Source organism: Melanotaenia boesemani, chromosome 5 (genome assembly GCF_017639745.1).
Source record: "Melanotaenia boesemani isolate fMelBoe1 chromosome 5, fMelBoe1.pri, whole genome shotgun sequence".
Taxonomy (NCBI): Eukaryota; Metazoa; Chordata; class Actinopteri; order Atheriniformes; family Melanotaeniidae; genus Melanotaenia; species Melanotaenia boesemani.
In genome coordinates this window covers 38,222,975-38,712,163 of record NC_055686.1, presented here as the reverse complement: position 1 = coordinate 38,712,163, position 489,189 = coordinate 38,222,975, and the positions used below count along the sequence as shown (strand labels likewise).

Here is a 489,189-nt window from a genome sequence, read left to right as displayed (position 1 = left end):
TGGATTCATTCCTATCTACCTGAACACATTGGCAGTGCCTCATCCTGTGATTGATAGCTGCTGATAAGACTCCAATTTCAGCCAAGAGCCCGTTGCCAGGGGCTGCAAGGAGGGATGGGGTTGGCGCACTGCATCCACACATGCAGTTGCCATGGAAATGGGGAGTTCAGGCTTTTCGCCTGCAGATGGCAACACTGCACTGAGTCAAAATGGAGCCCTGAGCCAGAGCTTGGGATTGAATTCACGGTTTGCACTTGATCCTTGTGGGTTCACCTCCATCTCCTCTGAGTGCTGCAGGTGCCTCTGATTACATGCAAGTCAGGTAGAGATTCCCTGTGGCTGCCATCCATCTACAGTCACCGTGCTGCTGCACATCAATTCTGAATATTCATTTTTTACATTCTCTGTTGTAAAGCTGCTTTTCTTTGTTTCATCTCATGAGACCTGAAATGAAAATAAATCAATAACAAAGAGGTTGCATTTGATGATAGAATGTCTTAATTAATCTTTCTTTCTAATGATAAACAGCGGTTGTCGTCCAGTGTTGCCGTGTTTTGACATGTGAAACAGCTGAACTCTGTTTGGTGCTCTGTGCAGATAACCTCTTCCATCTATGGTTGCATTTTTTATTTCCTTTTTTCTGCAGAGTTGTCAGCAAACATATCAGGTCTGCCAGGAGAAACAAACCGTATCAGCACAGCCTGCCTGACGGCGGCTTGTAAATGGATTTGTGCACATCCTCCAAATGCTGATAAATTCCTCTGTTTCACATTAGCCTGCTCCTGATATTTCAGTGGATAAGCCATCGACATCTTGGATAGTCTCCCCCCTTTTCCTGCTGGGAATGACAGAGGGAGGTCAGGGGAGGTTGAAACCAATCAGTGATGATTCCCAGGAATTCACTTGGTGGTGCTGCTGCTGGCAGTAGTTGGTGGCATTTCTCACCAGGCTGGGAAATACTGTAAACTGCAGCTGCTTCTCTGAAACCCAAACTGACAAGAAAGTGTCTGGCACCCTAGAAAATCCCCCACGGTTAACCTGGCTCTTTGTCTTTTAAAGTATGCTGCCTGGGACTCTCATAACCTGATACACAGGTCACGTGCAGTCATCTTTAACAGACAGACTGAAGTTATTGAATTAAGAGATGCTGTTTGCATGACAGCAGTTGTAGTGAGCTGCTCGTGCTGGCTGGGAAACAGCATTCTGGCATCCTAAGGACTGCAATGAGTGAAATGCAGTTAAATGCTGCCAGATATTCGATTTATTCAGCTGCTTAGATCCTGTGTGAGACCCGCTGGGCCGCACGCTGTTTTTTTCAGCACACCGTGTTCCACAGTCTGGAGTCAAACAAGGACACGGCGGGCTGTGGAGGAATTATTTAATAAATTTGGATCAATGTGGCGCGAGACAGACTTTTTCTAAAGAGCAAACACCGAGCTTAGGGTCGTTTAATTTGATCTCTGCCGGAAAAATCATTATGAAGTGAAAACAATTTAAAGTTTGATTAGTTTACGTCATAAATTCCGCTACAGTTCAAAGGCTTCACTCGCGTCTTACCTGAAACAGACCAGTGAGGCGTTCAGAACAATCGGATATTTAGCTATTTCATCATTGAACCCACAGACAGGACGTATGGGAGTCACAAAAACACTTGAGCTTCCTTATTTTCTATTATTTTCTTATTTTCTTCATGATTCTCCATCCCTGCAGCAGGAAGATGTTTAGAACATTTTTAAATTTACAATTTCTGCTTTGATGCTGAATAATGAAAATCCATAACTTTGTAACATTGCATGATAATCCAAAACTAAATATTCCTGCTATTAAATCAAAGTAGGAAGCAAATTATTCCCTTAAAACCAGGGACCCCCGACTCTGGTCCTCACGGGCTACCATTCTGCAGGTTTTAGATCTTTCCCTACTACAACACACCTGGTTAAAATTAAATGGTTCTCCAAAAACTTGTTGTCAACCAGCACCAGCCTGTTCATGGGCCATTGATTTGAATCAGGTGAATATTCAATATTCAAAACCTTATCACAACATTTTAAAAACACTTGTAAAAGGCTTGTATTGAAATGTTTAGTAGCCTAAGAAACATTTAAGTGTACTATTTTGTTATGTGGAACAGAAGTAAAAGTTGGATAAAAAAAAGACAAAAAGTACATGCAGCTAAGCTTCTGTGTTTAAATTTGCTTTAGGATGCACCAAAATACATATTGTGCTTGTTTTGCATGTATTATTAACTGTTAACTTTAATTGTATTTATTTATTTTATGATTATTGTGTCTCACATTGGTTGTTTTGTGTTTCACTTTGTAATTTATGTCTGACTTTAGTCATGCTTTCATGCTTTTACGCTGATGTTTGGTTGAATTTGTTGCCCTATTTTGAGAAATTTGTGCATGTTTTGGCTTTTTTTTCACTTTTATGGTCTCATTGCGATCATTCCTAGTCCCTGTGTTGTGACACTGCTCTTGAAATTGGTTATGTCTCACATATTGTGTTTCAAATTGGGATTTTTAGAACTCTTCGTAATAATTTTGTGTCCAATTTGGCAATTTATAAGTGAACTGTATTAAATTAAACTGTCAAGCTGATTTTTGTTGATTTGCCTTTATTTAACTATTTTCAGCTTTTTTAATGAAAATTTCTTCCATTTAGGGCTCTTACTATGTAAATTTATTAATTTTGCAAGCAATTTTGTTTATCCGTGTCTAAGTATTGCACCTTTTTTAATTGTTCTTTTTTGGATTTTTTTCCTGATAAATTAGGTTATTATGGACATAATTTTAAAAATAAACTTGGGGAAAATATGTTGAATGTTGAACTGGTGAACATGAACATGAAAGAACATTTATGTAGAGTTTTAAATTCCGAGCTCACGAAGCAGTTTTGAACGCAGCACAGTTGTGAGATCAGCTGATTTTTACGCTGCCATTTTGTCCGGCAGAGCAGCAACCAGTCAGTCAGTCCATAAAGGGAAACCACTGGCGCGACTTCACAGACGGTGACATCGGACGGGACTTTTGGGGGAAAACGAGCCGGTAATGTGGTGGGGGCAGCCGGAGGACAGCACTAACTGAGCCTGAGGACCATACGGGGAAAAGAGCAAGCTAAGGGAGCTGTCTTTTTTCCTTTTTAACTTACCGGGTCCGCCGGCTCGGCTCGCACTCTGGCTGGCAGACTCGTTAGCTAACACCGCTAGCTCCTCGGCTAACCCCAGTTCACTCGTCGCATCATTTCTTACCGCGAGAAACTGAACCTTTCGCGGCTGTCAGTGAAACTGTATCCTCGGACAAACTTCAAGCAATGTGCCGTTCAGTTGTGAGTGACTTTTCACCACCAACCGGGGCTTCAACACACACTTTTCTGCGCGAGCAGTGATAGCTTAAACAACCCAAGCTAACAAGTTGACGTGGAGGAAGAACTCAAGTTTTTTTCCGTTGGATTCTTCTGTTTGCTGTCGGTGTTACTTCAAGTTTTGATTTCAAAAGGATTACTCATTTTTCCAAACCGGAGGCGGACTTGTATTCTTCAAATAGATAATTTTGGTAACAAACCAGCCCGTTAGCTATGTTAATTTCTGGCCAGAAAGTCATTTTAAGTGTGTGTAAATCTCACAGTGGGACTCTTTCCTGGTTCGAGTACTGCAACGGAAACATTAGCTAACACAGACTAGCTTAGATTAGTGTCGTCGTGGTTCGTTTACTCGAAAGTTAGATGGAATAGACTGCTACCAAACAATTTAACAGCAAAGAAAGGGTGCAACTCGGCTAAAGACTGCTAAAAAGCAGCGTATTTGGTCCAGACACAGATCTAACGTTACTGCAGACTTGCACAGGTTTTCTACGCACCTGGACTAGAACTTGGGTGGGTGTGTGAACCAAACCCCTTTTTTCAAACCTCTGCTTGACAAGTGAGGCCTCGGTGAGTTGTTTCCCACGGGAGTTTAAACCGGACCGGATCGTTTTCGTGTTGATTTTGGTTGAGTTTGAAAGAGAAGAGATGTCGGGCCAGTCCATCACGGATCGGATCGCAGCCGCGCAGCACAGCATGACGGGCTCAGCCATCAACAAGGCTGTGTGCAAAGCTACCACACACGAAGTCAGCGGACCGAAGAAGAAACACCTTGACTGTGAGTATGTCCTGCTCCGTGTGTGTGTGTGTGTGTGTGTGTGTGTAGTGGGGCTTCAGATGCAGACACCTCCACCCTGTGCTGTGATGCTGGAGTTAGTCAAAATCAATATAATTGTTAAAAATAGAATAAATCTGCGTGGCACGCAGCTAAGATGAAATAATTCAATCTGCTTCCAGCATCATCTTTTCATCTGAGATGGTTTCACGTCTTCATAACATCCAGGTTCTAAATTCAGCTGGATGGATTTACACACGTTTCCTTTAAATGGTTTTTATTGCTGGTTTATCATTGAAATGATGATGAATAACATTCAACGCTCTTTTCCAGCAAAGTGACATACTAACCAGTTACTGTCCAGCCTAGTTAATTTATTTACATCGTCCAACCAACACATTTAGTTTTTCTGTCTACAAAATGAATTCAGTTAAATGTCCCTCCTCATCCAGCTGCAGCTGGCATGCTTCCTCAGATGATGCTGCATCATAAGAAAATGTTCATGGGACGTCATTTGTCACAATGATGGAGATCATGGACGTGAGTGTGCCTTAAATTTTGACAGTAGCTCTGAGGGTTGACGTTAGTAAACCGTTAAACTAAGACACAAATAAAACACATCTATGCCTTTTGTGTTAGAAGTCAGTGAATTTATTTTGCTTTTGTCTTTGATTCTCCTCATGCTTTAGGGCTGCATTCACTTATAGTAGGTTACACTCATTCAATTATTTCTACTGGTCTTAAGTGTTTCTTAAGACCAAAAATGGCATCTTTAAATTTCTTGTTTTGTCAAACTTTAAAAAACATTTGGTACATTTGTGATACAGGAATCCAGAAAATATCCTAAACTTAAAATTTTCCCTGTTTTTCCCCAAATACATTTTCATATTCACCTGATTAATGAGAATAGTTGGCAATAATTGATTTGATTATTTCTGATACCAGCACTGAAATTCAAGCTGTAGAAGGGAATGGTGTGAAAACACAAGTATGATATTTAAGCAAAACTATGGAAATCGTCTGGTGTGGATCCCTTCTGGTGCAGACTTGAAGGCGAGTCGGAGAAAGTGACAGAAGCAGCAGAAAGGCTGTGTTTCATCAGACCGCCGGTCCAGGAAGGCACAGTGTGCTTACCGTGTTTCCACAGAAAGACAAATACACTGAGATATTTACTCTTCAGTCCCACACTTATTGTTAGAAAAACCATGTGGCAGCTCTGGTGGCCAAACCTCCAACAAAACACTTTCAGTTTTGTCAGCTGAACAGTGTTTTTTTCCCTCTTGTAAGTCGACTCCTGATCTTCATGTTCCGTCCTACTTTGGTAGTGAAGTAGATTATGTCCCACCTAAAGCAAAGGCCATTCAAATTAAACGTGGAGGCACATTAAAGGTGGCATTGATGTGAATGGGCAACCAGGAAAGGCTGAATAACTGAATCACACGAGGTGAGCGTGTGTGCTGGAGCTGAGCTTGTGTTAGACCTCAGTGGGACTAAATGTGCTGAAATTCTCTTTTCTGGGAAGTGCCTTTGTCGGCACGGGCTCCAACGTTTGATCGATGCTTTGGCTCGGCTGCCTCGCATCCGTCAACGCCTCCTCACTCACAAGACTCAGCTGCTGACGTTTCAACAAAAAGTCAGGCATTGTCTGCGCTCCTTTGTGAACCTGACCAGACCTGAACAGCCAATCCACCATGTCGAGCTTAATCATTGCAGGTTATTGATTTCTTTGTGAGAGCAACAGCCTCGGTGCTGTAGGGAGGGAACGTCGGTGAAGGTCTGTTTGCCGTGTCATGACTTGCAGCGTATTCTAGGGAAGAGTGGCCAGCAGACGGACATGAGGGCAGGTCGTGGGTTTGTTCATTATCCAGTCAGGCATGTTGTCAATTAATGAGTGGGTTTGTTGGGGAGGGGGGCCGGCAGGCAGCCTGTTAGGTTACTACTCATACTGGGGCTGTGTAATGATCTCACCACAGCTCTGAGCTGCATTGGAAATCAGGGCAAATTTATCCAGTGATTTTAGTTGAGTGTGGCTGAAAATGCAATGTATTGTACTTTGTTGGTGAGATAAACCCCCCGACTAATGTCTGTGTTGGACTGTGGTGGTAAAGCTCTCCTTACCGTTTAAATAGAACCATTTTAAACCATAAAATAAAAGACTTTAGAGCATGTGAAAGGGAGATTTATTTGTTAATTTGGCAAGAAAAAAAATCTTGTGATTCCAGCATAAAAAATGACAAGAAGTAACCAAGAAATCCCATTTCACCTAAACGCCATCCGCCTCTGTAAACAGTAATACTACGTGTTAACCCCGGCTTTCTCTCAGAGAAAACAGCACCGCAGGACCTCTGGCTGGACTTGAGAAGCTTTTTGTAAACTACATTATAAAAATAAAAAAGAGTAGAGATTTTAGAAACCAGTAAAAAATATCTAGCTAGCTTTGACTTCCTTTAGCAGAATAACTACTGCCTGAAACTGTAAAAATAAATAAGTCTGAAGTTAAATATGGTTTTTTCTACAGGCCAGAACACACTGATGACAAAAAAGGCCTCAGCCTTAATAGATCATGTTTGAACAGTGAAACTAGCTGGGGGGTGTTTGCGATGTTAGCTTTTAGCATCCGTACGATGTGACGTGAAGTGATCGCTGCTTAATTTGTCACGTTGAAATTCCCACTGGGGCAGATGAGGTAAATGACAAGAGGCTCCGGGGCGGACACCTTTGCGTCAGACCCTGAAGTCCTGATTGATTAGGTGAAAGGGATCCCTGATGTGGTATATCCAGGGCCCAATAAGTAGAATCACCAACCCCATGTCAGATATCAGGGCTTGATGATCTTTCCACACATGCACGTTGTCATCTCCTCCACACAAAACAAACAAAATAAGTAAACATTGCGGCAACTGCTGGACATTTCGTGTGTCAGTATCTCGGTGATACAAATGAGTGGTTTTTGCCCTACAGGCGGACCACTGACCGACGGTGGCTCCTGAGAAGTCGTACTTAATTGGAATAGATGAAGCGAAGGCAAGAAGGGAATCTGGATTCAGTGTTTCGGATGTTACTGATGCTGCTAATCAGATTGCGTGGAAAAGTTAAATAGTATTTTTCTGAACATTGAAGTCCTGGTTGCTGGATTGGTGCCATATCCAGAAGCGGTGTGCTAAAAGCTTAACTGCAGCCTCTCCGCTGCATCCAGGCACGTCTGAATGGAGGCGCTGCAGGAAGCCGGCTTCAGCAGGTGTGAAGAGGGTCTATGAACAAAAGGATGGAGTTGGCAGCTCAGCCGGTCGCTGTGTTTAGGCATCTATCAGCTGTCAGAGAGAAACACAAGAACCAGACGTTCACCCCGAACGCTTGTTAAGTCTTGTTTTTCCTTCAGAATCTTCTTATTTATTTATTGACAAGTCTGAGCCCCTCACCTTTTGGTCACACATGTAAACACATTTTCTCTGGTTCTTCTCCTGGCAGATTTACCAAAGCAGCTGTGGCTGTCTGACAGCAAGCTGTGAATGATCTCAGCGACATATTCTAGGCGTAATAACTGAATAACCCTGGCAGCAGTGTGCCTGGTCGGGGGCGGGGGGTTGACACGTTTGCTGCTGCAGCCGCGACCTTCACGCACCGCTGGCAAGCATAAGTGCCGTTTTAAAGCCATTTAGTGTCATGAGTGGGACTGCCCACCCCAATTAACCCCAGCATGCCAGTCATGCTGCAAAAATGCCAAATCCTTCCCATCAGGCTCGAAACGATCTCCTGTTTATAGAGATCACTGTCATGAAATCAATGGGGTAGAGTCTAAAACTGTTGAAGAAAATCTGCCTGCTTTGCACACCTGCTCCATGTTTGGCCGTCGCCAAGGTGACAGATATTGAGTGTTAAATCCAACCTAAGTGAATGCAACAGCAAACATCCACACACACTTTGGAGGACACTTTTATTTCTTCTTCTTATTATTCTGTCGTTCTTCGAGTGTTGGAGTGAAGTTGTGCCGTTCAACCTCAAGTCCAGCTTCCCTTTCACCAGCATACCGTTGTCATGGCAGCAACTGGCTTGTGTTGAATGGACTTGCAGTGTGAGTAGTTGGACGGCAAAATTCACCACTGTTTCAGTGAAGGTTCTATTTTTACAACTTTATTTATTCAGTTGAGTAATCAAGAAGGTGTTTGAGTAACGGTTCTTTAGATCCAAGCTTGGTAGTGCTTCCTAGCAGTTCAGGTTAATAAAAAATGTAATCATGGGAGCTAAATGTCTCCTGGAGGAGTTACGCTGGATGCCTAGAGGATTGTTCCTCTAGCGCTTGACCTCTGAGAACAATTCACACCGTGACTTCAGAAGAGAGACACTTGATAGTCCTGTGACAGTGACTGGAGGTGTATAAATGGAGGTTTGAATGAACTTATAAGTGGCTGGTAAGTGTTGCCTGCTTGATCCAGGTCTCAGTTGATGGACTGAGCCCCTCTGAACCACCGGTTTACTTTGTCCCTTATTGTCATCGAACAACAAGAAGAGGAGGGAAGATGAGAGATGAAGGGACCTCAGTCAAGATTCGTCATTTTTAAACAGGTTAAAAATATGGTATACACAAATCTGAGTAGAGAAATGCATCCAGGTCAGTAATTCAGCACGTTCTATACAATTATTTACTGTATGATTCATTTACTCTTGGTCCCCTTTTCCTGCCTCCATCTTATTCCCTTCTTCATCAGTGACCGTTTTGGTCAAACTAAAGCTAATCAGCAGGGCAGATGTCATGACTGTAGGTTTTCTTGGTAGGATTGTCAGAGGAATAATCACTTTACAGTTAAAGTTCAGCTTTAAGTTCACAACCCTTTAAATGTGTAAAATTCCATAAACACTCCTTTATAATTTTTTTTCTTGTAGCATTTTTGATGCAAACATAACGAATAAAATACAGAAACCGATAAGTCTCTTTCCAATAAAATCACAAATAAATGCTACAAAATGCTCCAAATGAGATGTATGTCTCTGTAAAAGGACCCTACCTGGATGAGAGGGTTTTTTTCTGTAAACTACATGACAAAAAAATGTTTGGACATTTTCTTTTGAACCCAAGTAGAGAATTTAGAAAGACAGGAAAACATCTAGTTAGCTTTCGACTTACACCCACCAGTTAACCCAATAACTGCTGTTTGAGGTTTACCAGTACTGTAACAGTGAAACTAAAGACCATGTTTCTGAAACCCAGTTTCTTCTACAGGCCATTACACGCTGACAACAACAAGGCATCAGCCCCACGCTGACTCAGCCGTTTCTGAACAATTAAACTGTCCATCAGAAAAGGCTGACACTTGTGGTTTTTCAGATCTCATGTGACATCCAGTGAATGCTGCTCAACTCGTTGCGTTGCACTGTAGGCAAACCAAGCAGTCATTTGCTGTTTCACAATGATGTACATAACACTTAATGTCAGTGTTGTAAGGACGTTAACGTCACGTAGCCCTGTTGCTGAGCGTTTACCTTTACCCTGCGCATATACAGCTGGTGGTTATCCTGCAGGCGGTGAAAGATATTTTATGTATTTCCTCCTTGGCATAAAATCCATGATTGATTGTGAAATCAAAAATAATGCCACCCCCAGCACAGATAACAGGACAGCTTTGCTTGGAAGCTGGTGCTGGTATCTTCATTATTGGTACCAGAAATGTTCTGGTTTCATCTGCAGCTGGTTTGTCATCGGTCTTTAGGGACTGTGTGGAAGCTCAGTAATATTGATTTCAGAGGGGATGCCATTAGATCTCAGCCAATAGATGACCTGTATTTTTTGCCTCAGGGTTTCAGGTGCTCTCTGCTTCTCCTGCTATGGATTACATTTTCTCACTGCAGCAGCAGTAGCTAAGCGTATGGTCACAAAGTGCCACATCATTTTCACCAGCTGGCCGAGCTGCTGACCCACATGTCCTTTGACACCATGTTGTGTCGGGCCATATTTAGCCAAACCTTAAAAGTAGGTTACACTTGCATGACAAATTGATGCGATGCTGGAGGACCTCCCCACATCAACACTAGCTCTGTCTGGGCTACAGTGTCAGTGGGCTTTCTCCGGCTTTTTTAGTTCTCAGGTTTATGTGGTTTCTGTATCAGCCTGCAGCGAGTTGATGCCCTCTTACACTTTCTAGCTCTATTTCTGCCAAAGCTCACGGGTCACCATGACATTTATTCTTAAAGCATGTTGTGCACATATGTGGTTGTTTGTACTCTACTGTTGGTACTAACAATCGTACTTCATAAGTTGAGCAGGAATAGTCTGTGATCATTTGAATCTGAGAATCAGTTAAAGCTAACTGGACACTATGGTGCTCTACTATAGAGGTAATACTGGTAGTTCTGGGTTTGTGACAGTCCCAGTTTAGCATTTGCTGTAGTCTACTTCCTTAGAAACTCAACCACAAGTTGTTGTGATAGACTTGTACAACTGTGATTGGCTCATTTAACATGCGGTGTTGACATGGTGTGGTGCACTGACGTATTTTGGGAAACATTAGGTTTTCTGTACAGGGCCTGAAATTCATTTTTCCAACTGGGGGGAATCCCCCCTCCTACATGCTTCATATAGGGGGGAATTATACATTTTATATTACCACTGAGCCTGAACTACGGGTCTTGCGGTGTCCTACCTTTAACCTCAGATTAATATGCAGTTTGTCATCTTTCTCCTTTCTTAGTCGTCTTGTCTCATTTCCATGCTCCTAACCTGCTGACTCTTTCGGTGTGATAAGTCATTTCCCTTCATGCTCTACTGTATCCTGTGTCTCCTCTACTTCATCTCTTTCCAGTAAAGCAAACTGGTCTTGGGGAGGATCTGAAGCGAGCATCAGACTGGTGAGGTTTGTGTTATTCAGTGAATTTCTGGATTGTTTTAACCCTCCTTTGTGCTTAATCCATGTTTTTAGGAGTTCCTTAACAGTTTTCGTAAATTGTCTTCGTATGTTAACCAGTTACTTACGCTGGATTCGTTCATCATTAAGGGCTACAAAGGACTCAGCACAGCTTTGTCAGCATCTTACACAAGTGTTGGTGCATTTCTGGCAGAGCTTTTTCATTCATGTAGAAACCTTAGCTTGGTGTTTCTAGAAGGACAACTTTCATGAAATTAACCAAATGAGAAACATTTGTTTTAGCCAATTCATTTAGTAGTGAAACTGTTTGGTGACATCATTAGAAGGGAAAAAAAGTCTTGGCCACACATTTTTAAATTGTGTGCACGATTACTAATGCATCAACAACCCAGTAAGCTCAGGTACTACTCTATAATTACTCTCAACATTAAAATACAACCAAATTAAATGATAATTGCACATAAATGTGTGCTTAACTAAAATGTGGCCACAAGTTAATGATCTCTTCCACACATTAATAATGCGTGACCACAGGACTCGGTAGTTTTGTGCCATAAAGCTGTAAAGTTTTAAGAAACCTGTTCATTTCCTCTTCATACTGCAAGTGTGCCTCTTCACAGCTGGTGTGTCAGAAACGGCTTAACACCGTACAATAAATTGTGTGGTTCATGTCACCACCGCTATATTCAAGCCACGGATAAACTGAGCCAGTTAGCCTGAAACGTTAGCCTGAGTTGAACCGTCACCACGACAGGACACCAGCATCTTTTCCTCTGATGTCATTCCCATTTCAACCGGCCGTCTGTGAATGGATCGCCTTACCGGGTAGAAATCTACCGACAACGTTTGGTTTACCAGCGGGAGCGACGCTGTGATAGCAAAGGGAGCTCAGAGCTTGGAAGAGAGCACTAGATCTGTAGTGGAAGTCCTCTTCTTTCTTTTGTTTTATGGCTCCGATGCAAACGTTCGCTGCACATTATTATCACACTGCTGTAATCTTATGAAGGAATTTCCAGCAGTTAGTTTTGTGGGAATTGATTATATTCACGATTCCTGCAATCCCACTGTGAAATCCAGGCCCTGCTGTACCTGTTGCAATACTGTTGAGTTTCCTGGAGTCTATCCCAGCTGAAGAGGTGGGGTCTACTCTGTACGAGCCACCAGTCCATCACTGGGGTCACGCACATAGGTAGCCCTTTCAAACTGGCTGGGCACTGGTGTTTCTTCGTGAACTGTAACGTCATCAGTGGGCAAAGGTTTACCTGGTCGTCACACTGTTAATAAGAAAAAAAAAAGCGGAAAGCTAGCGCAGTTTGCTCAGCTAACTCGTTATCGATGTTCACGTGAATTATGTGTTTCAGGAAAGTCCTTCGCTCTCTCCAGTAACCTTAGCTGTGTTCCCAGTCCAGGTTACTGGAGGGGAAGAAACTGCTGGTTTGACATGTCAGAATAGCATAACATAGCTATGTATGCTGTTTTAATTGATAAGCTACAATGATATTTCATATTTTATTTGGCAATAGTTATTTCTTTTACTTCAGAAAGTGTTACATGTCCACTTTTCCAGCAGATAAACGGTGAGATGACTACAGACCAGAGTTAAAAATGAAGTTCAGATAGATTAACTAAGGTCTATTAAACACTGGAAACATTCAGAATAAAACCTGAATGTCACTAAATTATGGTACCTAGCAGTCGATTTGAAATTTTGGTAGGCAGGTGATTTATTTAAACTCGCACTGACATCCCATCATCTTATGACATTCTATTTACTTCCACCAAGTAAAGTCCTCCCACTTTGGTTCTGTTTAAAGTACAGTAACTGCTGGCCTGTTCACCAGAAAACACCAAGGTTTTGAGACTCCAGAACTTAACCAGAGCCAGAACCAGAACAATGTCTGTTTGAAAATGGAAATAGTGCCAGCCAGCCAGCCATGCTTGCTCCTAGAGCCAGTGAGGATCCCAAATAAAGCCTAAAATAAATTTCTTTGAATCTGCAGCTGAACTGGAGCATCTAAGCACACTGAAGATCCACACTGATGATCCTTTTTATTTAGACCTTTTTGGATTAGAAGCTACGCTTTGCACGGATGATTGTTGTAATGTTTTATTATTGGTCACAATAATCTCTTCTTGCCCACCCTCTGTCGTTCATGGGCAATATCCCTTCTTGGTCCAGTCTGGAACAAATTTTCCCAGCTGTGAAGCTGTTCTAGTTGCTGGTGTGGAAAGAGGAGAGAAAAAATTAGAGCTCATGCATCGGCTCTGAACCAGTCCTGGAAATACCTTGGTCCAAAAGTGGTAAAACAAAATGTGCCAACATTAACTCGCTAGGCTACCCAGCTTTCATTTTTCAGATCACTAGATTCTGCTTTCTTATGCTCCTGCACAAATGTTGAATGTTGTTACAGGACAGATGCGTCCTATTAAATGTTGTTGGTAGCCAGTGCTTTGCAATATTGTTGAAAAAAGAAGGAAATGGAAGAAAGTCCAGACTGGTGCATGCTGACGTTGAAAAAGACAGCACATCTGGCCTTAGGTTTTGAGACAGGATCCACAAATATGTCCAAAATGGTTTTTATACGGTTTTTGAAAAGTGGTAACATATGTACATAAGCTAGAGTATCATTACAGTTCAGTTTTTCTCCTATAAAACCGAGGAGAACTCAGATTACAGTATTGAATCTTTTCCCATAGTGTGTCCTTCTGTCACTCCCATTTCGTCTATTCTTTACTCGTCTGCTTTCTCATTACACAGTGTACACACAAGGGCTGACTTGTTGCCATCCAGAGTGCCAGTGTAGACTGTTTCCAGTGAACTGAAGGAGTTCGGGGACATGTAAGGAAACCAAACCGGCAGCTCATTTCCTGCCAGTTTGTTTTGCTTTGATTCCAGCCCTGATAGAGGTGTAGCTGCTTAGCAACACAGCGGAGACGCCTGTGTCTTAAGTAATTGTAGGTGAGTCTAATGCTATCTAAACAGAGCGGGAAAGCCCCTCCCTGACTGCAGTGCAGAGATAGGCCTAGTTTGGACTATGAGGCAGGAAAAAGGCTTACTGCTGACTGCTGTCTGGATACGTCTGTTTCAAGACGAGCCCAAGGGAGTACACGTGATGTGAAGTGTTAAGTGTGTGAGACTGTGGGTTTGAGTGTTGGAAGAGGGGTGAAATTGGTGTCTGTGTGTGTCCCAGGGGGGTGCTTCAGTCTCTTAGTGTTTATTGATTAGTTGCAAAGGCGCTACATAGTCAGGGAACATGTAATTATACCCATAGCACGCTCAAGGAGTGAGCAAATATCACCGCAAAGTTCACGTTCGGTGAGAGATTGCATGATCAGCTGTGCTATGAAACCGAGAATCAGGATTAGCACCACTTAGGATTCAAGTTAAAAATAAAGTTGAAGCTGAAAAAAGGTGAATGTATGCTTTTACAGACTACAGAGGTCCATATAGAGGGTACCTGAGTTATAAATGCTACTTAAGAAGTCAGCATTGAGGAGCAAATGGCTAGTTAACATCCTAAGTTTAATTTAGTGCAGTCATTTCAAAGTGCAGCAGCAGTGTGGTTTCATTAAAGCTGCAGTGATCAATACTTAAAGTATAAATGGATCAAATCACCTATAATGTGATATAACAAAGCTCTGTTCTTTTCCATTTCTTTAAATGAGGTTTTTCATTTTAGTATATACCGCTGTTACAGGGAAAAAGTGATCTTTTTGACCCTGCTCGACTTCACTAGGCCCACTTTAAGTAGCAAAGACCTAAACATTTTTAAATATGCAGCTATCAGTGTGTTATTTGTATCATGTGTTAATAAATGTTATATTCTGAGCTCTTGCTGATGGTCCATAAATTAGCACAGCTTTAAATTAAACAGAAGCAGCCAAATTGGGGGATAGATTATATATTGGGTTCAGTTTCTGCTTTAGGAAATTAGAATTAATTGAAATAAAGGCGATTAATGGCTGGTTGGTCATTTAATCAAAAAAATCTCTGTAAAAATCTATAGTGTAAAATACTTTTTATGGTCTAAATCAGCATTAATGCAAGAATTAAGCACATGGATTTCTCCCTCTGAAGAGTCTTTAAGAGAAACCTTGGCCACGCAAATCCAATGTACTCCACTATACATAGACAACCGAATACAAATGAGGTAATGATAGTACACGGTTTGAAATAGGCTTTGTCTGTGTATGTGTGTGTGTTTGGGAACATTCAGTGCTTCTGTTCCCGTCTTGTTCTAATGTCTGGTTATTTTTAGCCGTGCCCGCTCAGGAGCCTTTGGCTGGGTTCAACTGCTTATTTTTCTACCCGTTTCTATTCTACCTCTGTGCATGTGCAGCTGCCTGCCGTTCTCTCTGCTGGTGTCACTCCGAGTTCTGACAGAGACGGCTTTATATTCACCCAAGAAGTTCAAGCTGAGACACACACACACACACACACACACACACACACACACACATGAAGAGACATCAGGCCCGTTCAGCTGGCGTGATGTCCTGAATCTCCCTCTGAAAACAGCCTGGTTGGAGGAAAGAAAGCTGGAGTTTGTGGCTGTCTGTCACTGTCGCTACAGTACAAAAGAGAGGAGACGTTTTTTTATGAGACCTCAAGGGGAGAATTAACGCAGCTGAGTAATTATATGAAGAGACCTGTTCCTATCCTTTCAATGTGCATTACTAGTCTCCAGTCTTCCATCACTACTCCTTATCTTAGCACCTTGCTGCTTCTGTCACTCTGACATGTTCACGCTCACATATGCTTCTCTCAGTCCACAAGTAGAGAATGGAGTTTTAGAAATACATGTGTTTCAAGGCATATGGTGACATGAAAACTGATGTGTCGTACATGGGCAGCGTGGCTCAGTGGGTAGAGTGGTCGTCTTGTAGCCTGAGGATTGCCGGTTCGATCCTCCGCCTGTCAAGCTCATGTCGAGGTGTCCCTGAGCAAGAAAACAAACAACAAACTGCTCCTGATGGTTCGTGGTTAGCGCCTTGCATGGCAGCTTCCGCCATCAGTGTGTGAGTGTGTGTGTGGTGTAGAGCTTTGGGTATCATTCCAGGTACAGTAAAGCACTTTATAAATACATACCATTTACAACATGCATATTTATGAAGAGCCTCATTCCTGTGTACAAAGTTTCTTGATTCATTCACAAGGCCAAGTCATGTCAAGACATTTTAAAAAGAAAGTAAGCAAGTTCATTACAGCTTTACTTACAGTCCAGTTCAACACAATTTATTGCAATCATTCTATTGTCATTTAAAGGCAAAATAAGTGGCACTGACACCTAGTGTTTCAAATCAGAACTGCAGTCGAAAGAGAGAAACATGGACAGCGTTCTTCCTCCCCTCAGAGAGTTTCTGTAGGTTGGTGGTTTGTGAGCGGACGGTTCTTTTATACGGTCTAAGAAGGACGGAGAACATAGCGCCAGCAAACATCATGATGAGGAGCGAAGATGATTCACACACACAGTAAGTTGCTGTACTTTGCAATGCTAGCGCTAATTTCACGCGCTAATTTACGTTAGCATGAAATAGTGTAAACAAAAGCTACATTAATCAACAAATGTTTTCCATCAGTCTCACTTAATAAATGAATTTGATAGTAATTTCATAAGTTTATAAGGACAAACACAGTTTTCGCTCGGTCCAAACATCATTACATGTGTTGTTGTAAACTAACAGGCCTCCAGTTTACTTCACTAATACGTCCATACAGTCACACACATCCATTTAATGAGCGCAGAGAAATAAATTAGACTAAAATCTTTGTAAATCAAGACAAACTTTTCGGTTAATTTAAGCAAAATTCCGGTGTTTACCTGTCGGGGAGAAACTTTGCAGCTCAGACTTCTCCACCTTTCAAAAGATTCTCCAATATTGATCCTCGTTTTATTCCGTTTTTGGTGGTTTGCTTTTTTAGCAGGATGCCGAGGCTTTTTAAGTTTTTCTGAAACTATTTCTGGTCGCTTCTTTTACCAGCTTCCGTACCTGCAGGCTGCTGCTCTTTAACCAACATAAAATACTAAACGCTGCCTTGTTGTTTGGCAACCGTGGGGAGTCGCATATGATTGGTTAAGGAACCAGGAAGTAGGAAAGAACAACACGGTGCACCCAAGTTATTCCGGCACGGAACTTTTATTTTGAAGGAGAAAACTTGACAAAGACATTGTTGATGTAGGAGACAGATTGTTTATGGGGAAGCTTTCTTTTATCACTCGCAGCAAATATTTTAAGGAAAAAATCCTAATTATTCAGCCTTTAATCCAATTCAGTGTAACTGTATTGATATTTCAAAGAAAAAATGTACTTAGCTAAGAGGAGAAAAAAAAAGCTTGGGGAGGTAAAAATGAAATGCAGTCTTGAGCTTGCACATGGCCTCACAATGCATATTTATAAAACCAGCATTTTCATATGTAATTACTATAACATGAAACTCTGACACACTTGGTGAAGGCAGTTGGTTTCAATGCGTGAACTAGCTTATACGACTGTCTTTAAACAACCTTTGCTGCTTCTTTTAATTTACACGCTGCAGAAATTAGTTTGGGGTTTCTCATTGAATTTATTCTTTGTGTTTATTATCCTCATAAATGAAACCTGAATAGAAGCTCCCGTTCACCGCTGCTGTCTGTCAGTAACGGTATTATTCTCTGACACCATTTAAGATGAGTAGAGATCAATGGTTGTTTAGTCTGCTGTGTGATTGGCCACATTGTCAGTAAAGTGAGCAATCACACAAAGAATTGAATGCGACAGTCTCTGATGCTGTTGGAGAGGCTTTGTTTCCCCCGTCTGCACTGCACTTGATTTTCATTGTGAACCAACTCTTTAGTGTTTACAAAAAGTACATAAAAAGCTCAGTATTACTATAAAACTAGATTTATCAAGGATTACATTTCTACCACAGTTCTTTATACCTCTCCTGTTTTAAGAAGGGAGGAGGGAGTGGGGCTTGTTCAGGGAATCCTCTTTGAGCTAAACCAGCACTTCACCAATACGACAGCGTAGGGAGAGAAAGAGATTACCAGTGTGTCACACAAGGTTCTGATATTGGGGAGTGTTAATCTTTACCAGACTGGGGCCTCACCCCTCAGGGTGCTGCATGTCCGGCTTTTTATCTGTCTGATGCTGGCTGGCGTGCACATCAGTACCTGTGCAGATTTTGAATGAAGGTCAGTGAAGTCTGAGGCAGTGCTCATGTTCAGGTAGCCACATTATTAAACCGTGATGATCTCCATTCCTCTATGGATTGACCAGAACTGCAGGACGGCTTGTACTTATTGGTGCTGTGCTTCGACTAGATCACTAGCATTCAGGGTTTCCTGTGGTGAAGTATGCCGTCCCTGGAAGTAGCCTTTAGCAAAGCACTGAAAGCAAAGCAGAAAGGACATAACGAGGGAGCTGTTCATTCTTAAAGAGCCAAAACACAAATTTCCCCATCCACAGGAAATGACTAAACTATTAAAGTTCAAGATGACATCACATGAAGGTGTTCATTAGCTGTTTTTGATGTTTGAAGGGTCTCTTTTTTTATTTAGGAAGCACAAGCTTTCTTCTTTTTAACCTTTTTAAATATTAATGAATTTCTGAAAAAGAAGATGGCTTACAGTGATTGCCAGATTTTATGAGGCTTGCGTCAAACAGCAGAGGTTTTAGAACATTTTTAAGAGGAACTTGGATCTTAATGGGTTAAATGTTTAAAATTTTCTCTGTGGATTTGTCCAGATTCCCTACATCGCTGTCTTTCAGGAATTCCAGCTATGTGAACCTGACCTTCCGTCTGGGGTCTGAGGGGACCGAACTGTAGAAGGATTAAACAGGGGCAAGAATGAAAACCGGAGCACCGACGTCCCTTTGTGTCTTTGTAAAGTTTTAAAAATGTCAAAAAAGGACTGAAGAGCTGGTGAAGCTCTGTTACTAAACCCTGATCCACCTCACATTCTGCACCAGGACAGGCCTTGATGAATTATCCAGATCTCACTTCAGGCTGTTGGTGTTTATACAGAGGATGAAATTCAGCTCAGTGATGGGAACGTATTTGGGTCAGAATAATTTCAAGGATGTTTTCCATATTCTGATTTGTGAATTTATTTATTAATGCTAAAACTATTGGGGCGTGTTTGAAATGAAAATTTTCTGTTTCAGTTAGTGTTAAATGCATCCTTTTGATAAAGAAGTAAAGCCTTGTTACTGACCACTGACTGTCTAGCTCAACGAGGGTTGCATCTGAAACAATAATAATAATAATAGTCACACATGACATAACTATAGAACCATGAATCAATGCACAGCTACTCGTGAGGAATTAATAACACAAAATGCACTCACATGCGGGTGCTGATCCTCAAAAGAACATTGAAATTATAAAGGAAAGGAAGGACACTGAGCAAGCGCTCTGCCTGAAATGTGAGTGATCAGAATGCGGTCCTTTTACGTTGCCCAAGGAATTAATATTATATAATCTCACATTTCCACATTAACAGAATCTGCAATTTTCTGCCAGCATTCCTTCCTGGTTGTTGCTGCTGCAACAGTGTTGTTTCTGGCCTGGACAATGTTTGAATTCCTCATATTTTTGAAGTCTGCTCCTTCTCAGTAAAGTAGGCTGCTCTGCAGGGTTTTGCCGTGTTTGCGATTGGTCGGATGTTAGATACACCATCCCTTTATTGTGAGTGTGCATTGATCAAGATGGGAAAACCCTGGTTCATTTACTCAGTTGGTAGCCAGTTGTTGAGATTCTTTTACCTTTTTTGGCACCTTTGTTGCCTTAAAGGTTGGCAGCTGATCCTGTGTGACAGAGGCGAATTAAATAAAGGAGAGGGAGAGAAGAAACAGGCTGAAGGTGCTAATCAAGAGAGCAAAAAGTCAGACACAAGCACATTCGTTGTGAACTTTGTCATACGTTGTTTCCAAATATCCGGATTTCTTAGCAGCAGGTAGATATGGCAGGACGTAAAGGTGGATGTAGAGATAGAAAGTAGCCAGCTGGGCCAGATGTGATCTTCTTCCTCCTCTTCATCTTACCACCTGCTTTTTCTGTCAAGCTAACAAACTGGCAGCCCCTCAAGTTCAGAGTTCTGGATTCATACTGCCAATGTTTCCTCAGAAAAACACAAAGTATTGATGCATTTCTCAGTTTCTACAGTAAGAACACACTTCTTTGTCAGATCCCAAACCTAGCTCCTGCAGCTCCCACACTGGTCCTTTGGTACCAGCAAGTCTCCGCTTGGTTGTGCTTCAACCAAAGAGGTCAGCAGTCAACAAGTAACAATGGCTCTCAGATCAGAGCGGAACAGAGAAGGTCACTGTTGAGAATGAAATCATTTACAGAGCAGTCGCTCCTCACACGTTTGTATGCGAGTGATTATTTAGGCTGGAAGAAGAACAAAAAAAGAGGGACTCACACAGACGCCTCACATGCATTAAATAAACAACCTGCCTGTTTGGGTCCAGGTTGCAGGGCTTTCGGGTTTTGCTATTTTTTTTTTTTTTTTAACCTGTCTTGTCCAGCATCGTTGCAAACAGAATGATTGTCTGGCTGCTGTCTGGTGCTGGGCAATTTTACTCTATCAAGCAGGGATTTATACTACATGTATAAAGTCCCTCTTGATGACATGAAAAACTTTATTAAATCAGACTCTTAATGCTGGACTCGACCGGAGGGGACAGAGAGAGAGAGAGATAGAAAAGAAAGTAGAGAGAAGAGGGAGGGGAGAGAGAGGGACAGAAAGGGTGTGGGGAGTGCGGGTGGGGACTTAAAACATTATACAGAAAACCATGTAATCCATACTACTTGCAACATATATAGCTAAGATCATCCTGGCCAGTAGGTCATTACACAACTAGTTGATAATAGTAACAATAATAATAATCACAATAATAGTAATAATAATAATAGTAGTAGTAATAATAATAAGAGTAGGAGTAATAATAATAATAATAAGAACAGAAATAATAAAAAAAAAGAAAAAAAATATGATAATAGATATAAGTGAAACTGCTGTATTCAAGAACACGCGCAGAGAAACCTGTGTGGATATGCTGGAGAACTCGGCCACACGGCGCACGCAAAGACTGTGTGGAGACGTTCAGGAAGGAGTGACCATGCAGAGTGATCATGCAGATGCCACCTCACTTGAACAGAGGCCAGAGTCAGGCCAGCGGTCCCGAGACCCAGGCCACCAGCCCCCCCCGTAGGCTACAGATCCCGACCGGTCCACAGAGACGACCACTCGCCCGCCCAGGAAGGCAGCAGCAGGAGACCCCAGCAGGAGCCGCCCCGCGGACACAGGGCACCGGCCCCGGCAGGCCGAGGCCAGCAGTCCCCGACCCCCCCGGGCACCGGCCGCCCGGGACAGACAGGGCAGAGGGCCCAGGCCCAGGAGCGCAGGGACACCCCCCACCCCCACAGGCCAAGGGCCAGCACGCCACCCGGGGGGACCCGGCCCGCCCAGACGGCCACCGCCAGAGGCCAGCCCCACACCCCAGCGCCCAGCCGCACACCCCGAGAACCAGTCCTGCCCCCCCCCAGACCAACACACACAAACACACACACTCTCCTTCCACTCCTCCATTCATCCTCCCACACATACACCATCCAACCCTCACATACTCTGTTCTCCCACACACACACACCATCCTTCCACCATCCATCCTTCCACACACACACCATCCTTCCACCATCCATCCTCCCACACACTCACCATCCTTCCACCATACACTCTCCCACACCTACCCCATCCTCCCACACACACATCATCCCTCCACCACTCATCCTCCCACACATACACCATCCTCCACCTTCACACCTCCCACACACACACACACACACACACCATCCTTCCACTACCCATCCTCCCACACATACATCATTCTCCTACACATACACCGTCCTCCCTCTCCTACACCAAACATCCACCTTCACGTACCCCATCCTCCCACACACACACACACACCACCCCTCCATCACCCACTCTCCCAAACATACACCACTCCCCCAAACACACACCATCCTCCCTCCCATACACCATCCATCCTCCTGCACACACACCATTCTTCCACCATCCATCCTCCCACACACTCCCCATCCCTGCACCATACATTCTCCCACACATACCCCATCCTCCCCCACATACATCATCCCTCCACCATTCATCCTCCCACACCCACACCACCCCCCCTCCCACACACCACACATCCACCTCCACACACCCCACCCTCCCACACACAAACACCATCCCCCCACCACCATCCTCCCGCCACCCCACGCCGCGGGGGGACAGCCCCAGCCAGGAGGCGAGGAGACATGAACCAGGCCCCCACCCCCCCCACCCCGCCCCAGTCCCCCACCCCCCACCCCCAAAACAGCACCTTCCCCCCAGGGCCAGCAGCCAAACCCCCCGGGGCAGCCCGCCCACGCCCCGGGCCAACGCGACAGGCCACCCGGCCCGCCCCGCCCCCGGGCCATCCATGGAGACAGGGGCGCTTGAAGACCCCATCCCCCCTCCCTCCCCCACTAGTGAGGGAATATATTATGTGCTGTTTGCAATTAAAAAAAGAGGGTTAAAATTGGGGGGCAGTAACTGCATTGAGGAGGGGGTGGGGCCACCTGAGCAGTCCCACCCACCTGACCTTGCATGTTCCACCCCCCAAAACGTGTTTGTATGTTGCAAATGTTATTTGTGCTCAGTGACTAAGTGGAATTAAAAGCTGGGAGGCATGCTGCCGCTCGGCGAAGCAACGGGGCCACTATGATGACCCCCCTGCCCCGCCCAGCGCAACAAGCACACCCCCCACGGCCCTACCTGTGTATGTAGTGAAGAGTGGGGAGGGGAGGGGTCAGGAGATGTAGGTCCAGAGGGGGGTAAGCCTCCCCCCTGGAAGACGACCCGCCAGTGGCTTAGGGCGCCCCCGTCCCCCGCCGGCCCCGAAGGGCGTCACAGGCCCAGAGCAGGCACCCCAACCCAGGCACGCCACGAACCCCCCCAGGGGCCAGCCCCCAGCCCAAGGGGCCACTTTCCTCTTTCTGAGTGGGAGGGGGGCGAGGCGAAGGAAGGGAACCCCAGGCCCCCGCCCCCAACACCCAGCCAGGGCGCCCCCCAGAGGACATGTCCTAACCCCCTGCAAACGCACACACACTCTCACACACCTCTATACACCAACACCTCAATACGTGCACATACCTCCACACACACACGTCACGCACATACCTATAAACACACACACCGGTGCCCACATACACACACACTCTCATACCCCTCCATACACATACACCACTACACACACACTCACATACATACCTGCATATACACACAAGCACCTCCATACATACTCACGCCTCCACCCACTCCTTCACTCCTCCACACACACCTCGACCTCCACGTGCACACACTCATATATACATACCTTCACACACACCTACATCCCACATAGACCTCCACACACACACACGCACACACCCAGACCTTCATACACACCCACACACACATACAGCACACACGTCCCTCTACACCCACCCACACACCAGCATACCCACAGACACACACACACACACACACCCACACACAAACACACCCCCACCCAGGTTCCGGGGCTGCGACCAAGCACCAGGGCACGGACCAACCCCCGGCACGGCACATCAGGATGGGCCCAGCCCCCCCCAGCAGCGGCAGACCCCCCACCCCCAGGAGAGGGGGGAGACCCGACGCCCCAGAGCCCGGGGCCCCCACCCGGCCCACCCCGGGCCCGACCGGCCACCCGGCCAGGGGCCGACGGACACCGACCCAGGCACCCCGGCAGCCACCCCCCACCGCCACGAGGCAGCCCCACCCCGGGGCCCACCCAATGCCGCCCGCCCAGACCGGAACCCCCAGCCGACCCAGCAGCGGAGCAGCCTAGATCCCCACCCAGGAGACAACCGGAGACCTGAAGCCACCAGGGACCCCCCACCCACATCCGCCCCCATCCCAGCGAAGCCGCAATCCTCCACCTACATTAAGTGATGTAGCCAGTCACAGGGGACCAGAGGGAATGAAAGTCATCTGACTGGTTCCTGGAGGAGACAGACATTGTCTCAATGCTGATGTGATCTAACAGGAGATTTCTAAACTGCTGGATAGACAAATTATTCTTATCTTTCCAGTTCACAAGAATAGTTTTCTTTGCGATGCATAAGACTGCGAGGACCAAGTTTATGGAGTGTATTCCTATGTTAGTGTCACCCAGGTCGCCCAGTAGGCAAAGTGTGGGGTTTGTAGGAAACCTAGTTTTAAACCATTTTGAGAGATCTTCACACACCTTAATCCAGAACCTTTGGACAGGTGTGCAGGACCACAGCGCATGGATGTAGCTATCAGAGGTGTTCTCAGAGCAGTGTGGGCAGATATCTGATGGTGAAAGGCCCATCCTGAACATCCTGTGTCCTGTATAATGAGTTCTATGGAGAATTTTGAATTGTATTAGTTGTATATTTGAATTCTGAGTCATTTTAAACGTGTTTAAACATATTTGTGACCATCTTTTCTGATCAAAGTTATTAGATAAATCATCTTCCCATTTTGAAGTTGGGAGAGATATCCTGTCTTCTAGCTTTGCAAGTAATCTATATATTTTTGATAATAATTTTGGAGTATTATGATTCAGGAATTCTGCTATTCTGATAGGAAGCTGCAAGTCTAACTGTACAGGGGTATACTTCTTACATATAATTGATTTTAGTTGGTGGTACTCTAAGAATTTATTGCTGTTGATTCCATACTGTGAGACAATTGTGTTGAAAGATACAAAGTTTCCATTTTCTATTATCTGTCCTAACTGTTGTATTCCTTTAGTCTTCCATTGAGTGAAGTTTATCATCTTTTTGTTCTGCAGGATGTCAGGGTTGTTCCAGATGGGTGTAAGTCTACATGGAAAGAGGGAAGATCTGGTTATCTTACAGAATTCCCACCAAGCCATTAAGGAAAAACGGATGTTAAGGCTTTTAAAGCACTTATATGGTTTAATGGTTGAGCTGATGAACGGCAGGTCAGAGATGACTAAGTCCTCACACAAAGCCTGCTCCACATCTAGCCACGGCTCATCCAGATAACTGGGTTTGAGCCACTTGGAGATGTACTGCAGCCTGTTAGCTATAAAGTAGTTATTAAAGTTTGGTAGGTCCAGTCCTCCTCTATCTTTAGTCTGCTGTAAGGTTTTAAGACTGATACGTGACGGCTTGTTTTTCCAAAGAAACTTGGATATGAAAGAGTCCAGAGATTTAAACCAACTGGTGGAGGGTTTAGTGGGTATCATTGAAAATAAATAATTAACTTTAGGTAGAATCATCATCTTAATGGTGGCAACTCTCCCCATTAGTGAGATGGGTAAGCGCCTCCACCGTAAGAGATCATCTTCTATTGTTTTTAGTAGCTGAACATAGTTTAATTTTGTTAAATCTGATAATCTGGGGGAAATATTTATACCTAAATATCTAATGTTTCCTGTCTGTATTTTGATATTAGGGATGTTTTGTAGGTCACAGTTGATGGACATGGCTGTAGTCTTAGACCAGTTAATAGAATAATCAGATATTGATGAGAACTTATTAATAACTGTGATTGTCTCAGAGAGTGATGTTTGTGAGTTCTGAAGGAAGAGTAATACATCATCTGCATAAAGACTTATTTTATGTTCTATATTTTTGCCCTGGATTCCTTTAATTTCTGTATTTTGTCTAATAGCAGCTGCTAACGGCTCTATGAAAATGGCAAAAAGTGAGGGGGAGAGTGGACAGCCCTGTCTGGTGCCTCTCTGTAAGCGGAAGCTTGGAGAAGTTTGATCGTTGGTTTTCACACATGCATTTGGGTTATTATATAATATTTTAATCCACTCTATGAAAGAAGGTCCAAACCCAAATTTGTCTAGTGTTGCAAATAGAAACTTCCAGTTTACCCTGTCGAAGGCTTTTTCTGCATCTAGAGAAATGATTGTGGATTCTAGATTATGTAAAGTAGAGTAATCAATGAGGTTAATTAGTCTACGTGTGTTAGTAGATGAATGTCGACCTTTTATAAAACCTGTCTGGTCCGGATGTATTATAAGAGGGGTTATTTTTTCTATCCTTCTGGCAAGAGCTTTACTAATTATTTTCAGGTCTACATTTATTAAAGATATGGGACGGTAACTGGATGGAAGTGTGGGGTCTTTGCCTGGTTTTAGCAATAGTGTTATATTAGCTAAGTTCATATTTTGCGGTATTTTTTGTTTTTCCTGTATTTCTAACAACATATTATAAAATGTAGGAGCTAGCGTTGTCCAGAATTCCTTGTAAAATTCTGCTGAGTAACCATCTGGACCCGGGGCTTTATTGTTGGGCATATGTTGGAGAGCTTCGTGGAGTTCATCTACAGTAATAGGTGCATCTAAATTTATTTTATTTTCATTTTTTAGTTTTGGTAGATTAATGTTGTTTAAAAATTGTTCAATATGTTCATCTGTTGGATTAATCTGTGATTCATATAATGTTTTATAGAAGCTTCTAAACGTGTCATTTATCTTGTCTGGGTCATGGCTGATGTTTCCGTCTTGATCTTTAACAGAGGAGATTGTTGTTTTCTCCTTGTTTGTTTTTAGTTGATTTGCTAAAAACTTTCCAGATTTGTTACTATGTTCAAAGTTCTCCAAGTGAAGTCTTTGCACTAAAAACTGTGTTTTTTTTATCTATAATTTCTTTAAGCTGCAATTTAGTTTTCCTTATATTATTCATTGTGTGCTCTTCGGGGGAAATGCGGTAAGCCTCCTCCAATGATTTAATCCTGAGTTCTAATTCTAAAACTCTTGCTGTTTCCTTCTTCTTCTTATGTGAGGAGAAGGAAATTATTTTCCCTCGCATTACTGCTTTTCCTGCTTCCCAAAGGAGACACGCTGAAGTTTCAGGCATGTCATTTTTTTCTATATAAATTGACCATTCTTTTTTAAAATAATCAATAAACTCAGGATCTTTCAATAAAGAGGTGTTAAATCTCCAGCTTTTACCAATCGGTTTATTATTTTTGTTTCTCAGAGTGAATGAAACTGGTGCGTGATCGCTAACGCTGATTGGATGTATCTGAGTCTCTGAAATGTCGCCCATTAGTGAGTTACTATTTAATATATAATCTATTCTAGAGAAGGAGTGGTGAACTGAAGAGAAGAAGGTGTATTCTCTTAGTTTAGGATGGTGAGAGCGCCAAGCATCGCAAAGACCAAAATCCTTCATGTACTGTTTGATAGTTTCTGACGACTGCCAGACTCGATGACTGCCTGATGTGCTGCAGCGATCTTGTTCAGTCAAGACTACATTAAAATCACCAGCTAGCACTATTCTGTTATCTGAATAATTCTGGAGTGTAGCAAACAGGGAGTGGAAAAAGGAGGGATCATCTGCATTGGGGCCGTACACATTGGTAATACATAATTTGATATTACAAATAGATAATAAAGTTATCAGAAATCTGCCTTCCGGATCCACTACTGTGCTATCTATGTCAAAATTTAGTCTCTTATTAATAAGAGTAGCTACTCCTCTCTGCCTAGAATTATAACAGGCTGAGTAAACATGAGGAAACTGAGCTGTTTGAAGAAGATCTATGGTTGAGTTTGTTAAATGAGTCTCTTGTAGTAAGACAATGTCAGCCTGCAGCTCCTGTAATTTATTAAAGATCTTCAACCTCTTCTCCCTGGAACCGGCTCCATGTACATTCCAACAGACGATTTTTAACATGGTTATTGTGAACGGTTTAATGCTTCATGCGTGTTACTGACGCGTGTGTCTTTGTGCGCCCCTCTTGCGTGTTCGCGCGTGTTTGCATGCAGCCTGATTGCGCGCGTTTGTCCGTATGTTAAATGTCCGTATATGTACCTTAATGCGTGTTCTCTCATACATAAAACGCGAGTGTTTATATTTATCATGTATGGTGCGGCTGTGCGTCCTGACGGTTTTTGACCGGCCGCGTGCGCTGCTGATATTACGAGCTGGATTACAATTAACAGTGAAAGCGTGAAAGATAGTGAAAAGTGAGAAAAGTATTTGTGTGAAATATAAAAACAAAACAGAAAAAAATACATCGATCTAGATGTAGAGGCTGTGGTGAGACGAGCAGTGTGTTCTACTGTCAGTGATCTATAATGGCGAGTTAAGAGTGATCATTTGGAGAGATTGACATACAGCACCTGGGATCAGAAGAGCCACGGAGTGACGTCCGGGTCGCGGTACAGTTGTCCATTAATAAACAGTTTATCCACCGCGATGACAGCGCGAGCGCCATTAGCCATAGATTTCCTTCTGATGGGAAACAGGACTCTCCGTCGGTCCAGAATCTCTCTCGGATATTGGTCGTTTACTCCGAAGTTGGTCCCCTTCAGTTCCCGGCCCTGGTTCTTCACCTGCTCCTTCTGTTTGAAGCTGACGAACTTCGCTACGATGGGTCTTGGTCTGCTGGACCCGGGTTTCCTCCCGCCGAGCCGATGGACTCTGTGAAAGGAGATGTTTTTCACCGTTTCCTCCGGGAGCTTCAGGTGGGTTTTGATGAAGTTTTTCACCGTGGTCTCGGGGTCCTCCTCCGTCTGCTCTGGAATCCCTGCAAATACCAGGTTCTCTCTCATGCTCCGCGCCTGCAGATCGATCACCGTTTCCTTGATCTTCTTATTTTCATCTGAGAGACGGGTCAAGCCCTCGGTGAGGGATTTTACCGTCTCTCTGAGACCGGCATTTTCTGCAGCCAGACTTTCCACCTGCTTCTGGCTGAATTCTAATGATTCACGTAGCGCCTGGAACTCTTTGTGGAGAATTTCTACCAGACTCAAACGCGCATCAAAACTACTGAGTTTCTTATCTATGGAGATCAGAACATCTGTTGAGTCGTTCCCCGGTGGTGAAATAGCTCCAGGTGAATCCTCATTTCGCTGTCTCTTGGATTTAGATGAGGTGGAGGGGGTGGAGGTGTTGTTTGGTTTCCCCATGACGATTCTGTCGTAACAACGATCTATAAAATCTGTCAGGCTGGCCAAATCCTCCCCGCTGTGCTCCAGAGTGTACCTTTTAAAGACACTATAGTCCTACTTTAAAGAATATTTTGATTAAGTTGGCACAAAATACAATCGATTGAAAGTATAAATGTTTGGGCGCCTAGTTTGAATCTGCCGTCTCCCCCGGAACTACGTCACCTACAGCATTAGCGTCACTTACCTGCCACCAGCGCTCACTTACCTGCCCGACAAGACAAGCTTGTTGCAGAGCCTGTCGGGTTATGCTAAACATCCCAGATGGCCTTGTGTTGGGTATGGAAGCTTGCGGTCTCTGAACATGAGGTTCAGCATAAAGGTTTCTTTCAAGCACAAATTCTTTAAAACTTTGAAGAATCTACTCTATTATGAGATTACTTAGAATCCTTTGCTTGGACTGTCCTCATCGTTTGGGGTATGGTGAATGTGCAAACGAACTGATTCGGATCAAAGAAGCGGACTCGATCCGCCTACAAATGTGAATCTCGGTTCATTTTCAAGTGGACCAAATACTGGAAGAAGACAACAAGCCAAAGTGCATTCAGTGCACAACATTGTGTAGACACAACCAAAGCATATGCACATGTGGGTGAGTGTTGGACATGGACAAACTCTGTAAAAGTTCTGATAGAAATATGGTCACACAAAAACCGCTAGGATCTGATCTGATCAGCATATCCTGCATCATCAGAAGAAAACGAGTTTTCTTCTTTCTTGGGTGTCTTGTCTGCTCCTTATACTTTATGTAGCGCCGCCTCTGGCAGGGAGTTAAATACGTAGTTTAAAAGGTCTGATTTGTCTGAGTGGTGCAGTGTGAATGCAGACTTGGTCCGGAAGAATGCTGCACCCCCCAGACTGAATAGAGTCCCCAGTCATTCAGAGTCTAGCGAGCTATCCTGGTGTGGATGCACCTTAAGTGTCTGGCAAGGTAGTTGTGCACAGACAGACATCCTCAAACCAGCGATATTAAGCAGAGTGGGACAAAACTGCACATCATCCTGTAAGAGACTAATGGCATAAAGAAAATGATTACTTCGTTATTGCTGCTAGAAGTGGTTTTACAAGCTGATTCCAGAAGTTTGTCACTCAAACGTCTGAGTGAAAACATGGGACCGCATTCTTTCTTTTAAACTTATCCTCAGATTAAAACTTGGAAAAAGGGGGTACTTACATTTCTGCATGAATGTTTATGTAATTCCAATGGGCACATGTATTAAATCAAAACTGTAGGTGAATGTACGAAAGTCTAAATGTACGTTAATGTAATGGAGTCCAGACACAAAAGTCATGAAGCCTAAATAAATAATATTCCTCAACCCTTATGCCCGTCTGGGAAACTTGTATAGTTGTGAGGTGCATTCATTGAGATAATTTTGGCAGATTGTTCCCTTGCTATAAAATTTGGAATGGATGTGTTTTTCAATAAATTTTGGAATTCTTGAGTTTTATCCATATCCACTGTATTTTGACTGTGAACTGTTTTTTTTGGGGGGGCTGTTAACTACAAGATTTGTGCCATAGACAGAATGGTGTTTAATTTTTTACCCCATGCTTTAAATCAAAGTTAAAAAATGTGCCTGTAATTTCCAATTTCTCTGCAGGAACTGAAGTTTTGTAAGAATAAAATCAAATCACAAAGTTGCTCCATTTTAGCCCCTCCCACTGACGTCCGTGCTGATCTTTAGCAATGAATCGACTTCATTGTATAATTAATGGCTGCAAAAGATTTAAAATATGTATTTTTTCTAGCTGAATTGTTTTGACGTGTCTTTAGAAAGGACCTCTTTTAGTCAGAGTGGTTGCAGTAAGTGTGCAACCAGACACTGAAATCTCCTTCTGAAAGTCTTGTAAACTAATAGAAAAACTATTTTTTATTCCCTGGCCATGGCGGGTTGAAATCAGTATTTTCATCATGTTTTGAAGGTAAGACATCAAAAGTTATGTTTTCCATTAAAGTCTAGTTGAATTATCTATTTCATCTGGTTTCCAGCAACAACCTCATAATAGCCTCATAATATACACTAGAATACACACAATACACACTTCTCAGAGCCCTATGAAAGGAAAGTTCTGCTCGGCCCCCGTTAACGTCTGCGAGGGCAGAATGACGTCACTTTGTTCTGGTGACCTCGAGAGCAGAGCGCTGAGAGAGCTGTTAGTCGGTCAGACTAATGGTGGAGCTGAAGTTGAGAACGTGAGGATTTCTTTCTGTCTTTCGTGGTCAGAGTTCCTGTTTGTGGCGTACCAGAGCAAAGGGGTTGTGCTGTAGACCACGTACAGACTGCAGAGATGAGTGAAAGGGGACTAGTGTGTGGATTCTTACAAATTGTCCAGATAAAGAGACACTCATGTTTCTCAGCTCTTCTACTCATGATCACTCGTCTCATTCCCATGTGCTCCCCCCCAGTTTATCCCCATCTTCCATCTCTGTGTGCCACAATTGTCCCAGTAGCCTTGAGTCGTCTTTCTCCCCCAGGTCTGGAAACAGTGGCATCTAATGCTTTCCACTCTGCCTGATTAAGTCGGCACATGTACCCTCCTTCTATTATCACTGGCACACATGTGAGCGTCCCCACAGACCTAATCAGTTCTTCTCTCACCACTCCAGACCTGATGAAAAAACATGAGGCATGATTAAAAAAATAAAGCGAGATGGGCAGATAGGAGACAAACAGGAAAAGGCAGAAATAAATGGAAAGATAGTGGAGGAAAAGAAAGCAAGTAATTCATTAACAAACCCACGAGTTGTGCTGTTCCAGCTCAAGGCCATTGATTGTTTCTGGTCATAATGATTCAGGAAGGTTTGCAAAAAGGAAAGGTGATGTCAAAAGCCAGCGCACGGCAGCTGATGCATTCACGTTGCTGGGACATTTGAAACCCAAATAGACTCCGTTAGCCACTAAACGCTCCAGTTGGCTGTCATTCACACCTCTAAATGCCGCTAAATGGATGGCTCGTGCTGTACTTCACCTTTGTATTACATCACTTTGCTCCCATTTGTATTGACTAAAAAGCCAACCCCCTGTTGTGTGTGTGTTTTAAGTGTGTGTGGATGAATGATTTCAAACAATGCAGGGCTGGAAATCTGCTGCGTTTTGCTGCTGTGTGTGTGGGTGAGTGCTTGTAGAAGATGATATATCGAGCGAGTGAAGTAAAGGACGACAGCGCACGCTTCAGAATAAGAGTGCACACCTGCACGTGCTCAGTTATACAGGCCAACACTTGATCATGAAGATGAAATCTTCTGTCGGGAGTCTCCCTGCCTCAGTCCTCCAGTAGTCTATTGAGAGGCGGTTTCCGTAGTTACCAGGTGCGAGAGCCGGCAGCTCATAATGTCCTGTGGTGATGAACAAAGGATGGGGAAAGAGGGGGTGGATAAGAAGGAACAGGAATATAAGGGATGGAGGAGACCAGAGAAATGAAACCACCGAAAAAGAAAACCCCTGATATTTGATGTGAATGATCAATTTAGCCGTCTGTATTGATGTTTGTGCTCGAGAGGCTCCCCGTGTTAGTTCCATGTGGTGAGAGGAGACACTGAATCTTTATAATAAGCTAGAGGACCCGAACACACGATGGTTCAAATCGATCTCCATTAAAGTGGAGAGCAGTGAAGAGCAGCCAAGCTGTTAGTCTCTGCTCACATAGTATCGGGCACCTTTGAGATAAAGTGAAAATTGAAGAGATTTTTATGCATTAGATGCACATTGATGCACTATAAGCTATCCTTTTATTTCTGTGTGCAAAAAAAGACATTTTTTTTCTTCTCTAAAATGGAAACTTAGCTAATTGTGAGCCTGTTTAGGTGTCCTGAGCAAGTAGATGGGGACATGGCAGTGTTCTTCACTTCCAGCTATCAGGTCGTTGTACAATATGTACATAAAGTCACCACTTTATCAGTTAACCAGATCTGTAGGTACAACGTAGTATCGTCCAAAACTAAAGCTCCACCATTTATACATTTTACATTCATTCATTCTCTGAACCGCTTAGTCTTAGATTTTATGGGTGGAAACACTTTTGATTTGACTCTTAAAATGTTGTCCTACTTTTTATCTGACTTCCCCAAATATTTGAAGTTCACTCTGATCACAAGGATTTAAGATTTTTTCTCTTTTAAACCACATTTCTTCTTTGAAGTTGACTGATGGTCACATGTTGAACAGCTCTTAACCCAACTCAAGTCATTTCAGCCATTCCCTTTTTTATTACACACACACACACACACACACACACACACACACACACACACACAAAAAAAAAAAAAAACGACAGGATATGTCTGCAACATGCTTTTTAAGAAAAGGGAAGCTGCTTTACTGCATCTGAGGTTAAATAAGTTTTAGTTCCAGTTCAAACGTATTAATCACATCGGTACTTTTTAAAGGAGCCTCTCACGTGTCAGCTTAGGTAAATCCAGGTGTTTAATGTTTTTAAAGGCCAGACAGGCGATGTTTTATAAGAGGGGTCAGAACAATTCATATAATTTTTTCTGCTTCCCGTTTCCTGGCTTCACATAGTAAAATGTCATTGTGTACACTTGTAGGTGTGAAGCGAGGGTTCCTGATTAGAAAGTAGTGCCAGGCTTTCCATGTGTTAAACTCTGAATGTCAGCGAAACTTGCAGTGTTTACTGTTACAGCGCATGCTGTGTAAGACTTGTTTACTTGTCAGTACCGCGACATAATATCACCATACTGAGTTCCTGTTTCTGGTGTCTGTATGTTTTTCTCCACACACTCTGAATGAAGGACACCTGAGCTTCTCAGGAGAAGAAAGAGAAGGTTAGGAGAAGGTTAGGACAAAGCCCTGCAGCTGACATGAGCCCTGTCTTCTTTATTCAGCTAAAAATTGCAGGCTGTTTGTCTGTGCTGTCTACATTATTAAAGATGTACATACATACATCTTCGTGTATTCAGGTGTGAAAATGAATTTGCTCTTGTTCTCAGGGTCGTTTCTTTGTGTTCCCTGGTGTGTGACGCTCTGTTGTCTTTCTGTGTTGTCTAGATCTGATCCACTGCACCAATGAGATGAACGTGAACATTCCCCAGCTGGCAGACACGCTGTTTGAGCGTACAACCAACTCCAGCTGGGTGGTGGTCTTCAAAGCCCTTATTACCACCCACCACCTCATGATGTACGGCAACGAGGTAGGAGGCGTGTGCACACACACATGCACCAACAAAAAACCTGCCACTAGGCAATCAATGCAGGATCCATCAATAAGTGATCTTATTACTTATCCCTGTCTGGCACACATGCACATAAATACAAATACACACGTTTGAATATTTTATTCATGCCTACATACCCATGATGATCAACAGTGAGAGTGTGATTGATGCTTACGAGATGCAAACAGCATGCAAACTACTGAGGATGTATATGTGTTGGACACAAGGCCTGGATGATTGAAATAGCTGTGGAGTGCAGAGAAATTAATTGGCTCAGTGTGAGCTGGAGGCAAGATGGCAGACAAAGATGGAAGCAAATGAATAATCAAATAAATTAGCTGAACGAAAACAGGCTTGCAAGCTGAAAGAATTACAATCTCTTTGTGGATTCGCAGACATTCAAAGACGATCTGACATGAAAACTCAAGTTCATCTTCTGGAGGACATTATTACAAGTTCAGATCAAGACCCGCGTCAGCACATCGGTTCACTTTATAAGCAAGAAGCTCAACTTCTGAAAGGCGACCAGAGATTTGTAGTTTAAATCTCTTAGATTTATTAACCACTAAGCAGACAAGCAGTGTGCTTTGTTCTTCTAATAAACCCTCCTGCTTTGCGTTTATATTGATCCTTTAGTTTGCAGACTGTTAATAATTCATCGCTCATTCCTCTTAAAACATAACTGATTTAACACAATGCATTTTACATGAACGTGTACTTTGATATTCAGATGGCTCCAACTCTTTGGTGCTTGCTGTATTGTTGTAGCAGATAGTGCATATGTGATGAAAACAGCGGCTCAAGCTCAGTGCAGTACGGTGCTGATTTCTGAATTATTTCCAGACTAAAGCTGTGATTACTATTAAAACATTTCTATGATTTTTAACAAGAAACTTTCTTGCGTTTTTAGGGCAACCTCTTAATTCCTGTCCCCCCCCTCAAAGGTTTAGCACTGTGGCTACATGAAGCCACCGCTAGCAGCCAGTTAGCGTAACGTATACTTACAGATGTTAAGGTACTGGTTAGGTCATCATTTCTTTCTTTTTCCCTAAAGCTAAATTGGCTTCATTGGCAGATTTTTTATGTCTGTTGGGAAAACCTCATTTTTTTTTGTGTCCCTAAAAGGGTAAGCTATCAAGTTGTTGGTTTTGACAGGTATGGATCATACAGATAGTTTTGTCTGTGTAGATATATAGATGTCTAATGGTGGCTGAGTTCTCACCTGCTCTACCAAAACCATTTCCTCCTTTACACTAAATTTTTACTTAGGGGGACTATCCACATGTAGCAAAGATGCTACATAAATAAACTGGTTTATAGAAGCCGTCACATTTTTGCTATTTACAGTTTCTGTGGAAAGGTGTGTGTGGTGATTTGTTTTTTAAAATGTGTAAAGAAATAAGAAAATGCTTTAAAAAAGTGGAAAATAAAAATAAAGATGGGCATGGAAACACTTTATCCTGCATCTTCCCAGATGTTCAGAGATGAAAGTGATTCCTGAAGAAGCGTAGTGTGACATTCACCACAGCTCTCATTGTTGTTTCCAGTTAGTGCAGCTGCTACTTCAGCTAAAATACAAGCACAACCAGCATGACCTAAACCACCACTCTGCACACACCACACTGCCTTTTCCTTTGCTTGACACCTGCTGCATGTTTAGGCGAATATCCTGTAAGAAGGATTTCATATCTCCCAAACTGAACCAATGCTTTAGGTAAGAAGTACAAGTTTTAAAGAAGGGGAGTGAAAGCTCACTTTTTGGGGGGAAACAAGGAGCTTTAGTCAATCAAGGTAGCTTCTAATTATACAATTGAGGCTACCAGAGGCGGTGAGGATGTATGCTAAAAAAATGTGTTTCCATTTCAGTTTTTTGCAAAATAAAATCTATTTCTAAAATTTCAACAAGGTACATTTGCAGGTGTTCTTGTCCCCTTTCAGGATGAAGGAGATTTCTAATTCCTTGTAGCTCTTTGCTATCAAGGATGGCGGTTATATTTTTCTCTTTAATATTTGTAAAAAGATTTCCGTCTCCTCTTCCGTGCATACATGCTGGGCCATCTTTACTTTACATGAACTGGTCAGGTGACTCTACATCACTTCCAGTGACGTGTGAATGCAACAGAAGTGTTTCCAGTACACTTTGCTGTACACTTCTATATCCTCACGTCTGAAAAAGCCACCTCATGAGAGTGTAAGAGCTTTTCAAAAATGTTTGAGAGGTTTTTTGTAATGTAGGTGTTTCTTATTGAAATATTTAGGTTTTGTGCGATGCTAGAGGTAATGGAAACACAGCCACTAAGTTGTATTATCATTTTAGGCTGCCAGCAGCTACTGGTTGGTGCTCAAATGGAGGCTTTGCTTTCTCAGCTGTCAGAGCTCAGTGCTATGAGTGTTAGCAGAGCTCATCTAAAAAGCTTAATGTATCAGTGCCGTTTTGCCTTCAGTCTACTGTTTAACTATAAAATATAATGGTATGTGTCCTTTGTTTTTCCCCAAACTGCCTTGTTGAGTGAGATATGCCTGTGTGATAAACAGCGGATGTTATTCAGTGCAGCTTGGGCTGTAAAAAACAAAGCTACCAACATTTCTCTTTCCTCTAATTAAAGGGCACTAATTGTGATCTAAGAATAGAAGGGTAACTTTGCTCAGGAACAGATGAAATGTACTATAAACATTGCATACTTGTACATCACAGAGTTAACCCACCAGTTTTTACACAAACACACACACTGACACACCTCCCTGTAGCGCATTCCTTTTAATTTCCGTTATTTTGGGGAAGCATAGCTTCCCTGTTTATCCAGTTTCGACATTACGTAACTCTTCCGTTTGGTTCTGCATTGTTTAATGCGTTAACATAAATTTCCTCTGAAAAGAGGAAGAGTCGGGTGTGAGATCACTCTGATCGTCGGTCACACAAAAGAAGCCTCTAAACCCACGGATAACAACATGAGTTGTTTTTCTCAGCGCGGTGGATCAGTCAGTCTGTTAGGTTGGTGTTATACATGCACTTGAGACGATGTGGCTCTTTATGGTAAAACCCTTCCTATGCAGCTAACAGGGACTTAATCAGGTGACTCAATCCTTGAAAAGTTGCACAATCTGTGGAATTTTCTTCAGTGTTTGATGAATCGAGTCACGTTAAGTAGGTCACTGCAGAGCAGCGGGAGGTAGCTAAGGTGTTAACTGTGGGCTGATTTATCAGTTGTTTCAGCAGATTGCACCTTTTTTGATGCTGATGTCTCAACTAGAGCGGCATCACAATGATTCCACTGCAAGTTCTTTGCATGGCTTTAGTATTGGACAACAGGTGTGCTGTTAAAGCTGATCATTACTGAATATTTTAATCAGCTGAAGCTGTGAGCAGAAAATGTACATAGTGTAATTTTATAATCGGCCACGCAAAGCATTGATAATACAAATACAGTGGATATTTAAAATGCAATTTCTTATGCCAGCATGCTGCTGCTTGCTGCTAATTAAATGTAGAAACAAAGAGTGCAGTTAATTGAAAATCTCATAACACCAGCACACAAACAGTGGCTCATGGTTGTAGCATCTCAGTTTCAGCCCCAGAGAGTGATGATGCAGGCCATAGTAGAACGGCAGCATGTACTCATGCACATGCATTTATCAGGCCTGTCAGGACAGCGATGCCGACCAAGGCTCAGGGGGCCAGGTGTCCATGCTCCCTCGCGGCCGTCCCATCCATTACAGCCAGAGCTGAGAGGAATCTGGCTGTAAAGTTCAGGGATTATAACTGAATTTATTTAGTCGCTAACAAACTTCTGCTCCCTCTTCAGCCCAGTAGTTCACAGTAATAACAGATTAGCTGCTGGTTTGCCTCAAACTAACTTCAATACGAGAAAAGGAGACGAACACCAACGAAGAAGACGACAGCCAATGTGTGTGTGAGCGGGAACGAACAACCACTGTGATTGGCTAATGTGTGGAAAGAGGCGGGTCTTTGGGGGAATTTATTATTCCTCAGTGTTGCCAGCGTAGCAACTTTGTGGTTGTATTTAGCGAGTTTTCAGACCCTCTATTGAGTTTTTCTGGTGTTATTGGAGACTTTTGGAGACGGAGGTGAATGAAGGGAGTTTATCTTCCCAACGAGGAGCGGTGCTGGTCAGACCCTCTCATACGAGGCTTGGTCTTCTCGCAGCAGCAGCTGCTGCATTCAGACGACGTTCACCTCTGTTTCATGACCAGGCTGGAAATGAAACGTAGAAGCTGCTGCTGGAGGATCCTGCTGGTTTACCGTCACAGTAACATCTGTTAATGAAGAGTGTGGAGGAAATATTTAAACAGTTAAAAAAAAAAAACTCCTAATTAAAAAACAAAAGACACTTAAAAAACTGAACTAAAAATAAAGAAAATATTGACAATTATCTATTTATTGCTGTTCTAAACATTTTTAGGTTGTCTTTTTTTTTTTAAATCAATTTTTGCCTTCCCCACTACATCCCTCTTTACGGCAGCGTCCATTACAACTATATGTACCAGGCTGATTATGCTAATTAGCGACTTCTAGCTACTTCTAAGACAGCCAATAGCTGCTGTTCTTACTGAGGAGTGGGAACAGCGGCTGGAGGACCATCAGTCCCTGAAGCTGTTTATTACCAGGAACTACATGGACCAGTCGTACCAGGTCCTGTGGGGGATGACGGGGACAAAGATGCCGTTCTGCTTCAACGACGAAGTGAATCAAATCTGATTTGATTTGGCGAGTTCTGTGGCTACTTGTTTTGTAGTGGTGCGGCCAGTAAGATGTTTGTTTTTTTTCTTATATCAACTGCTGCACAAAAAATGTGAGAGGTAAACGTAGTAATTTCTGAATTTATTGTTAAATATTTATCACTAATACAGTGAAAATGAGAGGAAATGTGAATGTTTGCTATGCAAGGCGATTTCAGTGTGCACCCCTAAATTTTCTGCTTGCACTCCTAAAAATTTAACTCAGGAACTGCTGTCCTCATAAAAAAAGTTAGAATTGGGGTCAATAGACTTTGTTTCCCTTCAGATAAACATGCTGAATGGTGTCTGCTTGGCTTGCACATCAAAGATGGACTTGAGAAAGATGGATCTCATGAATGCGTGAAGATCTTATAGATGGAGGGAAATCTGCATCCACATCACTGACACTGACTGAGCTGCAGTGACTGATGCATAAGACTTGATTCAAAGCAGTTTTTGCTAAAGGAAAAAAACTATTATGGCTTTAAAATGGCTGAAATTTCTACCTTTTCCCCCTCATTCAATAAATGACATGTTAATACACAAATTTGACCCTGCCCATATCTCTGCCCATCAGCAGATAACGTCTCCTGTTCAGTCTTTCAGTCTGTTCGGTAAATATGACCTCACCTTTCTGAGACTCTAGGTGGTGCTCTGCAGATTCAAAGCGGAAATCCAAAGCCAAGCATTAATAGTGCAAAAGGAACATCTGACAGAGATGTGAACAAGTTCAGAAATCTTACGTTTAGCTTAAAAGCTACAGCTGATCCACTTATCACAGTTTGGTCGGTGCTAAGTTACGATATGTCGTTTGTGAACGTGGTGGCTCTAAGAGCCGATTCTCTGTAGTGTAGTTGGATCTTCTTATTAATCTTCTAAATGACTGTAGAAGATGAATAAGAAGATCCAACTCCGGCCAGGGAGAGGGGAATCTTCAGAAAGGGTGGGACTTTCTTTGATAGACCAATCACAGGCGAGGACAGACTAGGATCCTACCTCTAAAGCCTTGTTTCCACTGACCGGTGCGGCTCAGGTTGGGATGGTTAGGGTGCGGATATGGTTTGTAAACTGTAATCTTGTTGCGTTTCCACAGCCAACCTTAACCTTACCTGAGAGCATCAATTGGACAACGATAGGTGTCTCAGCTATGTAACAGCATGATGCCATCACAACACCACACCTTCCTCAAAGTATAACCAAAACACGACTCAGAAACAAAGGAGGACAAAGGCGGCCATCCACCAGTTTTTCTTTCTTCTTAGAGGTGCTTTGTAACGCCATTTTAAACAGAGATTTAATCAATAAAAATGAAAATCTGTTGCTCTAAACAAGGAGCTATTTCTGCTTTTGGGTCAATTGGATTGGTACCCCAACGGAAGGGTCCCGCCAAAGCAAAAAAACGTGTTCCGACCCGCCCCAGTTGGTGGAAACGGGGCTCATGTGTTAGAATGAGAGGGCCGGACCCTCGGAAGGGGAAACGTAGTGGTCCAGGCCACGTACATAGTGACAGAAACGGGGAGCTGGATTCAAATACAAGTGCTTCTTTATTTGGTTTCTTTTAGTCTTGTGTTCAGTTGTTCATTTAAAGGTTTCATTAAAATGTGAAATAGTGACTTTTTTATGAAAAGAGTTCATAAAATAAGGCTTTTATGAAAACATGAATTGAAAATGGAACATCTGTAATGGATAAACTAGACTAAAATAAAAGCTGATTGATACTAAATGAAGAGTCATTTAGAAGTGGAACGAGTCGGATCTCTGGAAAAACGAGCTGGACTTCACATCAATGCTCAGTGTAAATGTGCAGGGACATCGGATCGTATTTAAATTCAGTCATTGGTCGGCAAAATCTAGCTCATATTGTGGTGCTCGTATAAAATATATTCACCACCCAGCTCTCAAAACAAATGTGGGAAATTACCATTCAGAGCAAATAGCAGGTGAATTAAGTTTTAATATCTCTCCTATTCCTCAGCTGCCATATTCATTAAAAGGTTTGGGATCGTGATCAGGGTAAAAGTGCGTCTTCAGAGCTTGTGTGCAGCAGGTATTGATGCTTCTTTAGCTCTTCACATCCAGTTTTTTCTCTCTACAAAGAGCCAAGCTTGGCTGACTCCCTAATGACACTGGATCTTGTGAAGAAATCTGTCTGTCTGTCTGTGTCTGTCTGTCTCTGTTTGTGTCTGTCTGTCTCTGTCTCTCTGTCTCTGTTTGTGTCTGTCTGTCTCTGTTTGTGTCTGTCTGTCTCTGTCTGTCTCTGTTTGTGTCTGTCTGTCTCTGTCTCTCTGTCTCTGTTTGTGTCTGTCTGTCTCTGTTTGTGTCTGTCTGTCTCTGTTTGTGTCTGTCTCTGTCTGTCTCTGTTTGTGTCTGTCTCTGTCTGTCTCTGTTTGTGTCTGTCTGTCTCTGTCTCTCTGTCTCTGTTTGTGTCTGTCTGTCTCTGTCTGTCTCTGTTTGTGTCTGTCTGTCTCTGTTTGTGTCTGTCTGTCTCTGTCTGTCTCTGTTTGTGTCTGTCTGTCTCTGTCTGTCTCTGTTTGTGTCTGTCTGTCTCTGTGTCTGTCTCTGTCTGTCTCTATTTGTGTCTGTCTGTCTGTTTGTGTCTGTCTGTCTCTGTCTGTCTGTATGTCTGTCTCTGTTTGTGTCTGTCTGTCTCTGTCTGTCTCTGTTTGTCTCTGTCTCTGTTTGTGTCTGTCTGTCTCTGTCTCTGTTTGTGTCTGTCTCTGTCTGTCTCTATTTGTGTCTGTCTGTCTGTCTGTTTGTGTCTGTCTGTCTCTGTCTGTCTCTGTTTGTCTGTCTGTCTCTGTCTGTCTCTGTTTGTGTCTGTCTGTCTCTGTCTGTCTGTTTGTGTCTGTCTGTCTCTGTCTGTCTCTGTTTGTGTCTGTCTGTCTCTGTCTGTCTCTGTTTGTGTCTGTCTGTCTCTGTCTGTCTCTGTTTGTGTCTGTCTGTCTCTGTCTGTCTCTGTTTGTGTCTGTCTGTCTCTGTCTGTGTCTGTCTGTCTGTCACCACGATTTCACTTTGGTGCTGCTACAAAACCTCTTTGATACTGAATCTTAAGGAAATACAACTGCAGGATTTTAAAATGATTTTTCTATAATTAATGATGTTCTTCTGGGAGTTTGTGGCAGATGTATTAGTTGGAACTTTCCAGATTAGCAAATACATAATATTTTAATTTGCCACTAACTACAGAGGGAGGGAAGTGATGAGTGCCTTGACCTGGCGCCCTGTCTGGCCATTGTGTCTGTTATCGTCTGGCGGCATATGCCTCTCTTTCCTCATCTTTTTTTATTATAGGCCAGTATGTACCAAAAGCATTTCAGCAGGAAACCCCAAACAATGGCTGAGAGGGCCATTTTCCAGCCGCTGTGCTCCTCTCCCTCCCCTCTGGAGAGGCTGCCGGGTCTCTCCTTTGAGACCATGTGGTGCTTTGAACACTCGACACCTGAACAAGCCCATAAAGAGATGGAAAGGAAGCAAGGACATGTAGAGGAGGGATGTCTGGAACGTCCCATTCTTAATCCATGGGGTTTAATATGTAGTTGGCCTTCTCTTTGCAGCTATAACAGCGCTGACTCTTCTGGGAAGGCTTTCCACAAGGTTTAGGAGTGCGTTAATGGGAATTGTGGTTTTTACCATTCTTCCAGAAGTGCATTTGTGCTGCTTGAGAAGGCTAGCTGTTCTCAGTCCAAGGCTGAAATTTTACTTGCTTTTATTTATGCATGTGTGTGGTCATTATGGCTGCCTCTTGTATTTAGTTTGTTTTAAAGCATTGTTCATTGTGAGTAGCCACGAGGGGCAATGTCAGAACAGATAGATCAAGAGCAATAAAAGGTTCAAGACCAGGCACGCTTGTGCATGCTTGTTTAAGGACCTTGTATACTATCCACAATACCTCCTCTTGTTATTTTTCTACTGCAGTCTCAAAATTACCCAAATACCAGCTGCTATTTTGGCCATGTTTATTGGTACAAATTCAGTTTGAGTTCTCTTACATGCCCCCTAGTAAAAATCCTCCGGTAACAAGCGTAGTACGTAAACAAGTATATAAACATTCATTTTCTGACCCGCTTAGTCCATCAAGGGTCGCGGTTTAGTTGGAGCCTATCCCAGCGTTAACATGTGAGAGGCAGGTACACCTGGACAGGTCACCAGTGCGTCGCAACATGCAAACTCCACACAGAAAGGCCACCGCCCTAAAGGTTCGAACCTCCCCCCAGCCAAGATTCGAACTGGCGACCTTCTTGCTGTGAAGCTGCGGTGCTAACCACCACACCACCGTGCAGTATATAAACAATTATGCTCAAAATGGAGCCAGAGGAATGGGATCATGGCTGAAGTTGTTTAAAGGCTAAAAGCACTATAAATGTGTTTTAAGCTAATTTGATGGAAAATCCACTGGAGTGAAAGTTCAACATCGAGTGCAGTTCTGTATGAAGTCACTGAATCTCAGCTAAGTAAACTCATAAACTTATAAACAAGAAGATTGCTTGTGATTTAACTTCTTAAAGGCCTTATTTGAAAACACAGGGTGATGTTATGCAACCTTTAATTAACCCGTTGAACCCTGTGCCTGTTTGTAAGCATCCACATGAAAACTGCACACCCATAATCTCGGCAATCACAAGGTCTATATGAGTACTTTAAGTTGTGGTAAAGGGGGATTTAAGCTGTGCAAATATCAACATATGTTACTGGTAAATATGAAGATGGCAGAAATAAAACAAGGATTTACTAAAGAAAAAGTAAAAAATCTTTAGGATGAATGAGGTTTTAGTGCAGACAGTTCAGGCGAAGGCTCCAAAAGGGGCCTTCTGGCTTCTGGTATCAGCTCTCGGCCCCCCGCTGCAGGGGGGCTCAGGCTGTGTGACAAGTACTATCATCTTTGTTTACTATCAAGCCTCTGCTTTAAACCGGGATTGTGTTAACAGCTGAGATCAGTTATGAAAAATAATATTTTAGGCCATTCTTAGCAGGGAAAACTTGTTTTTTTTTTTTTTCTTTTTTTTCAAGCTTAGATATTTTCCAAGAGAAACTTCCTGTTTATTCCCCCCTCCCACCCCTGAGTTGTGTGTGTTTCCTCAGTGTACTGTGACTTCGAGGAATGTCACAGCCTAACGTCTTCCAGACCACAAGGTACGGAGTAACACATGTCTGCCAATCCCCTTTTTTTGGGAGGGGTGTTTTCAAGGACATGCTGAAAATACTTCCCACCATCCTTTCTTCTTCTGGACAGGGTGGTTGTAAGTGTCAGCAAAGAAATTACATAGTGATTGATTACACCTCAGTGCACAAGGATTCAGAATGGAAAGCTACGATTTGTGTGCATCACGACCTGGATGGAGTGTTGCGAAGGAGAGATCGTCGCAGAGGGGGGGAAGGACTTGAGACTGGGACGGTCTGGTGAGGGCGGCGGTGAAAGTGCTGATGGCAGCAGGGCACCCCGCTGTCTTCGATGTTTTGTGTGCGAGTAAGGGGAGGAAGAGAGACAGCAGCAAGATGTCTGTTTCACACAGTGGCCACGCACCAACCCACCTCACCAACACCCCCGCTGTCCCAGATAGGGACCGGCCCATTTGTGTCTGACGTCACAAAAGCCCTCTCATCTCCACGCTCCCCTCTGCACCTCTTGGAAAGCAAGATGGACGCAGAGATTAAAGCGAGGGTAGGGCACGTTAGCCGCTACGAACAGCAAGAGGAAGCAGAAAGGGGAAAAAAGAGCTTTGAGAAACTGCTGGTTGAATTGCTGTCGGAAAGCTGCTGGACTGGGAGGATGTTGTATGCGTGGTCACCATGACTCAGAACAGGAGATGCCACACCTGCGCTACATATCAGCCACTGGCATGTGGACGTAAATGATTATTATCAAGGCTGAGGGTGCAGTGTGTGTGTGTGTGTGTGTATACCATAAGAAATTCACACAGACTTATCAGCTGAACATCCTATTTAACAAGCAAAACTCCAGTGTGACCCCGTCTGAGCTGACACCACACGCTTCCTTCTGCTCCCTCAGGCAAATAAACAAGGTTTTCCAACTCCAGTAAATTGGCTGCATCTGTGTGATCAATAATCAATAGATGAGTGTAGTGTGTGTGTGTTTTTTTTTTTTTTCTTGTGTGTGGTCATCCCACTGGGCTCAGCAGGCTCGGCCATCCAGAAATGTGCCGGATACAGCAGCAAACCTAACAGAGGTTGTTCAGCCTGGAGCCTCTGCAACTATTTTCCTTTGATTTATTTCATCTTGCATTCAGCACCATTTCAGCTTATTGATTTGGAGCATCTGATATAATACCAATCTAATTTTGATTTTTAAACTAATCTCAACTGGGATCGTCCAGTCACACCCTGGTAACGGTAGCCAAACACTGCAGGTGCTGTCATTGGAAGTTTTGGTTATGCTACAGAGGTGTGTATGAACAAAGGTGCTCAGCTTTCATAGTTTGAATGATGATGAGGAATGGATGAAAAAGGCATCTCTTTCTAACAGTGGCTCTGACTGCCGTGGTGAAGCTCCATCATTTTACATTTACAGCTTTTAAAGTTTTCCTGCAGTGTGAAGCTTATTTTTTGAAGGTAAATTGAAACACTGTCTGTATATATGAAGCAGAAGTCAGCACTCATTTGTTTCTATAATGTCTGAAAACGGGAATGACAATGTGTTGATTGTATACTCATCAGCCACTTTATTAGATACACATGTTCAATTATTTAATGCAAACAGCTAATCCACCAATCACATGGCAGCAACTCGGAGCATTTAGACACGGTCAAGTAAACTCTAAAGCTCAAACTAAACAAGAGGAAGGGGATTTAGAGGCTTTGAATGTGGCGTGGTTGTTGGTGTGATTATTTCAGAAACTGCTGACCTGCTGGAATTTTCACACGTATGATGGATTTATAGAATGGTCTTAAAAAGAGAAAATATCCAGTGAGCAGCTGCTGTCTGGACCAAAATGCCTTGATAATGTGAGAGGAGAATGGACGGACTGGTGGGAGATGATAGAAAGGCAAAAGTAACTGAAATAAGCACTGGTTCCAACCAAGGTCTGCAGGACAGCATCTCTGAACACAACACGTCCAACCGTGAAGCAGACGGGCTGCAGCAGCAGAAGTCCACACCAGGCGCCTCCTGCCAGCGAAGAACAGGAAACTGAGGCTACAATTATTCTAGTTTGGCTGAATTTTCATCTTCTAAAATCAAGCTTTGTCAAGCTTTGCCTGGTCTGCTTTTCAGTTTCAGCTGCACCATTCAGATAAGGTCAGAATTTGGTGGAAACGACATGAAAGCCTGGATTTGTCATGAATCCATCAGCTGTTCAGGCTGCTGGTAGTGTTATGGCATCAGGGACATTTTCTTGGCACACTTTAGGCCCCTTGGTACCACACCGCAGCCTACCTAAGTATTGTTGCTGCCCATGTCCATCCCGTTATGACACAGTGTACATCCAGCAGAAGAATGCATGAAGCTCTAAAAATCAAAATAGCTGACAAACTGTGTGATGCTGTCATGTCAATATGGAGCAAAACCTCTGAGGAAGGTTTCCACCACCTGGTTGAATCTGTGACACCAAACCTTACAAAGGCTCTGAAGACCAAAGTGGGTCCGAGTCGGTCCCCAAGTTGGAGCGCATAAAGTGACCAGGGAGTGTAGTTGCTCGTGAAATTACCGCAGAACAGCAAATGTTTCCAGTCTCTCTAAATAGTACCTCTTTACCAAAGTTTATTTTTTTTCATTATCTCGTTTTTTCAACGTTTTCTAATTGCTGAACTATTTTTCCTGAAGCTCCTGCCTGAGATACATTACTCCCTCTGCTAGTCTGTCCTCAAGTGCCAGCTTTAATTAGCAGAACTGTAATTAGCTCTGTTGGTGCCACCGCTGTGTAATTGCACTTAAAGTATTGAAATAAACAAATAAATAAATATTTGATCTCTGGTTAATTTTGATATGGTTATGGAAAAGCAGTAAGAATAAAGTCCCCTCTTTAGTCCCTTTTTGTGAGAACAAAACTGATTGTTCCCTTACTTTGTTGTAGATCGGTTTAAATGTTACAAAAGACCTTCATCAGATCTGTTTTGTGATCTGTGATTCATCAGGTCACACTCACCTGATAGTGATCGGTGATGTTCATTGATAAACATTTGGTTTAGTTCACTCAAACGTTAAACGTGCTTCATTATTTATTTCAGTTTGACATTTAAGTCATTGCCAAAAGAGACTAAATGGTCATCAAACACTTATGTTCATTCATCCAGAAGATGCCATGGATTTCTTTATTTACTACAATGCCCATAAGTCTCATCTGCTGCAATTTTACTTGAAAATATTCTTTGAAACTGAAGAGTAGAGCCGAGGGCTCCTTCGGGGAGGATGGGGGCGCTGTGCCTTGGACCCGACCAGGATGCGTGTGTGCGGCCTGGGGCTCTCTGGTCCCCTGGTGTGGTGGCGTGGGCGTCCGGGGCGCTCGTGCGCTGGGCTCTTGGTGGGGCCGGGCCTTTGCCCCTCTTCCCTCGGGTGGTCTTGGGGGGGGCGGGGGCGCCTACATCGGCCAGCTGGGGAGTTGGCTGCCTGGGACGGGGATCTCTCTCCCAGTTGTGCCCCTCCTCGGGCCCGGCTGGGACGGGGATCTCTCTCCCAGTTGTGCCCCTCCCCGAGCCCCTCTCCTCCCCTGCCACCCCACATCACACACACTACACATAGGGCACTGTGGGGCGGGTGGAGGCGGTGGGTTTGGCTGGGGGGTCCCCATTGCGGGATCCCCCGGTGGACCCCTGTGACTGCCCGCCCCACAAGATTTAATCACAACCTAGACATGAATGGGTAAGGGTTGGGGTAAAGAGGGTTTTTTTTTTTTTTTTTTTTTTTGGGGGGGGGGGGGACCTGCGGACCTGTTCTTGTCCCTGGAGTGCCTAGCCTTGGTGTTGGGTTGGCGTGGCCCACGATGGTTTTGCCTGGGGCGGTCGGGCTCCGTCGGGTTCCTGGGTGGGGCTTTGCTGGGGGGAAAGGGTGGCCCTTGGGCCTGTGGGGCCCCTGGGCTGCCCGGTGCCCCTGCCCCGTCGCGCCGGGGGTTCCGGTCTGGGGACCCCTCTGCTCTGGTCCGGGTGGGCCGCTGCTCTGTGTGCTTTGGCTGTCCTGGGCTTGGTACTCTGTGGATCTGCTTGGCCTTTGGGGCCTCGGGCTCCCCCCGTCCCCCGCTGATGCTTCGGGGTGCGGCGCGATCGCGGCCCCCTTGCGGGTACACATTTCCTCCCTGTTGCATGGCCACACATGCATATTAACACGTGCATGCTCACAAACGTGCTCGTCTCTCCATCCGCTTCTCACTAGATGTAGCTGATGTTTGTGTGTTGGTACGTTTATCTGCAGGTACGTTTGATGACTATTGTAATTTTTTATATCATCATCATTCTATCTTTCTTTCGGTATCATGTAGTACTGTGGTAGTTTATGTTGTTTTTTTTTTTTTGTGACATGTTCTGGGCAGCATAGACAACTGTTATTTCCACATTTTAATCCTGCCCTTTTCTCTCCCTTTTTTTTCTCTCTCTCTTTCTTCCTCTATCTCCCTGTCAGGTTCGGCACTGACATATAAGACTAAAGAAAATAAGATTACAATAAAAATAATAAAAATAACAAGGGCAGCCATGTATATAACATGTCTCCCTTGGTAGAGCAAATCTGTCAAGCAAAATATGGCACACAGACCACCGTTCTGTATGTTAGGATGCTGGACAGGACAGGGTTTAAAAAAAAAAAAAAAAAAAAAAAAGAAACTGAAGAGTAAAGCCAGAAAATTGAAGTGTAGTCATGATAAAAATGCTGTTTTAATGTGAGAATTACATAATGTTTGGCTTCAGCAGTATGCACACAACTGACTTGATTCCACTTTTACTGACGCACTCTTAAAGAAATCCACATTTTCTAACACAGGTGCTCTCACCTTAACGCTCTGTACTGTTTCATGCCAGTATGAGCTTTAGAGAAGCTCCCACTTCCGGTCATGTGACCTTATCTGGGCAAAAATCAACTTTCACTTGTTTGATGCTGGAAGCAGAGTGGTTTCCACTCTTATCTGGGATAAAACGCTACTTTAAGGACTTCCAGGCAGACCAAATACAAGTAAATATATATAACTGCAGGTAGAAACTGATAAAAGACGTTTGTGTGAGCGTCACGGTTTCATATGATGACTCATGTTGCTTGGCTGCATCATTGACCTCACAGACACACTCATCCACCAGCAAGACACAACTGCTCCCTAGAGAGCAGGAGCACACACACACTATTAGCCTCGTCACCTTGTGGGCTCAGATCTCTCTCTCACACACGCACACACACACACACACACACACATAAAGGTTTGGCTGCAGACAGTGTTTACTCCCATGTTTAAAAGTAGACGTACATAATTAATCCCATCGTCCTCAGCACTTATCCAACACGTCTTTGCGTCGGGTTCTTTCACACTTTGATTGGATTGTGAGGCTGAACGGTTGATTGTGTAACGGGAGGAGAAATACGAAGGAGGGAGAATCTCGGGAAGGATTTAGATGAGTTGAAAGGCAGTTTACGCATGCATATGTATCTGCATCTATCTGCATGTCTGTGTCCTTGTGAGCGAGGAAAGTTGTGGGTGTCTCTGTGTTCCTCTGCTTGCATAAGAGCTGCTTTCATTCAGAGCAGCCTCATCACGACTTCTTGTGTGAGTCACCGCCTTTCATAGGATCTCTGCTGCAGTCACTTCTGACCAATTAGCACATGTGATTGTTTTGACAGTGAAAGTACAACACGGAGGCCAAAAATAATCCTCCTGTGGACTCCCTGACCCCAGTTTAGAGATATGTAGCCTTACATGACCCATCTTTATTCTCTCTAAACAGGTTCTACAATAGCTAGTCTATAATGGATTTTAAACCAGGTTATTTTGAGCCCTCACAGGACCCAGAGTCCGTCCTTACGGCTGTAGTATTCTTAAACAAGTTTGTGAATCTCAAATAACTAATGAGTTTTGTGCTCATGCTGTGAATGCTGAGAGAAAATTTCACTAGGATCAGTAATTCCTTGGCTGATATTTGCTCATTGAGTCTGAACACCCTGGCAGGTCTGAAAAGGGCTGAGCAGAAGCAGTTTGAACCTTTCAGAGATCATGTGATGTGACGCCAGCCATGTTCATGTTTACCATGTAGGCTGGTAGGGGCATCTACATGGAGTAGAAACAGATTATAGACTTCAGCATTGATATTTCCTTTTCCGTTAGGGGGGAAATAAAACGTTAAGACGCTGGAAGGAGCTGGGGAACCTGACAAATGTTAGAAATTTGTGAGTATCTCACAGAAGTGAGTGCACCCATCGCATTTTTGAAAATATTTATTATATCTTTTCATGAGACAACAATATCGAAATGAAACTCTGACATACAGGACACCAAACTACAAAATCTAAACTTTGATATTCTGAATGTCAAACTTTATTGAACTTTTTATCGACCACTTTTTTTTAATCTATCGCACCACATGTCTATCGATATTATCGAAATATCGTCCAGCCCTACTCTCAATGACACCGGTAGACTTAAACATCTGTGGCTTCACAACCTAACATAGCTCTTCTGGATGAAAGCAAAACTTTTATAAAAAACTAAACCCAAACTGACACGACTCAACCTATGCTGTAAACTCTTGTAGTGATACTTGAGAATTGGCTTAATACCTAATAAGTGGTTTCCAGAATCTGTCCATTCTCTGAGTGAGCTTAATTTTTAGCGTTGTGTGGTTTCATTAGACACTCGTAGTTCAGAGTGAAAAGACAACGAAGCTAACAGCTATCCTTTTAAAGGCTAATTCACAGTTTGTTGTTAGAGCAGCCTGCTGAGGTTTTGCCTTGGCTCTTCTCTACTTAACCTGGATGCAGTGGTGTTTGGTTACTATGGAAACCACCAACTTGTGCAGTTACAGAGGGTAGAGCGAGGGATGATGGGTCAAAGCTGGCTGCTGGTAGGTTTGTAGAGGCAGGGGGTAGCCCAGATCTTAATTCATCAATTGTGGATGAGGTTGTTCCCCAATATGCGAACATGAATTATTTTACAAGCCTTACCTGCTTCTCTTCTCCCCCCCACCCCCCGAGTGTCTTCAACTAGTTTTTTTCCTCCAGGATTTCTTTCCTCTCTATTCTCGGCCCTTTTCTTAAAATATGATTCTTTTCACAAATGTGTTGTCGTCGTCTTTGGTGAATAATCTGGGGCTCAGTGGGAATCCTGAGTCTCTCTCTGCGTCTTATAGATTTTCTCCTTTTTAACTACATCCATGTGTTTTGTGTGGGTTCTTCTGCCTCCGTCTTCTGTGTGTTACTGAGGGAGAAAAGCTTGTTAGATGGAGTTTTGATGAGCAAGAAAACCGTCTGCACACAAGAGGCAGAAAACAGGAGCTTGTGAAGTTTGAGCCTCTGTTTTCCTTCATCTGAGACTGTGACCATCCTCACTAAGCTCTTCTGTCTTAAGTCAGATTCAATTTCGATGCTTTCAAGAACTCATTATGCAAACATACAAGACTCGTAATATTCAAAGTACATTAGAAGGTGTGTACTGACTCAGATTCAGCTTTAAGGATGAATCTATTTGTCAAGTTCAAGAAAACAACAATTTGACCGGCACTTAGCAGGAGGAGCAAGCACACGATGATGTAAATGTCTTCATGTTCTGTTTAGAGTCGTGATTTGAAGTGATGAAAAAAGAACCTTAACGTCACCATGGCAACATGCTTTCCAAGCATGCAGGATTTTAACAGGTGTGACGTTCGCCCTGTTGGCCATCACCTGTTAACCGTTTGAACATCCAAACATTTGCTCATTACATCAAACAGAAATCTGATTTCCACCAGATCAGACATTTAATGGTAAAAGAAATAGATGCCTACATATTGATCAGTTGATTGCCAGTCTCATAAGGGAACGCAGACGTCTTACACTAGAAGATGAAGATAGTCTGTCTCTGGCAGCCAGTAAACCGTTACTGAGACATCACAGTGCTTGAATTTCAGCTCATCAGAGGCGTGCCGCAGGGAAAAATGTGAAAGCCCCACGTTTTAGTTCCTGCTTGTCGCGGAGCCGTGCTGCAGTATAGATGAAGGAAAACATTCACGTGTAGACTCATTTGCAGGCTTATTAGCGCCCACATTAGCAGCTAATGCTAAGACGGCAGACGCCATGTTTGACAAAGACAAAAAAATATAACTGTTTTGTCGCGTTTTAATAAATAAGCACGTCACATTGAGTGAGTCATATTTATGCACCAACTCTGAAGCTTTTCCATATGGGGGTGCTTTTCTGTCTTTAATCAAGAGCGTAATTGTTTGCTTTGAGAGCAAAATTTCTGGTTTTCATGCTCAAATATCATCTTGCTCTCTCTCAAAACTCTGCTTCCTGCTTTCAAATTTATTGTTCTTCCTTTCAAAACTCTGGCTCAGACTTGGTCTCTTTCCCTCTTCCCTTGGTCTCTGCTCTCAAAACTTCTGCTCTTGGATATTTTTTCCTCTCATGGGTTGCTGAAAGAGTTGTCCTCCTTCTAGAAACTCCTTCTAGAAACACCAAGCTAAGGTTTCTACATGAATGAAAAAGCTCTGCCAGAATTGCCCCAACACTTGTGTAAGATGCTAACAAAGCTGTGCTGAGTCCTTTGTAGCCCTTAATGATGAACGAATCCAGCGTAAGTAACTGGTTAACATACAAAGATGATTTAACAAAACTGTTAAGGAACTCCTAAAAACATGGAAGAGATGAAGTAGAGGAGACACAGCATGAAGGCAAACGACTTATCACACCGAAAGTCAACAAGTTACAGCAATGAAGATTAAGTTTTTAGAAAGACCGATGTGTGAGCAGCCTTGTTGTTGTTCGGCAGCCATCTTAATTTTTACCTTCATTTCCGTCCTTCGGACTACAGTTCTTATTAATTGTAATCCATGTTAGTTACTTCTATATGTGGGTTTTAGTCAGTTTTAGTTGACAAAAACTCTCATTTTAGTCAGAAAAATAAAATTTTACTCTTTTAACACAAGAACGAACAAGATGGTCATTTTGACCATTTTCAAGCTGGCATAAGGAGGTCTCGAGAACTTAATGAAGTGGGCAAGCTGAACACGTGCTGCAGCAGGAGCTTCTAAATAGTTGTTTTAGCCTCGTAGTAAATGCCGTAGATTATCATGACTGTAAATATGAAATAATAGAGCCTAACTTTTGCCGTATTGTGCAGGTGTTCTCCATCACTGTAGGCTCATCCACCCCTTTTTTAAACAATACTCAGGCTGCACAAATTGAAGTTTAGATTTCGTTTCAATGGCAAACAGGTGTTGCTTCATACGTAGTTTTGTAAAACATTTATTATTAATATAATTTTAGCTGTAGGGGCTGCAGTGCTTCATTGTTGCTGGTGGCCGCATGTCGTACTGTCTCACTCCACAACGCGCTCTGCTTTTCCTTCTGGTGGATTTTATTAAACAAGACTAGTTCAGTATCAATCATTTGGTTGTTTCCAACCACCAAGCCCCTTTGTTGATGCTGCCGCCACGGTCCATTAATAAATTAATAAACTCGGCTGCATGTGTGTGACTAGTGACTGCAGGTGTGTGTGCCTGGTGGTGGGTGTGATGGGATGCAGCAGCAGTACTGATACCTTCTAGCATCACAAAAGACAGAAATGTCATCTAACATCTAACATTTTCATCCAGTCTCAACGAAAACTCAGCGTCTCGTCGTGTAAGCTTTATTTGTATATTAGAAGAAGTTTGATTCTTTTTTATCTAATTCGCTTCATATTTTTTTAAATGTTAATTAAAAACTGCGTTAAAAATCTCATTTTGAGCAATATCCCATCAACACAAATGTTTCTGTACCACCGGTGCCAATATTTCTGTGTTTTTTACCGAGGCCCTTTCATGAAGATGTCAAGCTATAAAAACCAAAGCAAGCAAACCTTTTCATCAGTTCATCCTTTTGCTGAACCCCTCAACTTCAGCCTCGGCTGCACTGTTATGCTAATGTTTACTGTGTGTGTGTGTGTAACACTGGGTTTCTGTGTGCATGTGAAGGCGGAGAGATTTGTGCACATGCACAGAAAAAAAGAGTCGAGACCAAAACTGCATTCTTTCTGCCTTTTTAAACAGTCCCAGAGGTCTTGGAACTGGCGGTGCAGCTCAATCCAACGCACATGCCCGCAAGCATATTTGTGCTCTCTGTTCGCGCACACACACACACACTCACACAGATTCCATCCAGTAAAGCCTGGTTCGCTGCCATACTGGGAATTGGCAAACTCAGATCATTTTAAGTCTGTTGGACAGAGACGGCCTTAAGGTTAAGATGGTTTTTTGAAGGCCGAGTTCCCAGAACTGTGGATAAAAAGCCAAGACGCCGCGCTGCTGCCTGTTAGCCGGCGATCGTAAGGAAGATGGAGAAGCAGACATGTTCTCTAGAGAGAAACTGCAAGTTCACGTCTGCTCCTTGGAGACTCTGTTTTAGTTAACTCTCAAATCTTTTTAGTCCAAAGTTCAAAATGGGTCTGTGGCTTTGCTACTGGTTTGACTCAAAAATAACATTCGAGTTGCTGCAGTTGGACTGCCGTGTGCAATGTTAAATATTTACTGAGAACACAATGGAAACAGACATATATTTATAGAAAAAATACAGCAAAGAGACCAAAAACTGTGGAAAATCTGGAGAAGTGGACTTGAGACTTTCAGATTTAAATGAGCCTTCTCACTTCTTAATCTTATTCAGGAACAATGAGTGTAATTTACTACACGGAACGGGTGTAAGATAATAGAAGAAGCCACAGTTTAGATGGTACAGCAAATAAACATGAAGTCTTTAGTGACGATGGAAGGAAAGCTGCTTTATGAGTTAACTCACATCTTGGTAGACGACATCGTTCTGGAGACGTGACCAACATGTGTGAACACAGTTTATATAAGGATGACGAAGTCAGTCTGATTAAACATTTCTTCTTCGCAGTCTGAGCTCAAGGTTGAGTGTGTGGCACCTGTATAGCTGTGCTTTCTAAGTGCACAAGGTCTTTGAAGTCCCTTTAATATTGTGTTCTGTTTTGCTGCACATGGCTTGACAATACCATGGTAGTCTTTTTAAACTCCAGTATGCAGTTAATGATCAATTCTGAAGTCAATGTGCAGCCTCCTTTCCTCCCCACAGAGCTGTTTTTATCTTGGAAATCCACATCAACAACCAGATTCTCCACCTGCAGGCATACGATTCAGAGCTTGGAAAGTGAATGAATAAAGTTCTCCTCCTCTTTGACATCTGAAAGTTAAGTTCTCTCAAACAAGTGACTGAAACTCCCAAATAAGCAGAAGGAAAAGAAGCAGCAAAAGGTGGTTGTTGTGCCGGCTGACAAAGCAGAGAGAGTAGGTGCAGGAAGGTGGTGCTGGGGAAAAAAGCAGGCATCCTGAGTAAACCTTCCCTGGAAAATTGGGAAGTAAAAGGCCTCCAACACCTGCTCTGAGACATCAAATCTGTGTAAACGAACATGAGGCTAAGCAGGGTAAGGATGGAGGGGTCAGGCGAGTGCTACGGTACACAGCAGTGGAAAACTTGTTCAAATATAATCAACAACATGACATGATTTGTTACTCTCTGGACAAGATTTGATCTCATTCATGTTTTCAACAGACTTATTACATAATGTCTTCTCCTATAATTATACTGCTGATCTCCATCTTTCTGAAGGTTAGTTCATTATTTTCTCAGTTTCGCCTTTCCAAGCCCTCAAAGGTATTTTAACAAACTGACCAAAAAAAAATAAAAATGGGGAAACAATAAATGGTTAAACATGGACTCTGCAAGATGGATGATGTAAGCAGTTGAGGCCACACCATGTACAGCGGTAGGGGATGTACACACAGTTAAATTATCCCCCGCAGTGCTGTCGTAGAGCAGGAACTAAAGCTCTGAGGTTGCCGTTCTGCAGGACCTGTAACCTCTGCATGAAGGACACAAACGTCTCATTTGTCAGCAGTAAGCAGGAGTTTCTACAGATCAGTTCCATGTAAATCAAAAACCAGAATTTTTCCAGGTTTTCTTCCTCAGGAGCAAAAGTTAAGCCCAACATTACGAAGCCTAATCCAACCTCTCTAATTTTAAGGACTTTCTCTTTGAACAAAGGACTTTTTTTGTAGTTAAACTGAGAATAAAAGATTATAAACTAAATGAAGATATGCGTGATATGCCATGCTTAAAAATGTGTGTACTTTTTGTTTCTAATCAGTAGCAAAGCATCTTGCATTCTTCTTATATTGCATGTGTTTACTGATATCTTTAAGAAACTCCTCTTCTGACATGTTATCTAGGTCACTGAGGTTGTTAGGCTTTGATACCATCACCCTTTAAGGGTTGTTGCATAATTCCTGGGTCCATGTGTGCAAGCTAATTGGGACTGCACACATACATTTTACATCAGCTGTACAGAAGCTTCCCATATATGGGCATGAGATCCATCTAAAGTAAATTGTAGGGGTGTGAATAACAGCAGTTCCTTTACAAAGTCTTTCCTCACCATGCTGGTTTTTCTTCTTCTCATCTTTTTTTGTGTGTTCTGGTTTTAACCTAAGTGCATACATAGTTAGAAGGCTCAGCCCAAATGGAGGTGGGACTCATCACTTATTTCCAGTTTGCACTCTAAAAGGGCCACTCGAACACTTCCAGTGCAGCTAAAGCCAAGTTGCCACCAAATCCATCCCCATAGACTGGACACTGACCAAAGAAGACTCACTTCTCCAAGACTAGCACACAGATCCTTTCCTAGTTTTCTAAAAGCTCACGTGGACAAAGCGAAGCCTCGTAGCGGCCAGTTATGCACTCGTTGGATTCCAGCGTAAAACACCAGACGCTCTGCAGAAAAACCTGATCCTTGGCAGCATTAAACTGTCCAACTTGACAATATTCTTAAACAAGCTTGTTTTGGGGAGCTCTGAAAGTCTCCACGTTAAGACCAGAAGGATGGCTACATGCTAACAGGTTGTTAGCCATTAAAACAACTAAACACTGTAATGGGAAATAAATGTGAACGAAGTGTTTTTTTCTTTTCTTATTTTTTTTTTTTTTTTTTTTTTGCTGAAATTGAAAAAATGTTCATGAGCTGTATCAACGAGTGCAAATATCTTAATAAGTCAGACTTGATTCTACAAGCATCGTCCGAGATATTTGTGAAAATGGCTTAAGAGAGAAGCCGCCGAGCCCTACGGAGCCATGGTGTTGGGTTGCTGGTTGGTCTGCCCTCTGCTTTCGCTCGGATTCATACGGCTCAGTGTTCTTGAAGTGGTTGCCATGAGATTTTGTGCAGACTCTGTTCCCCCGAAGAGGGACCCTAAACACTTTTGTGATCCCCTGATGTTTCATCTTGTACCACCAAGTTGAGAGAAGTTTTCTATCACTTGTCAACTGATTGTATTCAGAGGACAAATCTTTGAAACTTTGGTGTTTATCATGTCAAAGTTTCAGCTTGTTGTGGGTTTAATGACGAATGCCTTGAAATCAATCAGCATGTGCTGGTAACTAACAAAGTGTAAACACTGTCAACATGTTGAATGTCCTGCCACTGATACTTTGAAGACGATGTTGTGCTGATATTGACATCCAGCACAGACCTGCTGCTGCTTTGGTTTGGCTGCAGACGCGTTCCGTTATCTTTGTTTTCATCAGCTTTTTGCTTCACACCTGAACATGGCCCATTAACACTGATAACTTTTCAGTACTCAGCTCTTTTTTTCTCCTGTCATCTTGGATGCATACCAGCTGCCCAAAACAATTCAAAGACACAAATAAAAGTTAATTTTCTGATAATTCAAGGTCCACTGTCTTCTGTGGACATCTCGTGGTACAAACTAAACACTGCAGTCAGCTTGCTGCTTCATACGTTTAGCACATTGATGGATATAACTGAAAATCTGTGATAATATTTTCTTTCTGATGCAACAACAAAACAATTCAAATGTTCATATTCATGACATTTCACCTCCAGCAACAAACACAGATGAATACAGTTCTGATTTTTAGGCTTTTTGGCATTTGTCAACATCTGTTTAATTTAAATGAAGAAAGCTTGGACCTGCGTTTATTTATTTTCCTTCTTTCTTTCTTATCTCAGCGTTTCATCCAGTACCTGGCCTCCAGAAATACTCTGTTCAACCTAAACAACTTCTTGGATAAGGGAGCCCTGCAAGGTAAAACACCCATAAACGAAGACCTGTGAGGAAGTCCACATCATAACTTCACAAAGAATCACAACTAACAAAGAACATCAGGGCTTTAAACTATTTAAAGTATTTAAAAATCTCAATCTGGAGTAAAACTTTGAGAGATCAGTTTTAGGGACCTCATCTAACACAGCCAGTACATTTTTCCTCCTGAATGTCTCCTGTCTTCCACTCATCCAGGTTACGACATGTCAACCTTCATCAGGCGATACAGTCGCTACCTGAATGAAAAGGCCATGTCCTATAGACTGGTGGCTGTGGATTTCACCAAGATGAAGAGGGGGTAGGGCTGATCACACACACGAAATGTCAGCTGCTCTCATATTTCACACTCATGGTGTAACAAGCCAGAAGATGTGGTCCATCTTTTGGATCTGAACTCTTAGTGCAGCTCCCCTGTAGGCAGGTTAATACAACCTGGCAGGAATGCTTCTTAAATTAAAAAAAAAGTTTTAAAAGACTTTTGGACTACTTTGTCATGTTTTGCATCTCTTCAGTCTTTTTGTTTCATTTGCATGAAAATACGCCTTTAAAAGGCTTTTTTTTTCCTGCCTAATTGCTTGTGTGTATTCCTCCTTGTCAGTATTGACGGTGTGATGCGCACGATGAACACAGAAAAGCTGATCAAGACTCTGCCCATCATCCAGAACCAGTTGGACGCTCTGCTGGATTTCCAGGTATGAAGAGTCTTTGTGTTTTTACGTGTGTCTTGCCAGCGATGTGGATGACTCGCTTTCCAATCAAAATGTAAATTGAAAGAAAACGTTTGCCAAGTTTGGGACCTCTAATTAATGGAGTATAGGAAGCATATCACAGACTAGGACTGGGTGGGGATCTGAGGAAAATGGTTGGTGCATTGTGGTTTGTGACAGCAAGCTTTAAAGAATGGAAAAAGAATGGTGATGAAGGTCAGATGAAGGAGTAGCTGGTTACTTCATGCCAGTTGACATGGATCACATTATCGAGAAGAAATTTAGAAGTTTCTTTGTAAAAAGAGGTTTGAAAAGATATGATGAAGACATCATCTCACCTTTCTCCTCTCTGCAGGCCAACCCTAACGAGCTGACCAATGGCGTGATCAACTCGGCCTTCATGCTCCTCTTTAAAGACTCCATCAGGCTCTTTGCTGCTTACAATGAAGGAGTCATCAACCTGTTGGGTAGGACACTTTCAGACATGCTTTCCATGGAACATAATGTGTTGTCAAAAAACTTTCAGCCTGTCTCCATGAGATGTCTCCATCTCAACATGCAACTAGATCTCAGCCAATTACAGTTTCCACTAGCCAAATTATAGCCAGATTATAACTGTGCAACTGAATTCTCGTTCGTTTGATCGATCGATCGACTTTTGGGATTTAGCTCCCCCTGACGCTTGTGTTGTGTGTTGGGCTACGTTACGCTATTGTTGGACCTGACCGGGACAAACAAAGGAAGAACACGCTGACAAAGATACAACCAAAAGAAAGATGTAAAACATCTTACAGCTTCTGTAAGAAAACAAAGCAGACAATCATGAGGAGCACCAATGAGAAAACAAGAGAAATACACAAATTTATCACTGCATTTAAATCATATATCTTTGATATTTTCTTCATGAAATGCTAAATAATGTTCCCTGTGCTCTTTTCCACAAGGAGCAAAGTAAATTTTGCTTTTAACTAATTTGAAATGATCTACTGGAAACTTAAGCTGAGTCGATATTTTTACATCATGAGTTAAATGTGAATATTTGATCAGAAGTCAAAGATGTATCCAAGTAAAAAATAATACAGATGGATGTCTTCAGGCTGTCCAAGTAAGCTTGGGCAGTTTCATGGTCTTCAGTCTCCACCACACAAAACGTTACATGCATGTACGAACTCCAGCCCTGTTTCATGCATGACAGCATGCCGAATGTTGAGACTAAAGAATATACATATTTTTCTATCAAAACTTAATAGAAATTAAAGAGAGAGCACCAAAGGTAACCAGAACAGCACAATCTGTACAGAGAGCACAGGTTGGACTTGTTGGATTATTTTCCAAACCACTGGTTTTGACAGTTCAGACATTTTTAGTCATATGTGATCTTCCATCACCTGCTAATTTCACTTTCTAGCAAAACAAGAGAAAGAGAAACTGCTAGAGCTTGTCTTCCTCTTACTGTGTGAATAAGACAACAGAGAAGCTGGAGTCGTTATTCTGCAGCAGCTCTTTTACTGTCTGCTCTCGTCTGAAAGCTGTCATGTGAACAAAGAGCTGACTGGTGCAAACCAAAAAGACAATAAAAGCCAAAACAACTGCAGCTACTCTCATCACACGGCCGTCCTGTAAGCAGAGTTTAAATATCTCCACTCTGACCAGTTTCCAAGAATATTCGTTTGTTAGGAGGCAGAAACTGTGTTTGCAAGTGGTTGATAGCAAACAAAGAGAAAAGCCGGTTTGTGCTCACAGGGCCTAAAAATGATGTTTATTCATGTAAATGTTTAAACAGTTCAGGGGTTTCATCATCTCCGGTTCATAATCTGGAGAAATCTCTGTAAGCCGACACAAAAGGCAACAATGAGAACAAGCTGCAGCACCGCATTACAAACAGACTAAAATCCTGTCCACTCATGTAAATCTTCATATGTGGAAGATGTGTAACAGCAGCGCTCACACAGCCGGCCTGCCACACCGACACAGTAGGTCCTGACAAGCTGTCATGTTGCTGCCAAACGCTTCGGTCTCCACCTGATCATTTTCTGATGGCTCCTGCCTCCTTCCTCGCTTCTGTTCTTCCCTCATTTAACACTTCCTTTCTGCCCTTTTCCTTTTAAACCTTTGTTTGCCTCTAATGTGTGTTTTTAATGTCTCCACAGAGAAATACTTTGACATGAAGAAAAATCAGTGTAAAGATGCTCTCGACATCTACAAGAAATTTCTTTACAGGATGACGAAGCTGTCGGAGTTCCTCAAAGTGGCGGAGGTACATTTACATGTACACACACACAGATATGTGCAAACAGTCATTTAACAAGTGCATTTTTCACACTTAAGATGCTCACTCAGCTACGTTCAATCCAGCAAACCTGACCTTCCTCTTACTGCCCCACATCTGCTTACACACACACACACACATATATATGTATGTATATATATATATATATATATATATATATATATATATATATATATATATATATATATATGTGTATATATATATATATATATATATATATATATATGTATATATATAAAATTTGTAGGCCCAAAGTAGCCCTAAGATGGAGGATGTGGTCATGTGCTCCGTCAGCCCCCGCTCCCTCTGCTCCCTCGCTCTCCCTCTTCCCCCCTGACAAAGATGGATACTCGTGGCTCTCCGCCGCCCAGCGCTCACAGATCATCCCTCTGTCTCTCTTCTCTCCTGTGCCCAATTCTTTCCCTCCCACCATTTTTTTCCTCTTTCAGACTTGAAATGGTGAAAATAAGCTGCTGTAATTTCAGCAGAGGGAAACACTCCAGGGGCTTCACATCCTCTGTAATGTAGACAGAAGGATGTGTTCCCATTCAGATCTCTGTATTTCTATAATTATGTTTTAAAGAGCTCCCTGGACAGTTTGAGGTTAAATGTAGAGTTTGTATTTAAAGGAAAGAAAAGATGTAGTCAGTGAACAAATAAGTTTCTACTTTTAGTTTCTTTGTCTTAATTGTATAAAAAAATAAAAGTAAAGCCCAACTCCTGTTTTCTAAAAATCCTTTCCCCTTTAACCCCATACAAATTCCAAAAACCACCCTGTAAACTACTCAAACCACATTTTCAAACAGAGAAATAATTTGCGTGTTATGTAAAATAAGACATGTTTCTTATTACATTTTTGAATTGTCTTGTCCTGTGGCTCAAATGATGTTTTAGCCTTTTAAATGTTTGACATCTGTTCTTTCGACAGGATGCTAAAACATGTAACTCCCACTGATGGTACTTCAAAAAGTTAAATTTAGCACCTACAGTACTTTTAGTATAGATTTGTTTGATTAGACTGGTATGTTATTGTGACCTTAACACATGATGTAAAAATAACCTGAGTACAATGCAGACAGATTCCTGTCCACACCCGCTTCACAGTCCAGAAGACGACTGATGCAAACCGATTTGTTCCAGTTGTTCTAAACAGAACATCTGGTTTTACGTTCAAGGTTTTACCAGAATGAGGAAAATGTCTTGTAATTCATAGGTGTTAAAATGAAGCAAATGCAACCTAATATTAACAACACATCACATTATACAGTTTAAATGTTTAACAAAAACTAAGAAGAAATTCAGAAGAACTTTCTGCAAAAACTCTCACAGCTTCTGTTAAATTGCTGCCTGGTGCTGCTGATTAAATACACTTGATTAACTTGTCATCAGTGAGTGTGAAGGCCTCCGTAAAAGCAGAAGGTTAGGCAGTTCACTACTTTTTTTAAGGCTTGTGTTGACACAATGCCAAGAAGGAAACGTACGTCAGGCCACTTGTGGACAATATGGGACTCCATCATGCTTCACTGAGAGATTCAAGGGAGTTATCCTCCTTCCCAGGAATGAAGTTCAACAGAGTTTTACCCCAAGGACAAACAGTCCAACATTCAGCTCACAGAAAACCCAAACGCTGCTTCTCAGACTCTACAGGCCTTATTTACATGGTACAGTTAGAAAGACTGAGTATGCTTTGCTTTGAATTGTTGCTTCCTCTCGCTTAGAAAACCATGACAGCACAACTAAGGATTGCAGAAATATATCTGAACAAAACATCTAAAACAGCCATCTTTAGACAGATGAGACCAAGCGGAGCTCTTCTGGTGGTGGTGGAGGAGTGATGGACACTTTGCAGGCCCTGCATGGACCATGAACTCCTCTACATAGCAAAGTATTGCAGTCGTATGTAACACCGTCATGTGTGTTAGCTAAAACAATGATCCCAAACACAGCGACAAATCATTGGTTTCTGATAGAAAGCGTTCCAAAGGATAACACGCTAAAGTAGGAAACTTGTTTCCATCATGGTCCTTGGTGTAAAAACAACAGAATGGCTGAAAATGAAAAGAAGCTAGGTGTGTCAGTGACCCAGTGAAATCAACACTGATGTGACTTCCTTCAGAAAGCTGCTCATACGTGAGTGTTTGCAAACATCAATGAAGCGACGCAGCAGTGTAAAGAGCTGGCCAGAACCCTCACGTCCACATTTCACACTGATTGTCAGCCGGAAAACGACTACTTCTGGTTATTCCTGCTAAATGTGCAGAGTCGTGGGGATGTTCAGCGTATACTGATCACAACCAAGTTTTATCCTCAATCCAGTTCAGAGTCACGGTATTGTTACTAAGAATGTGTCACTGTTCAGTTTCAAGTTTCCTTCTTTACTTTCAAAGAATACTCGATAGGACGTCATAACCAAAAAAATGAAATGAAGTTGAAGTAAAATAAACAGCAGCTTGGACTCTTTAAACACTTTTATTTCTGCTGTAATAATCCAGCAGTAAAAGTTTGAGGTGATTTCTAACGAACGGTCTGAAATGATGTTTAATCTGTGTGTCCTGAGATGTGTCAGATGTTATCCGTCTTCGTTGTAAGTCTCATGGAGTTGATTTTAGAGTAGAGGACGTGGTGTTATCCCACCATCATTCATGGCTGCGCTCCCTCATTGGTCCGACATGTTTACCACTGCCGCCATCTTTCACTGTGGACATCGGTTGGTTCATCGGCCAACTCCCGTCCAAAACGTTTGCTTGTTTATTTCTGTTGTCGTTTATGTTGACCCTGTCACTGCATGAAGTAATGATTCCCGTTTGTTTTTCATTTTTTCTTCTCCATTTTATCCCACCTACCTCTTCCCTTTGTTTTGAAATTTTTTATTTATTTTTTGACGACAGCAAGTTGGAATAGATCAGGGTGACATCCCAGATCTCTCACAGGTCAGTGTACATCTCACCTTCCACCTCTCTGACTCTAGCTTTTTTCTTGTTGTCTATCGTTTCCTCTTCCTGTTTTCAGACATCTTTCTCTTCTAGTTCATGTGGTATCACCCGTCCATCCAGCAGCTCACACCTTATTTACCTCATGTGTATGCCTGTGTTCCTGCTAACTCTCCTGTTCACCCTCCACCAGCCACTTTTTAAGTTATTTAACCATCTCGTCCAGTCTGATATCACTGTTTGAAATCCAGTCCCAGTACCCTGGCTTTTCCTCCCTCTTAAATGCTCTTAGAAATGTAGGTGTGTGAAGTCAGACTACTGAACACACCTGATACAGTTTTAATCATTATTTGTGTTAAAACCCTGAGAGAAGGCAAACAGAAGCTCAGACCTTGAATTTACAAAAACAAGGATAACTGCAACAAAGAGCTTAAAACCAGGATGGCGTTGCTTTAGGAGGATGTGGTTTCTGTGTTTAAACATCAAGCTGATAATTGCCTTTTTGTCTAATTGTCAAGCTGTTCACAGGATTTGCTTGAAGGATAAATTTTCATGGGTGGACCTCAGAGACTTTGTAGATTTTCTAGGTTAGGTCATGAGGAAAAGAAGAAAAATCTTCATATAAAATGCAGCTTAATGTTGATCTTCTGTTTGTTTTTGTTTTTTTATTATTTTTACTTTGAATAATAAACTTGTTAAAATGGAAGTCACGTTTCCCCGTTTTCGGCGTTTCTCTGATTAATGGTGCGTTCCTGTTGTGTTCCTGAGCGCCCGAGAGTCGGTGGTATTACGAGGCGATTGGCGTTCCCGTTGTACCGCCTCAGGAAAAATGGGTGCTTCCAAAATATCCACGTGGAGAGCATCTACAGTTGCATCATATAAAACTAGAAAATGACAAACCAATAGTATAAATGTGCAACCACGAAATCACCAGCCAACTGGTGCTAAAGAACTCCACCGTATAAACTTAATTATCTGTAACAACTCAGTGCTGTTTACATGTGAAACACACAAACCACGACAGAAAGAAATTTGATAAAAACAAGAATGGACTTGAGGCTAAACTAGCTTCGAAGGCTTCAACTTTCAGTCAGGTTTATCTTGGCTGTCATTGGTTGTATGAGCACATATCGATGATCTCCAAAGGATTTCTACACACACTCGTCACATAGCACCTTCTTAAGGCCAGAATTTTTACTTATCCAGGCTTTGTGTAGGAAAAACATTCAGCTTTGTTTTGCTGTTTGACTACCACAACAGCCCATTATGGAAAGATTAGAGGCATCACATGTAAAAATAGACATGCTAGCATGTTAACATGAAATGAAAAATACTTTAATAATCCCAAAGGGAAATAGCAATTTTTCAAATCCAAACTGCTTTCAAGAACAAGTAAACTGAGTCCCAGCAGTGTTTTAGACTTTGTTTAAACCTGTGTTTTGGTATTTTATATAATCAAAATATCAGAGGTGGAACAAATTACAACCAACTAAATGAGCACGTCAAAAAGGTCAAGAAGCTTTGGACTGTCATTCGCCCTGAGTGTTACACACTGAGCTGCAGCAGTGCTAGGTCTATCGGCCCAGCACACCGTGATATAGTTATATTTCATGACTTATACAAGTTTAATGTCGCTCCTCTGCAGGGTGTCTGCTTGCTTCAGGCACCAAAACCAACCAAGATTCACATAACAGTGGAATGAGCTGGTAGACACACTGAAATAATCTGCAGTTAAAGAAGGAAAAGGGGAAATGTTTACTGGCTGATTGACAGTGTAAGCTCAACAACTTTGGTACTTTTTGTGTCCCAAGAATACAACCCTTCCCCCTAACACACTCTTTAGGATTCAAAAGCCTCAGCAGAACCAAACTTTGGCCATTCATTACTAAAAACCATTAAGATGTAAATGTGGGAAGTTTACAGCATGGACTGTACGAGTGTTAAACTCATGGGCTGTAGTAGTTACAGGCTTTTCTTTCCCCCTCTGTCACAGAGAACAAAAGGATCATACATTGTAGGTGGTGGGTTGCACACTGTACAGCTTAACCCCTCTGACCCGCTTAAAGGAAAATTCAAGCATTTTTCTTTGGTTCGCTTTTTTCCCAACTTGTTTAATGGGGACAAAAATCTGTGGAACTTGTTTGCGGTTGAGCAAGAATACATTAAATTATGAAATTAAAAAATTTTCTGTCTTTTTCGGCCACGTTTGGATTAATTTTCTGTGTGTGTGCGAAGCGTTGAGTCAGTTTCATCGATGTAGAAGTGTCAGGTCTCCGTAGGTTCGTCTGTCCTGGAAGTTGTGTTTTGTACACAGTGTTTATCAAAACCACAAATTCACTAGTTATAACTCCACAGCCGGGTTTTTTTTAATTTCCAAACTTGGAACCAGAAGGTTTTCACCTTTTTTTGCAGTGTAAGCTTTTGTCTGAATGGGAACCAGGACAGGCGACACCAGCAGGTTCCTCCATCATCCTGCCTCCGCCTGCTTTCAGGATTATTAGTTTTTGTCTTTGCATCTTTTATTATAGACTTAGAGATGGAAACCAAACTGTCAAAACAACCAATTCTAACGATTCTTGTCCCTATAAAAACCCAAAAAGATAAAAAAAAGACTTGATTCAACAACAGCGGGATTTTCCTTTAAGTCTGTGCATGAGTTATTCTCATACGTGTAAATGTGTTTCAAACATGCACACAGACACCTCGAGCTGTCTCGGGCATGCTCCTCCCTTTCTTTTCTTTTCTACTTCCTTGCGTTGAGTGACCTGATAGGGACTCGGTACATTTCATGCGTGCTAACCTCAGGTGGCTTGCTTGTAGCTGTAAAACACACACAGCAACCACGCACACGCTGCTCTGGCACAACAAGCACAAGGCCATGGAAGCTCATGAAGGAACCGAGGCTTCCCTCCCTCCACCCACCCCACCACCTCAGTCTGCATGAAAGAGCATCCACATAGAAGTTGGAGTCGCTCCTTCTCCTTAGTCGTTCTTTATTTCATGTTTGTCATGCAGGACGTGGTTGCTGCCGCATTCATAGCAGCGGTACTTTTATAGTCAGCGACCTGGATATTACTGTGTAACTGCAGTCATCAATAGAGACATGAAAGAGGATTCTCTTTTAAACTTCTTTGCTCTTTTCTTTTATTGTGTTTTTCAGAGCTTGAGCGATCACTAATAAGTGTCTGAAGTCAGTAAAGAGACAGTTCATAGATGCCTGCTGGCTGCAGCGATGCATATAGAGCTAATATTGACTGGGCATCCACAAGACCGTATTTTACCTTTTTAAACCCGCTGACAGTTAAAGATGTGCTCCTTTTCTTCTGCAAATCACTGTTTCTTTTAACACCCTGGCAACAGTTTGGCGAGCGCGTACCATCGTGGAGCATGTCTGCAGCCCTGCCGACAGCACAGTCTGCATTCTTGTGGATGGAGAGTCAGACATGACGTTGTCATATTTTCGCAGTGGAATAATTTCCCCCTTCTCTCTGAGAGCTGAGCTGTCCCCACACCCCCCTTATTTTTGTTTCAAAAAATCCTGTGTGTTCATTTCTAGATGTGCCTTAGAGATGTGCACTGAATAATGCAGCTGTATGGCTCTTTTTCATTTTCCCCTCTGTGGTCTTTGGAGTATTAATGAGGCGCCTAACAAGCAGTGAAGTTGTTGTATTTTTCAGCACGAACAACTGGAACTCAGCTTAGATTTTGGAGCTGAACTGTGTTATCTGTAGCAGCTTAGCAACAATCCCTTCATGACATCTCACGGAGTTGCACTCCAGAACAGTTGTGCATAAATTTTGTGCATCTGTTGATTGTTAAAAACCAAAGGTTTTTCCTTTTTTTTCCCCCCCAGCAAGTATAAGTATAAAATCAGTCCCAAGGTGCAACATTTATATCAGGTTTTTAGTGAAACTACAGCAGAGACATGCTAACAAGTCAAAGTCCATCCAGGCGCTCTTCTTAAAAGCAAGACAGGACACAGAGCGATGGGGTGTAGAAGTAGTCTACCATAAATGGTCTCCCGTAGGTATCCTTGCCTTCTGCTCATGTGAAGTCAAGAAAAGAAGGTGCAATTTCTCCTTTTGCTCCCAACCTTTTTCCTCACTCTTTGTTTTCTAACCTCTTCCTTTGTTCTCGTTCCCCTTTGAGTCTCCTGCTAACAATGTGAGTGTTTGCTGCATGTTGCCATGGCTATTCTTGGAGCCTGATGCACTCTGTTACCTTCCTGTGAGACCCACTAACTCTGGGTGCTGTGTTTGTGTGCGTATAACTCTGTGTAGGCAGGTTTTTGCATAAGAGAGAAACCAAAAAAAGAAAGTTGAGCAGATTGAATGTCTCTTTTCTCCTGTTGCTCACTGTCATTCCTCTCTCAGGCCCCCAGCAGCCTCCTGGAGGCTTTGGAGCAGCACTTGGCCTCTCTGGAGGGCAAGAAGACAAAGGAGCTGAATGCAGACACCAGGTAGGTATTTAACTTTCTTTCCGGTTGCATCAGGTTTGAATCTGAAAAGTACAGAACTTTAAAACTCACCAAGGTTTAATAGTAAATATCACAGCTCTACTCTAACCTGTGCTGCAGAGCATCCACCTTGTCGAGCGCTGTCTCTTCTCTCTCCACCACCGGCATGTCCTTCAGCCGCATGGATGAGAAGGAGAAGCAGCAGGCCTTAGAGGAGGAACAGGCCACACTGCAGGCTCTGAAGGTAACACATTTTCATCCTTTTTAAACCAAATTAGCTCTGGCTGAGGTGGTTATACCTCGTCCAGAACAGCAGGCTAGCAAGTTACTGCTGTGTCTGTTTCTAAGTGACTCTTCAAATGGAAGCACTTCACCAGGGTTTTAAGCTGCTGTTTGAAGCACAGAAAGACTCAGACAGTCATTTGCTGTTTAGTTTGTCCTGTCAAGTTTCACGGAACCTGGAAGCTGAGCATCCAGAGGAAATCCAGGAAGCCTGAAGTGTCCAGAACTTTCTGCTGTGTGGAAATTGTTCACTAGAATTACCAAACACCTGTCAGCTGCCTTAAAGCTGAGGCTTTTCCAGGCCTCCCAGAGCATCAGATCGTCCACAACAGTCAGCTCGCATATGTAAACACTTGGGGAAGAAGAGGTGGAATTTACATGGCAAAGGCTGGAAACAACATTTTTCTTGGAGATTAAGACGTGGAAGTATATTAATGCACAAGCAGACATTAAATCAGTAAGAAAAGCAAGAGCAAACATTGTAAAACTCCACTCTGCTGGCTGACAGCTCTCTTTGCTAGTCTTTTGCTGAGAGGTGACTTTTTACTTACAGAATAGCAGCTTTAACTGGGCCCAGAGAGGTGTCAAATTTTGGGTTTCCCAAAATGTTAGGACTTTTAAAATGTTTTCATGTAGCAGCAAAAGTACAAAGACTATTTTTCATCAATTCTTCTGTGAGTAAATGTTAACTAACCTAGTAAATCAGCACATAGGCAGGTATGAATGGGAAGCTCAAATTTAATATTGCCTGCTAATCATTTTATGTTTCATGTCATTTTAGTTCATATTTATGTTTTTTTTCCTGAAGACATTTGGATCTTGGTACATAGTTGCCATCAAACTCCATTAAAAAGATAAAATTACACAGTGAGTTTCTAACGTAGGATGGATGAGAACAGGCTTCATTAGATATTGAATGTGAAAGTGTTGATTGCACCTGTAACCTGGATGCACAGGTTAGACTTCAGGAATTCAATAATCATGGGTTTTACTGCAGTCATTTCCCACTAAAAGAAAACTGAGACACTGGGCTCTAAATTTGCTCCGCTTTGTTCTATAAATCAGACGGTCCATGGTAGGCGCCCGCTGGTAGGCGCCCGCTGGTAGGCTGTCCAGCAACTTTGTGGTTTGAGATCTGAACTCCAGTTGAGGACAAAGGCCAACGGCCTCGGTGGCGAGCCAAGCAATAGAAAAGTCAAGTGTAAAATGTGTTGACATTTCTGTGTGCGGCCCTGGGGGCCCTTGCCTTACAGCAAACTGTAATTGAGAAAGAGCAGTGAAGCTCCAACGCAGACACACAGCAGCTCAGTGTGTGTTTTGCATGCTGCCAGAGCAGATGCAGCATGTGTCCCGCAGCGTTGCCAGCATCTTTGCGAGCTGTGTGTGTACACAAAGTGTGTGCGATTATACGCGCGATGTGTTGCCAGAGTGTTTGTGTGAGCGTTTGATTGGATTTTAGTGCACTGTTTACTCTGTGCCCTTGGTTGCTCTGCTTCTGCCAAGGTCCACTGATTACCTTTTGGGTTTAGTTAGAAAAGAGAGGCCTGATAAAGTGAGAGCGAGAACATAACAGAGTGAGATAGAGCTGGAGGTTAGCAGGGGTCGTCCAGATACTCCAGTCCAGCTGTCTGCGCTCTCTGGTGTCCATATGGACCCGACACACACATACAGAAACACTTCCACACTCAGCTACTGTCCAGCTGGGGCCTTCACCCAAACAATAACAGCAGTTCCCATTTGTTCCTTGCTACGCCGTCAGAATAGAAATGAGGAGGAGTCGGCCGGCCAAGGCAGGTACAGCAGGAGATTCTGTTTATTAGTCCGTTAAAGGTGGAGGAGGTTGTTGAAACGTTTCCTAACTTTAAAGTTTGTGCTGAATTAAAACCTCTGGCTGGCCATGTGTAAATAAAAGCCGCCTTTCCGTCCGTCTGTGGCCTTCCATGTCTGCTACGCTGCTGTACTTTAAATGGCTTCGCTTGTCTTCAACACGTACATGCTGTAAGACATGAGCATGTACTTTCCTTTTCCTTTAAGAAAACAATAATGAAAACACACAGAAGTGTCTCCCCCGGGCTTCTTCCACATAAGATACAAGCGTTTAATCCCTGCGGAGACATTCGGCCATTGCTGCGGCAAATAGGATCTAAGGGGAAATGTAGGCAGATGGTGGATGTGTGTGAAATATGAAAGAAAGCTTTGTGCTTAGCAGAGGTTGCAGCAATGCTAGCAGGTTCAGATAAGAGAAATGAGCCTTCTTTGCCATTTAGATGTCCCTGCTGTTATCAGTCTGCAAAGAGGGGATTCAGGATGTAGTCAAGCTCTGGTCTTTTTACTGGGTTTGTAAAAGTCAGTGGCTTTCTTATCTGAGAGCAGTCTGAGGTCTGAAAATGTTGTCTTGCAAACATCAGCAGAGTTACACTAAAAGAAGTTTGCTGTTTTAGTCACATGAGGCTTCATATCCATTTAGTTTATCACCTTGAATCAGCAAAACAAACAAAAACAAATATTAAAACCTACGGCTGTTTTGTCTTTGGCTGGATTTCAGGTTGTCGCAGCAGCTGGACTTTGCTGATGTTGGTGTATATGCCACCAGAAAGAACTACAGCCTGCATGTCAGCAGCACCTGGGGCTCTGCTGGACAGGGTCAAATACTGGATGAGGGCTGGGAATTTAAATGATGAAGCACTGACAAATATTCCAATTAGTTTTAACATACTTTGTGCTGCTTGTGTGTCATTACGCTTTTGTGTCTGCTTAACTTCACACCACTAAGCACCGAATCTGAGCTCTAAACTGATTGGAAATTTTGCTAGAAGCAAGTCTGCATCTAAAGCCAAAAATAAAGTGAATGTCACCAAAAGGCAGCGTGCAGCTTTCTCCTGTGTCTATTTCTGTGATGAGATTCCTGACTATAATCTCTACACATGACCTGCAAGGACTCAGATTAGGACATTTATTTGTCTTCGTGCTCAGTTTAAGTTGTGTCAGATTCAAGGACTGTCTTTGAGCCAAGAGTCCTCACTCTGTTTCTGTGTGTTTTCCAGGACCAGCGCCTGAAGGAGATCAGCCTGCAGACTCCACCCTCTGCCTCCCCCAGCAGCCAGTCGATAGGCAGTGCCAACAACAACCACATCACACAAACCCCCGAGTTGTTCAGCTCCACGCTGACCGCCCACAGGTGCACACACACACACACACACACACACCCCATCAAATATCTGTCTGCTCATACACTCCTATATCTATCATGTTAGAAATGATACCTGGCTCACCAAGTGAGGCAAATGCAATGATCTTCAAGTTTTATAAGCCAATATTTTATTCGTGATAAAGCGTATCAGATGTTTTACTGTTTAATGAAACTCCTCTTTAATTTTATGGAAGAAACTTGTATGAAAAAGGTTGGGCCCAGGACAACCAAAGAATGGAAAAGTAAGTGTGAATAAAGTAAAACAGCTGGAGGACCATGTTAAAAGTATTTAGGGTAATTGTCAACACATCAGGAAACTGATTTGGGAGCAAGGAGAGCACTTTGGAGAGGTAGAGTCTCTTAGAAATAGCCAGATAGGTAAGCAAAAAAATAAAAGGTTTACAAAATAAGGAGAGATTTAAAAAAATGTCTTCCAGTTTAGAATTGTGAAGACAATAAAGTGCATAATAATCATCCAGAGAGTCTAGAGATGTCTATATTTCAGTATTGGATGTTGGGATCTTTGGGCCCTCAGGCCTCAGATAGACGTGGTTCTGTCATGGAAATCATGCTCATTTCATCCATGGATGCTGCTGTATTTAACATGATCCAGAAATGTCATCATCTGGTCCAAAGCCCATTAAAAATGAGAGTGTATGAGCAGCGTGTATGAACAGTTGGTGCTCATGAAGCGGCTAGCTTGTAGAACAGGAAGCGCTACCAGTGCTGAAACGTCTTTGCCTCCATCATGTAGTTCTTCAGGGAAGGCCTTGCATGTTTCAGCATGTCCAGACTTTTCACAAGCTGAAACCATTTAAGACATCATGGAAAAGAAAATACAACAAAGAACTGGTCCTGAGGTCAGCTAGAACCCTGTTTCAGACAAGAATATGACAATATTCCTCTCTGAGGTTACAGGCAGTTGTTTAAAAAAGGATGCTACACAACAGTAACCACGATCCTGTCCTGAGCTTTTTTTATACGCCGCCATCAAATTCAAGATGAGTTCATCTTTTGCATTAAATAGTAAAATGTCTCACTTCCAGTATTTGATATGTTTACTATGTTCTGTGGCCAGTAATTAGCATATTTATGAGATTTGCAAATCATTTCTGTTTGTTTTACTTGCATTTCTTGGGGCTTTTTTCAACCCATTTTGTGTTAGCATGACTTCTCAGACATGAAATAAAGAACGGAAACAGATAAACTGACCCTTTGAGAAGCTTCGGAGTCAGAAAGCCAGCAGATGAGCAGCTCCAGCGTCTTTCTTCCAGCAGTTTAATCCATGTTGTTTTAGGGAAAAGTCCATCAAGAATCTGCTTTTCTTTTTTTCTCCATCGCCTCGGTCTGTCCAGGTCTGACCTCGCGTGTGACCTCGCGTGTGACCTCGCGTGTGACCTCGCGTGTGACACGGCTCTAGTAGTTTTTATCCACACTAACAGCAGTACGGTGCGAAACTTTGTGGCGTTTTGCTGCCTGTTTGAAAACCGTAGCTTCTCATGTGTCTTCGGCTGAAAGTCTAAATCGTCGTGTGAATATTTTTGATAAAACTGTCGCAGTCAGGTGTGTCATGAGATGATTTCACTGTAAAAATCCGTTGGTTCCAGAGCCGAGCGGTTTTCTGTAGGTGGTTATGACTCCAGCTTCTCCGTCATGCTGAAGAATGTTTTTGACTCTCTGATTGTGCTGCGATGGACAAGAAACTAAATGTCTGAAACGCCTGAAACTTTGACAAAACTGTTTAAATGTGAGTTTTAAATCAGGTTTTAAAGGTTTAAAAGCAAACGAGGATAAAAACTTCATCACAGAGCTGAAAACAGGTGTTTCTGCAGCTGCATGTGACGGCTCAGCATTCCTGTTACTGCCATTAGGAAAAAGATATCCAAAGATACACACAAACATCTGAGAAAGAAGAAGTTTAAAAAAGAGGGATGAAAAAAAGACAAATAAGTATAAATCTGCTCATCAACATGCCTTTTCCTTTGGCTCTTGGATTTTCTTTTAGTTATTTACACTTTTAAAGTTTATGCACAAAGATTCAGGATAGTTTACGTCAGAAGACCGTGGCATCATCTCATACCTCCACATTTAATCGTTGTTTCACCCTCAGATCATTATACTGGCTGTAATGTTTACTTTTTGTAGGTTTTTAGCTGAGCCCTTTTATATCTCCCACAGAGACACAGCCTACAGCATTAACCCCCCAGTCGAGAAGAAATTCACCACCTTTTTTTCCCTCCAGACATAAATGTGCTCACTGACAAAAACGGAAAGGCCGTGTTTAGTTCATTTGCAAACAGCTGACACTGAATTTTAAGTGAGGAAAGACGTCCTCTAACTCTTCTTTACTCAACATTTTTGTGCAGATGTATTTGCAGTGACTCCAGAGTCTTAATAGAGACTTAAGGTCTTTTGTTGTCAAAAATGGGCTTTGATTTGCTTCTTGCAAACCCACGAGCAGTTCTCACCACTTTGTTGGACTTCCAGACCTCAGCTTGGCCTCCCGCACTCCTGCCAACAGCCACGTCTTCAGTGCATTAACCAGATGAGGAGGCACCTCATGAAACCCGTTTGAGCGCTAGTTTGTCACCTAGACAAGGCAGTGGCTGCTGATTGTTGGGAGTCTGGAGTGATTATTACACAGGCTTCTGAACGTCAGGTATCCTGGTAGAATGACTTTCTGACTCTGGCTGTAACCTTGTCAAAGCGGGACTGTTTGTTTCTGGTAATCGGAGCAGGATTTGCTCTCCGTATGCACACAGTGTAACGGGCTGTGAATTTACTGCTGCAACTGTTTTATTGCTCAGTGGAAGTTTTTACAGCCCTTCAGAGAAAGATGGGATTAATCTTTATCTGGGACAAATGAACATTTTTATTGGAGCTATTTATACTCAATAGATTAAATATTAATGTTCAGTCTCCATCTGTCTTTCAATTTCTCCCCTAACTCACTGTTTTCCTGAACCACTGCTCTCATCCTCCTCTCATATTTCTGATCCCTTCTTCCCCCGTCTTTTCCTCCTCAGTATGCCCAATCTGAACAGTGACCTGTTTGATCTTCAGCCGGCCTTCGTCCCCGCTGTGCAGAGCACTCCCGTGTCCACCAACAGTGCCTGGGGAGGTGAGTTCCCTACTCCTTTAAGTTTACTCATTTATCAGATGTAAGCAATTTAATTTATTGCTGAAATATTCCCCTTAGCTAGTGCTTCATCTTTCTGCCCATCCATTCAACCATTCACCCTCCATCAGTCCCACCTTTTCCTTCAGAAACTGTTGTGGTCCAAGTCAGTGTCTGTTATCGAGACAAATCTGAGTAGAGTTAGTTTTCTTTTTAAGTCTTGAAACTGTTGGTTCTCGCATCGAGCAACTCACTAAACCTACCAGAGGAAACATCCTCAGCCTGGGAACGGTGGCTTCGGATGAAACGCCGGGCGCCAGCCTCCGCTCGCCCTGCATGTTTCTGAAAAAAGAGGGGTGACATTTCGGCTCGCTATCAGCAGCCTCATATCAAAGTGCGGCACAAAGATGCATCTGGAAGCTCCAGCAGCGTGAAGTATTAAAGTCTTTATGTCACAGGATTATGCCGAAGCCATTTAACCAAAAGATTTTCTTAGCATACTGTGGGTGTTATTATCGGTGACTCTGATTTGGGAGCTGAGATTAGAACCTCCTGTTCCTTTTTTAAAATACTGCACAAAGGACATTTGCTTCAGACGTGGAGTAAAAAGAGCAAAACAGAGATCAAGTTTTCAGCACAGGCGTCCAGTAAAGATGTATGTTGTCGCTTTAATCCTCTGCTGCACACATTATGATGCAAGGTAAAAAAACAGTGTTTTTATGTCCTGAATTAGACTAAATAAACGTAATCTAAAGGGTTTTTGTAGGCTTTTGGGGTTCATTGCCTGCAGGCAACATTGTACCATGATGGCGCACAAGTGAAGATTTGGTCAACATTTATATTTTAAGTGTAAAAGTAACTCTTCAAATAGGGTTTAATGTCGGAGTTTTGGACCAACGGGCCATTAAAATGAACCTCTGTTAGTCACACTTTACACAAAGTAAATTAAAATAAAGATCACAACCTTTAATAAACAAGGAACATCTTTGCTTTATTTGAATGTTTCCTGCCTTTAGTGACGTGTTGTCATCATCTGTGATGTTGAAGCATCATGAAGCAGTTTTTTATTCCCTCTTCTTCTTTCTGTTAACAGAGGAAAATTCAAACAGTAAATAAAGGCCTGCAGACCGTAGTATTAGCCTGAACCTGACGTTACATCTTTTACAGACCGAAAACAAAAACATTGTTATTGGTTCGCTGTCTTCCCTCCTGCATCTTGTAAATATGCTAGGCCAGAAATTGGCATGTTGCTTGAGGGCAGCACATGGAAATTCGGGATTGTGCTCATCTACTTTCTGAAGGGGGGGTACGGCAAATGAAGCAGATAGTAGCCATTAACTCAACTTGTAAGATGGAGTGTGTTAATTAAAGCATGTTTTTCATGCTGTCAGTCCTAGAATATATTTGGAAATAGTGTTTTCTCTTTCCCGAGAGTTAGACCTCATGTCTGTTTACAGTGGTGTTTCTATGGTGTACAAATGGCCCCTCCCTGGTGCTTCAAACAGCGACTAAGACAAAAATCAAAAGGTGCATCAGTGGATTTCCTCGTGAGCAGGCTTATCCCTCCTCTGAAAGCCCGACGTTCCCGTCAGCCTCCACAGAATCCCAAGTTACTAAGCAACAACAATGGAATAACGCTGAGGATTGTCGTGTCCATGTTCCTAATCTAATGGGATTAGTTTGGCGAGGGGGGCGGTGGTGGAGTTGTTACCAGAATAAAATTAGTCTCTGTGAATCCACAGCAATGTCCTTTGTGAGAGTATGTCACATTAAGCTGCTCCGGCTGCTATCTGATGCAGCTTAAAGAGCTGAAACACGGCCTTAATCAGTCATATTTAACTGCATTCCTCAGGACTGGAGAGCCAGCCGCTGCAGCAGACCACCCCAGCCATGACTGTAGATTTCGATGCTGTGTTTGGGAATAAGGCCACACCCAGTAACAACGGCCCACAACCTCCAGCTGGTAAAGCCCTCTCTGTCTGACTGTCCAGACAGACCCCAACTAAAGAAACAAAAGCAAACAAAACCAAAACAATGTGTAACCTTTTGGCTTTGCTGGCAGCGTGAGTGTAGCATTGAACTAACCCTCTGATGAGCTTCAGCAGCCTGTGGTCGATCTCGCCACTAACTCTGTCACGTTGCTTGTTGTTTGCATTCTTATGGCAGCAAGCCTGATTCTGCTGCAGACACTCCAAGGACCTCAACCTCAGCTGATCTTTCTAAAGTCCCTGAAAACTCGCGTTCAACGCGCTTGTATCCAAAACATTAAACATTTAGACTTCATGGTGAACAGAAATTTGTGACTTCACGCATCGATAAAACCAAGATGTTTGAGGACAAGCGTTTTCAGGGCCTTTAAAATTTGAATCAGGCATTTTCCTGGAACCAAAAACTGAATTAATCCAAGCCTGTTTTTCCTTGGTGCCTTTTCTTCCTCTTCACCATTCAAATAGAAGACCATTTATCTGTTATTTTTTTAATGTGGACACGGTATTTTACCCGTGTAACGCTTGTGTAATGATTGAAAAGGGAAGGGGTGCTTGGCACATGAGTATCTTGAGTGGAGCTGGCGTATTACTACCTCAGCCTGTCTTGTTGTGGTAACAGCTTCAGACCGATGCTTCTTAAGTAATGCAGGTCTGACACTTTGGCTCCGAGCTCTTTTATTAGCTTACTTTCCTTTAACCTCTCAGCATCTGTCTCAGCAACTCTCAAGGTTTTCACTATCCAAGATGCTCTCGTAGAGCTTGGTGTTTTAAGGCTCTGCTCCAAAGAAGCCACGACAGATTAGAGCTGCTTCCTGCAGAGGTCGTTTAAAAACGGTCTTTCATGAGGGAAGAGAAGAGCTCAGAAAGCTGAATTTATTTTAGATAAGGGAAGAAACTGCATCATCTTTAGCTGAAGGTTTTTTGTTGTGCAGGTGAGGACAGATTTGAATAGGCTGCCATGTGGAAAGTGGGTTTTCTTTGTTAAAGTTCAGGAAGCAATCAGAAAAACAGGCACATCTTCATTTACTAATGCCGGTTCTGACCAGCAGTTGGCAGGTAAATTAGTTGCTTCATGTTCGAGCTCACCTTGATCCTCTTGTGATCTTGGAAAAAAACAAAGTCCATTATGTTGTGATAACCGGTTACAGCAGGTGGGTGTGTGGAGAAAAGGCCAAATAAAGTTATAGAAAGAAAAATTCGGAGATGATGAACTAATAATGACACTAAAAATAAGTGCAGGATTGACTGTTTTCAGCTTCTGTGCTTCAGTGTCATTTTATTTCCTCCTAACGGTACGTTGTTGCTTGTAGTATTTACAGTAACAATATTATTGAGATGCTGATGAACCAAACTGTTTCTACTGCTATCTAATCACTCTGCTAAAATAACTTTTAGAATCTCCTAGAATTAGACATTTACATCTACTTGCCGTTTGTCCACATTCATGGCAGTAGCCATGTTTGTCACCATTTTTACTACGGTGTCTCTGATGGGACAAACTACTCCATAAGAGCCGTCTGAGCTGTAAATCTGTGGTACTGGCTTTGTGTGATAGATGCTAGAACACCGTTTAGGAGAAGTAACACCTTTAAAAGGACCATAGAAGAAGACATCACAACAGTGCTTGGCATTTCCAGATGTTCCCCTCCGTAGTATTAAATCATCTTACACACTGTAACGTTAAGAAATTTAGCTAGATTATCTTCGTTTTCCTCCTTTTGTTTAACAATTGACTAAAACTTAAAATATAATGTTAAGGAACTTTCAAAATTGTAAAACAACCAACTTGTTTCAGTTATACTTTTATTTTTATTGTTGGTGTTCAAATCACAGTATTTTGTATGTAAATATATGCTGTTTTGTTTTATGCCTCAGTCTCTGTTCTTTAAAACTGGTATTTTGTGAGGCCTCTACTTCTAAACAACAATAATCAAGTGAGTCCTCACTTCCCTTTTGTTTTTAGCCGTGTAGCCTTTACACCGCGAAGACAGCATCTATCAGCACAGCTGGACATGCACCAGGTTGGCTGCACGTACAAAACCGTTCACACTTGTGTGGTGACTTTATCAAAGACTTTCCGCCACGCTCGTGACTGGAGGTTCAGCTCTGGTGTGATAAAGTCTTTGAGAGTAAATTTCTCTGGCAGTCTCAGAGGCCTGAACTGCTGATTTCTGGCTCGCGCTCGTCTTATATAACCCTGTCAGTGTCTTTGGCTCGGCTCAGATTGAGCAGTCTGGTTCTGGCTTTGGGAAGACCAGCTTCTTTCTATAAATAGAGCTTCTGTTCAAGCTGCCATTACAACCACAGATACACCATCTGGGTAACTGGCAGCATCTCATACACCCCCTGTGTCATTGTTTCTGCTTCCCTTTGTGTTTTCTGTGGATTTCTCTGCATCTGCATGAGTCTGTACGTTTGTCGGGGTTCAGATTGGCTTGTGTGTTCGTTTTCATCCCATCTGCCTGCTTCTGCTCTTCTTTGTTTTGTTGTTGTTCACGCCATTCCCACCTTCCTCCTCCTCTCCCTCCCTCTCTTCATTTCATCTCCGTCGTCGCCTCATCGTCTCCTCCTCACACTTCACAAGGCGAGAATCACCCAGGCAACTCCTTTCCATCTGCTCTCCTCCTCTCTCACATTCACACTTTTAGGCCCCTTTGTTCCCGCTCCCTCCAAAACCTCTTTTATTTTATTTTTTTTCATCTATCAAATTTATTTTGAGAAATTGGATCCTGAACTTCTGATTTGCTGCATCTTTTATCTTTCTTTTCTTCCCTTTTCTTGGTTTCTTTAAAGGAGGTTTAATTTTACTGAGCAGATTTCACTCGTCTAAAAAGACTTTCCTTCTCTTATTCGTATGTATTTTGTATTTGTTTAGTTTTCTACTGGAACGTGACCCTTTTAACGTGAAGCTTCAGCCAATAAGGAGTTTTTCAACAGTTGAATCATTTTGTGTAAATTAATGTTGAGTCATACAGAAATCTGGAGGGAGTTTCATCACATTTACACAACTGTGAAAACAGATTAAATGCATATTGTGTTTTTATTAGTAGCGCCATGATAAATGTATTTATTGCCCATTATGCGTAAAAGAGAGCTGATCAGGGTCATTTTCTGTCGTCATGCTGAGAACAGTTTGGTTTGGACGTAACACACGCGTTGGATTATTTTGGTTTTTACTCCTCCACAGCGTAGGATGGTGAAGTAATGGATGTTTTCTCACAGCAGACGTTTCTGCTTGTCCCAGCATGAGAAGCTCAGGTGTAACGAATGGCATTACCTTCCTACTGCTGCGCCGCTAAACCTTGACAATAAAGCAACAGCAGAGCCGTCCTCCAGCTGTTCTGTAGCCATCATCGAGAGCTTTACTTCAGAAACCTCACAATGTTTTATTTTCAGAGTTTCAGACGTGACTGGAGAAGTTATGATGAGAATCCTCGGCTGATGTTTCCGGCCTGAAGTCTGAAATCTGTATAAAATGGATTCGGTTTATTCGTTACCTCAGGCGTCCCGCTGCAACACTGCAGGACAGTGGTCCTCCAGGGCCGGAGTTCACGGCCCTGCTTCGCCGGGTCTGCCTTTAATTTCGTCCTCATACGTCGTATTTTCCGCTTCATCCTGAGTAGCTCTTGTAGCTTGATTTGTTTCTCCATCCAGTCAGCGTTGCTGCATCTGACTGAATCAGAGCCGAGAGTTTGTCTCCATAAACGTCAGAGCTCGTCCAGCTGTTTGTGAAGGAATTCCTCTTTTCATGTTAGACTTTGTGTTTTTTATTCTGCCTGTCTGAAAGTTCCTGCTATCTTTAATTAATGCCTAAACACATTAAATGATCCTCTATGAGGCAGCGTTTGAGGTAATCTATAGATTTACCTGCAAAATCCTACAGGTGAAAAGTCGGCTTATTAAAGAGCAAAAACACTTTAATTCATGAAATTTGAATGTTCACTCAAATTAATGCTTTAAATCTACATTTTAAGCCCATCTCTGCTGTATAAGTGTAAGTTTAACATTTTATAAATGTCTACAATAAAGATCTACAGTAATTTACCTGAAACTGACTTTACTGGACGATGCAACACCAGTCTGTCCTCGTGGTGTTCTCCTGTACTTGCAGCTCACACATGGTTCTTAAAATGATTCAGCAGCGGAGCTTCGGTTGAATTAATCGATGCGGCTGATAAAATCCCGTCCTGGGAGCAGTCATCGCCAGCCGTGAGAAAGGGAAAGTGGCAGTCAGGGTGGAGCGCTGGGATGTCGATGATTAAGTTGGAGAGAGATTTTTACAGTGAAATGAGAAGCAGAGCCTCCGTCAGCATTTCAACCCTTCAGTGTTTCCATGATTCCTCGGTACCAGCTCTCCTCGGTTAAGCTCGTATGATATATCGTAATAAAACCGGCCGCCTCTGTACGGTGAAGCCACGTTCAGATAGTCCAACCTTATTACATTCCTCTTCACATCTGTTAGTGAAAAGTGTTTCGTAGTTGAACTCTTGACAAGGATTTACTTTGTGTTTGATCTTAAACTATTTTGACTGTTAAAGCTGTTGCTGAAGCACCTAAGCTAACACTGATATCATTATCCTTCACCACCTGCAGCAGCCCGACTCCTCCATCCTCCTTCTCTCGCCGCCCTGCCGTGTGTGTGATCTGCTGAAAGGCTTTTTTTGGCTCAGTTTAATTCAAAGCTTTACTGACACGGTGGTTTAAGGAACAACAAAAGATAAAAACATTTATCGTGACCACAAAGAGAGAAATTAGAGTGGAGAATTAAAAAGATAGTCAGCAAACTGGATTTCCTAATGCTCTTTTGCCTCCTTCCTCTCCTTGTTTCCCGTCTCCTTTTTCTCTCATCTGCTAAGCTAGCAGGAAAAGTGTTTTCTGAATCTCTTGTGTCAGCACCACTGTCAGACGTGCACACTGCTTCCTAACTAAATATTATTCCTCCTCTTTTTTTGCCTCGGTATTGTGAAGACACATCGTACATTTACAGCAGCAGTTTTATTTCTTCCCCTGCTTTGTTCACATCTCCAGGAATTGTTTCTGAAACCCTGAACATGGGCTGAATTTCCACTCATGCATAAAATTATAATGAAACATAAACAGCTTGCTGTGAAGCTTTCATTTTCTCCTCAAGTCCCCTTCATTCGCTCGCCTTTTTCTCCTGTTTTGTCTACAGTGCACACACACACACACACACACACACACACCTCCAGCTCTCTACCAGCTGAGTAGTAACAACCCATCAGGTGAAGGAGTGCTGACATGGGGAGCTGTTACACACACATGCACACCAACACAGGAAATTACTCGTCATTTGCACCTAAAGGCCACAAGCAACACTTTTCACACACTCACATGCTCTAAACTAATCAGTGTGGAGTCAGAGTGCAACATGACGACCAAGAAGAGAGAAATCAATCATCTAGTGAAGCGCTGCAGGCTCCTGAGTCAGGGATTATAATGCTGCTGCAATCTGCATTAAAAGGAGTGTCTGTAGGTAAAGGCTAAAACGGGTCAGGATGAATTTTATTTTCCGAAAGTCAGGCAGTCGGGTTGAGTTCTCATTAAGGACGAATGTTTTATTTAAAAAGTCTGAGTGTGAGTCGACGTGTGAAAAGTTTGGGAAAAGTAGCTTTAACTTAAATCCCTATTAAGTCTTTCCCCTGATTCAAAGCCAAAATTTATATTAATATTAAAACTCTCTGTCGTTGTGGAAATGTTCACCAGAGAGTCGTACCAGCCGCAGGTATCTGGGATGTCACCGCGTCTGCTCCAGACTGCTGTGCATGCTGCTGCTGATCTGAGGCCTCCCACTGGATGTTAGTCATGCACGTCAGCTGGAACGGGGCTGGCACCAGCAGACGTAACACTGCTCGCTTTTGTAGATTAGATTTAAAAAAGAAACGATGGGGAGAATCTTTGTTTCCTGCTTACAGCTCTGCAGTTATTTTTGTGTCTCCTTATGGGATCAAACAGAAGAAGTTTGCAATGATGGATTTGATTTGAGAGCAAAACTAGAGACGCTGCAAGAATAGAAAATGGAATTAGTCCACACGTGAATCTTAAAACCTTATGTGCGTGGTACCTTTTTTTGTTTTGGCCTGATTAAGAGCAAGTGCACGTGTGCCACTTTGTGTTACTAAGGTTGCATATTAACTTCAGCATCTTCTTCGTGGACTGTTAACAGTTCCTGCCGGTCTTTCTGATTCTAGATCAACCAGTGGAGACATATTTGTGTCCTTCGTAGGTCCTGCTCTCAAGATCTGCAGCCACTCTAAAACGTTAAAAAAATGTCATGATTTCAGCATTTTAGGTCTTCAGATAATATTATGGGGTTATTTTGTGCATCTTTAATCAAGTTTTTCTTCATTTATTTATTAGAAATGAACATTTTCCATGTTTGCTCTTGCTTTTCTGATTTCATCAGCTTTTGCATCTGTAAACCTTCCTCTTGTTCATTTCTCTACAAAAAGTCAGTTCCAGCCTCTTCCGTCTAAAATGTGCTGCTTTTTCTGGGCTTGTTTATGTATTTAAGTTGATTCTCCCGCAGGTTTCGATGCTCTGGGAGACCTGTTAAAGCCCACAGTTCCCACACACACCGCACCACCGCCTCCTCCTCCTCAAGTGGCCATCCATCCTGCAGGAAAGCTGCTAGCCAGCGACCTCGACTCCTCTCTGGCCAACCTCGTGGGCAGTGAGTGTTGCCTACCAGTGAACGTGTTATCAGAAAGCAGTGGTAGTATATGCAGCAGAACGGTTATATACCTGCATATCCAAAGCCAAAGGACCTGCATGGATTTCTTTTGTAATCAGAAAACACGAGGATGTTCACGGTTATTTCAAGATGCAACACTAAAGACTATTTTCTTTAGCTATTATGGCTAATTTGCTTTCTCTTGGTAGTATTACCCCTTTTTCCTACTTTTCCTACCTTTTTTCAGCTTTGTTTTAATCTGGACTCATTAGCTTACAGTTTTACACCCTTCATGAGACGTTTAAACATCTAAATATTACAAAGTAGGAAAGAGGGAAAAAGGAAATGTATTTATCGTTTGGCTCGTTTTTGACTGCAATCACTCAGTTTTCTGTCTTCTCCTCCATTAGATCTGCAGTTTGGTGGAAGCTCAGCCAAAAAGTAAGTTTCTTGATGCACTGAGAAGCTTTTACGTTGTTTTTGGGGTCTGGGCTGCAGAGTGTCTGTAAACATAAACAGGGTTTCCGTGCAGATTTGACCAGTGTGGGAAAAAAACAGCATACTTACTGTGTTTATGAGTGTGGATTAGTATGTTAGGAAGGTTTATAAAAGGTTAGAATCAGCTTTTCGGGAGGGCTTGTCACATATATGATCTGATCATTTGATTTAAATGCCAGTTTAAAATCTTAAATTTAGGTTTTCCTTATGGTTGTCATGATTTACAAGATTACACATGTTAAGTCAGCTGAGGCCCGTTTATCTGAGGATCGGCCGTTCAGTCCACAACCTGGAAACACTGAGCCGTGAGCAGATTGTACTGAACCAACATTCACTCACAAGTTATTCCAGTGATTAAATGCTGAAGCATACCCAGTTTCTGCCTCTAAATGAGACTGTAGTTTTATTTAAATCAACATTGTTTTAAAATGTGTTTGTAATCCACCGTATTTTTGCTCTCAGTGGCTATAAGGCCGCGTCACGTTAGCTTCACTTCTCAGGACGGGTGGATTGTTTCAGGGTGGACATGCTGTGGGAGAGGGTTGGTCAGAGGGAGCTCAAGGCTCAACAGATGCCAGGAAAACTCAAATATAGGTGTTCTTGTTATAACTTATTCTTGTTTTTTTTCGGGGTTTTTTTTTATTGAAAACAGGGAAAATATTTATCTGTTTCTTTTGGTTTACTTACACTTTGGGCGGTTTGTGCTTATTTCAAACTGGAAATAGAAATGAAAGAAATACGTTGTACTCTTCTTTTCTCGTGGTTTTGTATGATGTACTGACATCAAACTGAACAGATTTAAACACATGAAATTAAAATAGCTACTTCGATCTTGTCGTGTTTTTGATTCCTATACAGGCCGGACATGCAGTGGAGCCAGCCTGGAGAGAAGAAGCTGACCGGTGGCCAAAACTGGCAAAATAGACCATGTCCACCACACAGTGGAGCCAGCACCCATGGCCCCCACAGCCCATGCATGTACCACATGTGGTAAGCACACCTGAACACGCTGTAGACACACAGATACACACACATGCATGCAGAAGTATCAGTCAAGGTGTCTGCAAGTCCTGAAATTCAGCAGCAGCCATTTTCTCACCGTTTGATTCAAACTGGGCCGCTCACCTCTGGTCATAAACCACTTCGTGGAGTTCCCGTTCTGGCTGCAGGCGGGGTTGAACTCTCAATAACGTCCACACAGTTCAGGTCAGATTCTCACACCGACCGAACCGTCACAGATCATCACCGATGATGAAGGACGCCGGCAGCTACATCCCAAACGGAAGTATTCATAGAGCCCACAGCTGCTTCCGCCTTCCCCAGGACGAAAGCTAAGGGCTTGCTGTTTTGGTTCAGAGGAGTTGGTGCAGTTCGAGCTGCAAAATGTCCACCTGCAAGAGGTCAGAGGTCAGCAGGCCTTCCAGGCAGTGGAGCGATTCACAGCTTCTTCTGTTTTCAAGAAGCAGTCAAAGTTGTCTAGTTTTGCTTTTTGTTTTTTATTTTATTTATTGGTATGTTTTTAAAGTAGCTGCTATACTGTTTTTTGTTTATCTTTTAGTCACCTTGGCATTATTCAGTTTCCTTCTCTGGAAAAAGAATGAGAAGAATTAGCTAGGCCTGTCGCGATAAGCAATAAGTCAATTAATTGAACGATAAGAAAATAAGAGCACGATAAGTTTGCCGGCCGCGATAATTTTTATTAGTCCCCCCTTTACCATAGACTGTGTATGACAATAGGTTTCACTATGGAGTATTTCGACTCAACGCTCTGGTTTCTTGCGGAGTGATCTCTCTGGTGTCACACTTGACTGCAGCATGTTGCAGCACGAGCCGGTAAGCCGCATTTGTTTTGCAGGGCTGCCAACACGCAATGGCCGTGAGACTTGCGTATTTAAGTGGCTTCTCACGCTCTTGCGCTAAACCTCCGATTCTCATGCTGAAATATGTAAATAAGTCGAATGGAGAAATAATAGATGCAAGCACCTCCTCTTTTATCATTTCGCTGCTCCCCACATGTAAGCAGAACACACACATTCTAGCTTACGACGTCAGTACAAAGCCCCCACTTCCTGGTCTACCGTAATAACCCCTGTAATCCGCAGGCACATTACGCAAATAGAGTCAGCCTATATACTAGCGTATTTGACAAAATACACATTAAGAGCAATGCCGGCTAATCGAGAGGTTTGGGAGGATTCCCAGTGGGCCGCATTACTTTTGGGCCGGCGTCCCGGCGTATGTGAAAAGGCGCTTTTATTTATTTAGTTTATTGATCTTTGAAAATGGGTACTTGCATTATTATGGCATATGTCATTATATTAGTTGAGAATGGTCTCAAAATGACACATTAGCGCTTTGCGCAATATTATCGTTTATCCCGATAATTTCTGAGAAAATTTATCGTACAGCTAAATTTGTTATCGTGACAGGCCTAGAATTAGCTTCTCTGTTTACTGTGAGTCAGAGAAGCCACGCTAAGAAAATCACATGTAGATGCTTCAAGCGCTGGAAGACCGTTTGTTTTCACTGGTCACGATTTAGCCATTTTACACATCTCCCACCATCATCCCACCCCCAAGATGAATAAATGAAAACCAGAAAGTCTGAGTGGTCCTTATAGGTGCTGAACAATATTAGATATAATCACCTGCTTTAAACAAAATAATAAAGCGTCTTTTATTAGTTTCGATAACGTTGGAAAGTGTGTTTTAGTCTAAACTTTAATGTTCAGTAAGGATTTTTGTTGCTGGATGTGTTCAGTGGCATCTGCTTCCCTTGAATCACTGTTAGCGTGTTAACCTCGGTCGAGTTTGCTGCCATTGACTCAGACGTAGGAACACCGGGAATATTCTGTCGTCTCAAGAGGTTCTTAGAAAACCAAGAACATGCATCTGAACCTTATTGTGCAGCAATTCTTCATTTACTTTGGGTAACTTTTTAAATATTTTTTCCTGAAAATATGGACATAACTTAAGGGGTTAACATCCTGTTTCATAATGTTTAAGACCCAAATGATTCGTTGCTGATGTCAGGTTGAAGAAAGTGTTTAAAACAATCAAATCATTAAGTTTCTCTACGTCCTGAAAAAAGTCTCTCAGGTTATTTAAGACTCTTGGAGGTTTTTTCTGCAGTAAAGTAAGAATAACATTTCCCATTAGAGGAGTTCAGTATCTTTATAATGTCTGTTTTGCTTTCCTAACAGGAAGTAGCTGATAGGATTAAAACTGCTGCTGCTTTCTGGTAAAAAACGTCTCCTCCGCTCATGTCTGCTTATATGAACACAGGGACTGGAAACAGTCAACAAAAGTCCACCTTCCAGCGTCACGTTCACACATTCACAGTTTGTATTACACTTTCCATAGTCGCCCTAAACAAAGTGGGAAGCAGTGGTTTAGCTGTTTTATGTGGGTTATGGGATGTTTTCTGGGCTTGCAGCCAGGCCGGTCGTCCCTGGAGACGTGAGAAACGGCGAGGCTGCTTCTGTCCAAAGGTAACACAAACCTGCTGCTGGACGTGAGAGAGGAGGAAATCTTTTCCTTTTGTAGCCGCCTTCAGAGGAAGAATATTTAATATTTAGTTTGGACTTCCTTTAAACCGGCTGAGAACACGTCTGATGGGAACTTGCAGACACTTTGATAAAACGAGACGACATGAGACACTGATGAAAGCACTGAGCGGCTTCCTGTCTCTGCATGCTGGTGTTGTTGTTTTGTTCTTAATGGATGAAGCTGCTGCTGTTTGTGGGCATGTTGGCTTGTTATAGTGTGTGTTGGTGTGTGTTGGTGTGTGTGCACCCTGATCCAGAGAACTCCCGATTGTTTCCTGATCTCTGCATTTTCTGGCTGACGAAGACGAAACTGTCACTAACCCTCCACTTCCTCTTCTTCTCTGGTTCTCTCCTCCTGTTGATCCTCCCCTTCTTTCCTCCCTCCCTCGCTGTCCTCCTCCCCCCGCTGCCATCCCCCTCATCCCTCCTTCCTCCCGTTATGCACCGTCATCTGCCCGTCTTCCTTCCCCTCCTCGCTCCTGCTCTCTCTGGTTCATCTGCTCGTCCTGTTGTTGCCACGCTGCCTCCGACATGTGCACGTCGGCATCGTGACCCCTCGTTCTTTGTTTCCTTTGCTTTTGCTGCTCTTCTAACCTCCTTTTTACTTTTCTGTTTGTTTCTCTGCTCTTTACGCCGTCTGACTTTTCCTCACCGCTCACTCTTTCATTTCTCTTCTGCTTCTCTCATCCTTTTTTCCATAAATGCTCTCCATCTATTACCTTGTCTTTGCCTCTCTTCATCACACCTGTTTGTTTTCCTTTCACCACCTTTTTCTTCGGACTTTTGCCTCCACTCTCTGCCTTGTCTTCTCCTCCTCTCTGTCTCTTTGTCCTCTTGTCTCTTTTTCCTGTTGCGTCCTGATGCAGAATGGAATGTTCTATACTAGTTATGTAAGTACTTATCTCTGTTTAGTAAAGACAAGTCTTAACGAGCTGCTCAGAAATGTCTGCTCTGGGCTCCCTGCTCTGCTTATCCTCCATCTTTTCCTCTGTCACTTCCTCCTCTTTTTAGGGCTCCCAGGGGACACTTGTTGAAAAAGATCCCGACTCTGTGGTGTTTGTTTTTTTGCTCAATAACGTCCTCATGGCTTGTTGTGTAAGCAGCGTGACACCTGGAGGTTCAAGTGATGCTTCCTCATCACCTTTTATCTCTATGCGATTGTCTATTTTTGGAACAAAGATGGTGAAGCAATGCTTCACACAAGAATCCAAGACTTGTTTCACTTAACTGCCACAGAGCATCTCTGTGATTACAATCCTCTTTAAAAACAATCCCCACTGTTGCCCCTCATTACAAGTGTCACATTATTAGAGAAGAAGAAGTTTTTCTGTCTCATTAAAAACAGGCTCGTTCTGAAAGAAGTTCTATTTTCTTCATTATTTCAGCTTTAACTTTCTGATGCCTGTAGAGATTAATCATCAAAATTATAAATGTGTTCCCTCTGAAAACAAACCAGTTACAAGCTAACACACCCCTACAGCTCCAAGCTTCAGCACCCACACGAGCAAAGAACAAATTTACCAGGATTTAGCATGTTGGACTTTGGTTAATCGCCGGTCACTTTATTAGGAACCGGTACCATAGGTTAAATGGTTTATATCAAATATCTAATCAGCCAATCAAATCGCAGCAACTCAATATACTTAGTCATGTAGACATGGTCAAGACAACTTGCTGAAAAGATCCAGTGAGCAGCAGTTGTCTGGACCAAAATGCCTTGTTGAGGTCAGAGGAGACTCAAAGTAGAAGACCACTTCTGTGGGCTGAAAACAGGAAACTGATGCTGTAGCTCACACACACAAAACTGGACAATAGAAGGTGGAAAAACGTTTCCTGGCTTGAGTCTCCATTCCAGCTGCAACATTCAGATGCTGGGGTCAGAATTCGGTGTAAACATGAAGGCATGCATCCATCCTACCTTGTATCAACTGTTCAGGGTGGTAGTGTAGGCCTACTGGCTGAGCCTGGTTTAACCAGCACAGCCTACCTGAGTATTGTTGCTGACCATGTCCATCCCTTTATGACCACAGTGGAGCATCTTCTGATGCTACTTCCAGCAGGATAATGCACCATGTCACAAAGCTCAGATCATCTCCACCTGCTTTCCTAGAACATGACGATGAGTTTCACTGGACTCCAACGGCCTCCACAGCCACCAGATCTCAGTCCAGTAGAGCAGCTTTGGGATGTGGTGGAACGGGAGATTCTCATCATGGATGCAGCCGACAAAACCTGCAGCAAACTGTGTGATGCTGTCATGTTAATATGGAGAAAACCTCTGAGGAAGGTTTCCACCACCTGGTTGAATCTATGACACCAAGAATTAAGACAGTTCTGAAGAAAAAGAAGTCCAACTCAAGATTATCAAGGCTAGTAAGTGTGAATCTTATAAAACAGAAAATATAATCTCCATAAGTTATAACATCTCAAGTCACAGGAACCAGTGAAAGTCCTAATTAAGCAGATAGAGACCTGAACGGAGTTCAGAAGACATCACAGGTAGCAGAGCAGCTGAAAAGTTGGCCGTCATGCAGCTTGGAGGAGGACTGCAAACTCCCACATCAGAGACTCCTCGCCCAGGATCCAAGCTTGTAAAAGTCCTCTGCTGCATTTCTGGCTGGCATATTGCATATCAAGCCAGGAAAAACATTCACTTATTTAAACCCCACTTATCCTTTCAGAAGCATTTAAGGGGAGAAGTCTTACTTTACAGAGACTAAAAATAATGGGAGGTAATGGCAAAGGGAGCTACAGAAGGTTCTTGAAACTAAAACTAAGAAAAGAAGATAAATAATTAAAGACAAAACAAGGAGATGAATGTGAGACAACACATGAGAGGTTGAGCATACGAAGACGGACGGAAACAAAGAAATGTGCAGCATGATGTATCTGAGGCAGACAGCATGAGAAGACAGATGGACACAAAGACTGGAAACAAAGCCCACCGAAGCGTGAAAGGTGTCCCACCTTCTCAGGTTTTCTGTCATGTTAAAAAAGCTAAAAACTAAATACATGAGAAGCTGACTGTTATTTAGCTGAAGACAGACGCAGCAATAAACACAAATGGTTTGTAAACGAATTGATGCTTAAGGTGAAGGCGGCAGAAAAGTCGCTTCAGTCCATAAGCAGAGTTTCAGATTCTAAAATCACTGGTGTGTTACAGGGAGGGCAGCGAAGGCCTCTGACTAATTCAAGTGTTTCAGCTGAACTGGGCTTTTTTTTCTGTCCGAGAGGGTTTGATCAATGTTTATGAGCAACAACTTGCTTTCCAGATACCGATCAGTCATGTTCACATCCTTCTGAGATCTGTGTACAATGCCTCTTAACTTGGTCGGAATCCAATATTTCAGATTTTAGAGCATAAAAAATTGTTTGTCTCCTTTTAAAACCCGTTTGAAGCTGAGATGTTTGAGTATTTTTTAAAAGCTTTGGCTCTGTCCTCGACAAAGTCTCACACTGAAGCACACAAACCCATCAGATGAGCTGATAAATTAGGCTGGAAAGTTATATCTTAGAATAAAGAGATCCCATCAAAGCGAAGCCTGCAGTGCTCGTTTTATCAGGGTTATGCAAGTATAAAAGGGAGAAAATGAGCCATTTGAAAAGCTGTCGTCAGAGTGAGTTTAATTTTAGCTCCAGTGTGTTCAGGAGGTTTTTCAAGTCCTCCACATTTTATTGTTCCAGACTCCTCTTAACGGTAAATTCAATTTATGTATTTTTTCCCTCCTCATAAGTTTCCATACAGTTCCCCACCAGTCTCGCTCAATCTGTCCGAGATGAGTCTGGAAATGAAGATGTTCCTTCAAAGCACTTCGACATCCTGACCAGCTGGAGTCGGTCTCATGAATTTATGGGTCACAATGAATCGGACGGGGCGGGTGTTACACCGGAGTAATCACTGCGAACCCAGAGTTCCTTTATGAAGACTGGTAAATCTTTACTATAGAGCCACAGAGTTAAAACAGCTCTATGACCATGAGAGGTAACATCCTCTGATCTGATTAACCAAATATTTTCAACCCGACCTGACCTGCTGCCCAGGTTGGGAAAGGCAGCGTCATCCTGTGGGGGATCATTCAGGAACGAGGAAAGGAAATAAACTCTGTTTCTCTTGGGATCTCAGATCAAGGCTGGCATTTCACTGTAAAGCAGGGATCTCAAACTGTTTTTAGATGTTTCCCTGCTCCATCACACCTGATTCAAATGAAGTTAATCTTCCCAACAGCTTGTTGAGTCAGGTGTGTCACAGCAGAAGTGGACATCTCTACAGCAGGAATGTCCTCCACAATGACGCCCTGCTCGTCGTCTTTCAGAACAATAAAAGGATGACTTGATCTGTTTGGAGGGAATAAGCCTCCATCTGCCGTGCTGTCCCACCTCACACAGAACTAAGTCAAACACATGGAAGGGTGTAACTGTGTTTTCCTCTGTGTGGAAGTTGTGCTGATCTGCAGTTATGGTCCAGACTAATCTTTTATTGAGGGATCCCTTACAATTAATTAATCGTCGCATTTAACGCTGTGATTAACTGTAGACTTCAGTAATGTGACGTCCCTGGTTCAGTATGCCACACTCATACATCTATCTGAGAACTAAAAATGCTAATCACTACTCAACCGCCTCTGAATTTGCTATCCCAGTAAGATTAAAATCCCCAGCCTGAGTGATGCTGGTTCCAGTTCCAGTAACAACTGAGCACCAGTCGTGCAGATCTGGTCCCCTCAGATCAAACTCAGGGCCCGGGCTTGGGTCGGTCCCAGGGAGAAAATGACTTCATTCCTTTCTCAGTGGTACTCTTATGGCTTTTAGCGTCCAGTAAAAGCTACTAGATGAGTTATCAAGAATGATTTTTCTTGTTTCTCTGCAACACTAAAGCAACCATTGAAGACAAAGGGACTTTACCCAAGTTACAAGGGAATTATTTTAAGTAGATTCTCCAAACACGTTTTTGCTTCATCTTTAAGGTGCATTATGTGTAAGCTGATGAAAAAACAGAAATTAAATCAATTCTAAGATTTTAAATTGGTCTTAAAAAATAGCAAAAGGCCTTTAAAAACCTTGTAGGGCCGTTTTTGGAAGAACCACACAGTAAAATCACACACTGTGGATGTCGAGAAGCAAACTACCAGTTACCTGTGAAATGTTTACAGTAGCTATGAGGCAAAAGCAGAAATAGTTTCCGTAGATCAGCCAGTGTTTAAATGAAAGTCTTTGGCTTAAAGTTTCAATGCATAAACAGCAATTAAAGGATAATACTTGTTTTATTTTTACACATAAAAGCTTAAATCCACAATCACATTGCTGTAATTAAAGCAATTCATCCATTTCTGTCAAAGCAGCTAATTAAGCTTTTAATGGTAATATTGCTGTTTTTATTCTGTTTTTTTTGTTCTAAATCCAGCTGAGCTGTTCCACTGTGGTAGAAACAAAACAGTTTTATCACAGAAGGGTGAACGAAGCTCTCAAGCCGTGTTAAAATGCCACAGTCGTCTCGTTTACGGTGCCTGGATGAGGTCTGTGAAGGCAGCAGTGTGTTTCTGCACGTTTTTAAAGGGTTTTTTGAAAACGTGATTTCCAGGGGGCCAGCATGCAGCGGATCAGTCGCATCCTCCAGCTGCAGCATTGTAGTCAGTGGGGTAAGGAGGGTTTTCCCAAACCTCCCTGAGAATTCCCCAAACTTAGAGGGAAGCTGTCAGTCCCTGCCTTTGCTACGCGTTCTCTTTCCCTCTACAAATGAAAAACAACCACAGCTGATATGTGTGTGAGTTTGTCCACCGTTGTGTACGAGGTACGCTGCCCTTCATGTACCGTCTCTTCTTGTACAGTGAATTTCCTCCAGGACAAACGCCGATACTGTACAACAGACCTTCGCTACCATCAGTGACCAATTTGTTGAGCAGAAAATGGAGGCTTAGATGCAGAAGTGCGTTGGTCACAAGCGATTGCTGCAAATTGCCCGTCAAGTTGAATTTGAGGCCCATTCAGGTGTAGTGGATTTGATTTGCAAAGCACTGGAATCAAACACTGTCCATTGTGCCTTTTCAAGTGCTGGTAATGATTTCTCACAGCAGGAACACACTAAGTACCTTTACTACATGCTGTGCTCTGAGATACTTCAATGTGCCGGCTTTACTAATTGTCTTTTGCTGCTCTCTCAGAGATTTCTGTATAAATTCTAAAAGCATTTCATGTAGTTTGAAAAGGTTTGGAAAGAAAGAAAGGGTTGTAAATAGTTTTGAGTCTGGAGTGATTTCTGTGCTGAGGTCCTCTGCTTTTCTTTCAGCCTCCAGCTCCAATGGCTTTTCCTTTGACCACACCACAAGTGCCTGTGTACGGAATGGTATGTACATAAAGCCAAAACCAGTACTTCTACACATACTGCTTTCTTTTACCTCTGCCCCACACCCTGTTACCTCCTGTCTGGCTTCATATCCCTGTTTGGCTTCTGGCTTTTTTTGGGTCTCTGGGTTTGTTCATGATTAAAATTTTATTTTCTTCAGGTCCCTCCCCAGATGGGTCAGATGGGTGGAGTACCTGTGATGGCTCCACAGCCAGTGATGTACAACCAGCCTGTTCTCAGACCCACTAACCCCTTCGCACCCATGTCAGGAGCCCAGGTACGTTTACTGATCCTGCTCTGTCACCATGCATGTGGTTTTCCACAGAGAAAATGATGCACACCCTTATTAAATCTGAAATTTTAAGTTAGTGTTTGAGTAGTGCAGTTACAGCCGTGTTAAAATGTGAAGGATTTATTGGAGCGCCGTGCAGCTCTTTCACATCAGATTATACTAAACTGAAACAAGGACTTCAGTATTGTATGCAGACAGAGACGGAGACAACAAAAGCCTGGAAAAGTAAATGGAACCATTTACTGACAACTAATCAGGTTACCTGGCAACAGGTCAGCAACATCACTGGGTATAAAGAGCATTTCAGAGAGGCAGAGTCTCTCAGATGGAACGATGGACAAAACTGCGTCAAAAAATTGTGAAACAATTTCAGAAAAATGTTCCCCATCGTAAAATTGTGAAGATGTTGAAGATCCATCCATCTACAGTGTATAATGAAAGATTCAGAGAATCATGGGGAGTCTCTGTGTGCCAGGGACAAAGCTGAGGCTCAAAACTGGATGCTCATGATCTCGGGGCCCTCAGGCAACACTGCACTAAAACCAGGCATGATTCTCTCGATGGAAACCACTGCATGGACTCAGGAAGACTTCCAGAAACCGCTGTCTGTGGACACAGTTCACCCTGAAATCCACAGATGCAGGTTAAAGCTCCATCATGCAGAGAAGGACCCAGGTGTAAAGACAATCCAGAAACACCGCCGTCTTCTCTGGACCAAAGCTCATTTAAAATGATTTGAGACAAAGTGGAAACCCATTCTGTGGTCACATGGAGCAAATGTGAAATTCTTTTTGGGAACCGTGGACGGCGTGTCCTGCAGACTAAAGGAGAGAGGCAGCATCCAGCTAGTTATCAGTGGACATTAGCCCCGATGGCGTGGGCAGCTTCCACATCTGTGAAGCTCCGTCGATGCTGAACCACATCCTGCATCCATCACAGCAGCATGGCTTCACAGGAGAAGAGTCCGGCTGCTGAACTGGCCTGCCTGCAGTCCAGACCTTTCACCAGTAGAAAAGATGAACATTATTCTCCTAGAACTCCAGCAGCTTCTCACTCCCAGATGTTTACAGCTGTTAAAACAAAGAGGTGATGCTGCACATCCAACTTTTTACAGGTCTGTTGCTACCATCAGATTCAAAATGAGCCAATATTTTCTCCGACCTGGTGAAATGTTCACGTTCTGTTAGAAATGAAACATGAGATTGGTAAATCACTGCACTTTGCACAGCGTCCCGACTTTAAAGGAAGTGGGATTCAGGTTAGAAGCTCAGTCTGGTTTACGTCTCATTTGATGAGGAATGTTCATTTTCCTGATTATCTCTTAGAAACGTCAGGGCTGGATAAATGCAGTAATTAAATGATTGTATGCATTGTTGGCTGTTGATGCATCAGTTCAAATGTTTGAAGCCAGAGGAGGTTAAAGGATTCAGTACTTTGAACGTAAAAAATGTTAACAAAAAAAAGCTTTTTTGTGTGTTTCTCATCCTGTTAATCGCCTCACACACACTTTTTATTCCGCCTCCGGTGCTTCCTGCTCATCATCATGTCAGGTTTCCACTGAACAAATGATTCTCCTCATCTTTTTAATCTTTCTGTTCAGATGCAATTCATGTAACCCCGTCGGAGGAGAAGCAGAGTGCCAAAAGCAACGAGCAGCAGAAACGAGGACGATCAGATGGACGGAGGATCGATTTCAGTGAAGCCACTCGAGAGACGACAAGAAAACTGATTGACTCCAAAACTGAGGAAAGAAGAAGAGAACGCGGGATGAAGTAAAGGAGGAACGAGGGGAGATCCTGTCTGATCATTGTCCGAAACAACTCCTTGTGTGTGTGTGTGTGTAGCTTCTTTCTGTTTATTGTCTAATTTGTGGTTTAAATCATAGGGACGGAGTTTGTTTTATGAGAGGGAATAAGGACAAGAGGGCAAGTCGGAGGAAACCCTGGTTTTCAGTCAGGCTGCAGAGTCTCTGCTGCAATATGAGCTTTATTTCATACTGGTGCTATTTGTCCTCTTTGGGTTGCTGTCTGCCTGCACCAGCAACTTGGAGCACTTAAAAAGAGGACGAGGGTGTGTGTGTGTGTGTGTGCGTGCGTGTGCAGCAGTTGTTTCAGACAATACCTTCACGGCCAGCCTCCTCTTCATCCCCCACCTCCGTCAGCTGTTTGTATTCACGTTTTGCGAGAGATTCAGAGGCTCATTTTCTCCACTGTTACCTGCAGTTTTCCACTCTGTTGGATAACTTTGTACTTTTCAGTCTGTTTTCTTGGCCCAGCCTTTCCTGAACGTTGCCGGGGCTTCTGCAGCCTTCTGAAGCGTCTGTCAGTGGTAGTCGAGCATTTTGTCGTCATGAGTTTGAAGCTAAAGTCTTTCTGCTCGTACTGCGTTCCCTTTCAGATACACATCAGGAGACCAGGATTAGTGAAGGCAGCAGATGAGTGTAGACGAGACGAGACCTGTCTGAGGACTCGGTCACAGCAGGGAAAAATAATCTGATTGGCTGTGAAGTATTTGGTTCTTATGTTGTGAACAGCTGTAGCTTGTGAGCTAACAGCCAACATGCTGCCTGATCAGCAACATGCTAATAGTCACAGTGACAACTATTTCCATTCCCCGGGACAGATTCAGCCCCTTTACTTTCTATTTTCTCCTCTTCTGGGTTCTTTCTTCTGGCACTTTTTTTTGTTGGAAATGTACAGCATTTTAGTTCTATAAATGGTGATTTACCCATTAAGACTGGATGCAACAGTGTGTACGTGTCTTTAAGACGGGATGCTGCGCTTGCACGCTTCTCCCTTCAGAGCCGGAGAGACGGGATCGTTGTCTGGAAAGGAAAACGCTTCAGTGCCCTCATTCACAGGCTAATCATGAATAAAGTTTCATCAGTCAAACTTTTCTACATATTTGATGACCTCATGTTGTATCCTGGATGAAGTGGAGACGCTAGTGTTGCACCCAGTCTTAACGGACACACACACGTGCTGCATCCTGCGCTTGGATGTCTGTTAGCAGTTCATTAGCTTGGTTGCTAACTTGACAGAATGTTGATGCACTTCACTGAAAAGCTGTTTTGTCTGCAGACATTCCCCCGTTTGTTCAGCAGATTCTGCTCCATCTGAGGAAATCAAATAAAGATAAATGATGCAACACGGCTAATAAGCTTTCTATATTTGGATTCTGTGCATCACCCCTCCCAAACGTTGGTGCTGTTATAACAGCAGCTCCTGGTAAACACATGTATTAACCATTTCATTTGCCTTGAAACTGTTATTTGATTTGGTGAGAATTTGACATTTTAAATGTTGTGACGAGGCCTTAAACTAGGCTTTCTAGCTGTGGAAATGAAAGAAACATATATTTTTGTCTTGCTAAGAGTGTGTTTATTAGAATTATTAATCCTTTTTCTTTGCCTGGTAGCAACATTAGCAGCTGTTTTTCTAGTCTTCATCAACTCTACCTGATTGAGACTAAAGTGTTTTTTCCACATCCACATTGTTCCAGTGATGGAGGACAAGCAGCACTGAGCGAGTTTAATGTTACTGAGAGGAGCTGATTCACTTTAAATTGCACTGAATCGCTCTGAATGACTCTGAACTCTGACTCCAGCATAAGTTGGGGTTTATTTGTACTCGCGGCTCAAGCCAGACCATCCGTCCCACGTTGTACATAACGCGCTCTCTGGTGCGCCTACATTTTTTCCATTGAGGGCTATTTCTGAGGGTCAGATTTGACATGAAAATGTCTTTGATTTGTTTTTCTAAAAAAAAACAAAAAAAAAGAAAAGAAAAAAAAATATTGTTGCAAACATGCACATGCAAAAAACGTTGCACTGAACTATTCTGCAGGCGTAGATGTCGCCCGACCCGATGGGGCGGAAAGTTCGGCTTTTCAGGACTGTCCCATCCGACTGATCCACTAGCGAGTTACTGGAAGTTGTTTCCTGCCACTCTGACGCTGAGCTTTTGCCTAATGCCGTCCCCCGGTCCAGCCATCTCCTCCCACCCGTCGGTGATGATCCAGCATGGATCCTATCGTCCACTCTGCTGTGAAGTCTCTAGAAGTTCGCTTCAGTCTCTGGTCTTATTGTCCTGTTTTAAAACTCGCTCTGCCCTGCTTTCTCACTACTTACTGTGTAGATGTATATATCAAGTTTAAAAATCGATATAAATACAAGTTTCTGTCTAGATTGTTCCACCTGTCGCTGTCGGTAGATTCCGCTCTTAAAGCGTCTTGATAGTCGTGTGTTAGCTTAGCCTCTCCTCGTATGAGGAAGACCCTTCGCAGTAGTAGAACTCCATCAGTGTCGCCGTCCTTTAGCTGTAGATAAAACCTTCTGAGAGGCTCTGTAGGGTTCTCTCAGGCTCTGAGCAAGCGCTTTCCTCTCGCCGTAAATGTTGCTCCGGTGTCGGTTAATCAGGTTGTCCTTGAAGTTTTTTTTTACCCAGTCCTGACAGCATCCATCTATCCACCTACTTCTGCCTCGTTACGTCAGCAGCCTGCAAACTGTCTGACTGGACCTCACCAGCAAGGCACATGTAGATGTATCAATGTTTTCTGATGAATTAGGGGGGAAATAATGTCAGAGTGCTAAGCTTTAGCATCAGTGCTAGTGTGTTAGTCCATGTCAGTGTAACCATAAAAAGTCCCACCTTAAAAGCTTGATTCTGCTCCTTTTTTCAGTTTAGGATGAAGCTGATGATGAAGAAATCTCCTGTTTTTATCTTCTTGTTGAGGTTGAATCACATTCACAGTTTTGCCTTATTGACTCTTTAAGGATTCAATTATCTACCTTTTTTGGATTAATTATAAAACTAAATTCAGCTTTTAATCCGATAAATAACCTCATGAAATTTAACTTGATGATTTCCACTAAAATAAAATCGTCCTATATTAAAAGTTCTGACATTAAATTAGGAAAATGTTAAATTTGATCCAACCATCTTTAAAAAAAGAAGCTTGTGACTGGTGAATAATCCATCGTGGCGCTAGCATTTAGGATTTCTCTTTCATTTGGACTCATCATACAACAGGAGGAAAAACAAACTGGATTTGAAGTGGGAATTCCCAGATTAGAAGATTCCCGCAGCAGCCGGAGAATTTGACGGGATTGTAGGGGATGAATCCTGACTGCTGAAGTTTAGTTGACTTCCCCACCCTGATGCATTATCAGGCTTCTGTGTACAGGAAAAAGATGTCACCAGTAACCAGCGGTAACACACACACACACACCTCAACGCCTCAAACTCCCCCTGAAGGCTTTAACTAAAGTGTCCTCTCGGCTAGCGCTAGCGGTTGCTAAACGTTTGACGTGGCCGTGGCGTGAGAAGCCTGTTTGTGTCCAGTCAGACAACAGAAACCTGATTTTGTGTTTTTTGATCCTCGCTCCCCTTTTTCATGTTCCCTTCATCCCCAAATTAGGAGCTGCTCTGTCTTCAAAAACCTCCTCCTCTCCAGGGCACTTCTGAGCCCTGACTTGGACACTCATGAAACCATTTTCTTAATGGCTGCTTCCGCCTCGGCTCCAGATGAGATCTAATCAAGGTTCTCCTCTTTCTTGAGAGGACAGCTGTCTTTCTGTCTCTAATCTTGTTGTAAATTAGCACTTGAGCCTCATTGTGGCTCTGATCCTGAATCAGGTCATCACCACCCTGGGTCTTAAATCCCTTCGGGTCTGGTGCAGATTCCTGATGTTTGTAAAAAGCAGAGTGGCTCGTTGAGGTGTGATGAGCTGCAGATGCAGTCGTTCTCTTTTCTTTCCGGCTACAGTGACGTGTTTTTGTTGAGTGTGAAGCTCTTTGTAAAACTTTCTTTTCTCTGCATGAAGTCCAGCTCTGAGGGTTTCTTCGTCTCCGGGTCTCAAAGGGAGCTGTGGAGGAAAAGACTGCTGCAAAAGCTTTTCTGGCTCGTGTCCTCGCCTCCTAAACATTGATGTAATTGCTGCTTATTAAAGCTTTATCACGACTAAGCGTTTGTGTTTTTCAGGGAGAGGTTTGGCTGAGTAATCTCCACCTCCGTCCCTCAAGCTCAGACACTGTTTCCAGCATCCACCTGGGATCAGTCACGTTCGTTTCTCTGGACTCCTAAAGCTGCTACCGCCTCTCTGCATCGTTGTAGCATGAGTCTGGAGGAGGTGGGAAAGATAAACCTTGATGTCACGTTTAAATGTCTGTTTTCTGATCATGTCAGAGCAGATTTCTCTGCGGAGTCGTGTCTGTCTGTCCGCGGAGGGTCAGCGAATGCATGGTGGTTTAGTTCAAAAAGCATGAAATGAGTGTGATGCTGGTGTCTCGGTCCGTCTGGGTGCTGCAGCTTCATCTCCCGTTTGGGGTGAAACTGACGGAAAGCGTTTGTGTTGCCGATAAATGAGCCACTGCAGCACTAAAAAGGAAAGCACCAAACCCTTTTTTGTTTTTCTCTTCCCAAAGATTTCGTACCTGCAGCGATGTAGTTAGGAGGTTCGCTCGGCGTCCTGCAGCCGCGCGTCTCGGTCAAAACCCACAATCTGATCTACAAAGAGGTTGTGGTAAATTTTCTTGTTTAGTCAGTGAGTTGGTTGAATCTTGTGCACGTTTTACAGTTTTTTTTTCTACATCGGTGTATTTTGGTAAGAACCCTCGGATTGCTGCCTCACTCTTCTGTATATAAAGAAATACACAACAAAGCTTAAAGACATACCTGTATAATCTGCAACATTATTTTCATTCATTTTTTCTGATTTTGGAAGATATTAGCATCATTACAGCCGTATATGGGGTATGATTTACTAGCCATGGGGGCGGGCTACAGACAGATGCTGCTGTGGACCTCGCCGTACATCAGGATCAGCCGTGAATTCTCAGTGATGCCAAACGCGTTTAGAGCAGCGAACACCTGTTAATCTGTCTCCTCCCCCATCTCTTTGTACATGTTTCTATTTATTTAAAGCAGAAATATATGGATTGTATCAAGCATGGAAAGGCAAAAACAAATGTTCGTTGACAAAGATTACAGCCCATTATTTGGCAGCAGTATATTTGTTTATTCCAGGGATTTGTTTTCACTTTTTCTTTTTTTGGAAAGAAATAAAAAGTCATTTTCATTCCTAAGCTTTTGTGTGATTTTTGAGTTTTCTTTGATTTAACTATGTGAAGAAACAAGAATGCATCATCTTAATTCAGCCTTTTTTTTATCTTTGATGAAAACTGACAGATGAAGACCTAAAAACACCCTTCAGACAGTTTTTTACAAGCTTTTTCAGAAAATATGGGCCACTTTGTAAAAGAAAAGCAAGATCCAAACAATTGCTTCTTGTAGAAATTAGATTTACTCACATCTTCATGAAAATGAACAAAATGTTTTGTGAGATGCTTCAGTCAGGTGTTACACCTGTAGAATAGTGATCCCCTCAGTCTGCAAGGTCCTCCAAAACATGACATAAAAAATTCTCATAGATGGACTAATAATTATCTAGTTTTCTCTAGAACTGCTGATGAGAACTTTCCATTAATAGCGAAGCCCAAAGCAGCATCTAAGAATTAAGTCTTTCTCTTACATGCTACCTGATTTGAAGTTGGGCTGGAAATTTCTGAGCTAGATCAGGTTTCAGAGAATCTTGGAACTTTGAAACTGTTGTAAAACTGCCATGTTTCTGTGTTTTTCTTTTAAGGTTACTTCTGTTTATGTGACGTTGGTCACGTCACACAGAAGGGGCCCGGGCACCGTCATAAGAACAGTAAAAAAATCTGAACCAGGGGCGCTGCCAGAGATTTTGGGGCCCATGAAAAGAAACTGAAGTGGGCCCCCTCTCTGAAAATTTTGATACTGTAATACATAAATTAGCAATTTTAAGTATATTTTGACCATCATACCTATATTTGTTAAAAAAGGAACAACATAACCGTGAGGCTACTTGGTAGGAGAAGCACTAAAAATACAATGAAGTTTATTTAGATTTATTTATTTGCTGCAAGACGGATACTTAATATTTAAAAACCCATCTCTCTTTTTTTTTAAATACTTAAACAATTATCTCAAGATCAATTACTTAAAATAGAAAACTTAAATGCAAAACCTCTTCCATGAAAATGAAATGCATTTATAATCTGTGGAGAAATCAAATCTCAGCTAAGACATCAAAAACAAAATGGCCGCTTGTTTTTTATGGTTTATTGTATTATGAGTGTTATCATTGAACACTATCACTGAACAAGAGGCAACAAATAAATGAATAAAATCAGAAGTAAATGATAAAATAACTTTGGTAGGCTCAGAAACAGAAACTAGGACTTCACATGGTTTGTTTTTAATATGAACTGTCAGTCATGGGCCCCTAGAATCCTTCTCCTTTACCCCCACTTTTCGGCGCCCCAACCCGGACCATACTACGAAGGCACAAAATAAAAAGTATGCAGGGGTTTAAACAGTCCATTTTATAATAAACTGTCTTCCTACAAGCCAAATCATTGAAACAACAGAACTGTAAGGAAAAACCAATTAATCTTCGATCCAGTCCTCCATCCGGAGGTGCCCTGGGTGGGAAAGAAAAAAAGCTCCACCCGACTCAGGGAAGGGTGGCCATCGGCCTCGACTGGTTGGGGTGAAGAGGACAGGAACGAGAGGCCAACGGGCACTACAACTTTGAAATACAAGTGAACATTGATGCCAACACTGTCATTAGTTTATAGATGGAAAATGAAGAGCCGAGAGCTGGAAAGGGAAGAAATGCTCAGAGCATCATGGAGCGTCCCTCAGCTTAACTAAGGGGGGCTAGACCACCTACCTATAAGGTCACAAACGAAGGCTTTTTGTTGTCTGCTTACTGAACCCAAACTGGGAACTGGTTCCATAAGAGGGGCGAGATAGTCGTACCAAAACCAGGAAATTAAAATTCTCAGAACTGAAGTTAGATTTTGATCAATTCCTGCATTTGTGCACAAGGAAACACACGGAGTCTGTACATTTTTATTTGTGTGATTTCTAGTTTTCAGGCAAACACTGAGTTACACCATTCCAAGTAAAGCACCCCAACAATAATCTGCGTGGCTCAGTGGGTAGAGTGGTCGTCTTGTAGCCTGAGGGTTGCTGGTTCGATCCTCGGCCTGTTGAGCTCATGCTGAGGTGTCCCTGAGCAAGACACCGAATCCCAAACTGCTCCTGATGGGTCGTGATTGAGCGCCTTGCATGGCAGCTTCCGCCATCAGTGTGTGAATGTGTGTGTGATGTAAAGCGCATCATTCCAGGTACAGAAAAGCTCTATATAAATACACACCATTTACCAGGTCGGATCCTTTTTAAACACAATCATTTTACAGTTATTGGCCCATAAAATACAGTTAAACAGCACGAGCTGCATTACTTTTTACTGACCAAGTCAAATAACAACTTAAAACTCCCCATATGCAAATCTGAAATCCACCTTAGAAGAGTTAAGTAGATCTGAAACTGTGGGAAACATCTAAATGCAACACCTCCCATGTCTACGTACTGTCTTTGTTTTTGTGTACATTGTGTATATAATCTGCTGTTGTTGACAGATAGATCAGACTTTCTCTGTTTTCCATCAACACTCCCACACTGAGGATTAAAATCCAGCTTCCATCTGCTGCTGAACTCTGAATCACGCACCTGCTGGTGTTCATTTGTTCCTCCACTGACATCAAGGCTTCTTCTCAGCACAGAGGTGATGAATTTGGCTGCATTTCAGGGATTTTATGACAAAATGGTCTTCAGGAAGAAGTAAATCATTCAAAGTGTCCTGTGCCTGACAATCAGCACCGTTCTTACCTGAGAGGAGAATATATCATCTTACCCTCAGTGGCTAGCAGTTTGTCTCAACCTGAAATATAATAATATAATTAGGTAGAAAACTGCAAAAGGTCAGCATATTTTTATATATATATATATATATATATATATATATATATATATATATATATATACATATATATATATATATGTATATATAAAATGTATATGGGCGCAACAATGCAACTGTGCCCCCTCCCAAGGATCAGAAGCAGACAAAGAGGGGTCCAGGCAACCAGCAGCCACAGAGCCGAGGTAGTCTACCCAAGCATGACTCGAGTGTAGGACCCAGAACTCTTTGAGCCCCATAACTACCCAGACCCCCAACAGAGATCCCATCCCAACAGCTGAAAGTGCCAGCCCACCCTGGACAGTCATTCACAGAGAGCCAGCACCAACCCCAGCAACCATTGGTTGCCAGGGCCGTTAAATCCATCATTGTCTACCTCTGATATTACTGCAGCTGCTATAGATATTTCTTCCTCATGAAGAAAGGCTGCAGGCCCAGGATGGGTGACTGACTTGAAAAAGAGTCAATGCAATCCTTTGGTTTCCTTAGCTAGGCAGTTCTTTTTATGAAGTGGCTTTTATGAACTCATCTGTTGTAAACTGGACTAACGTGGATCGTGTAAATGAATTGTTTAAATTGGTAGGAATTAGACAGCGTCTGTAAAAGTGCCTTAAAAAGACTTTGTTGTGATTCAATGCTGTAACAAAGTTTATTTGAATTTAACTGAATTTAACCAGGCTGATTCTGGCTTTATCTGCAAGGGCCAGCGCTGCAGAGAACGTTGATGTTTTTAAAAAGAGGCTTAAAGCTTTTAACTAAATTTTATTTGATCTTAATTTATTTCACTTCACGTTATTTTATTTTTATTCAACTGTACAACTTCTTATTTATTTATTCATTTACTTAGTTATTCATTCATTCTTAGCTGTTTTTATTGTTTCTTAAGACTGTTTAATTGTAACTCCAGTGTTTTCCTCGTGGGGACCCTCCACGCCGGGGTTTTGCCTGCTCGGTCTGGGGGTTGCTGTCGTGGTGATTGCACCTGTCGGGGTGGCCGGGGCCCGGCACTGCAGCCTTTTGGCTGTGGTGTGGGCCCTGGTCTGTCCGGATGGGGGTGGTTGCTGCTGTTGGACATGGGTGGACTGGCCCCTGGTGTGTGTTTCCTCACAGCAGCATCAAGCTGGATGTTTATCACTTTTAGTATTTTTAATAACATTCAGTTTGACACAGAAGCTCTGTTGTAGACGATGAAAATCAGACAAATGCTGCTTGTTTTGGAAGCACTTTGGGATATAAACATTTTTTCATTGTTTTAGACTTTTTTACAGCACAGCAAAGGTATTAAAATGTCTCTGAGCATCTTTGGGAGGTGAAACAACAAACGCTGTTTCCTCCTGGGAAAAGCGACCCTGATGTTGCCAGGCGGCTGCAGATCCAGCAGCGGAAAGTGACAGAAATCCAGAAGGTCTCTGCCTTGTGGTGGCGGCGTCACAGCACGCCTGTCTGTGACAGCCGATGCTCACCAGGAGGAATGTCGACCCCCACCTTCAGATAAGTTTTGACAGCTGTAATTGAGAGAGAGGGAGGAGGTGGGGGTGAGCTCCTATTTTTATCATACATCCAACCAGGCCTGAGGCAGACAGAGAGAAACCCCTCTCCTCTCTCCAGAAACAGATCACTCCTTCTGGATCTCTCCTTTCTGCCTCCAGAGAAACTTCTGGAGGTCTGACGGTGAGGTTAAGACCAGGAGACGCGACCAGTTTGGAGGAAGACATCTGAACAGGAGCAGATCTACAGACTGCAGAGGGAGGACGGAAGAAACCAGGAACACTATCAGGCCGTCATGGCTCTACTGTGTTACAACAAAGGCTGCGGAGAGAAGTTTGACCCCGACAAGAACAAAGACGGCAAGATCCTACCACCTGTTTCTATTCTTTTCCTTTAACATTCCCCTCCAGACAGTTTGAAGCCATTTGTTAGTTTTATTTCTGTTCACTGGATTAAAGCCTCAGCCTAAAACGAGCAGCCCTAACTGCTTTAAATCTCTTTTTTAACTAGAATTTATTTATCTCTTTTAAAATGACAGCAATCATTATTGACGTGTTGTTTTAACTTTCTATTTAAATGTTTCTAAAGCTTTGAAGCCGCCCACTTTCATTTTGAAGTAGGCACTTGTGACCACGTTTGTGGCGCGTGCTCTGCCTTGAAGTGCAAATCAAATGTAAATTGTGGGTCTAAAATATGCAAATTCATTGTAAACAGATAGAAATATGTATAGTGCAAGTTATAAGAGATGAACTGGAGAACTTTTTGTCATCGGGGACGAGATTTCTGGTGCTAGTTCCATGTTATTATACATGTAAGTGTGTCTCCGTGTGAGAGGGAGTTGCAGCGTTACCAGCCACGTTTTTCTGGAAGGACGACAGCTCCCCTCCAGGAAACGACCCCCATATATGGGACATACACCACCTCCAAAGTGCAATGACGGTGTGAACAGCTGCTGACTGTGTGTGTGTCTATATGTAGACTCACTTTCTTTTTTATCCTGGCAGATTCCTGCCTCTTCCACCCAGGGGTTCCCATCTTCCATGATGCCCTGAAGGTAAGCCGGTCATTCTGTGAAAATTTCATTAGTGTCTCATCTGGAACATGACACTTAATATTTATGTGTGTGTTTGTTTTCAGGGCTGGTCCTGCTGTAGAAAAAGAACAACAGACTTCTCTGAGTTTCTCTCCATCAAGGTAACAGCTCCGGGTCAAACACTGCAGAGTTTGGAGTGTGAGGAGGCAGAGACGAGCTTCCGTAATAAATCAGTGGGAGTGGAAATGACGGGAAAATATGCAGCTCCTTTGATTAAACTTTAATCAAGTGGAAGGAGAAACCAGTAGCATCACATACACTCTTAGCTGCTGCTTTAAGATACCCATATTTAATCTTACATTAATACATACGCATCAAGTATGGCTGTAGATTAGATCTTTGACTCCTTGAGACACAAAAGCTCTAAATTATCATGTGAGAGTCTAATAAGCAACATCTGTGTGAGCTAGCCGAAACATTCATCACTATCAAAACGATCAGTTCAGCAGCCGTTTCAAACAAAAATGAAAGTTTCTTTAATATACTGAATGAATTAATAATTGAATAAGATCATTTCCTCAACGACCCATTTAATTTTTCTAGAAACCAGAATTGTGCATCATATGAACGTTGCTAAGCCAGAACAGGCCCACGGTTCTGCCTCGTGTGACACATCATGACCATCTGAGAGAAACATAAAGATTATTTAAATGCTGTATACACCAAAGCTTGTTTTTCCTAAGTGAATTTGGTGTATGAAAAACACCAGTGACAGGACTTTTCACAAGAACAGCAGTTTTAGCTAGACTGGACTGGACTGGGTTTGACTGGGCTGGACTGGTCTGGACTGGGCTGGACTGGACTGGACTAGGCTGGACTGGACTGGACTGGACTGGACTGGGCTGGACTGGACTGGGCTGGACTGGACTGGACTGGACTGGACTGGACTTGGCTGGACTGGACTGGGCTGGATTAGGCTGGACTGGACTGGGCTGGGCTGGACTGGACTGGACTGGACTGGACTGGACTGGACTGGACTGGGCTGGGCTGGACTGGACTGGGCTGGACTGGACTGGACTGGATTGGGCTGGACTGGACTGGACTAACCTGGACTGGGCTGGGCTGGGCTGGACTGGGCTGGGCTGGACTGGACTGGGCTGGACTGGGCTGGACTGGGCTGGACTGGGCTGGGCTGGGCTGGACTGGGCTGGACTGGACTGGGCTGGGCTGGCCTGGGCTGGACTGGACTGGACTGGGCTGGACTGGACTGGGCTGGACTGGGCTGGACTGGACTGGACTGGGCTGGACTAGGCTGGACTGGACTGGACTGGGCTGGGCTGGACTGGACTGGGCTGGACTGGGCTGGGCTGGGCTGGGCTGGGCTGGACTGGGCTGGACTGGACTGGACTGGGCTGGACTGGACTGGGCTGGGCTGGCCTGGGCTGGACTGGACTGGGCTGGACTGGGCTGGACTGGACTGGGCTGGACTAGGCTGGACTGGACTGGACTGGGCTGGGCTGGACTGGACTGGACTGGGCTGGGCTGGGCTGGGCTGGATTGGACTGGGCTGGGCTGGACTGGATTGGACTGGACTGGGCTGGGCTGGACTGGGCTGGACTGGACTGGACTGGACTGGGCTGGGCTGGACTGGATTGGACTGGGCTGGGCTGGGCTGGCCTGGGCTGGACTGGACTGGACTGGACTGGGCTGGACTGGACTGGACTGGGCTGGACTAGGCTGGACTGGACTGGGCTGGGCTGGGCTGGACTGGGCTGGACTGGACTGGACTGGGCTGGGCTGGACTGGACTGGGCTGGGCTGGACTGGACTGGACTGGGCTGGGCTGGGCTGGATTGGACTGGGCTGGACTAGCCTGGACTGGACTGGACTGGACTGGACTGGACTGGACTGGGCTGGGCTGGACTGGACTGGGTTGGGCTGGGCTGGGCAGGGCTGGATTGGACTGGGCTGGGCTGGGCTGGACTGGATTGGACTGGACTGGGCTGGGCTGGGCTGGACTGGGCTGGACTGGACTGGACTGGACTGGGCTGGGCTGGACTGGATTGGACTGGGCTGGGCTGGGCTGGCCTGGGCTGGACTGGACTGGACTGGACTGGGCTGGACTGGACTGGGCTGGACTGGGCTGGACTGGACTGGACTGGGCTGGACTAGGCTGGACTGGACTGGGCTGGGCTGGGCTGGACTGGGCTGGACTGGACTGGACTGGGCTGGGCTGGGCTGGACTGGACTGGGCTGGGCTGGACTGGACTGGGCTGGGCTGGACTGGATTGGGCTGGGCTGGGCTGGGCTGGGCTGGACTGGACTGGGCTGGGCTGGGCTGGGCTGGACTGGACTGGACTGTGGTTCAGTAAATGGGGGTTAATTAATTGCCTCCACTTCAATAGAAACAGCAGGTTCGGGCTTCCTTTGATGGACTTATTACATCACCACAACTCAAACAATGGAGAAACAATTTAGCTAACGGCTAACTGTTAGCTAACGGCTAACTGTGGAATGCTAGCATGACCCTATGGCTGGATGAAACGTCAAAAAGCATAAGCAGAGCTTTACGGCTATGTACAGTTCATACGCCTGTGTGCTTTATTAGTTTATCATTCTTTCTTTTCTTTCTTTTTTAAACAGCTTGGGTGCAAGCTAATCTTTTGTAGCATCTTGTTACTTAGCATGCTCATAGTGCCGAGGCTACTCGAGTACAGATTAAAGAATTCATGCTCAGTAACGCTTGGTGTGTTGGTCAGACCTTGAACATTTTAATTTAGTTTAGCACTATTTCTGCTATTGGGAAGGGGGGTGAGATGTGTTTTGTTTTTTCTACATATAGAAAAGAAACACACACTCATTTACTAACACACACACTTATACAGTTTCTGTGTTGTCCTTCAGATTTAATCACCAACAACCACAGTTGTATATTCGTTGTATTTTTCAGTTTGTCTTGCTGTAGGTGCTCCAGATGATTGTTTGCTTTGTTTTATGACCGAATCTGTAAGATGTGGTTCTGTTAAGTTTCTGCATGTGCAGCAGCTGGTTGTCTGGTTTTTCTGTTTTGGTTGCTGTTGCTGTTCTTTATCTTTTGTGTCCATTTTTGTCTTCTGTTCAGTCTCCTCCTACTTTTGTTCTCCCTGTCAGGTGCAGCATTCATTTCTAACTCAGCAATAACCAAATAAAAAGAATCAAGAACAATGATTAAGCATCAAGGGGAGCTTAATTTCCAAATATAACTTGCACAAAACAGCAGCCCGACCTTTTTTCTGCTTGCTATGAAGCTGGACAGGACAAGGTAAAACATAATTAATAATTTAGCACTCTTTCAGTTCAAGGTATAAAGATAACTGATGCAAATGTAAACCAATTACACCAAATATAATTTGTCTGAAACTCTTCAATGGCCCAGTTTCACCATTTTGCTACAGATCCTACCCAGCAAAGTGTGTAATACTCAAGAATACCAACAGGTGTAAAACCCACCTGTTGAGTACTCTGCTCAGATCGAGCAGCAATAAAAGTCTGTCCAGCTTACAACAGCAGCACAACAGAACATTAATCTGAACCATAAGACTTTATCCTGAATGCCTGGATGCTGATAGAGCCAGCAGACAACAACAAGATGAGGATGCAGATATTACAGAGTTTTTCTACCCAATTTAAACACAACTTGGCTTTAGATTTACAAACTTACGGTGTGGTTGAGAGACTTCTTCGTTAACATAATACTGTACCGTTTTAGAGCTGCGGCAAAAGAAAAATGAAAGTTTTTCACCCACAAATGTGGGTATACACAAGACTTGTTGCTGAAAACACAGCAGCTTAAAAACAGTTTAAAAATTGTGTTTTTCATCTTCAGCCCCAAAGAGACCTCGTCTTTACTCTTTGAATTTAACACTAAAAAAATACAAGAAGAGGCCTGAATTATTGTTTTACTGTACGGAACCGAAAAGGTTGGATTCTGCAGAATTTATTACATCTTTAAAAATTGTGCAGGAAATATTTTCTCATTTAAAACATAGTTAATATTTGAGCAGGCTTGATTCCCCTCCTCTGCACATGTGAGATCAAGAATCACATCCTAATCTAATGTGATCTGTGATGGTTGGAATGCAGGGCTGCACCCGCGGGCGCCACAGCAATGTGAAGCCCCAGGAGCCTCTGAGGCCAGAGGTGTCGTCAGATAAGGCTGACATCAAACTCACCAACGACCAAGAGATCATCTACCAGGGCCCTAAGTCTGCTGAGAAGCTGCAGAAAGAGAGACCAAGGTATGTTGGTGTGTGTTTGTGTGCAAGTCACAGTTAGCCTTCATTTATATGAGGAAGCTTCATCGTCTAATGTCCGTGGAATAAGTGGAATTTGTCAGTTTGGATATACATTCTTGTTAGTCTGCTGCGTGCAGCCGCTGCTGTGTAGCATTCATTCAGAGAGGTCAGGGTGAGGTTGGCTGCAGCATCGCTGGGATGAATAATGCAGTGAATAACAGCTGCAGGCCGGTACGATGCCTCTCTGTATGATCTGAGCTTTTGTTTTACCCGTTGTGTGTTAACAAAGATGCACGTTTGTGTGTGCACACAGTTCAGATGAGCCCATGACAAAGCTTCCCCACAAAGTGTCCGCTTCGCTGGCTCAGGTGCTGGAAAAACTGGACATCAGCAAGAGAGCTGAGAACGAGAAGAAAGGTCAGTGCTCAGGGTGTTGTTTTTAAACCCGTTCCTGAACACATCTCTGGTGCTTTCACAGCCAAAAAGACTGAATCATCAAATATCTTTCCTCAAAAGATGTGAGGAAGTCTTGTGCAATAGGATTCCTCTTCCTAGCACTTCTGCATGCAGGTCAGAACAACTTGTGCTGCAATTAATCAGAAAAAAATCAGCTTTGTCCTTTACATTAATGTCCAAATTTTCTTTTTTTGGACAAAACTGAGCCAAAAACGTGCTCTTTCCGTCCACGGGGTCAAGCCATCTTAGTGTCTGATCAAAAACCACAGCACTTCGGCCTAAAGAGACCTCAGTCTGAACAGTCATGTGGCATTTCATCCAACTTTTACGTAGTTGAAATTAAACGGACGTCATAATTCTGCACCAGAGGAGGCAGGAAGCATCACAGCATGACATCATGTCTCGTCCATGTATGCAGGTTACTTCAGGGACGTAGAATGTTCATCCTGGAATCTGATGGCAGTCACATCTAAGTTATTAACATATGACATATAATATCAACAACCATGTAAAACATGGGATATCAGATAAAAGTAAAATAAGTACATTAATGCTCCACTACTGAACCTTGCCAGATTTTCCTGCTTTGGTGCCGCGTAGTGACGGCTAGTGCATCATCCGTCTTCTGTCCTGTCTCTTCTCTGAGCTGTCTTCAGCCAGTAAAAGTCAGTCTGATCTTGACTCTTGTCTCATCTCTTGTTCTGTCCCTGTCTCTCTCTCTTTCTTTCCCTCTTTTCCTTCGATGATGTTCTCGAGTTTCTTTGCTGAACCGGTCATGGCGCAGGTTCACACCGACCAGTGTGTTGATATCCAGTTGCTATGCGGTAAAGCGATGCTTTGGGACGGGGGGAAAAGTACAGTTTCTCAGCCTTGGGAAGCTGCAGAAACATACACATTGATGTGTGTGCCATCCAACAGTCAGAAGCACAGAGTTTTCAGCCTGGAAAGTTAAGTAACGTTACTTTAAGACTACAGTGTGACCGTAGCCCGAGGCCAAGAATATCCTTGTGTTTGCATAGGCAACCAGCTCCATCACGAGCATGATTATTCACATACCTGCTTGTCTTCTAAACTTGTTACCCACGGATTTGTAAACAAAGCAATAAACATGGCAACAACAGATCTGGTCAAACTGGTCCCTACACTGGAACCCTGCTGGTTATTCATGTACTGAAGCTTGAGGCTTGGATGTGATTTAAAGATGCTTCAAACACACAAAGCAGCCTTGATAAACACTCATACATGTAATAAAAAGCAAGTATGTTTTCTGCCCTAGTCTGGTCAAATCTGGGTTCGATTATCCCTCTGATATGATGCTAAACTCTTTTTTTTCCTTTAGTTAAATCTGTGAAACCTTTATTCTGTTTGTGATATGCAAAAAGTCCAAATGTGACCAGTCTGAATTTTTTATTTAACTGGACCAGTTCCACAGCCGCTGCAGTAATCTGCAAATAGCAAATAAAATAATATATATTTTTATGCATCATTTTATACATTAAGGACAATGGTCTTGCTGCAAAAAATGTGCATTTTAAATAAACTAATAGAAACATCTCTTCAGGGATCATTGCCGCTCTGTAAAAGTTTTCTAAAAGCACGGCCTTCATATTAATAGATTCTGAGCAATCACAGAAAACTTTTCAGGTTCACTTAAAAATGAAAAAATGACCTGATGAAGGTCCTGCAGTCCCCGTTCACCACTTTACATAATCATCTGTGTTACGTTTTGTATGGGTTTGTGCTTGTTTGTGCACATGGATTCAGGCGAAAGATGTCTGTTTATATAAGTTTGATGCATAATTCAACAGTTTTTTCCTTCTAGTTCGGTTCAGTCCTACAATAAAGCCTTTAATCCATCTTATTATTCCAGTTGGAATTAATTATTCCAACTGGAATAATATGGCCCAGTTTGCAGGTGTCCTTAACTGACTGAACACAGCCAATATGTGTGAATGTAAAAGCTCTGACTCTGGTAAGACTGGAAAGCTGCTAATCTGGACTCTTGTCACATGATTTTAACAGAAAAAACTTCATGTGTGTTCAAACCCAACTTGATGATTTGAGTGTTTGAGCAGCGAAAAAAAGCCTCATCCTCCTTTTTCTTCTGTATTTTTATAGAAAGTCAGGTTGTCATACATGGAACTCGCTGCAAAAACGCTGGTTGCAAAACAGTAAGTGTTTCTTCATCATGAATTTGGGTGTGTGTGAGTGTGTGTGTGAGTATTTAAGTAACACTTGTGCCGAGTCGCCTGTCTGACATCAGCAAAAACCAACAAATTCATCATCTGCACCAGTGGCTGCACACGTGTGTGTTGCTATCTTTGTGAGGACACTAAGAAAATGCAGAGATTAATTTTACATCAAAAACAGAAAAATTATGTCCTTTGACTTTATTCTTGTCAAATATCACTTGCCTATCATTTCTGTTTTTTTTTTTATTATTATTTTTAATTTTTTTTCCTTGTTTTAACGAGATGCAGGAATTTGCTGCTTCTTCACTGCAATCTAGACTAAAATCTTCTGGGAAATGTTGGGTTCGATCATTTATCAAATTATGTGCTAGCCTGACAGCTGGGCTCACCATAAGAGATATTATTAAGTAAATTTCACCAAGTGCACAATTTTATATCTGCACATATGAATCCAACGGGACATCATTCCTTTAGTTCAACCATCAAATAGCTGCTTTAAACAGTCAGACCTGAACAGGCACAGCAGCGTGTGTGTACAGACACACACACACGCTGCTGTGCTTCACAGTAAAACCTCAGCTTTTGTAAAGTTTAATAAGAGCGCCATCTGGTGGACAAACTAAGCAACAACACGTAGCTCTTATAAGCCACAGTTCAGTCTTTGTTCTGCTACTCGACACCGGTTCAGGGAAAACGTGTGATTAACACATGGTTGAGGAGTTTAAATAGTCTTACTTTGAACTTATTATAATATTTTTTTACATGAAACTTTGAACAATGCTATTTATGCCATTTTCCTTTTTAGTAGATACTTATACAACCTTCTACAGAAGGGAGTCCAAACTAAAAGTTAATCTTTATCAAACCCATTAACTGTTTTGGATGCCATGAATCAGTTATTTAAATAAACTGAGTAAAGCTTTTTTTTTTTTTTTAATTTGCTGGACTGACCACCAGCAGAAAACAGCTGGTCCCAAAGCTAGAGACTGCAGGATGGGCTAACCAAAGACTTTGCTGAAGCAAGAACAGGTTCTCAAAGACACCAACTTAAAATCAAGACGCACAGCCTGATTCAGATTAATTGGATCTCTTCAACAGCCTGTTAATGATCCATTAATTTGGGTCATAAATTAATGAGTTATAATTTGATTCAGGTGTGGTGAAGCAGGAAAACATCTAAAACCAGCAGGGCGGCGACCTTTGAGGTCCAGAATTTGCCATCTGTGCTCTAACTGGTGACCTTGTCATGTGACCTGGGACAGTCTTTACTGATCAGATTATCTTTGCACTGTAATCTTTAGCATCCTGCTTCTCTGTGTGTTTAGGTCTACCAAGGCCCAGAGACCGACAAGGAGGTCTGCACCCACCACCCAGGAGCACCCGTCTTCCATGAGGGGTAAGAGGACGTCTTAGCCCTGCAAGTTCCCTCTTGTTTACCCAAAATACAACACAATTACAGCTATTATCGTTATATCCACGACTCTGGCTTCAGACAGTCATTAAAAAAGTTCTACAAATGAAAAATGTAAACAAAACAAAAGTAGAGGCCATTCAAGCAAAGTAGGGAATGTATTATAGCCAAAGTATGAAAGACAAAGATCAGACGGGTTATAAAAGAAGAGTAATTAAAACAAATCTACAGTGTTAGAGAGAGACTTCAGAAGTAAGTGAAAGTGCAAGTAACGTAACACAACTGCCTCCGAGCAAACGTCTCTTTATTTCCACTATCAGGACCTGAAAGAGCAGCAGATGATCAGTATCAGGTTGTTGATTTCCACCCTCTGGATTACATGGCTGTTACCAGCTCTGATCCTCTCTTTGTCTAGATATAAATACTGGAGCTGCTGCTGCATAAAGACAACAGACTTCAATGCTTTCCTGGACCAGAAGGGCTGCACCACAGGGAAACACCGCTGGGTGCCAAAGCAGGTACATGCCCCACCTGAACAAGGCACTCCATCAGTAAATGTTTGGAGACTTCATTAAAAGTTTGCTAAGAAAATTAACACTTTTTACTTCATTTAAAAAAGGGGGGATCTAAGCAAACATGCTTTAGTGTGTTTCCTTGTGACTGTTTACAGGACAAGAAGAAGGTGGCGTGTCGACATGACTGGCACCAAACTGGAAATAATATTGTTGTAACGATTTACGCCAAGAATTCAAACCCTGAATTTTGCAGCATACAGGCCAACCGGACAGTGGTGAGTGATGGGACACCAAGCAAATACTAAATACTGCTGCCAGATAGCTTCTAGAAATAGTTTTAATCGAATAGTTAATGGCTTTATTTTTGGTTAGCTTTTTTTTGTTACAGTCATCGAAATGGTTTGTTGGCAGCAAGTTCTTAAAAGATGGTCACTAATTAAAAACCTACAGGCTACACAAAATTACTCTGAATTTCAGCTAAAAATTTAACTTGAAGCCTTGATTAATGATGTTAGCTTTAGGAAGCTAAAGCTAGTTAAAAGTTAGCAAAAAGTGAAGAGAGACTAAATATGTAGAACCTTCAGATAAAAAGCAAACAAACAAAACAACATACAAGCCTTAAAGCACAGTTACTAATTAAAACTGATGTAATTGTGACATTTAATAAAATTCTTTGTGAAATTGAGCTAAAATTCGAACTTTAGGTTGCGAATAATAAACTTAACTTCAGGAAGCTAAAGTTAGCTTTAAAAATTATAGCAATGTTATTCAGAAAAAGAAGAGTACAAACCATGAAAGAAATGGGTAGTTTAAGTTAATCAAACCTCCTTTTAGTTCCAGTTTACAGTAAAACACAGAGAATTACTTTTCACACAATGCTAAATGATCGCATCACAAACAGAAGCTGTGTATAAGTTAGCTTCATCAATCATTATGCTACCAGGTGTGTTAGCATTTTATTAAGATAAAATAAAAATATTTTATAATGAATATTTTCAGATGACATTATTTTTTAAATGATGTATCATAGAGTTGGATGGACGAAAAAGAGATTAGTTAATCAATTTAACTGGAGAATGAAAAAATATGCTGGCACCATTGCTGATACTGTATGTAGTTGGTTGGTTGGTTTTCATTTATATTTCAAGTAACTTTATTAAGGAGCTTCTAATCAAGAGAGACTTTTTATCGTTCATCATTTGTCTTTTGTCTTTCTCCTCTGTAGCTTTCATGCCAAATACAGTTTGAGAATGATAAGATTTTTAAGCGTGACTTCCACCTCTGGGGGGTGAGTATTATCTCGTATGTTCGTATACAATATTACTGTCCATTTACATTTAGGTTCATTTAAAAGTTGGGTTTCAAGTCTTTAATGTTCTACATAGCATGTTTTAAAAACCTGAAAAGCATCTTCTCTAGCTGTACTTACTAGATATAAGACAACACACACACCCAACAAAGTAGGAGTGTTAATGATTGTTAACTAAGCAAGTCAACACAGATGTGATCTCTTTTTCATCCCTCCAACTCTTTGACAATTTTTGCCATCAGGTGGTCGACGTCAAGCAGAGCTCGGTCCACATGATCCCTTCCAAAGTGGAGGTCACCCTCCGCAAAGCTGACATGGTAGCCTGGGGCAAACTGGAGGACCCAAACTACAAACCTGAGCCAGCGCCTGCAGAGGAAACCATCAATGAAATCACAGAGTCGGACAATCCCGACTGGGACATCGACGACGATGACATCAGTGACTCGGATGAGGAGTGGGCCTACGGCACGCCAGAGAATAGAAAGAAAGGAGATGAGGGCAAAAAGGAGCAGAATAAGGATGAAGACGTGCCAAATTTAAAGAGGAAGGAGGTGGAGGAGGAGATGAAGAGGGCAATGGAGGAGAAGAAGAGGGCAGAGGAGGAGAGGAAAAAGCTGGAAGAGCAAAGGAGGCAAGAAGAAGAAGAAGGATATGAAGACATGCCAGATCTGGAGGATCATGATGCTAATTTGGAGTGACTTGCTTTAGCAAAACAGACCAAAAGAATGAAATAAAACTGAATTTAGAAGCAAAGAAATTTAATAGCTAAAAATCCTTTTTTTTTTTTTTAAGCAAAAGATCCAAATGAAAGTTTGATTCTCTTGAAGTTGTAAACACGTTTGTGAGGAATGTGGGAGCTGGACACGGCTGAATTTATATTTTATTCTTAAACATAAACAGAAGAAATAAACTTTTCTCTATTTGTTTCTACGACTACTTTTCTCTCTGTGTGTACAGTTTATAATTTCATTTAAAGCTGAAAAGAGCATAAAAATAGCTTAATGTGTGATGTGAAACCTTGTTCCCACCTCCAGCAGCTTAAAAACAAAATGATTAAAGCTTCATTTAAAGTTTAATGACTCATCAGAGGATTCTCTGCTACTACAGACTGCAGCTGCAAACCGTTGAACAGTTATTATAGATTATAGATCATCACTCATGCTTACAGTTTGTGTCCACACATTGTTTTCATCATTATAAAACCATTGTGCATTTTTGAGCACAGCCTACACTGTACTACTCACGTTACCACAGCTTTACTACAGCTTTACTACAGCTTTACTACAGCCTAAGAAAGACTGACAAGAACACACAATGTGTAGGGTGATGAGAGAAAAGCCCATCACGCTCCATAACAGAGGAGCAGCTGAAACCTGCGTCCGAAGTCGGGATTTCACCTGAAAGAGCTCATTAGCCTCTTTTAGTAAATTCCCACTCCAGTAGTCATTAAAGGTAAAGTGTGTAAGAACTACTGACATCTAGTGGTAAAAATGGGATAAAAATGACTTTAAATGGCAAGCACAGTTGTAGAATGGACGTTTACGTCAGTGTCCCTCCAGTGCAGCGTTGATCACTACGGGTCACAACTGTGGTCAAAATACTTTAAAGTTGTGTACATGTGCTGTTTTCTTCTATACGCCGTTTGAGGTTTTACTCATCCTAAACGGTGCCTGTCAGTCAAAGCTGCAGTTTGAAAGCTCACGTCACACACAGCTGTTCAGAAACGGTGATAAAAATGTGGTAGAAATATGTGTACCGCAGATATAAATGGCTCATTCTGAGAGAATAAAAACAAGAATTATTTAAATGTAGTTATTAGATACCAATAAAAACCTGTTTTTAGAGATATATTAAAATGTTCTTTCATTGACCTTTTATTTCATTACACTGCACCTTTAAGTAAAAAAAAAGTCTAATTTGCTCTGCAGGGTTGTTTCCATGAAGTAAAAAAATGATCATAAAATAAAATTAAAATACTGTACTAGCAGTATTTTTATGTTTATCTGCATACAGACCATACAGAATACAGACTCTACAAAAAAGTTTGAAATGTTAATTTGGTAATGTTTTTCCCCCTTTAATAATCGGTTGGAAAGCTTGAACGGTCGCCTTTACAATGCAATAGAAAGACTGTGCTTTTGTGGAATGAAAATACAGCTAAACATGGAAGTGTCCCTTAAAAAATCCTTGCAGTCAGGCTGTAGACTATTTAGTTTAGCAACCCAAACATGTGCAAACCCGCTGCAACATTCACCTGTTGGTATGACTGGCATCTAATCGGTTGCTCTGATTTATAAATATTTGGTTTTCTTTTCTTGTGCTGGAAAAAAGTTGGTGAGAAAAATGGCAAAACTGACCTGGCAAAGATGAAAATGACACGACTTACCAGCTGTTTCTGGTCTCAGAAGGAAAAGAAACTTCACTGAAGTGTTCCCAGACACAACTGATCTCAGGTTTCCCCAGAAATGAAATTCTTGTGGGTGTCCATCACAGATGTTTCCTCCTTGAGGTTTGTGTGCAGCTACTTTTTCTACTGATTTCCAACCACTGGCATCCAACAACAAACTCCAGACATCACCATGACTCGTTTATTCATCTGGAACCAGTCAATGGAAACATGTACACTTTCATTTTTAGCTGCTTTGTCAAAAGATTGCTTCAGACTTACAATGCAAATAATGAAAACCCGACTAAATTCAGGTGAGTTTTACAGTTCAGCTTAACTCTTGAGAAAATGAATGAATCCACCTTTCAGCTCTGGCATCCAGGTTTGTGATGAGGACAGTTAGCTAGTTGCTAGTAGCTTAGCGCTCCAGGGCTGGGGGGTGGGGTCGCTCTTGTTTAGGTTAATACTTCTCAATCCCAGCATGCCATTTTTAAAAGAATGCTGAGCAGGAAACAGATGAAAAGCCGATGAGGTTGATCTTATTCTCAGTTCATATAATGTGTATTACTTAGATAGGCTGTGAACAATAATTTCTACTCAGGATAACAAAAAACAGGCCAGTTGGACAACTGATGACGTGATAACTGTTTGTGTGTGTGAGAACTTCACTTCCTGTGCTATAAATGAAGAGAGGGAAGACTCATGGAGAGGAATGAAAGTTCCCAAGACAATGCACAGTGTGCTTGTTTGAAGGGCATTAAATCCCACCTAATAATAACACAGCTTAATTTTTCTTTTTTTCCTGGGAGCTCACAATTAGCCAGATGCTAACCTCCTCTAGTGTTGCCATGTTTATCATCTTGTTTACTCCCTACAAATGTGGGAACTCCATCTCTTCTGGAAACAAGCAAATGTGTGAACAGTTACCAGTGGAAGAGCTAGACTTGTACGCGCTGGGTGGCCGGAGGGTGGGCAAGACTTTATCAGGAGGGGCCTAAAAGGAAATAATTATGTTCCTTTTTCTGACACACACTTTAAAATACACTGCTCTGACAACTGTGGTCACATTAGAGAGACGTGAGAAACAAAACATCTTTTGCATTTATAATCTATAATTCCTCACCAAGAGGAAATAGTTGCATTAAGTTAAAAAAGAAAGACGCACTGAAAGGTGAACTGGTTGCTTTAGGTGCAGAACGTGGAGCTTGATGTGGTAATAGTTCTGGTTTACTGTCTGGTGGTGGTGGACTAGATTATTTTAAAATCAACTTGCAGCCTTGCTAGCCTCCTGTTTGAACTAAACAGATCATGTAGCTCTAGCTTAGCGCAACGTAACTTGGATATTGAGATACTCTGAGCATCTTTATGGTTTATTTTCCACACCGCTCAACGTGAAGGCATCGGGCTAATAGTAGCTCGACAAAAATCTCTTCTAGGAACCTTAAGCCAAATGTCAGTATTTTTAAAGGATGACTGACGATGAAATAACTATTTATTTATTGTTTTTTTTTTTTACCTCAAACTAGTGTCAGTAACTAGTATTAGAGATCTATGTGCCAGTTCCACCCTGGCCACCCCTGTCGCCACCCCTGTCAGTTACATTCAGAACGGAGCCAGTTGAATACACAAATACGAGGTAAAAAACAAACAAACAAAAAACAAGATCTGAGGTGTAGTCTCAAAATGGCATACCTACATTAATGTTTAGCTTAGTCACAATCTGTCCTAAGTCTGGGAACAGAAATATTTGAAGCACACCAACACCTTTACTACTCTGTAAGAGAAAACTGAGATTTAAAAAACTGAAAGCAGCAAGAGCAGCACACAAATATCAACTTGTGACATAAATGAACACAAACTTCACACACTTCGATAATTCATTTAATCTCCAGAGGGTCGCACTGACTTTGTCTTGTTACACACTGCACATTATAACACAATAAAACATCTCGCAATGTACAAGGTCGTGCAACATCTAGTCTGGCTTCCAGCGTCACGTGCACAGTCTCAATGGCTGCTCTGATTAGGAGGAGCACTCACAAATGTTGTCTATTGAATACTGTTGCACAAACATGGTGGAGGGTAGTCTGTGGTTTCCTTTTTAGTTCTTCTGCTGTAAGTTTTCTTCTCAGCTCCAGGTATGTCCTTGGAAGAGTTTCTGTCCCAATTTTTTTTCTTTTTGCAAGCTGAAGGAAAAAAAAGCACGAAATATAGCAAAAGGAGGGCTAAAAGATAAAAACAGGCAACTCTTATCCCAAACTGGCTTTCAAATATTTTTCATTGCCCAACATCTCTGTGGTCGTTATCAATAAGACATATCATACTTCAATCAATAGCAATACATTAAATTCTCTAAAATATTGGCTTAACACAAGATAAACATCTGTTTTGTGTAAACAATGTATTAGCAAATATAAATAACAATAAAGAATTGCAATATGTTGGCTTATAGTTCAAATCATATTTAAATGACTTACATTTTCAATATCGACTGATTCAAGGACTTTTTCATAACATTGCTGCAACAGTGAAATGAACATCATCATTAATTACGAGGACTTAAGCTACTGTGGATGTAATTTAAAAACCACCAATGTAATAAACATTTGTTTTTACAGTTTATATATGTATATATATATATATATATATGTATATATATATATATATATTTATCATTGTTTTTAAGATTGGTTAGATATATTACATTATACCAACACATTTGTCTGTATACATCTGTCATAAATAAAATATATTTGTAATCAAACGAATTTAAAAAAATGCACTCAAATCTTAACACATACACACACGCAAATATCTCTTTTCCTTCCATTAAGTTTGCTTCTTAAAGTGCAAGGCAAGATATAGTAAACTTTGAAATGTATGACAAACAACAACTTTCGCATCTGAAGCATAAAAGCTTGCACACTCACACAACTCTTAAGTCTCAAACCCAAAGAACAGACTTAACACCACTAAAGCCTCAAAGGTGTAGCTGGCACACTATGGACACAGTAGCACAATCCTACCACAGCTAAATATCTACAGCGCCTCACAGTAACTACATCCTATCCAGGGTTAGTTCAGTAAATGTGAAAACTTCCCTTGACATAAACGGGAAGAAGCACAGACACTATGCTAAGTTTACAGTTTTGTTCATGGAAGCAATATTCAGGCTAAAGCAAGAAATAAATTTTAATTAAATTAGTCCATCCTGGGCAAACAACTGTGAATGCTAATTCTTTTTACCGCTTTTATTCTTTTTAAAATGTCACAAATCAGCAGGAGCTGGTCATAAAAAATAGTTTAATATGTAATAAAGATAGTCATGTAGCTACTTAGCTAACCACGTAGAAAATTATCTAGACGTTATGAAATTAAACATGTAGCTACTTAGCTAACCACGTAGAAAATTATCTAGACGTTATGAAATTAAACATGTAGCTACTTAGCTAACCACGTAGTAAATTATCTAGACGTTATGAAATTAAACATGTAGCTACTTAGCTAACCACGTAGTAAATTATCTAGACGTTATGAAATTAAACATGTAGCTACTTAGCTAACCACGTAGTAAATTATCTAGACGTTATGAAATTAAACATGTAGCTAACTAGCTAACTTACTTATTTTAAGCCACGGTTTATCTTTGATCTTTCATATTCTTCTGTGACAATTTCTACATACAGGTTCAATAAATGTATGTTATGACAAAGCGCAAGCAAAACAAAGGGCTTCCTGGTGGGGTACAGATTGGTTTTGCGAATTTTCCAACTCTGTCAACAAGAACTCTCCTAGTTGGGATATAACGTCATTCCCAGTTCCGAGCTCCGACTCAAATCGAACGCACCGTAATTAGCTATGTAGCTGCTTAGCCAAACACATAGCTAACTCTAACTAAACATGTAGGTAATTAACTTAAGATGTTTCAGCTAAAAATTTTGGGTAAAAATTTTAGCGGTTCAGTCAGAATGGAGTTAGCTTTGTCGTGAGTTAGCACAGCTGGTGAAAAAATATAAAGAACAATATGTTTCTTATTATTTATGACATGTTAATATTTAACTTAATCAACACCTTTTGTCCAAAGAAAATCTTTCCAGCTTCTAAAAGTTTTTCTACAATGACTGTAGCATCTCTGTCCAGTGAAGGAGCACTTTTTAATACAAAAAAACAAACAAAGAAAAAATAAACCAATTGATAAACTTAATGAAAGAAATGCATTTTGGCATCGATGTAAGACATATTTTGCTGAAAAAGAAGGTATTACGGCTTTAGTTTTATTTATTTATATTTTTATTTATAATTTGCATGTCTATCTACATGCTTTCTATCTGAGCTGAATGATGATGATGATAGAAATATTCTTTTATTAAGTTTAAATAAGTGAAGTATTTCCTGAAGAAAAAAAAAAAACAACAAAAAAACCCCCCAAAAAACCGAAACAAAACAAAAAACAAAAACAAAAAAAAAATGTGGGTATAATTCTCCTGAATATTATTTAATCCCTATATTTCCAAACTACAGATATGCTTTGGTCCATCTTTGTTCAAAAGCGTTCAGATACTGAACGATGGTTGTGGATTGTAATTTAATGCACTTTTAAAGTTTTTAATTAAAAAGAAAAGAAGGAATAAAGAAAAGATTTTTGGCTTAAGTATTTTGTTGAGTGTAAGCAACAAAATCACAATTAATAAATGCTGATGGTTGGTACAAACAAGCTGAAATTCACTACTTTGAGGCAATTTCCACTGTGAGGCAAAAAGAAGGCTAAGTTTTCATGCAAGAACACACAAAACAGCATCACTGGCTTTTATATGCACGGCCACTCAAGGAGTTTATGAAAGGAGGAAGCAGCAAGACCAGAACGACTTCACAGATAACGACAGGGAAAATAAAATTTACTAATATATATATATATATATATATATATATATATATATATATATATATATATAGATATATATATATATATATATATAGATATATATATATGTACACACTTTTGTAATAATAGCTTTTAACCAGAAACAAGGCAAAAACAAATCACTGATTTCTTATATTAAAGATACAATCATGTAGGTATATCAAAGTAAGCGTAATAAACTGAGAGGCTGTAATGTTTTCTTAATGTGTCCTTGTTGCTTCCTCCGTCTGTAAACACCAAAAACTGCCAAAAACTATCAGAGTTGAGTCATTTCATCTGATACTGCTCCTCAAAATGGTTGTGAAAAATAAAGTGCACAGCGGGTAGAGGTTGCTTTTTTTCTTTTCCTACATAAATCCCATTTTAGAGCTGGGTAATGTACTTCTAAATCCCGCCGGCGGATCATTTCACAAGGCTGAATTCAAGATGAAATGACTCATGTTAAAGGTCATTATTTCTGCAACACGGCTGCATAGACTCGAACCACACAAGTCACATAACAGCCTATTAAGAACCACTTTAGAACCACAATAATAGAACCTTTGTGAAATCATAATGAATATTATCATTATTCACAGGTAATACAAGCACACACAAGTACATTCCTCAGTATATTTTTTGCGACATTTAAAATATTCTCCAGTTCAGTAGATGATAACGCTGAGACGTCTCAGTTTGTTCATTTTGTTGATTTGTTGCCAGTGGAGTTTTCATGGCAGTAGCAACACAAAATAAATATGCAGTCTAAAGGCTATTCAGAAGTTAAAGCAACAAAAACATTAAAATAAGAAAATAAAAAAAAAAATCAAAGACTGTAAAACATATAATAATATGTGTGAAATAGGATGGTTGCACACAGCATGCAAGGAGAGCACCACATAAACACATTTCCTTGTCATGCTGTTGTTCCACACCTTCATGTTTGCCTGTTTGATTTCCGGCTGGCTGCACTCAAAACCAAAAGCACAACGGCAGTGGTGAACAAATGCAGCACAAAGCTGGTTCTCTTCTGAAAAAATTCAATAAAACCAGAAAAAATAAGAAATCCTCCTGCTTGTCAGCAAAGAAGGGCTGATGAAATTTAACAGAGGAAAAAAAGTTTCACTTCGCTTTTTAACGCCTCTGTAAAACCACAGCACCGTGGTTAGAGGGGAAGAAAATGGGAGGGAGGTGCCCCCCAGCTCTGGTTGTCAGGATAATAAAAAAAAAGCACATCACGCAGGACTTCAGTTGACTGAGGAGTCTGCCTCAGCAGCCCCACCTTTGATATCCCAGGTTCCTGCAGGAGAAAAATAAAAATAAATGACAAATATGCTACTTTTTCCTGACGTTTTGCTGTGACTTGTTTCAGGCTCCTAAGGAGGAGGGTTGGAAATGTAAAATTATAAAAACCAATAATCAAAAAAAAGAAAATTCCTCTTGGATTTTTTTAAACTGTGGAGGGCTTTGTCTTATCAATGTTATTCTTCTCTTACAGTGTACATAACAACTGTGCACATGGCCAGAATGCAAATTAGCCTCATTTAGCATAATTTAGCAACCTTTAGTGACTTTTAGGACAGCCACAACCAATTTTCCATACCAAGGATCTGGCAACAATGGAATTTTGTTCCATGTATATAGTACATAAACTGAAAGAAGCTTGTCACTAGTTAGTTGGAATTCAGAGGACAGAACTAAACCAGTTCCTGATGACTGGAGAGGTGTTGAAGGGCCCTTATGTGCCAGAACTTTAGAAATGTACTTTGGCCTTAAACCATTTAGGCTTTATACACCAAGAACAAATAATAAAAAAAAACCATCAGCAAGATGAAGGAATTAATATAACAGCTAAAAGAGATACAAAAAACAGTCATTTTAGGAGAACATCACTTTTTGGACAACGACTTTTCAAAGATCCTTGGTTCTTCTCAAACTAATAACTAACTCAGTGGTTCCCCAGGTTTTTGGTAGCGCCTAATCATAGAGTAAACACTGTCACTAGTAACCAGTGACTTAAGCCTCGTTTCCACCAATGCTTACCAATGGGGCCATTTTAAATGGAGATTAAATAAAAAATAAATAAAATAAAAATATGCTGTTCTAAAGAAGGAGCCATTCATGCTTTGTTTTCATGCCAGGTCACATGGGAAGTGGCTTTTTTTCCAACCAATCAGTGGATTACAGTGTGTCAAGCTCCACCAGATTTGGTTGGATACTACTATTTTTAAGACTCTTACAATCTTGTCAGTCAGCGTGGCCTACAAATAGCAGAAGTCTTATCTACAGTTACTCAGGAGCTAAAGCTAACTAGCAGCAAGATGCCTCCCTTCTCTATAGATGACTATCACAAATTTCTACAGAGGATCAGCATGCTGCAAACAAAGATTCAACAGCTCGAGGTGAATGTGGAAGTGAATGGATTGCATCAACTTTGCCTTTAATAAAAAACAGCAGACAAGATCTTGCTAACACAGAGCTAATTAGCTCTGGACTTCACCTCCCAGATGAAGGAGCTGGGGTCTCATTTATAACCGTTGCGTACGCACAAAATGGGGCCTGAAACTGGCGTACGCCTCTTTTCACGCAAAGGTTGTGATTTATAAAAAACAAACTTGACGTGAAAATGTGCGGTCTTTCACGGCAGCTCTGACCCATGCGTACGCTGGTTTTGGAGGCTGGGGGAATTGGCGACACAGATGGAGAGGTGGGGAATTAACAACACACTGCATCCAGAGTCCTCTTGTGGCAGCGTGGGGTCCTGTCACCATGTCTCCAATTAATTTTGCGCTCTGGCTGTATGACCGCAGATGTGATTTCGGCTCACTGGTCAGCGTGCATGACTTCAACCCGGCAAGAGTTCATAACCCGTCTCCGCTGTCTATGCGTCCTGCTACACTCTTCCACATCTAATTTCCCTAAATATCAAATATTAATAGATAGAGAATAGATATACTTTAAAGTATGAGAAGGATTCATAACAGCAGTGTTATATGCTGCACAGGTGAGCTATAACCACACAGCCTAAGGACCTTCCAAATAAATAGAAAGCTAAGAAAAATAAATCTCCTATCAACATATAATCAATTTGCCCACCAACGCATTCTCCTCCCCAGTGATCACCAAGGCTCTGTCCCGCTCACAGAGTTAACTGAGGTAACTATGTGTTGCCACTCACGACACTTACTCTTATTTGTCACGCCACTACTGTGGCTACCAAACAAAATAATTTTTCGACTCTCCACCTCACTCACTAATGCATCGATTTCTGCCTCTGTGAAGTTGCGTTTTTTGGTTCGCTTCCCTGCGGTTGCCGTTGTTCATGGATCACAACATGGATCAGCTGGCTCATTTTAATACACGCTGAGGTACTTTGCATTGACCATTTATGGTGGAAAGTGGGTGTGTAGTGGGCGGAACATGAGCCAAATTCACCTGCGCAAACTTCAAGGACGAGTGTGATTTATAAAGGGGAAATTGCTTGCACCTGTGCGTACGCACGGTTTTATAATTCAGAATATTTTATGGCGTACGCCAACTTCCGGTTTTGGGCGTAAGTACACTTTTAGTAAGAATCCTACGCACAGTTTTATAAATGAGACCCCTGGTCTTTATTGCGACCAAACTAACCCCATGCCCCAATATGTTTTGGTCCCTTTGGGCTGACTCAGCATATAACAGAGCCCACACACATTAAAGGACACACTCTGGACTTAGTGATTTCTAAGGGTTTGGACGTTTCCAAGGTTACTGTGTGTGGTGTGGGCCTGTCTGATCATTACTGTGTTTTCTTTGAGTGTACAGTTCCTGTTCACACAAATGTCTCAATGGAGGTGACAAAACGATGTATAACTGAAAACACAAGTAGATGTTTAACCAGATCTTCTCTTTAACACCTGCCCTGTCAGGGGGTTCAGCCAATGAACTTGTTGCTAGTTTTAATGCTAAAATGTTAAGTATTATGGATGCTATTGCTCCTATTAAGGTGAAGGTTGTTATTATTAGCAAAAACTATCATAATGCTCGGGTCTTATTCCCTATTGTTGGCAGGATAACAAACCCTCCTGTGTCAGTGGCATCTGAACTTCGTTCCACCAAGGCCTGCAATGAGTTTGCCAAATTTTTCACGGAAAAAATTCAAAATATCAGACAAGTAGTTGGTTTATCAACAGCAGGTTCAACAGACAGTGTCCATGAAAACCAGTTTAAGCATCATGACACAGTTTAATCCCATTAACAGCAAAGATCTGGGCGACATCTTACGTCAGCTGAACTTCTCCTCTTGCTGTTTGGACAGAGTCTCAAAGACTCTGGAGTCAGATCTGTTACAGATTGTGATCTTTAATTTCGGGCGTCTTCCCAGAACTTCTAAAAACAGCTGTAATCAAACCTCTACTAAAAAGAGACAATCTAGATAAGACACAAATGAGCAACTACAGGCCGATCTCAAATCTTCCTTTTCTAAGTAAAATAATCGAAAAAGCTGTTTTTCATCAACTAAATGACTTTTTAACACAAAACAACTGCTACGATGTCATCCAGTCAGGTTTTAGACAGCACCACAGCACTGAGATGCTCTGACCAAAGTCATTAATGACGTATGTTTGAATACAGAAGATGGAAAAATGTCAGTCTTAGTCTTACTGGACCTCAGTGCTGCATTTGATAAAGTCGGCCACAATATATTACTCATGACTGGAGAACTAGGTGGGCCTCTCTGGTCCTGCACTGGTTTATATCTTATTTAGAGAATAGAAAGTACTTTAAATCAATAGGTAATTTTACATCTGAGCAGACAAGAATTACATGTGGAGTTCCCCAAGGTTCCATCCTGGAGCCTCTTCTGTTTAACATCTACATGCTCCCACTGGCACAGGTTATAAAGAAAAACAAAATTAGTTACCATAGCTACGCAGATGACACACAGGTTTATATTACAATGTCACCAGGAGATCGAGGCCCTGTACAGGCTCTTGGTAAATGCATTGAAGAGATTAATGACTGGATGTGTCTGAACTTTCTTCAGTTAAACAAAAACTAAACTGAGTTGATGGTTTTTGGAGCCAAAGAGAAACAAATAAAGGTCACCACAGAGCTTCTGTATATACATCTAAAAACCACCAACCAGACCAGAAATCACTGCAATATAAAAACACATTAAGGCAACCACAAAGTCAGCCTACTATCACCTTAAGAACATGTCAAGGGTAAAAGATGTGATGTCTCAGCAGGACCTGGAAAAACTAGTCCATGCGTTCATCTTTAGTCGGCTTGATTATTGTTAACAGTGTTTTTACAGGTTCTACCTAAAACATCAGTCAGACACCTGCAGCTGATCCAGAACTCTGCTGCTCGAGTCCTCACTAAGACTAAGAGAGTGGACCACATCAGTCCAGCTCTGAGGTCTTTACACTGGCTGCCTGTTCGTCAGAGGATAGATTTTAAAGTTCTGCTGCTGGTCTAGAAAGCTCTGAATGGTTTAGGACCAACATACATCAGAGCCCTTTTGACCCAGTATGAACCTACCAGAACCCTCAGGTCATCTGGATCCAGGTTCTTATCAGTTCCAGAGTCAGAACCAGACATGGAGTTTTTGTTGCCTAAATTGAGAATCTTAACATGGAGGAAAACTGTATGCAGTCTGGTCCACAACGTGTGATATCAGTTCAGTCTAAACAGAACTCTCTCTTTCCAACCAAAGGAACCTCATGTAGCATGCATGCGTCTTGAAGCTCTAAATCTGGACTGTTGTAGCTCAGTTCTGCACAATCATCCCTAAACATTCATTCTCCCACTGAAAGATGTTGAGCATCATGTTGTGTGTCTACGGATTTGAATTAAGCTGTAATGTGATACTTTACCTGAGAGAGAACTATTGGACTTCTGCTTGTGGAGCTTCTCTTTCTCCTTCTTTGCCTTGGGTATGATCTTCAGCTTCATACTGCTGGTGCTCTTACTACTGCTCCTCACAGAGTCCTGAAACACACACACGGGAGGAACATTTCGATATAATGACACTGGTTGTCAGATGGTACTGCTGTTGGTGAGGACTACGCAGTAGAAGTGACTCGGCTGGTTGTTAGGTTGTGATAAAACAACACAGCTTCCTCCCCACCTCCTCTGAGCACTGCATGTGTGGACAGATCCAGTGGATGTCGTCCAGCTTGTGGAGCTCAGCGCTGAGGCTGTTCAGAGTTGAGCGAAGCTCCTCTTCCTCTGGAGACTCCGACTGTGCAGAAAGACATGTCGATGCTTATGTGTGAGGTACAATGTTTTGCAAATTCTGCCCATCTGTAAATCTGCTTAAGACCTTCGTCTGTTTGTGATGATAAACATAAACAGGTGTGAATATTGAAATATGTCACTTTCTTTCCAAGGAAAAGTAATTTGCATATTTTATTCGTTTAGGCCATTTCCTGCACTGAAAGTTTCACCTTAGCTTAAATTAATTCCATCTCTGCCATAAGAAGAATTAAAACCAGAACTTGTTTATTTCTGTAGCATTTGTTGTTTGGGGAATCATAGGGTTAAATCAGCCAAGAGAATCAATTCTAGAGAGGCATGTAACTACTTCACACCTGTTGTCATTGTATGCTGAGCAGTCCCCTTGTTTTTTATCTTCTACACAAAGGACTATTGTTCCATAACGTACGTTTCCATACAGCGTAAATGAAGCTGTAGAGAACAAAAACTGAACAACGACAATATAACAGAGGCTAAAACATATGAATATAAGTGGCTTTGGGCGTACCAGCAGTTTTCCATCCAGCAGCATCCTGGTCTCAGCCTGCAGGACTTTACTACTGTTGACGATTTCCACTGCTGTGCTGCGACTCAGACACTAAACACACACAAATCAAATCATCTTACTTTATGTTCTCTAATGAAAGTGTTTTGTTATTGTAACTAGAAGATGTAAATTTTACTATTATTAATCAGAACTGAAACTTTTTAGGATTATGAATCCTTGATGCAACATCATGGATTTCAGGTTAACGGGACGAATCAGATTCGAGCATATTGCTGAAAATCTGCATGCTTTGGTTCCATTTCATCAGTCAAACTGGCCATCTGTCTGTCCATCTGGTTGTCCTCCTCGCCTCAGTGTCTTACCTCGGGGTTGGACAATTTGGCCTCCGTGAGCACCAGGGCCGTGGCGTTGACAGCGTGAGCCAACTCCTGCTCCACCAGCTTGTGGGTCTTGGCTGCCTCGCGGATTCTGGGGAGAAAATCGAGGAGCTGTAATTTAGGATTTCACCAAGCTGCTCAGGCACAATTTTAGTGACGATTTCAGCCTGTTGATGTGGATAAAAATGTCAGTCCTTCCATCATTCAAAGGTTCACTTCAAAGGTTTATGTTCTTCTAAATGAGGTTTATCTGTCAGCAAACATCTCTAACAGAATAAGCTTACGTTTACTGATGCATTTTTTTTGTTTTCTTTACAAATTAAAAGAAATAAAACAGCTTATTGGTGTAATGTAGAAAAACTTTATTAAGCTCCATAATTGCAGTGGGATGATCAAATCCCAAAATGTTGAGCAGAATTGACCTTTTATGGTTTCTGCTCCCAAGCAACATGAAAGATGAGCCGTGAGGTTTGGAGGATGTTTGTTTTCACTATTTGTAGAAGAGAAATCAACTTTAATGGCACCATGAAGTGTAGAAATACATTATGTTTTAAAAACTCATCCAGAACTAAAAAAAATCTGACTTTGTTATGAAAGATTTATTTATTTTTGTTACCAGTTTAAAATTGATTGTATGATTAATTTTCCAGTTCGCTTTGTAATTATTACTCAGCAATTAATTACTTTCTTCCTCCAGGTCCTCACTTGTCTCATATTTTCTATTTTGATGTCTAGAAAGAGTGAAACATTTACTGCTAATTTCTTTCCCCATTTATATTTGAGTGGTTTCTGTTATTTAACACATGGTGCTTCCGGGTGGTGGGAAAGGATTAAAAAAGGGAACACTGGGAAGCTGCTGAAATCCATGTATGTCTGCCAAAAACAGAAGTCATAACAGACCGAATTTTTGATTAACAAATGTGCTCAAAGATCTCCAATTTGTCAGTTGTGTGAGAGAAAAAAAACAGTTTAAAAGCAAAGTTCAACAAGGAAATATTGAACAGTTGCATAGGGCAGGAAATCATTAAACCATTCAAGCAGTGTGAAGGAATCTGCAGGCCTACGCTGGACACCCATGACCTGTGAGAACCGTCATTCATCAGTGACTGTGGGAAGGAACTAAATTATCGAGTTATATTCACAGATGCCACTAAAATCTTTGTTAATCTTGTCCAGGAGAGTCATAGACTTTTCTGGGCTCAGAGCCATCTGGGATGGACATTCCCAGAGTGGGAATGTGTCAGATGTGTTGAGGAAAAAGAAGCATTTTGTGACAGGTCACTCCTTGAATTCATGTGTGTTAAAGTCTTTTATTAGTTGGACACAGACGACCTTTCAACTGTCTCCCACTTTATTTTGCTTCTGGTACCTCTCTTGGTACAGATGAATCAGTTATCGACAGCAAGTCCAGGTCAAAACTGTCCTTAACATCATTCTCTATTATCAATAAAGTTCCCTTTCTCACAAACTCATATCAGTACATGTACATCTATCTAGTAGATCTAGTCTGGGCTTCCCTGCTTACGTAGCTGCCCCTGCATAAGTGGCAAGAAAATAGATGGAATTTATATTAAAAAAACAGTTATACACATATATACACACAAACATCTATAACACACAGTGAAGAAAGGAAAACTTAATAATACAATACATGATATATTAATCAAATTAAATAAACAAAAACAAACAAAAAAGGTTAGTCTAGATCTTAGAAGCAAATGTAAAGTCTGACATACTTGTTGATGAGTGTGTCAGCCACGATTCCCAGCTGCTGAACCTGAGCACACTCCTCCTCCGTCAGGTACTCCATGGACTGCTGGGAGTTCAGGCGGGGCCTGGCAGCACGGTAGCTGTCAATCTTCCTTTTATCCTCCCACGACTTCAGCGTGCTCTCAAATGCCTAGTTGCAAAAAAACAGAGAAAATTCTGGTATTCTGTTTTGTTTTTACACACCAGATTATTCAAAATATAGCTTCTCGTACTTTCCAGAAATAAAGTGAAAACTCAAGTAGCAAAAGTATAACTCTGTTTAACTTTTATTCAGTCCACTTCTGAATCTGAAACTCAGGCATCCAGCAGGGATGTTCAGCTCAGACACAAGTGTCACACATTTAAGAGGATAAAACCAGTCAGTTAACGGTCTTCACTCTCCGAGGCTCAAGGAGGGAAACCATGGAAACAAACCGGCCAAATGTGCTTGGCTGAGAGCTCTCAGAGGTTTGAGCAGCATAAAGAGAGAGGACAAACACAGAGGGCATAGATTTGTTTCAAGAAGTCCCGAAATAGAAAGAGTCAACAATGTGAGCAGGGAGCTGGAGACGAGGAGCTGAGTGGATTTTCAGCTGCAACATTTATGAAAGGAGGGAAGTTTCATTCTCCAGCTGACGCGGGCCCAAGCCCTGCCCAGCACATGCTGTACGATCTGAAGCTTCCCAGAGTTACACCGTTCATCGCCTGTATCTGTGACGGAGCTTACCCTGTCCCTGGTGAGCATTTGAGCTCGGTTCTTGTGGACGATCTTGACGATGCCTGGAGGCTGGATCCATGCCTCTCCATCCACCTGCACAGGAACACCCTCCTCCCCCAGGATGGTGATCTTCACCTGGCGGCACTGAGATTATGAGCAGGAAACACTGTCAGATGGCAGTTTCTATCGTCTTCTTTTTGTTTAAACAAGGTCTATTTACATCCTTATTCATAATAAAATATAAGCACATTTATGAAAGTTTACATGCACACAGGTATAAAAAATGAGATTTATATATGTACATAAATCCACACGTATAGTCCCATCTGCTCGCCTACCAGACCTTTCAGACATGTTCATATTGTGTCTTTATGGTCTTTATATCCAGTCTCTCCATGTATTTAAAAAATCATGAGGCATTGAATTTCAGTGCGGAACCTTTAATTTGAGACGTTACATAATTTCTGTAATCCTTTGTGAATGTGTGGGGGTGAGGAGACTTTTCATTGAACAGTGGAAGCCTCCTGGCTAACAAGATACAGAAAGCTGACGTTACATTTATGATTATTCAGTAGCTTCCCCAAATAAGGCAGTGAGGGGGCAACAGATCTACAGGTTCCTTTAGTATTAAAATGAAATAAGAAAAAATTAGCGCAGCTTTGAGCAGGACCAAAGCATAAGAACGGTAGAAGGGGCCTGCTAACATTCATCACAAGCTTGTCTTTGCTGTGTATGTACATGTAAATCTTCAACCCATTTTTCCTGAGCAGTGCAGCGTAAGGAGATTATACACCTTGCAAATAAGCTGCGTAACATCTTCATCCACTTTGAAAATGGAAGAGAGAAAAGAGAGTAAGGATGGGAATCAGCCAAAGTGTAGTAAGTGTAGGTTATCAAACAGTGAGTTCCTCCATGCAGACGCTCCTTTTTATTTTCTCTTTGAGTAGCTCTTTACTCTGCCGCTGCTCATTGAGCAACTCCTGTGATCTTGTTAAATGTGCGACGTTATAAAAGACATAAAAGACAGCAGGTGGCAGAGGTGTCGACTGATCAGCTGCAGTGGGAAGTTTGTTGTTTAAAGATCTGCTGCTGAGTTTTATTATTTTTTAACTGTGTGGTGCAACTGTAGAGTTAAGGTCCTTTATATTCCTATAAAACAGCATCCGTCAAAGGAAAGTGGAAAGTTTTTCTATTCGTTAATGTTGCTTAACCTGATAAGTGCTTTTAGCAATCTCAAACAGACCTTTTAGCTATTTATGACTCCTTTATTAAGAAAACTCCCCTCCTACTGATATTTTATCAGAAAAAAGCCAAACAAATACTTCTTTTCTAGCAAGGAATTCCTTTTTCCAGGAAAAAAATGACTGATGGAGAAACTTATTATGGACAGTATATTACCAGTTTTTTAATTTTAATTAATTTTTATGGTTAAAATGTTCACAATGTTGACTGTCAAAAATTTAGAAAAATGGCAAACTGTGAAAGGCAGTTCAGCCACAAACCTATTTAGTTTTACAGAGACAGAGCAACGTTAGCATGTCAAGTACGCTAGCTGTAGCACAACACAGCAGCAGCAGAGCTAGCTTACACATTACAAAGATCCCTCTGAAAGAATGAAGTGGTAGAATGGCTTATTATCAGGAGAGCGCTGGATCCCACCCTTGTGTACATGAAGTTTAAAAAAAAAGATAATAAAATAAACACTAGATCTGGGGTCACTTTGGATACGTTCACACTGCAGGTCTTAATGCTCAAATTTAATGTTTTTTTTTTATTCGATTTTTTTTAGTTTACGGAAGTAAGGATGCAGAGCTGCCAACTTTCCAATAATCCTTGGAGTGAGATTTAGGGCGGCGTGGCTCAGCAAGGTAGAGCAGTCGTCTTGTACCAGTTCGATCCTCGGCCAAGTTGAGTTCATATCGAGGTGTCCTTGGGCAAGATACCGAACCCCTAACTGCTCCTGATGGGTCGTGGTTGAGCGCCTTGCATGGCAGCTTCTGCTATCAATGTGTGAATGTGTGTGAGAATGGGTGAATGTGTGTATGATGCAAAGCGCTTTGGGTATCATTCCAGGTACAGTAAAGCGCTATATAAATACGGACCATTTACCATTTGTGCAGGTTTAATCATAAAATCTAGCACCCAGGAGGAACAAAATGTAAAAAAAGGTTTACTAGGTCTTCAAAGTGTCAACAGAACTTGAAAATAAAACAGGAACCAACTCAACTACACAAAGGAAGGGACACTGAGACACAGGGAGCACAATAATAATCATTTCTCTAGGTCTGCGTGCCTTGTCAAACTGGCTTTTGGCCTTTTTTGAGGCCTTTATTAACAGATGATCGAGGTGGTGAGACAGTATGAAAACGATTACAGCACGTGGAAAGTGATGGACCTGCTGCTGGGTCTGAGACTGAGGACCACGTGGTTCATGATGTTAATCTTTGCCAACATTGACGTTACCACGTTAAAGTGTAGCTTTAAGGTTCAGTATATATGATTGTTATGCAATAAGCCATTTAATAGGATACACCAACAAACAAATGTTTTGTATTGTAGCTCTTGTAGCTCTTGTCTTACTTTTAGAGGGGTGATAGGACCTCTAAGAACATCCATCATTATTATAATGTAAAATTCAGTCTGTCTGCACCTTAATTCAGGCAAACTGACTTTTATAATCATAATTAAGACATTTTAAAATGGAACACAAAATATTTTTTCAATCCAGAATCTTCAAGGGCCCCCACCCTGCTGTGGGCCCTGGGTAAATGGTGTAGTTTACCCCCCCAGTCCAACGCCACAGCATTTAGGGACAACACTGATTAATTACGATCAGAAATTCATCAAAGCTGTTACCGCTAATCATTGGACACCGAGGCTCATTTGACACACAGTTCAGCTTTGTGTTGATATTTTATCCATTTCCCAGTCAGACAGTTCCCAGTAAGATTGGTCCCAGTAAGACAGTTCCCAGTAAGGCAGTTCCCAGTCAGGCAGTTCCCAGTAAGACAGTTCCAAGTCAGACGGTTCCCAGTCAGACAGTTCCCAGTCAGACAGTTCCCAGTAAGATTGGTCCCAGTAAGACAGTTCCCAGTCAGGCAGTTCCCAGTCAGACAGTTCCCAGTCAGACAGTTCCCAGTCAGACAGTTCCCAGTAAGATTGGTCCCAGTCAGAGAGTTCCCAGTCAGACAGTTCCCAGTCAGACAGTTCCCAGTCAGACAGTTCCCAGTAAGATTGGTCCCAGTAAGATTGGTCCCAGTCAGACAGTTCCCAGTCAGACAGTTCCCAGTCAGACAGTTCCCAGTAAGATTGGTCCCAGTCAGACAGTTCCCAGTCAGACAGCAGGTTCAAAACAAAACATGACTCAGTGACATTTACTGGATAATAAATTTCAACACAATTATTTAAACGTATTTGTTGGAGCAAATTTCCAACAATCACTGATAATAATGTCTTTCTGTGAATATAAATTAATATGAGTAAAGTCTGACTATATGGATTTTATTATGCTGGATTTTTCAAAGCAAACCTCCAAATTCATGTAAGAGCTCAAAATAACGTCAGCTGACTGCATTTATCGCAATAATTTGATATTCACTTGTAAGTATTTTGTAACTTAAACCCATACGAATTTATACATTTGATTAGATTATAAATTCTCTATTTGTATGTCTCACTTTTGTTTGACAACACACAAAAAAAAGGATTATCTCAGAAAGTCTATTTCAAAAGTATTATTATTATTTCAGTTTTAGTAGTAGTAGTTTGGAAGCAACAGTAACAGTCAGATTAGCAAAGGGAAGCAGATGGAACATAACACTGTCAATTCTACAACACACACAAATATAATCTGAGTTATGGGGGCCTGGGCCCCTGTAGAGCACTATGTCTAGCAACGCCCCTGCCCTCAGTCTCTGAAGGCATAACTTATTGATCACGAAAGTCGTTTTCAGGCTCAACAAACAGATCCCGAATAACCTCAGCTGTCAGCAATGTGGCTGATGTGTCCTACTGCACATCTGAACTTCTTTTAATATGGCAGGAACTCCTGTTGTTTAAACATCAACACAAAAACTTAAATCTAGCAGCAGGCCGACGTAAACCATTTCACTTAAAAACCAGTGATATTGCTACACATACAGGAGCCACCAGCTCCACATTTTATCCTTCTAATAGTACATGATAGTACCTGATGGTACATGATGGTACATGATAGTACCTGATGGTACATGATAGCACCTGATGGTACATGATAGCATCTGATGGTACCTGATGGTACCTGATGGTACCTGATAGTACCTGATGGTACCTGATAGTACCTGATGGTACCTGATAGTACATGATAGTACCTGATGGTACATGATGGTACCTGATAGTACCTGATGGTACATGATAGCACCTGATGGTACATGATAGTACCTGATAGTAGCTGATGGTAGATGATAGTACCTGATGGTACATGATGGTACATGATGGTACCTGATAGTACCTGATGGTACCTGATGGTAACTGATGGTACCTGATGGTACCTGATAGTACCTGATGGTACCTGGTGGTACATGATGGTACCTGATGGTACCTGATGGTAACTGATGGTACCTGATGGTACCTGATAGTACCTGATGGTACCTGGTCGTACCTGATGGTACCTGATGGTAACTGATGGTAACTGATGGTACATGATAGTAGCTGATGGTACATGATGGTAACTGATGGTACCTGATGGTACCTGGTGGTACCTGATGGTACATGATGGTAGCTGATGGTAACTGATGGTAACTGATGGTACCTGATAGTACCTGATAGTACCTGATGGTACCTGATAGTACCTGATGGTACCTGGTGGTACCTGATGGTACCTGATAGTAGCTGATGGTACATGATGGTAGATGATGGTACATGATAGTACATGATGGTAACTGATGGTAACTGATAGTACCTGATAGTACCTGATGGTACATGATAGTACCTGATGGTACATGATGGTAACTGATAGTAGCTGATAGTATCTGATGGTACATGATAGTACATGATGGTACCTGATGGTAACTGATGGTAACTGATGGTACATCATAGTAGCTGATGGTAACTGATACTACCTGATGGTACATGATAGTACATGATGGTACCTGATGGTAACTGATACTACCTGATAGTACCTGATGGTACATGATAGTACCTGATGGTACCTGACTGTACATGATGGTACCTGATGGTACATGATAGCACCTGATGGTACCTGATGGTAACTGATACTACCTGATAGTACCTGATGGTACATGATAGTACCTGATGGTACCTGACTGTATATGATGGTACCTGATGGTACATGATAGCACCTGATGGTACCTGATGGTACATGATAGCACCTGATGGTACCTGATGGTACATGATGGTACCTGATAGTACCTGATGGTACATGATGGCACCTGATGATACCTGATGGTACCTGATGGTACATGATGGTAACTGATGGTACCTGATGGTACATGATGGTACCTGATGGTACATGATAGTACCTGATAGTACCTGATGGTACATGATAGTACCTGATGGTACATGATGGTAACTGATGGTACATGATGGTACCTGATGGTACATGATGGTACATGATAGCACCTGATGGTAACTGATGGTACCTGATGGTACATGATGGTATATGATGGTATCTGATGGTAGATGATGGTACATGATAGCACCTGATGGTACCTGATAGTACCTGATGGTACATGATGGCACCTGATGGTACCTGATGGTAACTGATGGTACCTGATAGTACCTGATGGTACCTGATAGTACCTGATGGTACATGATAGTACACGATGGCACCTGATGGTACCTGATGGTACATGATGGTACCTGATGGTACATGATAGCACCTGATGGTAACTGATGGTACATGATAGTACCTGATGGTACCTGATAGTACCTGATGGTACCTGATGGTACCTGATGGTACCTGATAGTACCTGATGGTACCTGATAGTATCTGATGGTACATGATAGTACATGATGGCACCTGATGGTAACTGATGGTACATGATGGTACCTGATGGTACATGATAGCACCTGATGGTACCTGATGGTACATGATAGTAGCTGATGGTAGCTGATAGTACCTGATGGTACATGATAGTACCTGATGGTACCTGATGGTACCTGATAGTATATGATAGTACCTGATAGTAGCTGATGGTACCTGATAGTACATGATAGTACCTGATGGTACATGATGGTACCTGATAGTACCTGATGGTACCTGATAGTACCTGATGGTACCTGATGGTATATGATGGTACCTGATGGTACATGATAGCACCTGATGGTAGCTGATGGTAGCTGATAGTAGCTGATGGCACCTGATGGTACATGATGGCACCTGATAGTATCTGATGGTAACTGATGGTAACTGATGGTACATGATGGTACCTGATAGTAACTGATGGTACCTGATAGTAACTGATGGTACATGATAGTACATGATGGCACCTGATGGTAGCTGATGGTACATGATGGTACCTGATAGTAGATGATAGCACCTGATGGTAACTGATGGTAACTGATGGTACATGATAGTATCTGATGGTAGCTGATTGTACATGATGGTACATGATAGCACCTGATGGTACCTGATGGTACCTGATGGTACATGATAGTACCTGATGGTACCTGATGGTACATGATAGTAGCTGATGGTACCTGATGGTAGATGATGGTATCTGATGGTACATGATAGTAGCTGATGGTACATGATGGTACATGATGGTAGATGATGGTACATGATAGCACCTGATGGTAACTGATGGTAGCTGATGGTACCTGATAGTACCTGATGGCACCTGATGGTACCTGATGGCAGCTGATGGTACCTGATGGTACATGATGGCACCTGATGGTAACTGATGGTACATGATGGTACATGATAGTAGCTGATGGTACATGATGGTACCTGATAATACCTGATGGCACCTGATGGTATCTGATGGTAACTGATGGTACACGATGGTACCTGATGGTAGCTGATGGTACATGATGGTAACTGATGGTAGCTGATGGTACCTGCCTTCAAACATGCCTATGGTAGGCATGAGAAGTAGTTCCTACTTATTGGTTCACTTACTTAGTTTAGTTATATAAATGCTGGTATAGGATGAATAGATATTTCACTATTGATCCGCACATCACTACTATTTATTCTTCTTAGATAGATCATATCGTAGGCCCGTTCCCACTTATTTATTTATTTGTTTCACCGGGACACCGGTCCAAGAGTAACGCAGCCCACTGGGAAATCTTCCCAAACCGCCTGATTAGCCGACATTGCTCTTGATGTGTGTTTCAGCTTGAGAAATCTGAGAATTAGCATGAGAGCGTGAGAATTCACTCAAATGTGTGAGTCTCACGGCCGATGTGTGAGAGTTGGCAGCCCTGAGGATGGATGCGTCACATGTTTGTGTGTCAATTTGCAAGTATGATGAATGAAATTACTCGATAGTGGTTCAATACTGCCCTTCCCCTTCCAACAGGGCAGAATTGTGCAGTTTGTCTCACTTTTGTGACGTCAAAGTCAGATGAAATGAAGCATGACCGCTCAGACTGAGGTCGCTTTGACTCAGATGGGATATGCATCCGATCTAGGACCACATATGAAAGGGGCCTGGGTTGGATAAAAAAATAAAGACAACGGATTTGAGCTGTTCAGATTGTCATTAAAAAATCTGGTATGGGTCCCATGTGGGAAAAAATTGGGAACTGAGCTGCAGTGTGAACGAAGCCTTTGAGATGTTGACTAAAGTTTTTCTTTTCTGAGTCAACATGGTCTGATTTCACCCAACTGAGCCCTGGACCACATTAAAAAGCAGTTCCCTCTCTGCTTGTACAAGAGACACATATGTACCTAAAATAAACCATAGATATACTATATATACTGCAGGCTGTTATGGGTCATTTGGGAAAGTGATGAAGACAGCAAGACAGTAAACATGGGCCAAAACAATTTTGAGTTAAAATACTTTAAATATTTTTGTAACTTTTTACAAGAAAATAATTCCTTTATTTCATCAGCTAATAGAAACAAGCTCAAATATGTATTTTTTGTTCATCAGATAATTTGAATTGTGCTCCTACTTTTTATTGCATAGTTATTTAATATTACAAAATTTCAACTGCTAGCCGAGGGTATGTTACCGTTCTTCCATCTAACATGGAAACACGTGCTTTAGCTTTTCTTATTAACGACCAATTAAAAACTGAGTATGAAATGTCTAACTTAATAAAGAAATCACAAAAACACAACTGAATCAATAAAGAAATATCAAAGAACCAAGAAAACTGTGTACAACCATGTACGTACAAGCTAACAGGAGGAAGGCCACAACACTGATCAACGGGTAAGTTTTACAAGGACTTGCACCAAAGTGCGAACACGTTTTAAGCAGCTGGGTGTGTGTTACCTGTGCAATGCGATGGTGCTGCAGGTTGATGACTCTGGAAACGGCCATCTGCATGCTGCCAAACACTGCCACCACCTCCAGCTTCTTATCATCAAATGACGGAGCGCCAAAGTTCTGAAAAAGCAGACGAAACAAGAGAAACCATTTCTTTCAAACTTGGCCCTTCTGTTTGGTCAGTTTTGGATCTTCTTAAAAGCCTGGCTTCATAACACTCACATTATCTTCCTTGGTGCCTCCCCAGAAGTTGATTCCACCTGCGTAGCTGGGGATGTTGAGAACAGCCAGACCCTGTAGACTGGGCAGAGAAATGTGAACCCCATCACACTGTGGAAACAGAGGAGGAGATCAGCAGATTGTAGTTTCTTACTCAGAATAGAAATAACTTTTTTTGTTTGTTAATAGAAATCTCTCTCTGTGTGCCTGACCTCCAGCTGAACTCGCTGCTCCAGGTTCTTGTAAGTCTTCTGGAGCAGTTCTTTGGTCCCCAGGACTCCATACCACATCATGTTCTTTGTGCGACTACTGAAGACGGAGACAGGAGACGACCCATCAGATCTGGTGTTACTCTGACCTGGATTCTTTAGGTTCTAACTTTACTGATCAAGGAATGGAATCAGCGAGTGGCAGAACTTTTATTTCTTAATGTTGGATTTTTAATCTAATGATCGTGTTATCACTTATCAAATGTGTATATTTATACTGCAGTTGTTAATATTTATGTTACCCCTTCTTGTAAATAAAAACAAAGAAAATAAGCCAATGAGAAAACAAGATGCCACTTAAATGAAAAGTGATTAATGAGTGACATCATTTAGCTAAGCACTTCTCTGTGGACCCACATATTGTTTCTGTACCTGCATTTCTTCGGGTGCTCGTCTCTCTTGTTGTTGAACTCGAGGGAGATTTTGGCGTCCAGACCGATGCCGAAGTAGTTGTTCATCACACACTTCTCTGAGCATTGTCTACGGATACATGCAGACTGTTAATTAATGCAAGATGACATGCACACACAGACAAGATGGAGTCAACACACACACAGACTTACACAGTGTCTTCGCTGAAGAGGACATTGTTGAGGTTCTCTGGTTTCTCCAGGACGATGGGGGCCGTGGGACTCAAACCTCCTGGATAAAATACAGAGGAGGGAAGAGGTTCTTTTTATGTTGTCTTGACATTTTAGATCGATGGATTGAGGTTTCTTCAAACCACCTCTGACAGGATCTGCTTGGCTGAGTGATACAAATGTGGACAGCTTTTTTGGACTCTGTCTCTTCACTAGAGTCCCTCCTGAGCTCAAACTAGAAGAACACTTACGTGGCTCAGCATCCTTCAGCTCCTCACTGTTCTCTCTTTTGATGGAGGATAAGGATGGCATCCTCTGGACTTGTGTGTGTCGGTTCTGCTCGTCCACCACTGAAATGACGATGCGTGGTTAGTGAACTGCACACAGCACACTTATATCTGGAAGTTTTAAAAAGATGACAGCAATAGATAAAGGAGAAGAAGAAAAAGGCCTGCTGGCCGCTGTGTCACCTTTCTCAGCCTGCTCGATGATCTGTCTCAGGGCTTTCTTCAGGCTGTTGGCTCTGAGCATCAGCTGCTCCTTGGACCGATATGTTTTACTTTCCGAACCAGACTCACCGCCACTTTCTCCTGGACTTGAGCTGCTGCTTTCCTGGCTGGGAACTGAACCTGCTGGTACCACCTGGATGAAAATAAATGAGTTGTAAAACCTGTCAAGTATATTCCTGTTAAGTGACTGTCAGACACAACTTGCCTTCCCCTTAAGATCCGTTACATTTTACGAGTGGTGGGAGTACTTCAGTGTCACCACAGCAGCAGTATAACCAGCATGTCTTTGCACAAATTCATTTTTTACTATTCTGGCTTAAGAGCAACATCACTTGTCTGCTTGTGTGTGACGCTGAGAAGCAGCACTTAGTTTCATTTACAGGCAGAGCTGCTGCAGGATGAGTGGCTAAAATTCAGTGCACTTCCAGTTTTATTGAGCTTAAAAGCATAACGACATTTTGAAAGCTCTGCTGTTTCTTTGACAAGACCTGCATCAGTCTGTAAATAAGAAAATCCAAAGGGAAAGGAAACACACACAGATAACTGATGTTGTGTTGTTAAGCTCCCTATGAGGAAACCAGAGATGTGTAACATCGCCTTCGTGAACATTTTATTTTGCCACATAATGCTCCAAAGACATGTAAATATGACAAGTATCCTTATACTGTTCAGCCAGTACATTATGACTACTGACAGGCAAAGTAAGAAACATTGTCTTATGGAAAAGGCACCTGGAAGTGGTGGAATATATTACAACCGAACATTTTGGACCTGAAGATAGTGTTTTGGAAGCAGACATAAATAGATGATTGTAAAGACTTGAGTGGGTCTGGCAATAGCTGGATGGCATCCTCTTCATTCCCAGTCTCCAGTGGTCAAGATGTGCAAGGAGGAAAACGTCGTAAACTGTTGACAAAGGTCATGGATATTCACGACTCACTCATGCACATCAGGACTAACTGCTCAAAAGGCTAATCCTGGTTCTTAATGTATGAACACAGTGAGTTTATATGTCTTTTTTCTCAATGTTGATTTTAATGCCATAAATCACAACATTTTTTTAGAGGTTTGAACAGGTTATTGGTAAATCCAGACCTCCAGACCCAAGCCCACCCCTGTAACCACTAAGCTACCACTACCACACACCCATGAAACCAGTCCTAAATGACAAAGGCCTGGATTAATTCATTTTATCCAAAATGGTTAAAAAGACATCTCTAGGGTATGTTGAACAAAGAAAACTGATCAATCAATGCCCCGTTTGTTACCACTGTCAAAGCGTTCGTTCAGAGGTCTACCTCAAGGAGCCAGGGCTGTTTGGGGGACAAAGGGGACATATTTCAAAATAAGTAAGTGGTTCTAGTTTTATGGCTGGCTGGTGCATATTGTACTAGCTTGGTAACAAACTACTAAAAGCAATGAATCTTAAAAGAGGGCTAAAAAGCAGCAAACCAGGTTTCATTAGAGGGTCAGTCGTTATAGAAAATCAGGACACATTCATGAATATTGAATTAAATCTTGATTTTTACAAGAAGGTAGTTATTTTATTATCTTCTGAATATTTTTCTGAACCTGGAAATACTAAACGCTGATCCTGTGATCCCATAGGTTAATGCAGTGGCCTCTCATATAGATCCTGAACCACAGGTTGGGAATCTGCATCATAAAAATCAAACCTTAAATCCACCTGATGATAAACAAACACACTATGACCCCATTTCAAGTGTTCAACATTGATTTTGGTGCCACATTTGATGTGTTTTGTGAGACACAGTCCTGCCATCTTGGAGCTGTTTTGGTGTTAAGCTTTTAGGACTGAGCTGGTTCATTCTGCTCAGAGAAGTGTGTGATGACCATTTTTACCTGCGCTTCTGCTTCCTCACTCAAGGCCTTGACCAGGGAATCAAGTTTCTCATTTAGCAGTGCACACTGGGAGGAGACATAGAAATGGAGAGAAAGGAAGAAATTAAGGTATTTTTATTGTTTATATTGCTCCCCTGCTCACTTCATAATCACATAAAGAGAGTGTATATTTGGAGATAAGAGCAGACATCAATACTGCACACAGCTTATCAAATGCTCATTGTGTGCAGCTGCAGTAAAACCTAATACCAACCTGAAATCAATACATGCTCTTATACAGCACTGAGAGACGGATATTTGGAGAGGTAATAGGCTGGTTTCCTACCAGGCACCAACAGAGCATCACATTATTTGGAAATGGATGGACAAGTGGGATGAAACTCGAAGTGGTCTGAAAGGAGGGTTTTGTGGAGGCTTCTGCCAACAGAGAAGATTTTTGTTTTCTAAAGTGTTTGTACTAAAGCCTGACAGCCACTAGACGTTGAGTTCGACCATGTTTGCTTCATGATTACATCTTTAAAACCGTCAAACTAAGCCTCAAACGTTTAGATGTTTGTGCTGCTAATTGGATTTTGGTTTGGTTACCTTAGTTACACAGGTAGAATTTAGACTAAAATGTTTGTTGTCTTGAGTCTAAACAAAGAAAAAGTTGTTAAGGTTAAATGTATTTCATGTCCCAGAAAAGGCTTATGTTTGAACGTCTTACCGTCCACTTGGTGCTAAATGGGTCATTTTGTTGTGCTGTTAACTGAAACACTTTCTTCTCTATAAGGCACAACAAACATGGTAGTTGAAAGATGAAAAGTTAACATACGCTGGGTGGAAAAGACTACTTGGTGTGTTTGGTTCTTGGAGTAAAGATAGCAGCCCTCATGTTTCTAATATTGCTGAAAGCTAAAGGAACGGGACAGAAACTACTTTACCACCTGACGTGGGTTGAGAATGACTAAATGGTTCAGACATTTGGGGGTGATCTGATCCACTGATCTGCATCAGTAGAAATATGTGTAAAAAAGGGCAATTTATAGAGATTTTTAAATATATTGAGACGTTATCACACACGGTATAGAACGAGGGAATATTGTTTATATTCAGATAACTTGTTTTAAGTTAAAAGTCTTTTTGCATTTTAAGTTTGGTCGTTTAAAAATATTTTCATTCCTTTTGTTTTAAGAGTATTTAATTTAATAAAGAGATACTTTAATTTCAGTGTCAGCTGTTTTAATAAAAATATGTTTTGCACTCAAGGCTGTAAATTAAAAATGTCTCTCTGGTTACTTGACGAGGAAAATTATACTGAGATATATTTTATATTGTGATTCAGGTAATGAATATAGAGATATGAAGTTTGGTTCATGTCGACCAGCCCTAGTGTAAAAGCTGCTGTAAATCCTCACAGAATCACCATGTTCGGCTCTAAAGGAGGTTCAGCTCACACTGGGACTGGATTTCAGTCTTAGCAGCACCTTTTCTGTTAGCCTAAGCCAGAGGTCCCTAGAAAAATATTAATCTGTGAAGGTTTGCTGGGGCTAATGTTGCCACTGCCCACATGTGTGTGAAGGTCTTAAAACACAATCAAAGGTTAATAATTAGGAGGAAATTTTTAAATCCAGCCACACTGTATTTCAAACCACTCGTTTCCATTTTCACTTATGCAAATGTTTTTGAATAAAAGCAAAATGTAAGTCATGTTGCCCCTGGCACTGTAGCTTCGTTTTTTTATTCTGTATGATTTATAGTGATTCGTGTAAGATGTGAACCTCAGGAAGGGTAGCTGCTACATTAGCTTCAGCTAAAGGGGGTCTAAAAATAAAGCAATAAGGGAATAATGAGGTGAACTTCACCATTAGGAAAAGGTTGGAAACTGCCTTGGGAACCAAGCTACTATTCAGTCTGAGTGAAGTCTACTGAACATAATGAGCTATGGTTAATGGATAAATAAGGGCTGAATGGCTGTGTTTGCCTTGGTCCCCAAAATATCTAAATCCGGTCCTGTATGGATAACACCGGAGATCTAATGGGTAAAAAAGTAGTAATACCCGGTAAAACTACAAAGGTTGATCAGGTTCAGGTTCTTTGATCTGACCTTTCAAGCCTGTTACAAAATGTACCCGCTCATATAACCTCTCAGGTTCAGCCTCGGTGTCTCATTCAAACTCTTACAAAGAGTCAAATTATTTACTAGTCAGAGAGCCGGAGGGCGTGGTAACACGGAGCCTTTAACCATAATATCCATTATATATTGTACACACACCTACACTTGCCCACTAGTTAGTGTTATACAAGTGCTTACATAACACACACACACACACACACACACACACACACACACACACACACACACACACACAAAGCCATTTACCTTCTTTGCCATGGCATCTGCCTCCTCCTTGTTCTCTGTGGCTCTCTCGTACGCCTTCCCCACCTCCACCACAAAATCGTTCACCGTCCCACACAGAAACCTGCCGGGAGAAGGGTGAGGCAGGACAGGGGGGGAGGGGCAGAGATGGCTAACGTGATTAACACCAAGAAGCAAACAGATTATGTGGTTAACATGATGAAGATTTGGTGATTCACTGCTCTAGAGATTACACACACACGAACACGCATGATGGTGTTTTACTGCCGCCTCCCTGCCTGTCAGCTACGCCGCCTCCACATGCTTACGTTTACTCTCAGCTGCTGTATGACTCAGCATGAGCTTGCTCTAAGCTCACATAGCACTTATGTATTTAGCAAATATTAGATACTGTAAAATGAGTCGTGTCTGTCTTCTGCTGAAGTACACAGATTAGATTTTTCTGAAAGTCTTTGGCTGGCAAGTTTGATTAAAGTTACAGAGTAAAAAATACAGATGTGTTCTTTTAGCTGGGCTCTGATTCATCGCTTTCATCGTTATCATCAGTGTGACCCTGTTGTTCCACTCAAAGCTCGTTGTTAATATTTGAGGAAAGCCATTAGCCTTGTACAAGAGATAAGCTACAGTCATCTTCCTTATCCTGATGATTCCTGTTAAAATTTCAATGTGCATGTAGAAATCTAAAAATAAAAAAACAAAACGACATGTTTTCTTATCCAACAACATCACGAGTGTACTGTGGAAGTGCACTTTGTGTGTATGCTGAATCCCGGAGGTGTTTCAGCCGTTAACCAGCAATCAGCTCTGGTTTAAAGCGCACGCAGAGCGGTGGAGAAAATGCTCTGTAATGGCCGCTGCGCTTCTCCAGAGGACGACTGCTACGTACTAATGCACTGAGGATGACCCCCCAACACTGATTCACCAGTCTCTTTCACTCACAAGCAGCAGCACACACTCACACACTTAAGTGTGAGTCCTCAGGATGAGCCCCGAACAGAAAATCGATAGCTGCTGACCAGACAATCGCTCGCCTCTTTCTCTTAACATCACTCTGCTCTCCCTCAGCCTTTGTTTTTACCCACCCTGCATTCACATCTTCCTCTCACTTTCTACCTTTCCTCTCTGGTTTTTCTTCCCGTTTGTGAAGGAATTTGCAGCACGTACTTAGCAGAGGAGATGACGTCACTGTGGTTGTCTGAGTCCAGGATCTTGGCGAGGTGAGAGGCCACGGAGTCAGCATACTGAGTTATGTGGATCTGGGACATGCAAGAGAAAAACTTCAGAAATAGTTTTCTTTCTTTTTTCATTACAGATGCTAGAAAAAAAAATCATACATGACCCGTACAGACATCATCTCTGATGATTTCATTCATATTTGGACAGGATATGATATGTTTCTGTAGCATCTCCTTCATATTAGGCAGTTTAGAGACAGAGTTCAGTTTCTGAAACGAAGAGCTGCCCTTTGTCAATATCCGCACCACTCCCTGTGGTTTAGGCCTGATTGCTTTGGCTTTCCACCTGCCAGGATCAGTTTATTCTCAGTGGATGTTTTCCAAAATAATTCCTCTCAGCTTGTGTGCTCTTATGGATGCTATCCATCGAAAGGTAGACAGCCTCCTAAAAGTTGTGTGGGGTAATTTACCTGCTGAGGAGAATCGAGGCCGTCATCTTCCTTCACTATCGGTGTGTGTTTGTTGGTGGTGGGCACCTCGTATGTCATCACACTCCACCTGAAAAACACACGGATGTCAAGCAGCGGATATACAGACTTCATCAGTTCAAGATCAGAGGCGGGAGGCCGCGAGCTTTGTGTCCTAATGCTTTCACTGCTGATAGAAGATAAGAAAAACTCACCTGTAGTTCAAGCTGAGGATGAAGAAGTTATTTTATAAAACTTAATGTTATTATAAACTTAATAGGCTTTTCTTTAAAAAAAAACAAACAATAGAAGAAAACATCTAATCTGAGCTATAAAACCTGTGTTGTGTCAGTTTTCAGGTTAAAATATGGATGAGTCTGACTTGGTTTAGATGGATGTGATTAAAAAAAAAGATGGTAATAAGCTGTACATATATGCCATGTTTTCTTTTGTTAAAGGGCTAATTGAATACTTTAAATTAAAAATGAGATTTTATGTCCATCATTTTGTGGTCTTTCTTTTTCTTGATACCTCAGTGCCAAAATATTTAATACTTAGACTAGAAACTGCCTTCTATCAACAGCTGAAGTCATCACTATGCAGAAGTAACTGCTTCAGAATGAGGAAGATGATGAAGCTTGCGATGGGACGTCCACACACTGAACATGTCATTCAGGTATGTGCAGCATGTTCCACATTCCAACATGCATACGTAAAAGTCTGCAAACATACACCTCACACCCTGGTGGAATCCACTGCTATTTTACACTGATTAGCTAAAAAAATCCTGTTTACAACCTAAATGCATCAGTAGTAGACAGTAGAGACGGGGAGTAGAGCTCATTTTGATTAAAAAACAGCCACATCATTTACAGTGGTAAACCTTGACCATATGTCAAAAAATAGCTGTTTTCTTTGTTGTTGTTTGTCTGCACAGACATCTGTAAAACAACAACCACCAGCTCCAGCTGCTTCATTTTGGGCCTCCCACTACTAAGCTCCGTGGCATCAAAACTTCCTTTTAATACGACTTCTCCTCTCAGGCAGGAGAAGAAATGAACAGCCTTTGGTGGAGAAATCTCATCCAGTTATCTTTATTGCTTTGACTGCTTCCTGGCCCTGTTTGTTGTCCTTTAAGCAAATAAAGTCAAATATAACAACCGAATGGGCTTCATTTAGGAACCCACCCAACAAGATATAACCCCAAACATTCCCATCACAGGGGTCAACTGAGAACATCCCTGGTTGTGAGCTGGCTGTCTCGGTTTGTTTGTTAAAGAGTCAGGTGACAGGAAGAAAGCATGTTTTCTGTAAGGAGTTAGATGAAAGCATGTTGCTTTCCTTACCGGTCCAGCATTTTGGTGGTGGCTCTCTCCAGCTTCTCCAGGATCTGTAGTAGCTGAGCGTCGTCATCGCAGAGACCTCCCCAGCCCAAAACACGAGCCAAGTCATTACCTGTGCCCAGCGGCAGCACACCGAGCTGACACTGTGGAGACATGGAAGCAGGTGATTCTGGCTGAGATAAGTTATAACAGCATGAAGTCGCCTCAGCACAGATCTAATTAACCCCCATCGAGCTAAACTGCTGATTCAAACAATATGTGTTCTTTAAGTCAAACATCTTCAGATCTCTGAAAACTCCCTCTTCCCTGTTTTTACTACATAACATTCATTAAACAGATACTTTCATCCAAAGCTGAGAATGAGGGTTTTAGTGAAGGAGATGGATAACTTATCATAAAGAAAAGTTAGATGATTCATAACTGATGAACATTTTCCTGCATTTAGAAGACATACATGTGTTGTTGTTGTGCAGGTTTGAGCACCAGAAGCTACAGTTATGTTCTTGTAGTCTTGTTGCTAGTGTTGTTACTCATGCTGTTTGTCTTCCTACAGGTGCTCCCTATGATTGTCTGCTTTTTCTTACAGCGGATCTAACAGCTGGTTGTTGGGTTTCTCTGTTTGAGTTGTCCAGCTGTCACGCTCTCCTTCTCCTTGTTTCTCCTTATCTAGTCCATAATTAACATGTAACTCAGAAAAACACTAAAATAAAGAATAATGCTCAAATATCAAGTTTGATATGCTTAAAGCTTAATTTCTGTTATGTCCATTCAGTTCTCCTTGGAAAAGCAAATCTGGATGTTATGATGGTGGGCAGATGAAGGTTAAAAAACAACAAGAAAAGCAAACAAAAAGGACACATAACACCTAAAGGAACGACGCTGCTGTGTTTGCATTGCTGCACAGAAAGTCTTGTTTAGGCCAGCAGTGATTTTTCTCTCTGACAAATCAACCGTCTGCAGTGTTTGTGTGTTGCTTCTTAGCTCGTCTTGTTAGCAGCAAAAACAATCAGTATCAGTTATGTGGCGCTAAATACAAGAAAGCTGATTTCTCCCCCTTTTTCTCTTTTTAAACGCAAGAAATCTTTTCATAACCAAACTCGGATTGTTGGCGCACACTGTAAACACATCCAGAGAAAGTCGGGATCGCCGTCATGAGACCTTAATTCTCTCCTGTCTTAAGAGGCTTTTACATTAGATGCAGTTTACAGCTCCAAGCCTGGTCATGTCCATGTTGCTGCGTGACTCAGAAGGAATCTTTGCTGAGCTGATCAGGCTTGCCATGCATGGGGAACCTGGCAAATCTTAAATCACCGTAAGGTTGGCAAACATTACAGAATTCTTCAAACCTTCACAGATTTAGAGACCACACTGATTTTATAGTGTGTGGTGTGTACTAACCGACTCTTCAGCAGGTTCTTCATGCGCAATATTCCAAATCTCACGTAGTCAAACGTGACTTTAGTGTAAACAAACATGGAGGACAAACAGGGGGAAGCAATGAGGGTTGTTTTCAGCCGCTTACTTTACCAAAAAAAAGCTTTTTATGGAAAAAGTCATGGAGATGGTGGGATGTGGACCGCATGCCTCGCAGGGTCTGTCTGCAGATAAACTTGATAAATAATGTTGATCTTCAGCCTTCATTTGTTCAGCAGATAACTTCACATTATTAGGATTCCTCAAACAGCTTCTGCTGATAATCTTTTCAGCTGCTCTAGTGAAGTTCTTTTCCAATCTGATTGTCCTTATATGTTAAAAGACCTCCAGTGGAACTACAACCTGAAAGAAATGTGTACAAAATTCTGACTTTATTAATAACTTTTTGTTATTTTTATGATCAATTTCACCCTGAAAGATCCTTGCAAATGCTTTCCTCTCCATTTAAACGGCAAATTCCTCCTCCGCCGCTCGTCATCACTTCTCCCCGGGTCACCGCCCGGCTGAGGGTAAAGGAGCGGACCCAGTGCTCGGCTCCTCTCAGGAGGCCCCACACACTTCAGGATTTCTAGTTGCTAATATTAAACATGTTCAATGTTTATCTTCCGAGCAGATCAGGCAGAACAAAATTACTCTCAACACACCCCACACCACAGCAAAATCAGACACGCTGTCGTTTGCAAACATCAGAAACCCGGTCTTTGCTGGCTTCGATTGTAAGGGGGACAAAAATCGTCCCGATAATCATGTAGTATGTACCCACCTTCAAACAAATTATCAGTCATTGTTTACAACTCAGTCTTAAACCTGGAAGTGGTCACTCCACTGAAGCAGCTCCGGGATGAGCCTAAACTCTCCAAACTCCTGCCTTGCTATACGGACATTATGACCCCACACAGTATAAACAAGACTAACAGATCCACCCTGCATCCAGGTCTACAACTAAACTTAGCACAAAAACGAAGGAAAATTGTGTTTGATAATTTCCTCCTTAGTATTACTTCTTGGGGTTGTATTATTAAACATCGTTGGAAAGCCTGATTAGTTACCTTTACAACGATCCTTACCAGTTCTATATTATTGTAAAGGTGACTAATCAGGCTTTCCAACGATGTTTAATGAAACACCCGTTCGTATTATTAAAGGAGAGAAATAATTTACCAAACACAAATTTCCTTTCTTTTTGTTTTGTTGCAGCTACTTTCTGAACATCTTTTTTCTCGCCTTGCAGCTTGGATGCAATTTGCCCCTCGATGAGAGTAGTGCGTGAAAATCCTCATTAATGTTACGAAGCCAACTCTTCCCAGTCAGTGCAGCTTACATTTATCAGACAGAAATGACCTCATATTTCCACATTTTAACCACACAGACACAGATCAGCTGATTATCAGCTGTTTAAACGGAGCCTGATCGAAGCATTAAACAGGTTTAGTTCAACATGACCTGAGATTAAACGGGATCGAACCGGATTTATTAATTGGGAATAAAAAAATGTGTTGATGTAGCATGAAATTAATTTATGTAAAATAATTACACAATAACAATTCATTTATTCACATGATCAAGCCAATTTTTTCCACTCCTTTGCTCAGCAATAAACAATTTATTTTACAGTTGGATAAATTAAGATAAAAATTAAGATCTAAATTAATTTCTTTTCAAAGTAGTTGTCCTGACAACATCAAGGCAATGTCATATTAAAACATATTTATACGCAATGCAGCAAAATCCGGGATATTAGCACAGAAGAGTTACCTCACATCAGGACCATAGCATCAACCCCTCCTCCTCCTCCATCTTCACTTTGCTGTTCTCACCTGTTTATGGAGGCTGAGTTTATCCAGCTCTGAGAGCACCCAGCCCACGCTGCCGTCTCCCCCACACACCAGAATCCGAAATGTCACAAACTTCTGGAAGAGCCGCAGGCTGAATGGAGGAGAGGATGTAAAACTCCCATGAGCAGCATTATCATGCAATTACAGCTTATTTAACTCATTTAAATAAACAAAAATTAAAAAAATAAAAATAAATAAATCAACTGTTAGCGTTTACAAAATGATAGCAATGAAAGTTTAAATAAGGTACCCGAGCTCCGGTCCTCCGTTCATCAGGTCAAAAACCTGAGCTGGGTTCAACAGCTGCTTGAACTTGCGCAGGAATTTGACTCCCTGGTTGTCGCCGCTTTTGGAGTTGACCAGGACCAAGAGAGGGCTGGAGCACGACGCAGAGGTGGCCTTCCAGAAGCCTGACAACAAGAAAAATAAGCAAACATGTTTTCACAGCCTAACAACCTGGGAAATACTTCAATTATATGAGCCACTGTTCTCGTTAAGAAGGCTGCATGTGATGGACTCCGGATGTCAGATACAATAACTAAATAAGAAAAGCAGGAAATGATTATTCAAAGTACACTTACATCTTTAAAATTTATTTAACCTGCTGTTTTCCTGATTCATGTCTGGGACTAAGAGGACTACTTAGAATTAAAAACTGTACCAGCAGAAAAATCCTGGGGTCAGTTTCAGGGTCAACCTGTGTGCATTCAAAGGATTTTCACACATGACGTTGAAGGTTGACGGTCCTGAACTTTGAACCTGTTAATGCAATTATGTGAGGAAAAAAAGCCTGAGTGTGTTTACATGTGTGTGTCTCACCATCTGAGTCGATGCTGTTGAGTGCAGTGGGAGGGATGATTGACACTCGACATTGACCCAGAGGACACACCTTTCCCATTTGTTCTTTACAGCTGTTGTGGACCTGCACAGACATGCACACAGAGTTATTGGTCTCCATAGTAAGTCTATACTTCAGTAGAAGCAGAAAGGTCATTACATCCCTCTGAAATGCACCAAATGCCAGTTCTGTAACCTTTACAAATGCCTCTGATTCATTTGTGCATGTGGATGTGTGTAATTGTTTCCTTTGTGTTTGTGCACTGAGGATTAGACTTTGCACTGTGTGTTACTGTACAGTAAAAAAAGAGCTTTTGCTAAGGGTACATGAGACAAAGTGAAAGCATGAAGTTATATCCCTGTAACTGAGTGTGACTTACAAACATGACTCAGCTGGATCTCTTAGCTGGATTACTTCTATTTTGTAGTATGGAGTGGCCTCTATAAGTTTTAATGCAGTTTTACACTTAAAACAAACGCAGTATTGCACAATCCTTGTTATACGAATTAGGTCTGGTTGACAGCTGTATTAAGCCTGCTTTAAATTGGGTATAAAAATGACTGCAAGAACTCACAATGTAAGAGTTGTAGCAGTATCCAACTGCCTTCATCAAATGCTGTTGTCCTGCTCTTTTACCCACAATTCTTGTCTATTGCCAATTAAAAAGGCAAATCTGAATGTACACCCCACAAGTAAATTATTTTGTATGATTGATTTGACATGCAACGTTATCAGTCAGAGCTGCATTATTTTAGCGACTCCATGGCAGCAACGTAACTTAAAGTAGCATCTGACATATTTTAGTCTTTATGCTTGTGTGGGAAACATGTTGGCAAACAGTCGACATGACAAATGCCTGAAATTCATCTCATTCCTTTGCCCCAGCTGGTAATTTATTGATTGTTGCAGGGCCAAGTCAAGTTAGAACCGCAAACACAGCACTAACTCTTTCTCTACATGTTACTCAACTACTCTTTCACCAACAATTCATTGTCCACTTCACATTAAATGACCCGCAAAGGCAAAACTAACTATACAAAACATTATAGAAAACTTTTTTTTAAAGTTTGAGGAAGGGTCGAACAGTTCCTAAGCTAATTGTTTTTATGAGATGCAATGATAGAAATTCCTGTCAGAGCTGCAATATGCCTCTTTTTGGCCACATGAGGGCAGCAAAGCAACCTAGAAAGTAGCATCTGACATATTTATTGTTCATTGTTTGCATGGAAAACATGTTCATTAAAAATGACTAAGATCTATTTATATTAGTAATTTATTCCTCTGTCAAGCAGATGTAGTTAAAAACACGCAATGTCGGTGCCGTCAGAATGCCTAAAAGAATAAAGGCTCTACTGAATTTAGTCGATACCCTTGCACAGGAAAATGCTACCAGTCTGCAGCTGGCAGGAATTCATCACTCCCTGCTCGCCTGTTCCTTCTCCCTTCAGGGACTCGGCAGCTATCCTAAGATCCGTTCCATTACTACGATGACTCGAGTTAACCTTTCAGACTTCAAGTCTTTATGGGGCGACGGTGGAAGTCGGAGCACAGAAAAAGCTTGGTAGCACATCTCATCCTGGAAGTTACATCATGCATATCAAGAGGCATATCCCAGAGGCTAGTAACCAAATAAAAAGAGAATTCTGTCATAATCATGAATGAATTATGAATTTTATAACTGCGCTTTTAAACCAATCAAAGTCATGATAATACAGCTTTGGATGAAAAGAGTTTCCACAATGATTCCACTATGCTTCATGACATTTTTCATTGACAAATATTAAAATTTTGCCTTGAATCTAACCTTAAAAAGCTGCTTCAGCTTTAAGACAAACACTAAAAGTTGTTACTCCAACTACTGAGAATTTGAATAAAAACCCTGCCTTTCTCCTCCAGCTGGAAAAGTAATCCGTCTACGTTTCATGAACTGAAAGCAAACAGAAAATAAATCGGCTACTAGCATTGTCCCAAATAAAAACTAACCCTGATCTGATGTGACAGTTTCTGACACGAGAGAGGGTGAAAATCAATCCCACTTACGATGGCCTTGCACCAGAGGCAGCGCCAGTCCTGCAGCCGCCGGACGCTGCCGCAGTTCTTGTCACACACCACACATTTAGCGCTGACAGGCAGGTTGCCTTCCAGCCACTGGTGCGGCATGGATACCTAAAAAAAAAAAAAGCATTGAGGCTCTTTTCCTAGAAAAATCTTAGTATAATAACTGTCAACTGTTGACAATCCAAGCCCTCACTTTTATTTGATGAATATCTGGCAATTTTCTGCTACGATCACAACTGAAAGTGGAAGAAAACGGCTTCATTTCTCACCCCTTCCTCATCTTCAATGATGTCATTTCCTATGGAGGCCAGTGTGGTCCACTTGCAGTTGTTGGTGGAGCGAACAGCACAGCGTTTATGGGCCTTAAACTTACAGACTGCAGTGGACAGATTGAAGAAAAGTTTCAATAAATGCTGCATCAGCTTGCACTTCGGAGCTATAACCTGAGTTAAAGGGTAACTGCTTAGACATAAAGTGGAAACTGCCAGAAATTTTAAGTTGATTGGCTCAATCTTCTGGCCCGTGACTGCAAGAGCACAAATGTAGCACCGAGTGTGTGTGCATGTGTGTGTACCTTCACAGGACAGGCCGTGGGAGGTGACGCCTGGCAGTGCTTCTCTGCAGACGTTGCAGAAGGTCGGTCTGGCATGTGAGCAGGCGTACCAGTTGTGCATCCCAGAGAAATGTTCCATGTTGAACTGGCTAGCCTGGAGGGTAGGAGGAATTTTACAAGATGGGACAAAGACTTTCTATGCTATGCTAAATTCAGCATCCAGAAGCACGAATAGCAGAAAATGCTAATGTTATTCTAAACTCTGCAGTCTCACATGGGCAGCATGATGACTATGATGTTGATTCAAGGGGCATAAAGCTTCACGTTGACACGAACTGAGAACTAAAAGAAAAACTAAAACCATAAACGACTGTGTGGTTGTTGGCAGCATCTCAGTTTTAGTCTCCGGGATGAAAATGTTTATTAGTTTTAGTCATTTTTAAGTTTGATAGTTTTAGTCTAGTTTTAGTCAAATAAAAAAGTATTAGTTTTTAACAAATGAATTTAGGTCAATAATACGTATTAAAAAGTGGAATCAAGGTTGACAGGTTATAACAAGTAATTAATAAAACAAGTTAACCTTAATGCTTTTACATAATAACCAGATCCTTTACCAGACTGAAAGCTTTAGCCGAGACTTTCCCATCAACAGGGATGAAATGCTGCCGTGTTACTTAACTGCTGCTGGACAGAAACTTTTATTTCTATATTTCACCTTTTTTCATGAATCCATGCCCGACTTCATCATACAAACATGTCACACAAGAAAATAGCTGCTCTATAAGTTCAACATATAACAACACATTGTGAGCTTGTTGTTTGGTTATTTTCATCAATAATTAGAAAATTAAAAGGAATGTTTTAGACTTAGAAGGTTTCTAATCAACAGCAGATACTGGAATCAGTTACTCCTAAAAAGCAAAGAGAACAACATCCTGACTTTGTTAACTGTGGCTTTATTTCTGAGACTTTTCTGAAGTGTAAAACTCCACCCTGAACACACACATGTCCAAAATATGAGCAAAGGATGAGGAACACATGCTCAACGTGACCTGGTCTGCCAGAGAAATTATGATGGATTATAGTTAAAATATGTCCATATGTCCTCGCTTCCACCAAACCCCTTCGTCTACTATGCTGACTGACAGATTTCACTCACAACAGGCAGAAACGTCGTGTTTTTAATGTCGGACAATCAGCCATGGAACATTTTCGTCTCATCAACGAAATCTCACAAACGTCTCGTCATGTTTTCGTCATCAGAGCCATTTTTAGCTCGTCACCATCTCGTTATCGTCATGTAAAAAAGGTTCGTCAACAAAATAAATTTAAGATCATCATCGATGAAAACAACACTGCACAGTGAACAATGATTTATACATCACTGTATAGGTCATTAAAGACTGAAGCAGGGCAGAGAGACATTAACCTCATACGTCTCCCACTTTTGGACAGATTTGAGAGCAGTGATCCAGTCCTCCATTTCCTTCCTGTTCTCAGCACAAAGCATTAACTTGCGAAATGGTGTGATCACCTGAGAAAAAAAAGAAGAAGGGTCAGTTTGAGCAGCAGTGGAAGATTTGCCTCAAAACTTAAAGAAAACAAATATGTTAGACCAATAGCTTATTTTTATTTATTTATTTTAAAAAATTTATTTAACCTTTAATATAACATGAAATTACTGGGAAAATACTAATACAAGTTTTGAGGCTGTTATAAAACATTTTCCAACAGTCCGAGTAAAGCTAACATATGTTAGCATCATGAGCCATGATTTTACTTCGAGTTATCTAACATTACGCCAACGTCGTATGCTAGCTTGATATTGTACTAAAACTAAAACACATGCAGTTTCTATTGAGTGTTAACATTTTTTAAAATAACATAAATAATCGTGAACATATTTGGAACAAAGTACAATTATGACTCAACATAGTCATTTTAAGGAGGAGCTAAAACTTTGCACCCTTATTTATTACTCAGGAAACATTTATGGTCTCACTTTGGAGAATCAAGGAGAACTTCTGATGGGAAGCTACGCTAACACGTAGCTTCTCTGTCTAACTGCTCAGCAACCAAATCCTGAGGCTTTAAAAGCAGTTATCCAACGATAGTGTGTGACGGCATAGCGAGCGGCAACAAGTCATTTTTATACACAGTCACAACAGAAGTCTTGCCCCGATTGATTAACACTATTTAATTAAGTTTAACTTTTATTTAGTTAATTACTGCCATATTTAAAATGAACCAGATCTAAAGTCAGGGAATGCTGTCGAACAGGGAAACCTTGTAAGTTTGGAAGTGACAAGACACTACCTCATGAACGTACATAAAAACCTATACGTTCCTATGCAGATCCAGATCTAGTTGGTAGCATTGAAGACATAAAGACAAAAAGATAGAAAGAAAGGAATAACATAATATAGCAAAAATGCTGATTTAAAAGGCTAAAAATCTGTTGTCAGCTCTATGAACTTAGGTGAGGTTATTTTAGTCGAGGTCAAAGGTATGGACTGATCAGCCAGCCACAGTCTTTAACATGCCCCAAAATGAGCTAGTTCCTGGTCTAAATGTGATCAGAAAGAGTATATAAAACATCTAGTCCTATAAAACAGGGTCTAACATGCAGGTCTGTCTTTTTCTTACTGTGAAGCTGTTGTTGATGTTCTTGGTGCTGGTTTCAGCCACACTGGCATCTGAGAGGTCCACTTCATCAAAAATCAAGGACTAACAGGAAAAACAAAACACTGCAGCCGTCATTTTCATACAAGTTATGTTTTCACATAAAACATTTATTTCCTGTTCAGAATAGACGTTTGGTTCACAGCCTGTTGATCACACTTCTAAATGCACATGGTCACTTTTCTGTACCTTGCAATCTTTGGCATAGTAGAGAGTCCTCCCTCTCAGTTTGAAGTATCTCCTCTTCCATCTCTGGAAAGAGCTGGTCTGCTTTAACAAGATTCCCTCCTTCACACTCTTCTATAGTGAGGCAGAAGGGAAAAGAGGAGGGAATGGAGGAGGAGAAGAAGGGAACATAAATAAATTAATCCAGATATTCTGAATAAATAATAGAACAGCTATTCCTCTCTGAGTTCACACATAAACAAGAGGTGATCAGTTTGAAGCGTCACTAGGATGCTTTGCTTCTCTTGCTGCACATGAAACATTAATTAGTGAAGCAAATTAAAGGTATGCATCTCTAAAATGGTACATTTATCTAGTAATTAAGGACAAATAAAGTAAAACTGTGCAACACTAAGCATTTTAAACGAGAGTTAATTCAGCACTAATGTTTTTTCTGCAGGAAGACAGTGATGGAGTGATGCAGTGATCAAGAGATAAATGAATAACGTGACCAGGACACGTGATTTATTTTCATACAATGGAGCTGCTCAGCTAAAATTCACCACTGATCCTAATGTGGTGGCATCCATTGTTTGAACGTATTAGTGCCTGTGATTATCATTCACTCCTTTCCTCTGAATGAGTACATGCACTAAGAGGCCAGGATTCCCTGGAAAATCCGTTTCCAACAGGATATTGAGGGTCGCCATGGTGATCACATTTCTTGTGACAGATGCTGGTGCAAGCACACAGATATGATCTTAAACCCGTTACCGCATTATTTCTGACTGCCTCCATACCTGCACGGTTATCACCTAATGCATCAACATTTCTGCACAAACTGCCACAGCAGCTTTCATTAGATTAGTCCCCATGAAGGAGGTAACTGTTTGACTTCATGCATTACCTACAGGTAATTTCATGGCAGAAAACAAAATCAGCTACACCAGGTTTTCTAACACCTAGTAAAACCACAAATTTAAAAAAGTGCATTTCTTTTTATTCTACATGATCCAATTTATCTCTAAAACAGCTAAAAACCTTAGTTTGATAACATTTTATTACTAAATTCAATGTAAGAGAATTTCTGGTATTTGAAGACACATTATGCAGCTAGGATATAAGATACAGTGCAGCAGCTTTAAAGAAAAGTGAAAACTCTGTAAAGGACCATCTTTTTTTTATCTAGACATCAATAGCAGACTGATGAATTACACTATAAAAAACAAGGTCAGGCAGTAACAAAAGACTTTGTGGTGCTTTCCATCATGCAGGTATGCTGCTTTTCTAATATAAACTACTACTAATCTTTTCTGCCCAAACAGGTTCGCCTGGGAGCACTTGGCTTGGCAGTAGCTTGCCAGGGTCTCCACATCAGAGCCTGACCCAGAAATCTGCCCCAAAGGAAAACTCAAGACTCAGACAGAAGGTTCGTGAACTGCATCACAACTACCAACAACTCCCAAGTATGTATGTGTTGGACTTTTTTTTATTTAAGTGGGAAAGTAAGTCAAAATAAAAGGATAAGAAGTATAATGGATGAATGGATGAACAATGGATGGATGAATGGATGGATAAATGGATGAACAATGGATGGATGGATGGATGAATAATGGATGATGGATGGATGAACAATGGATGAATAATGGATGGATGGATGGATGAACAATGGATGGATGATGGATGGATGAACAATGGATGGATGGGTGGATGGATGAATAATGGATGGATGGGTGGATGGATGAATAATGGATGATGGATGGATGAACAATGGATGAATAATGGATAGATGGATGGATGGATGGATGAACAATGGATGGATGGATGGATGAATAATGGATGGATGGATGGATGGATGGATGGATGAACAATGGATGGATGGGTGGATGGATGAATAATGGATGGATGGGTGGATGGATGAATAAAGGATGATGGATGGATGAACAATGGATGAATAATGGATGGGTGGATGGATGGATGGATGAACAATGGATGGATGGATGGATGAATAATGGATGGATGGATGGATGAATGGATGGATGGATGGATGGATGGATGAACAATGGATGGATGGGTGGATGGATGAATAAAGGATGATGGATGGATGAACAATGGATGAATAATGGATGGGTGGATGGATGGATGGATGAACAATGGATGGATGGATGGATGAATAATGGATGGATGGATGGATGGATGAATGATGGATGGATGGATGGAAAATAAAGGTTTCACTAATCACAAACTATGTATTAATGTATTCACACGCTTTGTAGAATAATTCTGTCCAGATTTGAACGTCTTAAGTCTTTAAGTTTTTCAGCAGGACCTGGTCTAATGTGGTCTCCAAAAAGCAATGGAACCTTCCTTTGCGTATATCCAAATCAGAAGCCACTCTCCAGAAGTCCAGCAGCAATGTGTTGCAACTGGTTGCAATTTGAGATGAGAGAAAAGCAACCGAGGAAGAGAGCTCTGATCAGCTAAGAGCATCAATGCCACGAGGTTCATGCAAGATTCCTGAATGCTGTCAACTAATTTAATATGCAGTTTGTGTGGCCTATTTACAGACTTGAATACATATTAAATGAATGCAATTTGTACGTGACTTATATGATTACGTAATGTTTGACGGGCAGGAGTAGCCAAAGGCTAGGAGCAGAACAGCGTGACACAGGTGAGGTAGAGGAAGCAGGAGAGTCAAGTGGAGGAGCAGGGGAGGCGACAATGAAAGAAAATAAAAAGCCGACAGCCAGAAGGCAAATTGTCACTGACACATTTAACTTAATAGATGTAAATATGAGGCATAATTTGTTGCTGTTCATGGTACCTGTTGTTTGATTGGTTTGTGTTAATAATAATAATAAAAAATAAAAACATTAGCATCAGTTACAGGAAGAGTGATATTCAGAACTGGTTTTTAATGATAAAACAGCATCGGTTACAGTACTAGGGTCGTCATGACACTGAAATGACTTTTTAAATGTTTTCGTTTGCAGGCCTCATTAAAAGGCATTCATACCGTCTGTCAGCCAGGGCAGGATCAGACAGCAGCAGCACAGCTCATTTTCAGGCTGGTTATGGAGCAGAAGAGAACATCTGCTTCGGGTTGGGATATACTTGCTGTGAACGTGAGCGTACACGCCAACGTTCTGCTGTTTGTGTTGCTGCAAATGAAAGCATGGCGCGGCAAAAACGCAAAAAAGGTCAATCTACTGCTCACATCGTATTTCTGGGGCATCAACCCCCAAAACACTTTGAAAGTGTTAATCACTGTGCAACTGGTAGGAGAAATGATACAGATGCAGGTAGTTGTGGACACGGTCCAGGAAACAGTCTTCAAAACTATCCGCCATTGTGTTTTTAAACTTGCACACACGATACGTTACCTGACATCAACGCGAGTGGCCTACATGCCAAACTAATGCCGGCAGCCATGATGCAGACGCGTCGCTAAGAGCAAGTACATCCCAGCCCTTAGACCGCAGCTGGGCTGCTGCTTTGCGAGGACAAGCCTCGGGTGAGTGCTTTTAGATGGGGGAGAGGCCTGCGGCTGCACCCGTGACTCGCTGAGAAAGGTAAACGATTTTTGTTTTCACGTCAGTCTCCAAAAATCTCCAACCAGAAAAGGGGCCTGTTGAAAATGGGTAGAGGCGGCTGGTCCTTTCCATGAACCATGCCAGAGTGGCACTGAAGTATTCATACCTGCTAACTAATATCTTACTAGATTTTGGAAAGTATTAGTATTTAAAAATTGATTTCTTTTATAACACTGCTACCTACATATTAGCTACCACCTTGTGCCTGACATTTTGCATTGTACACCAGTAAAGGTTATTTATATTTTAATTTTACAGCAGCTAGCATATCTTTAGCATTGTGCTAACAGCTAAAAAGAACAAACAAAGAAACCGAGAAAGAAGAAAACAAATTTATACACCCAGGATGAAGAAAACAAATGAACATCTTTATTTTGTTGGTTATTCAACTAGAAGCAAGCTGCCCATACTTTTATCATCTCTTTTAAAAATATTCCTCTGCTAGATTTGACATTTCTACACCTTCGTATCTGCAACAGCCTTTTTCAGTTTGTATTTGTTTCTATTTTAGCCACGTTATTTCTGTTTAATCTCAATTTTAGCCTAAAAATCTAAATGTCTTTATCACCAATTTCTCTCACTTTCAGCTCAATCTTTGTTTCACGTCATTTCCTTTGCTAGTTTTAGAGTAACAACCTTTGCTGTAGAGGAGAGTAACCTTGTTTGGAAGCTTTTCTAACCATGAGATATCCTGCTTTTGAAGTCACAGTTTCTTTTTTAGAGAATGATGAATGAGCCTTTATATCCGAAGGGAGAAAAAACTTCCTGTTAACACCAAGTTAGAGGAACCTCGAACTTCCCTGGAAAGCAAAGAAGTAAGCAAACAAACAAGAAGCTGTAAAGGTTGCTCAATCAAACAGATTTAGGTACAAAAGACCTGTAACACTCCCACGAGCCATCTGTCAGTAACCAGGACTTGTGTTTCCTGCAAGCAGCATTTGATATAACAACCACTGATATAGCAATCTACTGTAGGCATCTTAAGTGTTTTATCAGACGTTAAAATCCCCCAACCAGTGGATAAAACATGACAAGGATTGGTGATTTTGGAACCAGAGCAGGGAATTCTGCTTTAATTTCACCTACTTTGAAGGTGCAAGAAGAAAGTTATGTGGAAAGAGATCAAAATTCCAGCAAAAGCTGCAGAATATACATTAACTGTGTTGTTTGTCAAACTCATTCAGGCTGGTGGGAAATATTATCTGTTGTCAGGATCTAATAAAGAACCGATTACTCACGAGATAAGTCATGTTATTTGCATGTTACGCTCATCAGACGTGAGCTGCCTGTTGCGTCGCAACAGCTGTTGAATCACATAAAGCTAAAACCATGTTAAAATAAGGAAGCTTAGTCAAACATTGTTTTTTACCAACTTCTCCTAAAGTGAAACATCGCAGTGGAAATAAATGCTAAATGCACATTTGCACAAGATGTTCTTGTTCTTTTCTTAGGCACCAACTGTGTGATGCACCTGCTACAGATACTTTAAATGCCAGGAGGAAATGCTCCAAGAACAAGCTGAACCACCCCTTGTTTGAAAGATATAAAAAAAAAGAAGGGGGAGGGAGGCACTTTAGCCTGTATCTCAAATTTTATACTAATTTTGGCACCAAATTGCACAGCCAGGGTTAAAAAAGTATCATCGTGTAGGTTAAAACACCCCCATTGACAATTAAAAGTAACTAAAGGGCAACATCAAGCAGCCTTGACCTGGTATCTACTTGTGATATGTTGAAGTAACACCAGGCCCTCTGTTCTTACAATCTGGGTGCATAGTCCAAGTTTAATAAGCACAGATTTACTACAGTCATATAAAATAAACCAGACTGTCCTGACTCATAATACTGAAATTATAATAAGCATCAAAGTGTGACCTCCACGTAAACACCTCTTAGAGGCTAATTTTACACTAAATAATGTATTCTTGGGCCTTTTGCCAGATTAAATTAATCATTTTGATAGAACTGAAGGGCAAATCAAGGTCCAAAGGACAGAAGTGTCACATGTTGTATAAATCATAAAGGCCCCTTAAGACTAATTTGTTATTTGGGATGTTAAAGTGACCAAATGAAAAGTGCAACGGCTCACAGTATCAGCAGAGCAAACAGTACACGTGTAATGTACCTATGTGTGTACTCGGTATATACACAGTATTTAAAAGTCAATATCTTCGCTAGCTTATGATCACAAGATAGCCACACCCGAGGCTCCTCTCCTCCCCTCTCCTCTCCTCTCCTTCCCTCTCCTTCTCCTCTCCTCTCCTTCTCCTCTCCTTCCTCCCCTCTCTTCTCCTTCCTCCCCTCTCCTCTCCTTCCCTCTCCTCCCCCCTCCTGTCCTCTCCTCTCCTCTCCTCTCCCCTTCCCTCCCCTCTCCTCTCCTCCCCTCCTGTCCTCTCCTCTCCTTCCTCCCCTCCCCTCTCCTCCCCTCCCCTCTCCTCTCCTTCCCTCTCCTCCCCCCTCCTGTCCTCTCCTCTCCTCTCCCCTTCCCTCCCCTCTCCTCTCCTCCCCTCCTGTCCTCTCCTCTCCTTCCTCCCCTCTCCTCCCCTCCCCTTCCCTCTCCTCTCCTTCCTCCCCTCTCCTCCCCTCTCCTCTCCTCTCCCCTTCCCTCTCCTCTCCTTCCTCCCCTCTCCTCCCCTCCCCTCTCCTCTCCCCTTCCCTCCCCTCCCCTCTCCTCCCCTCCCCTCTCCTCTCCTTCCTCCCCTCTCCTCCCCTCTCCTCTCCTCTCCCCTTCCCTCTCCTCTCCTTCCTCCCCTCTCCTCCCCTCTCCTCTCCTCTCCCCTTCCCTCTCCTCTCCTCCCCTCCCCTCCCCTCTCCTCTCCTCTCCTCTCCCCTTCCCTCTCCTCTCCTTCCTCCCCTCTCCTCCCCTCCCCTCTCCTCTCCTCTCCCCTTCCCTCTCCTCTCCTCTCCCCTTCCCTCTCCTCCCCTCTCCTCCCCTCCCCTCTCCTCTCCTCTCCCCTTCCCTCTCCTCCCCTCTCCTCTCCTCCCCTCTCCTCTCCAGCCTGAGAATGTGGTCAGACAGATCAGTGTATTCATTAGAGCGAGTCTAATCACATCACAACAATCATCCCCAACAGACTTGATGTGCACAGTCACACACACAGCCATGTAGATGTACACACACATTAACACACATCTGCAACATTGACAGTCAACCAGAGCTCTGAAGGGAGCACACACACAAAGCTACTCTACTTCCCCCCATTTTTATAATGAATATATTTATCTATTTTTTTATGGTTTTCCCTTCAAGCTACATCTAACTATCCATCCGAGTGGATGCAAGCAAACACATGCCTGCCTGTCTGGATCTGTCCTGCGTGAAGGATTGACCTTTAGCGTTCATACTTTAAGAACTGCATCAACAAAAATCACTGGAAATGGCAGCTTTTCCCAGAGAGCCAAAGGACTCGGATGACTTGACTGGTTTGGAATTTTACTGAGTGTTGGTTATAAAAACAAACAAACAGCCTTCCCCCTCCAAAAACAGACCTTCTCACTGCTAATTGTTAAGAAAGATAATGATCAGGGCAAATAAAGGGAAGGACACAGCTATTCACAACATGGCATACTGCTACCAACTTAAATTAAGACTGCAAGTTCAGCTGCAGTTATTACTGCTTGTGGTGTTAGATGTAAACGCCAGAGCATTCAAAAAGGTTCTGAATAGCCATTATTAAGTTAATCTGCAGTTTTTCTTTTCTACCAGTGAACATGCCACCTGTAACACTGGGACAAATACTAACCCAGTTACCTCCTGTGTCAAAAGGTTATGAATGTGAAACATCCTCATGTGTAGGAATGCATGAAGTGGAGGGTGAAGGCTGCAGAACAGGTATGGAAGTCAGCTTTGCTAGTTTCTGTCTTGTCTTTTAAGAAATTAAGCGGCTACAAAGGTGTAAAAAGTTTCCACTTTCAGCAGGTGAGACAAATAAAAGTCTGACTGAATGACTTGACCAGTCCATAAAAGACCTTATAACAAGACAGATGTTTCTGCCTTTAAACAGTCAAACTGTGATGGCCAACAAACGTTGAAATCTGATAAAACCACCAAATCTGCTTTCTACATTAATGAACCTATATTCTCTCTCTGTCACTGACCTCTTCCTCCAGCCGAGTCTCCTGAGACTCACTGCAGCTGGACTCCAGAGGGTCTTCATGGTAGTCGTCCCTCAGCCTTCTTCTAAGGAACAGTGGTGGCATGCAGCAGCCGCTCTGCCGACACAACCCGGCCATCTGCACGCCCTGATGACCTCACTCCACACTGTGGTGTTGCTACAAGATGATCTTTGGTCTTCTCTGGGAACTACTTGGATTTTCTCCTCATCCTTTTCCTCTCCTACGACTTTCTTCGTGAAATAATCTTCAAGCTGTATCTAAATGGCTCACTTACACACCTGAACCTCTGCTGTGATTCCTTTCACACTAGCAGCTCTTCAGAAAATGCAGTCCTACTTCCTCCCTATCAAACTTCCCAGGTAGCCACGCCTCCTCAGGTGTGTCATTCTAGACACGTCTATTGAGTGTGTGGGTGTGTCTTTCTCCCTGGCAGTCTCTTTCTCTCTCTCTTACACACACAAAGCAAATCCTTACGATAAGGTGGAGCATGCAAATTGGCTCTTACTTTTACAACACACACCTGAGCATTGGAGGATGTGTGTCTGAGTGTTCATGTAAGAACAGGCCTACTTCCTGGAGGCTATAAATAGAGCTGAAAGAACCTGTCTGGCTGGCAGTGAGCACACACACCGGCGCAGGAGTTCGTATTATCACAGTGATGTTTCCAGCTCTCAAACAGATCAGTGTGCCATCAGTTTACCTTCATTATGTCACGCGTCTGTGTGTGCATACTTTTTGCACATTTATGAGTTTTTACTTTCTAGAACCCCCCCAGCAGTTTAAAAAAACTCATCTCTGTTCCCCCAAATTACAGCGTTTAAGTTATAATTATGAGAAACTTAATTTAGGCATACACATCTAAATTAATAAACAACTTTCAAGAAGAGGAAACTTAACAATAAAATTTCATAAAGTGGACGTGTCAGACCAGTAATTTATTCACATTCTGTTACTTTCAACAATATAATAACTACCAGCACTAAAGAGAGCGGAGACCTCCACCAAGCCATTGAAATGTCGTTCTTTTTTTATTGTCATTGAATATTTTTAATTAGAAGCTCTTACGGTAAAATTATCCCTATCTCCCTTTAGTAAAGAATCCTTTAAAAAGTTTCTGGGTCCAGGTGGTGAGCTGGATTACCCCCAAAATATAATTTCTTGTTCCTTATTCCATTTCTGAGATTTCCTGAAAATGTAATCAAAATCTGTCCTTCACTTTTTGTTATGTTGCCAGCAGAAAGACAAACCAACACACCTGAATACATGACCTTGGCAGTGGATGAGGTAATTATGCAACTTGCTAGGTCTTGCTCGTTCTGTGTGTCCAACAAGCTAACATTGATAACTACTCTAGACTGACCTAAATTTAATCAGAGCATGAAAATTAGCTCTAAATCACAACCAGCTAGTGTCATGAACTGGTTCCTTGGATTTTCTCTGTGGAGCATACAGGCTGTCTGAAGGTTGGTGTTTGCAGTTTCAAAGCCAAAATCTGCAAAAAGCCACAGTGTGGATGGCTGAATATGCTACTGGCACGTTAAGAGTATTTTTTTATTAATTTATTATTTAAATTGGAAAGGGACCAGAGTTCTTGTTTTCGTACCTCATCAGGATCTGCTCTGGTATAAAACTGACCTTTTAGGGGTCAGTAGTCCTTATGGGGACAAAAGTCCCATTCTAATAAGATAGAAAGTAATTTTTACTTTATTAGGATGGGACTGATGAAATGAAAATCGTCGAGTTTAGGGTCAGGCTTAGTCTGTACACAGTGAATGAAAGTCAATGCAATGTCCTACAATAGCTTTGTAAACGTATGTGTGTGCACTCATGGCTGCTATGCTGCTTACACACTGTCATCGGACTGCTTACACTGTCACATCAGCATCTCATCAGAGGAAGCAAATTACAGAAAGTGTGTGCACATGTGTGTGTGTGCGTTTGCTGCCAGTCTGCATATAATTCTGATTTAATGAGCAGAAACATGCTGTTCCCTGCAGACTCATTCACTGACACCAGCTCTCTTTCTTGCCATCTGTGTTTTTGTCCCTCCACATGTCAGTTTTTTCTGTCCAACTCCCTTAGGTTTATGTGTTTTGCCAAAAGGTCCAAATCCCTCTCTTCAAGTCAGTGTCTTGGGCATGAAAGGTCTTCATTGTGAGTTAAGAAAACAACTTGTTTTTTTGGGGCCTAATTTGTGTGCACCAGAAAAGTGTGGGACAACAGTTTAGTCTTTCTGCAATGCACCAACAGTGTGGTTCAATAACAAATAAGTGATTGGTTGTTGCAACACAAACAGCACCAATTTCTAAACATAAAAAGCTAGACAAAGGCCTCGTTTTTATTAAGACAAGGCATCGTCTGCAGCTGGACAAATAGCTGGGCTTTATGAGTTTTCACTTGGGAGATCAAAAACAGGAGTATCTCCTTATGTGTGTCAAAACAAGAAGTAATGCAACCAACCAACAGTTTTAGATGTGGCCTGTAACCCTTTATTATAAAAACTGAAAAAGAAAAGGTCATTTAAAAGGGCAAGTGTTGCATTTCTTTCAACACATTCATCATTTTGTCACAGAAAAAAAGGCTGAATCAACTAATACTACTCTATAAATTTTGACTCAGTTTGGAGTAGATGATTTTTATGTACTTTCAGTATAGTAATGAAGTAGTTTAATGTAAAAAAAATAACTAATAAATCATAGGCCAGGACTGTCCAACTACAGCTCTTGAAGGACAGTTCCTGCAGGTTTGGGATGTGTCTCAGATCCAATACACCCTAGTCAGATGAAACAAAGCTCCCTATCAGCTTGTTGTCAAGATCTGCACAAGCTTGATAATGACCGGTTAACTCAGTCAAATGTTAAAGCAGGGAAACATCTAAAACCTGCGGGACAGCGGCCCTGAAGGAACGAAACTCAACATCCCTGATGTAGGTGAAGTTATTCTGAAAATGATACCAAACATAAATGTGGTAAGCATTTTTATGTGGTTATTAAAAACAAAATCAAAAGTATCTGACAGCCAAACCAGGCTCAGAGCCCCAAGGCTGAGAATATATGCGCTATTAAACATCACATTTATGTCTGTCGTGGGCATAATTGTTCATATACTTGCTTGCGGACAATTCCACTCGAGGACGCATTAGAGAACTCAGAGCGGATGGAGTTGCTGACAGTAAACAAAAACAATAAACATGGTGACAATAGAGGGAGTTAGTATTTGGTTAATCTTGAGATTACAGCAAAAAAAATAATTACAGAAGCGCTATCATACATGGTACGTACGGAGTATTTTGGACTTTGTCATGAAGATGGTCTTTCCTGTAACTTTACTGCTGTCGACTCTTAAATCCAGTCAAACTGGTCGCTACACTGCCCTTACTGGTTACTAGGATGTTGCAGCAATTGTGTGTCATTAATTTCTGAGAACTAGCACAAACAATACTTAAAAAATACAAAATATGCAATGTAGCCTTGATAAACACTTATATTCATAACTAAAAGCAAGTACATTCTCGACCTGAAGGTCCAGCAGTTATAAACCAAAAAAAGAAGAAAAACAAAAACAAAAAAAAAACAATATCTTAAAACATCCAATTTGTTATTTGTTTTTTACTTTCATATTTTTTAAATAAATTGATATCTTAGAAAATTAGATATGTAAATCCCTTAATGCTTCTTCCCAGGAGAAAAAAATATCTAGAAGACCGCTGCAAAGCGCACACCTTAATACTGCGTTCTGACCTCCTCATTTCTGAGTGTAAATCCCTGATCCCTTTATCACACAGGTACTTCCCACCTGAGATGTGAGATTATCAGCTTTCTAGGTTAAAATAAAAGTGGTGAAATGATCTAAAAAGGGCTGCACTGTGAACATTTCCACTTAAGAAAATATCAGGCTGGTTTTACAGAGTTTGCCCGGTCACCGAGACGAAGGATCAAACCGATGCCTTGACATGGTTTTAAATGGATATGAAATATTTTTGCCATTTCGCCAGCATTTCTCGTTACTTCACCAGCTCCTGTTGCTACAGGATCCAAACAAAGGAAAAGTAAATACATTTTAGACCATTAATGTTTTGAAAAATTATATTTAGCTTTAATATTTATTTATTTTTTATCTTTCAAGAGGTAAGCATGGATAACACAAAAAGGTAAATAATTTTTACATTTCTTAAACCACAAACACGCCTACATCCCCTTACGAAAGGAAGTAAAAGACAAATTGAACTGGTTATACACCGTCACGCTTACAATTGCAGTTCTTAAACTACTACCTCAGTGCAAAGATCCCTTCCCACCAGCAGCTGTTGGTAAAGGACGCACTCACACTTTCAGGTGTAGATTTCCCAGAACTAATAAAAACAGACGAACACCGGCTGCTGCAGACTCTGAACCGCCTGACCTTTTAACACAGCCATGTTTTTGTAATCATGAGGCCACGCTGTCCCTGGACAGACGGTGTTGGAATGTCAAATGAGACTCCACCAATGCCACCAATTAGGTTGTGGAGATGCTGCAGTTATGTTTATTCTCCAGCAGAGGGCAGACTGAGAAAGAGCTGAGAGCAGAGGAGCAAACGGAGAGAAAACAAGGTGACGGGGCGCACTGGGAATGACACGGCATGGCAGAGGATGAAACGTGTGATTGGACAGGAAGAAATAGAAAGCTAAAAGTGGACAGAAAGAATAACAAAAAGGAGCAGAGGAGACAGCAGTTGAGTCACATCGATCAGATTTGGCAGAGCTTTAACTCTTTAACCTTCCAGCTGTGTGTGTTGATTTATTAATAGAAACACACAGTGGGTTCCCTGCGTTGGGACGTGCAAATCCCTCTCTGAACACACAACAAACCTGTGTTTCTGTGAGGTTTTATACCCTACAAATGTTTTTCAGACAGTGAGGCATGTGCAGAACCCAATATGCCCCGGCTACACCCAGGACCATGACGATCCTGTAAAATCCCACCTGTGTGGCGTTCAGAGGTGGGATCTGTTTACAGGTAACAGCTGACCCGCGTCTGCTGTTGTTAGTCACATACGTGTTCTCCTTTTTGCTTTCTGACATTTAGAGTTGGTAATGCAAAGGTATGTGGGGTTACCATGGTAACAGTGTCAAATTTAACCTTCAACTTGGAAATTTAAGGACACACATATACCTGGACATTTATATTTGATTCATCAAACAGGAAGTGCGCTAGGCTTTTATGAGTGTGTGGGTGAGTGTGCACATGCTGCCCCTCAGTTAACGTCTCCATAATAACTTTCATTATTTTAGAGACGTGTAAAATAAATGTACGTGAAAAAACAAATACAGATGCAGATAATTTAAAAGATTAACAGCTTGCACAATCCATGATGCACAAACAAAAGGTCTGACCAAACACACACACACACACACACAGAGTCAGAACAAGGCGTGGGAGTACTTTGCACCATGGCGACCACATCCTGTCTTATGTACCTCTGAGCGTTTATTAATAGACACACAAGCAGCGGTGATATGTGCAAAAAGCGGGTTTACTTAAATGGACAGATGGGTAGAGACAGCCAGACACAACACGGACACACACACACACACGCATATATATATATTTATTCAAGTTTAGCCAAATACCATGTTTGTATATTTGTGTGTTTTAGAAAAATCTGCCATTTTTTGGCTTCTGCCTGCGAGGTTTGTGCACTGAAGGACACGTAATCTGCTGCTGCTGGTTTGGGGAGGGCGTGAGCATACGGAACAAATCTGATTCTGATGCTGCATAATCCTCCAATACACACACACATACATGCACACACAGACACACAAACACATGTCTGCACACATATTTGGCACATGTGCCCATGCGTACACACACACACACTGAAGAGATAAATGGTAAAAGAGAGGTGGAAGGTCTCTTAATGTGCTGATGTGATTAGCATGTGCTGCCAGTTGTTGATGATTTGTGATGTTAATCACGGTGGTGGGTTCTCTGCATGGTGGCGGGCTATCATGCAAACAAGGGTTTTCCATGTGAAACAGAGGAGGGGGAGTTATTAAATTTGGGTGAAGACAGGAGGGGAGGGAGGAAAAAAGGGGGACAAGAAGGGCAGTCAAGGAGAGATAAATGAAGGGAAGAGGACGGGAAAGGATGAGATGATGTGATGCTAGGTGAGGCAGAGAAGAGGGAGTGTAAAGATGGGAGGATACGAGGCAAAGATCTATGATGGTGTATCTGTGTTAGTTTTTTTTGTTGTTTTTTTGTACTAGAGATTATCACCAATGATCACACCATGCTGTTTAATCTCCTCACACTCACACACATCATACAGCATGTGGTGGATTTCTCTCTTAGTGTATGTGTGGGTGTGTGTTACAGTGGGGACCACATGTACCTGTAATAATGCTTAATGAGTCCCAATGTGTATGTTCACACAAGTGTTTGAGCTCCTCAAGTACAACAACCAATTATCAAAAAGGTGGGTTGATGTAAATAAAAACAGAATGCAATGATTTGCTTATCTCATAAACCCATTTTTTGTCCCAATAGAGCATAAACAACGTTAAAGCAGAGACATTTTACCATTTTATGGAAAATATGAGCTCATTTTGAATTTGATGGCAGCAACATCTAAAAGTTGGAACAGGGACAACGAAAGCCTGGAAAAGTAACTGTGACAAATCAAATGCAACTGGAGGAGCATTTTACAACTAATTAGATTAACTGGCAACAGTTCAGTAACATAGCCGAGTATAAAAGGAGCATTTCAGAGCAATGGAGTCTCTGAGATATAAAGATGGGCTAAAGTTCAATCTGAGTCTAAAAATTGTGGAACAATTTCAGAAAAATGTTCCTCAGTATAAAATTGTGAAGACTTGAAGATCCCACCATCTACAGTGTATAATATCATCAAAATATTTAGATAATCAGGGGGGAATCTCTGTGTGCATAGAACGAGGCTGAAGGTCAAACCTGGATGCTGGTGATCTTCAGGCCTTGAGGCAGCATGCATTTAAGCCAGGAATGATTCTCTACCAGAAATCACTGCATGGAACCAGAAACACTTCCAGAAACCACTGTCTGATTTCAGTTTACCCTGAAATCCACAAACTCAGGTTAAAGCTCTATCGAGCAAAGAAGCAGCCAGATGTGAATACAATCCAGAAACACTGCCGTCCTCTCTGGACCAAAGATCACTTAAAGTGGATATATCATGAAAAATACACTTTTTTTTTTAGCCTTTAAACACATGTTTTTGTGCACTATTACTGTTTATCAATGCAGAAATTTAAATACATTCTCTCCTGATGCTGTGTATATATCTCTATGTTCTTTTTGGGTCATATTTCTAAGTCTGTTTAGTTTTCTCTATTATCTATTACGTTTTCTTATCTATTACGTCACAATATTTGCTGTGGGTCTGCTAAATAAGGTCACGGACTTCCGGGTATCCAATTTTGAGAATCCGCTTTTTTTTTTTTTTTTTCTTTTTTCGAAGCGATTTTGTAGTCCACGTTTAGTTATGCCGAAGTTACCAGTGGACAAGTCAACATGTGCAGTTGTTGGGTATCAACCCAAACATTTCCTTACATCTCCCCCGAGCATCAGAGCATGTTCGAAGTGCCTGGTTGGATTTAATTGTTCATGGAAATGTACTGACATCAGTGGGCAAAGTCCTTTTTGTTTGCATGAAGCACTTCAAGGACGAGTGCTTCAGGAACCTCCGCCAGTATTAAGATGGATTTGCAGAAAGACTGCGTCTGAATGAGGGGTCAGTTCCTTCTCTCTACGGAAACGACGGACACAGCAAAGCGGTAAATAACGCTAAATAACGCTCCAAATAACGCTAAAATTACGTCAACCTTTATTTTAGACATGCATTTTCTTTGTTGATATGATGTACTGGCTGTTGTTTTGATAGTATTAGCATTGTGCATTCTGCTTCTGTTAGTCTGTGTGCTAACTTTTAGCTTCCTACCTGAGGATATAACTGTACTGTGTGCTAACTTTTAGCTTCCTACCTGAGAATATAACTGTACTGTGTGCTAACTTTTAGCTTCCTACCTGAGGATATACCTGTGCTGTGTGCTAACTTTTAGCTTCCTACCTGAGGATATAAATGTACTATGTGCTAACTTTTAGCTTCCTACCTGAGGGTATAACTGTGCTGTGTGCTAACTTTTAGCTTCCTACCTGAGGATATAACTGTACTGTGTGCTTACTTTTAGCTTCCTACCTGAGGATATAACTGTACTGTGTGCTAACTTTTAGCTTCCTACCTGAGGATATAACTATACTGTGTGCTAACTTTTAGCTTCCTACCTGAGGATATAACTATACTGTGTGCTAATGTTTAGTTTCCTACATGAGGATATAACTATACTGTGTGCTTACTTTTAGCTTCCTACCTGAGGATATAACTGTGCTGTGTGCTAACCTTTAGCTTCCTACCTGAGGATATAAATATACTGTGTGCTAACTTTTAGCTTCCTACCTGAGGATATAACTGTGCTGTGTGCTAACTTTTAGCTTCCTACCTGAGGATATAACTGTACTGTGTGCTAATGTTTAGTTTCCTACCTGAGGATATAAATATACTGTGTGCTAACTTTTAGCTTCCTACCTGAAGATATAACTGTGCTGTGTGCTAACCTTTAGCTTCCTACCTGAGGATATAACTGTACTGTGTGCTAACTTTTAGCTTCCTACCTGAGGATATATAACTGTACTGTGTGCTAACGTTTAGCTTCCTACCTGAGGATATAACTGTGCTGTGTGCTAACTTTTAGCTTCCTACCTGAAGATATAACTGTGCTGTGTGCTAACCTTTAGCTTCCTACCTGAGGATATAACTGTACTGTGTGCTAACTTTTAGCTTCCTACCTGAGGATATAACTGTGCTGTGTGCTAACTTTTAGCTTCCTACCTCAAGATATAACTGTGCTGTGTGCTAACTTTTAGCTTCCTACCTCAAGATATAACTGTGCTGTGTGCTAACTTTTAGCTTCCTACCTGAGGATATAACTATACTGTGTGCTAACTTTTAGCTTCCTACCTCAAGATATAACTATACTGTGTGCTAACTTTTAGCTTCCTACCTGAGGATATAACTGTGCTGTGTGCTAACTTTTAGCTTCCTACCTGAGGATATAACTATACTGTGTGCTAACTTTTAGCTTCCTACCTGAGGATATAAATGTACTGTGTGCTAACTTTTAGCTTCCTACCTGAGGATATAACTATACTGTGTGCTAACTTTTAGCTTCCTACCTGAGAATATAACTATACTGTGTGCTTACTTTTAGCTTCCTACCTGAGGATATAACTGTGCTGTGTGCTAACTTTTAGCTTCCTACCTGAAGATATAACTGTGCTGTGTGCTAACTTTTAGCTTCCTACCTGAGGATATAACTATACTGTGTGCTAACTTTTAGCTTCCTACCTGAGGATATAACTATACTGTGTGCTTACTTCTAGCTTCCTACCTGAGGATATAACTGTGCTGTGTGCTAACTTTTAGCTTCCTACCTGAGGATATAACTATACTGTGCGCTAACTTTTAGCTTCCTACCTGAAGATATAACTGTAGTATGTGCGAACTTTTAGCTTCCTACATCAGGATATAACTGAACTGTGTGCCAACTTTTAGCTTCCTACCTGAGGGTATTAATGTACTGCGTGCTAACTTTCAGTTTCCTACCTGAGGATACAACTGTACTGTGTGCTAACTTTTAGCTTCCTACCTGAGGGTATTAATGTACTACGTGCTAACTTTCAGTTTCCTACCTGAGGATACAACTGTACTGTGTGCTAACAAGTTCCCGATACAAATTTGGCCACAAATGCTTATAAAGAGGTACAAAGGGGTGGTTAGAATCAGAGGGGCAAGTGTGTTTTCTACAATGCTGGAGATCTGAGTTTGAATAACATTGCATACAACATTTTTTAGAGTCATTTAACTTTTCTACTTTGCATTTTGCATTCAGGTATAAATCCAGGTAGATGCTCAAAATTCATTATTAGGGTTTGACTGTATGGTTAAAGGAAATTCACGTATTGACAATGAATGTGTCTCAATCAATCTCCATTCAGAAAAAATGCCATATAAAACAAAGAAAATAAGAGACTTGTTTAGAGGACAGACTTACTATACTCATAATCTGCTGCTGGGCTTTTTTTAAATTAAAACCAAATCTTCCCAAAACAAGGGAAGCAAAACAAGACAACATTGGACAAAACTGCCTCTCTTGCACTAACTGTGCTGCTGGTTTTGTCATCGTCATGATAGAAAATAATACTTTTGACTTCACAATTTTCACCATTTGTCAAACCTGGATTTCTCACACTTTGCATGGACAGTTTTATTACTGCTCTTCATACATTTTAGAAAGCAAGCCAGTATTTACTTTATTTAAAATGTGAAAATGTACGGAATCATTACTGTGTTTAAATTACATGTCCTGGCCCCTAGCACTAAATAATTTAACCGCACCTAAAAAACAACCACAAGCACCGCAGACCAAAGTTGTTACACGGCCTTTTCTAAAATAAATCAATCTGTCCACATATGTGTCAAGTTTCAAATCATAATGACCTGAATTTGGATTAGGTTTATACAAAAAATTAGTTGGTCTATTAGGGCAGTGAGCAAATATCTATTTTTCTGTCTGTCTATTCTCCTTTCTCCTGTCTCAAGATGAATTTCAATAAAAACTCAAGTGACAAGAATAAGTAACTTCATAATTGGAAAAAAGGAAAAATGTATGCTCTTGAGATAAAATCTACGTTAGCAACATTTTTGCAATTAACTACTTTACTTTTTGTGTGTAATGACTAAGCTAATCCAGTGTTATGTCCAAATGTTCAAAGTTACAGTATAATGGACCGCTAAAGTTAAACGCAGCTCAGGCAGCTAATGGAATTATGGTATCGAGTCACTGAACCTTAATCCGGAGATTTGTGGGGGTCTTTCTAATCACCATCTGCTACACTAAAGTCAGTTTAGAGTCACAATGTTGTTCTGGGCAACAAAACCACTTTCTCAATCAGCTAAGATGTTTTCTATCCATACTGGTCCAAATTAAGCAGATTAGCAATATATACCAGTAAAATTGCTTTGTATAAACAACGCATGAGTTACCAACAAGCTAGCTCTATTTAAGCCTACATTACAACAATGTATTGATTGATGTTACAGCTAGCTTTCTTCAGCTTCAGCTGGACAAGTGTAAATCATGTTACCATTAGCTAACTTTACTGAATTAGGAGTTTTGTTTGGTACCAGAATTAAGGAGAAAAATATTATATCTGATACCAATTTTAGCTAACTGTTAGCTACTTGGCAAACTACTAACAATTAGCTAACCTGTGCTAACACTTAACGTCTGAAAACAGTTAGCTACCCTGTGCTAATGTCATGCACTGCTGATTTACAGGATATAAAGGGATGTAAAGGGAAGGGACTCTGATGGCAGTGTTCCTTAAGTATTTGAGTAGGCATCAATGGAAAGGTCAAGTTTCACTTAATTACTGCAATTCAGCTTCTAAATTCAACTGATAACGGAATACAAATCAAAGGATGCTTGGGGTCAGTTTTAGCGTAGAGTTTAGCCTGACAGAAGTTATCCTTGGCCTAAAGATTTGAAACTGCAGAGCAACTCATACACTAAGTTTTTGCAAGGTAATTACAAGCTCATATCTGTCTTTTAGTGGTATAAACACAAGGTGTTGTGGTCCATCTGTCACCAAAATGTGCAAATATTTACTCAAATACTTGATTGCACCATATAATTTTTGTTTTTGGGAAAAAACAACAACAAAAAAAAAAACAAAAAAGAATAAGTCAATCAAAGTTTAACTATTTTGTCTAAGTCTTGTTTTATGTCCCAGGTAATTCACCCACCTCTAAGTAATGGATATAAAGAGGGAGCCTTCACACTTCCATGACAATGTCAGCACAATCTTCGGAAAACGTGATCAGTGAAGTGAGTGCTGCTGATCGGGGATTCAGGATCATCATTAGCTCTGCATTGTTGCTTGACTTGACAACTTCCTAACAAATGACATATGAATACATATGGATATAAACTAACAGGCAAGCTAAACCTGGCAACAAAACAAAGCAATAATTTATCAAAAATTGGTGTTTTGGGTAGGCTTAATTTATTTTTTCTCAATAAGTCCCAAGTGTTTCCTAGATGTAGGCAGCTAGTTTAAGCTATGCCTAAGAGAGGGATATAAAATAGTCCCTGAGAGACTGCTGTCAATTCATGCTGCAGGGATAAAAAAAAAGAAAAATATCCTACCTCTGGAGCATTAATGTTTTCCGACTCCACAGAAAACCATTAAACTTTAAATTAACGTTAAATTAAATATTTCCATGAAGTGACACCAATTTGGTCACAGGACTCGTACGGATTGAAGTCCTCAATTACTATGCAGTGGCATGAAACAGCTGTAGGTTGGATATCACTTTCTGGTGTGCAGAAAATCAAAGTTTATTCCATAAAGCTTTTAAAAAAATCCCCCAAGTGTGGGAATTTTTCAACCAGAGGCCTAATAAAATCAACTTATAATATTAATTGATGAAACAACAATCATTACATGAAACTTTAATGTTGACTAGTTTAGAAGATTACTAGAATGAGCTGACTTTTTCTCTATGATAACAGCTTTCACTGAAAAAATCACCATAACCATGTCTGATTTCTATGTAGCCCATAATTATTTAATTGTAGTGGTCAAAAAACAAACTTCCTGCAGCTGAGAGCATGTAGGTGGGTCGACTACGTCCACACGGGCATCAAGAAATGACCGATTGCAAAGGAAACGCTTCTGGCTCAATAGTTTGTGGCGATTCCTTTGTGCTGCTAAATGTGTCAAAAGAGCTCGGAGCCTCTGGACTGGTTTTGTGACTGCTGACCAGGGTACAGTCACTTCAGATCAAGTCAAATAACATGAATGAGAGAATTTGTCTTGTCATTGCGACACGAGTCTCTGCAGCTGCCGGGGATTCACCCTGTTTCTAAAAAAGGTGTCGTTTGGCAACCCTAATTCTAATAAAAACTAATTTCATATATACATACATATATATATATATATATATATATATATATATATATATATATATGTATGCAAGCTCACAAACGGTTATATAAACATATAATGATAATAAAAAAGCTAGTACGCACGCAGTAGAGTATCATTTAGTAAAAAAATCCAGTTATTTCTATCATACAAATGGCTAATTTCTTCTTTTTTTCAAAAAGGCTGATATGCTGTACAGTATTAAAATGTACAACCCAGTCATTTTTGTCATGAAAGATGCAAGCAGAAAAGAACAGCCCCGTTTTTCCAGCTTAAGTAGCATTAAAAAGATGAATAATCATGAGGAAAAAACGTCTAACCTTACATCATAAGTAGAAAGCAAGAATCCTCCAGAATAAGCCAGTTACAAGCTCTCTGTAAACTTTCAAGAAACCATAAGAGGTGGAAACTGATGCAGCCTCCCTCATGCTGCCTCTGTTCTGCTTTAGTTGAACAGTGTCAACTTGCTGGGTCAACAAATCGTAGCCTTCAACTGGGTCGCAGTGTTACCGACGCTCACTATTTAAAGCTTACAAATATTACTTTTCAAGTTTGCTCAAGTTTCAGGAAAGCGAATGTCTCAACTGATGGGAAATAAGACATAAAACAACACAAACACACACCCCAGGGTGCTCGTGTGTGTGTTTGTGTTGTTTTATGTTGCATTCCTGTTTAGCTGACAACAAAGTTTTGTTCTGTCAGATCCACTGGCGTCTTGTATGGAATATAATTCTAGTTGCTCCAGTAGCCTTTTCTTTTTGCAGGATAAAGCACATATTGGGCTAAAAGTTGTGGTGTCTATTCACACAGTAACAGCTGTGTAACAGAAAGAAAGAAAGAAAGAAAGAAAGAGCCTATACAGTGAGGCCATGTTCTACTACATGACTACTATTTTAGCATTTTTAATGGTGAAATAAGAGATTTGGTTTGTTCTTGGGCAAAAGAAAGTTTTTTTTGCTGCTTTTCCAAGTGAGTGATGTCAGACAGGAGAAACTCTCAGACTCTAAGTTCTTGGAGCAAAAAGGAAATGACTGATGATTGTGTGGTGCTCCATTTATCTCAGTGCGCATTACTGATGTTATGTTGAAGCTAAATCACATAAAGACTAACGTTGCAAACAGGTGTTTTATGAACAACACTTTGATCTTTTTCCTAAACCTGGCAGGTAGTTTTGATTTAGAAACCTTATCAAGTAGTTCTGATTCCTAAACCTGACCAAATAGCAAATAACAAATCTTGTGATACAAATGTGGGGACCTCTACTGTACTTAGATAAACATATGAAAAAACATCCCAAAAGTCTAACAACAAAACTGAGACGGAAAGACAGAAAGATTATGAATTAATCTCGATTAATTACATTTTATTCGCATAACAAGATTTGTCCCAAAAAGCAATATGTTTTCATTTAAATGGATTTTAGTAGAGGACTGAATCAAATCTGAATCTTAAATCCAGAAGTTGGGAAGCAGGATGGATGTACAGAGTAATTATTAATTATGGGTGAAGGGGTCGGAATAAGTAAGTTTACTTCTCCCTACCTCTTTTCAGACATGTCAGTAGGGTTCAGTTATGTTGTTAGATGATTATATGTATGTTTTGATGGAATTAATTTGATCTGTCTGAATAAACATAAACATACATAATAGACACAGACTTATTGTAAACTCAAGCTCTAGTAATGTCTGGAGAAACGCATTTAACTGCATTTCAATTCCAAACTGTAGAAAAAGGAAGAGAAAACATCCCTACTAAGAATAGCTGGCCCAAAATGAACAGACCTAAAGTTAAAGTGTCATTTTAAGTACTTTGAGCAGCATTTCCAGCTGTTAGGGGTAGGGTTAGGGGTAGGGTTAATTAACAGTTACAGTTGGGCTCGGACCTGTGTCTCAGTTTAATCAGTGTACTGGAAATCATGCACTGACAAACGTTCCATGTTGTTTGGAATGGAAACTGATATTTAATGCTTTCATTTGTCAATGATTAAATGCACAAGCACCGATTCCTCCACTTTCTTCAGCATTTCTCTTTGATTAGTACTCTTCTTCTAGCCTTCCTTTCATGGAAGCAAAATGGCCGCTGTCCCACGTAGAAGGACCTGCTGTACAAATAGATTATAAGATTCTAAGCAAGATAGTAAGATAGTGACTAAGCATAGCAGTTGCTAACAGTAAAGCACTGGTTGCCATTTATCTTACAGATGTTTATTGTTACACACTGTAAGTTTAAGCTAATTAGACCACATTATCTCGGTGCTACAAAGGCTACATCACATGATGGTTAATCTCTGCTCAGTTAAGAGGTTGCCTCTTTCTATTAGCTTAAGTCCAATCAAAATATATTTGTATGTTGAGGTGGAGTTCAGGCTAAATTTAAGTAATTATCTTTTTCTCTTGTTGCACTTTTTACCTCTAAATTTGTCTTTCCCCTACCTTCGTCATTATTTTTCTTCTCTTCTTCTAACTCCTCATTAACTCTCATTCTTTGCCTTCAATCAATATCACTCTTCCATTTCCCTCTCATCCTCCTCGTCCATTCCTCCTCTGTACAGGCCGTCTGTTCCCAAACCAGATCAATACCACTTTCTCCGCCTCCTCCGTCTTTCGTTTTGCTGTGATTTCTTCTTCATACCCCCTCCAGCTCTTATTTTTTGCCTCCCTTTCAATCCTCCTCTTGTTACCTGCTATTTTCAGTCGATTTCAATTCATCTTCACACCATCCGTTCTAAAGTGTTCCCTTCTGATTTCATCCCCCTTATGTCAGTGTTCTGTCATTTCCACTAGCTCTCCGCATCACCTTAAAAGAAACGATTTCGGTGTCCTGCTTTGGTAGATCGTACTAACTAACATTTGCCCACTTGTTTCGATTGTAACACATGCAAGTTTTTCAGATTCAACACTGAATGTAAAAAAAGAAATGAAGATCTAATTAGCAATTGTTAACTTAATGACCAAATCAGTATGAATGTGTTGTAGCAATGCTAACATGCCCAAGTGTAGCATGCTATCATACAAAGCACTACTGACTGATAATCTAAGCTAATATTGACGGATGTGGTACCACCCTTGGTCCCTTAATGATCCCTTTTTTTAATGTCTTTTCAAGCTTTGAAAAGACATTAAAGAAAAGAAAGAAAATTAAAGAAAGTCTTTAAGATCTGTCTTTTCTAACACTAACATTCTAAAATAGGGCAGAAATACATCTTCATTAGCGTTCTGTCACTTATGTCTGCTATAAGTTTGTGTCAGACACAAAGGACGCCCGGATGTTTAAAAAACAGGGGTCGAGGTAACCTTCCGTTATCGACAGGTCCGGTAATGTGATGGATGGAAGAGGCCCTCACTTGCCCAGTATAATCTACTTTTCATCGTACCAATTTGCCCACTAAAACTCATCCTCCACAGTCTGGTGGTCTGACTGGTTTGACCTCGAGGATTATAGGTCTGCCATCTGAGTTCTGTAAAGGAAGAGTGATGCTGCTTCAAAACTCCACTGTGATAAACTTTGTCAATGGAAGCTTTAAAGTTGTTATTGGCTTTCAAAAACTATTTTATTACAATCAAAATATAGAAATGCACCGATGTGCTTTTTTGGGGCTCCGATCTAATTCCAATATGTGAAATTTGACTGGTACCGATATTTTACAATACCAAATCAGTTTACGTGAACATTATTATGATTATGGTTATTATTGCTGTTGTTATTGTGTAAGGTTTCATTAAGCTGTAATAAACCACACACCACTTCTTAATGAGAAAGCAACGGATAAACAAAATGAATCCAATTTAAATGTTTTCCAAAATAATTTATAAAAAGTTGCAGACACCAGTAGTTTCTTCATAATCTTTATAAAAACAAAGTTAGTTATAATCTAGCAGTAACAACTGAATGGGTCCAAGATAATGTTTTTAAAAGGAAGCAGGATGTATGTGAATAATCTGAAAACGTCTGATTGTGGTCTGCAGTATCGGCTCAGAGGGCTCGTTAGTGTTCAGTATGGACAGAACGTCTTCATGGAGCCAATTAGCAACAAGTTTTAGTTCAGTTTGAAGATCCTACAAGCGGGACAATGCTGGTTGCAAATGTTTTAAATCCTCCACAGGTGTTTTTGTGCATTTGTGAAAGCATGGCTAATGCTATGGTTTGAAATAAGCTTGTCATGATCAACAAGCTGCAGCTATGAGCAAAACAACCAAAGCTGGAGATTCTCACGTCTTCTGTTCTTCTTCTTCATGCCAGTTGTACTGTCACACAGGATTACAGCATTTTAGCTAGAGGACTTTTACAGAACTGTTTGGCCAGAATGATGAACTGAAGCAACGTTTCTGTGCGCTGATCCCTTCAGTTTTCATGTTGTCTGCTGGAAGTTAACCACTCAGCCGGAAAGCTTCAGGAGTGTCTGTGGCACTATTTTCTCCTCCTTTCTTAGCTGAAAAACTTTTTAACCTGAAAACCTCGTCCATACACAAATTTCAAGTTAAGGTCTTACTCTTAAATGTTTCCAGTAAAGATCATATGATCGTGCTTCATAATCAGAATAAATTTGTAGTGTAGTATTAGTGTAGTAGTGTAGTGAGGGCTGCACGGTGGTATGGTGGTTAGCACTGCAGCCTCAAGAAGGTCGCCGGTTCGAATCTTGGCTGGGGGAGGTTCGAACCATGGGGGTGGTGGCCTTTCTGTGTGGAGTTTGCATGTTCTCCCCGTGTATGCGTGGGTTCTCTCCGGCTTCTCCGGCTTCCTCCCACCGTCCAAAGACATGCATGATAGGTTAATTGGTTATTCTAAATTCTCCCTAGGAGAGAGTGTGTGTGTGTGTGAATGGTTGTTTGTTTATCTGTGTTGGCCTGCGACAGACTGGTACCCTGCCTCTCACCTGCTAAAATGCTGGGATAGGCTCCAGCTCACCCGCGACCCGTAATGGAATAAGCGGTCAAGATAATGGATGGATGAAATTTGTAGTGCCAGTCTGGCACAAAGTGGACCAGCAGTTTAGCTTCTACTAGAGGTTTACCTCTACTAGCAGTTTAGCCGCTACTAGCGGTTTACCTCTACTAACGGTTTAGCCACTACTAGCAGTTTACCTCTACTAGCAGTTTAGCCGCTGCTAGTGGTTTACCTCTACTAGCAGTTTACCTCTACTAGCAGTTTAGCCGCTACTAGCGGCTTAGCCGCTACTAGCAGTTTACCTCTACTAGCAGTTTAGCCGCTACTAGCAGTTTAGCCGCTGCTAGCAGTTTACCTCTACTAGCAGTTTAGCCGCTACTAGCAGTTTAGCCGCTTCTAGCGGTTTACCTATACTAGCAGTTTAGCCGCTACTAGCGGTTTACCTCTACTAGCAGTTTAGCCGCTACTAGCGGTTTACCTCTACTAGCAGTTTAGCCGCTACTAGCAGTTTAGCCGCTGCTAGCGGTTTACCAATACTAGCAGTTTAGCCGCTACTAGCGGTTTACCTCTACTAGCAGTTTAGCCGCTACTAGCAGTTTAGCCGCTACTAGCGGTTTACCTCTACTAGCAGTTTAGCTGCTACTAGCAGTTTAGCCGCTACTAGCAGTTTAGCCGCTGCTAGCGGTTTACCAATACTAGCAGTGCAGCCACACAACCAAAACAGCAGTCAATGGTGTCATCATTTGCAGCCTTTGTGCTGTCCAAGCAGCATTCAGTATCTACCTCTCTATCTAGCTCCAGAATATCAACATGATCTGGGTCAAACAATGTCAAAGATTTGGATCACTCAGATAGGGCAGAAGGATAGTGTACATTTCGCTGCATGTACATCTTAGAAGACCAGCAAAGTCTTGAAAAATTTGTATTGAAGTCTGAGTTTATAATAATGCAGGTACAGTGAAGTCACACATTCTGAAAGCTATCAAAAATAATGACCTATGCCACCCTGTTACTCTTCTAACATAATGTGACCCTCACATAGCCAGGATCACAGAGGTCACCATTTCTGATAGCTATCAGAATGCGTGGCTTTATTGTACCTGAACTCTAATAATAGGACCAAGATGCCACGACAGTAATCATCTCTAGCTGCAACTAGAAGTTGGCCTGTTGTGGTGTTTTAACGTTTTGGACATGGCTGCACTGAATGCATGGCTCCTCTACTGGAGCTGCATCGATGCCAGAATGACCCTGCGTGGGTTCATGACTGAGCTGTCGACGTTCGATACTATAAATCAGTCAGCTGACATCCAGCGCTCTGTTTTCTTACTTTAGCATTATATGATGCTTTTTTCCAACTGCTCCCCCTCAAATCATTGATAAAAATATAAAAACATTTTAAAAAGATTACATTAAGTTATATGCTAGCTGATAAGCGAACGTTGTAAGCTACTAAATATTTGACATTTAATATTGGAAATAAAAGCCCAAAGTAATGCCACATGCTAATCAACTGCTCATTTATTTATTGAAGCTTATATATATATATATATATATATATATACATATATATATATCACACACCTTTATCGTTTTTATGCTGCATCAGCATGGTTTCAAAATGACTCTCTCTGTTGGTTCTAGGGGGTATTGGAATGTTACAGATTCTAGTCTTAAAAAAATTCCTGGCTCCAGGCGGTGATCCAGATCACCCTCATCCATATTACATTTCAGAGAATTCCTAAAAATGTCATACAAATCTGTCCATTACTTTTTGAGTTATGCTGCTAACAGTCAGCCAGCCAGCTAGACAGACGTACATTGCCTCAAAACATAACCTCCACTATGGCGAAGGTAAGAAACCCTTAAAAGGCGTGGATGTCGTTAAATCCTCTCGTTTAGCCTCTTCTCCAAACAAGCTGCACTCACACTCGTGGAGTTCAGGATACCTCTGTTGTTTTTGGTTTTTCTGACACCCGTGCAGTTGAACTGGTCGCTTTGCAAACACCCACAAAAGAAACCAAATTTGGGCTGCAGGCAGCTGTCTGCAGGAAAATCTGCCTGGACCGTCAAAAAGCTTGAGCAGATGTCTGCATCACGTGGACTTCTGCGAGCATGCTCACTCAGAGTGTATGAATTAGCCTTTGGCAGCAGCATGAGGGACTTCAGGCTCTTCTGCTCTACAGTGTTTCACCATATAAACCAAGCAGAGGCAAAGGTCACTAAAGCAGGGCTAAAATTGTAAATGTTGAAACTCTGAACTGTGGGGACAAATGACACTGAAGCAACTTGCACAAGCAGAACAGACACTGTTGCAAAATCCATGTCTTCATGAAAAAGTGTGTGTGGTTTTGAAAGAGCTTCCCTGCTATCTGTCATGCTAATGAAAGTGAGCTCCTCCTACACTCCTCCATCTCTCAGACCATGTTTTATTTTACATTCTACTCATCTCCCTTTGGGTTTAACTGTGTAAATAAAATGCACAAAGTGAAAATAACCTTACTCTGCACACACACATATTGTCCACAAGAATATAAACCTGTGAAAATGCACACACACTCTGCCAGTACACATGGCCAGTGTGTTTTGACAATCTTCCAACAGGCTGATGCTGTATTTGTTTAACAAAATGATGCTCTAAATTTAGATGCCATATCCCTGAACAGATTCTAAAAATGGACCCGGGTTTTATTGTGTGTGTATGAGAGGAACACTTGTCCTCTACATGTTTAAATACTTGTGGCCACTAGAGAAATTCCTCTGGTTTGGACTGCCTGTAGTCATCTATCAGATTCCTTCCTTCCTTACTCATGAGAGCAGCTTTGTGCTTTAAATTTGACTCAAAGGTCCCAGAAATAGACGTTAACGTGCTTTTTGCACCTTCTTCCTGCTGCGACCCTCATCCTCGGGTATAATAGTGAAAGCTCTGCTCTGATAGTGGCTGTACATATTTCTACGTGGGTGGATTATTCTGTGTTTAGGTGGGTGGCTGCTCTACGCGGACCAGGATGATTACAGCGTCTCGTGGCCTCATCTTGTGGTTAGAATCATGTCGTGTAGCCTTAGAAAGAAGTGATGTTTGATCAGCTGCCTCAAACGATGATGCGTTGCATTTACTTTAACTGCAGAAATACTTATTTTTCTATTCAGCTTAACTGTCTGTTATAACTCTCGGTACAATACATGTAAACACATGTTTTGTATTAAACAAAATTTCCCTCAGGGGATAAACAGAGCATTTTTTTCTTTACTTAATTTTTGTATCAGTATTAATTTAATTTTTTAAAAATAAATATTAAAATGATAATCAAATTATAAAGAAGCTAATATTTTCCAATAAAAGATAAAATGTAATTTATGTTGTTTTTGTTTTATTGGGAATAAAATATGGGTTCATGATATTTTTTAATCATTGCATTCTGGTTTTATTTACATTTACACAGTGTCCCAACGTTTTTGAAATAGGGGTTGTAAATACATGTAGATATTTCTGGTAGTATAATAAAATAAATACATACATTTTTATTCAAAAAACTAATTTATTCAATGGGAATATTATTTTCTAGTATCTATTTTAGGGTACTTTTCACTCTAAAGACAAACTGACATAAATCAGAACCAGATTTTAATATTAAAGATGGAAAAATGTACAGTTTACTGACTCTGACTCAGACCAGGTAACAGGCTCCTCCATTTCAGTATTAGAAGTAAAATTAAAGGGCGTGGAATTAATATGGCTTTAGACAAGTAAAGACTCTTCCCATATATGCATATTTCTAAAAAGAATAATTAAAAAATATAAGCTTTCTGTTCAAATGTATTTTTAGATGGATTTATTAATTCTTCTAAATCATATAAACAAGTCTAGTTATATAAATTAGGATATTAATTATATAGTTAAATAAACATGAATAATTTTAACAAATATGATACACACAAAAACATTTAGTAAAAATTCCCTCAAGTTTTAAATTAATTAATTAATGTTTTGTATCAGTTCTATAATCATTTAATTAATCGTCTTAACTTTTTTAGAAATAAATCTTAAAATATCTACACTTCAGATTTTACTTTATTTCATTAACAGATTTTCAATCAAAATAAAAATGCTGATACTAAAACTGTTCATATGAATCTCATTTATTGCTACAAAAAGCAGCAAAGAAGTAAAATTTAGATTTAAACTTTATTTTGCTAAGTTCCATTTTAGCAATTTACAAGCAGTGTAAAAGAAAACAATTACCTTACACTGTCCTCGACACGCTGATGCTGAATCATTAAAACACTAAAACTAAACCTAAAAGAGTTCAAACCAACAGAAGAATTTGAATTAGAGCCTGAAAAAGGAGACGAAGGAGAAGAGATGTGGTTGATCATAAAAAGAAGAAGAAAAGAATAAAGAGGTGTGTCAGGTTTTGCCTCTGTGTGGCAACAACAAGGCCTCTTACCCTCGTCTTGTTTGCATAACAGGTGGGTGCATGTGCGCCCCTGTGGGTGTTCATGTACTGCTACGCTTATGTAGTGTATTCCTGTGTATGCATGTTTGCGTGTGTGTGTGTGTGTCGGGGTGTGCCTGCATGTGTGTCGCTCTGACGAGCACCAGATTGCAGCGCAGCATGAACGTACAGTCACACTGACAGACTGCTGCAGGACTGAAAGAAGGAAGACGGGATCAAACTGGAGAAATGTGACGGCAACCAAACGATGTGAAAAAGAAGAAATAAAAAGTATTTAAACTACAGAAGTAGAGAGAAAACAATACACAGTCCTGAAAGGGACAAAAAGCAGAGAGGAGAAGAAAAAAGAACTCAAACAAAAAACAAAACACCACAAGGGAGGAAGTAGGAAGAAAAAGGAACTTGATGCATACACAAAGTGAGAGGACATTTGGGGATTTACCATATACAGTAACACTGTTTCCTAGAATAAGCTCCATTTCTCATACATAGACATGTTATGACAAAAATAGACTTTCTACAAAGAGCTGCTGAGTGGTTAGTGGTGGTGCAGAAAACACGACAAACATGGGTGTGTGCCTTCGCGCGCGCGCGCGTGTGTGTGTGTGTGTGTGTGGTTTTTCACAGATGCACAAGACTCAGCGCTCCATCTGTGTCTCTGATTCCTGCGTCTGTTCATCAGACTGAGAGGGAATCCTGAGCTTCAGCTCTCTGCTGCACACGCAGCGCGGGATTTTATCATGATCTTATCATGTGCACAAATTTACGCACTCATCTGCAGACATGTTGCAAAACAATGCCTGCGCGAAGTGGAAAAAGAAGTCATGCACCTCTCTTACACGGTCAATTTAGAATTTCTTCCCAAAGAAAATAAAACTGTTTACAAAAATGTATGAGGGTCATTGACAAAAAAGGTGTCCAAAAAGATATTTTTAAAAAGTTTTTCCAAAATGGATGCCATGCATATTTTTAAGTCCGGAACAATTTGTTATATTTAGTCATGTTTTTAAAATTACTTTTTAAAATGTTTAAAACCATTTTTTGACTGTATTTGTATTTTCTGTCCATCAAAAATGTCAGGTGGCGCAACCATTTATTTACAAAAATATATACATTTTCTTATTATTCATTCCAAGTCCAATTTTTGGCAAGTATTCCTTTAAGAGTCTACAGTGAGAAACACATTATTATTTTTTTGTTACATTCTACATGAACAATATTTTAAGATTGCAGCATTCTAAAGTTCAAAAATGCCATTTTTTCAGCATCCAACTTTACAGTAAAAGAGAGGAAAGTAATTTATAAGCATGCAAATGAGTGCAATAAATACAATACCTATTTCCATCACAGCTGTTAACCATTTGATCACTTTAACCTAGTAGTTTTGGTTTAAAAGGACATTTTACCTGGTCGCACCACCTGACAATTGTCAGTTGCGCCACCTGACTAAATTAGTAAAGACAAGAAATAGGCTGAATAATTGCAACTTTATTCATTTTAGATGCAAAAAATGCGCAAGTTAACAGTCTTAACAGATGATAGAAACAGTTTAAATCCACTAAAAATGTCAATTTAATACATCTAAATACAATTCATCAGTACTATGCCAAGTTAAAACATTAGATTCAGTGCAACTGGAATGCAATATTAACCTCATACAAAATAGAATAATTGTGCCTAATATAAACAGCTATGATCAATTCAGAACAGCAAATTCAGAACAGTTTGAAATGTTTGATCAACACTGGTATGGATAAATACCTTGTTTCAGATGTGGGTACTAAAGCAGTCCCAGTCTGCATGAGTAAGCCGTGTGTGCCGAGAATTAAGAGGCTCTGGCTCTGAGATCACTTTGAGTACATCTGCTGTGTAGTAAAAAATTACATCAGCTGGATGGGGCCATATGAACTTATTTTTTTGTCCCAACTGCTGCATGTGGCTCACTTCAATCTCGTGACCAAATACCTGAAGTACTTGTGCTACGAACGGCTGACCCTCATATTTTACAATGATGAACTTCCCATTCAGATCTCTTTCAACTTGGGCGCTGGCCTGGGTACTGGGCATTTGTAAGTCGACTGTTGTTATATTGTGGCATTGGCATATTTGTGGTCTGCTACAGAAGCAGGAGATTTCCCTATGCATGATCTTCCCTGGGACTGTGGAGATGACCTGGTGCATCATCATAGTCCCCTTTACAGGCGGGACCACTTCAGGAACTTCTTCATCAAACCTCTTGATGTCCTCGTCACTCACCCAGAAGAACCTGATTTCAGAGTTTCGTTCGGTTAAGAAGCTGTAAACATCTTCTGGGGTCTGTAGATCTGCACCCCTTTGGACAGCAGAATCAGCAGTGCGCTTGACTGCCCCACCAACTCCATCAGGAGCGCCTTTTCCATGAGATTTCTCAGAGAAATTCCAGGTCACCTGTTTGAAGCCTGAGAGGAAGGGAATGGTGCTGAGCAAGTAAAAGTTTTTTTTATTGCGGTACTGAGTGACTGGACCGTCGCTTATCACATGTAAAGTTGTGGGAGATGGATTGCAATTTTGCATGATATCCTTTAGCACAGGCTCCAAGTGAGCCCAAACAGCCCTTTCATCATGCCGAAGGGATGCAGAGATGGTTGCATAGGACTGTGTGCTTGCTGCGGTATAGGCCACACACGTGTGTACAGTGGCCTGCTTGCGACTCCCTCCAAAATGAAAAGCTTGCACCTCACTGTTAAGTTTGCAAGAGAAGTTCTCTGAAAAGTCCACATGAAGGACAATTTCATCCTCTCTGACGCTCTCTTTTAGAGCTCTGCACTCTTTGGCTTGGTGTAACCAGTTGTAGTGGTGTTTGGCGAGGCTGTCAAGCTTCTGATTGAAAATGTCCAATAGTTCAGCACATGTTCCAGTTTGTGCCTCTTTGACAAAATTCATGTAGGTCTTCTGCCCCTCAGACACAGATTTTCTTATCCATTGGTGCCAGGTAATTTTCTCTTCTCCTTGGGATGGTGCAACCACTACTTCATTGTAGCAGCACTTTGCACAATCACGATACATGCAGGACTTGTTGTCTGGACTGCACACAATTTCACTCAACAGCTGAGAAATGCTCGCAGTTTTCAGAAGGCCTTTCTGATGCAGCTTTTCAGTCATGAGTTTGATGTTCTCATGGTCCAAGCATGCACATGTATTCCTGTCGGACATTTTAGGCTGTGTGACAAAGAAAGGACAGTAACGGACAAACTGTCTGTAAGACAACTTTTCAGACGTTTGCATTTCAGCATTATACTGCATATGGATTTCAGTCAAAGGTTTAACTAACACACGCCTCTGTTCTTTCTTTTTGTTTTTTGTGACTGTATCTTTTTTCCCCGGCAGTAAGCGACTGTTCTCATCTCTGCAGAGGAAATCAACAACTCTCTCTTTTCTCCGTTTGGACATTTTCTTCGCACTCTTTGATCCCTTTCCTTCAGCTGAAGAGTTTTCCTTTTGCTTTTTTCCCTTCTTTACCTGTAATCTTTCGAGGCGCTTTCGTAACTTTTCAGATTCTCTTTTTGCAGCTACCATTTTTCTCCTCAGTTTGTGCATTTCTCTGCGCATCTTTGCTTTCTCTCTTCGCCATTTCTCACTACTAGTTGCTACTCTCTCTGGTGTTGATGCTCTGGGTTGCTGGTCAATATTGACAATGTTCTCCCCAACATTGTTGGGAAGAGGAAGGTTGGGTTGCACCTCTTCTTCATCATTAATTGACTCAGGTGTGAAATTTAAAATGTCTGCCACAGCCTTTTCCCTTTCCCTGTGCTTTCTTTGGTCTTGTCTCCACTGTTGCCTCAATTTTTCCTTTTCTTTTCTGGCTAGCTGACTGATGAGGGGTTTCACAACTTTTCCTTCTTTCTTTCTTCTCTGATAACTATAAGAACAAATACGTACTAGTCATACTTCCATTTCAAAATTGTAAATGTGACTACTGCATGAAAGAATCAATGGCAAAATAAAAGATTTGTCAGGTTTGTATTACAGTTCACCATCTTTTTTTTTTTTTTTTTTTTACCTCTCTTTCCTTTTTGCGAGATAGGCTTCCCTTGCAGCTGGATCATTTTTAATGCGCACCCTGTGTCGTGCTGATTTTTCTTTACTTGACAAAGGCATCTAAAATTGTTTTTAAAAAAATCATGACAATAATTTCATAGTGCATAACAGCTTGAACTTAAAGCTTATGAACATTTTATAAATGTAATATAAAGATTCAACACTTTAAATAACAACATCTCTGTCATAATGTGACATTCCTATCGGTTGCGCCACCTGACTTGCTGGTTGCGCCACCTGACTTTTGCCACCAATTTCAAATTAAACAGGCTTCTACTTTGACTGTTACATTAGCTAAAGTGTTTGCTAGCATGGGCATACTTATATTTTAAAACTTAATTAAAGAAATTTGTGAATAAATAACAATTTCATAATTTTACATTGGTTGTACCACCTGACACTGAAAGTGTACCAGTCTGCCTATGAGTTGAAAAAAAGATATTTTTATCCATATTTAATAAAGATATACATACCTTATCACTCAGTAATAAAGGGTACTTGGGGTCCTCTGGCTGATGCAATATCCTGTTTGCTGCTACTACCACATTATTTCACAATAAAAGTCATGTATTTACGGTTGTACCACCCTGACATTTTAGGGCTTACAAATTGTTGGACAAAAGTTTTTTAATGATTTCAAAAGCTTTAAACTATTAGTATTTATAAATATTGCCTTATTTGAAAGATTATTAACATTAAATGATGCCAATATGTTGTATTTTTAATTTATTATCGTAAAAATGCAATTTTAAACTGTTTTCTTAGTATATTCATTCGCTCGGACGGTTGTACCACCTGACATTTTGGGGGTTTGAGATGTCAAAACACATAAAATTATACATTTTTGGAATATGCTGAAAACATATTCAAACAAAGTAGGTTTTATAAAATAAAATTATTCATGTAATGGATTGATCAGATTATTTTACACGGGAATAACAAACACGGACACAAAAATATGCACGTCATGTCAATGACCCATGATCCTAAAAATGTGTTAACTTTAAACAGAAGTTAATCTTACATTTGTTTACATGACAAAAGGATTTTTTTATGTTGCTCTAATGTAATCATGAGATCATAATTTGTCTAATTTGGCTGACATGGTGTCACATCATGAGTACATATGATGGCTTACTTGTTCAAAAGCCTTTTTTTCTTCAAATGATGTAAATAGAATTTTAAAAAGAAGCTGAAAATAAACCATTGGAGGCACAAATGTCCTGACATTCCCCTTGCTGGTGGGGTTCCAACTCATGCTCTGTCTCTTTCTCTTCCGCTCTTCCTCCGATAATGTCCTACTAAGACAAGGCGAACACGGGGTCGGCTGCATGTTTAATGCATGACAGCTACACTCAGCTGTGGAGTCACGTCTTCAAACCTCAGCTTGGACTAATTTTCCATAAAAGACTGAAAACACAAGACAACAGTAAACAGCCAAACTTCTGAAATGTCCTGATAAAGTGATGGAAAACGGTCTGACTGAGTGGAGTCTCTCTAAATATTCTTGAGTTCAGATCTCAGATAACTTGATGACGTTAATAAAACCTACAAAGAATATCGGAGTCATTTCAAGCCGTAATACGACTCGGACGTTCCTCAGAAGTTCAGCTTGTTCAGCTCCGTGACGGACATGAAGTTTTCAGGTGGGTGAAGCCACATATTGTCCGCTGTGTGTTGTCTGCAGGTTGGAGTGTGCACATGCGTGCACGTGTCTGTGTGGCAGCTCTCTATGTGCAGTACAGAAATCATGAGGAGAGAAATGACGCGCTGTGGTGTAAATAAGATGAACAACATCAGACTGTTTTGTTTTTGCTACAAGGACAAGTAGAAACCTGTTGTAGAGGAAACGTCAGGTTGACTCATGTAGCTGGTAAATGAAGCCGTTCATAGCTCAACTTTATGTGCTTGTTAGAATATAGAGCAGGTCATATTTCGATGGCATGTGGTAATCCTCCACCTCATATAGAAAATATATTTCTGCACGAAGTCGCGATTAGATTTTTTCCCACATTGCCCAGGCCTACCTAGAAGCTAAAAAGATGCAACTTGGCCTGCAATTCTACTTTTGTCCTTCACTCAGTCAGAAAGTTGGCGAGGTATTTGGCTAACTTCCCTTTGGGCTAAAATACTGTCAGACTGTTTTATCTTTGGCATTTTTCATTGATCTAATTCCAGAAATGTGAGCAAGTGATGTGCCATAATTTAAATTAAGTGGAAAAGCAGCGTAAAACATTTCATAAGACCCTTAGAAACCCTAGAGAACTGTCACTCAAGACTGCTTTAGAGATCACAAGCAAAACATAAGGAAATGAGGGACAAATCAAAGACTTTTTCAGAGTATTACATATTATACAGTATTTCAGTTTTGTGTTTTTTAATTTTGAAACCGTGTTGAGAAGTCAAACACACCTCAGATCTGCTAATATGAGAGAAAGTAAACATGTTCATGTAACATTACTGTTTGATTATGCTCCTGTTTAATGTAATGATGCTCTACACAAAGGTGTTAATGGACACTCTCCACATTGTTTGTTCTGCTGCTATTTATACACTGTACACAGGGATAAACTGTGTTGATGTTTACATGCTTATTTGCATACACACGTCCATGCTGAACTCATTTAGGAAGCCATGCTTGTTTAGGATCTATAGCTTATTTACCATCTTGTCTCATTTCATAAGGCTTTGTTTTCTGTAAGCTTTTATGTTTGAAGGAGATTTGTCACACAATCAGGTCAATGCACATACAGGATTTATGTCAGGTCATGACACTTGTCTGCCTGTTCGACCATTTTCATATCTAATCTCTGTTACACACACAATCCGACTTTAAACACAAAGGAGACTGGACAGAGCGGTGCTCCTACCGTTACGCCTATTACAAAATAACACACTTATCGTTTCACACATGCACTTCCCCATCTCCTCTGCTATTTTCCACACCCCTCTCGTCTTTCTCTCCCTCCATCCACCCATTCTTCTCTTTTGTTAGCAGTGATATTCAATAAGCCTTTTGTTTAGACAACAGTGAGCTCCCTCGACCCCGTTCTGTGATTCAAAGGATGTGGCTTCCCCTTGCAGACACCAGTTTTTCCCCTGTTTAAAAAAACCTCTGTATACGTTTAAGAATTTTTGCATGCATGCCTGTGTGCATTAAAAGGATATTGCATGTAATTTGGGAGTGTTTGCGCAAAATATGAGGCCAGCTTGTTTAATTCCCTAGACTCAAAATAAAAGAGAATTGGGGGTATTTGGTCTCTTTCTGATAACTTGCCAAAACATCTAACTCTAATGTGATTCATTGTTGGCTCAGGCTCAAGCTTGATGACTAAGGAAAGAGAGTGGCACTGGCTCTAAGACACAAAAAGCAGAGTCAGAGACTGGGATAGTGATGGAAATGGAGAGAACTTGGCCATTTGTGCAAGTTCAGGCTGGGTGAGTGCTCCTTTCCTAATATGATTATATATCGTCTTGTCCATCTTTTTTTTTGTGCCAGTTGTGTCCTTGGCCAGAGTTATGAGAGGAGGAAGTCTGGAAAGTCTCAGCAGGCTGAATAAGCTGAGTGCCTGGTCAAAGCACTGCTGACCGAGGTTAAAAGGACACTTTGATGAAGAAATAGAAGGCATCAGCAATTACAGCAAATGCACAGGGGGTATCAACCAAATCCTGCATGTGAGAGCTTGGCTAAGCAGAGTCTGCACGATAAAATCTGCCAGTCTAAAGCTCCACTCGCAACATGGAGCTGGATCAACACAATGGAGTCCCATCTTCACTAAATGAGATGGTGTGGTCTGCAGAGTGTGCTTAAATTAAATTAAGGTAGTGCTGACAGATGCCAGCAGGAAGCTAGAAAGCCAAATGCAAAATGCAAGTTTCCAGTGTTTCACATCCTACAAGTGGATGTGACAGCCCAGTTTGACTGAACGTGATCCCTCAAAGAACCAACACATGAATGTAAAAAATGTATTTATGCTATCTTTTACATTAGATTACAGTATTTTCTGCTACACACTAAAGGCTCCTCGTGTTTAAAGTGCATGGAGGAATTTAAAGCATGAATGCTAGTGATGTTATTTAGAACAACTGAGATGAGGTGGTCTGCATCAAGATCTTTAACCCTTAAGTTTGTGTTATGCCAGGCAGTAGCAGTTGTTTACTTACCCTTACAACAGCTCATCTTTGCAGATCTTTACTTGTGATCATAAGTTACTGTCTACTAACCATATGTTCACAATCTAGTAGGACTCTCACATTTTCATCATGTTTCATTCATTCATGTTTGAATGTATAAGTTGGACTAGTTTGGATTTGTTTTAATTGAATAACAATGAATTTACTTAAATTGGATTTTGCCTACAAAGTACCTTGATATGATTTTGTATGTGGTGAAGTGGCACTATACAATTAAAGCTGAACTGAATTTAATCAAATTAGAGTAAACATATAATTTATAAATTACAGGTTGTTACACCGTTAGAAGAAGTGGTCAAAAAGAAATCAGCTTGACCTACTGCATGCCCTGGTAACATTTACGTAAAATAAACTAATGCTAAGTTTGCTAAGCTAGCATGCAAAGTCATCATAGGTTTATCATCACACCAAATGTTCTGAGAATACTTTGGATTTTACTGATGCTGGGCTCACACCAAATGATCTTCACCGTCGCAGACTAAAAACTGAAGTCTTTAATAAATCTCAGTAGTTTTACTGGAGTCCCAGCGCGCTCCCGTCGTCTGGGTCGTTAGGTTTAAGCTGGTAATCTGCGCTGTTTAACGTCAGTCTTTCTCTTGGATCGTTGACAATATCAAACGTGTTTGATATTATTGCAAGTCGCAGTGACGAAATACGATCAACAACCAATAGATGAGCTCTGACAAAAGCAGAAACAGGAACCCCGACAGTCAGAACACCGGCAAAAAAGAGGATGAAGAAAAAAAAGACGAAAAAGAAGCGGTGATGAAACGTCGTATCATGTTGTTACAAATGAGAGAAGAATAGAAACTCATTCAACCTCCAGATGCTGATGAGTCGGTGTAACACTTAGTGGAGATACAAAGGCACACTTAATAATGATGTAATTCCCTGGAGGGAAACTCTCCTCTTGTTTGCTTTGCTGTGGGCAGATCAGCCCTGTTCCATACCAACTGTCCAACATATCAAAACAAAATGCTAAAAGAATCTAGTTGTAGTCTTGTAAAGAGTGATTCACAGTCTTTGTCAAATCTCAGTCTGAGACTAGGCTGAGACTTAAAACTCTAAACATTTGTCTTTAGATGTGAGCTGGTGTGAGATGGTAGTTTTCTAGTCTTTTGCAAATCTTTTCAAAGTCTTCTGATGTAAAGCCAGCATAAGTACATTTTGTAATGAAAAGAAGATATGGCTTTTTATCGGACGTTTAAAGATGCCTGACTGCCTGCCTTTTGGCACCATCAGCTACAGTAGGTAACTTACAAGAGGCTTGAAAAAACAACATCCCAGACAAGATTTTTCAGCAAAGACATGCCACACATCTTAATTGCCTCCATAGATGGCTTTTAAGAACTAACAATGAAATTCCAAATCAAACTACAACTATCACACAGTACAGCTATATGACACCACCTTTTGGTTATGTGACATCCTGGCTCACTGCATTTCAGGAGCTAGGAGCAAGTCCTGCAGGATTCTCATTTAAATAGTTGTGTTTTTATTTTAAACTTGTTTAAATGAAAAGCCTTGTTGTCTATGGTTAAGTAATGCGTGCTGTAGTGTCGCTTCGCTCAGTCATTATTATTTATAGGAATTATCTAACAAGTCAACAAGAGAAAAGTGATTTCACACTGATACATACAGTCAATAACTATGGCAGCTAATAACTTTAGTCACTCATAAAGCCAAATGGGATCCATTTACCCACAGGAAACTGAACTCTTCACTTCTAATGCAAACATAAGCCTCTTCAGTTTATCACCTTTAGATAAACCTCACTTTTTCTCATTCCTACTCTGTGTTTACTGAAGGGGTGTAAATACAAGTGAGGCCACTGCCAATGAAGCCAGTGCAGCTTCACCAGAAATACAAGGTTCCTACAAACTGGCACATTTATTCTGTCCTGCCAGCTTTAAAGTGGAAACATCAAAAGGGAGGAGTTATTTTTATTAAAGAAGGGGAACAAAAGAGGAATAAATACTTTAGATCAAGTATAAAAAAGCAGAAAAAAAGGAACAACACAACCTTGGCAGAGAAAGACGGAGACAGACCTTTCTTGCATGTGCTAACACAGCAGTCAAACAGAGAGAACATCCTAAGAAGCTTGAGACAGAAATGTGCTAAAAAACTCTGAATATGTGCCTACACCTTATTTAAATTTGCTACAGAAAAACAGCCACTTAAAAACAGTAGAAGTATATTTATGAACTGAAAGAGTAATTAGCCATGTGCTCAGTTATGCTTCTGATAAGAAGCTTGTGGTCACCACCAGAGCCAAATTCAAATATTTTAGTTTGGAAAACATGTTATTGTATGATCAGTTAGCTAAATCAGTTTGCTTTCTTTTATTAAACTTTCAGCTTCATAATTATCAACCTTGATAGTGTAGGTAAGCATAAATGCTAAGTCCAAGTAAACCCTCTCCAACGTGTCTTAGGGTCCAGTAGAGGTGTGGTAGTGTCCCTGCAGGGACACCTCACCGTCACGTCCCCAGGTCTTTGGCTTGGGGTTGTGTTATTTTCATGCTGCTGCTAGATTGCATCCCTGCGATTGGCTACGGATCAGACTGTGACCTCCCTCCTCGTCCACCTCCTCTTTGATTGGTCGCCGCCTGTTCAGCCTTACCTTTGGTGGGACCAACCTCTACACTTCTGTGATTGGACGGCTGTCGTTCTGCACTTCCTTTCCAAGGACCAATCAGCAGGACTCTGGGTCTTTAAAAAGGAGGAAGAGCCAACAATCGGTGCAGCTGTGTTACGTTAGGTGCTCAGTTTGCCAACTTGGGATTGTGGTTGAGACGCTTGTCTGTGAGAGTACCTTCGTGGTTTAAGAGCATTTAGTTATTCTCTGTAGTTGGTGCACGATTGTGCTTTTTGTGTTGAGACGCTCTCACCTTTTGTGAGTAGCCATTTGTGTTGAGTTTGTATAGGATCTTTGGTTTCTCGTTAGAAGACATTTTGGTAGTTGATTCTTGGTTTGTACAGAAAGCTTTAATTTGTAATGTTAAGGATAATTGTAAGACTGATTTAGTTTGTTTATTTCTCTATATTTAATCGTTAATTGGTAAGTATTTGTTACCTCCTAGTGAGGACACCTTTAATTGTTTTTTTTTTTTTTGTACCAGACAAGATACTACCTGATATAAGACACCTTTCGTTGATTTTTTTTTTTTTTTTTTTTTTTTATTTCTTTTTTTTTTATTGAAGATCTTTTGTTAAAACCTGGGTTTGTAATAAATTTTTAAATATCTTTAAGTTGGTCTGGTTTGTTTTTGTTATTGAACATAAATTCCCTAGCTTTTAAAAAGGGGTCGTAACACTCATTAAGAGGTTTATCTTATTTTTGGGGTGTTTGAGTACAGGAAGTGTAAACCCAATATGAGGACTAAACAAAGAGTGATCAGATCAAACTGGGAAACTGAGTTTCCAATATTCAACAAGTAAGGTTGGTCAGTAACTTGTGTTTAAAAAAAAAAAAGTCCATTCATGAAGTAAACACAATTGTAGATTTTGTTTAATTTAAGGCTTGAGTTTTCAGTCAAAATTCACGTTTAGCCTCACCACTTCTAAGTTATACCAAACGCAGTATTAATCTTCATCAAAGAAGAGGGAGGACAAGTTTGAAAGACTGAATTTAAGACGATAAATTTCTCAGAATACCTGGCACCTGTCTTCTAAACTATCAGAAAACCTTTCTTTTTTTTTGTCTCCGATCCTCCCAGACCAGCCGTTCCATTTTGGACGCTGAGGATAACAAGTCACGGGTTTTGCCCAGGCTTTGGTTTGAGGGTTGCATTGACGTGAGCCCGGTCCAGTTCAGGAGTGGAAGATTTCTTGCAGAGGTTTTGAAAAGAACTGCGTGGGTTGTGGACCTTCAACCCCTTGGGGAGCCCAATCAGCCGAACATTTCAGCGTCTGCTTCTCTTCTCCAGGTCAGTTAGCTTAGCCTTTAGCTTCCTGTTTTCAGTTTGAAGCTGGGTGCATAGTTTCTACGTCCTTCTGCCACTGGTAAACAGCATTTTCTTCCCGTGATGACATTCTGTTGTGGTGGCTAGGGATTGTTTGGACTCCGTCCAACTTGTAGTAAAGTTCTTGGAAAGACGTCTAGAGCTCGGAGAGCAGGGATGATCTGTGGTCAGCTAGGAGTCAGGTTTGCAAACATGGCCGTCATCCTCCGTCTTTTCACCTGGTTTAGTGGTTTAAAGGGATTTGTGTTAATGGATTTTTAAAAATGCATGTCAGTTCCACAGATTAATTTCTTTGCATTACCGTGTTAAGTTTAACAGCTCTAATTTTCTCACATTGGTATTGAATATGTGTACAAGTCCACCCATGTTATATCAGACCGATGCAAGTGCATCCCTAGTAGCTTCTTCTCTTTTTGTTTTTCAAATTGCATTGCTTTTGCAAGTCTTCCTCTCTGAACGTGCGCAGTGGTGTTGTTCATGGGATGTCACCAACACCTGTCTATAAATAAAACTGACATCCATAAAGAATAAAAAATGTGCTTGTTTTTCATCGAGAAACATTGCGGTTCCTGCATTTCCAAAGCCACAAGTGAACGTTGAGCCAACAAAAGAACATCCTCGTGAAAAGTGCTAAAGAAAACCATCTTATGTGATTGAGATCTTCTGAACAATCACATGGCTCTTCTTTTGGGTTTGCCCAAACTCACATTCATTGTTGTTTTAATTAACTGAAAAGGAATCCCGAAAGGTTGCGCTTTTACTTTCTAGAAGTCTCTTCAAAGTCATAATACATTGTGTAAGGTTTTTTTTCTGTTCTTTTTGGCAGCTGAGTCATTCGGTACCACAACAGGGTAAAAACCAAGAGACGAGAAGAAAGGAATGAAAGAGATAAGGGAGATAAGCCATTCCCAGTAGACTCATGACTGAAAGGTGCAGAGGAAAAAATTTATTTTCTCTTTCTCATGTTTTCTTAGTATTTCCTAAATATTGATGCATTACTTTAATAGCTTGATAAATCTATTAACTCCACTTTATAGTTCACTTTCACAACGATAAGAATTTTCATATCAAACATCACAAATACCATAAAATGTGTAAAAAAATTTGCAGATATTAAAAAAGCCACATCTTTCCAGTACAGTCACTTTAACTAAATGAACTGTTGCTCTCTTTCTTTCCCTTGATTTCGCTCAGACCATTTCCAGTAAGATGCACCAATATCTGCGGACAGTTTTTTAAAACATTGACGTCTGACTTGACTTCCTGGTGAGTGTCACTTTAAATCATAAAACGTATTCAAGCTAAAAGTGTTCTACTTTCTGTTCCCACCACCATTTCCTTCCTGTGCTGCTTTACATCTTTGATTGACTGAATGGTTTCCTTCTTCTATTTTCTATAAAAGTTCACCGTCATCTGTTAAAAGTCCTCTGCAGCAGCCTTTGCTCACAGCTTGTAACACAGAGATCTGGTTATGGTCATGCACTGGTCAGGTTGAGTATGTTGTAGCAACAAAAAGGGAGGCATTGCTTTTGTGTTGTTTCCTGTCAAGCAAAAGGACCATAGGACCATTAAGTTCTGGTCAATGGCGATAATTTCTGATGAAATTGTGGTTGGGTTGTGTTCCAACTTTGCTTGTTAGGGTTTTTAGGTGTGAACTGCTGAGAAATTTGTTGAGTTTAAATGATGGACAGTTGCGTGAAGCAGGGCTCAAACAGTTGGAGATTAAACAAAGATACTTGTTTCTATTTGCAAGTCAAAACACTGAGCAGGTGTTTGGCTCAGGATTAGCTGACATGCAATGCTGTAAGCATTTAAAAAACAAGGAGAGGCTAGTTAGAGCAAATTGAGCCTATTTGTATTATTAGTTGGCAAAGTGTAGCACATTCATGGGACGTAGTGGCACTTATTTTCATTTTAGCTTCATTTTAAAAGATGAGACAATGCACATTAGCTGCAGCTTGAAATGCACTGAAGAGGTGCCGCACCAAAAAAGTTGTTGTGAATACACACATGCAACTGCAACACAGCAATCCAGCGATGCCATATGCTTACCATGCAACCTGGAATGTTGTGCTAAATCAAATGAAGTCTGGTGGAAAGGTGCAGCAAAGGAAGGCCCCATTGTTGTAAGAACAGCAATTCAGATCTGCAAGTGCCAAAAAGCTCTTAGAGGAACTATTGAGACACACATATCCATTTTCGTATACAAAGAAAGCATAATTGAGCCTCACTGCTTCCCCCAGTTATTAGTGCTTTTCCATTACATGATACCATATAATAGGACTCCGTATGGGTAAATATTTTCATGTTTGCATTAAAGAAGCACATTTTCTCACTGAGGTGCCCCTAATGACGGCTAATTTGATATCCATCTTGGGTCCTACCTGTACTCCGAGTTCTCTTCAGCAAGTAAAATTCAGTCTGATGACTTTCACCACTTGCTCTGTTCCTTTCTCTCTTTCTTTTCCACTCTTCCTCTAATAATGTCCTCTTGCACTTTTTTGATGAATCAGCCATGATGCGTGGCCACTGTGCTGAGATCCAGTTGCTGGCGTGGGTCACGATAATACAGAAGTACATATTTTTATAAGCCAGAAAGTTACAACGTGCTAATTTTAATTTTGCTCACAGTGTGTGATCCACACACAGATATACACAATTTCTGTAGCCAGATTTTCAAAAAATTTAATGGAAAAAGTAAGTGTATTGGTGTGTGTGCAGCTCTGACCAGTCAACACTCGGCAGTGTTTCAAGGTTGCCGTATAGTTTTGGCTCGGCTCACTTGGTACCACAGCTGAAGTATTACCAAAAAAAGGTAAGTATAGTTTTGGTTCCAAAGGATTACCTACAATAGACACTTGCACCATATGGTACCACGTAATGGAAAAACACCACAAGATACACATCCTGCCTCTAAATATGAAACTGTACGGACAATATTCAGGGGCACAAACAAGATTAATGATCTCTTTTGATTTAATGCATTTTTAACTATAAACATGACATTTATGAGTAGAATGAGAAACCTGAATGTAAATGCTGCAGAGCTCAATACAGAAGCAAGACGAAACACAAAAACTGTTTGGTTTATCAGTTGAGGAGCGAGGGTCATGTGCACCACGCTCTAACAATGAGAAGATATAAGTTGACACTGCAGGAAAGAAGTGGCAGATACTGTGATTATAATAATTATTATAATTAATGTAACTGCACCAGCAGAGGTGCAGCGTGAACAGAGCCGAGTACAAGTCTTTGCATCACTCCAGCACATCAACACAACTATCATTAGCAGATGAGTGTTTTCATTCTGCTGAATCAGATGGTTACTCTCCATGTGTCGCATCAGGCGTGTGTTATGGCATGGACATCCTCACTGGTTCACACATGTGTGCATGTACATTTGCTCACACACTCACACAGAAGCAGGTTTTGCAACGCAAGCTGTACTTGAAAAGAATGAACTAAATCAGATAATCTGTCTGATTTCTCAGGACAGCTGAATTGCAAAAGCAGCATGCTCCTGTGTGTATTTCTGAGTGTGGGTTGTGGTGACTGAGTCTTGCTTCCTGTTGAAGAGGGTTCAAGAAAGGCTGACAAACACCCAGAGAGTCTATTTTTGGCCACAGAAAGAAAGAGAGAGACAGATAGATGAAGAGATAGCAGGGTCAAAAACAAGAGGTGCAACAGGGCGTAAAAAAGAATGAAAAGTAAAGCAAACAAAGCAGGGGACGCTATTAAAAAGAAAATACAAAGTACAGTGTGAATGTGTCCTCTGCATGTTGTCTTGTTTTATAAGGCCATTATGGGACAAAGTGCACCAGTGACAGTAGCAGTGCATCAGAGGAAATGTTATGGCCTCTTTGTCTCATTAACAGAAACCTGTGACGTTTTCTGAAGAGCCAGATGTACACAGCATGTGCTGCAGAAAGTAATAATGCAGCTTAAAATAGGAACACGTGTTTCTTAAATTAACACGGTGTATTTAAACATGTTCTAATCTAGCAGAACCCCAACATTTTCTAACATTCTTGCAAGGTAAAGGACAAAAAATATTCAAAAGATTAATTTTCTGTCTCTTTCCCAGGCTTGTGCATCTACCTAAAGACAGAAAACACACCGGCACGTTCATGTTTGACTATTTCCACCACTAAAAACATTCCCCTCAAAAACAAACAACGTGACACTTTTAAGTTTATTGCTTTAACATTGATTGATTGATTAAGTCTGAATCTGTGAAAATTGTCTTGATACTTTTTTCACTTGTGACAAAAATCTGCAAATCGGAGTTCTTGAGAAATATGAGAATATTTGAGCTAGCACGGCAGCTCTGGCAGCACTTCTTACAATTTAGATGTAATTTGTCCACATGGTGCCCTGGTAAGGTCATAGAGGGCATTCATAGCAGGATAGTTAGCTCGACTCAGTACGATTGGGGACTCTGTTCAGTTTCAGGGGCAACATTCTTCCAGACTGAGATACAATTCAGCCAAAGGAGCCAAACCTTTTGAATAACATGTTCTCTTCTCACCAGAAGTGTTGCTCCACCACGAATCACTAATACAGAGGACAAGACAAACAATTTCCACCACATCCAAGCTACAATATCTATCAAAGCCATATACAGACGTGGACAAAATTGTTGGTAACCTTCAGTTAATGAAAGAAAATCTTGAATCTGACAAAAGTAATAATAAATAAAAATTCTATGAAATTTAACCAGTGAAAGTCAGACGTTGCTTTTCAACCATGTTTCAACAGAATTATTTAAAAAATAAACCCATGAAACAGGCCTGGACAAAAATGATGGTACCCCTAGAAACGACTGAAAATAATGTGACCAAAGGGACGTGTTAATCCAAGGTGTGTCCACTAATTAGCATCACAGGTGTCTACAAGCTTGTAACCAGTCAATGGGCCTATATATAAGCTACAGGTGGTCACTGTGCTGTTTGGTGACATGGTGTGTACCACACTCAACATGGACCAGAGGAAGCAAAGAAAGACTTGTCTCAGGAGATTAGAAAGAAAATTATAGACCAGCATGTTAAAGGTAAAGGCTATAAGACCATCTCCAAGCAGCTTGATGTTCCTGTGTCTACAGTTGCACATATTATTCAGAAATGTAAGATCCATGGGACTGTAGCCAACCTCCCTGGACGTGGCCGCAGGAGGAAAACTGATGACAAACCAAAGAGACGGATAATACGAACGGTAACAAAAGAGCCCAGAAAAACTTCTAAAGAGATTAAAGGTGAACTTCAAGCTGAAGGAACATCAGTGTCAGATCGCACCATCCGTCCTTGTTTGAGCCAAAGTGGACTTAATGGGAGACGACCAAGAAGGAACCATTGTTAAAAACAAACCATAAAAAAGACAAACTACATGCTGACAAGCCACAAAGCTTCTGGGAGAATGTCCTATGGACAGATGAGACATAAATGGAACTTTTTACCAAGACACATCATCTCTATGTTTCCAGACGGAGAAATGAAGCATATGAAGAAAAGAACACCGTTCCTACTGTGGAACATGGAGGAGGTTCTGTTATGTTCTGGTCTGCTTTGCTGCATCTGGTACAGAGTGTCTGGAATCTGTGCAGGTACAATGAAATCTCAAGACTATCAAGGGATTCTAGAGAGAAATGTGCTGCCAGTGTCAGAAAGCTTGGTCTCAGTCGCAGGTCATGGGTCTTACAACAGGACAAAAACCCAAAACACAGCTAAAAACACCAAGAATGGCTAAGAGGAAAACATGGACTATTCTAAAGTGGCTTCTATGAGCCCTGAGCTAAATCCTAACATCTTTGGAAGGAGCTGAAACATGGCGTCTGGAAAAGGCTCCTTCAAAGCTGAGACAACTGGAGCAGTTTGCTTATGAGGAGTGGATCAAAATACCTGCTGAGCGGTGCAGAAGTCTCACTGACAGTTACAGGAATCGATGGATTGCAGTGGTTTCCTCAAAAGGTTGTTCAACTAAATATTAAGTTAAGGGAACCATCATTTTTATCCAGGCCTGTTTCATGAGTTTATTTTTTAAATAATTCTGATGAAACATGGTTGAAAAGCAACGTCTGACTTTCACTGGTTAAATTTAATAGAGTTTTTTTTATTATTACTTTTGTCAGATTCAAGTTATTTCTGTGGGCATTGTGAGTTTTTCTTTCATTAACTGACAGGTACCAACAATTCTGTCCACATCTGTATCTATCAGCGCATTTACCTCATTGTCATTCCATGTCTGACCACGAGTCATTTCTAAAGACTACTGTCCTACATGAAAATGTTTTGGTAGCATTTATCCACAACTCCCTGCCTTTTACCCAACAACAACTCAACCCCTTTAAATACTTTGGGGGGATATTACCAGTGAGCTTAACTACAGGGCTTTCAGTGTCCAACTCATACCTGCGATTAATATGCAGCTTTAATTAGCCGTCTCTTTCTCCTTTCATAGTCATCATCTCAGCTAACTCTTGTCTCATCTCCATCCTGCTCATATATCAGTCTTTGCTGACTTGGTATAAAAACTATATCATTGTTATAATTTGCTGACTCTTTGAGCTGCATCGGTGTGATAAGTCATTTTGGTGGCTCTGCCCTCCATGCTCTTTTCTGTCCTCTCTGTCCTTTGTCTCTTCTACTTACTCTGTTCTCATTTCATAAGAGTTCTGTTAAAATCAAACTTGTCTTGGGGAGGGTCAAGCTCTGAAATGAGCATCAGACTGATGAGGTTTGTGTTATTCATTGAATTTCTGGCTTGTTTAATTGTCCTCTGTATGCTGGATTCATGTTCACACACGTTTCTTAACAGTTTGATCTGGTTATCATTTCTCTATCTGAACGTGTTACTTACGATAGATTTATCCATTATTAAAGAAAACAGAACTTTCAGCACAGCTTTGTCAACATTTTTTACAAGTGTACGTGCAATTGCTTGGTTTATTTCTGGCAGACCTTTTACATCACACACAGTGGACTGCTAATGCTCTTTGGACCCTAGGTTGGGAACCACTGGTGTGTGGTGCCGAGCTGTAAACCATCCTTTAAACCTGCCCCCCTTTGCTCTTAACACTTTTAGCCTTATTCTCTAATTTTTCTCCTGCTTCCCGTCATTGTACCATCAAATCAAGCCTGAAAAGCTACAAACCTAATGCAGCATTTACCACATTTACCACACTCAGTGTTTGTAGTCTGTCAGTGTGCAGATAGCGGAGAGGGAAAGACTAGAAAGTGATACCCAAACAGACCAAACTGAACACGTTAGCAGACTAGCAGCTTTAAACACAAACATCAAAATGCACACCGGCTAATATTGAAACACGCTTGCCCATTAGTGATAACACACACAGGAGTTCGCATTACACCTAAATACACACATACAACTGACACAAGATATTGTTGCCTCCTCATCATCATTAACACATTTCCAAAGTGAGTGTCACTACGTTAGACACACTCACTGAAGATAACTCATCAGCTTTGTCTTTCTGTCTCACACATAAACATGCTTTCCTTAATGGCCTGTCACAGACTGATGGCAGTTCAGATTTTGCAGATACAGGAAGAGAGGAATCGAGCTTCGTGAAAGGAGAACGAGGAACAAGAGGCTGAATATGGAAAAAGGGGATAGAAATAAATAAGTCTGCAGAAGGGAGAGCATGAATGATGGAGAATCTTTTTTTTTCATCAATCCAAATACAATGACTAAGCAAAAAGAAGTTGTTTGTCATATCCATCTGCATAGCACTTATAGTCTTTTTCACACTGGGCCCCGACATGCTGATTCCCAAACCTAATTTACAACCGGTTGGTTTGGAAACTTAAAAATTTCAATGTGCACTGAAAAAATTGTGGTTCTTAATTATACATTGTGACATCATCTGTGGACAAAGGTTGAATTTGCTTTAACACTTTCGATTCAATAGAGCTAACAATAAAAAAAAGCCAAAGCCAGACTGGCTGTCAGTGTCCACACTGTACTGTCAATTCTAAAATCGACTGAAATTCAAATTTCTCCTCCCTGAGCCACCACCTTACTACAGTGGAGGAGTTTGCTCATCCCAAAGATCCTAGTAACTATGTTGTTCGGGGCTTTATGCCCCTGGTAGGGGTCTCTTTAGGGGAAGGACCAGACAAAGCGTCGCTCAACAGACCCCCATGATGAATAAAAACAATGGCTCCAGGTTTCCCTTTCCTTGACCGGGGTCATCAGGGCCCCCCTCTGGAGCAAGGCCTGGAGGTGGGGCACGGAGGTGAGCGCTTGGTGGCCGGGTCTATGCCAATGGACCCCCCATGGGCTCACCAATTGTGGGAGGGGCCATAGGTGTTGGATGCCGTGTGAGCCGGGTGGTCAAAGGCGGGGACCTTGGTGGTCTGATCCTCGGTTGCAGAAGCTAGTTCTAGTTCTAGGGATGTGAAATGCCACCTCTTCTGGTGGGGAAGTAGTCTGAGTTGGTGCGCGAGGTTGAGCGGTTCCGGCTAGATATAGACGGACTCACCTCAACGCACGGCATTCTAGAGTTGCTCCCGAGCGGCCCTGAGCAGGTCTGGGCATATTCGTTGCCACCGGACTTGGCACCTGTATGTTGGGGTTTACCCCGGTCGTGTGAAGGCCCCAGAGGGAGGCCCTGGTGACCACGCCCACCTCAAAGGTCTGACCAATCACACAATATTTCTCGAAGCCGCATGACAAGAAAGTTCTGCTTGGCTAATGTGCCGAAAACACGCAGCAAGATGTCCCCCCCAACCACATTCGCAAGAACAAAATGAGGTAATTTTGTTCTTGTGGTCTGAAGAAGAAAACAGTTCTTGCTTACTGTATGTAAAAGGCTTAAGTCTGTACAGTGCTGTTAATACGAATAAAACCAGAGATGACGACAGAAGGCTGATTTAAGAAAAATATATAAATAAAAAGAGCTTCTTGAATATCTGAAATGCCAAAGCAGAAAATGCAATGAGCACATATGTGGAGCCTAAGAGTATACAATGTGTTTTGTACAATGTTTGCACCAGAGACTGAGTATCACATCTTAAATTATCCATCCGCCTCTTCAAGGGTCCAGCCAACCTGTTAGTTAATATGTGCATCAGAGACTGTTTGTTGTTTTGATTTCTTACATAACCGACTCCAGATCCGTCTCTCTGCTACTTTTCACTTTGCCTCCACCGCTCTTCCTCTTACAAATTTCTTCCCCTTTGTCCATCTCCATCCCTCTCCCCTCATCTTTTTCCATCGCTCCCGCTGGCTGGCATTGACCCACACACTTTTGCAGATGCATTGCATCAAGCCAAGGGCATAAATCAAAGCACACACACACATCAGCCATCCCACACACTTATGCGCTCTCCTCAAGCCGTTTCTGTCAGCCCTGCTACCTCCACACACACATAACTCGTCCTCATCTCCACTGCAGTGAACACCCACACGGATTTCTGCACTGGGAGAGAGATGCAGATAAAAGAGAATACAGTGGGTTTGATTCCAGCAAAGCATCGTGCAGGAAATCCACCAAATGGGAATTTAGAAGAGTGTTACCTGTTGGTTACCACTCAAAATGCCAGAAATATGACTGGTTACATAACTGGAAGCTGATATTTTAGAAGGAGAGCAGTGCCGTTAAGAGGTGTGGAAAAGGTTACACAGCTAATATTAATAATTATAACAATAAGAAACCAGAAAATATTCAGAAACAAATAAGAGAAGGAAATTTAGGGAAATGGAAATACTCTTTTCGTCAATGTTTCACTGATTTAACAACAATTTTAACAACTCTACATGTCTCTTTTAATTTTCTTGCTGTAAATGACGACAATAGAAGGATGAGGACATGAGGATAGAAGGATGAGGGAAAAAGAGGAGTGTGAAACCTTATGTGATTTAGCCTAAAGGTAGAGAGGGACAGGAAAAAAAGGGGGACAAAAAGCAAATCAGAGAGGTCATGCATGAATGAACTGCCTGAAAGCACACAGAGCTACAGAAACAACTTTTGCTTCGCAGCTGACACTTGACTTCAGAAATGACTGAGCAGAACCTGAAATCTACAAGCTCCGCTCCACAAACCTCACATGTATTTCATTTATTTTCTAACTTTAATGTGAAGCTATTTCAGACTTTTGACGCCCTCTGCGCCTTTTTGCTCCCTGGTCGGCCGGCATATTTTTCACCTGCCGGACTTTATTGCGCATGTGCAACTTTCAGCAGAGATAGGAAAAGAAGACGATGTCTCACTCTGTAGGTTTTTTTTCTTTTTACGACAATAGTCGACGGGTAAATTCATTGTCAACTATTGTCAACAACGTCGACTAATCTTTGTAGCCCTAAAATCTACTTTGTACAACAATTGTTTCTGAAATTTAGCACCACATGTCTGTTTCCCACAAGCCAACTGGCTCATGTAGCAAACAAGCTGTTGATCATCGACACAACCAGTCAGACAAAAATCAGAAATCCCTGCACAGCAGCATGAAAGCAACACCCAATTTAAACTCTGATGATTCAGTCATGAAGCAAAGCTGCTCAGACTTTTTAAAGTTAAATTTCAGTGAGCTGTGAATCTGTGCCAGAGACAAACATCACAGCTTCATGACAGAGCTGATCTTTTAAAGGATGTAGGATATCTTTCATCCATCAAAGCGGTTCCAGTTCTAGAGCCAGTTCGAAGTCGCAAAACCGTCTCGGGATTTTTAAACATGACAGTCCAAAACATTTTAGCTTGTCTGGTTTGTCTCCTTAACCCTGAATACTTTTCATTTAGTCCTAAAACTGGATGCTTGCTTGTTTTTATATTTTATTAGGGTCCGAGCCATACGAAGTATGGAAGGACCCTATTGTTGTTCAAATGTTTCTTCTCCTTCTAAGCGCTTTGAGGCCAAATATGACCCCCTAAACACCCATGAAAAGTTGTGAAATTTGGCACACACATCAAGCCCGGTGAAAATTTTGATATTCTAAGGTCTGCATAGACTTCAATGCAAAATTGCCTCAACAGCGCCACCTAGACACCAAAAAAATCCCCAAATGAATGGGGTCCCGAATGTCTGCTTTGACGTAGGAAGACGAAACTCGGCACACACGTGTAACACCCCAAGTTGAGCAAAAAAGTCAATCGCAGACATGTTGCCATGGCAATGGGGTGCCCGCCATCTTGGAGTTTACGGCCATTTTTTGCCCATTTCTTTCACTTTACACACATCGTATTTGAACAAACTAGTCTGAGGGGATTCGTGCGAGTAACTCCAAACTTGATGGGAAGCCTCCTCACAAGTTGGGAACCAAACGCTGTTCAAATCTTTCTAATAGGAAAAAGCGTGTAACCGTGGCAACCGAAGGAAAAAAGCCTTCTCGCCATGACACACGGTTTGGTCATATCTCCATAGAAATACATGGGATCTGTACCTAAGTTGACAGGATTCATACTTGTTGGGTCCCTAAAACATTACAACACTTGTTGCCATGGCAACATAGCATGTTAGCATGCTAGCAAAAAAAGCTAACTAGGTATATCAACATTTCACATTTTCTGCTGGACGTGTTACCATGTTACATACCATGTTAGCAGGTTACCTAACATGCTAGGAAAAGGTGTATGAGACGGGTGGCGGGGTCAAGAGACTCGGACCCGATGGATGCCGCTTGCGACTTTAATTTTACTTGTTTTTCTTGTTTTTTATTGTGTCTTTTGTAGCTGTTTTTAGCACTTGGATATGTTTTTAATATTAACTGCGTTATATTTAAAATTTGTTATTATTATTATTATTATTTCATACCTTTTCATCCTTTTTTTCCTATCCATCTCCAATAAACTGAGCAGGGGTGCCAACAGTTCAGCCCAGGGGCCAATTGCTGGATAAATTTGGTAAATGTGAAAATAAGAAAAGGCATAAATAAAAACTAAATAAATGTGCATTTGAATGAATCAATTTGTTGATCCGTTGTGATCTGTAAGCTGTAATGCATGTTTAAATGGAGGCAAATTATTGTTGAAACTGCACTTGTGTTTCTCAAGAAATTTTAAGTTGTTCATAAAATGTTTTCTAAATGGACATCCAATTAAATATAAACATTTTAATAATGCACTTCTTTGCACTAAACCAAAAGGAAATGGGGAATTTTTATTATTTATGGGATGTTAAGCTGTTATTTTACTGGTCTGTCCCACTTGAGATCAAATTGTGCTGAATACAATGAGTTTGACACACCTGAAATAAAATAAAAATGAATTAAATAATTTGAATTTCAGTTTTAAAAGATGTAGTACTCATTCACTGTGTTATCGAACTCACTATTTCTGATAACTGAAGTGCCTCATTTCCCACCTTCAACAACTCTTTGTTGAATAAAAGAAGTACAATAAAGAGAAAAAATGCTAACAGGGAGTAAACTAAGAGGAAATAGAAAGACACTCAAATAGCAACACGCTGGTGCGTGCTTTGCTTACCAGTTACAGCTTCTTTTTTTAACCACAGAAAGGAAGTCACTTCTTCATCAAGATTCAAACACAGACACACAGTTTTCCTTTTGCGGTATGTTAAAGATCAACGACTCATGAAACTCTTCGACGTTGACATTATCATAATGCAATTATAGGATTTTAAGGTGTCCTTTAACTAATGGATGACATTAGAGACCTCTTAAAACACATCGACCTTCACCACAGCAGTTTAGATACTGGCTCAGTGGCACATTCATTTGGGACATTTTTGCTGTAAATACTTTGGGATTTTTGTAAATCAGGAGTTGTCGGAAACCCTGCAACCATATCTAACATAAGCCTCTACTGTTCTACGGCAGCGCACCAAACATCACATCATCATTATCTTTACTAAGACTCTTTATATACAACGGTGGTTATGGATGATATACGTAGGGATACGGCATACCTGACACTGACTTAAATAGCTGTGTAGTTGTTTCCTTTTCTGTTGTCGGATTCTTTTTGTTTTGTTTTACCCACCAACACCACGAGAAAAAAAATCTCAAACAACACCACTGCATTTGAAGATGATATAAATAAACCAACATGAAAGTGTTTCTTTTTCTTCACATCTAATCAAGGTAACAGCACAGCTTAGTAAACAGTCGTCTGCATGAGGAGAGATGATGATGTCCGACGGAGAAAAGACTGGAGGCATGTGTGATGTACTGTTCCTGCTGTGTTCCAGAAAACCAACTCAGATGATTTCCAAGCAACAGGTCAAAATGTCATAAATAAACACAAAGAAGAGACATAATTGTAGCTTATTTTTTGTCTAGAAGAAGTAGACAAAAGCACTTAAAATGCCTCTTTACTTTCAGATGTGTCCATGTATTGATGACCTATACTGGTCCGTAAATCAAGCCTCTCTGCTACAGTAATGCATCATGTTTCTGGATGGAACGTATTGATCTGCAGGTCTCCATGAGCTACAGTATGTCCTCTGTATTTATGGCAGTGGGAAGCATACAGAGTTGCTCTCTGTGTGCACACACCAGGACACGACTCAGTCATGTAGAAAGAAATGTGGTGTAACTAAGTTAAATAACATCAGACTGTTTAGTTTTTACTACAAAGACAACATATAAACCTGTTCTAGAGAAAATGGAACCTTCAGACTTCCGTGTTTTGGCCACAGGTTGCATTTTGCAACTTGCACATCTGAGCCTGGTTTAACCAGCACAGCCTACCTGAGTATTGTTGCTGACCATGTCCATCCCTTTATGACCACAGTGGAGCATCTTCTGATGCTACTTCCAGCAGGATAATGCACCATATCACAAAGCTCAGATCATCTCCACCTGCTTTCTAGAACATGACGATGAGTTCACTGGACTCCAACGGCCTCCACAGCCACCAGATCTCAGTCCAGTAGAGCAGCTTTGGGATGTGGTGGAACGGGAGATTCTCATCATGGATGCAGCCGACAAACCTGCAGCAGCTGTGTGATGCTGTCATGTTAATATGGAGAAAACCTCTGAGGAAGGTTTCCACCACCTGGTTGAATCTATGACACCAAGAATTAAGGCAGCTCTGAGATATGTATATATATATATATATATATATATACACATACATATATACACACACACACACAACCATTCTAAAAAAAAAAAAAAAAAAAAAAAAAAAACTATAAGAAAAGTCGGAAGGGACACGCTGTATAAAAAAGCAACTCTACATAAAGTTGAGTTTTTCTTCCCTCTCTCCATTTCAGTCATGTAGGTGGTTAGATAACAAACATCACTAAAATTAGAAACTCTCATTATTGCTCTGCGAGTGTTATGTGAACAGTAATACAGTCATAGCTGCACTGAAATCTCAGTCCCAACATCTGGTTAGCGCCTGCTGCTACTCGACTGCATCTCCCACAAAGTCCTCCTCCACTTCTAGGCTCCCCGATTCAAACTGCAGACTGAAAGGGAATCTAGAAACAGATATTTAGATTTAATTTCTTCACATCCAGTTGTACACGTCAGTGCTGTGGGACATGTTTTCTAACTAAAGACGTCTTAAGGTCAAAACCACCTCAGTGTTTAAATAAATACAATAAACTGAAAAGTGAAAGAAAATTTGGGAAAACAGAGAAATGTCATCTGGTTCTGCTTGGTGATGCTTATTGTTTGGGGTTTTTATGGCTTTTAATGGGTGTTTTCTGACATTTAAATGCCACTCTGTTCCTGGTTTTGTTGTTGCTTTCTGATATGTTGCACTTAATGTTTTCTTATATTTGTTGTGTTTTTTTTTTCTCATACCTCAACATGAATCTAATTTTGTTTTTGTTTACTGAAATGTTTTTTTTTTGGCTGTATTTAGCTTTTTGAAAATGTTCTTTTCCTGACACTTTGTTTTCTTTCTCTTTTTTTTTTAATGTTGCATTTTTTGGTTTAATTTTTTGTTTCATGTTGGCGTGTTGGTCTTTATGTTGCTTTGTAAAATGCTGTCTTACCCCGGTTGCTTTTTTTTTTTTAAATTGTCCAAACATCTGAAATGCTGTCTTTTGTTCTGTTGTTGTGTTTGCTGATGCTGTGTTTAGCACCTAGGGGCCACCAGAATAAAAACCAAGACGCAGACAGGAAATGTGAGGGGGAGGCCGGAGACAACGTGCTACAGAGCCCTAAACTAGAGAGCCGTGTGTTTTACGCGGTGCTGAGACCACTCGGTCAACTCCAAAAACATTTTTTCACATTAATAACAAAGGTTTGACTTTTAAATTTCTTTTATAAACCACTCAGTCAAAAACTGAAGAAGACACTTGACACAAATCAATCTCCATCAGTCTTGATATTCAGTCTAGTAGAATCTGAGTTGAGGGTCACATTCATTTTGATCATGAAGCAGACTTTGGATTCCTCACACTCCGCAGAGCAGGGATGTAAAAACATTATTTTATTTACACTCATGACAAACTGCTTCATTGAATGTTCAGTGAGCATAAAAAAAAGCTCAACTAATGCCATCAAACCAAAAAGCTCCTCTTTAAGCTCAACTATATCCAGTTACACCAACAGAGTGAAAGATGTTTGAGAGCTATCACAGCATCTGTACAATTACTTAAGATCTGAGGAACTGGATTAACCTAATGCTGCATTATGTCATGTCACAGTTGATAAGAAGCAGCACCTCCTCAGCGAGTGTGTTAACAGACTGCAATTTCTAACAAGTACGATAACTGGCAGGGGACAAAGTGAGCCAAGGCAGAAAGAGGAAGCAGTACTCTAATGCTGCTTAGCAGCAGACAACACACACACACACACAAACACAGAGTAAAGCATGTAGATTGTATGGTCAATTCACCTAAAACACACAAATGCACACACTGCTGTATGTGTACATAAACAAATCAACAGGACACACAAATGCAATAATCTGCTCAAGCCATTGTTGTCACTCACGCATAATCCTGAGGTCAATGACTAGATTAAGCTACGTCACATGACTGGAGGTACATACAATCTAATCAACGTATGAACACACACAGTCAGGTGAATCCAAAACCTACAGCCACCACTGGCAGAGGCCTCTAGCAGCCCATAAGACCGGAGCTGCATGTGGCATCTAAAACCACAGTCTGAATGTTTTCAGTGATGACTTATGACCTCCCTGTTACAGTCAGATTTAAATGGTCTACATCTGTCCAGGATGGCTTGTCCCACATGTAAATCTTGTATATATTAAACCAGAGACACTCACACATATCAAATGTTTTACAAATTAACCTAAAAATGTACCATCCTCTGTTATCCTTATTTTATGTTCCTTATATTCAGAACAGCTGTTTGAATGTTTGTTTATATCAACAATAATTTTGCTGTTTGTAAAAAGAAAGAAAAAAACAACGTAGCCTTGTTTTTACATCAAATCATAAAGTTAATAAACAGAAAAACTGAAAAGAGGACACTGTCAGGTCATCTCTGGCATCCATAACTGTGACCTCGTAACCATAGCAACCAGCTGTACTTTTCACACACACATGCTGCATTGTGTCAGCGTCCAGTTAGATCAGCTGATCAATACCTGACCAATATCCGATACCATGATCTCCCAGTGTGTGAAAATGGTGGTGATATGGGATGTTGTCCCCATGGAGACGGGGTTGTTGGGTGGTCCATGCACCCGTATGAAACCCTCACCTGAGAGCCCGTCCTTAACTTCAAAACTTCATTTTATATGCAATGTGACTTTTACAAGATCTGCCAATGATTGTTTTCAAGGAGGAAGTTGGAGTGTGTGATTTTTATATAATCTTTATTTCCCATGTTTTAACATCTGCAACAACAAAAGAAAAAAAGGCAACAATCTTTTAAATTCTAATAAAGAAATAAACTGAGCTAAGGGGCTGAATTCATTGATCGTTGATTAATGTTAGTTGGACTGTCTCAAAATTTGTACTTTTTGATCATTTCATCATTTTTCATTCTTTTTTTGTACAATTTCCTTAAACAAGATTAATCAAAATCAAGATTTTACAGAATTCCTTTACTCTAAAATGTCCCCATATTTTTCACTTTTATTAGGTGTATTCTCATTAAAACTTAGCCTACATTGTGGCTGTGACTTTATTAACACCTAATGACTCACTCTTTTATGTGCATACCCAGATACCAGTCAGAGGCTAATATTAAGTGATCAATAACAAAGTCCAGAGAACAATAAGCAGGTACCAGAAGACCAAAAAGAAAGCAACCGGTTACTGTGCAACCACTTCCTCTAGATCAGAGATTTAAAGAGAAGATATGGCAGTAGCAGTAAGAGGGAAAAATGACGCAGACAGGAAGTGGATCAGGTGTCAGGAGGCCTTTAGCACACTCAGACATGGGGATCAAGATTAGATCAGAGGTCTGATTTAAAACTTTTACCAGACAAAGAAACAGACAGAAGAGTCCAAGTGAAAGATTTTCTATGGTTTGCAAGTTAGAGGCTAAAAACTGGGACTACAGTGACTGAAGCCTCCAATAAAGTGTCCTTTAAATGCCGTTAAATCCACATGAGCATGAGCATTCTTAAGCAATATGATTCAATTAGATGTTAGCTGTTAAATAACTGAGCAACTCCAGCATTCAACTGGGCTTCCCAGCACGGCCATGATGGACTTTTCAGTGGCTTTCTCCAACTAACTGAGGAACTAAAAGTTTAATGGCACTTTGGTTCACTAATGTTAGTCCAAAGCTTTAAATAAGAATAAGATTTTAAATATGTCCAAAGAGTTCAATCCTCTTGAGGTCACCTGACACTGGGATTTCTCACCATTTAGTTGATAAAAAGCAGTAGTGAATCTGTTGCCAGCTACACACACATGTTCAGTTTTGCTCCATCTTCTCCTACCTTAGCCCTGATCTGTCCCGAGGTCGACACTTTCCGAATCAGCTTGTGTGAAGTCTCTTCTTGTTCTCCCTCGCTGTCTGACGACTCTTCTCCGGCTTCTCCAGTCTGGATGGAGAGGGAAAGAAGGGGTAAATCACCGAAGAAAGACTTGACTCTTCCTCTTGGCCTTACCACTTAGTACCTAACCTCTCCATTCTGGAAGGTCGGGGTGTCCCTTTTCTTTTTAGGGATCAAGGAGTGCTAGTCATCGAACCCTTTAAAGAAGACCTGGAGGTCCATTTGGATGGCTAGATGACCTGCTAGATGATGCCATCGCAGTGGTAAAACTAAGGAGATGATTGATAAGAGGACTTTGAGATCTGTTGCCAGAACTATGCTGTATCATCAACTTAGCCTGGTTTATAGAAAATATGACTACAATATCCTGACACTGCATGATATGCCTGATATGCCATATGGGAAAACTACATACCAATGTTACTGAAAGAAGAAGCTTCTCCTTCATTGGGTTGGATATAAAGGTCATGAGTCCCACCAAAGTTTCTACATGTACTTTATTAACACAACCATAAAAAAATACACTGTAGTTTCCCCAAAAAGTGATATTTTCTAAACCTAACCAGGTAGCCTTGGTTCCTAAACCTTACCAAACACCAACTAAAAATAATACTAAAAATGGCCTAATGTGGTGTTTCGGGCTTTTCGGTACCAGAACTGGACAATGATGTGCACATCGTGCCAGTATTCATTGCCTACAGCCGTATTAAGGTCTGTTACAAAGGAATTAACAGTTTTTACACAAACATGCTGTAAATAGCATTAAATAAAGAGACAAAAAGTGATGACTACCTTAACCAAGACCGAAGAAATAGCCAAAGCTGCACATTTGTTTTACATTTTCTTTCCACTCCTCTGAAAAGTGGACTGAAAGCAATCTTATGAAATGTTGTCAAGTAGAATCTTTTTCATTACCAGCTTTGGAGTAAATGCACTAGTTGTGAGAAGCTGGTGGTACAGGTGACACATGGATGTCACCTCCAGACAGGAGAGTAATGACATTAATGGTTTAATTTATTCATTAACGGAACGTCTGTGTTTATGTTCTTTATGGCTTTAATCAGGCATGCCTTTGAAAGGGACAGAGAGCCGCGGTAGCCTGAGATATCTGTGTGATATTTGTCGATAGCTCGGTGGACCGTACACAAAGTCAGGTGTATCAGTGAAGGCTTAGCAGAGTTAGTTTTCTTACTAAATATCACACCTACACGTCTGAACTTGCTGAGCAGTCGTATTGAACTCCTAAGGGGTTAAACTGCACTACCGACAGCGCAGTGACGAAATCAAGAAAAACATGATTTTTATCTTGTCCTGAGGACATTGTCTTCACTGTCAAAGGCTGTTCATGAAATAAAAAGTTGCACAAACACACAAAAGTTTTGTGTTTTTCTAATAAAGATCCAAACACAAAGCATAGTGTTAAACTAAATTGTGGTGGATGGAAGCAGAAACAGTAAAGTTGAGCTACATTTATCGTTTTTAACTGGACCGCTATCTTTGTTCAAGAAGGGAAATCAGCTTATTGAGCCAGCTTCACTACAACAGGTAGCGATATGCCACCTCTCGCTTCTTAAAATGTGTTTTGGAGTTGAGTCATTTCATCATGGACCAAACCACCTGACAGTATATATGGAAATCAGACTGAAAGGAGTTTAACTGGAAACATAATCTTAAGAAAAAACCTAACTGCCCTGATCATATACGAGACTAAAATGAAAGCTCTTATTATCCATTAAAATTTACCAGTATTTATCATTAAAAGGGATAAATATTATCTGCCTTATGCATAATTATCTTATCTGTACTTTACTTACAACCTCGTCAAACGTTTGTTCCCACACATAAGCCTGCTCATGTGATACAGCGAAGTCCATCTCCGGGAGATCTACTCTGCAACTTTTACACGCATCCCTTCTGAATCAAGCTCCCTCATCATTCCCCGCATGTCATTCAGCTCTGCAGAGGCTTGGTAATGAGCTATTCACTGGATTCAGGTGTGAGGGAGACGGGATGCATCTAAAAGTTGTAGGATGGTAGATTCGACATGAGCACCTTCTGTGTGTAGTGGTCTCCAGTAAGTGTGACCTCTTCCAGTACTTACATTACAAATTTTCACCAATCTGGTCTTAAAACTGGATTAAAATAACATCAGATATACAAAAACACATTAAAATAAGTCATTATTTACTTAAGGAAAACCAAAATAAAGAAGCAGTGTGTGAAAATACACACGTCATAGGTCAAGAGATCAGCGCCACGTTTAGCTGTGGTGGTCTTTGGAGGAACTTTGGCCCACTCTCCTTTTACAAGCATTCATCTATGCACAGCCTTTCAGCCTGACTTAGATCTGGACTTTGACTGGACCATTGATCCTTTTCTTTTTTAGCCATTCTGTTGCAGATCTGATGCTGTGTTTGGGATTTTTGTCCTGTTGTATGACCCAGTATCAGCTCCAGCTGTTAGCTGTCAGACAGATGGCCTCACATTTGACTTTAGAATATTTTGGTATACAAACGAGTTTGTGGTCAACTAAATGAACACAAGGTGTCCAAGTCATGTGCCCCCCATGCTAACTAAGGCCAGTAGAGTTTGAGATGTATCTCTCGGGTTATTTGTATTTTCTCTGAGCACTGCATGTAGGTGTCTGGGGAGGACTTACTGGGAAGTACACTACTATGAAGATTGGCAGAAGTCTCAAATGTTTTCCACTGGTTCATGTTTCTCACAATAGAATGATGGACTTGAAATGTACAGACCTTATTACTGATGGGCAACAACATTTGCTTTTCTAAGATCATGGCTGATGTCTTTCCTCCTTGGCATTGTGTTAACACACACCTTAATGCTCCAGACCACCAAAATGTCTACAGTTGGTGTTTATTCTCAGTCATCCAAGTTGAAGTAATCCTAAACCCTCTGTTCCACCCAACGTGGAGGCATCGTGGAAGCGCCGCAGAGCAGCTGTTCTGCAGCTTCGAACTCCAATGACTCCGAGTGCTTCCACCATTTCTGAAACATCCCTGAAGCGCTGTGACGCTCCGCCTTACTGACAATAGTCAGCCTAGAGCAGAGGGAGCGTTCAGACAGGAAAATGGTTGATGAAAAGCAAAGTGAATCTGGTCGATTTTAAAAACAAACACTATGTGCAGCCTTTAGATTTTTACTCTGAAACATCAGCATCGCCAAGCACGGTCTCACTTGACACCATGGACGACAAGAGGTTTATCTGGAAAATCACATATTTTTGTACGACGCCGTACATCCCTACTATAAAAAAAATAACGAGCAAGCACGCGAGACCCTGTTCAACTGGCCAAATGACCTTTTCCTAGTTTATTTTTCATTTTAAATGCCATTAAGTGCACCAATTATCGTGCAACGTTGCAATCCTTGCGCGTTTGAGTGAACTGGAGAATCCAGCCGTGGCAGAGACACAGTCTTCCAGAACGTTCCTGGTGTGACAGGGTGCCAGGCGGAAAGCTCGACGTACCGCTCCACGGCACCTCCGCGTTCGGTGGAACCGACAGGTAACAGCTTGAATAAAGACAATTGAACAAGATGATGTTTTTATCTAAATTTTGTCACGATGGGTACTGCTTGGTGTCAAGTATTTTGAAAGATGCCTTCCAATAAAAAGTATTACTATTTATTATTAGGAGCTTAAAACAGAAAATTTACTTTCCTTGTCACATGATTGAGACCGGTCTGGTCACTACCCGGTGAAAAAAAAAGAAAAAGAAATATGTATATATATAAAATAACTCAGTTTTGCAGTGTGAACATGATAATGCTCTGTTTCGAGATGATTTAGATGCTTTTGTAATTAAAAAAACACACAGACACATGAGTCGGATTTCTCCTGAGCTGAGTCTCCTGAGTTATGAAAATAGAAATTAAACACGTTTTGAACCTTTAAATCATCTTGTTACAGCTTTATTCAAAGGCTTCAAGTCAGACTAAGTAGTTTGTAGCTGTAAATAGAAACAAGGATTGAACAAATACTCACGATATGAGTCCTTTCAGAGTCTGCTTGGGGCGACCCCAGCGACTCGCCAGGCCCCGCCACATACAGGATGTTTGGGCTCAGTTTGGATGCCATGATGAGCTTCCAGAGGACAGACCAGAGGAAAGAACGGCACGGCAAATGAAGGGAGACAGAAAAACAGTGAAGACAACAAAGGGGAAGAAGGTGCAGAGGAGGAAAAAGAGGAGCGGATGAGGTGGAAACTTGGCCAAGTGGAGTAAGGAGAGGAAAGGAACAGGACGACGGGGCCACCCTTCTCCCTGATGTTGAGCTCTCTATCCAACTCTGGAAAAGATGGAGGGATGAATTATTGATTAGGAGAGAAAAAACTCACAAAGATTATTTTTTCTAGAAGCAGGAGATGCTGACAACTCCTCTGGAAGTTAGGAAACAACCTAATACTGGTCCAACTAATACATTGTCCACAGCAATTTCAAAGTTGCAGAAGGGTGCTGACGACTCAGTAAGAGCCACTTGTTTCTCAGTTCCTCTTCCCGAGTTTCATGGAGTGTTTTAAGAACAGGCGTGCGCACAGTTTAACGGTGACAGATCCAAGCCTGAACATGAAGGCGACGATTTTCATCTTTACAAGCAGCAGGATGCCGGTTCTTTACAGGACCAAACCAGAAATATGAGTCCGCCTGCTTCCCGCACGCGAGCATCTCGCATGCATCGAACCGGCGTCTGTCGACAATAAAAACATCCAAATAACACACACACACATATGTGTGTGTGTGTCAGATCGGCGCGTGCGTGTTTCCTTGATTACGATGTGACCACGTTATTGAAAAGCCTGTCTGCATCTCCCACCTCGCCGCCTGCCCTCCTCCAGCACCGGTGACAACCAACTTCACCGCACACGTTTAAAAACGGGATTGCTCGAGCGCGCGTTGTTAACTCACGTGCGACTCTCTCTTTTAATAAACCACAACGGATGAACAACAGGTTTTCTCTGGCACCTCGTTCATTCCGTCCGTGCCCGCTGTTTTGCCGTGAAGAGCTCGCGGTGGACACGCGAGCATCAACAGTCTGTTAAACATATTCAGTTGGTTCCTCTTGTCATTAACGCTACAACCCCCCACCACCACCACCACCACCACCACCCAGGACTCTATAACCGTCGCTACCGCGCGGCCACCTCTTCCTCCTCCTCCTCCTCCTCCGCACACAAACATACACCCCCCTCCCCGCTTCCCTCTGCGCTCGCGTGTGTCGATCAAAAAGAAGCTAGTGTGTACCTTTGCTTATCAGTTTGCCTCGCGCTTGTCCCCTCCGCCCGGACGTTAATCTGTGGCGGCGTGCCCTCGCTCCTGTTGCCCGGCCTCGGTGAGTCGTCTGCCGGCCGGCGGTCAAAAACAGCAGCGGCGGCGTGCGGGTCTCTCCGGTGGTGCTCGGCTTGACGCGGTCATACGCATAGCGTCGGAGCGGGTCTGAATCAGGTAGGAAGAAGAGAAGGAGGAGGAGAAGAAGGGAGGTGGAGGCGCGCGCGAGAGAGAGAGGCAGAGAGAGAGATAGAGATTTAAAAGCGGCCGTGTTGAGTCGCCTCGAAACGTCGTACCGAGGTTAAGCGGAGAGCAAATAGCGCGCACGTGCACGGTGGCGCGTGCAGGGAAGAGCGCGAAAATACTACAGACTGGCCTCATAGACGCGAGATTAAAACACACATATGGAATAATAGCTAATACAGGGACCAAAGGGTGAAACAAAAGACAGTTTTAACTGAATTAAACGGGAGGGAAGATGTAACCAGACTGGCTGAAATGTTTTCCTACTGACACATTATTAGACCAACTAGACAACAGGTGTGGAGGACAATATTAGCCTCTTCACGGGAGTCCTCTGTACAGGGGGCTGCATGCATCAGCAACTGACGGGGAACTCAGAAAAAGGCTCTACCGAGCTTTCCCACCCAAACAGAACACAGCTCAACACACACCTTAGAGCTTCTGCTCGGATCTCCAGTTCAAGTAAACCACACAAACAAGGTGCCATATGAAAGCAGAAACTGTCTCATTACAAATTCTGTAGCAGCAAAATAACAGCAACAAGAGGAAAGAAAAACGGAAGCTTCAATAGTGTTTTACTTTTGCTCTCCACATAAAATAAAGAAGAAGAAGAAGAACCACCTAAAAAAAGAAGAAGAAGAAAAAATCCATCTGTTCTCCCATGACTGCCTTTGTTTTAACAGAATCATGAAGGTCCTGGTAGTTTATATGAAGATGAAGCAGGTTTTATAGTGAAGTATTTGCTCTTTTTATGACATGCTATCTTGGGGTTCACTTCTTTCTGGGTTATCAAGGTGTTTCTAATGAGAAATTAGATGCTATCCCCTCGACTCTTCTGACCATTGCTAGAGGTGTCAGTCCGCAACATCAGCTGGTGTGTTGCTTCTCTCACTTTCTTAGCTTTTACTTTTGCACAGTTCCTCATCAGACTTTACTAATTCCTGGATTAACTGGGCTGCTATCCTCTAGTTTTCACTAGGAGGCCTTATGAAGAATTACAAAGCAGTTATTTGAAATATCCCCTTTGCTGCTGCGCCACACAGTCTAGTTCTCACTGGCTCAGTAAAAAATGTGTTTATGTTCTTGCAGAGCTAAACAGTGCATGTATGTGCCTCCACATGACAATTTTAACATACCAACACCTTAACCCATGATAAGGATGTCAGATTTAGAAAAGCTTGCCTCTATTTTTTAAGTGCATTTAACTGATTATTCCCTGGCACCATATCTTAGAAAAAAATTAAAAACTGTATTGCATGGAATTATCTTATGCACTGGATTAGTCTATAGCTTAAGGATTCATGATCAAATTTTATTGAATCAATGCACCAACTGACTATTGGAATAACACGCTTTAAAATACGGCTCATATTTGGCAAACAATCTCTTCTCAAGGCCTGGCAGCTTTTAAGGGCCTTTAAGTTCCGTTACATGACCTTTCCTTGTCATGGAAAATTTCCTCTTTATTTACTTACTTTATGACTGATAGATTTTACAGTCAGACTCTTTAAGTCCAGTAAAACAAGATAAAGATACACTGCATTACCTCTTGATGGTGGTCATGCCTGATTTTGGGAATGCCGCTACAGTCTTTGTACATGTCCACAGAAGGGTTTTTTGTCACAACACTTCTCAGAATTCATCACGTCCTCCAATAAAAACTGTTAATTGGTCATTTGTTTTAAACAATTAGATATGGTCATAAGGACTTTTTCTAAACCGGGGTGACCAGCTCCGTTCCTCAAGTTGACGTTTCAATTCTCCAACACACCTGATGAAATTAAATGGTTCCTATTTTACTGCTAAACTGATCTGCCTTCGGTAAAGTTACTTTGACCTTGATGGTTTTCCTCAACAGGGTAATGTCAACTTCTTCCCAACCATGTTGACCCATTAATCTCATTCTGATGTGCTACAGCAGGAAACTTCAAAAATCTGCAGGACAGCAGCCCCCAAGGACCAACTTCAGACACCTCTGCTCAAAACTATAGCCTCTACAGAAGGGAAATATGACTCATGCTTTTAGATGCGTTGGCACCCACAGTTTAACATCCAGAAACAGTTTTTCCGTTGTGGGTTTCATTCAATCAAAAACCCCTTTGTCTCTTTCTGGTTAGGTTTAGGCATGATAATTATTTGGTTGGGGTTAGTAATCAAAACTAATTGGTTGGGGATGTAAAACAATCATGACAAGGACTGAAAAATATTCTTTTTGCAATGCTGCTGTCACTTTAATCAACACTATTTTCCTGGTTGCTGTGGCGACATGTCCAAACGACACGCTGCTATTACACTTTCTCATTTTCTGTTTAGGTTGAGGCAGTTGCTTGTATTCAATCATGTGAATTTTTCTGGAATTTTCACATACTTCCAGAAAACAAAGATGTGGTGAAACAAACCAAAATGGCTAATGTTGTTCAAGGAAGATTTTATCTGAGTATTTTTTAAATTTGGATATGGCTTCATCCATATATCAAAAAAGTTGTGTGATAGCACAAATTCACATACACATACCAAGAAAGAGTTGATCTTTGAATTGGAGAAGTACCCATAAAATTATTTCCCTGCTATTTCCAACTCTATGGTGCACAGTTTGGTGTTTCTAAAGTGTTGTTGCTACATATGTTTAGTATAAGCAAACCGTGACTGGCTGTTTCACACTCTCACAGCCTTCAGTCTTCATAGAAGCCCAGCCTATGTTGTCTTCATCATGAAGATGGCTCAGGCATCCTGTTGAACAAAGCAAAAACATTAGCTCATGTTAAAATGAGCTCAACTCAGGCAATGCTGGCTTCTTATTCAGCAACCACAATCTGGATGAGCAAAATTTGAGGCAGCATTGGCTTTTGATCTCCTTGCCTGGTTTAATTTACCAGCAAAAGAGCAGAAACTAAGAGAGAAGGACCCTAACCAACTGAAAAAGTGATTTACAAACCTTTAACACAGTGATCATTGACTCCATTGAAAGGCCGCTTTTCTCAACGTCTTATTGTAAAATCATTGCCTCATTCTGTCTTTTTAATGGCTTCACCCTGGAGTAACCTTGATCATTTTCACGATTTTAGAAACTGGAACAACTAAAAATGGTGCTAAAGTCAGGCACGTCCACCACACGTCCACCACACATTCTCTGGTCTACAATCAGCCGCTGTAGGTTGACCATCACTTCCTGTTATGCACAGCTAATGAGGCAGATGTGATGTCACATGAATGCAAGCAGTAAAGTCCCTTGGTCAGTAATATTTCTAGATGGGTTTCTTTTTATGTCATACTCAAATCTTGCACTGAATCAGAAGGCTCTGATGAAAAGGTTGTAGAGCATCACACGCCTCCACACACCGATGCACCGCTACTGATCAACAGAGATGATAACGACAATGGAAAGTTGGTGTGTCCAAATCTTTGGCTTTCACTTTTCTTTGTGAAAGGATCCATTCGACATGCCTCATGCAGGTAGTGACGCGTCTGTCCTGCTTCCAAATGCTGCTCAGACTTGCTCCCCAAACCGAAAGAATCTGCACTTTGACTCCTCCAGATCTTGATCCACTGGCTGATTAGAGCTTAAATTTCAGCTCAGTCAATAGCTGAGTCTACACCAATAGAGAGCTACAGTACCAGGAGAGGCATCTGCATTAATAAGGCAAAGAGCGAGACATGTGCACACTAATACAGACACAAGGACAGAGGCAGACACACATATACAAGTGTACTAACAGTGCACACATACTGGCACCACTCAGTGCAATAGTAATTTGTTTACAGTTGATTAAATATTCATGCTGAATTAGCTCTGAGCCTGCCAACAGACACTTCATTTACACCGTGATTGCATCCCTTCCCAGCCTCCCTCTCCACCTGTGTTTGTTGTTTTTTGCTTTTTATTTTGGGGGGTTGATAGGTACCTGTCTGTAAGTAGCGTGGAGGAGGCATGTGCATGTTAAAAAGGCTGCCCGCACTCACACCTGATGAATCCCCCTGATGATCAGGTGATGGTGTTACTACGTTCATCCCTTTCCTCTGGTTGCCCTTGACAACAGTGAGAAGTAAAGGGGAAAAGGATGGAGATAAGGCAGAGAAAAATAAATAACTAAATATGATCCAATCGTTCTGGGGTCACATTATCAATGAGTTGAAATTTAGCACCCATAAAAAACCCAAAGAAACATCCTCTGATGTTCTGATTTATGCAACAAAATGTCCCCCCAAAAAGGCAAAGTTTGCTTTAAAATAAAAAAATTCAAACATCATTTCACTAGTTGATTTATTTACTTTAACATTAAGTTAAATTCCAGTTTAAATGAAAGCAGGTTGTATCTTATATTTCTTAGATAACACAATTTATTGATTCTCTCACATCCCGCACAGAGAGGGAAAAGAAACAGAAGCAGAATAGATCCCCATCTCTCTCTCTCTCTTTTTTTCTCCACACACACACATGCACTTTATCTCTCACACACACCTCCTTCAAGCTCTCCTGGGGAGCTGCTTACAGGCTGTCAAATTTCCTCTCTTCCCCATCCAACTGTTGCACAGCATGAGCAGAAACCAGAGCCGAGCAATAAAAGAAACAGAGCGATAATTAGCTGCTCTGTGTTGCGTATCAATCAGAGGGCAAATTACTGCACTGTTATCATTATTATCATCATGCAAGTACCAACGTACTGCTGCACACCCCAAGCTCATCTTTCACTTGTAAGCTAGGAATATATCTAGTGTTTATCTCCAGTAATGCGTAGCCGGCACACTGATGCAGCTGTTTGCAGTTGTAAATACAGAAATTCAAGTTTCATCACAGGAATAATTAGTTCCTTAAAAAGATCGCCGTGCCGTGACGTGGAGGTGTGTTTGATGGTTTAAGTGCATGCAGTGACGCCATCAGGTGATCCAGCTACTGTTACCTGACATCTCAGAAGGGAAATGCCAGTCCTAATCCTACTGTTATTCATGTTCTCACCCACAACAACCCCACCCCCCCCCCCCCCCCCCCCCCCCCCCCCCCCATCAAGATGAATCCACACTGCTGTTGAGGTCCAGGCTCTGGAGGAGGATTTTTCACTCACAGAGTGGCACAGAGTTTCACGTGGCATACCTCAGCCTGGAGACTATTTCTGATTACCTGATGGTTCAGATGCATCGCTCTGGTCCTGTGTTGTGTCTTTCCTGATATCCCCCACACCCCCTTCCTTCATGCTGTAATTAGATCAATGTTTAAGCTGCTTAACAAACAAAACAAAGACATTCCTCTGAAATGGTCTGTTAAACGCAGCAAATGTCAAAATGAAAAACTTGTAAAGACCCTCAAAGAGCCTGAAGAGTCTTTGCTCAAGGACCACTTTAAAATATTATGAGAAAGTCTGTCTGTTTAAGCAAAATATAAAGTGTTAGTCCTGAAGTGACTGTCGTCAGTACAAAAACATCTTAACATGCTGTTTCTAAAACATCTGTTAATTACCACAGTGTATAGAGTATATGCTTGTTTTCCCTTTTTTATTTGTAGAATTATTGAAATACTGCACCTAAGTATAATTTTAAACTATTTGCATTTACTACTGCTGCGTTTCTGGAGTAAATATCACCCTTTATAATTGATGACACCGACTCGGCAGCTTTCATTTTATTGAAAGTAGTTCGGCCACTTTTCAGGGTTTTTTAACAGCTCCAAAGCTATGATTTTTCCTTTTAATGAGTTTTCTTTTGTTTGTTTTTAAGGGACAGTGCATATTGATATACATATATAATGTAAATATGCAGGATTATAGCAAAGCTAATTTCCATTCTTAGTCGCCAACACAATAAAATAACAATAAGAATAATAATGGAAGGAGATCGAGGTGCATAATAATAAGAATAACAAAAAGGAGATAACAAAATGTAATAAATTGCTCATGTTTTCATTTCAATAAATGTTCAACTGATCTCATGTCAATAATCAAAGATTAGAAAAAAAAAGAAAGAAAAAATAGACATGTTTTCTCTTTGTTACTCTCCATTAATAATGTAATGAAAATTTTACTGGACATATTCTTCTTTACTTATTCCACTTATAATAGTTTGTTTTTACATTCCAGACCTTTTTCACCAGAATTTTTCTTCTTTGTACAGCAGCCGCTCATAATGACGTCCCTCTAACATGTTTTCAGCTCGTTCACCTTTGTGTTTGCAGACATGATTCTGGCCCCAATTGAATTTAAAACTCTATCAATTTACCTTTGAAAATGTTTTTCCAGGGGCAGCAATGTCTGGTTTTACATCTTCTTTAAGTAAATTTTTTTCAAGTTTGATTTCATCGTATCACTTCAGGCTGCTGAAACACACTTTCCCTTCCCTTCTTCCCAACTCGTCACTGAAAATTCTAACACACACAAACATGAGGGGCTTTGTTGTCCCACTCCCACTCAGATCTTAATTGTTTTAGGCCTGATCTGTTCATGAACGTGGGGGTTCACAGATTTGGCAAAGCACCAGTATGCTTTGAAAAAGGTCATAAAAGCCCATTAATGGGTCATGGGAGCATTATCTCAATCGATCTGAAATCGATCCGGAGCATATTGATTTAGGTAATTAGAGAAATAGGGGGGAGATAAATGAAAAGACGAATGGGGCAGCAGTTGTTTCTAGATCTTTATTAATCTGGGATGGAGCTAGTCACACTCAGTGTTGTGTCTTAAGCTGATTGCAGCCCCCATGATATGATGAGTGCAGCTCATTAGCTGTGTAAAGTCTCCCCCCTCTGTCATTGCATGCTGCATGTGTAACTATGCTGCCACCTAGTGATTTATCCCATTAAGAGAGACGATGAAGAAAACGAGTTGGGGTTGTGCATGAATAGATTCAGCATGAAATGGGAATGAGAAAGACATAATTTGGAAAATACAAAGGAACTGAGTGTCTGATTATTTGAGGGATGATAAGCAGTGATGGAGTCAAACATGAGCCCTTTAAGAGCATAAATTATTCAGGCATAGCCTGCCTTTTCCACTTTGATCTGTGGGATAAGGGTAAACATTGGTAACACTAATTAAGCAGAGGCAAAGAGGAGGGAGTGAAACAGAAAGATGGAGAATAGAAAACCAGTGAGAGACTGGGGTGAAAATCAGACTGAAAGACACAGAGTCCTTCCATAAAACAGGGTTGATGAGAGAGGAATTAAGGAGAAGACAGCAACAAGGAGGGAGAATATTTTCTTTATTCGTCGTCACGTTTGGCTCGGTTATTTCTGACACCAGGAAGTTCAATTAAGACCCCCTCGCTTTACCACTGGTGACATAAACCTTAGTTTTTGCAGATAAATGATGCACTCTAACCCTTATGATAATACGAGTTTATTTACAATACTAAATTAAAACAAAGTAAACTAAACAGGAAATAAGGCCTTCAGTATACATAAAATAAGTATCCCCCAAAAGAAAGAACTCAGATTCCAATACTACTTTACAGCTCAAAACATAAACAAGAAATGTAACTAAAGGTGTCCTGCACACAGGTTTAAAGCCACTACTGGCACTTAACAGTTACCCTAAAGAAACCATAAAGAAAGACAGCTGGGGTGAAGTACTGTGTCTTACAAAACACAACCAAAAAGCTTTTCAGCCAACCAAAAGACAACTAAAGACAGTAATTTATCTACAACGGCTAACAAATACCCACACAGGGTAGCACACAGCAATACAGCCAAGAGTTCAATTCCAAGTGGCGAGCTGTATGTCAAACTATGGTCAATCTACAGAGCTGCCTCCAACCATCGCAGTCCACAATATTTGAAGGAGACAAGTTGTCCTGATTGGCCAGTCACCAAAGGTCCAGAACAGCTGGCGACCAATCCCCTTGGAGGAGGGTGGGTCTAAAGAAGCAAGTCCCACAGCCAATCATCTGGAAGCACTGACAAGGTCATATTTGCATAAACTGCTTCAGGCTGACGGCCTGGGGCCGTAACAGTAGCCATACATGGTCAACTTAACAAATGAAAGTGTAGAAATGTATCAATTAAAACACATCTTTGTTGTGAATACAAATAAAACTGAAGTGAACTGAATTGGGCTCATTTACATAATCCATTACAACAGCCACATAAACTCAGGACAAAAAAAGATGTAGAGAACTACTCCACAAAAACCGGATTGAGAAAAAATATTGTGGCAAGGAAGGCATAGAATGGAGCAAAGACAAAATGATGGGGAGAAAACCAAGAGTCGAGAAGAAAATAAAGAGTAAAGAGACCACTACCCCTCTGTTATCCACTGAAGCTATAAATACCATTGTGAAATAAATAGACCAGCAACATTTGAGTCATCTGCCATTTGAAGTCCATTGCCGCTTTGAACAGCCACACTGAGCCACAAGTGCCAGACTACACGTCAAACATAAGTGCTCTGACGAAATATTACAGGTGAACATTGTGGGGGGGAAAAATGGGTTAGTGCAGTGTGAGTGCAATTTAGGAGTCAATAACGTGAGTAGCAGCAAACACAAGGGAGCAGAGATGGACATAATCCATCCACAGACAGACACACAGGAGGAAACACAAAGCAGCCATTGTCTGTTTGATTGGCCCAGCTCTTCACCATATTGGTTTCCATGAGAACACAAGACTGATCAAGCAGACAAGTGGTAACCTCAAAGAGCACAGCAACACGTCCTTTTAGCTTTTACAACCAGGCTTAATACAGAGCACGCAAACACAGAGCTGTTAATGAAGCGACATGCTGGGTTGAGTTCATTAAAACACCCATCATCTCTATCTGTCACTGGAATTAAGACACTGCTGCAGAATGCAACACTGAAGAGAAATAACTCAGGGTTCAGTACTGATAAAGGTCAGAAGTGGAAACAGTAGCTTCTAATTCTGTGGTGTAATGTGGGTATGTTCTGAGCCTTTTAGCATACTGCTGACGTACTCTGCTTGTTTCAATAGCAACTATTTCACTAACTTTGCAGATGGCACCACAAGAGGAAAAGAGGTGGAGCAGCTGGTAACGTTGTGCTCAACATGTAATTTTGAACAAGGACAAGGTATTAGACTTTAGGTGAATTGTGAATCTCTGGTTACCTGCACCATCTCCCACAACTCCAAGTTGGAGGGGACCCCCATTACCAAGTTTCTGGGGTTACATTTGTTGTCATTAAGAAGGCCCAATAGTGCAAAGGTTTAAGCTTTCATCATTTTTCCTGAAATTGGAGAAGATAGTGTACTTAGAGTTATAACCCTTTCTTTGTGGGCAGGGTATCCTGGAAGTGTTCCAGTCTGGATTTAAGACCCTTCATGGCACAGAGCTGACACTGTTGAGGGTTTGTAACTACATTTTTTGACATACGACTCTGGCAACGATGTAATCTTTGTCTTGCTGGAATTAACTGCTGCTTTTGATGCAGTAGACCACAGTCCCTCATCTCATGCAGTGGTTTAGGTCCTATATGGCTGATAGAACCTTTCCTGTAAAACTAACTGGGTTTAAATACCACCATGCTCCTCTGTTGTGGGATCCCCCAGGGTTTTATTTCAGGGTCTTTGCTTTTCTCACTGTATTTTCTTCCTTTAGGGTCTATTCTCAGAAAATATGACATCTCTTTTGATTGTTATGCAGACGACTGCCAAATTTGAGTACCATTAAGGTGTAGAGATGCTTGGATAATTAAACCTCTTTAAGCTTGTCTTAAAGCATGGATGGCCCTAAACCTTTTAAATTTCAATGAAAATAAGATAGAGATGATTGTATTTGGACCTAGACCCCTCCTGCTGAGCTCGGTCCTTGAGCCATGTATATTATGTGTACAAATGTGCTATTGTTCACTTTATTTGTTAATGTTTGCTATAGATATTTGATTCTGTAATGTAAGTTGTAGGTGTAGTGATTTGTCTCGGGGTGAACACCATAGAACCCCAGCTGTGTTAGTGTACTGATGACGATATTGCTAATGACCCTGAGAGTCTGCACGGTGCTGCTAACTGGTGCATAGTTGCTAGACGGCTGCAAGAGAGTTAGCTCGCAGGAATACTGCTATCTACTCCACATGTTTGTGTGTCAGTGACAAGTAAGCTGTTAATTCCATATGCTTGTTCCAGGTAGGGTAGGAGATCCTAGGAAAAAAGGTTCGAGCAAGCTACGTTTTGAAAATACACAATTCAAAAATCCAAAACCCTTTCTTCAGACTTCCCCCTGAAGCCACACCTATAAAAAAATGCTAGGCTTGTTCCCAAAGGTTCTCAAGGACTGGGCAGCTTCGATTCACTAACACTCTGCTCTTGCTCCGCGCTGTCAAATTTTTTTCTTGGAAGTAGCCTTGCCCCCCAAATTTTTTCTTTTCCGACTCAGTATAGGCACCTTTTCTGCCATAATGACCCTTATGTTTAAGTGTGTACTGTATTTTGATGTAGTAAGTTAGCTAAGCTCTGGCTCTCACTTTGTTGCCTCTGCAAGTGCTCCAAGCCTCTGCTTTTATTATTTATTTATTTATTTTTTGTGTTAGAGCATTTAATTAATTGGTGGCAGTTGGGGTGTGAAGGGAATTTTAATCAATATAGTAAAACAACTCTCCTGGAAAACATTTAAGGTAGGGCTGGACGATATGGCCAAAACTTTTATCACAATATATTTCTTAATTTCGGTCAATACGATATAATTCCGATATCGATATAAACAAAAAAGTCTCAGAAAAATGCCAAAAATGCTACAACAGATGCTGTAAAACTAAAAATTATTTTGCCAAGTCTATGAAACTCCTCCAGTATAACATTTTAGAAATAAAAACTGTACAATAAATTAATGTTAACCTTTTATTTGTATTAGCAAGGCTAAATTAGCCTTCAAACAAAGAAATTTTAAATCACCATCAAAGGTCAAATAAAACTTTTACCTTTCTCAATATTAATATCTTTAACTTTAAACTACAGCACAGGCTTATTATGTCATTCTTAAAGATTTTAACAACAGTGCTTCAACTGTTTTCATTTAAAATAATATTTTAATTAGTCTGGAACATGTCAACACTTTTTATGTTTTTAATTATTTTTGTCCACACTCTTCATTAATAGACGTTAATATCTGACGGTAAACCAGCGCGGGATCCTCCAGCAGCAGCTTTGTACGTTTCACTTCCAGCCTGGTGATGAAACAGCTGATCTCCTGCTCTGATGCAGCAGCTGCTGCGTGAGGACAAGTCTGCGTAACACCGGGTCCTCTTTGAGAAATGTAAAACTACGTTACAGTCCCCAAAAGTCTCCAATAATACCAGAAAAAGTCACTAGAGGGGAGTGAAAACGAACAGGACACAACTGCTGCTGGGCCTGGCCGGGCTCATTGGTCAGCTCTGTGTCTGTGGTGTACGTCATCACTTACGTAGCCACTGTGTTGAAACGCTGTAATCATATACTGTATGTATCTCAAAATGTTTTCAAAACTCATATCTCCATTTTTGAATAAAAGTATATTGCGATATATATTGATATTAAATTATTGTCCAGCCCTACTTTTTAATGTTTTATATGTGGGAAAATGCTTGTATTCACTGTCATTTGCAATGTGAGTTGTGGCTAATGGAAGCTACTCATGCTAGCCAGCAGACACATGGAGCTCGGCTTTATTTTGGCCTGAATTATATTTTTTTCTGCAGATATTGTGTGGAATTAAGTCAGTAGCTAACTGAGTACTGTCTGGCTAAGCTTAAATATATATCTGTTCATATCTCAGTTGTGTACCATATAAGACAGCATGTTATAAGCAATTGTAATATTTGTTTTTGTTATTTGCATTCTGTTTACTTACAGATAAAACACACACAGACACACGCGCAAACCACACGCACATGCACCCATATCCACCCACTCTGAAAAGATGCCCATGGATGAAATACAGACCAGTTGAATCAACTGTCTTGTCTCATCATTTCTTCACCAATCACCTTCATCCATGCCTACAGTCACACAGCTAAAGAGACGTCCTGGCCTCAAGTAGTGTTCTGGCTGACAACCTATGAGAGGGGTGATAATTACATCTGGCACCTTACAGTTCTTAGCACCTCAGCTACCTCGTCTACATTATGCCTACATGTTTCAATGTTGGTTTTAATAGACATGGATTGGTTGATATCCTGTATTTGACTGTCTAAGGACAGTCAAATCAACGCCACAATTAAGTCATATTTTTATCATTTAAGAAAGGTGGCAAAGATTCAACCTTTTCTTTCTAGGCAGTAGTTGGAAATGGAAATTCATGCCTTTGTATCATCATGGCTGCATTACTGTAATTCCTGCTGTTTTGGTGTAAGTCAGTCCTAACTCGCACGTCTGCAACTAGTTCAGAACACCACTGCATGGCAGTGACAGAAATCTGAAAAAGAGTGTTTGTTCTATTGTTCAGCACTTTGGGCAACTGCTATATAAATAAACTTGAACTTTAACTTGAGAACACATCACACCTGTCCTGGCATTGCTCCACTAGCTGCTTGTACACATTAGAGTTTATTTAGAAGTCCTTCTGTTTGCTTTGAACGTTTTAAATAGTGTTGCCCCAAGACCATTTACATGTCCCACTCAACCCTCAGGTCAGCTGGCGACACGCTCCTGGTCGTCCCATGTTTAAAAGCAGAAGTGCGGAGGAGACTGGTCCTTCCCTATCGGTGTGTCTAAATATGGAACAATTTGCCTTTTCATAGTCGATTAAAGCCCGCCTTAAAACTCACTTTTATTGGCCTTCAACTGCTCTTGAGACTTAATCTTACTTAGCTTTTTTTATTGTTTATATACTTAATGTTATATAACTTTTATTCTTTGTACTGAATTTTATTTATCTTATTTAATTTTTATGCTTTTATTTGATCTCTGATGTACAGCATTTTGTTTCAGCTGTGTCTGAAGTTAAAGCACTTTATATACAAAGTCATGGTGATAATGATGATGAAAGGTCAACTTCCACATCCCAGTCATGACCGTGTTTAACGGCAGCCCTACCGAGAGTTTTTATTAACTGTTTTGCTTAATGCACAGCTGAAGAGGGACATGAACTAAACAAAACTACCAAAAACAAATAAAACCAAACAAGCAAACATTGGTGCCTGTCTGCAGGACATCTACACAAAGCACCACCTGAGCTGAGTAGACTGTATCGTAAAGGACTCATTTCATCTCTTTCATGATACAGAGACATCATAACAAGAACTGCTCAGATAGTAAACAACTTCTTTCTTACAGCAGTCAGGGGATGTGACTCTAGTGGTGGATTTAGTTTTTATATGACTTATATTAACTGATAAATAAAAAATCCATTTATTTCAGTGAATGCTTTTTACGTCTTTAGTATCATAATTCAAGTGCAGAGTAATCTGATAGACTTCAGTAATAACCCCCCACTGTCTGAGATAGAAGGCATGAGGTTAGTCAACTGTTCTGAGAGGTGAAGTCACTTATACACGACACATGTAGAGAGAAAGTTGACAAAAGGAGGAAGTATAAGAGCATATTTTACCTCAAATCAAAAGCTCTTTAGTTTTTAAACCTAACAAAGTATTTAATTTGCCTTAATCAAATCGAGTGGTTTACACAGGTTTGTTAACAGCTAGCTTACTCGCTGACATTTATCTCATTAATCAATCAATCAGACATGTCAGTGGGCTTGGTTTACAATCAATAACAGCACAGGCAATAGCACTCTTCTGTTCACATGAATCAGACACCCTATGATGCTGTTAGCCAACAATTTCTCAAAATATCAGGATAAGAACAACATAAAACATGATTTGTATTCATTCAACATTGAACCCGGCTGTGGGAACGCAATGAGCTGACATTTTATAAACCATATCCACGCCCTAACAGTCCCATCCTGACCAACACCCGTTGGTGGACATGAGGCTAAACAATCCATCTTCCCAGGTTTTTAAGCTCTTCAGGTTCAAAGAACAGAGGTTTCCCAATATTCTGTACAGGCATTACAGGCAGGTTTTATACAATAGTCAACAATGGTAGTTCTTTTTCTAACTTCGCTCGGTGTTTCACTATGGGAAATCGCCTTGGCGTGACCAACCACGGAAGCTCCAATGACATCACGTCTGTCAGTGACAGACCGGTCAAGCCGTGCCCGAGGCCCAGCCCCCTCATATTAACACGGCCGACCGACCCCTCCTACTCATTCTCGCTTTCTTCCCGTGAGAAACTACTCGCTCCCTCAGCGCGTTCCAGGCTACATGGTTAGCTGCTTAACAGTTCACAGGCGTCCCGTCAAGGAGTACGTTGCCGAACGCAGTTTCTACCTAGTCAGGATTGTGCCGAGTAAGTACTTCGTAGGAAGTAATCAGTTTAGCTGCGCAGTAAAGAGCAGTGTCCGCGTCAGGGTGAGCTGTTCCCTTGGCGAACCGGCGTAATTGCTCGGTTGTAGCACTAGCGTGTGTCTGTGTAGCTAAAGCTAACACGTCAAGGCGGGCTGAAGTGGTAGCAGTTCGGTGACTCGAATTAAGCTAACGTGTCACGACGAGCTAACTCGTACAGCTGCTGATAGCTAGGTTTTAGCATTGCTGCTAGCGTCAGCGTGGATACAGGCTAACATGTTGTGACGAGTCTAGTCCTTTAACCTGTCTTGGCCTATTTCCCCTTTCCTTTAGTATGTCTAGGGATGTCACCCCCGCCAAAGGGTCGGAGCCCAAGGCCAAGGAGGTTGTATCCCGCCCGTGTCCTGCGTCATGTGGTTCGACCATCTCGAGCAGGGACCCTCACCCGATGTGCATAGCGTGCATGGGCCCTAAACACGCCCAGGCTTCGCTGGCTGACCCACAATCATGTTCTCACTGTGCTTCAATGCCTGAGAAAATTTTGGAAAGGAGGTTGAGAGTAGCTGTGGCTAACAGTCAGGACCCCTGTCTGGCAGCCGCCACTCCCAAGCCCGACGTCCATCAGCCGCGAGTCTCTACGAGCTGGGCGGACATGATGGACACTGAATCCCAGGTTATGCCCCCGTTGTTCAATGACCTAGATCATGGGGAGCTGGGTGTTGAGGACGCAGAGTGTGATGCTGACTCTGACCTCCTCGACATGGTGGATATGGAGGAAGAAGAGGATGACGATTCTTTTCCACCCCAACAGTCGAGGCCACCTAGCGGTGCCGAGGCTGCTCCACCGATGGACAGCGACTTGTATGAAGTCTGTAAGCGTGCTGCTGCCAAACTGGGAATTGCATGGCCTGCAGCCCAGGGTGCAGAGGGGACAGAGCTGGACCTGTATGATGGTAAGAGGCTCCCGCCGGCTCAGCCTCCACCCAAACAGCTCTTACCAGAAGTGCCAGCCTGTATGAAGGAGATGAACCGTTACTGGCCATCCCCTTTCAAGAGCAAGCTCCCAACCAAGGGCTGTTCCAAGCTGGAGATTCAGGGGCTGAGTGAGCTGGGTCTGGCTGGACCCCCAGCAGTGGAGCCTTCAGTGGCATACCACCTACATCCTAACCGCAGGTCAGTTTCAGCCTCATCCAGCGTTTCTCTGCCCAGTAAATCAGATCGCCTCACCACGTCTATTTACCAGAGGATGTATAAGTATGCAGCTCAGTCAGTGTGCTCCCTCAACGCTGTCACACTGCTGTCAGCGTACAAGGCTGAGATTCTGGAGGAGATGGGTCGCCAGCTGGATTCCCAGACTCCCAACCCCCTCCTTTGGGATGAAATATGCGTGGTGAATGATCTCCTCCTACGCTCCTCCAGGGGAGCAGTGCAGGGATGTGGCAGCATCATGGGGCTAGCAGTCACAGATGAGAGAGCCCTGTGGCTGAATTTGTCTGGTTTAAGTGATTCTCAGAAGGCTGAGATCATGGATGCAGCATATGACCCCACCAAAGGTCTTTTTGGCCCTGTGCTGGAGAGGATGAAGGAAACCAGCACGTGCAGGAAGCAGGAGGGAGAAGCTTTTGACCTCTGCTTACCGCGCAAACCCCAGCCTCGCCCACCTCAGCCTCCCAGTGCTAGCTTTGCAGCATCAGCAGCGAGGAGGAAATCCGGCAGCACCAGGATGTAGAAGCCTGGGCCAGCACAGCAGGCAGGCCACCAGCCCAAGGCAGAGGGCTCAAAGCCTTGGAGAAAACACTCCTTTGCAGCAGTGGCTGCCAGGAACAGGCCATCTTCCCACCCCGGGGAAGGGAAGAAGAAGCGTGCAACCTAGCACAGCCTCCTCAGCTTTTTCTTCCTCCACCCAAAAGAAGGAGGGAGGAACACAGTCCCTTAGTTCTAAGTTTGGAGGCTCCCATTGTTCCAGGTTCTTCAGGAGCCCTCCTTCAGTCTCTCTCCTCACAAATGATGGGAGTGAAGACTCAAGGGCAGGTTACACAGTGTCACCAAGCACTCATTCAGTGTCACCAAATGTCTCCAAGGTTTCTGTTAGTGCCACCAAACACTTTACAGCACCTTTGTTCTATTAAAGAATGCATTTCTGCATCCAAGCAAGTTGCCGAGGGCAGAATGCTCCCCAAAAATAAAAAACACAAAAATAATCGAACTGAAAAGGGAACCCCGCCTGGGTCCGCTGTCCCCAGAAGGGGGAGCTCACTCTCCTCCGGCGGAGAGCTCTCGCCGTCGCGGAGTGGTGACGTCACTCGAGGGCGACGACATGGGACCTCTGGCTTCTCGGGGGGAGAGGTGGCGCACATGCGCAGTTCACTCTTGGGTGTTGTCAACGGTTGCCAAGGGTTACAGACTGCAGTTTGCTATGAAACCACCCAAATTCAACGGTGTGTTAGCTTCTGTAGCAAACGGAGCGTTGGCTCATGTTCTGGAAGAAGAGATTGTGTCGTTATTAAACAAACACGCAATCAGAGTGGTTCAGAGCGTAGAAATACATCAGGGCTTTTATTCCCGGTACTTCCTCATTCCAAAGAAGGGAGGCTCATCCCTGCAGCCTATTCTGGACCTCCGTGTATTGAACAAACACTTAAGAAAATACACGTTCAGAATGCTAACACACAAAGTGCTCTGCCGCTCGGTTCGTCCAAACGACTGGTTTGTGACGATCGATTTAGCAGATGAGTATTTTCACATTGCCATTTATCCAGCACACAGGAAATTCCTCAGGTTCGCCTATCAAGAGGCGGCCTACGAGTTTCAGACAATCCCTTTCTGCCTTTCGTTAGCTCCAAGGGTATTCAGCAAGTATGTGAAAGCAGTGCTGTTTCCTCTGAGGAACAACGGCATCAGGATATTTTTGTACATAGACGACTATCTCATTTGCTCTCACTCTCGGGAACAGGTGATCAAAGATTCCGTTACGGTGCTGAATCACCTCAAAGACCTCGGTTTCAGAATAAACGAGGCAAAGAGTTTCCTGGAGCCGGCACAATGCACAGAGTATTTAGGGCTCAGTATAGACTCCCTCTCGTATCGCGTCAGGCTATCGGAGGCGAGGGTGACGGCATTCAGTCAGTGTCTCGTGCTTTTTCAGCTGGGGAAAGTAGTGAGTTTCAGACTATGCCTACGGCTTCTCGGACTCATGGCGTCCGTGATATTTGTGGTGCAGCTGGGGCTGCTTATGATGAGGGAGCTTCAGCGATGTGTGGCATCTCTGCATTTGAGCTCTCAGCGTCATCTGCACCGCAGAGTGAGGATAACGGCGCAGTGCATTTCAGCACTCCCGCCGTTGAGAGACCCGACGATGTTAACGTCGGGCATACCTCTGGGGGCAGTGTCGTCCAGGGTAACCATGACGACGGACGCTTCTCTTTCGGGGTGGGGTGCGGCGCTTCTGGGCAGGACAGCCAACGGCGTGTGGCCCCAGCGGATGGCGCAACTTCACATAAATGTTCTGGAGATGCATGCAGTGTTTTTGGCACTCAAACATTTTCTGCCCCATCTTTACGGCCGTCATGTCTTAGTGAAAACAGACAACTCCACTGTGGTAGCTTATATCAACCGCCAGGGAGGCACACGGTCTCTGCAGCTGCACAGGTTAGCTCAGAAGTTAATTGTGTGGAGCAGTACAAGGTTCCTGTCCCTCAGAGCGACCCATGTAGCTGGGATTCTGAACAGGGGAGCGGACCTTTTGTCCAGGGGGAACCCGCTGTATGGAGAGTGGAGGCTCCACCCACATGTGGTGGCACAGATTTGGCAGAGATACGGCCAGGCAGACGTAGATCTCTTCGCCTCTCGGGAAAACACTCACTGCCCACTGTTCTTCTCTCTGTCGGACGTGAGCGCACCTCTGGGCGTCGACGCTCTGGCCCACCAGTGGGCAGATGCTCTGCTGTATGCCTTTCCGCCTCTCAGCCTGATTTCTCCGACTCTGGCCAGAGTGCGGGAGCAGGGGCTAACACTGATTTTGGTGGCTCCTCGGTGGCCGTCCAAACACTGGATAGCAGAGATAATACAGCTTCTGGCAGGCAAACCATGGCCACTCCCCATACGCAGGGATCTTCTCTCCCAGGCCCGGGGCGAGATTTATCACCCTCATCCAGACCGTCTGTCTCTTTGGGCCTGGCCAGTGAGAGGTGGAACCTGAATGCTGGGGGCCTGCCTCCAGAGGTCATTGACACTATTCAGAATGCTAGGGCTTCCTCCACCCGCTCCCTTTACAGTGGTAAATGGCAGATTTTTGAGGATTGGTGCCAGCCTAGGGGCATTATCCCTTTTCAGTGTTCAGTGGTGGAATTGCTCTGTTTCCTACAGGAATTGTTGGATAAAGGAAAGGCTTTCTCCACAATTAAGGTTTATTTGGCAGCAATTTCAGCTTGTCATGTGGGTTTTGGTGATAAGTCGGCGGGGCAGCACCCTTTGGTGTGCCGCTTCATGAAGGGGGCCCACCTCAAGCTCCCAGTGTCTAGGCCACTGGTGCCATTGTGGGATTTGTCGCTGGTGCTGGACGCCCTTTCTAACCACCCTTTCGAGCCCATGGAGGCAGTAGGGTTGAAATTTCTTTCGATTAAGACAGGTTTGCTTCTGGCTCTGACCACTGCAAAGCGGATGAGTGACTTACAGGCTTTGTCAGTCCATCCTTCTTGTTTACAGTTAGCCCCTGGGCGGGCAAAGGTGCACTTACAACCTAATCCGGCATTTGTGCCTAAGGTGATGGGGCATTCTTACAGATGTCCGTCTGTGGAGCTGGTGGCTTTTCACCCTTCACCATTTTCTTCGGAGGAGGACGAGCGGCTTCATACCCTGTGCCCTGTGCGGGCTCTGGGGGTGTATGTGGATAGGACAGCTGGGTTCAGGAGAACCGATCAGTTGTTTGTGTCTTGGGCCACTCCTCATAAGGGTAAGCCGTTGTCTCGTCAGAGACTGTCACACTGGATAGTGGAGGCCATTTCTGTTGCTTACAGATGTAAGGGCTCCCAGCCTCCTCAGGGGGTGAGAGCCCACTCTACTAGAAGCATGGCTTCATCGTGGGCCTTATTCAGAGGAGTGTCAGTTCAGGACATTTGCACAGCAGCAAGTTGGGCAACACCTCACACGTTTGTGCGTTTTTATAGGCTCAATGTTGTTCGTCAGTCACTGTCTCACGCTGTGCTGGAGGCAGGTGTTGCTGATCTAGGGTAAAGGTCTCTCTTTACTCATTGAAGTTCACGGCGTCAGGGAGCTGATGCAATTCGGGAGTGGGCTATATCTCCCATAGTGAAACACTGAGCGAAGTTAGAAAAAGAACGTAGGGTTACTTGCGTAACTCCTGGTTCTTTGATAACAGAGTGAGGTGTTTCACCAACACTTCCCTCCTTGCAGGGCACGGAAAGAAACCTGCTTAGAATGAGTAGGAGGGGTCGGTCGGCCGTGTTAATATGAGGGGGCGGGGCCCCGGGCACGGCTTGACCGGTCTGTCACTGACAGACGTGATGTCATTGGAGCTTCCGTGGTTGGTCACGCCAAGGCGATTTCACATAGTGAAACACCTCACTCCGTTATCAAAGAACCAGGAGTTACGCAAGTAACCCTACGTTTTTAAAAGGTTAGAAATAAATTAAAAATAGCAAAACAAAAGAAAATAAAAACTTCTTTGTGAAGGATATGAGGACCTGGTATGAACGTTTTCATTCCGATCTTGTGTACCCTCAGATGAGCTTTACACCCTTCACAACTCCAAATGACTTGTAATTATTTCAGAGTGGGGCTTTCTCCTGAGAACAACTTTGACTGTGTTGTCTGGTTGGTTGAATTTCCAGAGGCTTACTGATCCGACAGACACCAGATTAACTTTGACGTGTTTGAGCATGGCAACACCCCAAATGTAGTTGTATTTGTTTAAGCCAGAACAGAAGATGAAGATGTACAGCACGGCGAGCCTCCACAGCAAAGGTTATAGCAGGACGTAAAAATGCTCATTATCTGCAGAGATGTTCCATAATACAACACAAGAGAATGGATTACGATGTCTTTCGGTTCCTTGCCGTATATACAGTATTTATTTATTTATTTATTTATTTATTTATTTTGAATACGATCATGTGAAGAGGTGCAAATCTGGGAAGCATGGTAAAACAATAACTGAGGCAGAAAATATCTTCTAGAAAAAGTAATGGTTCTTATGTTCTCCTCCATTGTTTTCGGAGGCTAAGCAGCTTAAGGCTTCTCTCGTAACATATGAACTTTGTGGGGTAAATGCAAACTATGCTTGCTTATGTGATTAACTCCATGTTTCTGAGCAGTTGTAGAAGCAACTAGTGAATAGTTTTCGTTGCCCAGTAGCCTGGTACTAAATACATGGAGGGTATGCCTGTAATTTATTGGCATAAAAAACAGAATTATGTATCGTTCTGCACCTCATCCCCTGACGGACACTTGAACTTCTGCTAGATGTTGACATTTTCACATTTATGACTCTCCGCAGTGTCCGTAGTTATAATAACGTGCTTAAACGTGAGGTTCCAATAGAGCTCTACTCGGTTGCTTGCATTACATTAGCGCACTACTAGACGTGAGTCTTACACACTTGGGGCTTTAAGTATGAGGAGGAGACTTATATCCATAAAACGTCTGATGGCTGGAAATTTACTGTCAATTAATGTTGCCTGAATGCATATAGCAGTACTTTTAATGCTGTTAATTATGATTAATCGTAGAAAATCACATGATTATTTGTTATAAAAAATTGTTGTAAATACAATATTTCAAAATGTTCAGACCTGCAGTTAAAGCACATTAATGTGACGTATTAATGGAATTTTATTCTGGATCAGCAGCTGAAAAGTTAATACTTGACCTGCACCCATGACATCGCATCTCCCAGCATTACAAAGCTAATGTTCAGATTCATTTATGAGATTATTAACCTATTATTATTATTAAGACATAAAGAAGTAGGGAAGACATTTACTGTATTCAGCAAAATGATCACATGAATGTGCCAAACAACAGTCCAAGTGTGTGTATCACCCTGAACAATAAAGGCATGAATCCAAGGAAGAAACAGTGCTGAAGTATGTGATAATTCCTCATTTTTTCTATGTTGGAATTGTTTTGAAAGGGAAAACACCCATAAGGTCTCAGTAAAAATATTTTTAGATCCTGAATGTCTCAGTCTTTATCTACTATGCAACATTAGTACCATGTAGGCTTCTTTTGTTTTAGTAGCAAAAATCAAAAGTTAATTAATGTGGAATAAGTATTACTTCTCTTCATCAGTCTTAGATGATGAGAGACTGAGTTTAGCTTCAATTACAGGAAAGTGATAAATAAAAGAATTAACAGAGTACCATGCAAAAGTCTTGATCCACTGTTTCTCTATATTTTGCTTCCAAGGAGCCAGATTTCATTGTTATCTTTTAAAGTGGTTTTTGGAAATTAGATCTACAGGTTTTCTGAAGGTCTTTCAAAGTTTTTTCTTTGGACATTGACTGTTTTTTTTTGTTTGTTTCTTTTTTTTTTTTTTGTTGTTGTTTTTTACTAATTAACTGACAAAAATTTGTAGCTGATCATTCTCAAACAATCCACAGACCTACAAATTATACCAACACAACAAGGTTTTCAAACCTGTCTTAAATCTACACAGAACCACATTTTCCTGGTTTTTATGAAGAAATTAGATATTAGGTTAGTTGTTAGAAGAAATTAGGTTAATTATTAGGTTCCCAAATAAGCAGAAGAACTGGGTGGAAATTGTTGGCACCAGTTCTTATGGAGTAAAGAATTCTAGACCTCAACATTATTGGAACATGAACTTGACAGAGAACAGAAAAAAGGAAGCTAAAATCTCTCAGGAGAACTAGAAAAGTAGTCCAGAAGACTAATAAAGACAATCATGCTTTTAATTTCCTTCTTTAAGTGCACCTTGCTTTTCCCAGGTTGGACCTTGTTTTACCTTCAGAGTCACCTTAATTCTTGGTGTCATAGATTCAACCAGGTGGTGGAAACCGTCCTCAGAGGTTTTCTCCATATTGACATGACAGCATCACACAGTTGCTGCAGGTTTGTCGGCTGCATCCATGACGAGTCTCCCGTTCCACCACATCCCAAAGCTGCTCTACTGGACTGAGATCTGGTGGCTGTGGAGGCCGTTGGAGTCCAGTGAACTCATCATCATGTTCTAGAAAGCAGGTGGAGATGATTCGAGCTTGGTGGTAAAAAAAAAGTACATAAATGTAAACAACACATATAAAGACAATCACACCAACATGTTTACAACACCGCCCTGCCACTGTGACGTTTCTCATTAAATATGAAATAACCCAGTCAGCTGTTCCTTGCACATAAAAAAACACAGACACCCCCCCTGAAGTTGCCCCCTCTGTTTCCTCAGTTTCCTGTTGATAGCAGTGACACCCGGTGTGGTCTTCTGCTGCTGGAGCCCATCTGCTTCCAAGCTGGTTGTATTGTGTGTTCAGAGATGCTGTTCTGCAGACCTTGGTTGGAACCAGTGCTTTTTTGACTTCCTGATGCCTTTCTACCATCTCCAAGCAGTCTTCCAGTTCTCCACTGACATCAACAGGGTAATCTGGTTCGGACAACTGCTGCTCCCTGGATATTTAGTCTTTCTCAGACTATTCTCTAAAAACCCCAGAGATGGTTGTGTGTGAAAATCCCAGCAGATCAGCAGTTTCTAAAAGAAATATGAAGATCAACAACCATGCCACATTCAAAGTCGTATAATCCAACTTCTTCCTCATTTAGATACTCATTTTGAACTTGAGTAAGTCATCTTGTCCATTTCTACATGACTAAATGCATTGAATTGCTACTTTTTGATTGTTAACATAAATATCAGCCAATCAGCTGAACAAGTGTACCTGAAAAATTGTCAGTGTGTTTGAGTTGGTTGAGATGATAAATAAAGGTGCTCAAACCAAATATTGACTTACAAGGTTGTTACAATTATAGAGACTCATAAATATCATAGGATAAAAGATGATCACTCAGAAGAACTTTGTTTTGATTTGCAGTGACCCTGTTCTCTAAAGCAGACAAGTGGGCCAAACCGTGGCAGCAAAAATACCCCCTAAGAGCTAACCAGAGCTAACCAGAGCTAACCAGAGCTAACCAGAGCCATCGCATGACCTCACTGTGCTGGTCAGGGGTTCAGATTTTCTCCTTTAATTTGTCACCAGTCTGTAGCTCTCAGACTAAAGGCAGTTTGACTTTAGCTTCCAGTCAGCTAAACCCTTTCACACTTGCTACATAGGAAGAGACAATGATGAGACTTGATAGACAGCGTGTAGTTCTAGTGTTCTCTAATTATTTTAGTGACTGTAGAAACTTTTAGCAGCTTTCCACTGGCTTTAGTTGGTGGAACTGATTGTTAAACTCTTTTCTCTGACCTGTGAATCAACGCTGCTCTTAAACGCTTTGATATGAGACAGGGCTGTTAGAGGTTAGGGAAGGAAAATGAGCAGCAGTCTTTTGCGTTGAACATTTATTCACCCCGAACTCCTTAATAAGTGGAGTTTCTCACCTTCTGTGATGAGTCACAGTTCGGAGGAGGTGAGGAGGAAGGACTCAAATGCAGGACTATGAGGCAGGAAGCTGGCAGATGTAGGAACTATGATTTATTTTAGGAAACTAAAGGTGCTGACTGGAATAACAAGTTCTTGACCCAAAATTAAATGACTAACAAAACTAATAACTGACTATAGACAAACTGGTGAATTACTATGATGAAGAAATCGACACATCTGGAAACGACAGACAAGGATCAGGGAATGAGTGAAGGAAACCAAGGAATATTTTACCTGGGGAAGAAAATTAAAAATGAGCAGGTGTAGCAATCAGAACTGAAAACCAGAGGCCTGTACTAGGAAATTTTCTCTCGTGGAGGTACAGTAACTTGTGGGTTAACCCGGGGTTTTCCATCCTATGGCGCTGGTTCAGATCTTACCGGGGTAAATCACCATGCTAACTTACACTGAATGGCTAACCTGCTCCAGTGCTGCTTTTGGCAGCATCTTAGTTTTAGTCTAGTTTTAGTCTTCAGAATGAAAATGTTTATTAGTTTTAGTCACGTTTTAGTCATTTTTAAGTTAGATAGTTTTATACTAGTTTTAGCTGACGAAAACTCAAAAAGGTTTTAATCTAGTTTTAGTCAAAAAAAGAATTAGCTTTTTAACAAATTAATTTAGGTCAATAATACGTATTAAAAAGTGGAATCAAGGTTGACAGGTTATAACAAGTAATTAATAAAACAAGTTAACCTTAATGCTTTTACATAATAACCAGATCCTTTACCAGACTGAAAGCTTTAGCCGAGACTTTCCCATCAACAGGGATGAAATGCTGCCGTGTTACTTAACTGCTGCTGGACAGAAACTTTTATTTCTATATTTCACCTTTTTTCATGAATCCATGCCCGACTTCATCATACAAACATGTCACACAAGAAAATAGCAGCTCTATAAGTTCAACATATAGCAACACATTGTGAGCTTGTTGTTTGTTATTTTCATCAATAATTAGAAAATTAAAAGGAATGTTTTTAGACTTAAAAAGTTTACCAACCAGCAGCAGATGCTTTCTGATCTACTTAGGGTGATGCTTTGTACAGACAAAGTTCTAACTGTGGAATCAATTACTCCAAAAAAGCAAAGAGCAACAACATCCTGACTTTGGTAACTGTGGCTTTATTTCTGAGACTTTTCTGAAGTGTAAAACTCCACCCTGAACACACACATGTCCAAAATATGAGCAAAGGATGAGGAACACATGCTCAACATGACCTGGTCTGCCAGTGGAATTATGATGGATTATAGTTAATATATGTGGATATATCCGTCGTATCTGAGATATCTGTCTGGGTTGGCGACGGACAGTGCAGTCTTTCTTGTGTTTCACCCCATTAACAAGTGTAGAGAGGAGCGTAGGGAGTTCACCCCAAGCGAATGCTACTTCGGCCCTGGAGAAGAAGGATCTCCCCTGTGTGTTCCGACCACGGTCAGAAGAGGAAAACGGGAAAGGTTAACATATGAACGAATAAGCTGCTTGTCTGTGTGACGCTGCACGTCAGGTGGTGGGCGTGGCCAAGGTGCAGCAGCATTGCTGACTGACAGATTGAGCTCACAATAGACAGAAATGTCGTGTTTTTAATGTCGGACAATCAGCCTTGAACATTTCGTCTCGTCAACGAAATCTCACAAACTTCTTGTCATGTTTTCATCATCAGAGCCATTTTTAGCTCGTCACCATCTCGTTATGAAAAAAAGGTTCGTCAACAAAATAAATTCATCATTGTCATTGTTGACGAAAACAATACTGACCTGCTCCAAATCAACCAATTAATCAATTTTTACGTATATAGTGCTTTACAACACTCAAAGGTGACCAAAGTGCTTTCCAATAAAACCAGTGGAAACACAAAAAATTATGAAACAAGAAGTACATCAATACAATACAATAAAATAACATAATATGTCACAGTATTCCTAAGTATCAAAAGCCAGACTGAATAAATATGTTGAGTCTAGACTCAGAAAGACCCGGGTCAGTTAAAGTGCACATATTAGAGAACCGAAGCATGTTATGTTCTGAATAAGAGATCAACGAGTAAAGAAGCACCACCTCCTGACTAATCAGTTCTCTTGGAAAAATGGACTGCCTATTTTTAGAACATCCTGTTCACGTTTGTACGTGGATCATGAGATGAGAGCTTAGGAGAGAGAGCTTTTAGGGATGGATGCATCCTTTTGATGCCTCAAAAGAACTCCATGGAAAATATAAAGGAAAGGAAGGATGCTGAGGAAGCACTCTGCCTGAAACTTCGGTGCTGTAATAAAGTGACATCTTTTGTCCTGGATGATGTGTTTGAATTCTTTGTATTTTTGAAGAATAATTGTCGGCTTCTCCCCTGGAAAGTGGGCTGCTCTGCAGGGTTTCTCCATGCTTGAGATTGGTCAGATGCTGTAAACACCACTGCTATTATTGGTGGGCGTACTGATCGAGATGGGAAAACCATGGGTTGATTACCGATTGGATAACCAATTTCGTAGTACCACTTATTAGCGAATGGCTGGTGTAAGTCTACCCAGGTCGCAGAGAAATTTCCCCGGCATGTTAATCCCGCTTCGTGGTACAGGCCTCTCATGAGGAAAACAGTGATAAGTTTAATTGGATGAACAAAGAGGCACACTATAAAAATACAAAGAAATAAAGACTGACCAAAATTGAACCTGATCAGAACATCTCACTCAATGAATGAAAACCTCTTATTTTATTGCCCTTTCACAGTGGAGGGGCTCTTTGCTGTTGCTGGTTCCTGAATCTAATTTTGAATTTGCCTTCGTATACAGGCCAAAAGAAAATTGGTTTGGAACCTGAAAAGTCGGGGACCAAAACAGTGGCTCTTCTGGATTCACCTGAACACCGGGCAATGCATAACCTTAGTTTCCGTAACTTAAAAAAAACAACACCAGACCAATATGCCCAGCTGTCAATATTTACACAGTGATTAATTACACGCTATGTTTCAGAAAAGTTAAGAAACCAAAACACAACAATGCCAGACCAAATAAATCAATAATATTTTCAATAACCTTAAGAAAAAGAGAGAAGCAATGCTAAGTAAAACAGTTAAAGGCATGGGCAAAAGTGGATAAGGATGTTGTGTTACATGTCCATTCTTCAAGCTGCTGGACAGCCACCCCAGCAGCCACCATTAAAGAAGTCGACTATTACGCTAGAGAAATGAATGTAGCGTAACGCCTGAAAGTTGCTGCATTATGTTGCCTGGCAACCAATTTAAATTGCACTGTACTGGTTTTTTTATGGAGTAGTAGCCTAGTGGTGGGCTTGGGTCTGGAGGATGTGGGTTCAAGTCCCTAGGTTGGCAACAGGGGTTAACCACTGTGGGCCCCTGAGCAAGACCCTTAACGTCTCTCCACTGCTCCCTGAGCACTGAAATATGGCTGCCCATCCACCCACAGAGATGGGTAAAATGCAAAGCCTCCCAATCAGAATTAATAAAGTATCAGTTATTATGTAAGCTCATCTTGACATGAATTCAAGAAAGTACAACATAAAACCAACAAACAGACTAAGGAAATAGAACATGACTAGAAAAATAATTGCTTCACTCAGAACAAAAAAAAGCTAAGAGACTCTATCAGCATCATGATGGAAACCGACTTTAATGTGTACTTTAAATGATTTTGGTCCCTACTTTAATGTTTTTATAGAAACTTGGGACAGCCTTGCCAATCTGCAATAAAACTAGTGATTAAAATTGAGTTTTGTGACATAAAACGGAATCATCCAGCCTTACACTGCTTTTTTCCCACTGTGTGTTCCCACTACCAACAGTCATTAATGGCTAACTGCAGCAAAAAGACAAATCTATGATAATTGGAAATCAATATCTTTTCAAACAGCAGCTACTTTGTGTTCACATCTCAGGCAAATTAGTGAACAGTAAAAAAGAAAGATTAGCTAATTTGAAACAAATGACCTTGATCAATACAGCATTCATTCAGGAGGTAAAGAGTCAAAAACTCAGAAGACTTAATAAAATAGAATGAAGTTATTTAAGCTGACTCTGCTACTCATTTTTAAATAGTAAATAACCAGTAATGTGGGTAACAAATAGAATATCTTCTGATTGATTTCTAAATTTGAAAAGTTGTGGGAGCTTGTTGAATATTCAACTCTTAGTTTTCATTGTCAGTGTATTCAGACACTGTACAAACCACCTTACAGACCACAAGTAGCACACACGTCTTTATAAACTAAAGTGTAGGTAAGTTTGAATCTAAGTATACACAAATACCGATGCACACATACACAAACCAACACGTATGCATACTGCCCCTTTCAATCTGCATCAAAGCTGTTCATGCTTTGAATAAAAAGAGTGAGCTATTTTCATCTGACACCCCAGTGTGGCTCTCAAGTCGCCCATGTTAACAGTAATATGGACTGACAGATGTGTGTGTGTGTGTGTGTGTGTGTGTGTGTGTGTGTGTGTGTGTGTGTGTGTGTGTGTGTGTGTGTGTGTGTGTGTGTGTGTGAGTGTGTGTGTGCGGGTGTGGGGTTAGACAGCAGGGGTGTGTTGCAGTGGGCTCCTAACTTACAGCTGCTCACGGTGACAACAACCTGTCTGACTTCATCACTGGTACACAAGCATAGAAACTTATTTTCACTTTCTCTAACCTTTTAGCAGCTTGCCTTTCTCACTGCCTGGGATTCATACATGGCTTGTTTTATCAGATCAGTGTCACACCTAGAAGTAAGAGTAAATTCTTGGAAAAAAATAAAAATACAACTGAGGGCTAAATCAGTTTAACACTGTTAAAGTTTTGCCATTGTTAAATTATCATTGCATGGAGTATGACTCTCCATCTCCTTCCAAAGAGGCTTGTTTTCAAACATTTCTGTATTCTAAAGACTCCCATTAAAAAAGCATCAACTCAAAACACATTTTGTTACCAAGTAATCAGTTTGTTTTCCATTGAATCTGATTCCTAGAAATGTGAACCAGATGTGAGGTATCTAAGCATAGCATTTGTATGGTACACACTCAAGTTTTTACCATATAAGGTTCTCTGTCCTACAGACTGGACTGACAGACGAACATGCATTCTATGCAAATGAGCATCCTATAGGCAAACTCTATGATTGGAGGACACAGGACTGAGGAATTTTCTTTGTTTAAACCCTATATAAGACAGAACGACACATCAGGTCTTTAGGTCTTTGTTCTGGTTTGGGACCTCCAGATTTTGCTGCAGAAATCTGTTTTGATGTCTAAACTTTTGTAATAAACTTCTTTTTATTATTCAAGTCAGCGTCCAGAGACGTTTTTGCCTGAAAGCCATTTTTTCCACATCTCTTGATCTAGATACATCAGATGTATTTCCATGGTCTAATTTAAAGCAAATGAAGTAGCTGCACTGTGTTGAGGGTGAAGGTATTTGCTATATTGCTAGTGGCTGTGATTAAGTATAAGAAGTAGTAGTAGAGAAAAGGGGGTTGAATGAATGAAACTTTATTGTCATTGCAACAGGTGCAACAAAATTTTTTTCCAGTACAAACCAGTCCAAGATTAGACAACAACAACATATAAACAAACAGGTTCAGGCAGACTGAAGCAACAGCCACCGAGCAGCGCCCCATTTTCACAGATGGAAAAGATAACATGAGGGAGAGTAACGGGATGAGGCTAGAAAAAAAGGTGGCCCCAGTGTAGAGATACAAAAAACACACCTCGGTACATGAAAGCACATAATTCAGACATTCACAACATAAGAAACACATGGCAGGGGGGAGAGGGGTCTTCCAACGCAGCTAAGTGAGGACGCAGCTGAACGAGCGCATCCAATCAACCTGCCACCCGGAGTGGAGAGAGGGGGGGGAGGGTCCAACCAAGGCAGTGAAATCATGGGGGAGGTGTGTCTGTAATAGTGTACATGAATGTGCTTGCTTGTGTGCATGCGCGTGTGTGTGTAAGTAAGTATAAATAAGTAAGTGAGCCTGTGAACTTTCTCCCAGTTTCTTTCTCCAGTCTCTGCCCCAGATGATAGTGGGGCGACCTTTGGAGCTGGTCCAGGAAAAGTCCACCACCTGAGTAGATTGGGGGAGGAGGGGCAGAGCATCCGTCTGCATAACATTTCCAGGAGAACTTGATAACCAGCAATCCAAGGCCAGTACAGGGAGCCAGATTAAGATAACAGCATTTGTTTTGGTTCAGGCTAGAGCATGTTTTAGTTTGCCTTGAGTCTTTCAGCGGTCTCACTGGCTCCGAATTTTGGGTCAGTTTCTATCCAGCCGAGCCGACAACTTCTCCAAGTTGGTGTCCACCCCGTGTACGAGCTCCGGAACCGCAGCCAGCTTGCCATTCTGGGCTAGAATAGCATCCAGTTTACGATTAAGCTCCTGCAACACCAAAGTCTGATTGTTCACAGCTCGGCACACACCGGCACAGAAATCCAGCAGCTTGCCAGTGGCCTCCAACAGTGTCCGAAATTTGTGATACACCAGGAAACCGCCTGCTGTAAATAGCAGAAATCCAGTTATCATGAATCCGAATGTGTAGATGTCCTCTGCATCCTCAATGGAAAGTATCGACAGACACATGACCTTCCACACCCCCCAGGAATCCATCACGTATCCAGCTGCGAACATTCGGTTCGAATAAATTTGGTCAATTGCATTGAGATACCAGCTGATCAGATCCATGGTTCAAGATGGTTCAGATTTAGAACAGAAATGCAGAGAGAGGCTCAGATAGGACAGGACAAGTGGCAGGGCAGAGTGTGGGGAGAGAGAGAGAAGAAAAAGCGCCTGCCTTCGTCGAGAGCAGGAAGACCACAAAAGTTTCCCTAAACCTTTAAACATTAATGGATTTGTCACGGCTCTCTGCTAAACATACGTGCCAAGTCTATTATTGATGGAGCAAGCATCCAGAAACTCAGCAGTTCAGATAGGGCAGACAGGAAATCAGACACGGGACATGGGAGCAGTACAAAAGCTTTCCAAAATTTTCCAGAAAAACCCAATTTGTGATAGCTGAACCATGTATACATTACATCATTAATTGGTCAGGGTGACTCAGTGTTTTTTTTTTCATCATGAACGATGAGACGTTTATCCTGGAAGTGGAGAATCACAAGATTCTCTAATTCTCCTGTGATTCGTGATCTCGCAGATCCAGCTAAGCGGACCACATTCACACTTGACATGCTCCCACTGTTGTTTGACCCACCACAGTGGTTGGAACTAAACCGCGGTGCAGAGGTTAGCACTTGTCTCAAGACAAGTGCTTTAGAGAACTGACAGTTCCATGGGGGGACCTCATCGAGGAGGCAAATGACAAACCGGTCCAAGTACAAGGTGCTGGTGGAGCAATGTTGAAGAAGAGGTTGGATGTCACGTAGTGAACCCATTGAAATGGGGTGCTGTGGCTTTGCTGGCAACGTTTATGCAATGCTCGGTATCACGGAGGCTGTGAATATTGTAGGAAAGCCATAAAGACCCTGGAGGCTGCCGAGCCTCCAGACGGAATAGGATCAGGAGGAATGATCACTGGAACTGTGCTGCTGGGACACAAGGCAAGGCCTTATCAACCCTGGCTGGGTCACAGGAGGGAGGGCGTCTGATGTTGAAAGACCTGAAATGCCCGATGATCTCTGGCACATCACTGATGATGTGTCCCAGAGCATCCCCGGATGTATATCCAGTCCTGGCTTTCTTCATGTCCACTTTGGGTTAAAGATTCGTGAAGATTAGGAACGTAAGTCCACTGGAAAGACATCCTATCTCCTGCCATTCCAGGTTCGACTACTTATCTCAGACTTACCTCTAATTCTGTTGGACTGCACCTTTTGTAAATCATTACTCCTGAACTGCAGAGTGAATTTGACCAGACCCAGTGAAACCAGTCTAAACATTCTCCATTGTTGTAAAATAACACTGTACCTTAAGCTGCAATTCACAACCTGTTCACCAAAAATGGGCAATATGGTCTGATGAGCCTCCATTTCAGCTTCACGTTCAGATGGTAGGGTTAGCATTGGAGTAAACAACATGACAGCATGGATCCATCCTGACTTGTATCAATAGTTCAGGCTGCTGATGCTAAGTACAACTAGTACAACTTTTTTCACTAGAGACTACCAAAGCTTGACTCTACTCTGTTTGTAAGGTTGTCCATTAGCATTTTCAACAAGCACTCATGATTGACTGAATCTTTGGTTGCACTGATTCTATGTTCAGTTGTTCAGTGTTATGTAAAGGTTTCAAGAGCCAATCGTGCAAGGGATAAGCTGAGTCTCCAAGGATGTAAAAGCCAGAAGTCACCTCATCAATGTTCCTGATATGAGCTGAGAAGAGGTTTCCATGGCTGGCTGACTCCCACAGTGTGGACAGTCTCAGAACCCTAGCACTACCCAGACCGACAATTTTTAGTGGTAGTTTTGTGAAAAGAGGGCTATCCGAAACAGACAACACACACACCACACACATATACGGTGACAACTTGCAGCAATAACAACATTGTACACAATGATTATTATAAATGAACAACCTAGCATCAGCTACCAACAGTTTGAAGCCACTCATCTGCAACTGGAGAGCAGATTTTCAGAAAACACAACAACACTTCCTCCACAATCATCCTTAACATCGGCTTCCCACAGAGATCTGTTTAAAGTCACCTTCTCTTCTTCTCAAAGCTGACAAATGACTGCTTTGCCACACACATGGGCAGGTTAGCATACAACACAGCTGTGGTGGGACTACTCTCCCACATGGATGAGTTGGAGTACAGGGAGGAGGTGAAACATCTGCAGAGCTGCAGCAAGGAAAACCTCTGCATCGACATGCAGAAAAAGGAGGAGTTGATTGTTGACTACAGAACAACCAGAACCACTCCACCCCTTCCTCTCCATCAATGGAGTGGCTGTTGAGGCGGCCTCCATCTACAATTATCTGGAAGTCCACATCATTGACTGCCTCACCTGAAGCAAGGACACCTCCCATTTGGTGAGGACGGCCCCCAGTTTCTCCTCCTTCTTTGGAGACTGAAGAAAGGAGGCTGAACAGGTCAGTCCTGACAGCCTTCTACTGGGATGCCGTGGAAACCTCCTACATCAGTGTGTGGTAATACAGCTGCTCAGCTCCAGACAGAAAGGCCTAACAAAGAGTGGTGAACTCTGCACAGAAGTTCACCATCAGCAGCCTGCCCAGTATGTGACATTCTGACAAAAAGTAGTAGAGACAGTAAGTACTGGTGGAAAAGAGGCATTTGTGCCAATAGTTTAAACTCCACAGCTTACCTGAGTATTGTTGCTGACCATGTCCATCCCTTTATGACCACAATGTCATAAAGGGATTTGTGTTTTAGAGAGCACAGACTTTAAAAATTCAGAGCCATTGTGATTAATGTCCACACATTGTTCCTGTTTGTTTTTTTTTTTTAAGTAAGGCTATATGTTGTTAATTTAACTTTGGTTTTATTGAAGGACAGGATTCAGCAAGAAAACATTATTTGTGGTGAGAACTCACTTTTGAAAGCATAATTCCAAGAATGGTTTCAGGTGGGGTGGGACAGGGGTCTATGGCTTTTTAGTATTTGCATGAAAGGGGTCCCCAAAAAAGTAGGTTGGGAACCAGTCCAGTAGAGCACCTTTGGGATGTGGTGGAACAGGAGATTCTCATCATGACACCAACTGGGCAACTGTGAGATGCTATAGAGCAAAATCTCTGAAGAATCTTCCTTTTCAATGACTTATTTTTTGGGTAATTAATACACAGCTGAATTTCCCTCAGGGTTTATCAGAATAATTTTCTATTTTCATTAATCTTTGATTGAGCTTTCTTTTTTCACTGCCACATTGTATTTGGTTGTCTCCCCTTTCCTCCTATGACCCATTTTCTCTCAGCAACCCTTCTGTATGTCTATTCTTTCTTTCACTGGTGAGCATGTTACACTTGCACATCTCAGGCCCACACACCTTGTCTAGCTCAGCTGGCAACAAAACACCACTACAGTGCTCGGCAGGAGATCTCCTTCAGAAACATTACCAACAATTGAGGTCACAACACACTCCAGTCAGGTACTTGTCTCAACAGGAATCAGTTGGAATAGTCTAAAAGAAGATGACACAGCTGTGTTTGTCTGTATGCTGCTGAACTCTTTCTGACTTCCAGTCCATGACAAACTGAGGCAATGCATGGACTAAAGATGAAGTTTGGTATCTGTAGATTGATGGTGACTGACCTCTGGTGCTGATTGGAGTTGTGTACTGTTGCTTCCCTATTAGAGATGAGCAGTCTGTGAGTGGGTTGAAGGACACCAGCTGCTAAGACGCTGGTGGTTACACTCGGTTACTGAAGCCTTTTCTCCTTTCTATCAGTCTGACGTGTCTTTCGTGAATCCTCTTCTTTTTGTATGATGTGTTTTTCCCACCAGCCATGAAACACTGTCCATATATTCATTTCAATAAGCCATAGTCATGTGTGGGTTTGTTGTGTCTTTCCCCTGAGCTGCGCTGTGACATTTTACATTAAAGAATCACAGTGTAGAACAGGGGCCCAAGTCTGGTCCTCGAGATCTACCATCCTGCAACTTTTAAATGCAACCCTTCTCCAACACACCTGAATCAAATGACTGGCTCGTTACCAGGCCTCTGCAGAGCTGAATGACATGTAGATGACATTTGATTTAGGTGTGTTGGAGAAGGGTTGCATATAAAAGTCGCAGGATGGTATATCTCAAGGACCGGACTTGGGCACCCCTGGCATAGAACATGCAGGGCTACCTCTAGGCTTTATGCAATAACAAGCTTTCCACGGATAGCTTGCCTGAAAATCTTTGCAGTTTTAAGTTAATTCAATTCTTAAAGCCAAAAAAGCAGCTGGTCTTAAAAATATAAGAAAACCAGTTTGAAAATCTGGAGCCAGATGGATAAAACTGTGTTGTTACATGACTTAACCTTCAAAAAACCTGAAATCTCTCAGCTGGGGGATCTCAAGAACTAAGGTGGCCAAACTGTTCCAAAACCTGTACCTGAACAGTCTGTACTAAAACCTAAATTTGTTCTCCTTCTTTAGTATATACAGGCCCTAAATTCAGCCAGTGGCTCGAGCAGTTTGATACAAACCTTTTTTTCTATGATGAGGATGAGGAGGTGCAGGTGAGACTGGAAGTGTTGGGTACAGCTGTTTCCTCTCGCTGCAGTAGCAGAACAGTGCTGTTTGATTTTGATGCATCCTTAACCAGGACAGTACTGGAGAAAATGGAGCAGGAGGAGTAGAGGACTTAAAGAGTGGAACGGACAGATGGGACACCATAAGATCTAAACAGGTGAGGAAGATGAGGGCATCTGATCAGAGACAGAGTTAACACAGCTTGCCACTGTTTGGAAGCATCTTGTCACACAGCAGGACCAGAAGCTCTGAGATAAGAGATGGTAAATTTGAAAAAAAAAATAACACTGATAACAGCATACAGTTTATTACTTTGTTATTGATGTCACAACCATCATTTAATGAAAAAATGCATCTGTTGTTTTTTTCTGTTGAGCAGAAATGGTCATGATTTTGGAAAATATTGCAGAGTGTGTTTGTGAAAGCATGATCCTGCATGCAGGGTAACTGCATATAAAACAGCTTCAGTGCTAGCAGTATCCTTTCATTATAAATACTCACTGGTCACTTTATTAGACATGAAAGCAACTCCTGCTTCCAACTCCTGTTGACCCATATATAGGTTAACTAAAACAAATTTATATTGGCCTATAACAGAAAAACAAATAAATATCTATTCAACAAAAAAATCTAAATATCTGTAAAAAGCTAATTTATTAAATAAATGTGCCAATACCACATTAACTTTGAACAAGAGCTTAAAAACAACTGAAAACACTAAGGCATGTTAAATAAAAAACAGTCAAACTTCAGAAATCATCTTGACCGAACTGACTTGCTGCCATATGGCTGCCTGGTTAGCAGTCCACGTCAGCTAGCTGTATAACAGATGAAGTGGGCAGTGAGTGTTAATCTTGTGGGTTAGTAAGTTAATCAAAAAACTGAACTCAAAAGATGCAAACTTTTTATATGCTTTTCTACTTAATTAACCACATATCAACCAATATTACCAAACAAAACTCCTTTTCTGAAAGCTTATTACAGTTGACGTCTTTGTCCTTGCCCTTTAGGTTTATGTACTACATACACAAACCTGCAGGGTGGTGTGGTGATTAGCACTGCAGCCTCACAGCTGTTCAAACATCTCTGCTGGGGAGATGTTTGAACAGTGGCCGTTCTGTGTGGAGTTTGCATGTTCCCCTGTGTATGTCTGGGTTCTCTCTGGGTACTCCGGCTTCCTCCCAAGACATGCATGTTAGGTTAATTGGGCACTCTAAGGCTATGTCCACATGGCACCGAAACCAGTTCAGGTGTGAAAACGGTGGCAAAAACTAGGAGAAAAGCTTCAACATCCCCAAGACACCGCTGTAGTACATACTACAAGGCCGTGGGGTCAGGGTCACCGTCAGGGTACACCCTACCTCTCGCCTGCTAATTGCTGGGATGGCCTCCAGCTTCCCTGCAACCCAGAATTGGAATAAGTTGTACAGAAAATGAACAAATGAATAAATAAAAGCACATTTTATGTAATTATTTATTGCATAACCATTTTCGTCTTGTGCTGGTCAGTTGTATAGTACAAATAAAGCAAAGTACTTTTATTTATTTATTTATTTTTTTTAAGAAACCACCAAATTTTGATTTTGGCTCTTTCACCTTTTCTTTGAAGGAAACTCAGAGCCTTGCATATGCATAAACTGAAGTTTGTATTGCCTTTAATTAGTGAACTAAACATTTATTGTTTTTACTTCTGAAAGGGTCTTTGTTCTCTACCATGTCACTTCTGTTTTTTTATTTCTATTATTTTTCCCTTTATAATGAGTGTCATCCAGAGTCAACCCATTTAAGTGGCTGCCTGGAGTGCCACCCCCTGTAGGGGGCGCTGCTGTGAGCCATGAAATAAAGATAAATAAAGATAAAATAAACAAAGGAATAAACTGAATTATAAACTTAGATAAAATAATGGCAATAATTTACAGTCCTGACTGCCGCCCTTTCCTCATATTCTATCATGAAAAAAAAGACGAACAATACTGTAACAATAATATTATTGACCTGTCTGGTCCAGAAGCTGTCCTACACCAGGCACCATGGGCGAGGGGGAGGGACGAGTCATCGGGGTAGTAGTTGATACTGCCCAGACTGTGAAACCCTGGTGCGACTTTCTCGAACTGACGAAAAGAGGAAATGAGCATCGAATTGCAGGGAAAATAGCAACATGTCCCCAATAACATGAGTCCCTCCTCATAACTCATTTCAGCTGATATGATTGGCTCTGCACTCTCATTTCTTGATAAAGTGCTTTGCTGTCTCTCACTCTGCACCACTAGCTTGTGCTAGCTAGTTCCAGAAAGTGGTGCTGACGGGGGTTGTCTCTTCAGTCAGAACGTCAGGATCAAAGTAAAGAAAGGAGGACATCAGGAGTTATTTCAGCGTGAGTCAACATAAAAATTTAACTCACCAAGAAATTATTTTCTAAAAGTAATTTATAATATTAATCACTATGTCAAAAACTTGTTTCCTTATGATGAATCAGTGTGTTATTTTGTCAAGTGACAGAATCACAGCTTCAGGGTGGTCCACAGAGATGAGGAGAGGCTGAGACAGGTGGGCTCCAGTTCTCAGAGTCGTGACTTGGGCTGGTTAAAGTTATAATATGGCATATTACCTGACCTTTACATAATACAAGAAAACACTTTTATCCTGATACAGAACCTTGCAAAAGATGGACCAATAACAAGTTTTTGAATTAAAATGGGAATAATAATAGTGTGAAATGATTATTCACTCTAATATCACAAGTTCCATGTAAATGCAATGAGTCAAAGTGATCACATATAGATGTTATTTTTCAAAATTATTACAACTATAAGGGTAAATATGAACTGTGTAACAACTATTTGTCACCGTGTTTGCAATTAGATCATTAAACGATTATATTTTCCTTCAAGGTTTCATTGGATGGATAATTTATGTCATGGATTCATCTGCTTCAACCGGCTGGGAGGATGCTGAACAGGCATCACAACTTTTAGCCAGGGAGACTCACTGAGAGAGAAAAAGAGAAATACAAGTTAATGATGCCAAAACTGTCATGTGTTTATACATGAAAAATAAAGAGCAGAGAGATAAAAAGGGAAGGAAGTGCTCAGTGCATCACGGGGCATCCCTAAGCAGCTAAGCCAGCATAACTATGCTAAGGCTAACCACACCTAACTATAAGATTTATCAGGTTTTTAAATTAATCTTAGAGATAGTTGGCCTCCGAATCTATAACTTTCAAGTCCAAAGACAACAGTGTCAGTCAAGAAAGAAAGAAAGAAAGAAAGAAAGAAAGAAAGAAAGAAAGAAAGAAAGAAAGAAAGGTAAAGTAATTTTGTTACCGATATTTTAAGTGTAACACACCACTTTACTTCGTTACCCAAAAAAGTAATATCGTTACTCCCAACACTGTCAGCCAGACACCGATAGGCCGATAGATAGACACCGATAGACCGATAGATAGACACCGATAGACCGATAGATAGACACCGATAGACCGATAGATAGATACCGATAGACCGATAGATAGACACGATAGACCGATAGATAGACACCGATAGACCGATAGATAGACACTGATAGACCGATAGATAGATACCGATAGACCGATAGATAGACACTGATAGACCGATAGATAGATACCGATAGACCGATAGATAGACACCGATAGACCGATAGATAGATACCGATAGACCGATAGATAGACACCGATAGACCGATAGATAGATACCGATAGACCGATAGATAGACACGATAGACCGATAGACAGACACCGATAGACCGATAGATAGACACGATAGACCGATAGACAGACACCGATAGACCGATAGACAGACACCGATAGACCGATAGACAGACACCGATAGACCGATAGATAGACACCGATAGACGCCATCGCAGCTTCTTCCAAACCAAAACACAGCAACAAAGGGGGAGAAGGGCGGTGATCCAACAGTTTGTCTTCGTAACGCCATTTAAAACAGAGATTTAACAAACAAAAAGAAAATCTGCTGTTTTAAAAAAGGAGCCATTCCTGCTTTGTTTTTTTGCCAGGTCGCATGGGAAGTGTCTTTTTTCTTTTCCAACCAGTCAACGGATTCCAGTGTGTCAAACTCCATCCTTTTGGGTTGGGTCGGTAAGATTGGTACCCCAACAGAAGGGTCCCAACAAAGTACAATGGGTTGGGTTGAATATTAAGGCACACTTTGCAGTTTTCACCTGTGGAAACACAAAAAAATGCATCCCAACCCCCCCGACCTGCACCTGTTGGTGGAAACGGGGCTTTGAAGTCTTGAACAGTCCACATGTGGACTCGGGAAACACATATTGACTCTGAATTACTTTACAAGCTATTTCATGCCATACAAGTGGCATCATGAAGGTCTGTTTGATGAAAATGTAAACTGGAATAAAAGTGTTTTTGGAAAGTATCATCCTCATTGAGTGACATAAACAGAGAAATAAGGTCTGGGCGAAACAATAAAAGTCAAACATCTGAACAGTGATGGTATGTTAGTTCATAGCTTCCTACATTTAACCCTGGCTGTTTGTGCTGAATAACAGTTGATGATTTTTTAAGGGTATCTTTTTAAGAGCACAGCCAATCCATCTCATTACTGTCACAGCAGTATACCCACTTATTTCAAGGTTGGCTTTGACAGTGAGGAAGGACATTTACATCAACGAAAGGCTCTTTGTAGTCCATCAATTTGCTCTCTTTACTCTTTCAGCTTCCTCTCCCTCTTGACCTTTCAGGGAGACCTTTAATCAAAGCAGCGTTACAGCTCCCCAGAGATATTCCTAACTACCAAATCACACATCCTGACAGTGCTGCAGGGATCTGGTGGGTCTGAAAAGTCGGTGTCTTCCTCCAAATCCTACAGCAGCTTGTTGAATTATGGATGTTTATTTCTCTGCTTGGTAAAGATGACACTACCACCAGTGATTCAGGGTGTGATTCAATCTCATGCACAGCTTTGTAAGGCCATAGCGGTGAAACAAGAGCAAACAAGGAAAAAACATCGAAGGTTGTAAATGATGCAGGAACCCCTCATTGTGACTACACCAGCGTCAAAATGCGTCACAACTCCAGCTTATTAGATTAGAGCCCAGTGATGCAGCAGCTTTAGACCTTAAAATCTGACATCAAAAGCTAGATCACGTGTATTCATCCTTAAATATATTTGCACATTTTTTTAATGTTGAAACATTGTAGGATAATTTAAAGAGACCATATATATAAATATATATGTATATATATATATATATATATATATATACATTCATTCATTTTCTGAACCTCTTAGTCCATTAAGGGTTGTGGGTAAGCTGGGTCCTATCCCAGCATTAACAGGTGAGAGGCAGGGTACACTCTGGACAGGTCACCAGTCATATATATATATATATATATATATATATATATATATATATATATATGTATATATAGGCCTTACAAATGACAGGCCTGATGCACTGGGAACACGAGCTGCTGACTTATCTTTTTTGGAAATGAAGCATCTCATGCATCTCTTCGTCTTTGTTTAGCCCTCCTATATAATGAACCTTTTAACACATACATGAGTAGGTGTTATCTACACACCTACACCATCTGGTCCATTGTATCCACTTTTTCTTTTGTCTAGTAATCCTAGAACACTTCTGTTTTTATTTTCTTCTGACTGCTGTCCTTTACTGCTTTATCATCATGCATGGAGCTCAGGAGGCTGTACACCAGAGAGCCGCAGTCCTGGTCCTGGAGGGCCAGTGTGCTGAAGGTTGTAGATGTTTTCCTGCTGCAACACACCTGATTCAGCTTCCTTAAACTCTACACAAGTCTAGTAATTACACATCAATTTGAGTAAGGTGTGTTGCAGCAGGAAAGCTTCTGAAAATCTGCAGAACATCGACCCTGCAGGACCAGGATTGAGGGTCCCTGATGAATACCTTTCCTTTCATGCTGCTACTGAATCCAATTTCTGAGCTATGAATCTCCTGTGATTTGGGTGACTTCATGATATGTGGTTTACCCAACTTCCTAACAATGGCCAAGTTCTTCTTGATGAGTTTCTCAACCATTTATAATTTACATCTTTTCATTTGCTTGTTAATGGAAATGTGTCGCAATTTTAACTGTGACATTCAGATGGTAGAGTCAAAATTTGGTGTAAAGAACATGAAAACATGGATCCATCCTGCCTCGTATCAGCTGTTCAGGCTGCTGCTGGTGTAATGGTGGGGGGAGGTTTTCTTGGCCCACTTTGGGCCCCTTAGTACCAACGTGGCCTGGTTTAACCAGCACAGCCTACCTGAGTATTGTTGCTGACCATGTCCATCCCTTTATGACCACAGTGGAGCATCTTCTGATGCTACTTCCAGCAGGATAATGCACCATGTCACAAAGCTCAGATCATCTCCACCTGCTTTCTAGAACATGACGATGAGTTCACTGGACTCCAACGGCCTCCACAGCCACCAGATCTCAGTCCAGTAGAGCAGCTTTGGGATGTGGTGGAACGGGAGATTCTCATCATGGATGCAGCCGACAAACCTGCAGCAACTGTGTGATGCTGTCATGTTAATATGGAGAAAACCTCTGAGGAAGGTTTCCACCACCTGGTTGAATCTATGACACCAAGAATTAAGGCAGCTCTGAATTCAAAAGGGGGTCATGAGCTGGTGCTGATAAGGTGGACCTAAAAAAGTGGCTGGTGAGTGTATAGTTATAACACTTACATAATTTAAATTCTTTTTAATGTTGTAAGGGCTGTTCTGCACCATAAAAAACAGCCTTGAATGAATACACACAGTAGGTGTGTCTAAATTTCTGGGACTGTATTTCTGTTTAAATTTGATCACCGTATGTGACTTTCAAGCCCACTGAGACAAAATCTCTTTCTTCAGTCCTGTGGTATTCATTAAACAAAAGTTATTGTTTTGAATGATAATTATTTTCCTTTTCCTTCATCATAGCCAAGGTAAAACCCCATGACAGATTCATGTGGGAGAGTGTAGATCTGAGAGTTGTTTGTGAAAATGTGGGGGAGGAAAAGTGGGGTGAAGGGGTGGGAGTAGTATTAGTCATCACTGCTGAGATGTTTGCAGTCTCTGTGTGTATGGGGGTTTCACTCAGTCTGCTTATATTGATTTTTACAGCATCAAATCCACATTTATCTTCTATTCCATAGTTTTTTTTAGTCTGTTTTTATGTATGAATCGTTATGTATGATGTGAAACTACATCATTACAATGTGAATTAGACACTAGCAGAACCATGCACCACTACCCTAAATATAGAATTATGTAACTCAGCTTCATCAAAGTATATTGTCTGTCCTCCTGTAACATTCATCCCAGAGGACTGGCCGAAGAAAAGAAGAGAGACATGTTGGGACGCATCAGTGATGTAATGCAGTTTGACTTTAGGTTGCTCTGTCATCACCACACAGAAGACAGCAGAGTGTGCGTGCTGCAGAAATAGAGTCAGACGAAGACAGGCAGAGGAGGAGAGAGTGAGACGAACCAGCTTTCTGCTACAAAGCATGTCAAAATAGCAAGATGATGTAACGGCTCACTGTTACCCAGTTGGACATGGAGAGGGAGTCAATGAAAATACACACACATTTTATCTGTATTCTAATCATGTGGAGTGATTCATGCACAATGCTGTCCACAGAAAACAAGCAAAACAAAATGCTTAGGGTAGTAGGAGTGTGTGTGGATGTGTGTGTTTTGAATCAAACCTACTTTGCTTTTGGTTATTTGGCTTGAGATGAGCTAAGAGGTTGAGCAGAAAAAAGAGGACATATTGCAAACAGGTGAGAAAGGTCGGTGTCGTTCAGGGTGCGTGGGACAAATCAGGAGTTTCTTGCGCTGAAGGTGTGATGATGCATTCTAGCCTGAGCTGTAGAAGTCTAGAGAAAAATTGTGAACCTTGATCCTTCCTTCACACATGGGGGAATGAAGCTTTGTGTCATGCATTTAGCCAAGAAAAGTCCCGGAACATTCAACTTCAATGAGAGGCAGCATTTTTATGTGCAGGCAGAACATCAGGTGGACGGGTGTGTCCAAGAGTTTGGGACTAAGGCTCTACAATGTCACACTTACCAACGGTAAAAAAGTCTTGCTGGGGTTTACTAAGCTATTATACCACTGCTTACACTGAAATATTATTTCAATTCATTTTGCTGCACCACACTCAGAGCTCATTTAAAGTCACTTTATGTATGTAAAAAGGCACATTGTACATTTCAAACATTGTCAGATGTCACTGCCTACATACTGCTGGCATGGTTGTTAGACAATATATCCACGGGAGGGAAGTGCAGAGTTCAAAGTTAACTTCCACGTTATGAGGTCATTTTAAGACAATAGATTCAGTCTCTATGCCCAGGCAAGATAACGTCATAGATGTATTTGTATTTCCGTACACATTCACACAGCCTCTCTTAAAATGCTTCCGCCTTTCTTCACAATTTGAAGAATTTGACCAACTCTTGTCACTTAAATGCTTCCGACTCATTTCACTCAGTTGGGAACCCTTTTAGCAAAAAAGACTCTTAGACCTGAGTCTGTTCCCTCTGGCCTGTGCTACCTTTTCTTCTTCTTCCGTACTGGGTTACGCGTGCTGCAGTCACTTACTGCTGTCATTAACCCTTTGTTAGGCACTCACTGAAATACTTGGTAATTTCAATTTTCAGCCATAAAAATGAGTGTTATTAAATATTCGAGGATATTACAAAATTTTAAAACTTGGATACTGATTTGAAATAAAATAAGTTTTATTGTAGTAAGTACTACTAACAGTTTTTTTTTAACCCCTTATCAAGCGGGGTCATTTTGGCAAAAACGCCTGTAATATGACCTCCAAACTAGAATTACTGCTGTTATTGAATCCTCTGGACTGTAAGTACAGGCTTGGGCTCTTTGTAAAGGTAACACTCTCTAGTTTCACCCACAGCAATCAGAATTACTGTAAATATTACTGGTAAAAAGTTATACACACAGAAAAAAATATTGTTTTTGTCCTTGCCTAACCTGTACGGACAGAATGAGACCAATCTTGATGGGAAATATTGATGTTTGACCTAAAGAGAGCCCTCAAAGGTAAGGAAAGTCAACAAACTTTCTGCTTTTCTGTAAAAAAGGCTTCAGTGTTAGTGCTGTGGTTGTTGCGTGTCAAAATAGTTTATATCATGGGAAAGACGAGACTTTGAGCTTTCATTTGATGTGTATATTGTGGGCATTCATGACGGAGGGGCTTGCGCACATGGCTGCAATGTTGTGGATTAGTTGTTGTGTACCCGGACCGGTACGTCTGGGCTGGGGTTTAGCCTGATCTTTGATGATTGGTGTGGAGAACTCATTGTGGTTTTATGATTTCATGGACTAGCATGCAGAGGCATTTTGTAGGTCCAATGAAGTGTACATATATGGTTTTTTGTCCAATAAAGGGTTAAATGTACCATGTGTAAGGATCATTAACATTTAGTGGTGAAGATGGGCATAGCAATGACTTTGAATGCAAGACACCATTGTGAATAGATGGTGTCCATCAGTGGCCATGTTCTTCCACATGTAAACATGTTTTATCTGTGAGTGGATCCAGTGGTTTCAGGTGCAGGGGTGACTGCACTACAGGTAACTTTTTCAACATTGTGTACATTAATGCCTTTCAAGGCATTGCATATCCCAAACGGTGCTCTGCCATTCATAAGTTTTAAAGTTTTAAAGCTGAGAAGCTTTTCACTTCCCAGAGTTGTTTGTCAAGTCAGAAACATCATATTAAAAACAGCTGGCATGTATGTGGACCCATGGCAAGAAGATAGAAATGGCTCATTCTAAGAGAAAGAGAGTAAAACAAACACATTGTTTCAAAATTTTTACATATGAACAGAAACACAGTTTTTACTAATTTAATAAATTTTAATTTTTGGGATAATGAGAAGGATATGTTTGCTGTCTTAGTGTCCTTGTTTCTCTGCTTTATAACACATACAGATCTTTCAAAATATCTTTTCTCAACTAAATTAGTTTTTAAAATTCTTCTGTGTTTTGAAAATGCATTACATGTTGTATTTCCCCTTTGTTGTTCCGGTGTTCACTGTTAACAATTAGGCCTGAGATATACTTACTGTTACATGAGGTAAAGTGCAATACTGACTGCAATGCTAGAGGCGGTCATCAAGTGCATTAACACAAGGTCCAAAGTAATCACAATGGCAGATAACTGCGGATTTTAGGAGAAACGTAAATAAGTAAAATACTGTTTACATTCTCAGAAAAGACCGGTTTGAATTACAGGGGAGTTAAGGGGAACTCTAAAAATACTCCACTTTCAAGATACATTGAATTTTGTTTTCCATAAGGTTCCTAATGGTTCTGAAATAGAAAAATACCATAAATTTGCAAGTGTTGCATGTTTATTAATTTAATACATACATGTTAATATGACACACGTGATCCATTGGGTTTCATCCCTGTGGACTGCAGCATTGTTTGTTGTGTGCTGTGAGCCGTTCAAGCAGCGACCTGTTAATTTGCTGCTTTAGTGGTTGTTCCATCATTATATGATATAGCTTTGATTGCATCAGCTGCATGCAGTAGCAGACTGGCAGTAACCCTGTTTCTTACTGCGCTGCTGTGTGTTAACATAAAATACACATGTCCAGGTGACTAGTAAAGCTGAGGTGCACGCCCGAAAATAAGGGTGCATTTACACCATGATAGGCCACTAGGATCGGGGACTTGGGACTTGGTTCAATTGATGGATGCAATATTCTTCAGGACTTAGACTGCGTTCACACTGCGCTTCTCAGATTAATCAACCCTTTTAAATAATGTGTTCCACTCTCCGCCAGAGGCGGCGCTGCTCAAGAATTACTGAAGGAAAAGGCCAGACACACAAAGAAGAAGAAAACTCTTCTTTAATGCAGAACAATGTTGGTTTCTAGTACATAACAGCTTCATGTCGAGCTGCACCAGATCCTAGCGGTTTGGCTGATGAGAATTCTATTAGAACTTTTACCAAATTCTTCCACGCGAGTCATTTCTCCCATCTAGAGCTACCTGTCATGTCTACATGTTTCAGTTGTGCGCTGAACCCACACTGCACTTTGTTTTGTAGTCCACTTTGTATTTGGTCCACTACAAGCAGACCAAGACCCATGTTTGTAGGCAGACCACGCCCACTTCTCTGATTTGAATCAGAATTTGTTTGTGCATTCACAATTCACCAAATGAAGCGGACTTTCCGAGCAAACGGACTAGGATTTGGGTCAAAAGGATGGTGTGTATGTGCCCTAAGGCTCCTACCAAATCCCCTGCAATGTACAAATACCTGGTAGTTCTACAAGAAAAGACAGAGTAGAGGAAGCGGAGATTCTTTCAGTGTCTGCATTGCATGTTGTGGAAAGTGCAACCAGCTTTGCAGCCTTCTGGTGGGGCGGCAGCATCAGAACTAGACCTAAAGAAGCTGAACACACTGATCAAGAAGGCTGGTTCTATGTTGGTTATAACTCTGGATTCACTGGAGTCGACTGTCCAGAGGAGGGTGTTGCACAAGCTGCTGAACATAACAGCTAATAATTACTCACGTCCTCTACACAACACAATAATGAAACAATAGTGTGTTCAGTGAGAGGCTTCTTCAGATCTGCTTGACACAAAAAGGTGCAAGAGATCATTCCTGCCAGCCCCCATAACTTTCTGAACAAGAACTTAAATGACCATTTATTTATAATGAAGAAAAGACGAAGAATTTAATTGACAAGTCTGTATAAGATTCTTCTGAAGACTTCATAACGTTCACTTCTGCTGTTTCATGTGATTATCCTCTGACCAAAAAGCCGAACACACACCTCTCACTTTGCTGCAGATTGTGCCCGGTTCAGTTTTTTTCTGTTTGCTCCACAGACGACGCAAAGTGCCCTGCAGCGGACAACACTGCCGCCTTAATGAAGCAGCCGGTTGGCTACATACAGCCTCCACACGTTGCGAACACATATGGAAACCAGCCTGTGAAAAGATAAAAAATAAACAATAGAAAGAAGGCAACGCGTGCGCGTGCACCTGCGTGAAGATGCAGTGGGACATCCAGCAGCTCGGAGATTACATAAGCACCATCCCGCCGTAAAGCTGGTTTGACTGGCTGAGTACTGCGGACCACAAACACGCGCGTGCACACGCACTTTTCCAGACGCAGCATCATAACTGAGTCGCTGATAGAAATCATTTTCAAGGAGCATTCTTTGTTACTCCATGTTTCCTTTTCTTTTCTTCACACATGGCGAGGCAACGTTTAAAGTGGAGGACGGAGGAACACTTTCACCTTTAGGAAAATTTGGGAGGGAGTAAAAAGTCTGTCACGCGCCGTTCTTTTACGTGGATTATCAGTCACAGTTTGACACACTGTGTTGTTTTTTTCTCTCATGACTGCTTGTAGAAATAAAAACAGCTAAAAATGATGATAATAATAAAACATAATGATGAAAAACTCAACTTTAGTTAAGGTGGATATATGAACCATTCTCCCTCTCACCGTGATTCACACACCGACCATGATGACGGTGACTGTAGGAGCGGAGACTTCTGACGTCAGAAGAGGAGAATGACAAGCGCGTCCAATGAGGGGCCGAGGATGTGCAGCGCGAGGACGGTCCTGCCGACAGAAGGCTAATAACCATGCCAACCGAGGAATATAGCGCGCGCCGCTGACTGGGGGAGAAAAGGGGAGAACACGAGGGGGGGAACCCAAAAAAAGACAAAACCAGAAAACGTTCTTATAAAGAGGATAAAGGACTAAGAGAGATATCCTACTTTCCTTCAGGGCGGACGAAGACGGAGCTGGTAATTTTCTCAGTTTTTTCTTTCTTTACGCTTCTTTTTTTGTGTGTGTGTCTGTGGCGTGGTCTTCCTCCCATCCCACTCCACTCCACTCCCCCCACCCCCTCCCCACCTACCTTTCTCGCTCGCGCTGGCTCAGGGACTGCACTGCTGCAGCTGAATGAAACTGATCAAGGTAGTCTATTTATTGTTCCCGCTCTTGCTACAACACACACACACACACACACACACACACACACACACACACACACACACACACACACACACACACACACACACACACACACACACACACACACACCAGTTTAACAGCTCGAATTCGTTTCATTATCTGCTGGTGTCTTTATGGAACAAACAGGATGCACGCGCTCCCGTTTGGCCACCCGACCATCACCAAACAGCTGCGGGGTTTGCGGTGCTGCTGCTGGTGGTGACCTTCCCTGGCCGTTTGCAGTCGGTGACGGTGTAAGCCGCGTGCGCGAGTCTGTGCGTGCGTGCACACGGGCATAAAAGCAGAAAGAGAGGACAGTGAAAAATAAGGGAGAGAAGAGGGTGTGTGTGCGTGTGTGTGGGGAGGTGAGTGAGAGGCGAAATTTTTTTATGAATGGAGCTCCACATCCCTTTTGCGCGTGCGCGCGCGCGCTGGCTGCTTGGATGGCTGGACTAAAATTAGCATCGCCCTGATTTTTTTTCTAAATTTCATCCCCGTGCGCAGCGGCAGCAGCATATGTTTATCAGGATTCGTATTAAGGAGCCTCTTAATGTGACCGTGGACTCGCGTACGCGCACATGTACACCTGTCTGGCCACGCGCTCATACACGCCACCGGTGAATAGAACAGCAGCTAGCGCTGCGCCGTGCCCCAGGACGTCATGCACCATTTTTAGAGACGCTCTAAAAATAGAATTAGTTGAAGATGGTTTTGACTTCAAGAAATATCAATATCTTCATCCTCGTTTGGCACCTGAAAGGTAGGCACGCGCCACATTTCAGCTTTAATGTCTGGAAGTCGATTTAATTGTGTTGTTTATCTCTTGAATATGAGTGTTGCTAGCTTTGTCACGTTGCCTTGAAGCCAAAATGGAAAAAATAACGTGTCTTTTATGGAACAGTTGTCCCTCCTGCGAGTGTCCACACCTGCTGTTGTGATGTTGTTAATTACCTGTCAGCGACGTGAGAGGGAGCTGCTGGTGATGCAAGTGCTAAAGGGTCAAGTGCATGGCTGTTTCCATGAATGAATGTCTGAGTGGATGTAAATGACTGAAATGATGTCTTATTCACCCCTTTATCAGAGGAGGGGGACAGCTGATAACAGCGTCCTTTCTTCCTCTTTCTCTATCTTTTGCCTTGTCCAGTTCTCTTCTTTCACTTCTGTTCCTTTCCTCCATAACAACCTCTTCTTTTTGTTGCCTTTTTCACATCACTTCGAAAAACTTGCCATCTTCTGTTGTTCTTTCTATGAGCTTCACTTGGGTTCACTCTCACCATTTCTTCATCCTCAACCATTATCATGTTTAAACTCTTCTTTGCCATATGTTACCTCTCTATGGCCATCTTTGACACCTGATTAATTTATATTCCTCTATTAATTTTTCCAACTCTTTTTGATTCTTGTCTCCCCTTTCTGTCTTCTCTCCAGCTATGATTCTTTCCCTGGCTGCCGCAGCAGCCATGAGTAGCAGCTTTAACTCCTCCTCGTCCCTCGATGCCTTTGACTCCTCCACCTCCTGGAGCCTAGGTGAGGACCCCACCAACTCTTCTTCTGAACCTGTTGTGCGAACTCTGACCCCTGACCTCCAGCCAGCAACTACTGCTGTTGCCATCCAGGAAGTCAGCCCCTGGGATATCGCGCTTTGCGTAACAGGGACGCTCATCTCCTGTGAGAATGCCCTGGTTATTGCCGTGTTGTTCTACACACCGACCCTTCGAGCCCCGATGTTCATCTTGATCGGATCGCTGGCTGTGGCGGATCTTTTGGCCGGCCTGGGCCTCATCTTGAACTTTGTTTTTACCTATTTGATTGACAGCTCAGTGGAGTTTGTGACGTTGCTGTCAGTTGCAGTGCTCATCTCGGCCTTTTCGGCATCTGTCCTCAACATCCTTGCCATCACAGTCGACAGATACCTGTCACTGTACAATGCTCTGACCTACCATACTGAACGGACGGTCACCTTCACCTACGTGATGGTGGTCTTCATCTGGGTGTCGTGCCTCACGCTTGGCCTTCTGCCGGCACTTGGCTGGAACTGCTTGAAAGATGAGTCCACATGCAGTATCTGCCGACCCGTCACCAAAAACAATGCTGTGGCACTCGCCGTCACCTTCCTCCTGGTCTTTGCGTTGATGATGCAGCTCTACCTTCAAATCTGCAAGATTGCATTCCGCCATGCACAGCAGATTGCAGTACAACACCAGTTTGTGGCCATCTCCACCACCAAAGGGGTCTCCACACTGTCAGCCATCTTGTGTGCCTTTGGGGCGTGTTGGCTGCCATTCGCCATGTACTCCATCGTGGCTGACTCCAGCTACCCTGTAATATACACTTACGCCACTGTCCTCCCAGCCACTTGCTGCTCTGTGATCAACCCCATCATCTATGCGTTCCGAAACCCGGACATCCAGAAGTCGCTGTGGATGGCGTGTTGTGGTTGCGTCCCATCCAACCTCTCACTAAGACCCAGAACCTCCAGTGATGTGTAGCACGGAAGGTTGGTATCTGTTTGGCATGATGCTCGTTGGTGAGTCAGGGATGTAGGAAGGAGAGGATGGGGTGGAGAGAAAGACTGAGGGTAATGGCTCTACTCCTCATATCAGGGCTGGAAGGCTGATGACGAACGCTGTGCTGGCCACCGTCCAAGTGGCACAGCAGAATATGGAGAGGAGAACAGCACATGGTCAAAAAAGATAAAGCTAACAAAGATCATGTTCTGTATGTAGCTTGAAGACAACCAACAAGGTTGATGTTGTGAAGATGTTGTGGAACTAGCTGCAAAAGCACGATTTAAGGTATCTTCTTCATGGTTGCAGGAGAGTCGTGGAGGGTTGTTTTAAGTGACTTTTACAACTCTCCTCCTCTGGTCTGTGAGAAGTGAGGCCTACTTCTCAAGAGTAGCATATATATAAATATGAAGGTGAGATTTTGGAAGGAATGAACTAAATCTCCACAGGACCTGAGCTTGGGCAGCATTGAATGGTTATGCAATCAGGAATGAAACAGTCTCAAAATATTGTGTTTTCACTGGTGTGTTTGAAACTAAGTGTTGTGTGGACAAAAATATGATGAGCTAAATATACTAAATGAATGACCTTCAGCATTCTTGATGAGCTATCTTTGTAGTCTTTAAACAACAATATTAAAAGAACCATGTTCCCTTTATCTGATGCAGATTAAGTAGTTAATTATTTTGTAGACAGAGTGCAACAACTATTAAATCTGGCAGTAAAAACTACATGTTTTCATGCTAAATCCATTATGATTTTTCCCAATGCATACAGTACCTTGCCAATTTTAAAACATTAAAAAAATGATCTACTGGGCTCCTAATGCATAGATAACCCCTGCCAGTTTTTGAAAACCCAGGGAGGAATTTCCATATTTAGGCTGGCGTGTGTTGTCCTTGGCGTGATGAAATCAAATCTGCTCCGTGTTGGAGAAAAAATGGGTTTCTCAGCCTGCTGCTGGGCCGTGACTGTGAAGCAGAGCTGAATTCAGCACCAAGGACAGCTCCACTGCAGAGTGCGGCTACCCTGGGAACGCTCGCTGCTGTGGGGGGAGCGGATAAGGGGGAGGGGAGGGCATGAAAACTAGGCTATGCTGTTCTCTACACCATCTTGACAGGGAATGCGAGACTGGATTTAAAGGGAAATTCTGTCTTTTTTCCAGTTTTGTTTGGCTCATTTTTCTGTTTATTCAGCTCCCTCTGCTTTGTCACCTGCCTTGATTGTTCAAAGTCTAGACCACCTCCCCAAAAGTACAGAGCCCATCTTGTGGTATTGATTGAAAACATATTAATCCTGGCCATGGATTATTAATTCATGGGAAGAACAGAAAAAATTTGTAGGAATTTCTGGCTATAGCATGCATGTAACTTGGAAAATTTGGAAGTTATTTAATTTTATTTACATTTTGTGATGAATTGTAATGATTAAACTGACCTTAATGGATTAATCTGATTCAATAAATTGCTACGAAATAAAAATAGAGACGGGACAACAGGTATGCCTTTCAACAGTGGCCGGGCTGCTTTCTTGTCACCCCAAATCTACAAATCCCACAAAAACAGCCAACGGTCTGCTAACTGTAATAGTAACCCTGGAGGTAGATTACAGCCTACTCAAAAAGGCTGTCAACTCAAATACCCCAAACTATTTAAGAACAAGATGGCTTTCATCGTGTGCTGGGATCTCGTGTGCCCTAGCACTCTTAATTCAGGGGCTTATGGTGCATGGTTTTAAAATGAAATGAAAACAATACACAGACATTGGGCAGGTTGTCAATGTATTGCTAGCGTGTGAAAATGGATTAATTATGTTGTTCCCCGGCAAGTAATCCGTGGCCACACAATAGAATATATTTTCTTCAGATGTCACAAGATGGGCTCTGTTGGTTGTTTCCATTCCATCCCAACATGTGCTCTTTAGTGGTCATGAGAGAAACTGCATGTGAAGTGTAACAATGGTAGAAAAAAAGTGGGATGTTATTGCCTAAAACCCAGTCAAGAAATGACGTAAGTGACATAAAGTCTCACGTTCAGTAAAAATAGCCAAGTACTTAAAAAGATTGTATCTAAACAATACTGGCTCATTTAAAATGTATTTCCCTACTGCCACCTGTAGGGGGCAGTCCTTTACAGGACACCCTTTGGCATGTATTTAATGGTATGAACAAATAAACTTTTTGTTCTGCTTGACTGAGCCAATGCAAAAACAAAAAGACGAACAATGTTAATGATACGTCTTATTTGGCTGTAAGGCTTAGCAACAGAACTGTAATATATGGCCCAATATGAGTAAAACAAAAAATCTTGTCCAAGCAAAAAGAATTGTTTACGATACAAAGTCCTTCAGTTTACCATCATCTGCATAACTCTGCTGAGGCCTCTAAATTTAGAGACAGCACTCCAGCTCCACTCCTCAATTGATTATACATTAGCTGAGCTGACCACAATCCATACAAAGTCATCTTTCATTGGAGGAGGTTTGGTCCACTACAGTCTGTTCAGCTTATATTGCAACTCTAAATAACCTGGATGGTTTTCATATTAAAACTAAAAAAATGTGTATGTGTATATGTAGTCCCATGAGCTAAAGCCTATCTAAGTTTACCAACAAATAAAAATCTACACTGGGGGTGAAAACTGAGGCAAGGCAAGTTTATTTGTATAGCACATTTCATGTACCAGACAATTGAAAGTGCTTTACATAAAACATTAAAAGCATTATTGCGAAGTGCAGGAAGCAATAAAAAGTTAATTAAAGACAAACTTAAAAAAGAGATAAAAGAAATTAAATAAAAACAGAAAAAAGCTCAAATAAGACACATAAAATGAAATATGGTCTATTTTCCCCTACTTTGAGCTGAACACCCCCATTTTCAATTTCCAGCTTGCAGCCTGTCAGCAGTAGCTGGATTTTTTTTTTTTTTTTGCCTACATGCACATACACACGAGTTCTGCCTGGAGGCGCCTCTGAAGGCTAGACGGGTTAATGAGAGAGACGAGGTGACATGGCGTGAAATGGAAACGCCAGGCAAGGCGCGTTGTAATGCTACCCCAGGTCACATCCGCCACACGCCCTCAACAGGATGAAGTTATTTCCCACTGAAAAGGCATCATGTAAGTTAAATCCAGCTAATGTTATTAACATCGTGACACCAGGGAGCTGGCCTGATGTTCACAGGATGGAGGGAATGCCGTGAGGATGAACTAGAGAGCCGATTATTCCTAACCTCCAACTGCATTTAAAATATCTACAGAGATAGTTTTCTGACTCGTGTTTCTCTGCACTCCCTCAGAAAGAGTTACCATGACTAAGCCACTGGCACATTGCTAATATAAGTGTGTGGGAGGTGTACTGGCTTTGGGAAAATCATTTATGGAGACTGTATGGGCTGTAGTTTAAACTAGTAGAGCAATGCTCACCACAAGGAACAAAAACAGGGAGTTACTTCAAATTCAAAAACACTTTCTACCAAATAAGTCACAACAACAGACGAAAGCAAAGAACATGACCTTGAAAATGGGGCACAGGAGTCGAAGTTATTTCAAATATACTTTTTTTCTATTGTGTAAATGAAAACTTAGAGTAGCAGTATTTTCTACTTTTCTTGACAGGAAATAAACAATCAGTTGTTTTTGCAGCCGCTGTAAGCAAAACAACAGCTGCACAAGTTTCTGTCAGACATAGTGAATCACCTATTTCCTTTTTCTTTTTTTTATGGAACAAAAACTCCTGCAATAATGTCCAACTGCATTTTGCCGTGTACAAAACGCCACAACTGACAAGCAGAGAGAGAAAGAGAAGCAGCAGGCTTTGAGTGAGTATCAAAACAACTCAAAGTGAATATTTCAGAGAAAAAAAATTATTTTATTGGCTTGGATTAAAAAAAACAAAACAAAACAAATCTTGGCCTGGTTGAATGGAGATTTTCCAAAAATGGATCTAAGCTTAAATAAATGGAAATGCATATGAAGCAAATGCTCCATTTCTGTTTATTAATGTTACATTGCAGAAAGAAGTCCTGCATCTGGAATAAGTTTTATTAGCTACCGTTCCATCTATGTTCCAAGGTTTAAATCACCTATTACAAAAAGCCTTGACAACCTCTCCTGCTCTCTTTAGCTCAAACACTGGCATTGATGTAACTGCCTAATGGTAACCACTTGCATCAATAATTAGATGAAATATATTCAATTACTGTGAGGTTGGAAACATGATATTGATGAAGTGTGGTACTTCTGGGATGCTTGAGGGTGAAAGTAATCAATTCTTAAGAGTTAACTGAATCCATTTCACACAGTAAACTGATACAGAAAGTTCTCCTATGTGCACAGATTTGCCAACATTAACCTGTATTTGGAAATGCTAGATGGGACATATTGAGCTGAACATAAATTTGATGAGGTTGATATCACAGCTGTGCAGTTAGGTGTTTTTCTTGAAGAGCACAAATAACCTATAAATTTGTTTATTTGAAGAGCTACACTTGCATGGCCGAGGCTAACATGCTCGATGTGGTTTTTAAACTCACATCCTGACATTTCTTTGTGCTAAGTGTGGATCAAACGGCATTTTAAAATCCCAAACCAGAACAAAAATACAGAGATATTTAGTTTTTGTGGATTGTTGAAGCCATGGTTTGTGCCACATCTTAATAATCATGGCCTTTAAAGCAGCAAAGTCCGAGGATTTGAGGAAGCTAGCAAGCATAGCTCATGTGCTGCAATGAAACTTGCACTTTTTCCTACATTCATCATTTTTCTTTTGGATTATAAACATTTCCACTTAGAAGTCTTTAGAAGTCTAGAAAATAATGAGGCAGGAGTCGATTTAAGCCAAAGCACATTTGGACTAATCTGTGTGAACTCATTGAACTGTTAGCTTTCTAGCTAAAGAGCTTGCAAATTCACAGCAGGCTAGCAAGCTTTGAGTACTGTTTTACTGTATTAAAAACTCATCACAGAATGAAATTATATTTTAACATAAATATAAATGTAAGTTATTTATGAAACATACCAGCCAGTTTTACAAGGGTACAGGCTAGCTAGCTTACAGAATTTATCTAACTTAACACAGGAGTCGCTAACTCAGTCTCACAGCAGTGTGAAACAGATCCGTCATGAATCTGCTGATTCATGCTAGCACTTTATCAGTGTTTGCACAAACACTTCAAGTGATCAATTTCTACTTTTTATCATCTTTTCATGAGACCAGACACTTTAAATTAGGATTTTCAAGGTGGTAAATGGAAAATTGCATTTTCAAAACAATTGTCTGATAATTAAAGCTTAACATCTGCAAACTGAAGGATTTTAGGTTGCACTTTCCAGGCTTCTTGTGCTCTCGAAGTGCAGGTTTGTGCTACATTTAAACTCAACAATAGTTATTTGATCCAACTTCGCTGAGAAACAGAAAATTAAAACCACATATCAGTGATTAAGTGCAGTACTGATCAGCTGACAAGAGGTCTACTTTAAACAATACTGGTGGTCCCATCTGGCATGTCCATGAAGTGGTTTGTTTAAAGAGTTAAAAAGAAAAAAAACCCACTCATCTGTGAATATGCCACTAACGTCAACCATTCCTGGGAGTGGGGGAGTGCAGGAGTGGACTGACCACTCACTGTGTGTGTGTTTGTGTGTGTGCTTGTGTGTACGTCCTCCACACAGGATCATAACCAACTGAAACAGACCATAAGTCAACCAACTCTCACTGTAACCACAAAACACTCTGGACGGTTTCATCAGCCGCTATACAGGACTACAGTTCAGTTTTTTTTTTTAAAGAAATACTGTACAAGTGAGTGTGTGTTATTTTTCTTATGCAAGGCTGTATAGAAATGTATATTTTTGTAATGTTCATCATCAGGGCATGAGTTACAGGATGTGGTTGCTGCTGTGAGCGTGTGCGTTTCTCACCTCTTCTGTGATCTTCCTGAAATGTTTCAAAAGTTTATTTGGGGGTGGGACAAACTGATGCGTGTTGCTAAAAAAGTGCCATATTTTTTGACTTTCTAGTGTCTTACTTTTTGGTTTGTGTACATACACCTTTCTATCATCTTAAGGCATCATACAGCTTGCTGGTTAATCTAAACCGGAGCAACAAAAACAGCTCGATACGCAGCAGCGATGAGCAAAACAAGATAAGGGAAGTAAGGAAGGTTGTGGTGGAAAAGGACTCCGCTTTGATGCTATTGATCACCACAATAAGCAAACAGAAAAGTGACACTCAAAACCAAATTTTCCTTCATTTTTTATTGTGGTTTGCTGTAACTGCAGACTTTCATTTACAGCTTGCTGTAATCTGAACATACTGTCCATAAGAAACGTGCTGGAGGACAGGGAGACAGACATGGAGACGGAGCCTGAGCAGCACCGTACGTCACAGACTCGGGTTTCCGGTGACGTCATTTTGTCTGAGTCGTGTCTATGAGAGCAGGTCATTTCAAAGACACCCCCCCCCCCACTTTCTTTTTTCTAAAACCTCCCGCCTCTCACCTCCTATTCAAATACCTCCCTCTCTTTCATTCTTCCTCCCTTTGCAGTTTCAACTATTCACCCTTTTGTCATTTAAAAACCTAATTTTTCCATTCTCCATTATCTCCTTTTAACACCCCCTTCCCTAAATCTCTTTACCTTGTCTCATATTTTAGTATCTGAGGCCGACAGAAAGCTAGTCAATCAGGTGCTGTCTAAAAATAGTTCCCCCAAAAGCATCAGAAAATGAAAAGGAGCAAAGGTATTAAATCATGCTTCCTTGTGCTCTTCTTTTTTCCACTCTTTAAAGTTTTATCTCCTCTCTCTTGCCCTCCTGCCTCTCACATTCTTTACTCAAACCCTCAATCATCCATGAGTATTTTTAAACTTTCTATTTTTGGTTTTTCCTCATGAGCACAAGCATTAACGTAAAGGTTTATAAAAGCAGGGTTTGGGGCGAATGCTGGCAGCAGTTCAGGCTGTCAGTCAGTCAGGCTTGGCTAATGTTTTCTCTCTGTGCAAACTATAACCCCCCCGGCCCCCTAGGCCCCGCCACACTTCAGGCAAGCAGAGATGTAGATTAAAAAAGAAAATAAAGGAAAAGAAAAGAAAAGAAAGACAAGAGACCATTACAGAGCTAATTTTCTATCGGACCGAGTATGGCCTTCATAGAGAAACTTTCTTTTATGCATCGATGTTGATCAGGATAAAAAGCAGCACGTATGCACAAGCATCTCTTGACTATTGGGTAATGATACTGTGATGTCAGAGACCTAAAGCAGTGTCCTTGAATCATGTTTTATTTTTTTTTAATGAATATACTGGTTTTTTTCCAAAGTATTTCTTTTTATTTATCCTCTTTAAGTTTGTGTTGTGACACTATTGATAAAAAGTACAAATGCACTTTATAAGATGGACATGTTACACATTGCACTTGTAAATGTCGAATGTAAAACCTTGAAAAGAAAGATTTATTTTTATTATTGTAAATAAACAAGATGAGAAAGAAAAAAAAAGACTGCAAAAAAAAAAAAAAAAAAGTGGAAAAAAAGTTGCCAAATAAACTGCAAACAGCAAAACAGGACGAAGTTGTTATTTTTCTTCCTCTCTGCGCTGGAGTTGGTTCAGCCTGGTGATGTCAGTGTGTGTCAGTAGGAGTGAGCTCGTGTGACATTATCTGTGTGTGGGTGTTTTTACGAGTGTGTGTGTGGGGAGTATGAGTGCAAGTGAGTCAACACAGCAGGTCAGTGAATTGTAAAGGAAAGCTGAAAGAAAGAAAACAAAAGAAATAACAGATGATGCTGAATTATTAAACTACTGAATGCTTGCATAGCAGCAGCAAAGGTGTGAGGGAGAATCCCTACACACACACACACACACACAACGAAAAAACAAGAAAAATTACTCAAGTAGAAGAGTTTGTGTGCCTGTTGGGTTTTTTCCTTACGGACAGATTCCCCTGTCAAAAACCAGACTACCAGTACAAACACACATACACACATCTGTGTGTGTGCCATTTCTCCTGACCCTAATTCTAAAATAACTATGTCCCTAACAGCCCTCTATCCTTACGGCTTGGAGCATTTAAAGAGTCTAACCTCTCAGGTTTACTTAAACAAGCTCACTTGTGTCTTGTGTAATGAGTTATGTAGTGTGTGTTTGTGTGTGAGGGTGGGGCAATGGGACAAACATCTATACGATGCAGCAGGGGGCTTTGTTTGAATCTGTGATGCAGGAAGGTGTCATTAAGCCTTTAAGCCAGTTATTAATACATTTCCTTGCATTTCAGTTAAAGTGTGAAATATACAACCATCACACTGCAAAGAAACTGTGTGCGTGTGTGATTGAGTGTGACGTGAAACTCCTTGACACACCTCAATTCAGTCTCTAAATGGAGGTGAATGGCTCCCCCATGTGGCCACAGGCTATTGCTGCAAAGTCAAGATGGATGAAAAAAAAGATGCCACATCTGCCCACACACTTCTTTTGCGTCATTACAACAGCTCTGTCAAAACAGACACGATTTTCTACACCCTTACCGTCTCATATACCCACCCACCCATCTTCCTTCTTCACTTCACTCTGCCTTGAAATGCAGTAAATCAGCTGTCTGTGTGTTTTAAAGCAAAGTATGAAAGATGGGCTATTCCTCCACCTGCCCTGAATGACTCTCCAACACACACACAGACTCACTAATCTAATATATACACATTTATTATTTGCAAGAAGTCACATCAAGGAACCACCTTGCCAGTACCAGCTTGGTACCCCTTTAACTTTCAGAACTGCCTTCATTCTTGGTGTCATAGATTCAACCAGGTGGTGGAAACCTTCCTCAGAGGTTTTCTCCATATTAACATGACAGCATCACACAGTTGCTGCAGGTTTGTCGGCTGCATCCATGATGAGAATCTCCCGTTCCACCACATCCCAAAGCTGCTCTACTGGACTGAGATCTGGTGGCTGTGGAGGCCGTTGGAGTCCAGTGAACTCATCGTCATGTTCTAGAAAGCAGGTGGAGATGATCTGAGCTTTGTGACATGGTGCATTATCCTGCTGGAAGTAGCATCAGAAGATGCTCCACTGTGGTCATAAAGGGATGGACATGGTCAGCAACAATACTCAGGTAGGCTGTGCTGGTTAAACCAGGCCACGTTGGTACTAAGGGGCCCAAAGTGGACCAAGAAAATCTCCCCCCACCATTACACCAGCAGCAGCCTGAAGCGGAGACTCATCAGACCAAAAAAAGTTTCTCCATCTTCTATTGTCCAGTGTTGGTGAGTCTGTGTGAATTGGAGCCTCAGTTTCCTGTTCTGCATATCTTTGTTGGAACCAGTGGTTATTTAAATTCCTGTTTCCTTTTTAATCATCTCCAACCAGTCTGCCCATTCTCCTCTGACCTCTTACATCAACAAGACATTTTGGTCCAGACAACTGCTGCTCATTGGAAACCCTAGAGATGGCTGTTTTCATCCTGTTCTTTCGGATAAGTGTCTCTAATTTGTTTTTGAATTAATTCTTTGTTGCAGCAATGCTTCTTTGTAATAAATCCTTTTCCATTTTAAATGGTGACACATTTGTAAGGGAAACGCTTTGCTGGCTGAGCAGCAGAGTTGAGTTTATGGGTTGCAGCCATGAAAAACGTACCACATTTTCTCTTCCAACGCCAAACACTTTATTCTGTAACTTCCTCTTAAAATCGATTAGACAAAAATTTCCTTAAAGTATTCAGACCCTTTGGTTAGTGCTTGAATTACACTGTAATAAAGGCAGCCTTTTGATGGGAATAACTAGACAAGTTCAGGACCCTTTTCCCTTTGAAGATTTCCTTCATCCGTTTTCATAGAAGCTTTCCAGCTTGGGTAGAGAGTGTCAGTGTGTAATAGTTTTCAGGTTTCTTCAGAAACGTTTGACCAGGCTGAGGTCAATCCTTTGCCCATGGCCACTCTGCAGGTGTTTCCACAGTGTATAAATAATCAATGCCACCTTTGAAGTTGTTTCTGCAACAGAGGTGTCTCCAGGAACACATGTTGCTACAAGAACATACACACATATGTATTCATGCACACACACATCATCCTGATTAAAATTATAATGAATGTTTAATGTAAACATGATTTCCTCCATGTAGCCAGAAGATGACTCGACTGATTTGTGGAGATTATTATCACATCATTAATGTGACACACTGAATACATCCAGGAACAGTTTCCAAGGCGCTTTTGATCCATTTTACACAAACATTCAATATATTTGGTGGTTAAAACCCAAGATATACTTACATCGCCTCGGCTGTTCTGTATGTTTGTTGTGCCTGTTCTCCTAAATTAGTGCTTTAAGTTAATAAGATATACAGGTAAAATGCCAACTAAATACCTACCTCCTCTACTGTCACCATGTCTGAATCTTTCTGGTGTGCCGCCTAGTTGAATCCTCCAGTTGAAGACTTTATAAACAAGTAAGTATGTGAAACATTAGGCACAAATAAGCATGTAAAAAGCGAGGTTACTAGTAAATGATAAACAGAGCGAAAGTAATTGGAGCCTACTGACTTTCACAAAGGCTGGATCTACGTGTGGATCTGAAGCGTCATCAAAGGTCAATCACTTCTAAATTGGATCTTGTTCCATGTCTGGTAAAAACTTCATGTAAACAACCAGGATTTTATCTCTCTAACTTGTCCTAGGTCCCATCACACTGAATAGGTTTGGGGGCATTGAATGGATGGGGGTGTATGGCATTGGACTGGGTGGGGTGGGGCTGTTGGGTGGGTGGATGGAGGAGGTGCAAAGTTGTTAGGCGGGTGGAGAGTAGCCTGAATGATTTCCTGTTGATTGTCTGTTGTGTTTATGACGTTTACTGTTTCTATACTGGTGAAGCTGGTTGTTTAGTTCCTTTGTTTAGCTTTGATTGCAGTTGTTGTGGTTTGTTTTCTACCTTTGGTTTTATTCTCCCTTTTTCTATCTTTTCTCTTCCTATTTCTCCTCTATCCGCCTTTTTCCTTCTGCTGTCTCTCAGATTCGGTCCAGTGGTTATGAGCAGAATTGGCAAAAACATATTTTAATGTAATAATAAAGAATGACATTTAAGCTTCAAGGGGAGACCTTTATCCAAAAGAATTCTCTAGGCACAATATGGCAGCCAGACCATCGTTCTGCTGTCATGATGCTGGACAGGACAGGTAAAAATAAATAAATCTAGGCCATTACGTTATTTTGGATGGCTAGATGGCTGGCCACTACTCCCTGACATCCAAAAGAAAAGGGGCACCCACCTTGTCAGCATGAACGAAGAATGTATGACTAAGTATGTATGACCTCAGATGGCCATTTTTTTCACCAAAGATGGAAAAAAAAGATTTCAGAAATGTCAAGTTAGCATTTATATATTTTGTTTCAGGTTATTAGATTTAATTTAGATTTTATTTTCGGTTGTCTGAAGGACTTGTAACAGCTGTAACTACTCACTCCACCTCAACAGAGATCTGAATCCACTTTGACCTCTGTCTTCTGTACAGCAGAGCAAAGCTAAAGCACCAACAACACCTAAAAAACAAGACAATTCACAGCTCAGACATCACTGGGATCAACCTCAAGTAGCTGCAGGTGCTTGAACATGTAGAGCAGGGGTGTCCAAAGTCGGCTCTCAAGGGCTGTTGTTGGTGTTACAAACCTCTGCTCGCTAGGGAAAAGGGATTGTTAGTAATAAACCCCAAACAAATTCTTAATTGAAAGTTTTATTTACGGGTGATTTTTAAGTGACAACAAAGCAGGTTAAACCATGCAACTAACAGAAAATGAGGCCCCAACGAGACCCGGAGGCTCTACAAGCCAAATGCCGAACACAAAAGTGGAGGACTAAACAAAAGAGACCACCAGGGCTTCCAACTAACTCCACTGTATCCACGATTAACCAAAGAAACGCAGGTTCACCAAAGTTCAAACAAAAGGGTGTAAAAGTTTACAAAAGAATCCGCAAACCTACTAAATGTACACAGCTAAACAAATTCTCAAAACACGCAACAATCACGAGCTCTACAGAGTAGAAAATCAAACCTCACAGTTTGGCAACCTGTGCTGAAAACACACAGCTGCCCTGAATCATCAGCAGCCTGAGTAGCCATGACCAGGTGGCGAGGAAGAGCAAGCAGCCAATCCTGGTTCAGGGATGCCACAGTCAGCCGCTTGGGTGCAGGGGTGGATCCAGATGGCTGTCCAATCGTCCAGGCGGGACCCCACACTCAGTTCACCATATCCTGAGGCCGTGGGCCATAACAGTCGGGCAGGTTTTGGATGTTTCCGCTGTAGCAAACCCGCATCAGATTAATGGGACGACATTCTTGGGCAGCACTTGACACACAGGACAGAACTGCAGGCCTTGAGAACCAGAGCTGGACACCTCTGATGTAGACTTATGAACATGGGAGCCACTGAACCTGGCTCAACATTCTCATTAGTTTGTCAAGCAGTTTAATTATGCTCCATGCTCTAACGGCTTTTACTCATTTCTTTCTGACTGTTTTTTATTTATTTATTTTTTTAAAAGCAAAGCTACTGAACTTTGGCAGATTTTCATACTTTAGCCCCGACCCCTAACAACGGCTTGCACCCCGGCTCTTCTCTGAGATCTCTCCAGCCAGTAAAACTCAGTCTGATGTTCACTCTTTTATCTTATCTGCCACTTTCTTTCTTTCTATCCTCTTGCATTTCTTTACTGAATCAGTCATAGTGCACATTCAAAACGGTCAGTGTGTTGGGGGGGGGGGGGGGGGGGGGGGTGAAGTGCAGCAGGGAAATAAGGGCTCCAGGAATGTGCATAATAGATGTCAATGTACCATTAAAATGAGTGAGAAGCACTACCACTAGTTATAGTAATAACTAGTAGCACTCAGAGACAGACCTCCATCAAGCCATTGTATTTTTTTTATTTTTGGACATTATTTTTTTAATTAGAAGCTCTAATGGTAAAACGATCCATATCTCTTCATAGTAAAGAATCCTTTAAAAAATTCCTGGATCCAACCGGTGATCTGGATCACCCCCCAAATCACTTGTTCCTTATTTCATTTCTGAGATTTTCTGAAAATTTCATCCAAATCTGTCCATTACTTTTTGAGCTATGTTGCTAACAGACAGACAGACCAACGCTGCCAAATAATACACATCCTGGATAACAGACATTTCCTTTTTGATTCCAAAATTACACTTAAATTAGAATCAAGCAGTAAAGAGAAAAGGCTGGAAATATATTTCATCATCAAAAAACCAGAGTTCTGCATCACATGAAATGCTCAGAAAGAAGCAAAAGATCTCCTTTTTATCATTATGTAGCTTTCTGTTTCTGCATCTGATCTCTGCTTCTCAGCCTTTTCCTCTCTGCTGTGTCACCATCTGTGCCCCAAAATGACAAACAGCACCCGTCGCTTCCTCCTCCGCTGCCAAGGCACAAAACAGCACGGAGCTGGAGCAGGCCACATGACAGTGTGTCGCCGCCCAGAAACATACACCAATGATAGCTGGATCTGCGTCATGAGATGACTGATACTGCTGAATAATGCTGCAATTTTAAACTGTTAGTGAGAACAAGTCATCTTTATTCAAAGAAAATCTTTGAGTCTTGATTGGAGAGTTGGATATTATCAAAAGCAGTAATGTTTTAGGGTTGATCTTTATCCACTAGAGACAATGCCTAATGCAGAATTTTTAAAGAAAGTTTTCTGTATTTGCATCAAAACAACATTTAGCTTGACAGTTTGTAGAATCCTGCTTGAAAACAGCCGATGATCAGAAACTGTAATGCTCTAACTCTAATTGTCTTGGTTGAGAAGAAAAATACATCAAATACATTAAAAACGAAGGTGTTAAAAAGCACAAGATAGACAAATTTTGTTCACCATTTATTGTCTATAGTTACATGCATACTTGTTTACAGTTGAATTTAGTGTGCAATACACAGTTTTACTTTGTTTCATAGGCTAGGTTATATTAAACCAAATGGATTCATTTTACAGGCTGTCTTACCAAAAGTCTATACACAAGTCATTTCTCACATGTTCAACACATTACGATTTCTTACAAGCCAGAAGCCATAGATACACAAGAATATTGTTGAATGGAAATGAGATGAGCACCTCAAGCTGCAGAAATATGGACAGGCGTGTGAGGGAGATGTAATAGAGATGTTCTGAATGTTTTACATCTGTAACTTTTGTTTGACACAAGTACAAAGATGATTTTCAGCGTCTTCACAGACCAACTTCCTTGTATTTTACTGTGTTGTCTGAAAACATAGATTTCAAATTCTATACTATCAACACCCAAAATGGATTCTGGACATTATAAATGGACATTACAGATACTGATGTTTTTACATATCTCTGACAGTAGCATGGCAATTACATGGACCCGTGACCAAAGAAACATGCCTGCTGTTTTTTAGTCCAGTAAACCTGGCAGCAGGTTACATATCTACTCCAGAGCCCATCTGACTAAACAGCCGATTATAGTACGTTGGTTTCTCCTGCCACAGGCATTTAAAGATTACCTCCACCTTAGTAGATACTGAAAGAACAAAAGTCTTTGCAGTCTTTATCAATAAATATATATATATTTAAATGTACTGATTATTCATGGAGTTGGCACAAAGTAGTGAGCTGCAACGCATCCTTGGCTGGAAATTCTTAAGCGTTTGGTGGATTCTACTTTTATACCAAATTTTGACACCCTTACCTGTCACAGTTTAATCTGCCTGGATGTCCTGTTCTAGATTTTCCTTTTAAAATTATAAATACAATGAAGTTGGTCACTGAACACATTTAAAATTGTAAGATTCACATGAAGTTGTGACAGTTTAACAAAGTTAAGTAAGAATGAACAGATTTAAGTTTTTGTTTGAAGTTTTTAAAATGGAATATTTTAGGTCTGAAGTTTACATGTCATGGATGTTGAAGATTCTTTAGTTCACAAATGCAGATTAATAATCGTTAAATGTATATTTACGGCTCCTGCACAACAACACAACCACAGAATAAACCAGCAGAACAATCAGATCTGGTTTGGGTAGCAGACTGTTTATGTAAATATTTTTTTTTCTTTTTAAATTTCACATAGCTCATAATCCCCAATCCTGCTGTTAAAATGTGCTTTTATCATACTTCAACAATAACGTGCACAAATGCAAGTCTTGGCACAAATTTCTAAAATCCTATTCCAAACAATCTGGGTGGAGAACAAGAACCCGTCAACATATCGTGTCATCCAGTCCTTAATCCAGATGTAATTAGTCTACAACCGAGTGCCGCTGCTGAGTGAGCTGTACACTCAGCTATTTTGTGTAACAGCAAAATAACTACTTTAGAGCTGCATACAAAATGAATCATACGTGATAAACATCACAAAGTCTTCAAACCTGTGGGACATCTAACTTAAAAAAAAAAAGAGATATGTGCCACACACCTGCTCTAAGGTTGTTTAATTTTCAGTTAAAGTAGGATTGACATGTAAAAAAAATATTTATCCATAAAAAGAAAAGTAGAAGCAGAATCTTGATAAATGTGAATAGGCAGAATTTGATGGAAATAAATTACTGGTACTTCAGGAAATATGTGTTCAGGTCATTTATAAAACACAGAACAGAGTAAATGGATTTAAACAATATTAGAAACTATTCAAAGTTTCTGTAAGCAAAAACAAAATGTAATACTCAAGCACAAGTGGTTCTTCACTTCCCATAATGCTTTGCCATTAAAGTAAATAGTGACACTAATAAGCTAGAAAATCTCCACAACTTGCCGCTTGTCAGGGGAAACTGAGACAAAGAAGAAATGTGTGAATGTAGCTTTAAATCAACTGTTTGTTGGAAGCTTGGTTTGACAGGAAATTTTATTAATCTGCTTCAAAACAAAAATCTGGTTAATCTTTAAACCGGCTTCTCTGACACATTTCATCTGGCAAGCAACCCCAACATAAAGCAAAGTGAACAACTCACTGCGGCACATAAAAAAAAGTGAATTCACGTTATAAAACACTACAGTCCAATCAGTTCATACTGAGGATTAGCCAAACCTATACTGAAAAGAGATAAGAGATTATATACCGTATATCACTGCTGAAAGTCTCTTACACTTACGTATTTATAGTTCACAAAGCTTTTGTGGAGAGAAGTGTTGACCCGAGAGCGAGCGAGGCCATGAGAGAGCGGTGGCCTCGGACAAGGCGACTCAGGATGATGAGCTATGCGAGTGTAGAAGCATTTACAGAAGAGCACAGCACACAGTCTCTGGCGGAAATGTTAAGCTTTGAGTTAGGAATGACTACAAAAGATCAAGAAATTAAAGGAAAAAAAATGGCAAAAGCTTGTTCGCTGGCTTTATTCGATGCAGTGATATGGAGGGGAGTTAAACCCCGAAAAGGCTGGTGGTGCACGTTCCCAAGCCAGCTTAGATCTGGGTGGGTTTCATCACAGTTCTTCTACACTGTCTCAAAGGGAGAACTACAAGCTGGAGAGCTATGCTGACTTTTAGGAGTTTGGCTTGTTAATCACAATGCTGAAGGTTTAACCCACATTTCTCTGTGTATACAAGCACTACTTCTAAAAAAGACACTGTTTTAATTTTATTCTGCACATTCACGTCAGACAACAATGGAAGGAACTCTGATAACTTTATAAATATAAATACAATGAAATTATTGTATTTATTAAAATGCTTTATTGTTGGAATTCTAAATGTTATATTACATTAAACCAGGGGTGTCAAAATAAAACAGAACTGGTGATAATCATGAGATTAAAAGAACAAAATATTGATATTTAATAAATACATTTAAAATAATATCATTTCATTTAAACTCACATTCAAAACAGTATTTTTGTAATTTTTGAAAATGTTTAACCCTTCAATGGTCACTATGGAAAAAAGCCACGGAACAATAAAATAAAATGAAAAGAAAGAAATGCTAGACAAATATGCTGAATAAAAAATATTTTTTTTCATAGGATAAAAATATTAAAATAGAGGGAAAAATTATTTTAGAATCTTAAAATAAAAAAAGGGAAAAAAAATGCATGTTGAAATTTGTCAGGAAAAAAAAAAATTTGACATAACAGTTTTTGTATTGTTACTAGTTAAAGTCACAACTTTAACTAAATTAAAGGCATTACAAGAACCTACTTTTGCCAATAAAAACCCAAACCAAGTGGTAGAGCTGTCACAGGTAGGTTCACTTACACGACTGTTTAATAAGATCGATCAAGTGGTAGCGCCATTAAAGGGTTAAAGTCCCTTACCTCTAATTTTAAGTTGAATTAAACTGAAAAAACTAAAACAAAATAAAACAAAGAAGAACAGAACAAGCCTCTCTAAATAATAATATAAGAACATTGTTATCATGAATGCTTTTTAACAATAATCCTCTAACAATCAGCTGTTTTGACAGATGGACATTAAATGAAACTTGAATTATTATTAAAGGTTTTCTGTTATTTCTAAAGTTCTTACATCGGGAACTTCTGTATTAAAGAAGCCACGTCAGACTTTTTTCTGTGTTGTACATCTTGTAAAAAGTCACTAATTCCTAAATCCATATGAGAAGGAATTATTCTTCTACGACACTCCTGAACTGTCCAAGACGCCTTGTTTGCTTTCAGTGCAAGTTTCTGTTATTTTCCTTGTCTACATAAACATGTAACACTTAGTTCCTGGCTGGCTGGTGACAGAACTGACACGTTAGTGAGTCGAAAGCTCACAGGACTCCATTTTTGTCTAATTTAGTGGACATAGAAAAAGACTGTACTTGGAAGGAAGTATTAACGAGACAGAAGCGTTTTATACACTAAATAAATAAATGTACACTTTTTTATTATTTTATTATTTTTATATTTAAAGCATGTGAGTTTATTTAAAGACCCTATATTGAAATGATCAAATTGTAAATGGGAATAATTTGAGCTCTTCAATATTAACATTGACATTAAAGCAACATTAAATTATTATTCATGGAGAAACAAACAATATTATGTAAGTGACTGGGTGACATTTTTCACTAGGTTTTTTTTTTAATTAAAGATAAACAAACCATGTGCTTAGCTTCCTCTTTAAGTTAACATACTTGAGCTGGAGATCAACAAGTTCTTTTAAAAAATTATTCCTTAAATTTCTGTATTTCTTTGAAGGCAGCAGGGCAGCTGCAGTTATCCTCATCCTGTTAGATACTGTACTGTAAGCAGCATGCAGCTGGGGTTCCTATCACAGAAAATGTGGGCGTGACTGTGGACCAAACTCATAAAATGTCAGCATCACTTACTGAGAGAGTGCATGTTTCAAAAACAGGCACAACCTGGAAAAGCACAGTAACCTGCTAATAAGCTATCATTTTCCCTGATTATCCTGACCTGTTTTCATAAATTCTTTCTCAACATTTGGCAGATAAGTTAAGATTGCACTATTATTAATCTTTCTTGTGCTATACCATGTGTTTTGTAAACACATTACCCTCATATTCACGAGGGGCCCGCCTACTCGCAGCTTGAGAGCCTGTAATATTGCTAATAATTACCATCCAATGTGTAGGACGAGAGAAGCTGGCGTGTTTGTTTTTCACTGCTCAGTGTTTATAGTTAAAGATGAGCAGATGGGGGCGGGAGCCTGTGGAAAAGGAAGGTGTGCGCTTGTTATGCCACACACCTTGATGTGGTGAGGCATGTAAGGAAAAAAAAAATCTCTGGGGTTTTAAGTCAAGAATAGATGTTGCCAGGGGCAACCATGCAACCTGTTGCCAGTGCTTCAAGAGGCTGGAACAGGCAATCCGGACTATGTTTGAACTGATACATGGTTGATGTCGAAGTTTTTTCTGTTAAAAATGTTAATGATGACATTAAAATGTACCAGATCCTTCACTTTTAGCTCAGTGTCACAATTCTCCCGACTTACACTCTCTGATTACTTCACCAACCAAGCCCCCTTACTTCATCTTATTTTAGTCAGACCACTCGTTCTCATCAAGCTCAGAGTCGTCGTCAGACTCGCTGTACTCCACGGCGATGCGGCGTGACAAGATGGTGGCCACGTCATTGCCAACAGGTTCCCGCTTCGCCTCCTGCTCTCTCTGCTCCTGCACTTTCCTTAGCTGGATACCTGCAAGTGAGGAAGGAAGGATTCAGAGAGGAGGAAAGAGACTCAGCAGAATTTTGGGACCATGCATTTGCTATTTAGTTTTACAACCCCAATTCCAAAAAAATGTTCAAAATGTAAGAAAAGACAGAATGTAAACTTATACTAATCTCATAACCCATATCATCCATGTTGAAACTAAGACATTTTACCATTTCATGGAACATATTAGCTCAGTTTGAATTAGATGACAGCAGCACATCTCTAAAAAGTCAGAACAGATCCTTCAGTAAAACTCACCTCTACGTATGGCGGCCAGCAGGTCGGAGCGCGCGTCGCTCATCGGGATCATCCCCAGCATGGTGGACTTCCTTGTCGAGGGCACTGCGTCCACAGCTGTCTGACCGACAGCGGCTTGCGGCGGGGATGGGTGGGCCTGGTGTCCCACAGGTGCTCCAGGTGGTGGGGGCGGAGGGGCTGCTGGGGGTGCACCTGAAGGTGGGTGGGCAGGGGAGGGCACATAGTTGGCTGGGGGTGGAGGAGGCGAGGGAGAATAGGGGCGAGAGAGGGCAGAGGAGGTTGGTGGGACAACAGAGGCGGCAGCGGAGGGTGGGGCTGTGGCGGAGTCGAAGGCGGTCTGTGCGGAGGGGATGGTTGGGGGTGGTGGAGGAGGGGCTGGAGGAATGTAGTACTCTGGGATGGTGGAGGGCTGGCCACTGGAGGGGAAGAAGAACAGAGAAGAAAAAATACATGAAGAAAACATTAATTTTATCAGCTAAAGCTGAAAAGTTCTTCATCACCATCATCCTTCTCATGACCAGGAATAAAATGAAAATACACTCCAAAATCCTACCCGTGTCCGGCCCGGTAGTCCTTAACTGACTGTTGCCTCGGACCGTTGACTGTCAGATCTCCTCCAGCCTGGGCCCCGTGTCCTGATGGGGTCCTGCCCAGAGAGGCCACATGTCGGCCTGCTGCCGGTGGCCCGGCACCTGGAGGCTGGTTAGCCGGCCTCAGGCCCCGATCCAGTGACTGGGTCTGGGGTGCAGCGCTGAGGTGGTCCCTGGCATGATGATCATTGGGGTGGGTGGCACTGGGGGCCTGGGTGGAGGGGTGGTTGGGGCTCGCTGGATAGGAGTCAGATGCCATTGATCTGTTGGGTAGAATGTGAGAGGGTGGGCTGCTGGACAACTCAGAAGGATGCAACATCTAATTCTCATCTTGGGAATAAAAAATAACGAAAAATTACATGTTACATTTATATTTAAAATGAACAACCCTCCAAATATTCAGATGAAATTTTCCTATCTTGTTTTCCTCCAGAAGAGGGCAGCACAGAACTTTGAACAAAACTGCCAGTAAGCACAGCTTAAAACCAGAATCCTCGCACTTTTACTCAACTTATACAGTGTGGCGTGTGTTACTGTGGCCAGAATGAAACAAGGAAACAGGACCTTAGAGAAAAACTTTAGTGTCATGGGGTAGCTTGTGTATACTGTATGTGTGTTTGTACCTGCTATCAGGGGACAGTGAGCCTTCAGAGGACATGCCATGGTAAGGAGATGGGGTGAGCTTGGCGTCAGGTCTGAACTCTTTATCATAAGCCAGGACGTTCCACTCCTGACGACGGTTACGAGCCTTACGCACCTTTAAGAGAACATTAATAAAGACAGTTAGTGACATTTTTTTTTTCTATGCAAATCCAGGCTTTTAACTATTAAATGACTGAAGTGAAGGTAGTGTATAAAGTCAACTAAAACAAAAACAACAGATAAATTGGGTTTTGTAATAAATTTAACACATTAGCATTAACTTTCACTGATTTGGAGCTTCACCAGTCTTAAACCCCTTCAGGAAATAGACACTGGAGAGCTCATTAGTCTATCTTCTTTAGTGAATGGCTTAAATATACTTTTACTGGAGATGGTTTTTATGTGATTAAGAAGACCTCATACATAGGTCTCTGCTTTTCAATTTAATTTCTCTCATTCACTTAGTCTTTTGTCGGCTTTATTTACATCCTAAAATTATTTTCTTAAGCAGTGACCTAATACTACCTACTCTGAAATTACCTGGGAAAAACTTGAATATGATAAGGTCAAGCCAAGTTCCAGATTAACTAAACCTGAAAATTGGTAATGTGGAACTTTTAGACTTCAATGAATATCACCAATTTGGAGATTAATAGTCACTGAAAACCATTTTAAAGCCTGTCCCTAAAGAAAATTACAAAGCCTAATTTTGGATATTTGGACATTAGAGATACATTCAATTGCCACTGTACATGACATTGCTAAAAGATGACAAATGGAAAGAGAGTAAATTCCTCTCAAGGCAACTTTTAAAATCCTGAAAGAATAATAAAATCACTTTAATGGACAGTGCAGCACAAACATTCTAAATCCCACAGCTAATATTTTGGAGGATAAAAGTGAGGCTAAGGGGTTTATGAATCCATTTTTATAAGCCTTCATTAACAGGAGCTCTTGGTCAGACCTCAATACAGCTAAATGTAGTGTTGAAAATTTGGTAGTAGGTGCACTACTAGCTGGCTAGCTAGCTAGCTAGCTAGTCTTGCTAAACTAAGACTAGCAAAAAGCCATTCAGAGTAATTTTGCTAGCTGTAAATTGTACACCTGTCCAGCTGAAATATTTACCATAACTGGAGCTGACTTGAAATAAATTGAATTAATTTTATTGTAATGCCGGTATTAGCTGGGCTTGGTGCTAAATTCAAGCCAAGTTGGATTCAGGCTGATTTTAAACAAATATTTCCAATTTAGCAATTATTTATTATATGATGAAGAGTTGCTCTCATGGTACAATGTTTGTCAAGATTTTTACATATAACAAAGACATCCACTTCTAGTTACTGACAGGTGATGTTTTAAGGGTTTAGGTGCTACATATCGTTAGCTGAATAGCAAATCTGCCTAAGTCATATTTTAAGCAAAGATGGACCATGACTCAGCTGTATTAGGAGTGCAAAATTAGCCAGATATAACAATTTAGACAAAAGATGACTAAAGCAGCTATGCTGTGTGACTAACAATATATTTTCACAGAATCTTGCAGTGTTTGTCATCTGACTGTTGAATTTCTGCTGGCCCTCGCTTCCTGATGTCATTTTAACCCTTTAAAGCCCGACCCACGAAAAAATGGTAAGAAAAGTCCATTTTTTTAATATGAGGTCTTTATTTGTCCCTTTAATAAACAGTAACAAAAATATTTTTGGGGGGGATATCTACCATTTATTACCATGTGATATTTTAAAAATATTATAATGTGGTTTTCTGCTTCTGGGTATCTATTACGGGACAGAAGACAAGTATCAGATTGTGTTCAACAGGATTTTGAGCAAAGTTTAAACAATAAATTGAAGCAAAATGTCTCAGAAACTGTATGTAACAAATATGTCATGTCAAGCTCTAACGGGTTGATAGATTGTGGCCAGAATTTGTTTTTAAAAAGTGACTTGTTTGAAAACTCACAATTTGTGATATTTTTTGTGATACAGCTCCTGCTGTATGACCTACTTTTAGGAGGTGAACCCTACCATTTTTTTCCTACATCGAAAATAACTAATGCTGTTGAAAGAGACAAACTGGTTAGCTGAAAATTTTTATGTTGTAATAGAAAAAAGCTATTGCTTGGATGAGAAAGACAATCTAACAACCAAGATGTGTTTATGCAGAACAGCTGCTACATGAGACAATACTTCAAATACAGTTTTAAATCTATGGGAGAAAAACAAATATAAAGAAATACTGTCTTGATATGAACAGTTGAAACCAGCAAATAACATGTCTAGCACTGGCTAGCTACCAAGGTCAGAAGCATCGCTAATTAACTAGCATCAGCTAGTTACCTTCCCAGTGATCCTTCACAAATTAGAGAAGACAGAAATAAGAACTATTTTTTCATGTAAAATTAGATGTTTTACTTGGTGCTATAAGAAAATGTTTCTGGTATCACTTCTATTACTTTATTTAAGCTTTCAAACATTGTGTACATCTGTTATGGGTCATGACATTTTTTAATATGCCTTTTGGCTATTGAGTGTCTTTGACAGTGTGTTGTACAGAAAGAGAGTATGATTTTAGTGTGTGTGTGTGAGTAAATAAACAAGCTTATGTAACTCAACTTACTAAACGTGTATACATTTATTTTACTGTACTTTTGGCATTGCACATGACTTTCATTTAATATCACATATGTGTATTTATGATGTTTATCATTTTTTTGTACATTCCTAAGATTTTATACCTTTTCGACACAGAGAGCAACCAATGAAAATCTCATGTGTATGCATGACAATAACTAATTCTTGACTTATTTCATCATTTTAAATAGAAAATAATTCAGTTATTGTTATTATTAGCTTATTTTATGTTCTTTTGGTGAGATGCTTGGACTACCCTAAAGGACTGTATGATTAGTTTAATTGAATTTGTGAAAGCTTATACATCCTCATTCGAGCAAATCATCACTCACCTTCTTCACTTCTCTTCCCGGGTCTTCAACCTGCTTCTGCTGCTCCTATAAAACACAGACAGAGTGGAGAGAAAATGAATCACTGATTATTAATTTATCCTCTGCAGGTAAACTGGACCCCATCACCGATTACTTCATCACAGGGTAAGAAAACAAAACCAAAACCAAAAAAAAAACAAAAAATAAATAAATAATTAAAAAAATAACCACAATGAACCAAACACACACACACACAAACTAGTCTAGTACCTACGAACTACACAGATGTTAGCACACAGAGGACGACAGAGCCAAAACTTGTGGGACCACAAAACAGCAACCAAACCAAACACAAGGGGCCAGAGAGAGGATGAGGCGGTGTGCTGAAGTGACGTAACACACACGGATACAAACAGAGGGGGAGTGTGTGAAGCTTTGTTCTTTAACATAAATACAGTTTCGATTTTGTGTGTGTTTCTCTACGTGTGTGTCTTACCTGTGTTCAGACACCCTCTGGGATATGTGTGTTTAATTACTGCTAGTGGTGTGTGTGGGGAGGAAGTGAGGGGGCAGGACTGGGCAGGTTAGGGGTCGGGTTTTCTTACAGAGATGGACAGGGGGCTCCTGGGTGGGGCCTGTCTTGAGTGGGGCCTGTCAGGGTGGGCCGGACAGCCCTATGGAAACATGGGAGAAAGACAAGCTGGTGCGTTAGACTGAGTAAAGGAATAGAAGGGATGGAGGGAGTGTGTATCTTTGAAGGACAGGCAGCTATAGATGATATAAAGAGAAGAAAGAGGAAGGTTCTGAGGGAATAAAGACTAGAAAAGGATGAGCCAGCCTCCTGCAGCCTCCTCTGGTGTTCAAACCTGGTAGTTTTTTCTCGAATGAAAACTCAATATTTTGAGAGGTTTTCATTGTTGTTTTTCCTGCAGATTCCAGGGAGAAGGGCAGGAACAGCAGAATGTGAGCAGCATTATATTCAACAGAAACACCGACACGAAGCAGCAAACGCATACAGCAGCAGCTGTTCAGCAAATTACACTGAAGTTCAGCTTCGGGACTGACTGAGTCAAAGGGAAATACAGCAAACAGAAACTCTGAAATATTTACTTCTCTTGCCATCATAAGTGAGTAATATTAAAGTAAAAATATTAATAAAATGTATCTGAATAAAGAAACAGAAGCAACTGTATTTTTATCTTTTCAAGAATGTATTAAATTATTTATTCATCTCTGTATTCCTTCATGCATTAATTCACTTATTTCTACCACTGATATATGAATACATTTACATATTTGTTTGCTTCTATATATATTTGTTTTTTTCACATTAACTTTTTGCTGTATAGTAATAAGGTGGGTATTTCTAACTTAGTTCACATGATTTAGCTAGTTATCTAAGAGAACCAGACCATACAGCTAGAATTTTTAATACTGAAGTCAGGGGCACAGCATGGAAATCTGGGTCCTTTGTACAAATCTTGGTGGGCCCAGCATGGACTTGCTTGACAGTTCTCACACATACTTTTCCCATGGTATAAGACAAAGGTGATAATTAGGGCTGTCAAAAGATTAAAAAATGTAATCAGATTAATCACAGTTTACAAATGAATTAATCGTGAATAATCATGATTAATCACCATTCAGACTATGACTGAAATACACCCGTTTTCACTGTATTGTATGAACAGAAAGAGCAAACAAATGCTTACGAATATTTAGTGTTAACTGACCTTCACTTATGTAAATGTCAGATGTCCAAGGGTCAATAAATGCAGCATGCCATGTACTTCTGTTTTTCTGCATCATCTCTACCATGTTCTAGATCATAATGCAGAATTCATACAGCATCATCTCACCAACCGTCTCCATGGTGATATCAAACCACCAGATGTGGCGACTGAAGTTAAACTGTTAATATTAATGAAGAAACTCTGATGAAACTGTTTGTTTTAACAAGTTTTTCTTCACTTTTTTACATAAGATCATCACTTTCGTTGTAGTAATCAGTTCAATATTTTATAAAATCTAGACCTGAAATAAAAGTTTCATTTGTGCCCCCTTTTCCTGCCCAATGCCCCTACCTGGCACACGTTTCTACACCCACCCCTGCATAGCTGAAGCACAAATCCTTTCAACCACCAATCAACTACTGTGTTTGAGGGTTCTACCAAAAACAAACAGCTTTGGGTTATTATGTGCCAGTGTGAACCATGAACCTCTTGTTCCCTCCTCCTCCTCCTCAGCTGAACGATAAACAAAAGCAACAAGAGAGAAAAGCTGATCAGCTGATCACCAACAGCCATCATGATTCATGGAACCAGACAGAGACGACCAGAAAGCTACTAGAGCAGCCATGTTTGTCCAAAACATCGGAAAAGTGTGGTTCTTTTGTTTGTTTTTTTAAAAGGTGTGGGTCTGGAACCCTCTCAACGTGAAAAGTGTGGTTCTTTTGTTTGTTGTTTTAAAAGGTGTGGGTCTGGAACCCTCTCAACGTGAAAAGTGTGGTTCTTTTGTTTGTTGTTTTAAAAGGTGTGGGTCTGGAACCCTCTCAACGTGAAAAGTGTGGGTGTCAAAACACCCTCATCCTCCACGGGGATGATTAGACAGACCTGTCTCCTTTTCTCCAGGTTAGATATTTTTATAAGATGTTAAATCTGACCCAAAAACACTTCTCCTGTTTTATTTTATTCATTTGAAAAAAATTATAGTAGATTTGTTATCAGTATTTCAGACTTCAGGGTCTGGTGCATTCAGTCCTTCAGATAACATGATGCCAGTGGCATCGGCAGAACTGTTTTTATTGCAATGTTTCTGATGATAATTAGTCTACGTTGTCCCTAAATGAATTCTAATGTGCTCCCTACAGACAACTGCTGCTGATATCAGTTCAAAATGTGTGTTATTTCAGGTGCTGCTCGCCTCCCTTCTTTAACAACTTAAAAAGCTGCTGCTGCCCCTTACCTATTTTCTCACCCTGCCTTTTCTCCTCTTTTTCTGTCCAGACTTCGCTTTCTTTGGCAAGTTCATGACTTTCTTCTCTGACTTTCCGGCTCTTTGTATAACTCGGTTGAACAGACTGGTGTGGACTAAACCATTTTGCACAATTTTAGAGGGGTGATAGGGCCCTCAAAGCACATCCATTATTATTGTTAATGAAAAATTCCTTCTCTATGCACCTTTATTCGGGCAAAATGACTTTGATTATCATATTAATTAATAAAAAAAATTAAAATGTAAAAAAAAAACAAAAAATCTACTTTTTATTCCAGGATTTTTAAGGGCCCCCACCCTGCAGTGGGCCCTGGGTAAACAGCACCATTCCCCCCCCAGTCCAATGCCACAGAATGAAATAAGTAATTGTAGAAATATACATATATATATATATGACTAGATAAATGAAGAAATGTTTTAATTTAAATTGGCTTCCCAACCTTTCTGTGTACCTGGTCTGTACCACTAAACGCCCTTTCTTCTAAGAAAGTCTTCCTTCTTGACATAGTGGTATGATCTGAGTCCTTTATCGTATGTAAGTGACCACATGATGTGCGTATTAAAATAAAGTCCTGCCCTTTGACAAGATTCAGATCTCTTAGACAGGAATATGTTCTTCTCATTCAATACAAAGAATCAGCTCTTAGAGCCGGTTCGTTCATGAACGACTCATCATTTCACCATGAGAGTTAAGCAGTGAAAGGAACAAAAAAAAAAAAAAAAACTGAACCAGCTCTTCTGATTCATTACAAAGCATCGGCTGTCAGAGCTGCATGTTTTGCGAATGACATATCACTAATATTTATCTCCTCTTACCTGAATGCGACAATGACTTAACTTAGAGTTCCGCTTTATTTCCCTTTGATCGTGTCTTTGTCTTTTAGTCTCTAAATAACGAGCTTCTCCAGTTGCTGTTGTATTAATAACCAAGTACACAAAGAAGCAAAGCTAAATGGTGAGAACAGTAAAGCCAGGAATGCATCAACCGAAAGAACAGCATAAAAATGACACAAAAAGGCAGGAGAAAGTGGATCAGTAAATTAAAGCCGATGATGAATTTCTTTGACTTTTCAGTCACACTCTTCTCCAGCTCCACGCTGACACACGTTCGTTCCCTCGCTGGCACCTCCACATGCAGAAGGACTCCACCTGCACCACGGTAACATACCTTCTGCCTCCTCTTCTCTTTGCGTTTATCTTCGGTGGCCTGCAGCATCTTCTCCTTCCAAAGATTGAAGAAGTAAGAGGGGTCGGTGTAGAACTTCAGCGCGTCTTTCTTGTCGTCCCTAGAAACAAGAAACAAAGGGGGGGGAGGGCATTAAAAAAAAAAGACTTCATCCTAGTCAGACAGTAGACGTAGGAAATGCTACAGACCTGTAGGGGCTGAGGATGTTAAGTGGTGGAGGCTTGTCACAACGGTGGTACATCTCCACCACAGGGTTGGGCACAGACGTCCTAGAAACTACCTGCTGGTCCTGAATTGTGCTGCTTTTAAAGGCCTTTCTCATGTTGATATCCTGCAGGGAAACTGGAAGCAGAGGAGAAGAGTTTTAGGCAGGGATGTAGTAAACAACTTGACAATTAGGCCGAAAATGAGCGGAATCATAGACGTCTATACTTAATGGTATTCGTCATTGTAATTCCTCAGAACAGCTGTTTGATCTCTTCAGATAGTGGTGGATTAGCAGCTAAATCCTGAATTTACAGCACTGTCCTTTGCCCTCTGGTCCCAAATTTGCCAAGTTTACAGTCATGAATTGAGCCAGGATTTGTGGTGTTGGAGGGTAATCGCTTGTTTGTGCTCTCAGCTGACATTAAAAGAAATTTAATCAGGCCACGGCTGTTTAAGAGCCAAGTTTCATGAAATTCAGAGCAAGATTTGATGGAATAGTTGACGAGCGAAAACAGATAGCTTAACAGTGCTTTATACATCTGAGGTAAAAAAAAAAAAACCTTTTTAAAAGTAGATGCAAATGACTTTAGCTTTCCTGTGATGGGTTCTAATACTGGGAGAGGGCCAGTAGTATTTCCAGCTGTGGTCATGACGTTTTTCTGCTGCCATAGTTTGCTATGTGTTTCATAGTTTGTGAAAACACTGTACAGAGCGGTGGTAAAAGGCTAGAAGCAGCTTCTAGAAGAGCTGGACCCTTCTGAGAAGTCTCAGGAAGTGAAGTCTCTGCTGAGTCTACTTTCACAGGTTTGTCCTGTTGGCTGTCAAAAGCAACTCCTTTTTAATGTGTACACCAGGTAACTGGGACATAAGCACCCTCTCTTTCATATTTAATAGATCTTACTACAGCTTGTATCATGAGGTGAGCCAGTCAGGATTTTCACACAGATGTGGAGACGTACAGGTTTGGACATTTAAAGTGACTTCTAGCTCTTTAAAAGCTGTTCTTATCATAATTTAAATACAGTATATTTCAGTTCCAGATACCAATTATTAATTGTTTTGTAGCTCCATTGTGATCTGTAAATGATAATGCTTGTGTAAATAAAAACGGAGGCAAAATATAATCTGCCTTTATTTTTCTAATGAAATTTCAGGCTGTTCATATTTTTTTCTAAAAAGTTAATTAAATCTAAACATCTTGATGATGTACTTGTACTTCTATGCACTAAAACAAATGTTTTAGTATTTTTCTGTTATTTATACAGTAGGTCATTACGCTGTTATTTAGCTGGTTTGGCCAACTTGTGATTAAATTAGAACAGCCCTGTATGAAGGGTGTAAAGCAGGGGGCTCAGCACACAAGCCTGGGGAGAGCCAGTCTAACCTTCGTTGGCCCATCAGGAAGAATCCAGAAGCAGGTGGACGTCTCTGGTCTACCAGTTTGGAAAGTCTAGAGAGAAACCTTCTGTAGCTACTCCACACTTCCATGCTACTAGTGTGTGGCCACAGTTGAGTAGAAGTGATGTATCAGCTGTGTTCTCCACCTCCAAATGGGCAAAGAAGAGATTCAACTGCTCTACCAGCGAGGGATCACCCTCAACAGTTGAGAGGTTGCTGGACTTGTAGCTGATGATCTACTGGACCTTTTGCTACATCTGCCTTGTAAATGCAAGATTTCTCTCCCTGCCCTGTCTCCTTCAGCAGGTTCTGGACATCGATCATCATCCAGGGCTTCTGGTTGTGGGATAGACCCGAATACATTTAGCCACCGTGACAGTGTCCATACACAGCTTAATGTAGTCCAGGACCGCTTCCATGTAGACCTTTCAGGTCCTGGTGTTAAAAAAGCTATGAGAGGTAAATTAAAAACGAAGACATTCATTTACTTTCATCTGTGTTGCATCGATCTACGTTAACCAAAACTGGCTGTGCGGCTGCCTCACGTCAAGCAGCAACTGGCAGAAGAACTTTTAAATTTTCTTCATCAGCATGAACAACTGCTGTTTATGTAGATGTGAGTTTGTAAAACACGAAACATGCAACCAGATTAATACAGAAGAGTGTGTTCACTTGACACAAACAGACTTATGCATGCACGTTCCAACAAGGTGATAACAGGACAGCAGGGACAGATTAGTCTTCAAGCTTGTTGCATCAGCTTAGCAGGCATCTTACACACCCACAACACACACATTATACACACAAAACAGAAGCCGGCTAGTGTGTTGTTTTGTGTTCATTACAGGAGCAGACAGAGAGAAAGCGAGAGTGAGAGAGACAGAGAAAAATCCTGCATGTGTGTCAATCCCTTAAGAGATTTAAGGCAAAGCTATCCAGGATCTGCCAAACAGCTAAACACACACACTCTGATTCATATTCACACACGGGAGAGATCAGTGAATACCAGTCTGGTAGAGAAAAGGTTAAACCACACCAACGCAGTAAAGTCCTACTAGTATTTTACTTGGACTGAATGGTTGTATTCACATGTTTTTGGTGCACATAAAACCCATTTTAGTTGAAGATGACTCTAAGTGTCTCACTGCTATAGATCGAGTGCCACAGAAAAGGACAAATGCATAATGTGTTATTGGAAATGTAAAATAAAATAATAAATGCATGTAAAAATGTTTTATTATTCATTCTACAACCTTATTTAAATCAATATTTGTATTGGTTATTTATCAAATTGCACCAAATGACCAGATTCATGACCATGACGACGGTAAACAAGTGTAAAAGGCCCTTTAAATTTTTGTGGAAGTGGTTGATGTGCAAAAACATCAGCATATGGTAATAATACAATTTCACTATTTCACTCTATTAGAATATATTACATACTTTGTAGTTAAAGATCTTAACCCTTTAAAGCCCAAACTAATTCTAATAATAATAAAAAAACAAAATAAAAAAAACAAACAAAAAACAAAAAAACAAAACCCAGAAACTGTATATACTCAAGTATACAGTATTAAAGGGTTGATTGACTTGACTGATTTATGGTTTCTCAGGTATTTTCATCTGGTCTGAGATCAGGAAGATCTATTACACTGGGGCAAAAAAGTTTTTATTCAGCCACCAATTGTGCAAATTCTCCCACTTAAAAAGATGAGAGGCCTGTAATTTTCATCATAGGTAAACCTCACCTATGAGAGAAAAATGAGAAAAAAAAATCCACAAAATCACACTGTCTGATTTTTAATGAATTTATTTTTGAATTATGGTGAAAATAAGCACTTGGTCACTAAAAAAAGTTCATGTCAGTACTTTGCTATATAGCCTTTGTTGGCAGTGACAGAGGCCAAACGTTTTCTGTAGTTCTTGACCAGGTTTTCACACACTGTCGCTGGTATTTTTGCCCATTCCTCCATGCAGATCTCCTCTAGAGCAGTGATGTTTGGGGCTGTCGCTGGACAACACAGACTTTCAACTTTCTCCAAAGATTTTCTATGGGTTTGAGATCTGGAGACTGGATCCAGAAAACTACAGGCCTCTCATCTTTTTAAGGGGGAGAACTTGCACAATTGGTGGCTGAATAAAAACTTTTTGCCCCAGTGCATGTATTTACTTCCTTACATTTATATGCAGTGTTCCTTTCACATAAATAGAACCTAGAAAAAAACCTTTAAACATTACTTTTAAGAGTAAAAAGAGCAATTCTGAGGTGAAAATATATAATAGATTTTTTTCTATATCTATTCTTTAATTTGTTCTTTTTTTTTAAGAAATTTTTTGTACACCTAACTTTCTATAGTCTGCAAAGACTTCAAAATCTAGAGGGCAATTGGCTGTTTGATCTGTGTGTGTGTGTGTGTGTGTGTGTGTGTGTGTGTGTGTGTGTGTGTGTGTGTGTGTGTGTGTGTGTGTGTGTAGCTTTGCAGTCAGAGCATCCTCCTGTCTGCTCGGTGTTTGATCATTCCTTTCCAAGCTTTCGTCCCTGCGGTCAAATGAATAATCCACAGAACTAGCAGCCAATGCAACTTTCATTCAGACTCATCTTCAAAGAGACCTCTAGCTCTCAGTATCACTTCTTCTTCTCTTTCTTTTCGGAAAACATCTTTCTCCTGGACCCTATACATAATTTCTCTCCATCCTTTAAAGTCTTCTACCCTGATTTAAATGGTTGTTTTCCTCTCGACACATTACAACGTAGAGCATATTAATTACTGCTAATAAAACAGCTGCTAAGTACCTGCTAATAACCACACTGCTGTGCAAAGGGTTGCAAAACAGTAGATGCTATTAATTATCTGCTTGGAGAACATCAGAAAAAGAAAATGCAATTAGGAAAAGGGTGAGTGAGGAAATGACAGACGAGAAGGATGATGGGATGAGAAAAAAGAAGAGAAAGAATGTGAAACATGAGAGAAAAGCAAATATGTGGTCGGAAATGAAGGAAAGACCGAAAAGGATTCTACGTAAGAGAAGGAAGAGGTGCAGAGATGAAAGAGTGTGAGCAGGTGAGGAGGAGGAGTGGGAGAGGAAGGGAAACATAAGATGAAGGAGTGCTGAGCTTTTTCTTTTCACCCCAGTCTGTGCTGCTCTGACGCTGCTGTCTGAGGCCTGTGCTGCAGAATGACTAGGCAGTATGAGCAAGGAGAGGCAGAGGAGGACAAAACTGAAGATGAAGAACAAACAAGAGGGAGAGGAAGTAGAAATAAACTGGAAAAAAACAGGTGGGAGAATGAAGGAAGCAGAAAATGAAGGTGGAAAGGCAGGAATGATGAGAGAAAGGCAAAGAGTTTGGTCCTCTGGGGCCACCATAATCCTCCTGTAAATACTAACTAACACAACAGAAGCCAGAGATGACTGCCTGTGTGTGTGTGTGTGTGTGTGTGTGTCGGCCTATTAATTACTAGATAAAGGGAATTGATTTTCAGAGACAGTTAAAAGCTTAATGGTGGAGAGTCTGACCCACACAATAACCAACCACAAGCACACACACACACACACACACACACACACACACACACACACACACACACACACACACACACACACACACACACACACACACACACACACACACACAGCCCCACACACTTACACACTCCAGTAATCACCTTTCATCTCCACTGTCTTTCAGTGCTGGTTCAGGGCTGATCATAGCGTCAGATCTAGTTGTTTGCAGAAAGACGTGTTTTCATCATCACATTCCTCTAAAAGCCTCTTCGACATGCTGGACCCTCCATCTGGTGTATTCTGAGTTGCTGTCACAGTAAAGGGAAATACTTGACAGATCACAGTGTTTGACTCATTTTCCAGCAAATTTAAGTCTTAATATCACCAGTCTGAAACTTTTTAAAACAACTGCTGATGTTTGTGGATGCTCTGCAAAGCCAACCGATGTACCCAAATGACATCCAGTCTAAAAGAACAGTGATTAAAACCTGATTTCTACATGCGGTTTCTAGCAGGACATATACACAGCAGCCGACTCCACTGAAACATTCGACTATGTTATAAATGTAGCCGCAAACACTGTTAAAAAATTAATGTGCAAACGTGGTTGTGAACGCATTAAAACATGAAAGAGCAGGAAAATGAGAGGAACACTGAGCTCATGTTCTTCCTCTGCTACTTCCACTTCACATCCATGTTGCAGCTCAGTTTTATTTCATTAAGCAGATGAAATGCTACTCTGGCTGCGGAAACATGGCTGTCATAAAGTTTAGCTGGTCTGCTTGGTCTCAAAAATCTCAACCTCAAGCCCCTGATGTAAACGAGTTTTTGCTCTGGAATAGCAAAAGTTGGTTCCAGTGTAGCACCGATGACATGTCAGTGGCATTTAATAAAGATTAAAGGTAGCACAAGAACACCAGAAATCACCAACAAGGAGTCATAAAAGCACCAACTGCACCAAGAAAGAGAAAATTTTTAACATATTTTAGTGGTATTTATTTAGGGAACTACGCATTTTAATTTACATTTTCATATCAATATGAAGATTATAAGCAGTGTCTAATTTCCCTCTTTGGTCTCTAGGCTGGTAGATGGATTTTAAAACAGCAAAATATTCTAACCTGATGCATAGAAAACATAACAGCATGATTAAAAATGTGTCTGTCTCCAACAGTAATGTATAATTCTGCACTGCACATTTCTAGGAATATTTCTGTTGTGTAAAGACATTACTCAACGAAACAAATAAATTTATAAATAATAATTATAATGATAAAAGACCCTGATTCTGCAGTCAAGAAACAACAGCTTTGCTACTCATCATGGTAGATGTCCTTGCCTATTGAAATAAAGATAAAATTAAATTAAATTAAAGAAAAATAATAAATAATATAATTAATAAATAAATAATAAAATAAAGAATGATTTTTTTTATTTGCCAAGAGTTAGAATAAAACATTTTATGATTGAAAAAAGTTCCATTTATTTAAAAAAAATAAATAAAAAAAAATTCCATCAAGAATAATAATGAAAATTATGTTGAGATTTTTTTATGTCAATTCGGAAAAAGCAAATCACAATCTTATGGTAAATTGTTATTTCAGAAAAACAAATTTTTTAAAATTTTCCAAGGTAAAGGGGGTGTTTTCTAAAGAAATGAAACCAGCTCAAACTAAAAGAACAGATTCTGACGGCGCTTTTAAACACATGGTGATCTGGGATCAGCCGGTCGTTGTTATCAGAGGTTAATCTGATATGTTTACATTTAAATTCTGAATTCTCAAAACCTCCTTACCTGCCTCATGTTGCCTAGCAACAAGGAGAATTGCTGACCATTCCTTATTTGTGTTGAATTTTTGTGACATCACTTTGAGGACACCACACAGATCATAGAAATTGTCATGACAACGTGATGTAATTCCACCCTATATAAAGGTCGGATTTCAAGCTCACCTCTTTGTGGGATTATCTTGCGTGGAGTAAAGTTGTTCGAAGCATCGGAATTGATTTTCATATCTTTTCAAGATTGTTTGGTACACGACAGAAACTTGAAGAACATTTTGAGAAAGATTGTATTTCTCAAGTTTAAGTAAAGATTTCAAAGGATCTTTGGACGCTGTGTTGGGAAATATTAAATTTCTCAACTTTTCAAAGGACTTTGGACATTTTTTTTGGAAACATCAAGTAGTCTGACTCCAAGAAAACACAAATGGAGGAAAACAAGGCCCAGACAGGAAAACTCTGGAGTGATATTATAGACGAGGAATTGGGTTTGCCTGAAGACGTAGATCCAGCGTCTTTTATCTTCATCTTTGGCAACAATAGTGAAGAAACTAAAATGGAGCCCATAATCCAACGAAAGACTCCAGATCACAACACTGAACATGTCGCCCTTCATAAGGAGAGCTACAAAACCTGGACTACCCCATCCACTTCTTCAAAGGACGTGCAGGTTGGTGCAGATTCCGGTCGACATGAAGAAACGCAGGAGTTTTCACGTTTCCAGGGCCCTGCTCAGAAAGCCGCTCAGAGATCTGGCTATGTCCAGGAGCAGTCTTATCAACAGACTCCTGGTAACTCTGCGTTTATTTATTCACAAGACATCAGGAATAACGGGACACAATCCCAGACATCTGCTGACTGTGCAGCCAGCATCCCACAGAGAGAACGCAGGTTCCCAAATCCTGCAAATAATGGTCAGAGATCACCATCACAATACCAAACACAACTGGACTGTCTGAGAAATCAAGTAGAGGATCTCAGAGCTAGGCTCCAGAAAAAGAATCAGTTTCTTACTTTGGAAAAAGACAAAAGGATGAAAGCAGAACAAGAATCTCAGTCCAGCCAAAACCAACTTAACTACCTGAATAATGAGGTTGAGGATCTGAGAACCAGACTGCAGAAGAAGAATCAGCTTCTCACTTTGGAGAAAGAGAAGAGAATTAAAGCTGAAAGAGAATCTGAAAGTACCTGGAAAAGGTTTGTAGATGCAGACCGGGAACGGAAGAAAGAATGCTATCTCAGAAAGCTCTATGAACAGGAGCTGAAGAACTACACGAACAATGAGGAACTGGGTCAATCACCTGAGGAAGCAAACCCAGAAGCTCAGAGTGATCTCATACAGGTAGAAGCCAAGATGGGGAACCCTGACGAGCTGGAAAATTTAAAGACACGGTTGGAAAAAGAAATCCGAGCCAACCAAGACCTGAAATCCAAATTGAAGTCTCAGGAGGAGACGATACAAAATCTGGAGTGGAAGGTGGCAGATTTTACTGTCCAGTTCAGGATGGTATCTGGCACCAACGACCCTCAGATCCCTGATCAGGTATCTGAACCAGGCTGTCCCTCAGTGGAAGAAGAGTTCAAACCAGAACTGCTCGCAGAACCATCAGTGGACTCAAAATCTCAAGTCCCAGAACCACAAGCAGATTCAGAACCACAGGCGGTTTCTGAACAAGTGGACCTCCTGTTACAGGAAGTCTCACAGCCTGCACCACAGCCAGACCCAGAATCCAGGTCAAATCTACTAGGTAAGTCATCATCTCAGGTCTCAGGAACAGGAGTGGACTTCCAGCCACAGGAAGTCTCTAGACCAGAGGAGGACTCAACATCAGATGTGCACTTCAGAAGGCCAAAATCCTCTTCTCGGTGGAGATGTCTTAAATCGGAAACACCAGAACATCTCCACCAATACAAAGGCCAGAACCAGTTCAATAAAACTGATAAACGTCCTCCAACACTGGTCTCAGGAGAGTCTTCCACACCAAGAAGAATCTCAGGACCAGAGGAGACCAGACCAGAGACCCTGCCAGAATGGAGGCGCTGTAAAAAACAGATCAGTCCGGCACATCAACGCCAACACAAAAACCTGAAGAAAAAAAATTAAATCTGGAGTGCAGTCATCTTCTGTTTCAGCAGAGGATTCCAGATTAATTAATTTTTAATTAACCGTTATTAGTTTATTCAAAGCATTTTATTCATTAGTTTCAGTTATTAGTTTTATCCTTTTTATTTAATGAATTTTATGCATTATTTTACTTATTAGTTTCTTCTTTTTTAATTAATTTTATGCATTAGTTTTAGTTTATATTTTTATTTTATTTTTATTTAATTTAATTTTCTCACAAAAACAAAACAAAACAAACAAACAAAAAAAATCAATAAAATCTAAAGAAAAAATAAACTAGAAATGTATTATGTTTTATTGTTTCTCTATATAATTATAAAATATATTATTTGGACTTCTTCATGAATAACAGTATCATGGCAATTAATGACATAAATGTTCTTATTTTCCGTTTTGGTCCCTGTAACTTTCTCAGGAAACCACAGACTTTTATCAGGTTTTACTCCTTTTCTTCATCGACACGATAAATATCACATAATGAAAATATTGTTGAATATGTTAGGGAGTGTTTAATTCTAATTTACTTACTTTTAATGTCCAAGGACTTTTAAAAAGGACATTTAATATTAAATAAAAACTACTAATGGAAAAACATTAATTATTGGGCACCACAGAAAAATGACAGAAACTAAAAAGTAGATGTTCATTCTCGAGGGTGAATGTTTGCCAACAACAATAAAGTAACAAAATGGTTGTCAGTTGCCATGGTAAACGTATTTATATAGCGCTTTAATGTACCTGGAATGAAACCCAAAGGGCTTTACATTATACATCACATTCACTTGTTCACACACACATTCACACACTGATGGTGGAAGCTGCCATGCAAGGCGCTAACCACGACTCATCAGGAGTAATCAGGGGTTCGGTGTCTTGCTCAGAGACAACATAACATGAGCTCAGCAGGCAGAGGGTCAAACCCTCAGGCAACAAGACGACCGCTCTTCACAAGAAGCCGCTGAGTGGACTATTTAATGTGGCTCGTTGTGACGAGTTGCTCTGACACGGAAGCTGCAGCTTGGTCGGCCACAGTTGTTTTATTAGACCTGAATAGTGGAGAGAAGGGAGATGATTGCTTACCTACCTGACACAAACGTTTCAGAGGGCGGGTGAAGCTCTTACAGCTTGTGTGTGTCCACAGGATGATGCCACAATCTGTTTCAGTCACAGATTGTTTCCTAAATCGTTTTTATTGCAAGAAACATTATCCACCATTTACTCTGATCATTAAACGTGTATCAAGCTAGTAAGTCTATCCTAAATCGTTTTAATAATGTTATCCACCATTCACTCTGTATCAAGTAAGTAAGTAAGGTAGTCAAGACAGAAAGACAGGTGACAACATATTTAAAATTAAATGCAACACTGCCGACAGAGATTTAACTGCGACAGATGTGTATACGGAGAATATCACACACTAGGATTTCTTAAAGTGTATATGGAGGGTATCCAAAGCTAGGATCTGTTACAGATGTGTATCCGCGGCATATCCTATACTAGGATTTGCCATAGATGTGTATACGGAGGGTATCCTATAATAGGATCTGTTACAGATAGGGTTAGCAAATCAACGTGTATATGTTATCTTTCATCGTATTAGACTACGTTCACACTGCAGCTCAATGCCGAGTTTTTGCCCATATGTGACTCATACTGGATTTTTTTAATGACCGTCTGAACGGCACAAATCTGAATGTTTTATGTCCGACGCAGGCCACTTTCTTACGTGGTTCTAGATCGGATACGTATCCGGTCTATGTGGGAGCAACCTCAGGCTGAACGTTCATGCTGCATTTTATCTGAGTTTGAGGCCAGAAGTCAGACAAACATCACAATTCTGCTGTTTCACAATATTTACTGTGTTGTTGTCTTTTCCTTTTTTAATTGTAAATAAAAACAATGACAAAACAACACCTTTAAATTTATAAAAGGTATTAAGCAAAGTAATGCAGTGAAGGTTAGAATGTATTAATATGTGGGTCTAGTCGCGGGTAATATCCAACATCGTCAGGTTGGATTCAGGTTCCACTGGAAGATATACACGGGTCGGGTTTGGTAATCATCCTAATGGTTCGGGCCGGTGCAGGCTGGTAAAATTTAACCCGTGCAGGACTCTGCACAGACAAACTCAGCTGCATTGTAGTGCCACTGCTCCACAAAAGGCCATTGCTGACATTTGTGCTCTGCTCTTCTTCTTTCATTCATCAAGTGGGCATAATTTTATTGGTTAATAGTAGGCAATTACTTCCAAACTGATCCATCCATTAGCATCCATTACATCCGTAAATACTACGCTTTACATGACGTTGTGTTGTCCTCTGCGCAACAACTAAATCTTCCTTTACTTAATGTAGTCGTAGAATAGTGTCGTAAACCTGAAAAACATGTTTTAAAACCCTCTACCTTCATTCTCCCTGCAGAGGAAACTCATTTAAACATTTTTTTTTTACCAAAGCATTAACAGTAAAGTTTGATTTAGCTGTTTGACTATTTTCTTTTATTACTTTTGCATGAAATTATGATCAATTGAAAAATGTATTAATATGTCCTTTTTATGTGAAATGAACTTATTTTTCCCATTAAAAAAAAAGTTTTCCATGTTATTTTACATTAGATGCGTACATTTACAGAATATTTACATAATCTTATTGGTATTTCTTCACATTGAAAAATACATGAAGCATATGTGAAGCAGCAGTTTGTGAACACAAATGTGAGTTTCATGTCTTCTTAAAAATACTCTGATAAGATTCCATTCCTTGGTTTGTAGTTAATACATCTCCTCACTTTAAATGTCCAATTCCAAAGAAACAAAACACTGACAGCAAAATACCAAAACTGAGTTAGTCCACAAACAAATGGGTGCTGTCACAATGGCTGTCTTTTTTTTTTACCCTACAGTCTGTTCAGAAAGTGAGAACTAAACACAATCGTCCTCACATCCTCACAATCGTCCTCACATCCTCACAATCATCCTCACATCCTCACAAACGTCCTCACAGCTGAAGCCTGGAATCTAAAATAGGTCCCCATACAAACAGACTCAAAAGACTGCAGGAACACACACAAACCAAAACAAATAAGTGATCTTTTATCAATGACTCATCAGCATAGCCATTAAAATGCTGCAGGATTGTGATGAGGGAACGCACCAACACACACACATGCAAACAAACAAAAGGATGAGAAAAACAAAAAGCTGGTCATGATGCCGCCTCACAGGTATACACAGGGACTAGCAGGAATGAGCCCTGCACTCTAACAACACATTTAATAAACCATAGCAGCTGAAAAATCACAAAGACAAAACACAAACACATAGAGAACCTCTACAGGAACACACACACCTTCCTCCACAGTGGAGTCGAGCTGAGTGACTTTCACGGCCAGCTGGTCCACTCTCTCCTGCAGGCTGCTCATCCTCAGGTAGAAGCTGTTGGCTTCATTAAACAGTTCTCCAAAAATGTCCTCTGCATGCCGACCTGTAAAAATACACACACACACACACACACACACACACACACACACACACACACACACACACACACACACACACACACACACACACACACACACACACACACACACACACAGAGGTAGGTTTACTTCAGAAGAAGAAGAAGAAAGTACTATTTGCATAACAGCCTGTTCAGACATTCACCGCCAGTAGCTGAGCTTTGCTTCATATCACAGGATTTTATATTTACTGAGAGTTAAATCCCCGAGGTTGCAGACTGGGAGCACACACTGGCATGTTCCAGAGAACTGGAAGGATTGTGACATTAAAATGATAATGTTCAAACTTATCCATGAAAACGATGAAGGAAATAACACTTATCAACTGTTCACCAGCTACATGTGCTTGGTAGCTCAAATCATGGAAACAATAAAATATCTTATCATAACTTTGCTGATGACACTCAGCTTTATATTACTGTCTCACCAGGGGACTCTGGTCCCATACAAAGTTTAAGTGCATGTCTCAACTGAATCAATACAAGCATGTGTCTGAATTATCTTCTGCTAAATAAAGATAAATGTTATTGCAAACAAAGATGAACATCCAAAGAATAGTGCCAAGATTCAGTCATCAACATTAAAATTAACAGATCAATACAGAAATCCTGGAGTCATTTTGGACTCTGAGCTAAACCTTAACAGCCACATTAAAGCGGTAACAAAATGAGCCTTTTACCACCTAAAGAGTATTTCTAGAACATAGAAACAGGTAGTGGTGTTTTAAAATTACATAAAAAACAAGAAAGAAAAAAAGATTTTAACATCTTGATGCCGGTGTACACGGCACTGAATGGTTCTGGTCCAAAATATATATCAGATCTGCTCATGACACATGAGCCACAAAGCATCATCTGGGTCAAGCTTCTTTCCATCCTAAGAGTGTAAATTAAACAAGGAGAATCAATGTTTAGTTTTTATGCTCCTGAAAACTGGAACAAATGACCAGAAACCCTGAAGCCTGGTCTAAACCTTAGTTCTTTTAAGTCTGGTCTTAAAACTCCTGTTTGCCACAGCCTTTCATTGAGCTAGGTTGTCATTTTTCTTGATAAAATACTCTAAAGATGATGATGATGATAATGACACTATTTCTACACCTGTCTGACTCTTTCCTCTGATTATCCTCACCATGCATGAAATGTTCTGCATTAATTTGTCTTTCCTTCCCTTAATTCCACATTTCTCCTTGTATCATAGCTAACACAGAAAATTAAAAAGTGTAAAAATAGCCCATGAAACTGACTGAAATGGAGGTCAGCGGATGCAGCCCTCCTTCCTCCTCCACCTCCTCCTCCACCTGTTGTCAGTCTCAGCAGGACAGACCATCTTCCTGCTGTGCACCCATCAGACTGACAGTTATTTAACTAATGCGGAGATTTGCACCCTGCTTTAATAACACTTTTTTCCTTAAAACACACACATGTACGCACAGCAGCCACATCAAACCCTATATGTCTGAATGTCTTTAGCTGTCTTTCAGCTTTCTGTCTCAGGCCCACATCCTGACAGATGGAGCAGAGGCGGAGCTATCGCCCATCTGCAGTGAGCTGTCTCTGAACTTAATTTAGCCCATAACTGCTGATCACATTTAAATAGTGTTTTTTTCTTCCTACACATATCCACCATGTGATCTTATTTCTTCTTGTACAAGTTCATGTTTGCTTGTATTACTGTCCTGGCTTTTAAAGATTTGCTTTAAGTGAGAGAAACGAAGGGAAGGAGCTACAAAGAAGGGGAGAACATAAAAATGTACCACACTGACTCAGTGAATGTATTTTTAGTGTCAGGAAGTCTTTATGAAATTATGATGAAACATATTTAACTGTTTGTTATTGGACTCAATAAAGTTCAACATGAATCCAACAGGTCTTATAAAATGACTAAAGAAGTGCCAGATAAGAAATCTTTCTCACCTTAAAAGCCCAATGATTCAGCTAAACTAGCCAGAGCAGGCCCCGCCCACCTTTACAACTCAGCTTTCACGGCAGCATTTCATTGGATGGAAATCAGTACACGCCCCCAAGTGCAGGATGACTCATCATTTCTTTTAGCAAGCTACTGAACTTTAGCTACTGAAAAAATACCTCTAAAACTTTTTTTTTTTATCATTTTTGGACCAGTGCAGATTTACTTTCAGGAATTCATAAGTTTCAGGAGTGATTGCACTTTAATGATGAGGGTGCCATGTTGGGATGCGTTTCTAAAAAGCCATGAGACTAAAGATCCACTGCTCTCTGTAAGAGGGGCCAGTTGGAAATGTTGTAGTTCCCTCAGTTTTTACAATGTTTTACAATAACATGGCTGAGTAAAATATGCTAACAAATGCTGGCGTCTTTCTAGTTTCTAACGGAGACAGACCTTTGACTGTAGCTTCCACTTCAACTTCTGAGAGACATCAACATTCATCTGTCGATGTCTGACCAGGTGCCTGTGAAGTTATCCAGGCTTTCTTTAGGTGATCTAGCTTAACAAACTAACAATGGAGATCTGCTAAGTCAACAGTTTTTCTGCATCTGAACATGTAAAAGGGATGAAGCTGACAGCAGCTGACTGATCCCAATCCTATATCCCTGACCAGATGAAAAACAAGGTTGCTGCAGCTGAAGCCTGAAGGAAACGTGCCAAAAGTGCTGACTATGTGAAATCCTACATAAACTTTTTAATATCCCTGCCATACCATTATAACACGATACAGATCACTTTATTAGCTACTCCTGCTCAATAACACTAATATCTAATCAGACAATCACACAGCAGCAACTCAGTGGAATTAGTCATGCAAACATGGTCAACATGACAAGTTCAAACTGATAATCACAATGAGGAAAAAAGGGGATTTAAGTGACTTTGAATGTGGCATGGTTGTCTGACCATGAATCAGAAGAAGACCACACCAGGGCCACTCCTGTCAACTAATAAAAGGAATCTACAGTTTACATAGACTCACTAAAACTGGACAATAGAAGATGGAAAAATGTATCCTGGTGTGAAAAGTCTACACTTCAGTATTCAGAGGGTAGGGTCACAACTGGGTAGAAACAACACAAAAACGTGGATCCATCCCAACTTGTATCAACAGCTCAGGCTGCTGCTAGTGTGATAGTATGGGGGATATTTCCTTGGCACACTTTGGGCCCCTTAGTATCAACATCACATGGTCTACACCTCTTAATGCTGTCAGATGCTGCACTGGTTAAGAACAAACAGAAAAGCAAATTAAACTGTTGGCTTGATTGTAAACATTCAAGTTAATTTCTGTCAACCAGACTCTGAAAATGTAATAAAAAGATTTGTAGTTGTCAATTAATATTGATTAATAATAAAAAAAACATTTAATACGATAAATATAAGGTATAAATATGAAATACAAACATCAATTGGTGCAGTTTGGTGAGCTTGACACTCACATACAGTACACTGCAAGAGGAGACGATGGGAACTCTTGACTATTGAAGAAAAAAAAAAACAAAACAAAAAAAAAAAAAAAAAAACAAAAAAAAAAAAAACACATTGAATAAAGTTAGTTCTATATCTTCTAAATTTCACAGGGTGAAACTTCAGAGTAATCGCTCTTTCCTTCTGATGAAAAATCTTACAGTCAAACTGCTCAGTTGGCTTTAAAAGAGTTGAACAGAGACTCTCACTGTCCATGCAAAGATGTCTTTTCCCGGTTTCCTAAGAGAACTGACTAGGCAGGAAATGGTGCTTTGATGCACTCCAGTAATTTAAGTTTTGAGTGTTTCATGATACTACCTGATGTGACTTCAGCCATCCACCACTCTTGATTTGTGGTATAAAACCCTGGACTGGTTTAGGTAGGACTAAATTGCTGTGAATTTTTGGTTAAGTCTTCTTTCAAGCTACAAACTTTGGCTGACCAGTCTTGTGTTGCTGTGCTAATAGCAAATGCCTGAATTAAACATACCATGTACATTCATTAGGCACAAGGTACCATTACAAGGAGCTGCTTTCTTGTTTTGAGCTACAGTATACTCACTCAGACTGCCCAGCTGTTTGATGATGGCAGCTAGCGTGCTGTTGGTGACACACTCCAACTCACTGGTCACCCCATCCGGCAGCGCCCCACGGCACAAATGCCGGGGCTCAATGTTCCTCTTCACCAACGGCATACTGCTTCACTCCTGTAGAAGACTGGAGAAAGACAAAAATATGCAATTATTAGAAATTTGCCTGCCTTTAACCTTTCCTCAAGCATTTCTTGATAGGTTGTATAAAAAAACTGCTCAACAAGATTAATATTATTGGCCTTATATTTCAAACCCTGTAAGAAATTCTAGATAAAACTATACAATACAAATCCTGCTGGCAAATAAGGAAGACAGATGAAATCTGAGGAAAAATGAATGGCTGTTCAGTTGTAAGCCCTGATGGAAAGAGAGGTGTCATGTTCGCCGTGGGGCACAGTCACTCATCACGCTGCTTGATGTCAGTGTGGCTGATTTGAGCCAAGAGGCAAATGAGCCGGAAAGAAATTTCTAAATGGCGCTAACGAGCCACAACTGTGGCCAGAGAGACCATGCAGGGGCTGAGAGAAAGTCAGAGAGAAAAGAATAGATGGAGAGAGTGAAGGGGTAAAAGAAGAGAAGTACAAAGCCAGTAAGAGACAGATCTGTGAATCTGTTATGTCATGTGTAAAAGCTTCCAAGAAATTGGAGTCAAAAGGGAAAATCGAAGCGTAAAGTTATTACGACATTCTCATGCATGTTTGACACCAAAAAAACATAATCAGTTGAGTCACATGTGATATTATGAAGCCAAGACTGAAAGAATTAAATCATAAATGTTTTGTATTAAAGTGGATGTCAAATTAATACTTAAGAAGTGTTTACACAATAGTTGTGATGGAGGCTTTACTACTCTGATCTGGCTCAGTAGTATTGTGATCGCAGAGTGTGCATCGGTTAGAATGCAAAGAAAAGTCCGGATGAATTCTTGAGTTTCTTTAATTTAAGTTTCCTCCCTTTTGGGTTGTGCAGTATACATACATGTGTATTCGTGTGGTTCTGTAATAAACAGAATAAACAGAATATGTGGAACTTGTTATACCAACAACAATAATAATAAAAGAATCATATCAAATCCAATGCACAATTAAATAATTATAAAGGGGAATGGTGCAGGTCAATTTCGACATAAAGGCAGCCATGCACTGCTTAAACAGGTCTAAATAGGCCACAAAGCCTTCATTACTTAGCTGAGCCCGTAGAAATAAGACCGTCCGGGTATATTTCCCACAATTGGCACCATATCAACAATCTTAACCATAAGGAACTATTCTAGCCATATAAAGAGGTATAAAACCGAGAAAATGAATAAAGTCCGCTGGAAAACATAGCTTAGCCTATTAGTGTATTAACTTTCATGCTAGCCGAGGTGCTAACAGCCTTAATAAGAAAAATAAGGTTCACAGCATAATTTTTACCAGTTATACTTTAGCAAACCAACTTTTTTACATTGTAAGACACCCACCTGTCTCATGGACGCACACTAGGCCGCACAATCATAACACACTCTATAACACACGAAGGAACATGGTATCATCTCCGATGCTCAGCAGGACAAAACTAGCAAAACATTATTAAACATTTTGTGCTCACAAGCGGCCGCGCCCTCCGGCGGTCAGCCTGGGAACTGCCCCCAAAGTTACAATGCAATGCAATAGTATAGTGTAAATAGAGTCTTGTCTTCATAACAGCCGCCCCCAAACTTGCTTTAGCAAGTTTGAAGACAATATTCAATGTCCATCTCGTTCTGGCACTGCCGGGAGTCTGACAAGACGACTCACAGGTCTTACATAGGTGCGGTCCTTCACCTTGACTTCAGCTGAGCGGATCAAACCGTCAGTCCCTGGAAAAACTTTATTGACCTCTCCGAGTGGCCACGACGCTCTTGGGAGTTGGGGGTCCACTATCATTACAACAGTGCCAACCCGAATGGGAGATGTGTCCTTGAGCCACTTGGACCTCGTCTGCAGGGTTGGCAAATAGTGACGCAGGAACTGTGTCCAGAAGCGGTCACTCAACACCTGACATGTCCTCCAGTGCCGGCGTCCGATCAGTTCGGAATCGTGGTAGGTTACCTGGGGAAGTGATGGATCCGGCCGCCCCATCAGCAACAGATTCGGGGTGATGGGGTCGGGGTCAGCCAGGTCAGATGAAACGTATCCTAATGGCTTTGAATTGAGGATTCCCTCTATTTCAATCAGCACTGTTTGGAGAACTTCTGCTGTTACAACCTGACAGCCTAGAGTGGATGTTAAAGCGGCTTTAATTGATCTGATCTCCCGCTCCCAGGACCCACCGAAGTGAGGGGCGCTTGGAGGATTGAAGCGGAACTTCAGCTGGTACTCGGCAAGTTGGGCTTGTAGGGATGGATGTAGGGCATTGAAGGCTTCCTGTAGTTCACGATCCCCACCTCGGAAATTAGTGCCCTGGTCACAAAGTATCTCCGCTGGTTTACCACGGCGAGAGATAAACCGTCTCAATGCCATCAGAAAGGAGTCGGTACTGATGCTGGACAACACTTCGATATGGACCGCTCTGGTTGTCAAGCATTTACAGAGCAGGCCCCATCGCTTCTCGCTGCGGCGGCCAATCTTGACCTGCATGGGCCCGAAACAGTCTATGCCTGTGGAGAAAAAAACTGGCTGATGTAACCGAAGGCGGGACACAGGGAGGTCAGACATCTTTGGATTGACGGGTTGACCTCTCCATCTTTGGCATTCCGGACAGGATCGTTGCTCCCGCTTTACAGCTTCCCGCCCTCTCAAAATCCAAAATCTCCTCCTCAGCTCAGCAAACAGTCTCTCAGACCCTGGATGCTTGAGTTCACTGTCGGTCTGCTTGATCATTAATCTGGTTATTGGATGTTTGGGCTCCAATACAACTGGATGTTTGACATCAGTTTCCAGATCATGACAGCGTCTGAGTCTCCCGCCAACTCTGATAAGCTGCAGAGACTGGTCAAATTCAGGGGAAAGTGTGTAGAGCCGACTTGAAGTCGGTATTGGCTTCCCAGCTGAAAGGCACTGAACTTCATCTGGAAAACTGTCTCTTTGGGCAGCTCTCAGGATGCACAGCTCAGCTTCCTTGAAGTCGTCTGCCGAGGGGCTTTCTTTTGAAGGACTGGCCACCCCGTGAAGACGCTTTGCGGTATCCTTCATAAGGTCGTGAAAGTTGTCAAATTGTTCTACATCTGGTACAGGGTCAGTGCTCACGGATGTAGCTAGACATGTCATGGGTTTGCGCTGCTCATCCATAAAGTCATCATGTGGGGGGAGTGGATACTTTGGCCATTGCTCTGGGGGGAGCAACAGGAAGGGAGGTCCACGTGCCCAGCGAGAGTAGTTCGTGAGCTCTCGTAGTTTTTTGCCTCTTGTGAGGTCGTCTGCAGGGTTATCTGCTGATGTCACATACTGCCAGGCCTGGTTGTCTGTTAGCTCCTGGATCTCGGCAATCCGTGTCCCCACAAATACCTTGAAGTGACATGAATCCGATCTTATCCAGGTTAGGACGGTGGTGGAATCTGTCCACATCACAACCCTGGACAGCTGCAAGGTTAGTTCTTTGGTGAGCAGGCTGGAAAGTTGTGCTCCTGTGAGGGCAGCGCATAATTCAAGACGTGGCATAGAGAGTTGACGTTTGGGTGCCACCCTGGAGCGTGCTGTAAGGAATGCAACTTCCACATGCCCATCTGTGTCTTCTGTGCGGAGGTATGCAACACTGCCATATGCCTGTTGAGATGCGTCACAGAAGATGTGTAACTCTCTGCTGCACCCAGGTTTGTCGAGGGCATGACTGACATAGCAACGGTGAAGACCGATGTTATCCAGCTCCGGCAGTTCAGAATACCATTCCTGCCATGCAGTTAGTAGTTCACTGGGGAGTAGAGGATCATCCCATTCACGTTTCTTGGTCCACAGTTGCTGAACAAGAACCTTTGCCCTTGTGGTAAAGGGGATCAGGAACCCTAAAGGGTCATATTGACTTGCCAATGTTTTGTAAATATTCCTCATTGTTGGTGGACCAATCTCGAGGTGCTTGGACTTGTAATGAAGAGTGTCTGAGTGGCACAGCCAACGCAGGCCTAAAGCGGGCTCTTGTGGGTTCATTTCAGTGTGATTCAGCCACTGTTCGCTGCTCTCAGATCTCAGCTCCTCTGGAAGATGGCTGATGAGGTCTGACCTGCTGCTGGCCCACTGCCGTAGCTCAAACCCTGCATTCTTCAGCAGAGTATTTAACTTGTCCATGACATATTTGGCCTTCTCTGTGGAGGAGAAGCTCTGAAGCCAGTTATCCACATAAAAGTGCTTCTCAATGGAACTGCGCAGGTCACCTCCTAGCTGACAGTGGTCATGAACATGCCTCTGGAGAGCATAAATTGCACAACATGGCGAACATGTAGTCCCAAATGGGAGTACTTGCCATTCGTACACTTTGGGATGTGCGCCCCTTTGCAGGTCACGCCAGATGAAGCGCAACAGTGGACGGTCTTCGGGTAGCAGTCTCACCTGGTGGAACATCCCCTTGAGGTCACTGCTGACAGCAATGGAGTGTTCTCTAAAGCGTAACAGGACACCAAGGAGGGAGGCACCCAGGCTTGGACCAGGCAACAGCATCTCGTTCAGGTTCTGATCTTTGTAAGTGAAGGAGCAGTTAAACACAACCCGATTCTTATTGTTGTTTGTGACCATGTGGTGAGGGATGAACCACGATTCACTTGAGGACCTCACCTGCTCATCACTTACTTCTTTGGCGTATCCTGCTGACACCAACCTTTTGATCTCTGCCTGATATGCTGTGGCTTTTACTGGGTCACGACTGAGACGTTTCTCCGTACCTCGCAGGCTGGGAAGAACTACTTCAGGTGGGACAGAGAGAGTGGGCATATTTTGGACGCGTAGAAGAGGGGTTGCATACCTCTCAACGCCTTCCACGTTCACTCTCGTTGTCTTCTTTTCCAGTAGATCTATAGCTTGTTTTTCTCTCAAAGACCGAGTGATTAACTTCTCACTTCTGTATGGCAGGATGTCAAGCTGCCATAACTTTTCCACATGGCTGAAGAGCTCTGCTGTAGGGGGGGCAGTGGACAGGAAGAGACATTGCTGAGACTGACCTTTCAGATGGCATGATGTGACTGGTCCTTGAAGTGTCCAGCCAAGCCTAGTCTTGACGGCAGCAGGGCCTCCAGGGGGGCCCAAACGCACAGGCTGGATGGGAGTCACTAGATGGGGACAATCAGAGCCAATAAGTAGCAGTGGCTGAGCATTTGTGAATGACTCCAATGGTAGCTTTCTCAGATGTCTGTATTTCTGCTGGAGTGCTTTCACTGGGTAGGAGTGCTCTGCTAGTCCAAGCTCTTTTGCAGTGAAGGCCCTTTCAATGGTAAAAGTCTTTGAAGGATGGCTCACTGGTGAGACTTTAACAGACACTGATGCCCCATTTATTGTTCTCAGTCCTTGTCTCACCGTCCGTAGTGCTAGACTTTCTGGAGCCCCCTTTAACTCCAATCTTTGAGTGGCTTCTTGGAGCAGGATCGTCCTCTCAGATCCATCGTCGAGAATCGCAAATGTCTCAAGCGTGTGCTCGCCATGTCGTAGCAGGACTTTACAGATCTTCAGAAGAACCTGGTTGCACCCTGCTCGTCGGTCTAGATAGAGAACATCAGCAGATGATTTATTGTCTGGCTCGGAGGTTGCAAGGTTTGCTGGTCTGGATGCAGCTGCTCGCAGATTTACTTCATGCAAGGCCTCAAGATGCTTTCCTCTGCATATCTTGCATAGCACTCTGAGTCGACATTGAGCCGCTTGGTGGCGTCTACCACAACGCCAGCAGCGGTTGTTAGACCTTATCCAGCTGCTCTTCTGTTCCTTTGTCAGTTGCCTAAAGTTAGCGCACTGATCTAGGAAATGCATGCTGTTGCTACAGTATGGACAATACGCTTTGGGCTTGTCCTGGGCATCTGGAGTTGAAGAAGCTTCAACTGGGGCCCCTCTGGAAGTACTGTCTTGCGTTGCACCAAGCAGCACTGTTGTAGTTCTCTTCGCTGCTTTCTTTCCATTAGGTCTGTTTCTCTGGGCACCCTCTCCCATGTCAGGTTGATCTCCACCTTCTTGAATGATCAGCTCATATTCGAGCCATTCTGCAAAGTCTCTAAGTGATGGCACTTTACTATTTCGTGGGTAAACGTGACGGCGGAAAGCTGCCCGTAGGTCCTGAGGCAGCTTCTTTAGGAGTCTTGCCACATGTGATCCACACTGAAGCTCTATACGACCTTCTTCTCCTAGCTGCTCCAGCATGCCTACTAATGCTCGGACTCTAAGTGCGAACTTTCTAAAGCCTGCTGTGTCACTAGAACGAATGTTCGGCTCATCCATCAATTCTGCTATTCTTTGCAGGGACAAGTGATGAGGCTGACCATAATGCTTGATGAGTGAAGTCATTGTGTCTGTGAATGGGCAAAGAGAGTTACTGTATGAGTCAGCAATCAAAAGAGCCTCCTCAAATCGGAGGTGGTCACATAACACCTGGTACTTAAATCTCTCTGTTGCGTCAGTGGGAAGAATGTTGTCCAAAGCCAGTCTTAACCGTGCAAACTGCCTGGGATCAGCACGTGTAAACTCAGGGATTGATGGTTTTGGGCCTCGGTAAGTCTTTTCTGTTGTAACTGGAGGCTGAGCAGTTGTGACCACTTGCTCTGTGGGGAGGATGCTGCTTCCCAGAGTGGTATCAAACACTTGGGGTGATGGAGCAGGCAGCGGCACACTGTTCTGCGTGTCTGCAGGAACTGCTGCTTGTTGAACACGTACATTTTGCAGACGCTGAATAAGCTCTTGGACAATACCCTGTTGTTGCAAGGGTGGAGCAGGCCCAGGAGGAGGAGGATCAGGTTGGTCTATGGGGAGGAAGACTGGAGGGGGGGGGAGTGGCCACTCCTCTTCCTCTTCTGCACCTCCTACCGCTCCAAGTACGTCATTCTGTTGCAGAGAAACTGCGGTTGGAGGATGTGTGGAGAGAAACGTGTCCTCTGCTAATCTGTATGGGCTTCCTGGCTGCATAGCCTGTAAGCTCAAAGGGGGCACTGTAGCATTACCTCGATCCATCTGCCTCCTCATATCCATAAACATCCTCTGGAGACGTCTGTTGTCTTCCTGGAGCTGCTGCACAATGTTCCTAAGATCAAATGGGGTACTGGATAATGCTGGTCCAGTGATGGGGGCTCCATCCCGCTCAGGGGTCATATTGGTCATCTGTCCTGTGTGTCGCAGAAGGGGCGTCATCTCGGCGTATCCCTCTCTCACTCTGTACTGCTCTTCCAGGACAGGTGGCAGTACATATCCCTCATAGTCACTCATCCAGGGTGGCGGTCGCACGGTCCTCCTTGGACGGGCACCACCTCTCTGTAGATCATAATCCATCTTCACTCTGTAATCACCTTATCCGGCTCGAAGGACCAAAATTTGTGATGGAGGCTTTACTACTCTGATCTGGCTCAGTAGTATTGTGATCGCAGAGTGTGCATCGGTTAGAATGCAAGGAAAAGTCCGGATGAATTCTTGAGATTCTTTAATTTAAGTTTCCTCCCTTTTGGGTTGTGCAGTATACATACATGTGTATTCGTGTGGTTCTGTAATAAACAGAATAAACAGAATATGTGGAACTTGTTATACCAACAACAATAATAATAAAAGAATCATATCAAATCCAATGCACAATTAAATAATTATAAAGGGGAATGGTGCAGGTCAATTTCGACATAAAGGCAGCCATGCACTGCTTAAACAGGTCTAAATAGGCCACAAAGCCTTCATTACTTAGCTGAGCCCGTAGAAATAAGACCGTCCGGGTATATTTCCCACAATTGGCACCATATCAACAATCTTAACCATAGGGAACTATTCTAGCCATATAAAGAGGTATAAAACCGAGAAAATGAATAAAGTCCGCTGGAAAACATAGTTTAGCCTATTAGTGTATTAACTTTCATGCTAGCCGAGGTGCTAACAGCCTTAATAAGAAAAATAAGGTTCACAGCATAATTTTTACCAGTTATACTTTAGCAAACCAACTTTTTTACATTGTAAGACACCCACCTGTCTCATGGACGCACACTAGGCCGCACAATCATAACACACTCTATAACACACGAAGGAACATGGTATCATCTCCGATGCTCAGCAGGACAAAACTAGCAAAACATTATTAAACATTTTGTGCTCACAAGCGGCCGCGCCCTCCGGCGGTCAGCCTGGGAACTGCCCCCAAAGTTACAATGCAATGCAATAGTATAGTGTAAATAGAGTCTTGTCTTCATAACAATAGTATTTAATATTTTTCTATCCAAAACAAACCTGAACAAATTTTTTTATTTTACTACTTAAGGCTCATTTATGCTGGACGCAGATGGAAAATATGCAGAAGACGGACAGTTTCTCTTACGCGCGTTATTTGGTCCATTTTCACCGAGTTTAACTAGCCATCGCTTGAAGCAGAAAACCGAGCAATACCAACGTAAATACCAACGGGGAAGGGATGAGCAGAATAGCTGACATGCAACCAGCAAAAGAAACAATCAGAGAAGAAGAAGAGGAACAGGAACAGGAAGAAAATAAAAGCAGAAGAAGAATGACGGCGAGAACCACAACTGTTGAAATTGCGCTATAATCTGAAGAAAGGCTATGTGAGATTTTAGGGCGTGTTGGGTGGAAACAGCTTTATGCGTTACCGCCACCAACCAGGGTCTGAAACTGATCGTGGGAGTGAACTCTGAACTTAGCACAGCCCACTGGTGAATGAATTGATTTAACAAGTACGGCAACGTAAAAGAGGCATGGAAATATGAGGACGGCAAAGTATAACATCAGTTGAAACAGCGTCCCTATTTACATACGGAGAGGAGCATAAATGGGCCTTAACATGAGATAACCAGTTTAGTTATGATAAAGCATTAATTTCCCTACCTGCTTCCCTCCCTAAATTATATACAATAGCCCTGTTCCTTGATATTACCAGAATGAGATTACTTCAAATTCAGGTTATTTTTATATCTAAATGTGGCAGAGTGTGAGTGACGAAACAGAGACTACCAAGCAGCTGCCTGAGACTACACTAATGTCAGGCTTGGAACAGAGAAGCTAAGTATTTATTCTAGCCTAGACAGTAATTCATTTGTTTGGCTAATTACCAATTGTACTGGTAATTGGCTTGACAGGACATTGGTTTTTCCTTCTGGTAACAAACACACACACACAGGCTGAGAAGCTCAAAAGTAAGTGGAATGCCTGTTGCCACAGCTAGTCGCTACTAGCTAGCTAACCAGCAAGATGAGCGATAGATTTGGCTCAGTGGAGTTCTTTCAGTGAGCCGCCCGCGTGCTTTTTATGTTGCGGCAGGCTAAATCAAACATCCCAAATTTAATGCAAATGCACTAATAAATACTGAGCAAGGTTTGTGTCAATAACTATTTTTCCGCACCCAAAATGTTTGATCAACAAACAAACAAGAAAACAAGAAAAAGTGTCTGTCCATAATTTGTTCATACTCTAGTACTACTTTCTCAAATATTACATTATTTCAGCAAAGGATGTGAACCACAATCAAAATTTATCAAAGATTAAAGCTACCTGAGGACAAATGAAAGATAAAGTTTTCATGGTAATGTGCATGTATCAGCGTGTGCACGAGAGCGGGCTTGCATATGTGCATGTAGGAGGCGTGTTTGTCTTCCTGTAGAAATGTACCACTCTCACACTGTCTCCCACACTTCTGGTGGCATGAGTAATATATTCAGGACAATGAGGAAGTAGACAAAAACACAAGAATTTTCTGCCAGAATGTGTAAATCAGAGTATAGAAACTTAACTCTTTAGAAATCGATTTGCACACTTATCAAGACCAAGATGTGCGTGTATGTGGTTTTTAATCTGTTTGTCTAGACTGAAACACACATGTCAACTTGAATAAAAAGTGACTAGCTGGTCCTCCTTACATCTCTCATGTCATCTTGCTCTTCATCCCTTTAACAGCTTCTGACAGTCACTCATACAAACCACCTCAGATTCTGCTGGCTTGGCTTTAATATGTGATCAAGCTTTCTGTGTGTCTGTGTGTGTGTTAAGAGCCAAAATCGACCTCCTCCTCCAGCTGTTAATAAATAATCTAACATCCCTGCTGTTTAATAATACATACATCCTCCTTCTCATCCTCATCCTCCTCTGCTGCCTTGGTGAGCACTCTTCATCTCTCATTTGTATGGCCTATTGGATCATCCTTTCCGCACACTCCTTCACATGTTCTTGCTTCACGTCTTCTCTCCATCTATGCCAGCGTTCATTAATAAATCAGCAAGGGTGAATACCTTTTCCTTTGACTCCCCAGCCGGCGACACTGAGTGGGTTTTCCCCTAATTCTGAGTGGACCTGAAAGCATGTGAGATTTTTTATTTTTTATTTATTTATTTTTTTGTGAAAGTCTTTTAATGTGTTCAATGCAGGAAGATGAATTTTGACCCAGGGGCACTTAGTATCTTCACATGGGTCAGCTGTGGGGCAAAATGGCATTGACTGTTGTACTGTACCAGACCAAAGTCTCACTAAGACGAAGAGTAAAAGGGAAACACCAGAAAAAACACAGTTATTCTCATCTACCTTTAAATATCAGCACTATCCCAAAAAAAAAAAAAGTTAGGAAAAAAGATGAAATAGGTGCAGTGAGCTACAGCAAACACAAGAGGAACTAATGTATATGAGGTAAAAACAGAGTTTGTATAACTAGAATGAACTGTACAAATATACTGTGGCTTGTAAAAGTATATTTTTGATGCTTTTGCAAGCCACAAAAACATAAAAAAAATGTAATTTTAATTTTTAAAATTTAAAACTGGTCCAACAATAAGTTAGATGTGTTCTAGCATGGTACAAAAATATTTAAGCTATGCCACATAATCATAGTCCATAGGATGGATGTCTGAGCTTCGAATACACTGATTTAAGCTCTGCATCATGAAGCCTTTTTGTCTGCCTACTGTCCAAAATGACATACCCAAAATAAATAAGTATACCTTCACAACTACAAGGGCTGTATGTATAACCTTGGTCTCAATAAAATGCTACAACATTACCAAGATTACTACAAAAGTGTCAGAAACAACATGTTACTATATCAAAGCAAATTTACTTGCTGCAATATAAATGGTCATATTTAACACAAACACATTTGATATGTCGTCCTTAATCTTTTGCAAGTCAGTGTAAAAATGTTTTACGCACATTTGCTTCGACTGGTTGCACGCTTACATTACGTTACTACTTCGCATCAAAATAGACATGTTGATTTTTGAGGCCTTAGGAAAGATTCTTAATGGTACAAGTTGATGAATTTCAAATTGACTAAAAATCCAATTAAAAATCTGAGCACTGTACTGTTGGTGTTAGTGTGTGAGTTTAGACTACACAATTTCATACATTTTAGGATTTTTTTCGGCAGGACCAGAGGACCCAAAGGGAAGAAAAAGTGGCAAAGATAAGACAAGTAAGAGGAAGAAGAAGAAGAGCCAAAGTGTGTGGAGCCATGGGGGTGTTGTCATGGCAACACATGGGAGGAATCCGCTCAGCTGCTCAAAAGTGGAACTCGTGCCTCTCAAAATAGTATGAAAGGGAGAAAGCAAGAAGGGGACAGAAAATAGAAAAAGAGAAAGAGAAAAAGAAAGGAGGGAGGACAGAGGGATGTTGAGATGAAAACTAAAATTATATGTAGGTCTAAAGAGAATTCATCACTCCCTGACACCTGCAGTCAGAAAACACAGGACAGTTTAGAACACAACACTGAAAGGTTGACTGTGACCAAAGAGACAAGACACAAGATTACATTTATTATTTTTTTTTAGTAAGCAGCAGCGAGAAGGAGCAACCACATGAAGCTAGCGGGTGTTAATGTCTGCAATATCATTTACTCTCATCAACACATTTTTCCTGTTCATGACCCAAAATGTTTAATATTTTAGAGGCTAAAAAGTTGGCAAAAAATGAGACAGAAAAGTCACCTTTCATATAACTTTACTGGCCACTTCATTAGACACACCTGTTTAACTGCATATTAACAGAAATAGCTAATCAGCCAATCACATTGCAGCAACTCAGTGCATTTAGACATGTTGACATGGTCACGATGACATAGTTGTTGGTGCCAGATGGGCTTTTCAGAGTATTTCAGAAAGTGCTGATCTAAGAATCTAAGAATGGAAAAATGCCTCCTGGTCTGATGAGTCTCTGATGAATGACAATTTGGTGGAAACATCACAAAAGAATGGATCAATCCTGCCTTGTATCAGCAGTTCAGATTTGTGGTGGTAAGGCTGTAGGGAATATTTTCTTGGTCCACTTTAATTAGTACCAATAGTTTAAACACCACAGCCTATCTGAGCATTGTTGCTAGCCACCCATTTACACTCTAAAGGAGCGTCTGAGCTTTGCTGACCTAAATCACTTTTTCATATGAACACCACCTTTTTGGTTAGAGCTAAAAACTTACTTTTGATTCAATTAACTTGAATTTAAAATAATTGTAGAACCAAGGAAAATAAACTGTTTCCATTTGTAAGAAGTGATTGGATAGAGTCCATCCAAGTTAATTTATTAAATTAGTTCAACTCGACGGTCAGACCTACTTTAGTACCAATTGTGCAAATACCGCAAAGGCTCATGGGAAATGTATATTCAGTAGGAATTTAACTATTTGTGAGTTTTTTGTTTTACATCCTGGGTTATGTTTACATTTAGACAAAATTGTTGGAATGTTTTATTCTGTGCAGGGAGTGACACCCACCACCACCTACCACTGGTATTTGTGTTACTCAGCAGAGATAAAGCTTTAAACAAGCAGTTATTGTTAATGTTACGTCTCAATACTTATTACTATGGTAAATGTAAATGTATACAATTATTACTTCCTATTTGTGCTATTTTATCAAATATAACATGAATACAACCCCTGTGTGGCAGCTGTTGCTCAGGAGGAAGAGTAGTCTTTCCCTGACTGCATGTTGAAATGTCCTTGGGGAAGACAGTTAACCCCACATTGCCTCCCGAACTGCCTGTCGGTGTGTGTGTCTGTGTGTGTGTGTGTGTGAATGGGTGAATGTGACAGGGGTTAGAGTTAAGTGTAAAGGCCCATTTATGCTTAAAAGATGGATACGCAGACCGACGCGACTGTTTAGTTCATCTTCTGTGACAGTTACGCACATAATTTGGTCTGTTTTCAGGGAGCTTAGCTATCCGAGGCTTGATGCAGAACCCAGAAATCGCGGGGCAGTGTTCAGCTAACACGCAACCAGTGAAAGGAACAAACCACAGAAGAAGAAGAGGAACAGGTAAAAGATGACGCAGCCAAATAAAAAGCATGCGAAGAAGAAGTGGAGAAAAACTTCTTCTTCTTTTGGTGTTTTGGACGGTTGTAAACAACTTTATAGCGGTGTGTTATCGCCACCAGCTGGGGTCAAAACGCAGAAGTGAACTCAGCACTGCCCACTTGTGGATAAACTGACGTATTACCCGTGGAAACATAAAAGATGCATGGAGGTATTAGCGTGTCCGTCCAGTAGTCCAGCTGACTGGAAAAGCGCTATATAAGTACATGTCCACTTACCATTTTACAAGAAATTTCTGTCTAAATCAAATATTTATTTTGGAACAATTTGAGTCTTTTAATTTCACTTCAAAAGAAACTGAGTCCTAGTGATTCAGATTCTTTATTTAAAACAACTAAATTATTTAAGTAAGTCTTACTCAAAATTAATGAGTTTTAATAACTAAACATGGAGAAACTTAGTTCACTTGTTTATCTTTTTAATTTATTTAATGAAGTTAGTTCAACTATTTCTTTCTTACAGTGCATGACTTTATAACAGCTACTTCCTGCAGGATAATGCTTCATGCCAATATGGAGCAAAACCTCTGAGGAAGGTTTCCAACACCTTGTTGGATCTGTGACACTAAGAATTAAGGAAGTTCTGAAGACAAAAGGTCATCCAACCCAGTACTAGCAAACTGTACCCAATAAAGTGGGTGGTTAGCACAAGGCTAAAGCCAGGACACCATTAGCTTAGCTTAGCAGAATAACTGGAAAAGATGGCTTTGAAAATGTACCTACCAGCACTTTTAAAGCTAACTGACAAACAAGTCAACACAAAGCTATTTTAATTAGGTTTTACCTTAAAAGGATAGAATTATTTTTCTCTAAAAGGTTATATGAATGCTATCTCACAACTTCTCGCCTTACAACGTCTTGTTACTAAACTAAGGTTTAAGAAATGATTATGCTGTAACTGGAATCCAAGGCAAGGCAACTTACTTATATTACCCTTGTTTATGAAAAAACATAATCATAATACTTTACATAAAACACAAGGGAGAAAATCAACACCATTTTAATCTTTCAAATTTTCCCTTTCTTCCATCCTGTGAAGAAAAATGTACGGTCCAGCTAATCTATGAAGCGGCACTACATTGATGAAGATTACGTGTGTCTGAAGAGATGAAGTTGGAGGCTGAACCATCGTTTCTACCTACAGGCACTACTTTGAAAACAATGACAGGCCTTGTACACTATTTAAAATAGTGATGACCGTTCCAGCAGATACCAGCAATGTGCTTGTTTCATTGACTGTTTAAGTCAAGGTTGAGCATATTCTAGTTTATCCTCAGCTGTATAGCTAATACAACCATAAGAGTGCTCAGCAACCAAATGAAAAAGTTAACACTTATATGAATTATGTGCTTGTCTGGGAAAAACACACCTCTTCAACACCTTTTGGCAATGTCAGATTATTATACTTTTCTCATCGCTGTAACCACATTGGATGCCTATTGCACATAAAACTTTACACCTTCCTTACAAAAGAGGAAGCAAGGTTTTATTGACTGTGGTGTAATAACAACTGTAATCAGATAAGACCGTTATTCCACTGATCCAAAGCTGACTGTTAGTACCCGACTCCCATCCTCCATCTCTCCCAGTCTCCAAAACATGAGTAAATTAGTACTTTGTCAGGTCTTCATAGAGAAGTGGAGTGTATTTTCTGCAATATTATCAGTACATATTCTAAGTGTCCATCTGTATAAAACATGAAATCATTTACCTACTACTAAATTACATACAGACAAGACATTGCTGAATATTGTCCCTTAATCAAAGGATTCATCCCTGCAGGCGGTCAGACAAGCATCAGCTAATGCTATTACTGCTCCGTCTGTTCAGGCATGTAGACTTCAGTCAGTGCCAGTGACCATGAACACACACATCTCCCACTGTGCTAAACCAAGCTAAGTCTGTCTCAACCTGCTATCCATCCCGTCACACCGCCCCTTCCCTCCTGCTCCACAGGAGCAACCTGCATAATCACAGCTAATTAGCTTTCTGCTTTAACTATGGAAAATGACAAGCACTGAGTCTATATAATGACATGATTAGATAATATACTGCCTTAGACACTAATTTAGATCCCTACCAGCTGTACAGCTTGTGCTGCACAATGCAAATGAGAATCTTTACTGATGTGACATGCTGTATGCACTGAAGACAGGGATGTCACTTTTTACTAAACTTAAGCAAGACTCATCAGTTTGAAGCTAGCATGCTAGCTTATGGACTTTTTTTCTCATGAATGAATCCAAAAGGAAATAAGCAACAATTGCCCACAGATGTCCATGAATGTCCCAAACCAGAAATCCTTTCACTTCTTACGCGGTAAACTGTGGAGCCACACCAAATTTTTTTGCCAACTTAGATTTCAGTTTTTACTTTGGTGTTCAAACCTAACACAGCTTTCACCAGAATCTGTTTAGTGTGAGCAGCAGGAGAGGCAGCCACATATCCAGCTTTGTTCCCACACGGTGACGGGCGGTGCGTACAAAGGGCAGGGCCATCATAAAACTGAACTTATGACCCGCGCTTACTGAGAATTCCTCATTCATGGGAAATAATTGCAATCCGCAGTCCCTATCACTGCGTTCTACGTCACTTCCTCTCTTTGCTTTACTGCTTTCACACTAAGTGAACTGCACCAGGGTTCACCTGCAAGTGAACCAAGACCCTTAGTTTTCAAGAGGACCAGATTTAGCTTATTTGATTTGCACCATAGCACAAATGAGCATTTATACTTCTTCAAACAAATGGTACAATCTGTAGAAGTGGAACAAGGTTTGTTTAATGCTAACCAAACAATGTTAGGTGAAGCACCGCAAAGGTAACACCAGAGACTAGAACAGATTAGCATTTTAGGTCAGTGTTTTCTCATCTTCTTCCACTGTTTTGTTAGTGTTTCGTCTTCTTTCTTATTCTGTTGAGACAGGACTGTAAAACCAGGCCTGACTGATGGTCTGTAAGCACCCAGATCTGGCAACAAAACGTGAGCCACTACAGTAAAAGAGAGCTAAAGTCTGGATTACTCTGGTTTTGCCCAGCTAGTCAGAGAAGCTCTCTGACTGGCCATCTGCCAAATATCAGCAAACAAAGAAGTGAGAGCAAAGAACAAAATGAAAAAAAAAAGAGTAAAGACCGGGACAAGCTGTCAATTTCTTTAAAAGGCAGCCATGTTTTGTTTGGTGTCACCAAAACAGAAAAAACTATTCTGTTTGATGCTGCATGGGCCAGACAGAGAGATTATTTAAATTTTAACCACTGCAATGCTATACATCATCATTTTAACCTCCTGGAGATAACCTGTTTGAAGATACTTTGGTTTTAAAAAGGTCAGACGTGGGCCATACAACTACATATTTACTGCAGATGCTATTAAGCTAACATTGCTGCATTAGCTGCTAACATGACAATCAGCAACCCCCAGCGCCCCCCCCCCCCCCTCTGACTTCACTTGCTTTGATGTCTGCATTTGTTGATGCTCTTGGGTTGTAAATTGTAAAGGTTCTCCCCTTTTTTCACACTAATCCTTCCCAAAAACAAATTATGCAAAAGTGAAAAAATAAATAAATAAATAAAAAGAAAGAAAAGAGGAGGAAAGAGATGACAGATTTTCAGTTGCCTTTAACTTCCTTCTTTTTACCCGTTTTTTCTGAGAAGCAGCAGCAGACTGTGGGGTTGTCATGGTTTCTTTGGAAGGATTTTCATGTTTTGGCTGAATGAAGACTGAGAAAAATGAGAGCGTTTACACTGGGGCAACAAAGTTCTGCAAGAGATCTTGGTTTCTTCATCCTTTTAGCATATGTGTGTGTGTTTACAGTACCTTTTCATTGAGTTTAAATACAGATGAGGTGTTATGTTATGAAATACCGTGTAAGTAGTGATTAATAACTAATTTTGGTAGTTTTGCAATAGCTTGCAAACTGTAGTTATTACCATTCAGTTTACAAGTTACTGTCAAATCTGCACTATGCAGAAAGTACCTAGACGGTGTAATAATTTGAAAAATTCTTCAGTACACAGAAACTGTTTAAGAGGGGACATTTTTTCACTGCTCCACCGCCAAACATGCAGGCAACACAGCTACAGTTTTATGGGAGATGTTATGTGGTGAAGTTGAAAATGATGACAAAAGAACTTTGTGACACAAGAATCTGTGCCCGTTGTCTGGAGATACTTTGGTTTTAAAAAGGTCAGACATGGGCCAAACAACTACATCTTTACTGCAGATGCTATTAAGCTAACATTGCTGCATTAGCTGCTAACATGACTATCAGCATGTAGCCTTACTTTTTTCCACCAATAGGGACAAATCATTATTAATATCATTAAAATAAATTTCATTAATGACATGGTGCAGTACAAGTCAAGGTTACCAGGATACACATGAACTACTCCACTACCATTGCTCCAGCAGCTCACTGACCGCAATAAACCACATAATACATAGATGGAAATTGATTGGATGAACAAAATGCGGCCCTAAAGTAGCCTTTTAAATGTTTGACTAAGGAGATTTTGAAGGCTCCCTATTTATTCACTTTGGGATCTGGTTTAAAATTTGTGTTATCAGCCTCCCAAAATGCTTAAGTGGATGCATCAGCTGATCGCTGTGAGGCCATGTCCTCTTAACAAGAGTTTAACACAAGTTCTGCAAGCCTCACAGAACATAATCCTTTATATTTACATTCACCTGTCTTCAAATCAGGTCTATGAGATGCAGGAAAAGTTGAAATTTCTCATGAAAATCTACTTGTGTATTAATTTAAAAAATCTGTCCTGGAAAAGCTTTATTGCTGATGCTAAAACACATGGCACTTTCATTGACAATCAGATTATGTAAAATTGATTAATTGATTACATGTTGAGCTCAATCAGATGAATCATAATGCATCTAATCCTGTAATCAGTATTCTAGTTGGTGGTTGATGGCTTTCACTATTGCTTACTCATTTGTAATTAATATGTGGCTCCTGCTATTTAAAAAGCACCACTGGCAAACTAGAGATTATAGAATAATTAGAGATCATTTCATTCTGTATTTTAAGTTAATCAGCAGAAAACCACTGCTTCTGGTCTATTTTCAGTTACATAAAGCTAGCAAACCCTTCAGTCCTGCCATCCCTTCTATTGTCCCTGCTTTATTGTCTGCTAATGTGGTCAGTAAACAGGTCAGCCACAGAATGAATGTGAAGAGCACTGTGTTTCAGAGCTGCATTCACTCTGTGTGTTTGTGTGTTGTGAGAACTCCCCTCGTGGCCCTCCCAACCCAGTCTCTCACAATTAAATGTGCCGGCCTCAGCATGATCGCAACAAGTCATCCGGCACAACCATGTGACCTGACACTGTCCCATACATACAGTGGAGAGACAACTGGGTCTACTGGTGGACGGTTAGTGGCCAAAAATGGACCAGTCTCTGGGCTGAAGGCAGGGAGAGACAGATCAAATTAAAGCTTGGATGTGATGCATTGGGGCGCCCCAGTTTCCCTTCTCCCAGTTTAAACTGGTTTAGTCTGATACAGGAAACAAAGAATTTGACTTGTTGGTTGGTAGAAATACAAGAACATATAATCTGATGCTTTCCATTCAAAGCTCCTGGACCAGCTCCAATGTAGAGACAAGCTCCATGGCAATAGAGGAAAACCGAGACAAGCAGACCAACTCTGTTCTTAATGTGACACACTTTATTGTAGTATTTTAAAGTGGTCTTGAATAATAGTTCTTCAGGCTTTCTGAAGTTTTTTTTTTTTTTTTTGGACATTAGGTGCTTTTTTACTCATTTTAGAAAAAAACATTTAAACTGCATTTTTAGGTAATTTTCTACTAAAAGCTTGTTGCAAAGAAACACAATTTGTTTCTATTCTTTTAGCTGGATTCACGTAAAAATACAAAAGACCTAAAATATTTTTACACCAACAAGGTGATTCCAAAGAGCTATTGGCTGAAAGCCTGGCACATCCCAGCATGGTTGTAGTGTGTCTTTAAAAAAACTGAGATTAGTGGGTAAGTGTAGGACAAAATAATACATGCCACACCTCAAAAAAACATCTAGACGTAGCAGATAAATAGTATTTCAAAAGTGACTTGCTTACGCAACAGAGGAAAAACATATCTGATACCTGACGTAGGACCTTCAGCGGGGCATCTACGCTCACTGAAGCCTCGTCAGAAATGGTCTCCATGGAAGAGTGACTGCCAAGAAGCCATTTTAAGGAAACAGGACACAGGAAGAAAGTCACAACTGGTCTTATGGAGTGAAAAACCCTCCTAGAATCCAAACTAACAACATTATTAAAGCCCTGTGGTATCATCTTGACAGAGACAGAAAAAAGACAGCAAAGTCCAAAGAAGAGGGAACTACTTCTGAAGACTACTTACAGAAATTACATGAGGGTTCTGTTTAAGAATAAAAATGTTTAAACCAAATGTTGACCTTAAAGCTTATTAAAATTATAAAAACTCTTTTTGTTTTAGGTATAGTAGTTCCACTGATATGTTTGTGTGTCATGTCTCATTTTAATAGGTCAAGACTTTTGCAAAGTACTGTTTACTGGCAATATAAATACAGTTCTCAGTGTACATGTTTGCAAGCAAATGAAAACACTGGATCACAAAACACTCCACTTTGCAAAACATAATCTGAGATTGTGTTAACTGTTATAATAATGGCATGTCATCAAGTTCATTCAAAACTCTTCAAACTATGGTGTTAAAATTTGCAGGATCATCCTGTTAAAATTTGAAGAAGAAATATGTCGTCAACAGAGGGAACGAATCCCCTCCGTCAAATCTCACCGCAGCACAGAGCTGATAGGAAGAGAGGAGTTACAATCCAAGCTGTTTGCAGAGAAACACTGAGCAAAGGGCCAGTCCAGAGAAAGCGTCCCTCAGCGTTCCCTCAACAGAGCAGCCAAGACTGGTGAGCATGAGCCTCCTTTTTACTGACACTGATTTGTATCTGGGGCTGTAGTCACAGAGCACACATAAGACACCAACACCACCTACCTGACATCGCTCATTCGCATGTGAATCGCTGTTTTGAACCCCTGAGTTTAGCATTTTGTCATCCTCGCTTTGGTTTTCCTGAGTTGGAAGTGGCCATGTTTGTAATTAAAGGGACAATAAGCAGAAATGAATAATTTTATAAATAAAAAAAATCTATGTGAAGAACTAGAGATGTAATTCCATCTGAGTAAATGACGTGTTTACCAGCCGGCCTGGTTCATGTGAATCGCCACCTCCTCCCTCCTCTTGGAGACCTTGGCCCTCCCTCCCTATAAAAGCCTACAGCAAGTGAGAAATAGCAGCTCATATTTGAGACGAAATGGCAGCAAGTGGAAGGAAACGTTACCGTGCAGACGACCAGGATCGGATATTATCTCTAAAAAAATCTACAGTCACTATAGAAGAAGTTATTGGATAAAGAAAGGGACATAATCCGGACAAACATTGGACTTGTATTTCCAAAGTGGAGAGCACTGCGAGAGCTAAAGAGACTACAGTTTGACTCAGAGCTAGCTCTTCTCCTAGACAGTAAGTAACAACAAAAATGTTATAAGTTACTTCAACATGTTCCACAAAATGGTCTTTCTGTACGAGCTGTCATGGAAGCCATAAATTATCTTAAAGGCACTTAAGGAATGACTTCACTTACTAGACCTGGTGGCTACGTCCATCTTTTTAAGATCTACAGATTGCAATAAATTAGTTTAAAAACATTTTTTTATTAATGTTTGTTAGTATGGCAATTCGATTGGTTAACTTGGTTTTCTAGCTTTTATTATAAAAATACTAATAATGTAGTACTTTAAAGGTCCATGTATGTTCTTCACTAAAGATGGCTATGGAGCCTTCCATCCATCTTCTGCATCCTTTACGTGCTTAATTTGGTCTGTTTCCAGGGCTTGTGAGGATGCGTAGCCCCACGACTGGAACCCGTGGGGGCAGTGATGAGCAGAATAGCTGATGTGCAACCCGCAAAAGGAAGACAGAAGAAGCCGCAATGCATTTAATGGTTGCTAAGACTACCGCCGTCTACCGCCTCTTTCTGTGAATGGACATTATGATCTCTTCCACCATCACCTGTGCCACCTTTTGGTGGATGTGTTGCCTAGCAACCATACCCTCATGAAGGAAACATGGAAGCATGAGGGAAGTGTAGTTTGAAACGGGCATACATATTTATGTACCTAAAGGAAGCACAAATAAGCCTCAAATCCCTCCTTTAAAACATACGTTATTCATTAAGCCTGAAAATTTTTCATTCTCCAGGAATTTAGTCGAATAACTGACATTAAGCAGCACAATGTAACTTTTTGACTTTAAAAATATGCATTTCTGATTTACTTTAATGGCACAGTGACATATATTATGTACATTTCTGAAGCTGCTGCAGCCCAGCAGTGTCTTAAGGTTGAGAAACACTTTACAACTTCTGCTTCCATGACGCTGCCTCATGTTACATGTTACATGTTACAGTAACATGCCAACAACTGGATTTCAACACGCTGGCAATGCACACTTGGCATTGGGTTTTGTGCTACTGAAGAGTTGTTTTATGTACCAGTTTACTCCACAGCATTCTCTTCAAGCCCCATAAGACATTTCAACTGCATTTTCTTTTTTTACCAAAACCTAACATTGTACCAAAAATAAAGGATAGCTGATGGTGAACACACACACTGTGTTTTAAGAAGTCATGAAGGACTTAAAGGATTAAATCTTTTACATAATTAAGCTTGAAGTAGCTCTGATTAAGGGCAGTGATGTGTGAGGACTTGCCGTCACCTCTGACTTCTCTGGGAGGGAGAAATTACAGGTTCACTGGATAGAGCAATGAAAATATAATGTTAGGGATGTAATCATATCGACCATCACTGAATTCTCCCTCATTAGGTAATACAGCCCACACACATGCACACACCCACCCAGAGGTGTGTAGCCAGAGCCTGCTGCTAACCTTTGATCAATAACTTTGTCAATAAAACCATCAGCAACACTCTCATGTGAGCACCTAAGCAACTGCCCCTTGCAACCGACGCCACAAGGCGGACTAATTGATCTCCATGGTAACAAACAATCACAGAAAATCTGCTAAGTAAGCCCAGCATCCAAGGGTAGAGCTGGGAAGCATGAGAGGAGAAAGAAAAAAAGTTTTCTGATAAAAGCAACAAATCACCGCAGCAAAATGATGAGTGTCACCATATTGTGTAACACCCACGCCGATGTGTCACCCCTACATTGGCCTTGCTTGCATCCCAGACGGAATAAAGGCAGCAAGGCTAAGCAACCAGGTGGGAGGATGATGTTCTCAATTTAGGTGAAAAAAAACACAAAGATCTTAGAAACAAAGTTTTACGGCCCCAGGCTTTGGCCATTGTGAATTTATTTACATTTCTGTGCTTGGTTGCAACCAAGTGATTAGCTGGCTGCCTGGATTTCCTCAGCATGTACCTAGCTGTGCCATCACCCGTCTGTGATTGGCCCAATCATCTGCCGTCCACCTGGAGCTCCACTATTTAAGCAGGCTGCAGACGATGAGCTGTGATTGTTCACATCAGCTTGCCCTTCGAAGTCTTTGGACTCGGGCTTATATGTGCATTTTGTTGAAAGGTACCCTGTTGACTTGTTTTTTGAAGTCTTGACAAAAACCTTAGATGGAATTAATTTGGGTCTTTGTTGTTATTTAGCTTTGTGAACAGCCTTAGGCATTGGAATTGTTTAATATCAAGCACTATTATAGTCCTTTTGTTGGGTTTGTTTGGATTCGAGTTTCTTTGTCTTCTGTTTTCAGATTGTATTCTTTTACTTTTAGTCCATTTTTTGTTGTTTAATAAACCCCTTTACCTTTACAGTTTCATTTTACTGTCTTTAATGTTGCCACCTCTTTTTCCTTAGCAGAGCCGGGGTTGTAAGACAAAGACGTTGAGAAAATGAACAGAATGAACGGTGCTGGTATGAGTTAAGAAAAGTGGAGTCTTCATACTCAAACGTGACTGAACAAAGATACAATTCAAAGCTTAATCACATCCACAATATGTAATTCAACTGCTACATAAATACAATCCTTCATGTAGAATGATTAGGAAGGTTTATAGTCATCTTTCAGTGGATACAGGAGAATGAACAAAGTGAACTAAAAATTAAATATAGAAATATTTATCTGTATCAGAAAAGTTTGACTTTATAATAATAATAATAATGGATTAGATTTTTATATAGCGCTTTTCAAGGCACCCAAAGCGCTTTACATTGTGTGAATCCATTATTCATCCACTCCTCACTCATACCTGGTGATGGTAAGCTACGTGTGTAGCCACAGCTGCCCTGGGGCAAGCTGACGGAAACGTGGCTGCCAGTCTGCGCCTACGGCCTCTCCGACCATCACCGAACATTCATCCACACATTCATACACCAGCGATGCCAACACTGGAGGCAAGGAGGGTTAAGTGTCTTGCCCAAGGACACAACGACAGATGACTGCGGGAGCGGGAATCGAACCGCCGACCTTCCGATCATTGGACGACCTGCTCTACCGCCTGAGCCACTGCCGCAAAATGTCATAGTTTTCAGTGTAATATTGAGTTAGTCTCATACTTTTACATCCAATCAGACATAAAACCAGCTATTAAATGAACAATATGGAAAAAAGGAAAGCAGTCATATGCCATCTTTTAAGTTTATAGTTCTCAAATCTGATGCTTGTCTCTGTGTTTCAGAATCTTAATAACAGGAAATAGAAAAATGCATTATTTTTAAACTTGGCAATTACTGTTAGTGACAAAATGTAAAAGAAAAACAAGGATCAGATTGAAAAAATCCTGGTAGAATTTTCCTTTAAGAGCATACAAGAGACTATGCCACATTACCAATATGTGACTTTTATGTTTCAACATTTTAAATAAATCCTGTTTAAGACTTGTCATGTGAATCCATGTTGATGGAACTACACCATTTCCTTAGCAAAAAAAAAAGTCACAAAAACCATCACATGACAGCAGCAGTCTCTATACGCCGTTCATCTTGGCAACGCTGGACACTTACAAAGAGACTTTAACTACAACCATTTTTCAGTAAGCACAGATAAAAATGTATAGAGAACTCTAGATGGACAGATCTCATTTAATACATCGGATGGTCATTCAGATGAGGAATAGCCCCCAGAGCCAACCTCTATCACTCAGTCGGAGTGCACCCTGAAGAGGCTGCTATGTAACGTCACAGTAATTCAATCCATTAGGCCACGACTGAGAATGTGTTCGTAGGAAAATCCAGGGAAGGCCAAAATCTGTTGTAACATGCAGTCAAATCCCACTTCCTCTCACCTGGGAGCATTCAAACCCACCACATCTGGTTCAAAGAGGAGGCAGAGAAACAAACTGGAGGTTCAGTTGCAGAACAAGATCTTTGGGGAGGAAGAAACAGCAAAAGCAGAAGAAAAAAATAAAGACACATGCCTGGAAAACAGATAAAAATACCTTGGACCAAGGGATATAGCCGGTCTCCTGAATGATTGACTCCTGAAATGCACACTACTTACTTCTGGAATCTTAATCATAGTTTCAGGGGAGGAGGAAAAAACCTGGAGGTGTAAGTCTCAAGCAAAGGAAAGAAAACATACAGTACAGAACATATGAAACATGGAGGGCTTCAGACTGGCAGCCATTCATTTTTAATCTATACAGAATGCAAGTTTAAACCAATTAAAGAACAAGAATAAATGATAATACTAATACCTTATCCATCCAAGTAAGAATACGGATTACTAAATTTGACCTATATTCAAACTTCTCTATGGTTGAATAAGGAAGTACAGAACTCTACAGAAAAAGGGTCGTCTATACAGATAAAGAAAAAGAAAGTGAGGAAAAGCAAAAAAAAAGAACAAATAGATGAAGGTTGGTGGTCATAAATCTCATAAATCCAGCTTTGAAACTGAATGCAAGTTGTAAATTCCACAAACCAACAGAAAAAAAATAGTCATTAGGCTTACTGCAATGTTTTATTACGTGGCTCAGTCCTGGCTGGTGAGACAGTGGCCATGGTTTCATTCATGTGCCACCAGAAGTAGTTAAAAAAGACAACGGAGCCAGCCTCACTGTACAAAAGACTGTTTTACGTCCACAACAAAACTGTGAAGAAACGGTTTCAATCTCCTGGATTTGGCATTTTCTAATTTAAATTATTAACAAATTATAAACATAAATAAAAAATAAATCAATAAACAAAATCTGAATCTGTAATTTTCCTATTATTTAGCATTCAAGGTCAAGCTCAGTGTCAACTGTATTATATATTTGAAATGTAATTTTTTAAAATTAATTTCATTCATTCATTTTCTGAACCACTTAGTCCATTACGGGTCGCGGGGAAGCTGGAGCCTATCCCAGCATTACCAGGTGAGAGGCAGGTACACCTGGACAGGTCACCAGTCCATCGCAGGGCTTTTTAATTCATTTGTGAAAGTAAATTATAATGTTGTAGTAGTTGGTTTTATTTATTTATTTTGTAAGGAGTAATATTAATATTAGTCATTTTAGTTCAGGTTCTTGTTCTGCATGGTTATGGCTGTTAGCAGGAATGACCTCATGTATCGTTTCTTGTTACATCAGACCTGAAGAAGCCTCTCTCTGAACATACTCCATTATTTACATATTGTTGCATATTTCCCATCATATCGAAGTATTATGGATCCTATATGTAAAAAAAGTGTTTTTTTTGTCATGTGGCCACATGTTAATGTTGACAATTTGCCCAATGTTTGCACATTTTCATTTCAAACCATGCACCTGACTTAAATATCTTTAACTAATTATGACACCGTGCTCAGTCACGAGATTGCAGGACATCACTGTAACCATCAACCTTGGTCTTTGATATTTTGGGGTTTTTGAATATGTCCCCCAGGGTTACCATATAGTAGGTGGGCTAATAGTGGGGCTGCCACTGAATAGTTTACCCGTCTCCAAAATATTCACTTAGGTGAACCCAGTAAGCTCAATTAAATCATTGTAATTCATCCTAAGATTTAAAGAGAAATAAATTATATCAAAATTATTCAAGCTACAAGCCTGCTATAGCCATAAATGCCCATGTATAGCAAAGGTGTGCCCATGAATTAAGCATCTTGTTCCTATGTATTAGTAATCCATGTTGCCAGATGGGATTTCTAAATTTCTGACTTAACTCTTTATTTTTAACTTTCATCTGGAGGACTTGTTTCAGGGAAAACAGTGGTAGAAGATGTACTAATTATCTTAGCTAATTTAGATAGACTTGGATTTTCAGTTTGGAGGGGAGGGGGCTTCTAAAAAAGAAAATCCAGAAAACTACCCTTTGTGCCCTTAGCAGAAAACATGCTTCTACAAACCAGCACAGCATCCCCCATCCATCCATCCTTTGTCTCTGCTTTGCAGCCTCAAGTTAAGTAGCTATGTGTGTGAGTGTGTGTGTACAGTTATGCATCTGTGTGACCTGTGCTGTGTCCCTTTTGGAGCATTTAATGCTTATTTAACGTTCAGGCTTCTTTGCCTTCTTTCTTCGATGATTGGCTTATGTAAGAAATCAAGGCAGGCTAGTCGGAGCACACTCTCTTATGAACACAACTCTGTGCTGTACAGCAGCTTCACAAACATGCATAAAAGAAAGCTATTATCTTGAAAGGACTCACTGAAATGGACTTACCATTTTTTTAAAATAACAAAGCATTTCTGTGGTGAAAGTCTTTCCATTTCCTGGGCTGTTTAACTGGCAGAACTCTCACATTTCACTCCTATCTAATGAACTCAGTTAAATATTAGCGAAGTGTCAGACTGACTTACTGACATTTACAGTATGTCCATGCACAACAGGACTCTGCATGTCATTGGCTATCCGCTGAGCAGTGAATCAATTTCTTATCCACAAGTTAAAATGTGATCACGAATCTTAAAATGATGTAAATGAACATCAACATGAAGGTTGTTGGTCGGTAGGAAAGATTGGTCGAATCTTAAACTCTAACAATAAAGACATAAAAACAGATCAATTCCAACCTGCTACAATTTATATGTCATAGTAAAGCTCAATCTGGAATCTGTCAAATTTAAGAAAACTAATTATTATTATTATTACTGTTATCTTTTAGGTGACATATCTAATGTATCAGATGACTGTAATCACACCTAAAACCTGCCCAGACCTGCAACAGGAAGATAAAAGGTGCACACTACTTTCCCGACAAGCACATGTTTTTTTAAAGCTCACAAAACTTTAGAATCTGTTGATTTAACATCATTTCCCTCTATTGTCTTTATACATCTGGTGGATATATTTTTTTCTTTAATTGCCTTCACATTGTAATAACTCAAGTAATATATGAGAAAACTTTAGATTTGGTTTAAGGAAAAAATAAACTAGGGTTGTCAGAAAAGCGTGCACCAGGCTTTGTAATGCATGAAGTGAACAGGCGTAAGGGAAGAATAGATGAATTAGAAACAGCTTTAAATTGTTTGTAAAATGCAGTAACTGTCTTTTAGATTTGAGTGTGTAAGATTATCTGATTGTAAATCTTGTTACATTTGCTTGCTAATTTTGAAACTTTAGCTAGCAATTAGCTTAAATAATGAAAGACATCTACATTAGGTCTGTTTAAATGTAAAAATGAAAAGAAACCCAAAATAAAACGTAATCTTTTGTCAATAATTAACACATCACATAGACTACACAATATAAATAGGTTATGATAAAAGGAGCTTTTTTATGAGTTATGCTATTTGCTAAGCTTAGCATGCTAACTCAGCCTTCATAGGTTGTAATTTGTAGAGAGAAAATAACTAAGAAGAGGAGTTCACCATCTAAAACAGACTTAACAAATCCAGAAACTCACTATAATATGCTACAGTTGTCTTGTTATCTAAATTTGGACTCTAACAAACAATAATTTACTTAACCAATTTCTTTCTGATCATAATTCCCATGCAGTTCATTTTGTGCTGAACATGGTTAAAACAGAACTAAAGTCTGAATGTGAAATTTGATCACATTTTATATAAAGTATCTGAACTTATTAACATGATTTACTTCCAGCTCATATGCTTTGAATTATTTCCCAAGGTTTATGGTAACACACTCATACTGTCACATAAATCCCTTGCTTACTTATTTATTTCTTTTCTTTTCTACATCCTACATCATGCTTTTCTAAAGCCAGTCATCTGTACTGGCTTAAACAACATACAATAGGGTTGAATTTAAGTTAACACAATATTTGGGCATCCAGGAGGCCTTCTTTCATGTCCAAGAAATTTAAATATACTGTATACTGACCATTTAATGCTTTCCAGGTGTCTAAACATTGAAATAGATACAGGAATAAATTAAAAAGGTATGTGCACGTATGTGGTAAGGTTATAGATGGACTAGCTTGGCAGCGCTGACAGACGGAATGGATTCCTGTCACACACTAATCCCCTGCACGCCTCCCCTGTAAGTCCACTGCTCTTTTTCTGAACGCCAGAAGCGCGTTTCCTCCAAATCCAAAGACAAAATTCTCCCAAACTGGTGACATTTTGTTGCAGGCTGGAAGGAGAGGCACCTGGCCGGCGCGACGGAGACGACGGTCAGCGTTACGGGAGGTGTGAGGGGAGAAAATGGTGCGGAAACGAGAGCAAACCTCCAGATTTACATTGAGACTAAATTCATAGCTCGACACACTGCTCCTCGGTTAAGTGCGGGCGCATTGTGTTTTCTGCGTGCGTACAGTACGATGCAATAATAACACCAGATGCGCCCTCCCTCTCCTTCGACGTGTGTCCGCACACCATCGCTGTCACATGCAAAGCCGATTAAATATCCGGTGAGATTTACCTGGCTGCGGGTCTGCCCAGTCACTTTCTCTCTCTGGTTATTTAAACGCTGCTCGCCGCTCCTTATCTGCTGCTTTGCGCTTCATTTCAGACCATCCATGCTCGCAGCGCAGGGGCGGCAGGATGGATGGAGGAAGGGATGGAGAAGAGGTGGAGGAGGAAGAGGAGCAGAGGGGCGGAAGCCTTTGAAGTGAGGAAATATAGGTCCCTGCTCGCGACCCAGCTGCACGGACTGGATTTATGTCGTTTCCAAGGCAGCGTCTGTCGACCTGAAGACCGTGAAGCTGCAGCCTACTGTATATAACGACCGCTTCCGGTGAGGATTTCAAAATAGAGGCTTCAATTGAAAATGGGGATTTTCTTTCAACTAGTCCCCGTGATTGTTATTTTAAATATATATATATATATATATATATATATATATATATATATATATATATATATATATATATATATATATATATATATATATAACACATGATTGTTTCGCCCCGTTGCCTGCAGTGTTGTTATTAAATAAAGGATCAAATATGTCAAACATAATGTGCAATTTTGCCTTGCACACAGTCTTTATATACGTATATATTTTTCACAGTTTTCTCTTCTACACATATCACACACAAATGTCAGCCTGATTTGGCCCTTTGTTTTGCCAGATGTGGCCCAAATGTCATGAATTAGTTCTGACATGGATCAGAGCAAAGCATAAACATGTACATTTGGGTATGTCTCGTTGTGCCGGCATTTAAGAAGAATGTAGATCAAAGAAAACTGCAGATAGAAGCCATATTTGGGCTGAACATTCATTGCTCTTCAATGATTTATCAGAAATGAATACACATTAGTTCTCTTTAAAATGCACTTTAAGTTAATTTATTCTTAGTAGTATGAAGTAAGTTATATGTTCTAATGTAGTAGTAGGCACATTAATTTATTCAGTGTTAATTCCACAGAGTTTTCTTTTAACATGTTGCATTTTACTAATTGTTTTCATATTGATTATCTTTATTGCTAAAGTTGGATAAATTGGACCCATTTTTAAATCAATTCCCCAGAAAAATGATCTTTTATTTTCATATTCGCTTATTTTAATGGATTAAAGCTTTAAAATAATAAGTTTCTATTTAGACTATTTCTTTTTGTTGATCTATTTTGTGTAATATATTTAAGCCCAGTTTATGCAGCCTTTCCTCTGTAGCAGTACAGTTAGCGGGTTCAATTTCAAGCTTCTTTACAGTTTTAACTAGGAAAAAATACTATTACTATACCAAACTAGCTTCCCAGAGAAACGCTATTTATTAATAAAGTAACTTAATTATATCATCGCTCGAGTAATATCATGAAATGTCAGCGTACTAAATGCTCAGAAAATCTTTACTGAGAGCAAAATGTCTCAATAGGCATTTTTTTCAGGCGTAGCTTTTGCTAGCTTGACACCCGAACAAACCACTGAGCCGCAGCAAATCGTTGGAAGGCGTAGCCGAATCGCTCCGATTTTTACCGAAGATTGCCGAGACCACCACCCACTCCACCGTACGCCATAGGACAGGAGGCTCAGAGCCGCTGTTTGGGTATGGAGGACCCAAACTACCAAAATTAAATATAATACAGAAATATAAAAGTGGCTCAATAAACAAAATGATGTGACGATAAATCATACAAACAAACAAACAAACAAAAAATGTTTTTCCATTAAGAAACCTATAAAAATATGACACAAATTTAGGTTTCCTTTGTCATTTTCAAATTTTTTAATGTAACTTTGTGTTAATGTTCATATTTATTTATTTTTCCAGTGTCATTTTCAGTTCAGTTTATTTATTCATTTGGTGAATGTTTTTATTTCTTCCTCTTTGTTTTTGTGGGTATATTTATTTATATATATATATATATATATATATATATATATATATATATAATATTTATATATTAATGGTTGTCCTTTCAAATTTTATCATCCCCATAATTATTTATTTCTGCATTTTATTTTAATCTAACATTTTATTTATTTATTTATTCTAACTTTTTATTTATTCACAGTCGTATTTACGTTCTTATTGTTGCCAATCTTGCATTTTCTTCCTCTATTTATTTTTCCAAGTATATTTATTTCTCTGTCTCCTTTTTACATTTCTGTATGCGTTTCTGCCTTACTATGTAAATGAGGGGGCGGCCTTTCAAGGCGTGTCTTTGAGGCAGATCCTCGCCTATTGTCCTATCTACATTAAGCAGGTCATAGGCTGGGCTTCCGATCCCGCCTGCACGGCTCGACTTGGCTCTGCCGGGTGTGGCTTCGGGAGGAAATTGAAGGTTTTAAGCCAGTGAAACCTCGGCAGAAATGGTTGACTTTCAACGGGAGACTGTACAGGATTTTCCGCATGTTGCTCTTTTAGCTGAAAAATCACACAATCACTGATGACTGTTTACAGTTTTGTGTGGATGCAGTAACTGAGAGGCTGTTCCAGCTGCGAACGTGCACAAGTAACAGGCTGAAGAGTCTGGTAAGGTTGGCTGTGATGCTAAGAGAACGATGCCTAGATTGCTGAGATGAAAAATTGTCTAAATGTTCCCTTAATGTCCCCTGAAGGTTGCAACTAAAATTTGAAGAACCGTCCCTGAACCAGCGCCTCCTCTCCGGTCCTCTGCAGCTGCCGGAAAAAAACATGCTCCTCTCAGATTGTAGAGCCTATCCGAGCCTTTATTTAATTCTGTCATCATAAAAGTTTCCTCACATGTAAGGAAACATATTCAGGGAAAAATAAGTAATTGCAACTACTTGATGGTTATTTTATTTGATTAATCAATACAGCTTTCATTGTTAAGTACCAGCGGTGAGGACAGGGCTGACTGACAGAATGAAGTAAACTTTTCCCAGCTGCATTTCTCAGCTCTTCCCCGGTCAGTTTGGAGCATCAACCTCTCAGTTTTGTCCCATCTGTTTCAGCTCTAAATCACTCAGCAGCGTTATCCATCCATTGGTTAGGTGTACTGCTTTATTTAGTTTGATTGAGTGAATAAAAATGAATGAAAACAGTTCACTTCACAAAACGCGACAGGGCACCGCAGCAACCTGCAATGTATCTCAGAGGCAGTGAATCAGAAACCAACTTCAGTATGTCAGGTGCTGTGGGTCAGTGTGCCCTTCACGTTTTGTGAAATATAGCAGCCAGACCAGCATTCTGCTAGCTATGATACTGGACAGGTAAAAAAAGGTAAAAAACAACAACAAAAAACAAACAAAAACAAACAAAAAAATAAAAATAAAATAAAATAAAAACAAACAAACAACAACAACAACAAAAAAAACAAAACAAAACAAAAAAAGAAAAAGTTTTAATCTCAACAACTCTCTGAGCATCACAGTCAACTTCACCAGAACCTTCAGCTTGTTAATCGTGCATGTCTGCAGCTGGAACAGCCGCTCAGTAACTGCATCCACACCAAACAGTAAACAGTCATCAGACTGTGTGATTTTTCAGCCATTAGAGAAGCTCCTGTACAGTCTCATGTTGAAAGTCAGCCATTTCTATTGGAGTTGTACCAGCTTTAAACTTTCATTTCCCTCCCAAAGCCACATTCAGCAGAGCCAAGCTGAGTCATGCAGGCAGGATTGACCTGTGACCTGCTCAGTGTTGACTTACCAACAGGCAAGGATCTGCCCCAAGGACCCGCCTTGAAAGGCCACCCTCTTGGAAATGTAAAATGGAGACAGAGAAATAAAAATGCTTGGAAAAATAAAAAGAGGAAGAAAATGCAAGATCAGAAACAATAAGCAATAATTTAACTGTGACAAAAAATGTCAATAAAAATATAAAATACAGAAATAAAAGGGAAAGGAAAACGTAAAAGGAAAATAATATAGAAATAAATACAGGCATAGCTATAAAGGAGGAGTAAAAAAATCACCAAATAAATAAATAAATTTGACTTAAAATGACATAGCAAACCAAATAAAAAGGAGTATTGATAAAAAGTTTAATTAAAACAGTCATAGACATGTCATGTCTATGTGTCATGTTTTATAGGATTCTTAATGAGAAAAAAAATCGCATAATTTACTGGCACACCAATTTGTTTATTAAGCCATTTTTATAGTTCTGTATTTACTTTTTAATTTTGGCACGTTTAGTTGTCCATAAGTGGGAGCTTCCATCCCAGCTGTGTGGTGTGTGTGTGTGGTGCTTTTATTAAAGCAATGAATGCAAGAAACAACCAACCAAAATATATTACTTAGCAACAGTTTAAAATTTTACTGGTGTCAGGCTGCTGAAGACCTCGCTGACGTAAGTACAACAGACAGATAATAGAGAAGGAAATGCAACGTCTGCAACACATGGCACATACTGTATTTTTTGGCACCTTACAGTTTTTTTACAAGGTTTTTCATTTTTCCTTGTGAAAGTATTGCAATATATTTGAAATTATGTAGTAAAACCAACGTGAGAAAACACATTTTAGATCCCTTTTTAGATTAATGGCATAATACAAGAGTGATCCAATCATGTTGCTATTCCCCTGCCTCACCGCTTGGTGGCAGTGTGTCACCACTTTTCAAGCTCATGTCTTCTCCTGGGTCTTCCTCCTCAGCGTCTGTCGCTGTCCGCGGTGCTGATGCCGACTCAAGGCGCTGCAGAAGGGAGTAACCTGGGAGTAATATGCAGAATAAATCAAGGCTTTACTCCTAAATATAACAAAATTGAAATTATTTTGTGCTGTTATATTCTAATTAATTTCCATATGAAACAAGCTTTAACTAAATAGGAAATACCTGACTCCTTAAACTTACCTATTTGTATTATCATTCCAGCTCAGTCCTGACTCAATTATGCTGTTTAAATTTTTTTTTCTGGTTTTCAAAATAAATCCACTTCTGTCTAGAGCTGGGCTGCTACAGCTGGACGTGATCCATCTCTTTTCCTTTGGGGCATTGCAAATTAATGATCCAGGGGAATTTAATCAGTAGTTTTGAAAAGCAGAAAGGGGGCAACTTATGGTGAAATTAATTTTCAAATACTCTATATTATCTAGTAAATTCTGATATGAAATAGATGCAGGAGAAACGAGGTTTTTAATGTCCAGATTTAGACACTTTGAAATAATAAAATTCAAAGCATGTACACCTACAAAAGGGGAGTCAGTTGTTAATATTCGTTTGCAACCGCTTGTGTCAGTTTACAGTGGACTGTATGTTTTAAGTTACTTTGGTGCCACCCTATGTCCTAATGTGGTCATTGCTGTGAGAGGCTGCACAGCACACCTGCTTTTAAAAGCCTTAATACAGAATATAGGCCAGCCTTTATCAGCCATCATCAATAACAAGCTGGAACAGCCGGAAAGAGGTGGAACTATTTTTAGTTGACCTTTGAGTTACAACAAAACAGAACAGGACTGGCTTGAAGTCTCAATAAGTCCACATTTATCCTTCATTAATCAGCTTCAAGCCTATTTAAAAATGAAATGATTGTGTTTTTAAAAGAACCACACTTGTTAGTTGATTAATAACACTGCTAGCCCAGTACGGACCTATTTTAAGAGCAATCAGGTTGAGTGCTCCTTCAACCACCTTGGAAACTCTTATCCCTAACAAGTGTCACATAACCACGATCATTTGTACTCTGCAAAAATGAAATGTTGTAGCAATGACATATAAATACTCTTGTAATAAATCTAGATTTTTAAATCTAGCAACTCAGATGATAAAAAGAAAAGTTAAAAGTCCAGGTGTCTGCCATGGGTGTTGTTAGGCTTATTTGAGGGGGTCAGGAGCCACTTTGATGATTGATGTGTTAGTGATTGTTTGAGTTGTTGTAAGTGTTGTCTTGAATCCCGTGTTTATCACTGCTCCACGTTTTTTTCGTACCTTCACTCTGGCTGCAGCTGTGTGTTGGTAGAAATAGTTACACTGGGAGTTTTTTCTTAGATATTAAAGTAAATAGTAGTCAATAAGTCCAGCTAGATAACAGCAAAAACTGTGTTACTTTTTAATAAAGTAGATGCTTCCTGTTTTACAAAATAAAGACTCACTAGTTCTGTTTAGTAAAAATCTTAGCATGTAGAGTTCTGTTATTGTTATTGTTCATTATTGTTCAGGAGATATAACCAGCTAAAAGGATGTTGACCAGATCACTGGAGAGGCCACGGAGATCCAGGGAGAGTGAAGGTGAAGCAGATGTATGAAGAAAGAAGCCAAACAGATCCAGATAGAACAAGCAACTCCTTCCACTTTTGGCTCTGATTTAGGAAACAAAGCTAAAGCATTTCATTCCTTTCTGTGGCAATAATAAAGGCGAAGCCAGCCCAGATAAGTTTGAGAATTATAAGGATTAAATAAAGAGTTTGATCCTTTTCTGCATTTCCATCTTGTCAAGTTTCACTATGAGCTTTAAATAGTTTCTTTGGTCATTCTGTTTTATTCTACATGACAGTAAAATCATATTCTGGTTGAATCAGTCCTGTGGCAGGCTGTAGCAGGCTGTGGCAGGATGTGGCAGGCTGTGGCAGGCTGTGGGCAGGCTGTGGCAGGCTGTGGGCAGGCTGTGGCAGGCTGTAGCAGGCTGTGGCAGGCTGTAGCAGGCTGTAGCAGGCTGTGGCAGGATGTGGCAGGCTGTGGCAGGATGTGGCAGGCTGTGGCAGGTTGTAGCAGGCTGTGGCAGGCTGTAGCAGGCTGTAGCAGGCTGTGGCAGGCTGTAGCAGGCTGTGGCAGGCTGTGGCAGGCTGTGGCAGGCTGTAGCAGGCTGTGGCAGGCTGTAGCAGGCTGTAGCAGGCTGTGGCAGGATGTGGCAGGCTGTGGCAGGATGTGGCAGGCTGTGGCAGGTTGTAGCAGGCTGTGGCAGGATGTGGCAGGCTGTGGCAGGTTGTAGCAGGCTGTGGCAGGATGTGGCAGGCTGTGGCAGGATGTGGCAGGCTGTGGCAGGTTGTAGCAGGCTGTGGCAGGCTGTAGCAGGTTGTAGCAGGCTGTGGCAGGCTGTAGCAGGCTGTGGCAGGCTGTGGCAGGCTGTGGGCAGGCTGTGGCAGGCTGTAGCAGGCTGTGGCAGGCTGTAGCAGGCTGTAGCAGGCTGTGGCAGGATGTGGCAGGCTGTGGCAGGATGTGGCAGGCTGTGGCAGGTTGTAGCAGGCTGTGGCAGGCTGTAGCAGGTTGTAGCAGGCTGTGGCAGGCTGTAGCAGGCTGTGGCAGGCTGTGGCAGGTTGTGGCAGGCTGTGGCAGGCTGTGGCAGGCTGTAGCAGGCTGTGGCAGGCTGTGGCAGGCTGTAGCAGGCTGTAGCAGGCTGTGGCAGGCTGTGGCAGGCTGTGGCAGGCTGTAGCAGGCTGTAGCAGGCTGTGGCAGGCTGTGGCAGGCTGTGGCAGGCTGTAGCAGGCTGTGGCAGGCTGTGGGCAGGCTGTAGCACGCTGTAGCAGGCTGTGGCAGGCTGTGGCAGGTTGTAGCAGGCTGTGGCAGGCTGTGGCAGGCTGTGGCAGGTTGTAGCAGGCTGTGGGCAGGCTGTAGCAGGCTGTGGCAGGCTGTGGCAGGCTGTGGGCAGGCTGTGGCAGGCTGTGGGCAGGCTGTAGCACGCTGTAGCAGACTGTGGCAGGCTGTGGCAGGTTGTAGCAGGCTGTAGCAGGCTGTAGCAGGCTGTGGCAGGCTGTAGCAGGCTGTAGCAGGCTGTGGCAGGCTGTGGGCAGGCTGTGGCAGGCTGTGGGCAGGCTGTAGCACGCTGTAGCAGGCTGTGGCAGGCTGTGGGCAGGCTGTGGCAGGCTGTGGCAGGCTGTAGCAGGCTGTGGCAGGCTGTGGCAGGCTGTGGCAGGCTGTGGCAGGCTGTAGCAGGCTGTGGCAGGCTGCTCCATGGTTCCCGGTTCAGTCTTAGAGGGAGAGTTTTTGGGGAATTTGTGTTCTCCTTTTAAATTAATGACTTCCTCCCTCTATCCAAAGAAAAATGATGCTAATTGGTGATACTATACCGACTATAAAACTGAATATGAGTGATCCCAAATAGGATAGATTGACAGACCTGCAAGTTATCTAAGAGGGAGTGGAATTAGGTATGAAGCTGTTCTATTTGAACATTTAACATTTACATAATTTTATGTAGAAGAACTCAGTGGTATCATGAGGTCATGGTAACTTTCCTCATGTCCCACACAGCTTTGTGTCTAAAATAACATCATAGTAACTGGAGATCATTACAATAACTGCTCTTTAACGTTGCTTTTAACACATTGTTGTCATGATTTCACCACTGGCTGACAGGAGAAACTTTGGATGTCATTTGCTAAGGGCGAAGCCCCCCTGTGTTTAAATCCTAGAGACATTCCTGGTGCCAGCATAGGTATATGACTATCATAGTATGACCAACATTGTGATAAATGTACATATAAGACAACTGTCCACACATTAGAATTCTATTTTAATAAATAATTTGCAGCATCAGACACAAAAAATATATACAACTTGAGGTTGATGAGATAATCATTGTAGAAACTCAGCAAAATGTGTCATAGACAAACATTCACAATTGAAATGGTTTAGAAAATGGCCACTTCTTAATAGAAGAAGGTTCGACACATTAGTTCATTAGCCACTGAGTGCACGACAAACCACCCAGCTGGTCTGTGTTGATCCAAACAAATATCAAAGGGAGTTGACCCATAGGGCTCAAGAGTTCAAACGCTTTGGCTTTGTCAGACTCTTGAACAACCTGCTGCTCTGACTGTTTTCAGGGCTGTTTAATGACAGAAATGTATGCTGGTGGATAAGTGAGTCAGCCCCAGGATAAAAAAAATGGGAACAATGGTGATATCTGAAACTTAATCCAGGTTAAAAACCTGTCTTTTATGCACGAAATCTGCATGCTAACTTTTAACATATCTTGCTTTAATTTTTTATTAAGGGAGAAAAACTGCTCCATTCTTACTCAGTTCTGTTTGAATATTTGACACTAATTTGCATGACAAGCAAATTACAGCGATTTTTTTGTATTATTTAGCACTTCTGCTCCTTTTATTAGTGGGACAGTTGAAGATCACAACATTTTTGGCACAATTTGATATTCTGGCTAAGAGTTCCATGACAGCTTGGGTACAAAGCTAAACTAAGCAAGTTAGCTCAACTTCGCCCACCATTTAGGCTAAGCAACTTAGCTAATATTCCAAGGTAAGTGGGTTAGATAATTTAGCCAACCCTCTAAGCTAAGCAAGTTAGCTTAATTTTGCTAATCTTGCAAGCTAAGCAGGGTAGCTCAATTTAACCTTCTAAACTAAGAAGCCAGCTTAAATTAGCTAACGTTCCAGGTTAAGGAGGTTAAAAAACTTTTAAGGGTTTTTCTGAGATCTTTGAATCTGTATTTAAACTTCTTACTGCCATTTCAGCATCATGGCAATTCTTTAGCTCTGGTACAAGGGCTATTTTAACTCTGTATTAACAGGGTTTAGATAATCTCTAAACAAAATTATATATTTTAGAAATGTATAGAAAACATGGTTTTTTAACACCTCTGTGTTTATAGTTCAACTGATTTTGTCCACTAAAAATAAATGTTGTGGTTGAGAGACATACATTTAGAATATCCTGAATGGATTTATTTTAATGTGAAATTGCTCTGTGAAATTCTAGGTTTTGTGTTTGGGGATAAAAAAATAGAATTGTGTTAATTTGAGGTGTTGAGATTAAAAACAATGTAGACAGAGCCAGATTAGTCACATCTCCAGTATTTTTGCTAAGCAATGCTAAAAGCCTTTTGACTTCTGAGAACAAACAGAACTTGTAAAGATTTAAATTCAGCTCTTAAAAAAAAAGTATCTTCCCAAAATATCAAACCGTTCCTTCCATTTGTTTTTATAACAGTTTAATTGGAAATGTGACATATAAAAATGGAATTAATGCTGAATAACCCCTCTTAAATATATTGGAAAGGAACTTTGTCAACAAACAGCTCCGGCTCTGAACACCAGACCTGGATCAATTTATTACTACATATTTTTCCACATCCTCACTGTGATTGCTTTCGTCTATCTAAGTTCAATTTCATTCCTTGTGCAGGGCACGATCAATAAAAGCCAGAAAATAAATCTCAGGTACCAATTTGAGTCAAGTCTGATACATGCTGGTGAACTGGAAACATGGCCATTAAACTGTGACATACCGAATTGGCAGGCCTGGCCATAACACACTCACTTTTGTCTGGATCAAATATGACCCATTCAACTTTACTGAGTCCAGAGAGCCCTCTCTTCCTTTATGTCCACCTCATTCTTGTTGAGCATTGATGAGAGAACAAAAATCTGAGGGCGGCAGGAAGAAGCTTTTGAACATCTATACCTTTGATATTTGTGGTTCAGACCTCGTCTCCACCTCTTCAGCTTTAGCTACAGTTGATCTCTTCTTGTGGAAAGAAAAGTGGTGCAAACAACTGCTTTGTATGACTGTAGCATATAAAAAGAGACTAAATCGTACCGAAGGGATGGAGGTGGAGATCTCAGGGTCCACATTCTATTGGTCTGTTGCAAGCTGCAAAGTGGAGCATTATGGGTAATAATTGGTCTGTACCTTCCAGTGATCTGGTCTTTGGCCTGTTCTGAGTTTGGAGACAGAATCATTAACACTGAAAAATTCTAAATGGTCCATGTCTACTTTAATAACTTACATAATCTCCCTGCCTACTTTGAAGAACTGCTCTGGAGTCACAGAAGCAATAAGAGGAATAAAATTACTGGAGAAGACAGTTAAAAGATCCTATAAAACATTACTCAGTTCAGCAGCATTCAGAGAATTTTTCTAAATGATTTATTCCAACGGGCAAAAGATCACCTGACTTCCAAAAGGTTAGAAAGTTAACTATAAGCTATTTCTGTAATATTTCAAACAAGATCACTGATATAGAAATCAAGTATTTAACAGCATTATTTATGGAAAGTTTTGCAACTTGTAAATACTTTTGGATGCCAGGTAAGAGAGTGTCACTTCTTTTCTGCTGGATTTCCTCCAAATCTTGTACTGTCTTGGATGAACTGACCGCGAATGTGATATTTAGACGTCTACACAAGTGCCTGCAGCAAATGCCTCGTAAGGTAGTCTATTGTGAATTTTGACATGTGTTAAGGATCTAAATCCTGTTTTAAATCCAGTCTTTGTTCATCTTCAGTATTTTTATTATTTAGGTGGCTTCCAGAATTTACTGGCTTTAAATGGGACCTTATACTCGAGAAAAGTTAAACGCATTTCAGCCAAACCAAAGTTTTGATTTGCATTTCCGGCAATCCATTGAGCAGTTTTCTTTAATGTAAATTATCCTTTATTTCCTGGTAACTGATTATCATTACGTTGATAAGCAAACAGCTACCAGAGATTACAGCAGCTCAGCTGATAAAAACTAATAAAATCTAAGACCTCTGACACTTTCTGTTTTTTGAAGCCCACATTTTTGCATCATGTTCCTTTAAGATAACTCTAATTTAGCTAAACATGGTGAAAAGATTAATCTTTATGCCATATGGGTATCAGTTCTTCCACATGTATTTTTTACTTACAGTACAGCCAGTATTGGCTGATGTGCAGTTTTATCCTCTAAGGTGTTAAACATTTGATAACTGAATTTTCTCTTTCTCTCAAATTTACACAGAATTGAATCTTTTGTGAGTCAGAGAGTCATAGTTATGTCCAGTGGAGGAATTGCTCTGTTTGTCAGATGTCAATAAACAGGGGATGGATAGAAGGAAGAAGTATGAAACAGAAGACTGGCAAGTTGGGGGCCTGCCTGTCAGGGTTTTCCTCTCAAACACTTTGTTTGTGGTATCCAGCCATTTACACCTAAAGATGGATGTTTTTCCATATTAAAACCCAACGGTAATGTACTGATGGTCTGATTAGCTCATTAAATGATTAGTTTCTAGACAAAGCTGATAGATATGCAAAACTATTAGTGTTCCCTTTTTTCTTTGTTGTCTTTCACCGTCTGGTTTGAGCAAATTTTGACCTGCAGACAGAAAACCCCGTAGCTGAGGGACTTGAGGAGAAAAGGGACTGAAGTAATGGCTGGCTTTGACTAAAATCTCTCATGGTCTGTGCCTTCTTTGAGCCATTATTGTGCACATATCATCTCTGTGAATTCCCATGTTCAGCTTGTTTAAACACAAGACTCAATCAGACAGAGATGAAGATCTTAGAAAAAAATGTAGTTTAAAACTCTTTCTTGGATTAATTGGTGAAATTGATGATATTATTGAAGGATTTTTGTAAAAACTTTTGGAAGTTCTGAGTTTATTTGTTCCCAAAGTGGTGGTCAACAAAAGCAGTAGCCTGACAGATGTTTGGGCTAAAGGCTTTCACCTTCTTTTGAACTCTTGTTTTAATCCTCTCCAACAACTCAAGAGACCCCAGCGACCACCAGATGTCACTGTCAGTCCACCAGAGACCAGTAGTAGTTCTACATTCCTTCATCTTCGGTCCTCTCAGGTAAACTTGGACGGTAGCCTTGAGAAAGTTTCCTTTTCTGTCAGCTGAATAGTTTGAATACACATGCTGAAAAGGTTCATTCAGGTGGATTTCATGACTGCTGCTGTCAAGCTTGATGGCACAAAATATACTTGGTTGAGTTTGCTTTGTGTGGAGCTCAGACTGCATTTTGACTCTGTGAGGGCTTGAAGCTGAAGTCTGACTCCTGGTTGGTGCTTGACTCTGTAACCTGCATCAGTAGGACTCCACTGGGGGGCCATTTGACTTTATACCAAGTTAGCAATGAGATAGTGCTTCACTGGTTGTCTCACCTCCTGCCCCCTCTCTCAGCTGATCCCCACGACATATAGCACATTTTGTGATCAATGAGCACATTTATATACACATAAAGGCCTGACTTCATTATCAATTTATGGGCATTTTGAGAAAAAGAAAAAAAAAGACATTAGAGATATTAGTTTTCTCTCATTTTTTCCCCACATGAATATGAATAGTGCACTTCTGTGTAGAGATGAGGCCCCTCAACCTTTCAGAATAGCCACTACCACTACAGCCACACACCTAAAACTGGTGCAAAGTCTGCAGTCTGCAAGCACCAGCTAGTCAAAACGCTGCTCAGCCGGGTTGAAAAGGAGACAAACAAAGAAGGAGCATGCAGTCACACGCTGCTTGTGTGTTCTGTGGAGGCCGGGCTGTAGCTGATGAGCGACAGCTCCTGCTCCAGCTCTGTTTCTGGCTCTGTTTCTGAAAGCATACCAACATTGTGGCATTCGGAGAGGCTCTGTGACACCAACCCTATTTGCGTCCCATCATCAGTTGTGTCTTCTGGGTCCACCGTCAGCCTCCCATTGTCCCCCCTGCTGCCATTGCGACAGTTACTGTTGCGGTCCACCCCTGCTTTCCCATGACTGCTTGGGAGAAGAGGGGTCACGGCGTGCGAAGGGCACTGTGGAGGGACCAGGAGGGTTTTACAACCCTGTCCGGCTGCGTTGGCCCCAACTTTGTACTGACACTTGATGTAGCTGGAGAACGCTCTCCTGTAGGTCTTATTGAAGAGGGTGTAGACCAGAGGGTTGACTCCGGAGGAGATGTAACCCACCCAGACGAAGACGTTTAGGAGGTCATGAAGCAGTGACTCATTGCAGGAGCCGCGACACAGGACGAAGGTGACGTTGGTGATGAAGAAAGGACACCACATGATGAGAAAGAGGAAGAAAACGATTCCCAGGACCTGAAGACAAAGAGACGAGGGAAGACAAATAAAAAAGAAGGAAGGAGAAAGAACAGTGAAAAAAATCTTAAAATCCCTCTTGAATTTCTTTATTGTAACACAAGCAGCATATAGTATGACTGATGCCTCTTGTCCTGATTATGATGATTGTTCCCTTTAAATTTTTTTCATGGATATAAAGTGTCTTGGTTTTCATCCAAGACTAATTAGAATTTAGTGGACCTCTTGGTGAGCACTCCAAGCTCTCTGGCACTCCAAGCATTTTGATGCTGCTCAAAGTGTCTGCATGAATTTGATAATATGAGACAGGAGCTCTTTAAATTTGTCACAAGGAAACATCTGCATCTGCAAACCTCACAGCTCCTGGCACTCTGAAAAATACAAATGGGATATATTCACTGGCAGTGACAACTTAACAGAACAGAAGAAAAGTAAATGGAAGTGGATTCAGAGAATTTTGCTTCACTACAGCAGACACTTGCACAATGGAAGAGAGAAGCTTTCAAAGCAATCCCTCAACACTGTGTAAGATAATGTTTGCATCTGCAGAGTTTGGATTTATTTATGCTACAGGTATCTGCGTGCATCACTCTTTTCCTACACAGAATAACAATAGTTTTACTAATGATAAGGATTTGAGGTATGCAACCAATATACACAAGCTTGCTTGCAGTTCTCCATAAAGCTAACATGCTTTAGAGATGATGCTGGTTGAATGTTGAAATGGGTGAAAGTTAGCTTAAACTATAAAATGGATAATCCTATTCGATTTCTTCATGGAGGGCAAAGCCAAAAAACAACAACAACAACAAAAGTAAATGAATAAATGAAGCATAAGTCCAAACAGCTGCACTAGAAAATGTCATCATTTTTAACACTTAAGTGATATAGGGCAGCTGTAGCTCAGGAGGAAGAGCAGTCGTTAACCAACCGTAAAGTTGGTGGATCGATTCCATAAATGCCGAAGTGTCCTTGGACTAGACACTGAACCCTTAGTTGCCTCTAGATGTGTGTGTTGGGCAATGAAGGCGTGTGATGGATGAAATAAAAGCACCTAATATACAACAATAGAAGTGTGGTATGTGTGTGTGAATGTGACATGTAGTGTAAAAGCAATTTGAGTTGTCAACATATGACTAGAAAAGTGCTATATAATTACAGTCCATTACCGTTCCCCCATAAACCAGAGCTCTGTCCACTTGGACTTATGTCACCTCAGGACAGAGCAAAACTAAAGCGCCAACACAAGCTAGACTCACCAACAAGTCAGGTTGTTCTCTTTTATTTAGGAAGCCTGTCCCTAAATAACAGTAAAAAAGCTACAGCAAGTGTAGACTATGGTGACGTGTTGCTAACTCTGCAGCTCCTTTTTGGAGTATCTCTTGTTTTGTTTTTATTTTCCACCAACAAGATGCTTTGATTCGATCTTACCTGCTGCAGAGCGCTCTCATTTTTGGAAACTCAGAAACTCGTGGTCTAGATGCAAACACTGCACAAATAAATAAAGAAATGGGCGTGGAATGTGTTTTCATAAATAGAAAAAAGGAGTCACATATCAGACACTGTGTTTCAATGAATCTACCAGCTCTGTAGAATAATTCTGAATAATTCAGTCAAGATATGAACATCCCAAATTTTTTTAATGTGCTCTGCATGCCTACCCCCCTCCATAAAAGCATGTCACAAATAGAATAAAAAGTGGTTTCGTAAGTGGTAGTTTTTCAGCAGAACTTGGTCCAATGTGGTCTTGGTCCCCAAAAGGAGTGGATTCACTGTTTTTGAATATCACAGATCGGAATCTAAGTTTGTTTGCGTAAGGCTGCGTCTGAACGTTTCTTCCAACCACGCTTATAGACAAAGTTAAAAACCAAACGGCCTGATGTTATTTACTTTATTTAAATGACGGCTTGTCATTTCAGACTGTACATGGTCGTGCACTCACTGCTGTAACTCATCAGGGTACTCAAACCCCTCCACCACTGTAAGGTGGCATTTCACTTATAATCATGAGCTGTAGTGACTGAAGTTTCCTGTGCAGGGTGGCTGTGCTGTCCTTTAGACATAGGGTGAGAAGCTCGGTCATCCGGGAAGGGAGAAGACCTCCTCCACATCAAAACGTGCCACAGCATCTGGTAAGGATGCCTCCCTTGTGAGGTACTCTGGGCATGTCTAGTAAAGAAAAAAAGCTCCACCAATTTCTGGTTTTTATCTACATTTTAAGAGTAATAAGATCTGAAGTCCTGATCACTGTTTAGCTTGTGGGTCTGGGCGAGTGAGTCTATGGTCGCTCGCTCACAATTTTCCTCCACCCAGATGTGCAAAGACAGGTGTGCACACACTGGTGAACACACTACCAACAGAGGACAAACAGAGATGATGTGTTCAAAAATAATTTACATAAATATCACAAGGTTACCCCACACCCCACCAACAAATACAAGGTACCCCGTTTACAGCTACAGTTCTCACCAGCGTCTCTGCTCTATCGATAAAGAGCCGATAGCATAGATCTAAACTGCAGCTGGATCTCAACCACGCCTTTTCCAAGGCCCCGCTCAAATTCTGATTGGTTAGTAAAGCGTTTGTGAGCAAAGCAGCGCTCCTCTCACACCATCGGTAGATGAACTCAAAGTGACAATAGTCCACATTAGTGCACACATAAAGTCGTTAAATTACCCACACCCCCTTTGTTTTTCTTTGCCACAAAAATCACCAGTAATTTTGTTAATATGAAAAAAAAGTTAAAGAAATCTGTGAAAACCACAACTCAATAATAAAGTCAAATACTACACTGATTAGAAGTTATAGAAAGCAGCTGACAAGTTGTAATGTGTATGCAAGATAATTTGCCATCTATGAAACTCTGTAAGATAAACCAACAATCACTCAAGTTTTATTCTCACCTTTGAGGCCCGCCTCTCATTTTTTATGGCCTGCATCATCCCCCGTCGCCCATGGCAACCTGATGGGTCACTCCGGCCTGGACCAGCAGCTGGAGAGCTGAGCTGCGATGTCACTTCGGAGCTGGGAATGATGCTGATGCTGTCTGAGGTGGAGGCGCTGAGCAGAATGCCGGACTCGGTGCCTTTCAGGCAGCTCAGGGTATTTCGCCTGCTCTGAGGGGGCGGGGGCTTTAACTCTGTGGGAAAGGCAAAGGAAAAGCATCCTAAATATCTACGTAGGCAATAGTTTGTGGTTGGAAAAAAAACTATTCTTACAAATATTTAAGAGAATAATCAACACACCAACACTGGAAAATGAAAACTATGCATGTAAGTAGAAAACTAAAAAAAACCAGTTCCACAGTAGCTGCTAATATAATTACTTCCAGTATAAGAACCAGTGAAAGCATGCCAGATTTTCCTTTGGCAGTGCTGCTCAAACATTTCTCTGTCTGGAATGGACAGAATATGAGGTGGAAAATGGGGACAGACTAGCACATCTTGTAATAATATTTCTCAATGGAGCAAGTATGTGGGCCAAACTAATAAGATCAGATTTTGGCTCTTGGAAAAATCCGTTTTATGTTACGACCTCCCAAACACACAATTTCCAGTGATTCCAGTGAGATCTTTGTCAAAGTGTTACAAAACAAAACCTTTGTCCAGACAGGGGCACACAGCCACATTTCTAACCGGCAAGGAATCCATCTAGGAATCTCTCAAAAAGGTTTAAACAGGGACATGATGAATACATATTTCATGATATGCTCAAACATTGATGCTAAAGCTGCAGATAAGCAGAAAGTCCGCATCTTTGCTACTTAGTGATCCATGTAGAAGACATGTGATCAGACATGTAAGATTTGTTTCCCATACTCATTGGTGTACTACTGCTCTATCTCCCAAGCCACAGCTCCACTAAATCCTCACCACAAAGATAAATAAACTAGATCCTAGAGGTGAAGAGGAAAACTGCCCGGGAGCAAGACAAATTCAATGCTGATATTCTAATTGGAAGTCAAGGAGTGTTTGCATCCTCAGCCTTAGAGGAGTGTTTGCATCCTGTCTGTGACCAGCAGTCAGTTTAAAAGCCAGTGCACATGATGGTATGGGGGTGTTTAAGTGCACTGGTCATATGTAAATTGCACAGCTGTGAAGACCTAATTAATGCTGAATACTATACACAGATCAGCCATGAGATTAAAACCACACATTGCAACGCTCCTCATCTTCTTGGTTCTGATGGAGAAACCTGCAGCCTGGCATTCAGATGGATAAAACTTTGACAATTCACAATGTACCCAACCTCAGTTTTCCTCCCCATGGGTGGTAAACCCACATGAAAGTGGCGGACCATGGCTCTGTTGGGTTGGGCCCCACCATTTCCAGTCTTGGCTCATGAAAGGTGCCCCAGTTTCTGTCTTCCAGGGAAGGTGTCTAATTTATCCTGTGGCCAGTCCAATAAGTTCTTTTTATTTGATTCTAGACTTAGCCTTTCCGTGAGACCAATGTACCTACTAGGTGCCGCTGATGCCACAGACAACAAAGCCCTCTAATTTAGGGATCCTTATCTCCAGTCCTCAAGGCCCACTGTCCTACAGACTTTTGATGTTTCCCTGCTGTGACACACCTGACTCAAGTTAATGAATTAGTAGCAGACACATGCAGAGATTCATTTTATTTTATTTAGGTCTGTTGCAGCAGGGAAATATTTAATAGCTACAGGATAGTGGGCCTTGAGGACCAGGGTTGGGGATCACTTCTCTAATTCATGAGGGTACTCAAACCCCCCCACCACAGTAAGGCAGCAATTCACAGCTGTTTTACGTTACTTTCTGCACTTATGATCATGAGCTGTGGTGACTGAAGTTTCCTGTGCAGGGTGGCTGTGCTGTCCCTTAGAGCTGGGTGAGAAGCTCGGTAATACAGCCTCCCTGGTGAGGTGTTCTGGGCACGTCCCATTGGGAGGACTTCCTAGGAAAGACCAAGGACACGATGGAAGGTACATCTCTTGGTTGGCCTGGGAATGCTTCGGAATACCCCTGGACAAACTGGAAGAAATGCTGGGGAGAGGAAAGTCTGGCCTTCCCTGTGTAGGCTGCTGCCTGTGACCCGGCCTTGGTTTGACAATAGAAAATTGATGGATGGATGGATGGATGGATGGATGGATGCTTTGACAAATGCTTAGTGTTTTCGTAAAATAAAGATTTAGGAATTTTGGACCATTTTCAGCTGAATTAAAATAAGCTAATATTTTTCTTCTTTTTTGATTCATATTTTACTTGGTGTCCAAATGTTTTGGGAAACACAGTATCATTGGACCTTCTCTTTTCCCCATTTTAGATTATTTAATTTTAGATTTAATCTACATTAAAGAGTAATAAGATTTGCAGTCCTGATCACTGTTTACCTTGTATGTCTGGACCAGTGAGTGTATTGAGCTGAGGAAGGTGGAATGTGCTCGGCGGGGGCTGCAGTGTGTTTGTGATTGCTGGTGTGTTCAAAGGCTGCTGGGAGGATGTCTTTGATTCATACAGGAAGACTGTGGCCTGCCTCTGGAGCACCTGCAGGGGGAAAAGATTGTGAAGATGCTGTAAAAAGGACATGTTTGGCTAGCATACAAGCACAAACATAAACCCACACTTGAAGGCCTACCTGTATAGTGAGGCAATATGTCACTACCATGATGACCAGTGGGATAAAGAAGGCCACAAAGGAACCAATCAGCATAAAGCGTTCCTCATTGAGGGCACAGCTGCCATTGACAAAGACCTTGTCCTCATTGTGGAGGCCGATCACTGGAATGGGCATCGACACACCTGAAGAGGACGACAAAGATAGTAGTAAAAAATTTTTATTATTTTCTTGAAGCATTTATTCAGATGTTTTAATGTAGTTCTGTTTCTGTTTATTTTCAACATAGTGATGTGGACATAAAGTAAAACAGCACTTTAAATCTATTACCTTGTAGTAGACTGAGATCTACACTTGTTACACTACTTTTTTTGCTTCATTTGGACATTTATAGGAAACACTAAAAGAGAGGTACGTTGATATTTTTTCCAGCAATTCCACCTGAATTTTCACTTCAGTCTCAAGGGAACTTGTGAGAGGAAAATGTTTTCATGATGTTTAGCTACCTACTAGTATATCTGAGTTAGTCGTTTCTCTTGTGCTTGCTCCATGAAATATAATCCATTTCAAACAGACTGTTTTGCTGTTAATAAATTATGTGTCCTTCCTCTAACAAATAACAACGAACATAAGAGACCTTGAACATATTGTCTGTGCCCTGTATTTATGAAAGGGAACCTCTAACTATCCTTCTATCGTATAAGCCCTCCCCACCAATAACTTAATAACTAAAAGGTATAGTCATCTATTCTTCACCAGCAACACATATACTGATATTTGCACATCTTACATGTGATATACATGCCTCCCCTTTAATGTGACACCAAAACTACTCAAATAGACCTTGTGGTTGCAGAAAAATACTCTTTTTATAATGGGTATACAATTTTCAGGCAGAGATCTAATAAACAGGCACAGGGCTCAAATGGTTAAAGAAATACCAGTTTCGTCATCACCTTAAAGTCAAATTAGCTACTTAAAACAAAGTACTTGGGGAGAGAGTCATTACCTGAGAATATTTGTATTTGATTAATGTTACTTGAAAATGCAACATTATCTCTCCAGAACTAATCTGAAGCACATTTGGTGGCTGGCAAATTAAGCTGGTAAGTGTCAATTTTTATAATAATGACAGTTGAAAAAAACCTCCTAATGTATTGCAGAATAACACATTAGGCTGGTAATGAGAGCTACACCTGTTATAAATCAACATGCTGTTAGTGTTTTTAAAAACTATTAGTGTGTAATGGATGTTTGTTGAGGTACTGTGGTGCTGTTAGAGGATGCTGCAGATAAAAGACTAAAGAGAGAATAAGCTTTTCAAGACTGAGCTGATTTTCTGACCTATGATAATAATACTGACTAATGTTCCCCTTTTGATTTTAACGGGTTCTCTGTTTGTCTCTGCTGACATGAGAATAGAGACTCAGGGGAGAGAAAAAAATGCTTGTTTTTAGAGCTGCTGAAAACAAGACAAACACAGCAGGTTTTCTCAGCCCTCTCTCAGATGCATTAAGCCCAAAGTGTGGGCTGGTATAAGTGCAAGGTACATCATTTTCTCCTGCACTGCCACTGTCCAGGCCAACATCAAAATGCAATTTGGAGCGGTGGCGGCTTCCCAAATGTGATTGTTACAATTGACTGCACATGCACACCAAAGCACCTCCTAGGAATATGAATTTGCCTACATTATGAGCAGGTATTTTTCTTCTGTAAATGCCCAAATAACCTGTGAAAGCAAATAAATCTGACTAATGAGGCTGTCTGGTGGTCTGGATCGAGTCATAATTCATTTATCCTGTTTCAAATAGTGTGTGGAACAGAATTTAAGATGTTGATGCACATAAATTGTTTACCACTCCCGTAAAGGCATGAAAACTCCATTGAATTAGGAGAAAATAACAGAAAATACCCAACCCACCTGCACAGGGCAGGTGTCCTGGCCAATAAATGAACTGTTATTTACAATGATTTACCCCTTGAGACAGAGCAGTGCCGGATGGGGAACTCCTGGATCCTTTATGAGGCAGTTTACAATTTATGTTTGAGGGTGTAATAATAGAATTTACACTGAACTTTGTAATGTAATCTGAAAATGCAACTTCAAATGCTAAAAAGCCAACTCATTGTCCACAACAATTATAACATCATTCCCAAACACTTCACACCAGTGAAGGCAATTTTGATAGCTTTATTTAATTTATTCAATGCAAATAAAGAGATGGAGTCACTGTTTACCACCAGTTCTTTTGGATGTTTTTTCTTATTTTTCTTCTCTACTGTCACAATATAATTCTAATTTGTAAAAATGAAAATGGATGATCTTGAACTTACCATGCAAACTGATTAGACATAAGGAATGATAATTTGGCAACACAAATAAATATGAATGCCACAAAAGTGGAATCCATCACAACTTTCTCTTTTTCAGGTACACAAATAAAAAGATATCTAATCAGCCAATCACATGGCAGCAACTTAATGGATTTAGGTATGTATTCGGGGCTAAGATGACTTGCTGAAGTTCAAACTGAGAATCAGGATGAGAAAGAAAGGGGAGTATCATTGTTGTTAATGCTAGTTGGGCTGGTCTTTTCAGAAAAAGAATCTATAATTAGAAAAATATTTCCTGGTCTGATGAGGCAGCGTGATGAATTTGTCAGTTCATAGTTGGCACTGCAATAAGGATCCATGTGTTTTTGATGACCGTTCGTTATGGGACCTCGCTTCTGTATTGGTAGATGAGGTAATAAAGTTTTTGTTAGTTACAACTCATGTCATCTCATCAACCTTGAAGAACTGAAGCAAGTAGGGGCTAGTCTAGAATTTTTATCAGATCCTGAATCAGTCCCATTCTCAGTGTGATTTGACCCACCGTATGCGCCACAACGTAGCTAATAAAACTAAGAGAGAAAGGGATGGTTTTCTGTGACAGTATGAAATATCCATGCTTGCACAGATGAGAGTAGCCAATACAATCAATCTCAATATAGAGAACCCAAAGACCTTTGCAGTACCATAGACAAGCCAGTGGAAAAACATAAAGGTGTAAAAATCACAAATATAGACTATATGTGCAGTGTAATAAAAATTAAATTAGTCAATCAATACATGAAAATGAGGAGCTCATAGTGTTAATAATTAAGTAACTAGAAATATATAATGTTTTGTTATGTAAGCTGAAATTTTATAGAACTTACAAATCCAGACGGGCTTAACCAACCTCCATGTCAAACAGTTCATGTTGTTATATGAGAGAAGACAGCAGGAGAAACCTTCCTCTGGATGGTTCATCGATAATCCTTCAGCACTGATGGCTGTGAGCCCTCTCAAACCTCAATCACAGCAGTATGTGGAAGTGAGGACCCTTACGAGGGGTCAACAAATACCAGAAGGAAAACAGAGATGTATATAATAATAAAAGCAGTCAGTTGTGAAGGACAAAGACAGAAAGACTGAGGCAAAGATCTTACCCAAAGACTAAACGCTTTCTCAAATAATCCATTAAAGATGTTTTCTGCACTTCTGTGCTGGTAAACTGGCTTCTTTTACACTTTTTGTGCACGGCCAGGAGAGCAAATTAAACTTTAAGGAGACAAAAGCAATTTTCAAAACACAAATAATGTTTCAACATCTAGAAAATAAAGAAAAATGTATTTAAAGAAAAGGCTAGATAATTAATAGTGAACAATAATGTTTTTAGAATGAGTCATTAACGTCTGCAGTTCATATATCTGTTTCTTCCATCCACAGCTCTTCCAAACATTGACTATGGTTTGGTGTTTTCTGTTTTTACATTTTTTGTTTAAATAAATTAATAAATAAAATAAACTACCTGAAAATACAGGACTGAAACCAAGGTTGTTTGGATTGTTCTCTCAGTTGGTCATTAGTCGCTCTACTGCATTCTCTTCATAGAGGACTCACTAGGGAGCAGCGATAGAGCGGCGGATGCAGTTCACACATTTCTTGGATGCTGTGGTGCTTCATCACTGTGCACCTGATGTTCACATTTACATGTTGCATAACTAACTGCAGGCAGGATAGGTAGACGTTAAGTCTGAGCTGAGGGTCAGCACAACTGTGCAGTTTTAGCTTGTGACCATGTTAGATTTCTTTTCACATCCTTAATAATCCTTTAGTCACATCTTTTAAAATGGCTCTTTATCCACTTATATGAACACTGATTACAGTTGTAACAATTTAATAATCTTAAATGTATTAATAATGAATGACTATATACAACAAAAATAAATCAAATATGTCAAAGCATAAAACTGTTTTAGAGCCCTGGTGGCCTTGATGTTATCACATGCAAATACATACTCCACAAGAAGGAGTTTATTTGTTTTCTCAAGGTGGCAAAGAAAGAAAAGATGTCGTGGCTCAGAAATGTTATATTTCATTAGAACCATTGTCCATGGCACATGCGTGATTGCCTGGTTCGTTGTCCATGTCTTTGGATTCCACACATAATGTGTCTTCCTCACAGCCTCGGCCAGCTGTTCCTTAAAATTATCCAGTCAACCTTCTTATATCTTCGTACCACCAGTCTTTTTCCCCTTAACCACGGACACTTCTGATTTCTGATCAATCACACAATGGCTCCAAAAAAGAATAAAAAAATAAATAAATAAAAACTCTACCAAGATGATGTGTCAAGAACAAGCTGCGAGTATTCCTAAACCCGAAATGTAATTGGGAGAGAAAACAAATTTTTCTGTTCTTGTGGAGTATGTACAATCCCTATGTTTAATACTAATAATCAATACGACTTTTATGGTGCCTTTTGAGGCACTCAAAGTGCTTTACATTCACACACTGGTGGTAGAAAGCTACATGTGTAGCACCTGTTGCCCTGGGGCAGACTAACAGAAATGTGGCTGCCAATCTGCGCCAAGTCTTTCGCTGACATTACGCCAGTGATGCCACCGCTGGTGTCTTGCCCAATGACACGATGTTGAAGTTTCAAATGCTGTTCCTGCACACATTTGATCAATAACTGATCAAATCCAGTGTCTCAGAACAAATAATTTAGCTCCTGAAACATCTGATAAGTATCAGAATAAAGAGACTTTTAGTGATAGCTAGCTAGTTGTTGCTAGCATTAGCAGACGCTGTCATTTCGTGGCTTAAAGCTCCAGTTCATGATGGTCTGTTTCATTTACCTTGTCTATCATATAAGTTTGTACACTACATAGTGAATGAGAGCTTTTTGTTAAAATTTCATTAGAAAACGACTGACTCAGTCAATCACACCAGCCCTTCTCACATGAACCCTTTGTTTGCCTGGAAATTCTGGTCTGTTTGGGGAGGTGTGAATGTGCAACCAAACTCTGATGCGGGTCAAAGAAGGGACTCTGGTTCACCTAAAAAATGGAGATCTCAGCTCGCTTCAAGTGAACCAGGTGCAAGAAGCGGACCACAAATTCATGGCGGAAACAGACGTTTCCCAGCTTTAACCAATATATGAGCCAGTTTTATTGTTCATTGTTTGTCTTGTCATTGTAATTCTTGATGTAGCACCTCAGTAAAGGAGGGGAATACGTTATTTAAACAGTTTGATTAGTTTGACTAAGTGCAGTCTGAAACCGGCTGCATGTTGCAACCTTAAGTGGCAACCTCCGCCGGTAAAATGTGAAGCCTGAATGTGAAGGGCAAAGAAATTGCAGTTCCCTCCTCATCCACTAGAGGCTGGCTCCAAAAGAGAGTCAATCCCCATAGACTCCCATGTTAAAAAGAACAACTTCACAGCAGAAAAAAACATGTTTAAAGCCTGGTACAAAAATCCATTTTAGGATTAATAGGTCAAGTTTACCTTCACGACAACTGTGAGGCAGGTGAGCTTTTTTTCTAACTCATCCGTTTGGATGTTATTTAATCTTGAAATTCAGCATAATTAGGGGGGTGTCCTTTTGACTCACATGCATCCAATATTCGCGGCAAGAAGGGAGAGTGCAGCACAACCGCGGGTTTTAGTCAGTTAACAGTGCGCCTTAGCTTAAGCCCGTCTACATCCATTAGCTGGTCAGATACTGTTAGCTCCGCGTTAGCTTGTTAGCTCTTAGCTACAGGTTGCTCAGAGTTCGATGGGTGTCAATCATCCACTCTCACTTTCACAGTCCCCCTCTCAGCTCCACCTCTTTGCCCATTTTTGGATTTCCCGGGACTGACAACACGCGTGACGCTACCAAGATGGTGATGGTAGGAACGCCCAACGAGCTTCACTTTTGCTCTTCAGAAACCTACGGGTGACGTTATGGAGGCTCCGTCCATCTTTTATATACAGTCTATGTGCGGCCCCCAGGTGAGCTGAATACCCAATCATACCGAATCTAGTGGACAATTAAATGTTCTTCCTTAAATCTTTTAAAGTCGTGTTTTTCCTGAAATGGGACTAATCTGACTATTATAAATCAAACTCAAACAACTGTTTGTCTTAATTATTTTTAAAAATCCATAATTAGACATTACAGCATTCATGTGAATGTTTGCAAACAGATGTTCTCAACTTGATAAAGACGTCTGCGGGGAGTAATAAAATACGTCAAGCTGAGGAAGTAATTAAACCTTTTAAAATGCACCACCCTTACCAAGTAAACAGAGCATCCATCTGGTGTTTTCCCAATTTAGAGCAATAACAGTAAATCCAAATGAAAACTGTTTCCCCTCAACTATTGCACATCCTTCTTAAAACATTTTGTTAATTAGCATCATTAGTGAATAAGTTCAAATAACAATATTACTACAGATTTCAGAAAACAGCTACAAAACAAACCAAATAAAAAAATATTTATGTTATTTTCTGAGTTAATAGCTAACTGATGACTAACTGGCTAAATTATTTCATGCATTTCAAGTTCACTTCAAATGAGTAGTCTGTCATGTCTAGATTGGTACTTGAGAGCACACGCTTCAGGCCATATGGATTTGAAAAGAGAAGAGGGACTGAAACTGGCCAGAAATGGAAAGAAAGGAGAAAAAAAAAAATCTCTCCACGGTAAGTGAATACACCCTCGAATGGATGTTTCATTGGTAATCTTTCTGCATTGATTACTTTAAGCTCTTTCAGAGCCTCAATCATAACTGAATGTTGTGGTGTTCAATCTCTCGACGACTTCAAAGAAATGCCAACAGGAAAACAGAGATTTTGTCTGATTCAAAAGTAGCTTATCTGAACACATTTAGTCACCCTTGAGAAATTTCTATTCCATGTAAAAGTGCAAAAACAAACTGTAGAGGTGTAATGATACTGCACATCATTACAACTGTCTAAAAGCATTACTTATCCACTTGCCTGTCTATTTTTTTCACCTTGAAAAATTACATAAATGTATGCAATGCCTTGTACTTACCACACCAGGAAATGTAAGTCACTGTGATTGCTTTGTATTATATCCTTTGTTCACTTTATCAGAAGCACATTTGAAAGAGCACTGTGACTGTAGATACATTTGCTTTTTAAACATGCAGTTCTGTGGAAAATTAGCTGTTACATGATCATAATTGCTGATTTACTTACCTCTGTTATACATTTTTTACTGCAAACCTCCTCTAAAAGAGCACACTAAAGAACTCAAGTGAACAAGCTCCAGGTTTGCACGATCTGACCGCAATCAAGGTTAGAGTTTGATTGATTCTAATACCTTTCTAAGACCATGAGTGAGCTGAACCATAGATAGTACCCGGTGGAGATGCGGTTAACAACATACCCAGATCGTTTTTAGAACATACAGTATTAGATTGCACATGGAAGTGACTTGTTTCCATAGTAAATTTCTCTCAGTGAGAAAGAGAAACATCTTATTCAGTGAGCAATGGCAACGATGCATCATGCAGATGTGACTTATTGCGGCCTTGGTCTGTCCAGTTTTACTATTTGATGGAAATATGACACATCCTGCATTGTTCCCTTATTTTTCAGGCCTCAGCTGTAACATAAGCCAAAGATTTCTGCAGTCCTTTGAAACTGACATGAACAATGTTCCACATGCTTACTGAAGGTCTTTGGACAATGGGCAATTTTCTTCAGTAATTTTCAGCTCAGTCCTTGTATCTGAAAATTTCTTTGAGGAAAATATATTTTTCTTTTGTAAAGCCACTCAGTACTGGCCTCAATAAATGAATAATTCAGGCATAAAAAGGGCTCCTTATTTCAAGGGATGGAGCAGTCGCATATCTACACATAACAGACAATTTAACAAGGAACCCATTTTAAACTACGACGGAGTACAAGGGCCTCACTGAGAAAAAAAAATGTGGGGGATGATTTTTTTTCTCCCTGCCTCACTTAGAGAATAAAGTCGAAATGTCCAGAATAAAATCAAAATTCAGTTTCAAGAATAAAGTTGCGATTTTGAGAATGAAGTGGAAATGAAGAGAATTGTTTTGACTGGCCGCTATGGAATAACTTGACCCCACGAGTTGTGCGGGAACTGCTGACATTAGCCGGTTCTTTATTACGTGCTCTCAGAACTGCTGCTCGGCCTAAGGAAAACCATAGAGGAAAACATCCTGAGTCAATGATCTAACATTTACATGCACATCCTGTTCCAGTGCTTCACATTTCAAAATAAAGTTCTGCTTAAAGCAGTTAACCAAAACTTTACATGAATAAAGTTGAAATCCACTTTCGAGAATAAAGTTGAAATGTTGAGAATAAAGTTGAAATGTGAATAAAGTAAACAGGGAAAGAATAAAGTTAAAAGGGAAAGAATTTCCTTGTCGCTAAAGTACAAGGTCACTAGCTCATTGACACTAGGGACTGTGTTTTAGAGAATAAAGCTGGTTAAAATTCATTTTAAAGACATTACTTTATTGTCAACATTTTGACTTTATTCTTAAAACTATATTTCGACTTTTTTCTCGACATTTCAACTTTATTCTCAAAACTGGATTTCAAGTTTATTCTCAACATTTCAAGTTTATTCTCTGAGTGAGGAAGGGAGAAAAAAATAATCTTCCACATTTTTTTTTCTTAGTGTGTCACTAAGATACTTCGTCGTAAATAACTGTGTATCAAAAAGCCATATAATTAGTTCCCATTTGTTTAGTTGCCTGTTTGAATAACACACACACAAACTAAATTATTATCTAGCTAAACAGGCTATCTCTAAAGAGCTAACAGTAGCAAAAAAAAAAAAAACATAATAAAAGCAATATCTTGGCATTGTTTGAAATGTGCCCTTACAAATATGAGGGCCCTAGATGTGGGACAAGTGGCCTTAAACAAAATTATCAACACCAGAGAAAAAAAAGTTTTTTGCCCTTAAGGAACAGGAAAACATCCAGCAAAATCCTGACCCATGAGCAGAAAGATACACCTGACTCCTCACTGAAGCCTCACCAGAAATAGTCTTCATGGAAGGGTGGCTGTCAAGAAGCCATTCTTAATGAATTAAAGGTTTACAGCTCTAGACTGACATGTCCCATACTGTCCTAACACAGTCCCTACCATTTATGAGAATTTGCATCTTGTGAATAAATGGCAGTAACTGACACTCCTTATACAGCAAACATCCATTATGTAAATACATAGTTAAACATATGTTTCCACTTTTCAAATTTACCAGAACACTTTTCACATTTCAGATTTGCTGTATATGGAATAATGTGTTGCAAGAAACAATCACACAAAATGTCCAAGTCATAATGAAAACAAAATGATTTACTTTTTGGAAACCAATCAAAATGTGTTTGTCAAGGTCGTAAAAAATTGCAATTCTATTGTAATCAGAGACTGAAATGTGATTGAAACACTTCTTGTCAAGCTGAGACAATTTGTATCATATAATGCATCTACTAATACATCATCCTTTGATTTTTATAATCCCCTCAAACAGCTGGGACCCTCAGCTCTGCAGATGCCAGGACAAGGGAAGCTGAGGACAGAGTAGATGACTAAGATTTACAGGATTCTGTTATATCACAGCATCATTACATCACAGTAGCTCAGATTAAAATGATCAAGCCTCTGAATCTTTATCTCCACATCCAGAACATCTTCAGATCCAGCATTTGATGTACAAGTTAAAATTGGAACTTGTTTACTTTTGCTTTTGTGCTTTGCTTCTAGTAACAAATTCTCATAAACAGTTTTATAGCTGACTTCAAAAAGCAGTGAGCTGATAATTCCTGACCAGTGGTTTGTCTAAGGTTTTATTTGATCATAAACAGCAAAAGGAAGGTGATTGGTTTATATAAAAATACCTTTCATAAAATGACTTCAAATGCTAAAATTGGGGTTGGGAAGCATTAAAAAAATCGAGTCCAAGCAAAAAAAAAAAAAACAAAAAGCAAAAAAAAAAAACTTTCTTTCTGTTTCATTTGTTATCTGCAGTTGGAAAAACACAAAGTTCAGATTTGTTTTTGAAAGCAGCATCAGTTGGTATGTATGAGTGCAGAAACCAGAACCCTTAAACCTCTTAGGGCTGAGATATACTTGCTGTTAGCGATGCATCCATGTTTGTATCATAGCTGCCACACTTTCCCATAGTTCCTTTTTCATGTAGATGTTGTGTTGAGTGCACGAGTTGCAATATTGACTGGAACACTAGAGGCGCTCATGTGAAGAGGAGAATGAACATGATGGATCAGATGTAAACACACTGGTGGATAGGTTTGAAGACCGTATCTCGGACCTTGTCCGCAGCTACCAGCAGCTTCTTCTCCGTTGCACAGTGACAAACACTTGTGCCAACAGTTGGTAACAAATTGGAAGTGTTTTGGAGGTTGATATCCCGGAAATACAATGTGACCGGTAGATTGACCTTTTTGCTATTTCAGAGTCGAAGTTACCTGGTAACGACATCACCTACTCTCGGCTTTCCGTGTAAGAGGTATAAACTCCCTCGTTTTTGCTGCAGTTTTGACGCACACCTTAATAAGACGAGGTGAAGATGAGGGTCATGTAACGGACTGATGGCTTTGGTGTTTGTTCAGGTGTTTTAAATCTGACCAGTGTCCAGTATCCAGTAATGCTAGAAAATGCAGAAACATAAATATAAATTCACTGATAAACCCATTTTCATCTTGATGGTGATGCATGCATGAAATGCAAAGCAGGGAGCTGTAAACTCATATCGGTTCTGCTAATGACAGGTTGTATATTTGTTATATATGTTATTGTTCTATAAAGGGACAAACACTGAACAGAAGACTTGGTCAAAATTTATCTTCTCCACCACATTGAATGTGGGCTGAAAAAAAAGCTGTTGTTTTATGTAGACAAAATAAATTCCATAAAAATGTGAAAAGATCAGTGCAAATTCGGCCTCGTCATCATATGACCCCCCCCCCCCCCCCCCTTCCGGCACCTGGAGGAGGAAGGGAGGAGGTCTAGTGCAGTGGAATTTGCATCTTAAGGAGTTTGGACAAAACGGAACCTGCCAAAGATTGCTCTTAGCCAGGGAAGATAAAGATGGCGGCACAACAAGGTCGTCTCTGCACTGGCCAACACCTTGGAGGGGGAGAGACTGGAAATAGTGGCAGATCAACTATAGACCTACGCCATCCATGCAGTTCATAGGGAAGGGCAGAAACCAACAGCCCTCCACAAGATCAAGAAGGGCCTTCTCCAAGCAGCACAATCGTGGGAGATAAAAGTGGACCTAGGAAAGAGACTAGTCTTCCGCCGGACTGCGTAGGGTCGAAACTCCCAGTGAACGTTGGATACCACCGGAAGACATCTCCTCCTGGCCGAAAGCGACAGACATGCAGACATGACTGAAGCAGGTAGCATCAAAAGTATTCAACAGAATTCAAAGTTGCTATCTGTGGTGTGATACTTTAAAAAATGCTGGACCAGTTCGCCGCATAACTCACGATAAAACTGTGCATGAAGCAGTTATCAGTGCCAACTGTTCATAGTTGATCTACAGAAGAAAGAAAAATCATGAGAATAAACAGCCGGTTAGTTTAGTGTGTGCTAGTCTGAGTTCAGTTTGTTGTTTGTACTCAGGCTAGGTACTATATGCTCTCATATTGTAATTTAAGAGCTATTGAGAGTAATTTGTATTCAAATATATTTTTACATTGTTGCACTGAGCTTTACCATCAGTCTGAAATAAAGCTCACCCTGTAGAAGAAAGAAAGTGGAATTGAGTTTTAATTCTGTAATATTTTAACCAATGTTCAGATATGTCATTAAGACCTCCTGAAATTGTTTCAATTTGTTTTTGAAAAACGGGGGCATGTATTATTCTGCAACAGCAGATGCGTATGTCATGTAAAGACATTGCAGCTGACAACTTATCCTTCAAGGGTAGTCATGAACTTATGCAATGACTTTGCTGCCTTAAGTGTAAGGTCAGAGGATATAATGAAACTCTTACAATCTCTGCATGCCTGTGTGTTTATGTATGTGTGTGAGCAAAGAAATGGAGGCCCTCTCGGGCCTTAAAGGGCACAAAATGACATCAATCGAAACTGGAGGTCAGAGAGAGTAAAGCAGTGCTGAGAAGAGAGTTTTAAATGTCATCTGATCCCTCAACACTTTCCACAGAGAAATTCACACAGACACACTTGAGAAACTCTAATAAAATTTATCTAACGAGGGATAAAGGAGGGAAGGATTGTGATATCGTAAGTCGAGTTTATTCAAGCTAAAATGAATTATCATGTGTTAATTAATCACTGACCTGAACCACATGTAAGAGCCATGTGTTAAAAGGATTACTTTCTAAACAAAAGATGCAAAACAGGACCAAAGAGTAAAACCTGTCTAAAAATATATTGATTACGAAAGACCTACAGGTTAATTAACATTTGAGTGAAGGTCTGAGTGTCGTTTTGGTTTGAATGCTTTTCTTTGATTTCATGGACTCATATTATGCTCTGTTCACATGTCCTGGTTTTGTTTGGTTGGGGGGTGGGGTGCATGGTTGGCCAGGGTGGCACTGGCCACCTCTGAATCTAATTGTATACCCCAGGTGCCACTGCATGTGTTTTGCAGGCCACTGGAGGAGGGCAGTCTTTACAGACACGCATGGATCACCAGTGTCATTACACCAGTTTGAAGTCAGTTTTAATTTGATTTCCTAACCAGTCATATCGATATTTGACTGCACATTTCTAGAGGAGATTTTATCCCTGTGCAAGTACAACTACTAATGTTATGTAAAGCTTATGTTAGATTGAAGCTATGTAGCAGTGCTAATCTAGTGACACGGTTGCATTAGGTTAGCGTTATGTTAGTTTTAAGATTAATGCAGGGGAAACCATTCCACATTGGTTTTCAGTGAGTGTATTTAAGGACTACATCAACTCAGTTAATCAATATGTTAATCTTGGAGCTGAAAATAGATGAAAAACATGCTTACAGAGTACCTCAATTCCAAGTTTTGCAGTGCTGCTGACTAAACTAGTGCTATATGATGATGACATTTAAACAGGAAGCTAGCAAGGCTGCTAGTTGATTTTAAAGTAAGCATGGAAATGTGGAGAAATATAGCCTGTAACCAGCCTGATTTTGTATAAGAAGAAATGAAAATGAGGAGAAAGGTAGATATTTTGACAAACCTAAGCCCCAATTTCAGTAGCCCCGAAAGCTCCCAACATGGAGCTAAGTACACAAGTCATTGGTGTGAGATACAAGGATCCAGTCTACCACCATCACTGCTAGGAGGAAAAGCCAGTGATGCCCCACCTACCACAGCAGTTCCTACACACTACAACCCAAAACAACCAACTTACCTTTCTATGGTCCTCTCTGAACTTGTTGCAAATATTTCCACATGGTGATCCACATTATTATAGTATGTGGGTGTGTGTGTAAGAGAGATGAGCACAATCATTTCTTTTTCTCAGTAAATGACACCCTGATAAAGTCTTGTCCACCCCCTGCCCCCCATTGCTCTTGAGTCATAACAGGTTTCTGTCTTGGAATGCCACACCTGCTGTGTATTCACCCTCTTCCCTCAGTATGTATCTGGTGTTTTTATTTTGTTCAGTGCAAAATCTTTGTCATAGTTTTCCTCTGTTGTTCTGTTGACTGTGCCTAAGTGAGATATTTCTGGCCCTCAAGTTTTGGATTGTCTCTGGTAATTAGTTTAAATAAAATTTTGTTGTTAAACGACTGCCTCCTGCCTGCTCAGTCCTGCGTCTGAGTCCTTCTCATCCTGAAATGTGACAGAATGCTTTTCTTTTCATATTTCATTAAATTGTGATATAAATTTTGCAGAACACATAATATGAAGTGTTGAATATTAAATAATTTGTTGGAGAAGGTTCTAACCCCCTGCAAGATTTACACACCTGTATTACCATCCAAATCCATGACAACTACCAAACTGAAAGCAAAACCTGCAGTTTAAGATTGAAATGGAACATGTGCTCAATACATCAAGTAATAGTAAAAAAAAATTCTATTGCTTCACATTGAATTTGCATTTGTTTCATATTTCTTTTACACCCTAAAATGATACATTTCATTCACTTGTTTTCGGTTCAGTTTCACAGATGTCTCAAAATGTTTTACTTATATGGACGAGGAACTTTACAGCTGTTCTGCACTGTAAATCTTGGCTTTTATGTATCATCCATACGCTGACTGTTGGTATAACAGATACATTTTTAATGACACACTCAATAGCCACTTTAATATTTTCACCTGTTCAGTTGCTTATTAACACAAATATCTAATCAGCCAATCACATGGCAGAACCTCAACATACAGTAAACATGACCAAGAAGACTTGGAGTTCAAACTGAGCTTCAGAATGAGGAAGAAAGGTGAGTTAACATGGCATGATTGTTGGTTCCAGAAGGGCTGCTCTGAGTATTTCAGAAGCTGCTGATCTACTGGGATTCACACATAACCATCTCAGTTTTACAGAGAATGGTCTGAAAAAGAATGAGCAGACTGGCGATGAAAAAAAGGAAACAGTAACTCAAATAACCTCTGGTTTCAACCAAGGCATGCAGAATGCCATCTCTAAATGGACAACATGTCCAACCTTGAAGCAGATGGACTACAGCAGCAGAAGACCACACCAGGTGTCACCGCTCTCAGTGAAGAACAGGAAACTGAGGCTACAATTCACACAGACTCACCAAAACTGGACAATAAAAGACAGAAAAACTGTGTCTGGTCTGATGAGTCTCCATTTCCAAAGCAACACTGAAATGGTGAAGTCAGACTTTGGTAGAAACAACATGAAAGCAAGGATCCATCATGTCTTTTTCATTGGACTCCAGTGTCCTGCACAGTCACCAGATCTCAATCCAGTAGAGCAGCAGGTATTAATATGGAGCAAAATCTCTGAAGAATGTTTCCAAAACCTTTTAAATCTATGCCACCAAGAACTAAGGTGGTTCTGAAGGTACAAGGGATCCAACCCGATAGCAAGCTGTACCTAAAAAGTGGCTGGTGAGTGTAAATATGATCAGTTTAAATATGATTGTGCTTGCCACTGATACAAGTAAAGAATATGTAATAGAAAAATCAGTTCCAACCAAACAAGACATTTGCTTTAAAGTTGAAATCTTTGCACGTTTTTTTTTCATCTCAGACTACGAAAACACAAATTGTTATTAACAAACGTTAAGTCCTGCAGAACCAATTAAAAATTAATGGCATTTATTTCATGTTACTTACTTGCTTAGTTACTGGGTTGCTCTTCTTTTTTACATGTATCATATTTCCTGCCAGCTGAATGCTTGGCCAAAGACATGCTTGTTGACACGTGCCTGAGGCTGTGTTGCATGTACATAGTAAATTTAAGCTAAATTTGGACAGCTATATAAACCAGTAAATCCTCATTGTTAAAGAGACAGATTATGGGCAGGTTGGAACTCTGCATAAATTGTGGCCGGTCGCTGGGAATCCCTGCCATGACAAATGGAAAACCACTGGGAAAATTAAATGAACTCAATTGAAATTAAGTAAAATGTAATCAACACTGTTCTAAGACGCTGGCAGATTGTATTTTGTCCATTCTTTGCATGCATGCATAATTATTAAAGGGACTTTTCATCTGAATTACCAACATGGAAATCCATCTCTGTGCAAACAGAAAATAGACTTTTGTGGTGTGAAAAAACTAAACAGTGCAGCTAAAACTCCAGATAAAATGAACAGATCTACTTTCTTTGTATATGATAAAAAATCTATATGCAAGAGCTTCATGAGTACCATGAAGTAAACTTTTAGAGGCTTTTTTATTATCCGTGCAAATTCAAAACTGTTCACAGACTAATAAGCTAAATATTAATCTGGTCATGTTGTTAATGAGAGGCATTGTACAGATGAAATATTTAATATAATAATAAACTAAAAAAAAATGCCTGAACACCTAAATTATTAAAAAGGAATTTGTTGCACTTTCAGTTATGCCTCACTAGATTTTAATGAGCATTTTATGTGAGACGTTTTCAGACAAGTACCAGGAACAACTGTTTTGGGATTAAGATAGTAAATAATATCTTTAAATACATGATTTGTATGACTATATATTAAAACAACATGGCCTTCTGTCTCAGAGAAACAATCTGAATTGAGCTAATTTATTCTGACAAAGAGAAAAAAAGGAGAAATGTTAGTTTCCCATTGCGACACTGCTACAATGAATTCAGGAGTGTGTCCAGAATCAACAGGCTTCTTCCTTTAGTGTTGGCTTATTCCATCTTTAAACTAATTTGTGTGGACAGAATCTTTTATTACTAATTTAATGTGGGACGTGAAGGTGGGCTGACCTATAGATATGGTCCAGACAGCAGCGATCTTCATCATGGCTTTGGTTCTTGAGTTGAAGCGGCTGTGTTCTATGGGGTTGCGAATGGCGACGTATCGATCCAGGGAGATGGCACAGAGGTGCATGATGGAGGCCGTGGAGAACAACACATCCAGATAGATCCAAATCGGGCACAGGGCGCTGGGGAGAGGCCAGGCATAGTCTGGAATAACGACAACAGAAAGCATGGTTGATCATCATGCGGTAGTTTAATAGAAATTCTGACGAACCTGCTGTTTTATATTCTGCTGACTTTGAAAACAACAACCACATCACAGTCAATCTGTTCCAAGGGCCTGACTCAGTGAATGTCATCAGGGTTAGCAGACAGTGAAGGCTTAAGATGCTGCACTGATAGGTTGACCTATCTGTGTTTAATTAGAGTACATCAAAGCACAAGGAACAGCAAGCTTCACATGAACTAAATTACCAAGTAACTGTAATAATTATGATTGAGGTAATCAGATAAAGTTGTTTACGAGGATTCAAATAGTTGTGACAAAAATAATTTGCTAGCAGACGAAAGATCCCAGTAGAAGTGTAAAACTTTTTTTATTAATATAATGTTTTGGAATGGCATTGCTTTATATTACTGTGGGGACCAGTCACTGCAGAGTGATGCTTTGCTGCATCTCTATGCAGTGGACCATGGTTGCCATTTTATATTCTTTAATGAGATCAGGTTAAACAAATTCACCAAGTCCCAGAAACCACAACCCTCTGCTAGGCAAGTTGTCAATATGGAAGGATGTCCCTAAGGGCCTGAGTTCTTCATTCATTGTCACTACTGAGATGCTACCAGAGTAAAGGCCAACGGATACAGGGCTAAAATTCCTTTAAGGGGCGTATTCATTCATCTAATGCAACTTCTGATTAAATCATCCCTTGTCTCAGCTATCTGCACTAGAGAGCAGTGTTGGGAGTAACGATATGACTTTTTTGGGTAACACAGTAAAGTAGTGCATTACACTTAAAATATCGGTAACGAAATGACTTTACTGGACTACAGTAACGTGTTTTTCTGCATCACTGGAGCCGTGTTTGCCTATGTGTAAAGTTCTGATCTGTTTTAACTGGTACCCACATGCTGCTGCCTGTGTGTGTGCTTGCCTGGGCACGTTGCCATAGAGATCGATTTGCGTGACAGAGCTGATTGTGTGCCAACTAAAGAGAAAGAAAAATTAAGCTGGAGAGTCGGAGATACAGGCTTTTCGTCAGTGGCGATATTCACATTATTTTCAGTTCAGTCCAGTTTCAGTCCAAACTTGTGGCGAAAGATCCTGCTCACCGGTCAGTGGAAGGAGTCCTTCAGCAGCCGACCCGCCTTAACAAGCAGCCGACCCGCCTAAACAAGCTAAGCTTTTTTCAACATTTTCTGGAGCGCAGCAGCCGGTAAGACAGAAATTAACAAGCTAGTTGCAGGTTCATTGTAGGAGACATGCTCCCCCTGTCAACTATTGAATTGCCCAGGTTTAGAAAAATACTAAATAAAATGATGATGAGACAAGTGTGGCCATTTCTTCCCACAGACAGGGAAGTTGTTCTTAATAATAATAATAATAATGCATTTTATTTCTTGGCGCCTTTCAAACACCCAAGGTCACCGTACACAAAAATAAAAAATAAATAAAAAGACAATAAAAACATAAATTACATAAGAGTTAAAAGAGATAACGGACATTGATATAAAAATTACACAAAACAGTCAGTATACATGGGTTATAGGGAGTATGCCAGTTTAAACAGGTGGGTTTTGAGTGCAGATGTGAATGATGGAAGGGAGTTGATGTTCCTAATCTTGGATGGAAGTGAGTTCCAGAGCTGGGGAGCAGAGCGACTGAAGGCTCTGCTCCCCATGGTAGAGAGACGGGCAGAGGGAACAGTAAGGTGAATGGAGGAGGATGACCTGAGAGCACGGGAGGGAGTGGCAATATGGAGGAGATCAGACAGATAAGGAGGGGCCAGATGGTGAATACCTTTGAAAGTGAGGACCAGTAACTTATAATTAATTCTGTATTTTATTGGGAGCCAGTGAAGTTGTTGAAGGACAGGGGAAATATGTTGAAAGGAAGAGGTGCGAGTCAGGATACGAGCAGCAGAGTTCTGGAGAAGCTACAGTTTCTGAAGTGATTTATTGGGAAGACCGAAGAGGAGTGAGTTACAGTAGTCGATAATGACAAGACTATGGATAAGGATTGCAGCAGCATGTGGAGTTAGTGAAGAGCGTAGACGATTGATATTACGAAGGTGGAAGTAGGCAGACCGAGTAGTGCTATTGATGTGGGCTTGAAATGATAGGGTGCTGTCGAGAATGACGCCAAGACTCTTGACCTGAGGGGAGGGGAAAATGGTAGAACTGTCAATGTTGATGGAGAAACTGTGAGATTTGGTTAGAGTGGAGGGCGTGCCGACAAGTAGAACTTCAGTTTTACTGCTGTTGAGTTTGAGAAAATTGGAGGAGAACCATGCTTTAATTTCCTGGAGGCAGTCGGAGAGAGAGGAAGGAGGAAGAGAGGAGTGTGGTTTGGAGGAGATGTAGAACTGGGTGTCGTCTGCGTAGGAGTGGAAGTTGATATTATGTTTACGGAAAATGTAGCCAAGGGGGAGAAGATATGTGATGAACAGAAGGGGGCCCAGGTCTGATCCCTGGGGTACACCGGCCGAGACAGGGAGTGACTCTGAAGTGTGGGTCTTGAGTTGAATAAACTGTGTGCGGTTAGAGAGATAGGAGGAGAACCAAGTGAGAGGAGTATGAGAAACACCAAGGGTTGCCAGTCTATTGAGGAGGATGTTGTGTGAGATGGTGTCAAATGCTGCACTGAGATCTAAGAGGATGAGGATTGTGAGAAGACCGGAGTCAGCCGCCATCAGCAGGTTGTTGGTGATTTTTAGCAGAGCAGATTCTGTGCTGTGAAAAGGATGGAAGCCAGACTGGAATTGTTCATAAAGGTTATTGTTAGTGAGGTGTTTGTGGAGCTGAGAGGCGACAACCTTTTCCAGAATTTTGGAGAGAAAGGGAAGATTGGAAATGGGACGAAGGTTATTGAAGTCAGATGGATCAGCACCAGGTTTTTTGATGATCGGAGTGACAGCAGCAGTCTTGAAGGCTAGTGGAACATATCCGGTGGTGAGGGAGGAATGAATGACGGCAGTGATGTGAGGAACCAATGAAGGGAGACAAGCTTTGACTAGGACTGTAGGGAGAGGGTCGAGCAGGCAGGTGGAAGGTTTGGATTTCTGAATCAGTTCAGAAATATCAGATGGGGATGGAAGAGTGAAATCTGAGAACGGGTGTGGGATAGAAAGAAATGGAGGTAGAGGGTCTGTGATGGAGACAGCAGCTCCTACAGTGGCAAGCTGTTGATGGATATTTGAGATTTTTGAGGTAAAGAAGGACAAAAGGGAACTGCAGACGTCAGTTGAGTAAAGATGAGGAGGGAACATGTCCGGAGGTTTGGTGATATTATTGAACAGTGAAAAGAGAGATTTGGAATTTCCTTCATTAGAGCAGATTAAACCAGAATAGTATGTGGATTTTGCTGAAGCAATACAGTCCTTATATAGAAGAATGTGGCTATTGTACATGTCCTTGTGAATGGTGAGTCCAGTTTTCTTGGAAAGGCGTTCAAGCCGACGTCCTTTGGCTTTAAGTTGGCGCAGGGCGGGAGTGAACTATGGAGCAGAGCGGGAGAAGGAAACGCATCTGTGTTTCAGTGGAGAAAAGATGTTAAGAAGGTTGTTGGTTGTTGGTTTTCATTGTATTGAGAAACTAAATTATCAGGAGTGGAAACATTGCAGGGAGTTGGGAGGTTATTTATGGCAGAAGACAGTGTGTCAAGACTGATATCCTTAATTTTCCTGAAGGAAATTAAACGGGGAGGGTGGGTTTTATAAAGAGACACACTTATTTTAAAGGAGATTAATTTGTGATCGGAGAAGGGAATGTGATGGGCTACAGAATCTGAGGGAATTACACCAGAGCAGCAAACCAAGTCCAGAATATGATTTTTGGAGTCAGTAGAGAAATTTATATATTGGTGCAGTCCAAAACTGTTTAGACAGGAACCAAAGTCTCTGGAAAGAGGATTATTGTCCTTGTCCATATGAATGTTGAAGTCACCAAGTATTATCAGATTTGGAGAGAGTGAGGATAGATGGGCCAGAAGAGCAGCAAAGTCATTCAAAAAGTCCTTGTTGGGTTTAGGTGGTCCGTACACAATGCATAGAATAATAGGAGATGAACCAGAGAGTTGTAAGGCCATGTATTCGAACGAATTAAGCGCCAGAGCCTCAAGTGGCTTTACTTTCCACTGCTGGCGGTGAATCATCGCGAGACCACCCCCCCTGCCGGAGCCGCGAAGTTTACACATGTAAACAAACTCAGGTGGCGCGGATGAGTTCAGATGAATAAAGTCATTGGGCTGTTGCCATGTTTCAGTTAAACAGAGAAAATCCAACTTACAGTCCGAGATGAGATCCTGGATGAGATCCCCCTTGTTTGTAAGAGAACGGATGTTGAGCAGACCGAGGTGGAGTGTGGTGACGGGGTTAGCCAACCTAGCCAGGCGGGCTACCACAGCGTGATCAGCTGCACGGCAAATCCTCAGATTCCTGGGATTCACCCCGCGCCGACGGAGTCGAGGAGAAGAGGAGCGGCGGGGTTGGCCCACAAAGCCAGCGACAGGTACAAGGCAGACATCAGGAGGATCCAGGGAACGCCAGGGCATCGCGTAGGATCCAGATCCCAGTTGGAAAAGCGAGGAGAAGCGAGCCAGGGATGTCTTAAGCCTCACCAGATGACCACCGCGTTTGCCGCGTTTGCGGGAGCGTCTCTGCCGCAGGAGGAGGGCCGACACCCTGAACAGGTGAGCCGGAATGCCCGATAGCAACGGGGGGAGAGTTGTATGATGGCTGTAGCAGACCGTTGATGGAACTCCAGCATTATACTGAAGTTCCAGAAGAAACTTACGATCATACATCAGCAGACATTCCGAAAGAAGTGAGCCCAAGCATAAAATCAGCAAAAACTTAAACCAAAGGGAGAGCAACAGACGAGCAGCCACGTACACTGGCGCCATCTTTTTTTTTTCAGGTTATCAACCACAGTATCCCCAACACAACAACTTCTTGTGGTTTTAAAGCCATTTTGTTTACAATATACAGTAAACACGCTGCAGACAGCTCCTTGATGGGGCATGGACTTTTCTGCAAATCTATTTGCAGATCTATTAAAATTTTGATTTTCATGTTGCATTATGTAATTTTTATGCACATAGTTTTAGTTTCAAAGCAGAATGAGATTATAATATGACAGAGTAATCAACAAAGGGAAGACGCAGGAAGACATTTAAGCTAAATTCACACTGCAGGCAAATCACTTGCTGTGTTTGACCTCACATCTTCTGTGCATGTGGGTCTCTTCAGGGTCATACACTGATTAGACTAGAGTCTGATGGAAGTCACTTTTAAATGATAATGTAAACAGCCATGCAAAAAGAGGGCACTGACACTGACTGAAAAAAGGTTGAGAATCGCTGGTCTACTTACTATTAGCAACAAGAGATTTGCATTTAAATTCCTAATGACTGGCATCTCAGTGCTGGTGGCCCACTGGATTAGACCCTCCCTCTACATGCTTTTAGCAAGAGGATGATGATATTAGCATTAAAAAAGCTAATGTAGCATTGCTGGTAAGCCACTGAATAAGATCCAGGCTAGGCTGATAATTACTATAGAGAAGCTGGTAACAATCATACTGAAGCTGACAAGCTACTAAACCATCTTTCCCTTTGGTTACATACATGCCAAAGCCATGTGGATTAGCATGTCTTCTTTTCTTCAGCAGCTGGCTTTAGAAGGGATGTACTATACTTACGTGTTTTACTGATCCCTTAAGAGTGAGATAAAAAACCAGAGCAAGTGGTACTGTGGTGCCCCAGCAGAGCTGCTGGCAGGTCAGTGTATCTGGTCACTGCTCTGCAGGGTGAAACTGTGGATAACTCTTTCCTTCTGTACCTCAGCACTGAACACTGTCCATCCTTGGTATAAACACAGCAACTGAAGAATCTGGACAAACCACAAGAGGAAACCATTTGACAGACACCATCCAAGAGAATATTAAATCATTTTCAACTGCTTTAACTTGGAAAAATGAATTTACATAATTGGCATGCTGAATGCTGAACTGGTTTAAATGCAGTCCTAGCACTGTTCTACATATGGCTGTAGCATATGGCTGTAGACATGCAAAATGCAAAATAAAAAAATTAAAAGTCAGTTACTGTTATCCAAAATCTGAATAAAATTCTCCGTACTCAAATGTTCCATTAACTTTACTCATAATCGCTTTCACAGCTTGACTGAAACTAGTTTGTCTTTTTTCTTTTTTTATTCAGGCTTGTATACTATCTTTCACTCTCCTCTATTATGTCTAAAATCAATATCAGTATTTCGAAATTACATGCGTGCTTGAATAATATAAGAAATTGTCTTGTCAAATACTGTCTTTATGTCCAAGAGATCAATTTCCCCTAAAATCTCTCCTGTGAAAACTAAAGTCATCATCACCATTTGCAGTTCTATGCATCTTAGTTCTCTTTTACATTGATCTGTTAACTTTCTAAAGAGCATAACCTGCAATGCCTTTCTCTTTGTCTTTCTACACCTGCAGCACTTTCTTTACAGAGGACAAGACCTGCAGCCAAACACACACTCACACACACAAATTTATGCACTCTTCATCTCTGATTTGTGTGACAAGCAGTGCGTATGTCATGCATGTGGAATGAATCATAGTGCTTGTTTTTGTGTGAGTGGGAGGCGGCTTGCATAACTTTTCAGAGGTCAGAGACTTATTGGAGCACAGTATAACACACACGCACACACACACACACACACACACACACACACACACACACACACACACACACACACACACACACACACACGCACACACACACACCAAAGATGCTGCTCAGCTGTCTAGCGGGTGCCTTGGACCAAATTTGCCCTGCATGCTAGATGCTTTTTCTAAAATTCCTTGCAATAAACAACACTTTGGAGCCATGAATCTTTTAATACAAATGTACTTTTAAAACATAATAGTAGTTGGGATCTGTGAGGATCTGTGACTGATTTGGATCAAGCAGGGGTAGAAAATAGATGGATTTTATTTTACGTTTGAACCAGTTCACTGTCAGGCTGTGCATGATGCAGGGATGTAAGAATTTGAACTTACGAATGAGTAGAAATTTGTCAAGGATTGATTGTAATGAGGGTTTAGTTTAAGCTTCAAGTTTATTTGAATCCTAAGAAAGATTTCTGAGCTAGTAAAGTGCAATTCCTCTTGGTTATAATCATGCTTAGCATAAAAATACACATCCTGAGAGGCTTGTGGTGAAGCACCTGAGGAAGACTACCAATGTGGCCGAGGGCTCTCATCAATATGCCAGCAGGCAAAAAAGGTCCAGAGCTGATGTTATATGTGCTGTGACCCACCAAGTCCTGTCTCACACAGAGTCACAACAGCAGATCTTCCACCATCATTCTGAACACCGGATCCACTCAGGGCTGTGTGAACGCACTGATGACACACCACTGCAAAGCTCACCAAAAAATAAATCTAGTGGTGAAGTTCAAAGATGATACAGCAGTGGTGGGACTCATCACCCACGAAGATGAGCTGGCATACAGGCAGGAAGCAGAGGACCTGACACACTGGTGCAGAGATAACAACCTTTTCTTCAACGTCCAGAAAACCAAGGAGTTGGTTGTGGATTTCCGCATGTCCCCTCTATACATCAGTGGAGCAGCTGTGGAAATTGTCCCCTCTGGAAGGTACATCTGAGCAGAGGCGGGCCGTACTATTAGGCAAACCAGGCAATTGCCTGGAGCCCCAGGCCCCGTACAAAGCCCATGTGGCCCCCAAAATGCCTTCTTCGTATTGTTTTCCACATACTCCTTTTTTCAACCAAAATCTCTTGGCAATAGTAGCATTGGAATGTCTAATTTAAACATTTACTTTGAAGGTCTTTCTACCAACCATGCACCCCTTCAGTCTGCACTACATGGACTCTTCCATGTTTCGTATCACGCTGCATGTATGCAGAAATGATTGCGGCGCGTAAAATCAAAGTACAAATAAATGGTAAAAGAGAGCAATCCAAATGAAGCGGGCATACGAAAATATCTCACAAAAGAAGAAAAAGCGGGATCAAAGGCAGCAGTTAGTCTCAAAGCTGCCAAAGTTTCTAGCTTTTTACTGGAACTGTGGCAGCGAGGCAGCGGGACCGTCGGCGGCCGCGGAGCCAGAGAAACCTGCACCGTTTGCTGTCACCACTGGTAACGCTGCAAAAGCTCCTTCTATCACCGATGACAATCCTCCTGTTAATCCAAGCAGCTCTGGCTCAGCCAGCAGCGACCCGCAAACCGACGGATAAGATGATGCACAAGTTCTGGTGAGTGACAGCATTTCTCCTCCCTCCCTCTCCAATGACAGCGGGACGACCAGCACTCTGCTCGCTGATAGGCTGCTCAGCTGTGGAAATTGCGCCAGTCCAAGTTAAAGTCACATGTTTTCCACAAAATGAAAATGGCCGCAGATTCACAAAGCAAACTTCTGCATATTAATGAAAAATGGTGAACAGATATTTGTTAGTTTACAGCAAGGACCCTCTGGACTCCGGTCTGGATCTAGACCGTGAGGCACGTCAGTCCGGACCCAGCCCAACTTGTGTTTTAAATTACAAAATGCTGTAATTGCTTTTCTAAATGAATCTTCCATTAATAACAAAAAATTGTTTATAATGTGAAATAAAGTGTCTCATGATACTATTCACGGCGATCTAGTGATAACAACCTTTATGTCCACCAGGTTTTGCCGTCTCCGCCGTCTGTGACTAGGCCTGTCACGATAAGCAATAAGTCAATTAATTGCACGGTAAGAAAAAATGAGTGCGATGAGTTTGCAGGCTGCGGTCATTTTTGTTTTTGCTTTTTTTTTTTCATTTAAACAATATGAACAGCATAGAAAAGTGGCATAATAACATAAAGTCTTATGAAAAGATTAAAGCCCAGACAAGACAAGACAAAATACACATAAACATAATTATAAAAGAAAAAAATATATAGCTAAAAAATAAGCAAATAACATAAAATAATATTCTGCTAGGGCCTTTCATAAAGATTTAGGGCCATAGCAAAATTTTTAAGGTTAAGGGCATATTTCTTGTTCATAAAATTGAGAAAGGTAAGAAGGAGACAGAATTCTCCATGGAAAGCGTGGACTCTCCCAAGGATTATGATAGCGTTAATAACCAGTCCATAGTGTTTGTCCATCAAGGAAATGCCAAAGATTATGTCCTTCAGCGAAAAATCAGGCAAGTCCATAATTTTGGGGAAAAGCCAGTATTTAATGTCCTCCCAACACACATTCAAAGAACAGATGATCAGTAGATTCTATATAATTTTCACAAAATACACAACAGGTAGAATCAATACCAAAACAACAATGTCTTTGTACTTCAGCTATGCAGGGGCAGGTCTACAAAAGTCCTGATGGGGGTCCAGGAGCACTGACCAGGAAAAGGGGGGCACAGATGAGACCTTTTTTTTTTTTGGTCTAGATTTTATGAAATATTGAACTGATTATTACAACTAAAGATCTATTTTATCAGCAGGTGTTTACTTTGGGTGATGCTGCTGTAGGACTTTTATCGCTGCTGCACAAACACTCACACGTCAATGATAAAAGGAAAAAGCTGTTTTTATCCAGATCATCAGTTTTATCAGAGTTTCTTCATCAATTTTGGCTCTTTAACTTCAGTCACCACATCTGCTGCTTTTAGGACAGAAAGTATCACCATGGAGACGGTTGGTGAAATGATTATAAATGAATTCTGAGTTATGATCTAGAACATGGTAGAGATGATTTAGAAGCATATTACATGCTGCATTTACTGACTATTGGACATCCGACATTTACCCATGGGAAGGTCTGTTAACAGTAAATATTTGTAGCATCTGCTCGTTCTGGTGATTCAGTAAAAACGGGCAGATTTCAGGCATAGCCATGAATGGTGATTAATCATAATTAATTTGAAAGCTGTGGTTAATCTCATTAAAACCCTTAATCATTTGACAGCCCTAATCTGCACACATCCATGCTTTAAGAAAATATGAACGTTTGTAATATCCATAGAATATACATATACAGTACATTAGATTGGTAGATGCAGGGGCCCCCAGATGACGCTTTGCCTGGAGCCCCCGAATGGTTAAGTTCGCCACTGAGTACACCTGAATGACACCCTTACCTGACGTACAAAGGCTGTGTTAAAAAAGCCGAACAGCACCTCTATTTCTGAGGAAGCTGAAGAAGGCAGGACTGGATGCTGGTGTCCTCCAGGCTTTTTACAGCGGTGGTCTGGAGAGTGTGCTAACATCCTGCCTTGATGTGTGATACTACAGCTGCACAGTGGCAGACAGGGACGCACTGGAGAGGGTGGTAAAGTCTGCACAGAGGACAATTGGTTAAAGCTTACCACCCATCAGGGGCATATACTCTATCAGATGCAGGGATAGAGCTATCTGCATTCTCCACGACCCCTCCCACCCTGCAGTCACCGCCCTGCCCACAGGTAGGAGGCTGCGCTGCATCCCAGCATGAACATCCAGACTTAGAAACAGCTTCTGAACCACAACCAAACAGAATGCTGAACCAATCCCCCCACTCTCTAGACACTTATTTTAAGAAGTCTGAAACAGAAAAGCATAATCTCATCATTTGTGGCTGGAACTTCAAATGAAAGGCATTAAAAACAAAGCAAACAGATTACAACAGCAGTTTAATATTTTACAGCAAAAGACATGATGCTCTCTGCGACCATTTTTAGTATACCTTTAAAACCGTCAGTATTAAGACATTAATAACTAACCCTTTATTGTAATCAAGATCAAACACTATAGAAAACGTCATTGTAATAGACATCTGACTGAATTTCATCACTTTGAAAAGCAGCAAAAATAAAAAAAAGAAGAAAAAAAAAAAAGAAATTTTATGCAGCACAACTTTTATTTATTTATTTTTTTGATAACTTCATGTTTTCCTGTGACACTGGGCTGGAAAGATAAAACTCAAACCCAAGCAGTAGAGGCCTTCCTTGCATCTGTGTGGACAGAAACATCACACGCCAATCTCTATTCTTTGATTCTTACCATCACCAGGCATCATCAGAACCCAACATGACCTGGCTCAGACATTGGCCACTGAGACACAAGGAAATGAAAAGAAACACACATATCAAAGAAAGCAATTCACACCCGAACTGGAATACCTGAAGTAGGACTCAAACAAAGCTGGCAGCCCATCGTAGGTATGAAATAAATTCTAAAAGGAACAGTACAGCAAATAACAGTAAACAACAACAAATATGTCTGCATGTGGCATGAATGTCTGGCAGGGGTGGTTTTTGCTACTGACAATGTGGCAGCGCCCAGGGCTCAATCTGTGAAGGGGCACACCGTGCATGAGAGGAAAAGAAAAGGTTTAATTTCCGCTTATTTCCACATCGAGTTGTGGGGGTGAGCACTCTTCTCTTTGGAGGCAGCACATCACCAGCAACAGTCTGTGTTGGAAGAAGAGCGAGGGGGAGGTGGCGGGGGGTCTCAGGCGGCAGGCCACAATGCAATTAGTTACAAACTGCTTCCAAATAAATTGTATTTCAATAAAGTTTTGGTTATATATACCCAAGGATTTTAATTAACACCTACCAACCTGCCAAATGCAGGTTACAACTCAATTTGGTGGTTAGAAATAGAAACTTACAGTCACTTTGGCAGGTGATGAATAAGTGATGCATCTTTCTGGAGTAGAAGATGAACCGACTCATCGGGGAGAGTTGAATCTTCAGCAGCTACTGCTCAGCTAACAGGGGGAAGGGACTTTCGTTTGATGGACATACCATGTGGCCAATCAAAGAATTGGATCGTACCATTAGTAATGTAAAGGCCAGAAAAGGGGGGCAGACGCTCAGGCGAAAGGGCAATGGTATAATGGTATAATGGTATAATGGTAAAACTGAGAAAAGCATCTGGCTGCATTTAAATTGTACTGGAGACCGAAAAGCTGAGTGCAGAATTTGTTAAGTGAAAACATCCATCATGTTATAAAGTTCAGACTTCACTTTTCAGATTTGTTTGTTGTGGTCTTGCGTTCAGTTGTGCATTTAAAGGTTTAACTAAAATGTTCAATAAAAAAAAAAGGCTTTTATATAAACCCTGAATAAAACTTTCTTACCAACACAAATCATTTACAACTGCTAAATTTTGCTGGACACAAAAAAAACAGGTGTTGTGAGAAAGGAGAGGTCATCTTTATATGGGCTATTTTTTAAACACCCCTTCCAAGGTGGTTCATACCTTTTCACACCTTGAATCACATGAGCACAAAATGACCAAGTCTGTAAACAACTAACATGTGGCAATTAAGTACACTGCTAAAAATAAATAAAGTTGTTGCTCTGATAACAGCAATCAGACCGTACTGATTAAAATGGTCCTTGTCGTAACCTTTACTGCATCAGAATGAGAAGAGAAAACAGTACAGAAGACAAATCTAATTTACAGGTTTAATTAAAGGCTTTCATCTAGATCTCATCTAGATTTTGCCTGAAGGCAAAATAGCCATATGACCTGGATGTTGGTCCCATTTCTAATGAATGAAAGCAAAGATGGGCCTCAGTCTAAGGCGTCGCCACACGTGCATGTGCCCCAGTATAAATGCAACGATTAATTTTCAACAGTAAATATTTATCATACATTAATTCAGATAATTCAGACGGGAGAAGATCTATATTTCAACTCAAACACGTAGCAGAGCGTTAACTCCAAACAGAGGATCCAGCTCAGGGGCGGATTCTCTGCACGTCACCGTGCACGAGCAGCAGGTGAACCACACACACGTCATGCAGGTCTCACGTGTGTCGGTGAGCGCATGGTGCAGTTTGAGGTCTCAAACTTGTCACAAAAACAGTCAATTTTATATTATTTTTATAAACCGAATGACCTTATACTAACTGAAACATGTTATCGCGCGACTTCTGTAGATGGACATCAGAAATTCTTCACCTGAAGCAGAGACAGGGAAGCAGCAAGGAGAGATGAGAAAGAGGGCCGTAAGACCGCGGTGAAATCAGGTTCAGGTTGGATGTTCAACCAGTATTTGCACTGGAGCAACCAGCGTCTCGTTTTGGGACCATCGACAAATGACAGTCCCCCCAGTAGAGCTTTATGCCTAGCAACGCCCCGACTTCAGTGGAATCCACTGTGAAGGAAGAATGGATTGGGATGTTTTGCTGGTAAGTGTGTCCTCCCAGTTTGATAACTTAGAGCTGACCATGAGGTCAGTGTCTTTTGGACGTATGTTCCCACTCCTCTCCTAATTGAGTTTAGACGATCTCATCTGTTGGATTGGGTTTTTTTGTTTTTTTACACATTTCCTTCCTCATTTGCACCATGTGTAGACTGTCACTTAGAAAAAATGTGACAATTTTAAAATTCATAGGTTTTTAAAATCTATTTATTTATTTATTTCAAAACTTGAGGAATTTCCCTCCTTAAATTTCCTCCTTTATAAGACAGTTTTGGTATCACTTTCATGTATCATAATGGTGCAAACACAGAGCTACGAAAGGGAAAAGGCCAAACAAAAGCCTGGCTTACATGCTAAAAATACAACCATGGTTTTTCTTTCTTTCTCTTTTTTTTCAACAGACAACTGTTGATAAGAAGAACAAAAAACTGAGACAGATCCAGACTACTATTAATAATGCATAAAAACAAACTCCTGTGGTGTTTTTGTGGACCAACTAAGGCTGTATAGAGTTCCTCAAATCAAAACAACTTAATCGGCTGCATGACGTCTTAAATACAACCCAAAGAGGAGGGATGAGTAAGAACCACAGTTCCGCATGTTTTGGATGTTTCCCAGTCCCCTGTGCACTGTGGAGGCAGTGCTGCACAGTTTAGCTCACATATGACCAGTGAAAGCAACAAAAAAGAAGAAACTGTAACATATTAAATGGTTGCACAGACGACCACCATCTACTGCTAATTTTCTCTCTCTTTCTGAAACGTACATCATCATGATCTCCTCCACCTTCATTATGTTTGCTATTGTCCAAAATCGGCGTTGGAACACCGAAGTGAACTCTAAACTCTTCACTGCCCTCTTGTGGATGTGTCGCCTAACAACCACGTGAACATGTTACGTGAGCAGTGACGTTTGAATGTACCCATTACATACGGTACATAAAGGAACATAAATGAGGCTTTAGATTAGCACATGTCTAGTATTGGTTCATCATGTGTAACAGATTTTATGAGTTTGAAAACATTTAAACTTATTATACAGTTTGTGGAATTCACTTCCATAAAATAACAACCATAACCACAATCTTCCTTCAAACAGGACTCGTGTGTGTGTGTTTTATCTTTAAAGTTCCTTTGTATTTACTAATGATTTTCCCACAGCTATGTTTTGGGAGTTTATTCATGTATAAAAACACAAAGATAAAAAGTTGTTAATTACCATCTACATCACTGTCATCATTGTTAGTCACAAAAATTTCTCTGTCATTCCAAAGGTGTGAGAACATTCAGTGCCTGTGGGTGTTTGCATGTGTGTGTATCTGGTCTATCTATTAGTCGGCCTTGCCGATCGATGCAGTCAGCAACCGGTCTGATGGATAACACTGTGCGTATAGATCCAAGCTCAAGTTCATTCAAGTGTGTGTGAGCATCTGTGTGAAGGGTTTGCAGGGACTATGTGCTATTTTGTGATCTGGGTATAAATGACTCTGAGACACGCTGGCCATCTGTCTTAGCATGTTTGTGAAACAGAAAGATATACCTGTCTGACTTCTTTTTTTTCCTTAGTGTGTGTTTGTTTGAAACACTGATTACCACAGTGAGCAATCAGCAGTGGCAGCAGCTTGAACTGACAGACAGACACACAAAGAGTGAGCGAGTGTGTCTATTCACCATATGCGGCCCATTAAGCAGCAATCAAACCTCCTCGTTCTGCTTAGTATTCCTGAGGGATGCCCAGAGGCTACAAAAGCAAGAGCTGGATATTGCAAGTTTGGCCAAGTTGTGTCGAGAATAAAGAAGAGCTGCAGGGCAATGAGAAAGAAGGCAGAGGTGAAAATACCAATTTATCAAGAGGTACATCTGCATACATGCATATCTGAACTTTTTTGAAGTGAAGGAAATTATTCTTGCACATTTCTAAAACTGCAGGGCATAGATTATAAAGTAATGACATACTAGTATGCCCTGACTTTTTATGTCTACTTAGAGCCACAAACTAATGAAAAAGCATTTTAATTACCTCTGATATTTTTCCTTAGACCCTTTGTGACTGTAAAATCCAATATTTTGTTGTGATCTGTAATAGTAAGCTGCTTGATCTGCTAGTAAGTAAAAGTAGAGGATTAAGTAGAGTAACATTTCCCAATAGCAAAACAGTTGAGTCAGTGGAGGAGTTGTACTGTGGCAATATAAAAATACATGTGAGGTGTTGTCAACGAAGGAGAATGTTGTGATTGAGCTAAATTTGTTTTAACCCTAAAAACGGAAGGATCTTATGTAAAAAAGTTAAATTAAATACAGATACAGAAGACTGCTCTTGTGAGGTAAGTGCTGGTCAAGGTCTTCTTTGGTTAAAGGAAAGTAAAAGAGTTTTTTCCAAGTTTCGGTTGCACTGATGCTCACTTTAAGAGATTACAACAAACAAACAAATATCACAGAATTCAGCTGTTTGCTGAAATTTGTGGCACCTGTTTCTTTAACGTATCTTTCCCAAAACATGAAGTTTGCGTGGATTAGCTGACTGGTCAAAAAGAGGTTCATATTTATACAGCAGTCCTTAATAAACATGTAAAGCACTGGCTTGAATTTCTTTTTTTCTTTTAATCTGTCCTGTCCTGCATCATGGCAGCAGAATGATTACTGGCTGCTGTATTGTGGAGAAATAGGAAGAGAAAAGAAAGAAAAAGGAGAACAAAACAAAAGGTGAAAAGTAAACCACAACAACTGCAAATAAAGCTAAACAGATAAACTAAACAGCTGCTTCACCTGGAAAGAAACAGTAAACATCCTAAAGTTTTCTAAGAAAATGCAACAGATGATCTATAGGGGCACATGTGGGAAGAAAAACCATAAAAACCATAAACAGCAACCAGTATATGTGTGTGAGTGTGTCTGTGTGCAGGGGTGTGGGTGTGTACGCAGGTGTTTGTACTAAACATTAGGGGGGAGTTGTACTGCATGATCATGCAGTGCCCCCTCCAAGGATCAGAGGCAGACCGGGAGGGCCCCAAGCCCCAGGCAACCAGCAGCCACCACAGAGACCAGACTAAAGACCGCCCACCATGCGTCCAGCCAGAAGGAGGCAGAGGAGGGACGCAGCCAGATATGGAATCTTCTGTTTTGACCAGTAATCCATATGTTTTTGAAAACACTTTTGGGTCACTAAGATGTACAAATTCTACCTCCCTAGTAGGAAGTTTGTAGTCTATTTGGCTGAAGGTGTATTTCTTACTTGCTGGCTTGAATTTCAAGTGGGGGGCTTTGTGTGGCATTTGCATGTTGTCTTTGTGCATGTTTCTGAAGACTGGGATTTCCTCCCACAGTAAAAAAAAAAAGGCTGCAGACAAACACCTCAAAAGTTGAGTTCTTGGAAGTGAGAAATGTCAGCGATGACAACGATTACCATCACTGGAAAGTGCAATGGTTGATGTCTGTTTGTGCACAGCCCTGAAAAAGGTTTGCTGACATTGTAATCTCTGTGATCACGTCTGTGATGGTGACATTTACTGGCAAGCTCCTTTCAGCTTTAAAGGAAGAGACTTGGCTAAATGTTAGTGGCAGACGTCCTCTCTTTAATTCAATGCTTTTTACTCAAGATTGCAGAAGAAATTAATCCAATACCCTCATGTGGAATCACAGCTCAGATACCATAAACAAGAACAATAGTGGATAGTCAGCATCTTCTGAAACTGTAATCACTTGCAAAATGAAAGTGAGGGGAAATTTCAATAATTACATAGAAAAGTATTGTGAAATAATCACAGCAAGCATGTTGTAGCGTACCAGTGACAGATGGTGGGTGAGTGAATGTTTGAGATCAGTGGTGGAAATCTGCAGGGAAGATTGTTTAAATATTGGCTGAAATTTAGAAGCATGCATTTATCTCGATTAAAGTAGAACATGAGTGAGTTTTTATGAGTTAGTGCATGCAATGATCAAGTAGATGTGTGTATTTAATCACAGTAAAAACTTGTCCATATGCATGGCTGAAAGTATTTGCTATATATGCAAAAGTCAGACATAGAGAGCAATAACAATGGTTTCTATGTTTTTTTTTTTATTTTTTTTTTTGTATTGTAGGGCCAGTTTCCCAACTTAAAATGCATGTTTTCTGTATTTAGGACAGTGTTAGTGATGGGAAACTTTAGGGCATGTTAACAGCTATTGCATTGACTTGGCGTTTATTAATTTTATTTCAGATATTTTTCATTCTCAGAGTGTTAACCCTACAAACTATTGTGATCTCGAGTTTTTCCTTAAGTGATAACAGTTAATGATCTGTATCCAGTAACATCTTATTACTATCTTTATGATTGGCACACAAATTAATTCAATCCTGAAATACCTAAACTGTCTGCAAGACTGGGAATCTAAAGGTATTTTAAACTATAACTGAGGGCTATTTGAGGTCCAAATATCTATTATTTCTAAAATATATCTATAATTAATCGTCTAAGAAATAAAGATGTGATTCATTCTACGTGTGAGTTAGTCAGCTGTGGATATAGATGTATGGAGGTGTTCTCTTACTCTGCTATAATATTGAAGAAAAAGTAAAATAAAAAAACATTCATAATCTTTTACCACTGCAGTGTTTTGCTGGGAAACCTTGGGAGCTGGCTTTCAGGCAAACATTTCTTTGACATTGATCTGCCAACCAAATCATTGCTGCAGATCAAGGATAACTCCCCCCGGGCAACGGCACTCCCTAGTAGCTATCAACTTTCCCAGCAGGACAATGTGCCCTGCACCAATGCAAAAATTACTGAAGGCAACACAAGGAATACAATAAATGAAAGCCATTTAACGGGCCTTTAAACTCTCCTAATACCAATCCCATGGAAATCTCTGTAGGATTGATTTAAACAGGCCTGGTACAAATGCTCCACCTCACAAATCACAGCACCAAGAAAGGGACCTTACACCTTAGAGGTCTTGTTTCCATGTCCTTCTGAGGTAAAGCAACTTTATGGCACAAGTAACTGCATGATTTCTTATAGTTCACTACTTTCAGTTATTTTTAAAATGGGTATTTTCAAGGTAAAAATGCAGAACTAAAGTAATGAACATTTCAAGTTGTTGATCTGTGTTGTTCATTGATACTTTATGGGTTTCTAAAACAGTCCAATGGAAATTTTTTACACTGTTCCTTGCACTCTGATAGGTCCATGTCCAAATGACCAATTAAGAACCAAAGACAAAGTGTCCTCTTTAATGTAGGTGTTTGTTCATCACTCAAAAATGTTTTCACTAACATTACATAGCTGTTTTTAGTGTAGGTGACTTACCGTAGAGGATGTTAATAAGAGAAATTGGCATGACCAAGATCCCCACGAGCATGTCTGCTACAGCCAGGGACCTCAGGAAGAAGTTAGTGGCATTTTGTAGTTTCTTCTCTAGAGAAACTGCCAGGATGACCAATATGTTTCCACCAACCGTCAATGCGATGATGACGAGAATGAGCAGTGCCGGCCAGTTTTTCTCTTTCATCACAGTCCTGGTGATGGATTCTTGTGTAGTATAATTGTCCAATCCTAAACTCATGGCTGCTGCACCCACCCCGCCAACGTTGCTGCCCATCCCCCATGGAAGGGTTTGGTTGAGGTCAAGGGGGTTGTTGCTTGGCCAGGTCATTGGGCCAGCAACTTCTAGGGAAGAGATAGTTGTGCTGAATCCTCCCAGAAGAGCCCTCTCTGGGCCACCCATTTCAAAGGGAGATGGTTGCTCTTTTAGAGATTAAAAGAGAACAGAGACCTTCAGGTTTTGTTCACCCTCTTCATCAGCAGATGCAAGAAGAAGTTAGGGGAGTAGATGTGCTCAGCACAGAGGAAAATTGTGCTGAGGGAAACAGAGGGAACAGAGGAGCTGAATTTTCAGTACTGGCAGAAAACCAGTGGGATCAGGGAGAAAGGAGGGAAAGGGGAAAGAAAGATTTGGGAGATCAGAGAACGACAAGGAAGAGGGAGAACTGCTGAGGAGGAACCAGTGACAATTGTTCTTGATTCTATGTTGGAATAAGTCTTGCTAGCTGCATACAGCCTGAAATTGCTTTTTAAGTTTCAAAGCTTCCATTTCCAGCCAAAAAGTCATTGGCAAGCTGTTTTCCAGGTATGCACGTTGAGCCAGTATGTCCCGAGTTGCTTCTTGGCATTCAACCACATCTCCCAGCTGATGGAAGGGAGAGTTTAAGAACTTCTAATTCAGAGCTGGAAATTGAATTACTCATATCCATGGCTGGTTGCCCAAGGGTATGTTTCATCAATATCTGCATTTGGCTGTACACTGTGCTGTTGTGTTTGGATGTTTCCAAGGTGTTTATCCAAGTGGCTTTCGTCCATCAGATCAGAATCAATGATCAGTCCAAGCTGTAGAAAAAAAAAAAAAAAAAAGACAAGGTCAGATTATTTAATTTGCAAAGTTCAAACCTTTGCCTTGACTTATTCTTGCTTCCCGTTTCCCCATGAGATTGTAAGCTTTATTTGGTATTTACAATCTTTCTATCATCCATCATTTCCATCCACTTCTTTCATCCCTCACTATCTGTCTTCTCCTGCACCTTAAATGCATCCATCAATCCACCCACTCATTTATTTTCTCCCCCCTTTCCTGCATCAGTCCTAGCAACGATTCTTCCTTTATCAGACCAATTTTTTTATTTTCTGCACTCCTAATGAAAGCTTTGAGAGTGCAACTTACAGCATTAAACACCACGGTCATTTAACATAGACTGAAGCATAAACTGAAACAGAAGCTTTGTTTTTTCCACCCTGACCTGGCAGTGTGTGTGCAGAAGCTGTCCTTTCTATTTACCCTTACCACTCAGTCAGCCTGGTGATTTAACACCTCATAAATGTTTTCAAGGATAGGTGGAGGAGTCAGCGTCTATGTGTGAGTGTAAGTGAGTGTGTGTGCATACATATGTCTTTGCCTCTAACAGTAAGACTGAGTGTGAGACTGTTGGAACCAATAAAACATGTTATACAGTGTGTGGGCATGAAAAGTGAATGGGTGTATGTATTTCCTTATGTGCGTTTTTAATGTGCCTCCATGTGTGTATTTGAGATAAAAAGCCAGCACATCTCCAGACGGACTCAGGCCTCCAGCGAAAATAGTTCAGCAAGCAGTGAGTCTATGATACTGCAAGATCAAGGAGAAAGCAGCAGGCAATCTGACAGTGTGTCTGTAGCATTTTACACACTAGAGCAATAAGGAATGCCACTGTGGATTTTTTTCACCAGTTGTGTGTGTGTTAGCATTTGCTTGGTCTAAAGTGGAGCCTATCCCAGCAGAAAGGCCACTGTTTAAACCTCCACAGACGAGGCTTGTAATAGTGGTAACCACCAAACCACCATGCAGCCCCCATTTATAATAGTGCATACAGAAATAATAAACATTGTTTTCCATTAGTTTTACTCACTTCTCGAGCTTATTCCAAAAATATCCTGCTTTTCATCCATTACATGCGTATAAATTCCCCCCAAAAAATGTGGTTTAACTTCTGTTGCAGCTTTTGTGTTGTGTTGTAGCTAATTGTGGAGTGTTGTGACTTTTGTATTCCTGTGACACTTCAGGGCCACCGTATGTTATACATGAAATGTGTTTTACAAACAAACCTACCTCGCCTAATGAGGCTGGTGTATATAAAATATTTTAATATACATTTTTGGAAGGCCAGGTTTGGAAAACAAAACATTTTAACACCAGATAAACTATAAATAACTTAATCAGAAAAGTGAGAGATGAAGTGTGTGTTAAACACATTAGAACATGTGTGTTTAACACCTCTCTCGCAGTGTTTAACAGACAGGCTGCTTCGTATCTCCGTCTCTGAGGGGGAGCACGAGCACCATTCACAGGAAACTAAACAGCCCAACATGCAAACCATTTAACTGGTCTGATAAAGCTGTGTTATATCACAGCAAGGATGAAGAGAGCAAAGGGGGAGCAGCAGCAGCACGGATAGAAGGAAAGAAGATGAGGAGGAGCACTGGCGAAAGGACTGGATAAATAAAGGAAGAAAAAAGAGGAGAATAAAACCTCAGTGATAAGGCACTCAAACTTTGAGTAGGCCAAAATGTAACCAAACTCTTGGCTCCACAGGAAAGTACCTTGTTATTCTGCCAGTAACTATTCTTTTCCTTTTAATACGTAGTTTAGTTTTCGCTTTAAACCTGGCATGAAAACAGACAGTTAATTAGCTTCAAACCAAAGATTAGATGCAGCCTGCCGAGCGACTGCATGTATGCCCCAGCTAACCCCTCATGTCATCGGAAGATCATAATTGGTGTTGTGACTGTGCAACATTTTCCAACCCACTTCCTGGAGAGAGTCACACAGATCAGGTTGGACAGTCAAAAGGATCGTGCTGCTGAACCCTCGTAAAGGCACAGATGTTGCAGCTGTCGCTTTGTACTTCACTGCAGGGGCAAATTGCTGCTACACTTACGCTTGTTTTAGCCATTTCTGCTCTGTGAGATAAAAAGTGGAAAAGGTGACAGGAAACAGGGATGGGAGGACTTTCTTTTTATGTGACTTACAAAATAAAATTAAATAATCAGATTATTGGGTTGTATGAGGCTTAACATTCAAGTGTTATAAAAGCAATGATGTTAAATGTCAACACTGAGACACTGTTGTTTTACTTTCCAAGTCATTGCTTACATATGTTCCTCTACTGTGTATAGGACCAGTTAGCATGACGTATCAGCTCCTCAGCCAGCCAGCATTAACACATGCTGATGTGTACAACAGATATCCATGTTTGCCAGATTTCATTCTGGCTGATTTTTCACCCTAAGCTCTGCTAGACTTAAGGAACCAAGGCATAGCCAATGTTTTATAAAACTATTTTTAATGCCTCAAGCTTGGCATTTAGTCTGAATTCAGAGGTTGACAAACTATTTAAAGAAGTGATGGTGTCACAACGAAATAATGAAATAGATCATTAAAATAATTACTTAAATGTGTCATTAATGAATTAAAATGAGAATTAAATACATTAATGTGTTATTAAATGTATCAATAATTCAATAAAATGCTAATCAATGTATGTAAAAACATATATAATTATTTCACAATTTAATTAATTATTTCACGGTATTGTGTTGCAGGGCATCACCGAGTCCATCAAAGTCAGTGGGTGGATCCTGACGCGTGATTGGTTACCCTCGCCACAAGTCAAGGCAAACACACTCCTGCAGAGCAGGTGAAGACATTCCAATACGCTGTGTCACGCTATTCCTCCATGTTGGTTTAGACACGCTATAAAAGAAACCTATATAACAACAATTTATTAGATTTTTTGACGTTATTAAAATGTCAAAAACGTGTCCGGAGCAGCTGAGAGAAGCAGTGCATTTGATGCTGACTTTTAGTTTCTTCTACAGCATTAAATGAGATAAACACAGCTATGCCACTCTTTTCTTACACTTTTCTAAAGTCAACTGATTACAGGTTTGCACAGGGCATTCTGTACATAACTGCATACTACATACATTGTATGTATTGGGTGGTGTCATTAATGGTATGTTTGCTATTATGTTGTAAAAATCGTAGAAACAAGTGAGCAAAGCCATTCTGAGGGGGAAATCACTTCACCAAATAAGCTGTCCCTGGAAGTATTCTGGATTTTACAGGACAGGCTTTGCATGGATTATGTACAAGGCAGTGTTTACTCTACAGAGGGCAAGGAATTTAAGAAATAATATACTAACTTGCTTGCTACTGACTTGAGTGAGGCAGGGCAGGCAATATTTATTAGTAAATCAATGTTGGGCACCGTCAGCTACAGCATGCCATTTCCCAGAGACTCATAAAAATGATATTACTGGCAAGATAGCAAGATTTACATAAAAAGACATGTGGTCTATTGGCACTGAAGGGAATTTCAGTAAACTATGATGGAACTGGAGCCATGACAGTTAACCCTATAGAGCCACTTGTGTGTACATACATTTACACTACTGAGACCTTGTGCATCATTTTATGGTAAACAATGGCTCAAAACCCTGTTTTACACAGTCTATTAATTTTTCATGCTCCCTAAATGTGCTACAAAAACGTTGTTATATCACACGGTAAATATCCAAAAATTTTTGTTTTACATTTTGTTAGGGCCAAATTGAGATGTCAAATATAATAATAATAATAATAATAATAATAATAATAATAATACAGACTTTTCTCCATTTTTTCTTCGAACCAGGCTTTAATTAATGTATGTCCTGTGCACTGAGGATCTGAGAGGACGCCACACAGCTGTTCATGCTGCAGGAACCATCAGCACAACACACTCACACACTTCTCTTGGAAAGTGGTTGTAGCTGTCACAGCGGATTATCGGAGTGTTTTGTGTGTGTGATGGTGAGTATGTGGGCTGGGATGTGACATTTGAAAACCTTTTAAGAATTGCATGTTTATTTGAACTTGGTTTTTGAATAAAAGGACAACCAGCTTTGGCAGGAAATATCTGAAACTTGTTGGGACAAAAATATTTTGAGCCGTATTCTATATTATTTTAAGAAATCACTACAAGCACACTGATCCTAAATAAGTGTATTTAGTAATGGCATATGACTTGTAAGGAAAAAGACTTTGGATAAATGGCACATTTTGAACACTTTAGAGCCAACGAGTGCTTTTAACATGAAACTGCTGAATTTTGGCAGATTTTAGACTTTGGCACTTCCTAACAACAGCTAACCTTGATTCTTTTCTCTAAAGTCATTTCCCAGATGCTTTTCTCCAAATCAGCTATCATCTGGACGGTGTTTATATTCATCAGCTGTGGGATTTGAACTCCGTTCTCCCATGTGGGAAATGGACACCCTGCCAACTGAGCTATCCAGCCTCTGAGCTCCTGAGTTAAAGCCAGTGTTATCGCTTGTTTTTTATTCTTCTTGTAATCGCTTTCCAGCTATTGTACATGTATTGTGGCGCGGTGTCTTAAAGCTAACAGCAGGTGTCATGTGATGCTCCAGGCTGGAACACACAGCTATGAAGTACAGTTTTCAGTCCTGGGATACTGCAGGGCCATGAAGGTCCCAGGAATGTTCGTGATGAATGTCAGTGTGCCGTGAAAACAAGGCAGAAACACTTAAGGCTGGAAACTTATGCATTGTTGCTTTAAGGAACATCCACCCTAGCTTAATGTTTCAGAGCTTTTGTTAAGTTTGTGTCAACTTTTTACATACAGTTTAGCAGTATAATCTAGAATTCAAAAAGATGTACTCGATTTTCTTACCATTGTGTGAACTTGATTTGCAGACCTTCATTTACACATAAACTCTTTCGAAACAAAAAACATTTTGTCTGCTGCAAGCTTTTTAACCCCACCAATGAATCCCTACCGCACAAACAGCCAAGGCTTCGTAGCAAAGCTGAGAAAGACTCTCAATCCCTTATTTCAAATTCAGTCCCTGACATTGGATGATTCTCTTGACAATCTAAGCAAAAGAAATCTGAGCTTGTGAATAATATAGTCTAAAAGAAATGGCTGTTCATTCCTTTCTCTGTGCAGCTAGCACTCAAACTAAACATGCTGGGGAAATTGCTGTTTCACATTTTAATGTGCTGATAATTAAAACAAAGAAAGGCAACTAAAAGTAAAAGAAAAGTTAAATGAACTGATTATATTTCCAATCACTTCTGTGGTATATCAGTCATGTAGCAGCATATCTTCTAAGGCCGTTAGCCTTTAAGCTAAGATGATGAAGCTGTTAGATGAGGCATCAGTAAACAAGAAAGTGCTGAAAGTAGACTTAATCTTTTAAATATTTAAAGCAGAAAGAAAAAAAAGCAGAGACAAGCACAATGTAAAAACAGAGAGTGAGTAAGCAACTGTCATCCCTCTATCTGTAAATCTGGTCACTCACTTCTGCTGCTTTACCGATCGATGTGCTTGACCTTTTCCGCTCTTATCCGTTTCAGACAGAAGTTACTCTTTGCAATGCAACGTCTCTCTTGTTCTCTCTCTCCCGTTGTATCGGTCCCCGTGTCATCTGTCACTCCACACATCCACAGCGAGGGATCGGCATCATCCGTCCGCCTGCAGGGGAGCAGGGAGGAGGGATAAAAAAAAGAGACGCTGACTTTTTATTTACTTTTGTCAAACATTTGAGATCAAACCTTAGATGAATGTGGCTGAAAATCTCCTAAAACCACAATGACACCTACACACACACCCACACATCAACACAACAGAATGTAGTTACTCTTCAGCTCTTTCATCCAACACAGAGGTACTAAACAAACACCGTTCACACCATGTGGTTAAATCACATCATTGTAAGGATTAGCAGCAAAAAGGAATCATAAGAAATGAGTGTTACTAAATTATTATTGTTAAATCTGTGTTAAAGGATCCTTAAGTTCTAAGGAATCTTTTAAAGTTATTAAAAGTTCTTCAAAAACAGAAGATCTGTATTTTCTTTAAAAAGGCATAATGAATATGTCCATATTTGGACATAAGGTGATAAAATAACTGACTAAAATACATCTTTTATGCTAAATATTTCCTTATTGATGCACTTATCTTCTAAATGAACCCCTGCACACTCTTTAGGAAAAGTACATTTTAGCCAATGGGAGGGAGAGCAACATGGAGGAAAAAAATATTGACAGAGAATTTCATGATATATGTTGAGATAACTTAGATTATTTCATTTAAAAATTATGCACTAGTTCTTGTGGAAACATGAAAATCTTACAACTGCGTAACATCTGCAATATCAGAATGAAGATTTTTATTTAATGAACAATAAATATTAAAGCATAGAAACAAGGCTGATGCCATAAAACATAATTAGAAAAAATTAGTGCTGGGCACATTAACGCAACGAGTAATTAACGACGTTAATTTTTTTAATTGCGCATTAAGTTTTTTTTTTTTTTTTTTTTTGATGGCCGCTGGCTTTGATGACATAAACATGGCGTCCATGTCTCTCTTCTCTGCTGCAGTCTGATGTAATCAGGAGAGAGCGGGTTTATTAAAATAAAGGGACGTTTTCTTTCTGGAACTTAAGAAAGAAGAAGAAAAACCAACGTTTCTCTTTGTCTAAACCTGCTGATGGTAGAACATTGTGATTTTTGGACGAGAAACTGCTCCCAAAAGACAATGAGAAACTTTTTATTTATTTATTTTTTAATAAATGCAGTTTTAATTTATTCAAGACAGCAAAGGGAAGACATGTTTTCTGACTTTTACAAACGTGCAGCATAAATCGGGTCTTCTTCTGCCTCTGGTTCGGTGAATCTTGGTCGTAGCGAGATGAAACTTCCAGCTGTGGAATCTGTGAGATGTGAGCTTTCAGTAGAGGAGTCGTTTGTTCGTGTTCATGGGGAAACATCATCTGTGTTTATGTATTTTTCGAACTTTGTGTACCTGGTCTTTTAACTATTGCTGTCTTAACTGTGTTTGTTGGTGATAGAAATGGTTTTACTGAGCTGGTAGCTGAGATTCTGGACTTTCTGTGGATACCACACATGTTTATAGTTACATCTACAGACCTGACGCTACACACGGAAACGAGATGTTAACCCTTAACTCCCGGTAGCGGAGGCTGCAGGTGCAGAGGTGAAGCTAAACAGTCAAGCTAAGAATGAAAGTTTAGAGAAATTATATCCAGAAATGTGGATAATGAAGCAGTGAAGGTGCATGGATGGAAGTTATTGTGCATATTGTGAATATTTCTCTCTCCTCACCATCTAGAAGCTGTGAGATTCTCATCCTGCTTTCTGTCTGTTCACCTGATGCTGATATTCATCACATATTGTTCCTTCTGTGTTTAGAAGGAAGCAGCTTCACAGCTTTAAATCCATCCTGCTGACTTTTTACCTTTTAGTTAGTAAATCCTGAACATTTCATCCTTCTTTCTCATAAATATGTGATTTTATATATGAAGAAATATTTTAACTGTTAGTGTTTAAAGAGAAAACTGCTGCTAAACCTGTTTATGTGTTTAGTTCAGGTTTCTGCAGCCTTTCCAATCCAAAGAGCCATTTTTCCCTCAGCCAGCTAAATAAAACTCCTTTAGAGACGCAGATGTTACCAGACTTTTCAAAAAGGAAACTTAATATATTTTTTAATGAAGAGCCACCATAGGATGTTTGTTATTTTTAAAGAACCACATTTTTATTTCCATTTGTAGGTTTTAAAATAAAGAAAAACATAAAACCTTTATAAAAAGAGGATAAACAGACTTTCTTCTAAGGGATGTAGATGTTTGTGGAAAATGATGTAAAAGAAAAAAGAAGTCCCTGGTTCCAACCTAATGAAAAGATAGATTTAAAAAAATATTTTAGCCACGTATTTAGAGGCATTGTGGAAGGTCCAGGGAGACACTTGCAGCTCCAGAGTCGCAGGTTGGAGACCCCTGATGTTAGTAAACCAAAACTTACTGCATTTTGTTTATATAGCTGTAGGCCTTCTTTTAAAGGAAAGAGACATTTTGCACGTAATCGTAACATGTTATGCGATCAGTCTCGATTAAAAATTTTAATCATTGCCCAGCACTTACTTACTTTTATTGATTTAATGATTTATTAATTGATTTATTGATTTAGACAGACAGACAGACAGACAGACAGACAGACAGACAGATAGATAGATAGATAGATATTTTTCATCATTTCATATTTTACCAGGTTTTAGATGTTAAACTGCACATGGGTTTGGTTTAGTTCTTGAATACAAATTAAACTGTGAGTGAGCTCGATTAAACCAATGCAGTGTTAATATGTAAATGGACCACTTTGTTTTGGAAAAGTGGGGTCCCATTCTAAAAAAAGGTTAAGAACCCCTGGTATACACTGATATCTTTGAAAAATGGACATAATGTGTCAGGAATCCCCACTTCCAGCAGATTGAATGATTCCAGCAATGTGGTAGCAAGAAAGCAACCATAGCAACCACAGGTGCATGTGCCCCGCCTTCTCCTCTTCCTCCAGAAGCATCGTCTGCAGCTGGATTAAACTCAGTCCAGCTTTGAGGCATCCTTCCAGAGTAAAGTAAGTCCCAACTATGTTTTTACTGACAGTATTTTAGTACGTTCCTACTCCAGATGTTTCTGTGATGTTATACTGAGTTGATGTAAGTTGCACCACATCGTAAAGAGTGATTGGTTGAGATTAGTACACTGACTGCTTTTCATAAAGTAAATGTATTTTCTGTTGAATCTCCCTGTCACAGCTGATATCAGCTGGATCCAGTTTTAAGTATATATATATTTCTTTTTTCCTTAGTAGTACAAGCAAAGACTTATTAATCATATTCTGTGTGTAATCTGCTTATGGGCCAAATATTGAACTATCATACTGGAATTTCTTTGTTAAAGTTCACTTAATAAATAGGGCCTGCCCACAATAATCAATTTCCCAGCCTGTTACTGTGTCCTGGCGTCAGGACTGCATACAACAACACAAAACTGCTGTTTGATTCACTAATTCTGAACCACTTTGGATTCAGTGAAATCCCAGGAAAGGTTTATTTTCAGATGATTCTTTTTCTTGCTGTTCTTTGACAGGATTTATCCAACAGATACCATCACTTTGTAGCAACACAAGTCAGTATCTTTTATAAGAAATACTGCTATTTTAAAAAGATATATACTTAAAATGTCAGTTGTCATATTTAAAGATAAAATAACCAGAGGTGAGATTGGTGATTAAACTTTAAAACACACAAACTTTAAAAATTATATAATAAGCCATTCAAGGCCACCTAATGGACCGAGCAGATGGAGTATTAGTACAGGTGTAAGACATGGACCAGGTATGAACCTGTGGGATGTGACGATGGAGAAAGCTGAACTGAAATGAGAGATATTTTTTTAGAACTTCACACTTTTTCCATATATTGCTTGTCCTACAAGTTGTTGGAATCAAATTCAAAGTATTGGGAACAGACAAAAGGGAAAAGTATAGAAATAACTTAGAAAAGCGTAGTTTTACACATTCAGATGTAATAATGCCATTCCTCCTTGTATGGCCTCCTGCTTCATCTCTCTGTAGCTTTATTCCTAGTCAATATTTAATCCTTTCCTCATTTCTTTTGCTTCCACAATCTCTTCCGTATCCTTTGCTGTAATTGTTGTATATCTGAAAGGCCCACTCCGTAACTTTTCTACCATAAAACTCTGCATCTCAGACTCGTTTGATGGCACGGTGACATTTTTATGTGCATTTCTGAAGCCATCGCTGCTGAGAAAACCGAACCATGCGACTTTTTCACCTGGAACACTGCGTGACGTCACAGCTGAGTTTCGCTTTGCGCACGTGTCACACGCTAGCAAGCAGATGTTTGAACACACATCATGGCTGATTCAGCAAAGGAAGATATTATTAGAGGAAGAACGTAAACCAAAGAGAGCCAGAGACAGAGCAAGAGACAGGACAAGAGTCAAAATAAAACTGGTTTTAACTTAGACTTAACTTTATTGTCATTACACAGGTGTGGTAGTAGTGCATCTTTAAAGTGCTGTATGAGTATGAGTGGGTAAAAGTCAACAAGACTAGAAAAGAACATTTACCGTTTATTTGACTGAATTTTTAAGCATCCTTCCTCTTTCCTTTCATTACATCATTTTGACCACTTTCTTCCTTTTTTCAGTCTCTCTCCCATCATCGATTCTTATCTTCCTTTCCTTCTTCTTAACTTCATATTGTACAATTTTCCCCTCTTAGAATAAAGCTGTAACATAAAACTTTGTCATAGTGAGACGTTAACATTCTTCTTTTGTGCTGCTTCCTTTTATTCTCACTGCAGTTTTCCCCTCTCCTTCAATTATCTCAGTCTTTCTGGCTTCGTCATCATCTGTCATTTGCATCCTGAATTTTATTCTCTCCCTCTTCTCATTTCTCCACAAGTCTTTCTCTTCTGTTTTCTCTTGGTTTTGCATATTGAGTACTGTGTATAATCTGGGCCTCTCCACTGATTTAAGGAACACTCTGTTCTGTTCTCCGTTGTGTTTCAGAGTGAACAAGCTGCGATCTGTTACGTGTCAGTTTTACACACTTTATTGCAATGCTTTGACACACTGCTGTCTATGCACAAAATAATTCAAACACGCATTTTCAAACACAGAATCAGCCCTTTCTTTCTTTCTTTCTTTCTTTCTTTCTTTCTTTCTTTCTTTCTTTCTTTCTTTTTAAAAAAAATGCTCTCAATACCCCACCTATTTTTATTTCCTTATTGTGCACCGCAGTTGACAGACAAATCTTTAAAACACAAGCTCATTCATCCAACTGCTGCCTTAGCTGCATACAAACACACACACACACACAGATGGAGGGATTATCTGGTTTCACGTCAGCACAGCAGTCCTTTGGTATTGGCCTTTACATCATCCGGCAGAGAATAAACTGAGTGGCTTTGACTCTTTAAACATTTTCAGCCTTCTGTCCGTTGGCATGTCCCTATCCATCTCTCACTTACCCCACTTATCTGCTATTTCCTTTTGTTGTTTTTTTCTTGGCAGATAAAACTTTGAGACAGGTTTTGAGTATCTGTAATTGACCTTAATGAGAATACATTTAAAATGATACACCAGGATTAGTAACTCTTTACATGAATACATTTTAATTCCGCTTCACAGTTTGTCAGCTCAGTTCATCTCGTATCCAGTCATTGGTTCTTCTGACACAATGGGAAAAGCCACTTTGAGCTTTGGCCACTGTTTAAAGGTGCTTGTTTTGGAAGGAAAAGGCCAAACAAAGGCTTAAATGCTTAGAACGCTGCGGCAGGCAGCTGAATCTGAAGAGGGCTTTTCAGCTGGAAGATGAAACATCTTCAACAACTAAAATAAGTCAAGTGTCCGTCTGTTCATGTTTTTATAGTAAAAAGGGGTCAACCATGGAGAGTTTTGTATGTTAACATGAAGCAGTGCATTTTGCAGCAGGTATGTAATGGTGGTCAGTTAAGAGAGAGAGCAGTAATGCGCTTAAAGGAACATTGTGACAAAGCAGATGGCAGAGCGGTAGAGAACAAGATTTGTAACTAACCCTTACATGCTGATCTGTAAATGACAAAACATGGAAAGGATGGTCATTTAAACCAGTGTTAGTCTTGGAGAAGTAGTTATTTGCTAACACAAATCAAGTGGCAGCAACTCAGACTGGAAACAAATGGTCCTGCCATTTTAATGTTTAGTCAGCCAGAAAGTAAATAGGGGCACTGCAGAGAAGCATGTTCACCTCTGCAAGTATACTTTTAAATAAAATCCTGAACCAGTAAACAGAACAATGCAGGCTGTGTAATGGAAGCTAAAAATTATGGCCACAAGCTGCTTCGACTGTGGCCCCAGATCATTTGACGAAGCCAGACTGATGTTTAATTAGCGCCTCTAAGTTGATATAACTGGAGTCTCAACATGTAATTTGTATTCTTAACCTCACGGTGAGAAAACAATGGAAGTAGGAGAAGGTAAGTGAATAAAGGAGGTGAAGAAATGGATGGTAGAATGGTGCAGAAATAAGAAAATGTCAGCTGAAGTCAATAAGGAAGGTAAAGAAAATGGAGCACTACTTATTGCTACAAGCACCAGGCTAATTTACCAAAAAGAGAGAGAAACACTCAGCCATATGTCATTTTGATACACACCATGGCAGAAGAAACTCATTAGGTTTCCTGAAAAGATTTCTAGCAGCAAATCAGAACTAGAACCCTGATGCATTTATCAGAAAGTGTCATTCAACTGCGAGAGGCTGAGAGAGTGAATGAAATATGTAAGGAGGTGGTACTGGGTGAACATTAAATGGGAATATCAGAAGCACATTGTAGCAGAAAGAGAGTAAAAAACAAAAGAAAAAAGAAAAAGACAAAGAAGCTAGAAAACAGAAAATACACATTCACAGGGCACTTTATTATGTAGTTTATTTATTTTTGTTTATTTATCAGGGGAAATGCAAAGAGACATAGAGTAGAGGACATATAGAACCTCTGATATTTTGCATATAGAGTATTTAGCATAAAGCTAATTCGCAGCTTTTATCCTTGTCAGTTGTTATCACAAATATCGAAGGACAATGCCCTGCTAAGGTCAGAGGAGAACAGGCAGTCTGGCAGGAGATGATGGGAAGGCAACAGGAATTCAAATAAACACTGGTTCAAACAAAGCTATGCAGAACAGCATTTCTAAACGCGCAACAGGTCCAGCCTTGAAGCTTATGGGCTACAGCAGCAGACCACACCGGGTGCCTCCTGTCAGCTAAGAACAGGAAACTGAGGCTACAATTCACACAGACTCACAACAGAAGATGGAGAAACGTTGTGTGGTCTGATGAGTCTCTATTTCAGCTCCACATTCAAATGGTGGGGTCAGAGCTTGGTGGAAATACATGAAAGCAAGGATCCACCCTGCCCTGGATCAAAGGTTTAGGCTGCTGGTGATGTAATGGTCTGGGGGACATTTTCTTGGCACACTTTGGGCCCCTAAGGTGCTAAGGGTACCTAACAATGTAAATCACAGTTACAGCTTGAGCTGAAAGAGTGTAAGAGATACAATCAACACTAGTAGATAAACACCACTTGAGAAGGAATTTTCAAAGCTGCTACACAATTTATGCAGGATTCTCCTCTTCTTATTTAACAACTGCATTTCCTTTTTGATATTAGAAAATATGTTTCCCACTGGCAAATACAGCTCATGCTTGATGTGAATCTAAAAGGCGTTTTTGCATTTCGTTGGTCGGTTGAAAGAGAGAATAAGAAATTTAGTCACAGTTTCAAATCATGGAGTGGTGGATTTTATTTCCCAGAGCTATTACATTTCATAACATAACAGTTGTGAGCAAATAATTTGTTTAGGAAAGGCATAATCAGCAATACAGTGTACTTAATCACTGATTTTTAATCATGTATCACCCTGCTCTACATGTGTTCTACTTAGGATGAACATTAGTCATTCTTAGTATATCTTAGACTGTTATTAATTTAAACCTCAAACATTTCAGATTTCCATACATAAGATTTGACAAAGCTTGAAGGAAAAGAGCTGAAAGCAAAACAAAAGCCTTAAAGAACTAGTTGGTAAGAGCAAGGAAATCCCCTCTGTCAGCAGCAAAGATAAAACACTGGGTGCAAAAGTCCTCCATCCGTGCAGCCCAGGCGTCATTGCCATACAGTGAGACAAGAGTGATCATGGCAGAGAACAGGGTCCAGTGGGACATGTTTTTATTAATATAAAGATATTAAGATGACTACAATTACAATGGATCCAACAAGGACAAAATTTCATTAAACAGACTGGTCATTGGTCATTAAAACTCCTATAAAGGTGGACCATCCATCTGTGCAGTCTTAAATGCTTAAATGCAGCTTATCTATCAGCTCATGTTTTGGTTTTATGCCGTGTAAATGTACCAGCTCCAGTCCACCTTATCTTTTTCATTAGCCTCGTAAGCTGCTGTTTTCAGTGAAAAGCCTGTAATTAGGCCGTCCATTTCCCTAACCCTGAGCTAAATCAGCTTAAGAGGGTGATGATATGTCAAAGCTGTGCTTTAGTCAGGGTCAGTTTGTTAAAGAAAACTAAATTCTCTCTGCTGAAAAATACATTTGGTGGGATGTCTCTGCGATGGAACCCCCCTAACCATCTATATACATAAGTGGAGAGTCAAAGGTTGGCCAAACAGCTAGAAAGGTCCCACTTGTAATGACGCAGAGCAGGTATCAGTGACATTTATGGCCGTTTTCCACTAGCACCCACTTAGCCCTGCCTAATTCACTACACCACCCTGGTTTTCATTGTTCCCATTACAATAGAGGACAACTGAGGCAGCGTTCAGTGTGGGCGGGGTCATCTTAGCAAGGCAGCTAGTAACTACTGTGAAGGCATTTGTTTGCGACACACATGGAACAACAATGGAGGACGTCGAACTTGTGATTTACATGCTGCCAGTGTTGTTATCCATAGTCACGGCTTCAGGGTTGAAAAGGGTTTAAAGATGGCGGGTCGGGAGTAGCTCTATCCTATTATGTCAAATTCTGGCTAATAGTGGCCTGCTATCTCGACACATCATGATTTCTGGCCCGGCTCCGCACCTTCAGAACACTGACGGAGTAGGTGCTACTCACCTCGGGAAAACCTACAAATTGGGTGGGGTGGTGTCGGGCTGGGCTGAATGGGTACTAGTGGGAAAGGGCAATTTGGTGGAGGTGGGTTTATTTGCCTGGCACAGAGATCAGCTGAGCCATCAACTTGTATTCTGGGTGAGAGGACTTTGTTTAGCTGTGCAAGGTCCAGATAACACATTACTTTTGCTGTTTAGCATATTGATTGATTTGTTAATTTTAAAGCTACATTTTGTATGTCTGCATTGTTCAGTTTGATTACTGACTGAAAGTAGGCTACCGCTGTTTATAGCATTCTTTACGGATCTCTCTTCAGTCCTTTTCAGACAAGCAGTCCTCTCCATTAACCTGTTGGCAGGTGATTGGCAGCATCTTTGAATGAACTTTTGTGCTTGCCTGTAACGGTTGGTTAAACTGGAGTTTTTTTTAGGCTGGACCAAGGAAACATTTATAAATCACTTCCAACACAGTCCATTGACACAAAGGTGATTTATTTCTTAACAAGTCGAAGTGATTGATGAACAGACTGAAAATTATTAAGATTTTGTATTTTCTGCAATCCAAAAAGGAATTTTGACTCATGTTGCCCCTCACCGAGCAGGTGAGATTGCATTTAGTCTTATTGGACAATTCAGTTTAGTGACAAGTATTTACATTCCTGTTTAACCTGAGAGGAGATCAAATCAGACCGATACTTGCTGTATGTTGCTGCTTAAACCTTTGTGTTTTTTGCATAAAAAGGCAGCAGGCCCTGTGGGAATGTTGTTTACACTGTAAAACAGGGGAAAGTGAAGTTGAGATGTTTGCACTCACTGTCTCTGGGTGTAGACATCTCAACCTGCCCATTCATGCAAATTTGCCAGATGCATCTAGTTTTTCGATTTTTAGTCGGTGAAAGTTAAAATATCTGGACATTTTTGGAAAAAAAAACTTGCTATTACCAGTTACTTGGATATAAAATTAGTTTTAGACTGTTAGCCACATTATGATTTCTTACTGAGATCCACTGAGATTTCTCTGCACTGACTTGCAGTATTAAACTTAGGGAAATGCATTCCTATTCAGATGAATGAAAAATGCACTGCAACAATAAGAAAAGTTGATCCATTAGTTTTTCCATCCAATTTTAGAGTAAATCAGCATGTAGTACAGGTGACAGAAGTTCTCTGATGAGACAAGGGTATAAGCAAGTTAAAGTAGATCAATCTGTCTGATAGTCACCTTTTTTGAAGACATGATATGAGAGCAGGGGTGGACTGTGACAAAAAAGAAAAAAAAAAGAAAGAAATGACCCTGGTATTTTGGCCCATATACGATCATGCAAACCACAAATCTCCATGCACACTTAAATGTGAATTTTAACCCTGCATCTTCTTATAACTATTAAAACCAAGCTGTGAGTTAGCAGGAATCAGTGAGATTTGACACGTTAAATATGCCCAAAAAGTCCAATTTGTTAAAATTAATCTATACTCCAGCACAGTGATAAATAATAATAATAAATAAATAATAGAGCAGCATTCATCCCACTTTGTTTGATGGGGAAAGAAAATGGGAAGAACCGGCACGAGAAATGATGGATCAGCTGAAAAATGTTGCTGGAACGAGTAGAAACAGTGTCTCTGTGTCTGCTGTCTGTAGATGTTATCTCAAAAAGATTCAACTAAAGATTGCATGGAGATGTTTTGGTTGTTTAACATAATGATGCAGGTAGATCCAGAATAATTGGATTTTCTGATAGAGACAAACAACTGCATCAGTAGCCCATAAAATATTGACAAAAATGTAAATAAAAAGACAATCTAATATTGGCCATAAACATCTACACAGAAGGTGTGTATCTGTAAAATATCCAACTGTCAGCCCACAACCAATAACTGACAGGCTGGTAAAGAAAATCAAAGAGCTGCTGATGAATGATGGTAAAAATCAAATTCTTACTTTTAAGAAAATGATTTATTTAAGGAAAACATAGAAGAACTTTCATAAATGTAACCAAATAAATTAACATGTCAATAAAACAGCTGATTAACTGACATGCTATGGCTTCATCATAACTAAGTAAACAGCTAGCGTGTTCACCGCTAACTGCCTCGTATGGATCAGACTTACTGGGTGTAATGGATGTCGTTACTCAGAACAGAACAGAACAGATGTGAAAGCAGTGCAGCTTTTCACAGCTTCTAGCATCATCATCATCCACAGCAGCTGACGACAAACATGTCAATCATATTTGGACATTTGACAGCGTCTTTTTCTTTTTTTTCTTTTATAGCAGTCTTTCTCTGTGCTTCCTCTCCATGTCCCCTCCTTGGTTCTGACAGGTAGCTGCATCCAGTGGCACAGAGCCAAACAGTGACTGGTTCAGCCTGGTGTCAATTAATAACAGAACCAATGGGCCGCGGATCAACGCGTTTCATGGGTTGGTGGTCAGGAAAGAAAGTTCTGTGCTGACTATTTGGATGAATGAATTAGTAAGGCACAGAAACCACAGTGGAAGAGGGAGTGGGTCGAACTACTGTTAGCTGGGCCACCAATCTACCAACTTTTATGGACCAGTCAGACCAATAAAAAAACTGTGTTGGCCTAAAAAACACATTCAGTGTTAGATAGTGATGAACTGGACAAGTTAGTTTGTTAACCTTTGTAACTACACTGTCAGGAAATGTGTATTTCTGTACTTGAGTACCATCTGGACATATATGGAGAGCCGTTTTATTCATAATTAGATAAATAAATACTGAAAATAATAAATATTCCTTCAAATAACTACAAAATAAATCAATAAAATGTACATTTGTCAATGATTCACTTATTTATTTAACAACATTAAGCAACATTAAGCAACATTAAGCAACATTAAGTGTGTGGTGGCGTGGCTCAGTGGGTAGAGCGGTCGTCTTGTAGCCTGAGGGTTGCTGGTTTGATCCTCGGCCTGTCGAGTTCATGTGGAGGTGTCCCTGAGCAAGACACCGAGCCCCAAATTGCTACTGATAGGTTGTGGTTGAGCGCCATGGCAGCTTCCATCATCAGTGTGTGAATGTGTGTGTGAATGGATGAATGTGTGTATAATGTAAAGCGCTTTGGGTATCATTCCAGGTACAGAAATATGCTATATAAATAGAGACCATTTACCATGTCAATATGTGTATGGCAGAGAAATTTGCTTTATTTTTTCAGACTAACATTTTCTTCTTTTAATTTAGTGTGCAAGATTGCCACCAGAGGTATAGTTCTTTTTTTCTTACATTCAAACTACAACAGTAAGCATAAATCCCCACCGCTGACAGTACAAACACCAGCAATAAGAGTATTGCACCCCTAAAGGTCCAATTATGTACTTCTTTTCTATGTGAACTGCATTTATCCAACTTCTGGGCAAACAGTGTGGTGTCTCTTAGAAATCTGTCCCTAAAGTTCAAGTTGTTAAACTTGAAACGATATCCTGAAACAACAAAAACAGAGTTGTGCAACATCTGTCAGATGATAAGAATTCTGATGGAAATGAAAGGGACAGCCTAATGACACATTCATGTTGGAAGCGGTTGAGCAAAATAAAAGTTTCTTATCTAATATGTTACATTAGATTTTAATATTTCATGAAGTATTACAACTGTGAATGAATACTGAATATTGCTATGCAGAACTAAACCAAGCTAAACTGCACAGAAACAATCAATGCAGTTGGTGTTTTCAAGCTGTGCCCATAATTCCTGCGGCTTTCCATCCTGGATTGTAAATACTGCAAGTTAGGTTTTAGTGGACACCAGATGGTTTCCAGTTGTGGCTCGGGTACACAATGTCAATTTGAGTGTTTATGCATGTGTGTGTACTCAAGTCGGACTGTTACTACAACGGGGAGTTGTCATCAGAGCAGCAGGACACATGTCCCAGATGGGCTGCCAATGACTGAGTATTACATAACTACTCGTAGCCTGTTCTTATAAGAAGCCCGGTTACCATCTCTATTGATGCTGATTTCTGCAGATCTCTTTATGTTCTCTCTTTATCGCTATACAACAAGCTGTTTGTTAAGAAGCACTTCTGTAATATTCCCTTCAGCTCTTGAAGGTTCCTCTCATAGATAAAAATGTACCCATATGACCCTGAACAGGATCTTTATCACCAGCTTACACTTCACAGCTTTAAGTGTCAGTGGTCATTTGGTCACAATAAGCCACGGATTCACTCCACAAACCCTCCTGGCCTTTCTCTTTTCCCTCTGGTCCTTCACCCGGTACCAAGTATACTGTTTCACACAACTGAAAACTGATATAAATTTATTTATTTAAATTAATGTAAGAGCAGGTGAAACACTACACATCTAACGGTTACTGGATTTTCTCACAATGCCTAATCATTTATGTCCAATTTTAGCAACTGAATCAGCTGTGGCTTAAATTAGTGTCTTAAACTCTTGATTTACATAAAAACCCTATGGTTCATATTTAATAGTTTGATTTGAAAGCAGAGGGGATTGTTCTAGCAGAGACAAAGCTGACCAATCACATGAACACGAGCTGTGATTAAACCTTGCAGGAATCTGAAAACATCTCATCACACAAGATGAATACGTGGAAGCGTAATGAAATATTAAACATATCTGCTTAAAAGCAAATCACACTGAATACATTTAACAAGGGATGGATCCCTTTTTTCCAACTTTCTTCCCCATTTGTCTATTTTTTCTGACAGAGAAATCCATAGCAAATGCTATCAGTTGATGGTATACTGTGGTCATAAAGGGATGTGCATGGTCAGCAATATAATCGGTACTAAGGGGCCAAGAAAATATCCCCGAAACCATTCCACCAGCAGTAGCCTGAACCATAGTTACAAGGCAGGATGGATCCATGTTTTCATGTTGTTCAATTCAATTCAATTCAATTCAATTCAATTCAATTCAATTCAATTCAATTCAATTCAATTCAATTCAATTCAATTCAATTCAATTCAGTTCAATTCAATTCAGTTCAATTCAATTCAATGAAACTCTATTTGAGGGGCAATTATAAGGCTCATAACAGCATAACAAGAAAACATTGTGATAAAGAAAATATAGGAAAAGAAAAACATTTACACGTAATGGAAGAAAACAAAATAATGCTGAACACTGAGATATAAACATATTACAAGAACTATACGTACAGCATTTCTGGCAAAATAATAATTTACATTTATTTTAAGCAGAGTTCTGACCTTACCATCTGAATGTGGCAGCTGAACCCGACAACTTTAGACCAGGCAACATTTTTGCCTCCCACTGGGTAATTTCTCTTTCTCAGACGATTCTCTGTAAACCCTAGAAGTGTTTGAGTGTTCAAAGATGAATTCTGCATACTTTGGTTGTAAACAGCGGTTATTTCGCTTCCTGTTGCCTCTTCATCATTTCCAAGCAGTCTTCTATTCTCCTGCTGCTCGCTGGATATTTCAGACCATTCTCTGTAAACACTAGGGATGATTGTGTGTAAAAATCCCAGCAGTGTCTGAAATACAACAACCATGTCACCTAAATCCCCTTTCTTCCTCATCCTGACGCTCAGTTTGAGCTTCAACAAGTCGTCTTGACCACGTCTACATGCTTAAATACATTAAGCTGCTGCCATGTGACTGGCTTAATATCTATTTTTGTAAATAAGCAATGGAACAGGTGTATCTAATAAAGTGGCCGGTATCTGTAAACAGCAGGAAAACATTTTGTTTGACAGAAAAGTCACGAAACTCCTCATGCTCCTCGTTATGGGCATATCTCCAACACTAGCATCATGGACAGTAATGACATCTAATTGTAATTAGCAGGATTGATCCTGTAATCATTTACGTCTGTTTAATGTGGCATCACAACATGACCGATGCTGAATGTGGCAATTAATATAAAATCTTGGAGATAATGCACAACCTCAGTTCAGCGTAGAGGACCTTATCCTTTATTCTTTCAGCCATGTAATCAACTTCTAATATATGTGTGTGTGTGTGTGTGTGTGTGTGTGAAAGGAAAAATAAAAGTCTATATGTGTCTATATCTAATGCATGTGAATACATGTGTGTTTGTTTGGTACCATGAGAAAGCCTTTAGTTGTGCTGTATGAAAAAATGCATTGTGAGTGAGTGCATGTGTGTGTCTGCATGGGTATATTGAGTCAGAGTTTAAAGACAAGAGAGGGAGATTGAACTTTAATGGCATATGCACTCTGTCCTACATGTATGCAAATAACATTTTGTTAATCTATTTTCTTACTGCTCTGGGAAAGTGTAAACACATACCAATACAGTACATAGCCTTTACTCAGGCTAAGAACATCATCCACAGATGTGATTATGTTGAGCTTTAAGACAAATCAGCCATCCTCCTTTATCCCTCTACTAACCTGCACTAAGATGGATTACAGCGTGTGTGCGTGTGTGCGCATGTGTTTGTGTGTGTGTTTGTAAAAGGAAGAAAGACAGAGACAAACTATATGTGTGCATGATCTGTAAACCGGGACTTAATCCAGACCAAGTCTTGACACATTCAGCTGTGTTTTGGCAGCAGGTAACTGGTGGTGAGCCAGCTATGTCCCAGTCATGGCTGGCTTCATTATTTCCCAGATTTAGTATACTTTAAGTCATCTTAAATTTCTTGTTGTCAAATTGTACAGAACTAAATGTGGAAATATCAAGTAATATGTTATTTTAAACAGATCCAAGTTTAAAACAGAAGTAAAATCCAGCACGCTCTGTCATTTTTATATCTTTTTATATGGTTCATAAATGATTTCAGAAATATATTTTTGGAAGGTGTACCTCTGCACAGATTTCCTCTAGCTGAATGACAGTATAAACATAACAGGATTTTTAAAAGTGTCTCCACGGTTTTGCATCTTGGAAGGAAATGATTCCTTATTTATGTAATTCAAAATGTTGGCGTCGATTCTGTCAAGTGTTGTTCCTCCACTAAACGGCATCTTTCTAATAAATATCTAATAAATGCACGCCAGCTGGTCTCATTGTGTTACATACATGCCAACAAAAAACAAAATTCTCTGTATCTATTTTTTTCTAGGACTAACAAGTATAATAAATGGTAATTGAGATGACTGGAAGCAAGTTAAATAATAATGTTTGTAATTTAATCTAACAACAGCATAAATAAACAGTACTTAAGCTCAGTTTGGATGAGTCTGCCTTTGCTAAATGAAGACCCAACTAATTAACTGTAGGATGAAGATTTTATGAAAAATCTTTCCAGTGAGGAAGGCAGGGTAAAAAATTTGAGATATCCCCAAACGCTGAGGCTTTAACAATGACTGAGTAGCACAGTCGGCTGACCTGTGTGATTGGGAGTACTACACGCTGTGGTAAATGCAGGTTATTTTGGCTGCTGTTACCCGTTTCTGTCTGGCAATCATCTTCTGACTCAAATGCATTGTGCCATCTTGTTACACTCTCCCCTTTGCCACACTGAAATATATGCTTGGCAAAAAAAAAAAGAGTCAAAGAACTCTCTTCCCTCAGTTTGACCAGTTTCCAAATCTCTGATATCCCTGCATTTTCTCTTCTTCATGGCAGCTTCTATGCTTTTCCAATAAAATATTATTACGGTGTGGCAGGCCCACATCATGGTGCAAGTATTGTCTTTGTCTTCTATTCTATTTCCCTCACACCCTTATTTAACCTCATGATGTTTCCCTACAAGGTAAAGGGAAAGAGATTAGGAAAAGGTGATCAGAGCAAAACTCAAACAACTGAAATTAAGGCGTACAAAAGCTGGTAGCAAACATGCTTGAAAATATTCAGTAATCCTGTGACCATGCATTGGAATAAGTAAGTAAACACAATGGATGAATTATTAAGCTAGTTAACACATTATCTTGAGATAACAAGCATTATTTCTCAAGATAATAATTCAGTGCTGGTCAGACCTCATTTCTACACAATCAATATTCATTCAGGCTTTCCATAGTTAGATTTTTTAATAGGACAAACAGAAAGTCATGAAGGGAGAAGACAGAGGTGTTGACAGGAGTAGAAATGACATGATTCAAAGAAACTTAAAAGAGGCAGAAACAGTGAGACCGAGGCAGCTGACATGACTATTCTCTCTCTAAGAAAGGCTGTCAAGGTGCTCTTTGCCCTTGAGTGGGCAGCGACACACTCCTCCATCTCTGCTGCCTCTCAATCCATCCATCTTTTCCAGTGCTTCCTAGTAAATTTTTAGTGGAGGAGAAGAACTGGAAAGCAGACACTTAGGGAGCTGTGACACATCTTGCTCTCATTCGTTTGCTTTGGACATTTTTATCTCCATCCATTTCCTTTTTTGCTTAAACTATTGATCATTTGCTCTTCGCTTATTTATTTTTTTACTTTATATTGTGAATGTTGTGAACGTACAGAAGTGCATACATGAAAGGTAAAATTTAAAGTCGTCTAGGATGCTGCTCCTCATAAAAAGTAAAAGAAAAAAGGGTTGGGTGAATTAAAAGGATATTTGTTTACATCCTATTGTGATTTAACACACAGTCTGTTCTTCAGTTTTTTAACACCGTACTATGTTCTTCACATTTCCAGCAGCTTTGAAGCTACTCTAAACACTGATAACCAGCCAATTTCCACTTTAAATGAACCCCAGTCTGCTTCCACGGAGAACACAATTCATCTGGAGTAGTGTGAACCCTCATTTCCACTTTAATGCTGACTAAAGAAGTAAACTCTGGTTCGACTAAAGAATCGGAGGTCTGACCCTTTAAATGGCAGTTTGATAAGTTGTTGTCACTGTTGTTGTTGTCCTCACTTTTTAGGACAAATTGTCCCACTAAGTCATATTAAAACCACATATTTTAATCAAAACACTATTACAAAATATAATTATGCACTCTGTGATTTCATTCAAGATTTCATTTTCCTGTGTATAAAAAATGTCTATTCACAAAAGCTAAAATTTGTGAAGAGAGATTATCTTAGAGAAATGTGCCATATGTGCAAACAAAGTCAAAATGATGACCATACTGATAACAAAAGTTTGTCCAAATGGAGAAAAATGTGCATATTTTTTGCACAATGCTGTCAAAGTTCTCAAACAGATACCGCTCAATGTTAATAAGACCACACCAGCAGTGTCACCAAGTCACTGTGAAATGAGAAAGCAAAATCCTAATAAATAGCAAAGCTACTTTTGGATTGATAATACTACCAAGTATTAAATAAATAAATAAAATAAATAGAATGTACAACCACCATAATAAACCAAAGTCATTCTGGCATTTACAGAATGGAAAGAGCACTGAACGAGAAAGATTCCCCCAGTGTGAATCGGATTAATGTAGTAACAATATGATACCACCACAGCGGAAGAGGGTGGTGGCAAAGATTAATTCAGCTGCATTATAAACTCTTAGGCCCTGATCTATTAAGGCTTTGCGTGTACTAAAACAGGTGCAGACGGCTTTGCTCCGCTAAAATCGGCCCAAGCTTATCTATCAAAGCCGCAAACATGGAACTGCATCAGTTATCCTGGCAAAACTGCGCCGCTCTCCACTTTGCGTTTCTGAAGCTACTGCATATGCATTATGGGCGTTCCAGCCAGAAAGTGCACATTAGTGGGAGGAGACTATGCAAATAAATCTGGTTTGCGCAGCAGTGGGATTCATGTAGCCCGCAAATAGTTTGCGGTGTTTGTTTGCTCTAAAAATAGCGTTTCTGAAAAGCAGGTGCTAATTGGCACAACAGTATACGCGCAATGGCTGCAGTAATAAATTTAAGGAGGAGGCACAGACACCATGAAAGGCGACTAAGATAATGCATTTTTTTCTATTATATTAATATATTTAGAATGCCAGAGAAGAGGATTGTGGAGACGATCCAGCGTTGCAATATTAGAATTGCTGGATAAGTTTAAAGACTTTATCATGCCTGTCTTTTATTATTATTATTATTATTATTATTATTATTATTATTATTATTATTTCTTTATAGCTTTTAAACCTTTATTATTTCTTATTTGTTCCTTGCATGTTTTTATATGTACAATACCTTGGTTCCTAAAGGTTGTTGTTAGTGTGCCTTATAAATAAATTGAACTTGAATATGAAACTATATTGCAGCATTTCTGGTGACATTTAGATTTTTTTCCTCGACTTCCGCAATATTTTTATTTGTCTCCTTTATTTGTCTCAACTTCTATCGGATAAAAGTTAATTTTGCGTTTGCGGTTTCCTTGCTCTCCAGAACCTTACATGACAGAGCAAACAGCGCTGCTACATCTTCATTTAAATACTGCTGTTTGCTCCGCAAATGATAACAGGAGCAGTCTTAATAGATCAGGCGCTAATCGTAGAAACATAACCAGAGCAAAACTGCGCAGCAAATGTTAAATAGCGCAGCAGTTTTGCCCTCGTCATAACTCAGCCCCTTAGTGTGTTGACGAAGGCTTTGCAGCAGATCCTGAACAAAGAAAGTGCAAGATTTCCACATTTGGGCATGGATAAAACCTAATCCTATTATGTCTTAAAATCAAAGGAAAATTAGTACGAGTCTGCACCAAAACGTGGCTGAAAGATCTCAGATCAGCTCAAACGAAACACAGAGTTTGTTTCAACCACAGAAAACTGGTTAAATGCAGGTATTTAGTCTGCAGTATGAACTTGGTAACTCCATCCATCCATCCATCCATCCATCCATCCCTCCATCCTTTTGCTCTACTGCTTAGTCCAATTCAAGCCGGAGCCTATCCCAGCAATCAGCAGGTAAGAGGCAGCGTACACCTGCACCTACCATGCATGTCTGGTGGAAGGAAGCCAGTGAGAGCAAGCATACACATAGAGAAGATACAAACTCCATACAGAAAGGCCACTGTTGGAGACCCCCCACCCCCAGCCAAGGCACCAACCAGTGACCTTCTTGTTGTGAGGCAGCGGTGCTAACCACCACACAATCATGCAGCACTGACTTGATAACTGGTAAACTGCAAAACCTTATTTTTATGTGTTCATAGGAACTTGTTAGTATACATCTGCACAGCATGAACATGCAAGTTGGAGACCAGGGAAGTCGGTTAATTTTCTGCACCAGTGTATTGGTGTATCTGTTCGATCCAGCTGTCTCAAGTAAATTTTATGATAAAGGGAAAAATGAGGGCAGAACAGTTGCTTCTGGCTAACTGGTTGCTTATGCACTGAAGTATGCCTATTTCTAACATTCCAGTTTCCAGGGTGAGGTTGCTTTAATACTTAACTCTCCTCTATTATGAATTTGTAATTATAGCCATGACTTAAATATCATGAGCAGAAAGCTGCTGAAAAACAGCCCAACTGTTTTGCAACACATCACCGACTACAGGAGCAGTTCCAGTACAATCAGTGCCACAGACAGCCTGCCTGATGACCTCAACACATTCTACACCCGCTTTGAGACCTCCTCCCCCCACACAGAGAGGAGGGATACAGACACCTGGACCTCCACACCCCCCTCCCCCTCACCAGTTGTCTCACCAGCCCAGGTAAACAAAGCCCTGAGGAGGATCAACCCACGTAAAGCAGCGGGGCCAGACAACATCCCTGGACGAGCCCTCAGAGCATGTGCCAATGAGCTGACAGACATTCTCACCTCCATATTCAACCTCTCCCTTACCCAGAGAACTGTTCCCTCCTGCTTCAAGACCACCACCATTGTCCCTCTTCCCAAGAAGTGCCCCCCCACCTGCCTGAATGACTACAGGCCAGTAGCACTCACTCCAATCACTATGAAGTGCTTTGCGAGAGTGATGCTGACCCACATTCAGAGCTGTCTACCGGTCACACTGGACCCCCTGCAGTACGCCCACCGGCCCAACAGGTCCACCTCAGATGCACATCTCTGTGACTGGCTTCTGGACTCTCTGACTGGCAGGCCTCAGTCTGTCAGGATAGGGAACAGAACCTCAGCCAGTATCATCACAAACGTTGGCACACCACAGGGGTGTGTTCTCAGTCCCATCCTCTACACCCTGTTCACCCACGACTGTGCAGCCTCCCACAAGGACAACATCATCCTGAAGTTTGCAGACGACACCGCTGTGATAGGACGCATCACAGGTGGGGACGAAGCAGCCTACAGGAGGGAGGTGGCCTCTCTGGTGACGTGGTGTGCTGGAAGTGGAGAGGGTGAGCAGCTTCAAATATCTGGGGGTCCACATCAGTGAGGACCTCACCTGGACACTTAACACCACACAGCTGGTGAAGAAGGCTCAGCAGCGGCTGTACTTCCTGAGGAGGCTGAGGAAGTTCGGCATGTCACCGAAGATCCTCAGCAACTTCTACAGCTGCCTCGTTGAGTCAATCCTGACCCGCTGCATCACCGTGTGGTACGGCAGCTCTACTGTGACGGACCGCAAACGCCTGCAGAGAGCGGTGACTGCATCTAAGATCACCAGGACTCCCCTTCCCTCTCTGCAGAGTATCTACCAGCGCAGAGTCCTCAGGAGAGCTGCATCCATCATCAAAGACCCCACCCACCCTCAACATGGACTGTTCACTCTCCTCCCCTCAGGCCGGAGGTACAGGAGTATGAAATGCAGGACTAGCAGACTCAGAAACTCTTTCTTTCCCTCAGCCATCAGACTCCTTAACAGTTAAGAGCAGACTGGAGTCTGTAACACTGGACTGTACATTTACACATACTGTTTACATTATCAATGCACCTTATTATTATTATTCAGTATTTGCACATGTATCATACCGTCTACCTCATGACAGTTCTTTTTTTGCACAATTAATCATTCAATGCTGAATGTTGCACAGTTTATGTAGCACGCTGCACATTATGTACATAGATTACTTTACTTTACTTATATTTTACCTATAGTTTATATTTTATGTTTACTCTTTTGCATGCTCTTCTTAAATTAGTCTTTTCTATATACTTTGAATATTTATGGCATTCAGTGTGGACGGCAAAGTAAGAATTTCACTGTACAGGGAAACCTGTTTCCTTACTGTGCATGTGACAATAAACGCTTTGAATCTTGAATCTTAAACAACTGTGTGATACATATAAATTCTCTCCCTTAAAATCTCAGAATTTGCTTTACTTTGATTTTAAATGATCACCTATGAAACTGCTGCACCATATTGACAAAAGTATTGGGACATCCCATCCAATTTACTTAATTCAGGTGCTCCAAGCAAGGTCCATAAAGGAGTGGATGAGACAGTTTGGTGTTAAGGAACTTGACAGAAACCCTACAGATTAAGAAATGGAGTGTTCCAGACAACTCAAACTTTTGGAAAATAGCGTATCAGTTTAAAATCTTTTTTATGTTTTCTGTCTGTTTAGAAGTAATTCATCACATTATTTCTGAAATGACACATGCCCTTTTTTTGTACTGTGACTTAAAAATAGTATTTGTAATTCCTAGAAATTCCATAAATTGTGTCCATTAAGTAGCTATCAAATTCCACTTTACAAAAACTGCTTTTCTGATTGCCCTCGAACTCATTCAGTTCTCACCCCAAGAAACCAAATCACTGTCATTGAGAAAAAACAAGGATCTGTCATGTTTAACAGTGGTAGCTTTTAACCATTTTGAACCATTTTTGCACTGAATCGCTGCCATCGCTGCGGCTTTTAGCATCAGGAGGAAAGACTATTTTTAACAAAGACAGTCTATGTTGGGGGAGGGTGGGATCGATTTACAATGGCCCCACAGACGTGCATCCACACATACAAACAGAGGTACTGTGTGCATGTGGTGTGGAGATGAAATGTCTACTGATGGAGGCAGACGGTAATAGGTGAAGGTAATGGTGATAGCTGCAGATGCACATTTAACCTTCATTCAGCCATAACTCAATTCCTATCACACTTTCCTTCTCTTCCTGTTCCACATTGAATTTTACCTCTTTTAACCTCTTCTTCACTATCATATCCGTTTGCCTTACCTCTGTTCTTAATTTCCTCTACACATCTTTCCTCATACACTTAATTTAACTATTTTTCTCTTTTATCCTTACATATTTTCCAAAACCCTTGCTAGATGCAAGGCTCCAACTACGACTATGTTAATCTGTTGGTTCATTCATCAATTCAATTTTATCCAAACTAAAATTTTAATCAAGCCAATAAACAGACTGCAGTGAGGCTGACTCTTAATCTCATTTCCTTCCTTTTCCCTCAACTCTGAGCAAAACAGGGAATGCAGTGTTTCTGCCTATCTCTCTCTTTCCTCCTGATTTCCTCCATACAACCTTTATGAATCCCTTTTCCCTTTATTTAATTTCATCTTCATCCTCCATGCTGCCATCTTCCCCTCTATTTGTCAACTTATCCCTCCTTGCTCTCCTTTTTGTCTGTCAGTTCATCAGTCCCCCTCCATCTTGCTCTTTAATTGTCATGCTGGAGGTCTTTGACTATAAAGACCCCTGCAGACCATCTGATTGTCCTTGACTGTGCTTGACCTGGAATCTTTCTGCAACTGTGACCCACACTCGTCAGGCAGCAAGAAAGATGATTGCTGTTGGGTCCTTATAGTGAATGCTAGATGAAGACAGTGAGCTCAGGGTGTCAATGACAAGCAAAATATATACAGACACAAACGCATACACGCAAACGACACAAACACATTTGCTTCTTGAGCCTCTGTTTGTAACCCCTAAAGCTCCAAGATATAGATAAGAGATAGATTTTATGATTTTGGTCTGCCTGTTTTCTTTATGTAAAAATCCACAGAGCTTCAACCCTTTTAAGCTCAATCAGATATACAAACATTATTTTTTAAGAGGGCCTCAGTTGCTAAAACAGGCCAACCAACCTAAAAAAAAAACCAAATAAATAAAAAAAAATCGAGTACCTTGAAGAAATAACACTCAGATCAACAGTGACCAAGCCTTTCATATCTGCATATCATTCTCTCAAGTCTTTGCCATCTTTCTTGTCACTTGATGATTTTTGGCCACTCGTGATTGAGCATTACGGTCTGTTTAATCGAAATGGTCCCAATTTCGACACAAATTGGCGTCTTTATGTGTGTCAGGGGTTTTTCCAGGGGGGTTCGAAATGTAATACAGACTGAATGGTTACCATGAATATCAGAGCACAATTAGATGCATTAGGTGCACTCTCCTTGGCCCTGTGATGGACTTGTGACCTGTCCTGGGCGTACCTTGTTTCTTGCCTGCTGGGGATAGGCTCCAGCTTTCTCACAACCCTGAATTGGAATTAGCAGTGTAAAAAATGAATGAATTTATGCACTCCCTATGTGGGTAAATGGGAGAAAATCACTACACTTATGTTTCAAAATCATGTACAGATTATCATTTAATCAGAAATCCTGTACAGTTTCTCTGTCCTTAAAGAACAAAGAATACTGGTGTCATGGCTTACATATTTTGGTGCACACAATTTAGATGTCATGATAATTATCTTCCTAACAGAACACAATAAAAGTTCTTGTTAGAAGTTTACCTATACCATTAAAATAAACTGATCTCCTGGCAAAATTAGACTTACACTGATCTCCCGTACTTCTTGCAAAATTTTTACAACAAGCAACCTTAATGGTAAATAGATGACTACAATAAAGATTTCTCCCCCAAGATCTGGCAACTTTGGTGATGTCCAGCTCCTGTCGTCTTCATGTTAGTATCCAAGAGCTCATGGGTGTTTGAACTAGTCAGCCAGTCAGAGAAATGTGTGTATAAATAAAAGGCAACCCAGAGAAATTCAAAGCAAGCCAAAATAAAGAGGCTATACATTCTAGGAAGATCATTTATCACAAGTTTTATCGTCTACATGGCATCCAGGGCTCCAAGTTAAGCCAATGAGGCTGGTTGATACTTAAAGGTCAATCAGTATTTCTACTACCCAAATTTTATTTAAGGGAAGATAAACCAGATTATAACAACAAACCTTATCCGTAAGGCTGATGGATCAGTTTCACTGTCTCATAACATGAGGAGGAGACATTTTTATTTGTTTTAGGTTTTAGGTCCTTTATGAGATGAGTCATGTATGTCAGATTGAAGTTTAAAAGTTCACATTTTTCAACTGTATATACAGACTGCAAGTAGTTGTTATGATCTCCCGGTTCCTGGCTCGAAAAGTTTTTTCTCTAACTGGAACTCTTTACATTTTAGTTGAACACCCCGGATCTAGACCAACACTCTATTAACTGAGGAGGACAGTTTAACTCTTTTTCTAAACCTGAGCAAACTGGTTACATGTGCAATCGTGTTCCATGTAGTTACAGACATGATTGCACACAATCTTTTCTGGGAAATGAAAGTTGGAGTGATAAATCTAAAAGTCTGATTTTTGCCTCTTTTACTACCAGTTAGCTGACTGTCTTGACATCAGCATTACCATGTGCAGTGTGGGCCAGTTTAGTGTTTAAATCACAAAAAGCTTGTGTCCAAAAAGAAGAGTCAGTATGTTGTTTCAGATCAAACTGGGGAGTAAATATATGTAAAGGAAAAAAGCCTTCAAAAATATTTCTTTTATCAGTTTGTTGTGTGCTAGTGAGCTCTTATATATGTTTGCTTAAATGGTAATAATGTGTTCCAAGGCTTTTGATGTTAGGTTAAAGGTTATCAGCTGATCTGGAAGAGAGGGGTGGTGTGGAATAAAATGGATCACTCTAGTGGGTTGGAAAGAGGGCTGAGGTACTGTAATCTTGTAATATTTTAACCAAACTACATAAAATGTTTTCACACTTGTAGACACTTGTTTTCACACTGTCAGCAGTAATGAAGTAAGGGATAATGCCCGATGAGGTCATTCATTTACAACAATGGACTATACCATGGTCACTTACGAAAGAAATAAATATTAAATCACTTATTATTAAGTTAATGTTGTTTTCCAGCGTTACAATCCTAAGTTGTTCACAAGAAGCGGCTAAGTGGACTATTTCATTGTGAGGTGTTGCCAAGGTAACCGGCTCTGACATAGAACCTGCAGCTCATTCGGCCACAGCTGTTACATTAACTGTTATCAGTGGAGGGAAGGGGGATGATTGCTTAACGTTATGTTACGTGACACAAAGAATCATTTCAGAGGGCGGGTGCAGCTCTTACCGCTCGTGTGTCCAGAGGATGATGCCACATTTTGTTTCAAACAGTCAAAGTCCACAGATCGTTTCCTACATGTTCAATAAGCCTCCAGGCTGCTTTCACAGCGATACCACTGGTGCATCTCCAGCCACGACTCTTAAATGTTTTTATAATGTTATCCACCACTCACTCTGTGTCAAGCAAGCAAGTAAGTAATGTATTCAAGAAAGACAGGCAACAACATATTTAAAATTAAATGCAGCATTGCCATTGATTTTGACATTTCATAAAGATACTGGCATGTCCATAGAGGTGTTTAAAGGTTGGAGATTTAACGTTTGTGGACCCTGACCACTGCTGGTTGGGACGTTGTGGGACGACAAAATGTTGCTCCATTCTCGTCTGTCCTGTACTGACGGAGCCCAATAAGCGTGCAAGCTGCTTTCGCAACAATGCGCCATCACAGACATGATCTGGCGCGTCTGCAGCCCGGCATCTGGGTTTCTGTTGCCACGGTTACCAACTACCGTTTAGTCAGCGCAATAATTTACAACAATAAGTCTATTTGACCGGAACTTCTTTTATAGGTGTCCATTATCACTTTTTAATGGACACCCTCAATCAGAATTGAGGATTCACCCAGACCATGGTATGAGGACATATTAATTCTCCCTTAAAAGCTCTTGCAAATTCAGCAACAACATCTTCTGTTTACTACAATCTAGTGCCGCTAACTTGCTAACACTTTTCATTTCCAGTATTAGCACATAAACATGTGTTGACATTTAGAGGCAAACTCCTGATTATGAAAAATAACTTCTTTCAAATTTGTATCAGCTATTTCTTTAAAGTAAAATGTCACACATTTCCATTCCTGCAGATTCTCTTTTATGTTTTTCACATACTGCAGTTTATGAGCCGCCACCACTTCTGCTTTGCCAGGAAAGGTCAGTTTAACAATCACAAAACCACACAATAATGTAAATAAATGAATTTAACACATTGTTATCTGTCACTTGTACAATTTTCTAATAGCACTGGGTTGTATTTTCTCAGTTTTTATCCATATCATTGCCTCTCTCACTGTTATTACTTTATATCTGAGCTTCACTCTATTTTCTCATTGCCCATCTGTATCAGATTCATTTTATATAGCCCATAATTGCATCCAGCACACAAGACAATGCAATGCAGTCAATCAAGTGTAAAACAGAACAAGGTGAATACCAATAGCAGATCAACATCTGAGACAAATCTGCACAGGCCTCTGCTCATTTCTTAATTGACATTCTTTGCAAGAAGATAGACATGGCAAAACAGAAAGACAATACACACATACAGAGGTAGGGAGTAATGCACCATGAAATGAAAAATGCAGCAAATTTTGGCCTTTCAATCAGGGTTGGTTTTACTCTGGTGTATCTGGTCAGGCCTGAGGAAACAAATGCTGGGCAGCCAAGTGCAGACAAAGGGATTACAGTTAGAGCAAGAGGTGGGTAGTTTGATGTTATACATGCTAGCATTTCCACCCCTCTAAATGAGTCCATTTTTATATATGATCCTAATATGACAGTTTATTTACAATTTGAGATTTCAAACTTTAAGCTGTCTGTTTGTGATTGACTTGGAAAGTGATTGGAGTGTAAGCAACTTCGGTGGTGGCTGCAACAACCTTAGCTAGAGGCAAGAAATTATTTTAGTATATATATCTATGGCAGTTTCCCTTGCTCAATCATTTATTTCTTATCTTTAGATGACAAATGGTTGAGTGCTGGTTAGCATTGTCACCAAACAACATGAAGTTTTGTACTGCATATTCTTATTGGGGCTTAGTGTGGAGTTTATACGTTCTCCATGTGCCTGAGTTGTGACAGACCTGCAACTTCTACCCCAATGTGTGCAAAATGACAGCAGGAATAAACTCCAGCCTCCCATCCACCCTGAACATGGCGAAGAACATGTAGAAACTGAACAAACTAACGAATGAGTGGGCTGAGCCAACCGGTTTCCATTTTTTCATTACTTCAGCTTTCAGTCAGTATGTGACACGGTTGGTCCAACATAAGCATGTGTGTGTACTACTAAAACACCAGTTGTTGCACATACTACATTTGCTTACTCTCCAGGAGATTCATTTAAGCACACCCAATAACCCTGAGTATGATGAAAAGAAGAAAGAAAAAAGGTCTGTGTGGAAGGAATTTTATTTATTATGCTCTATATATAATATTATAATCACACCTACTATTACTTCCTTTACTATATTCATTTATAAATTGTATTTACACTGATTGTTGCTATATTACACTTTTTACAATTTTCCTCATCATGCTTTTATTCACTTTTAAGGTTTATTCTCTTCATAGACATGCTCTGTTAAAAGTTCACTACGAGGGTAAGATGACCTTTATCTGGTCCTTCCTCAGACCCTCAGACTGGTTCTGGTGGAGACACAACTATGTGGTTGGTTTGACGCCAGCTCTTGGAGTTGTGTGTCTTCAGGAAGGAGGATTCCTTCTACAGAAATGTAGAACTACTGTTTTTCCTCTTGCCTCCCCAGAGTCTCTCTCGACTTCACGCGAGTCGGGACGACCGCTCTCATTACTTGCAAGTATTTCTGTATTCAATAATTCTCCTGTAAATAAACTTTCTATACTTTTACTCGTTCCAGGCTCTTGGTAATTTTTCTAATCTGTCTAAAAATGTAAAGGTAATGCCTTTTTTCCCTTCATCTTTAAGCTTTTATTCAAAAGTCTTGACCATTACACAAGAGATGAAATAAAATGGGATTAAGGGAGACTGAAGGTCAATCTCACTTCATTGTGGATTATTTAGTAATGTTATACAGAAAGAGACACAAAGAGGAGCCATTTTGAGTGGTGTCTTTAAGTTTCTCATCATCAAAGCAGCACTACTGATCTGAACTTCAGCATCTGTGGTACATCCTGTCTCTTCTCTGAGCTCTTTTCAAATTGGTCAGTGTGTCAGTATCTAGTTGTTGGCATGTGACACATTGCTGATAAAGTAAGACGCGACTGTTGTGTAATGCTCCTGGTTGGAGCAGAAAGTTGTGAAATGCTCTCAGCCCCAGGAGAAGGTGCAAGGCAATGATGGCCCCAGGAGTGTGCATTACGAATGCCAGCCTGCCATTAAAACGAGTAACAAGCTCAGAGTTTTAAAGGTATGGAAGAATTACATGCCATAGTGTGTAAGAATTCTTTCAAATACCAAGCACGCTTGTGAATGGATGGTGGCTGTCAGTGGTAAAAAATTCTTCCAGATATAAACACTTTTTCTGTGAGTGGATTCAGTGGCTTCAGGTGTACATCTCGACTCTCTTATACTATGTACCTTTTAAAGGATTACTTATCCCAAACGGTGCTCTAGCACCTATCAAACAGAGTCGGTACTACAGTTTTAAAGCTCAGAGGGTTCTCACTTTACACACAGAGTTGTTTGTTCATTTCGAGGTACCGTAGTAAGCAGCAAGAAGATGTAAATGGCTTATTCTACGAAAATAAAAAGATAACAGTTATTTTAGTAAAGTATTTAGATATCAACAGAAACACAGTTTTTAATGATACATACATTTTTCTGTCATTGACCTTGGATTTTGTTTGCTGTTCCTTTAGGTAGAACATATATATAATGCTGCTTTAAAGTAATCATTCTTTACATGCTTTCTAAATGAATACAATAACGCATTACACAACCTTGCTCTGATGCTGTTAAAAAGGTTAATTCTTGCCACACACACACACACACACACACACCATGTAGTTTGCTGAGCTTCATACGAAGCAGGAAGGACAAATTTTTATTCACTTCTTGCATCCATGAGCTTAGTTACCCGTGTGTTAACAAACTTAAATGTTACAGTGGTCTGGAAGTATGCGTCAGAGTATTTTTAACATTTCTTCAAACTCCTTCAGCAAATCAAAGGTGATCATCTAGTTACCGGACAACGCTAAGTTCTGTAACCTTTCAGGAGACACAGCCCCTAACTGCAGAGCGGTGGCTTTACTTTAGCCTGGCTTGTGGTTGATAATCTGCTCTTATTACTTGGGCCGATTTAGCAGACGAGGGAAGACAGAGAGACAATGTCACAACTGTGGATCATGTGGGATTTCACTTTTAAGACCTGAAGCAACATTTAAATATGTTATGCTTGAACCTGAGGTAGGAGTTAATAGCTGATTATGAGTTTTCTAATCCTGTCTGTCAGAATTCATTTCTCAGCCACAGCCAGGTTGTATTCCACTCGCCATTATTCACACGCTTTCCACAACACGTACATGCTCTGGGAGCATAACTAAACTAAAAACTAAAATTTCATCTTGGTAATTTTAGAGACAATCGAAAGACAAATAATCAGATAAATTCCGTTGTGCGATCAATCATGTACTTTTCAGTGATTTTAGTTTGTTAGATTTGTTATTGGCTTCATTGCCCTAATTTCTTTAAAAGAAAATTAGACAAGAATTGGCGTTTAGTACATTTATTGATGGTGTCATACACATCAAATATGTTAAATAGAGAAAGTGAAGAGCAAGAATGAATAACAAATAAAGCTAAAATACTTATGCCAGTTCAATTTATTTGAGTTCTACACCATCAGTTTACAACAAACGTTATCTCAGGGCACTTTATGTACAAAGTTCAGTTCCCTTGTGTTGTGTGAGTACGGCTAATTAGGTATGAAGGACATAATGAAGTCAAGATGATTTCATCCAAACTAGACATGGTGTGTTATTTTTCACATTTTTGGATAAAGAATTTAAACTAATAAGAAACTAATATTTATTTTTTGAGATATTATTTGTAGAAAATTTAATTACAATTAAGAGAAAGAAATTTACTGTTACAGGAAAACTTTGGCTTATTATACTAGAAAAAAACTAGTGTGGGGCAATGATTAAAATTTTTAATCGCGATTATTGGCATGACATGCTGCGATTAATCGCATTGTTACGTGCAAAACGTCTCTTTCCTTTAAAAGAAGGCCTATAGTTATATAAAGAAAATGCAGTAAATTTTGGTTTACTAACATCAGGGGTCTCCAACCTGCGACTCTGGAGCTGCAAGTGTCTCTTTAGACCTTCTTCAATGCCTCTAAATACGTGGCTAAAAGATTTTTTAAATCATTAGGTTGGAACCAGGGACTATTTTTCTTTTACATCATTTTCCACAAACATCTACGTCCCTTAGAAAAAAGTCTGTTTATCCTCTTTTTATCAAGGTTTTATGTTTTTCTTTATTTTAAAACCTAAAAATAGAAATAAAAATGTGGTTCTTCAAAAATACCAAACATCCCATGGTGGCTCTTGATTAATATATATATATATATATTATTAGGTTTCTTTTTTGAAAAGTCTGGTAACATCTGCGTCTCTAAAGGAGTTTTATTTAGCTGGCTGAGGGAAAAATGGCTCTTTGGATTGGAAAGGCTGCAGACCCCTGCACTAAACACATAAACAGGTTTAGCAGCAGTTTTCAGTTAAAATATTTCTTCATATATAAAATCAAATATTTATGAGAAAGAAGGATGAAATGTTCAGGATTTACTAACTAAAAGGTAAAAAGTCAGCAGGATGAATTTAAAGCTGTGAAGCTGCTTCCTTCTAAACACAGAAGGAACAATATGTGATGAATATCAGCATCAGGTGAACAGACAGAAAGCAGGATGAGAATCTCACAGCTTCTAGATGGTGAGGAGAGAGAAATATTCACAATATGCACAATAACTTCCATCCATGCACCTTCACTGCTTCATTATCCAGATTTCTGGATATAATTTCTCTAAACTTTCATTCTTAGCTTGACTGTTTAGCTTCACCTCTGCACCTGCAGCCTCCGCTACCGGGAGTTAAGGGTTAACATCTGGTTTCCGGGTGTAGCGTCAGGTCTGTAGATGTAACTATAAACATGTGTGGTATCCACAGAAAGTCCAGAATCTCAGCTACCAGCTCAGCAAAACCATTTCTATCACCAACAAACACAGTTAAAACGGACCAGGTACACAAAGTCTGAAAAACATGTAAACACAGATGATGTTTCCCCATGAACATGAACAAACTTCTCCTCTACTGAAAGCTCACATCTCACAGATTCCACAGCTGGAAGTTTCATCTTAATATGACCAAGATTTACCGAACCAGAGGCAGAAGAAGACCCGGTTTATGATGCACGTTTGTAAAAAAAACATGTCTTCCCTTTGCTGTCTGGCATTAATTAAAGCCGCATTTATTAAAAAAAGAAATAAATAAAAATAGTTTCTCATTGTCTTTTAGGAGCAGTTTCCCATCCAAATATCACAATGTCTTTCCCATCTGCATGAGTTTAGACAAAGAGAAAAGTCGGTTCTTCTTCTTCTTTCCAGACAGAAAACGTCTCTTTATGTTAATAAACCCAATCTCTCCTGATTACAGTTGCTTTGAGAAAGAGGTTTTAACCCTGATGTAAAACTGCTGAGTCAGCAGACCTGCAGTTTTCTGTGAGTTTGTTCCACATGTGAGGAGCATAAAAGCTGAACGCTGCCTCTCCACGTTTAGTTCTGACTCTGGGAACAGACCTGACCCTGATGACTGGGGGATCTGGTTGGTTCATAATGAGCCAGAAGACCCTGAATGATTTTTGGTCCTAAACCATTTAGTGCTTTGTAAAGCAACAGCAGGATTTTGAAGTTCCTGTCTGTCAGTTAATCTGTAAAATTAACTGACAGATCAGTAGGACTGAAGTTACAGTGGCAGCTCCTGAGAAATTTCTCAGGGGGGGCAATTGTTATGCCAAAGGCTACCTGTTCAACTCACAGTAAGATTTTACCTTTACCTCCTCAATAAACTAAATACCATGTGCTAGAACCATAAAATTATTTCAGCTCTTCAGTGAATGATAGATTTGATGGATTATCAACAGGAGAAATATGACCAGTTCCTTCAAACAAGGAGAGATAAATGCTTTACTATAAATAACGAAGGGTTACTGCATTTAATTTTAAATTACAGTTTATTTACAGTATTTACAGTTTGTGATTGAAGATAAAATTCAAGTGCAGGATCAACTGTGTACATGAATGCAGTAATAAAGAGTATATGAACGGATATATATTAAATTCCTCAAGACCGCACAAAAAATATGTATTTGAGGAAAAAATGTTTGGTTATTTGTACAGACTTCCTAAATTAAGCTGTTGACGTTCCCTCTTGTGGCTGAAACTCTTGGTAACCTTCTTACAACAGTCTGGTCAAGAATGCGTTCAGGTGAGCAGGTAAAAAAATAAAATAAATAAAATTGCTATGAGGTTTTCATTGTCACCACCAGAAAACAGCCGGTTCAGTCTGTCCAACAGTACACTGGTAATCGTATTCAAAGTCGCCAAGAAACGTTTCTGCAGGTTCACAGGTATGAGGAGATTGCTTATTTGGACAGTTTCATTCAAATCTAAGGACGGTACTTGCAGTTTTTAGTCTTTAGTCTCTTTTTGCAGATTTATTATTCACCATTAGTTGCAACTGTCTTCTGATCCTATTTGCCAATACTCTTAATCTAGCAAACCAAGTAAGAGGATAGATTTATATATACTTTATCAACCATTTGGGGCCCCTTTAAGAAATTCACATAGAAAGACCCTTTATTCGAACCTACTTAATATGTTTAAGTATGCTGTTTTTCTCAAAGTTAATTCACCTATTGCAGTGCTGATTCTCTTCATTAGGCTATTCATTAAGGAAACCCAAGCTCCACAGTGAAGCAATAAAAATACTTAAATGCACTTCAAATGCAATACATTAAATCTGCTCTGATTTCCACCCCGAGGGGCTGCACTGCAGCATGCATTTCAAGTTCTGTCTCTTCAAATGAAAATTCCCTGCTTTAAAAAACTTGGAAACTAAGGCAACATATTTCACTGGAGGACATATTTGTGAGAAAAAAATGGATTATTCAAAAAAAAAAAAAAAAAAGAAAGAAAAATACCCATTTTAAAAGAGACATACTCCAAATTATTTCAGACAGTTTTGTAGATTAGAAATAATACATGCTTGGCACAAATCGTTGTTTCTGAGAAATGACCATTTATTTTATGTGCACACTGTGATAGACACTTATCTGTAGTACACTCAACCTTAAAATCCACAAATATGTTAGCTGCAGCCAAGAATGTAACACAAGGTGAGACATGAGTTACATCACACACACAGCTAGCCACATGAAAGCCAGGGGTGACCCTCTCCATACAAAATGAGAGAGCCAATAAGAAATAAGGTGTTTGTAGTTTGCATACTTAGAGTGGTGGCCAAGTTGTAAAAACATGAATTACACTGTTTCCTTCTTCATCCATTAGGGCTAATGAGGGTCTTCCTTTCTGTCACACAACTGCAAAATTCTTCCACTTTTATCTGCCCTCATCTTTCTCTCTGTCCATCAACATCTCCACTTCTCAGGCCGATAGCAGGAATGACTTACCCTTTACTTCAAACAAAATGAGCTCATTGCACTTGACGTTAACGTCCAGAAAAGTGAGCGGTAAGAGGTGAAATGAATGCCAAATCATAATCATTCCTTCCAGGTGAAGTCAAAGTTGTTCAATTTAAGTAATCACTGAGATGAACTCTACTCAGCTGAATGTAAATTTCTAATCTCCTCGACTTCCGTCATACACTGTCACATAAAATCTACTGTGGATTTACACCAGCAAGTCGCTGCATGTCATCAAAACTGTATTACACAGTTAAATATGCATATCTTGCTTTTAAATAATGTGTTAAGCTAATCAAGTGCATTTCAGTTCCCAGCTTCTCACAAAGTCACAATTTTCACTGCGGTATGTTTTCTGTTATCCTTCTGCAACCATAAGTGAGGACATGGTTGTACAAATACTCAAACAGCAACAGGAGAACATTATTTTATGTGCTAGGTTATCAAGTGCTATAAATCCCGTAAAGCTTTTGAATAGGAGGAGGGGGAATAGAGGTCTGACTTCCAAGTATAGAACTTCATTCCAGCCTCAACACTATTGTTTTTCATTTAGTTTTTCATTCTTCTTTTATCCTATTTAGCTATTGAATATCATTTCATTTAACCTCCAACTGTATGACTTCATTGTTACTGAGTAAAATACTTTATATTTAATTTATTTTAAATGACCCAGAAAGACAAACTGGAAACAACCTGGGGACAATATGGGGTTTAGTATCTTGCCCAAGCACATGTTGATATGTAGAACAGGAAAGATGGGAGTCAAGCCAACAATCAAAACTACTAAAGTTGCAGTCTGTACAACAGCAAAAGTCAATGACACAAATTCATATATTATCAAAAACTGCATTTCTATTGGTACCTAATCACTTTACTAAAATTATTTTTATGTTTTTATTCTCTTGGAATGAGCCATTAATTAATTACTACGGTGTCTCTGAATGGACAAACAACTGTGTTTAAAGTGAGAACCCTTTAAATCTGCAGTTTGATAGATGCTAGAGGATAAGCAGTGCCTTAAAGGGCACATATACACAGTTTTGAAATAGTTACCTGTAGTACAGTCACTGCTGCATCTGAGCCCACGACGACCCATGGTTACCACTAGATATCAGTAATTCTTACACACTGTACCTTCAAGACTTGTTCATTTTGAGGAAAACAACACTTTTAAGCTTAACAATTACTATAAAATATATTTGATTAAGGAGAAGTTTGCCAAAATGTTCCACAGTGCCATGGTGACGAGTCTCTGGACTTTAACGTTACCAGCTTGGGAAACCTTCACAGTCAGAACGAGTTGGATGAAATGAAAAACATTTGATTAACTTTTAACATTAAATCTTATTTTCTGTTAGGTATTTCCCTTCATGTTAAATTGGGAAAGTTTTGACACCAAGAGGACAGTGAATTTGGATTTATTGCCAAAACCCAACATGGGTGGACTGCCTTGATGAGATAGATGGATTGAGAAATTTAAAGGGATGGGACATTTTACAGAAGTAGCTTCTGAGAAAAGGAAAACAGAAGAGGCCTGCTGTAACGGCCACCCCCATTAATATATATATATATATATATATATATATATATATATAAATAACAAGGGTGAGATTTGTGATCAAACCAGAAGGGGGGATAATTCTGATCATTTGGAGCAACATTTCGGTGCATAACAGTACAGTGGCTACTTGAGATTCCGTATAATGTCAACTAATATTGTGTTTAAGGTTGTACAAACTTAAGCTGCATGCAGCCATTGCGCTGCGGAAGTAGAACTTCCTCAGCCACACTAGTGTCGGCCACACTATTTCCCTTGTGAATTCACGGCAGCATTTGTCTCTGATTTATGTCCCACTGTATGTCGAGACTACTGATGCACTGAAGAAGCTACATGACAACCTCAGCGTGCTCCTAAATAAGCACCAGGAGACTTTTTACGCGATTGCAGGGGACATAAATCTGACAGACAACCTGCACAGATTTTACCAGCATATCACATTACCAACAGGAGGAAAGACATGTTGATTATGTGTATACCAAAGACACGTTGCATACAGAGCCGCCCCCTGCCTCCACCTTGGCCTCTCCAACCACATCTCCATCATGCGGACCCCTGCCTACCATCTCTGGCTAAAAGACAGCAAACCAAAGCAGAGGACTGTCCCTGTGTGGCCCCATGAAGCTGCCTCTGTGCTGCAGGACTGCTTCCAGCGCACAGACTGACAGGTTTTCCGAGAGGCTGCCACATGACAGGAAGAGGTGGACCTGGAGGAATACTCATCTACTTTCCTCGGCTTTCTCTTATCAAAGATATCACCACTACCAAAACTGTGATCATCCGAACAAAAAACTGGCATCAGGTCTTTTGATGTAACAGCTCTCGGTGTTGCCAGAAACCAGTTGACTAAAGCCATCAAGAGGGCCAAGAACTCATATGCTTAGAGAATCCAGGAGCACTTCTCTACCAACGACCCCTGTAGCATGTAGAAGGGCGATAAGTTTATCACAGGCTACACCAAACAGAGCTACACAAAGCCCGGGAGACCCTGCCATCCCTAGTTCGCTTAATAACTTCTTCGCCCGGTGTGAGGATTTAACAACCTCTTCCAGCACTAAACTCACTTTGCTACTAGATGAGGCACCCTCGGGTGATATCTGCTGACATGGAGAAGCCTCTGCGAAGGATCAAGGATCAGCGAATTGCATCAGGAAGGACCCCACCCACCCAGCACACACAATTTCTTTCCCTCTCCCCTCAGGCAGGAGGCTGCTGAGCATCCTGTGCAGGACCACCAGACTGAGAAACGGCTTATAGGACTGGGGTTGCACATTCTAACTGTAGCTGAAACTGATTCGCTCAAAGCTAAACTTTGACAAACAGGTGATCTCCAGCTTTATGTAACAAAGTAAGAATTTATAATAAAAAATAAAAAAAGGAAAATTGGATAAAAATAATTGAAAATAAAGAAAAAATAAAATATATACTGAAAATGTGTCATTTGATACAAAATAGTTATTTCAAAACAAAAATGCAAATACATAAATAAATATTAGGTATTTAATGAAAAATCTTAATTTGTATTTTTCTGTAAATTCCACATTTATTTTGTACACATTTACACATCTATTTTATTTATTTCCATTAAAGATTAATTATTTTGTGGCATTTATGTTATTCAATACCTCTATATTTAAATGATCAATGCACAAATGTTTACTATTAAAAACTGTTTAATTTGCAAATATTATGAGTAGTGTGAACTAATACTTAGGACTTTGTACACTTGAAAATCTCCTTTATTGATACAAATTGTCTTGAGCAATTATGCTGCCTTAAAATTGTCCTCTAAACATAATGACTGAGTCTTAAATATTTAGATATACTGTTGAGAAAATGTTGATTAAAGAGGGAATATAAAGAGAAGTAAAGACAAAAGTCAACATCGATATGAAACCCAATCATACTCCTACTTGACCTTTCTTTGACCTGAGCATTACTCTTTGAAATTGAACCATAACAGTCTGTTATTGTCCACAGTGCACTGAATCTGAACTCTATTCCTGTGGTACCAGATTCTAGCAGAGCGGAAACGTGAATGTAAAGTAAACAACTAAAGACATAAATGGACCATCTGGACACAGTTACAGCAGTGCATGAATGCTGGAGAATAGTTTGGAATTTCCCTAAATAGATCTGAGGTAAAATATTAGATTTTACTTCAGCAGATGATGACAAGGTATGAGGTAAACTTGATTATTTATGTATTGGGAAAAATAATCCTAAAGTACACACCTTTAGGATCCGATCTCAGTTGTTTATATCTAAAAAGAGTGATAATATCTTTAATCACATTAATGCAATAATACAGAAAACAACACTTTTACGTACCACTGTATCTCTGGTAAACGCATTACAAAGTACTTTTCACGTTTTTTTTTTTTGCTATTGTTTTTTGTTTTTTTCTGGTTTTGTAATATTCTCTTTTCTTTCAGCCCTTTTTATCCATTATGTTGTTCCATTTGTCCTTGGTCGCACTTTTTCTTGGAATTATCTGCATGGGAGGGATTATCATACTGGGAACATCTTTGATTTCTCCCCCATTCATCTGAAGCAGAGAGAAGTGAATAATTTAGTAATGAGCATGACAATACAGGAGTTCTCACCATCATTCATCTTCACACACACATAAATTTGCGTCAAATATTTGGCACCTGATGGCTGCAGTGACGTGTGAGGTTTAATAATTTTAGATTTTTGTCACAAGCAATGTCAATGATGGAGAAGGATGACAGGATGAAGTGAAGACAGAGGACGAGGAGAGGAAGGCAAAATGAATGACTTTGAGACATTGCTGCATTCACTTTATTCTAGAAAAAATTAAATAAATACATTTTTTGCTCGTCAACGTTACATGCCTCATGTCTGCCACTGCTTTATAGGCTGTTCTTTCAGCTTTGATCAAATTTGATTCATTTGTTCATTTATTATTAAGAGTATGCTTAATTCTATATTAGTTCAGCTGAGGGTTAAGTTGAGTTTAATTGGTATTATTTTAACAAGCTGCTACAGTATGATCATGACTAGAGAGCACTTAGCAGAAAAAAAAGTAGCTAGACTCTTTTCCTCTGTTGTCCCCCGGTGGTGGAACAATCTGCCAAACTCTGTCCGATCGGCAGAGTCCTTATCCACTTTCAGAGCAAGCTAAAGACTCAGCTGTTTAAGGAGCATTTCCGCACTTAGCTTAACTCTTCTACTCATCAGAATGACGTAGAAAGATTTGTCCAGCTCTTTGGCTCAACTCAGCACTGAATAAGCTGCATGCACTCAAGCCCAAGATGACACTGTGTGATGAAATCATGATTTTGTATTTGAACAAAGGACTTACAAAAAAAAAAAAAAAGAAAATGCACTGCCTCTAGCACTACATGACAGCACCTGGGTCCACCTGGACTCCCAGCAGTCTGACTACCACTTAATGATGACGTCCATCTTGTTTGAATTCTTGCTTGTGTTTTTCTTACTCTTAGATGTAAGTTGCTTTTGATAAAAGTGTCTGCTAAATGACTGTAGAATAAAAATGACTGTAGAATAAAAATGACTATAGAATAGATAAAAAAAAAACTGAACTGCTGCCTTCATGTTACCAGAACTTAAATCTTGGACTGAAAACCAAAAAATGTTTGACTGTTCGCTGTTAGAAGGAGCACAACTTGAGACGGCCTCACCATCTGTATGAGCAGCAATAAGAAAATAACCATTTTTGACAACCCTTAAATACAACTCCTGGCATCCTATAAACCACAGGTTCCCAACCTTTTTTCCTTGGGGACCCCCTTTATATATATATATATATATATATATATATATATATATATATATATACTGAATGCCATGGTCCCTCTGCTCCACTCTGTGCTGAAACCATGCTGGTTTTAGGCTTGTAAAAGTGAGATTCTCACTATAAATAATGTATTGTGGTGGAGTCCTGTCCTTTGATAAAGCCAAAGTTAAATGAACAACATACAGCCTTACTTTTATTCATTAAAATAGGGACAATTTGCCAAAACCCAACATGGGTTTTCAATTTCACAATGAGACACAAAATAACACAGAGAACATAAAAACCAATCAAACCAAGTAAAAGCAAGCAGTCCCCTAAAGAACATGGGGGGTCCCTGAAGCTTTGACTGTTCACAGTGTCATTTAAATAATGACCATGTCCACACAGAGACGAGTTGAGGTGAATTTGCTTAAGTTTTTATGATTTGGATATTTCATTTACATGGAACCAGTGTTTTGGGAGCATGAAAACACTTTGCATCATTTTATTAATAAGACATGTCTGAGAAATGCCATTCATGCAGAGAGGCAGCTAATGAAAGCATAAAACCAAGCATGGTTCCAACACGGGGCAGGTGGGGGGTCCACAGCTTTTTGCTAGTTGGATGAAATGGGTCCTCAGGGAAAATACGTTGGAAACCACTGCTCTAAACTACCACCCCTAAATCTGACAGAAGGCAAATATGACCTGTTTGAGTATTTTCTCTTCATTCAATCTAAATGCTGCATTCAATCAGTAACACCAAAACACTTTACTAAAAGCCTTTTTTTAGGTCTGTATTTATTTTAACATTACTTGGTTAGAGTTAGAAGCCAAAATTACGTGAGAAGGTTTAAATAAATTATTTGTACAACATGGCTGTCACTCATGGATGTTGGTTATCTTGGTTAAATGAAAACACGGCACAACCAAACGTTTGTGACTTCCTGGGGTGGTTTAGGCAGTAACATCATTTTCTTAAGGTTAGAAATCTACGGAGCTAGTCTGCTGACATTAAAGGAAAACATATTTTACTGCATGGGCAACAGAAAACTATTAGCATGACAGAGAGATGTTACTGAGAGGCCATGTGTTACTAAGTCTAGGCAGTGGATTACTTACGTATAGGACAAGATTATTAAGTTATGGCTGTTACTGATGCTCAATGTTTGCATATTAAGAACAAAATTAAATGTCTCTTGCTAATTATGACAATAAGCTAAATTAAAAAGGCTGCTTGGAGCTTGTCCATTATCTTGTGGACACAGTTTTATTATTTCTTCCCATGCATAAGAAATGCATGGGCACAACATAAGTATCTCCTTTCTGCACATTAGCAGTCCATGGCCATGTGTTCCTAAGTTATGACAACAGATGGATATATTTTCAACTGATGTCAGCAGATGGGCGCTGTAGAAATAAAAACTGCTTAGAATTAAAACCATAGTGGTTAGGACTAAAGTGTATGCTTTAAAGTTTACCACCATCCCTTTAATGGATATGATTTTGACATGTCATACACAGATGCTCTATTAACCACTAGAGGCAAAATATTACTTGATCCATGTGGCCACTTTTAAAAAGGATGTTCTCCCTTTTATGAAACTGAAAGATTAAGAAGGTTGTTCTGTCAAGAAAAGCCAACATCTTCTTTAAAATATGTTATTTTACTTAACAAAATAACTATACCTTTGCAACTACAAGGTATATTTAAATACTTTAGGGGTTATAGTAAATAGAACACATGTGATATTTGTTGAGATGTGTAAACATTAGTATATACTGTTATAGTAGATAATTTGGTTAAACAGAGATATGGAGCAGATTCCCCATCATTCACTGTTTATTTATTCTTGGCCTCCCAGCAGTCATGTATCCAGAAAGTTTTCAGTGAGGTGGCCAAGATGAATCAATCAACCAATCAACACAGGTGCAGCTGTCCTTGCTGCTGGAGTCCACTGACTGAAATGTGGTTCTGGTTTCAAGGGTAGCGGAGAGTTACCCACCAAACCCCTACTACCCTGGTCCCATGTCTGTCCATATTTCACACACTGGTTATCCATGTAAACAATGCTGGCTCTATTGAACAAATACATCTGGAACATTTGTTGTCACCTTCTATCATTAATTCAGAAAAACACGTTTATATCACATGACAATATTTAATTAACTGAATTTGGGCAAGTTAATTTATACATTTCATGTACCAGAAAATTCAGTGTGCTTTACATTAAACATTAAAAGCATTACAGTGGGGTACAGGAAGCAATAACAAGTGCATTAAAAACAGAAAGAAAAAAGCTAAAATAAAATAGATATAATGCAAGAAATAAAGTTTCAGTGTGGGAAATTTAAAAGTTGTTTTGATAAAAGGCAGCAAATAGAAAGGTTTTTAACTTTGCTTTAAAACTGCTGAGAGTTTCAGCAGACCTGCAGCTTTCTGGGAGTTTGTTCTACATGTGAGGAGCATAAAAACTGAACGTTGCCTCTCCACGTTTGGTTCTGACTCTGGGAACAGAAAGTAGATTTAACCCTGAAGATCTAAGGGATCTGGTTGGTTCATAAAGAAAAAAAACCCCAGAAGATTCTGAATGTATTTTTCTTCTAAACCATTCAGTGCTTTGTCAACTAACATCAGGATTTTTTAATCAATTCTTTGACAGACAGGAAGCCAGGGTAAAGATCTGAGGGCTGGAATTCTAGGATCTACTTTCCTGGTCTTACTGAGGACTGGAATTCTAGGATCTACTTTCCTGGTCTTAGTGAGGACTGGAGTTCTAGGATCTACTTTCCTGGTTTTAGTGAAAACTGGAGTTCAAAGATCTACTTTCCTGGTCTTAGTGAGGACTAGAGTTCTAGGATCTACTTTCCTGGTCTTACTGAGGACTGGAATTCTAGGATCTACTTTCCTGGTCTTACTGAGGACTGGAATTCTAGGATCTACTTTCCTGGTCTTAGTGAGGACTGGAGTTCTAGGATCTACTTTCCTGGTTTTAGTGAAAACTGGAGTTCTAGGATCTACTTTCCTGGTCTTAGTGAGGACTAGAGTTCTAGGATCTACTTTCCTGGTCTTACTGAGGACTGGAATTCTAGGATCTACTTTCCTGGTCTTACTGAGGTCTAGAGTTCTAAGATCTACTTTCCTGGTCTTACTGAGGACTGGAGTTCTAGGATCTACTTTCCTGGTCTTAGTGAGGACTGGAATTCTAGGATCTACTTTCCTGGTCTTACTGAGGACTAGAGTTCTAAGATCTACTTTCCTGGTCTTACTGAGGACTGGAGTTCTAGGATCTACTTTCCTGGTCTTAGTGAGGACTGGAATTCTAGGATCTACTTCCCTGGTCTTACTGAGGACTAGAGTTCTAGGATCTACTTTCCTGGTCTTACTGAGGACTAGAGTTCTAGGATCTACTTTCCTGGTCTTACTGAGGACTGGAATTCTAGGATCTACTTTCCTGGTCTTAGTGAGGACTGGAGTTCTAGGATCTACTTTCCTGGTCTTAGTGAGAACTGGAGTTCAAAGATCTACTTTCCTGGTCTTAGTGAGGACTAGAGTTCTAGGATCTACTTTCCTGGTCTTACTGAGGACTGGAGCAGCAGCGTTCTGGACTAACTGCAGGTGTCTGATGGACTTTTTAGGGAGACCTGTGAGGACAGCATTACAGTAGTCCAGTCTACTAAAGATAAATGCATGGACCAGTTTTTCTAAATCCTGCTGAGTCATCAGTCCTTTAATCCTCCAGATGTTCTTTAAGTGAAAACAGGCCGACTTCACAGCTGTCTTAATATAACTGCTAAAATCCAGGTCTGAGTCCAGGACTACTTCCACATTTCTGGTTTGGTTGTTGATGTTTAACTTAGCAGTTTGAAGCAGGGAGCTGATTATCAATCCTTCTTCCTTGGCTCTAAAACTATTATTTCAGTTTTGTCTTAATTTAAAAGAAGATAGTTCTGGCACATCCAATCTTAAATTTGCATCTTTAATCATTGCATTTGATCAGTGTTTGGATTGGACTGTGGTCTCCTGGTGAGATGGTTATGTAGATTTGTGTGTCATGAGCATATTTTGTTGTTTTTCATAATGTGAGCAAGTGGCAGCATGTAGATGTTGCACAGTAGTGGCCCCAGAATGGAGCCTTGGGGAACTCCACAGGTTATTTTGGTTTGCTCAGATTCATAGTTACCTATAAACACAAAAACCTACCCAGTTTTCCAGCCGGTCTAGTGCAGCACCTAGATCCAGCAGTACCAGGACTGAAATGTTCCCGCTATCTGTGCTCAGGCGGATGTCATTAAAGACCTGAACTAGAGCATCTCAGTGCTGTGGTGTGGCTGAAAACCTGACTGGTCGACATCAGAACAGGTATTTAGTGTCAGGAAGTTGTGTAGCTGCAGGAAGACAGCTTTTTCTAGAACCTGACCAAGGAAGTGAAGGTTTGATATCAGCCTGTAGCTGCTCATGAGGGACGAGTCCAGGTTTTTCTTTTTCAGTCGTGGCTTGATGACGGCTGTTTTTAGGGTCTGAGGGAAGACGCCTGAAAGCAGAGACGTGTTTACAACCTGGAAAATATCTAAGGGGTTTTTGTTGACAATAACAGCATCTCAAAGAAAATACAGGAATGATCAGACTGAGCAACATCCATCACCACAACCTGGGAAATATTCAGACCTTTAGAGACCACCAGATCCAGACAGGGTCCTCTGTTGTGTGTTTTTTCTCTTACATGCTGAGTAAGACCAAAGTTTTAAAGAACACAATTCTTTGGTCTCTCTGTCATCCTGGTTATCAACTTGAATGTTAAAATCACTAACAATAACTACACAGTCAAAATCAACACAGATTAATAACAGCAGTTCAACAAGTCATGAAAAAAAGTTGTGCAGTATTTAGTGGCCTAATTATGTCAAGGAATAACAGACGAGAGGGGGAGATGGGCACAACTGAAATTGAAACAGGGATGAAGGAAAATACTTGAATTTCGGGACCCAACTTATCCTGGACAGAGCCATGAGTACCCAGACTGCTCCAGCCTGGACCCAGCACAGGTCCATCAGATGCTGGGCTGTTATCAGGATGGAAACAGATGAGGAGTTTGGTTCCGTTGTGGAGGGGGGGGAGGTGGGTGCTGGGGCTGTGATGACTGGGTCATAGCTCACTGGGGATATGGTAGGATGGGTGCAGTGGGACGTTTCGGGGTGGAAAGATGGGAGTGGGGCATGGGGTCAGTTTGGTTGCCATAGTGACCAACTTCTTCATCTGGGAGGTGAAGTCCAGGAGGAGTGGGGAGGATGGGGAGAGGAAGGGGTGACCTGCATGCAGTATGATAAGATGAAAAGGGTGGGTCCTCGCTGGAAGCTTTGGCGGTTTCTTCGGGAGGGGGCTGAGGTGGGTTTTTCTCAAGGTTTCCTCTGGGCTCTGTCTTATCACGTTGTTTTGGTCTCTCTTGTCTGTTGTCCTTGTCCGAGGGAACAGAGTCTGTTCAGAAAATAAACCAGGTTGGAGGCGAACAGCCTCACTCCTGACCTGAGTCCATTTATCTTAAAAAAGGGCCTGCGGTCCGAGAAGAAGTTGAAGTTGCTATGAAATGAACTGAATATGTGGTACATGCAGCCGACAGCCATGTGTTCAGACTAAACAACAGAATTTTTCCACTCCTCCTCTGATCCGAGTGAGAGGCCACTGATGAATATCTGGGGACCCAGACAGCTGATTGTATCCAGCAGTTCAGTAAAGTCCCGTTTCAGCACCTTAATAACCTGCTGTTATTGATTTCACAACATCATTCAACCCCACATGCAGTACGAGGTTTTCCACAGTCGGGAAGTCGCAGCCACAATTTGCAAAACTTTGTCTCTCACACTTGAACAGCATTTTATCAGATGCATGAGAGTAACTAGAGTGATTTACAGTGGGAAAATAACATGAAGGACCAAAAAGTTAAAAACAATTACAAGCAACCAAAGAAAGAAGATAAACGATTACCTTGGTCCCATGTTAATAAACTTGACAAACAAATATCAGTTTATATGTTACTGGTAAAGAATAAGTTAACATGGCACATACCACAAATGGAAAATATGTTTCAGGCTTGATTCTGTCTGTGGAATAAAGCAGCTTTAGCTCTAGCCCTTTATTAAATCATAATACAATATGTGAACATTAGCACTGCAAAGGTAGACTTTGTGAAGCAGAGAGAAGCAGAACTAAAAGAGGTTTTATTACAGGCAGTTCAGACAAGGCCTCCAAGATGGCCATTTTAGCACCATCTGTTCTCAATGTCTCCCCAACTGAGGTACCTCAGGTTTTAAAAAGGTTATGGGACAGCTCATTAAGTTCATTACTACAAACATGTCTGGACATTGATAGACAATTATTTGGTATTCTTTTTTTTCCTTGTTTTTAAACTGCTCAGCAAGAACAAGTTATTTTACAAAACGGCATCAAACTGTCTGATTTGCATCAGCTGAAAAAAAGCTAATTCAAAAGCACGAGCCAGATCAAAGCCCCTGCAGATGATTCAAAGCATTAGCTTTGCATCAAAATCTGTTTAACATCAATTTTAAGAGTCATTCCCAGTTACAGTCTTCACTCCAAGCTCTCTTGTTGCCATCTTAATCTTTTGGCTGGGAAATATGTTGTAATAGCTGCATGTGGATTTGTTGTTTTGGGGCAGAAGGAAAAACTGACATGAAGAATGGGGCAACTAAATTCTAAAGTATGTACAGTCTAAGCCATACATTGTAAGAATATAAGTTAGTGTGAGAAACATGAGAACACTTGTATACTGTATGTCTAGACTTCAGTAAAAAGAGTTACAAAAGAACAAATTTTCAAAGCTGCCGCAGAACTTACAGCCTTCACAAGATTGTCATAATAAAAAATGTTCTTCTGCTACAAGCAGTTTGTCTTGACCTTGGATCTACATTAGTTTGCACAAATCCATTTTTCAGCTCTTTGTTATAGAAACATTGAAAGTGTCCAAGGCTTGTGAAAGCCAGTCTTTTCATTCAGCTGCTGCCATAACAACTTTGTTGGTGAGGCAGATTATGAGCGGAGTTTGCTGTAAATCTCCTCCCGACAGCTTTGAATGATTTGAACAAAAAGCTGGACAAACTGATTAATCACATGTTTCCCCTTTATAAATGAGACAATAAAGCTAACGCAGCTGCCACTGAACATTACATTGTGCATTAGCGTGGATGTTGATGCGATAAGGAATTATATGTGTGTGTTTTCTGGAGACACTTTGGGAAAGCATACACTTTCATATGGAATAAAGAGATGTCGCTTTTTGCAGACATCAAAGCTTTCTATGAGCTGAAATACAAGGAATGCCAAAGGCCTCACAGAGGTCTCTGTCAGGATGTCACCACCACAGCTAAAAAATTATATATATAATCCAGAGGCTTCAGAATATGCTGAAGGTTTGTTTATTAACCAGAGGAAGTGGGATGCTGAGTGCGTAAATAAGCAATACCATTGATTTGACAGTCAACAGGTGAGATGCCTTTGATAATTTATGCTAATGACAGGAAGACGAGAGCCTCTTTTATCCCACTCAAACAGGCCCACCTCTTCCTCTCTCCCTCCTCTCTTGATTTGAATTTTTCAGAGACCTTGTCCATTTACATTATCACAAAAAAACACTCTCAGGAGGAAGAGAAAGCGGAAAGAGTAGGAGGACAGTTTGTGTAGCATCGTGTCTAAACGTACAAAAGTGCGAGTGATTTGTCTGTGCCCACACACACATGTGTGTGTGTGTGTGTGTGTGTGTGTGTAGGCAGGGCCCATGAGAATCTCACTCAGCCCTCCACTCTTAAACAGGAACATCATTGGTAGATTAAACAAAGGGACACATGCAACACACTTTTCCCCTCTCATCCTTACTGACAGTTTCTTGATGGGACTGCCTGCATTAATAAAACTGCTTCAGCCAAGCAGGGGCTGACACAAAGTGCCGGACCCCCCTTGGGGAGGAGCCGGGAGTGGAAAGGAGGAGAAGAATTTTCAATCACTTTAATTGCCGAGCTTGTTACGCTTTTTCTGTTTTGCTAGGGCCTTATCAGCATGTCATTATGAAGCTGGAGGGTGCTTGATAGACAGCCTGGACGGGGCCTGTTGTTTTGTGGGCATATGTGTGATTGCATGTTATCTAGACACTCAATATTTTATGTTTACTCAGTTTTAAGATAAAAGTGGGAGTATTGTAACTTCATAGCTTTTGCTTTGGCATATTGTGTTTTACAATCATACAGCTGCAGTGTATTTTGCCACTAGTCAGATATTTCTCCATTTCACCAAACAATGAACTGTTTTGACCCAATTAAATCCACAGTTTTGTGCATCTGCATAAAACATATCAGCTGTGAGGAGTGTTTTACCGTGGACCCAAAGGTCCACAGTAGGGCTGCACGATATCAGGAAAACATGCGATGTGCAATAACACTGCTGAAAGTTGTGATGTCAATATGATCTGCAATAAATAAGATAAATAAAGCTGCTGCTTTGATGTTTTCTCATGTGGAGCTCCTCTGGCAAAACTCATGCACAGACGTCTTTATAGCTTGTGCTATAATAACACTAGTAGTATGTTTTAGCTAACACTAGATTTTAATAACTCTTCTTAATAAAAATAATTTGGTCAGAAACAAAAACAAATCATGTAATATGGTGTCCTTCAGCCCAAAGACTAGAGATAAAATAGAAAATAACAGCCTTTGCAAAACTTTGAAAATGTTTTTTTACCCACTGTTGATAAAGTATGAAGGAGATTCGTATATTCCAGTGCATAATGTCAAAAGCAGTTTCTGTCAGATGAAGCAGAGTTTTAGACATGAATGGACTAATATGGAAAACAGAATAACTTTGATAAGACCAGATAAGATACCCTTGGATCCATGGGGTCATTTTTAAAAAGGACTGAAAGATGAAAATAATTTTTTAAAGCCAACATCTTCTTTAAAATATGTTTAAGGCCTATGTCTATTTCTTTTTTCTTAACAAAATAAGTATATGTCTGCAACTACATTGTATATTTAAATACTTTAGGAGTTATAGTAAATATAACACACGTGACATTTGTAAGACGTGTAAACATTAGTATTATATAACATCAGTAAAAGCTTCTGGTCATCTGATAATTTGGTTAAACAGATATGGAGCAGATTCCCCATCATTCACTGTTTATTTATTCTTGGCCTCCCAGCAGTGGTGTATCCAGGAAATTTTCAGTGAGGTGGCCAAGATGCGACAGGTTAGTGTGTGTTGGCCGATGAATAAACATCATTAACTGCAATATTTTCAAGAACAAAATACAAGATTTGAACTTTGAAAAGCTTTAAACATTATTTATATTGCACAGGAAGAGCAGCAATCAACTGACTGAAGTGTGGTTCTGGTTTCAAGGGTAAAGGTCCATTTACGCTCGGCGCAGAAGACGGACACGCAAATGGACGGACCGTTTTTGACAAGTTTTGCTAATATATATGTGGCTGATGTCATGGCTTTCTGATAAATGATATACTTCTCACAACCCCACCTGATTGGTCTGAAAAAGCCACGCTGCTGTTGGACTGTCCTGTCCCTTTATTTTGTCTTTGTGTTTTCAGTTTTTCTTTTCACACAGACAAATTATCAGTCACGAATGTTTTTCACTGTGACAGAATTAACTTAAGAAAAGAAAAATTTCAGGGTTAGGCAATGAACTAAGTGTGTCTGCAGCTGTAGCATTAGAGTAGAGAAACTGGGAAATAAAATGACATTTTTAGATTGTTTCACAGCAGTTATGTCAAAAGTGAAAATAAAAGGAAGGCATCTCAGGGTCAGATTTTGTGTGAGCACAGCTAAAGCATATCTTCATTCTGTCTGCTGTGGCCTCACTGCTCTCTGTTTATGTGTGATGTGTCAGCAGCGCCTGTCACTGAGAAACTGAGCTGCTGCTCTTACAGAGCAAATACCTTGTTCTTTCTTTTTCATACAACAGCAGGCTTTTTGGAAGAATCCTCACAAGACCTTAAACTATGACGGAGCAACAGTGAACAAGAGAAACATTAACTCAATAAAAATCTCGCAGATGGAAACTCACTGCTTTCATAGTCTATGCACTTTTTCACAGTCACTTTTATAGAAAAGCCAGACTGAATTCTTAAAGAACAGTTAAATAGAAAACTCCCAAACTTAGCTTGCCAACAGTTTAGTTTGTCACCCAGGCCCTATATATAAGAATGTTGATAACCGCAGAGTTTTCTACAGTTTTGCACCTGTCATCTACATGTAAACAGTTTTAAGACACTTTATGTTTATTGACTTAAGTTTTATTTGAATTTTAATTTAAGGAAAACCCCTTGAGATACAACATCTTACAGTAACTTTTGTGTGGATTGGAGTTTGCAGTGTCACGAGCATGCATTGCCAGTTCCTTGGTTTCCATTGGTAACAGTAAATTACGCCAAGCTAGCACTGATGCTAACCTTGCTAGACCATATGTCTAAATACCAATAACAGAATATTGGAAAAATATGGCCTGGTCTGGTAAGAAATTGGTGGAAACAACGTGAAAGCATGGCTCAATCCTGCCTTGTATCAAAGGATGGTAGTGGTAGTGTAATGGAGTGGGGGATATTTTCTTGGCACACTTTTTACCCCTTGAGTGCACCTGAGGATGATTTAAACTCACCAGCCTACCACCTACTATCAGCTACATTGTTGCTGACCATGCCCTCCCTTTATGACAACCGTGTACCTTCTTCTGATGACTACATCAGGATAATGCACCATGTCACAAAGCGTCAAATGGTTTCCTGAACTTGACAATGAATTCACTGTACTCCGGCCTCCACAGTCACCAGATCTAGTAGGTGAATCTAATAAAGTGGCTGGTGAGTGTAGATGCACAATAACAAGCTGACCGTTAGAGAGTACTTTACAACATAAAACACTCCAATAACACAGTACCCAAATCCAACATCATTGGTGTTGAAAGGAAGAAAAGATATCTACGTTATCATTACTGTATTTGAATGAGCTGCTTTCCCTTTTAATAAAAGGCAAAAAAATATTTTGAGATCAGCTGTCGGTGCTGTCAAAGCGTTGCATGTGCAGATGTATCCATGCGTTTTCACATAGATGAAGATTCTTATGTGAATATTTTTGTGTGGACGTGACTTTGTGTGGGGAAAACAGAAGAGTGGATCATCTTATTTTTACTATATTTGTGTTGTAGGGCTCCATTTATAACACACTGAGAAGTCAGTTATGCTGTGATATATATATATATATATTTAAGGAAATTACTACAATAGCTACACCCTTTTTTCTATTATTATCTCTTTTTACAGGCATGGTATTAAGTAAAATCTACACTAGTAATGTGTAAAGTGATCAGATTAATAAAATGCATTGACCTCTTTCCCTGTTCCTTCTGAACATCTCAGGCATTTCTCCTTTCAGAAGTCATTTTTACTGTTTTATCATCTCGTAATAATGACAGGAGAAACCGTAACTACCCATATATAAATACAAATTACATAAATCAAACTTAAATTTACTACATTTTTTATTATCCTGTAAAGTTTAGTACTGTTGTTGCTATGATAATCGTTTTTTGAATGGGCATGTAAGAACCCTAAAATTTTCCTACAGTACATCGGCAGATAGTTGAGGTAGATAATTAAGGCAATATATTTGTGCAGCCAGGACTGTAGGACTGGGTAGTGCTAGGGTCATTGCACACAAAATATAGCCACTGCCCAAGAGCTGAGTCACTGCTCCTGAGTATCAGAATAACCATCCTGATGCAGCTTATTTGAGCTGTAAGCACAGGCCATCTAAGCAGCTCTTCAGTCAAACGCCTCTGATGACATCTAGTAAGCCACTATTTTTGGACTTAATTGGCACTTGGGCAACGTGGAAATGACTGGAAATCATATAAGTGAGCCAATGACCAATCCCTGACACTGCAAGTGTCAGATCAGACAGAGTCAGATCGGCCAGCTTCTACTTCAATGCTGCAAATATACTCAACTGATCCAATAAACACGTCTTCATTATGGCCTCGCACAGTGATCCCCAAACCTGGTCCTCAAGGCCCACTGTCTTAGTATTAGATGTTCCCCTGCTGCAGCACACCTGATTACAATTAAATGGATCTCTGACAAGTTCTGCACAAGTCTGCTACTGAGCCATTAATTTGAGTCAGGTGTGTTGCAGCAGGGAAACATTGAAAATCTATAGGACAGTGACCTTGAAGACTGGAGTCGGAAATCTCTGGCCTAGAGGAGCTGCTTTCTGTAAATACCTGCACAGACAGGTGGGTTCAACAAAGTAAATGCTACCTTTATAAAATTCATAAGGTATAAGATCAAAAACAAAAGCAGATTAAATTAAGACAGTTCAGCAAGGGAATACAAAGCCAAAAGAATACACACAAGTCAGTAATGCAGAGATCTAAATCAGAGAATAGACACAATTAAACAAAGAGGGTGGAGTGGGAAATCCAAAATGTGACCATATAGAGCAAAACTAGAAAAGATGCACAAAAGAGTGAAAACTGCACAAGACTGGAACACCAAAAAAACAGGAAGGAAACACTGGAAAAGCAAGGAGGAAATAAATACAGCAAAGTAAATTTACTTTAACTTTTACTTACTAATGAAATCAAATTTAAATGAAAAATTCAAATGAAAAAGATTTTATTAATCCCAAACAGATTTCCTTTTTCGTTTTAAGCCAAAACAATAATAATTAATTTGAAAAAGATATTGCCTTGTTGCAGAGGGTGATGGCTGCTGCTCAGTCTCGTTAAGTCTCTGGCTCCGATGCTGCTGCCCCAGCAGATGGCTGCAAAGCTGATTGCACTTTCCACAACAGGCTTAGAGAAGATGCAACATTTTGTTGCAGACATTGAATGATCTCAGCTTCCGTAATAAGTAGAGTCTGCTCTATCCCTTCTTGTAGATGCTTGTGTCTTGCATTTCTAGTTTAGTCTGTTGCCTAGCTGAACACAGAGGTACTTGTATTCCTCCATAAATCCACCTCTTCACCATCGATGTAAACAGTGTTTTGTTTACTCCGGTTCCTCCTGAAGTCAACAATCATCTCTTTTGTTTGTGTTAAAGGTGATTGTTTCTGCACCATCTCACAAATTGACTGACCAGTTCTCTGTACTCAGCTTCTTGTCCATCACTGATACTCCCCACAGCTGCAGAGTCGACAGTGTTTCTGCAGATGACAGGACTCAGAGTTGTACTGGAAGTCGGACGTGTACAATGTAAAGAGAAATGGTGAGAGTACAGTCCCTTGTGGTGCTCCAGTGCTGCTGACCACCATCTCAGACCCTGTGGTTTGTTAGGTAGTAATAAACCCAGGTGGTTGTGGAGGTATCCACCTTGGATTTATGGAGTTTCTCATTTAACAGAGCAGCTTAATTGTATTAAAAGCACTTGAGAAATCAAAGAACATGATCTTCAAAGTGCTGCCTGATTTCTCCAGATGAGAGTGGGCCTTCTGAAGCAGGTAGATGATGACGTCTTCAACCCCATGCCGATTGGGGTTAGGGTTAAAATAAAAAAAGTGGCTAATTCGGCATCTTTAGCTAGTTAGCAGTCCACAGTCAGGACAGAGTTAAGGCCCATTCATAAAAACATCACTACATTCAGATGCTGATCTAAACGAATGAAGAAATATCAAGAGCTGTAAACCACAATGAAAGCTGAGTGAATGAAGTAAAGTGAAGGGTCTAGGTACCAACTGGTTTAATAGAATTCTTCATGACTGCAATGTGCTCATTTTGGAAGTACAAGAGAAATATCTGTGAAAGTTAGAGAGAAACAAACAAGTCCATAGTTAATTCTTCTATCAAATACAAAATTTTGTTTACTCTGACTTCATAAGCACATTTACCAAACATTTAGCAAAAATTTGCTTTTTGTTTTGCAAATACGGAGTATGTTAACTATGAAGAACCTAATAAACATTCTTTTAGTATTTGTTCAAAATTCGAGCAGTTTGAACAAAAAATGGATGATCATCCAGTGGAGGATACTGGTGTTTCATCCTTAACAACTATCATTCACCAACCACTTCATTCTGTAGGTCCATTCAATGCAAATAACAATAATATATAATCAGTCAATCACGTGGCAGTAACTCAGTGCCTTTAGTGCATTCATGCTGCTGAAGAAACCCACACTCAACCCAGCCCAGGTTGAAAACTACCGGCCGGTCTCACTGCTTCCATTCATGTCTAAATTACTAGAGCGTGCCGTCTTCAGTCAGGTCTCACAGTTCCTCCAAGACAACAACCTGTTAGATCCATATCAGTCTGGCTATAGACAAGGCCGCTCTACTGAAACTGCTCTCCTGTCAGTTACTGATTCCCTACGGCTTGCCAGATCCACTGGTCAATCCTCAGTCCTTATACTGCTGGATCTGTCGGCTGCCTTTGACACTGTCAACCATCATATACTGTTCTCCAAACTCTTAGAGCTTGGCATCTCAGGATCTGTCCTCTCGTGGTTTACATCCTACCTCACAGGGAGATCATTCAAAGTATCTTGGCGAGGGGGGTTGTCCAGATCACATGGGCTAACAACAGGGGTGCCTCAGGGCTCGGTGCTCGGCCCTCTTCTCTTTTCCCTATACACCTCCTCACTCGGTGCAGTCATTAGCTCTCATGGTTTCTCCTACCACTGCTATGCAGATGACACTCAGCTTTTCCTTTCTTTCCCACCTGATGACACAACCGTCTCAATGCGAATATCAGCATGCCTTGCTGATATCTCTGCATGGATGAAGGATCGCCACCTTCAGCTAAATCTGTCCAAGACTGAGCTTATTGTCTTCCCAGCCAGTCCTTCTTTACCGCCACAGATAAGTGTGCAGCTTGACTCAATCACACTAGTGCCTACATCTTCTACCAGGAATCTTGGTGTCATGGTAGACAACCAGCTGACCTTTAAGGACCATGTTGCCTCGGTTTCCCGGTCTTGCCGATTTGCTCTCTACAACATCAGGAGGATCAGACCCTACCTGACTGAACACACGGCCCAGCTCCTGGTCCAGGCTCTGGTCATTTCACGCATTGACTACTGCAACTCCTTACTGGCTGGCCTGCCTGCATGCTCAGTTAAACCTCTGCAGATGATCCAGAACGCAGCAGCACGTCTGGTCTTCAACCAGCCCAAAAGAGCTCATGTCACTCCGCTGCTAATTGCTCTTCACTGGCTTCCAGTTGCAGCGCATCAGATTCAAAGCTCTGCTTCTGGCTTACAAAACAATAACCCAAACGGCTCCGGTCTACCTTCACTCCTTAATCCAGAGCTACACTCCCTCTCGAAACTTACGCTCTACCAGCGAAAGACGCCTAGTGCTCCCACCACAACGTGGCGCAAAATCAGTAGCTAGACTCTTCTCCTCTGTTGTTCCCCGGTGGTGGAACGATCTACCAAACTCCGTCCGATCCGCAGAGTCCGTATCCACTTTTAAGACCAAGCTAAAGACTCAGTTGTTTAAGGAGCATTTCCACATTTAGCTTAACTAAATGAGTTAGAAAGATTTGTCCAGCTTTTTGGCTCAACCAAGTACTGAAGAAGCTGTGTGCACTTATGCCCAAGATGATATTGTGTGATGAAATCATGCACTTATGCCCAATTTGATATTATGTGATGAAATCATGCACTTATGACCTAGTTGATATTGTTTGATGAAATCGTGATCCTGTATTTAAATAAAATGACTAAAAAAAAAAAAAAAAAAAAAAAAAAAAAAAATTATATGCACTGCACTAGCACTACATGACAGCACCTGGGTCCAACTGGACTCAAAAGCGGTCTGACTATCACTTAATTATGACGTCCCATCTTGTTTGAATTCATGCTTGTGTTGTTCTTCCTCTCAAATGTAAGTCGCTTTGGATAAAAGCGTCCGCTAAATGACTGTAGAATAGAATAGAATAGAATGTAGACTTGGTCAAAGCAACCTACTGGAATTCAAAGTAGGCCTCAGAATGGGGGAAAGAGGAATTAATTGACTTTGAATGTGGCATGGTGCCAGATGGAATGGCCTTAGTTTTTCAGAAACTGCTGGTCTAATGGGATTTTCAGGCAGAACCATCTCTTCAGTATCACTTTCTTTCTTGAGACAGGTTCTGCTCTTTTGACCAATGACGAGTTCACAGATTTTACTGTTTCATTTCGGGTAAAGCCAAAAAGTGACTTAATTCAGACAAAATAAAGCAAACAATGGGTCCTTCAAGCTGATTGAGAGGAGAGGTTATGTGCTTGTGTGTCGCACTTATTTACTGTTATTGATTAGCAATCAGATGAAAATTCAGTAATGCTCAATAGTAACTTTAGCAACTAGCAACAGGAATTTATTCCTAGGAAGAATGCCATAGCAAAAAGAATATCATACTAGCATCTGCATAAGGCTCTGCTCAGGTCCATGCAGGCACCTCTTCCAGCTGTGTGAGTATAAATACAGCTTTAGTAATGTGGTTCTGAGTAAAGTAAATCTTACTTGTGTTTAAAAAAAAACAAAACAAAAAAAACAAAAACAAAAGAACAAACATGTTAAATACGTTGGGTTTCTACACTCAAAGGGTTTGAAAGGATGTCAGTCTGCTAATTCCTAAAGTAAATAAGCAGCTGCAGGCAAAGGAGCATTCATACAGAGGTAAGCTGTGTTGGAGCAGTGTGTTAATCCCTTGGGGGTAATTTACTGACTCTTATTTATTTATTTACCACAGTTAGATTTACACTTGATTATGGCTGATTCCACCAGCCAAACACACATATACACATGTTGGCCCCTCACCACAGTGAAAAGGTAATTAAACCTAGTAGCTCTACTGCACTGACTACAAATTGATTTTGGCTTTAGGATCAAAGATATTGTGAAGCACATAGTACGTATGTGTTAAAATATAGTTTTAAAGCACGATGTGAAGTGAGAAAGAAAGACAAAAGAATCCAGTTATCTGATCTCCATGCTTTGACGCCAGAGTAAAAGAGAGACAGAGGAGAAGAGAAGTAGTAGGGCGAGAAAGGAGGACTTAGCATGAAAGGAGGAAAGGAAAGCTCCTCCACACCTGAGGGCTAGAGAGACTAATTAACTTGAGAGACATGCCTTTTCTGTCCTACTCCCTGAGAGAATCTGTGTGTGCATTTTTAAATGGTAAAGGGGTACAGTCATCACAGCCAGTTGGATTCAAAACACTTGGGCTGTGTCTAAATCGTCCATCACATCACTTCAGTATATATGTAACATTCCATCAGCTGAAACAGACCCTAAGTTATTGCACCGTGGAGACAGAAGGGGATGGTGAGTGCTGACGCTAGCTGCTGCTAGAAGGTGCTATGGTTCGCAGCTTGTTTTTCTTACTGGTTTAGAATGTCTTTTGAGGAAATGGTACTCAGACATCTCAACAACGGAGTGGCATATCTTTTTCACTACCTGAGATGCAGGGATCAAGAAATTATTATGGAAATATGTACAGAATGAAGTTGAAGCCGTTCATTCTAAAATGTAAGCGTGGTAGGGCTAAATTGTAATATAGCCACACCAGTGTGGACAATAATTTTAAATGTTAGTTAAAGCTGTATTTATAATTCCTAATGATATGGTGCAAATACACATTTAATTTTGGGTTAGGGTTGCATAATGGTAATACAGAAAGGTGTCAGTTCTGACATGTTCTGAACGAAAAATATGACACTTATGCTCGCCACACACTTAGATTTGTCGTATTTCTATCTTATTGGACATCATTTTACTTGGTTTTCTTGGTTATATGTAAATACAAAAAAGTTACGACAAATCTTTGTTGGTTGCTGTAATTTCATTTCTATCACTTGTCTCTTGGTTTGGGCTAAAATACATTCTTTTTACAATGCAGGCACCATATGCAATTAATCAACTTCAGATGCCCCAAATTCTTTGAATGTTATTACAGGTGTGATCTAGCTGCATGTAGTGGGTGAGCGAGTAAATATGTGGGTAATTTAGACTTAGCCCTACTTCTGTAAGAGTGGTGGTGCTGAAAGGAAAGATAGAAATTCAGGCATGCAATTTAAATCCTGACTTGCCACCTACAAAAACTTGAAAATGCATGCACGCCTCTGTGTGAAAACTCTTCTTTCACTTGTACAGCAATTTAAGGTGTTAGAAGCAGGGAAGGAGAACGGAGAGTGGCTCTTTAGCCAGTCTCACCGAGGTGGTCAAGGTTAACCCTTTAATGCGTAATGTATCTTATTTAATACATTAGGTGTATCAACTTGAATCTTACTGCATCACTTTATGGTAGAAACACTTTTTTGTAAACAATCAGATACATGTCTTCTGCTCCCTGGTGGATATCTTTTGCACTACAATAATTCTGAATAATCCCATGGCAATCAGTGTTGCATATATGCATTTTTTTAAGTACCAAATACAGATTTTAGATAAAAATAAATAAGTAAATAAAAATAAAAAGTGTTTAAAGGCCAAGGAATTGTGTTTTCCAATAATGTTTTTTTTTCAGTACAGCTACCCCAGTGTGAAAGTAATATGTTTAGTACTAATTGTTTTCCAAACTGCCTAAATCACGTTTAGGTCTTGCTTTTCATACACCATGTAACTGGTCATTTTTCAGCACAGTCTCACAACAGTCATCAAAACATAAGGTATTTAACTATGGCTGGGTATCGTCACTAATTTTCTGAATCAGTTTGGTTCGAACAGAACAAAAGTCAAACTTTTTAAATGTCCTGATGGAACCGTTTCATTCAGCGGAGTCGCTCTAAATATTCTTAAAGTTCAGATTGCAGATAACGTGTTGATGTTAATAAAACCTACAAAGAATACTGGATCCATTTAAACCTGTAATACGACTCAGAAATTCCTTCAATGACGGTAGATTCAGCTTGTTCAGCTGTGCGTGTTGCCGTGACGACCATGACGCTATCGGTGTAACACCAGAGCAGGAGAAATCCTCCATCTGCTCCTCACTGGAGAAAGATTCTTCCATCTTCACTTGCGTGAGAGAATCTAGAAAACTCTCATATTTTTGTTGGATTTTCAGCTGGTTGACGTGTTTTCTGACATGTGCACTCTGTCCTCTGATGGAAACCTGTGTGTGCACACGTGTCTGTGTGTGTGCTCACTGCCGTGGACACAGAGAGTAACTATGACATGTCGTCATGTAAATCAGATAAAAAGCATCAGACTGTTTACTGTTTGAAAAAAGGATGAAGCGTAAACCTGTTCTAGAGGAAATGTGACTTTAAATGACCATGTTGGATTTTTTTCAAAGTACATACATACATCAATTCCTGTTGTGGAACATGGCGGCGCCCGCGGTCTTAGCATTAGCTGCTAATTTTAAGCTGTAATACGCTGCAAAATACTTTACAGATGAATGTAATCCACATCTGAACTTGACATCATCTCGGCAAGAGAAGCTGATTTTGGACAGAGGCAACCCAGGAAACCAGTTATGTGTGTATATGCAAAGATCTCTCTGAGACTAAGGTAAGTCATGTAAGAGTAGGGTCATGTTAGCAGAAAAAAAGGCATATAAAAAGATCAATTTGCAAGTTTTGGATTTATTTGATTTGAATCGATTCAAATCAATAAAACCCAGCCCTATATTCACCCTACTGACCCGGATATGTAATGAGGGTTTTTTTTTTTTTTTTAAAATAATGTAAAAAAGGGGGCTCGTCTTATAACCGGGGTCTTACCATTGACACATGCTGGTAGTTGTCTGGTGTCTCTACAGCAAAGGGCACTAGCTTTTGTAAAGCCATTGACCTCACTGTGGCTGGGGTCATCTGTCCACCACATCAGAGATGGCGCGACGGAAGATGAAAAATGGAGAGGCACGGTGATTGTCCAGAGCAGAGTGGATCAAAAGTGAGGCAAATTAACAGACAACTGAGGCAGAGTTATGATGCCTACTTTAAGATAATGGTGGTCAATGCAGCAGAGGCGTCAAACAGCCAAGAAAAATGGAGTGTTATGTCCAAAGATGGCGTGTCCAAAAAGACCGTCTGAAAAATGCTAACAGTGAGAGAAAAGCTTAGCGTGGTCCTACAAGCAGCCGCTTCCAAGAGGGTGTGTGTGTTTGTTATTGAGAAACCTAACGAAGGCATGCCCATTTCCAGGGCTATCATCCAGCTGAAAGCCATGGACGTTGCCAAGGCGATAAACACACCCACCCCTGAGTTTAAAGCCAGCATTGGCTGTAATGGCCTCGCATTATAGCGCAAAACCAGCCTACCTAGCACCTGCTATCAGACTTTGGAGAAAGCTGCAGTCTTTTCAGAGATATGTGACTGGGTTGAGGAAAAGGATAATATGTGTAAGTGGTACATCTAGTGGCTCCTGTCCGGTTATCACGCGCTCACACTGTCTGGAAAAATTTAAAACCCAGCTGTACGTTGGTTTTGTGAATGGATCTTCCAGGGATGAAGTAACACCAGAGAGAATCATCAGTGGATTTAAAAACTGCTGCATATCAAATGCATTGGATGGTAGCGAGGATGATGTTCTGTGGGAGGAGACAGGATCGCAGCATGAGAGTGGGAGTGACAGTTAGCCCAGCGAGGCAGAGGACGTGTGTGAGTAAAAGCCTCATGCAGACGTTTGATAAGACATCTCAAGAGAAAATTCTGACAGTTTGCATTCTAGTTGCAGCAGTGCAAGACTTTAAATGTTTCATTACGATGGCAGCCTATGTTTTGCTTCTGTTCAGTATTGTTTAATTGCACAAATATTTTAATGCAATATTGCATTTTCTCTTCTTTTTTTTTCTTTGTCAACCTGCCTGACAAATTGATCTCACTGTTATGGTTAATAAATTACTCGTATTTAAATTCTAAATTGCGAGTAGTTTGTTTACTTTTAGGTTTGGCTCATGCAATACAGATTAAAGTGGTTGCATTTATAGCCATAAAAGAAAAAAGGCTGTAATTATGATTTCAGGGGGTTGTCTTATAATCATGGTCGTCCTATATTTGGGTCAATCATCATGAAAATAATGACACAGAGGAGCATAATCTCAAGTATTTCTTGAAGTATCCGGAATGTTAATCATTTTTCTGACTGGAAATACATTTGGATATTGCATTAGTTTGGTACTTGAGCTATGAACACGTTAAGCAGGGGTCTGAGGTTAACTCCTGTGAGGGCTCTCTAATTTAACATCACTAAAACTTTCATTTTATTTACCTTTTTCTTTTTTTGTGGTTGTTTCTCATCTAAACTTTCAGTCACTCTTCATTCAGGCATTTGTCATTAAAAACTACTCAGTTAGGCATTAAAACTGACCTTATGCTTTTACTGTGTTTCAGTGTGAACCTCGTTGAAGAGGAATTTCTGTCACCTTTGGGACAGACAATAAAGTTCAACTACGTATTCATCCATCAAGCAAATAATGCACATGGATAAAGACAGTTTTCTCTCTTACTTGGTAGCAAGTCTAGTAGCCGTGGTAAAAGAAGAAAACACACACCCAAACTATCACTAAGATAGAAAACTTTGAGAATTGAGAAAAGTATCAACCAGCATAAATACAAAGATTTTAGTTGAATGTTATTTTGGGTGCAACTTGGTCTCTATAATATAAAAAAATATAACAAAACCGCATCATCCATCCCTCAAAAGAACTGGACTGAAAATCAGTGGCAACAGGCCTTAGAGGAGATGAACCTCCCCAGAGCCCTGACCTCCACATCAGTGAAGCAGTGTGGGATCCTCCTGACAGAGAACAGAATAAAAGCCAACCAACATCCAAAAAATAGCTTTGAAAAATCCTTCAATAAATCTGGAGACTACATAAAGAAAGCTTGTCCAAAGAATTCAGGCTGTGATAAAGAATAAAGCTGCATGTACAAACTGTGTACTTTTAAACTTCTTAGAACTGTAAACTCCTTATACACTATATTTCTGTTTGTGATGGCATGTTTCAGTAACTGGTTGCCTCGACTTCCAGGGTTTCCTGACACCTCACGGGGAAATATGAGATGACTAAAGATTTCTGCAAAGTTCCATACTGTGATAAAAATGATAACAGCAATTCTATTATACAAGCACACATAACTCTGGGTTTAATGTCCCTTTGTTGGCTTTCTGCTCATCTATGAATGTGTTTTAAGATTATTTTGTTTGTTTTTTAATCTCTTAATGGTCTTGAACATTTTTATTTGTCTGAGCGGCTTCATCCTTACATGCCACCACATGCTCTTAGATCAGCTGACCAGATGCTTTTAACTGTCTCAAATACATTTTATAAATCCAGAGGAGACAGAGCCTTTTCAGTTTTACCTCCTAAAATATGGAATGAGCTCTGAATGCAGGTTAGACAGGCTCCTTCTCTTGTTGAAAACTGGTTTTAAAACACACATTCATTCCTTGGAAAAGCGAGTTTTCATCTGTGTCTTTAAATTTTACCCTTTGGATAAGTTTTTATATCTCCTATGTAGTCATTTTTTGTTCTATTTGATCTTTTATCTGTAGTCTGTGTTCATCATTTGTTCTTCATTTTTATGTTTTTACATTTATTGTACAGCACTTTGGTCAGTTGTTATGTTGTTTTTAAAGCGCGTTAGACATAAAATGGTTTGTAAATCAATGACCGACATGTGGAAAAGAGAAGTTTAAAAAGTAGTATTTATAGAAAAATGATGAAAACATCTTGCCCTACATGTGCGTACATACTTTATGATAGGGTTAAATTTGTCGTCCTTCTCTGTGCTGCATTGAACTGCAAGCTATTAAGATGGCATCTAATGCCTTTTCCTTCTCACTTTCTCTCCTCTATTCACCAGCCTCACTGTATTGATCCATGTTTCCAAACAGTCCTTTTGAAGCTGTTCCCCTCTATGTTTTTTTCTCTTTTTTTATTTTATTTAAATAATAAATTTTTTTTTTTTTGAAAGCTAGGAACTATAGGCCTATTTCAGCATTTTACATGCACAATTTTATGTAACTTGTCATCATTCTGCTTTTTCAAGTCACAAAAAAGACCATATTAATACACGGGTACTACAGTTGGATGCAATCAAATCGGAGGACTAGAATAAAAAACACAAACGTCTGAGAAAATAAAACAAAGACGATAAGAAACTCGTTGAAATAAGACTTGCAATGAGCTACCAATAAAAGAAAATAAATAAACTGTAATGGTATTTTTTTTTCGTTTTGGCCAGTGAAAGTGTTGAAAGTCACTTTCATATGAAAGAAAATCTAAATTTCTATTTATTTCTCTGCAGGACAGTCTCTGCAGCTTGCATGTTGTTGACCAGCAATAAAACTAGACAGCGCTACGGTATGCCACTTATGATTTGTTCATGAGACAGAAATAAACATATTTATTAAAGTCTGCAAGTATATGTGTCTTATGTACTATAAAGAGGAGTCTAAGAAGTGGAAATATGCCACACTTCCTCTAAGTGGCACCAAAATAAATTAGCAAGCAAATATGCCCAAGATAATAAGGCCAAAATAAAAGCAAGATACTAGTCCATCACATCCACTCTCATAGTATTAAAGGGCAGAATTGGCACTTGCTATACGTCCCTGTTAAAAAAACAACTTAACTTCTGCAAACTTTGCTACCTGTAAGCAGCAAATTAAAGCAGGAAAACACAACAAAGGTTGGAATAAGTAAGCAAATAATCAGATAATTATGATGACATATCAGCCAAAATGTTTTCTGATGGCTGAAGGAGCAGACATCATCTCACCAGGAGATGGTTTGGATTGGAAGAGCCCAGTCAGAGCCAGCCTCTTTGAACTTCTCACAAAAGAAACTAACAGAATGGTGGATTCAATATTTGCCTGCAACAGAACAGCCACAAGTCTTTGACCTCTTCAAATGCTTCCTGACAAGCAGGTGTCCACTCAAATTTAACTTTTCAACAGAGAGTTCTCGTTAAAGGTGCAGCAACTGTAAAAATGTTATTACAAATGTGTCCACAGCAGCCAACCAAACCCAAAAATCACACTCGCACCTCTAGTCTAGTGAGACCGGCTGTGACAAGAATTTATAAGCTTAACTGCTCCAACCTCTCAGGTGCAGCACACTCAATAAAGATCCACTCTAGCAAATTTGCATAACAAAGCAAAAATAAAGGAAAACTAAGATGGTGAGCATTCACATATGGCTAATTAAGAAGATGTGCATTGATTTATTTTCTATACTGTTTAGTCCAATTCAGAGTTGTGAGGGACTTGGAGCCCATTCCAGCAATTAGCTGGTGAGAGGCTGGATGCAGCCTGGACAGGCCGCCAGTCTGTCACAGGGCAAACATGGAGGGACAAACACTCACACTCCCTCCCAGGGAGAATTTAGAGTGACCAATTAACCTAACATGCATGACTTTGGATGGTGGTGGGTAACAATTAGAAAGACCTTTGCCAACGATTAAAATCCTTATCAAGCATTAGTCTTGAGATACCTGCATCAGTGGGGGTGCATCCCAGCATTTGTTTATGTTAACTACATGTGTGTGAGCTCCAGATGTGATCACTAAAAATAACCAGGAAGAAAGGCTTTAAAAAGTAGAAGATAACTCTCACTTGTCAGCAGATACTACTGTATTAATGAACACAGACTCAGGTAACGCAGCAAAAAACCCACTGAGCTAATTAATTAATTAAGTCCTTGAAGGTGGATGGAAGCTGCAACTTTCTCAAAGTGAAAGACAGCCAGAGAAGGAGGTATGCTGTCTGAGAAAGAAAAAAACACTGGTTGTATGCCAGTGAGTCAGTCCTGTCAAATAGATCCCATCAGATGCAGAGGTAGAGCAGAGGACATAGAGGTGAACATGACAGGAGGAGAGGGAAAATCAGGCATCCACTGGAGGGAGATAATTAACAAATGTGAGCGTGTGCAAAGGGTGACATGCATGTGTTATACCAATTGTATTGCCTGCCGATATGTGTGTGTGTGTGTGTGTGTGTGTGTGTGTGTGTGTGTGTGTGTGTGTGTGTGTGTGTGTGTGTGTGTGTGTGTGTGTGTGTGCACAAGCCCTCATGGGGGAGTTTTGCTGTGCAGGGACAGATGGTGCCACAAACCACTGAATGCTGACGGTCTTTGTCTGAACCCAGCTGTAAACATGCCCACAGCATCTCTGAGCTTCGGGTACCTGGATGACATTGGATTGTGAGTACAGCAGCTTATGTGTGTGTATAAGTGTGTGTGTTTCTGTTGCAGTCCCTATACACTGACTAGGACTGTGTGAGATGTGCATCCTGAGAAAAACTAATTGAAAAACGATGATACTCGGTCACAGTGCGGAACACATCCAACAATAGATAACAGTGAGAGAAACGTTTGCTCTCACTGCTTCTACAACCTAAAATCCCAAGATGAACAAATTATTTGATTGATATTAAAAAATCACATACAGATTCTTGCCAGTCGGTGATATCACATCATTTAATATAGTTTACATAATTTTATTTCCATACAACTTCATTAAAATGGATCTGAATTTGGCTGCAAAAGGAGAAGATTTGTGTCTTCTGATTTACTCACTCTTACGTGTGTTGTTCTGATCCACATGTCCAAGGATGAGTGGCCTCACTGTTTTTTTGTGGTATGCTTTGGAGATCCTTTCTTCAAACTGGAATCTTCCACCTTTTGGCCTGAAATAAAGGGAAAAAAAACACCCGAATATAAACTTTTGTTTTTATCATTTCTATCTAACTATAGTAGTGACAGCACCATGAAATGCTTATTGATGGTAGGGGAGCTTCCAGATCATTAAGTTGAAATGTGGAGCCCTGCAGCTGTAGCGCTCTGTTGATGTACTCAGTGGACTTATGTGGAATTTTTTTGCACATTCATCATCAACTCATCCTCAGTCGAGTTGTTTTCAAGACAAAGTCTGAACCTCTGTCAGGATGTTTGCTACCCACTAGCAATGGTGTTTTGTGACTAGATGAAGGAAGGAGGGACACAGACAGCTGTGAGTGAGACTGTGTGTGCACAGACTTCAGTCCTCGAGGGCCTCTATCCTGCAGGTTTGTTGTTTTTCTGCTCCAACACACCTGACTGAAATGAATGGGTCACTGTGAAGAAGTTGACAAGAAGCTGTTGGGTCCATTCGATTTGAATCAGATGTGTTGTAGCAGGGAAACAGCTAAAACCTGCAGGATAGAGGTCTTGAGGTCTGGAGTTTGACACCCCTGGCCTACCTGTTCCCACACAACAAGATCAAAACTATTGCAATGAAATGTCAGCAGGAGTTGGGTAATGATCAAATCAATAACTGCACAATTCTCACCTCCAAATGCAACACAAGTATCATCTGACCTCTGCAGCTCAAGGGTTCTTATACACAACACTGACATGGAGAACAAGCAGCAATGAGAGGCTTCCTGCTGGGTCTCATCAGTGCATGTTGTCTGGCCAAACATAACACTTGAACCCACCTCAAAGATGATTTCAAATTGCTGGCCAGGACATACAAACCTATACAGCCCAGTCTTACAGGAAATAATTAAACTAGTATTATTGCCAATTATAAAATTTTCAGGGTTAGCATGTAATAGTATAATCATATTAAATCAAGACTTTGTGTGTATTACCACTTTTATCTGATCAGGGGTCAGGGCCAGGTTGGGAGATGAGGAAGGTGAGTGGCATCATCTCAGGTTTTTATTGTGATCTGTCCTCTAAGAGCCAGTCCTCAGTAAGTCCTTTCATACTAGCACGTCACCATTCCTAAACGTAATTTTGACCTGGCCGGGACACTCAAACTGACAAAAAACTGTTGGTTCAAACCTGAAACTCCAGTTCTCAACAGGAGCCAAATAACAGTGGTTCTGCTTGTGAATGGTGACATCTCCAAAAATGATTTGACAAACCACATGAAACCCATGTGAAACAGAAACATGACTTTCCTTTGTGTTGTTGTCCTTTCGGTTGCTTTATGCAGGTCTGCTGAAAATCAGCAGTTTTAAATCTGGGTTAAAAACTTCTTTATATGATGCCTGTTATCAAAACAGCTGTTTAATTCCCCACACTGGAACTTTATTTCTTGCATTTTATTTATTTTATTTTAGCTTTCTTCTCTCTGTTTTTATTTACTTTCTTTTATTTCTTTTAAAGGTTTTTAATGCTTCCTGCACCTGCTGTAATGCTTTTAATGCTTTAAATAAAGCACTTTGAATACATAAAATGTGCCATAGAAATAAATTTCCCTCGACTTTATAAAATGCTGTATTGTCCTTTTTCTTTTAAACACCAATTTTTTATTTTGAGAAAAGTTGTTTCCAATTTAGTCTCATTTGTTTCGATGCTTTTACAAACATGTTTGATGTATTTCCTGAAACCTTGTGGTTTGTTTAAGGCTGATAAAATGTCACTTTGTGTTTTGTTGTTTCGTGTTGCACCCCAGGGCAACCGTAAGGTCACTGACATTTTCTGCCATTGTGAGATCACAGTCTCCTCTCTCCTAGCAGCTAATTACAATTCCCCCAGACTGGGCTGACCTTTTTGTTTACTGCTAATTAGTAAATGTTGTAAACCAAAACACTAAAGTCCAAAAATATCTAATGCAGTTCAATACTAAAATTAAAAACACAACATGTATTACTGTTAGAAAAATCTATATTATCTTTAAATGACGCTGTGATTTTAATGCGTGCTGATAGTTTTGTCCTTGTCTTTCCCAGTCAGATGATCAGATGATGCAGTCGGGAACAGATGCTTCCTGTCATCTCGCCTTATACACACTCAATAACTGAACATAGTGACACTACCAGGTCAGCCGCTAGGATTAGCCAAATGATTCAATGTGTTTGATGATGGTTCAATGATAATGACATTAGAAATTAAAAAACAAAAGTTTACATGAATTGTTTGGTAAAAGGCTGAGGAGAAACTTTCTTGAATAAACCAAATAAATTCATAGTTTGTGGTTTTTAGTTTTCAGTTTTATCAGACATGTAATCTGTAACACACTCGTGTTTCCGTGGTAACCTCGTCTTCATCAGCGACCTCGCAGGATGGAAAGTGACATGATTATCAGCTGATGTTCATGTGGCACCTCAGATGAAGACGGAAGTTTGAAACATGTCAAACAGATTATGAGTCAGATGAAAAAAGAAATCAAAAACTTTCCTGGACTAGACTTTCTGTTGAAGGTGGTATCAGAACTATCAAAAGGGTTTTCAAAAAACTTGGGTTTTATGTGTTTTACGCTCACTCTAAAACAAGAAATGCTTAAATACAAATAGTTAGAAGACTTTTAGCATTGATGGGAACAATCACTGGCCTCTTTATTAAAGGGGCAATAAGCAGAAATGAATCATTTCTAGACTGAATGAATTAAAAATCTCTACGTGAAGAACTAGAGGTGTGATTGCATCTGGAATGAAGCATGACGTCACACACCGTCTCTCTGTGTTGATCTCCAGCCTCGTGTTTACCAGCCTGTCCGGCCGCATGTTCATGTACATTCATGTAAACCATCACCTCCTCTCGGAGACCTCGGCTCTCCTCCCTATAGAAGGCTTTAGCCTGCAGGCAATGGCAGCTCATATTTTAGAAGCAAAATGGTGGAGACGGGAACAAACGTTCACCTGCAGACGACCAGGATCCATGACCTTTGAAAAAAACCTTTAAAGAAAAATTTGTTTTTTAAGGTTGTTGGATAAAGAAAGGGACATAACCAAGAATAACATTATCCTTGCATTTGCGAGAGGTGAAGAGGCTACAGTTTAACTCGAAGCTAGCTCTTCCACTGGACCAAGTAGCATTTTCCATCTTCTGTTGTCAAGTTTTGGTGAGTCTGAATTGTAGCTTCCATTTCCTGTTCTTCGCTAACAGGACTGGCAACTGATGGCGTCTTCTGCTACTTCAAGGTTGGATGTGTCGTGCTTTCAGAGATGGTTGTCTGCATACCTTGGTTATTTGAGTTATTGTTGCATTTCTATCATCTTCAACCAGTCTACCCATTCTCCTCTGACATTAACAAAGCATTTTCAACCAGACAACTGCTGCTCACTGGATATTTTTTTCTTTTTCTCTGTAAACCCTAGAGATGGTTGCACGTGAAAATCCCAGCAGATCAGTATTTTCTGAAATACTCTGATGAGCCCATCTGGCACCAACAACCATGCCAGCTTCAAAATCTTTAAATTCCCCTTTCATTCTCAGTCCTAATCTCAGTTTGAATTTCAGCGAGCCATCTTGACCATGTCGACATGTCTTAATGCACTGAGGTTCTGCTACGTGATTGGCTCATTAGCTACCGGGGTTAAAATTAAATGAAGTTGCCAGTGAGTGTATGTGTGTATAACAGAGGCTTTCATGCCCACTGCATAGGGCTGGAACTGGATTAATGAGCCAGATTGAGTTTCTAGGTAGCTTAACTCTTGGTTAGTGATTTACATATGACCTCTCCTTTTACATATTCCTGCTGTCAGAAGCCAATTTAGCAGTCACCTATTCTTATCCAATGAAATAAACACCCTACACAGACAGGCTCTCTGTCCCTGCGGGCTTGAAACTGTCAATTGGTTCTGTTAAAGTGCCAGTTTTAGTTGTACCTCATTATTTGTTCTTTTTTTAATTTGTGCTTGTTATCTCACAGTCCACTTTTTGTCAATCACACAACATTCAAACTTCACACAGTTCCTGTTACTCAGTAGTTCATTATAGAACAGTCTGGAGGTATCATGTTTAGTTCTGTAAAACAGCACAGACAGAAATACTAACGTCTTCCATTACCGTGCCATTTATTTCATAGTAACTAAAAATTAATGTTACACTTGATTGGCTTGCTAATCCAAGTCTTTAATCTTCTATATGAGGACATTTTTCATTTTCTGCCAACAACATAAACTAGTTCTGATTGGAAGTTGGCCCCTATTTTCCCATTAATGGTCAACATCTGCGGTGAAGTGCTCTTGCCAAGCACTAAACACACCAAGGAAGCTATTGTTTAGGATTGTTGTGCCATGCGTCGATGCAAGCATGTAGACTCTTTCCTTGTTCCCCACATTAGTTTAGGTTTCCAGCATGCTAATGATTGCAAATCAATCTGCACTGGAACGTGAGTACATCTGAGGTTGATGAGGACATTGTTAGTTGTGGTATTTGGTCATAAACCAAAGACTCAGAGAAACTAAACATTTTGCCTGAATGAAGATGCAAAGTGAAATGCTGATTACGATTGATGATGATAAAAACATAAACCAAATTTTCTTGCAGTTGATGCAATGTGTTAGCAATGTGCCTCACACAAAGGCACAAATCTAAACCTCTTGGCAGTAAAGCAAAGATCAGAGCTTTTCAAAAAGTTACCAAGTCTTGATCCTCCACAAAACAGAGTTTACTGAAATGGCTTTAAATCCAAACATCCAGACATATTTCATATACATGTCCAAGCACATTTTACAACTTCCATTTAAGTGTAATCTGACTTTACTGCAGTAGTTAGTGACTCCATAGTAAGGACCATTCACTTCTTTAACACAGTCATTCATTTTTTCCCTGGCATAACAGCTCCTGACCTATTAACTAAAGTTCATATGTCGCTGCCTTCCCTGCCATCCTCCAACAAAAGAATAATTGTTCATGTGGGAACTGATGACACAGTTCTTCAGCAGTCTGAATTGACCAATGCTGCCTTTAGCAACATCTTTGAGTTCTTAAAACACTGTGACAAGGACATTTTTATCTCTGGGACCATCCCCACTATGAGTTGTGGCGCTGTTTGCAGGTTACTCAGTCTTAATACTTGGTTGCAGTCAGCTTGTAGAGTCCACCGCAAGGATTTTATTGTGAATTTTAACCTGTTTTGGAATCGTTTTACCATATTTAGTAGTGATGTACATCCCAACAAAGCTGGCTGACAAATGTTAATTGCAAACTTGCAGCATGATGTGACCATTTACATCCTGAACTTACCGTGTCTCATCGCTGTTACTGACCAGATGATTGGAAACTAAGTCATTTAAAAGTTACCCCACTACCCATATTCTGCCAGACATTCTTCAACATCTTCTCCAATACAATCACGTTGCTACAGCAAATAGCGAAGAGCTAAATCTCGATCCTATTTCCCAGTCCAAAAGCCAATCGTGCCTGTACAAAAACATCTGAAAGAAAACAGAAAACAGAAATCTAGCTACCTTCAGATTTCCATGTGGTGTAGCTTTTGTGACACATGGCACAGTTCAAAGCCACATTTATCACTTTCACAAGAAGACAGCTAAACCAGGACTTGAAAGGCAAATTGATGGAGTTGATTTGGCTTGCACTGTTGAAGGTTGTAGCTTTATGTCAGCAAACTTATCAACCTTACGTGACCTATACACAAGACTGAATGAAGATTTGGACAAAAAGGGTAAAAGACTCCTGAATTTCTTCAGTTGTCAGATTACAAGGTGGAGAAAGGAAGTAAGAGCTTCTGAAGGAAGCCCTAAAGAAGGGCCGAGAAGGACCTGATGGCCTAGCAGTGATGCTTGTGATGTTGGCACACTTCAAAGAGCAAGAGTCACTTTTTCTCCTCGCTGATGTAAGCTCCTTATTACTCAAGTCTTTTATTTACAGTTTTCTATAATTAAATGTCTCATTTATTGCAGCAGAAATAATTTTCACTGATTAGAGTCAAACATTTTGCCCCAAACTTTATTGCAGGTTGGCAAGCCTCCAATGGCATCTTGTACTTGGGTTCAAGTAAATGCAGGTTTGCATCTGGCCACCCTGTCTTCCCCTGTGTTTGTACTTTGGGTTTGCTAATAGTTTGATGCAACGTGTTTCAGGGCACATATATTGATTGAAGGCACCTTTTATGTTATTGGTTTTTGAGCACTTTTTTATTGCTAGACCTCACCTTGCGTCATAACCCACACGGTCCAAGCTTGTATCTCATCGCATGCTGGGTACAGTCACAGAGTTCACGATATTTTAAGACTTGCTATTGCCTTCTCACTTAAAACACATAAAACTAACTATTCTCACATAGAAAACTGATGTGGTCTGGCACAAGTTTAATGTGGTACTTCTTTTTTATTTTCAGTTATAATACAGGGACAGCACAGTTGCTTCAAAAAGTAAAGAAAGTTATGAGGGGTACGAAAGCTCTAGTTCATGCATTTTACTTCATACTTCTTAATCCTGCATGTGTATTAATTCACTAATTAATTAATTGGTTTTGAAAAAAAACCTTTTCTGTAAATATTTCTTATTTTTTTTTCATTGTAATTTTTCCTTTCCTGTTTCTGTCTTCTGAGCAGCCAGTTGCAGCTTTTTTACGTACCGCTGCTTCTATTGGCTGAGTGTCTGCAGATGTGCAGAACACTGTTGCCGATTTAGCGACTTTTCAGACACCTTTAGCAACATTTTTCCTAAAAAGCGACTATAATATCTACTTTTTGGAAAGACTTAAACTACTTCGCTTGAAGTCAGTTGCCAGTATTTCTCAGTGAATGAGAGCTAATGAGTCTCTGACTGGCTGTGCAGTGGGTGAGACAGAACGTTCAGTGGCTCAAATGTTAGCCAGACTTCTGTATACAGTCAACTGGAAATGGATTTTAGTAAGATTTATCTTCCACCAACCCAGTTACTGCTCCTTCTATCTAGTTTAAGCACTGCTTAGAACTTATGTATGCTCCCTGCCCTGTTTTTACAGTCATTCATGTGGAGCAAATCATTTATATAAAGTTTTTTATGAAATATAATTTTTGTAATGACTTTTTACTAAGGAGAGACAATCCTGACTACAAAAAATGGATGCTGTCGATCGAGGGGAGGGTCGTAATCCCCGCTGCTGCTCACCTGGCGGACTTCATCGCTGCCTTGGCAGCCCTCTTCGCCTCTTACTATGTGACAACCTAGAGTTTCAGGTGGAAGCCAGCACGACACTAGAGTGTGTTCAGAGGCATTTATTATCTTAAATAGTTTGATTGAAAGATAGACTAAAATGTAAAAGCAACTGACAAGTGAAAAGCTTTTCAAAATCACCTTCTTCCTTTAAAATGTTATTGGTCTTGAATATCTAAATAGTTGAGGTTTAAGCCTTCTTACAACTTGAATGCTTTATTAGAGAACAGAAGGGCATGTACACACTATATTCCTTTTTATATAAAACTTTTGGGAGAATTTGAGGGTAGATGGCAGTGGAATATGATTTTCCATGAAAAAACAAACAATTCTATCAACAGATGTTTTTTCTCCTTTAAACTGGGCTTATTTTGCATCTCTTCCATGATAACCTCTGAGGGTGGATTTAACTGTTTTAGTGAAAATATGATGTTTGGTACTCTATTTACAGAATATTGACTGGATACCAGACTATTTGGTTTTCCTGAAGTAAATGTGTGTGATTGCTGCATTTGCTGCTGCTACTGTTTAGCGGCCTAGCTTCAGAAAGTCATGCCATGCTTTGTTAATTCATTCACATCTAAAGATTGCACTCAAAATTGGTGTTAATCGAATCATGCCTTCAAAAGATATGGTCGTGTTTTGTTAAAGGCCAGTGCTAGTGGTGCCTTGCTAAAATATGTATTTACTTGCTTGTGAAGGAACTGTAGCAAGTTTTATCATATTAAAGAAAACAGAAATGTAGGAATTTCTGTTTACATTGTTACTATAGAGCCCCCTGTCTGCAGAAATGGATCAAATAAACCACACATGTTCAACATTTACAAATGATTTACGGCCCATTCAGTTCATCAGGCCACACCTTCACAGCAATCACACGACTAGCAGATCACATAACTCAGTTTGGGAGCAGCCATTTAGCTAGACTTCTCACTAATCAAATTATTCTACTCCCTCCTCAACAAGAGGGCTATACATGTTAGTATTTCATCCCAATCTCAGCCTACCTGTATTGGCATGATTGAAATAGTTAAAACTAATGACTAAAACTGGACTTAAATATTTTAAATTTTAATAAATACTAAACTTAAACTATTAAGGATAAAAGGCATTTTGGTCAAGGAGACTAGGACTAAGACTAAAATTAATGGACGTCATAATTAAAACTGCACGGCAGATGTTATGCAAATGTTTGCCCAAAGAGTGATTTATCGTAAAGAGTTACGATTTGCTAGCCAGTTATTTCTTAACGTGTACATATTGTCCCACCCCCTAACTCCTATACTCATGTTCATAGGTTTTTGGTCAGGATTAATCCTGACTCCACCAAGTGCGGTGCCAAGGTGCAGATGAGCCGAAAGACTGGGAGAGTGGTGAGGCGGAAGACTTCATACATGAACCCCAATGTAATCTCCTTCATTAGGGACTTCACTGAGTTCAACTGGCTGACTGACTAGATGCAGGTGAGGTTCTGATAATGGCTTTTGCATTGTAAGTTCAGGATGGTTTATTTAACCCTTGTGCCCTGTTGCGGACAAAAGTGCCCTCTGTTTTATTTTCTTTATATCTTTGCAGTGGTTGATTTTAGCCATGATATTTACCAAAGGTGTTTTTTTATTCTTATTTTTTTATTTCAAAGACAAAGCCTATATTCCACTTTCTTACTCTTTTCTACACTCACATGTTTTAGGAAGAGTAATAGGAAGAGTTTTTTTTTTCTCCTTAAATCCGGACATCCCATGTCCCAGGTACCACTCCATATGGCAGCACACCTGACATGTTGGTTTGTTTACATGTAACTACCAGGGGTCCTTGTGTTTAGTTTGGTGTAACTTGCTTGGAATGCTATTAAGTCGTAAGTTGTGACTTAAAGGTCCCATATTATACATTTTTTTCAACAACTTCATATGGGTGTCAGAGGTCCAACAACAAAGTGAATTACCCCAAATTCAGCCTTGGTCCGTAATTTCAGCCATTCCAGATGTGGCTCAAGTGAGCGTTCTACTGAGATGACAGTATCCACTACTGGGGGCAGTGGTTATTTCCCTTATTTCCCTTCATGAGGTCACAAAGGGAGAGATCTAGATATTCTAGAATGCGCCGCTAGGTGGCAGCAGCAATTGTAGTAGCTCTGTTTTTAACTCGTGATTTTTTGCAATATAGCCGTCTTTTTTAAGACATCAGCTGTCAATCTGTGTCTGTTCGGGTTGATTTTTCACGCTGGTCAGAGGCTGTGCTATACGGGAGATTTTTCTGAATATTTTTCTATTTTTCTGTTTTTGCAAGACTTGTTATTGTGAGTCTCCATGGCAACGAGACTTGTTTACCATCGGGATCAACTGATAAAACTCTCCAAACTCAAGATTATCAGTGAAACAACACTTCAAATCCCAACGGAGTTGAAAAGAAAGAGAAGAGGATGCAGGGCAGGAGCGAGGCAGAGAGAAAAACGGTGGCGATTCAAACCGTTTCTTCCAACGGTTGTTATGGGAAACGTGAGATCGCTAGCTAACAAAATTGATGAACTTCAGGTGCTAACCAGGTCTCTTAAAGAATACAGAGAGTGCAGTATTATGTGCTTCACCGAGACATGGCTGCATGAACACATCCCAGACTGTAATGCGTCTGTACACGGCTTCAGGACGGTCCGTGCAGACCGCAATAAACAACTCAGCGGGAAGCTGAAGGGAGGTGGAATTGCGGTGCTGGTAAACCAGCGCTGGTGTCATCCTGAACATGTCACTGTTAAAGAGAAGATCTGCACAAGAGACATTGAACTGCTAGCTGTGAGTCTCCGCCCGTATTATTTACCCAGAGAGTTCACATGCGTTATTCTGGTAGCGGTATATATATCACCTGGTACCGCTCCAGACGCAGCCTGTGATGTCATTAACTCTGTAGTGGCCAGGCTTCAAACACAACATCCAAACGCATTTGTGGCGATCTCTGGAGATTTTAACAACATCTCCCTCTCTGCAACTCTACCAACTTTCCAACAGTTTGTCAGCTGCTCCACCAGAGAAAACAAAACGTTGGACTTATTTTATGCAAATATTAAAAATGCATACAGCTCCTTTGCCCTGCCACCTTTAGGAAGATCAGACCATAACCTAGTTCTTCTCTCCTCCTCCTACAAGCCCATCGTTCAGCAACAACCAGTCATTAGAAAGGCTATTAGAACCTGGTCTAATGAAGCTGAAGATGCTCTGAGAGGATGCTTCGAGGCTACAGACTGGAACGTCCTATGTGAACCTCATGGAGATGACATCAACGCCTTGACTGAGTGTGTGACAGATTATATTAACTTCTGTGTGGACAGCACCGTTCCAACAAGAACAGTGAGGTGCTTCCCCAATAACAAACCCTGGATCACCAGTGACCTGAAAAAGCTGCTGAACATCAAAAAGAAAGCTTTTAGGGATGGAGACAGGGAATTATTGAAGTCCACACAAAAACAACTTAAAACACAAACGAAGAAGTGCAAGGAGGACTACAGGAAGAAGTTGGAAAGTAAGCTTCAGAAAAGCAATGTGAGGGATGTGTGGTCAGGAATGAAGAAGATCACTGGCTTCGGGATAAAGGAGGATCAGACTGATGGAGGTCTGGACAGAGCGAATGAACTGAACATGTTCTTCAATAGGTTTAGCTCACCTCCTGCTTCAACCCCAACTAGCCACACACCCTCCATGAGCCCACAGCTTTCCTGTCACACCTCCACTCTGTCACCCTGCAGCTCAGTCAAGGACCTGGACACAACCTCATCTCCCTCCACATCAGGACTTCCTGAAACCTCCTCTGTCTCCACCTCCACTCTGTCTGTCTCCTGTAACCAAGTCATGCAACAACTGGTGAAACTGAACCAGAACAAGGCTGCAGGTCCAGATGGTGTCAGTCCCAGAGTTCTCAAGACCTGCTCAAAACAGCTATGTCCGATTCTCCAGCACCTGTTCAACACCAGCCTGAGTCAGAGAAGAATCCCGGTGCTGTGGAAAACATCCTGCCTTGTTCCAGTGCCTAAAAAACCACAACCAGCTGAACCAAAAGACTACAGACCAGTCGCCCTGACATCTCACGTCATGAAAGTCCTGGAGAGACTCTTACTGGCTCACCTCAGCAAGCAGGTGAACACCTTTCAGGACCCATTACAGTTTGCATACCGTAATGGGCTTGGGGTTGAAGATGCCATCATATACCTGCTTCAGAGAGCCCACTCTCATCTGGACCAGTCAGGCAGCACTTTGAGGGTCATGTTCTTTGATTTCTCAAGTGCTTTTAATACGATTCAGCCTGCTCTGCTGTGTGAGAAGCTGCAGAAATTCCAGGTGGATGCCTCCACAACCACCTGGATTTACGACTACCTCACAAACAGACCACAGTTTGTGAGACTGAAAGGTTGTGTGTCTGAGATGGTGGTCAGCTGCACTGGAACACCACAAGGGACTGTACTTTCACCATTTCTATTCACGCTGTACACCTCAGACTTCCAGTACAACTCTGAGTTCTGTCATCTGCAGAAATACTCTGATGACTCAGCAGTTGTTGGGTGTATCAGTGATGGACAAGAAGCAGAGTACAGAGAACTGGTCGGTCAGTTTGTGAAATGGTGCGGTGACAATCATCTCATCTTGAATACCAAGAAAACAAAGGAGATGATTGTTGA

At 40.7% G+C, this 489,189-nt stretch overlaps 7 protein-coding genes, 1 long non-coding RNA gene and 1 pseudogene across 12 annotated transcripts; 5 read left to right on the top strand and 4 right to left on the bottom strand.

The window, feature by feature from the left end:
• Window positions 1-2,945: 2,945 nt before the first annotated feature.
• On the top strand, window positions 2,946-101,570 carry si:ch211-200p22.4 (phosphatidylinositol-binding clathrin assembly protein). The gene is given in 20 exon segments (XM_041985563.1): window positions 2,946-4,138; window positions 34,020-34,162; window positions 58,063-58,138; window positions 58,352-58,454; window positions 58,755-58,848; window positions 59,219-59,330; window positions 61,014-61,120; window positions 64,042-64,083; window positions 68,457-68,542; window positions 68,660-68,783; window positions 71,866-71,999; window positions 75,038-75,132; window positions 76,982-77,092; window positions 83,665-83,808; window positions 84,219-84,249; window positions 85,165-85,226; window positions 85,229-85,296; window positions 94,137-94,193; window positions 94,354-94,470; window positions 96,086-101,570. Coding segments are annotated over 20 exon segments (1,851 nt in total). The 5' UTR covers window positions 2,946-4,008; the 3' UTR covers window positions 96,101-101,570.
• Window positions 101,571-105,510: 3,940 nt separating this feature from the next.
• Window positions 105,511-117,941, top strand: zgc:92429 (uncharacterized protein LOC445063 homolog). The gene is made up of 11 exons (XM_041985120.1): window positions 105,511-106,185; window positions 106,831-106,880; window positions 106,964-107,020; window positions 110,981-111,135; window positions 111,446-111,549; window positions 113,707-113,759; window positions 115,106-115,176; window positions 115,607-115,709; window positions 115,862-115,981; window positions 116,932-116,994; window positions 117,258-117,941. Exons 1-11 carry the CDS (start codon window positions 106,122-106,124, stop codon window positions 117,711-117,713), a joined length of 1,296 nt encoding a protein of 431 aa, XP_041841054.1. The 5' UTR covers window positions 105,511-106,121; the 3' UTR covers window positions 117,714-117,941.
• Window positions 117,942-124,396: 6,455 nt separating this feature from the next.
• Window positions 124,397-225,983, bottom strand: si:dkey-172j4.3 (diacylglycerol kinase delta). Of its 2 annotated transcripts, XM_041985118.1 has the most exons (31): window positions 225,882-225,983; window positions 224,905-225,207; window positions 220,842-220,946; window positions 160,718-160,828; window positions 160,493-160,573; window positions 159,276-159,380; window positions 157,868-158,000; window positions 157,563-157,669; window positions 157,276-157,401; window positions 155,217-155,319; window positions 154,648-154,807; window positions 154,380-154,488; window positions 151,132-151,271; window positions 149,789-149,876; window positions 149,308-149,399; window positions 148,147-148,246; window positions 145,785-145,850; window positions 143,883-144,054; window positions 143,664-143,762; window positions 143,395-143,473; window positions 143,204-143,311; window positions 142,775-142,871; window positions 142,566-142,673; window positions 142,350-142,463; window positions 133,906-134,040; window positions 133,166-133,329; window positions 131,415-131,520; window positions 131,053-131,142; window positions 130,417-130,530; window positions 130,163-130,277; window positions 124,397-125,601 (listed from the first exon to the last, which is right to left on the bottom strand). In XM_041985118.1, the coding sequence occupies exons 1-31, from the start codon at window positions 225,960-225,962 to the stop codon at window positions 125,549-125,551; spliced, it is 3,564 nt and encodes a 1,187-aa protein (XP_041841052.1). In that variant the 5' UTR covers window positions 225,963-225,983; the 3' UTR covers window positions 124,397-125,548. The 2 variants fall into 2 exon arrangements, with proteins under 2 accessions (XP_041841052.1, XP_041841053.1); XM_041985119.1 differs by lacking the exons at window positions 220,842-220,946; window positions 224,905-225,207; window positions 225,882-225,983 and adding an exon at window positions 168,387-168,708.
• LOC121639696 lies at window positions 199,696-218,725 on the top strand. Its single transcript, XR_006010239.1, has 4 exons — window positions 199,696-199,855; window positions 201,011-201,016; window positions 207,905-207,908; window positions 218,714-218,725. It is a non-coding gene; the product is annotated as an uncharacterized LOC121639696 (long non-coding RNA).
• A 16,849-nt stretch (window positions 225,984-242,832) lies between the features above and the next one.
• On the top strand, window positions 242,833-245,303 carry LOC121640825 (annotated as a pseudogene).
• A 28,818-nt stretch (window positions 245,304-274,121) lies between these two features.
• On the top strand, window positions 274,122-283,420 carry gpr185b (G protein-coupled receptor 185 b). Of its 3 annotated transcripts, none has more exons than XM_041985948.1 (3): window positions 274,122-274,253; window positions 275,890-276,958; window positions 282,638-283,420. In XM_041985948.1, exon 2 carries the CDS (start codon window positions 275,892-275,894, stop codon window positions 276,948-276,950), a length of 1,059 nt encoding a protein of 352 aa, XP_041841882.1. In that variant the 5' UTR covers window positions 274,122-274,253; window positions 275,890-275,891; the 3' UTR covers window positions 276,951-276,958; window positions 282,638-283,420. The 3 variants fall into 3 exon arrangements, with proteins under 3 accessions (XP_041841882.1, XP_041841883.1, XP_041841881.1); XM_041985949.1 differs by lacking the exon at window positions 274,122-274,253 and adding an exon at window positions 274,394-274,425; XM_041985947.1 differs by lacking the exon at window positions 274,122-274,253 and adding an exon at window positions 275,165-275,221.
• Window positions 283,421-294,247: 10,827 nt separating this feature from the next.
• Window positions 294,248-350,786, bottom strand: zgc:109889 (uncharacterized protein LOC553542 homolog). 2 transcript variants are annotated; one of them, XM_041985944.1, is made up of 11 exons: window positions 350,517-350,786; window positions 321,234-321,388; window positions 317,068-317,202; window positions 304,893-305,046; window positions 304,687-304,804; window positions 301,130-301,198; window positions 300,546-300,590; window positions 297,565-297,698; window positions 296,905-297,204; window positions 296,352-296,767; window positions 294,248-296,075 (listed from the first exon to the last, which is right to left on the bottom strand). In XM_041985944.1, exons 2-11 carry the CDS (start codon window positions 321,364-321,366, stop codon window positions 295,918-295,920), a joined length of 1,662 nt encoding a protein of 553 aa, XP_041841878.1. In that variant the 5' UTR covers window positions 321,367-321,388; window positions 350,517-350,786; the 3' UTR covers window positions 294,248-295,917. The 2 variants fall into 2 exon arrangements, with proteins under 2 accessions (XP_041841878.1, XP_041841879.1); XM_041985945.1 differs by lacking the exon at window positions 301,130-301,198 and having other exon boundaries at window positions 350,517-350,785.
• LOC121640249 lies at window positions 308,593-324,009 on the bottom strand. The gene is made up of 3 exons (XM_041985950.1): window positions 322,727-324,009; window positions 322,089-322,260; window positions 308,593-308,606 (listed from the first exon to the last, which is right to left on the bottom strand). The coding sequence occupies exon 1, from the start codon at window positions 323,940-323,942 to the stop codon at window positions 322,992-322,994; it is 951 nt and encodes a 316-aa protein (XP_041841884.1). The 5' UTR covers window positions 323,943-324,009; the 3' UTR covers window positions 308,593-308,606; window positions 322,089-322,260; window positions 322,727-322,991.
• Window positions 350,787-361,480: 10,694 nt separating the features above from the next.
• On the bottom strand, window positions 361,481-405,673 carry htr2cl1 (5-hydroxytryptamine (serotonin) receptor 2C, G protein-coupled-like 1). The gene is made up of 6 exons (XM_041986022.1): window positions 405,133-405,673; window positions 386,439-386,639; window positions 369,768-369,931; window positions 369,570-369,676; window positions 367,074-367,311; window positions 361,481-364,170 (listed from the first exon to the last, which is right to left on the bottom strand). The coding sequence occupies exons 1-6, from the start codon at window positions 405,548-405,550 to the stop codon at window positions 363,598-363,600; spliced, it is 1,701 nt and encodes a 566-aa protein (XP_041841956.1). The 5' UTR covers window positions 405,551-405,673; the 3' UTR covers window positions 361,481-363,597.
• Window positions 405,674-489,189: the final 83,516 nt, after the last annotated feature.

Excerpts from the sequence above, each read along its gene's own strand:
- zgc:92429 (XM_041985120.1), top strand. The coding sequence starts at position 106,122 with ATGGCTCTACTGTGTTACAACAAAGGCTGCGGAGAGAAGTTTGACCCC. Across the intron at positions 107,021-110,980 it reads CTGAGTTTCTCTCCATCAAG|GGCTGCACCCGCGGGCGCCA; the intron begins GTAACAGCTCCG and ends GTTGGAATGCAG. Across the intron at positions 115,710-115,861 it reads ACCGCTGGGTGCCAAAGCAG|GACAAGAAGAAGGTGGCGTG; the intron begins GTACATGCCCCA and ends GACTGTTTACAG.
- LOC121640249 (XM_041985950.1), bottom strand. The coding sequence starts at position 323,942 with ATGTCTGACCTCCCTGTGTCCCGCCTTCGGTTACATCAGCCAGTTTTT.
- gpr185b (XM_041985947.1), top strand. The coding sequence starts at position 275,167 with ATGGTTTTGACTTCAAGAAATATCAATATCTTCATCCTCGTTTGGCAC. Across the intron at positions 275,222-275,889 it reads CCTCGTTTGGCACCTGAAAG|CTATGATTCTTTCCCTGGCT; the intron begins GTAGGCACGCGC and ends TCTTCTCTCCAG.
- zgc:109889 (XM_041985944.1), bottom strand. The coding sequence starts at position 321,366 with ATGCCGTTGGTGAAGAGGAACATTGAGCCCCGGCATTTGTGCCGTGGG. Across the intron at positions 297,699-300,545 it reads CGGGAAGAGAAGTGAAGAAG|GTGCGTAAGGCTCGTAACCG; the intron begins GTGAGTGATGAT and ends GTTCTCTTAAAG. Across the intron at positions 296,076-296,351 it reads GCTGGCCGCCATACGTAGAG|GTATCCAGCTAAGGAAAGTG; the intron begins GTGAGTTTTACT and ends CCTCACTTGCAG.
- htr2cl1 (XM_041986022.1), bottom strand. The coding sequence starts at position 405,550 with ATGGGTGGCCCAGAGAGGGCTCTTCTGGGAGGATTCAGCACAACTATC. Across the intron at positions 386,640-405,132 it reads TCTTATTAACATCCTCTACG|ACTATGCCTGGCCTCTCCCC; the intron begins GTAAGTCACCTA and ends TCGTTATTCCAG. Across the intron at positions 369,932-386,438 it reads TGTCTGGACCATATCTATAG|GTGTGTCGATGCCCATTCCA; the intron begins GTCAGCCCACCT and ends CGTCCTCTTCAG.
- si:dkey-172j4.3 (XM_041985118.1), bottom strand. The coding sequence starts at position 225,962 with ATGTTTAACAGACTGTTGATGCTCGCGTGTCCACCGCGAGCTCTTCAC. Across the intron at positions 133,330-133,905 it reads AAATGCTCACCAGGGACAGG|GCATTTGAGAGCACGCTGAA; the intron begins GTAAGCTCCGTC and ends TTTTGCAACTAG. Across the intron at positions 131,521-133,165 it reads GCTGACACACTCATCAACAA|AATCCGCGAGGCAGCCAAGA; the intron begins GTATGTCAGACT and ends TTTTCTCCCCAG.